The sequence below is a fragment of the Leucoraja erinacea genome, chromosome 1 (assembly GCF_028641065.1).
Source record: "Leucoraja erinacea ecotype New England chromosome 1, Leri_hhj_1, whole genome shotgun sequence".
NCBI lineage: Eukaryota > Metazoa > Chordata > Chondrichthyes > Rajiformes > Rajidae > Leucoraja > Leucoraja erinaceus.
In genome coordinates, this window is record NC_073377.1 from 74,382,100 (window position 1) to 74,946,046 (window position 563,947).

General features: G+C 44.2%; 4 protein-coding genes across 13 annotated transcripts; 1 reads left to right on the top strand and 3 right to left on the bottom strand.

The window, feature by feature from the left end:
• Window positions 1-28,874: 28,874 nt before the first annotated feature.
• tbc1d1 (TBC1 (tre-2/USP6, BUB2, cdc16) domain family, member 1) lies at window positions 28,875-282,689 on the bottom strand. Of its 6 annotated transcripts, none has more exons than XM_055637669.1 (22): window positions 282,118-282,689; window positions 185,993-186,520; window positions 179,635-179,724; window positions 177,634-177,738; window positions 173,496-173,628; window positions 170,919-171,010; window positions 167,890-168,000; window positions 167,414-167,545; window positions 155,829-155,912; window positions 149,285-149,547; window positions 146,558-146,716; window positions 140,757-140,861; window positions 127,905-128,050; window positions 107,141-107,155; window positions 99,463-99,648; window positions 93,368-93,529; window positions 83,481-83,639; window positions 48,307-48,551; window positions 46,577-46,736; window positions 45,714-45,883; window positions 32,873-33,049; window positions 28,875-30,779 (listed from the first exon to the last, which is right to left on the bottom strand). In XM_055637669.1, exons 1-22 carry the CDS (start codon window positions 282,514-282,516, stop codon window positions 30,600-30,602), a joined length of 3,801 nt encoding a protein of 1,266 aa, XP_055493644.1. In that variant the 5' UTR covers window positions 282,517-282,689; the 3' UTR covers window positions 28,875-30,599. The 6 variants fall into 6 exon arrangements, with proteins under 6 accessions (XP_055493644.1, XP_055493680.1, XP_055493652.1 ...); XM_055637705.1 differs by lacking the exon at window positions 282,118-282,689 and adding an exon at window positions 209,880-210,534; XM_055637677.1 differs by lacking the exon at window positions 107,141-107,155 and having other exon boundaries at window positions 282,118-282,685.
• A 5,809-nt stretch (window positions 282,690-288,498) lies between these two features.
• Window positions 288,499-354,694, bottom strand: pgm2 (phosphoglucomutase 2). 3 transcript variants are annotated; one of them, XM_055637725.1, is made up of 15 exons: window positions 354,613-354,690; window positions 354,456-354,564; window positions 347,717-347,884; window positions 339,765-339,871; window positions 334,446-334,530; window positions 326,818-326,901; window positions 325,362-325,555; window positions 318,234-318,423; window positions 312,902-312,999; window positions 309,125-309,305; window positions 308,035-308,128; window positions 306,376-306,505; window positions 302,070-302,259; window positions 301,384-301,517; window positions 288,499-290,434 (listed from the first exon to the last, which is right to left on the bottom strand). In XM_055637725.1, the coding sequence occupies exons 2-15, from the start codon at window positions 354,510-354,512 to the stop codon at window positions 290,332-290,334; spliced, it is 1,815 nt and encodes a 604-aa protein (XP_055493700.1). In that variant the 5' UTR covers window positions 354,513-354,564; window positions 354,613-354,690; the 3' UTR covers window positions 288,499-290,331. The 3 variants fall into 3 exon arrangements, with proteins under 3 accessions (XP_055493700.1, XP_055493692.1, XP_055493708.1); XM_055637717.1 differs by having other exon boundaries at window positions 354,456-354,694; XM_055637733.1 differs by having other exon boundaries at window positions 354,404-354,694.
• Window positions 354,695-415,689: 60,995 nt separating this feature from the next.
• LOC129698623 (RELT-like protein 1) lies at window positions 415,690-476,567 on the top strand. Of its 2 annotated transcripts, none has more exons than XM_055637744.1 (8): window positions 415,690-415,830; window positions 442,503-442,733; window positions 444,394-444,462; window positions 446,275-446,320; window positions 459,119-459,334; window positions 465,560-465,710; window positions 465,996-466,029; window positions 472,972-476,563. In XM_055637744.1, exons 1-7 carry the CDS (start codon window positions 415,818-415,820, stop codon window positions 466,023-466,025), a joined length of 756 nt encoding a protein of 251 aa, XP_055493719.1. In that variant the 5' UTR covers window positions 415,690-415,817; the 3' UTR covers window positions 466,026-466,029; window positions 472,972-476,563. The 2 variants fall into 2 exon arrangements, with proteins under 2 accessions (XP_055493719.1, XP_055493727.1); XM_055637752.1 differs by lacking the exon at window positions 415,690-415,830 and adding an exon at window positions 436,896-437,594 and having other exon boundaries at window positions 472,972-476,567.
• Window positions 476,568-494,619: 18,052 nt separating this feature from the next.
• On the bottom strand, window positions 494,620-528,262 carry LOC129698637 (uncharacterized protein C4orf19 homolog). Of its 2 annotated transcripts, none has more exons than XM_055637773.1 (3): window positions 527,693-527,952; window positions 502,459-502,525; window positions 494,620-498,151 (listed from the first exon to the last, which is right to left on the bottom strand). In XM_055637773.1, exons 2-3 carry the CDS (start codon window positions 502,488-502,490, stop codon window positions 497,338-497,340), a joined length of 846 nt encoding a protein of 281 aa, XP_055493748.1. In that variant the 5' UTR covers window positions 502,491-502,525; window positions 527,693-527,952; the 3' UTR covers window positions 494,620-497,337. The 2 variants fall into 2 exon arrangements, with proteins under 2 accessions (XP_055493748.1, XP_055493739.1); XM_055637764.1 differs by lacking the exon at window positions 527,693-527,952 and adding an exon at window positions 527,995-528,262 and having other exon boundaries at window positions 494,621-498,151.
• Window positions 528,263-563,947: the final 35,685 nt, after the last annotated feature.

The following is a 563,947-nucleotide window of genomic DNA, read 5'->3' on the forward strand; positions in this document are numbered from 1 at the left end:
GTTCTCTGGATGCTTTCAAGAGAGAGCTGGATAGAGCTCTTAAAAATAGCGGAGTCAGGGGATATGGGGAGAAGGCAGGAACGGGGTACTGATTGGGGATGATCAGTCATGATCACATTGAATGGCGGTGCTGGCTCGAACGGCCGAATGGCCTGCTCCTGCACCTATTGTCTATTGTCTGTTGTCTAATTCTTAAACGGTACTCCCAAAAACATGGTAGTCATTATAAAATGTTAATAGCTGGTGATTTGCTACTTTAATTTCATTGTTTACGAGAAAATAATGATACTTCAAAAGAAGTTTGTTGTTATGGAATGTGTCTTAGTTCTTTCCGTCCCATCATATGGCACCTGAGAGCTGACTTGCTCCTTGTGTTGCTCCTTGAATAGCATTTCATGTTATTCCACCTGTAAAGGTTGATGAGAGTTTTTGGGGATTGGTCGGCATGTGGCCATGGTGACGTCCGCAGCTGCTGATTTAAAGAAAACAGTAAGTTTTGTGAAGGATTTTATTGAAAATGTGTACAGAAAAATGACTAAATTTAATGAGTGGATTTGCGAATGTAAAAGTAAAATCGCTAGCGAAATGGTAAACATCTTGGCGTTTTTGCGTCTGGTTTTCGCGGAGTAACGAATCAAAGGCAAAATGTCAAAGGCAAAATGACATATACCCACACACACAGAGTTTTAAAAGTATATAGACAGATATGATAGAACACAAGTTATCTAGGAACGTCTGTGCAGGAGATGTAGACTGTATGCAACATGTAGGCTTTTGCAGAGAGCAGCATGATTCCAATCAATTGTATCAACAATATCTGCAGCTCAGAGGAGGGAGAGTTGCCCGTATGTTTGTGTAAGGAGGACATGGTTGTAATTCAGATAAATAAGGAGCCTGCAGGTACTATTGCTGGAAGAGCCTCAGCCTTTGTACTCTCCAATAGGTGTGTGGTTCTTCCTGCCAATCTAAATGCAAAGAAAGACCACAGGCAAATTCATTTATCAGTTTAAAGGTGGACATTCCAATGAATGCACCATAAGGAATAAGGAGAGGAAGAGGATGATACATTCAAATGGATCGGTGGTACTCTCTACATCAGTGAGTTATGAAGATTGTGTAGCCTTTCTTGTAAGACATCTTCTTATGACTGTGATAAATTTGGAGATGAATGATCCAGGTGAGTGGCACCTACCTACCTACCTACCTATCTTCTATACTATTACTAAAACGCTCATCTTGCCCATTCCTGGTCTGTGCTGTATTTAAATTTGCACAAAAACGGTATGCTATATCGCTAGGATTACTCGCCACCGTACTCACCGTTCTCCTCTGCTCCAAGCCTCCAGGTTTTGTTCCGATCGGTGGAAGATTACAAAAGTTATGAAGGTTTTGTGAGATCGTGAGATCAGCAGATTGGTCTTGTTGCTTGTCAGTCACCATGAAGGTAACGACCCTTCTAGCACCCGCTGAAGAATAAACCCCGGAGGCGGGGCTGAGTCAGTGAGCACATCCAGAAGCTGCTGCCCATCCACAAGCCGTCGCCCGTCCACAAGAATAAAGCTGAAGCAGCTGAGTGTGGGCTGTGTTCGCGGACGGGGGTTGTGAGTGCGACAGGCGCTGGGGATGGGAGCAGCTGAGTGAATCCGGAGCCGGGTCCTGGAGCCAGGAGTGTGGTCTCCCGTGTGACTGGGACCCATCGGGTCCCACATAGTGATTCTTTTAATGGTGTTTGAGTTGGAGTAGCTGGGATATCAATAGGAAAGGCAATGGCAAACGTTACAATCTCTACACTACTACCCAAACTAGCAAATCGGCAACGAGGAGAGACAAAATTTAAGACTGGAAAATAAATTTCTTAGAAGCAGGAATTGAGTTGTGGGGCACTGGCAGCACCTGGCAATAGTGATGAAGGAAAGAGTATCACTTCTGAGATATGTTGCATGAGCTACCTGTAATGCCCTGGCATATCAAATTGCAGATATGTAGATAGGGCAATAAACTAATGAGGGTTATCAAAGTGCCCACTGGAATTTGCACAGTAGGCCAGGGTTCGTGGATTTAAGTGATGTCCTTATAAATTGAGGGCAAATTAACAAAAGCTTTGAAATAAATTAGTCTTCTTGAGGACAGAAGAATTTAACAATTGAATTGCTGCAGATATCGATGCTTGGGCATCAGGCATTTACAATACAGATCAATGGTTAAATGAGGGAACTGATATCAATATTTGTTGATGTGGAAAAGTAAGCAAAAGAAAGGAAATGATTGCATAGGGATATCAGACAGCTAAAAGATTTGGACAAGAAGGAGGCAGATAGAGTATAATGCAGTGGTGAGAAATTATTGACGTTAGAAAGAATTGCAATGCAGAATATTTCTAAAAGGCAAGGGAATGTTAATTAATTGAAAGGATACAGAAATCTTTTACACATGAGTTACTGAAAACTAATTTGCTGGTGAACATAATAAATAGCAAAAAATGTCATGTTGCCCTTTATTAGAAGAGATTGGAATGTACGAAGAAATATTTTATTTTATATGGAACTTGTCATAGTTTGCGGGTGAATTCGGAATGCTTGGGAAATTGGTATGCACTGAATACAATTTCAAAGCAACTGTTCAGATTTTATTACAGTTAATAACTAATTACATTGATAACCTGCCTCTGCTGAGCTATTTTCCTGAATTCAGTAGATGCGTTCTTGATAAAAGGCAGAGGCAAACAGCTGCATGCCAGATGTCCAACTGACCAGAAATATTTGTGGATTTAATTTCCAACCTGTTGCAAAAGACAGCAAAACAAATAGGTTAAAATGACTTGAATGACTACTGTGGCCTGTGGCAGCACAATGGGTAACTTCCCGGATGAGGAATTTTGATTGTGGAGTGGTACTGGGCACAAAGGCAAGATCCTCAGGGACAGTGTTCAAGAAGGAACTGAACTGCAGATGCTGGAAAATCGAAGGTACACAAAAATGCTGGAGAAACTCAGCGGGTGTAGCAGCATCTATGGAGCGAAGGAAATAGGTAACGTTTCGGGCCGAAACCCTTCTTCAGATTGATAGGGGCTGGCAGGGAGAAGGAAGGAAAAAAAAGGAGGAGGAGGAGCCCAAGGGCTGGGGGATGGGAGGAGACAGCTCGAGGGTTAAGGAAGGGGAGGAGACAGCAAGGGCTAACAAAATTGGGAGAATTCAATGTTCATGCCCACTGGATGCATGCTCCCCAAGCGGAATATGAGGTGCTGTTCCTCCAATTTCCGGTGCTGCTCACTCTGGCAATAGAGGAGACCCTGGACAGAGAGGTTGGATTGGGAATGGGAGGGGGAGTTGAAGTGCTGAGCCACCGGGAGGTCAGGTAGGTTCTCGCGGACTGAGCGGAGGTGTTCGGCGAAACGATCGCCCAACCTCCGCTTAGTCTCCCCGATGTAGATCAGCTGACATCTAGAGCAGCGGATGCAGTAGATGAGGTTGGAGGAGATACAGGTGAACCTCTGTCACACCTGGAACGACTGCCTGGGTCCTTGAATGGAGTCGAGGGGGGAGGTAAAGGGACAGGTGTTGCATTTCTTGCGGTTGCAACGGAAAGTGCCGGGGGAGGGAGTGGTATGGGAGGGAAGGGAAGAATTGACAAGGGAGTTGCGGAAGGAGCGGTCTTTGCGGAAGGCAGACATGGGGTGAGATGGGAAGATGTGGCGAGTGGTGGGTCACGTTGGAGGTGGAGAAAATGACGTAGGATTATTTTTGCCACCTCCAACGTGACCCCACCACTCGCCACCACCTACCTGACCTCCCGGTGGCTCAGCACTTCAACTCCCCCTCCCATTCCCAATCTGACCTCTCTGTCCTGGATCTCCTCCATTGCCAGAGTGAGCAACACCGGAAATTGGAGGAACAGCACCTCATAATCCGCTTGGGGAGCCTGCATCCGGCGGGCATGAACATTGAATTCTCCCAATTTTGTTAGCCCTTGCCGTCTCCTCCCCTTCCTTAGCCCTCGAGCTGTCTCCTCCCATCCCCCAGCCTTCGGGCTCCTCCTCCTCCTTTTCTCCCCCATCCTTCTCCCTGCCACCCCCTATCAGTCTGAAGAAGGGTTTTGGCCCGAAACATTACCTATTTCCTTCGCTCCAAAGATGCTGCTGCACCCGCTGAGTTTCTCCAGGATGGATTCTTAGAGCAACTTGTACTGGAGCCTACCAGGGAGAAGGCAATCCTGGATTTAGTGTTGTGTAATGAACTGGATTTGATAAGGGAACTCAAGATAAAGGAGCCATTGGGAGGTAGTGACCATAATATGATAAGTTTTAATCTGCAATTTGAGAGGGAGAAGGTAAAATCAGAAGTGTCAGTATTGCAGTTGTGCAAAGGGGACTATGGAGGCATGGGGGAAGAGATGGACAAAGTTGAGTGGAATGACGGTGGAACAATAATGGTAGGAATTTCTGGGAATAATCCAGAAGATGCAGGATCATTTCATTCCAAAGAGGAGGAAATATTCTCAGGGGAGTAAGGGGCGACCGTGGCTGACAAGCGAAGCCAAGGACAGTATAAAAATAAAAGAGAAGACGTATAACATAGCAAAGATGAGTGGGAAGCCAGAGAATTTGGTAACGCTTAAAGAGAAACAGAAGATAACTAAAAAGGCAATACGGGGATAAAAAATAAGTATGAAGGTAAGCTAGCCAAGAATATAAAGGAGGATAGTAAAAGCTTCTTTAGGCATGTGAAGAGGAAAAAAAGTTAAGACCAATGTGGGTCCCTTAAAGACAGAAACAGGTGAATTTATAATGGGGAACAAGGAAATGGCAGACGAGTTGAACAGGTACTTTGGTGAACCCTCGGAAAGCGCCTGGACCCAGGTGTTTTTTAAAAACCTGTGCGGACCAAATGGCTGGGGTTTTTTAAGGACATTTTCAACCTCTCACTTCTGAGGTCTGAGGTTCCCACCTGCTTAAAAAGAGCATTAATAATGAGCAAGGTGACGGCTTGGTTCGGCAACTTGAGCACCCAGGAGCGGAAAAGGCTGCAAAAAGTTATAAAAACTGCACAGTCCATCATCGGCTCTGACCTCCCTACCATCGAGGGGATCTATCGCAGGCGCTGCCTCAAAAAGGCTGCCAGCATCATCAAGGACCCACACCATCCTGGCCACACACTCATCTCTCCGCTGCCATCAGGTAGAAGGTACAGGAGCCTGAAATCTGCAACATCCAGGTTCAGGAACAGCTACTTCCCCACAGCCATCAGACTATTATAAGCACAACCTCAAACAAACTATGAACTATAACAACCTATTGCACTTTATCTGTATATATATATATATATATATATATATTTTTTTTTTTCTATGGTATATGGTCACACTGATCTGATCTGATCTGTATTTATGCCTAAAATATTCTGTCGTGCTGCAGCAAGCAAGAATTTCATTGTCCTATCTGGGATACATGACAATAAACTCTCTTGACCTCCTTGACCTTGGATTTGTCTTCACTAAGGAAGACCCAAACAACCTCCCAGATATACTTGGTGACAGAGGACCTAGGATGATGGCGGAACTGAAGGAAATTTACGTTAATCAGGAAGTGGAGTTGGGTAGACTGATGGGACTGAAGGCTGATTAATCCCAAGGGCCTGATGGTCTGCATCCCAGGGTACTCAAGGAGGTTGCTCTTAGAAATTGTGGACGCAATGGTGATCATTTTCCAATGTTCTATAGATTCTGGATCAGTTCCTCTGGATTGGATGGTAGCTAATGTTATCCCACTTTTTAAGAAAGGAAGGAGAGAGAAAGCAAGGAATTATAGACCAGTTAGTCTGACATCGGTGGTGGGGAAGATGCTGGAGTCAATGTTAAATACTGCATTTGGATAGAAGTAACAGGATCGGTCCGAGTCAGCATGGATTTATGATGGGGTTATCATGCTTGAGTGATCTTCTGGAGTTTTTTGAGGACGTAACAAGTAAAATGGACAATCAAATCATATAATATTATACTTCAAGTCGAACCCAACACAATACACAAAACAAAGGGGAAGGCACAGAGTGCAAATTATAGTTCTCAGCATTGTAGTACATTTGCTCTATAGACAGTCCAATGTCTGCAATGGGGTAGAGGTGAATCGGTCAGTATAACAGCTCATGGAAGGACCGTCAGAAGCCTGATAGAGGGGAAAATGTTGTTCCTGAGTCTGGTGGTGCCTTCTGCTGGGCACCGGGAGCAGGAAACATGTTCCCGATGTTGGGGGAATCTAGAACCAGGGGCCACAGTTTAAGAATAAGGGGTAAGCCATTTAGAACGGAGACGTGGAAACACTATTTCTCACAGAGAGTTTGAGTCTGTGGAATTCTCTGTCTCAGAGGACGGTGGAGGCCAGTTCTCTGGATACTTTCAAGAGAGAGCTCGATGGGGCTCTTAAAGATAGCGTAGTCAGGGGATATGGGGAGAAGGCAGGAACGGGGTACTGATCGGTGATGATCAGCCATTCAGATTCAGATTCAGATTCAATATTAATTGTCATTGTCAGTGTACAGTACAGAGACAACGAAATGCATTTAGCATCTCCTTTGAAGAGCGACATAGCAAACGATTTTGAATTTAAAAAAAAAAAAAAAAAAATAATAAGTGTCCGGGGGGGGGGGGGGTGATTGGCAGTCACCGAGGTACGTTGTTTAGTAGAGTGACAGCGGCCGGAAAGAAGCTGTTCCTCGACCTGCTGGTTCGGCAACGGAGAGACCTGTAGCGCCTCCCGGATGGTAGTAGGGTAAACAGTCCATGGTTGGGGTGAGAGCAGTCCTTGGCGATGCTGAGCGCCCTCCGCAGACAGCGCTTGCTTTGGACAGACTCAATGGAGGGGAGCGTGGAACCGGTGATGCGTTGGGCAATTTTCACCACCCTCTGCAATGCCTTCCGGTCGGAGACAGAGCATTTGCCATACCATACTGTGATGCAGTTGGTAAGGATGCTCTCGATGGTGCAGCGGTAGAAGTTCACCAGGATCTGAGGAGACAGATGGACCTTCTTCAGTCTTCTCAGGAAGAAGAGACGCTGATGAGCCTTCTTGATCACATTGAATAGCGGTGGTGCCTCAAAGGACCGAATGGCCTACTCCTGCATCTATTGTGTAAGCAGGGATGACCGGGTTGGGACAAGCCTTTGATTATGTTGGCTGCTCTTGAGGACAGATGAGAGGAAGATTAACTTATGTTCACGAAGGAACTGCAGAGGCTGGAAAATCAAAGGTAGACAAAAGTGCTGGAGAACCTCAGCGGGTGCGGCAGCATCTATGGAGCGAAGGAAATAGGCAACGTTTCGGGCTGAAACCCTTCTTCAGACTGATGCAGTTGGGGGAGTAGAGGGGAGGGGAAAGGAGGGGGCAAGAAGAAAGGAAGAGGAGAAGCCAGAGGGCTGAGGGAGAGCTGAGAAGGGGAGGAGACAGCAAGGGCTGTCGGAAATTGGAGGTCAATGTTCAAGCCGCAGACTGCCCAAGCGGAATATGAGGTGCTGCTCCTCCAATTTCCGTTGGTGCTCACTCTGGCCATGGAGGAGGTCTGGGACAGAAAGGTCGGATTCAGAATGGGAGGGGGAGTTGAAGTGCTCAGCCACCGGGAGATCAGGTTGGTTAATGTGGACCGAGCGGAGGTGTTCGGCGAAACGATCGCCAAGCCTACACTTGGTCTCACCGATGTAGATCAGCTGACATCTAGAGCAGTGGATGCAATAGATGAGGTTGGAGGAGATGCAGGTGAACCTCTGTCGCACCTGGAATGACCGGTTGGGTCCTTGAATGGAGTTGAGGGGGGAGGTAAAGTGACAAGTGTAGCATCTCTTTCGGTTGCAAAGGAAAGTGCCCAGGGAGGGGGTGGTACGGGTGGGAAGTGAAGAATTGACAAGGGAGTTACGGAGGAAGCGGTCTTAGCGGAAAGCAGACGGGGGGGGGGGGGGGGGGGGGGGGGGGGGGGGGGGGGGGGGGGGGGGAGATGGGAAGATGTGGCGAGTGGTGGGGTCACGTTGGAGGTGGCGAAAATGACGGAGGACTATTTGTTGTATGTGACGGCTAGTGGGGTGGAAGGTGAGGACTAGGGGGACTCTGCCCTTGTTCCGACTGGGAGGATGGCTGAGAGAGCAGTGTTGGAGCTATTGAAGAGACCCTGGTGAGAGCCTCATCTATAGTAGGAGAGGGGAACCCCCGTTCCCTGATGAATGAGGACATTTCCGATGCCCTGGTGTGGAACACCTCATCCTGGGAGCAGATGCGGGGTAGACGGAGGAATTGGGAGTAGGGGATGGAGTCCTTACAGGAAGCAGGGTGGGAAGAACTGTAGTCTAGATAGCCATGGGAGTCAGTGGGTTTATAGTGGATGTCGGTCAGAAGTCTATCACCTGCGATGGAGATAGTGAGGTCGAGAAATGGTAGGATAGTGTCCGGGAATGGTCCAGGTGTATTTGAGTGCCGGATGGAAGTTAGTGGTGAAGTTGATGAAGTCAGGGAGTTGTGTGCGGGTGCAGGAGGTAGCACCAATGACTTTTGTCTACCTCCGAAGATTAACTTGTATCAGATTGATGGCAAGAGCAAAGTATGGAGGATTGATGATACAACTGCTGATGGTAGTAGCATAATGAATTCTGAAGTGTATAGACACATCCTATCTGCTCATGTTCAAACAAATGCCTCAAAACTCATTGGCCAGCGGTTCATTCTACGGCAAGACAATGATCCCAAACATACTGCCAAAGCACCAAATTAGTTTTTCAAAGCTAAAAAATGGTCAATTCTTGAGTGTCCAAGTGAATCACCTGATCTGAACCCAATTGAACATGCTTTTTATATGCTGAAGAGAAAACAAGCATAAGTTAAAGATGGCTGTAATACAGGCCTGGCAGAGCATCACCAGAAAAGACACCCGGCACGCAAAGGATATGCAACAAAATACTAAACATGACTACTTTCATTTACACGACATTGCTGTGTCCCAAACATCGTGGCCTGAAATGGGGGGGTGGGGGGGGTCTGGTTGTGGCAGCTTTGACAGTCCGGAGTTGCCTTCCAGAGGGCAAAATGGCCATTATTACAATTTGACAATGTGCACTTCAACCAGGTGATTTTTTTCTATTACAAATCTCAAATTGTGGAGTACAGAGGCAAATAAATAAATGATGGGTCTTTGTCCCAAACATTATGGAGGGCACTGCAGGTGAAAATTTCCTCTCCAGCTGGGAATAACTGTGTCGCTATATGCAACCTTACACATTCACACATTGATTTAGTTATTCTGTTGCCCTTTTGTTAGTTTTAGTTTTTCTTTAATAGAAAAATCACAACCTCCACAATGAAACAGTGCCAGATGGAAATCTGGTGAACATCTGTCCCCCTAACATTCTCTCCTGGGTGTAGTTCCATTGTGTGAACAGAAATCTCTTTTGGGCTGTTGTGCCAAGGTTAGATTGTGCCAGGAGAAGCTGGAATGAATAATTGCTCTTTGACAGGATCATATCCCCACAGTCCTGAGACAGCCCTGTGAATGAAACAATATTGTAAGTTGAAGCTTGGCTAACATAATGGCAACTACAGTGATGGAGTACACCACTGGGACTAACGCAATCTGCTTTACCTTTTAAACCAGCATTTAGGTTTCTTCCTCCTGTAATTCCATTTATAGGCTGACCCAAATTGCCTGCTGTTCAAGATGGTTTTTTTTTTTTAAACATTGTGCATTAGATTATGTGGCATGAAATTGACAATGCACAAAAGTGGAATTTCTATGAGATAAACTTTTATTCAACATTGGCACTTAATTTGACCAACAAAGTCATGAGTCCCATCTAGTAGTTTAAAATGAATTCCACAGAATAGAAATATGAATCCATAGAACTTCTATATAAGTTTTTAAATGCTAATAAATTTCCCAGTATAGTTGTATCTGTTACTGACAGCATAGAGAAGCATTTTAAATGGCTCAGCATTCACTTCACTGCTTAGTTTAGTTTGGAGATACAGCATGGAAACTGGCTCTTCGGCCCATCGAGTTCATGCCGAACAGCGATCCCTGTACACTAACACTATTCTACACACACACACGGGACAATTCATGACTTTACCAAGTTAATTAACTTACAAGCCTGTACATCTTTGGAGGAGACCAGAGCACCCGGAAAAAAGCCACGCAGGTTATGGTGAGAACGTAAAACTCCGTACAGACAGCACCCGCAGTCAGGATCGAACACGGATCTCTGGCGCTGTGTGGCAGCAACTCTACCGCAGCTGTCACTTCTCCTTCCTTCCTATTGTCACCAACAATGTTGTCATGGGTCAATTGATCACCGACTCCATTCCTCATTTCAACAGCGCTTCTGCATCAAACCATGCTGGTGATGGCTCATCCCTGGACTTTAATTTTCACAAGACATATTTCCAGAAGTCCAAGCTTATATCGACAATCTTCATCCCACCCGTGGCGTTTGGTATTAACATTGGACACTCTCATTATTTTCATCTCTAATTTAACTTTATGTCGGATATTTCTAGGCAATTCTTTGCAAAGCTCTGTAACCTGCCTTCAACCAGAGACACACTTGAGCATCACACAAGATCTAAGCCTACTACTGCTATCTTTGTTTCACTGGCATTTTCTTTCTAATGATTCTATCTTTTCTTTCTGAATCTCTCTCTTTCATTGTTTCATTTTTTTCCTGTCAATATTTTGCCCTGTCAAATTCCAACCCCAACTAGTCATTATTTCCCACTAGGACCAGTAGTGCAGCGAGTAAAGCCGTAGCCTCACAGCCCCAGAGACACGTTCAGTGCTGACATGTGATGTTGTGCAGAGCTTCTACTTTCCCTGTGATCACACAGGCTTCCTCCAAGTACTTGGGGTTCCTCCCATGTCCGAACGTTGTGCAGTTGATAGCTTGATGAATTACTGTGCCAAGTGTGTGATCAGTGGACTCTGGGCACAGTTGCTAGAAACGTGGAGAGAATAGAGATTTGGAAAAAATGAGTGGGATGGTTCTGTAAAGTGGAGTAGAATCAACAGGTGGCTTCCTCTGTAGTGCAAGGAAAAGTGGAAACCCTCAGACCGCCACCGCCCTCATCCCAGTTTAGACAGATTTATGCATAAAACTGGATCCTCCCCCTATTCCTCTAAGCATACTCCCTATTCCTTTAACTGCTGACTTCCATCCCTGGTTCCTGTGCTGGATTTGATTAGATTTCTTCACTTCAGCATGATTAGAATTAAAGGATGTTTCTCTAGGAAGGAGATGAGGAGGAATTTATTTTGTCAGAGGGTGGTGAATCTGTGGAATTCTTTGCCACAGAAGGCTGTGGAGGCCAAGTCAGTGGATATTTATTAAGGCAGAGATAGATAGATTCTTGATTAGTGCGGGTGTCTTTGGTTGTGGTGAGAAGGCAGGAGAATTGGGTTAAGAGGGAGAGATAGATCAGCCATGATTGAATGGAGGAGTAGACTTGATGGGCCGAATGGCCTAATTCTGCTTGGCTTAAAACACTTTGAATCTGTCGACAGTATCCGATCTTCAAAAAAACATTGCCAGGGTCAATTATTCCCTGCATAGATCTCTCTGCTTCTCCAATCCTCTCTCTCTTCCTCTGCAGCACTGCTTCCCTCTTAAACAAACCACTGCTCCTAATTTGACTTTCGATGGTCCAGTGCCAAACTTTGTTTAATTACTCATCTGTTTTTCTTTTGAGGTGCCTTGGGACATTTTATTATGTTAAGAGACGCCACAAGAATACTAGTCATTATTGTTTTTGTGTCACACCCTCATTTGCCTGCTTTTCTGCATCAGAAAGAAGCAGAGATTGGGAATTGGCATCATGTATACTTAAGCAATGATCTGGTAAGTTTACACAATGTTTTTCCAGTTCGTCTCCTAGTATACATGTTGGACCAACAGGTGTCACCCATCAGAATCTCCAGGTTTAGCTGAGAGATGACAAATTCAACTTTAAATTCAGTAGAAATCTAGATTTGCCTGGGCATGTCTATCAAAGCATTATCTGTTGTTTGTGACTTACCTGAAGCATGAAAGATAATTCCATTACATTTCACAAAAGCAGAAATGTTGATGAATGGTGCAAGAAGTTACAGCATTTCAAATGAATGTGAGTTTACAAAAAGACTCCAGTGTGTCTAAAGACCATTGTGATCTGCTGGAACCATTCCAAATCTATTCTAAACCTGAAGTCCAATTTCTTGTTTCTGGCAGAATTAAAATCAAAACTAAACACAGTTCCATTTTACCACAAAAATCCTCCGCACCAGACACTTCACTATGTAGTTCCCCTCTAATGTGCACATGGGGTAGATGTGCAGAAATGCTACTTGAGCAAAACCTGTTGCTAACAACTCTACCATCACTCATGGGTGTCTCTCATTGTGTATTCACAAGTTGAGGACTCTTTAAACTTTCAAGTCCTTCACAGATCTTTTTGGGTTGCACAGAATAACATTAAAAGTAACGTTTAGGTCAATAAAGTTCACTCCATGTTGTTTGATAGGTTTATCTATTTCATTTCATTCCAGTCTCCTAGGTAGATGCAGTCAGGAAGGAGCCTCAATGTGGGAACATGATGATCGATGGATGAGCCATATTAAGTTCTCCTGTTTTCTGCACATATCCGAAAGATATTGTAGTACAAATTGGCCCTGAAAAGGGCATTTTGCTTGGACATTTATGATGACAATATATACACCACAATCTGCCTAATTAAATTCCAATAAATTAGTCAGTCTAGCAGTACTATTCATCTTGTCCATTGGCAGCTTGCCAAAGCTGGAGCATCAATTCAACATTAGCTATTGCCAATTAAAGGCAGCCTGCATTTTTTAAAGGAGAGATATGCTTTATCGGCAGCGGACCATCACTGATGATTGTGGACAAAGAAAGGGAGGACAGTAGCCAGAGAGGCATCCAGATGATCTGCTTTTCATGCAGTTTGCCTTCCTAAGTTTGGAGTCTCAGGGGTAAGGCCAGCAGCGTTCCCACATTGAACAACTGAGATAAAGAAAGACTGGCTCAGATCAGTGCCCAACCCTTCCATAAACAGCTGTTCACAACCACACTTTAGTCAAAGTAACCTGAGGCATCAAGAAGCACAACAACAAAGGAAACTTGAAGATGAGGATCCTTTGGGGGAAAGTTGTTTGATCTTTGCTGGACTTAGTTGGGTTGGAGTAGTGACATTATTTCAGGTTATCAACATGTGAAGAACAAGCTTGGGATACCAACACATGCAGAGTGGACTGATCAATGAAGGAAGGTAAATGTCTCACAGACATTATGCCATGACCCCATTAGAGTTCACATTGCAGGTATAGGATCCAATAGCTCTGGTTAGAGAATACAATAAATCAGAAGAAGATTGCTGACCCGAAAAGTTGCCTATCCATTCCCTCCACAGATGCTGCCTAACCTGCCGAGTTACTCCTGCACTTTGTGTTTTGTTTAAGATTCCAGCATCTGCAGTTTCTCGTGTCTCCATGCAATAAAACTAGCAGGATTGGGTTGGGTTTGTTGACATGCTCTTTAAATCTATTTGCTGGATTGTCGTGCACGGGATCAGCAAAAAATATAGTTCATAACCCACTTAAGTGACTGTTAAACATTCTGAATATTTGTTTAATCTCTAGATTGATGGTGCATAGTGTTTTTGTGGCGAGGCCTTTCTTTTCAAGAAGAGCTGCAGGGTAAAGCCAGGTAATTACAGACCTTTGAGTCTAATATGGGGAACGTCTCTTCAAAAAAAAAATTCAGAGACAGAATTAACAATTACTTGGAAAGACAAAGACCCAAGGGCAAAGGCAGATCTTGTTTGACCAATCTGAATTATTCAGAGTTCAGAAAGTGTTTAGATGAGGGCAGTACTGGAAATGTAGTTCATATGGACTTCAGTAAAGCCTTCAACAAAGTTTCACATAGGATCCATGGTAAATTGGATCCAAAATTGGCTTGGCAATAGGAGATAGAAGTGAGAGGTTGGTTTTTGTGATTGTAATCGTGTGATTAGCGGCATTTCATGAGAACTGGCGTTGATCCTTGTTGTCTGCATTGTATGTGAATGCTTTAGATGTGGGTATAGGAGGCACAATCAATAATGTACAGATGACACTAAGACTTGTGGAATTGTTGATGGTGTGGTGGATAGTCAGGCTGCAGGGTGATGTGGATGGGCCAGTAAAGTAGCTGAGGAGAAATGGCAGGTGAGATTTTATCTGGAACAGGTTGAGATGATGGATTTTAGCTGGGGTAATGTGGCTATGACGTGCACCATGAATGATAGGGTCTAAGGGAATATTGAAAGAACTAAGGGACATTGATGCACAAGTCCAAAGATACTGTACCTGAAAATGGCAGCAAAGGTTAAGAAGGCCTATGGGATGGCGGCTTTCATTAGCTGGGGCATTGAATACAAGACGGCTCTGCTCCAACTTTATAAAACATTAGTCTAACCTCAGTTGGAGTATTAAATGGAGTTCTGGTCACTACATTACAGGAAATGTGACAGTGCTGAAGAGGGTACGGAGGACATTCAGGAAGATGTTGTCTGAGATGGAGCATTTCAGTTATGAAGAGCGACTGGTGATTTTATGTCTGTTCACCCTGGAACGGTGAAGGTTTAAGAGGGGACATGGTGGCAATATATAACATTGTGACAATATAGTTAGGGTAAAGTGCAGAAACCATTTCCTCACAACAGAGAGAGCTGAAACTAAAGGACATAGATTTTGGGTAATGGATAAGAGATTTAAAGGGGATCTGACGGGGACCTTTCTCACAAAGAGAGCAGTGACTGCCTGGAATACACTGCCTGAGAGAGTGGTGGAAGTGTCTAGATGAGCACCAAAGATGACTTGGGCATCGATAATTATGGGAAACAAAATCGACAAAGGGATTAATATGGATGGATGCCCTTTGGTTGTAATGACTGTGGAGGGTTGATTAGCCTGTTTCTTCGCTGAATAACCCCCCCCACTGTCTCCCTAAATATGCATGTCCTTGAAGCTATCTGGACTACATGTCTTCCCACCCTACCCCCTGTAAAGACTCCATCCCCTACTCCCAATTCCTCCGCCTACGCCGCATCTGTTCCCAGGATGAGACATTCCATACCAGGGCATCAGAAATGTCCTCGTTCTTCAGGGAACGGGGATTCCCCTCCGCCACCATAGATGAAGCTCACAACAGGGTCTCATCCATACCCCGTAACACTGCTCTCTCTCCCCATCCCCGCACTCGCAACAAGGGCAGAGTCCCTCTGGTCCTCACCTTTCACCCCACCAGCTGGCAAATACAACACATAATCCTCTGCCATTTCCGCCACCTCCAACGTGACCCCACCACTCGCCACATCTTCCCATCTCCCCCCATGTCTGCCTTCCGCAAAGACCGCTCCCTCCGCAACTGCCTTGTCAATTCTTCCCTTCCCTCCCGCACCCCCTCCCCGGGCACTTTCCGTTGGAACCGCAAGAAATGCAACACCTGTCCCTTCACCTCCCCCCTCGACTGCATTCAAGGACCCAAGCAGTCATTCCAGGTGCGACAAAGGTTCACCTGTATCTCCTCCAACCTCATCTACTGCCTCCTCTGCTCTAGGTGTCAGCTGATTTACATCGGGGAGACTAAGCGTAGGTTGGGCGATCGTTTCGCCGAACACCTCCGCTCAGTCCGCAATAACCAACCTGACCTCCCGGTGGCTCAGCACTTCAACTCCCCCTCCCATTCCCAATCCGACCTCTCTGTCCTGGGTCTCCTCCATTGCCAGAGTGAGCAACAGCGGAAATTGGAGGAACAGCACCTCATATTCCGCCTGGGGACCTTGCGTCCGGATGGCATTAACATTGAATTCCCAATTTTGCTAGCCCTTGCTGTCTCCTCCCCTTCCTTAACCCTCTAGCTGTCTCCTCCCACCCTCCTATCCGCCCGCCCTCGGGCTCCTCCTCCTCCCCATTTCTTCCTTCTCCCCCCCACCCCCCATCAGTCTGAAGAAGGGTTTCGGCCCGAAACGTCGCCTATTTCCTTCGCTCCATAGAGTTTCTCCAGCAATTTTGTGTACCTTCGATTTTCCAGCATCTGCAGTTCCTTCTTGAACACATGAATATGAGTACCCTTTTGGACCCTGACATGAATGGTGGGGGAAGGGGAGCCTAAAACATGGTGCCTGATACGTGTTGGCCTACACAAGCTCTTAGACACTCATTCGTCGACACAAACCAATGAACGCTGCCTGAAAATGCCAAGAACTGTACAGTGAAATTAGTTCTCTCACACATGGGGCGAATTTACCCAGTTCTTGCCATTTTTAGACATCATCTGCTGGCTTCTGTTGGCCAAGGAGTGTCCGAGTGCTTTTGTGGTGTTCTGCTATGGTCCAGGCTGGAGTCATGCCCCATCCTTGCTTGCAACCTCCTGATATGCTTCATCATTCATCTGCACGCCAGTATCTCGCTGTGCACTTGAGGCACAATCAGGACATGGACAATTGTGGTCATCGACCGAACGCTGTCAGGCTGACCTCATTCTTGATGCGAGGCCTTCAGTGGGTTAGACAGAAATTACACCCGACCTACCCCACCCTTAGCATGAATTAGTTGCGCACACGCCTAGGCCAGCTTTGCAAACCGACATGTTCCTCTATTTTACTGAAGTCCTCAACTCCGCCCTCCAATTTTGGACCACATAATCTCAAAAAACCATTTGCAAAAAAAACAAACAAAAACAGATATGGTGCACACATTTCTCTGGTTAGATCTTAGATCTTTTATGATAAAGATGCAAAGACATAGAACGAATTCCACTGTGAGCCTAAAGTGTAAATGGGCCTGTTTTACTATTATTAACCGCTTATTCTGGTCCAATACATTTTTGGCTCAAAGCCACTGAATGTTTCACTGTGTATGACTGCTAATTTGATCACTGTTTCTCCTTCCCCATCTTTATTTAGTCATCCAGCTTGTCCATCATGAAGTCTTCTTTGAGTCAAAAAGTTTCTCCAATTAATCACAGTTTGGCCGATTTCATTGTTTTCAAATTTGCCCCAAACTACATTCCTTTACCACCAATTCCATCGCCCTCCTGACATCCTTGTTAGGCTGCATATTATCTGGATATTCAACTTGATATTAAATTGAACTTTAAAGCTCATTTATAGTCTTATCACAATGACTACATTTCTTAAACACCCATCTCAACCGCTAGCACACTCCATTTGTCCTTATCAGCTCACTTTTAGCTGTACATTAATTTTCCCAAATTATACAATGTTAAGTATTTTGATTACATTGCCCCTCAAGCTGCATTATATTAATTACAAACGAACCTATATTTTAGAAGTGTCTATCTTCTGTCTGGGTCACTGCAGCATTCTGGATTAATAATGACTTCTACAATGGTGGTGCAGTGGTAGAGGTGCTGCCTTACAGCGCCAGAGACCCGGGTTCTATCCCGACAATGGATGCTGCCTGTATGGTGTTTTTACATTCTCCCTGTGACCTGCGTGGGTTTTCTTTGGGTGCTTTGGACTCCACCCACACTCCAAAGGAGGCACAGTTTTTTAAGGTTAATTGTGTAGGACAGTGCCAGTGTGCAGGGATTGCTGGTCGGCACAGACACGGTGGGCCGAGGGGCCCGTTTCCACGCTGTATCTCTAAATTGAACTAAATTTCAAGTAACTTGATTTTTTTGGTCTGTATTGGTCATCCTTCTGTGATATTGACTCAATTTGTTAATTTATTTTTCCTTTGGGAGTGGAGGATCTGCCCAGTCTAACTTGATGATCATGTTTATCAGGTTTACCTGCTGTGCCTTTTGCAACTCCTAAACTCTTTTGCCTATACTCTCTGTCTCCAACAGTTCCCATTTACTCAATGACCAGATAACCATGTTTGCAGCTGATTCACATGGTCGCACAGATTAAAGACATTCCCTCACTCTCCCAAGAACCCGACCGTTTTGATTCCTTCCCAATTCTTAGAAAGGATCTTTGACTTAAATGTAACTGTCTCTTCTCCTCCAAATGTTGCCTGACCTGCTGAGGATTTTCAAATTTTTCTGTTTTCCAGCATTCTCATTTTTGTGTGTTTTCACCACCTTTCCGAGGGAATCGCACAGGCTCATTGTAACCTCTCAGCTTTTGATATTTTACACCTCAGCAGATAATTGAATTAGTTTGTTTCTCTCCCACCTCGTCAAGCAGAGGTGGTGCCTTCAATTGAAAAACATTATACAACGGATGCTGGATATTCGAAATGAAAACAGGAAATACCAGGATACAGCAAATCAGGCAGCATCTGTGGAGAGAGAAACATAGTTAATGTTTCCAGTCGGAGACCTTTTATCAGTACAGTTCTGCTGAAGGGTCATTACTCTGAAAGAGTAAGTCTATTGTTTTCACCACAGATTCTACATGACATATTGCCTTTAATGCCTTGTTAATCAACGACTCCAAATGCCTCTACTCATCCACAGCAGAAACGCCAACTATAAGTATTGAATGTACAAGGCATGATTAGTAAATTTGCAAACTGTTATCGTGGGCAGAGAAAACGGTCATCAAGGATTACAACGGGATTGTGATCAGCTAGGCAAGTGGGCCGAGGAATGGGTAATGGAGCTTAATTCAGATAAGTGTAAGGTGATGCATTTTGAAAATTATGAGGGAAATGTATGGGTCTTCTTCTGCGTAGGGGATTCATGAACTAGAGGGCATATGTTTAAGTTGAGAGAGGAAAGATTTAACAGGAGCCCGAGGGGCAAGATTTTCCACAAAATGCTGGTGTAACTTGGCGGGACAGGCAGCATTTCTGGAGAAAAGGAATGGGTGTTTCGGCTTGAGACCCTTCTTCAGACTGATGTCAGGGGAGAGGGAGATACATAGATAAGGAAGTGTAAGGTGTGAAAACCGAGACAAAGGGGATGGATATCAAGGAAAATGTAGAATAGATCATTGTTTGCTGGGAGAAGGTACAATCCAAACTGACGTGCATTTAACTATTTAGCATTTCTGCCAGATTTTATGTAAAATGAAAAAAAATCAGCATACATAGATTCAATACTATCCCTTGTGGGCAGTGGGCAGGTGCTATAGACCTGCATGGGTCTCGGGCATATGGGGCTCATCAACCTGGGAAGGCAGTTCATCTAGGAGAGGGAAAACTCTGATTTAAAACCTCCACTGCCTTGTGGCCATATCCAGTCATGGAAAAGGCTCCAAGAGTAAACCTCACGAAAATCCGGAGTCGGAGCCCCTAAGGCAGTTTGTCGTTGTCGACAACCTTGCTCTGGCAGCCCCTGTGACGGCGTGGTGTCAAACTGGAACGGCCCTGCTGTTCCTTTGGATCAATCAGCGACGTGGAGAGGGAGTACGTGCTGCATGGGCAACAGCCTGTCCTCCATATGACACATCGCCCAGGCTTGCATCCGACCACACATCACCTGCAATCTACTACTATCCCATCCAAAATTCAACAAAGACTTCATTAATGTGCTTTGGAATAATAGTGTGTAATTATTCGTGGACCAGAAATAATTTAAAGAAAGCAGAAAGGGAGTGCTGAAAAGATTTCTGGTGGATATAATGGACGGGAGTTAGTCTGAAGAAATAAATACCATTTGAATGCACTGAAGAACACAGATTGCTTTTTTAAAATGACCATTCAGATTCAAATTCAAGAGGAGGATGCTAGGAGACTGCAAGGTGACTTGGATAGGCTGGGTGAGTGGGCAAATGTTTGGCAGATGCAGTTTAATGTGGATAAATGTGAGGTTATCCATTTTGGTGGCAAAAACGGGAAAGCAGATTATTATCTAAACGGTGGCCGATTGGGAAAGGGGGAGATGCAGCGAGACCTGGGTGTCATGGTACACCAGTCATTGAAGGTAGGCATGCAGGTGCAGCAGGCAGTAAAGAAAGCGAATGGCATGTTGGCTTTCATAGCAAGAGGATTTGAGTATAGGAGCAGGGAGGTTCTACTGCAGTTGTATAGGGTCTTGGTGAGACCACACCTGGAGTATTGCGTGCAGTTTTTGGTCTCCAAATCTGAGGAAGGACATTATTGCCATAGAGGGAGTGCAGAGAAGGTTCACCAGACTGATTCCTGGGATGTCAGGACTGTCTTATGAAGAAAGACTGGATAGACTTGGTTTATACTCTCTAGAGTTTAGGAGATTGAGAGGGGATCTTATAGAAACTTACAAAATTCTTAAGGGGTTGGACAGGCTAGATGCAGGAAGATTGTTTCCGATGTTGGGGAAGTCCAGGACAAGGGGTCACAGCTTAAGGATAAGGGGGAAATCCTTTAAAACCGAGATGAGGAGAACTTTTTTCACACAGAGAGTGGTGAATCTCTGGAACTCTCTGCCACAGAGGGTAGTTGAGGCCAGTTCATTGGCTATATTTAAGAGGGAGTTAGATGTGGCCCTTGTGGCCAAGGGGATCAGAGGGTATGGAGAAAAGGCAGGTACGGGATACTGAGTTGGATGATCAGCCATGATCATATTAAATGGCGGTGCAGGCTCGAAGGGCCGAATGGCCTACTCCTGCACCTAATTTCTATGTTTCTATGTTTCTAAATCATTTATATTTGAGGGAATCCCCTCCAACCTCCCATGAAGCCACTCGATCTGTTCTTTATGATTTAAACTAGTAAAATGCTGTGTAAAGAAAGTTTTGCAATAATACTGCAAAAATTCCCCACCTTATGGACGTTCCCCCAAAAGCAGCCCGTGCTCAATAAGAAAAAAAATAGTAGTTGTAAAAGTTTATTACATCCCCATGCCAGCACCAGGAGTATCGGAGGAATAAGGTGAAGTTCACACACTGTGTTCGTGCTGTTTGTTCGAGTGACCTATTTCAGTACAGTAAAATAGTAAGATTAAATGAGAACTTACCAGTTTGAAGTTTGATCTATATTTTATGAGGAGTAACGTTGAGGGATTACGTGAAGACCCCGTCCAGTACGCATGCGTGTCAATCTTCAAAGCAGCGGTGTGAAATCACAGATAACAGTTGTTGAACTGAACATAGTAAGATAAGAGAACCATACCAGTTGAACTTTATGATACAGGGCTGGGAGCGGAGGGCACGTAATCCCTCAACGTTACTCCTCATACAATAGAGATCAAACTTCAAACTGGTAAGTTCTCGTTTAATCTTACTATTTTACTTCGGAGTCACGTGAGTGACTACGTGAAGATTTTAAAGCTCTGTGATTTCATGCCGTGGAATCGAGCCCAGGCGTCATACACTGCATCAGTAGGCCAATGATGAGTGAACATTAAGAATGCATTCAGACATGACATACAGACATGTTGATGCTATTAACGAATAACAGTGGCAATAGTAACCTCCCTCAACCTGGAGGAAGTATGAACCATACCTAACATAGAGTTGGTAAATACCCCTGATCTGGCAATAGGTTTATTCTGAATATTTGGACAGATCAATAGTTTGACCATCCTGCAAACGCTAGGATGTGGTCCATCCCTGCTGCTGAGTTATAGTGGTCCTGGTGGAGTGAGACTCAATGTCAATGTACACTCCTGTATATGCGAGACCCATATAACCATCTGGGAGAAGGTTCGCAGTGATTCCTTCTAACAAGATTTTATGTAACTAATAATATTGCTGTAAGTCTATAAGGCTCCTTGACATACTGGTGTAAATGCGTGATCACACGCAACCCAAGGTCCATGGGATATGCAACTCTAGTTTGGTCTTGTGTCCCTGTCTAATCATTGAGGGAAGTTAGTGTAGAAATAGCAGGGGCTATGACAGAAATATATCAAATGTTATTAGAAACGGGAATAGTACCGGAGGATTGGCGTACTGCGCATGATGTTCCATTGTTTAAAAAGGGGTCTAAGAGTAAACCTAGCAATTATAGACCTGTTAGTTTGACGTCAGTGGTGGGCTAATTAATGGAAAGGATACTTAGAGATAATATATATAAGCATCTGGATAAACAGGGTCTGATTAGAAACAGTCAACATGCATTTGTGCCTGGAAGGTCATGTTTGACTAATCTTCTTGAATTTTTTGAAGAGGTTACTCAGGAAATTGATGAGGGTAAAGCAGTGGATGTTGTATATATGGACTTCAGTAAGGCCTTTGACAAGGTTCCTCACGGAAGGTTGGTTAAGAAGGTTCAATGGTTGGGTATTAATGGTGGAGTAGCAAGATGGATTCAACAGTGGCTGAATGGGAGATGCCAGTGAGTAATGGTGGATGGTTGTTTGTCAGGTTGGAGGCCAGTGACTAGTGGGGTGCCACAGGGATCTGTGTTGGGTCCACTGTTGTTTGTCATGTACATCAATGATCTGGATGATGGTGTGGTAAATTGGATTAGTAAGTATGCAGATGATACTAAGATAGGTGGGGTTGTGGATAATGAAGTAGATTTTCAAAGTCTACAGAGAGATTTATGCCAGTTGGAAGAGTGGGCTGAAAGATGGCAGATGGAGTTTAATGCTGATAAGTGTGAGGTGCTACATCTTGGCAGGACAAATCTAAATAGGACGTACATGGTAAATGGTAGGGAATTGAATAATGCAGGTGAACAGAGGGATCTGGGAATAACTGTGCACAGTTCCCTGAAAGTAGAATCTCATGTAGATAGGGTGGTAAAGAAAGCTTTTGGTGTGCTGGCCTTTATAAATCAGAGCATTGAGTATAGAAGTTGGGATGTAATGTTAAAATTGTACAAGGCATTGGTGATGCCAATTCTGGAGTATGGTGTACAATTTTAGTCGCCTAATTATAGGAAGGATGTCAACAAAATAGAGAGAGTACAGAGGAGATTTAGTAGAATGTTGCCTGGGTTTCAGCAACTAAGTTACAGAGAAAGGTTGAACAAGTTAGGGCTTTATTCTTTGGAGCGCAGAAGGTTAAGGGGGGGCTTGATAGAGGTCTTTAAAATGATGAGAGGGATAGACAGAGTTGACGTGAATAAGCTTTTCCCACTGAGAGTAGGGAAGATTCAAACAAGGGGACATGACTTGAGAATTAAGGGACTGAAGTTTAGGGGTAACATGAGGGGGAACTTCTTTACTCAGAGAGTGGTAGCTGTGTGGAATGAGCTTCCAGTGAAGGTGGTGGATGCAGGTTCGTTTTTATCATTTAAAAATAAATTGGATAGTTATATGGACGGGAAAGGAATGGAGGGTTATGGTCCAGCGCAGGTATATGGAACTAGGGGAGAATACGTGTTCGGCACGGACTAGATGGGTCGAGATGGCCTGTTTCCGTGCTGTGATTGTTATATGGTTAGATGGTTAATCTGCTTGATTAATCATAAACAAAACATGTTATTATAGCCCGCAGATATGATCATCCTATCCAGTATTGCAATGACTGGACCCGTAGCGCTGTACTCAGTGCCATGGCGTAATCATTAGTACGTGAGTATGACCATGGACAGGGATGTTGCTGGTGCCCATCGGTGAAGTGACGTAGTACAATGTTAACAACCCATATCTCTGCGTCCCTAAGCCTGGGAGGTTTTAAGCTGACGATACCTTCATTCTCTGGATATCAGTGGTTTATGTACTCATTAGCCAAATGATTTGGAGGTACTTAGGCACAGTAATGGAATAGGAACAATGTTATAATCCCATAAAACTGAATTTTAATGTGTCAGTCATCCGTGCTGAGTTAAACGTAAGGAAGCATAAACAATGCTTCCCATCTCCTATGCAGATTGCTGCTATTCCTGCAGTCTGTAGTGAGCACTCTTAACGCTTATGGTTTGAGAACCCGAGCCGCAGAAACGATCTCTCAGAGTCTGTAAGTCTATGATTGATTATATCATGCAGAGGATGGTTTCAACATCACAACTGAACCAGCATCTTTTTATCCGGAATTAACCATGTAAGGTTTTATGTTCATTCTTCGCCTCAGCAGGAGCCATAGGTGTAACCCAGGCAGGCACTATGAAAACCCGGAAGCGGGAATCTTGCTGAATTTTGCAAAACCCGTCTATTGAGGCAAAATGGAGGAAGACATAAAAGGACATTCCATCCTAGTGTAGCGAGAATGCACCCTTCGCCACTGTATGCCTCGTTCACTGTTGATTGAAACTGGATGCAAGCAACTCAATAGTTAGTGTTCTATCAATCCACATTGTCATTAAATACTTTGTGATCACACATTCATTCTGTGTTGTTATTGATTTTGCATAATAATACACCAGTGCTAAATGCGGTTTGGTAAAACTATCACCGGATACTTTGATTTGATTGTACCTTTGTGATTAACATATACCACCACCAAAGTGTATCACCTTGGACTTGTGCATGCCGTATATGCATATCTACACACTCTTTAATGCCCAGAATGCACCTGGTGTCCATTGGCAGTTGATACCATGACTGAACACTTGATAACTCATGCTAATCCCATCTGCCTCTGTAACTAGAGATGGTATTAGTAAATTACCCATCTTTGGGCAATAGCATCAGTTTGGAAATGACTGAAGATTTACGGATAAGAGGTTTTAGTGGAGCAAAGCTGTCCATCATTGTGACTTTGATTGTTTCAGCTAAAAATAGTAGAGGTCTAATTTTTTGTCTCAGAGCTGATCCCAGACCAATAAATGGATGATTGTATCCCAACAATCAATAGTTTCAGTTGGTATCAATTTAATTTAAATTTAACTGGACGGATGAGAACCAAATCCTCAAATATAGCTATGTGGCTGATAAGGCTAATTTAGTAAAATACAGTATGTTCAATATCATCCAGATTGGCCATGCTACTTATTTGTTAGCTCTGTGCAGTGTCGAAGCACTGATAGTAGTGATTTGGTAAATAATCTGGAAATTGGTTAGCCCATTTTGTAACGCTTCTGAGTGTATCGTTGCCTCATCCAGTTAAATTTCAAATATCTTCAACCCTGTGAGTGGAAATGATCACATGGAAGTTATTCAGAAAAGTCTATACTGCACATGCGGTTTGAGGCTTTTGACAATGATCAGTCCACATCCCATTCTTGTGAGCCTTGTCTTGAAAGGCAACTCCAACCATACCTGTGTGCAGTATAAACTAATCTAGTGTTATCCCAAACCAGTGTAAATATTCAAACCAGTTTAATATTACCAACTTGTATCCGTGACAGGAGACATCATCGATGAGGTTCCATACCTTTATCCGAATGGGAGGACTTATGCAACCCGACCCAGAAGCAGCCTCAAACATGTGTGCATGATTTTACATCTGCTCCTGGGAGATAGAGGAGCTCGAGTACGAGGTTGGCGCATCTTCCAGGATGGCCGTTCTGGGCTGTGGCCTAAAAAAGAACTTTGTCCTAGTTGTATGACCTTCAAGCTTTCACCAGCTTCAGTTCATCGTGGTTTGCTGGTGGGTGCGTAGGGGTGCTGCCGTCGAAGATGTGAGGTCTTGCGTGATGATGTGGCCTTCCAGAACCCGACGGCCACTTGTCGAGCTCCTGCTGCTGGTAGTGTTGTTCCTGCACACGTGGTTTCTCCAGCCAAACCCCTGTCTTCAGAGTCAGCCCAGAAGTGACTCCTAATAACCATATAACAATTACAGCACGGAAACAGGCCATCTCGGCCCTACAAGTCCGTGCCGAACAACTTTTTTCCCTTAATCCCACCTGCCTGCACTCATACCATAACCCTCCATTCCCTTCTCATCCATATGCCTATCCAATTTATTTTTAAATGATACCAACGAACCTGCCTCCACCACTTCCACTGGAAGCTCATTCCACACCGCTACCACTCTCTGAGTAAAGAAGTTCCCCCTCATGTTACCCCAAAACTTCTGTCCCTTAATTCTGAAGTCATGTCCTCTTGTTTGAATCTTCCCTATTCTCAAAGGGAAAAGCTGATCCACATCAACTCTGTCTATCCCTCTCATCATTTTAAAGACCTCTATCAAGTCCCCCCTTAACCTTCTGCGCTCCAGAGAATAAAGACCTAACTTATTCAACCTTTCTCTGTAACTTAGTTGTTGAAACCCAGGCAACATTCTAGTAAATCTCCTCTGTACTCTCTCTATTTTGTTGACATCCTTCCTATAATTGGGCGACCGAAATTGTACACCATACTCCAGATTTGGTCTCACCAATGCCTTGTACAATTTTAACATTACATTCCAGCTTCTATACTCAATGCTCTGATTTATAAAGGCTAGCATACCAAAAGCTTTCTTTACCACCCTATCTATATGAGATTCCACGTTCAAGGAACTATGCACGGTTATTCCCAGATCCCTCTGTTCAACTGTATTCTTCAATTCCCTACCATTTACCATGTACGTCCTATTTTGATTTGTCCTGCCAAGGTGTAGCACCTCACATTTATCAGCATTAAACTCCATCTGCCATCTTTCAGCCCATTCTTCCAAATGGCCTAAATCACTCTGTAGACTTTGGAAATCCTCTTCATTACCCACAACACCCCCTATCTTGGTATCATCTGCATACTTACTAATCCAATTTACCACACCTTCATCCAGATCATTGATGTACAATGTCGAGGGAGATGCATTATGCAGCCCTCAATAAGGTGCTGCCATGGGCGTCCCAGGTGACTAGGCTCCATATACCGGAGCATGTCACATTGGAGCTTCTGATCCATCAACCGCTCCATGCGGGATATGCGATCACAGTTGCTCCCGCCGGCTGTGAGTCTTCACAGCCCGACTCGTCCGAGTCTTTGGCCTGTCCGACTTCTGCTTGGCTTTCCCACCAGTCTGAGGTGTCGATTCCGATTGTGCAGGTGCCAGGCCGGAGATTGCTGATCAATAGCGATCCAGGCGCAGTCTACAGCTGCTGACTGCCCGCAATTCCGCGGTCCTCCGCAGTCAGTCTGGATGCGGTCCATTCCTGTAACATATTCTCACAAAAATAGCACAAAACGACCTTCTAGTAAGGAATTTACCTGCATGTCCTTTTTAAACCTTCTGCTTCAGGGCAACGCTCCTCCCGAGCCTGGTCTCGTAGTCGTGGTTTGTTACAGCTGGGGTTCCTCTGTGGTCCTTGTACAAACACTTCCATTGCGGGTTATTTCTCCCCCGAGCTTTTTCTCCGCGGTCCCTTATAACAGGGCTTCTCCACGGTGTTCTCCAGTCGGAGCTTTCTCCCCCCCCCCGCCCGATCTGGGTATCCCAGCAGTAACTGCAGCCGGGATATCTCCGCCGTCCCTATCAAAGGGATAGCCGCGATTTACAAAGTCGGGAGGGGGGGGGGGATCCTGCTTGGGGGGGTGGGGGGGGGGTATATGAAGCCGCTGGTTTAACTGCCAGCGGCACAGTACTTACTGCCGTCCGCTCCTCGCATCCCGCAGTCTACGGAGCGGGTTCTCAGGTCGCTCACCATATTCCACGATCTCCGGAGCGGCTGTCCAGATGCCCCCGGCACCAATATGAAGCCGTTGGCACCACCGCCAGCGGCTCGAAGGCGAATCCACCGCAGTCCGCTCCCCGCTTGCCGCGGCCTCCCGAGCGGGTTCTCCACCAATCTGAAGCCTCTGGTTCTACTGCCAGCGGCTCAAAGGTGAATTTGCCGTCGCTCGCTACCCGCATTCCACGGTTCCGAGCGCCTTGGTCCGTGGGCGGGATTCCCTGAAGTTCGAGGCTGGGGTTTCCCCTCTGTCCTGACTTCGACCTGGACTTTTAGCAGGACCTCTAAGTAGAGGTTCCTGCAAGAAGATTTAACCTGAAAGTTAAAAAAAAACTTACCTCAGGTCGTCTGTTGCTGGCAGGAGAATCACGTTCACCCTGCCAGTCGTCACGCAATGCGATAGACGATATGACACGCATGCGTACTGGACGGGGTCTTCACGTAGTCACTCGTGTGACTCCGAAGTAAAATTCTACATAACTTTCAAAGAAGCAAACGAAAACCAGGTTTACCTGCTCCACTTTCGCTTCCATTTGCACCAGATTCTCTTAGATTACAACTTGTTTTATGCTGCAGGCGTTAACTACTTTCACTCTTACTCAATCCATTGTTCAGTGGGGATAAAATGGACTCAAAAACAATTTCTGCACACCCAGGCAAAGATTGTAACCTGATTTTCCTCTCCATGGGGACTGCATTCATTTATCCTCTTTCTCTTTCTGCCTTGCCCCTCTGGGGTTCTGAAGTAATGCATAGTGATGCGCTTGACACAAATTGCGGATATGGGACAATTACTATTTTTTTAAAACAGCGGCAATAATTCACTTCCAAGCATCACATAAAAATATCAAAATGTTAAAATAGAAATAATTGATTGGCTTTGAGACAGGAATATAAACATTGAAATTGTCAAACTCCCATTTGGTAAATCCAAAACAAATGTTCAATTGTGTAGAAAAGGGCGGCGTGGTGGCGCAGGGGTAGAGCTGCCGCCTTACAGTGTCAGAGACCCAGATTGATTCCGACTACGGGTACTGTCTGTATGGAGTTTGTACCTTCTCCCTGGAACTACGTGGGTTTCCCTCCGAGTGCTCCAGTTTCCTCCCACAATCCCAACGACATACAGGTTTTCAGGTTAATTGGCTTCGGTAAAATTGGAAATTGTCCCTAGTGTGTAGGGTAATGTTAGCGTGCGGGAATCGCTGCTCCGTGCGGACTCAATGGACCGTTGGGGCTTGCTTCCCTGCTGTATCTCTAGGCTAAACTAAATGAAATACTATTCCATACACCAAGCTACCTCGATAGTGGGAGAGATGTACACAAAGTCATTTTGGATTCACCATGAAACCATTTTACACTGTTGCACTCTAAAGGTCAAACTGCTCCCTACAAGACTGAAGTAAGTTATTTTACATAATTACTGGTGATGGTACAGGGCCGAGTCACAACGGAGATGGCCGTGATTTACGAATGAAGAAATCCAAAAGATGCAAAACATGAAATTCAAAACATCATGGCAACCCGTTTAATGTGACCATATCCTGGAAACACAAAGCTTAGCTCACTCATTATGTAATACAACTAACCGAGGTATTCAAATTATATGAAAAGGCACATGAACAAGTAAAGCACAGTTAATTATACTGGTGTCTGAATATATCACAATCACAACATTGGAATACTGTCCAACATCTACATACACCCTTCCTTTCAGGGAGTGAAGTGAGATGGTGATAGTAATAGTGCATCATTTTTATAACTCTGGATATCTCTCCTACCCTCTTGTTACAAAGCCCACCTCAGATAAATTCTCAGTTGAAAAATAGACTACATACAAGGTCATAATCAATTTAATTTATATATTTAAAAAAAGTTATTCTCTCTGAATTGCATGACTGCAATGATATTAACCCATTATTTAGCTTGCTTTCAGTTCATAAAAGATTTCTTTAAATGGTCAATAAAGAAAAATAACATCCTTTTTATCTTTCAAAACTCTAGCAAGAGTGAAGAAGTTCATGCAAGTAGGATCTGATCCCTTTCGATCTATTTAATTTGGTACAGTGCAGTTTCCTTTAAAGGGATTGACCCATGAAGCAGACTCACCCAAATATTTTGTCACATTTGTAAAGGTGCAGGCAATTTTGCTTAAATAGTGAATAAGAACAAGGATCTGAAGTAGCAAAGTGATGGCTTCCAATTCTTAAAATATATCGGCTGGTGGATATCATGTTAATTCACTGAATATTCTTAGCGCTGATGAAATTTGTTTCATTTGACGATATGATGCCCATGTTTTGTAATTAAACATCAAGAACTGTCAGCATTTTTATGCCAACGGCTGCTCACTGAAATGACTGATGAGGAGTCAGTCATGAATAGTTTGATCTTGGAACTCTATTTTGCATAAAAGTACGATAAACATTTCTTCCTATTTATCAACCATTTTCTATTCCCATCAAGCTGATATGTTAACACTGGTAAAACACAGGTAACAAGCCATGTTACATAATACCACACTATGGGTGGTGGAAAGTTATGCAAAAGAAACTGCTTGATTTCACTTCTCCGTTTTCTTATTTCTTGACATTGATAATTCCCTTTGGAAAGGCTTTGGAATTTATAAAGCCAAAATTTACACAAACTTTGGCCACTGATAGCAAAAATGAAATGAACCACTAACTCGCAGGAGGTGAATTTAAAAGAACTAAAAGTTTCTAATTAATAGCAAAAGGAACATTAGTGTAATTTCGTTACAAAGTACTCCCTGAAATTTTGAAATGGAGCGACCACCTCAGGTGTAACCCTCAGGCTATCCACATTTAAATGGCAGGTTGAAACTGCAAGCACAAAGTTTGTTTGAGATTATGAATACATACAAGATATTATGAAGGAATCTTCAAGCACAGTATCCTGGTTAAGAACAGTCCCATATTTTAAAAAAAAAGCAGGGTTTAACCATTAGATATAAATAAATCCACACAATTTTCAATAAGTTTGCCATTGATCTGATTTTGACAGCAGGTGACTGACAATACAGTTATCAGCGATACGCCACCAACATTGTTGAACAAGGTGGTATTATTGTGCCTTCGAATAGATCCACATATAGATATTTTGCTTGGTGTTGTGATGGGACCAGAGAATCTGACTAATCCCAATATCACTTCTCCTTTAGAACCATCATGTAAAGTGCGTCACATTTTATAATCCTTTTGTGCTTCAGAAAGTGTTGTCACTGACGTGCTCGGAGCTGGGCACCTGCTGATGAAATTCTTCAACCGTGGCCAGGAGTGCAGCTCTCTCCAACTCAAGTGTATGAATGGCTTGCTTTAACTTCCCTTCATTAGAGAGCAAGGTGTTGACTGTAGCTTCCAGGCTTTCGATCTTAGTGTGAGCAACCTTTTTACAGAGAGACAAAAAGGAGAGAATGGGGTTTACAAAGCACTTCTCGCAATCTCAGCATGCTAGATCCAAAGGGATACTTTTGAAATGCAGTCACAATAGTAACGTAGGGAAACATTACAATTCACCTATGCAGTGCAAGATCGCACAAACAGGTAAATGTGGATGTGGAGAGGATGTTTCCAGTAGTGGGAGAGTCTCGGACCAGAGGGCACAGCCTCAGAATATATAGATGTACGTTTAGAATGGTGATGAGGAGGAATTTCTTTAGCCAGAGGGAGCTCAATCTGTGGAATTAATTGTCACAGACGGCAGTGGAGGCCAAGTCATTGGGTATGTTTTAAAGCAATGATTGATAGGTTCCAGATTAGTAAGGGACTCGAAGGATATGGGGAGGAGGCAGGAGAAAGAGGTTGAGAGGGAAACATAGATCAGCCATAATCAAATGGTGGAGCAGAGTCGATGGGGTGAACGGGCTAATTCTGCTACTATGTCTTATGGTTTAAATAACACGATGATCCACACTGAATGGTAATCATTGGTTGGGTAACCAGGAAAAGTCTATTCTTTGTTAAAATACTGCTTTTTAAGGGCAAATGGCACCTTGGTTTAAAATAACTTGTAATATCAGCTTGTCAACTGTTAATCATTCCCTCATTACCATTCACCACTGATTTTCTATCTGTTATAAAGGGCTCAGCAGAAACCGGAGGAGCCGACATGTCCAGGGCAGCAGGTAATCAACAAACAACTGGAGGCACTCAGTGGGTCAGGCAGCATCCGTGAAGGCAATGGAATGGTCAATGTTTTAGGACCTGATGCAGGGTCTCGACCCCAAACATCAATCATCCCTCCATCTCCGCAAATGCTGGCTAATCGCGGAGTGCCTCCATCAGTTTGTTATTTGCTCCATATTACAGCATCTCTAACTCTCGTCTCCAGTGGGTAATTAATGAGTTCACAAGTTATAGGAGTAAAATTAGGCCATTCGGACCATCGAGTCTACTCCGCCATTCAATCATGGCTGACCTCTGCATCCTAATCCCATTTTCCTGCCTTCTCACCATTACCCTCGACATCTGTTCTAATCAGGAATTTGTCTATCTCTGCCTTAAAAATATCCACTGACTTGGCTTCCTTATGTCCTGTCCCACTTCGGAAACCTGAACGGAAACCTCTGGAGACCTAGCGCCCCACCCAAGGTTTCCATGAGGTTCCTGGAGGTTCCGGTCACTCTCCATGAGCCACCAGAGGTTTTGGTCACTTGCCTGGAAAGCCTCGACCGAAGCGTGAGCTGCATCTACTGATCAAAGGTCCTATAGGATCTTTGCTACCGACCGCACACACACACACATCGCAAAGGTGGGGGCCAGGGATAGAGGAGGAGCGCTGTCTGCACGATAAAGTGGAAGGTTAACGGCTGCCACAGAGCACGGTAAGTCCTTTAGAGAGCGCGGGAGGGAGGGAGAGAAGGGGAAAGAAGGACAGAGAAAGGGAGAGAGAAGGGGAAGATAAGTGGAGAGAGAAGAGAAGGGGAGAGAGAACGGGGGAGAAGGAGTGGAGACAGTTTTAAGAAGTTTAATAAAGTTAGCGGGCATTTTACTTTCCGGTGGATCTTCTAGGTCCTGAAAACCAAAGATCCTATCGGATCTTTGCTGAAAATTCCAATGAGCCAATCTAAATGGCCGATCAGCGAAGGAGATTGCCTTCGACTGCCTGTAAGTAAATAGCGACCCCACTCCACTGGCTTCAACCAAACGGAAACCTATTTTCAGTAGAGGCCGGTTTTTTTTTTTTTTTTAAATAATCGCAGGAACATAGAAGAAGCCTCGACTAGGCGGAAACCACTTTCCATCATTAGGGAGAGTGACAGGAACCTCCAGGAACCTCACGGAAACCTTGGGTGGGGCGCAAGGTCTCCAGAGGTTTCCGTTCAGGTTTCCCAAGTGGGACAGGGGCATTACTATTCCTTTCTAGTTCCACCGTTGCAGGCTTGAGCTATAACTTCAATACGCCAGATGGCCACAGGTTAATAACAATGTCAGAGGTCCATATTCATGAAGAATTTGATCAAAGTTCACCCGTTATACCTCAAGCTCCTCCAGCAGGTCACTGTTTTGCTTTCGTAAACTATTGTTGTTCTTTTCCAATTTTTCCAAACGCTCATTTTCCGTCATTGTCGGAGAAGAATCTATCAGCTCATCCTGAAGAACGTGATACTCGACTTCATAGGCCTGGAGTTGCTTGGATAGGTCCATCCCGAAAACCTGAACACATCACCAGTGGTCACTTTTAACAACCGAGAAGATTCCTTGACAATTAATTTTTAATTAACCTGCCTGCTTAGCTACATTCCAGATGTACATCGTATTCTCTAAATAATTGTTGCATTTGTCAATGTTCCAAATACCTCTTACATGAGTAGTTCTGACTCTTGGATGCTGGTAATCTGAAATAAAAACAGACGCTGCAGGAGATGCCCAGCAGGTTAGGCAGCATCTGCAGAAAAATAATCAAGTTAATGATTCAGGTGGGAGATCTTTTATCAGAAATTAGAAAAAAAGGTTACCAAGGTAATAGAGAAGGAAAAACAGTTAACATTTCAGGTTTGTGGCTTTTCATCCAAACTCCTGTTCTAGTGAGTGTTGTGATGAAAGATCATCACATCGTAATGTGCAAAAAAGACGAATGATGCAATAAATGGAGAGAATACAATGGTGTAGATTTGAATTTGGATAACATTGGGCTACACTGGATAAAAATGTATGCCATATCTAATGAATAAAGAGCTAAATGGTTCAAAAATGGCTGTTAAAATTATGAGAAGGTGAATAACACTTTCAACAAAGTGAAAATGCTAAAGTTTCTACAGATAATGGGAGATGTGTCACTCAGCCACATGCTGTGTAAAACTGGCACATTGATGTATGCTGTCAGAACCTTGAGATTCCTGCTCTTAGGTAATAAATAAACTCATTGTAAGCATTGAATCACAACATCTCAAAGTTAGTGAACTGTTTAAACAGCATAACAGGAAGTAATCACTGCCTGTCAACCTCTCTGCGATTGTAAATCAACTTCTATTAGTGTGGAGGCTCAGATCAACAGGTTTAAATTGGTATCATAACATATGTTCAAATAAGTAGAGCAGCCGCCTCAAAGTGCCAGAGACCCAGGTTCAATCCTGACCTGTGGTGCCCATCAGCGATTGCACTGCCTGAGGAAACTCTAACAGGCCTCACTCCCTACCAACATCCTCAGGACTTTCTGCAGGGGCACGGTGGAGTCTGTACTCACGTACTGCATGAACACGTGGTACTCCAACTGTAACCGCTCGGACAGGAAGGCTCTGCAGAGGGTAGTGAGGGGTGCAGAGAGGATCATTGGTGTCTCCCTACCCTCGGTACAAGAACTGTTCCAGAGCCGCTGTCTGAAAAAAGCGCTGAGAATAGCTAAGGACAAACTGCACCCCCTCCACACACACCTGGATCTCCTGCCATCAGGCAAGAGATACCGTAGCATCAAAGCCCGGCCAACCAGACTGCTAAACAGCTTCCTGCTACAGGCTGTGCTAAAACAGTCACTGATTCTGCTGCTTTGCACTGACAATTTAATAACTCTGGCACTGGCCACTCAAATCAGCTGCCCTGGACATTCTAATGACTGTTTTTACTGTATTTTAACGTTGCCCAACGCATCACCGATTCCTCGCTCCCCTCCATTGAGTCTGTCCAAAGCAAGCGCTGTCTGCGGAGGGCGCTCAGCATCGCCAAGGACTGCTCTCACCCCAACCATGGACTGTTTACCCTCCTACCATCCGGGAGGCGCTACAGGTCTCTCCGTTGCCGAACCAGCAGGTCGAGGAACAGCTTCTTTCCGGCGGCCGTCACTCTACTCAACAACGTACCTCGGTGACTGCCAATCACCACCCCCCCGGACACTTATTATTATTTATTCAAATCGTTTGCTATGTCGCTCTTCAAGGGAGATGCTAAATGCATTTCATTGTCTCTGTACTGTACACTGACAATGACAATTAAAATAGAATCTGAATCTGAATCTGAACCTGCTGTTTTACCTGCTTTTAACTATTTATACTGTTTCATCAGGGACTGGATTGTTTTTATTGTTTTATTATGTGTGAAATGTTTAAGATTTATGTGCGATGCTCCGGTATTCCCTGGGAAACGTCTTCTCATTTTGCACTGTACAATTGTTGCTTTGCAAGATGACAATAAAGGTTGATTGATTGATTGATTGTTTATGTGAAGTTTGCACAATCACCCTCTGACTGCATTGATTTTACCCAGTTGCTCCAGTTTACTCCTGCATCCCAAAGACATGAAGCTCGGTAGGTTAATTGGACACTGTAAATTTCCCAAGTGTGCATGAGAGTGTAGAATGTGGGAGGCTGTTGGTGAGTATATGGGGAGAAATTTAAAAATGGGATTCAGGTTAGATTAGCGCAATTGTGTGATTGTCAGCAAAGACTTGGTGAGCTGAAGGGCCTGTTTCCATCCTGCATCTGTCTGCAATTCCATGACATTTCCTGACTATTCTTGACTCCTAAGATAGATACAAAATGCTGGAGTAACTCAGCGGGCCAGGCAGCATCTCTGGAAAAATAGAATGTGATGTTTCGAGTCGAGACCCTTCTTCAGACCCTGACAATGAAAGAGCAAAAGTAAATCTAATTAATGGCAGATATCTACCATTGGCTTGTTACAGGAATATATGAGGGAACTTTTTCTAGAGATTTTAGAGATACAGCACTGAGTCCGTATCGACCAGCGATTACCCCGTACACGAGCACTAACCTACACTCTAGGGACAATTTACATTTTTACCGAAGCCAATTAACCTCCAAAGCTGTCGGTCTTTGGAGTGTTGGAGGTAACCAGAGCACCCGGAGAAAACTTGGAGGCCACGGGGAGAACGTACAAACTCTGTATAAACAGACCCGTAGCCAGAATCAAGCCCGGGGTCTGGCGCTGTGAGGCTGCAACTCTACTGCTCCGCCATTGTGCCGCACTTTGGGCCATTAAGATATATTCTTCAGCACTGATATTCCACACGGGATTAAAAAGTATTCATAACAAGTAGGCCATGGGCAGGTTGTCAGGTACCTGCCTCATGGTTGTATATAAACGCAGGACATTCGTTCTGGCATAGCCACAACCAAAACAGCTTCATTTTGTGATATGAACCTCTATACTTCTCCTATTTCTCTTCTCCTTCCTCTCTTTGGGTCTCGACTTCACCCTGCATTTGCCCCATCTATCTATATACTTTTAAAACTCTGTGTGTGCGTGTCATTTTTTTGGCCTTTAATTCGTTACTCCGCCAAAACCAGACGCTAACATGCCGAGATTTTTACCATTTTGCTAGCCATTTCACTTTTACATTCGCTCATCCACTCCTCATTAAATTTGGTCTAGTATACTTTTAAAACTCTGTGTGTGTGTGTGTGTGTGTGTGTGTGTGTGTGTGTGTGTGTGTGTGTGCCATTTTACATTTGAAACGTATCTCGTCGAAAACTAGACGCAAAAACGTGGAGATTAGGCTGTGGGCCGAGGAGCTTTATTCTAGTGTTTCGTGACCCAAGTCACAGATCTACATGAAATTTTCACATATTGTGTAAAAATATTATATGAATCAACCCTGAAACTCGTCATGATCAACTTGCACATTTTTTAAATTAAATTAGAGAAATACCGGAAATATTTCGGGTATTTTTCGTCCAATCAAAGCACGTTTATCATTGAATTGTATGCCAGTTGGCCAATCACGTGCTTTTTTTCAGGCTAGCACACAACATGGCTGAGAGGACTTCACTGATGCCTGTTTTACTGGAGATTCCAATGAAGGTTCTTTCTAGTTCTGTGGCATACATGTCGCATTGAATTTAGTGAGAAAAGCATTAAGAATTCTGAAGAATGTGCAGCTAAGTGGATAGAAGTGAAAGAAAGTCTTGAAAGCAAAGTCCATGCTGAGATGCTGCAACACAAAGTTGTGAAACCAGTGAAACTTTGTGAATCAACTCAAACTGAAAGGTAAGATCTAAAGTCTGAATTTATGAAAATTAATCTGTATGCACTTTAATTAATTTAATTCCACCCTTTTATAATGTGAAAAATGAGATTTGGAGGCTGTACATTCACTCATTCATTCATTCACTCATCATTCACTCATTCATACCTTCATACACTCATTCATTCACTCACTCATTCATTCATTCACTCACTCATTCGCTCACTCATTCATTCCTTCAATTCATTCACTCATTCGTTCACTCATTCATTCATTCAATCATTCATTCATTCATCATTCATTCATTCAATCATTCATTCATTCATCATTCATTCATGCATCATTCACTCATTCATTCATAGTGGCAGTACATAGTGCCGTCCTCCCATAGTGCCGGCCTCCCATAGCGGCTGTTTCCAGGCCCCGACCACGGGAGAAAAACGGAGGAATATTCATTGCACTTTATAGGCTGCCATTGGAGTGAGAAATGTTCAGAAATGGCTGATGTTTATGTAGAAATGAATTGGTGTATGTGAACTTGAACTTATGTATCTATGGTAGTAAGTGTTATTCTTATTAACATTAAGAAGAGGTTGAAATGTTATGAATTGAAGTCCATGCACACTTAATGACTATGAGATGTTTTTTTTGCAGCCTCTGCCTGACCCTCCACGTGAACTTGAACTAACTCATCAATGGACTTATCAAAACTTATCAAAAGACTTGGATCTGATGAAGAATATTCAGATGACGATCAGATGTAAACAAATAAATTGGGGAAATAAATGATTATATAAAGTTTTATTTTAGTGTCGAACGTTTCAATGTTTATTTGGTCAAATGATTTAAACAATGAGTGAATTACTTATGATAATGGCGTGCTGGTGAATGACAGTGCAACAGCCCACCCATCCACACAGACATACACACATCCGTACGCACACTTCCATGCATGCACACACACACACACACATACATGCACACATACATCCGCACACAAACACACATCCATCCGCACGCAGACATACATGTACACATCCATGCACACATACATCCACACACACATCAACACATACTTTAACACATCCATCCATTCACACATACATACATCCACACATACATACACACTTACATCCACACATCCACAGATACACGTGAAAGGTATACACACACACACACACACACAAAATACAGATACTCAAACAATGCAACACGTTTAGGGTTATTTTAGGTTAAAGGTAATAGCCCTCATTTGCAAAGGCACCTCTATCATATATAAAGGCTCATTGTAGCATAAAATGAATACTCATCGAGTAAACATCAGAGCATTCGATTCTTGGTCAGGATGTGACATTTACATCATAAATAAGACAGGTCTCTTACAGGTCTGTCACCCAGCCTGGCACTGCCCCAGTCCCACTATGGCCATTACCCCCACTCTCCCCACTATGGCAGTCAGTGGAGTTCAGTAAATGGGGGAACCCAGAGGATCTGTCCTGACCCTTTGATTAGGCAGGTTCATGAGCCCTTAAAACCTGTGACCTCTGCTGCAGTCTCATTACATTTCCTATTAAAGCGACTGGAAGATGCCTTGCAGGACTGTCCCCCATCCCCGAACTGCCCCAGTCCCACTGTGGCCGTGACCCCCACTCTGCACACTGGCAGTCAGTGGGGTTCAGTAAAGGGAGGAACCCACAAGAACTGCCCTCACCCATTAATTAGGCTGGTTCAGGAGCAGGACCTCTGCGACAGTGTCATTAAAAAAACACACAATTATATTCATAATATTATTTTTATATAATATAATTATACTTAATTATATATGATTACAGTCATATTTACAAGTCATATATATATATATATATAGGTGTAATAATATATAGTTTAAATGGACTGTAACATGCCTAATCAAGGCTATGCATAGCACAGAGTCGGCTTTGCTAAGGGTCTCTAACGACATCCTCCTGGCAAACGACTCCGGTAATTATGTGGTTCTTGTCTTGCTGGACCTATCTGCCGCCTTCGACACTGTGGACCATGGAATATTAATTTCCCAATTACAGCAACAAGTGGGCATCTGTGGCAGTGCCCTGGGATGGTTCAGGTCCTATCTGGCAGATAGAACCATGCGTGTAAGCCTTGGTGGCCTTGAATCCTCCTCTGCTCCCTTGGCATATGGGGTTCCACAGGGCTCAATTTTAGGGCCCCTGCTTTTCTCCCTTTATCTACTTCCACTGGGCTCAATTTTAAGAAGGCATGGCATCTCCTTTCACTTTTACGCGGATGATAGCCAGTTGTACATGCCACTCAGGAAAGAAGATAATTATTCCCTAAAATCACTTCTGTCCTGGATGGCCTTAAACTTTCTGGGACTTAACGAAAAAAAGATAGAAGTGATTTTGTTCGGCCCTAATGGCTGCCGTGAACCTCCCTCTGTTGACTTGGGTCCACTTGCAGTGTTCGTAAAGCCAACAGTTTTAAACCTGGGTTTTATGATGGACGGTGATTTTAAATTAGATAAACAAATAGGCGCAGTGGTTAAGTCCAGCTTCTTTCACCTAAGGAAGCTGGCAAAGGTGAAGCGCATTCTCGAGCGGCAGCATTTTGAAACAGTAATTCACGCCTTTATTTCATCTCGGCTGGATTACTGTAACGCGCTCTACCCTGGAGTCTCACGAGCTTCGTTGGCTCATCTCCAGTTGGTCCAAAATGCTGCCGCTCGCCTTTTAACCGGAACTCGAAAGAGGGAGCACATTACGCCAATTTTGGCCTCCCTTCACTGGCTCCCAGTGCACTTTCGAGTTCATTTTAAAATTATTTTATTTGTTTTTAAATCATTGAATGGCCTCGCCCCGCCTTACCTCTCTGAGCTGCTCCACCTATATGCTCCTACCCGGTGCCTCAGGTCAGCGGATCAGCTGCTCCTTGAGGTACCAAGGTCTAAGCGGAAGCTCAGAGGGGATAGAGCCTTTTCTGTTGCTGCTCCGGCACTCTGGAACACCTTGCCGCTGCAGATCAGACAGGCCCCTTCACTGTCCATCTTTAAATCCTCCCTAAAATCTCACTTTTATTCACTGGCTTTTGACACTGGCTGAGACATTGTTCCTGTTTTAGTGCTTTTAATGTCTTTTAATTTTTACTGTTTTTATAGTCCTGTCGTCTTAATGGTTTTAGTAGTTTGTAATAACTTTTTGTTGACTTCCCATGTACAGCACTTTGTGGTAACTGATTTTGTCTAAAAGCGCTTTATAAATAAAGTTATTATTATTATATTATTATTATTAAATAGGCTGCCCATGGTGTGATATGGGCATTGACCACTAATTGGCGCTTACTTCCCGGTCTCATTTTCTAATTAGTTTAATTAATTAATGTGCAATGTTTGGCAATGACGAGTTATGACATCTTTCTCAATTATATCTATCTATATACTTTTAAAACTCTCGCCCCATCCGACCGCCTGCCGTACGGCGCCCTTCCTGCCTTTCGATTCGTTCCCGCCGTGCGATGTCACAATGCCCGATGCTCGCGGACGTCCAATCGCGATGCCCGACGCTCGCGGACGTCCAATCGGAATGGATCCATTTGCATGTACGGCTTCCGGCCGCGTTTCTTCCTTTGATTCCCCGCAACTCCGAAACCGGACGCAGAATCGCCGACATCTTTTCCATTTCGGTAGAGATTTCGCTTTTCTTTCTAAGTATCCGCTCCTCATTACATTTCGTCGTGTTTAAGTACACGTTTTTAATCAAATCCTTCACCCCCCCCCCCCCCCCACCTCAATATTTCAAAAATAAACTGGCTTCTCACCCATAGAAGCAGCCCCAGCCCCAGCCCCTGGTGAACGTTCCATCGTGTGATGTCACAATGCCCGATGCTCACAGATGTCCAATCGGAATGGTTTCATTTACATATGCCTTTGCAGGAGTCCAGCCCATGGTGAACGTTCCATCATGTGATGTCACAATGCCCAATGCTCAAATACATTGTTGCCATAGAGAACGCTCAGCGATTATTCGAATTCTTCACTAACCGTCATTCTGACTTTGCTTGTGAAGAGAAAAGTCCTGAATTGCATTTGTCTGATGCAGGAAGATTGTTCCAGATGTTTGGGAAGTCCAGGACAAGCGGGACACAGTTTAAGGATAAAGGGGAAATCCTTTAGTACTAAGATGAGGAAAACATTTTTCACACAGATAGTGGTGAGTCTCTGGAACTCTCTCCCACAGAAGGTAGTTGAGGCCAGTTCATTGGCTATATTTAAGAGGGAGTTAGATGTGGCCCTTGTGGCTAAAGGGATCAGGGGGTATGAAGAGAAGGCAGGTACAGGATACTGAGCTGGATGATCAGCTATGATCATATTGAATGGCGGTGCAGGCTCGAAGGGCCGAATGGCCTACTCTTGCACCTAATTTCTATGTGTCCCTCTCCTCACCCCTCTCCCTCTGCCACCCATCTCTCTCTCCCCCACCCCCCTTCCCTCTCTCCACTCTTCCCCTCTACCATCACCCCCTTCCCCCACCCCTCTGTCCCTCTTCCACCACTCCCCCTACCCCTCCCTCCCCGCTCTTCCACTCTACCCCCTTACCCCACGCCTCTCTCCCCCCCCACCTATCTCTCTTCCCCCTCCCCTCCCTTCCCTCCTCCCCCACCCTCCCCTCCCCCTCTGTCCCTCTTCCACCACCCTCCCCCGTCCCTCTTCTACCACTCCCCGCTACCCCTCTACCCCTCCTCCCTTCCCACTCTCCACTTCTCTCCCACCCTCCTCCCCCTCTCCCATCCCTCTCTCCCCCCCCCCCTTCCCTCTCTACCCCACCCCCTTCCCCTCTCCCTCTGTCCCTCTTCCCACTCCCGCTACCCCCTCCCTCCTCCCCTCCCCACTCTTCCACTTCTCTCCCCCTTCCCCTCCACCTCCCTCCCCACTCTTTCCCCTCTTTCCCCCCACCCCTCTCCCCATCCCTCCCTCCCCATCCCCCTCCCCCCAAGCTCTCTCCCCATCTCTCACCCCCTACCACGCTCTCCTTTCACTCCCAAATCTATCCCGTTTCCTCCTCCTCCCTACCCTCTTCTCACCCCCCCCCCCCCCGCAAATGCCGTTTGGGAAACAGACCCAACGGGTCTGCACTTGGTCTAGTATCATCTAAATCTGTGGAAAATTTCATGTAGTTTGGTGACTTGGGTCACGAAAACCGATTCCTAAACACATTTTTGATGTTCGGCCCCCCGCCTAGATTTTTACAATTTCGGTAGGGATTGAACATGATTTTATAAATCCACTCCTCTCTAAATTCAGTCGATTATTTCCCCAGATTTTGAATAAAATTGTTCATAAAACATCAAAAAAATTTAAAATCAAACTGCTGCATGAATCACAGTGCCAACTCACATGTCCAATCACAATGGATCTCATTTACATATATGACATCACAATGGGACAGGGATGAGAGATTGGAACCTTCACATGGTCCCACTAAAATCAAACTGCTGCATGAGTCACAGTGCCATCTCATGCCACCGCTGCCCAGCTGCTGATATTACAATAACAGAAAATGTTTACATCTTCTGGTTGAAATTTTTCTTATGATTTCAAAAATCCAACCCCCAATAAATTTGGTCCATTATATCCCGAGATATTTATTAAAATTTATCACCAAACTGGCATTTAAATATTAAGCTTGCCCAACTGCTGACCTCACAATGCCTTTGCACCTGGCCCAATTCCATCCTGGCCCCGCCCGGCCCTGCTCCCCCCAGCCTGCCTGGTGGCCCCGCCTGGCCCTGCCCGCTGACCTCACAATACCTTTGCACCTGGCCCACCCGGCTCCTCGCCCTGCCCGCCAGGTTGTTGATTACATTGTTTTTCATTGAATTGAATTGAATTATTTCTCACTTAACGTCACTAATTCTTAACATTAACTTTTAATTTCAAAGACAGTTTAAAAAAAATAAATGTGCTGTCTTCATTGACTGCTTAGATCGGACCCGCTGTGTGTGTGGGTGTGGGGTGGGGGGGTGGTTAGTGTGTGTGGTTCAGGCTCCTCCCCTGAATTCCATAGAGGTGCCGACAGCTTTCGTGCATGAGACACGGACGCTTCATTTCCAGAACATTCTGAACGCGTGCCGCACAGTTGCATTTCGCTCTCTCTGTCTCTCTCTCCCCCATCTTCTCTCTCGCTCCCCCCTCCTTCTCACCCCTTCCTCCCCTAAACCCCCTACCCCCCCTACCCTCCACCCTTCCCCCTTCCCTCCATCCCCTCCCCCCCCCCCCTCTCAGGCCCCATCTCTCTCACCCCTCCTCCACCACCCTCCCCCCTAACCCACCCTCCCTCTCCTCCCCTCCACCCCTTCTCCCCTGTCTCTTGCCCTTCTGTCTCTGCAAAATTGTGTTTTTATATAATATTAGTAATAGAAACACTAGTAGACCATTCAGCCCCTCATTGAGATAATTAACATAGAACGGTACAGCACAAGAGCAGGCCTTTGAATGTCTGTGCTGAAAATGATGCAAAGACCATCTCTTATCTAACTGTACATTATCCATATCCCTCCTGTCTCTGCACATCATTGCCAATCCAAATGTATCTTAAATGTCACTATAATATCTGCCTCCACCCCCATCCCTGGCAGCATGTTCCAAGCACTCACCACCTCTGTGTAAAATATTTGCCCCACACCTTCTTTAAGTCCCACTTAGGCGACTTATCAGCGGACTGCCTGCGACCTTCAAGCTCGTGGCACTCGCCTGAAAAACCGTGAACTGAAACGGTGACCGTCAGAGCGGAACACACACACACACACACATCGCAAAGGCGGGGGCCAGGGAAAGCGGGGGAGCGCAGTCTGAAAAGCCAAGGTGATACAGACACACACCACGATGAACAGGAAGGTTAAAGACAGCTAGCACAGTGTACGGTAAGTAATTTAAAAGAGTGGGGGATGGGGGGGGGAAAGAAGGGGGGGAGACGGAATGGAGACATTTTTAAGAAGCCAGACAACTTTTAATATGCCGGAGCTGTGACGTTTTGTGGGCATTTAACATTACCGGTAGTTTTTTCTTGGTTCTGAAAACTCGTGCTTACGTTTTCTTCCCCCAATAAGCCAATGAAAATGCCCGGTCAGCAAAGGAGATTAACTAAAATTACCTACGGCTACCTCGACTACCTACAACAACATGGCGACCCCACTATCAATGCACCAACTACAAAAGTACCGATTTTCTCCATTTTTTACATTTTTTTTTTCTGTAAATGTTTTTTATTAGATTTTCAAACAAATGTACAATTTACAAGGGAAGGTAGAAAGCTCAAACAATTTAAAAAACACTTAAACAAAATAATCAAATTAAAATATTAACATTTTAATCTATAATATATTCAACCTCCTGTGGTGACCAGCGTTCACAGAAGGCCTCCACAGTCCCCATGGACACCGCGTGTTCCCTTTCTAGGGACACGCGGGCACGGACGTAACCCCGGAAAAGTGGTAGGCAGCCGACCTGCTGTGCGGCCATCGACAGCCCGCTGCCTGGACCCGCGAATGGCCATCTTGGCCAGGCCCAGGAGCAGACCAACAGGGAGACGCCCTCCTCCCTCCCCGATTTTCTCCATGGCGACCAATTTTTGGTTGTAGAAAAATTTTCAACATGTTGAAAGATTTGCTGTGACCATACTGAGGCCGTGACTAGTTCCCAGAATGCAGAAACTCCTCGCGACCATGAAGGAGACTCACCAGAGACCACCAGCGAACATGTGGCGACCATGTGGCGATCATGAGGCGAGCGCAGAGTCTTCTGCACTCGCCGAAAAAGTCGCCTAAGTGGGACAGGCCCTTCAAAGCATTTTCCCTCTCACCTTAAAGCAATGCTCTCTAGTATCCGATTTTGCCATCAGAAAAGGGTTCTGATTGGCTACCCTATCTAATGCCTCTCATAATTTTATATAAAGATCCTTTACCTCACTTTCGTGCGCTAACCCTATAGCTCACAATTCCTTAAATAACCACAAAGTTATTGATTTTTGTCTTAAATATGATTGGCAACTGAAGCTCTGTAGGCTTTTTGGGTAGAGAATTCCTAAGATTCAACACCCACTGCGTGAAGAAATATCCCATCTCAGTCCTGAATGATTAACTCCTTACTCTGAGGCTACGAACTTTGGTTCAAGATATTTCAGCCAAGCGTGGAAGCTCTTACATTTACTCTGCCATATCCCATAAGAATTTTGCATCATTCAATGGAATTGCTTCTCAATCTTCTGAGGTTTAGAGTATGGGCTCAGTCTGCAAATAATTATAACCAGACAACTCCCTTTCCAAACTACAATAGAGACAGTTCAATTGTATCAAACTTCCTCTAATCCAAATATATTCTTCCTTAGGTGGGGAAAGCAGTCCTGTACACAATGTTCCAGGTGTGGCCTCATCAAGGCACCATTTAATTGGAGTAAGGCATTCTTAACCTAGTACGTCAATGTCTTACACGAAGGCCAACCTTCCTAATTGTTCGTTGATGTAAGGACACCCAGATTTCCCGGAAGAGTTCCAACCTTCAAGATCCATCTCACTTTCATGAGAGTTCAGTGGCCATCTGATATGTCATACTGCGTGAAAGCACACTCTTTGGCCCAACTTGCCCATTCCGACCAATCTGCCCCATCTACTCTAGTCCCACCTGCCTGCGTTTGGCCCATATCCCTCCAAACATATCCTATCCATATTCCTGTCGAAATGTTTCTTAAACGTTCCGATAGTTTCTCAAACTCTGCAATAGTGCCCTGGAATGTTGAAGTACCAGAAACATGCTATTTTTCAATGTATATCATACCATCTCTCTTGGAAAAAGATAATCAAGGGGGTAATGTAAAATATACCAAACAATAAATGAATTTACAGAATAATATGTACCTGATTTATTGTTTTTTCCATCTGCACTAGTCCAAGATTAGGGAGCGTGGACTTAATAAAGTCAATTATTGATTCCAGACTCTCATGCTGCAGAATTAGTGGCTTGTGGCTTCGTAGCAGACTAAGAGCTACCTTAAAGATGACCTCTGAGCCTTGAAGGAAGATCATATCTGCAAAAGAAACAGAAACAGTATTCTCAACAGCAGATAAAACAGAAGGACAAATATATGTTTTAATGAATTCTATTTGAGGTTTCCTACAATTAGCGATAGTGAAAGTAAAGAATGAAAGAACGTTTAGTTTTTCTAATTCATGTAATTATGGTGTTCAAGGGTCCTGAAATTACTGAGCTGTTTATTGCTTAAGGTTATTTATGTCAAAACAGTATCATACGGTGTAGGTGCAGAATTAGGCCATTCAGCCATCGAGTCTGCTCCACCATTCAATCTATTTTTAATTAACTTCAACTGTTATCAGGCAACTGAACCATACGTTCAACAGCCAGAGAGCTGCCCTGAGCTACTATCTACTTCATTTGAGGCCTTTAGACCATAATTAATCTAACTTTACTGGACTTTATCTTGCACTAAACATTATTCCCTTTATCATGTATCTGTATACCATGGATGGCTTGATATAACGTGGCAATAAACTACACTATACTATTGTTTATTAACTACTACCACATGTTTCCCTCTCAACCCCATTCTCTTCCTATAATCTTTGATGCCCCTCTGGCACTCGTAAGAATATAATTAGTGTCATGACCTTTCTCTTATTTCTATTGCAGAATTTCAGGGGAAAAAGCAAGCTTTTCATTACTATACAGAAAACTGCAATTTTAAAAGAACAATAATATTTACCAAACACTCTGGCCACAAAACCCAAAGGAAACTGAGAGGCAAATACAGTGAGAAACCATGGCGCAGCATATAGGCTGGGGCTAATTTCATTCTCCTCAAAATGGCAGTAGAGATCTCGGTGATAGTCATGGAGGAGTCGTGAAAGCTGGTACATCTGTATCTGTAGGCCCACAAGGAGGAGACTTCATTGAATGATTATATTAAGTTAAATTAACATTAAGCAGCTTCTTCAACTATTGTTCATTGATACAGCACAGTTCAGGGCTCTGAAATGCAGCAAACCTCACTGGTTTCTAGTCATATTATAGTATGGTTTAGATATACAGCACGGAAACAGGCCCTTCGGCCCTGAGTCTGCGCTGGCCAGCGATCCCAGAACACTAACACTATCCTAGACAAACTAGTGACAATTTACAATTTTACCAAGCCAATTAGCCTACAGACCTGTATATCTTTGGAATGTGAGTGGAAACCGGAGCTCCAGAGAAAACCCCACACAGGTCACGGGGAGAATGTATAAACTCTGTATAGACAGCAGCCGCAGTCAGGATCGACCCCGGGGTCTCTGACACTGTAAGGCAGCAACTCTACCACTGCGCCACCGTGCCCTGTTTAACAGTATTGGCAGTTCCCCAGAAATGTATTTTATCACCTTCATTGGCTTTTCCTATCTGCAGAATACGATGAACCAACTTTAAATAAGACTAGACTAAGTGCGGACCCGTTGGGTCTGCTCCCCCAATGCAATATTCCATCACTCACCCATTCTCCCAACGCAACGCGTTCCCCAAACGCAATATTCCACCACTCACGCATAGCCCCCAACTGCGCAGGCACAGCTCATTTCCCCTCCACCCTCTTCTTTCCCCTCTCCCAATCCCTCCTTCCCTCTCCTTTCCCCTACCTTCAGTCACTCACTCCCTCCAGAACTCCTCCCCCCCACCCCTTCCTATCCCTCTATCCCCCACCTTTCCCACTCCACTCCTCGCCTTCCCTATCCCTCCTCACCTACCCCACAGCCCTCCTCTCCCTCTATTCTCAACTCCCTACCTGCCCCACTCTCCCTCACCCTCTATTCCCCCCCTCCTCTCCCTTAATCCCTCCCACCTTACTTCCCCAGGATCTTTCCTCTCCTCCCCTCAAAGTGGGCTCAGCCACTTGCCGCTTGGCACCATGTAGGCGCCCGCAGATGCCGACGGCGGAGGGATAGTGATGCTCACTCCGCTCCTTCAGCTTTATATTCTGCTCGCTGGGCAAGCCGCACATGATTGACAGGGGACCCGGCCAATCTGTGCGGTGATGTTGCAGGAAGGGGCGTCGCTGTCCCGGCGACTGACAGAAGAGACCAATCTGCGTGGCGGCGGCTGACAGAAGAGAGGACCATTCTGCGCATGCACGATTTTTAAGATTTTTAAACCTTTATAACTTTTAATATATACAATAGATCGGAACAAGACGTTCCACTTGTAGCACAGGAGAATGGTGAGTAAGGTGGCAAAAAATCGTAGCATTATCGTGTACCGTTTTTGCGCAAATAGAAAAAAAAAGCAAAACCGGAAGAGCACAAGATCAGAATTTTAGTTATGTATAGATTGCAATATACAAATGTCTATTTTAATCAAAATGAATAAACAGCTGTACAGTCATCTACATAAGAAAGCACCCTACAAACGACTAAAACATTCATTTGGATGGGGTTGCAGAATTAGTACAATACATAGCATCTGTACCTGTAAAATAATCATGTCGGGACGATATTGCCTTCTCAAGCCCATGTCATACATGAGAAACTTCAGCATCTGAAATGCATCTTCTTCACTCATATGCAGCAGCAGGATTCCTGCCACAAAACTAAGGCCTTGGCAATAGCCCACCTCTGGATCCAGCAGAGAATAGGCTTTGAGAAGATTGTACAGCGAAAGCTGTCCAGCACCCAGCTGAGTAGTGAAATAGGGATGTGTTGGAAATGTGCGCCCTAGAAAATAAGACCATACAGTGCATCAAAACAAGAACTGCATTACACCCCAATTCTCCTTTGATTTCTATATTATAATCTGCCAATGTCCAGAATAAACAGAGATAACGTAAAAGATACAGCGAGAGATATTGCAATACACATTAAAAGTCCTTAAACGTGTTTCACATCTCTTAGATTTAGGTTTATTATTGTCAACATCTTCCAAGGTAGTCAACAGCTTTGTTTTGCATGCTATTCAATCCGATACTCTATACAAATATAATCAAGTCAAACTCAATTACAACAGATGGAACAAAGGGGAATATGCAGAGTGCAGAATATAGTTCTCAGCATTGTAGTGCACCACTTCCATAGACAAAGTCCAATGTCAGCCATGGGGAAGGGGTGAATCGGACAGCATCCTTACTTATGGAACGACCTTTCAGAAGCCTAATAACAGAGGGGAAGTAGCTGTTCCTGAGCCTGAGAGTGAACATTTTCAAGTTTCAGAGTTGTTTTCAGCGATACTTCTTTCCTATCTTCTCAAGCACAGCATGTTTTTTTTTTCTCAATTCTCAAACCATTTACAAAGGTTTTCAGACATAAAAGATTGCCAATATTGCGAGATATGGAATGAAAAATTGCTCTTATGGAATTTACATGAAAAAAACACCCAGGGAGAAGTGACCTGGTGTAGCAAGGAAACAATGATCACAGGCAGCCAGTTTGCAATGGGGAATCAAATGAGGGATTTGGTTTGGAAACTAACATAGTAATGTGTTCTATGGTACTTGTACAGCAACACTTAATCAAAGAATGTAACATACATTTCTAGTTAATTAGAAAAACAATCCTTGCTTTTCTGCCAACAATATAATAAAATTTCCCTTGTCTATAGATATTCAGTCCATTTCCACTGTGCATTATATCAGGAAGTCTGGAAATATTGTCAAGGGTTCCTACAATTCTGGCCATTCCCTTTTCTCTCTTCTACCGTCTGGGAGAATACACAGGAGCATCAAAACCCAGACATCCCGACTTAAGAACAGTTTCCTCCCCCATAGTCATCAGACTCCTGATCCAAGTATCTCTTTCACACACCTTTCCCGGAGGAGCTGCCACACTATCTTATTTTGAACTCTACTTCGTATTTAAGAAAGAACTGCAGATGATGGAAAAATTGAAGGTAGACAAAAACGCTGGAGAAACTCAACGGGTGAGGCAGCATCTATGGAGGGAAGGAATAGGCGACGTTTCGGGTCTACCCCCCCCCCCCCCCCCCCCCACTGAGATTCCCGGTAGGAGGGGGGGGGGGAAGCAGTAGGACTCAGCAGTGTCAGATCATGTGCTGATGGAGTCTGCATCGTGGAGGTTGTGGCCCGGTGCTGAGCTTGGGACACGGGTAAAGGTGACTGGTTGCGGTGGAGTAACGAGGGTCAGCGGAGACTCTGGTGGACACCCGCGGGGGACTGGAGTCCGGGTCAGAGTGTCACTATGGGTGCTGTGCTTTTCTCCCATATGTCATAGGGTGGGGGTTAATCATAGAGTGATACAGTGAGGAAACAGGCCTTATGCCCTACTTTCCCCCACCGACCAACATGTCCCATCTGCACTAGTCCTACCTGCCTGCATTTGGCCCATATCCCTTTAAACCCATCTCATCCATGTACCTGTCCAAATGTTTAGTTTAGTGATACAGTGCGGAAACAGGCCCTTTGGTCCAACGCGTCTACACCGACCAGTGATTCCCGCACATTAACATTACCCTACACACACACTAGGGACAATTTACATTTGTTTCTTAAACAGTGCAATAGCATCTGCTTCAATTATCTCCCCTGGCAGCTCGTTCCATACACCCCCACCCTTTGTGTGAAAAAGATACCCCTCAGGTTCCTATTAAATCTATTCCTCCTCACTTTAAACCAATGTCCTCTGGTTCTCGATTCCCCTACTCTGGGGCAAGAGATTCTGTGGGTCTACTCACTATAAGTTACCCCTCATGTCCGCGGCCTGTGTAGACCTGATTCTGAAGGGTCTGTTTCCATGCTGTATGATTTAAAAAAAAATGATAATCAAGGTGCAATTGATGGGCATGTGAGAATGTTTAGGCCACAGTAAGACATAGAATTAATAGGTATATCCTGAAAGACGGCCTCGACTCAATGGGCCAAATACTCTTGCAACATAGGAAGAAGCTACATGAAAGCAAGTTTCCAGAGGTAGGTCCGTCAGATGTTTCTCTTATTCCCTGTCCTTTAAACTTCAGCCTATCGAAGTTTGATGTAAATGCAAGGAGCTGCAGATGACGGTTTACAAAAAAAGATGCAAAGTTCTGAAGTAACTCAGCGGGTCAGACAGCATCGCTGGAGAAGGATGGGTAGGTGACATTTTGGGTCGCGATGGAATTTCGCCTATCCATCTTCTCCAGAGACGCTGCCTGACCTGCTGAGTTACGGCAGCACTGTGTTTCTTTATTTATCAAAGTTGAATAGTGGGCAGCTTGTGGGTGTGAGGCTTGGAGTAGTGGTTAGTTTGTGTGAGTGTGTAATTAGGTGATGAAGGCTGCTTGCACCACGCAGAGTACAGATAGACCAGCGGTGGGAATGCATTCTGACGATGAGGGTCCCTGACTGTGACCATGTATATACGTGCGGTCAGAGTCACATCGCTGGGGTTCAACTCCACACCTTCACCCAATTACTGCCTCTTCCCACTCCACTGGGTGCCTGCAGTGGTACCGAGCCTAGAAACAAAGGACATATTTCCTATTCTACACCTCACACTGGAAAATCTAGATGGCCCCGAATTTGTTCTCTGTCATGTCTTCCACCATCTTTGCAATCGTTTACACCAACAGTTTTGGCCACAAAGCCCTTTCCATCTAAGAGGTCAAGGTTGGTGTTTACTCATCACTAATGCTCAAATTGATCGCTAGTTACTCATGAAACCGGGGTGTGTGGTTCGGAACTAAAGTAAAATGTTAGTCTCCGTAGTGCAGCGGAGGTTCACCAGGTTAATTACCTGGATGGCGGGACTGACATATGGTGAAAGAATGTCTGGACTGGGCTCGTATTCACTGGAATTTAGAAGGATGAGAGGATATCTTATAGAAACATATAAAATTCTTAAAGGATTTGACAAGCTAGATACAGGAAAATGTTTCTGATATTGGGGGAATCCAGAACCAGGGGTCACAGTTTAAGAATAAGGGGTAGGCCATTTAGGACTGAGATGAGGAAATTTTATTTCACCCGGAGTGTTGTGAATCTGTGAAATTGTCTGCCACTGAAGACAGTGGAGGCCAATTCACTGGATGTCTTCAACAGAGAGTTATATTTAGCTCTTAGGGCTAAAGGAATCAAGGGACATGGGGAAAAAACAGGAATGTGATACTGATTTTAGATGATCAGCCATGATCATAGTGAATGCTGGCTCGAAGGGCTGAATGGCCTACTCCTGCATCTATTTTTCTATGTTTCAAAACCGATTAGCACAAGCAGAAATGTGTAATCACATGAAAGGCCATGGTGCAAAGTTGGGCATGGTCAAATGGACATCGGTCACAGAAACTTCACAATCCCAGCACTTACTTTCAACAACTGTCCCATCTACACCTTTGTAGAGTCACAGAATCATACAGCACGGAAACAGACTCTTCGACCCAACACGCCCATGCCAACAATTAGACCCCATGTTTATGCTGTCGTCCCTTTTCTCAACACCAATAACAAACAAACCTATTTTGTCAGCAGCTCCCCAATATGATGTTGTACCTCATTAATCCACAATTAACATAATTGAATGTCAATGTAAAGCATATACAACATACCAATTCATTGCTGTTCCCCACCCAAGATTACTACTTAATCTGCATCAACCAACTGATTTCCGATCTTTGATGATAATGACACCACATAATACCGCATATTTCACAACAATTAACTGGGCACTGTATGAATAAGTTAAAGAATATTATTTGCAATCAACAGTAACTGAATGGATAGACAATAGTTGGATAATAAGAATTGATTTTTCTTTGGCACATCTTCTCAAGATATCTCAGGGAAAATCAATCTTGCTAGATGTGTAAAAGAAGTTGGGTATGAGGAAGCATGCATCGAGATAATAACATGAAAACAGAAGATGCTGGAAACAGTCACTCTTGTTCATTTACACATTAGGCAAGTTTGATTTTCAATTAATCCATCCACAGTACTCTAATTTCATACACCAACTTTTACAACTGCGATAGTGGCTGCTCATTGTTCTGAAGTACCTGCTACCTTTAATATCCAGGAATTAGTTGGTTAACCTATGATGAGCGTCTGTTGACACTGGGCCTGTACTCGCTGGAGTTTCGAAGCCTTTCAATGAGGGGGGGACCTCATTGAAAGGCTTGGTTGGAGTGGATGTGGAGAGGATGTGGAGAGGGTTAGGAGGGAAAGAACGATCAGCCATGATTGAATGGTGAAGTAGGCTTGATGGGCTGAATGGCATAATTCTACTGCTTTCGCACTCAGAAATCTTCTACCGCCTCTCCTCCGTGATGTATCTCCAAAGCCTACTGCCTCTCCACTATGGTGCATCTTTGTACTACTTGATTTTCCTGGGACTCCATGCCACCCCTATCAAAATAAAGTCACACATATCTCCCGACAGCTTCACCTCACCTGCAGTCGTTTGCAGGGTTTCTGTTTTAGCAAGGGCCACATGGCTCAATATATTTTCAGATATTAAAAGGAAAGAGTTAGTGTGGGAAAGCGTCACCGAGGTGAAGAATCTGGCACAATCCTATTGAATGATGGAGGAGTAATAACACAGATCTATTCCTGTTGGTTATGATCTCTTGAAGCCTCTTTATTGTTGATGGGGCATAAGACAACCGTGTTGGAAATTATACTGTATATGTGGCCAAGCCACAACACCAAAAAGCTCTGCCTGGACAAGGGGGCCAGTGTTAATGTCCGCTCTGTGATACTAACGATGCTTTCTCACAAAATACCGAACCAAATTTATTTCACTTACACTTTTAAAATGGACAAAGCAGGAATTAACAGTGAGTAGAGTCACAAGCCATTTTTAAACATTACTAGACCAAGTGCAGACCCGTTGGGTCTGTTTCCCCAACGGCGTTTTGGGGGGGGGGGGGGGGGGGGGGAGGGGCATCACACTCACATTAACCACCCCCCAAACACACAGGTGGGGGTAGGGGAGTGAGAAGAAGGGAGGGAGGGGAGAGAGGAGGAGGAGGAAACGGGACAGATTTTGGGAGGGAAAGGAGAGCGGCGAGGGGGTGAGAGGGGGATGGGGAGAGAGATGAAAACGAGGATGGGGAGGTAGGGGAGGAGGGTGGGAGGGGAAGAGGGGTGGGGGGGGAGAGGGGAAAGAGTGGGGAGGGAGAGTGGCGGGCTAGGGAGGAGGAGAGGGGTAGGAGCAGTGATGGAAGAGGGACAGAGGGGTAGGAGGAAGGGAGCGGGTGGAGAGAGGGAAGGGGGTGGGGTAGAGAGGGAAGGGGGGTGGGGGAGAGAGGGCCACATCTAACTCCCTCTTAAATATAGCCAATGAACTGGCCTCAACTACCTTCTGTGGCAGAGAATTCCAGAGATTCACCACTCTCTGTGTGAAAAATGTTTTTCTCATCTCTGTCCTAAAGGATTTCCCCCTTATCTTTAAACTGTGACCCCTTGTGCTGGTCTTCCCCAACATCTGGAATAATCTTCCTGCATCTAGCCTGTCCAACCCCTTAAGAATTTTGTACGTTTCTATAATATCCGCCCTCAATCTTCTAAATTCTAGCGAGTACAAGCCGAGTCTATCCAGTCTTTCTTCATATGAAAGTCCTGACATCCCAGGAATCAGTCTGGTGAACATTCTCTGTATTTCCTCTATGGCAACAATGTCTTTGAGCATTGGGCATTGTGACATCACACGATGGAACGTTCACCAGGGGCTGGGGCTGGTGCTGCTTCTATGGGTGAGAAGCCAGTTTATTTTTGAAATATTGGGGGGGGAGAAGGATTTGATTAAAAATGTGTACTTAAACACGACGAAATGTAATGAGGAGCGGATATTTAGAAAGAAAAGTGAAATCTCTACCGAAATCGAAAAGATCTCGGCGATTCTGCGTCTGGTTTCGGCGTAGCAAGGAATCAAAGGAAGAAAGGCAGCCGGCAGCCGGCAGCCGGACAGATGGACGCCGGACGTCGGCAGCCACACAGTTTTAATATATAATAGATAGAATAAATAGATAGATAGATAGATATAAGCATTGCTTTTACATCACCACTGGCTCATTATCCTAGTATCCCAAGCTAACAGCATGATAAGAACAGGACATTATGAGATTATCTCCTCAAGGTATCTCAGTGAGAAAGCCCATCACCACCTTCTCAAAGAAACCACTGATGAGGAATAAATGTGGTCTTGTAGAATTTCCCACACATCAAGACACAAAGAAAACACCCATATTGTGAAAAAAACAATGCAAAGTATATTCTTTCTAGACTTCTCCAGCAAAGAATCAGTACAGACAAAATTAGGGTGCATGACCTGAGTCCGTGCCAAAAATGTCAATGATCAGCTTTTGTTTTAAGCAAATGCATGAAACACCACCTCCTGAAAACGAGTCATTTTCCACAGTTTTGCAGTTGACAAAACCCTCCTGCATCTTACCACTATCTTTTATCAGGCAGACAGTTATCAAACTGAACAGTTGCATGCTAAGTATCATCTGGCCACTGAGCAACCCCAATTTTACACGGATAAAACAGAGATCAGGCCTTTGGGTCATCCACATCTTTGTAGTCTAAACTGCACTGGGTTACGATAATCCTGGCCAAACTGTTTAATTTGATCATGTTCAGAGACTAGTTTTACTGGCAAACCATACATGAGCAAAATAAATATTTAACGTTGCAATATATCACCAGTTGGCTGAATCTCAAGTTCTCACTGCAATCACCAGCCTGGCTGCAGAAATAAACTCAGGCAGGTTGAGGTCCGTCATTGGGAGAAGCAAGAAGGCTGCTAATTAAAATTGGACTAATTCAAGTGAAATAATATAAATAGAGGACTAAAATTCTCCAAATTTTGTTCAAAAGGCACATTAACCTTGTTAAACAAGAGTGGGCATATGTTTACTGTGAGAGGTAAAGTTTAAAGGAGATTTGTGAGGTAAATTAGTTTTGTACATATGGAGTGGTGGGTGTCTGGAACACACTGCCGTGGTAGCAGTGGAGACGGATGCAATAGTAGCTTTCAGACAGGCACAAGGGCATGCAGTGAATGGAGGGATTTGGATCACATGCAGGCAGATGAGGTTAGTTTAACTTGGCATCATATTCGGCGCAGAAATTGTGGTCCGAAGGGGCTGTACTCATCTATGCAACCCAATAAATGGCTTCCTGCACCAATGAAAGAATCAGAAGTTAAGAAATAGATGAGTATAAAGCTTTCTACTAGAAGGACCAAGTGGGTCACGAACCATAGTCAGAGTGTCATACGACATGAAAACTGATCCTTTAGTCCAACTTGCCATGTCTGGTGAGATGTCTATGAGCTAGTCCCATCTAGCTATGTTTGGCTTGGCCCATAACCCTTGTAAACTTTTCTATCCATGTACGTCCAAATCTATCTATATTACTAAATCTCTGTTCTTGACCGCTTTTGGCCTTCTGTGCAGTGATTTCCGAGAGAACGCCGCCACCTTCGGCCGTCATTTTTGGCCACCTCGCTCAGAGCCCCCCTCCGCCACATGTGTGCCGAGGATTTTTCCCGTCGATGAGAAATGACAGATATATTAATGCTTTTACAAAATTACCCATTCTCTCTGATGCCCCTGCTGGAGGGACTATAAAACCAGGAAGTGGTGTGCCTCAATCAGTCTCTGCAAGTGGTGTGCCTCAATCGTCTCTGCAAGTGGTGTGCCTCAATCAGAGCTCTGAATAACACTGAACAAATGTCTCCACAGCTGTGAGTACCCATTATGTAGTTTGAAAATGAAAAAATGGTTAGGTTGAAGTAAAGTTTGAAAAAAAGCACTGCCTGCAAATGGTTGTTTGGGTGAAGTCAAATCCCCTAATAACCCCCCCCCCAAAGGCAACCTCTCCCCCCTGTGCACCCCTCCCTCTAGTTCTTCCCCCCCCTCTGCACCCCCCTTTGCACCCAGGGCCTCTCCTCTTCCTCCCCCACAGAGCCATTGGAGTCTCCCCTCTTCCCCCCCCCTCCTCTTCCCCCCCCTCCTCCTCTCCTCCCCTCTATCTCACCCCCCCCCTCCTCCTCTTCCCCTCTCCCCCTACCTTCCACCCCCTCCCTCCATCCTCCCCTCCCTCCCTTCAAGATCCCCCCTCCTCTCCCTCTCCCTCATTTCCCCTCTCCTCCTCCCTCCCCCCTCCCCTCCCCCCCCCACCCCCTCCCCCCCTCCCCCATCCCCTCCCCCCAACTCCCCCCTCATCCCCCCTCTCCCCCCCTCTCCCTCTCTCTCCCTCTCCCTCCCCTCTCTCTCCCTCGCTCTCTCTCTCTCTCCCCTCCCCCTCTCTCCCTCTCTCTCCCCCCCCTCCCTCCCCCTCTCTCCTCTCTCCTCATCCCCTCCCCCCCTCCTAAAACCCCTCCCTCTCCACTTCCCTCCCTCCACCCTCTTCCCTCCCGCACCTCCCCCCCCTCAGTAGGACCCCCCCCCCATCCCTCTCCTCCCCTAAACCCCTCCTCCTCCTCCCTCCCCTCCCTCCCCTACCCTCTCCCCGCTCTCTTCCCCTCCTCTCTCACCCTATCCTCTCTCCTCCTCCTCCCCCCCCCCACATTTCCCCCCTCACCCACCCTCCCTCTTCTCCTCCTCTCCGCCCCCCTATCCCTCTTGCCCCTCTGTGTCTCTGTCTCTCTCTCTGTCTCTGCCCCTTCTCTAGATGTGACTGCAAGTTGTGGGCTATGCATCAGTAGATAGGGTGGTTATGAGGTAAAAGGAGTAAATTAATAATATTAATATAATATCAAGGGGGGTAATTAGCGTGAGTGCGGGGGGGGGGGGGGGGGATAGTTAGTGTGTGTGACGCTGCATGCCGCCTCCCCCCCCCCCCCCCACAACCGCACATTGGGGGAACAGACCCAACGGGTCTGCACTTGGTCTAGTATACTTATAAAACTCTTGATCTTGGATGTGTGTGCATTTATTTGGGTATGTGTGTGTGTGTGTGTGTATTTATTTGTTCATCTGCATTTCACATCTCCTCGAAAACACGATGCTCTAACGGTGAAATTTTTATATATTACAATAGATTTACACCATGATGTCAAAAATTGCCTCATCTGAAAATTTGATGCATTCTTTCCCGAGTTATTTATGAAAATGTTCACAAATATGCAGAAACTTGGAAAAAATAACTGCTTTTTCCTGTGCTTAGCCCTGTTCGCAACATTGTTGCTATCCAAATACACTGAGTTGTGCTCGCCCGAGCAAGTGCATTTTTTTTTAAAGTTTAAAAATGAGGGAGGCTGAATAAGGCGTAATAAGCAGCCCCTGCGCAGTTGTCAGCTATGGGTGAGTGCTGGAATAAGGGGAATGGCTTGCGTTTGGGGACCAGGCCTCCCGTGTGACAGGGTTCCAGTTGGTCTAGTCTCTTTTAAACATTGTATTTTTACCCACCTATGCCACTTCATCTGGCAGCTTATTCCATACATGCACCGTCCTCTATGTAAAAAAATTGCCCCACAGATCCCATTTAAATCTATCCCATCTCCAAGCATAAGGTGACATGCTTATGCTAAATATTCTCACAGCACCCAAGCGAACTCTATACCAGACGTGAATGCAATTTTACCGCAACAATTTTAGGTGATTATGAGGAGACTGAAAGATATGATTGGTGGTAATTTGATCCTCAGTAGGTAGCCACCATGTGAAGTTATTAGCTTTTGAATGGGTTGCAGATTGTAAGGAGGCACAGTGGTGCAGCTGGTAGAGCTGATGTCTCGCAGCATCAGAGAACTGGGTTTGATCCTGACCTCGAGTGCTTTCTGTGTGGACACTGCATTCTCCCTGTGACCTCATGGGTTTCCTCCAGGTGCTCTAGTTTCCTCCCACATCCCAAAGACTTGCAGGATTGTTGGTTAATTGCAAATTGCCTCAAGTGTGCAGGGAGTGGATGCGAAAGTGGGATAACAGAGAACTAATGTGAAGAAGTCTGAAGAAGGGTTTTGACCCAAAAAGTCACCCATTCCTTCTCTTCAGAGATGCTGCCTGTCCCGCTGAGTTACTCTAGCTTTTTGTGTCTATCTTCGGTTTAAACCACCATCTGCAGTTCCTTCCTAAAGATAACTAATGTGAATGGGTGATCGATGGTCAGGGTGGACTCTGGTCCGAAGGGCTATTTCCATGCAGTACCTTTCAATCAATCAATCAATCAATCAAGTGCAAGAAACAGCTTTGTTGTTTCTTTTCACCACACAACCTGCATTTTCATGGTGGTATTTTCTCCACACGTGTCGGGAAGCTCAGAATTCCTGCACAAGCACGTATAAACAGGTAAACTGCTAATTTCCCAAAAGATGCCCCCTGACCATTTCATGGGGCCATTAAGACCTTGGGCTCCATGGAGACTGGTGGCAGGCCACCAACTACCTACAATTCGTAGCCGTCATGATGAGGCATCCACCTGCTGAACTGGTATCAGGTCAGGCAAAGCCAGAGCATCAACACCATCTGTTTGGAATGAGATGGCCAAAGGAGAAACCAATGTCCAGGTATATAGTGCAATATCTGGATTTGTTGAGTCTAATTGCTTGAAAGTCTTTCTTTTGGTTTAAATTTTGAAGAGTAATAATTTCTCTAAATTGATACATTTGTGAATGTTTTTGACTGTCAGAACCATCCATGGTGATGGTGTCAAAAGCTGGCAAAGCTTGAAGTGTTGGCTCACAATGGCTTTCATCATTTTTTTGTGGAACTTGTCGACCTGTGTGTCCAGCCGGTCACATCAGGCACGTTAGGTCAAGAAACCACCATTTGGAGCAAAGATCTTAGAGCGGAGCAAGAATGTCCACTCCTGCTAAATCCAATGGACTGACGTATAGTACGCACCGGAGCGTAACTGCCGCCATTTCAGTAAACCCGACCCAACTTCAGTTATGCCTCTCGCAGTGTAATGAACGTTGCGGGGTAACAGTTTGTGTGTTTTTAAATGTTTTTTTTTAATTTTCTTTTTAAATGCAGTAAACCCTCATCAATTTTCCCCATCACTATTTGCTGAATTAAGTGTGAGTGGACACTTGCGTGATTGTTAATCTGACTGGAGCCAAATCAGACTGGACACACGCTAATACACACGAAAACGGCACATACCTTGTACAGGGAGGAACCGCAGATGCTGGTTTAAAGCGAAGACAGACACAAAACGCAGGATTGGTGGTGGGCAGCGCGACTCTGGTCAGCAGCGGCCTCTGCAGTCTGTCCGCGTTTTATTATTTTCTGTCTGTGTTTTTATGTAGTTTTTGTTATTTTTTGTTGGGGTGTGTGTGTGGGGGGGCGGGGGTGGGGTGGGAGGGGAAACTTTTAAATCTCTCCCTGCACGGGAGACCCGACCGTTTCTCGTCGGGTTTCCGTTGTCGTTGGGGCCGCAATGAGGAGCGGCCTCCAACAGGAAGAGACCGGGGACTCTGGTGCTACGAACTCACCATCACAGTCGCGGGGGCTGGCCGAGTCCGGAGCGGGTGGAGCGGTGGAGGAGCGCTGCTGAGCGCTGCTGCTGCTGCTTCAACGGCAGGTCTGTGGACGGCGGCACCGGGAGCCCGCGGGTCCCTGGAGGGAGACCGCTTTTCAGGGCTCTCGCAACGGCGACTTCCCCCGCCCGAGTTGCGGGGTTGAAGAGCTCCTGGAGCGGGGCCTACATCACCGCCCCGCGCGGCTTGGAATGGCCGCGGGACTCTGCGAGCGCACGCCGGGGGCTCTAACACCAAGACCCGGTGTGCGACCTCGCACCACCCGGCGTGGCTTTAATGGCCGCGGGACAATCGCCATCGCCAGCCGGGGGCTATGACTTTGACTCTGACATGGGGGGGGGGGGGGGGGGGAGTGCAGTGGAGAGATACGTTTTATTTGGCCTTCCATCACAGCGATGTGATGGATGTTTATGTAAATTATGTTGTGTCTTGGGTCTATGTGTCTGTAATGTATGGCTGCAGAAACGGCATTTCGTTTGGACCTCAAGGGGTCCAAATGACAATTAAATGTATCTTGTATCTTGTATCTTGTATCTTGTAAATCAGCGGATCAGGCAGCATCTCTGGAGAAAAGGACTAGGTGATATTTCGGGTCGACTTTTTCGATAGGTGCCATGACCCATTTGATGTCATCCTCCACCCTGCTCCTGGTCTCGGCCCGCACCGATCTGTGTGTGTGTGTGTGTGTGTGTGTGTGTGTGTGTGTGTGTGTGTGTGTGTGTGTGTGTGTGGCGGAGTCTGAGGGGAGAAGCGCCAGCACCAAGAGCGAGCGAACGCGCGGACAGACGGACAAAAGCAAAGATCATAGAGCGGAATAGGTGACATTTCGGGTCGAGACCCTTCTTCAGACTGACATTCAAGGGAAAGGGAAACGGGAGATATAGGCATATCTTCCATTCATTTGTCCTTAGTGCCGTCTATATCTCTTGTTCCTCTTTCCCCTGAGTGCAGAATATGGTTCTCAGCATTGCAGTGCATCAGTTAAATAGACAAAGTCGAATGTTGCCAATGGGCCAGAGGTGAATGGGACAGTACCGTAGATTATGGCAAGACCGTTCTGAAACCAGTCACCAAGTTGGAGTCCTTTCCCACAAATTTCATGCCTCTAAACCATTTGTTAGATTTGTTGGTTTCCAATAAAAGATGACATTATAACTAAGAAAAATGTAACTCATTTTTTGCCCTCTAGAAGAAAAACAGAGCACAGTCTCTTCACAGAGTTTCTTCACAATTTCTAAGGCACAATATTTGGCAGAACACATGACATTGTTTGCCTTTTAGGAATAGAACCACAACACACAGCTTGCTCAACGCCAGGTAATTCATGGCCGTTCGGGTACAATTTGGTTACGGAGAAGCTGGCATGCAATAGCACTCGCTCTGGGATGACGGGACCCATTGGTGAACCTCATCCATGGTCTTTATGCCATCAACATTAGAGGAGACATTCTCCTGAAAATCAAATTAGTGCAGAGACTGGAAATCGAAAATAAAGCAGAGAATGTCCAGCTGCTCAAGCAGCATCCGTGGAGAGAGGAACAGAATTAATGCCCCACATTGAGAACTGTTCTAATGATACAAGTTAATCTGAAGTGTAAACTGAGGCTCTAGAAAGTGATCGAGAAGATTACAAGGCCTCACTAAAGTGTAAAAGTAATATCTGTATCTATTAGGATGACATGAGGGATCACTGAAAAATTTCAAAACAAGATCCATAACTCTCTTCCCTGTTGACGTGAGCCATGGAGGACACAGATGAGTGAGGCTTGGCACGAGAGTGAACACTGCACATTGTCAATGTTCAGGCTCCAGTCCTCGATCGTCAGCTACATGTGCCTCTATTACATGAAAAAATCAAAAGAATGAGATGGAGAGCTAAAGGCATCCATTCAAATCTTACCTGCAGATGTGGAAATTCAAATGCACAGGGTCCCTGCTTTCATTTGTAAAACTAGAGTTATGAACATAGTCCCGGCAAACCCAAGATTTCAGCAAATCCCAAGACATAAAATTGGTTTATCTTTCTCACCAGACCAGGTGCAAACTCAGTGCTGATCTTTGTTCTGTGGTACACCAAAACAGTCTAATCAGTATTTTTACATAAATAGACCTCAAGTCCACCGAGGGATTCCAGCTAATGCTTTCTGCAGTTCCATGCAATTCTGGATGCTGAAACCTCACAACCACAGCATCTTCTTTCATTGAAATCAAGCAGGAAAGCAGGTTATGGCCAGCATAAATGACATTTCAGGTCGGGACCATTCTTCAGACTGACTTTTTGGGTTCTGACCTGAAACTTATGTGTGCTTCTGAGATGCTGCCTGGCCCACTGAGTTACTCCAACATTCAGTTCAACTAAATACCAACCATCTTTAAAATGCACTCAGTTCAACTAAATACCAACCATCTTTAAAATGATAATGGTATCAAACCATCAAAGTTATCATGGAATATATTCAAAACAACAGCATCCTTTTAAAAGTTTTCCATAGATTCCACGGAACACCAATGGAAGAATTTTCTGCGCAAAATCCGGAAGACGCAGGATCATTTCATTCCAAAAAGGAAGATAAATTCTAAGGGGAGTAGGAGGCAACCGTGGCTGACTTAGGGATAGAATAAAATTAAACGAAAAGATGTATAACACAGCAAAGGGTAGTCGGAAGCCAGAGGATTGGGAAACTTTCATAGGACAACAGAAGGAAACAAAACGGGCTGAAAAGATGAAGTACGAGGGGAAGCTGGCCAGGAATATATAGGACAGTAAAAGCTTCTTTAGATATGTTAAGGGAAGAAGAGTAGCAAAATCAGATGTGGGTCCCTTGAAGGCAGACACGGGTGAAATTATTATACGGAGCAAGGAAATGGCAGAGGAGTTGAACAGGTACTTTGGATCTGTCTTCACTAAGAAAGACACAAACAATCTCCCAGAAGTACTAGAGGATAGAGGATCAAATGGGGTAGAGGAACTGAAAGAAACTATCATTAGGCGAGAAATAGTATTGGGTAGGCTAATGGGACTGAAGGATGATAAATCCCCTGGGCCTGATGGTCTGCATCCCAGGGTCCTCAGGGAGGTGGCTCTAGAAATAGTGGATGCACTAGTGATCATTTTCCAATGTTCAATAGATTCAGGATCAGTTCCTGTGGATTGGAGGATAGCTAATGTTATCCCACTTTTCAAGAAAGGAGCGAGAGAGAAAACGAGGAATTACAGACCAGTTAGCCTGACTTCGGTGGTGGGAAAGATGTTGGAATCAATTATTAAAGTGGTAATAATGGGGCATTTGGATAGCAGTAAAAGGGTTAGTCCAAGTCAACATGGATTTATGAAAGGAAAATCATGCTTGACTAATATTCTGGAATTTTTTGAGGACGTGACAAGCAAAATGGATGAAATGGCATCCTTACCAACTGCATCACAGTATGGTATGGCAACTGCTCTGTCTCCGACCGGAAGGCATTGCAGAGGGTGGTGAAAATTGCCCAACGCATCACCGGTTCCACGCTCCCCTCCATTGAGTCTGTCCAAAGCAAGCGCTGTCTGCGGAGGGCGCTCAGCATCGCCAAGGACTGCTCTCACCCCAACCATGGACTGTTTACCCTCCTACCATCCGGGAGGCGCTACAGGTCTCTCCGTTGCCGAACCAGCAGGTCGAGGAACAGCTTCTTTCCGGCGGCTGTCACTCTACTCAACAACGCACCTCGGTGACTGCCAATCAACACCCCCCCCCCCCCCCCCCCGGACACTTATTATTTTTTTATTCAAACCGTTTGTTATGTCGCTCTTCAAGGGAGATGCTAAATGCATTTCGTTGTCTCTGTACTGTACACTGACAATGAATCTGAATCTGAATCTGAATCTGAATCTGAAGTGGAGCCAGTGGATATAGTGTATCTAGACTTTCAGAAAGCCTTTGATAAGGTCCCGCATGGGAGACTGGTAACTAAAATTAGAGCACGTGGCATTGGGGGTAGGGTGTTGACATGGATAGAAAATTGGTTGGCAGACAGGAAGCAAAGAGTAGGAGTGAACGGGTCATTTTCAGAATGGCAGGCAGTGGCGAGTGGAGTGCCGCAATGCTCGGTGTTGGGGCCGCAACTGGTTACCATATATATTAATGATTTGGAAGAGGGAATTTGGAGCAACACTAGCAAGTTTGCAGATGACACAAAGCTGGGTGGCAGTGTGAACTGTGAAGAGGATGTTAGGAGGTTGCAGGGTGACCTGGACAGGTTGAGTGTGTGGGCAGATGCGTGGCAGATGCAGTATAATATAGATAAATGTGAGGTTATCCACTTTGGTGGCAAAAACAAGGGGGCAGATTATTATCTCAATGGAGTTAGGTAAGGGGGAGGTACAGCGAGACCTAGGTATCCTTGTACACCGGTCACTGAAAGTTGGCATGCCGGTACAGCAGGCAGTGAAGAAAGCTAATGGAATGTTGGCCTTCATAACAAGAGGATTTCAGTATAGGAGTAGAGAGGTTCTCCTGCAGTTGTATAGGGCTCTGGTAAGACCATATCTGGAGTATTATGTACAGTTTTGGTCTCCTAATTTGAGGGAGGACATCCTTGTGATTGAGGCAGTGCAGCGTAGGCTCACGAGATTGATCTCTGGGATGGCGGGACTGTCATATTAGGAAAGATTGAAAAGACCAGGCTTGCATTCACTGGAGTTTAGAAGGATGAGGGGGAATCTTCCAGAAACATATAAAATTATAAAAGGACTGGACAAGATAGATGCAGGAAAAATGTTCCCAATGTTGGGCGAGCCCAGAACCAGGGGTCACAGTCTTCGAATAAAGGGGAGGCCATTTAAGACTGAGGTGAGAAAAAACTTTTTCACCCAGAGAGTTGTGAATTTGTGGAATTCCCTGCCACAGAGGGCAGTGGAGGCCAAATCACTGGATGGATTTAAGAGAGAAGAGACTAGGGGCTAGTGGAGTCAAGGGATATGGGGAGAAGGCAGGCACGGGTTATTGATTGGGTACGATCAGCCATGATCACAATGAATGGCGGTGCTGGCTCGAAGGGCCGGATGGCCTCCTCCTGCACATATTTTCTATGTTTCAAGTAGAATGTTATCAGATTTAACCTGCATGAAAATTAGTTAGCCAGAGAAAGAGAGAAATAAAAAGCATATATGCTAAAACAGTGTTGAATACACATCATCTATGTATATTTGGAAGTGTTACAATAACTGGGCTGTAACAGGGGTGGGAGCACATACAGCATAGCTTGTTATTTATACTGGTGCAAACTCCACCTTAACCACAAAATATGAAGTGAAAACAGGGTCAAAAATAATTATTTATAAAGGGTCTCTTTTAGGAGTAGCAAGCGACTATGTGATAAGGTCATCTTTTACAGTTTAGCTTATTTCTATTCTGCCCATGAACAGAACTTCTAATTCCATAAAAATGGCAAAAAATAAAGTGCACTTTAAAATAATGTAAAATCATCCATCCATCCCTAATACTCTGATCTTATGCTCGTCCGGTTTGTGTGGCTTTTCTATTTGCGCAAAAATAGTACGCGATAGCACTACGATTTTTCATCAGCTTACTCACCATTCCCCTGTGCTGTGAGTGCAACACGTTATTTTCCAATCGATGGTATATTGTAAAAGTTATTAATGTTTAAAATTGTAAAAACGCGCATGCGCAGGTTGCTGTCAGACACCACCACGCAGATTGGTCTCCTCTGCTGTCAGTCAGAAAGGGGCATTGCTGGGATGGCGACGCCCCTTCCTGGCACCATTGGCACACTGATGGGGTGGTAGAGGGAGATGGGGGAGGGGAGGGGGGCAACCCAGAGCCCCACTGGCGAGGGTCACCGCAGGTCCCAGGATGGGTAACGCTCCAGCGGCTCCTGCACCGTTATACGGAGAGAGGGAGCGCCGCAGCCCGGCACACAGCACAGGCAGGGGGCGAGAGAAGACGGAGGAAGGTGGGAGAGAGGGATGGGGGAGGGAGGGAGAGGGATGAGGTCGGGAGGGAAGAAAGAGAGGGAGGGAGTGGGGTAGAGGGTTGGTAGAGTGCAGGGGGTAGAAAGGGTCCGGAGTGATGGGTAAGGTGGGACAGAGGGGGGGGCGAAGAGTAGAGGGAGACGGGGACAGGGACGGGTGGATTTGATGGGAGGGGGATAGGCGTGAGTGGTGCAATATTGTTGCGTTGGGGGACCAGGCCTCCCGTGTGACAGGGACCTCAACTTAGTCTAGTAAATACACACACACACACACACACACACACGACTGGGCTTGTATACTCTGGAATTTAGAAGGATGAAAGGTGTTCTTATTGAAACATATAAGATTATTAAGTGTTTGGACATGCTAGAGGCAGGAAACATGTTCCCGATGTTGGAGTCCAGAAGCAGGGGCCACAGTTTAAGAATAAGGAGTAAGCCATTTAGAACAGAGATGAGGAAACACTTTTTCACACAGAGAGTTGTGAGTCTGTGGAATTCTCTGCCTCAGAGGGCGGTGGAGGCCAGTTCTCTGGATACTTTCAAGAGAGAGAGCTAGATAGGGCTCTTAAGGATAGCGGTGTCAGAGGATATGGGGAGAAATCAGAAAAGGGGTACTGATTGTGGGTGATCAGCCATGATTACATTGAATGGCGGTGCTGGCTCGAAGGGCCGAATGGCCTACTCCTGCACCTATTGTCTATTGTCTGTGGCAATGAGCAATCTACCTAATGTAGAAGTGTGCTATTCCCAATGGCTTTTGTTGCAATGACCATACTACAGAAAATATGTCTGATCTATACACAAAGTTGATCCTCCATGGCACTACCACTTTACACAGTACGATGCACAGATCCCATGAAGCAGGTGAATATTCATGTGTAAATATAGAATTATGTCCTGCCAAAACATTAATCCTCATGCAACGTACAGTCTTCCATCATCATCGTGATGGGTGGTCAATCTGGCTCAGCAAAGAGTGTAGGCAGTCACATACTGATTGTTATTTACAACTAATGGTGTGAACTCCACCTTAACCACTAAATTTAAAGTGCAAAGAGGATTATAAAGATTTATTTAGCCAGGGTCACTTTCACAGTACTTTCACAGTACTTTCACAGTAGCTCGAGCTACCATATGTTGAGACCCAGTTTTTTTATTTCAACATTTTTTTCTCTTTCCTGTACCAATAGAAGATTTTCTTTAGTATAGTAGCTCAGATGGTGGAAAAACTATTTAGAAAGGAACAGGTAAATAGATACCAAGGTGCGGAAAGCAGGAATCCCAGGTTTTGCAGGTTGAACACATAAGTGTAAAATGACCCCAGATTCAGACAGCCAAGCTCGAGAGAAGAGATTTGCATGTAGTGTTTTTGGACGCGGCAAATGTGTTTGGCTCTGCCCACGTAATCTTATTTTGAGTGTTTTTGATTTCTATAGTTCCAGGATCTATAGTAAATATAGTGAAAGCATATTTCCAAGATGTCCAAATGTGTTTTAGTGCAGTCGCCTTCACAACAGCATGGCAGTGGATAGAGATGGGCATTATGACAGGGTGTACTATTTCCCTGTTAGCTTTTACAATGGCGATGGGGCTAGTTGTCGGCGGGGAGAGATGGCAGGACGGACTGCGCTTCCCTCCAATCAGGGCCTATATAGATGATACGACCTTGGTGACCACAATAATAGCTTGTACAAGAAGGTTATTAGAGAAGATAAACGATAATCTTAAATGGGCTAGATTGAAGATTAAGCCTTGTAAGTCACCGAGTCATGTTTTGGCAACAGGAAAGGTAGCAGAGAAAAGGATTTATATAGATGAAGAAGAAATCCCGCCTGTAATGGAGAAGCCTGTTAACAGCTTGGGTAGGTGGTATAAGAGGATGTTGGATGATACTGAACAGGTTCAGAAACTTAGAAAATATGTTATATATGAAATATATAATGAAAATGAGTATAGAAGCTGGGATGTAATGTTAAAATTGTACAAGGCATTGGTGAGACCAAATCTGGAGTATGGTGTACAATTTTGGTCGCCCAATTATAGGAAGGATGTCAACAAAATAGAGAGAGTACAGAGGAGATTTACTAGAATGTTGCCTGGGTTTCAACAACTAAGTTACAGAGAAAGGTTGAATAAATTAGGTCTTTATTCTCTGGAGCGCAGAAGGTTAAGGGGGGACTTGATAGAGGTCTTTAAAATGATGAGAGGGATAGACAGAATTGATGTGGACAAGCTTATCCTTTGAGAATAGGGAAGATTCAAACAAGAGGACATGACTTCAGAATTAAGGGACAGAAGTTTAGGGGTAATACGAGGGGGAACTTCTTTACTCAGAGAATGGTAGCGGTGTGGAATGAGCTTCCAGTGGAAGTGGTGGAGGCAGGTTCATTGGTATCATTTAAAAATAAATTGGATAGGCATATGGATGAGAAGGGAATGGAGGGTTATGGTAATGAGTGCAGGCAGGTGGGACTAAGGGGAAAAAAAATTTGTTCGGCACGGACTTGTAGGGCCGAGATGGCCTGTTTCCGTGCTGTAATTGTTATATGGTTATATGGTTATTGATGGGATAGAAAGGATAGAGAAGTCAGGGCTTCCAGGTAAGTTGAAGCTGTGGTATTTGCCCAGTGCTCGGCACAGGGAGACCAGTGTGGAGTAAAGCAGGTCCAACAGAGAGGAGGAAATTGGTTGTAGAGCAGATACGTCATCGGGAGGAAGCAGTGAGATATATAAGGGCAGTGGCTCAGGTTAAGCAGGGACAGCGGATGAATTGGGAAAGTGTAGAAAAAAGGAGGTTCAGCTGGAGGGACCTGTGGTGTGTGAAGGCGGGCCATGTAAGTTTCCTTATAGGGGCTATTTACGATGTGCTGCTATCACCGCAGAACCTCAAACAGTAGGTAGATGGGGACCCGGCATGTCCCCTGTGTTCAGAAATGGCAAAGTTGAGGCATATTTTGTCAGGATGTAAGACTAGTCTTTCTCAGGATCAGTATACTTAGCGGCATAACCAGGTCTTGAAGTGCATAGCTGCAGCAATTGAGTGGAGGAGAGCACAGGTGAATACAGTGGACATCAGGACAGAGAGTGTAGCTATTCATTTTGTCAGTGAGGGAGAGAATGGTAGAGGAGGAAAGTTTACAGATAGGTATGAGTTAGGCCAGTTAAGAGGAGTCAATGATTGGGACCCACAAAATGCTGGAGAAACTCAGCGGGTCAGCCAGCATCTCTGGAGATGCAGATAGATTAGGGAGGGAAGCTTGTTCCACAGGAAATACTTAGTACTAGTTAGTGTTATGGTCAGTTAGTCAGCAGATAGTGTATTTTATAGAACTGATGGTGCCTTGGGAGAACTTAGTGGATGAGGGTTACGAGAGGAAAAAGTTTAGTTACATAGAGTTGGCAGCCGAAGTTGGCCAACGAGGATGGAAAGGAAGAGTAGGTCGGATAGAGGTGGGTTTTGGAGGTTTCATAGCACGATCGACCACGTTGCTATTTGGAGAGTTAGGAATTTGCAGACGTTGTTTGGATCAGGCCGTAAAGGAGATCTCAGCGGCAGCAGAGCAAGGCAGTAGGTGGATTTGGAGGAGAAGAGGATTCAAGATTCAAATTAATTGTCGCACGTACCAATTAAGGTACTGTAGCGGCACCATGACGTCACGTGCCAGCCCTCGTACCTACTGACGAGGGTTCGACCATAAGTGGCCCGTGTATTAGCTGACGCCACAGTACAGTGAAATTTGAGTTACCATACAGCTATACTAAGTAAAAAGCAAAAATACACACAGCACATAATATAAAGTTTAACATAAACATCCACCACAGTGGAATCAACATTCCTCCCTGTGAGGAATAATGTCAGTTGGGGCAGGAAAGGAAATGCATAACATGCGGTATGTGTATTTCTTTGTAAGTGTGGAGGAAGGGATGGCAAATATTGGTTTAAATCGAAGATATACACAAACAGCTGGAGTAACTCAGCGGGTCAGACAGCATCTCTGGAGAAAAGGAATAGATGACGTTTCGGTCGAGACCCTTCTTCAGACTGAGGGTCTGGGGAAAGGGAAACAAGAGATATAGATGATGATGTAGATGAGAGAAATAAAACAAACAAATGAAAGATTTGCAAAACAGTAACGATGATAAAGGAAAAGGCCATTGTTAGCTGTAGCCTGGGGAAGAACAAGTACAGATAATGAGACTCAACAAAACGACTTTGAAGCTGGAACAATGACTTGGGTGGGGAACAATAGAGAGGGAATGCAAGGGTTATTTGAAGTTCGAGGGGGGGGGGGGGGGGGGGGTGAGTAAAGGACACAACAAAGCAAGCTATTAAGTGCAGATCCTCAACTATGGTTCAATCTAACACACGGTTGCCGCAGCAGGACTGAAAGTGCTAGGTGTATAATTAGGGCCCCACCCAGCGGAATGAATATTGACTTCTCTAACTTTGTAACCCTTGCTTTCCTTCCCTCCCTCCATTCCTCTCCCATGCTAGTTCTATGACCAGTTTGACTGTCCTCCTGATTAAATGATATCTTTGCATGTCTCGTTGTCACCTCCCCCTTGCTAATTTTCCTTGGACTGCGTCCCCTTTGATCTCTCATTTTCACACCTTACCCTTCCACATCTCTTTGTCTCCCTTTTCTGTTCGAAGAAGGGTCTCAACCCGAAATGTCACCCATTCCTTCTATCCAGAGATGCTGCCTGTTCCGCTGAGTTACTCCAGCATTTTGGGGTATCTTCTATTTTTTATAGATAAGGAGACTGGACTTGCACATAATATACAAAGCCTGGCTTCTTAAAGGCCCTATACCATTATTGTTAAACCCCTTTTCACTCTTCGAGTAAAATCCTCTTGCAATAAAGGCCAACTTTCCAAATTGCTTCAATCATCAGTCTGAAGAAGGGTCCCGACCCAAATCGTTCTCTCTCTATTTTCCTCCACAAATACCACCTAACCCACTGAGTTCTCCCAGCAGTTTGAAGATCTCAGCATCTGCCATCTCTTGTGTTTCCAAATTGCTAGTTGACCCCACATGCTAGTCAACATTTAGTAATTCCTGCATCTCTGAGGATACCCAGCGTGTCTGAACACCAACACCAAGCAATCTCGCTGCATTGAACAAAAAATATTCTGCCTTTCTGTTTTTTCTACCAACGTGTTGACCTCATATTTTCTACATTATATTTAATTTGCTAGATCCCTGTGCATTCATTTTGCCTGCTTATATCCACCACAAGTCTTTATGCGTTCTTCTCACAGCTTATACTGCCACCTAGCTTTGCATCATCAGCAGATTTTAACAGGTGTGTCACACTTGGTGGCCTCATCTTTCTAAATCATTATTATAAACTGTGACAGGTTGAGGCCCCAGCATTGACCCGTGCAGCAACACGTTATTAACAACCACGCATCCCAAAAATGGATCCAATTATACCTACTCTCGCTTCTCCCCATGAGTCTATTCCAGATCAATGCAAGTATATTGGCTTCAATATTGTGAGCTCAAATTTGATGTTGTACCCTGTCGAATGGCAAGACAGGCGTTTGAAATCCCAGCACCACATGAGAAGTGTAACAATGGAACACAGCATGAAGGCAATTCTAATGGAGAGGTGCCAATAGAAGTCATTGGTGGAAACATGCTGGCAATTGTCAGTGGGGAGCAATGAAACCACAGGTCAGTTCCAGGCACTGTGAAAGAAGAACAGTTGTCTCATGAAGGAGAGTGGGGTGGGAGATTGCAACCTTCACGTGGTCCGCCCTGTTTCGACAAATGCAATCAACCTGGTGTGCACAATCAAATAAGATCAAATAGAACGTTGTCCTACAACTTTAGGCTGTGCACGCCATACACAAGAAGAAGCAAAAGATGAAGAAGAAGAGTGGTCAGATGTCTCATTTTGGATCATGTGACAAACTGCGCAGGAAATGTACAAGAATCAAAAATCTTCACGCATGGCAAACCCAAAATAAAATGAAAAATGGTGGAAAGACTCAAACGATTAAGTAGCATCCGTGGAAAGGAAAACAGTTCATGGTTCAGCTCAAAGACTGTGTTACTGCTGCCTGAGTGCTTTCTACATTATCAGTTTTTACTGCAGTCAATATAATCAACTGAGGGAAGGAAGAGGGGAAATAGATCGGTCATTGTTACAGGCACAGTGGTTTGTGAAGTGGGAAAGCAGAAGTTAAAAACAAATTTAAAAAACTGAGCAGTTGCCTGGAAATTCTTTCCAAGGGTCAAGTGGAAACTTGGAGAAATATAATAAAAGGCTAAAAATGTCCATTGGCCTCACTATTGTGAATGGGGGGAGATGGAGGTACAATTCTGTGAAACTCCCCAAGATCTGATGTTAACTCGAGACAATTTTCACTTGAAATATTGATACTTGGATCTTTTTGGAGGCATGGCTTTAGAGTTCTAATGTGCAAATTATAGAGCTTGAGTTGTTGATTGATTATCCGCAAGTGAGAGAATAGGATTGTTCAACTTAAATAACATGGAACAAACCTACACGCTATGTCAAAATCTGAGCACGATATGACATGCAAATCTTTGCACAACTAGTTGTTATGGGCACAAAACCACAGGCTCAAGTTTAAAAACAGTACGTGTTCAAGGCTACACCCTCTATTGCCTAACAACTATAATGATAAACAAATAGATGTCAGGTCCATAACACTGCACTTCAAAAATAAACAGTGGAACATGCTTTCCACTGAAGAGAACTATATAGTTTAATTCATTTCAAGAAGTGCCCTCCCATATGATTAAATCTAACGTCCTATCAATGCCTAATAGTAGTACATATAGTTGTGATAACATGCTGCCCCAACCACATTTTTGCATCAATCATCCCTTTGAAAGCCTTGGACATTTTGTTCTTCATGTTCTCCAGAAATGTTGCCTGACCTGCTGAATTACTCCACACTTTGTGTCTATTTTGGCATGCATTTTGTCAACTGCATTACCATCCATTCTTATTATCTCAGCTCCTTGAGCTCGTTTCATACTGATCCCAGTGCCCCTTGTCACCTACTGCAAGGACATTAACTTTCCTGATGAAATGGCATGTTCATTCCATCTCTACCATCTTCCAAGTTGAGTCATTTAGTACATCTTTGCCCGGTCTCACCAGTAGTTCATGGGAAAACATGTTTCCTGTTGTTTGCGCATCAACTCACGAAGAAAGCTAACGGTCTTGCTGGCTTTTTGACGAGCACAACACTCCTGTCTTCTCATTTCAAGCTTCACCAGCAGTGGTCCATGCCATATATACCCATATGGGTATATGGGACTAGGGGAGAATACGTGTTCGGCACGGACTGGAAGGGTCGAGTTGGCCTGTTTCCGTGCTGTAATTGTTATATGGTTATATGCTATTCTCTCAACATCATCCACCTCACCACCAGTCACCTAGTGCAAACCATATCTTAAACCGTGAGGCCACATGGATGTTAGAGGAACAGCACCTCATATTTCACTTGGGCAGCTGACAACCCAACGGTATAAACATTGAGTTATCAACTTTTAAATAACTTCTACATACACTCCCCTCTTCTCACCTTCCCCCTCCGCTCACCCTTGTCGTCTAACCAGTGCACAGTTCACCATATAGTATCCGTTTTGAGATCACACCTTCCCTAGCCAACAATGGGCCCACTAGGGCACCGCCCCGCCTGAGGAGACGTGTTGCTGGCTCTGATTTGTATTAGTCTTTTCTCGCCTCCAGCTCTTCTCTTCCACCTTCTAGTTATTACACCAGTGAAGCAGGCTTTATGCTGCCAATATTAAATGAGGACAATTCCCACTTGAAACATAGCCAGAAATATCCACAAATGAATCTTGGCCGCGTCTGTTAGTTTACTCAAGTAACGATCAAGGAACTGCAGATGCCCTCACCTCCCTTCTCCAGTACACCATAGGACCCTGCCTGCTACAGGCACAAATCAGAATGGAAGCGTATTTGTCACTGGATATGTGCAATGAAGGACAAGAATAGTAAGATTAAACGAGAACTTACCAGTTCGAAGTTTGATCATTATTTTATGAGGAGTACGTTGAGGGAATACGTGAAGAACCCCGCCAGGACGCATGCGTGTCATTCTTCAAAGCAGCGATGTGAAATCACAGATAACTGTAATGACTTAAACATAGTAAGATTAGAGAAAGAAAATATCAGTTGAGTATATGATCATGGGTGGGAGCGGAGGGCACGTATTCCCTCAACGTACTCCTCATAAAATAATGATCAAACTTCGAACTGGTAAGTTCTCGTTTAATCTTACTATTTTACTTCGGAGTCACGTGAGTGACTACGTGAAGATTTCAAAGCTCTGTGATTTCATGCCGTGGAAACGAGTCCATGCATCACATCTGCCTTAATGGCTGTAGGAGGAATTGTGTCAACATAATTTAGACATGAATCCGACATTGAAATCCATAAAATTTATGAACACAAAATTATAACCCCTATTTATGGGGTAAATTAAATTACAGAACTTAAAATTGTTTCTGCAAACGTTCCAGGTTTCATGACTGGTTTATGATAAAATAGTTGGAATGTTTTTTCCCCTGACCATCCTGCTGCCTTGAGGATTTGGTCCATTGGTACATCCAACTGCATAGCTGCCGATGTAGCTGCAGCCCTGGTGGAATGAGATTTAAAGATATTAGTATCCACCCCAGCCTGTGTTAGAACCTGTTTCAGCCATCTTGAGATGGTCTGGACCGTCACTCTTTTGTGTGGTTGCTTGTGGCTGACTAAAAGTGCCTTCTCATTGCCTCTGATGATTTTCGTTTTCTCCATGTATAACGACAAATGTCTTACTATACAGAGACGATCATCTGTTGGGTAAGACCTAAATTCTATATTGAGGCCTGCTGATCCCTGTCTGTTCTGCTTTACTAATTCATAAATATGAAACGTGATATTTTCTGATGTAGAAGTCATGTTGTCCAGTCTTAATTTATGTAATGACTGTACCTTTTGTGCCGTGACCAATGCCATTAGCATGACTGTTTTTAATGTCAGTCTATGTAGGGACAGAGCTGTTGCTGGAGACCAATTCCTGAGCATCTTCAGGACAATACTCACATCCCATATTTGGGAGTACCTGGTTCTTGGGGGATTGGTATTAAAAATTCCCCTCATAAGTTTTGTTACCAGTGGGTGAGTCCCAACAGAGTGACGCTCTGTTCCTTGCCATAGATATGTTGATAGGGCACTTCTGGCGCAGTTGATGGCACTAACATGCTGGTGATATGACCCAGTACAATATGACTTTAGGCCATAGAATGCACCCAACATTTCCAGGTAGTTTATGCCCAGTGTGAGTAATAATGATGCCTCCTGAGCAGTCCATCTACCTCCACAGCTGGAGATGGAATTGGTGGCACCCTAACCAAGTGCACTGGCATCAGTTTGTAGTACCATAGAAGGGTTACTGATAATGATTGGATTGAAAATTTTAGTTCCATTTTAACTTTGGTTGGTAGCTTCATTGGTCTGTCAAAATGATCTGCATTGATTTTGAGTGCTTGTATTTTTGCTTTCTGTAAATTTTGGTAATGTAAAGGTCCATATTGTGTGGCTGGAAAAGCAGCCACCATTTTGCCAATTACTTTTGCTACCAATCTGATGGATGGTTTACTGATGTCAATTAGGTTATTGCAAGCCTCTATTAAGTGTATAGCCTTTCCCTTAGGCAAAGTCACTGACATGTGAACTGAGTCAACGGTGAAGCCCAAATAGTCCATAGTAGTGGAAGGCGTTAATTTCGATTTAACTGGATGGATAATAAACCCTAGTTTTTCAAATAACTGTTTTGTGGCTGTTACAGTTTATTTGGCCAATTCCAAAGTTTTGCCCATAATAAGTATGTCATCTAGATATGCCATGCCCATGTGTTTTCGTTTCCGTAGAAACGCTAGGGCTGGTTTCAAAATGTTTGTGAACAGCCTGGGGGCTGATGTTAACCCATTTGGCAGCGCTTTATACTGCCAGCGCTGTCCCATTCAGTTGACTTTTAAGTAACATCTGTGGTCACCTCTTATAGGCGCTGAATAGTAAGCATCTTTTAAATCGATGCTAGCCATGAAGTAACCTTTGGAAATCAATTGTTTAGCAGTAACAAAGGTTTCCATTTTAAAATGCTCCATCGCTCACGGTCACTGCCCGCCCGCGGCTGCTCAAAGTCGGACTCATCAGTTTTCTGTCTTGCCTTACCGCCCGGCCGCGGAATGGATCTGGCCGGTGCGGGGGCAACATCGGGTACAGCTGATCCCATTATCGGTGATTCACGTGCCGCTGGCCGCTGCTGGCTGCCCGCTACTCCACGGTCCTCTCCCACCAGCTTTGTCGCAGCCCTTTTTGTTTTCTTTGATTTGTCCATACTCCCCACCTGTAAATTGGTATGGGAAACACAAAAGACCGCAGAGTAACTCTTACCTGCAAGTTCCGGCTTTTAAACTGCCGCTGCGGGGGAACGTCGTTCCACCCCGCCTGACTGTTTCGCAATGCGTGTAGCGATATGACACGCATGCGTCCTGGCAGGGTTCTTCACGTAGTCACTCACGTGACTCCGAAGTAAAATTGTACTGGAGACAGAGCTTTCTAATTCCATTCACTTTAACCCATTTATTTAAAAAACTAATAAGGCCAAGATTTGGCCAAATTCACAGGTCGGGTGTAGCAGCCCAGCCCATGCCTGAGGTGCAGACATGGTCCCTCATTGGGGAATTTCCCCACAGGGGAATGCGCTAAACAAGAATGCATTGAAGGAACAGATGAACCATTGTAAGTGGACTTGTGCTTCTACACATCGGAGTGCAGAGTGTTACAGAGTCACAGATTTCTCCCATATGGAAATCTGGCCAAGATCACTAAACAAAGCAAATACCGAACAAAGCTTCCTGTATCCAGGCAGACTTGGAGCGGAGGGGTTGAGTCAGGAGAAAATGTTGTTATGTTTGTGGCAGATACAATAACTCTAGTGAAGACAATTCGTGCTGGGGTTGCATCCGAGCTTCAGCACCTGTGAGAGCTGTCTGAAGCAGCTGACCCTTGTCAATCTGTGCAAGGACCTGCAACTTCATAGCAATGTTTCATTGCGAACAGAGCTCTGTCCGAGGGCAAGGGGACATGTAATTCCTACTGCCTCCCCTTCACAATCCAATCCCTGTTTCCTATCTGTGCAAATGGTAAAAAATGCCCTGAAAATGACTGCACATCCTCTCCCATCTATAGTCCTAATGCAAAAAACCCCGTAGACACTGTCCCCTGCACATAGGACCTGGCTGATCGTGGCCTGAAGGCTCGTTCCCTGAAGACCAGAGACCGGGAAGATGGAGCCAGTGATGACGACAGGTAATTAGCAAGGCTGGTAGGAGAGGAGAGGGAACCAGGGTCTAGGCTAGTGTGCCCTCGAGGTTGGCTGCGGTAGAAGACCCTGGGAAACAAAGGTGGATGGGTGATGGAGAGGGACGTTGGTTCGTTGGTTGATACAGACGTCCAAGGCCGGCCATGACTAGACGTCTGCAGCAGTCTGGGGCTTGCCTGGAATGGGCACCGCTCATAATATCTAGAGCGTGGACTGGACTTTGAAAATGGTGCCAAAACATGGTGCTCCTTGCATGGGAGATCAGTGGGCTATTCCTGCACACTTGCAAATCGTGGATCTGCTTGGGTATGGCAATACTCTACTGGACTGCTCGTAAGAAAAATAATTTCACTGTGTATCTGCACTTCGCACGTATGAAGCAAAATAAAAGCAAAATTGAACCAATAAAAGTTACATTTTTCTAAGTTTCGCCCTTTCTGATGAAAGGTTAAAGATCTGAAAAGCTAAATCTGTCACCCTCTCTGCACGTGCCGCCTAACCTGCTCATTATTTTTGACATTCTTTTGTTTTAGATGACAAAATTTTGACTGATGATCAAGTGTACGTCCCAACCTGGGGACACTCACTTCCGCTTACATAGGCAGATAGTTGTCACACAGAGGACATTATGTTATAGTTAGGTTAGGTTAGAGATTCAGTATAGAAACAGGCCCTTCGGCTCACTGAGTCCGCGCTGACCATCGATCAATTGTTCACACAAGTTCAATGTTATCCCACTTTCGCGTCCGTTCTCTAACGCACTAGAGGCAATTTACAGAGGCTGCACGTCTTTGGGATGTGAGAAGAAACTGGAGGACCCAGGATATACCCACTTGGTGACAGAGAGAACCTGTAAACTCCACATATGGTCAGGATCAAACATGGGCACCCGAGGTCAGGATCAAACGGGTCTCCAGCGCTGTGTGGCAGCAGCACTACCAGCTGCGCCACTGTGCCGCCCTCTTATGGCTGGAACCCAACAGATATCTGTCTTGCTTGGGATTACTTCTGCCTGGGCCGAACCCTGCCAAATACAATACCCCATCAGGTCCATTGCACATGTTCAAGCCTCTGCACATGAATCTTTTCACACAACCTGCAAAAACACAAACTCTTGCCGACTGCTTCTTCATTCCAAAAGTTGATACCACCACCACTTCTCTATTGAAAAGGCCTACCTTACAAAGCCTGGTTAGGGTCAACCCAGTTCTTGAAAATAACAGAAAACAATCAAGATAACAGTAGATTGATAAGCAGCTGAAGAAGGGCGGAAAAAAAACCAAGCAGCTTGGGTGGGCCCTTCATCAGACAGTGTGTCAAGATAAGCAAAGCCCCATGATGACCCACCCTTTCTTTGTTCCTTCCTGTGTGGAAGCACCTGCCAATCCCTGCTTCCTCACGACAGATGCAACCCACCGCCGCATGAACCATCAACACAAACCACATTCTGCTTCAATGTGGCGCCAGGCACAAGCCACGCCCCATAAGCTTTGATCACACTTGCTTCTCACAAGTCATTGCATTAATAAAAATAAAAGGCTTACTGTTTCGCTTGCTAGCATTTAAACAAGCAGTAGGCAAACAATGACAGTGGATAAGACACAAAAATACTGGAGTAACTCAGCAGGACAGATAGCATCTCTGGAGAGAAGGAATGGGTCACCTTTTGGGCCAAGACCCTTCTTCAGACTGCGTCAGGGGAGAGGGAGCCTAGAGATATGGAAGGGTGAGGTGTGAAACACTGAGCAAAGCAGACAATGCTAACTAAATGTAGAATGGTTCATTGTTGCCTGAGGGGAAGGTGACAACGAGGCACCCAATCAGTAACATTTAATCAGGACGACAGTAAAACGAGTGGGAGAACGAAGTCAGCGGAGGGATGGAGAGAGAGATTGAAAGCAAGGGTAACTTGAAGTTAGAGAAATCACATTTCATACCGCAAAATATGAGGCATTGTTCCTTCAATTTATATTGGGCCTCACTCTGACAATGGGGGAGGCCCAAGATAGAAAGGTCAGTGTGGGAATGGGAGGGGGAATTAGATTTTTAGCAACTTGGAGATCAGGTCGGTCTAGGTGGAGTGAGTGGAGTTCAGCAGAACAATTGTGAGCCTGCACTTAGTCTTGCCGTTGGTCTCAGTCGTGGGTTGAGTTTTAACTCGTGGAGTTTATTGTCGTATGCAGGAGTACGGAGAGGTATAGGAGAGGTACGGGTGAGGTACAGGTGAGATACAGGTGAGATACAGGTGAGGTACAGGAGAGATACAGGAGAGGTACAGGAGAGATACAGGAGAGATACAGGTGAGGTACAGGAGAGATACAGGAGAGATACAGGTGAGGTACAGGAGAGATACAGGTGAGATACAGGAGAGATACAGGTGAGGTACAGGAGAGATACAGGAGAGATACAGGTGAGGTACAGGAGAGATACAGGTGAGGTACAGGAGAGATACAGGTGAGGTACAGGAGAGATACAGGAGAGATACAGGTGAGATACAGGTGAGATACAGGTGAGATACAGGAGAGATACAGGTGAGGTACAAGAGAGATACAGGTGAGGTACAGGTGAGGTACAGGAGAGGTACAGGAGAGATACAGGTGAGGTACAATGAAAATTTTGCTTGCTGCAGCAGCGCAGGCACATAGACATCACCACTGACAAATCCACTTCTTCGAAACCAAAACCTCTCTGAACTTCTTGTCGGCAAAGCCATGATTTATTAGTGGATATTTGTTTCCATTTCAATTATTTCACTGCTGCAGTTTGAATCCTTTACTCACTGTCTGAACATTGCCATTAATTACCAGCCACATGTCTGTTTACACCTGGGCTTTAGATAGCAGACTTACCGCAGCCAAATGCTGAACACAAGAACCCACAGCACTATAATAGCATGTCCTTGATGCCAAGACTTCAACCTGATTCAAATTATATTTTTTCTATATTCCCTTGCCAAATATAAAATACTCAGCCTTCTCTGTAATCCCTGCTCGGGTTCAGAAGGAAACAATGCAATAGGTTAATACACGCATTTCAGAGACTGAGGAATTCCCTTAAAAAAAAAATCAGCCAAAACACGAAATGTGGCAGAAATATTTGCATAGGAATTCAAGTAGAGAATACCACAGTTATTTGAAATTAAAGTCAGAATATGAGGTTTCAGCCTGGTTTTATCTTCTGTTTCCTCAGGCTACAACACTGAGAGAGAGAGAGAGGGAGGGGCAGGAGGAGAGAGAGAGAGGGTGGGGGAGGGGGGGAGAGGGGGAGTGAGGAGGGGGGAGGGGGGGGGGGGGAGGCGAGAGAGGGGTGTGAGAGAGGGAGGGCAAGAGAGAAGGGGGACAAGATGTGGGGGGCAAGAGCGGGGGGGGGGGGGGGGGGGGAAGGACAAGAGAACAAGAACTTTTCAACTCAATTTTCTATTCAAGCACCTGGGCAGAGATAAATCTCAGAGGAAGATTGATATGGTTGGACGGAAAGATCTGGAAACTACAGAAGAATTTGTTGGACGGCTCGATGCTTAAGGAACAAATAAATCTATGAGTGCCTCACGCTTTAGTGAAGAAGGAGGAGGTGGGGAAGAGGGCTTCAATTCGGGGTTACATTTTCATTGAAGGATGGTCATGGAATTGTGACCATAGTTGGCAGCAGGAGCTAGTGTGTGTGATGCATGGATCTACCGGATATGGTAGCGAATAGCTAAACCAGTTAGCTCCCACGACCATCTAAATCTGCATCCTTCTGGCTTGGGAGAGATGAAGGCCAGAGCAAGATATGTGAATGGTTTTGTTGAGGGAATGGTGAGGAGAGCTTGAGATGATTGCATTTTAAACCATATTGAGCTGGGATTTGGCCAGTGGAAGAAAGATGTGAAGACAATTTGATGAGTGTTTTTGAGGCTGCAAGGATAGGCTTGGGAAATGCCTATTTCAAATAAAAACAGGAGGTGAAACATGCAAACTCCTCAAAAGGAGGAGAAAGTGTTGGAAGGGTTGGCAAACAGATGGAGATGTGATTTGGTGGTCTGAGATGAACATCTAATGTGACAGCCAGACCTGCCCCTTGTATGATGACAGTTATGAAATCCCGAAGGAATGCTCCATATTCCTCTTTATTGACAAATGGAGGCGATGGGCAGGAAAACTCCACTGGTACATCAGGACAACCAACCAATCATGTCAAGGTGCCTCTGCAACAATGCATCCTTCAGGACAGACGAAAGAAATTCAGGCAGATAAGGAATTATTAATAATTATATGTACATGGTATTGGGGGTAGGGTGTGGACATGGATAGAAAATTGGTTGGCAGACAGGAAGCAAAGAGTAGGAGTGAAAGGGTCCTTTTCAGAATGGCAGGCAGTGGCGAGTGGAGTGCCACAAGGCTCGGTGTTGGGGCACTCCACTCCAATGATTTGGAAGAAGGAATTAGGAGCAACAGTAGCAAGTTTGTGGATGACACAAAGCTGGGTGGCAGTGTGAACTGTGAAGAGGTTGTTAGGAGGTTGCAGGGTGACCTGGACAAGTTGAGTGAGTGGGCAGATCCGTGACAGATGCAGTATAATATAGATAAATGTGAGGTTATCCATTTTGGCGGCAAAAACAAGGGGGCAGATTATTATCTCAATGGGGTTAGGTTAGGTAAGGGGGAGGTACAGCGAGACCTGGGTGTCCTTGTACACCAGTCACTGAAAGTTGGCATGCAGGTACAGCAGGCAGTGAGGAAAGCTAATGGAATGCTGGCCTTCATAACAAGAGGATTTCAGTATAGCAGTAAATAGGTTCTTCTGCAGTTGTATAGGGCTCTGGTGAGACCACATCTGGAATATTGTGTACAGTTTTGGTCTCCTAATTTGAGGAAGGACATCCTTGTGATTGAGGCAGTGCAGCGTAGGTTCACGAGATTGATCCCTGGGATGGCAGGACTGTCATATGAGGAAAGATTGAAAAGACTAGGCTTGTATTCACTGGAGTTTAGAAGGATGAGGGGACATCTTACAGAAACATATAACATTATAAAAGGACTGGACAAGCTAGATGCAGGAAAAATGTTCCCAATGTTGGGCAAGTCCAGAACCAGGGGCCACAGTCTTAGAATAAAGGGGAAGCCATTTAAGACTGAGGTGAGAAAAAACTTTTTCACTCAGAGAGTTGTGAATTTGTGGAATTCCCTGCCACAGAGGGCAGTGGAGGTCAAGTCACTGGATGGATTTAAGAGAGAGTTAGATAGAGCTCTAGGGGCTAGTGGAGTCAAGGGATATGGGGAGAAGGCAGGCACGGGTTATTGATTGGGGAAGATCAACCATGATCACAATGAATGGCAGTGCTGGCTCAAAGGGCCAAATGGCCTCCTCCTGCACCTATTGTCTATGTTTCTATAACAATTCATTAATAATTAGGATAAATTAATATTATAATTAATAATACGGAAACATAATAAGGATAACAGAAAAGTACCAGACTATGATGGTCCAGAAGTCAGCCTACATCACAACAATGTTGTGTTAATTCTTAGTTACTTACCTTCTCTATGACACGATCTCCACCCTCGGTATAGAGTTACTGGCATTCACCCTGGAATTCCAGCACACACTGCACACGCTGACAAACCATTCCAGACACTCACCGGGAAAAGAGGAATTGGCTCGTATATAGCCTATACCTACTCTGCTATAGCGTAAATATATTGGCTCTAATATCCTCCTCTATCCGTCCAAGTGGAATGGTCAACTGATTCACAATCCAGCCTTTGAGCTAATGTACCTTAGTCAGGTTGAATGCAAGTCGACCATGTTGTACAATAGACTCAGTCGATTAATCCCGCCTGAATAATCGGAAGTGAGAGAGAGTGGAGTTGATAATGAATGAAGTGGACACTCACCAAGGTCAATGAGTATGGCGTGCTGTTGAGACGTCAGCTGTTTTAATAGCTCTTGATATGGAGTGTTCTTTGGCTGTTGTTTCGCAGGGAGCTGATACCTCAGCTGATGCTGCTCTGCGAGAAGCTTCCATATTTCCCCTCGATGGTGCCGAGGCACTCCTGTGGACACATGTTCAAGAGACTTTGTGAAATTCCCCTGCTCAGGATTCAAAGACAATGGGTGTCAGGGGTTATGGGGAGAAGGCAAGAGTATGGGGTTAGGAGGGAGATATAGATCAGCCATGATTGAATGGTGGAGAGGACTTGATAGGCCAAATGGCCCGATTCTGCTCCTTCCACTTAAGAACTTTTGTCTAGAACATTAAAATCAGCACGGACTGTAAACCACACCGTAGCTTGCTGGATGAAAATTCCTCTGTGGGCTGCTGTTCAAAAAATGCACTGTTTTAAAATAGTTATATCATTTTTTTAAATTTGAGAAACTTGTATGGAAGGATGCTTTTTATTCATAAACATCATGCCTTTTCACTATTTGACTGACATTTCCAATTTGATTTAAAAACATTGGAGAATTTAGGACTGTCAACATTAGTTCCACCTACCTGTGTGTTTTTTAAAAATATGTTTTTTGAACTGTACACTAACCATGGGCTTTGTTAAAATGGTACGTATTCAAGACCATGAACTACTATTTACCTCTTTGGTGACCACGGACTATCCTTGATCAGACTTTACCTTGCATTAAACGTTATTCCCTTATCATACACTGGAAATGGCTCGATTGCAATCGTATTGTCTTTCCGCTGACTGGACAGCACGCAACAAAAGCTTTTCACTGCACCCCCGGTACTCGTGACAATAGACTAAACTAAACTGCAAAGAAGGAAGAGCACTGGAAGAATCAGGAGGTTTGGTCAGAACTTGGTAACATAGAAACATAGAAATTAGGTGCAGGAGTAGGCCATTCGGCCCTTCGAGCCTGCACCGCCATTCAATATGATCATGGCTGATCATCCAACTCAGTATCCCGTACCTGCCTTCTCTCCATACCCTCTGATCCCCTTGGCCACAAGGGCCACATCTAACTCCCTCTTAAATATAGCCAATGAACTGGCCTCAACCACCCTCTGTGGCAGAGAGTTCCAGAGATTCACCACTCTCTGTGTGAAAAAAGTTCTCCTCATCTCGGTTTTAAAGGATTTCCCCCTTATCCTTAAGCTGTGACCCCTTGTCCTGGACTTCCCCAACATCGGGAACAATCTTCCTGCATCTAGCCTGTCCAACCCCTCAAGAATTTTGTAAGTTTCTTTAAGATCCCCTCTCAATCTCCTAAATTCTAGAGAGTATAAACCAAGTCTATCCAGTCTTTCTTCATAAGACAGTCCTGACATCCTAGGAATCAGTCTGGTGAACCTTCTCTGCACTCCCTCTATGGCAATAATGTCCTTCCTCAGATTTGGAGACCAAAACTGCGCGCAATACTCCAGGTGTGGTCTCACCAAGACCCTGTACAACTGCAGGGTCAATGGGCAAGAGCTGAAAACCATCAAGACTGGTCATCCCACAAGACCTATTTCCCTCAATTTAAACTTCATCTTGGCAATCAGTGATGTTGGGGTAGAGGTTCACCAAAGGTCACATTTGCTCCATGTGCACTATGGCTGTGGAAGCATAAGTTTTTTCAGCTTGTGAAATTCTATGTCATTGAAATCAATGGAACTGAATTTCAGAATTGGAGTTAATATTCAAATCTTACTATATTGACTGATGATATGTTACTACTCTAATAATTACCAAGTAAAAATCAACCAGAGTGCAGTCCTGATCTCCCATCTACCACGTTAGAGACCTTTGAACCACCTTTAATTAGACTTTATCAGACTACAATGTTATGATAAAGATCCTTCAACATCTGCAGTAAGATGCTGCACATGTTCGGTGGTAGCCAGTGCTCAGTCTGAAGAAGGGTCTCAACCCGAAACATCACCCATTCCTTCTCACCAGAGATGCTGCCTGCCCCACTGAGTTACTCTAGCATTTTGTGTCTCTCTTTGGTTTAAACCAGCATCTGCAGTTGTTTCCTACAAACTAAAACTGGTGATATGTTGAACACGGAGGAAGATTATCTGCAATCACGATGGGATCACGATTGAGTGAGCCTATGGCCGAGAAATGGCAAATGGAGTTTAACTCAAGATTAATCCATTTTGGTAAGATAAACCATGGCATGATATGCACAGTAAAGTGTAGGGCCATGGGGAGCATTGCAGAACAGAGAGACCTAGGGGTGTAGGGTATATAGTTCCATGAAAGGGTCGACACAGTTGACAGTGTGGTGAAGAAGCCATTTGGCACTCAATGCATTGAGTGCAATCATGTTACAACTTGACATGACATTGGTCAGGAGACATTTCGAGTTCTGCGCACAGTTCTGTTCACCCTGTTATAGGATGAATGTCATTAAACTGCAAAAGGGTGAAATAAAAAGTTACAAGGGGTTTAGCGGGTCGAGTTATATGCGGAGGTACGATAGGATAGAACATTTATAGAAGTTTCTAAAATCATGATGACATAGATAAGGTGAATAGGCACATTCACAATCTTTCCCCCAAGGGTAAAAGAGCCTAAATTTAGGGAGCATGGTATTGCAGTGAGATTGGAAAGATTTAATAGGGGATCTGAGGGGCAACTTTTTCTGTATAGAGAATGATGCAAACATGGAACAAGCTGCTGGAGGAAATGGTTCCTGTCTCCAGGTATAATTACAACAAAAAAAACACTTGTACATGAACAAGAAAAGTTGGAAGTGACATGGATCAGGCACAGGCAAGTGAGACTACCTCAATTAGTCAACTTGATTGGCAAGGACGAGTTGAGCCAAATGGCCCGTTGCCATGCTATATAGCTCGAAGTGACGACTCTTCTTCCCTTTGTTAATCTTAAAATTATTTAAAGTTCCACTGCCCTTTTTCTAACTTGTATTGCCAGATAAGATTCCATGGATGAGAGAATTGTCCTACAGGAACATGGATAATTCTGAAGGACGGTGCCGGAATATCCATGATCTTTCAGGTGTCTGGGATGCCTGGAAGCATGAATAACAGTCTGAGTAAGTTTTGGATTTTTTGCCTCAAATTTGTCCTTACTCCAGGAGCAATTTCAGTCAAAGTTCATAATCATAATCATACTTTATTTGCCAAGTATGTTTTGCAACATATGAGGAATTTGATTTGCCATACAGTCATACAAATAAAAATCACCAAAACACACAAAATACATTTTAACATAAACATCCACCACAATGACTCCTCCACATTCCTCACTATGATGGAAGGCAAAAAAAAAGTTAAATCTCCCTCCTTCTTTATTCTCCCGCGGCTGGGGGCCTCGAGCTTTCCATTGACGGGACGATCTTGACTCCCGCAGACAGCGGCGGCCCCTCTACAACGGGACAATCAAGCTCTCGCATCGGGGGGGATCTCAGCTCCCCCGCAACGGCTCATCAGACCCTGGCTCGGGGCTAGTCGAACCTCCTGCGACTTTGGAGCATCTGACATCAGTCTCTGCCCGAGACTGCGAGCTCCTTGATGTTGAAGTCCGCAGGCCGCAGTTGCAGCGTCGATCCCAGGCAAGGGATCACAGGCTCCGATGGCAAGTCCACGGCCCCACTGTGGGGCTCAAATTCAGTCTTGAGCAAGGCCTCCAGCTCCATGATGTTAGGCCGCAGAACGACCGGAGATACGATCCGGAAAACAATCGCATCTCCGGCAAGGTAAGAGATTGAAAAAAAGTTTCCCCGATCCCTTCCCCCACCCCCCACATAAAACAAACCAGAGAACATTAACACATACTTTTTAAAACACACTAAAATTAACAAAAAAGACAAAAAGGCAGATTGTTGGCAAGGCTGCCATCGCTGACGGCACCACCCGGTGGAATCAAAACACATGCGTTTCATTGAACCAAATGTGATTTATGAATACTATGGAAGTGGAATTTTTGACATGATATTACTGGATCTGACACAAATGGGATGGAACAAAATGTCACAACACACAGAACAGTTGACCAACACTCGCACATCTTTGACCAAACTACTGATACGTTGGCAGTCTTGGGGAGGGATTGGCGACAATGACTGGGTTGAAAGGTTTTGAAAACACAGTGAACTGTGTTAGACAGATCACCACACAATGCTTCAAAGCAAAAGGCATGAGGGCCAACTTGGGTAGATGGGGCATGTTGGTCGGCGTGGGCAAGTTGTGCCGAAATGCATGTTTCCATGCTAGATGAATTGGCAAAAGGCCACACAGCTTCAGCTGTTTAAAGACGTATTTTTGGTAATCACATATTTGTAGACCATGTGTTTTGAATAAAGTTTTAGATTGAAGAATCAAATGTTAAAATACACTCAAGGCCAAATCTAGGTAGCATGTAGGATTAACTGCCAGCTGTCATGTGTCCAATAATTTACAGGAAAAAAACCACAAATTGATTTTGTGAATCATTTTTTAAAGACAAGTTTATAAATTGTAAATTGGCAGCTAAAGTGTAGCTACAATGCAAACAAACTTCAAACAACATTCCAGTCACAACACACTGATTAATTAAAAATTGCAGCTTCACAATTGCGGTGATCTTCTTAAAACCAAATCCAGAAATGATATCACTTTAACATCTTACTTTAAAATATTTGAACAAAGATCAATGAAGGTGAAATTATATCAACAATCTGGAAATTGGCAGATGGAAATTAGATCATGCGGGAGATACTGGAAATAGTAGAGGGATGAATAAAAGGCAGAGCAAAAGGTAAAATGTGTCCAAACTGTCGTGCTGTGGAAAGGCAGGAGATTTCATCGATATGTATATATAAATGCACCCAAACTTAAGGGGCCCTCAGTCACTTCATAAGATCAGAGATCTGACGGTGAAAGAATGGAAAGCATGATCGCTCCACAAGTCTTCTATTCCAGATCACCTAGTGGACTTGAGTTTCAGTTTAGTTTATTGTCATGTGTACTAAAGCTTTTGTTGCGTGCTAACCAGTCAGCGGAAAGACAATACATGATTACAATCGAGCCATTCACAGTGTACAGATACATTATAATGTAATAAAGTTTAATGCAGGTCAGGCAGTGTCTTGGAAAAAAGGAATATGTGACACTAGGCTAAGACCTTTCTTCGGATTTGTCTATCTATGGGTAAAGTCCATTTATTAAGCCGGCGCTCTGCTTTGTCCAACACATGATAGACCCATGACATCAGTCTGAAGAAGAGTCTCGGCTCGAAATGTCACCCATTCCTTCTCTCCATAGATGCTGCCTGACCCGCTGAGTTACTCCAGCATTTTGTGTCTATCTTCAGCAAGAGCATTTCATGGCTTTTAGCCCGACCCTTCCCAGCTTGGGCTTAGGTGGTGTGCATTTTGCCTAGATGCTGATGTGTGATGCCTCACACTTAAAGTTACTCTTGTTTTTGTCCACAGTTCAGGAGTAACCGACAACCAGAAATGTCACAGTCCATCCACAGTAGCCCAGGAGTCTCAGCCGTCAGTGCCATCATCAAAGCTTACAAGTGACACCGCTGCTGGCGGCAAGCTACTGGCATGAATGGATGTGTCTGTGCACAAGGAAATTGTTACCTGTGTCAATGGACCTAACGTACCCCAGAAACAGGCTATAATTAATTTCCCTTGCAATCTATTAAAAACATAACTACAAGCTTCCATTTTGCCTTTGACACATAACAATTTAAAAGTCACTGGCAAAATGTTAATTCTCCTGCCAGTTGTACTTGGGATCAATATTAAAACAGCTTTTCATTAATCAAGTTACAGAGCAGGCTGGGGGAAAGACTGAGCTATCAGGCTGCTTCTGTACAAAGACAGTCAACATCTCAGGTCTGCCAACTGCACTCTATGTTCAGCTGCATATTCAGGGATAAAGAGGCAGCCAGATATGCCTTCTAATGTCAGGGAATCTCTGCCCAGACTATAATTCACCACTGCTGTGTTTGGAATGGATAAATCCAGCTTTAATCTCCAAATAACCACAGGAGACATGGAAAGTTCTCAGAGCCTTCTGCTATCCATTGGAGGAAAGGGAGAGAGGGATAGTCACAGTTCGTCAGGTTGTATTCGGCTCATGACCATTGGGAGATGTGGCTGTGGAATGCATTTGTGAATTTAGTAAAATTTAATAGCAGCTAGCATGTGTGTAAACATATTCTGCTGTCTCCAGCTATCCCATCATGGTGGTGCTTAGCACCACTGTCACGAGTGCAAACACTGGATACCTACATATCATCCAATAATGATGTATTAGAGTCATAGGGTCAAGCAGCAAGGAGACAGGCCCTTCGGCCCAACTTGATCATGCTGACTAAGGTATCCCATTTGTCCAAGTTTGGCCCAGATCAACACAATGAAATTACGATCCAATAAAAGCACTCAGGCTGACAATAAGGATAAAGGTTACACCCATCATATCACTTCATGCTCTCTCTCTCTCTCTCTCTCTCTCTCTCTCTCTCCACTATCCATGTAACTTCATCCAGTCTGAAAACCTTGCAACTCTTTTCTCTCCAGTTCTGAACATTTGTGCCATCCAGATTTTGAAGGTATCACTACGATATTATACTACGATCAATCACGCCTTCAGCTGCCTGTGCCGTTAATTTTGGAATTTGTCAGCCAGCCTTTCTGCAACTTCATCCCCTCGCTCCTTTAAGAAAATCATGCAAACTTCAAGCACAGTATGTTACACAAAACAACACATTTAAGATACTGTTACTGATAAGTAGTAACCACATTGATTATTGTAGATAGGTGCTGGCTTCACACCTCAGGGATACAGCTGAATAATGAAATTAAAAAATAAATGAACTTTTTGCTGTGTTTCATAGGCCAAAGTAATTAAACCTGATGATAATATTTACTGATCGGACTCAATCATCTTTCTTTACTCCTCTCATCCCTTACAAGCTAAATATATGATTTAAACTTTGTCCTGGGAACATATCAAAAAGGATGCATTCCACAGTCACATCCTGTACTGCATGCATGTATGTGCAATGCAGGTCAGCATATTAAATATGCTCAGCAAAATCAAATGGCTGGAGGAACTCAGCAGGTCAAGCAGCATCTGTGGAGGGAATGGACAAACAACGTTTCCAGTTTACATCTTCAGACTGATGAAGTGGAGCGGTAAGGAGAGATGGGGGTGAGGTAAAGTCTGGCAAGTGATAGGTGGGGGGGGGGAGGGGGGCAGAGACAGACAGGGGGTGTGGGTTGTTCCCCAGATGGGTGGAGTAAGTGAAAGTGAGACAAAAGGATATCAGATAAGGAAAGAATAACAAGAGCGAAATGTAAAGCCAGAGGCAAAACCACGTTTTCTTTCATCTCCTGATGACTGAGATTCTGCCATAATTAGTCTGCAATTAACGTCAACAATTAACAGAATGTCCCAAACATCAAAGCCAAAACAGAGCTGGTGCTAGAAATCTGAAATGAAATCGAAAAATGGTAGAAATACCCAGGCAGTCTCAACGGAGAGAGAAACGGAGTTAACATTTCAGGCCAATGACATTTCAACTCCTGAATCCCTGTAAACCCTTGCAGTCTGAAGAAGGGTCTCAACCCAAAACATCACGCATTCCTTCTCTCCAGAGATGCTGCCTGTCCCGCTGAGTTATTCCAGCATTCTGTGCCTATCTTTGGTTTAAACCAGCATCTGCAGTTCCTTCCTACACACTCCCAGTCCAATGAAATCTATTACAACATTAGCTCTGTTTCTCTCTTCACAGAAGCTACAAAGTAATTCATATTGTTATTTGAAATGTCTTAGGTTTGTTCTCTTGTGCAGACATGTTATTCAGGTCAGGACAGGGCAGTCAGCAAGCACGTGGCACAGAGATTTTTTTAAAGTTTTCAAAACTGCAGAAATGTTTAACATTCCATTACAACATTGGAACCATAACCCTCAATCGTTAATTACAATCAAAACAATAAAATACTTTGTTATTTTTTTTTAATTTTACTTAACTTTATCAGATGCACTTTTATTTTGCTGCTGGAAAATTGCTCACCCTTTTAAAACGATTTGTCTTTTTAAATGTATGTCTTGAGTTAGTTTTTATTATTTTTTTTAGCTGTGTATATGTGGGGGGGCTGTGGGGGAAACCGTTTTAAATCTCTTCCCTGTGCGGGGACCCGACTATTCCCTGTCAGGTCTCGGATGTCGTTGGGCCTAACATCGTGGAGCCGGCGGCGACCTCCGGCCGGGACTAACCTGGGGGCTCCAGTTGCAGAGCCTGCGGAACTGACATCGCGGAGCTGGCCAACTTTGGAGTGGGAAGAGCTGTGGTGGCGAGCGGCTGCGACCCGACTTTTGGAGTTCGGAGGCACCGGCCGCAGACCCGGTGGATGGGAACCTGGTGGGAGAACGCTTTTCCGAGCTCCGCAACGGCGACTTCTCCCGCTGGAATCACGGGTTTAAGAACATGGTGCCGGGGCCTAACATCGCCCGGCGTGGCTTAAACGGCCTCAGGACTTACCATCACCCGCCGGGAGCTTTAACATCGGAGCCCCAGTTCGCCTCGACACTGCAGTTGGACTGCTGGACCACGGGAGAAGGAACAAAGGGAAGAGATAAAGACTTTGCCTTCCATCACAGTGAGGAGATGTTGGAGACTCACTGTGATGGATGTTTATGTAAACTGTGTTAAGTGTGGGTCTTGGATTGTTTTGTAATGTAAAAAACTGTAGAAATTATATTTCGTTCAAACCTAGGTTTGAATGACAATAAATTGCATTCTATTCTAAAAAGTTTGTCGAAAGAGCTATTTACATATAGTAAATCCCATTTGCTACAGCATCGTTTTTATATTCATTCACAGGATGTGGGTAACAGCAGGATCTGCATTTATTGCCAGTTCCCTGTCTCCCTTGAACCAAGTGGTGTGGCAAGACATTTCGGATAGCATTTTTGGGCATGTGGATTGGACAAGGAAAGATTTGAACTCATTAATCCCACCTAACAAATTACTAATCCAGTAATTTTACCACGTTACCCTAACCCACTGTAATATTTTACCTGCAAAAAATGAAGTGATCTTGAACAAAGCTCAGAAAGAATTCATTGACACTGGACTCATACAATGCAAAATTACTAATGTTCTCTCTTTGGACTAGTTTTGGTTCAGTTCAGAGGCGCAGCATGGAACCAGGCCCTTCATCCCACTAAGTCAATGGCAACCACGATTGCCCATACATTCATACCATCCTACGCACTAGGGATAATTTACAGAAGTCGATTAACCTACAAACCTGCATACCTTTGGAATACGGGAGGAAACCCACGCGGTCACAGGGATTATGTACAAACTCCGTACAACCAACATCTGTAGTCAGGATCATATCCGGGTCTCTGGCCATGAAAGGCAGTAACTCTACTGCTGTGCCATCGTGCCGCACAACTACAGATTTTAGCCAAAATGCTATTTAAGTGCCAATTTAAATAGCTATTTGGCTGAAATAATTCCAAAATCTAAGATGGAACATTAATAATTTTGCATTCTATGAGACCAGTTTATTTCAGACAAAAAATATTTAAATAGTCTTTTGGTTCAAATAATTCTGTACCCGAAGAGGAAACTTTAATAACCCGAAACCTTATCTTAACATTTTTTTTTTGCTTCACTGGGGCTGCTGCCCACATGATGCCCAAAATAAAAGTCCTCTTTTAGTGATATGATTCTCTTTCAAATTACATTTGAATTTCAACACATTAAATGATTTCAACGGGAACCAATTCTCAGATTAAATCAGTGCATTTACAACCATGTTAGCCATTTAAAATACTTCACAGTGTTTACAGTTCACTTGCCTTGACCCATGGCCATGTGAATATTCTCCATATCGAATTTAACTATTGACCTTGAAGGTACATTGAGCATTTTCTCCCAAACCAGAGTCACTTCTTTTAGGCACAATGTGATTTCCTCATAATCCAGCTTCAGTCTTTTATTCTGCAGGTCACTTTCTGTTGCTGCGAGATAAAAAAATAAAAATTTTAAGCATAACCGTGAATATAATTTAGTTTAGTTTAGCTATACAGCAAAGAAACAGGCCCTTTGGCCCACTGAGTTTGCACCAATCAGCGATCTCCGCACATTAACACTATCCTACACACATTAGGGACAACTTTACACTTATACCAAGTCAATTTACTTACACACCTATACGTCTTTGGAGTGTGAGAGGAAACCGAAGATCTCGGAGAAAATCCACGTGGTCACGGGGCGAACGTACAAACTCTGTACAGTCAGCTCCCGTAATCGGGATCGAACCCGGGTCTCTGTTGCTGCATGCGCTGTAAGGCGGCAACTCAACTGCTGCGCCACCGTGCTACTTTCAAAAGTAGTCAACCACTTTACAAGAACCACCTCTGCTCATGGACTGCAGCAGTTACTTCTTACGGTAACCAGGGTGAGTGACAGATTCCACACCAACTAGAGGTGACACATCCCAGGCATTTCAAGTCAGGAGAGTCAAGAGTGTTTAATTGTCATATGTACAAGCTATGGAACAATTAAATTCTTGCTTGCTGCAGCTTAACAGGCCCATAAAGGCAGTAACATGGAGATAATACATAATGATCAAAAATACAATAAATTAATAACTTAATACCAGAGAACCGAATCATCCTGTCACCTAACTGACCTACCAACAACCTCATAGTTTAGTTTAGTTTAGAGATAGAGCTTGGAAACAAACCCTTCGGCCCACCGAGCCCGAGCCGACCAGCGATACCCACACACTAACACTATCCTATACACACCAGGAACAATTTTTCAATTATACCAAGCCAGTTAACTTACAAACCTGTACATCTTTGGAGTGTGGGAGGAAACTGGAGCACCCGGAGAAAACACATGCAAATCACAGGGAGAACGTACAAACTCCGTACAGACAAGCACCCGTAGTCAGGGTCGAACCCGGATCTCTGGCTGCAATTCTACCACTGCACCACCTCACAGACTTTACTGGACGTCATCTTGCACTGAATGTTATTCCCTTTAACATGTATCTGTACACTGCGGATGGTTTGATTGAAATAATGTATAGTCTTTTCACTGACTGGATAGCATGAAACAAAAAAGCTTTTCACTTTGGTCTTTGACCTCGGTCTCTCCTCAACCTCCGGCATTCCAGGGAAATGATCTAAATTTGCCGAACCTCTCCTTGTAGCTGATACTCTCTAATCCAGGCAGCATTCTGGTAAATCTCCTCTGTATCCTCTTCATTAGAAACATAGAAAATAGGTGCAGGAGGAGGCCATTTGGCCCTTTGAGCCAGCACCGCCATTCATTGTGATCATGGCTGATCGTCCCCTATCAATAACCCGTGCCTGCCTTCTCCCCATATCCCTTGACTCCACTAGCCCCTAGAGATCTATCTAACTCTCTCTTAAATCCATCCAGTGACTTGACCTCCACTGCCCTCTGTGGCAGGGAATTCCACAAATTCACAACTCTCTGGGTGAAAAAGTTTTTTCTCACCTCAGTCTTAAATGGCCTCCCCTTTATTCGAAGACTGTGACCCCTGGTTCTGGGCTCACCCAACATTGGGAACATTTTTCCTGCATCTACCTTGTCCAGTCCTTTTATAATTTTATATGTTTCTGTAAGATCCTCCCTCATCCTTCTAAACCCCAGTGAATACAAGCCAAGTCTTTTCAATCTTTCCTAATATGACAGTCCCGCCATCCCAGAGATCAATCTCGTGAGCCTACGCTGCACTGCCTCAATCACAAGGATGTCCTTCCTCAAATTAGGAGACCAAAACTGTACGCAATACTCCAGATGTGGTCTCACCAGAGCCCTTACAACTGCAGAAGAACCTCTCCTATACTGAAATCCTCTTGTTATGAAGGCCAACATTCCATTAGCTTTCTTCACTGCCTGCTGTACCTGCACGCCAACTTTCAGTGGCGGTGTACAAGGACACCCAGGTCTCGCTGTACCTCCCCCTTACCTAACCTAACCCCATTGAGATAATCTGCCCCCCTTTTGTTTTTGCCATCAAAATGGATAACCTCACATTTATCTATATTATACTGCATCTGCCACGCATATGCCCACTCACTCAACCTGTCCAGGTCACCCTGCAACCTCCACAGTTCACACTGCCACCCAGCTTTGTGTCATCCACAAACTTGCTAGTGTTGCTCCTAATTCCCTCTTCCAAATCATTAATATATATGGTAAACAGTTGCGGCCCCAACACCGAGCCTTGCGGCACTCCACTCTCCACTGCCTGCCATTCTGAAAAGGACCCGTTCACTCCTCCTACTCCAGTCTGCTTCATGCGCTCTAATTTTAGTAGGGATCAAAGGCCTGAAAGTTGAAGGCTCTCCATCATCCATTTTACTTGTCACATCCTCAAAAAATTCCAGAAGATTAGCCAAATATGATTTTCCTTTCATAAATCCATGCTGACTTGGACTAATCATTTTACTGCTATCTAAATGCCCCATTATTACCTCTTTAATAATTGACTCCAGCATCTTTCCCACCACCTAAGTCAGGCTAACTGGTCTGTAATTCCCCGTTTTCTCTCTCACTCCTTTCTTGAAAAGTGGCGTAACATTAGCTATCTTCCAATCCATAGGAACTGATCCTGAATCTATTGAACATTGGAAAATGATAATAATTTCCATACTAATTTCACCCATGTCTGCCTTCAAGGGACCCACATTAGACTTTGCTACTATTTTTCCCTTAACATATCTACTTAACGTACTTCCTCTTTTCAGCCCGTATTGCCCATTTTGTTTCCTTCTGTTGTCCTATGAAAGTTTCCCAATCCTCTGGCTTTAGTATGGACAGTATGGAAACAGGCCCTTCGGCCCAGCGACTCCACGGCGACCATTGATCACTGCACATTCTATGTCCCACGCACTAAGGGGCAATTTACAGAAGCCAATTAACCTACAGGTGAGACGCTCCCAGCTGAGCAAAAATAGTTTGTTGATTCTTAACGTTTGTGATGAAATAGTAAGTTCAAATTGTTCTTTATTTCTAGAGAGAACATATTGCCTAAAGGGCTTCTCCAGACTAACAGTCAAGTCTGGAAGATATCTCGAGGTGTAGGCCAACAGTCTGACACAAGAACATCCTTAGCTTCACATAGTTTCACTTAGTGAGGCTATATGGGTGGAGCTGAGGAACAAGAAAGGGATGATCACCTTGTTGGGGGTGTACTACTGACCCCCAAATAGTCAATTGGAATTAGAAGAACAAATGTGTCGGGAGATTGCAGCCAACTGCAGGTCAATTAAGGTTGTTGTAGTAGTGGACTTTAACTTTCCCAATACAGACTGGGAAAATCATAGTGTGAATCATAGATGGGGTACAATTCCTCAAAAGTGTTCAGGAGAGTTTTCTTAAGCAGCATGTGGAGGCCCCCACACATGAGAGGGCAACGCTGGATCTAATATTTGGAAATTGGGAAGGGCAAGTTAATGAAGTGTGTGTGGAGAGACCTTTTGGGACCAGTGACCACAGTTCGATTAGGTTTAAGATAGTTATGGATGGGGACGGAGAGGGTCCATGTGTTAAAATACTCAACTGGGTTAAGGCCAACTTTGAGGGTACGAGAGAAGGTCTCGTTCAAGTTGACTGGAGCAGGTTATTTGAAGGGAAAGGAACATCGGCCAAGTGGGATGTTTTTAAAAATGTACTGAAGAAAGATCAGGATGTGTACGTCTCCATTAGAGTGAAGGGCAAAGCAGGCAAATGTAAGGAAGCTTGGTTGATGAGGGAAATGGAGACGTTAGTCAAAAACAAGAAGGATTAATGAGACAGGTATAGGCAGCTGGGATCAAGTGCATTCCTGGAGGAGTTTCTGGAACTAAGGAGTAAACTAAAGAAGGAAACCAGAAAGGCAAAAAGGGGCCAGGAGATAGCTGTGGCGGGTAGCATTAAGGACAATCCCAAAAGATGTTATAAAAACATAAGGGGGAAAAGGGTAACTAGAAAGAGAGTGGGACCTCTCAGGAATCAAAGCGGTCACCTCTGTGTGGGGCCACAGGAGATGGGCAAGGTCCTAAATGAGTATTTCTCCTCTGCATTTACTGAGGAGAAAGACAGTAGGACGGAGGAAATTGGAGCAGTCACTGGAAGTGTTTTGAGAGCAGTCAGGGTTACCGTTGAAGTACTGAAGGCACTGTCGTGTTTGAAGGTAGACAAATCTCCAGGGCCTGATCAGACATATCCGAGGACATTGCGGGAAACTAGAGAGGAAATTGCGGGAGCCCTGGTTAAAATTTACGAGTCGTCCTTAAATACAGTAGAGGTGCCGGAAGACTGGAGGGTGGCAAATGTTGTGCCTCTTTTCAAGAAGGGCTGCAGGTAAAATGCTGGGAACTATAGGCCAGTGAGCTTAACATCTGTAGTAGGTAAGTTACTGGAGAGTATTCTGAGGGATAGGTTATATAGACATTTGGATGGGCAAGGGATAGTCAGCATGGTTTTGTATGTGGGAGGTCGTGTCTCACAAATCTGATTGATTTTTTTTGAAGATGTGACCAAAAAGGTTGATGAGGGCAGAGCTGTAGATGTTGTGTACATGGACTTCAGTAAGGTGTTCGACAAGGTTCCACATGGTAGGCTGCTCTGGCAGGTTAGATTGCATGGGATCCAAGGAAAGATAGTTGAATGGATAGCAAATTAGCTCCATGGAAGGAAGCAGAGGGTGATGGTGGAAGGTTGCTTCTCCGACTGGAGGCCTGTTACTAGTGGTGTGCCTCAGGGTTCGGTGCTGGGCCCATTACTGTTTGTCATCTACATCAATGATTTGGATGAGAACATACAGGGCAAGATTAGAAAGTATGCTGATAATACAAAAGTGAGTGGTTTTGCAGATAGTGAAGATGGTTGTGAAAGATTGTAGCAGGATCTGGATCGATTGGCCAGGCGGGCTGAGGAATGGTTGATGGAATTTAACACAGAAAAATGTGAGGTGTTGCATTTTGGGATGTCGAACAAGGGCAGGACCTACACAGTAAATGGTAGGCCTCTGGGTAGTGTTGTAGAGCAGAGGGATCTAGGAGTACAGGTGCATGGTTCCTTGAAGGTCGAGTCGCAGATAGATAAGGTGGTCAAAAAGGCTTTTGACACTTTGGCCTTCATCAGTCAGAGGATTGAGTATAGAAGGTACACAAAAAAGCTGGAGAAACTCAGCGGGTGCAGCAGCATCTATGGAGCGAAGGAAAAAGGCAACGTTTCGGGCCGAAACCCTTCTTGAGTATAGAAGTTGGGGGTTCATGTTGCATTTGTATAAGACGTTGGTGAGAACGCATTTAGAATATTGTGTTCAGTTCTGGGCACCATATTATAGGAAAGATATTGTCAAGCTTGAAAAGTTCGGAAAAGATTTAAGATGATGTTACCAGGACTAGAGGGTGTGAGCTATAAGGAGAGGTTGAGTCGGCTGGGTCTCTATTCCATGGAGCGCAGGAGGATGAGGGGTATCTTATAGGGGTGTACAAAATCATGAGAGGAATAGATCGGGTATTGTAGATGGATATTGTTATGGTCCAGAGTAGGGGAATCAAGGACCAGAGGAGATAGGTTCAAGGTGAAGGAGAAAAGATTTAATAGGAATCCAAGGGGGTAACTTTTTCACACAGAGGGTGGTGGGTGTATGGAACAAGCTGCCAGAGGAGGTAGTTGAGGCTGGGACTATCCAATCGTTCAAGAAACAGTTAGACAGGTACATGGATAGGACAGATTTGGAGGGATATGGACCAAGCGCAGGCAAGTGGGACTAGTGTAGCTGGGACATTGTTGGCCAGTGTGGGTGAGTTGGGCCAAAGGGCCTGTTTCCACAAGGTATCACTCTATGACTATGTAAACAATGTTGCAACACAATGTCTCCAAAGCATGCAGGAGTGTTACTGATCAAAGCTCCACAGACCTTGTAGCTTTTGATTTTCTTTCTCCATTCTAAGCAACAGTATCTGCTGGAGAATCGCCTTCCTCCATAAATCTCGGAGCTCCCCTGATGTGCGTTTCCTTTCCTCTGCAACTGCCCCCAGGTAACTGTCATTACACGTGGTCACCAAAGACGTCCACGAGGTAACATCTCCTCCCTCGCAATGATCTGTGGAGGCAGTGATTAAAACAAGAGTGTCTGAAACGCTTCTGCGAGAGGATAGTTGGGGAAAACTGAGCATAACTTCCCAATGACTCATCTCAATAAAAATGACAGCAGTAGAGAGAATACCTGGAGATTTACCAGTACGTTGCTTGGAATGGAAGACTGTAGTTAAAAGTTAGACACAAAATGCTGGAGTAACTCAGCTCAGGCAGCATCTGTGGAGAAAAGTAATAGATGACGTTTCGGGTTAGACATCAGCAGTCTGATGAAGGGTCTCGGCTCAAAATTCACCTATTTCTTTACTCCACAGATGGTGCCTGACCCGCTGAGTTATTCCAGCATTTTGTGTCTATCTTCGATGTAAACCAGCATCTGCAGTACCTTCGTGCACAATTATAAAGACAGATTGGATAGGCTGCATTCAATTTGACTGGAACATAGGAGGCCTATGTGTGACCCTGTGGATCTTTATAAATTTATGAAGGAAACATATCAGATTTTTAGCATTGCTTTCTGAGGACAGAGGTTTACAGTGATGTGGAGAAATTTAAAGCAATCTGAGCGGCATATGTTTCCATATAGTTAATATCTGGAGTAATCTGTCAGAGGAGGCAAATGCATTGCAGTGCTTTGAATCAGACAGAAATTATATATCATGGGCCACTCATGTTCAGACAGGGAATATTATTAATTGTGCAACACAGGAGCAGGTGTGAAACATTGTTTTTTCTATTATTCATCCCTGCTAAAGTCATAATTTCTGAAGTGCAGTATAGTACCCAGCCGCAGCTGCACTCTGCATTTAACACAAGACAAAGCAGTGCCCAGATTCCCAGTGACATCCACTGTCCTCGGATGCAACCACATCCTTTCCCAAACCAAATGCATTTGAGGCAAATATTTGGAAAGTTAGCCTAGACAATTTCTGAAACAAGAATAAGCTTTTGAAAATCCAACAATTGCTCACTTGAATCTGATAGACAACTGTTAGGTCATACTCGGACTTGCATCCTTTTCTGGATATTAGGTAACCATTTTAAAGACCAAAAGCAAGATGCCACAGGACTGCCTTTGTTGTAAAAGGTGCAGCAGATATACACAAGTGATCCATTCGATAAAGAAGACAGACACAGAATGCTGGAGTAACTCAATAGGCCAGGCAGCATCTCTGGAGAAAAGGCATAGGTGACATTTCGGGTCGTGACCCTTCATCAGGGTCTGACGAAGGGTCTTGATCTGAAACGTCACCGATTGGAAACCGAATGACGAAGAGTAGAAGATCTTAGGTCTAGTTTACAGCCTGTCCATGAGGAGTTATAGTAGCAGTTAAATCATTATTACTGACCTCAGCATAACCTGGGAGAAAATACAGCCAAAGCCCATGTTATTAATTAATGTTAAATGATGTCTGCCTGTAAATGTGCATAGGTTAGAAACAAATAACTGCAGATGCTGGTTTTCACACAGAGAGTGGTGAATCTCTGGAATTCTCTGACACAGAAGGTAGTCGAGGCCAGTTCATTGGCTATATTTAAGAGGGAGTTAGATGTGGCCCTTGTGGCTAAAGGGATCAGAGGGTATGGAGAGAAGGCAGGTACAGGATACTGAGTTGGATGATCAGCCATGATCATGTTGAATGGCGGTGCAGGCTCGAAGGGCCGAATGGCCTACTACTGCACCTATTTTCTATGTTTCTATATCAAAAATAGTCACAATGTGTTGGAGTAACTCAGTGGGTCAGGTTGCATCTCTAGAGAAAAAGGATGGTTGACATTTCAGGTCGGGACCTTCCTTCAGGCTGGTGACGTTTCGGGTTGTGACCATTGTTCAGACCTGAAAAGTGAACCATCTTTTTCTCCAGAGATGCTGCCTAACCCGCTGTTAATCCAGCACTTTATGTCTATCTTTAATGCGCATTAGTTGTGCTAGATGAGCTAGGCTGCAATATCATCAGATTGCTGCTGTCCTCACTATCTCGGTGGGCAGTGCAGGAAGAGTTGGAGGACTGCCAAAACCAGGGAGCCAAATCAAACCACGATTCTCCAACTCTGGAGAAGTAGGAGACAGTTGGGAGGGACAAAGGCAATGGGAAAACCATAGAGGGTAAGGTTGCCTGGACTGCTTTGAAACAAGTGTCGGCATTCCACGATTCTATTATGAAGGTGATATCAGCACACGGCGACAGGCATCAAGTAGTCATACAGATGGGAGGAGGTCTTTAAAGGACTCCCACTTCGGGAGATCCTCCGGCGTTGGAGGAACAAAGGAGGAGCCAATGTAGGGGGGACTGCCAAGGGGGTGGGGGGGGGGTGGGTGGGGGGGGGGGGGGGGGGGGGGGGGGGGGGGGGGGGAAACAAAAGGGGACCTGGCATGGGGGTGCTTTGTAACTTTGGAAGCGCCATTTAGGTAGGGACTATTGCGTACCTTTGGTATGCAAGCAAAGAATTTCACAGTACCTTGTCACATGTGATAATAAAGTATTCATTCATTCATTCCATCCCTAAGTCCTACAGATTGCTCCTTTTTCAGAATTTAGCAGGGCAAGAGGTGGTCTTATTGTTGCGGGGGTTCAACAATGTGGATGCAGAGTGCTTCCCGGGTGGGGGCTTCTCCGTACATTTGCTAAGCGGCTGATAATCTCCCTATAGTGCAGCAACTACAATACAACAACTCTCGTTCAGGCTAACCCAGTAATTGCAGCTGAGCTCTACTTAATACTGTTTGTGTACCAAGGACCTCCTGGACTATTTCAACAGCTTTATCGACTTGTCCTGCCACCTTCAGATGTTTGGAAGGGGAAGATGTTTTGCCAATATGAAGACTATCAATCTTGATTTCTTTGCACAGAAGTCATATCATCAATTATTTTTATATATTTCAATTAACGAGCCACAGCTTAACTTAAACGGAACCTTTAACTTTGTCGGCACCTTTGTGGCGACTCTTTTGTGTACTTTGTATGCAAAAACAAAGAATTTCAATGCATCTGGCCGGATACAAGTGACAATAAAGTATCATCATCATCACCTTTACTATAATAATGCATGTCAAGGAACTTCACGTGAATGGAAATCGGACATGAACAGACATGAAATCAAAGGAGATAGTTAAGTTGATGAATGCAGAGTGGTGGACCTGTCTATATGCACTTAGTAAGGGGTTTGACAACGCCCTACATGGTAGACATGTCCTAAAGGGTAAAGGGGCTGTCCCACTTGAAATCGCAAGCTGGATTGACTGACCACACACACACACACACATCGCAAAGGCGGGAACCAGGGAAAACGGGGGAGCGCTGTCTGAAATTCACACCCACGATGAAGAGGAAGGTAAAACGGCTGCACAGTAACAGTAAGGGGGGGGGAGGGGGAGAAGGGGGGGGGGGGGAGGGGAGGGGGGGAGAGAGGGGGGGAGGGAGGGGGAGGGAGAGGGGGAGGGAGAGGGAGGGGGGAGGGGGAGGGGGAGAGGGGGGGAAAGGGGGAGGAGAAGGGGAGGGAGAAGTCTGTCATATGCATTCTTCTACCTGCGGACTTGAACCACAAGATCCCTCTGTTTATCAATATTCCTCAGCGCTTTTGGATTTACTTCATATGTCCTCCTCCTATTTGACCTCCTAAATATAACACTTCAGACTTGTGACTAAATTCCATCCGTCAGTTCTCTGCACAATATTCCATCTGATCCGTATCCTGCTGTAGCCTTAGCTAAGTCGCGGAAACATTTTCAGCATGTTGAAAACATTTTCTGCGACCTAGCTGAGGCCACGAGTATTCGGGAACTTCCCTCGAGCATGAAGGAGAGTTCCAGCGACCTCCTAGGACCACGTGTCGACCATGCTGCGAGTTTGAAGGTCGAAGACACTCTTCTAAACTCGCAGATTAGGTCGCACAAGTGGGACAGCCCCTTAAGGCACATGGAATCCAGGGTGAGTTGGCTATTTGGATCCAACATTAGCTTGGTGTTAGAAGGCAGAGGTGGAAATCGGTTTTCTGATTAGAAGTTCATGACCAACGGCAAGCTGCAGGGATTGGTGCTGGGAGCTTGATGTTTGTGATGCGCATCCACAATTTGGATGTTAATGTGGGAGGTACGGTGAGCAAGTTTGTGGATGAAATGAAAGTTGGTCGTTTTGGTAGATGGTGAGGAAGGCTGTCTAAGGCTACAGCAGGATACGGATCAGATGGAATATTGTGCAGAGAACTGACAGGGTACACAGTATAAAGGTTTGGAATGTGTAGGAAAGAACTGCAGATGCTGGTTTAAATCGAAGGTAGACACAAAATGCTGGAGTAACCCAGCGGGACAGGCAGCACCGCTGGAGAGGAATGGGTGATGTTTCGGGTTGAGACCCTTCTTCATACTGATGTCAGGAGAGTGGGCGGTAAAGAGGTCCTGTTGTAAATTTACGAAAGAAGGACTATTGTGCACAGAACTGGTTTCCAGCAAAGATGTGCTTCAGAGAGAATGCAGAGGAGATTCAATAGGATGATGTTTGGGTTGGAAACTTCAGTTATGGGGAGAGATTGGTTGGACTGTTTTCCTTGATCAAAGGACGTTGAGAGTTGACCAGACAGAAGTATATAAAATTATGAGGCATAAATAGAACAAATGGGCAGTATCGTTTTACAATGGTAGGGTTATCAGTACAAGAGACCATAGGTTTAAGGTGACGGGAAGGAGTTTTAAGTAGATCTGAGGGGTAAAAGTTATTTTTTTAAACAGAGAGCAGTTGATATATGGAACTTGCTGACAGAATTAGATACAATCACGACATTTAGACAGGCACTTAAATAGCAAAGCATAGAAGGTTTCAGACCCAATGTAGGCAATAAGATCTCTGTAGATAGGACATGGCCAGTTTCTATGCTGCACATCCCTTACTCTCTAAGATATGGGGTGGTATAAACAAAAGCTTGGCCAAAGAGGAAGGCTTTGAGGAAGGTCTTACCAGAGAAAATCTAGGGCAAAAGTGGAAGGATCAGAGCGTGAGTTAATGGTCCTGAAGGTTAAATGGACAGCCATGAACATGCGATGATGCATGACTAACGGGGTGCCGCAAGACTCCAGTTATTTACAATATATATTAACGATTTACACAAAGGAATTAAGTGTAGCATATCCACGTTTGTGGATGACACAAAGCTGGGAGGCAGTGTGAGCTGCGAGGAGGATGCTATGAGGCTGCAGGGTGACTTGGACAGATTAGGTGAGTGGGCAGATGCAGTATAATGTGAACAAATGTGAGGTTATCCACTTTGGTGGCAAGAACAAGAAGGCAGTTTATTATCTGAATGGTGTCAGATTAGGAAAAGGAGAGGTGCAACAAGACCTATGTGTCCTTGTCAACGAGACCTAGGTGTCCTAGGTTTCAGTCACTGATTTTGGATGATCAGCCATGATCATATTGAATGGTGGTGCTGGCTCGAAGGGCTGAATGGCCTACTCCTGCACCTATTTTCAATGCATGATATCAAAATTCGAGTAACTGATTACTTCTTCACAAGTTGTGAACCTCACTGGCTATTTTCCCATCCCCAATTGCCCCTGAACTGAGGAAAGAGTCATAAGTGAATTTTACCAATGTTCCACAACGGCATCTTGGCTGGGGGGGTATCAAAGAAGGGAAAGATGACTTTTCGAAACAGGGATGAAAGAAAGTATGAAAGGAACATGTGAGAACTTGGAGACTGGGAGCCAGCATAATTGTATTTCTGCTCAAGCAAAAATGTTTGTCTGATAATCCTCAAAATCAGCATCACAGATCCAATGGTAAGAGGGCACTGCAAAGTTCTTGCCATTGAGAATCACTGCTAGAATCCTCAATAAAAAAAACCCACATAAACCACATTAAAGACTTTTTTGTAAAAACAGAAGGAATTTAGAGCATCCAAACTTTCTGCTGCACTATGGTAGTGCTACAAACACTATTCATGATGGAAGCTCTATAGCTGAAAACAGGTGTTAATCAAGCTACTTTAAGTAAATATTACCATATTATAGCTTGGAGGTGAAGCAACAAACTATAAGAACAACTTTTTAAAAATGATTTATATTTTCTTCAAAAGCAAATTTAGTATGACAGGCAACATGCAATGAGCACTTTGGAAGAAAACTTCTGCTTAAAATGTTTCTGTAAACAATTGCCAATCATTTGTTTTCTACTTAAGACTCATGCTGAGGCGAACTGGTATAAAGTGCCCATCTCAAAGCCAGTCCCTTGCAGTGCTCGCCAGATTTATGATTGCAACAGTGCAGTGGGCACACCAAAATCACAGCCAAACTGGTTACGCAACCCGTTTTTAGACATTTACATGGAACTGTACTTGTTTGCACATTTAAAACTGGGTATAGCCAAAAACACAGAAAAAGTGACGACCGTAGTTATAAATTGATCAGTGTAAAATCCCGCTGAGTTCCGCCAGCTGTTTGTTTCTTTACATTCCCAATCTGAAGTATGAGGAACTGTACCTCCTATTTGAATTGGGTAGCTTACACCCCAGCTGTATGAACATTGACTTCTCTACTTCAAATAGCCCTTACTTTCCCTCTCTCTCCACCCCCTCCCACTTCCCAGTTCTCCCACTGGTCTTACTGTCTCCTACTACATTCTATCTCTATCCTGCCCACTCCCCTGACATCAATGTGAAGAAGAGTCTTGACCCGAAATGTCATCCATTCCTTCTCTGCAGAGATGCTGCCTGTCCCGCTGATCTACTCCAGCATTTTGTGTCTACCTTTGTTTGTTTTTTTACTGTGTAGAGTGCTGGCTTCACGTCTACAAGGCTGACAACACGGCCAGGTTATGGCATCACGCCTAATTCAAACTCAACAACATGGCCGGTTGTAATGGTGGGGATTCTTACTTGTGGCTGGTGGTCCTCTACCAAACTGCTGGCATTCTACGTTTCCCATACAAGTAAAATCAAAACATAGACGCACATCTGCCCCAAGTCAAGTCTTGGACATGCAGAGCTACTGCACTAGCCTTTTTTGCCTCAGTCCACAGAATCGAGTGACAGAACATAGAGCATGGAACGATACAGTACGGACCAGGCCCATCGACCGACAATGCCAAGTCTTGCTGAAATTCCACAACATTTAAGCTGGGAAACTAGCATTTGGCTTTCATGACAGATCAGGCTTGGTGTAGGAACCTGGGTTTCATTGTTTAGAATGGGGTTTCTGGACTCTATTGGTCTGAGAATATTTGAATGAGTTTTAATTAAAAGTATTTTTTGTTGAAAATGTTGATACATTTCAATTATTGAAATTCCCAAGTGTTCATCGCTCTTTTCAACATATATACGCATACGCATATAGATACATACACACACTGAACTCACAATAACAAAAACCTTCAGAAGCACATAGGTGAAATATGGAGGATAACATTTAACACAGAAAAACATTTTGGGTATCTTTAGGAAGAACACGAGACAGAAATATAAATGACAATGTTTTAAAAAGGATGAAAAACAGAGAGAAATGTACTTACGGAAATATTTGAAGGCTGCAGGAGAAGTGAAGAAGATCGCATAAAGAAGCATAGGATACAAAAGCATGGAAATTACGGTTAATCTTTTTAGAAAATGGGTTAAACCTGTAGTGTAATGTTCAATTCTCAGCGTCACACTTTGGAAGTAAGTCTAGCCCTCAGAAAAATTGCAGAAGGGACTCGCGAGAACAGTACCCATATTAGGGAATTTCAAATAACAAAAAATTGGAGAGCAGCTTCTTCTACATGACAGAAGCGTTCACAAACACGCAGGGTTTTAACAGAGTAAATAAGAAAACTAGTGACAGGAGGTGGCTGTGCCTAATGAAAACAAGAGCGCCCTCTGTAGGGGGAGATGACGCTTTCAGTCCGAGCGGCGGACACGTCAGTGACTCCAATCCTAGAGATGGGACTCGACCGGCAACACCGAAGTCGGGCAGAGCCATAGTGGTGGGTGACTCCATTGTCCAAGATTCTATGGCGGCAGGCGAGGATGGTCTGTTGCTTCCCTGGTGCTAGGGTTCAGGATGTCACAAACCAAATTCAGAACATCCTCGAGAGGGAAGGTGCACGTGGGCACAAACAACATCGGGAAGAGGAGGAAGGAGGTTCTGCAATGTGAGTTCAGAGAGTTAGGAAGAAGACTAAAAAGCAGGACTTCTAGGGTGGTTATCTCTGGAATGCTTCCAGTACCTCGTGCTAGTGAGGACAGGAACAGGGAGATAGGGGATCTGAATGTGTGGCTGAGGGGCTGGTGCAGGGAGCAAGGATTTAGATTTATAAACCACTAGGGTCTCTTCTGGGGTAGGGGTGACCTGTACAAAAGGGACGGGTTACACCTTAACTGGAGTGGGACCGACGTTCTGGCAGGCAGGTTTGCTAGGGCTACACGTGTGGGTTTAAACTAAATAGTGGGGGGGGAGGGATTGACAAATCGGGAGTATAAAGATGGAGTTGAAGGGGAAGTGACTGCAGGAAAAATTACAAAAGACTCCCGAATTAATGGGAAGGAAAGTTCAAGAAGGGATAAGAGAGTAAGGACAGGGCCAATTGCAAACGGTGCGAGAGGGAAGGTGAATACTGAGGTCACAGTGTTGTATATGAATGCGCAAAGTATAATAAATAAAGTGGACAAGCTTGAGGTTCAGTTAGAAATTGGCAAGTATGATGTTGTGGGAATTAGAGACATGGCTGCAAGGGGACCAGGGCTGGGAACTGAATATTCAAGGGTATAGACAGGTGGACAGAGGCAGCTCTGTTGGTGAGGAATGAAATTCAGTCCCTTGCAAGGGGTGACATTGAAACAGGAGATGTGGACTCAGTATGGATAGAACTTAGGAATTGTAAGGGTAAAAAGACCCTAATGGGACTTATCTACAGGCCGTAAACAGTAGTCTGGATATAGGGTGCAAGTTGAATCAGGAGTTAAAATTGGCATGTAGTAAAGGTAATGCTACAGTTGTTATGGGAGATTTCAACATGCAGGTAGACTGGGAAAATCAGATTGGTACTGGACCCCAAGAAAGGGAGTTTGTGGAGTGCCTCCATGATGGATTCCTACAGTGGCTTGTACTGGAACCTACCAGGGAGACAGCAATTCTGGATTTGGTGTTGTGTAATGACAGGGTAGCTAATGTTATCCCACTTTTTAAGAAAGGCGGGAGAGAGAAAACAGGGAATTATAGACCAGTCAGCCTGACATTGGTAGTGGGGAAGATGCTGGAGTCAATTATAAAAGATAAAATAGTGGCATATTTGGATAGCAGAAACAGGATCGGTCCGAGTCAGCGTGAATTTACAAAGAGAAAATCATGCATGACCAATCTTCTGGAATTTTTTGAGGATGTAACTAGAAAAATGGACAAGGGAGAGCCAGTGGATGTAGTGTACCTGGACTTTCAGAAAGCATTTGATTTCTTTAAGGTCCCACATAGGAGATTAGTGGGCAAAATTAGGGCACATGGTATTGGGGGTAGAGTGCTGACATGGATAGAAAATTGGTTGGCAGACAGGAAACAAAGAGTAGGGATTAACGGGTCCCTTTCAGAATGGCAGGCAGGTAGTGGGGTACCGCAAGGCTCGATGCTGGGACCGCAGCTATTTACAATATACATCAATGATTTAGATGTAGGGATTCAAGGTAACATTAGAAAATTGGCAGATGACACAAAGCTGGGTGGCAGTGTGAACTGTGAGGAGGATGCTATGAGAATTCAGGATGTCTTGGACAGGTTGGGTGAGTGGGCAGATGCATGGTAGATGCAGTTTAATGTGGATAAATGTGAGGTTATCCACTTCAGTAGCAAAAACAGGAAGGCAGATTATTATCTAAATGGTGTCAAGTTGGGAAAAGGGGAAGTACAACGGGAACTGGGGGTCCTTGTTCATCAGTCAATGAAAGTAAGCATGCAGGTAGGTACTGCAGGTAGTGAAGAAAGCGAATGGCAAGTTTGCCTTCATAACAAGAGGAATTGTGTATAGGAGCAAAGAGGTCCTGCAGTTGTATAGGACCCTAGTGAGACCACACCTGGAGTATTATGTGTAGTTTCTGGTCCCCTAATATGAGGAAGGACATTCTTGCTATTGAGGGAGTGCAGCATAGGTTTACAAGGTTAATTTCCGGGATGGCGGGATGTCATATGCTGAGAGAATGGAGCGGCTGGGCTTGTATACTCTGGAGTTTAGAAGGATGAGAGGGTATCTTATTGAAACATATAAGATTATCAAGGGTTTGGATACGCTAGAGGCAGGAAACAATTTGGGGAAGTCCAAATCCAGATGCCACAGTTTAAGAATAAGGAGTAAGGCATTTAGAACAGAAATGAGGAAACACTTTTTCACACAGAGAGTTGTGAGTGTGGAATCCTTTGCCTCAGTTGGCGGTGGAGGCCGGTACTCTGGATACTTTTAAGAGAGAGCTAGATAGGGCTCTTAAAGTTAGCGGAGTCAGGGGATATGGGGAGAAGGCAGGAACGGGGTACTGATTGGGGATGATCAGCCACGATCACATTGAAGGCACTGCTGACTCGAAGTGCCGAATGGCCTACTCCTGCACCTATTGTCTATTGATGGAGGGTAACCAGGGGAATCAAATTTAGGTGATTTGCCAGAATTGAAATTGGTATCCATAAAAATAATACACAGCAAGCAGTTGTGATCAGTAATTCAAAGGCTGAAAGCATTATGACATCGCTTCAAACTCTTCTTGACCTGGGCAATGCATAGTTGAATCTTTCTTTCTCTAATCTTTTATCCAGATGCCTTAACTAACAGAGAAACACTCCATATATAAATGGTGCACAATCATTGTAGAAATGATCAATGTCAAACCACTTTATAATCTCCTCTTTTCTAAGAAACACAGCTCCAATTTTCCAAGGTTTAAAAAAAAGTAAACATTTCATGGAAGGTTCGTGCTGTAAGCAAATTTGAACCCAACAATTTAGCACCACCATCTTAGTAAACAATCTCATGATCATGACAGATAAATGCAAAACAACAATAGAATATTTCCAAGGTAAGGATGCAGGCAGGCGGTGAGTTTACTTAGGCATTGTGTTCGGGGCAGGCATTGTGGACTGAAGAGCCTGTTCCTGTGCTGTACTGATCTATGTTCTACGAGGCATTAACCCCGTTTCTCTTTCCACAGATACTGTCTGAAATGTTGGGTCTTTCCAGCATTTTTTGTCTTTGTTACACAGTTCCTGTGTCTGCAGATTTTTGGATTTTCAAATGGAGAAAGACTCATATTTGTAGATTGCACTGCAAAGTAGCAAAGTGTTTTGCAATCAATGCAGTACTTCTAAAATATTGTGATCCCCATACACTAGAGAACAGTGGCCAGTTTTCTTGGTCCCACAAAAATCAATGCAATAATCACTCGGTTTTCATTCAGTAATATTGATTAGGAAATAAAATGAAGAATGTTTTGATTTGTGACTGTCACAACAGAGGACACAATAGAGCACAGTGGTGCAGCTGGTAGAGCTGCTGCCTCACAGCGCCTGACACTTCAGTTTCATCCTGACCTCAGGAGCTTGCAAGTTCTCCATGTGACCATGTGGTTCACTTTGGGTGCTCTGTTTTTTTTCCCCACATCCCAAAAACATGACAGTTTAAAGGTTAAGTGGCCTCCATAAAATTGGCCCTAATGTGTAAGGAGTGGATGAGAAAATGGGATAAAAGAGATGGGTGATCGCTGGCTGGTCTCAGTTGGCTTAGGGTCTGTTTCCATGCTGTATCTCCAAACTAAACTAAAAGGACACATATGTCCATATGAATTACAAATTTGTAAATTTAGTTTCATATGACAAAATTCCACAATACATTACTCTAAACTGACTCTTTAATTTTGAATTTCTAAATGTGTTTGAAATGAGGTGAAGTTTGTAAGGCTACCAATGTTTCAACTTATAACACTGTTCAATTAAAAATGTTTCACAACTGTAGAGCATGGTTACATGAAAAGGTTGGTACGCAAAAGCAATTTAGCCAACAACAATCTAAAACAAAACAATATTGTGCTTTTAACTGGGAGGTTCTGCTAAACTGCAAGTAGCAGGATAAGGGGTTAACACCTACCAAAACATAGACCTCTTGAGCTCTATGCACACCCTTGAACCACAACTTAGTGTATTATTGGGTTTATAGTTCACAAGAAAGACGCCAATTTAAAAGGATGTGAAGTAGAAGCAATTTCAAAATTTGCTAAATGATCACATCAGTTTTTGCAAAACAAGGAGTCATTAGAAATGCCCAATATTCTTTTTACATCAATAATCCTCCTATGCATTCGGGCACACCAAACCTGTTTGAGTATCCAGATGTCTGGATGAATTCATTGTGAAGTTGGACTGAAGCAAGGTTATAATTGTCTCAAATTGATCTTTTCTGCAATGTTGAGCCAAAATGGGAGGAAACTCCCAAAGTGAGCCACGTTAAAGTATAATTTGCAGATTATATGCCCTACAGCCACTGTGCATATTATTTGCAAATTATAATTGCATTTAAATTTAATCAGTTTTGTGTACTGTAACACAACTTCACCATTGTGGTGAATCATGAGGGTACAGTTCTACTTCCTTTGGTTTAACTGGGGTGGGGTGGGGTGGGGTGGGGTGGAGTAAGAATAAAAAAAGCAAGAAAAATAATCAAGCCCTTAAAAACTAGCTTTATAAATTCTTATTTGACTCTCTTTATAATCCTCTTCCTTCTTAGTTAAAAGTTTCCACGGCCTGCTGCTTTAGGCACATTTGTCAGCAAGCTTATTAAATTCAGGTCTGTTTTTTTTTAAATTGTATTAAAATAAAATAAAGTGCCAGTTAAATAAAAAATAAAGTAACAAAGGCTTCCAAGACACAAGCTACCCAGAGAGAAAACGGATGGCACTTTTTGAAATTGTATTCCAGGTCAGAGAGCAGAACTGAGCTATTAGGATGAGCCAGAAATTCTGTAGCTCATAATAATAATAATAATAATAATAATAATTTTATTTATAGAGCACTTTAAAAACAAACATGGCTGCAACAAAGTGCTGTACATCACTAATCATTGACAAAAAAGTTAATACACACCAAAAATAACAATCAAAAGAAATAGTAGGAAAAGACATGTAAAATAAAGAAACATCAAAAACACCACAAACAGAAGCAAAGCCTCAGGCATGGTCAAAAGCCAGGGAGTACAAATGCGTTTTAACACTGGATTTGAAGATGGACATAGGGAGTAGGTACTTGACACGTCAGAATGTCTGAGCTTATTTCATTTAGCACCTACAAAAATGAAGACTAACAACCATTGAGATTGGTATTGCATTCTATCATCAGTGCTAACTACTTAACATTGACTGTAATGCTTACACTGAATTGTGAACGTCATATCCTGCTTATATTTGTTTATCTGTTTGAAGATATGTATAATTTCATTGCATATTTATGGAACCATTTCCTTTCATGATGGTTTCACTGTAGATAGTAATTCACCTATGATTTCTTTATGGATTTTCTCCAGTAGAGTTCCCAGGAATAATGTGGTTTCCTGATGCATTAGCCGATTCAAGCAGGATTAGCAGACATTGAAGTCAGACTTCACAAGCTGAGACATATTTATAATTAGGTGAAAACATGAAGCATAAAAGATTTGCAAATTACCACAGGATTATAACATGCAATAAAGCAAGAAATATGCACAAGCCTTCATTTGTATATAAAACAGACATTCTCTGATATTCAAGATAGGAAGTTGTCTTATGCTGTGGAAACTTCTTCCTTATATTATTTAAGGTGGAAATACAATCAAGGTGAATTACAATTGGTGTAAGGAAAGACTTTTAACCAGATGTCTTGACACTAGAGTCAAAACATAAAATCTTGTTCCTAAAAATAGTGCTTCTGAATTCAACTCCTAAACAAACCAAATTCAAGTCAGTGTAACTGATGATTATTCATAAGAACACTATTTAAAGCATAACTAGTAGACTTCAGGTGTTTAGTTTCTCACAAAAATGAGTGCAGAAGTGTCCAAACAAGTCTTTGCAGAACCAAATCCAACCCTTCTTTGTCTTTTTCCATCTACTTTCAACTGCATTTCAAAGTCAATTTTCAAACAAGTCGTATTTCGTTGCTAATATTACAAATAAACCAAATCTAATTTTAAATACCATAAGGTACACATTATCTGAATTGGACACATTCATACAGCACGGAAACAGGCCCTTTGGCCTAGCTTGCCCAAACCGACCAAGGTGCCCCATCTATACTTGTTCCACCTGCCCGGGTATGGCCCATATCACTTTAAACAATTCCTGTCCACATACCATTCCAGATGTCTTTTAAATGTTGCTATACTTTCTGCCTCAACTACCTCCTCTGGCAATTCATTTCATATACCCACTGTGTGAAAAAATTGCCCCTCCAATTCCTGCTAAATCTTTCTCCTCTCAACTTAAACCTATGTCCTCTGGCTAAAAGACTGGGCATTTAACCTATCTATTTCCCACATGATTGTATACACCTCCATAATCACCTCTCGTCTTCGTACGGTCCAAGGAATCTAGTCCTAGCCTGCTCAATCGCTCCCTAAAGCTCAGGCCCTTAAGTCCCGGCAACATCCTTGTCAACCTTCTCTGTTCTCTTTCCAGCTTCACAACATCTTTCCAAGAGCATGATGACCAAAACTGAACACAATACTCCAACTATGAGTTCACCAGCACCTTGTGCAACTGTAACATAACATCCCAACTTCTACACTCAGTAACCTGACTGATGAAGGCCAATGTGCCAAAGGCCTTCTTGACCACCTTATCTACCTGTGACACCCTTTCAAGGAACTATGTACCTGCACTCCTGGATCCCACTATTACACAACACTCCCTAAAGCTGTGCCATTTACTGTGAAGGATAAAACTTCATATTTATCTGCATTAAACTCCATTAACAATTCCTCTGCTCACTTGCCCAACTGATCAAGATCCTGCTGCAACGTTTCATGGCCATCTTTAATACCACCCACTTTAGTGTCATCTGCAAACTTACTAATGCCTTCTACATTCTCATCCAAATCCGGTCTAATTTTACAAAATGCTTTTTTTTAAAAATGCCAGCAATTTGCCTGCAAAAGGTATTGCAGGTTAACATCCACTGCCAGAGGTTAGGACGTGAAGCAGCTTATTAGGATTTGCTCTGCCATAATCTATAACGGAATGAAGCTTGAACCTACATGTTCCAACAACAATCCGAGCTTGAGCAAGCAACTATGGGTCATCCCATGTTTCAACCCTATTTATTGACCGCTTAAAAATGATTCCACACCTAACTTGTCCACACCGGCCAACATGTCCCATCAACAATAGTCCCATCTGCCTGCTTCCTTCTGAACCCATCCTATCCATGTACTTGTCTAAATGTTTCTTAAACGTTGCGATAGTCCCTACCTCAACTACCACCTCCGGCAGCTCACACCATATACCCACTACACTGAAAAAGTTACCCCTCAGGTTCCTATTAAATCTTTCCCCCCTCGCCTTAAACCCATGTCCTCTGGTTTTTGATGCCCCAACACTGGGCAAGAAAATCGAGTGATTGAGAAACGTATTCTCATTCTTAACTGGACTAAAGCACTGACACTATAACAGGAATCAAGAGTATTAAGGTATCAAAATATTAGGATCAAATTTCCCATTAATTATCACCGATGAGCTTATTTGTTTCATCATTCATCTGATCATAATGAATTCTCATTTAAGGTCAAAGTAATTATTTATAGTTAACCCAAGATCACTGAGACAATAAAGGGCCTGTCCCACCAGCATGCAACAGCATACAATGAGCGCGACCTAACGTGGTCGCTTGAGCCGTATGGCCTCGCGGGGCCGGTCCCACTTCGATCGCTGGAGCCATATGGAGTTGTGCGGGGCTGGTCCCGAGATCGCGCGGGGCTCCGAAAAACTGACACTGTCCAAAAATTCCGCGGGGCAACGGCCTGTCGGCCCGCAGCCGCAGCCGCATTGAGGCCGTACGCAGCGCCTCGACGGGCGTACGCACCGTCACGATGCCGTACGCAGCGTCTTGATGGCGTACGCCTAGCGCGTGGCGTTGCGCGATGACGTCACCGCCTGGCGTGCCGTTGTAACGTCCAAATTCAGTCGGCCCGCCTCCTGCCCAGCTGTTTGTGAGTATGATGTCGGGACCTGCCCTGCACAACCCCAGACGAATCCACGGTTGGAAGTGGGACCGGCCCCGCGAGACCGTACGCCTCAAGCCACCACGTTTGGTCGTGTTAGACGCATGCAATCGCATGCTGGTGGGACAGGCCCTTAAGTTACATCGTCAAGTTAAAGTTTTCTTTTACTCAAGTGCTTGTCAAAAGGAGGACTATAAACTAAAACAGTTGAACATGCAAACAGATATTTACTTGACCGTATCTAAACCTTTATTCAAATATTTAAAGATAACAACAGTCAGAAGAAATAGGCAGATTTTTAAGATGTGGGGTGGGGCGGGGGTGGGAAATGTACATAGATAAAGCAGAAGTGGGTCTCTTGTAGTTTACATCCAGTGTGATACATAGTTGTCATCCACTGGGGTGGAGTGCACCCTGTAAACCACAGAACAACTACACTGAATGCAAGAAAGCAGGATAAAGACCATTATTTTTCAAAGAGTAACGTTTAATTCAATACAGGCCTTCTTAACACAACATTCCCAATCCCAATGTTAAGGTAACACAATCCAAGAATTGTGGCATAATCATTCTAAAACTTCACCTTACTTTCTGCAATTTGGTACTGAAAAATAAATTAAAAAACATTATCTCAGAGCACCTAAGACAGTAAATGTGACTATTAAACGCAAACAGTGTTTCGGCAAGTTCCTTCCTTTGTCAACATTGCTGCACAAAGACTTGATTTCACCTTGTACTTTTCATAGATTATCAGATATCGTTTCTACTCTCAACATTTTCCAGAAATATAATTATGTTAGATATCATAGGGTTCCTAATTTAAATATTAACATCCAAAGCTGTGGAACTGTGGATATCATTTACACCTTAGGGCCAGAAGATCGTGTATTGAAGTCTGAAAACCTGGGATGACACTAGTGTGGCAGGCAGGGAACGGCATCCTCTCAGAGGTGCTGCTTATCCTCTGGTGAATGTGAAGGAACCAACATATTTCCTCCATATTTGAGACATTCTGAAGTCTTGGGATGGAGTACAGCATTCAGAAGTTTCCCTGAACTTCTGGGACATGCCTGTTCAACCTGCCTCAACACAAACCTGTTAGTTTGTGTAAGTAAACAGAAGGCGGGTAACTATAGACCGGTTAGTCTAACATCGGTGGTGGGTAAAATGTTAGAGACAATTATTAAAGAAACACTAACGGGGCACTTGGATAAACATGACTTCATCGGACAGAACCAACATGGTTTTGTGAAGGGGAAGTCCTGTTTAACGAATCTGCTCGAATTCTTTGAGGAAGTAACAACCCGGGTGGATAAAGGGGAACCGGTGGATGTGGTATACTTGGACTTCCAAAAGGCTTTTGACAAGGTGCCACATAAGAGACTATTGCTAAAAATAAAAAATTATGGGATTGGGGGTAATATATTAGCATGGGTAGAGGATTGGCTAACAAATAGGAAGCAGAGAGTGGGGATAAATGGTTCATACTCGGGATGGCAACCGGTAACTAGCGGGGTTCCGCAAGGGTCGGTGCTGGGACCCCAGTTGTTCACAATTTATATAAATGATTTGGAGGAGGGAAACAAGTGTAATATATCAAAATTTGCGGACGATACAAAAATGGGAGGAAAAGTAGGGGATGAGGAGGATAGGAAGAGTCTGCAAAAGGATATAGATAAGCTAGGTGAGTGGGCAACAACTTGGCAGATGAAATTTAATACTAATAAATGTGAAGTCATTCACTTTGGGGAAAAAAATGATAGGGCAAGTTATTTTCTAAATGAGGAGGAGTTGCGTTGTAATGCAACGCAAAGGGATCTAGGGGTATTAGTACATGAATCACTGAAAGTTAGTATGCAGGTGCAGCAAGCAATCAGGAAGGCCAATGGAGTTTTGGCCTTTATTGCTAGGGGGATTGAGTATAAAAACACGGAGGTCTTGCTGCAGCTGTACACAGTATTAGTGAGACCACATTTGGAATACTGTGTACAGTTCTGGGGTCCATACTTAAGAAAGGATGTACTAGCCCTCGAGGCAGTGCAGCGAAGGTTTACAAGATTAATTCCTGCAATGAGGGGATTGACATATGAGGAAAGGTTAAGTAGGCTGGAACTCTACTCTTTGGAGTTTAGAAGAATGAGAGGCGATCTCATTGAAACATATAAGATCGTGAGGGGCCTTGATCGGGTGGATGCACCGAGGATGTTCCCAATGATCGGGGAAACTAGAACTAGGGGACATAGTTGCAGAATAAGGGGGGGCTCTTTTAAAACTGAGATGAGGAAGAACTTCTTCACCCAGAGGGTGGTTAATTTATGGAATTCACTGCCCCAGGGAGCAGTGGAAGCAGAAACTTTAAATATATTTAAGACTAAAATAGATGGTTTTTTAGCTGCCAAGGGGATAAGGGGCTACGGGGAGAGGGCAGGGATATGGACCTAGGTATGGTTAGTATAGTAAGACCTGAGTGATCTCCTGGACAAGTGTCGATCGCCTAGATTGGGGTCGGAGAGGAATTTCCCGGATTTTTTTCCCGAATTGGACCTGGGTTTTTATCCGGTTTTTTGCCTCCCCCAGGAGATCACGAGGTTCTTGGGGTGGAGAGGGGTGATAGCGGTATAAAGGGGAGGGTAGTGTCTTGTGTTCTGTGTCTTGTGTCTACTGTTTGTGGGTAAGTGTGTCTGTTTAGTGTTCAGCCATGAGCGAATGGCGGTGCGGGCTCGATGGACCTGGTGGTCTGCTTTCGCACCTACTTTCTATGTTTCTATGTTTCTATGTTTCTACTCAATTCATTTCAAGAGAAACTGGTGTCTGGTGAATTAAAGATAACCTAATTTCATTCAATAACAATGCAACTGCTTCCTACAGTTCTTTAATTAGTTTTCTTAATGTAATAATTTAAATATTTTTAATAGTAATATTAATTTTTAAACTAAGGTTGCATGTTCAGTCTTGTAAATTAAAGATAACTTAATTCCATTAAGTAACAATGTAACTGCTTTCTACAGTTTTACTGTTTTAATTAACTTTCCTCATGTGATAATTTAAATATATTTAATAGTATGATTTTTTAAAAATTAGTGACCATATTCTCATGCTAATTTTGAGCAGTAGTGACACTCATATCTGCAGCCATCTCTTGACTCTAACAGTACAGGCTCAATTCTGATCATTGGTGCTATCTGTGTGGAGTCTCCCTGTGACTACGTGGTTTCCTGCAGGTGCTCAGGTTGCCCCCCATGTCCCAAGCCAGCAGTCGTTTGTTCTGAAGAAGGATCCCAACCTGAGGTGTCGCTTATCCATTCACTCTGCAATGCTACCCGACCCACTGAGTTATTCCAGGGCTTTGCGTTTTGCTGTATTTTGGCTAATTGGCCGCAGTACATGATACCTAGTGTAGAGAGTTTGTGCGTGCATGGAAATCATCCATGGGAACATAAATGGGGGACTGGGATTACTCCAAGATTCAGCACAGAAGGAGGACATTCAGCCTATCAAGTCTGTCAAAATAGCTATGAATGATGAAATGTCAGAGACATTGACAAATATTGAAATTCTTTGGCAGCTGCCCTAACTTGAAGGAATGTGATTTCACAGGATGTTAAAGTGTTTCCATCAATTAATATCAGAGGGGCCTTTGGATGCACTCAGTAAGGTCAGCGTTGGTGTTGCAACAACTTATAGTGGAGGCCCTGTTCTCGGTTAAGAGCAGGTTTGGTGCGTTGGCGGTTAGTTAGTGCACATGGCAAGAAGCTTGGAGGAAATGGGTGAAGAAACAGCTGGAAAGTGAACGAGGGAAGGGAGAAAACAACTTTTGGACATTTTATAGCTTTTCCCCCCCAATTGTTCTTTAGTTTGCTGCATTTCTAAAGCGAAATCCACAGAAGCAGTCAACAATCTAATGCACTACCCTAAGGTTTTGTGTGAAGTAAAAGAGGGCATGTACAATGAATGGACCTTATGCCCAATATCCTGAAGACCAAGGTTCTCTACCAACTTGCCATCACATTGCCCTCTAACAATACAGGTTTACGGGGGGACTTTGGAAAATGTGGATCACTTGCCTGACGGCGGGAGTCGCATTTTAGCAAAGGGCAGAAATCAGCATTGACATTTACCATTGCCTACACCTGCTTATATAGCCTTTGGTCAATCGAAGAAAAAAGAATTGGAGGATCAAGACCTCACACTAAGGCACAAACTCAAGGTCTACTAGACAGTAGTCAGCCATGGCCTTCTAAATGCTTTGGAACCTGGACCACCGCCAGTAGTCACTTTGAGCGGATGCCACTAAAATCCACCTCATTCACTGGAAGGATCAGCATCTGCTACCATCTATCTCATTGGAGACCCTTGGACTATCTTTCATTGGAATTGACTGGACTTTATCTTGCACTTTACGTTATTTATTTTATCGTATCTACGATGTAGATAGCTCGATTTTAATCACGTACTGTCTTTGTGATAATTGGTAAGCACACAACAAATGTTTTTCAATGTACCTTGGTACACGCGACAATAAACTAAACTATCTCCTGATTCAGCATTTTAGCATTGAGGCTCGCGTTGCACTCAGCTACGTTAATGATGACAGACACTTTCGCCTTCTGCAGTGCTGCTCAATTTCCTTCTTTGAAAGTAATCAAATAGTTTTTTGTCGAGGAATTAACATTCTGTTGGTCCCTACTTAATGGAAAATTGCAATTCCAATGAAATGGTTTGTGGACTGTACACTAATTAAACAAAGGATTAGACAGAAAATCAATATCTCTGCAGCTATTCACCTTTCATCAAATCCATTCCAATATTTATCATGCTCTTCCAAGCAACAAGGAAGCAAAAATTCATTACCGTAGTATTAAGTTTCATAATTGTATATTGAAATGTTTGCAGATTCAGGCATGCCTTGTGTTTCATTTTAAAAATAAAGGTATATTCCTTAGCTGTTGCAGTGGCATTTGTGCAGTTATCGTAAAGCTGAACCCGAGTTCCAGAAAAACTGTCCAACTCTCACCGGAGTGTAATTTAAGAAATCTGAATTTGATTCTGCTAGCTAACACAAATAAAAGTTGGTTCAGTAAACAAAACTACTAACCACATCCAGCCTACACTGTTGTAATTCCAAACGCATCACGAAACAGGAGCGACTTCCCTCCCCAACTCACCAGACCAGAGACACCGCACAGAATCAGGCCCTTCGTCCCACCGAGTACACGCCGACCTGCAATCACCCCGTACACTAACACTATCCTACACACAAGGGACAATTTTACCGAAGCCAATTAACCTACAGTATAACCTGGATGTCTTTGGAGTGTGGGAGGGAACTGGCGCACCCAGAGAAAACGTACAAATTCGGTAAGAACAGCACCTGTAGTCAGGATCGAACCCAGGTCTCTGGCGCTGTAAAGCAGCAACTCTACTGCTGCGCCTCTGTGCAGCCTAAAATAGAGTGGCCGGTGGCTAAATGGAAAACTATATTAATTCTGGGCATGGGCATAGAAGGGGTGATCTTAAAGTCATAAGTGATAGTAGAATTAAGCCATTCGGCCCATCAAGTCGACTGCCATTCAATCATGGTTGATCTATCTCTCAAGAGGGAGAACTCCATTTCATGACAGAACTCCATTCTCCTGCCTTCTTCCCATAACCCCTGACATCCATACTAATCAAGAATCTACCTCTGCTTTAAAAATATCCACTGACTTGGCCTCCACAGCCTTCTGTGACAAAAAATTGCACAGATTCACCACCTTCTGACCAAAGAAATTCCTTCTCATCTCCTTCCTAAAGGTGTTTCCTCTAATTCTGAGGCTATTGCCTCTAGTCCTAGACTCTTCCACTTGTGGAAACATCATCTCCACATCCACTCTATCCAAGCCTTTCACTATTCAGTACATTTATATGAGGTCCCTCCTCATTCTTCTAAACTCAGTGAGTACAGGCCCAGTGCCGTCAAATGCTCATTGTAAGTTAACCCACTCATTCCTCGGATCATTCTTGAAAACCTCCTCTGGACCCTTTCCAGGGTCTTCCTCAGATATGGTGCCCAAAATTGATTTGCAGGGAAGGCAGGGGTAGAGGAAAATCTAAACAATGCCTCAATGATTATTTTCAGCATTCACAACATACCTGCAAGATTATATCAAATTCATTTTATGGACTAGCTCATCTGGTAGATGCTGATCTATCCAATCAGAGGTGGACCTGCTCTCGTCATGGCGATGTAAGGGAGCAACTCCACCGCTACGCCACTCTGCTGCCCAAATCAGAGTCGCAAGTGACTGGATGCAAAACCTAGTAAATGGTCTTAATGGATTGATGTAGGACAGTGTTGGTGGTTCACAGGTCCACCAATCATCAGCTCATTAAAAGTATTGCTAATCCGGCATGCCAATTGTAAACTTTTAATTTCTACGTTAATACAAAAAAACCCCATGTGCAAATATTTGAAGCAACTTGGTTTCTGCAGAAATGCATACTGCTGGATGCAAATACATGATGACAAAGATCTTGTCTGTACACAGAACCATCTCTAAAACAACATTATGATGTTTGCCTATAAATGGATCTTTGTTCTTTACAAACATCCCACAAAATATTGATGCAAAAGCCTTATTGTATTGAAGAGGTCGACAATTGCTTCTGGCCATAAAGCAGAAGAGATCCTTTTCTGTGTCTGAAGCTCTCTACCATGTTGGTGTCAGGGTGCTCATGCTCCAGGCCAAAGAGAAAGAAGGAAAGAGACTCCCAGCATCAAGGTTCATGCTTGGGCGAGTCACTGAGCAGCTGCACTCTGCACCAAGAGAGAGCTCGCGTTAATGACCCCCCCTTAGCAAGTGGCAATGACGCTCAACCCCACCTTAGACTGCTTTCATGTGGCTAATGCTGAACACTGTTTCTTTCTCCATATCTAATGAGACAGAGTTAATGTTTCAGGTTAATGACATTTCATCAGAACCGGGAATAGTATAAAATTAAATGTTTGAAGTTGAAGTGAAGAGGGAGGGGTGGAGAGAACTAAGGCAAAGCGCATGTGATAAGCTGGTGACCAAGAGGGCCAAGTGATATGAGTGACGATGGTGCCAGGTGGTGAGGCATGTTAATGCCAGTATGGAGGAGCTGCAAGAGGAGGGGGGAGGACGAGGGAGGGGGGAGAGAAAGGGGAGAAGGGAGAGGGAGAGGAGAGAGGGGGAGGGGGGGGGGGAGGGGGGGGGGGAGAGGGGGGGGGGAGAGGGGGGGGAGGGGGAGAGAGAGGGGGGGGGAGGGAGAGGGGGGGAGGGGAGGGAGAGAGAGGGAGGGGGAGAGAGAGAGGGGGGGAGAGAGAGGGAGAGGAGAGAGAGAGAGAGGGGGAGAGAGAGAGGGGAGAGAGGGGGGGAGAGGGGAGAGAGAGAGGGGGGGGAGAGAGAGGGGGGGAGAGAGAGAGAGGGGGGGAGAGAGGGGGGGAGAGAGAGGGGGAGAGAGAGGAGAGGGAGGAGAGAGAGGAGGGGGAGAGAGGGAGGGGGAGAGAGGGAGAGGGAGAGAGAGGGGGGAGAGAGGGGGAGAGAGAGAGGGGGGGAGAGAGGGGGAGGGGGAGAGAGAGGGGGGGAAGGAGAGAGAGAGGGAGAGAGAGAGGGGGGGAGAGAGAGGGAGAGGGAGAGAGAGAGGGAGAGGAGGGAGAGAGAGGGGGAGAGAGGGAGGGAGAGGGAGGGGGGAGAGAGAGAGGGGAAGAGAGAGAGGGGGAGAGAGGAGAGGGGGGAGAGAGAGAGAGGCAGAAAGGGTGAGGGGGGTGATATAGGGAGAGAGAGGGGGGAGAGAGAGGGAGGGAGAGGGAGGAGGGAGAGGGGGAGAGGGGGGGAGAGAGGGGGTGAGAGGGATAGAGAGAGGGATGGAAGGAGAGAGTGAGGGAGAGAGGTGGAGTGGGAGGGAGAGAGAGAGAGGGAGGGGAGGGAGGGGGGGGGGAGAGGGAGAGGGAGGGTTGTGAGAGGAAGAACCTACAATAAATTGATGTACTGTTCCTTGAGCTTATAAGGTGATCACACGCACTTCTTCCCAGCTCCTGCTCTCCCAGTTTATCAAACAATGTCTATTATGTTCGAAAGGCAAAACTTCCCACTCCAGGGAATCTGAGATGTCTTCCTTTTCCTTTAACCAAGGTTTCACCCCACCCCACCATTGTGGACAGGGCTCAGCCATATTTTACTACAACATTAACTGCACTCCTGCTCTCACTCCTGTCAAACAAGCGGATTGCCCATTGTACCTACCACCTTCATCACAATGTTCTCCCCGTGACCTGCATGGATTTTCTCTGGGATCTCTGGCTTCCTCCCACACTCCGAAGACGTACAGGTTTGTTAGTTAATTGGCTTAGTATGATTGTAAATTCTGCCTAGTGTGTGTAGGATAGCGTTAGTGTGCTGGGATCGCTGGGCTGAAGGGCCAGTTTTTCCAAAATAAACAATGCCATTGCCAGATTTATCTTCCCCTCCCACCTACTACATTCAGAATTCCCAATGGATCATTCTCCCCACAACTCCAAGATCCCCTTCCATTCCCCTCATTGCTCACTCCCCTTTCCACCCCCCACCCCCCTTCCCATGCAACTGCAGGAGAGATATAACACCTTCCCTGTTAACTCTTTCCTTCCCACCATCCAGACAAGATTACCGTCAGTGTTACAAGGCTGCCAACATTGGGTGAGAGTTGGGAGTGAGAAATTGCGAGAGACCTAGCCGAGCAGAGCGTAGGTGTGGGAGGGGATGCCCCCCCCCCCTCCCATGGAACGGAGATTTTGCAATTTTCAGCTGGAAATTGTGCAATCTGGTGCATACCGTAGCGAGTCTTTTAACTTACACTCGAATGCAATATTTATGCTTTAAATTGGATTAGCTATGAATAAGGTTAGGCTAAATTACATTCCTAATTACATTCCACAGTAGAGCCAGGCTCTGATCAACAGGTGCAGCACATGAATGATCTTAGTGTATTCATGTATGGAAGTCAGATTATAATCAAGCACTTGGCCCATGTTGACCAACCTGGGTCTCACTGCACACTTGGTTGTGTCAACCAGGTATGCAGTGACCTGACCCTGACTCCAGTTGTATACCTTCTCTCATTCCTGACCCCGAGTCCAGCCTTACACCTGGCCCCCTATTCTACCCTATTCATAGCTGCTTACCTGCTTAGGTTCCCAGTGCTGAACACTCCCATTGTCCCAGCTTTGACTGCACACCTAGTACTATTCCAGACCTTGACTCTGGATGCACACTTGGCCTTGCTCCTAGCCCCTCTGCACTGAAAATATATCTGGCCCACACATAAAGCCCCATATCTGACCCCCTGGACTTAACCTATTATGTTCAAGTCCACAGGTGCTTATCTAATGTGGTAATCTTTTATGGGGCACTTCACAGACCAAATTATGGATAACAAAATTTGCTACATCCATTGGCTTCCTTGTTATCTAACATGCTAGTTACTTTGTCAAATAAGTAATCAATTGGTTGAACACAATTTCTCATCCATAAAATTATACTCACTCAGCTGTATAAGTATTCTGTTACCATTTCCTTCATTTTCCTAACAAACTGTCCTGGGGACAAGAAAGGGAAAAGGAGGAGTCAGGCTGGAGGGTGGGAGGAGACAGCAGGGGAGCTGAGGAAGGGGAGGAGACAGCAAGGACTAACAGAATTGGGAGAATCGATTCATGCCCGGGGGTGTAGTCCCCAAACGGAATATGAGGTGCTGTTCCTCCAATTTCCGGTCTTCGCTGTCATGGAGGAGACCCAGGCTGGGACTGGGAGGGGGAGTTTTGAGCCACCGAGGTCAGCTTGGTTATGCGGAAAGGTGTTCGGCGAAACGATCGCCCAACTCACCGATATAGATATATCTAGAGCAAGCAATAGATGATGGAAGAGATGCATAAACCTCTGTCGCATGTAATGTGATCCTTGACGGAGTAGGCGACAAGTGTTGCATCTCCTCTGGACCGACCGAGAGGGAAGTGAAGAATTGACAAGGGAGTTATGGAGGGAGCGGTCTTTGCGGAAGGCAGATATGGGGGGAGATGGGAAGATGTGGCGAGTGTAAAAAGATCTTTGTTTTGGTTGCACAAACCAACATTATTATAATACAGTTAATATGTACCGAGGGCAAATTTTTGTTCCAATGCTCCCCATTTCCAATTACTTTTACGTTGAAGTGATTGAAATCCAAGTGTTTTAAATGGCATCAGAAAAATAAAATCTCCGGAATGGATGATAGTCATTACGTGGTTGGAGTCAGTATCAGCACAATTACTATATTAAACTTTGAATTTTCAGATGTCCTGTTCAAGCTAAAACAAAAGACAAATAATAACCTCCTCACACATTCCCCTGCATGTATCTCTGTCATTCCTTTAAAATATGTTCCTTCTTTGAACAAGCTCTTAAACATCGCATCTGAATCAGTTTCCATCTGATTACACTAATTGAAGATGTTCATCTATGTGTTCAATTAATAAAACGAGATTGGGGACATTTCTATTCAGCCTGTCAAAGGAATTTGGAGGGGGGCGGGAAGTTAGAAATGGTCAGTGAGGTAAACAAACATAATAGTTGAGTGGCAAATGACATAAGTGCCACCTTCCCAGTATTTATTTATTTATTTATTTATTTTTTAATTTTATTTTTATTAGAAGTACAGTAACTTACAATAATACACATCAGATATATCTTATTACATTTGTTGTACCATTTCGTTTTTCGAGCTTTAAAAAAGATAGAAATAAAAGAAGTAAGGAAAGTGAGCAAGAATCGAAATCCCAATATAATGGGTTATCGGGGCTGTATGTTGTGAGACAGCCTGACACCTTGCATGTCATTTTAATATTACACTTATCCCATCCCCCCTGAATATTCCGGATTATAAATTAAGGTTTTGTCAACTAATTACAAATCAGGCTCATTACAAATCAATAACATTAACCAACTCCGAAACACGAAGCACTGAGCATTGGGATCCAAGCACCACAGACAACTAGCCTCAGTTCCCCGCTCACATCTGGCAGTGCTCTCTGTCTGAATCAGGGGCCACGGAGAGTTTTTGAAAGTGGGGGAGGGGGCTGAGCGATCACTGATCACTGGCCTTGGGGGTACCCGGCGAGGCAGTGCAGTGACCGAGTGGGGGGGGGAGTGTGTGTGTGTGTGTGTGTGTGTGTGTGTGTGTGTGTGTGTGTGTGTGTGTGTGTGTGTGTGTGTGTGTGTGTGTGTGTGTGTGTGTGTGTGTGTGTGTGGTGTGTGTGGTGTGTGGGGGGGGGGGGGGTAGGGACATTAAAATTTGATGTGTTAAAATCATGTTTTAGTACATTACAGAAGTATGATTTCAATGTTTTTTGTTTAAAGTATTTTTTAGAGGTAACTTTTACGGGTGGAGTGGGCGGGAGTGATGCCGAGTGAGCCTGAGGGCCAGGTGCACGCCGTCAAGAGGACAGAGCGTGAGAAATTCTGTGATCAGCGTGCGAATTGGGCAAAATGCATGAGTCTCACGCTCAATGTGTGAGAGTCGGCAACTCTGGTGTTAGCTTGAACTTCCTTCCTCTTTTGCAGTGTTACCGTGCAAATGGACTGCATGTGTGAGTGAAGATTTTATGTGCAGGTGGAACCAAAGTCTGGGGGCCAATGTGGTCCTAACTATTCAAGGGTGAAAACACCTCCAGAAACTACCTGAACTGCTGAGTACTTTCAGCGTTCCCTTTTATTTCAGGTTTCCAGTAACTAATGGCACAACATTTCACTATTCTAGCACTGCTTTTTCTCTCTGTCTCTTACTCGATTCCACTTGGGGAAATCACCACCCCTTCACCCTCCATTCACCACCCTCCACTGTCAGTCTCTCTTGCATATCACAGAGGGTCTCTTTTTTCCTTTCCATTCCTACATCGCTTAAAACATTTGTCTTCTGATTCTGATGGAGGATTATCAACTGAAAACATTAACTCTGCTTCACTCTCCACGGATGCTGCCCAATTTCCAGCTGTTGGCAGATTTCTGCTTCTGAAAGGATGCAAGAACATTATCATGTATCAGGTTACAGAGACTGCCAATGTCTAGGTGCTAACCTTGCATTTTGCAGGGGGATTCACATCCTTTTTGCGGTGAGGCCACTCGGAGAAAGATCTGCTGTCGCCAGGACTGCCGGCGGACGCGGACAAAATTCCCGCTGTTGTTGGTCTCTCTGCCCGGACTCGGCCTGGATTCATAGTCACTGTAGCGGAAAAAAAAACATTCAACTGTATTCAGTAATCCAATATGTAACACACATCATATCAGCAGTAATCTACAACCGACCAGTTATTCATATTCCAATCTAGAAACTGAGGTACAGGAAGGAAAACAAAAAGATTCAATTGAAGGAGAGGGTTTACTACTAGATCTACCCAGAATTACTACTCAGGAATAGAACCTGACCTCTTGTGAGAAGAACATCAAATTCAAATGTGTCACTTAAATATTTCCACCTCTGAAATAATTTGCTTTTGGATAATCAAAAAAGTCTGAAGAATTGTCTCGACCCGAAAGGTCACCGTTTCCTTCACTCCATGGATGCTGCCTCACCCGCTGAGTTTCTCCAGCATTTTTATCTACCTTCGATTTTTCCAGCATCTGCAGTTCCTTCGTAAATACTTTTATGATGAGATTATTTGATGATCGCTAAGAATAGTTTTGTTTCTTTCGATAAATCTAAATAAAAGATTAAGGATCTCTCAATCATTAAGGTTTTCAATTCAAATCCCTTGGCTATAATTGAAGATTTAGACTTCTGATCCAGGGATACGTGTTCCAATCCCACTTCAGACACTAGGTGATCGATGATCAGCCTGGGCCCGGTGGGCTGAAGGGCCTGTTGTAGAGTCTTAGAGCCAATACAGCACAGAAACAGGTCTTTCGGTCTAACTTGCCCACGCCAACCAAGATGACCTATCAACGCTAGTCCCATCTGCCCACTTTTGCCCCACATCCCTCTAAACCTTTCCTTTCCATGTACTTATCCAAATGCCTTTTAAATGCTGATATTATACCTCCCTCAGCTACCTATTCCATGTGCCACCTCCCTCTGTGTGAAAAAGTTACCTTTCACGTTGCTATTAAATCTTTCCCCTCACACCATAAACGTATGTCCTCAGGTTCTAGATTCTCTGGGTAAAAAGTCTATATTCACCCTATCTATTCCCTTCATAATGTTATACACCTCTCTAAGATCATTCCTCAGCTCCTGTGCTCTAAGGAATAAATCTGAAGTCTGCCCAACCTCTCACATTAGATCGGGCCCTGAAGTCCTGGCAACAATCTCGTAAATCTTCTCTGCATTCTTTCCAGCTTCAGGGCATCTTTCCCTTAACTGTTTCCATGCTGCAAGTCTAAAACTAAACAACGTCCAAACAAAGCCAGTTTCAGCGGATCACGAAACTACTGGAATGTTGTAAAAAAAAATACTTGGTTCATTAATGCCCAATGCTCTTTGGGGAAGAAATCTTTGGTGAGACTGCAGACCGAGCAATGTGGCTGACACTGCCTCTTCAATCCAAATGCAATGAAAGGTGGACAAAAATGCCAGCCTTCACATCTGATCACATGGCGCTGGCTAAACTTATCAAAGCTCTATTCCATCTTGCCCAAGTGCAAAGAGATAGTATATTATTGATTTAGACACCCTACTGTGAATTACTTAAATGCTGCTTCAGTACTCTTTTACTTGGCACTACACTTCTTCTCCATTATAACTCTTAGCACAACAACAAATGCAAGACTAATCTGACAATAACTGGCAAACCACAGCATGGCTTTGGGGTCAGGGTCGAGCTCAGACTGGCACTTGAATAAAAACAATCCAAACTGAAGCACATCACATAATGGGAATAGAATTGGCATACTCTTTCACTGTTACATCATAATAAAAGAACGTTTCAAGGTTAGCTCTCAGGCCAGAGGATGCCTTGGATTTTCAACAGTTTTACCCAAATTGATCTATTTGCTCACCTGGTTCACTGTAAAAACAACTAAACTCGCATTGCATTTCAGCCTGCTTTTAATTTCTCACAATGCACAGTGTACTGTGTTGAGAACAAACTGCCTTTTGTGGTCCCAGAAATCAGAGAGTAGAAATACACTGGCATTATAGAGTCATAGAGTGATACAGTGTGGAAACAGGCCCTTCGACCCAACTTGTCCACACAGCCAACAATATCCCAGCTACACAAGATACAAGATACAAGATACAAGATACATTTAATTGTCATTTGGACCCCTTGAGGTCCAAACGAAATGCGGTTTCTGCAGCCATACATTACAAACACTTAGACCCAAGACACAACATAATTAACATAAACATCCATCACATAGCTGTGATGGAAGGCCTAATAAACTTATCTCTCCACTAGTCCCACTTGCCTGCACTTGGTCCATATCCCTCCAAACCTGTCCTATCCTTGTACCTCTCTAATTGGTTCTTGAATGCTGGGATAGTCCCAGCCTCAACTACCTCCTCTGGCAGTTTGTTCCACATACCTACCACCCTTTGTGTGAAAAGGTTATCCCTCGGATTCCTATTAAATATTTTCCCCTTCATCTTCATCTTGAACCTATGTCCTCTGGTCCTTGATTCCCCTACTCTGGGCAAGACTGTGCATCTACCCGATCTATTCCTCTCATGATTTTCAATCAATCAAATAAATGTATTCATCACATACACAATAAAGTGCAGTGAAATGAACTTGCCAGCAACGGTACAATTAAAAATAATACATAATACACAATAAAAATGTAACACAAACATCCACCACAGGATTCTTCACTGTGGTGGAAGGCACAAATTACAGTCAGTCCTCCTCCATTGTTCCCCTATGGTCAGGGCCATAAACCCCCGCAGTCACCGCTGCGGACGGCCAGATGTGCAGGCCCTCTTGTCTGGAAGGTAAGTCCCGAATTGGTGCTTCCCTACCGGAGACCGCGGCTTCAGGATGTTGTAGGCCGCAGGCCGGCGGTCGGAGCTCTTCTCCAGGGATCCCCAGCGAGGGATCCCGCTCCGGATGGCAAGTCCACACCGCGCCCGCGGCTAGAAGCTCTGCAGACCGAGGCTTCAAGATGTTATAGGCTGCGGGCCTGCGGTCGGAACTGTTCTCCGGGGATCCCCAACGAGGGAACCCAGGCTCCGGACGGCTCGCCCACGGCTAGAAGCTCGCGGGCCAGGCTGTTCCGCGGGCCAGCGATCGGAGCACTACCTTCAGGCGACCCTGGCATGGGTTTGCCCCGCTCCGCGATGAAAAAAATCCACACTGCGCCTGCTGCTGAAGCTCCGGCCCGACTCCAGGGAAAGGCCGCACCAATCCATGGTGTTAGGCCGCGAGGGAGGAGGCAACATGGAAAAAGTCACTTCTCCATGGAGGAGGCGACCAAAAGCAGTTCCCCCCTTTTCCACCTCACCTCCCCCAAACAAGTCACACCAAGAGACACTAAACCACACATTTGGACATACTAAAAAAAATGACGATCACGCTGCTGGCAGGGCAGCCATCTCACAGCGCCCCCACCGTATACATTTTGTATACTTCTATAAGATCACCCCTCATCCTCCTGCACTCCATGGAATAGACCCAGCCTCATCCTTTCCCTATAGGTTACCCTCTAGTCCTGGCAACAACCGCGTAAATCTTTTCTGAACCCTTTCAAGTTTGACAATATCTTTCCTTTAACATGGTTCCCAGAACTGAACACAATATTCTAAATGTGGTCTCATCAACGTTTTAAACAACTGCAACATGATCTCCCAACTTCAATACTCAATACTCTGACTGATGAAGGCCAAAGTGCCAAATATCTTTTTGACCACCTTATCTACCTGCGACTCAACCTTCAAGGAACCATGCACCTGTACCGCTAGATCCCTCTGCACTACAGCACTACCCAGAGACCTACCATTTACTGTGTAGGTCCTGCCCTTGTTCGACATCCCAAAATGTAACACCTCACACATCTTTGTATTAAATTCCATCAACCATTCCTCCGCCCACCTGGCCAATTGATCCAGATCTTGCTGCAATCGTTCACAACCATCTTCACTATCTGCAAAACCACAAACTTTTGTATCAACAGCAAACTTGTTAATCTTGCCCTGTATGTTCTCATCCAAATCATTGATGTAGATGACAAACAGTAACGGGCCCAGCACTGAACCCTGTGGCACACCACTAGTCACAGGCATCCAGTCTTAGAAGCAATCTTCTACCATCACCCTCTGCTTCCTTCCATGGAGCTAATTTGCTATCCATTCAGGTATCTCTCCTTGGATCCCATGTGATCTAATCTTCCAGAGCAGCCTACTATGCAGAACCATGCCTTACTGATGTCCATGTACACAACAGCTCTGTCCTCATCAACCTTTTTGGTCACGTCTTAAAAAAAAAATCAATCAGATTTGTGAGACACGACCTCCCATGTACAAAGACACGCTGACTATCCCTAGTCAGCCCTTGTCCATCCAAATGCCTGTAGAACATATCCCTCAGAACACTCTCGAGTAACTTACCAATTACAGATGTTAAACTTATGGGCCTATACTTCCCAGCATTTTCCCTGCAGCCCTTCTTGAAAAGCACAACATTTTCCACCCTCTATTCTCGTAAATTTCAACAGGGCTCCCGCAATTTCCACTCTAGTTTCCCACAATGTCCTCGGATATATCTGATCAGGCCCTGGAGATTTGTCTACCTTCAAACACAACAGTACCTTCAGTACTTTGACGGAAACCCTGACTGCTCTCAGGACATTTCCAGTGACTGCTCCAATTTCCTCTGTCCTACTGTCTTTCTCCTCGTTAAATACAGAGGAGAAATTCTCATTTTGTTCCTTGCCCTGTGGCTCCACTCAGAGTTGACCGCTTTGATTCCTGAGAGGTCCCACACTCTCTCTCTAGTTACCCTTTTCCCCCTTATGTATTTATAAAATCTTTTGGGGCCCTTAATGCTACCCACCAGAGCTATCTCCTGGCCCCTTTTGCCCTTCTGATTTCCCTTTTTAGTTTACTCCTTAGTTCCTGAAACTCCTCCAGGGATGCACTTGATCCCAGCTGCCCTATACCTGTCTCATTAATCCTTCTTGTTTTTGACTAATGTCTCAATTTCCCTCATCAGCCAAGCTTCCTTACATTTGCCTGCTTTGCCCTTCACTCTAATGGGGATGTACACATCCTGAGCTTTCTTCAGTACATTTTTAAAAACATCCCACTTGGCCCATGTTCCTTTCCCTTCAAATAACCTGCTCCAGTCAACTTGAACGAGACCTTCTCTCGTACCCTCAAAGTTGGCCTTACCCCAGTTGAGTATTTTAACACATGGACCCTCTCCGTCCCCATCCATAACTATCTTAAACCTAATCGAACTGTGGTCACTGGTCCCAAAAGGTCTCTCCACACACACTTCATTAACTTGCCCTTCCCAATTTCCCAATACTAGATCCAGCGTTGCCCTCTCACATGTGGGGGCCTCCACATGCTGCTTAAGAAAACTCTCCTGAACACTTTTGAGGAATTGCACCCCATCTAAACCCTTCACGCAATGATTTTCCAAGTCTATATTGGGAAAGTTAAAATCCACTACTACAACAACCTTATTTAACCTGCAGCTGTCTGCAATCTACTGGCACATTTATTCTTCTAATTCCTGTTGACTATTCAGGAGCCTGTAGTACACCCCCAACAAGGTGATCATCCCTTTTTTGTTCCTCAGCTCCACCCATATAGCCTCACTACACGAACCATCCGTAATGTCACCTCTGAGCACAGCCCTATCATCCTCCTTAACCAACAATGCAACCCCCCCCCCCCCCCCCCCCCCCTCCTCTTTTTCCCTCATCCGTCTCTCCTGAAGCTCCTGTACCCCGGAACATTGAGCTGCCAGTCCTGCCCTTCCCTTACCCAGGTTTCAGTCATGGCTACAACGTCTCAGTCAGAATATTGTAAAGTCCACAAAGGAGCAATAACTAATAGATGCAGGGAAGCAAGCTGCACAATTTGAGCATTTTGTGTTAGTCACAATTTGGAGTCTGCAAGGCTTCAAATAAAATGTCAGTGGATTACAGAAAATCATGGCAATGAAGAGATGCAGTACAAAGTTACAATGGCTTCATAGTCAAACCATCCGCAGTTCCAGTTCCTGATGAACAAGTTTAGAGATACAGCATTGAAACAGGCCCTTCAGTCCACCATATCCACACCGACCATCTATCACCCATTCACACTAGTTCTATTCAATACCACTTTTACATTCCATTCTCTGCAAAGGCCAATTGACCTACAAACTCGCATATCTTTAGGATATGGGTGGAAACTGGAGCACCAGGATGAAACCCATGTGGTCACAGGGAGAATGTGCAAAATCCGCATAGACAGTGGCACCCGCAGTCAGGATGGAGCCCGAGTCTCTGGTGCTATGTCAGCATCTCAACGAGATACATCACTATGCCGCCCAAAACATTTGACCAAAAGCCTCTGTTGTTTCAGATTTGCAACATATGTCCTTTTTTTTTGCTAATTGTGAATGGGCAAAAATTAGCATTTAATGCCTACTATCCTCAGCAACTATAGCTCAACACCTTGTCATGCTATATCAGCAGGCATCCAAGACAAACAAAATGACAACAGTTCATTATGAGTGTCAGAGGTTATGGGGAGAAGGCAGTAAAATGGGATTAGGACGGAGAGGTTGATCATGACTGAATGACGGAGTAGACTTCATGGGCCGAATAGCCCAATTCTACTCCTCACGTGATCTTATGATCTTCTGTCAAAAAACAGGGCTTTCATAAAAACATTCTCAACATTATAAGCTTTACCGCTGCTAATAACCTTAAGAACATGCAAATTAAGAAACCAAAAGTAACAGGTCTTTCAACCCCTTCAGTTCAAGCACCTTTGCTGCTCCTCAACTTCCATGCGGTGTAAATATCTCAGTCTCTGCATTGACCCAATTCAATGCCTTCTACAGGATTTCCGAGATTCTCAACCTCTGTGGCAATTCCTCCTCATTTCTCTGACTGAAAGGGCTGGCACCTTTTCCTGACACCAATTCCCCTTGTTATGGATACTTTCTTCTAGGGACAAAACCTTCTCAGCATCCAACCTGCCGATCCCACCTCAGAATCTTATGCTTCAGTGAGATGAATTCTCATTCTTCTATGCTCTGCTGAGCGTGGGACTAATGCCCCTGTCCCACTTAGGAAACCTGAACGGAAACCTCTGGAGACTTTGTGCCCCACCAAGGTTTCCGTGCAGTTCCCGGAGGTTTTTGTCAGTCTCCCTACCTGCTTCCACTACCTGCAATCTCCGGCAACCACCTGCAACCTCCGGGAACCGCACGGAAACCTTGGGTGGGGCGCAAAGTCTCCAGAGGTTTCTGTTCAGGTTTCCTAAGTGGGACAGGGGCATAACCTGCTCAACATCTCATCATACCACAACCCCTTAATCTTAGTAATCAACCCGAGTGGACTTCCCCTGCATTACCTCCATTGCAAGTACACCAGTGTCCGGTGAATCTGCATCAAAAAGGCACCAGTATTGCTTCTGAGATGATTCCACGGTGTCATTGGCATTTTTGTTCCTTAACTTATGTAGAGTTATATAGAGTTATTATTACCTATATTACCTAATCAGATCTCAGAAATGGTGTGCTATTTGGTGTCTATTATCTATTTTTTATTTCCTCCTCTAAACTACTTGCTTTTCAAATCTTCCATTTGAATTTGGCATTTTAAAACCATATACTGGGCACTGAGCCATTCATACAATCAGAGCGCAGATCATGTTAAACTTGACATCTTTTTTATCACTGAACTGTGACTGTTGAGCTTAGTAACATCTAACTGGTCTCGAACTTCCCCTCATTTATATTTACACTTATGGATGTGGTCTGTTAAGATCTTAATGCTTTTTTCCCCTCAATTTTATGCGTCGACCAACAACTTTCACACCACAATTGTCCTTTTTAAGTAGCTGTCATTCTGGTTTCCAAATATCCCAAAGCAAGCCAATTCATTTTCCCCTCACTACCCTACTGATGAGAGATGACACTATTTTCGCTATGTTTCTATACTGTACCATTAGCTTTATTTAAATGTCACTAGACTCATCTCTCGCTTATTACTCCAGGCATTCCTTGATTGCCCTTTACATACAAATGAATTCTTCCTTATCTAATGCTAATGTATTTTTCAGCTGTTGTTCCATTGACTGCTCTATACATACATTTGAAACTATTTATTGACATTTCATCCTGTTGACACAAGCTAAACCTACAAGCTAGTCCTAAAGCTGCACAGTAGAGCCACCTAATGATGAAATAATACCATTGGAATGGTCACGTTAAATTCATTCCAACATTGTGCTGCTGATAGTTCCGGAATTATCAATTGTTTTTAGACTTAGTTGACACTTCAACAATCACCTGTATATGGCCAGCAAGGTGCTTTAAGTTTATTTTATATTTCAGTTGCTGCAACTCTTCCAAGCGAATGGTTAAACAGCCAATTAATCTGACAATCTGGAGACTGCAAAGGCAATGTTGAAGTGAATGGTTGATATGCTCAGCTTCTCCTTTATGAATTCAAATTAATAATCCCTTCCCTTTCAGGGATAATGAACTGACAAGTAATAAGTTGTAACAAATTACTTTACAAGTGGTGCAGCTGGTAGAACTGCTGCCTTACAGCAACAGAGACCTGGGTTCAATCCTGACCGTGACTGCTTAGTTTAGTTTAGTTTAGATACATCGCGTGGAAACAGGCCCTTCGGCCCACTGAGTCCATGCCAACCAGCGATCCCCCTGCATTTACACTATCCTACACTCTTGTGACAATTTACAATTTTTATCAAAGCCAATTAACCTACAAATCTGTACGTCCTTGATGTGTGGGAGGTAACTGGAGAAAACCCACGTGGTCACAGGAAGAGCGTACAAACTCTGTAGACTGCACCAATGGTCAGGATCAAGCCTGGGTCTTTGGCAATATTATGCAGCAACTCTATCGCTGTGCCACCCGCCTGCTGTCTATGTGGAGTTTGCGTATTCTCCATATTATGGCGTGGGCTTCCTCCCACATCCCAAAGATGTGCAGGTTTGTAGGTTAATTGACCTCTGTAAATTGCCCCCAGTGTGTAGGGGGCAGATGCACAAGTGGGAGAACATAGAACATAGTATGGACGGGTGATTGGTGGCATGGACTTGGTGGACCGAAGGGCCTGTTTCCATGCTGTATCTCGACAACTAGAGTAGATGCTCAGAAACAGGATTTCAACGCAAGAGCCATTACAAATGCTTCATTAGGGAAATCTGTACAACCTGCCAGAGAGTTTACATTAAGGCACAGTACAGCAATAGGGGCTCAGCACAACATTCATATTATTAAAGTAGTAATCTGGGAACCAGGATTAGTAATAACCATATAACAATTACAGCACGGAAACAGGCCATCTCGGCCCTACAAGTCCGTGCCGAACAACTTTTTTTCCCTTAGTCCCACCTGCCTGCACTCATACCATAACCCTCCATTCCCTTCTCATCCATATGTAGGTATGTTACAAAACCTACCTGAATCGTGGCTGAGCATCTGCCCCACCCCTTGTGTGTGATTTTGGCGCTGTTTAGAGGGGGCGGGTTTAAAAAGCGATTTTTACTAGGCTGTTGCAATCGAAAATGTTCAGCCTAGTAAATCATTAACGGAAAATCGCTGAACCCCGTCGCAAAAGGTATTATTAGTTTTTATGGCCTTGTAAAATAGTTAGAGTAATTTAAAAACCACTATCTCACTCCGCAACCTCTCGCAGCCCCAGGGTTTTATAAAGCAAACAATTAAAGGTATGTACCTTATTTTTACATTAAATGGGGCATATATATAACCCTGTAATTAAAGTTTTCTATAGCGAGTAGTTCATTTTGGGCTCTTTATATCCCGCAGTATTTTTCTGGGCATTTGAGGGCATAAATCTAGCGCAATGTGAACGTTCTAAACCAGCGCGTTCCACATGAACCCACTAGAAAGCCGATTTAAATTGACTTTAATTTACAGCAATTGAACACTAAATTCCTCCCATTTGGCCTATAAGTTGATGTAAATGAGATTTAAAAATCATGTTTTATTGTGAATTATTTGTGAATATTATTTGGACACTTGGGCTATTTAAAAATGTTAATCATTTATTAAGAAATAGATAGATGTTTAGATCTAGTAAATTGAAGTTTGAAATTAGCTACAATTGGGTAACTAACTAATTATATGCTTTAATTTCAGGTCATCCAAGTTAGATTATTTTATATTTGTTTCAGAATGGTTCAATCTATGATAACTGAAAATTTCATTCAGTTCTCTTAATTTTTAAGAAGGTTATGGGCTTTTGACTGTCCACGATCACAGCTTTTTTGTTATGTCCATAGAAAATCAATAGGGAACAAGATGCTAATTTCCGAGTATGAAAATGGCCATAACTTTTTTATTACTTGAGATATGAAAGTGAATTATGTGTCAAATTAAACTTATTGTTATGCTTTATCTGATGGGATAAATGGCAGACTTGATTTTTTAAATCTCAAAATTTTGTAACATTGCTACCATATGCCTATCCAATTTATTTTTAAATGATACCAACGGACCTGCCTGCACCACTTCCACTGGAAGCTCATTCCACACCGCTACCACACTCACAATGCTGAGACCATGAGTTCAATAACATCAAAGTGGTAGGAGAAAGGTGGAGCGGCATGGTGGCGCAGTGGTACAGTTGCTGCCTTACAGTGCAGGAGACCCTGGTTCAATACTGACCACAGGTGCTTGTCTGTATGAGTTTCAACTTTCTCCCCGTGACCTGTGTGGGTTTTCTCCGAGATCTTCGGTTTCCTCCCACACTCCAAAAACGTACAGGTTTGTAAGTTAATTGTCCCTTGTGTGTCGGATAGTGTTAATGTGCGGGGATCGTTGGTTGGTGCGGATTCAGTGGGTCAAAGGGCCTGTTTCTGCGCTGTATAGCTAAACTAAACTAAATTATATTCACGGTTATGCTTAAAATTTTTATTTTTCTATCTCGCAGCATCAGAAAGGGACCTGCAGAATAAAAGACTGAAGCTGGATTATGAGGAAATCACATGAGGAAATAACTAAAACTAAGCTAGAAGAATGGAAACAAAAAGCTGGTGGCAGCAAAAGTGGTCATCAAGTTGATTCAACATCATAAAATAACAGCTGGTTCACCATTATCCTTTGGAATAAGAAACTTTGTGTCTTTACTATCTGTCTTTTATGGGTGCTAACTTGATCTAGTCGACTCTCTTCTCACAGGCACCTCCCCCTCTATCCCCTCCCTCCCCGCACAGTAACATTCTGTGGACACACAGTGACCCCTACAGCTCAGTTTTGCAGCAATGCCAACAGTGGTGACCAGACCTCTAGCAGTCACCTCACCCTCCCCCATGCAGACAATCTCCGACAGCTTGTGTGGTGAAAGGATGGTGTTGCTTTCACTAATTAGAGAGATATGAAGATCATTGCAATTGATTTTAAACTGGTTTTCTCCGAGATCTCCGGTTTCCTCCCCCACTCCGAAGACATACAGGTTTGTAGGTTAAAAAATGAAAATGAAATGGCTTGGTATACAGAGACAACGAAATGCATTGTTGGCTTGGTATAAGTGTAATAATTGGCTTGGTATAAGTGTAAATGGTCCCTACTGTGTGTAGATAGCGTTAATGTGCGGGGATCGCTGGACTCAAAGGGCCTGTTTCCTGCGCTGTATCTCTAAACTAAACTAAACTATATAAAAAGTAAAATATAAAGTGTTGGTGTATTACAGCGGGCCAATCTATGGAGGCAATGGATAGGTAACATTTCAGGTCGGGTCAAGACATTTCTTCAGTGATTGTAGTTGAGGGAAGAAAGCTGGAAATGCGTTGGGGGCAGCACAAAGACTGGCAAGTGATAGGTGGGATACGGGTGAGGGGAGGTTGAAAGGCCAATGCGTGGAGGCCAGGGATGAAAAGGAGACAAAAGGGTGTCACATTAAGAAAGAAGAGGAGATAAAAACTTGACAAATTATTTTTTTTTAGTTAATATCGTAACCTTATTCAAATGTATGGAGCCACACAGCATCACAAGCTATGGTGCAATATGGCCCCTTACACTCGCTCTACCACTAAGATGTAATCGGATCTTTTACCCTGGCATCACTTTCTTGTACGAACCGCACATCTCTCAGTTCCATTCATAGCCACAGATCGGCCAGTGCAATCAGCGAGTTCACACTGAAGTACAGAGGGGCAGAAATTGGAAAGATAGCAACATGTGCACAGCGGGGGGGGGGGGGGGGGGAAGAGATGCTCACTGCCAACACAATTTAGCTCACTGTGACATTGATTCCTCTCAGTTGTGTCAAACCAGAGCAGGTCTCCTTATCTGACAGCTTTTTCTTTTTTCTTCTCTGGACTTGGTCTAACCGTCTGCCAATCCCTCCACCTGTATCCACCCATCACTTGCTTGGCCTTGTCCAGCTCCCACCTCCCTTCCAGCTTTCTCCCCCCTATTCCCATCAGTCTGTAGAAAGGCCCTAACATGAAACATCACCGATCCATGCCCTCCGGAGAGAAGCTGTCTGTCCCGCAGCTCCAGGGATTTGCGTCTTTTTTTGTAAACCAGCGTCTGCAGTTCCTTGTGCCTATCAAAAGCAGCGTGGCGCCACCTTCCAGCTAAATGTAGAGCTGGGCAATAAAGGTCAGCATTGCTGAGGTGAGGGCAAATAGAAAGGTGACCCATTGTTAAACAGAGCCACCTTTAGTAGCAGACGAACAACGTCTTTAACATACACACCACACAAATACAGATTAAAACATCATAAATCAACCTTCAAAATCAAGAGGCACCAATCCGCACTCTATTCCTACCTTTTGCTGCTGTGGTTCTGAGCTACAGGAACTAGAAATTTCAGAAAGTTTGGTGCAGAAGTTGAAGAAGGAAGCCTTGATCGTAGGCTGCTCAGTTGAGAAGCGCTGATACCAGTTCCAAAAATAAAGAAAGTTTTACTGGGGAACAGTTCTTAAAAGTTTTCAAAAAGCTACAGCATCAGATTTACAGAGGCATCTCTTAAGAAAGTATTATGCAGAAGATTTAACTCGAGAGAAAAACTGTAATTGAAGCCCAATGTTAAATGAGATTTTTAGGATGCATTATTTCTCATGGGACACACAGGTTATTGAAACAGTTTGGCTCAATATGAGAATTGGATTTTTCTTTTCCAGCTGAGAAACCCCCAAGTCTAGACTTCCAGATTCCAAAGGGTTCTCTCCCACTCGGATTTCAAACTATCTGAAGCCAACAATTAAATATCCAACCTGACTTTAATGAACTTTGGTGATAGATGCCCATGGATTGACATCATTTATGAAGCACAGCATGTCTACATCAACTGGGCTAATGGGGAGTACATGAACAGAAAGCCAAGAACTAAAATACAAAGCCCTGAATGTGTCAGTTTTACTGGTGCAAAGACAAGCTGTCAGGAATATTACTGGGAAATGCAATGTATGTTATAGGAGTGGAAGGCTGGTCTGGGCAGCCAGATGAAACCAATTAAGAATGGCAGACAATGGCCAAGAAGCATTGATTATTTGATTTATGGTCCAAGACCAATCTTGGCGGCCTCAAAAATCCCATTGAATTCCATCAAGTGCTGGCTCCAATGGAATATTAATAGAGATGCAGCCTCCACTCACATCTAAACATGGCTATCACAAACACTCTCTTTAGACATCAAAATATCTTTTAAATATTGTTATAGTACCTGCCTCACTTACCTCTGGCAGCTCATTCCACATATCAACCACCCTCGATGTGAAAATATTCCACCTTTGTATTAATCTTTCCCATCTCACCTTAAACATATGTCCTCTGGTTCTCGATTCCTCTACCCTGGGTAAAATACTCTATGCATTAACCCAATATATCCACCTCATGATTTTATACACCATAACTCCATAATATCCCTGCTGAGCCTTCTGCCCTCCAAGGAATAAAATCCCATGCTGCCCCACCTCTCCTTCAGGCAGAGGCCCTCGTCATATAACATATAACATATAACAATTACAGCACGGAAACAGGCCATCTCGGCCCTACAAGTCCATGCCGAACAAATTTTGTTCCCCTTAGTCCCACCTGCCTGCACTCGTACCATAACCCTCCATTCCCTTCTCATCCATATGCCTATCCAATTTATTTTTAAATGATACCAATGAACCTGCCTCCACCACTTCCACTGGGAGCTCATTCCACACCGCCACCACTCTCTGCGTAAAGAAGTTCCCCCTCATATTACCCCTAAACTTCTGTCCCTTAATTCTGAAGTCATGTCCTCTTCTTTGAATCTTCCCTATTCTCAAAGGGAAAAGCTTGTCCACATCAACTCTGTCTATCCCTCTCATCATTTTAAAGAACTCTATCTGGTCCCCCCTTAACCTTCTGCGCTCCAGAGAATAAAGACCTAACATATTCAACCTATCTCTGTAACTTAGTTGTTGAAACCCAGGCAACATTCTAGTAAATCTCCTCTGTACTCTCTCTATTTTGTTGACATCCTTCCTATAATTTGGCGACCAAAATTGTACACCATACTCCAGATTTGGTCTCACCAATGCCTTGTACAATTTTAACATTACATCCCAGCTTCTATACTCAATGCTCTGATTTATAAAGGCTAGCATACCAAAAGCTTTCTTTACCACCCTATCTATATGAGATTCCACCTTCAAGGAACTATGCACGGTTATACCCAGATCCCTCTGTTCAACTGTATTCTTCAATTCCCTACCATTTACCATGTACGTCCTATTTTGATTTGTCCTGCCAAGGTGTAGCACCTCACATTTATCAGCATTAAACTCCATCTGCCATCTTTCAGCCCATTTTTCCAAATGGCCTAAATCACTCTGTAGACTTTGGAAATCCTCTTCATTATCCACAACACCCCCTATCTTGGTATCATCTGCATACTTACTAATCCAATTTACCACACCTTCATCCAGATCATTGATGTACATGACAAACAACAAAGGACCCAACACAGATCCCTGAGGCACCCCACTAGTCACCTGCCTCCAACCCGATAAACAGCCATCCACCATTACCCTCTGGCTTCTCCCATTCAGCCACTGTTGAATCCATCTTGCTATTCCTGCATTTATACCCAACAGTTGAACCTTCTTAAACAACCTTCCATGAGGAACCTTGTCAAAGGCCTTACTAAAGTCCATATAGACAACATCCACTGCTTTACCCTCGTCAATTTCCCTAGTAACCTCTTCAAAAAATTCAAGAAGATTAGTCAAACATGACCTTCCAGGCACAAATCCATGTTGACTGTTCCTAATCAGACCCTGTTTATCTAGATGCTTATATATATTGTCTCTAAGTATCTTTTCCATTAATTTGCCCACCACTGAAGTCAAACTAACAGGTCTATAATTGCTAGGTTTACTCTTAGAAACCTTTTTAAACAATGGAACAACATGCGCAGTACGCCAATCCTCGGGGACTATTCCCGTTTCTAATGACATTTGAAATATTTCTGTCATAGCCCCGGCTATTTCTACACTAACTTCCCTCAATGTCCTAGGGAATATCCTGTCAGGACCTGGAGACTTATCCACTTTTATATTTTTCAAAAGTGTCAGTACTTCTTTTACTTTGAACCTCATAGTATCCATAGCTACTCCACTAGTTTCCCTTACCTCACATAATTCAATATCCTTCTCCTTGGTGAATACCGAAGAAAAAAAATTGTTCAATATCTCCCCCATCTCTTTTGGCTCTGCAGATAGCTGTCCACTCTGTCTCTCCAATGGACCAATTTTATCCCTCCTTAACCTTTTGCTATTAATATAGCTGTAGAAACCCTTTGGATTGACTTTCACCTTACTTGCCAAAGCAACCTCATATCTTCTTTTAGCTTTTCTAATTTCTTTCTTAAAATTCTGGCAACGTCCTGGCAACATTCTCGTAAACCTTCTCTGCAATCTTTCCAGCTTAACAACATCCTCCGTTTGGCAGTCTGCAGAAGGGCCTTGACCCAAAACGTCACCCATTCCTTCTATCCAGGGATGCTGCATGTCCTACTGAGTTACTCCAGCATTTTGTGTCTAACATGGATAGGAAAGGTTTAGTGGGATATGGGCCAGACGCAGGCAGGTGGGACTAGCCTAGATGGGCCATCTTGCTCGGCACGGGCAAGTTGAACTAAGGGGCCTGATTCAATGCTGTATGACTCGATGACCCTCTATTACAATCGGGTAGTTCCTCCTCATTTTGTGAAGCGAGATGGGAGCAGCAGAAATCTCAGAAAGGTACATTTATTATTTACAGCACAAGGCTGTTTGCTGTGAACTTTTAATCACAAAAACAGCCACTCTGTGCTCGTAACTTTGAGGTAATTTGTTTTCCTGACTTATCGTAAACAACTTAAATGCATGACCCCCATTAATCTGAAAGAATTGAGAAAGTGGATTACTGTTTCTAAAGGCCTTGTAAAACACTAATATTTTCTTAAGAGATGTTTGAAGTATACAGAATTCAGGTTGACACAAGCAAAAATCATTGACAGGTAAGAACATGCAAGACAATAAAAGGCAGAGTTGGAAGCACAATAGAGATGCAGCGGTGCCATTTGGAACAAGACATTGCTCAAACGGATCAATAAATACTTTTCAATCAACTCAAACTGGAGAAATCAACAAATGGACTTTCAATTATCATTGTAGCAAAATAGGTGTACTTTTCAGAAAATTGAATCACATAAACACTTGTCAAAGGGATTGGACATGTGGTTTGTGTTCTAACATAAAAAAAAAATATTTCAATAAACCAGTCAAGTTTCATCCACCCTGCTCCCGTACGCTGATGATCAAAAGTGGCGCACTGTTAAATCAAATCTACAGCTGAAAACATAGAAAATAGGTGCAGGAGTAGGCCATTTGACCCTTCGAGCCAGCACCACCATTCACTATGATCATGGCTGATCATTCAAAATCAGTACCCCGTTCCTGCTTTCTTCCCATATCCATTAGCCCTAAATGCTATATCTAACTCTCTCTTGAATACATCCAGTGAATTGGCCTTCACTGCCTTCTATGGCAGAGAATTCCACAGCTTTACAACTCTCTGGATGAAAACGTTTTTCCTCATCTCAGTCCTAAATGCCCTACCCCTTATTCTTAAATTGTGACCTCTTGTTCTGGACTCCCCCAACATCGGGAAAACTTTTCCTACATCCAGCCTGTCCAATACTTAATAATTTTATATGTTTCTATATGATTTCCTCTCATCCTTCTAAATTTCAGTGAATATAAGCCCAGTCGATCCAATGCAAACATACATTTGCAAAGTAAGGCAATCTCACCATTTTAAATTTCAGATTTTGCTGAGGGAGAAGTCGCAGGTTCCAGACTTGGCCCCCAACCTGAAACTCAATTTCAGCAACATGGACAAGAGACATCACCACTGGCCAGCTGCGAAAATTATGAAATCTGGGAAGAACTCTCTTATTATGTTTTCTGATCAATAAGATGTTGGTTTGCTTGGTGGAGAACTAGTACACTCGATCATAATGTTAGCGTCAAGCACAAGAAACACGGGTCGGATCGAGCAAAGCTACTGCTTTGACTTTAAATACACATAATCATTATTTATTGAGTAATGGCAAATATTCCACATTTGGCATCAATCGGCCTTTAAATCTGACTGAAATGGTCATTTATATCAACCTATCTAGTTGCGACTATTTCTCCATTATTACCCTCTATGTAAATACGAAGACCAGATGTACAATGTACAAAATCCTTTGAAGCCAACAGACAGAAAATGTTGCATCTTCAGCAGTATGGTCTGATTTCAAAACTAGAATCCAACAGGAAGCTCAACATCATCCAGGAGAAAGCATCCTTTTTGCCTGATCTCCCATCAAACACGTTAAACACTTATTCCTAGCAAACAGCACCTCGCAAACTCACAACCTTAATCACCAAGTAGGACTTGGGCAATAGACGCATGGGAACACCAGTACCTACGGGTTCCCCTCTAAGTCGCACCCCAGCCTAACTTGGAAACATAACCTTGGTCCTGCCCACAAGCACTCTCAAAGTACCTTCACAAGAGGGACTGCAGTTGTTGAAGTTGGCAGTTCACCACCACCTTCCCCGAGGCAACTCAGGACAGGCAATAAGTAATGCCCAGCTCTCAAAAGTGAATTAAAAAATAGGCAGACTAAGCTCTCGAAGTTAATGCTGGTTACTTGTAAAACTAGTGCATGCAGCACACCCCATCCATCCAAGCACACCCCATCAAAGCTGTTTTGTGACAGGAACAATGAAACAAGCAACAAGAGGATCAAGACGGTGAAAAAAAGCCATTGAAAAATCAGCTATTTTGGAAAGAAATGACATTCTGCAGCAGTTTTAATTCATTCATTTATAGATTAAGGTAGTGAAATAAACCTGCTGCTTTTATTCAATTGTCTTAGTGTGTAGATTAATCTCGACCAGAATCGAGTACTCAGTGCTTCCTCCACAACTGCCCTGCGTGGGTTGAACAATTGCTTGGTTCTTTCAACAATGTACCAGCCAGCACACGCATCATGCGATAAGCAATACTGGAAATACAATGCGCACACACCTCTACATGCAAAAACGACCAGCCTCACCTTTTTACCATCAGCCCGCCATCCCTTCCACCGGAACTCGTCTTCAAATACTTAAGGAAGTTTGGGCTGGAGGTTGAAGCCCTCAGGTGATCTACAGGCCTGTGCAACTTGGGGTGTGCACATTTGCTGCTAGTGTTATCGTTTGATAGGTTTGGGCTACTTTTCCAGCAAACAAGAGAGATAAAGACAAGCAGCCAGTCAGAAAAGTCAATTGGGATTGGAGATTTTAACTAAGGAGCATTCCTTGACATTGTTCATTATATAGTGCGAGAGGTTCCGCCTTTCATTGACGTGACCCTTTTGTACTAATGGTCTCCGTGGGGCATTTGGTGCTTCCTATCCTTCCAGCTGGTTGAAGTTCCCCAGAGACCCTTGTTTAGGTCATAACTGATAGGAGCAGAATTAGGCCATTCGGCCCATCAAGTCTACTTCACCATTCAATCATGGCTGATGTATCTCTCTCTCTCCGAATCCCATTCTCCTGCCTTCTCCTCATAACCCCCGACACCCGTACTAATCAAGAATCTATCCATCTCTGCCTTAAAAATATCCATTGTCTTGGCCTCCACAGCCTTCTGTGGCAAAGAATTGCACAGATACACCACCCTCTGACTAAAGAAATTCCTCCTCATCTCCTTCTTAAAGGAATGTCCTTTTATCCTGATTCTGTGGCCTCTGGTCCTTGACTTTCCCACTAGTGCAAACATCCTCACCGCATCCACTCTATATAAGCCTTTCACGATTCAGTAAGTTTCAATGAGATGCCCCATCATCCTTCTAATCTCCAGCGAGTATAGGCTCATCATATGTTAACCCACTCACGATGCCAGATGCCTCGGCCTACAGATTCAGATTTGATGGGGAAGAGATATCATGGTCCACTGGGATCAGGACTTTGCCCTCTGCCAGGCTAAGGGTCCCTTTCCTGCACTCCAACAGTTGTAGGAGGAGTAGTAACATTTCCAGCCTAGGCCTTTCTTAGAGCCAGGGTTCCCTCCCAGAAAGGTCCTGTGAAATCAATTGGAACAGTGGACCTAGTATCACATTGGCTTTCAATACATGAATCATGGCAAAATCAAAGCTGCCCACCAAAACAACTGTCAGACCTCCGAACAATTGATGAACCCTTACGAAGCAGATTCCTCTCCAAAACACTCCCATTTCAATCAGAGGAGAGAGTGCATTGAGAGGGGAAAAAAGGAGAGAAGAGCTCAGATATGGATGTGCAACGAGGCACAGACTGAAACAGCAATGCATTGCTGAAGAAATCTTCCACCCTGGTCTCAACGAGGGTGCGTCTGTGTGGCTTCTGACGAGATGTGAAATTTCATTCTCTACAAACTATCCAAGGAACATTATTCTCCTCTGGACATCTAAATGAATCCTTGAAGCTACTTTCATGGAATAGAAATGTTCATATCCAGCATGAAATATCCTGTTCACTACTCTGTTCCCTAATTCATAGCCATATCCAGTCCATTCATAAACTGTGCTAAGTCCCCCCTACATCTATCAGTAATATATATCCAGAAAATGTTAAAATAAAAAGAAATATCCCAAGGCACGTAAAGATGAAAGTACTAAATGTTGAGCCACTTTATGAGGAATACTTTCTCTTGGCAAAAAAAGGTTAATGTTTGCAAGAATACGAAGGAAAACCAAAGAACTGAAGGGTTTCGCAGTTGGACCAGCAGGTGAAGGTGGCAGCTGAAAGTTCTGCACACGACGGTGAGATGAAAGGGTGTGTGGGTCTTGGGTAAATGGGGTGGCAGGGTACAAGTGCTGGTGTCCAAGGATGGAGGTGAAGGCAGAGCAGGCTGAATGCAGTTATAGATATGGATACTGCACTTTAGACATTGGAGGAAGTGAAGGGTGTGTGTTCGGCATGGACATTGTGGGCGGAAGCACCAATTCCTGTGCTTTAGTTTACTTTAGAGATACAGCGCGGGACCAGGCCCTTCGGTCCATGGCAACCAGCCATCACTACATACACTAGCACTCTCATACACGAGGTGAAATGTACAATTTTACTGAAGCCAATTAACCTATAAAGCTATACGTCTTTGGAGTGTGAGATGAAAACGGATCACCTGGGCAAAACACACGCAGTCACAGGGAGAACGGACTAACTCCATACAGACAGCACCTGTAGACCGGCTCAAACCCGGGTCTCTGGCGCTATAAGGCAACAATTGTGCCCGCCATTGTGCTGCCCAAAATGTGCTGAATCGTTCGATCTTCTTTGTTTAACGACATAGGAAGAACAACAAAAATGGCTTTAGAATTAATCCAGACGATGCAAAAACAAAGAACTGCAGATGCTAGTTAATACACAAATGGACACATGGCTAAAGTAACCCAGCAGGTCAGGCAGTATCTCTGGAGAACATGGATAGGAGACGTTTCGAGTCAAGACTCTTCTTCTGAAGGATGCATTTGGGTTTCAGCAGTGGCAGCAGGGAATCATCTCATTGAGAGAGAGGATAAAGGGCTTGAGAATTGAAGAGGGTGTACGTGCTCATGACTGAGTGGGAGGTCAGTGAGGGGGTTGACACGGCTTCAAAGTTCTGTTTGATCAATTTTAAATTCCAGCTGAGGCCAGCATATTAGAGAGCATTCACTTTAAGTAGCAAATAAATCTGATGCAAAGAATTTGATCCAGGCAAATAACACAAAACAGAACTACGACGAGAGGAGTCCTGTCTGTAAAGTATTAGCAAATCTTACTTTTGTTTGTGTGGCGTGTCTGTGCTCACTGAGTGGTACCTCATCAGTTTTGGTTTGGGGAAGGATGGGGTCTCGGCGATGATCTGCTTTGGTTGCTCGCGGCTGGAGGGCATGTGACTGAAGGTATTGGCTCGCCTTCGAAATGCTGGTTCAGTTGCTTCAGTGCTGTCGTTTATGTCTTGCAGCAAGTTCCCGGTGGAACCATGAGACTTTACAGGACTAATAGGTACTGCCTGGTCATCACTTTCATCCAAGGACATGGCCTGTCAGGAAACAACAGCAATTAGAATAGAGTCAATGTGGTTTTATTGTCACACATGCTCATTGTTAACACAGTGAAATTATTTTCCTTACAAACAGTCGAATATCACCATACATGAATCCGATCAGCAAGTGTACAGGAATAATCTACTGAGCTGCATGCAGGAGGCACCATATTTACACAAAAACAGGCCCTTCGGTCCACAGTGTTTGTGCCGAACATGATGTCAAGCCCATCACTTATCTGCCTGCACATAATCCATATCCCACCATCCCCAGTATTAAACAAAGGGCATATCCAATTGCATATCCAATCAGTCAATCCATTCTGTAGCTTAAGGGCATTTAATTTCCAAAATTGCATTAATATGTTTTTCTCTTTTAGGTAATTTTCATTATTTTTTCTTTCCATTCTCCATTACGACCCCAGCACCTGATGGAAGACCACATCTGTGGGCACCATGGATTCCACAACCATTGTTCCACATTCCTTATGGAGATTCAGGTAACTCTCCAATCGAAAAAACGGAAGTCCCAGTAAGTTGTGATTACCTCATAAAAGTATCTCCTCGATTACACATTTCAAAGCTGCAGTAAGGGATTTTTTTAAATCAGTTCTTAACAACAGGAAAATGAAATTTTAATTAACTTCTACTTTTCTGGGGCCACGCAGAGTAACATCAAAGTAAGAAAGAAAATTGTTACAGGTGGAAGCAGCTCCATCTGGTGGTTTGACAACAACCTAGAGAATTCTTCCAAATAAGGCAAAGCAAAGACTCTCTCACACACATAAAGACACACAAACCCATGCAGACATGAAGCCTACAGCTCGATATTACAGCGATACAAAACCTGCAGGTGCTGGAAAATGGTCCGAAGAAGGTTCCGGACCCGAAATGTTACCTGTGCATATCTTCCCCAAATGCTGCCTGACCCACTGAGCACCTCCAGCATTTAGTATTTAGCTCAATATTACAACATCATTCAAACATATTAGCTTGTCAGATTTCCTGGACGTTCCTGCCTCCTTACTTCATAATTACAAAATAGTAGCACCACTGAAAGGCAGACTATTTGTTAGGGCAGAATAAATTGGTGTCCTTGCACTGATCTGTATGACAATATATTATAGCTGCTATTTACAGACATGCCTCTACCTTACTTGGACTTCAGCGTTACACTAAAGGGCATGTCCCACTTGCACAACCTAATTCACGACTTCTGCCGAGTATGCCCTTGACTCATACTCGCAGCATGGTCGTCACGAGGTCGTAGGTAGGTCGTAACAGGCCGTGATGATAGTCGTAGGACCTCGTGGCATCAAGTAGGTTGGGGCGTTTTTCTAGCCTGATGAAAAATGTCCATGAGTAAAAAAGGTTGTGAATTAGGTCATGAAAGTGGGACAGGCCCTTTAGTCACCCATGCAACACCACACTACTACCACAAGAGGGTGGTTAACCATCGCCAGTCCATAATGCGGGGCAGAAGGGTTCAAGTTCATCAATTTTTGGTACTTGTTTGGGATAATCATGCCAGTCTCTTCTTTCATTCTCTTTTTCCTTGCATCCTTCCTGTGTTTTTGATTGCTGTTATTCTGCAGATGGTTCCCGCCATTTCCTTATACATTCCTAGATATCTACCAACGAATACAGATTGAAAAGCTCCAGGGCGTCACATCCTTACTCAAACATCAATGCACAGGAGGAACATGCACTTTGTTTTGGCTTGTGGTCAGGAGACTCACTATTATTATGAAGGCTTTTGCTATGTCAACCCCATCACTACACTTACATGAGAAAGCATTATAAGCCAGGAAAAACTTTTTCACCCAGAGAGTTGGGAATCAGCCACAGAAGCAGTGGAGGTCAATTCATTGGATGTATTCAAGAGAGTGTTAGATATAGCTCTGAGAGCTAACAGAATCAAGGGATGTGGGGAAGCGGGAACGGGCTACTGATTTTTGATGATCAGCCATGATCAAATTGAATGGCGGTGCTGGCGAAAAGGGCCAAATGGCCTACTCCTGCACCTATGTATCTATTTTTCTTTAAAACATTGGAAAACAGGGTCACAGTGTGAAGGGGGTATCAAACGCATTCTTGATTCATACCAGTAAATTTCAATTGTAGACACAAGGAACCGCAGATACTGGAATTTTGAGAAGAAATCCTAGTGCTGGAGGAGCTCAGAGGTTAATGTAGGTGAAGGGAGAGATCGATAGGCAGATGGTCGGACAAAGACCATGGATGAAAAGACAAAAGGGTTTGAGACAAGGACAGAAGTGTGAATTGTGAGGCCAGAGGAGGGAATATAGGTGGAAAGGTGGGAGTGGGAAGGAGAAATGGATGCATCCAAATAGGGCACAGGGATGAGAAGGGGGGTATATTGGCATGTAAGCGAAGGGTTCTGCATTAGGAGTATTCAACGTAATTAACAAAAAAAACAAGGCATAATGGGCCTATGGCTACACCTTCGATTTGAAGAAAGTGAGAGGAGTCAAAAGAGTTATTAAGGGTGAGAACAGGTTCCATTGGGGACAATAGACAATAGGTGCAGGAGTAGGCCATTTCTCCCTTCGAGCCAGCACCGCCATTTAATGTGATCATGATTGATCATCCCAAATCAAAACCCCGTTCCTGCCTTCTCCCCATATCCCCTAACTCCACTATCTTTAAGAGCCCTATCAAGCTCCCCCCCACACTGGACCCCCATCAGTTTGCCTACCGGACCAACAGGTCTACAGAGGACCCCCATCAGTTTGCCTACCGGACCAACAGGTCTACAGAGGACGCCATATCGGCGGCCCTACACTCTGCCCTGACCCACCTGGACTACAACAATTCCTACATCAGGCTGCTGTTCATTGATTTCAGCTCTGCCTTTAACACCGTCATCCCCGCCAGCTTGATCACCAAACTCAGCGGACTTGGCATCTCCACCTCCCTCTGCAACTGGACACTGGACTTCCTCACTAACAGACCACAGTCTGTTAGGGTCAATAACCTCACCTCCTCCACTATAACACTGAACACCGGAGTGCCACAGGGCTGTGTGCTCAGCCCTCTCCTCTACTCCCTCTTCACCCACGACTGCATCCCAAAGTACGGATCCAACGCCATTATTAAGTTTGCTGACGATACCACGGTAGTAGGACTGATCAGCGACAACGATGAGTCAGCCTACAGGGATGAGATCCAGCACCTGACCACCTGGTGTGCTGACAATAACCTCATCCTCAACTCCAAAAAGACGAAGGAGATTATTGTCGACTTCAGGCAGACCAGAGGAGGCAGTCATACCGCCATCCATATCAACGGGACTGAGGTGGAGCGCGTCTCCAGCTATAAATTCCTCGGAGTGCATATCTCGGAGGACTTGTCCTGGTCCCTCAACACCTCCAAGCTGATCAAAAAGGCACAGCAGCGCCTTTACTTCCTTAGGAGGCTCAAGAAAGCCCACCTGTCCCCCCAGATCCTGACCAACTTTTACCGCTGTACCATAGAGAGTATCCTGACCACCTGCTTCACGGTATGGTACAGCAGCTGCACTGCTGCGGACAGGAAAGCACTACAACGGGTGGTGAAAACCGCGCAGCACATCATCGGTGCCCCGCTCCCTGCCATGGATGCCCTCCACCGAAAACGGTGTCTGAGACGGGCTGGGAAGATCATCAAAGACCGCTCACACCCCAACCATGGACTGTTTGCCCTCCTCCCATCAGGGAGGCGGTACAGGAGCCTCAGGTCACGTACCAGCAGGATGAGGAAAAGCTTCTATAACAACACAATCACACTGCTGAACTCGGAGTCCCGACGATAGATTTCTCTGGTCCCTCCGTCCCCCTTTGTTTAATCATTCTGTATTTCCTGATTATTCTGTATCTTCTCTCTTTCTATTTTTTTCTTGTTTTTTTTCTCTTTATGTACAACTATTACGGACTGACGCAAAACTGCATTTCGTTGTACTGATACTTGTATTTGTGCGATGACATTAAAGTTGAATTGAATTGAATTGAATTGAATTGAATTGAAGCTCTATCTTGAAAGTATCCAAAGAACCGGCCTCCACCGCCCTCTGAGGAAGAGAATTCCAAAGACTCACTGCTCTCTGTGTGAAAAAGCGTTTCCTCGTCTCCGTTCTAAATGGCTTACTCCTCATTCTTAAACTGTGGCCCCTGGTTCTGGACTCCCCCAACATCGGGAACATGTTTCCTGCCTCTAGCGTGTCCAAACCCTTAATAATCTTATATGTTTCAATAAGATCCCTCTCATCCTTCTAAATCCCAGAGTATACAAGTCCAGCTGCTCCATTCTCTCAGCATGTGACAGTCCCGCCATCCTGGGAATTAACCTTGTAAACCTACGCTGCACTCCCTCAATAGCAAGAATGTCCTTCCTCAAATTAGGGGACCAAAACTGCACACAATATTCCAGGTGTGGTCTCACTAGGGCCCTCTACAACTGCAGAAGGACCTCTTTGCGGAGATGAAGGTATTTAGTTGACGGGAACTGTTCTCTGTTCAAGGAAGAATCTGAGAGCCTCGAGGCCTTCCTGATGGGGAATAGAGGTGTGTAGCGACTGGACACCCATGTTAAAGACAAGGCCATGGAGGCCTAGGAACTGGAAGTTATTGAAGTGATAAAGAACGTGTGATGTGTCTTGGATGTAGATCAGAATAAACTGAATAAAGGGGGGGGGGGGTGAGAAACAAAGTAGAACCAATATATTTAAGACAAGTTTAGTGGGGGCAGGAGCATACAGAAACAGTGGGTCTGGCAGGGTGGTCTACTTGTGGGTTCTGAGGAGGAGAGATATGGGCAGTGCAGGGCTAGGGAAACATCAGGTTGGACACTGTGGAGGAAGAACGTAGTAGGCAATAAGATCGATGGTGGTTTGGGAAATGGTGGCCTGGTGTTCGTCTGTGGGATCACAATCATGGGATAGGTTTGAGGGGATCTTATTTGCCTGCATTTGCCCCATATCCCTCCAATCTTTCCTAGCTAAATGTCTTTGAAACGTTGCAACTGTATCTACGTCTACAGTTTCCTCTGCCAGCTCACTCGGTGAGGAAATGGTCTTTTCAATCTTTCCCCTCATACCTCTAGTGCCCATGATGATTTGTATACCTCGGTAAGGTCACCTCTCAGCCTCCTATGCTCCAGGGAATACTGTTCCAGCCCATCTAGTCTCTCTCGACAACCTAAATCCTCCAGTTTCGGAAGCATCCTAACAATTTTGTTTCTGCACCCTTTCTTGCTTAATGACATAGTTGGACACCCAAAATTGCACACAATACTCCAAGTTTGGTATCACCAACAACTTGTACAGGAGTAATGTGATACCCTAATGCCTGTACTCAATGCCCTGCCAGATGAAGGCAGTGTTCTATAATCTATACATGAGCCAAATGCCTTCTTTACCACCCAGTCTACCTGTGATCTCCACTTTTAGAGACCCATGTACCTATACCCCTCAGTCTCCTGTTCTGCAACGCTCTCAAAGACCCCACCGTTCTCTGCATACGTTCGACTCTGGTTTAACTTACCAAAATGCAAAACCTCACATTTGTCTGAATTAAATTCCACCTGCCTTTTTTTGGCACACATTGGTGGCTACATGACAGGTGTGGTGGCAAGTCTGAAGACCACGACTTCAGTCTCCTAGTCACTTCATTGTAAGCAGCAGCTGCTCATTCAGTACTGCATACCTGGCAAGTGCAGTGACAATCAGAGCGATATATTATCTTCAGATGTGCTATCTCCAAGGGTCAGTATGTGGGTGAAAACAAAAGTACAAATCCACGGAGATACAGAGCTAATGCAAAGTCATTGTGAACAATCTGCGCATGGATAATGCCATCCAATGAAGACAACAGAGAAAAGACAGTAAGGAAGTAGGGCTTTGCAAGCCAAGGATTTTGCTACAAACTTCATTTAGAGCCACACTTCACTCAGTGATGAAAACAACAGCATAAATTATATTACATTTGTGACAATGCTCCAGATCTCATTACTGAACAAACAACCACGCACCCTGGACTTGCCTTAAGGGCCTGTCCCACTTTCACGACCTAGTTCACGACCTTTTTTACTTGTGGACACTTTTCATCATGCTATAAAAAACGCCCCAATGTACTTGACGCCACGAGTACCTATGACTAGCATCACGACCTCCTACGACCATGCTGCGAGTATGAGTCAAGGGCAAACTCAGCAGAGGTCGTGAATTAGGTTGTGAAAGTGGGACATTCCCTTTAGACTTACTTATGGTACAAATAACTAACCTTAGATAGGCTTGATAGACTCACAGATGTTTTATCTGTTACTCTATTCCCAGCACTTGCATGGCTTTTGAGTCGAGACCCTCCCTGTAGAAAAAAAAAGCAAAATAATTATAACATACATTCTACTTTACTATAAATGTCTAGAACATTTTGCATCAGAAGTTTACAAAAACATTGGAAGTCATGATTTTGGTGCATGGGGCTCTCCGAGAGCCCATTGAACCGTGCATTTTGAGAACACATAGTTTTAGAGTCCAAAGATTAAATACTAGTTGTGCATCCCACAAGGGCATCATTGAATGCAGGCCACAAACCGCTCAACAGCAGAAAATGAGCTACCACAAGGCAGATGTTAGCACTGAGAAGGGCCAAGGCTTTTCAGCTGACCCAAGAAAATTATTACATTCTTAACATTTTCTACCAGTTAAACGGGACGTTGTCTCGGTATCCGTGATACAGATATTGGAATCTTGAGCAAAAGAACAAAGTGCTGATAGAACTCAGCAGACAGGGCAGCATCTGAGGAGGGAATGGATGTGATGTTTCAGGTCGGGCGCTTGAAGAAGGAACATTGTCTGTCCATTTCCCTACACAGATGCTGCCCAGCAGGGTTAGTTCCTTCACCAATTCACTGTGAAATGCAAGTGGATTGCCAGAAATTTAAAGCAGCAACAAACAAAGGAAATTTATTTGGGCAAGACCTTACATTACACAAAACAACTTTTCTTACATGTTCCTCTCGACAAAGCAATACCCCAACTGGGAGCTCCATACTGATCCATTGCAACAATATATGGAGCAGAAAGGAGATTGCAATTATTATAAAAGTGGCATCAACCAGTATTACCAAGGCTACATCTCTCCATTAATGATGCCAAAAGATAGAGCACATCTAAAATGACTGTTCCTTCACCGATGCTTGACTTTAGCACAGTCTCCCGAATGAATGGATCAGTGGTAGACAAAAGTGCTGGAGAAACTCAGCGGGTGGAGCAGCATTTTTGGAGCGAAGGAAATAGGCAACATTTCAGGCGGAAACCCTTCAATGGATCTTTCCAACAGATCTGGTCCAAATAGGCGGCTGTTCTTGGAGGATCTGCTGCATCACTAACTGGTAACTTGCCAGTGACCCATCCAGTGCTCTTCCTCACATAACTCCTGTCCCATTTATATGGGTCACCCATCCTAAATTAGTTTTTTTAAGTTTAGTTTATTGTCACATGTACAGAGGTATAGTGAAAAGCTTTTATTATGTGCTAACCAGTCAGCAGAAAGACAATACATGATTACAATCGAGGCATTCACAGTGTACAGATACATGATAAGGGATTAACGTTTAGTGCAAGATAAAGCCTGTAAAGTCCGATCAACAATAGTCCAAGGGTCACCAATGAGGTAGATAGTAGTTGAGGACTGCACTCTAGTTGTGGTAGGATGGTTCAGTTGGCCGATAACAGCTGGGTAGAAACTGTCCATGAATCTGGAGGTGTGCGTTTCATACTTCTATACCTTTTGCCCCATGGGAGAGGAAAAAAGGGGGAATGGCCAGGGTGCTACCTGTTCTTGATTAAGCTTTTGGACTGACTGAGGCAGCGTGAGGTATAAATGGAGTCAATGACTTCACTATAACTCAACTTTGACCACTTTTAAAACAAGACTGAAAACGTTTATGTTTACTTTAGCTTTCAGCTAAATCTTAACTACATTGCACTTTTAGCTTTTGCACTTTTTATAATGCATTTTTAATTTTGCTTTTATTTTCTTCTAATTCTATTTTATTTCATTTTATTATTTCATTTTATTGTATGACATGTTTTTATGTGAAGCACTGAGTCTGCCTCGTGTATGAAATGTGCTATATAAATAAAGTTGCCTTGCCTTGCCTTGCCTAGCCTATAGCTTCATGTGCTCTGGGTTGTGTCCAACAACCCATTTTCTGCCACTGGCCTTATGCCACTGGGCTTTGCCCAGATATGCAATTTCCTTCTGTCAGAGAAGGAGGCCATTCAGCCCAGTAAACCATACCAGCTCACAAGAGCAATCCCATCAATCCCTTCTCGCCACTTCAAGGAACATATTCTCACTCGGATTTCCATCCACTCACCTGTGTTCAATTACAGAATTACAGAGGCCAAGTAACCTTACAACCAAGCATATCATTGGGGTGCAAGTGGAAACCGGTGCACTTGAGGGACCCTACGTGGTCACAGGAAGAACACTGAAACTCCACTGGCCAGGATCAAATGCAGGTTGCTGGATCGGTTAGGCATCAGTCCTACCTGCGGTGTCACTATCCCGCACACATTGGATACTCAGCCATGACAGACCTCTGTGAGGCAGAGAGTGAGCTCCCTGTTCTCCCACACATTTTTGCACCTCTGGTTTTTAGCATCATTTTTACTTTTGTGAGTGATACTTCAGCTCAACAGCTTGAAGATCTTGTTCAAGAAGGAACTGCAGATGCTGGAAAATCGAAGGTACACAAAATTGCTGGAGAAACTCAGCGGGTGCAGCAGCATCTATGGAGCGAAGGAAATGGGCAACGTTTCGGGCCGAAACGTTGCCTATTTCCTTCGCTCCATAGATGCTGCTGCACCCGCTGAGTTTCTCCAGCAATTTTGTGTACCCAGCTTGAAGATCTTGTTGAGGGCTGCTCATTTAGGGCTGGGATATTCAGGAAGGCAGAAACTGCTGGAAACTCTCAGCAGGTCAGGCTGCATCTGCAAAGAGAGAAAAAGTCTCTGACCCAAAATGTTGACTCTTTCTCTTCCCACAGACGTGGCCTGAACAGATATTTTCAGTATTTTGTTTTTATTCTAGAGTTCCAGCACCAACAGCTTTCTTCTGATTTCCATTCTATCTTCATAGAAGTTGTCTGATCTGCTAAATTACTCCAGCATATTATATCAGATTTCAAACATCAGCATTTATTTTGTTATTTTCAGTTAATACTGGATTCTGATCATTTCACCATTTTAGGCAGCTCCTTTGCTACCTACTGCGCTCTGATTTTCCATTAGTCTGCGGATCAAATAGCCTGTTCATTGAGAATCTCAAACAGCGACCCGCTCTGAAAAGTGGCTCATCGTGTATTGATCAGCCCCTCAGGAAGCCGATAGCTGGTACTTCTCCCATTGAGCTTATGCATGACAATAAATAAACAGTTATTCTCTAAGAAGTTTGAAGAATTATCATCAGTCACTACATACATTTTGTCATCCAGATGAAACAGATCAGTCCTGGATTTTCTTTTTGTCTCTCTTACCCATTCATCCTGGTCAGTAGATATTTGTTCTCATTGTATGGAGGCAACCATTCAGTCTTAGACATGAGGGGTTAATGTGCATGATCGCTTTGTCCTTTCAAAGCGTGGGAATAGCTACCTTCACAAACTCCCTGCTGAACCCTCTGCAGTTTGCATATCAGGCCAATAGATCTGTGGATGATGCAGTCAACCTGGGCCTGCACTTCATCCTACAGCACCTGGACCGCCAGGGGACCAATGCAAGGATCCTGTTTGCTGATTTTAGCTCTGCATTCAAAACCATTGTACCAGAGCTACTACACTCCAAACTTTCCCAGTTGACTGTGCCTGAACCCCTCTGTCGGTGGATCACCAGCTTCCTGACAGACAGGAAGCAGCATGTGTGGCTGGGAAAGCACATCTCGGATGCACAAACACTCAGCATAGGAGCACCGCAAGGCTGCGTACTCTCTCCTCTACTCTCTCTACAACAATGACTGCACCTCCACAGACACCTCTGTCAAGCTTCTCAAGTTTGCAGACGACACAACCCTGATTGGACTGATCCAGGATGGGGAGGAATCTGCCTACACACAGGAAGTGTCACAGCTGGCATTCTGGTGCCGTCTCAACAACCTAGAGCTCAATGCTCTTAAGACAGTGGAATTGATTGTAGGCTTTAGGAGAGCTCCCACTCTCCTCACCTCACTCACCATCAACAACACCACAGTCACATCTGTGAAGTCTTTTAAGTTCCTGGGAACCATCATCACCAAGGACCTTAAGTGGGGGGCTACCATCGACACAGAGGATGTACTTCCTACGGCAGCTGAGGAAGCACAATCTGCCACAGGCAATGATGGTCCAATTTTACATCGTAGAGTCTGTTCTCACCTTCTCCATCATGGTCTGGTTTGGCTCAGCCACCAAGCACGACACCTGGAGGCTGCAGCGAATCGTCTGATCAGCAGAGAAGGTTATTTGCTGCAACCTTCCCTCCATTGATGAACTGTACACTGCAAGGGCCAGGAAGCAAGCGGGCAAGATCATCTCTAACCCCTCTCACCCTGGCCACAAACTCTTTGAATCACTTCCCTCTGGAAGGTGACTCCGGATTGTCAAAGCTGCCACAGCCAGACATAAAGACAGTTTTTATCCACGAGTAGTTGCTCTACTCAACAGGCAAAAATCTGTAGCCTCCCTTTGATCTGGTATTTTGTTGGTTCACATGCTTGATCAATGGTGTTTTATCATTAATGTTTTATTAATATTAATGTTTAGTGTTTTATGAGTCATTCGTAACTGTCTGTATGTCATGTTGTTACTTGTGGGCAGAGCACCAAGGCAAATTCCTTGTATCAGATACAGATTCAGATTCAACTTTAATTGTCATTGTCAGTGTACAGTACAGAGACAACGAAATGCAGTTAACATCTCCCTGGAAGAGCGACATAGAATATGATTTCAATAAATAAATCATTTGCATGTATACAGACATAGTGTTTTTTTCCTGTGGGAGGAGTGTCTGGGGGAGGGTGATTGTCAGTCACCGAGGTACAGTGTTGAGTAGTGTAACAGCCACAGGGAAGAAGCTGTTCCTGGACCTGCTGGTATGGCAACGGAGGGAACTGTAGCGCCTCCCGGATGGTAGGAGGGTAAACAGTCCATGGTTGGGGTGAGAGCAGTCCTTGGCGATGCTGAGCGTCCTCCGCAGACAACGCTTGCTTTGGACAGACTCAATGGAGGGGAGCGAGGAACCGGTGATGCGTTGGGCAATTTTCACCTCCCTCTGCAGTGCTTTCTGGTCGGAGACAGAGCAGTTGCCATACCAAACTGTGATACAGTTGGTAAGGATGCTCTCGATGGTGCAGCGGTAGAAGTTCACCAGGATCTGAGGAGACAGGTGGACCTTCTTCAGTCTCCTCAGGAAGAAGAGACGCTGGTGAGCCTTCTTGACCAGAGTTGAGGTATTGTGGGTCCAAGAGAGGTCATCGGAGATTTTGACCCCCAGGAACCTGAAGCTGGAAACACGTTCCACCTCCGTCCCGTTGATGTGGATGGGTATGTGGTATGTGAATACTTGGCCAATAAACTTACTTATTTATTTACTTCTCAATTCTGAAGCTCAGGGCACCCGAGTGTTCATTGTATCTCTCATGTGGATGTCCAGCCTGTGTGTTTCGGTGTCATTCGGAGACATTTCCCATCCTGTCTGTATCACTCACTTCATTCTGGGCATTGTATCATCTTTTTTGGTAGACACTTCAAACTCCTACATCTGTGGCTCAAAGACTGGAACAAATCTCACCATGTTGCATTGTTTCAAGTTCTGGATCCTTGGCAGCTCTTGGGTTCTTGAGAGAGCATCAGCTGACCACACCAGCTACATGCATGGCATTGGGGGTACAGGTGTCAGGTGACAGTATGGGTGCCAGGAGTTAGGGGGAGAAGGCAGGAGAATAGGGTTGAGAGGGAAAGATCGATCAGCCACGATTGAATGGCAGACTAGACGATGGGCCGAATGGCCCAATTCTGCTCCAATAACTTATGAACCTATTGCCCAGATGTCTCACAGCATAAATGATGGACCACTGGTGGTAGCGATGTTACAAAACTTTCCTTCAGCGGCGCTACAGTTCTGCCACTGGCTGTGTGTGTGTCTTTGGCGCCTTGGGGGGGGGGGCAGGATTAAAATCCAGTTTTGTACTGCATGTCGGAGGCGGATTTCCTTGGGCTGCTAGCTGCTGAAGAAAAATCGATCGGACCGCCGCTCCCAATTTATTTATTTATTTATTTTAAACGGCGAGACAATTTAATAATTGAAATAAAATAAAAAACGACTTCTAACGCCCTCAACGTGACGGATCGCAAGAACGGGACAAACCACAGGGTAAATCATTTATTTTACATATAATCTTGCTTCTTGGGATGGCTTTAATCTAATTTTACGTTGCGAAAAAATTATTTGGGCCCACTAAGATTCGGCAGTGTCTTTCCTGCCGATATGGGCTTCAAATTCATCGCAGAAGCAACGTTTCAATCGATCGCGTTCCAGAAGCAAGATGATTAAAATGCTTTTTATTTGGACAATCATGTCATAAGAGCATCTAAATCGTTTTTATTTTGTGTTATTGTCTATCCATAGTCAATATTGTTATACTAAATATCGGTTGTGGTCCCATGTATTGTGCAAAAAAATAATAATTTTGAGTATATTGAGTGGGTGTTTCTAGATTCATTTATGGGAAATAAACATTAAATTCCTCCCATGTAGCATTTGTTCATGACAGTGAGATTTTAAAATCATGTTATATTGTGAACAAGATGCTAATTTCCACGTATTAAAATGGCCATAACTCTTTTAATACTGAAGATATGAAAGTGAATTAGGTGTCAAATTAAACTTATTTTTATGCTTTATCTGATGGGATAAATTGCAGACGATTTTTAATATCTCAAAATTTTGTAACATTGCTACTGGTGGTTCTGAAAAAGATGCCAACTGCCTTGCATAACTCAACTCAAATATTTTGTCCTTGACATTGTCTGCCAAAATCTATTTTTTTGCTACTGTGAGATGCTCCCATCGAGTATTTTATGTTTTGTTACAAGTCACCAATGGCCATTACGTCTCACAATTACTGATACAGTCCTGTAGGTGGCATCATCGATCAGTAATGTATTAAATGAAGACACACAGAACTGCAGATTTTGAAATCTTGAGCAAAACACGAGGTGCTGGTGGAACTTAGTGGATCAGGCAGCATCTCTGGCGGAAATGGGCAGGCGATGTTTCAGGTCGGGATCCATCTTTAGAAACGTACAGTGCCCTCCATAATGTTTGGGACAAAGACCCGTCATTTATTTAGTTGCCTCTAAAATCCACAATTTGAGATTTGTAATAGAAAAAAATCATGTGGTAAAAGTGCACATTGTCAGATTTTAATAAAGGCCATTTTTATACATTTTGGTTTCACCATGTAGAAATTACAGCAATGTTGAAACATAGTCCCTCCATTTCAGGGCACCTGAAATTACACTCCAACCTTATCGTTTCCCAGCCCCACACAGCCCGTTTTTACTTTCTCTGCAAAATCCACAATAAGACCTGCTCTGGTAGACCCATTGTTTCTGACTCCTCCTGCCCCACTGAAATTATTGCCACGTACCTCGACTCCATCCTCGACCCCCTGTCCAATTTCTCCCAACCTATGTCCAAGATATCTCACATGCCCTTTGTCTCATTAATGACTTCCGCTTACCGAACCCCAACTCCTTCATCTTTACTGTGGATATTCAGTCACCCTACACATCAATCCCTCACCAGGAAGGCCTTAAAGCCCTCCGATTCTTCCTCAACCGCAGAACCATCCAATTTCCCTCTAATAACACTCTACTCTGCCTCGTCAACAGTCTCTGTCCCTTTCTTCTTTGTTGTTTTTTTAGTATGCGTTAAATGTATGTTTTTACTGTTCTTTAGCTTGGATGAAGGGGTTCAAAGTAACGTTAGCAAATTTGCAGATGACACAAAGCTGGGTGGCAGTATGAACTGTGAGGAGGATGCTATGAGAATGCAGGGTGACTCGGACAGGTTGGGGGAGTGGGCAGATGCATGGCAGATGAAGTTTAATGCGGATAAATGTGAGGTTATCTATACACTTTGGTAGCAAAAACAGGAAGGCAGATTACTATCTAAATGGCGTCAAGTTAGGAAAAGGGGAAGTACAATGGGATCTGGGGGTCCCTGGTCATCAGTCTATGAAAGTAAGCATGCAGGTACAGCAAGCAGTGAAGAAAGTGAATGACATGTTGGCCTTTATAGCAAGAGGAATAGGAGCAAAGAGGTCCTTCTGCAGTTGTACAGAGCCCTGGTGAGACCACACCTGGAGTATTGTGTGCAGTTTTGGTCCCCTAATTTGAGGGACATTCTTGCTATTGGGGGAGTGCAGCATAGGTTTACAAGGTTAATTCCCGGGATGGTAGGACTGTCATATGCTGAGAGAAGGGAGCAGCTGGGCTTGTACACTCTGGAGTTTAGAAGGATAAGAGGGATCTCATTGAAACATATAAGATTGTTAAGGGTTTGGACATGCTAGAGGCAGGAAACGCCTTCCATCACAGTGAGGAATGTGGGGAATCCACTGTGGTGGATGTTTATGTTGACTTTTATGTAGTTGTGTGTCTTGGTGCTTTTTTAGTATGGCTCAGTATTCAGTATTCAGTATTTATTTAATATCATTTTCACTGAGTACTTGCATACACAGAGGAAACGAAAAAACGTTACTCGATCAGTTTCCATTCAGTGTAGTTAATAAAAAAAGGATAAATACATGGAGTTTTAAAAACAAATTAAAATGGCTGTATGGTAATTTGCATATCACTGTACCTTAATTGGTACACGTGACAATAAAAGACCTTTGAAACCTTTAATCCGCCTAGCGGAGCTGGGCCTCATTCTCAACAACCTCCTTTGACTCCTCCCACTTCCTCCAGGCCCAAGGCATAGCTATGGGCACCAGCATGGACAATCCCTGTTCCAGGCCCCATCCCCGAACTCTATCACGATTACATTGGTGACTGCATCGGTGCTACCTCCTGCACCAATGCAGAACTCATGGACTTCATCAACTTCACCACCAATTTTTATCCTGCAATCAAATTTACTTGGACCATCTCCGACAGTCTCCATCACAATAAATCGACTATTGACTGATGTCTATTACAAACCCACCTACTGCCATAACTATCTCGACCACACTTCTTCCCACCCTGCTTCCTGCAAAGACTCCATCCCCCTACTCCCAATTCCTCCGTCTACGCTACATCTGCGCTCAAGATGAGGTGTTCCATACTAGAACATCTGAGATGTCCTCATTCTTTAGGGATCGGGGGGTTCCCCTCTCCCATCATAGATGAGGCCCTCACTCGTGTCTCCACGGTACCCCACAACTCTGCCCTTTCTCCCCTCCCCCTAGTCCTTACTTTCCATCCCATCAGCCGTCGCAAACAACACATAATCTTCTGAAATTTCTGCCACCTCCAACAGGATCCCACCACGAGCCACATGTTCCCATCTTCACCCCTTTCTGCCTTCTGCAGAGACCGTTCCCACCGCAACACCCTTCCCACCCAAACCACCCCCTCCCCAGGTACCTTCCCCTGCAACCGCAGAAGATGCAACACCTGTCGCTATACCTCCTCCCTCGACTGTCCAGGGACTCCGACAGTCCATTCAGGTTAGGCAGAAGTTCACTTGCACCTCCTCCAACCTCATCTACTGTATCCATCATTCAAGATGTGGAATTTTATACTTGGTTAGACCAAACGCAGACTGGGCGATAGTTTCACGGAACACCTTCGCTCAGCCCGAACCAACCTGATCTCCCAGATGCTGGACGCTTTAATTTTCCTTCCCATTCCTACACAGACCTTTCTGTCCTCGGTCTCCTCCATTGTCAGAGTGACGCTAAACGCAAATTGGTGGAACAGCATCTCATATTTCGCTTGGGCAGCTTATAGCCCAGTGGCATGAATATTGATTTCTCTCACTTCAGGTAGCCCCAGCATCCAGGGTGGCCTTAGGAGGTGCGGGGCCCAATTGGGAAAAAATTGGTCAGCCCCAGGTTCCCAGCTAAGGTCTGTCAGCCCTGTTATTTAGTATATATTATGAAATTGTACACTAAGGTGCTACCAATTATACACTGTCTTAATCTCTCCTGCTCCCGTCTGACTGTCAGTAGCTCCGCTGGCTTCCAACCTTTACCGTAGCTGTTACTTACCATTAAACTGCATTGTGTGATTGGACACAATGCTCTTGGAGACAGCGGGTGATTGGCCACCAAATAACCAGGCACAAAAAAAATGGACAAATAGGAAAACAAAAAAAATCGGAATTCCGATTTAAATCTGATATAAGGTACATAGGGTGGGTATCGATTAATTCTAGACAACCGATTAAAAAAAAAAATCTAACCCCATTAGTTCACTCAAGGTGTATTATGATGTGTTCTACAGTATGAAGTGTGCAGCAAAACTTGCACTTCCAGTGGTCTATCGTGTTGTTTCTTCAGCGGACCATGGATTTATTTTAAAGGCAGACACTAAATTCTGGAGTAAAGAAAGCTGCATTCTGGAGAATTGCAGTTGATGAGGTTGACGAGATTGAGACATGCTTTTAATGCATTCAATTTTTGCAAGAGGAAGACAGGCGGAATACTTGAATATATTTGAAAAGCAAACATCACAAACAACAGTGAGCCAGTGGTGCACTTCAGGAAGTGAATAGTGAGTTTTATGAAATTCTCAATGTGTCATTAATACATCGATCTACATTCCTCAGTAAATGTAATTGTGTTTTGACCAAGTATTTGACCAAGGAGTCCCGTGAATTTTATTCAAAGGAATGCGGCGTCATTAATACTTGGCCTAAACACAATTACATTTACTGAGGAATGTGGATCGATGCATTGCTAACACATTATATAACTACGTGTTAACTGCTGGCTGTTAACAAGTGCTAACAGTGGTAGTTAACAAATCGATTTTGTCTGATGGCTGGTGCAGCGGTTTTTATTCATGTTCGTTTTTAACAAGGAGAATGTTTTTTTTTAATATGATATACAGAAAAATAGTGCCTAATTGGGAGCAATCGGTCCAATTGGCTTAAGGCCGGCCCTGCCGGCATCCCCTCACTCTCTATCGCTCCCCACCCAAGTCACACTAGCTTCTCACTTTCACCCGACAAACAGCTTACGATGGCCTGTTTTGTTTTATCATCGTTACTCTTTTGCATATCTTTCATTCATTGTTCTTTATCTCTCCACATCAACATTTATATTTCTCATTTCCCTTATCCTGAACCAGTCTGAAGAAGGGTTTCGACCCATTCCTTCACTCCAGAGATGCTGAGTTACTCCAGCGTTTTTGTGTCTATCTTCGGTTTAAAAGAGCACCTGCAGTTCCTTCTTACACATTAATCAACAACTTCATCCCTTAATGTCGGCAAATGGTTAAAAAAAATGACAGGGGTGTGTATAGAAACAAATAGCTGCAGGTGCTGATTTATACCAGATAAAGACACAGTGCTGGAGCAACTCAGCCGTTCAGGCGGCATCTCTAGAGAAAAAGGATGGGTGACCTATCGGGTTGGGACCTTTCTTCGTCTGAAGCACTTTGTGTCGATCACAGGGGTGTGGATGGGCATTTGAGAGGGGGCAAGTTGTGGGGGTCTATGAGAAATAAATTGAAGATGAATGAGACTATCAGGAGTTAGGGTGGACTGGCTTTTAAACAAATGGTCTCCTTTCGTGTTATAATAAGAGTTGATTAAAACAATGCTCACCATCGATAAAATGTTCTCTAGCGATTCTGCCAATGACTTTTTTGCTTTGCTTTTCAGGTTATCCAGCTTGAAACGGGCAGAGAGAGATAGTTGCTCGGTGGCACTGGACTGCTGCGGGCAGCTTGGCAAGGTCTGAAAATAAACGCAAGATCATGAACCCAACAAGCTTTAACATAAGGGCAGGAGTCAGAGGTTATGGGGAGAAGGCAGGAGAATGGGGTTAGGAAGGAGCCTTGATTGAATGGTGGAGTAAACTTGATGGGCCAAATGGCCTAATTTTTCTCCTATCCCTTATGATCTTATGATTCAAAGTTAATCAGTTTATTCTCTGCTTTGCTAAATTACAGCAAAAAATTCCAAAGCTCTCAAACCAAATCACTAATATTGGGTAGATGTTTGATTTATTTGGCTGTTTCCAACCATTTTTAAAAAGTGACTGAGGTTCAGGATTGCAAAAGGCCCACGGTGCAACTTACCTGTTTTGCATCTCCATTGTGGACATGCTGTTTCTGTTTCTCTTCGTAGAGCTGTCGCAGCATGGAAAGAACCAGTTCGTTTTCCTCCAGTTCATTTTTCGGTTTCATTTTCTAAAAAGGAACAACAGTTTTGGATGAACTATTTTCAAATAGGTACCATCTGAGAAATATTCCAGTCAACATGCAGCGTGCTAAGGCAGACTTAGAAAATTACATCAGTTGAGAGATTTGGGAAGGTGGCTTCTACAGATGCGCTTTCGAAAATATTTTCCTTTTTATCACCTTAAATATTATCATCTAGGTCTGGTATGGCAACTGCTCTGCTCTTGACCACCTGAAGTTGCAGAGAGTGGTGAACACCAGTCCATCCCAGGTTCCATTCTCTTTTCTCTCTTCTGGAAGATGGTACGTGGATGGGAAAGATTTAGAGGGATATGGGTCAAATGCATGCAGGTGGGACCAGTGCAGATGCAGCATCTTTGTCGGCATGGGTAAGTGGGGTCGAAGGACCGTTTCCTTGCTAAACAATTTTATGACTATAACAGGAGTTTGAAAGCTCAGAAATCCAGACTTAAAAACAGCTTCTTCTCACTGCTATCAGACTCCTGAACCAATTAACCTCTTTCACACCACTTTCCCCAGAGGTGCTATCACACATTCTTACTCTGCCTCATTCAGTTATTATGTTATTATACTTTAATAATTTCTGCACTACTTCAAATTACACTACAATCTTACACCATTTCATTGTTTTACCACAGTTGTTACATTTATCATTACTGTTTACTACTGTTTACTCTGCAAGCTTCATGTCCTAGTCACAAAGCTGTACACAGCATGAAAACAGGCCCTTTGGCCCAACTTAACCATTCCGACCAACGTACACCTCCAAACTATTCCATCCATGTACCTGCCCAATTGTATTTTAAACGTGTAATTGTACCGACTCTACCAATTCCATCGAACCGCGTGCGCACTATCCTCTGTATGAAAAGTTGCCCATTGGGTCCCTTTTTGGAGCTAAGCCATGATCATATTGAATGGCGGTGCAGGCTCGAAGGGCCGAATGGCCTACTCCTGCACCTATTTTCTATGTTTCTATGTTTTGCATATTTTTTCCTCTCCCCTTAAATCTACACCCTCTGATTGTAGACTCTCCTAACCTGGGGAATGGACTATGGCTATTCACCTTATCTATGCCCTTCGTGATTTTATATACCTCTGTGAGTCACCCCTCAATCTCCTACACTCTAGTGAAAAAAGTCCCAACTTATCCAGCCTCTCCATATAATGCAAATCCTCCAGACCCAGTAATATCCTTGCAGATGTTTTTCCACCCTTTCAAGTTAAAGACATCCTTCCTAGAGCCAAGTGAGCAGAATGGTATACAGTGCTCCAAATGTGGCCTCACCAACATCTTGTACAAAGATAACATGACATTCCAACTTCTCTAAACATTACTCGGCCTAATCCAGGCAAGCATGTCTAACGCCTTCTTCGACGCTGCCCTGTTTGTGTCGCCACTTTCAAGGAACTATATGCCTGCGCTCATCACTAAAACACTCAGACTGAAGAAGGGTCTCGATCTGAAACTTCGCCCATTCCTTCTCTCCGGAGATGCTGCCTGACCCGCTGAGTTACTCCAGCATTTTGTGTCTACCTTTGATTTAAGCCAGCATCTGCAGTTGTTTCCTACACAATGCAATGACTTCCTTTTCTTTCCTTGCTACACTTTTTTAGTTATGAGTGTTGTAAATAATCTCTGGATAGTTGACCTCACCATGACATTTCAAATATGAAGCTTCACATTTAGATTATTACCAAGGTGCAATGAAATTCCCTTTTGACAGATGATGCTCTGACTAAAAAAAGGCTAATATTTGTGATAAACCCCTTTTTCCGTTACCAGTTTAACCAGATTAACTAGGTGGCCGTACAGATTGAGCATTGCAAAGGGTGAATAATTGCTCATTCAGTCTGAAAGGTCTCGACCCGAAACGTCACCCATTCGTTCTCTCCAGAGATGCTGCCTGACCGGCTGAGTTACTCCAGCATTTTGTGTCTATCTTCAAAGTAATTACATTAATCTATCACTCAGGAAAAATTAGATCAAGTTTTCATTAGTATTGCGTGACGTTGTCCAGCAGAACAAAACAATGAACAATTATTCACCCTTTGCAACTCTCAATCTGTACGGCCCCAAATGTTCTCACCTAGTTAATTTGAAAATATGATTATCCTTTATGTCTCCATCACTGCTAGAATGAAAATAAAATCCTCAATGTACCTTCCATACCAATGAAAACAATGTTGTCTGTGCATTTTGTATCTGCTAACGTGCATAACAAGACATTAGGGTTTCTCTGAGTCACTTATTTCAGCAAAAACATGCATTATCCCCCCCCCCCCCCCCCCCCCCCCCCCCCCCCCCCCCCCCCCCCCCCCCCCCCCCCCCCGAATAGCAAGAACAGCCAGAGAAAAGTGGGCAGCAATTAGGAAACACCAATGATTATTACGCACAACGGGCAAAATTCTTTAAGAGCTTCAAGAGCAAAATACTGGCAACTTTAAGATAGGCAGCAAAAAAAAAAAAATGATCCTGAGAAAGTTATCAGAAATTGTAATTGGTTAAGGATTAAAAAGGATAAATGAAACTGCTTGGTTGCCGGCAGCATTAATTAAAATACAAGTTGGGACACACACAGCCGCAAGACATTTCTCAGTTATTACCAATGGGCACTAACCATTATCCTCAGCTTTCAATGGAGCAACTTAATAAACCATTTTGTGCCTTCAGCTAATAAGGTCAGAGTTAACAAAATTGCATCTAAAAAGACCCAAGAACATTTTAAATATATTGTTTATTAATCATAATTTCTACATATTAAGCATCATTGATCTGGAAAAGTAAGGGGAAAACAGGAGTTTAAGAAAAGAATACAAATACACACCCTTTCCATCAAGAATACCTCAATACAAAAAAAACTTCAGTAAACATTTATTCCTCATAATTAGAGCATTAAAATTACCTGAACCCCCTCAAAAATTGATCCTTGATCTTTGTTGTTAAATGTTGATAAGTGTTTCTGAATTTCCACCTTTGCCTTTGAAGGATGCAGACCTGAGACAAAGAGAAAATGGAACAATGAACCTATGCAGTACAATTCAATAATTTTATTTATGATATTGAACTCCCTTGTTTGAATGCAGATAAATGCTTCATTAGAAGTGTTATGCCTCTCTCTTCAGAACCATTTTATTCTTTGCACTCACTTTAACTTTTACTGAATAAAAGCAAGAGGCATCGAAGCATCCTCTTCATCCAACCGTACACAAGACACTATACTCACATTTCATTTCTCACGGTCTCTCCACTTTTAAATGTGTACGGCATAGCGGCGCAGTGGTAGAGTTGCCGCCTTATAGTGCCAGAGACCCGGGTTTGAGCCTGACTACGGGTGCCGTCCATACAGTGTTTACACATTCTCCCTGGAAGTGGAAGTTTTCTCGGGGGTGAGTTTCCTCCCACGCTCCAAAGATGTTCAGGTTTATAGGTTAATCGGCTTCTGTAAATTATAAATAGTCCCTAGTGTGTAGGATGGTGCTAGTGTACGGGGTAATTACATGGTGAACCAAAGGGTCTGTTTACATGCTGTATCTCTAACATCTAAATTGGTAAGTCAAAGAGATGTTTAGCAAAAGGAAAGTCAATGTCAAATTGACCCCCAAATTCCTTTTGGTGATTTGGAGATGTACTGCAGAAAGATGTCAGAACGTGAAACTGAAATTGAGCAGCCACCTCTTGGTGAACAGCGAGTAGGCAGCAGGTCATTAGTTACTGATCTCATTAGACCCAGGTCAGAGTTAATTTACAGCAGAATATCATTTAGAAGTTAATGGTTATGCGCTCGCAACAGAGCTATCTAATCAGACTAGCTAATAGACTGAGTGCACAGAATAAAGTGGAAGCATGATCTGAAGGGAAGAACCAATTACTATGTATGGCTGCAAATCCAAGAAGCCCCAGAGACTAGCCACTGGAAAGGTGACAATGTGGTTTTGCTCATTAAATCCAAGCTCCTCTGTGTGCACTTCAGTGGAAAGCTTCTAGATGTGCAAACTTGCATTACTTCCTGTCAAGAGCTTGGATGGCAAGGTCTGGTTGATGATACAGCCAGGACATTATACTAAGGTGATGGAGAACTCGTCAAGCACTTGTCCTCCTCCCAACTCTTTTTTTCCCCACAGATGAAACAAGATGAAACTGGTATTTCTCTCAATTTATCACAGCTCCCGATGAAGGCTGATCACTTCAAACACCTCTTTCACACCCATTTTTGTTTGTGGCGTGGTCTTCCTTTGCCTTCTGCCTGCATTCTCAAGATCATAAAGACACATCTCAATTACCCTGCAGTTTTGGTCCACTTGTTTCAGAACGTCTATACTTGCATTGGACGCAATACAAAAGAGATCCACTAGGCTAGTTCCAGGTGAGAGGGTTGTCCTACTACAAGCAGTTTAAGAAGTTGAATGAGGGGTGATCTTAATGCAACTTTTAAGATACTAAGAGTCCATGGCAAGCTAGATATTAAGACGTTTCAATCACCACAATTCTTGAATGAGGAGACATAGATGCAAGATATGACAGTCTTTTAAAACTGAGATGCATTGGAGCTCCTTCTCACAAAGAGAATAATCTCTGGAATTCCCTACGCTGGAATGTTGTGGAGGCTTGGCTTCAAAAAGGACACATTTTTGAAGATGAGAGAATTGAGGGTATGGGGGGCCAGGACAGAAGAGTTGAGCCCGATTAAAGCAGATTGGCCATGATCACAGTCAATGGCAGGATAGCCTTGAGGGGCCAGGTGGCTGAACTCTTGGTCTCATTGTCTTTTTTTGTATTCTGGATTTACCAGAAAACAAATTAGATTTCTTTTTTTTTACAAACCAATTGACAAATTGCTACTTTCATGCCTATGTGCTCACAACTCCATTTTAACATTCATTCACAGATGTGGACATGGTTGGCATAGGCGACAATTACTGACCATCCTTGTCCTCTAAAATGGCTTAACAAGTTACTAGGCCAAGGGGCAGTTAAAGCACAGCCACATCGGTAAGTATAGAACAGTGTATACTCCACACCAGGTAAAGAGGATGTATTCAGCTGGGTATTCATAACAATCCAAGAGTTTCATGGTCACAATGACAACATTTTTGTTTATAAAATGATCATATTTGTATGAAATTAAAGTTCTGTGGCAGCCAGGAGGAGGGGAGTTGACAGTGCTGAGCTGGGGACACTACATCTTGTACACAATGCCACCAAAACCACATTTTCACCATTGCAAATGCTACAGATCAGGATACCCATAAACACACAAGCACTAAACAGAAGGAACCAATGATCTCCCCGAGGGAAACAGAGAAAATCAGAATGATAATAGAGGTCAAAGCAAAGAACTGCAGATGCTAATTTTTACTAAGATAAACGCAAAGTGCTGGAGTAACTCAGTGGGTCAAGCAGTATCCAGACGAGTTACTCCAGCACTTTATATCTACCTTTGATAGCAGAGGACTTTTTATTTGGAAAAAAAAGACGCTACCTTCTATCTTTTCACATAATTTGTGGAGAGAATTCAAAGGGCATCCCTCGCAGAGCTGAGCTTGGATCTTCATGTTTTGGTGCACAGCAGCCGCAGTGAATGCTTGCTTCAACGTCAACATTATTTCATCGACCTGTTTGGAAAGAGAAGCAGCAAAGGGTTACAGCGGGAAGTGGAACTGCTCTGCGGGAGTCCGATAAGGAGATGTCAACTATGAATTACAGCAAAAGGTTCTGGAACCTCTTGTGTATACAAGTTATTTCTTCTGATTAGCGCTTGGATGGGGCAGTGTGTTCTCAACAGAACTCAACAGACAATGTATAACCCCAACATCTGCCTCCCTCCATTGTCACATACCACTAAATGTAAGAAAACAAATTACTTTACCTCAATACTCATAAGCCTGCAGAATTAAGAAACACAAGGGTGATTTGTTCTCCTCTATCAAGACCCAAAAGCTGTTGTAAGAGGGGAAAAAGTAGGTGCACATAGGGTGGAGTGGCCCATAGCCATTTAAAATGTGGTGGAGGTGAACAAAATCCCCAAATACTGAGAAATGTACCTGCCTTTCCATGGTGTTGTATCAGAGACCCACACTGAGCATCAGGGTCCCACCCTGCATACTTAAGATTCCAAGGAGGGTATGGTATTTAGACACAAGCAGACATCACATTCCCACCACTAAGATCCTCCAGCGTCAAACTCCAAATTCAAGCCCACATTTTTGTTTACCGACACAGCAGTCATTGCATAGCACAACACACTTAGTTAATATAAGAAGACACACGATTAATGCATTTGTGTTCAAGAAGGAACTGCAGATGCAAGGGTTTCGGCCTGAAATGTTGCCTATCTCCTTCGCTCCATAGATGCTGCTGCACCCTGTGAGTTTCTCCAACATTTTTGTGTACACACGATTATTTTATTTATTTTTCCTTTTGAATTCAATGCTCCTTTCTAATACTCCTCTCAAACCTCCATTATCACAGGCAATGCAAAACAGTCGCAGGAAGATGAGAAATCGGTGAGTCAGAGTTGCAATCGGCCAAATAGAACCTCAAGCCAAATCTACCATTTAATTGAATCTCATCTGACCTGACCTTTGTTTTCACTGTCATTGCCCAATCCACACAGCTCTTCATTTTCACCTGCATAGTTCCAACATCACCCAGCTTGAGGATACTATAATGACTCGATAGTCACAGCCCTCCAAGTATTCAAAGCACAGAATCATACAACAGTACAGCGTAGACAGCAAGCTTTTCACTGACTATGCCCGCACCTACCATCTCAAATAGTAATCCATTTATACTCACTATTTGACCTTTCCCCAAAACATTTATGAGCTTGCATGGAACAGAAGCTTAAGATTCTTGGCAAAGTGGGCGTGGACAGGGTGTTATCTCTTGGGAGATAATTCAGAAGTGGGGGGAAACCAAAATTGAAAAGGAGTTAAAAACAAACTGCTAGAGGAACTCAGCGGGACAAACAGCAGCTGTGAAGGAAAAGGACTAGTCAACAATTTCGAGTCAAGACCATGCATCGAGACAGAAAGGGAGTTGCTCGTTTCTGATACAGATCAATTCGTTTTTTTTCTCTTCGCTGTTTGAGTCTGGCAATTTCTTCTCCAAAGTGCGGTGAAAACCAACTTCCCACATATTTTAAAGTCAGAGGTAGATAACCAAATGAGAGAGAGTTTACCGGGGTAGGCGGGAACAGCAGTGCTCCAATGAACCCAAAGCAAAGCTCTGCCTTCAAGTTTCTTGAGGTTGATCACAACTCACCTGCTGACCATACAATTTCTGGTGGACTGCAGTGTGACCCGTCACAAAAAGACCAGGGGAGAAGAGGGAAGGAATGCTGAGTGATAGGAAATAGTTGAGAGAAGAGTGCCAACAATGATTGGTTATAAAGGTGTGGGGAGCTGCACATCTGGGGAGCTATAACAGATGCATCTCAGAACAAAGTAACACTGATGTTAATATCTGAAACCTTGAGTCTGTTCCAATGCAGTTTGAAGAAAATACTAAATGAATGCTTCAAATATGCCTCTGCTGCTTCTTGTTCTTTTAATAAGCAACAACTTATAACAGTTCCTGATATTGCAAATGTTGTCACATTACATGGAAAGAAACAGTTCATCAACTAAACACTTTATTACAGAAGCAGCATGACAGTACTCTGAGGATTGATAGTGGGGTTTCAGATAGTGCCAAGTGGGAGCTGGAAAGAGCAGGTCACAACGAAAATAATGTGAATGCAGAGGCAGCCAAGGTCACATAATGAAAATGCCAACACTACTAGCAACAGGTTTTCACGGAAATCTGATGTGTGGAACTGTGCAGGTGGATACCCCTTAAGCTTTTCCCATTCTAGAAGTACCAATTTTATTTCATTGTAAATTCTAAGCTTGGATCTCATAACAGAAGACACCAGTGGATGATGGGTGCTACAAAAAAACCCCAACTTGATACAATTGGAGAGATTCCTACCAGAAATAAAATACCTTTTGAGAGTAAGTGATTTGAGTCATGAATAACTCCTGCACAGCTGGGAGGAACAAGATACTTTGAACTGTGACAAGTGACATGGTTCCCAAAGCATTCCATCACTGGGATTTCCTTGCTTTGCAAAGTAGGTAATGTTATTATGAATCATCAGCAACTCCAGTATCATGGTGTCATGCAAGAGCTAACTGGACCTTGGCCTCTTTCCCTCTACCAAGTCCCACCTTCCTATGACAGCTGCTTCAACAAACAAAAGCATTACCTCATTCCTCTGAGGCCCAAGTGCCAATGTCTCATTCACCCAGCACTAACCTCCCATCTAATAAATATCATCTCATAGCACAGTACAAAATAGCCATAAAATTGGTGAATCATAACCTTTAAATCTTTCTTGGTGTCCCAAAGTACAGCGCACGTCACTCTTTATGGTTTGGAAAGTGCACAACACCAAATTACCAGAACAAACGTGACCGGTCTACTCTTGACACTGAGTAGCTTTAACATGAGCAACATATCATGTTGAATGTTAGGTCTTTATTCTCTGGAGCGCAGAAGGTTAAGGGGGGTCCTGATAGAGGTCTTTAAAATGATGAGAGGGATAGACAGAGTTGATGTGGACAAGCTTTTCCCTTTGAGAATAGGGAAGATTCAAACAAGAGGACATGACTTCAGAATTAAGGGACAGAAGTTTAGGGGTAATATGAGGGGGAACTTCTTTACTCAGAGAGTGGTAGCGGTGTGGAATGAGCTTCCAGTGGAAGTGGTGGAGGCAGAATTAAGGGACAGAAGTTTAGGGGTAATATGAGGGGGAACTTCTTTACTCAGAGAGTGGTAGCGGTGTGGAATGAGCTTCCAGTGGAAGTGGTGGAGGCAGGTTCATTGGTATAATTTAAAAATAAATTGGATAGGCATATGGATGAGAAGGGAATGGAGGGTTATGGTATGAGTGCAGGCAGGTGGGACTAAGGAGAAAAAATATTTGTTCGGCACGGACTTGTAGGGCCGAGATGGCCTGTTTCCGTGCTGTAATTGTTATATGGTTATATGGTTATATCAATTAAATTATATTTCAAGGATTTTCATTTGATTTTAGGAGCTTTATTATGGATTTTAAAGTTTGATTTAATATGCACCTTGCATTAATATTTTAATTCTAAAACTAAAATTATATGCAACATTATCAAATGTTTCCAGTGGACAAAAACAAAGGAAGGAGAGGGGCTCAACACTGTCTCCGATCCATCTGCTCCAGTGTTGCTGCCTGGCCCGCTGAGTTACTCCAGCACATTGTGTCTTTTTTTGTTGTTGCAAAACCAGCATCTGCAGTTCTTTGTATCTACATCAGGCACAGTCTTGCTGGGTACTGAGGCAAAGATTCCTTTACCAGCACCTATTTGGTGCCAATCACTTCTCCGTTTATTTGTAGAGTGAATCCGGCCCAATACAATTTGAATGAAAATTTAATTATCATTAGGATCTTTCAGCCCAGAATAAAACCAAAAACACACAAAATCTTAAAACTGGATTGTCACTCACTAATGAGATTCATTAGCAGATTTCATCCTGTCTTCAAAAGTCTAGTCAAACCCCGTATTTTTTAACTTTACGTTAAGAGCTGGGCATATACTCACCAAGGCCTCATTAGTACACTGGAACACGTAACAGACAAAATGGCAGCTTCCACTGTCTGGATTCTCCCTGCAGATGAATCCAAAGTGGTCCACATACTTAATTCCCTATTATAGAATGAGGAAAAAAAATGTTTTGATAGTACATAAAATTATTTTGTAAGACTTCATTTAAAATTGACCTGTTCAGTATTTTGCAGCAATCATAACAGAGTATGGAACATAAAACAAAGTATAGCAATAGTGAGGATATTGGGAGAAAGGATAATTAAGTTGCATTGGGATCCTCACAAGGGAAAATAAAGTTACCAGTGAAGATCTAAATGGCCTATTTCAGTTGTACATTATTTCATGGCCAGCTTAAGTATTCTGAAACAGGCTTGTCACAACTGTATTTGTTACGTTATCATGCAAACAATTTTGACAACTGTTTCAGAATTAATGATAGAATAAAACTTTTTCAAATAAAGTAATTCCTGTAAAATGATGCAGGCATATTCAGATTAGTCTTAGTTTTAGAGATACAGCTCGGAAACAGGCCCTTCGACTCGCTGAGTCCACACCGACCAGCGATCCCCACACATTAACACTATCCTACACTAGGGACATTAAAAAAAAATATATATATACCAAGCCAATTAAACTACAAATCTGTATGTCTTTGGAGTGTGGGAGGAAACCAAAGATCTCGGAGAAAATCCACGCAGGTCACGGGGAGAAAGTACAAACTCCGTACAGACAGCACCCGTAGTCAGGAACGAACCCGGGTCTCCGGTACTGCAAGGCAGCAACTCTGCCGCTACCGTGACGCCACTACTAACTGATCTACTGACAGATCTTGTCAGATATACTGACAATTTTTTTTTTAATTGCATGGTCTATGAATGCAACTGCAAGCAGTTAAATTCAGCAGATAGTACCAATGAATATCTTGTCACAGTAGGTACAGAACACACTGCACCCCAGATGGCCTTGAAAATGCCATCATTCCATGCTCATAGTTGCTGGTTGAGGCAGCACCCCCAGTACAAGAGCTACAGGTCCAGCCGCTCTGGGCTGCAGTCAGGGAAGTAGCAGTAATGAAAATGAAGTTTTCAACTGTCTTCTGCCTTGTCCTTGACAGTGAGACATAGTGTCTACCACAGCACACTGACTATCACAGCCATCAGAATTGACAAAGCAGGTCAACTGATACCAAAATAACTAAAGATAGACACAAAAAGCTGGAGTAATTCAGTGGGACAGGCAGCATCTCTGGAGGGAAGGAGTGGGTGATGTTTCAGGTTAAGAATGTGGGAGGAAAGAGGTCTCGACCCGAAACGTCAGTCTGAAGAAGGGTCCTGAAGAAACTTTCCACACCAAAATATCCAAATCAGATACTCATCCTTGCCACTTGCCTACAATTCATTTTGCTTTAGTTCAGAAGTTTAGTTTAGAGAGATACAGCATGAAAAATAAGATCTTTGGCCGACCAAGTCCATGCCGACTACTGCACTATGTTCACACCAGTCTATGTTATCCCACTTTCTCATCCTTTCCCGACACATTAGGGACAATTTACAGAGACCAGTTAACCTACAAACTGCAGGTGTTTGGGATGCGAGAGGAAGCCAGTGCATTCAATGGAAACCCATGTGATTATAGGGAGAATGTACAAACTCCACACATACAGCACCTGAGGTTAGTTTTGAGTCAGAGTCTCAGGCGCTGTGAGGCAGCAGCTCAACCACGTGCACCATTTTGCTGCCCAAGATCACATAGGCCACCCTCCTACCAACAAGCAGATGAACCACATCTTTTCCGTGAGGTAACGACCCAAAGTACAAACTCTCTCTCCAACTGTACCCCACTTGCAATTTGCAACATTAACTAATAAACCAAGATGTCTTCACTGCCTGTACTTTTACCTCCAAATACAACATTTTACTAAAGATTCAGACCTAGGTAGAGAAATTAAGTCATCCGGAAGTGACAGATGGAAATGTGAGCATATTGGAGACCAACCTGAGAACAGAAAGAGATCTCCTTGAAGCTTTTCTCAATTGTTACTTTCTTTGTGTCAGGACTTATGAGGTAAACTTCCGACTGGCCAATCTAAAAAACAAAACACATTTTGGTTGAAAATAAGGAAAGGAAAGCATTCAAATCACAAGTGGACCAATAATGGTAGGAATGCACAACATGGAATCTTCCACCGTTCTTGATCTGGGCAGCATACTCACAGCTCGGGCAAATAATATTGCATGAAAATTTGCACTGTGATTTGCCAGCATGACTATTTGCATTGTTCAAGTCATAGGCTATCCGCACAAAGGAAGAGCGGAGGTTAAACACCAAGCTACGAAAGGATCATTCATCCAAATAACTTCAGTTTCATCTCATTTACTTAGATAGGAAAAAAACTCCCATAAAATACTGGAGTAAATCAGCAGGTCCAACAGCATCTCTGGAGGGCATGGATAAGTGCCGTTTCTGGTCAGGACCCTTCTTTAGATGGGTCCCAGTCTGAAACACCACCTCTCTACATCTTTCAAAGAATCTGCTTGACCTGCTGAGTTATTCCAGCATTTCGTGATTTATTTTGTTAGACCGATGGTCTTCAACAGGTGGTCATTTTTAATTATTCCATTCAATTGTCCAAGGGTTTTGAGGGTTGTGTGGAGGGAACTATCTTTAAAGCCCAGATCAAGAGGTCAGTAAGCAGCTGCCTTGAATTAGCTATCTTTAGGGTGATCTTGAAGAGAGAGAGATTTGGTCAAATGATAGAGGAACTGAGAAATGTCTGTTTTTCTAAAATGCTTAATTTATTTATTTAGAACGAGATAATATATGGAAGTTTAGGACATTTTTTCTATTCTTAAAGCAGACAAAATATCCTAAACTTCCATGTCATCTGATTCCAAATAAATAAATGAAGCATTTCATCAAAAAAGGGTAATTTCTCAGTTGCTCCAAATGAACTGTGCAGTCTGGGTTATCATTGCTTTCATTATGACTTCATTTATTGCCTTCCTCAATGTACAATAAATTACCTATCATTGTTAATGTACAATACTTCATCTTTAACCCTCCTTTATTCTGCTCTGGGGAAGAAATTAAAACACAATGTTCATTCTTTTTTTTCGCTGATGGGTTCAACAAATGTTTACAATACATCTCCCACATCTAAAGGAAAATAAAGAAAATCGGTGACTAATGCTGAAAATCAGAATTCAAAACAATGTTTTGTAAATGCTTTAGTTAACAAAAGGAATTTCCCAGTTGCTTGCAGCAGATTGTTTGTATACTGAATGTGGTCTTCAATTCACAGTGTGGGAAGGAACTGCAGATGCTGGTTTAAACCGATAGGCACAAAATGCTGGAGTAACTCAGTGGGACAGGAACGCTGCCTGTGCCACTGACGTCATCAGCTGCCTCGCCAGCAGTCTGTCCGTCATTTCACCCTTTTGTTTTTTTTTAGTGTGTCGATAGAATGTTTTAAAAGATTTCTTAGTCTTTGTTATGTGGGGGGTGGGGGAGGGGAAGATGGGGAACAGTTTCCCAGTCACTTCCTGGTCGGAGATGTGTCTTTTCTCAAGCCACATCTTGGCCCCCTCTCGCGGCCTACCATCTGGATTGGTGGGGCCTTTCCTGCCGGAGACCGATCAGCGCCTCAGCAGTGGCATGGCACTGGATTCCATCGTGGAGCGGGACGATGCCTTACTGGGGATCGCCGTGTGGAGCTCCGGAGTGTTGGGCCATGGAGCTGTGGTTTGCGGGGCTTCCAGCCCCAGGCAGCGCCGACTATAACCTTGCGGAGTCCTGGGATCTTTTGCAGAGGATCGCCAGTGTTGAATCTCCATCCAGCTCGGTCTGTGGTCTTCGGAAGCCGCGGTCTCTGGTAAGAAGTGGTGGCCAACTCGGAAACTCCAACCCGCTGAGAGTATTCTTCCGTTCCGATGCTGGAGCTCCGGTCATAAGCCCTCCCTTCACCACCTCCAGTTTAAATTCCATTTGGAATATTTTGGACGACCAACAAACCAAGAACCCATCCCGGCGAGAGGGCTTGAACGAGAGCGGCGACTGCGGAGGGCTCAAACGCCCCAATCACGGGTGAACAAAGAGGAAGATGGCTGAACTTTATTGCCCCCCCTCACAGTGGGAAACATTGATTCCAGTGTGGGGGATGTTTATGTTAAATCCTATTGCATATTGTGTTCTTTTATTTGTATGGCTGTGTGGTAACTCAAATCTCACTGTATCAATTGGTGAATGTGGCAATAAATGTAATTTGAACTTGAACTTGAGTCCACCATTTTGTGTCTATCTTCAATTCAGTGATGGGGTTAAATTCACATTTAAAAATGCTGTGACTACCAACCCTTGCATAACACTGACCACATCCATCCACACCTATAGGGGCGGAGGGATGAAAATTACAGAGGGGATAAGAAAATGAACAACATTCCTATATTTTTGAGGATGTAGGCCATTGAAAATAGAACCGAATGGATGAAAAGCACAGGTGACACGCGAGGGTCAAAGCGACCACAACAAGCGATGAGAACAAGATCTGCAAGATCAAACGTGATAGAAAAACAACTGGCAAATCAGCTGTGCTTGGCTAACATACTATATGCCACATTTCACAATTATTATAGTCTGATCTGAGTGAATGCATCAATTTTGAATTTGGCAGCGGTTGAAGTAGATCTCAGTGTGAAAGTATTCTTTTCATTATCAGTAAAAGTTTGGAATGCAGAATGCATTCATTGCCAACAAATCTTGTCTAAATAATATGGCGGAAGACAATCATCTGTAATATTTTTGCTTCTCAGCATTAACCAAGGGTGCTGTAACCTTGCCTCACGAGCAGAGCAATCTTTGCTGGTAGCTCTTCTTATGGTCACCACGAGGACTTGATAGCAGGGTCACGATGTGTTAAGACATCAGGGAGGGTCTTACATTACTCAAACTGCTATGTTACTAAACACAACTGATGTTCACACAAGGCAATAACAAAGAGGCGGATATTCATCGCTAAGTCCCAAACAAGACATAACGATGGGAAAGATAGACACAAAGTGCTGGAGTAACTCAGCAGTTCAGGCAACATCTCTGGAGAAAAGCGATGGGTGACATTTAGCATTGGGACCCTTCTTCAGACTGAAAGTAGAGGGGAGGGAACTGGAGTGATGAAAAGGCCAGAACATAGAAGGGCTGGCAACAGATGACCAAGGAAGGGTGGAGCCCATAATGTCTGAGTGTTGGCTAGGGATAAGGTGATAACAAAGGGACACAAGGATGTGAACAACGCAACTAGTGGGATGACTAGGGGAGTGGAATGGGGGGGGGGGGGGGGGGGGGGGGGGGGGGGGGTTGAGAGAATGCAGGTGTTGCATGAAATCAGCGTTCATACCACTGGGGTGTAAGCTGCCCAAGCAAAATATGAGGTGCTATTCCTCCAATCTACATGTGGCCTCACTCTGACAGTGGAGGAGGCCCAGGACATTCAGTATAGGAATGGGAAGGGCAGTTTCCGGGAGATCGCGTAGGTCAAGGCAGACTGAGCGTAAGTGTTCAGCGAAGAGAGAACAGCGGATAGAGTAGATGAGGTTAGAGGAGGTGCAAATGAACCTCTGCCTCACCTGAAAGGACTGTCAGAGACCATGGATAGAGACGAGGGAGGAGGTACAAGTATAGGTGTTGCATCTCCTACAGGGGAAGGGGGTGATTTGGGTATGAGGCGACATGAACCAGGGAATTGTGAAGGGAATTGTCTCTGAGGGAAGCAGAAAGGGATGAAGATGGGAAGATGGAATCCCATTGTAGGTGGTGAAAATGTCAGAGGATGATGTGTTGTTTTGTGATGGCTGGTGGCATGGTAGGTGGTGCCGAGGGGGGCTGCCCTTGCTGCAACTTGTGGGGGGAGGGGAGCAAGTCTTCTGGTTTTCTAAAGTGTAATAACTGTCAGATTGTCGATACATAAAGTAGATCTCAATTGAGAACAAAAGGTTGACACCATGAATCATTGAACGAGCAGCAGGTTCAGTGTAGGAGAAGGATATAATTCAGCAATTGTCTGCTGGTAATAGTTGTGGAGCCTCTGAAACTTCCCCAACTCAATTGCTCAGTTTCCTTCTACAGTTGCGGAGAATTAACCAAAATTAGTTTCTTATTTTCCATAAACTGCTTATATTCCAATTTCAAGCGTTCTATGGTAACATTGTGGATTCTGGACTCGCTGATCATGGCTCTCAGCTTGGTGGTCAGCTTGGATTTAATTTGTCGTGCTGGCCACTCTTCAGGAAAAAAGCTAGGTGCTAAAAGGACCCAAGACTCCATCCAGCTGTGAAAGCATCTCGTACAGCCCTCCTTGATCTCCTAACACTTTGTTTTAATGCAATGCATAAAGAAGCTGGCAAGAAGTAACTCTCAATATCTAAAAAGGGAGAGCAGCAAAGATGCCCACACACAACATGTATGACATTCATCAGTATAGGAATGGGAAGGGCGATATTTGATTCGTAGGTCAAATGCAGACTGAAAGTGTGTTCAGCGAAGAGAGATCAGATAGAGTAGATGAGGTTAGAGGAGGTGCAAATGAACCTCTGCCTCACCTGAAAGGACTGTCAGAGACCCTGGATAGAGACGAGGGAGGAGGTACAAGTATAGGTGTTGCATCTCCTACAGGGGAACGGGGTAGTTTGGGTATGAGGCGATGTGAACCAGGGAATTGTGAAGGGAATTGTCTCTGAGGGAAGCAGAAAGGGATGAAGATGGGAAGATGTGATTAGTGATGGAATCCCATTGTAGGTGGTGAAAATGTCAGAGGATGATGTGTTGTTTTGTGATGGCTGGTGGCATGGTAGATGGTGCCGAGGGGGGCTGCCCTTGCTGCAACTTGTGGGGGGAGGGGAGCAAGTCTTCTGGTTTTCTAAAGTGCAATAACTGTCAGATTGTCGATACATAAAGTAGATCTCAATTGAGAACAAAAGGTTGACACCATGAATCATTGAACGAGCAGCAGGTTCAGTGTAGGAGAAGGATATAATTCAGCAATTATCTGCTGGTAATAGTTGTGGAGCCTCTGAAACTTCCCCAACTCAATTGCTCAGTTTCCTTCTACAGTTGCGGAGAATTAACCAAAATTAGTTTCTTATTTTCCATAAACTGCTTATATTCCAATTTCAAGCGTTCTATGGTAACATTGGGGATTCTGGACTCGTTGATCATGGCTCTCAGCTTGGTGGTCAGCTTGGATTTAATTTGTCGTGCTGGCCACTCTTCAGGAAAAAAGCTAGGTGCTAAAAGGACCCAAGACTCCATCCAGCTGTGAACGCATCTCGTACAGCCCTCCTTGATCTCCTAACACTTTGTTTTAATGCAATGCATAAAGAAGCTGGCAAGAAGTAACTCTCAATATCTAAAAAGGGAGAGCAGCAAAGATGCCACACACAACATGTATGACAGAGCATTGCAGAGGTCGATATTTGTCTGTAAATGCACAACTACTTCTATAAATCAGAAATAATTCATACCCAAGCATCACCATATTATGCTTGAGGAACAACTTGGTGCTCAAGCAACAAGTCTCCTCCTCCTTCTCCCACATTTCCTTATTTGCCAAAGATTCTTAGAAAAAGACTCCAAGCCAGAATACTTGCCTTTTGTTAACTTTTCTATACAATAAATTTGCAGTTGATCATGTTTGCATTTTTTTTTTTTAAACTTTGCTTTCCAATCAGAATTTAAATCAATGTTTGTACTTGAAAACACAATTAATTTGTCCATGGATTAACTGAGAATCCGTTTTAAATATAATTTCCACCTTTGAACAAATGCAAGTATTTAGAAATAATAGGCAATTTGGTTTGACTGCCATCCACAATAGATTTAATATTGAAACCATTATAATGGGATCAAAACACTTACTGATATTCTCAGATTGTTTGTATTATCATTGATGCAAACTGCACTGATAAATCCCAGGACTTTGGGAACTGTGAATGATGAGCTTCAGTGCGCCATCAATCTTCAACCACAGTTAAGTGTGAGCTAATCTCTCTGCTCAACATGTGGAGCGGCGTAGAAACCACTCCTTCTCCTGCAAGAGGTGATCTGGGTTGGAATGAACCAGCAAACTGAACCAAAATCATAACATGGTGGCAGAGCTCCAGAATCAGGCAGGGTCCCAGGTGTGGGTGAAAACCAGGAATGCTGCAAGAGAATATTTGATTCATCCATTTATCGCACTTACAATGACCATTTAGTACCTGTAAATAAAGACAAGTTGATGCATACCCTTTGGGTATTCCTAATTTAAAGGATTGACTGAGGCATACAGGTACAGTAGAACTGCAAGAGATCAACCAGACATTACCGTGAACAGCATTGTCCTATTTGCCTTCATATTTGTTGGCTGCACAAAATTGGGCACACTAGCTGCACGTTTCATGGCATCCACTAAGCCACCACTCTCCGCTCCATCACAGTTCAAGGTGTTGCTCCCATCCAGCGATTTACATTTCTCCAAAGTACCCTGTGACGGGACAGCCAGAGGCTCATGTTGAACCGTCAGCCAAGGAGCAGATTTGTTTCTCTTCTGCGACAACGGTACCAATAGTTTGGAGCGTAACGACAGTGAGATCTCTGCTGGTGGTCTCTCTGGCCCTTTCTCTGCAAGCGCTCCTTGTGCATCATCCTCGTCGTGTTCCCGGAGGAGGTTGAATTTGTCGATACATTCATCGATCAGTGCTGGAGGAGCTTTCTTGTGTGCCACTGTCACCTTCCCCACAAATAGGACTTCATACTTCTGAGCAAATGAGTCATCTTCATGCATGCGGATTTGGGCCCCTTCCTGAGAGACTGTCTTCCCAGCTTGACGGATTGCGTTGATTATCTCAGGGACCTGGTGGAAATAAGAGAGATTGATTTTTTATAAATCACCATTTCTAAACAGCCATTTATCAACGTATACACACAGTTGGGCCAGATCAACTAATGATGTAAGATTGGAAAAACAAACACACTGGTGTTAAACATTATTTCCACATCAATCTCTTCTAAAATTTTCCTTCACTTTCACTATTTCAGTTTGCCGAGTCCAATTATCCCCTTTTTAATTGTGGAGTTCTTTCAAAATTTCAACTTTCACCAGAATTAGCTCAGAAGTTGCAGGTTGTTGCTTGACTATTGACCCATAAATATACCAGTTGATCAAACTCACCAATTTCATGCACAAGGCATAGAACAGTACAGCACAAGAATAGGCGGTCAGCCACGATGTCTGTACCCACCATGCTACCAATTTCAACTAATCCCCATCTGCCTGCACATGGTCTAGATCCCTCCATCCCATGTCTGTACTAAATTTGATTTCACTTACTGTGAAATTTTAAGCCCATTCATTTTATTTAGATAAAATTCGCTGCTTTCAGTGAATAGCTTCCAATTACACCAGTTTTTCAGTAAACTTCACTTTATAATCAAAATGCTATTAGTAATGGCACTGTCCCTGATCCAGTGAGGTTCATTGTTAGCCCTTCCTATTTCGACCAGACATTTTGGTCTGTGGATCTCTTCCAATTATCCATCTGCCCTTTCCTTGACTACTTATCCTTTCCATTTCTCATTTGATTTTGATCAGTGTAATCATGTTGTGGCCTGGGATTCAAATTCAACATGGATTTGATGCATTATTTAACATGCCTATCAGCATTCATGGTGCCTGAACATAATGATTGTTCTTCATTATAAAATAGTACATGCCATAAGTGGTTGATGTGACAGTCTCCTGCCCCAAGCAGACTCCACCCACCCCACCGGCCCCAGCATTAACTCGCAAATCTATTGCTTTATTTAGACATTTTATTTACACATTCTTGGATTCTAGCCCAGCCGCATAAAGGGCCTGTCCCACTTTCACGACCTAATTTACGATCTTTTTTACTCGTGGACATTTTTCATCAGGCTAGAAAAACGCCTCGACCCACTTGATGCCACGAGTACCTACGATTAGCATCACGACCTACCTACGACCTACCTACAACCTCGTGACGACCATGCTGCGAGTATGAGTCAAGGGCAAACTCGGCAGAGGTCGCGAATTAGGTCATGAACGGGGCCCTTAACTACTCTACTATAACAGAAAATTGCACCATAGGCACTGTAATCTTTGCCAGCAGATTTTGTAAACCTCTAGTTTCATATCATTCAGTTCTCTGATTATGTATCAAATTGTATACATTGTGTTCAGCTTGTAACCAGATAAAAATACAAATTATACGAAGATCAGGCTTATTAGCAAATAAAAAGACACAAAAGCGCTGCAGTAACTCAGCGGGTGACAGGCAGCATCCCTGGAGAACATGGATGGGTTACATTTTGGGTCGGGACCTTTCTTCAGACTGATTATAGGGGGCTAGAGAAAGCTGGAGAGAGGAGAGGCAGGACAAAGTGTGGTAGGTGTTCTCCAGAGATGCTGCCAATCCTGCTGAGTTACTCCCGCACTTTGTGTTTTTTTCTTGTAAAGCAGCATCTACAGTTCCTTGTTTCTACATTTTGACAGCCCCACTGTGAAATTTCAAGGTACTCCTCCTCTCTCCGATGGGCACCTATCACCTGCCACGCTGTGTCCTGCACCTTCTCTCTTCCAGCTTTCTTTCCTCCCTTCACAATCTGAAGAAGAATCCCAACCCAAAACACTGCCAATCCACATTCTGCAGGGATGCTGCATGACTTGCCGAGTTACTCCAACACTGTCTTATTTGTAAATCAGCATTTTATCTTTTATTATCAGCTCTCAAAGTTTCCAAAGCTCTGCAGGCTTGGAAACCAATCTAATCATCTGAATTGCACAATGGTTTATTAGTTTGAGTATAACAGGTATCTCCTCAAGATCTATGACTCTTTCTGTTTACTTTTACAGTACCCTATATTCATTTGGAACACTTTGTCTTTATGCAGGACAACAGGCTGAGTAGCGGAGTATGAAGCCCCTGTCCCACTTACGTGTCCTTGGCACGCTAATTACGCGACCTCATAGTCGTGTTGAGCCGCGACGGTCCCCCGAAGGTCGCATGTGATTTCAAGCGCCTGCACAGCCATCTGGAGTGCGTGACGTCATTCTAAGATGGACGCAAAATGCTGGAGTAACTCAGCGGGACTGGCAGCATCTCTGGAGAGAAGCAATGGATGATGTTTCATGTCGAGACTCTTCTTCAGTCTGAAAGAAGGGTCTTGACCAGAAACATCACCCATTGCTTCTCTCAAGAGATGCTGCCGGTCCCGCTGAGTTACTCCAGCATTTTGTGTCCATCTTCAATTTTCTTGGCCCCACTCTGGGGGTAGAAGTGGGGGGGGATCCGGTTCCGCAACGGCCGTGAGCCCCAGGCCGAGCTCGGCGATCGTTTGCCTGCTTCTGCTGCTGTTGGAGGTGAAACGTTGCGTCGTGCCAGGGTCTTGGGCCTGTCCCACTTTGGCCGTCAGTTACGCGGCAGGACCTTGGCTCGCGAAGATTTCGTTCACCACAAAAATTTCGGAACCCCGCGCGCCATACCATGCCCGTGCGCCAAGGACACGTAAGTGGGACAGGCCCTTAAGGGTAAAGATGCAGCAGATCTCCACGAGCAGTCATTCAGCATGCACATCCACATGAAAACATGCACACAGTGGAAGTTATTTAGAAGTACAGTACTGGACATTAGCGTAGCATAAGAGCTGCTGTCTTACACCGCCAGGCGCCAGGGATCTGGGTTCGATCCCGAGTACAGGTGTTGGCTGTACAGAATATGCACGTTCTCCCTGTGACCACGTGGGTTTTCTCTGGGTGCTCTGGTTTTCTCCCATATTACAAAGATATGGAAGTCTGTAGATTAATTAACCTCTGTAAATTGAACAGGTGATTGTTGGTCAGCGTGGACTTGGTAGGTCGAAGGGCCTGTTTCCATGCTGTATCTACATTTAAACATTCCATGCTGTATCTACATTTAAACTAAACAAGATAAGACTTTCATTGGTCCATATCTCCTCATGGTTTCTTGTTCAGATTCAGATTCAGATTCAATTTTAATTGTCATTGTCAGTGTACAGTACAGAGACAACGAAATGCATTATTGGTTCCATTAGTTCCATTATTGCTTGACTGATTGAGTTCTTCCAGCATATCGGTTGGAGTGGAAACAAGTCTTCCTCAATCATGATGAACTGTTGATTAGACAAAATGAACAAAAAACGATGCTCGTCTCCTAAGCAAGTATTCTTCATTGAATGAAAGTGTATGAACTTTGAATTCTCCAATTTTCAGTAACAACCCACCCCTCATTTTTCTCCCTTCTATTTTGCTCGCTACCTCCCACCCTCCCCCACATCCCCTCTCACCCTTCCCCTGGCTTCACATTCCACTCCCCTTCTCTCCTTATCTTTCACTCTGTCTTCTTTTCATCCCATCTTCATCTGTATCCACCTATTACTTGTAATGCTTTGTCCCACCCCCACCTCTTTTCTGGATTTCTCCCCCCCCCCCAGTCTGTATAGCCAACATCCAGACCCAAAACGGCACTTCTCCCTGCCTGACCCAGAGTTACACCAAGACTGTTTTATATGTAAACCAGTATCTGCAGTTCCTGGTTTCAGACTTTAAATATTTTGTTGATTCCTTAATGTGATGGAAACTTTTATTTCTCTGGTTTTAAAAGCTATTGAATTAAAACATAGGGTTCTATGTTCAATATTAATAATTTAATATTAAAATAATATATTTATTAAATATTAGTTTAATTCTAATATTCACTAAATTGTGTGCAAGTGCATGAACTGAGCCAGAATGATGCAAGTTATTAGGATGGCCGGAGGCTGATTTTCCAGTGGTACATGCCAAGATTGTGCCTCTTCATCGGGCAGCAAGGACAGGATGGAGGAACAGTATCCCATACAAGCTCATCACCAAACTCACGGGAGTCAGCACTCATCTCCACGACTGGATCCTTGACTTCCTGCTCAATAGACCCCAATCAGCGAGGATAGGGGACAAATCCTTCTCTACAATAAGTTAGTTCCGTTTAGTTTAGAGATACAGAATGGAAACAGGCCTTCGTCCCACGCCGACCATGGATCACCCATTTCTCCTACTTACTCATCCACTCCCCACACACTATAGGGGGCAATTTACAGAGGCCAAGTCACTTCCAAACTCCTATGTATTTAGGGTGTGGAAGGAAACCCACGAGGACACAGAAGAAACATACAAATTCCACACAGACAGTGCCCCAGGTCATGATCAAACCTGGGTCTCTGACGCTGTGAGGCAGCAGCTCCAACTGATGCGCCACTGTGGTGCCTTCTGAAGGCACATCAACAATCTTCTCGGCACAATGGTGGACTGTGACATATGAAGGCAATGCCAGACTAGCAACAACATTCCCACTTTCCACTCAACTTGTCTGCACGGCCCCGATGAAAAATAATCAACTCTTTCTTGTCGCTGTCAACAAAAATAAATGACTTAAACACAAAAGCATTTGTGAAAACGGGCAAATTGGCTCAGCCAGGTACACCTTGGCTGCAATGGATCTCGATTTTTGTTGCCAGCGGCTAGAGAGTTGATTATTTATTTTTCATTAGGGCAGTCCAGATAAGTTGAGTGGGAAGTGGGAATGTTGTGGCTAGTCTAGCATTGCCTTCATATGTCACAGTGCACAACTTGCTCGCCCTGCTTTTAATAAACACCACGTTTGAGGCAATATTACTTCCTGGCATCCAGCAACAGCACACAAAACATCTCAACCTGAGCATATTGCAACCTCTGCAAGGGCAGGAGTTGAAAGGCTGAAGCAATTAGCAACTGCAGCAGAGGAAACCCGACTCAGAATTCTGTCAGAGCAAAAGCAAACAGGGCTTATTTTTTATCTTTAAAATGTTCTCTAAAACATTTCTTGAAATGTTTGCTGAAGCTTAAGTTGTCTTGCACTTTGTAAAAATCTTAACTCTAACTGGAGTTGAGGTAATTCTTTTTTCGACTGCCTTTCCTTGATACTGTAAGACCTAACCACAAATATGGAGATGATGCATACATATTTGGCAAGCCACACATCAAGTTGCAGTAAAGTAAAATTGACGTGAGCAGCATTGTTCACAGCATTAATAGACAGTCCTTGAATGCAGAAACATTCTCATGTTGGTCGACCTTGACCCAAGTAACAAATCAAATGTATCAGCATCGATGAAGAAAGCAACAAAATCAGATAAGTTTGGTATTCTTGACAAAATGAGGAAACAAAAAGAGATCTGGTATCTCTAACAAGGGTGTGAAACGGCAAGACTTGAGCTTGAATGCAATCTTAAATAACAAGTCACAGGCTTCATTTCTGACTCAGTATTTGGAAGTTACACTGAGACCTGACCATATACGAACAAAAGATTAAAGCTGCCTCGACACTGAGGCAGAGGTTCTGAATTTATCTTCTACTGCAGGGCAATCCTATTCTATTTAGGTTGATAATTCAATGCAGTCTCGAGGAATTTCTGTGGTGTCAGATGCACTATATTTGAACAAAAGTGAATATAAAATCCAGTGACTCCAAAAGAATAGCCTTGATTATTATATGTCCAAGCCAACCTCTCTTCTTTAAGCTACCGTCACAAACACAACTGATACCGTCATCTGTGGACGTAACAAAACATCTGGCCACTCAGCGCCAGAGATCCAGGTTCAGTCCTGACCTTGGGTGATGTTCGTGAGACATAGTACGTTCCCCCTATGACCACTTCGGTTTTCTCTAGGTGCTCCGGTTTCCTACATTTCAGTGGTATGAAGGTTTGTAGGTGAATTGGCTTCTACAAATTACCCCTAAAATGCCAAATGTGAAAGTGGGATAACATAGAACTAGTGTACGGGTGATCTGTGATTGGCATGGACTCGTTGGGCCGAAGGGCCCGTTTCACACTATATCTCTAAACTAAACTAATCTCGTCCAGATGGTGACAATTCAGACCAGTGGCACTCCCTCAGTACAGCTTGGACGCAGTGGGCTTGATATTGTGCTCAAATGGGTCTAGAATCCATGGACTCTGACTCCATGTTGTGGGTGCAGTAAATATATCCACTGATTTGGCCTCCAGAGCCTTCTTCAGGATGTGGGAGGATATCCAACAGATCACATGAAGAAGGTGCAAGCTTCACATGAACTTTATTTTGCACTAAATGTTGTACCCTTTATCTGTACACTGCAGATGACTTGATTGTGTTCATGTATGGTTTTTTGTTTACTAGATAGCATGCATACAAAGGCTCTTCACTGCACCTCTGTACCCATGAGAATAATAAACTAAACAGCACCGAGGTCCAGACTGATGCAGGGGAGCAGGTCCACAGACTGCAACACTGTGCCCATTCTTCATCAATGCAGCCTTATGGAGCACTGCTCAAGCAAAAATACTTCTTCCTCTCACCACTCATCACCATCCTCCAACTTTCTGTCAATTGACCCAACATCACTGGTTCAGCATCCAATCATGGGGCACCTAGGCCAACTCCTCTAGTCTCTGGGGCCTTCAGAGAAAGCAAACAACAAAAAGAAACGTTCCCTACCAAACAACTTGTGCAATTTGATACAAGACTCAACATGTACTTGGCACTCAGCCCCAAGAAGCCTGAATTATGCTGGTGCACTTTAGAAAACCAGAAATTCAGAAGGGAAGTTACACAATTTTAGTCAGGCTGTCTGTGACTTCCTGTTGATAGTAAGCCATGTACATGTTCAGACTAGTTACTGAACAGTCCTTTCTTCATAACACCAGGATTAATTTGGGATGCATTACAAATTGGAACAGAAACACATATCATTCCCACTTTAAACCCTTTGGATTTACTTGATTTACATGGAATGAGTCAATACCTCTTCCTTCCCATGCAACAATTACTCTTTTAATTAATGAAGGCAGAGTTTGTAGTAAAGACAAATTAATTCTTACAGCAAAAGTTAGATGAAGTAACTACATCACACCATCTACTCCTTCGTTCCATAGATGCTGCCTCATCCGCTGAGTTTCTCCAGCATTTTTATCTCCCTTCGATTTTTCCAGCGTCTGCAGTTCTTTCTTAAACATCACATTCAGAAGTCAGGCATATCCAGACTTGTTTATTTGTGGCTTTATTGGGAAACATCAGACAAAATCTTCCAATGTAAATACCCAAACTCATCATGTCACTCACAAATATCAGCCACTCAGTGTTCACTCAATGTTAGAACACATTGCAACACATCAACTTAGTTCCTTTTTGAGAGCTCTATCTAACTCACTCTTAAATCCATCCAGTGACTTGGCCTCCACTGCCCTCGGTGGCAGGGAATTCCATAAATTCACAACTCTCTGGGTGAAATTTTTTTTTATCACCTCAGTCTTAAATGACCGCCCCTTTATTCTAAGACTGTGGCCCCTGGTTCTGGACTCGCCCAACATTGGGAACATTTTTCCTGCATCTAGCTTGTCCAGTCCTTTTATAATTGTATATGTTTCTGTAAGACCCCCCCTCATCTTTCTAAACTCCAGTGAATACAAGCCTAGTCTTTTCAATCTTTCCTCATATGACAGTCCCGCCATCCCAGGGATCAATCTCGTGAACCTATGCTGCACTGCTTCAATCACAAGGATGTCCTTCCTCAAATTAGGAGGCCAAAACTGTACACAATACTCCAGATGTGGGTTTACCAGAGCCCTATACAACCTCTCTACTCCTATACTGAAATCCTCTTGTTATGAAGGCCAACATTCCATTAACTTTCTTCACTGCCTGCTGTACCTATAAGCCAACTTTCAGTGACCAGTGTACAAGGATGCCCAGGTCTCGCTGTACCGCCCCCTGACCTAACCTAACCCCATTGAGATAATAATCTGCCCCCTTGTTTTTGCTGTCAAAGTGGATAACCTCACATTTATCTATATTATACTGCATCTGCCATGCATCTGCCCACTCACTCAACCTGTCCAGGTCACCCTGCAACCTCCTAACATCCTCTTCACAGTTCACACTGCCACCCAGCTTTGTGTCATTCACAAACTTGCTAGTGTTGCTTCTCATTCCCTCTTCCAAATCATTAATATTAAGTCCTCCAACCAAAGAAATAACAGTTCAGCCGTTTCTGTTATTAGGTCAGTTTTGTTGGCATGGTGCCACTGACTCATTTGTTCTGTTTTTGATGGTTTTGCTAACTACCATATTGTATGGGACTGCATCAAGCACCTCCTGAAAATACACACAACTTTTACTGCATTCCCGTCACCTCATTGAAAAATCCAATCAGGTTCATCAAACAAATCTAACTTGGTTATCTTTTCTTAACGCAATTTCTTTGCCACCTAGGAGGTTAAAATGACCAGTATAGTGTTGGATGAATTATTGGTATTCCTGTCTGAACAAAGTATTACCTTATGTGTTGGAAGGAACTGCGGATGCTGATTTACACCAAAAATATAGACACAAAAAGCTGGAGTAACTCAAAGGTTTCAAGGGTCTGTTTATTGTCACGTGTACCAATTAAGGTACAGTGAAACTCGATTACCGTACAAAGCAACAAGACACACAACTATATAAAAGTTAACATAAACATTCACCACAGCGGATTCCCCACGTCCCTCACTTGTGATGGAAGGTATTAAAGTCTTATCTTCTTCCCCCTTTATTCTCCCGCGGTCAGGGCAGTCGAACCTTCCGCCTTGGGGCGATCGAAGCAGTTGGAGCTCCCAAAGATGGCCCCTAACCGGGGTCCGCGAACGCCATGATGTTAAGTCCACAGACACCCCGCGATTGGATCTCCCGAAGTGGGTCCCCAGCAAGAGGCCGCCTGCTACGCGATGTTATGGCCGCAGTGCGGACGGTGATACGATATGGGAAAAAATTGCATCTCCGTAGAGGTAAGAGATTAAAAAGTTTCCCCCTACCCCCCCCCCCCCCCCCCCCCCACACACACACACACACACACACACACACACACACACACACACACACACACACACACACACACACACACACACACACACACACACACACACACACACACACACACACACATAAAACAAGCTAAAGAGCACTAAAACATTTAACACGTACTAAAAAACAACAAAGAAGGAAAAGGCCGAGACAGACTGTTGGCGAGGCAGCCATTGATAGGTGCCAGGCAGCTCTGGAGAAAAGGAATAGGTGATGTAAGTGTCTTGACCCGAAACATCACCTATACCTTTTCACCGTAGATGTTACCCGAGCCGTTGAGATACTCTCACTTTTTGTGTCTATCTAAGGTATTGCCTTGCCATTTCAGTCTGCCGTCTCCTCCTTGTAATAAAGGAGCAGTGGATCGGTAGAGAAGCCATCCTGCAATCTGCATTTTCATTCCCTTCAACAACCTGGCCTATATCCTATCCAGCACAAATAAATGACTTGTTTAATTTCAGCATCAGCAACCTTTCTACAACTTCCTTTCATCAATTTTCACTCCATTCATTATTTCTGTGATCACTTATTTTACTGAGTCTTGAAGATATCCTCACGGGCCTTCTGTCTCCATGCAGGTGATATTTATTCTGACCCCTTAAGGGTCTTGTCCCTTCTCTTATATTTGCTTACTATTTAAGTACTGGTTACATCATTAGCACTGATAATGTGTAATTTGGTGTGGAATTATTGGTATCATGTACAAATGAAATTTGCAGATAGATCTTGACCATTGGTCTTCTGTTGCTCCCCAAGTGGTTTATAAGAAAAAGGCATGATGGCATGAGCTAGTATATGCTCATAAAATTCTACTGCACAAAGGTAGTCACAACCTATCCTGAAGTTACCTCTGCCAAGTCCTGCCAAGCACACAAGACCAGACAAAAACTAAAAGTGCTGGAATAACTCAATGGGTCAGGCAACATTTCTGGAGACGTTTCGGGTCGGAACCCACTCTCAGTCTCACACCTTTCCATGTTCTCAAGAGATGCTGCCAGACCTGCTGAGTTACACCAGCACTTTGTGTCTTTTTTGCAAAGCAGCATCTGCAGTTCCTCATTTCTACACACAAGACCATGCAGCCACTGTATCAGCATTGTGATGGTTTGCTCTGCCACATCTCACTGATTTTATTGGGTGCATGCTACATATAATGGTTGGACTGTTAATCATTAGGCTTTGTCATTCTGCAACCACATTTTGATTTGTGGCATTGGCTCAGATGCATTTAGCATGATGACCTGCTACAGGATGAAGGCACTACTCCTGCAGGAGGATATTGTGCATTAATCCGGAGAGCTGGAGAAAATCCATTAAGCTGGAGAAAAGGAATAGGTGATGTTTCGGGTCAAGACCCTTCTTCAGACTCTGTCTCATGGATAGAATGTTTGGATGGGACATAGACCAAACGTGGGCAGGTGGGCCTAGTGTAGCTGGGACATATTGGCCTGTGTGGGCAAGTTGGGCTGAAGGGCCCGTTTCCACACTGTATCACTCTATGACTCTATCGTGCATCAGAATCCATTTCATGTGCTGCTGCCAGTCATACACCATTAGACACAGGGGCTGGAAGTCTCTCTGTTGTACTAGAGGGCAGAGCAGTAAGAGGTGGTGAAAATGATGTGCACGCATTAATGGCATGCTGTCATTCTCAGTCTCTTCAGCTTCAGAGCATCTATTCAGCCATATGCAAGAGCGCAGACTATCGATTGGGAAAATGCCAACTCAAGCATCAAATCAGCAATATAGGTTTACTAATGACACGGTCACACAACTTCATTTGCTGCCATCACCCTTTCATTGCACAAACGAAAGCCCTGTCCCCCACTGCATTTATTGTGTTTCGCCTCATAGAAACACCTGGACAACACCACAAAAATCGGAGGTAACCATTCTAACCCCGTGTTGTATTTCTATTCTCCTCAGGCCACACACACATGCACACGCACACAGACAGAATTTGGAGCTTAAGAATGAGACATTCAAACATAAATTAATATGCAACAACTAAGCAGAGGAAAAGTTATGCACAATAGACAATAGACAATAGGTGCAGGAGTAGGCCATTTGACCCTTCGAGCCAGCACTGCCATTCAATGTGATCATGGCTGATCATCCACAATCAGTACCCCGTTCCTGCCTTCTCCCCATATCCCCTGACTCCGCTATTTTTAAGAACCCTGTCTAGCTCTCTCTTGAAAGCATCCAGAGAACCTGCCTCCAACCATCTGAGGCAGAAAATTCCACAGACTCACCACTCTCTGTGAGAAAAAGTGTTTCCTCGTCTCCGTTCTAAATGGTTTACTCCTTATTCTTAAACTGTGGCTGCCCTGGTTCTGCACTCCCCCAACATCGGGAACATGTTTCCTGCCTCTAGTGTGTCCAAGCCCTTAACAATCATATATGTTTCAATGAGATTCCCTCTCATCCTTCTAAACTCCAGAGTGTACAAGCCCAGCTGCTCCATTCTCTCAGCATATGACAGTCCCGCCATCCCGGGAATTAACCTTGTAAACCTACGCTGCACTCCATCAATAGCAAGAATGTCCTTCCTCAAATTAGGGGACCAAAACTACACACAATACTGCAGGTGTGGTCTCACTAGGGCTCTGTACAACTGCAGAAGGACCTCTTTGCTCCTAAATTTGATTCCTTTTGTTATAAAGGCCAACATGCCATTCGCTTTCTACATTACCTGCTGTACCTGCATGCTTATTTTCATAGACTGATGTACAAGGACCCCCAGATCCCGTTGTACTTCCCCTTTTCCCAACTTGATGCCATTTAGATAGTAATCTGCCTTCCTGTTTTTGCTACCAAAATGGATAACCTTACATTTATCCACATTAAACTTCATCTGCCATGCATCTGCCCACTCCCCCAACCTGTCCAAGTCACCCGGCATTCTCATAGCACCCTCCTCACATTTCACACTGCCACCCAGCTTTGTGTCATCTGCAAATTTGCTAAGGTTACTTTGAAACTCGATTCATTTTAGTTTCACTAATCAATGTTGTAACAAGGGGAAAGTTGCACACAAAGATGAACAGATTAATATTTTACTTTGACTACTCCCCCTTCCCTCCTCTCCACTCCTCCTCCTCGCCCCACGAAGTGCACCCCAGGATTCAAGAGTAATTTCTAGCCCCACTCTCTGAGCCGCCACATTATCTGGTACAATGTCCTTCCCGTGGCGCACTTGGAAAGGTCATTCTCCGTGAAAGAGGAGAAAGATAGCATCTTGGTGACAATGAAGCTGCATTCACATTGTGCCTTTCATGCCTTTAGGACAGCAGAAGCAGCCCACAGTGATCATTTGTGTACAAGACAAAGACATGAATGAATAATCTGTTTTATTGATCTGACCAATAACACTCAACAATATCTTGTTCAACTATTCCCAGGAGATCTAATACTTCCACATGAACAAGCATAGAGGGCCCTAAGTTAATATTCCATCTGATAAACTGCGCTTCCAACAACGTCGCACTGCATCGGTAACGTCAAAGGTCTGTGGTCTAATCTGTGAGGAGCTTGAAGCTTTTATGTTTCGCCAGCACAGACACACAGATACTATTATCACACATCCTTTTGATAACTGATTCACTTGATGCTTTGTTCCGCCAGTGTGACCTAACCATTTGATCCGACCCTGGATCCAAGGCTATTTTCCCCTCTGTGAATTAGATTCACAGCAAGTGATAGTGGTACATCCTCCTACTATGAAGAAAAGGAAATGCATTTGTAGAATCACTCATCCCTTGTGCAATTTTATCAACAGAGGATGTGGTTGTACAGCGAGCCGCTGTTCTCTTTCTACACAATGGACAGAATGAGCTTTGGGAAACATTCCCAGCATTCAGTTGGACCAGCAAACACTCATATTCATGCTCACACAGATTCATTCCAGGGATGTGGATGCCATTGACAACGCTCATCTCCACTTACTCATCAAGCTGCATCAAACTAAGGTTTATAAGATCATGAGGGGAATATTTAGGGTAAATATTCTTCATCTTCATCCCTCCTCTTCATCATCTACATCCTCCCCCTTGGTCAGCTACTCCGTCACTTCAACCTGGACTTCCACTGTTACGCCGATGACACCCAGAGCTACCTCGGCACCAAATCCCCCCACAACCCCCCCCTCTCCCATATCAACTCCTGTTTGTCAGCTATAAAAACCTGGATGCAACATAATTTCCTCAAACTCAACAGCTATAAAACAGAATTCCTCCTCATAGGCTCCAAATCCACACTCAGCAACATCAATAACCCCACTCTCACCATCGACGGCGCCACTGTCTCCCCATCTCCCCAGGCCCGCAACCTTGGCGTGATCTTTGATTCCACCCTCTCCCTTGAGCCTCACATCCGCCATGTCATTAAAACCTCCTTCTTTCACCTCCGCAACATCGCCAAAATCAGACCCTCTCCCACACCTCCCACTGCTGAAAGACTCATCCATGCCTTCATCTCCTCCCGACTGGACTACTACAACTCACTTCTCCTTGGCATCAGCTCCACCTACATCAACCGACTCCAACTGGTCCAGAACGCAGCCGCCCGACTCATCACCCACACCAAATCGTGGCATCACATCACTCCAGTCCTCGAACAAATTCACTGGCTTCCCATCTCCCACCGGATCACCTACAAAATCCTGGTCCTCACCTACAAAGCCCTCCACCATCTGGCCCCCCCCATATCTCACTGACCTCCTCTCCCCCTACCAACTCTCACGGTCCCTCAGATCCACATCAGCCGGTCTCCTCTCCATCCACAAATCCAACCTCCGCAGTTTTGGGGACAGAGCCTTCTCCAGGGCAGCTCCCAGGCTCTGGAACTCCCTCCCCCAACTGATCCGCAATTCCGTGTCCCTCACCATCTTCCAGTCCTGCCTCAAGACCCATCTCTTCACCTCTGCCTATCCTTAGCCCCACGTCCCCCTCCCTTTTCATCTGTGCTTGAATTGCCTCATATTGTGTTTTGAATTGAATTCTGTCTTTAATTTGTGTACTAGTCATGTCTCTACTATTTATTTCATTCGGCTTACATGTTTTTCCTCTACTTGCTAAATTTTTGTAAGGTGTCCTTGAGACTCTTGAAAGGCGCCCATAAATAAAATGTATTATTATTATTATTATTAAATGCACAGTCTTTTACCCAGAGTAGAGGAATCAAGAACCGGAGGACATAGGTTTAAGGTGAGGGGGAAAAGATGTAATAGGTACCAAAGGGGCAACTTTTTTTTTTACATAAAGGGTGTCAGATATGACGAGTTTGGCTTTTACTGCGTAAGTTAGTGGAAAATTACAGCGTTGAGTGGGAAAATACTAGGTTCTGTTGCAGCTGTGATAACGAAGTTAGTCACTCATTTTGAGGAAGCTGACTGTTTGCGATAACAAAATCATGCGATTGCGTTTCAATTGTTTGAGTTATTTAACCTGATCACTGGTGATAATGGGATCATGCGCTTGCGAGGCACTTGCTTGAGGAACCTGACCTTTGCCTTTACACACATACCGTCTCATGACATGATTGGAGGAACAAGAAAGTGTGCCAAATATTGCTTCTGCTTGCTACTGCTTATATACTTATATATACAATGCCTATTATAAACCACTTACTGCTGGGGAACACTTCAGACTCTTTGGGAGTCAGAGGCTGTGGACTAGAGTAAGTCCCCCGGGGAGACGAATAGACTTGTTGGTTCAGTCTATTTACTGAGGAAAGGTCGAGGGGAAAATAATACAGTTTAACAGGTACAGTAGCACAGGTCACACGGACTGTAGAGGGAAGCCACCAAGCCCGCGCCTGCTCGTGTCCCAAGGACTGGAGAGGAGGATGGAGCAAGCCTCTCGTGGTCGCGAGAGAAAGAGCCGGTAATAGAGTAAACCGGGATCTAAAGGACCTGTCCCACCAGCATGCGACTGCATGCGTCTAGCGTGACCAAAGGTGGTGGCTTGAGGCGTACGGCCGCGCGGGGCCGGTCCCAATTCGAACCGCGGAGGCGTACGGAGTTGTGCGGGGCTGTTCCCGACATCATACTCACCAATCAGCTGGGCAGGAGGCGGGTTGACTGAATTTGGACGTCGCACAGCGTCGGGCGGTGACGTCATCACGCAACGGCACGCCGGGCGGTGACGTCATCGTGCAACACCATGCGCTAGCAGTACGCCGTCAAGATGCTGCGTACGATGTCAAGACGCTGCGTACGACCTCGAGGCGCAGCGTACGGCCTCAATGTGGCTGCGGGCCGACAGGCCGTTGTCGCGAGGGATTTTCGAACAGTGCAAGATTTTTGAGCCCCACGCGATGTCGGGACCATCCCCGCACAACTCCATACGCCTCCGCCGATCAAAGTGGGATCGACCCCGCGAGGCCGTACGCCTCAAGCGACCACGTTTGAGCGCGCTAGACGCATGCAATCGCATACTGGCAGGACAGGCCCTTTACTTGCCGCGCCCTCAAGGTCAGCTGCGGGAGGAGGCCCCAGGGCACAGAAGCTGAAGGTGGCCAGGCAAGGAGAGGGACAACGGTTCACTGGACGATCCAGGCCGTGGCCATGGCTCCATGCATGCAGCAGCCTATGCATGGAGTTTGAAAATACACAATATTGAACTATGGATATCAAGCTTGGAAAACAATATTATGTAACAACTGGTAGAAGCATAAAGACTGCACCTATTTTGTAACAATATGTTAGTATCTCTGGAAATGTTGATAACTTTAATGATGTTTGGAAAAGTACAAAGCTATAAAAGAAGTCAACAAAGGAGAAATATATCAAAAATAATCATTTGACCACATCACCACATATCCAACTAGAAAGCAACATTGTATGCTACCAAATATGATGAGAAATAATATTTTCCCTTTACAACTTTATACTGATTAGTTTGGACTACAGTTTGCCCAGTGGCCCATGAACCATGGGGTTTGGTGGTGGAGTACTGACGATGGATAGTGCCAGCTTTAAATGATTCGGGTTGATCCTGGTCTCAGGGGCTCTCTGTGTGGAGTTTGCACATTCTCCCCGTGACAGTGTGAGTTGTCGGCTGGTTAATTGCCAACGGTAAATTGATCTAGTGACAGAAAAATTGAAAGGAGGTGCTGGACCAAAGAGAATAGGTTACAAGTAAATAAGCAGGGACATGCTACTGTGTAGGAAGGAACTGAGAGTCTGAAGAATGGTCTCGATCTGAAATGTCACCTATTGCTTTCTCCGGAGATGCTGTCTGACCTGCTGAGTTATTCCAGCATTTTGTGTCTATCTTTGGGTAAATGTGACAGATGGGAATGCTCAGAGTTGGCAAAGATTCATATAGTAGATTCATAAGATTCATGTAGATTTCATATATTTCACGTTTCTTTATATAGAAATGTGAAATATATGAAATCCACATTGCTGCTTCTACAGAAAATAATAAAGTGCTCAATTCAGAGCAAGTAATACAATACTTCCAGACATACTTCCCATCAGCAGGGGGGAAGTCAACCTGCTGTGACAAGGACTGTCTTATGAAGAAAGACTGGATAGACTTGGTTTATACTCTCTAGAATTTAGAAGATTGAGAGGGGATCTTATAGAAACTTACAAAAAAATTCTTAGGGGGTTGGACAGGCTAGATGCAGGAAGATTGTTCCCGATGTTAGGGAAGTCCAGGACAAGGGGTCACAGCTTAAGGATAAGGGGGAAATCCTTTAAAACCGAGATGAGAAGAACTTTTTTCACACAGAGAGTGGTGAATCTCTGGAACTCTCTGCCACAGAGGGTAGTTGAGGCCAGTTCATTGACTATATTTAAGAGGGAGTTAGATGTGGCCCTTGTGGCTAAGGGGATCAGGGGATATGGAGAGAAGGCAGGTACGGGATACTGAGTTGGATGATCAGCCATGATCATATTGAATGGCGGTGCAGGCACGAAGGGCCGAATGGCCTACTCCTGCACCGAATTTCTATGTTTCTATGTTTCTAAGTTAAAGATTCCACATCCAAGGGGAAAAACACCACATGCCTGAAGCTCTCGACCAGCCATACTGGGCAGCAAAAGCTGCCAGCGAGCCGCAGCCATACACAGACAGTCCCAGCTCACCCGCCGAGGAGCCGAGAACCCACCTGGAGTGATCCGAGGCTCGTCTTCTACTCGACCCCGAAACCAGAACGAGGATGGAGGGAGTCGGTGATAGCGATGATGTTGCCAGGACTACAGGCCTCTAAGGCCAAGATAAGACCGCACTCTTAAGAACTTTGAAACTTTGTGGAAGCCAGAAACATGGCAGCTCTTTGTGCACTGTCTCGGTGAAGTATACTTTACTCCGCAATCGTTGCACTTTTGTACATATGATTGTGCTTATCTATAGTATGATTTAACTGGATTGCATGCAAATCCAAAAGTATTTAACTGTACATAGATACATGTGACAGTAATGGATCATCATCAATCTCTCAACAAGTCCACATGTCATAATGTCCAATACCACCTTGGAATAATCCACATTTGTGCCTATACACCACCTCTGTATAGAAGAACACGCCAATGCATTTCACAAAACATTTCACAGAACATTTTATCAGAGAGAAAGATGCTTGTAAATTTGGCCAAGGTTTCAAGTTTCCCAGCAGGGTCCTTGTGAAGAGAGAGTGAACTAACACAGAGATTTATTAAACAGAATGGAGCATCTAAAATCACAGCTGCCGATCATGGGAGTGCATCACGACCTTGAGGTCAAGAAGAACAGAGAAAGAAGGGTCTCCACCCGAAACGTCACCCATCCTGAGATGCTGCCTTGTAGCAGAGGGGAGCAATGAAAACATCCCAAAATACTTCCTACAAATCTCAAACGAGAAAGTGATTTCCCCTTTGCTCAGGACTCCCAACACGAAGAGTCTCCTAATGGATCTCCTGAAAGCCTAAAAAATAATTGAATTTGCAATCACTCAATGCAGAACATCCCATTAAAAATTGAGGTCAAGTTAGTTTTATGTTACCCCATTTTCTCAATCAAGCACATCCTACACATTTGGGGCAATTTACAGAGGCAAATTAACCAACAAACCCACGTCTTTGGGATGTGGGAGGAAACTGGAGCATCCAGAAGTAACCCATCTAGTCGCAGGGAAAAGGTTCACACTCCACAGAGACAGCACCCGAGGTCAGGATCGAACCTGGATCACTGGCACTTGAAGGCAACAGCTCGCCAATATGTGTTACTGTACCGCCCATCTATTATCCCTTCAACCACCAGCACATCATGACTGTAGCACGTACGATGTACAAAATACACTGCAGTTATGCTCCAGGCTATTTTGACAGCACTTCCTACACTGTTTTGTTTATTATATATTATATGCATTATTGCATTTACAGACCGGTTAAGCTGCAGCGCAAGTATTTAATTGTTCCATTGTTGGTACATACAACTATTAAACAGTCTTCGCTCTTGTGGAAGCTCTTCCATGAAGACAAAGAGCAGCAGAGTCATGTGCACATCACCCCACCCTCCATGTATCATTGTTCATTCATTGTCACTGGCATAAACCCTGCAATTTCCTACCATACAACAACTTGGTAGATCCCTCACCAGGAGGATGGTTCAACATAACCTTCTCAAACAGTCATTGTAAAGTTCAACAAATACCTTGTCAGGCCTATCAACAGAGCCATCGAGAGTAAAAGAGGGAGCACTGGGACTACATTGAACAATTTGTAACTTTGTCGGTGACTCCTTACTACTTTGTGTATGGTATGCAAAACAAAGAATTTCACTGACAAGTCACATGTGATATCATTCATTCATAGAAACATAGAAATTGGTACAGGATGGGGCCACTCAGCCCTTCGAGCCAGCATCGGGGGGAGGGAAGGGGGGGGAGGGAAGGTGGGGGGGAGGGGAAGAGAAGGGGGGGAAGGGAGGGGGGGAAGGGAAGGGGGGAGGGAAGGGGGGGAGGGAGGGAGAGGAGAGGGGGGAAGGGGGATGGGGGAGAGGGAAGAGAGGGAGGGAAGGGAAGAGGGGGAGGGAAGAGGGAGGGAAGGAAGGGGGAGGGAAGAGGGGGAGGGAAGAGGGGGAGGGGAAGAGGGGGAAGGGGGGGGAATGGGGGGGGGGGGAGCGAAGGTGGGGGGGGGGGGGGGGGGGAGGGGGGAATGGGGGGGGGGGGGAGAGACACTTTTAAGAAGCCAGACAACTTATAATAAAGTTTTCAAGAAGGAATTGCAGATTGTGGAAAATCGAAGGTACACAAAAAGGCTGCAGAAACTCAGCGGGTGCAGCAGCATCTATGGAGCGAAGGAAATAGGCAATGTTTTGGGCCAAAACCCTTCTTCAGACTGATAGGGGGTGGCGGGGAGAAGGAAGGAAAAAGGAGGAGGAGGAGCCCAAGGGCTGGGGGATGGGAGGAGACAGCCCGAGGACGAAGGAAAGGGAAGAGGCAGCAAGGGCTAACACTGGGACTACATTGAACACTTTGTAACTTTGTCGGTGACTCCTTGCTACTTTGTGTATGGTATGCAAAACAAAGAATTTCTCTGTGATAAGTCACATGTGATAATTAAGTATCATTCATTCATAGAAACATAGAAATTGGTTCAGGACACGACATTTGGTAATGACATTTGGTAACGACATTTCGTTCAGACCCTAAGGTCTGAATGACAAATAAAGGATCTAATTCTAATTCTAATATAATTCCGGGCTAACAAAATTGGGAGAATTCAATGTTCAAGCCCACAGGCTGCAGACTCCCCAAGCGGAATATAAGGTGCTGTTCCTCCAATTTCCGGTGTTGCTCGCTCTGGCCATGGAGGAGACCCAGGACAGAGAGCAGTGTTGCGGGGTATGGAAGAGACCCTGGTGCAAGCCTCATCTATGGTGGAGGAGGGGAACCCCCGTTCCCTGAAGAATGAGGACATTTCATATGAGGCTCGGACCAGGGTCTCTCCCATACCCCGCAACACTGCTCTCTCTCCCCATCCCCCCACTCGCAACAAGGACAGAGTCCCCCTAGTCCTCACCTTTCAGCCCACCAGCCGTCACATACAACAAATAATCCTCCGCCATTTCCGCCACCTCCAACGTGACCCCACCACTCGCCCCATCTTCCCATCTCCCCCCATGTCTGCCTTCCGCAAAGACCGCTCCCTCCGCAACTCCCTTGTCAATTCTTCCCTTCCCTCCCGTACCACCCCCTCCCCGGGCACTTTCCGTTGCAACCGCAAGAAATGCAACACCTGTCCCTTTACCTCCCCCCCTCGACTCCATTCAAGGACCCAAGCAGTCGTTCCAGGTGCGAGAGGTTCACCTGTATCTCCACCAACCTCATCTATTGCATCCGCTGCTCTAGATGTCAGCTGATTTACATCGGTGAGACCAAGCGGAGATTGGGCGATCGTTTCGCCGAACACCTCCGCTTGGTCCGCAAGAACTTACCTGACCTCCCGGTGGCTCAGCACTTCAACTCCCTCTCCCACTCCGAATCCGACCTCTCTGTCCTGGGTCTCCTCCATGGCCAGAGCGAGCAACACCGGAAATTGGAAGAACAGCACTTATATTCAGCGTGGGGAGTCTGCAGCCTGCGGGCTTGAACATTGAATTCTCCCAATTTTGTTAGCCCTTGCTGTCTCCTCCCATCCCCCAGCCCTCGGGCTCCTCCTCCTCCTTTTCCCTTCCTTCTCTCCGCCACCCCCTTTCAGTCTGAAGAAGGGTTTCGGCCCGAAACGTTGCCTATTTCCTTCGCTCCATAGATGCTGCTGCACCCACTGAGTTTCTCCAGCATTTTTGTGTACCTTATAATAAAGTTTAGCAGGTATTTTAAATTACTGGTCAGTTTTCCTTGCTCCTGAAAACTTCAATGAGCCAATTAAAATGCCCAGTCAGCAAAGGAGATTGCTTCCGGCTGCCCTTGCCTGCCTATAACTACATAGTGACCCCACTCCACTGCATTACAACTTCAAAAGAACCACGCTGACCAATTTTTACTCGCGGAAAATCTTTCAACACGCTGAAAATTTTTCCTCGACCAAACTGAGGCCACGAGTATGCGGGAATTTCCCTCGAGCATGAAGGAGAATTCCAGTGACCTGATAGGACCTCCTAGGACCACATGTCGACCATGCTGCGAGTTTGAGTCGAGGGCAAACTCTTCTAAACTCGCAGATTAGGTTGCCGCAGTGGGACAGCCCCTATAAAATGGCGGCTCAAGTGGGCAGTGTGGTAAAGGCAGCATTTGGCACACTTGCTTCAACAGGAAGAGTGTCAAGCACAAAAGTTAGAACATCATGTTACAGCTGTGCAAGTCATTGGTGAGACTACACTTGGAGTACTGTGGTTGCCCAACTATGAGAAGAATGACATTAAGGGTTGGAAGAGATGCACCAGAATGTTACCTGGGCCTGAGTTATATGGGGAGGCTGGATTTTTTTTTTCTTTGGAACATAGGAGGCTGACGGGTGAGCTTATTGAGATCTACAAGATCATGAGGGGCATGGATAAAGTGAACACACCCTTTTACTCAATTTAGAGGATTCTAAATCTCAATGGCAGAAGTTTAAGGTCAGGGTAGTGGATTCTAAAACTAGAGAGCATCAGCATACGATGAGAGGGGTGACATTTAAGAGGGACCTCAAGGGCAACATTTCCCACTCCGAGGGTAGTGCATATCTGGAATAAGGTGGCAAAGGATGCTATAGAAGTGATACAATTAGGACATTTAAACAGATATACGGCTATGAAAGATTTAGATGGCAATGGGCCATGCTGTGGTTAGAAAAGATTTCCATGCGGTAGACAAAAATGCTGGAGAAACTCAGCGGGTGAGGCAGCATCTATGGAGCGAAGGAAATGGGCAACGTTTCGGACCAAAACCCTTCTTCAGACTGATGTGAGGGTGGGGGTGGGGGAGGGGAAGAAGAAAGGAATTGGAGGAGCCAGTGGGCTGAGGGAGAGCTGAGAAGGGGAGGAGAAAGTAAGGACTATCTGAGAAGTTAATGTTCATACCGCTGGGGAGCAAACAGCAGTTCCTTCTTAAACAAAGGTTCCCATGCTATGACCAAAATTATAATACATTTAAGAGAAAGCAGTCATTTTTGTGCACAATTTGTCCGGATTAAACTTCGAACACAACCCAAATCCCGCACAATACTCACAACACCTGGAACAAGGTTTCTAGTCAAACTATTTTATTGGCCTACAGCATTCTACAATTAATCTAATAATCTTCTATAAATCCATTTTAGATTCTGCTCTTTTTGAGCTAGCTTCCTGATCTGCATTCCAGTGTAACCCCCCCCACTCTCCGAACTCACCCAGCAATTGTGGATTGCTTCTCTCCTTCCCCAATTACTGTACATCTCCCACCTGCACCACTCTCCACATCCTTTACAGTAGAACCATCGATGGTATCGCCCTTTGCAATCCCTTTTCTAATCTCAGAAACATTCCTCTATAACCTTGATCTCCGCCAACAATTCCTCTTCTCCCTCCCAAGTCCTGCTGTGCTCCACTGAAGGACTTTGGCAGAATTTGGTTCAGTTAGTTCACTCTCCTTCTGTCGGACTTCACAAACTGTACGATGAATTGCTTAATATTTCACAACCATTTCAGGGCAAAAGGGTTAAAATCTTGTATCTCAGTATTAATTTCTGCATCGCTACCACCATTCTTCCTGGTCACCCACTGCAGATCCCAATATAGAGATTCCATGCGTACAATGAAATGTGCAGATAACATTTGTGGGCTATTATGAGACTTTATTTACAATATAGCGGGAAAGATAACAAAAAGCTTTGAATGGAATTCTTTACATTAAGATCACCTCAAGGCATATTCTGATTTAAAATCAGAATGCCCCAAAAAATACCAAGACATTTTTCAATTCAAAACAAATGATATTTCATTTTAATAACTTCAGACCTGGGTTAAGAAACTTGGTCATGGGGAAAAAGTTAGAAACCAACCAAAGCACTGCTAATTAGATGTAAGTACTGCAAAGTCCAACCATCCTTTGTTCACAGCCTTGAACCTTCTACAACCACGATTGCATCTTGTAAGATACATGTTTATTCTATATTCTGTGTCAGACAATTCAATGTAAAGATGAACTGGGAGGGGATGGGGGGAGGTGGTAGAGTAGGTCTTGGGATACAAAATGCTTGAATAAAAATAATCTGTTAAAAAAAAGTAATGAGGCTCTAATACACGTCAGCTCAGTGTAGCCATTGCAAGTTAAACAATAGAGAAAAGTAGTTTCACAGCAAATAAAGTACTAGATGATTATTTCTTACCTTAGCCACCCAGCTGAACAATGGTGACATTCCACAAGTTATCAGCTACCCTTCCTCATAAAGTGAATCACGCACCTTTAGCTACATGGGACGGGGTAGATGTTAGAGCTGCCTTTCCTTTCAAACTTTACTCAAACACAAAGTGCCTGCAACTCACAGAGTAGTACAGATCCCAGCTTTCCTTTAGCATGAGGTCATCAGCCCATTTCCACACCCCTGCCTTTCCTAATCAGACTTTCAGCCAGCAGCTTTTTAAGCTGCACTTTGTAAAGAGACTGTATTTAGGCTGTGAGAGAATACTACCGCCCACTTTGTGTAGGGAAGCGCTCTGCATATTAGTCAGGAAGCCTGAGAAATGTGGAACTTCTTGCTTGACGGCCTTGTGTAAACATACGATGGCAGATGCAATGCACAGACGTCTGCTGGCCAATGTTGCCGCATTTTGAAATTGTGTTGAGAGTCGTACAAATAGCCAAATCTCCAAAATTTCGCCAGACCCACAAAGGGTAATTAAATCTTCAGATTTGCAACACAAAAATCTTTAAAAAGGCAATTCAATTGAGAGAGAAACACAAGGGATTTTTATGAAAGGCAACAAAATTTAAAACAACACTTTTCCCAAATTAAATGAAAACATCATAAATAATCAGGTCTTCAGAGCTCAAGGTTGTTACCTCATCAAACAGAAGGCACACTTGTTCTCAGACTAAAAAATAACATGTAATAAGGCAATTCTGATCTCCTTTAAAAAGTTAGGGAACAGAGAAAAAATAGGTGTAGGCCAATTGATTCAATACAATCATCCTCATCTTTTATCTCAATTCTAAATTCCTGCTCTTTTCCCAAACTGCAGGATGCCTGTTATGTCCAGAAATCTACCCATTTCTTAAATATGTTTAGTACTTGTCCACCACTGTCTTCAAGTCCTTTTCCCAGGGTCACTGTTGCAGGTTAGATTGGCATTCCCAAGAGCGAACTCACGGAAAGTAACTAGCGTCCTTAGAAACTGCGTGGACCAACTAACAAGAGTATTCACCGATATCTTTCATCTCTCCCTTCTCCATTCTGAGGGTACACACCTGCTTCAAGAAGATCACTATCACCCCTGTGCTGAAGAAAAGCAAGATCTCATGCCCTAACAAGTACCATCCTGTCGCCTTGACACCCACCATCATGATGCGCTTTGAAAGACGAGATATGGAACACATTAGAGGGCTCTCACTTAACTTTTTTTTCGTTGTTTCCAGCCGGGCAACTGGCAGCTGTTTAGGTTGCCAAATTACAGTTTAGGTGGTCATTTAAGACGGTTTGCATGATGTGTGCGATAATGTGCTCGGACAAAGTGCGTAGTTACCAGTCGGAATTATCCTCAATGAAGCGTCCACATATTACGCGCAAAGTACCAGGAACTGGTGGAGAAGTGCCAGGACAGCGACTGGAAGACATACTATGAGCCCATAGAGGTGGGCAGTAGAGGCTTTGCAGGACGCTCACTCTGCAAAGTACTCAACTAGTTGGGCATTACGGGACTGGCAAAGAAGACGGCCATTCAATCTGTAAGCGAAGCCGAAGAGAAAGCCACCAGGTGGCTTTGGATTATAAGGGCTGATCCGTGGGCGGTTGCTGCTGGGACGCAAGTCGGGGCCTGATCAACCCCGGCTGGGTCGCCTGGGCGAGGGTGTATGATGTTGTGGGACCCGAAACACCCGATGACACCAGGTCACATCACTGAGGATGCGTCCCAGCGCATCTCGGAGATGTATCTTTCACACAGCTTCAAATAAGGTCACAAACCAAACATATTCACCAATCAAGACATGATATATACCACAATGACATGCAGCAAAATTATAATACAGTATCTCAACTCTTTTTACACGTTGCAATTAATGCAATTTCTATTATTTCTTTCCACTTCCAAACAAAAATGTGGTTGGATTATTCAGCGTATGATCAACCTCGGTGAGACCAAGCGTAGACTTTGCGATCACTTCGCACAACACCTCCACTCAGTTCACAATAACCATCCTGGTCTCCCGGTGGCTCAGCACTTCAACTCCCCCTCCCATTCCGAATCCAACCTATCTGTCCTGGGCCTCCTCCATGGCCAGTGAGGCCCACCGATTATATTGGAGGAACAGCACCTCATATTTCGCTTGGGTGGTTTACACCCCAGTGGTATGAACATTACCTTCTCCAATTTCAGGTAGTCCTTGCTTTCTCCCTCCTTCCCCTCCCATTCCCAGCTCTCCCACAGCCGACTGTCTCCGCCTCTTCCTTTCTTTTTCCCGCCACCCCTCGACATCAGTCTGAAGAAGGGTCTTGACCCCGAAACCTATTCCTTCACTCCATTGATGCTGCCTCACCCGCTGATTTTCTCCAGCTTTTTTGTCTACCAACGGGATCCCACCATTGGCCACATCTTCCCATCTCCTCCCTTGTGGGCTTTCCGCAGAGACCGCTCCCTCCGTAACTGGTCAATTTATCCCTTCCCACCCAAACCATCCCCTCTCCTGGCTCTTTCCCTTGCAAACGCAAGAAATGGTACACTTGTCGCTTTGCCTCCCCCCTTGACTCCATCCAGGGACCCAAACAATCTTTCCAGGTGCGGGAGAGATTCACCTGCACCTCCTCCAACCTCATCTATTGCATCCGCTGCTCTAGGTGTCAGCTGCTCTACATCGGAGAGACCAAACGTAGACTTGGCGATCGCTTCGTCCAACACCTCCGCTCGGCTCACAATTTTTACAGAGGCAAGTTAACCTACAAAGCCAATGCGTCTTTGGGATGTGGGAGGAAACCCACACGCTAGCAGGGAGAATGTGTAAATTCAACACAGACAGTGCCCGAGGACAGGATCGAACACAGATCTCGGGCGTGTGAGGCAGCAAGTCTACCAGCTGTGTCACTATATTTTGTTTTCCAACACAGAAAAAATAAAATGTTGATAACTTTGGTCACTAAAAAAAACTATCAATTTTCAGTCTTAAATACCTAAGTGACGCAATGTCCCCCTTTACAGCTACTGTATGTTTTAATTCAGTTCAAGACTATGGGGCAGTACATTGGCCATAAAGTTGCTGCCTAAAAGTGCCAGAGACGCGGAATTGATCCAGAATATGGGTGCTGTCTGTATGGAGTTTGCTCCTTTTCCCTTTGATGATTTGGGTTTTCTCCAGGTGCTCTTGTTCCCTTCCACATTCCAAGGTGTGCAGGAACCTTTTTCAGACCCAACCCAACACGTAATATTTTCCTTTTGTCCAGAGATTCTGTCTGACCTGTTGGGTTACTCCAGTTTGTGTCTATCTTCAGTTTAAACCAGCATCATCTGCAGTTCCTTCCTACACACACAATACGATAGAACTTTATTAATCCCAGGAGGGAAAGTGTGTGTAAGTGTGTGTGTGTGTGTGTGTGTGTGTGTGTGTGTGTGTGTGTGTGTGTGTGTGTGTGTGTGTGTGTGTGTGTGTGTGTGTGTGTGTGTGTGTATTATACACACACATATACATACATATATACTTACTTGCAGCAGCACATCATTTATATAGTTATATATTCATATATAAATATACACTTTTTTTCTCATTTATAACATTGTTTACAGAGTACTGTTTACATATTCTGTTGTGCTGCTGCAATGAAGGATTTAATTGTTCTAACTGGGACGTGAGAGAATAAAACATTCTTGATTAACGTCGCTAATGTGTGGGATAGAACTAGTGTACGGGTGATCAGTGGTCGGCGTGGACTTGGTGGGCCGAAGGACCTGTTTCCACGCTGTATCGTTAAATTAAACTAAAAACACTAAAACGAGAGGGAGTCTAAAGAAGGGTCTCTACCCGAAACGTCACCCAATTTCTTCTATCCAGAGATGCTTTCTGCTCCATGGAGTTCCCCCACACAATTAAAGCATGGAATAGTCTTCACCCTACCATAGTTACCCAACCAGATGCAACTAAATTTAAGGTAGCTCTTTTTTCCCCAAGAACCCTTTTTTGCTTAAGTCCATCAAGAGACAAGAGAGTTTTATTGTCATGTGTCCCAGATAGGACAATGAAATTCTTGCTTGCTGCAGCACAACAGAATATGTAAACATAATACAGGAGATAAAACAGGAGATAAAAGTTCAGTGAGTTTATATTCTATAGACCATATATATATACACAATAAATAAATAGATAAAATGCAATAGGCTGTTATTGTTCAGAGTTTGAAGTTTGGTGATGGACCCAACACCACCTCTAGTTTAAATCCCATTTAGAATATTTTTGGAGGACTAGGAAACCAGAAGTAAGAGTTACTCCAGGGAGTTACTCCAGCTCCAGGGAGTGATTCTGCATTGGTTTTCAGCGGTCGCAGCGAGGCGGAGACCAGGCTACAATGGCGGCCAGATCTCCCACAATGCAAAGGGAGGGAGAAAGTGCCCGGCGCCGACCAGTTGCCATGGCAGTGCGCATGTGCAGGGGGGCCAATGATGTGCTGGCCGTGGTTGTGCGCATGTGCAGGGGAGGATGTGCTGGCCGTGGCAGAGCACATGTGCAAGGTGGCCAGCCGTGCCGGCGGATGAGGAGTGGCGGAGAGTGGATACGGAGAGTGTCAGAGAAAGAGAGAGAGAGAGAGGGGGCCCCGCTCAGAGTTGAACGGCAGGATAAGGGGGAAATCCTTTAAAACCGAGATGAGGAGAACTTTTTTCACACAGAGAGTGGTGAATCTCTGGAACTCTCTGCCACAGAGGGTAGTTGAGGCCAGTTCATTTGCTATATTTAAGAGGGAGTTAGATGTGGCCCTTGTGGCTAAAGGGATCAGGGGGTATGGAGAGAAGGCAGGGATGGGATACTGAGTTGGATGATCAGCCAGGATTATATCAAATGGCGGTGCAGGCTCGAAAAATGGCCTACTCCTGCACCTAATTTCTTGTTTCTAGATGTCCCGGGTGCTTTGCCAAGTCGGGCAAAATGACATGGTTTTTAGATTGCCTGAATGGACGTTAGGTGGCCATTGGCACCCGGGCAACCGTTAATTTCGAGCCCTGCATTAAATCCAGTCTACCAAGCAACTTGACCCATTGCAGTTTGCCTACCGCCAAAAGACGTTCATGGATGGTGCCATTTCCCTGGCCCTACACTCATCCCTGGAACTGCCAGAGATAAAGGAGACAATGATCGACTTCAGGAAGCAGGAAACAAAGTCCAGATATTGAAAGATATTTCAAGTTTCCAGTAGTAAATATCAGCAGCTTGTTCTGGATTACCCATATCGAAGCAATGGCCAAGAAAGTACACCGACGCCTCTACTTCCTTAGAAGACTTAGGAAGCTCGGCATGACCCCAACAATAACTTGCTAATCATGCCTTGTACATTCTCAATCAAATGATTGATATAGATGATGCCAGTAATGGGCTCAGCATCGAGTCAGAGGCCTCCAGCCAAAAATACAATCTTCCTCCACCATCCTCTGCTTCCTAACACAATGCCAATTTTGTATCCAGATAACTTGTAGGGCCGAGATGGCCTGTTCCCGTGCTGTAATTGTTATATGTTATATGGTTATAACGAGCTCTCTGGATCCCCTCCAATCTAACATCCCAGAGCAGCATACCATGCGGAAACTTATCAAAGGCCTTGCTGAAGTCCATATTTACTATTGCCAGGGGCCCCATCATTAACCTACTCAGTAACCTCCACAGAAAACTCAATCAAATTTGTGATGCCACCATATACTAAATGGAGAACAACATCCAACCATAATTTTCAGAATGTGCCAACTTGCCAGTGGCTGTGGAGACCAAGACTAAAACACAAAAAGCTGGAAAGGGACACAAAAATCTACAGTAACTCAGCGGGTCAGGCAGCATCTCTGGAGAAAAAGTATAGGTGAGGTTTCAGCTCGGGACCCTTCTTCAGATTGACGCTTTCACTTTGGTGTTCATATCCTGTGGCACTAAAGCATACAATGCAGATTTACCATGGATCGTGAAGAAGGAAAAACAGAGGCAGTGATGGAGGGAGAGAAATCTTCTTTCATCCAATTTTTATTTGCCACCAACCCACATTTTCTATTTTAATATTTCAATACAAACCTGATACTTCTGCTATTATGACTACGCCATATTTATTTTGCTGCATTACTGTGCTATCGGTCTATAGTTTTCAGAATGATTATCTGCAAAGTAGTTATTTAATTACTGCCAATTTTTTAAATGTACTTTTCCTGCCTATTTGACTTTGATGCAACTTATTTAACTTTAAACAGGGAGGCTTTGCGATATTTGGGTTTAATTTGTGGTGATGTATCTGGGGAACGGATGATAGAGAGTTCTGGTGGGACGGTAGTGAGATGAGAGGGTCACACTAGAGCCATTGTCAGATTCTCACAATGCAATCAAAAAGTTTGAAGAACAGATGAATTTGGCCTGGATCGCAAGTGAGAGGACTTAAAATAAGCATACAAGATGAAAACTTTCCCCAAGATAACTGAAGCTAAAGTGATTCTGAAAGTTTCAGACGTAGAAGTGGAGCAGGGGGGCAGGCTATTCTGTCCCTCATGCCTGGAGCCATTTACAGAGATCAAATTTAATCCTATACCTTGGCATCTCTTTCCTATAATAACCCTACATTCCTCAATTCCTTGATCAACCAAAAACTTGGCAATTTCTTCCTTCAATCCACTCATGAACTTTGCTCCACAGTCCTCCTGGTTACACAGTTCCAATAATTCAACACTCGCTTTGTGAAAGAAAATCTCTAGCCATGCCTAGAACATCACATACGTACCAGGGCACAAAAGGCCATGGACCAGGTGCTGGAGAATGGGATTAGTGTAGAAGGGTCAGCAAATGGAGCTGATGTGGAAAGGGTCAGCAGCGTGAAGTTCCTAGGACTACATCTGTCTGATGACCCGACGTCCACGGCCAACACCACAGCACTGGTCAAGAGAGCCCAGCAGCGACTACACCCTCTCCGAAGACTACGTAAAGCAGGTCTCCCCACTACACACCTACGGACTTTTTATAGGGGGACAATCGAGAGCACATTGACCTATGGCATCACTTCCTGGTTCGGGAGCTGCAAGGCGTACGAACGGCACCAACTAGACAGGATTGTGAAGACCGCCAGCAGGATTATTGGTGCTCCACTCCCTTTCCTGCTGGACATATACAGGAAGAGATGTATCAGCAGAGCCATCTCCATCGTCAAAGACCCCTACCACCCATCGCATGACATTTTCTCCATCCTGCCATCTGGGAAGAGGTACAGCAGCATTAGCTGCAAAACCAGCAGGATGCTCCTCAGCTTCTTCCTGCAGGCTATAAGACTGCTAAATGGACTTTGCCCCCTGCCAAAGTGTCGAGCACCAACCACCAACCTGGACACACTGCAGCAGAACCACTGCCGTGCCGCTGCCGATCGGAACGCCTGTTGAATGTTTAGTAGAGTGTTAAATTTGTTCATGATATATGTATTTTTATTTCTATTTATTTTTAATGCACACTGAATGGACACTGGTTGAGCAACGTTTTTTTGTTTCCTCTGGGTATGTGAATACTCAGGAAATGACAATAAAGATATACAATACAATACAATACAATACAATACAACACAAAGACATGACAGGCCAAAGGGCCTGCTGCTGTTCTGCATGACATTGAATATCACTCCTGCAACCGCCAGTCAAATTCCGAATTAATTTTGCACATTTCAACCTCTCATTCTTCCAAACTCCAGAGACCACAGGCTGCAATAAATCCTCCTTGATCAGAATCAATCTGATGAAATTTGCTGCACTTCATCCTTTGCAATCAAATTGGCAAGGAGGTCAGACCAGTGCACTACATTCCATATGCAGTCTTATCAGAGCGCCATATAAATACCATAGGAATTTCATTAGTGTATTCTGCGGCGGCGCGACTCACCAGTTGTAGTTGCAGCGGCCCCTGCAGCCTGTCTCTGTCTTTTTTTATTTTTTGTCTAGTTAAATGTAGTGTTGGTGTTTTTTAATACTAGTTTTAATGTGTATATGTGGGGGGGCGGGGGGGGGGAGGGGGAAACCGTTTAAAATCTCTTCCCTGTTCGGGAGACCCGACCTTTTCCCTGTCGGTCTCCGTTGTCGTTGGGGCCTAGCACCGTGGAGCGGCCTCCAACCTGAACGACCCGGGGGCTCGGGAGACTGCGGAGCTGCGGACTACTCACCATCGTGGGGCTGGCCGGCCTCGGAGCGTGGGGAGCGGTGGTGACTCGCTGCTGCAACGCGACTCCTGGGGCTCGGAGGCTCCAGCAACGCAGCTGCAGGTCCGGTGGACTGGGACATCGGGAGCTCTCGCGGGTCCGGGGAGAGAGAGGGCTTCCCGGAGCTCCCGCAACGCGGCTTCTCCAGCCCGTGTCGCGGGGTTGGAACGACCCGGAGCGGGGACATACATCGCCCGGCACGGCTTCATGGCCGTGGGACATTCCAGCGCCTGCCGGGGGCTCCAACTTTGTGACATTTAGACCGGGAGCGGGGCCGTAAATCGCCCGGCACGGCCTAAAATGGCCGTGGGACTTATCATCGCCCACCTGGGGCTTGGATATCGGGAGAGACATGGAGAACAGGGGAGAGAAAAGACTTTGCCTTCCATCATGGATGGATGTTTGTGTGAATTAAATTGTGTGTATGTCTAGGAAATTGTCTTTGTTTGTATGGCTGTGGAAACAGAATTTCGTTTGAGCCTCACTGGGGCTCAAATGACAATAAATTGTATTGTATTGTATTGTATTGTATAAATTACTCTTTAAATAAAAAGGAAAACATACGAGTCATCCTCATTGTAAGTCAATGTAGCGGCACTTTAGATAAGATTTATGCACAAGGACATCCAACTCATGAGAAGAATAGATCGAGCAGATGCTCAGAATCTCTTTTTTGAGAGTGGGGGAATCGAGGACCAAAGGACAACGGATTAGGGTGAAGGGGAAAAGATGTAGTAGGAACCTGGGTAACATTTTTACACTAAGGGTGGTGGGTGTATGGAACAAGCTGCCAGAGGAGGCAGAGACTATCCCAACATTTAAGAAACAGTTAGACCGGTACATGGATAGGACAGGTTTGGAGGGATATGGACAAGCGCAGGCAGGTGGGACTTGTTTAGCTGGGACATTGTTGAATGTTTCCGCACTGTATCACTTGATGACTCTATTTATAATCCCTTACTTTTTAAACCAGTGGTTCCCAAACATTTTCATGCCACCTTGGGTCCATTAACTCATCCCCATTGCCCCCTTCCCTGGCCTATAGAAAATATTATTCAGAATAGTGGTTTGCATGACCCAATAAGGTAGATAATGACACAATAACATTCAAAACAGTAACAATTAATTGCTCATTTACTGCTTTTTAGTTTAATTCAAAGTCTGATAGTCATTTAGCAAGCGTCTTAGCTACCAGATTTAGTAACTACTACTTCAGTGCTCCATAAATTCTCAATGCAATGGATGAGCTTGATGAAGTGATACCAGTTAAGTTAGTTAAGTTTCATTTAGAGAGACAGCATGGAAACAGGCCCTTCAGTTCACCAAGTCCATGCTGACCAGCGATCCCCACACACCTGAAGTGGACTTCCATGCTGGGCGAGAAGTTCGGTAACGACACTAAAACCACGTTCCAGCAAATATGATGATGGAAATGCAACAAGGAGCTTCCTAACCACACAGTATAGGATAGCAATCAGAAATTTCCTTCTGAAACCAAAACTCGGGGTGATTTCTTAAACTTGGGCTTCAGCTCAATGTCATTTTTTTTCTGGCTTAATTAGTTCTTCCTCCACTATCTCAATTTATGCAAAATCTAAAAATAGATTTACCACCCAATCTGGAATTTTCGTTCAAAATAATCGCTCTTACGCAAGTAATAACTCTGAAAAGTTCCAAGAAATACTATTTAACCAAACAGTGGTTCAAGCTCAAGTTGCACAAACAACTCCTACCCCAGCATATTTGTATCGTCAGCAATCATGAAAATACTACAATGTAAAGAGGCTAGCTACAATGTTTCAAGGCAGTCGTTCACCACCACCAGTGTCGTCTTTTACACACAAAAGATAACAAGTAACAATTACATTCAAAGGGCAGATGGAGCATAAAATGGTTTAGGTCAGAAACGAGAGGAAACAAAAGGAGCTCAATTCAACATTCAGAAAACTACCCGAGAATGGTTAGCGACGACATACATCTTACAAATGAGAGTAGGGGCAAGGGGGCAAGGGGGCAAGGGGGCAAGGGTTGAGGGTCATAGTCACAAAAAGACCTTCAAAGCCTGGCATTAGAGCGACAAATGAGGTTAAAACCATGAACTTCAATTGTGATAGAAAAATACAACATAATGAAGATAACATGACAGGAACAAGTGTTCAGTGTTTACAGGAAGTGTCTGTGCTCCCCGAGACTTTCATTACGTTACTGAAACCGATTAACTCAGCAGGACAGGCAGCATCTCTGGAGAGAAGGAATGGGCAATGTTCAAGCTCAAGTTCAAGTGAGTTTATTGTCATGTGTCCCTGTATAGGACAATGAAATTCTTGCTTTGCTTCAGCACACAGAACATAGTAGGCATTTACTACAAAACAGATAAGTGTGTCCATATACCATAATATAAATATATACACACATGAATAAATAAACTGATAAAGTGCAAATAACAGATAATGGGTTATTAATAATCAGAGTTTTGTCCGAGCCAGGTTTAATAGCCTGATGGCTGTGGGAAAGTAACTATTCCTGAACCTGGTTGTTGCAGTCTTCAGGCTCCTGTACCTTCTACCTGAAGGTAGCAGGGAGATGAGTGTGTGGCCAGGATGGTGTGGGTCTTTGATGATATTGCCAGCCTTTTTGAGGCAGCGACTGCGATAAATCCCCTCGATGGAAGGAAGGTCAGAGCCGATGACGGACTGGGCAGTGTTTACTACTTTTTGTTGTCTTTTCCTCTCCAAGGTGCTCAAATTGCCGAACCAAGCCACAATGCAACCGGTCAGCATGCTCTCTACTGTGCACCTGTAGAAGTTAGAGAGAGTCCTCCTTCACAAACCGACTCTCCGTAATATTCTCAGGAAGTAGAGGCGCTGATGAGCTTTCTTGATAATTGCATTAGTGTTCTCGGACCAGGAAAGATCTTCAGAGATGTGCACGCCCAGGAATTTGAAGCTCTTGACCCTTTCGACCATCGATATAAACGGGGCTGTAGGTCCCCCTCCTACTCCTTCCAAAGTCCACAATCAGTTCCTTGGTTTTGCTGGTGTTGAGGGCCAGGTTATTGCGCTGGCACCATATGGACAGTTGCTCGATCTCTCTTCTATACTCTGACTGATTCCCATCAGTGATACGCCCCACAACAGTGGTGTCGTCAGCGAACTTGATGATGGAGTTCGCACTGTGACTGGCTACGCAGTCATGAGTATAGAGTGAGTACAGCAGGGGGCTGAGCACACAGCCTTGAGGTGCTCCCGTGTTGATTGTTATCGAGTCTGACACATTTCCGCCAATACGAACAGACTGTGGTCTGTGAATGAGGAAGTCGAGGATCCAAAGTTTCAGGCCGAGACCCATCTTCAGACTTCGAGACCCGAAATGTCGCCCATTCCTTCTCTCTAGTGATGCTACCTGTCCCGCTGAGTTACTCCAGAATTTTGTGTCTACCTTTAAACCAGCATCTGCAGTTCTTTCCTACACACTGAAACAAATGACGTCAGTTTGTCCGTTTGCTGGAGCTTATGGTACAATCATTTGTTTTCTGATAAAATTATACCAATGGAGCTATTTTGAGAAGTTTTCCTGATAAGCATCTCAGTACCATAATTCAAAGATATTTTGGGAACTTACTTCATAGTAGGTGGGAAAAGGCAAGAACTTGGAAAAGGAAACAGAGAATTTATTTATTCTCATGTCTGTCTGAGAAGCTTCCACAACATCAATTGAAAGTTTTTTCCACTCAAAGGCCAATCCTGAAAGAGGTTTACAAACTGTCTATTCTAAACCTACTGACACCCACAACTATCTCGACTAAATTTCTTCCCACATTGCCTCCTGCAAAGACTCTAACCCCTATTCCCAATGTATCCATTAACGCAGCATCTGTGCCCAAGATGAGGTGTTCCATACCAGGACATCCGAGATCACTTCGCTAAACACCTCTGCTCAGTCCGCCTAGACCTATATGATCTCCCGGCTGCTAAACACTTTAACACCCCCTCCCATTCCCATACTGACCTTTCTGTCCTGGGCTTCCTCCACTGTCAAGAGTGAGACACAACTCATTGGTATGATTTCTCCAACTTCAAGTAACCCTTACATCTCTCTCTCTCTCTCTCCATCCCTCCCCCATACTCGTCGTTACTGTTGTCCTGTTGAGTTTCATGGTTTGTATCACTCGTTATCACCTTCTCCACAGCTAACAATAGACCATTGTGAGCTCTACATTTCCTTGATCATCACTGCTGGCTTTGATTTGTCCTTTTGCATATCATCCATTCTTTTGTCCTATGTGCTTTTACATATCTCTCATTTCCCTCTCACCTGACTCTCAGTCTGAAGAAGGGTCTCACCCCAAAACGTCAGCTATTCCTTTTTTCTCCGAGATGCTTTCTGACCCAGAGTTGCTCCAGTTTTTTGTGTCTATCTTCCTTACAAACTGTTAGTAGTCTATGCCAGGATTGTCTAATTACAGTAAAGGGCCTGTCCCACTGTACGAGGTAATCCAAGAGTTCTCCTGAGTTTTCTCCCCCCGATTCGAACTCGGAGAATGTCCGTAGGAGTTCGTGAATGTCCCGTAGCGGCTCATACGGATAATGGTAGGTACTCGGGAAATCCGGTAAACTCGTGACATTTTTTCAACACTGTGAAAAATGTCCTCAAGTAAAAAAAACTTGTGATGAAAAAATGTTTTACTTTTTACTTGTATGAGTCGCTATAAGACATCCACGAACTCCTATGGACCAGCTACGGACATTCTCCGAGCTCGAATCAGGAGAAAACTCGGGAGAACCTTGAATTACCTCGTACAGTGAGAAAGGCCCTTAAGAGTTGCACATTTCCGATCAGAGCTAATTTTCTGATTTTTATTAATGAATGATCATTTAAGAATTGGGCAAATTGTAGCCAAATGTACAAATTCTATTTTGCAGCTCTCAGTCCAAAGCCTTGGGGTCCAAGTCCACAAGTCCCTGAAAATGGCAACACAAGTAGATAGACTGGTAAATAAGGCATATGATATGCTTGCCTTCCTCAGTCAGGGCACTGAATACCAGTATTAGGAAGTCATGTTTTGGAAGGAACTGCTGAATCTGGTTTACACCAAAAATAGACACAAAATGCTGGAGTAACAACAGGGACAGTCATGTTTTAGCTTCATAAAATTTAGGTTATGCCGTGTTTGGAGTATTGTGGGCAAATTAGGTGGCCCATTAGAGGAAGAATGAGGCGGCTTTGGAAAGGTTGCAGAGGAGGTTTAATAGGATGCTGCCTGCAATAGAGGGTAATTGGAGGTCTGTTCTGCTCCATCTCTCCCAGGGTAGAAATATCAAATATTAGAGAGAACCCCTACAAAATCAGAGGGGGAAAGCTTAAAGCTTAAAGGAGATGCGCTGGGCAAGTCTTTACGGCAGAGTGTGGCGGGTGCCTTGAACTGGCTGCCGGGAATGGAAGGAGAGACAATTGTAGCATTTAAGAGGCTTTTAGATAGACACATATGCAGGTAATGGAGGGATATGGATCACATGTGGACAGAAGCGATCAGTTTATTATGTTTGACAGATATCGTGGGCCGAAGAGCTAATTCCTGTGCCATAGACCTGTTCTATGTTGTAGAAATAATCAGCTGGACAGTAGCTACATGTGTTAGAGGTCTCTGTCTCCATTATTCAGGCAACACATTCCATGCCTCCAGCACACACTGATGAAACCATTTGCTTTACTCAAACCTTTAACTATTCGATGGTTCAATGGTTCTTTATTCTCATGTATGCCCTGCACGGTGAAATTCTTTTTGCATAGTTCACACATGGCGAGTCACCATATTTTGGTGGCTTCATACCTTTGTGGCTTGCTTTAACATTTAAGACTGGTTTAAAATTGTCAAATCTTCATATAAAATAGTAAGATTAAATGAGAACTTACCAGTTTGAAGTTTGATCTGTATTTTATGAGGAGTTACGATGAGGGATTATGTGAAGAACCCGCTGAGTGCGCTTGCGCGGCATATTTCCAAGCAGCGGTGTGGAATCACAGATAGACACAGTTATTTGAAGTAAACATAGTAAAGAAAAGGAGACATCAGTTATTAGTTTGATCCATACAATGAGGGTGGGAGCGGAGGGCACATAATCCCTCATCGTAACTCCTCATAAAATACAGATCAAACTTCAAACTGGTAAGTTCTCGTTTAATCTTACTATTTTACTTTGGAGTCCCGTGAGTGACTACGTGAAGACTTCAAAGCTCTGTGATTTCAAACCGTGTAACAGTTTTATTTCACTCACTGCCGAAGTTCTTGAGGGAGGAAGTGTTATCGTAATCAACCAATGAATCTGTTTTTCGAGAAACAAAAAGGTATTTATTAACAATAACAAAATAAATTGCTCCCCCGGGCTTAAATCAAATATTTGCAGCTTGTAATATTTTCTCTGCAAATAAATCAGGTTTCGTCAACGGCTTGTTATAAAAAGTTCTGAATGTGGATTCCCTCGACCATCCTGCTGTATTCAGAATATGGTCAACCGGTATGTCCATTCTCTCGGCCGTTGATGTAGATGCTGCCCTAGTGGAATGAGATTTAAATGTATTAGTATCTATTCCGGCAGCCTTCAGTACCTGTTTGAGCCATCTTGAAATGGTTTGGCTCGATACCCGGCCATGAGGTTTCTTGTGGCTGACCCATTAGGCTTTTCCACTCCCTCTGATATTGTGGGTTGTGTCTATGTAATGTTGTAGATGGGTCACGACACACAACCGTGGCTCTGGTGGGTAGGCCCGGAATACCACTACTGGATTAGCTGTTCCTGGCCTGCTTTGTTTCACCAGACACTGTATGATGAATGTGATCTGATCTGGGGTGGTCACCATGTTGTATAGCCTCAGCTTGTGTAGCCATCAACATGAGCGTCTTTAGTGTAGCTTGCTCGAGGCTGAGGGATCTGGCTGGTCGCCATTCCCTGAGGTATGTCAGGACCACACTGATATCCCAAATATGGGTATACCTGGGCTTAGGGGGCTATTGTAAATGCCCTTCATCAGTTTTACCACCAGTGGATGGGATCCCATCGCCTGTTGTCCTGGCGCTGGTTTAAGATAAGCAGAAAGGGCACTCCGCGCTGTGTTGATGGCACTGTAGCTGATCCCTTCATTGTGGTGTAGATAGGCCAGGAACTCCAGTACATTGGTGGCTGTGGCTGTTTCGTATGTTGTCCCTGTTTCCTGGCAGTACTTCTCCCATTTTTTGATGCTGGTTAAGTACTGCCTCTTGGTGGATGTTCGAAGGGATGCCGACATGGTGGTGATGGTTTGTTTGGACAATCCCAGTTCCAGGTAAGGTCTGTTCAAAACCTGCAACCCAGGAGTTTAATTTTCTCATGGCATGGGTGGCTTATGCCTGATACTGGGTGAGTTAATAATCCTGGATCACTGGGAAAAACCATTGGTGATTCAACCGCCATGTCATGCAGAACTGGGAACCATGGCTGTGTAGGCCAGTCGGGCACCATCAAAATACCAGAAGCAGAGTCCATCTGTATTTTGCGAAGTACCCGACTGATGAGGCAGAAGGGAGGGAAAGCATAAAGAAGAAATTTCCCCAATCCAGCGTGAAGGCATCTACCGCTGCTGCCTCTGGGTCTGGTTCCCAAGCGACATACATACAGGTACCAGGTGATTTAGCCTTGATGCAAATAAATCGATATCTGGCTTTCCGTATTGCTTAATAACTTTAGCAAATACTTTAGGGTTTAACATCCATTCGATGTTGTCATTGAATTTGCGTGACCTGGTGTCTGCCACTGTGTTTAACTTACCTGGTAGGTAAGTAGCTGAAAGCCAAATATGTCTTTCGACACACCATTGCCAAATCATGTTGACCAATTTGTCGCATGATAATGATTTTATGCCGCCCATATGGTTAATACAAGCTACCACCATAGTATTATCAATTTGTAACCGAACATGCAAGTGCTGCATATTAGATACATATGCTTTTAAACCATAAAAGGTGCCCAACATCTCTAGATAGTTAATGCCCAGTGCAAGTAGTAATGATGACTCTAGGTTAGTCCATCTACCACCTGTGCTGGATATGGAGTTTGTCGCTCCCCAGCCTTGAGCACTGGCATCTGTTTGAATAACTAAAGTAGGGTTAGTGATGATGATAGGGCTGAAACTATGCCAAACGTTTTCTGCCCACCACTGTAGCTCTGATATTGCTTCAGTGGGTAATTTCATGACACGATCATAGTGACCTGTGTGTCGTTTTAGTGCCTGTACCTTTGCTCTGTTCCAGACCAGCCCAGCCCTGGTCACCAATGCTAGCCTCCAGTGATGAGGGAGCAGAGGGCAGTGCACAAGACACTGTGGAGGGGGTGCCTGACCTCCCTCCACGAGAGCGCTCTTTCTGCGCATCCCGCTGGAGCATCTGCTCCAAGAGCCATTGAATGTGGCTCAGGCGGCTGTCTCTCTTACGTTTAGGTGGAGACGTGTCCCCGTCCGATGAATCGTAAACAACCGGCCGGTTGGTTTTGCTGGTGGATTTTTTCCCAGTCCGCTGTTCAGGCATTAGCGGGACTGGGCTTGGCTCGGTGTCGGGGATGCTGGAGCGCTTTATAAGCGGTCCTGCCACCTGTTGCTGCCCCCCTGAGATTAAACGCTCCTCTGGTGGAGTTGAGCGGGGGCATTTCTCTTCGAGAGCTTTTTCTTAAGTGCATTCATTTCTGTAAGCAGAAAACACACACACAACACTCCTTCTCCGTTAGACTCCTTTCCACACCTCAGTGTACTTACCTAACGGTCCGTTTTTTAAACTGCAGCGGGAGGGCCTAACTCCAGTTGCCACCGCTTGTTGCACTGCTGGCGTAATGCCGCGCAAGCGCACTCAGCGGGTTCTTCACGTAGTCACTCACGTGTCTCCGAAGTAAAATTCATATCACATTTTCCTAAAAGTAGCCTTAAAAATATCAAATAAACTTTTTTTTTCACTAGTTTAGATCTAGTATTATACGGGACCTAAAATAACACAGAATATGGAAATCATAAAATAAATGAAAGTGCTGAAGATACTCAGTTGGATAGCCAGACGATTTATTGAGCATTGTCAGCATTGCTTTTATTTCAGATTTTCAGCAAAAGTTGTGTTCAGCATCTCACAGATTCAGATTTGTTTTTTTGCCATCTCTCTACCTCACTCCTTCTCCCTCCATTTACATACCTTCAGATTAATTCACCACCTCTCTCCAGTAGTGACATCAGCATACATGTCACCTGGATAAATGCAGTCCATGCCCAATCATAGCCATTCCTCCAATCCCGCCCCAGCTCTGAATATTAAACCATGTTTGTTACCCATGATGTAAACTCATCAACCTGAAAATTTAACAGCATTTCCCCCGATAGATAATGCATTTCGTTGTCTCTGTACTGTACACTGACAATGACAATTAAAATTGAATCTGAATCTGATAGATACTAAGCAGGTCAGGCAGCATCTCTAACCTTTCCTGGTTTTATTCTAGATCTAGGTTACTCTGTTCCTTTGTTAGCTCTTGAACACTGGAAAACCATCCCTCTCACATTGCACCTTCTCCACACCAAAGATCTTATAGCGAAGCTATAAGATCTTTGCTCCACACTATTACTGTGAATTTGGATTGTTCCGTTTAGAGGTAGATTCTAATCTCCACAAATTGTCAAATTGTCCTGATTATATACAACTCCAACATTTCTAGTTTATACTGCCCCTGGTAACCACATGCAAATAATCCAAAACAGGAATAAAAATTCAGAAAAGTTTGGGAACTCAGTAGTCAGGCAGCATATACGGAAAAGGAATAGTATTAATTTATTCAATTGGAAGACTTGACAAAGATTTAGTTTCAGAGCTACAGCATCGATCAAGCCCCTCGGCCCACCTAGTCCACGCCATCTATCATTCACACTAGTTCTATGTTATCCTGTTTTCTCATCCAATCCAGGGGCCAATTGACGTACAAACTCCCATGTCCTTAGAATGTGGGAGGAAAATGAAGTAACAAGAGAAAACACATATAAGGTCAAAGGGGGAACATGCAAACTCCACACAACCGGCAACCGAGCTCAGGATCAAGCCTAGATCTCTGGTGCTGTGAGGCAGCATCTCCACCAGCTGCATCACTGTGCTGCCCTTGAAGGTGTACACATGTTACCTGCTGAATATCCCAGCACGTTCTGTTTTAGTTTCAAATTTCCAGCACCCATGCCTTGTTTAATCTAAAACATGTGATTCAGTTGTAACTTTAGGTACCGAATGTCAAATAGAATTGATCCCGTTGTCTCCAACCTGCAGTGGCATCACCGTAGATAGGACGGTCAACGAGGCTTTCGGCACATTGGCCTTCATCGGTCTGAGTAGTGGGGAGGTCATGTCTGAGAAGTTGGGAGGTCATGTCGCAGTAACGCAAGACGTTGGTGAGGTCACATTTAGAGTATTGTGTTCAGTTTTGGTCACCATATTATAGGAAAGATGTTGTCAAGCTGGAAAGGGTGCAGAGAAGATTTACAAGGATGTTGCCAATGCTTGAGGACCTGGGTTATAGGGAGATGTTGAGCAGGATAGGACTGTATTCCTTGGAGCGCAGGAGGATGAGGGGAACTGTACAAAATCATGAGAGGAATAGATCAGGTAAATGCACAGAGGCTCTTGCCCAGAGTAGAGGACATTGAGAACCAGAAGACATAGGTTTAAGGTATGGGAAGATTTAATTAGAACCTGAGGTAACTTTTTTTTCATAAAGGGTGGTGGATATATGGAACGAGCTGCCAGAGGTGGTAGTTGAGGCTGGTACTACATTTAGACAGGTACATAGATTGGATAGGTTTAGAGGGATACGGGCCAGATGCAGGCAGGTGGGACTAGTGTAGATGGGACATGTTGGATGGTGTGGGCAAGTTTGGCTGAAGGGCCTGTTTCCACGCCGTATGACTCTGACTCTCCGGTGAATACCATTTCATGACAGTGCATTGAAAACTCTGCATTAGGATCAGGGTGAGGTTTTACTTATTGGTAAAAATGTTCCTCTTCAGCAGCCTTAAATCACAATGTCTTTACATCTTGTGCTGGAGGTACTCAGCAGGCCAGGCAGCATATGCAGAGGGAATTGTCAGCTGACTGCTTCTGTCTGAGAAGAGTGTCTTGTGATTCCTTGTTTTTCCATTTCTTTACACCTCTCAGTTAGGCATTGGTGCGAGGGAAACTGTCTCCAGCTCTTTACCACAAATATCAAAAAGGTACAAAATGACTTTCATGCATTTTTGTTGCCCTAGTCATACAGCATGGAAACAGGCCCTTCACTCAACTTACCATGCCAACCAAGCTGCCCCATCTACACTCTGCCCACATTTGGCCCATATCCCTCCAAACCATACCTATCCATGTGCCTGTCTAATGAACCAAGACATGAAGCAAATTCCTCATTCACCCTAGACATGTTCCTGCATCCCCAGTTTCAAAGCACCAACAACGTTACATTTATAATAGACCAGAAGCTCTTCATTTTCAAAAGAAGGAAGCGTATGGAACCAAATGCAGTCACAGCAACTGCAAGCCTGCTGCCGCAAGTCAAGTTCCAAAAATACTGAAGTAGACTCCAAAAGAAGACGGTGGCAGAAAACCTCAAGGCCAAGGACAATGACTAAACAACGATCACCAACATCGCAGTGCAGGAAATGAGGTTTGTTAAACTTCCCACAAAGATACATGGAATGTATTACTGCATCGAAAGCCTTTCGCAAATACACATCCTCACTTTTGATTTAAATCTTGATCACTAATCTCCCCCAATTCCATCAGCAGTAGACTCTCGATTAAAACGACAATCAGATACTAATAAAGTCACAAGGAGATGGTGTCTGCCGTGGAACTGTTGTGACAGTAAACAAGTTGCAGTTAGCTAACTCTCCCTGGATCGCATGCGATCTAACCTTTCAGAGCAGACGACCAGGCGGAACCTTATGAAACTCCTTGCTGCAGTCCATATAGACTATGTCATTGTCAACCTTCTTAGTTACTTCTTCAAAATATTAGATCATATTCATGAGACACGATCTCCCACATATAAAACCATGCTTACTATCCTAATCAGCCCTCGTCTTTGCAAATGCATATATTTCTTATCCCTCAGAATGCTCTCCAGTTACTTACCTGCCACAGATGTTAGGCTCACAGATCCAAAGATCTTAGAGCAGAGCAAGATGGGTTACCATCACGCAAACGCGTAGTACGCTCATGGGTAGATTCATGGGTGATTATAGGACCCATTTTAGCAACCAGCCCCCACCATCTTGCTTCCGGCAAAGATCGGATCTTTGTTTCCGCAGTGGGGAGAGGGAGTGAGCGGCCCGGGGCAGCAGGGAGAGGGAGTGTGGGGCCCGGGGCATCGGGGGAGAGGGAGTGGGGAGAGGAGGGAGGGAGTGAGCGGCCCCAGCGGGGAGAGGGAGTGTGGGGCGGGGGCAGCGGGGGGGAGAGGGGCATAGGAGTGTGGGGGGGGAGACATTGTAGTGTGGGGGGCAGCGGCGAGGGAGTGTGGGGCCCAGGCGAGGGAGTTCCGGGGGGGGGAAAGAGTTGAGGGGTGGGGATAAGGCCGAGTGTGTGAAGTTGCGGGGAGGTTTACAATGTTTCTTATTTAATGTCCCTTGTCTAGTCTGAAATAAAGTTCATCATTGGATCAGAAGAAATATAATTGTGTGTGTTATATGATTATATACATTTATATCACATTCATGTATGTGTGTTTATAAACATTTTATTCTTTAACAAGAATTGACAGAATTATGAACTAACAGAATGATGAATCTAACCCTATAATCACACACAAAAACTTCCCCCGCAATGTCAATCACCCTGCGAGTCGGGTCGGTTCCGGTTACTACAAAATCAACTCAAACACTGCTTGTGAGCCATTTAAAAAGAAATGATTTAAAAAACATTAAAAAAGACAATTACCAGAGTCAAATTTTATTCTTGACAAGAAGTATGAACTGACAGAATTATGAATCTAACCCTATATCACACACACAAACTGTTGCCCCGCAACATTGATTACACTGCGAGTCGGGTCAGGTATGCTCCGGTTACTAAAATGAGCGGTGAAAAATGCCCAGGATCCCCTCCGTAGCGTACTACACGTCAGCAGTGCCGGCTTTACGTATAAGCTAAACAAGCTATAGCTTAGGGCCCCCACTTTCTAGGGGGCCCCCCCGAAAGAATTGATGGGCCTTGAGGTCTAGGGGGGCCTCCGGCCAAGGCAGAACACCTACCGTTCACCTCTGGGCGGCCCCCCTCTCTATCTCTCTCTCTCCATCTCCCCCCGCTATCCGTGTCCGGGCCGCCGGGCTCCGCTCGCTCCTCATCCGCCGGCACGGCAGGCCGCCTTGCACATGCGCACAACCACGGCCAGCACATCATCGGCCGCCCTGCGCATGCGCATGCGCACTGCAACGGCAACTGGTCGGTGCTGGGCACTTTCTCCCTCGCTTTGAATTGTGGGAGATTTGGCTGCCATGGCTGTCCGGTCGTTGGGGGCCTCACAAGTGGAACAGCTTAGGGCCTCTCTTCATCTAAATCCGGCACTGCACGTCAGCCCATTGTATTTCGCAGGAGTGGCCTATCTTGCTCTGCACTAAGATCTTTGCACAGGTCTATAGTTCCCAGGTTTATCTTTGTCAGCCCTTAAATAGAGGCACAACATTAACCACCATCCAGTCTTCTGGCACTTCAATCGTGGGTAATGATGATTCATATATCTCAACCTGTGCTTCTGTAATTTCTTCTCTAGGTTCCCATAGTGTCCTATATCTGATCAGACCCAGGACTTCATACATCTGAGGACGTTCAGCACCTCCTTGACTATGAGACACACTGCCCATTGCATCTCCATTAATTTTACCAAGTTCCCAAGTTCCCAAGTCTTTCCCCACAGTAAAAACAAAGGAGTAATACTCAATGAGGACCATCTGATCTTCTACGGTTCCACACATTAACAATGTTGCTTTGGATTCATTCCGCATTCATTCATGGACTGTGTATTTCAGATGCTTTTTATTTCTACCCACAACTCTGTCACCTGCCATCATTCAGCTGTCAGAACATTTTGTTCAACCTATTCAGTACTTTCTGAATTGAATCTGCTCGTTTCCAGTTGGATTATCGGCATATGCGAGTACACTGCATCAAATTTCTGAATCTAACTCATTTATCCAACTTGATGGGAACTGCGTGCTTCTTAGTAGTTTGGAAAAAATACGTTTAGAAAGTAAAACATATACACTAGTATAAATGAAAAAACACAGTACATGGTTGTTTACTTTCATTACATTGTTCAGTCTATCAGTATTATTTGCATAATTTGTATACATAGCACCAGTGCCATTCATGTGGTCCTGAGATAGTGCATCCTTCTATTGTTTGAGGGGCACCCACACTGAACACAGTTCCTCAAGATCCAGCAGCAGAAGGATCCTAGATTATGGTCTAACCCTACATAACCTTTGCATTAGCTGCAGAAAGCTTCAGTGCATCCCCCAGCACAAACCTCTGCAGAAACACGGCGCTGCAGATGCCGATTTACAAAAAAAGACACAAACTGCTGAAGTAACTCAGCAGGTCAGGCAGCATATCTGGAGAAAAAGGATGGGTGACATTTCAGGTTGGGAACCTTCTTCAGACTGATTGTAGGGGGAAAGATGGTGGGGGGAAAGAAAGACAAGAGAGTGGAGAGACTGGACAAAGTGCAGCAGTGATAGGTAGACACAGGCAAGGAGGTTTTGAGAGGCAGATGGTTGGAACAAAGGCCCAGAGATTAAAACCGAAGGTGTGATACAAAATGAATGAAAGTTGTGAATTGTGAAGCCTGCATACTCCAACAGTTTGGAATGTGCAGGACAGTAGCATTCTCTTAAAGACATTTCATTTTTCTGTAACGGTAACAAGTTTCGGGCAAACCAAAGAGCATCATTTATCAAAAGTAGACAAAAGTGCTGGAGAAACTCAGCGGGTGCAGCAGCATCTATGGAGCGAAGGAAATAGGCAACGTTTTGTGCTGCAACCCTTCTTCAGACATCATTTACCCAGATGCCTATCTTCCAGCAGCACATGATGTCCATCTCCATGTGCGTCATTGTGTACAGCCCGCAAATCGAAAGGCATCAGTTTAGCGGGAGCTCAGGATGAACCGTGACAAGGACACTTGCAAATCCACTGTTTGCAAAGAGGTGGCTTGGACAGGCTGCTCAAGGATCCACCACAGGATCTATCGTGTCTATGACTTGCAGCATATAGAGGACGTTCCATTCTGATCACTGCCTGATGGACTTTGTCCAAGGTGTTTTACTGGAAGATCTTTTCCACAAGGAAAGGTAGTAGTCAGCAATAGAGATGGGCAGCAACGTCCAACTGACTAGCACATTGTGTGGCAATGGAGCTAGACCTATACTTCCTCACACCAGAGACAGCTTGCACCTCAGCACATAGTGACAATGGTGTCCACGTACTTTGGTTCTAAGCGCAACCTGTTGCAGCCGCACACAGAGCTACAATCAGGATGAAGGTAGACAAAAATGCTGGAGAAACTCGGCGGGTGAGGCAGCATCTATGGAGCGAAGGAATGGGTGACGTTTCGGGTCGAGACCCTTCTTCAGGCTGATGAGGGTATTGGGGAGGGGGGGGGAAGAAGAAAGGAAGAGGCGGAGACAGTGGGCTGTGGGAGAGCTGGGAAGGGGAGGGGAAAGAGGGAGAAAGCTAGGAGTACCTGAAATTGGAGAAGTCAATGTTCATACCGCTGGGGTGTAAACTACCCAAGCAAAATATGAGATGCTGCCCCTCCAATAGGATGAAGTGATGTTGGGTATGTGATTGCTCCTGTTGTCCAAGGACTTGTACATTGTGACCCCAGACAAACCAGAAGTTGGTTCAGCAACTACCAGGGTCATGTGATGAACTGCATCTCCATCATGGGCATTTACACTGAGCACACATGAGGTAAAGTCTAAATGAAAATCCTCCGTCTAATGCATTTGTTTAATGTCTACTTCAAAATTAAATAGCCCCCGATGTAATCAAATACAAACCTTAAGGTGAACCCACTTAAGGTAATATTACAACAAGACTAACATGTTGGTCAAGGAGGAGAGTTAAGAAATCTCATGAAAAGGAGAATAAAAATAGGAAGGTCCATAGAATTGTGGAGGATTTTTCAGGGGTTATAGCCTTGGTTGCTGAACCAGCTGTGCAGCAACTAATGATTAAATCCACAGGGTCAAAGATGGAGCAAAAATCATAGAAGTGATTGGGGTGGTGTACTAATCAGGGCACAATCTGAAATAGTGACCTATTTCTTCTCAGCAAATAAGGTGTAGAATAAAAGCTATTCTGCGACGTGTCTTGTGACAGGATACACACAATGCGAAACATAAAAAGCATGTACAAACATGCCTGCAAGGTGAGGTAATATATTTGCACCTGAACCAATTATAAATCTCACACAAACTGTAAAAGTCTAGTGAAAACCAATTAAAAAAAAAGTGTAAATTGTATCAACTCATCTCCAAATCAACAAATGTTGCAAATACCTCCATCTTTCTATAAAATTGTACATTTCAACCGGCGTAACAATCTTTTATAACATCACAGCATTCTCTGGTGTCAATAACAAATTTTCAGTAATTACATTCCTGTACCAACTTTGCTCAACTCCCCCGTTCAACTTTCATTTCACTTCTGGAACATCACCACTGCACAGGGTCCAACTGCCCTTTGTCTCAATAGAATGCACAATTACTAAACCACGCTGCGGGCTGTGCTGCCAACATTTTTTTTTTAACATCAGGCTACAATCTTAAAGTAACTCTGCACTCAATTGCTTTGTATAGATTTACGAGTGCAGCTTCAGCCCGAAGTGGTAAAACTAGGTTCACAACATGTTTATGTACCTTAATTTCTTTCTCATTTCCAACATCCAACTTAAGAAAGTTCAGCTTCTGCAGCCTTGCTTTCATTTCTGACTTCCAGAAAAAACAAGTTGCTCCAAAAAGTCCCCGAATGAACTCAATGGGATCACACCCAGCAGCCTCATGTAATCAAATGACATTCTTACTGACCCCTAACCTGAGGAAATTCCGTGCGGATTCTAAGCAGCACTATGCAAGCTCTGGATGGCAACTTCCCCTTGACTGTGCATTCGGCATTCGGCTTAACTTCCTGGCTTTCCTTTTAACTCCTTCAATGCTGGATTGATATTTCCTATATATACATCCGCAGCCTTCAAGAGGGAAATAAAATTCAGTAAATCCCTACACCTTCATAAATGCGTTAAGTATTGCAATATAAAATATATGTTGCTTCAATAGAAAGTGTGTTGTGGTATAAATTTAGCAACAGTAATTTGTGCTGCAAATAGCTTTCCCCTCGGTCACTTTAATGGAAAATATGCCAGGTGTAAAACTTGCTGCCAGTAATCTTTGTTGAATTTGTAATCCAGGAAAGACTTACTTATACCCTGAATGTCTTTGTTCCAGTATCGTTCTAGTTACATCAAACATTATTACGTTTGAAAAATCCATGTGAGGAAAGTGGCAAAATCCTTGCATAAATGGCTGGAGTAACTCATGCTTTACATGCTTGTGAGAGGTTTTGCTTGGCTGCCTTGACATCAGAAAACTGAATTTACTCCACAGGACACATTTGATTTTTCACTGTATCTCAGCACACACACATGACAATAATAAACCAATACCAACAATGGTCTGGTCCAAAAGAAACCATAATTTAAATATATCGGTAAGTAAATTCTTATTCTGGCCATTGTGGCATGTACGTTTATCTGTAAGAACGGTGTGAACTTGTGTTATGATTTTTTATACATTAACGCACCAGCCACTGCTGTTAATTCAATGGTGGGCAACTTCACTTAAGGGTGTTTTGTTCAGTCAGTTTTGCTTTGTTTCTTGCCATACCTAACAGCAATACAAAAGAGACACTAACCTAGCTGGATCCCATGAGTACATGTCGCCGTCCAACTCCCTATTCGGCCTGTAACATCCAATCCTTCCAACAAAACAATTGCTGCATCGAACAGTGTCAGTAGGGGGGGGGGGGGGGGGGGGGGGAGGGGGGCAGGGGGTAAAAAAGCTGTCAACGATTCCTGTCAAAACCCTGCACCAGCAATGATTCGGGAGAAAAGTTTGCCAGTATAAGAAGAGAGGGCAATGATGAGGGTAAAGGATGATGAGCAGATGGAGCCAGGTAGGCAAGAGAAACAGATGGAGTTAAGAGAGAGACAGGCGATTAACAAGTAGAGGCAGAGAAAAACAGGTAAATGGATGGGGGGGGGGGAAGGATGGGGAACCTGAAGGGTGGAGAACGCTAATGTTGCAATCTGATAAATATGGAAAGTGATGAAGGGAAACTTTAGGGGAGAGGCAAGGGGTGGGTGGAACCAAAACCAGGGTAATATGTGTTGGTAGTAGGTTGCTGGAGGCAGAAGAGGGATAGGAGTAAACATAGGTGATGGGGCAGGAGGAATGGTGTAGGAAAGGGAACAAAAATGGGAGGATTAGAGGTGGGTTAGAAGGAGGGAGTAAAAAAACGTAGAAGGTAAGGGTTTATTGAAATTGGAACATTGGTTGTGGACTACCCAGATAAAATATGTGTTGTCTCTCTAGTTTGTGATGGGCCTCACCCTGACAGTGGAGAAGGATGAGGAAAGTTAGGTCCGAGTGGGAATGGGAAGGGGAGTTGAAATGGCTTGTAACCGGGAGTTCAGGATGGCCATTGAGGACAGAGCGCAGGTGCTATGCAAATCAGTCGCACAGTCTGCGCTTGGTCTTGCTGATGTAGAGGAGGTCAAATCGGGATCACCAAATGCAATAGAGGAGGTTGGAGGATATGCTGTGTATCCAAATGCTGCTCGACTAGATGACTTCCTGCAGCAGTTTCTTTGTTGCTCCAGATTTCAGCAGATGCAGACTCTTGTGTTTCCAATCCTGTTTTAAAAGTGGTGATAAGACAGATAGGGTGGTGAAGAAGGTGTTGGGCTTGCTTGCCTTCAATGTTTGGGATACTGAGTACAGGAGTCGGGCCATCATGCTGCAGCTGCACGAGAATTTGGAGAGATCACATGTGGAGTATTGTGTGCAGTTTTGATCACCCTGCTATAAGAAGAATGTCATTAAGCTGGGAATGGTGCAGAAAAGGTTCACTAGGATGTTACCAAGGCCTGAGGTTTTGAACTACAAGGAGAGGCTGGATAAGCTTTTTTCTTTTTCTGGAGAGTAGGAGGCTGTGAGTGACCTTACAGAGATATACGAGACACAAAAAATTATGGTTCGTGTCAGGACCCTTCTAGGAGAGTCCCAACCCGAAACATCGTATGTCCATTCCCTGCTCAGATCCAGCCTGGCCCGTTGAGTTCCTCCAGCGCTTTGTGTTTTGCATGAGAGACAAAGAAACAATGAAAGGTCAAAATCTACTTCTATCCAGTGTAAAGCTGTCCTTGATCTAGATGGGGCACTGCAAAAGGTCGCGACCCGAAACGTTACCCATTCCATCTCTCAAGAGATGCTGCCTGAATCGCTGAGTTACTCCAGGATTTTGTGTCTATCTTGAACTAGAGGGCATAGATTTTAGTTAGAGGGGAAAGATTTAAAAAAGACCTCAGGAACAATTTATTTTTTTCCATAGAGGATTGTGCACATAGAGAACTAGCTGCCTGAGGAAGTTGAAGAAATTAGTACAATGGCAATGTTTAACAGACAATAAAGAGCATGGTACAGTCTGCCCACACTCTTCACAAAGAGGAAGCTTTTGCATTCAACCCTCAGGATATTGAACTGTTGGGTTCAAGTTATCTAGTGCTGGTACGTAGATTGGTCTAACTCAATGTGGATGGGGGATGCCAGCTTTATTGTTTCTTGATCTGCCTCACTCCTCGATGGGAGAGAACCAGAACCAGTTCCCAAAGATGTGCAGATTTATGTTAATTGGCATCTGTAAAACACCATTTTCCCCAAATATGTAGGGAGTCGATGAGAAAATAACTTAGAACTGGCAGTTGGTATGAACTCGGTGAACAGAAGGGCCTATTTCCATGCTGTATCTTTAATCTAACCTAAACATTTACATGAATAGGAAAGGTTTAGAGGGATATGGGCCCAATGCAGACAACTGGGACAAACTCAGTTATAAAACCTGATCTTAATTGATTTGGGCTGAAGGACCTCCGTGTGCTTCCTGACTCTATGCACTGAGATCAATGTGTGGCACTGCCGTGTTGCGCCAAATTCTGTACTGTCCTTAGAATGCTAAAAATCCAGCACTGGGCCCTGCAAGACTAGCGGTAGAGAGAAGGCCAGTCCACAACTGAGGATAAGGTTACTGATGTGCCAAGGGAGTACAAAACAGTGGAATTTGACGTGGTGAGAGCATGTAGACAATAGCATGTAGACAAAAGCAAGTGTGCAATGGAGAGGTCAATAAGACAGAGTTATTTTAACATGTTGCTCACAGCTATCACATTCAGCCCATGCAAGCAGCTGCACAGAGTCCCTCGAGGTGGCTGCAGCGGTGATGAAACTGTCTGGAATATGCGTCTGTCAAGAAGGCCTGGATGAGGATGCAATGACCTTTGTTGACGCTTATCCCGAACAGCTGTGTGACAGAGGAATCTGTGTTCGACGGACTTTTCTCAGAGACACATAATGAGACAAAGTGTCAACTGCTGCTGGAAGATCATCAACGGTGAAAGATACACTTTGGTCGGTCAAAGCTTACTGGGCTTTCCAGCCAAAGGGCGAACCACGTGCAGATTCCGCACGCTGGCACATACCAAGGTGCAGGAGTAAGTGTTGAGCGATGCACAGAAGCAGCTCCACACTGGGTCCATAGGGAATAGCCACACCCCCGCCCAACACTGAGGGGCTGGGTCCTGTATAACTAAAATCTCCCAAATATATCACTGCTGGCATGTTTGGGAAAGAATTTTAACACCAGTCATATGGCCAAGTGTAATAATATACAAGTTCAGCGAATGACATCAGAAAAATGTCCCATATTGCACAATTGAATACCTTTATGAATAAAGTATAGTTTTGGAAAAGTGAAAAGACTCAAGACCTAACGTGTGGATTCTGCGAGAGATAAAACAAGCAGTATATTTGGAAGTTGACTACATGCTTATAAATAATATTACCAAGAGCAAATGTTGTTAAGGAATGGGAAAGACTAGGAATGAAACACTTTAAAGAGTGAATTAATAGAAATCAAAAACTAATAATGAAAACTCAGCTAGAACTGGGAGTGATTCCAAGCATCTCTTATAAGTATGCATCTGCTTTGTGCTGAGCAATACATTGCAGCTGAACCATGTGTGGATTACTCTGAGTCATGTCCTTTGAACATTATGAAAAAACAGCAAGCTTGAGTTTTTCCATTTCTCTTGGTGTGATATTAATTTATGGTGAATTTTATTTGTACCTGATGTGTGTGTGTCAATTGAAGTGCGAAAATATGTTTATATAATGTAGTTCTGGTTGGAATTCTATAGATACTAATAAGGTAACAGGCGGAGTTGTGAAGAAGTTCTCAGAAATTTCTCTGCAGTTCAGCATCTGTGTTAAGGTGATTACCATGTGCAAATGAAAATGTCAAAAAAAATATGGTGAAAATCCAAAATGACACTTATAACAAGACTTCATTCAAACAGTCCGAGTTATCTTGAGGTAATGATACAAACATCAATACACTCCACTTTGCCACTTAACAGGATTATGTACTTAACTAAAAAAAACCTTTAATGGATTTCCAGCATTAAAATTACCTAGTTTTCAATTCCCTTCAAAACACTTAGCGCTCATGTTAAATCTTTTTGCAAGAATCCTCAAGCTCTTGACTTGTATCCCAGACTCTGCCACAGCTAAAGCGGTTTTAGGTTTGTCCAGTACACTGACAGGCTGCAGTCGACATGTTCAGGTTACCCTCTGTGAGGCTACTACATCAAGGCTACTTTATTAGCATTAACTATTCAGCATCATCCCTCATTCCACCCGTTAACAGAGTGATCTAGCACTCTGGTGCCAGGATAACAGCCTCCTCTTGAACATCAAAAAAACGAAGGAGCTGATCATGGACTTTAGGAGGGCACATCATCCGAGGACGTACACTCCATTGAGGATAAATGGGGATCCTGTGGCTAGGGTGAACGGTTTTAAATATCTGGGAGTCCACATCTCTGAGGATATGACATGGGCATCACACGCCTCAGCACTCGTGAGTAAGACAAGGCAGCGCCTTTACCACCTCAGGCAATTGAGGAAATTCAGAGTGTCTCCGAGGATCCTCCAGTGCTTCTACGCAGCGGCGGTGGAAAGCATCTTGTCCGGGAACATTATCATCTGGTTTGGGAATGGCTCTGCCAAGGACAAGAAGGCTCTGCAGAGAGTAGTGCGTTCGGCCGAACGCACTATGGGAACTTCACTCACCCCCCTGCAGGAACTATACAACAGGAGGTGCAACTCCAGAGCAAATAAAATCATGGGAGACCCCTTCCACCCCTGCAACGGATTGTTCCAGCTGCTACGGTCAGGCAAACGCCTCCGTTGCCATGCGGTGAGAACGGAGAGGTTGAGAAGGAGTTTCTTCCCAGAGGCAATTCGGACTGTAAACGCCCATCTCACCAGGGACTAACTCTACAGAACGTTTTTCCTTCCATTATTTATTATGTAAAAGAATATGTGTGTTATGATTGTGTTTATAATTTGTTTGGTTGTTTTGTTGTTTGTCTTTTGCACAAAAGTCCGCGAGCATTGCCACTTTCATTTCACTGCACATCTCGTATGTGTATGTGACAAATAAACTTGACTTGACTTGACTTGACTTGAGCTTCAGAAATTAGTAAATTATGTTTCTAGATCCGAGAGCAACTGAAACGTTGCCTATTTCCTTCGCTCCATAGATGCTGCTGCACCCGCTGAGTTTCTCCAGCTTTTTTGTGTAACCTGCTTAAATAAAATGTTGCATGAGAATCATATAAATTAGCTTTAAGAGATTTCCTTCAATGAGTGTTAAGCAGGTTAATAAAGGTTGCTTATATTTTCAAATCACACTAGTTTATCATGTGGTCTTCATGTTTTTATGTTATAAATATCCAATATTGAGGTTCACGTCTCTTTAGACTACGGTTCAGTATTGCTATTGGAATCATAACTGATAGATTTATTCATCAGATCATTATTTACACTGAAAGATCCAAACTCCTGATGACATGGCCATTGCCAGCAGTTCATTTGTAATTATCTTTAAATTGGAATTCCCTCAAGAAAATGAAAGCTAGCGCGAAAAAGATGGATTTGTTGTTTTTTTTCTAGATGAGTATTTTTGATCAGAACTTTGCAATGTGTAAAATGATGAACACCTGAAAACATGACAATGGTGAGCAGCAGTGCTGAGCTACTCCAGCATTTAATTTCTTCTTTTGTAAACCAGAATCTGCAGTCCCTTATTTGTACATTTGAGTCGGAGGAAGGGAACCTGAAACGTCATCTGTTCTCCAGGGATGCTGCTTGACCTGCTGAGTTACTCCAGCATTTTGTGTTGTTGTTTTAATAAACCAGCATCTGCAGTTCCTTGTTTCTACAGATTAACAGCATGCTGGACGTAACACTGAAAACAACCCTTGAAATAAAACCTCATTGTGCAGAAATATGCTTTTTGAGACACAAGGAACTGCACATGCTAGAATTATAAGATTGTAAGAGATAGGAGCAGAATTAGGCCATTCGGCCCACATTTTGAACCACATTCAATCGTGGCTGATCTATCTCTTCCACCTGACACTATTCTCCTGCCTTCTCCCCATAACCTCTGACACCTGTACTAATCAAGAGTCTATCTATCTCTACCCTAAATATCCACTGACCTTTCCACCACAGCCTTCAGTGTAAAGAATCCACAGATTCACCAATCCCTGACTAAAGACATTCCTCCAAATCTCTTTCCTAAAAGAACGTCCTTTAATTCTGAGGCTACGACCTCTAGTCCGAGACTCTCGCACTAGTGGAAACACCCTCTCCACATCCACTTTATCCAAGCCTTTCACTATTCTGTACATTTCAATGAGGTCCCCCCTCATTCTTCTAAACTCCAGCGAGTACTGGCCCAGCGCCGGCAAACACTCATCATAAGTTGACCTACTCATTCCTGGGATCATTCTTGTAAACCTCCTCTCCAGATCCAGCACATCCTTCCTCATCCCCTCCACCGATGCTACCTGCAAAGTTAATTTGTGGATAGACACAAAAAATCTGGAGTAACTCAGCGGGTCAGACAGCATCTCTGGAGAAAAGGAATAGGTGACGTTTCTGGTCGAGACCCTTCTTCAGACTGAGAGTCAGGGGAAAGGGAAATGAGAGATATTGACGGTGATGTAGAGAGATATAGAACAAATGAATGAAAGATATGCAAAAGAATAACAATGATATAGGTAAGATGGCCATTGTTAGTTGTGGTCTAGGTGAGAACGAGTATAGACAATGAGACTCAGCAAGACGACTTTGAAGCTAGTACAACGTGGGTGAGGTAGTGCAGGGGTTAATTGGTTAGAAAAATCAATATTCATACCACTGGGTTGTAAGCTGCCCAAGCAAAATATGAGATGCTATTCCTCCAATTTGCGTTTGGCCTCAACCAACATCTGCAGTTCCTCCTGCATGTTACTTTGTGGATTGATCACAGCTGTGAGACATGATTTTCCAAAAAGTCAGCTCCTTTTCTCCACTATTCTTCACTCCCACCTGAAAATAACTAAAATGTTCAGGGCCCAGTTCCCAGGGCTCCTCAAATACCTCACCTTTGCTGCTTCCCTTTGTGCCCTTGGACAAGGAGAATCGGCAACAATTCATCACAACAGTTCCCACTCCCAATGCACATTCCACAAAAAACAACCCTTAAAACATTTGCTATGTATGATCAAAATGAGGATCAGTACTGATGCTCACCACAATCAGTCCCACACTTAAATCTTATATGTGAAGAATCACCATTGGGAGAAGAAAGGTAGACAAAAAAGCTGGAGAAACTCAGCGGGCGAAGCAGCATCTATGGAGCGAAGGAAATAGGCGATGTTTCGGATCGAGACCCTTCTTCAGACTGACGTGGGGTGGGGGGCTGGGGGGGGGGGGGGGGGGAAAGAAAGGAAGAGGCGGAGACAGTGGACTGTGGGAGAGCTGGGACGGGGAGGGGAAGGAGGGAGAAAGCAGGGACTACCTGAAATCGGAGAAGCCAATGTAAATCACCCAAGCGAAATATGAGGTGCTGCTCCTCCAATTTGCGGTGGGACTCACTCTGGCCATGGAGGAGGCCCAGGACAGAAAGGTCGGATTCGGAATGGAAGGGGGAGTTGAAGTGCTGAGCCACCGGGAGATCAGGTTGGTTAATGTGAACTGTGCGGAGGTGTTGAGCGAAATGATCACCAAGCCTGTGCTTGGTCTCACCGATGTAGAGCAGTTGACACCTAGAGCAGCAGATGAGGTTGGAGGAGGTTCAGGTGAACCTCTGCCTCACCTGGAAAGACTGCATGGGTCCTTGAATGGAGTCGAGGGGGGAGGTAAAGCGACAAGTGTAGCATTTCCTGCGGTTGCAAGGGAAAGTACCAGTGGCGGGGACGAATTGACCAGGGAGTTATGGAGGGAGCGGTCTCTGCTGAAAGCCGAAAGGGGAGATGAGAAGATGTGGCCAGTGGTGGGATTCCATTAGAGGTGGCAAAAATGTAGGAGGATTATCTGTTGTATGTGACGGCTGGTAGGGTGGAAGGTGAGGACAAGGGGGACTCTGTCCTTGTTACGAGTGGGGGGGGGAGTGAGAGCAGAGCTACGGGATATCAAAGAGAGTTGAAGAGAGGAGAAGAAAGATGGGCATCCTTCTCTCACAATGTGTTAACAATGCAGAAAGGGAGATTGGGGGGAGGGCGGGAGGGAGCATGGAGATGACTGGGAGATCAACTGGTTTCTCAAAAGTCGGAAAGGTACTAACACTAATATGTATGGAAGTAGCAATGCTGAATGACACTATGAATGTGAGAAGCTTTGCACTGTTGGGTTTTTTAAAATCAAGAATAAAGATTGTATTTGAAATTAAAATAAACTGTGGGTTCCATGCACCAAAAGTGTGTTGGTGGATTTTAGGAGCATAGGCCAGCTGGGTGTTCTGGTGTGATGGGCTCTCAGAGCTGTTCAACCATGCGGCCATAGGAGCTAATCTGATCAAAGATCATGTTGTAGCAATTTCTGTTTGATATAATGCTATATTTATGTTACAGTCTGTTCCAAGTTCAGTGGGGCATGGTTTGATGATAAGCGAGGGAGTGTAGTCTGTCCCTCAAATGTCAAAGCTCCACAAGGTCACCCACTAATAGTGCCTCAAGTATCAACCAGCTTTCCACTAATCAAGCGTTTGTTACTCAGCTACACAGTGAAATTCATTGTTTTGCATACCATACACAAAGTGTACCACCATGTATGGGACGCTGACAAAGCTAATGTTCAGTGTAGTCCCCAAAGGTCTCTCTTTTTTCTCAGGAGCACATCCTCAACCGACCTCCAGCACGCACGCAGCACGATTGACCTCCGGCACCAACAGCGGACAAGGGCCGTATGCCTTCCGGCATTCACACAGGCCCAACCTCGCCTCCCTGCCACCGGCTCCTCTCGTCGACGGCTCCTCGAAGACCTTCCTCAATCTCCGACGGCCCACCTGGCCTCCTGACGACCCTGCTCGCTCTCAGCGGTTGCTCGCGGGTCGCTCTTCGCTCTCGTGGTGCGGGTCCCAGCAACGTCTGCGGCAAGCGGGGCGAGCTGAGCCTACTGAAGGACTTGGCCCTGCTCGCCAAGAACCTCGTGATGCTCGGGGCGCAGAAACAGAACTGATATTGGGGTTTGTGCAATAGGATACTTTAGAGAGGAAGTAAGATGGACTAAAATAGAATCATAGAGATGTACAGCTCAGAAAATGCCCCTTTCCAACTACCATATCGACATTGACCTTTTTTACCCATACTTATCTAATTTGGCTACATTAGGTCTGTATCTTCTATGCTTTGTCTATTTAAATGTCTGACTAAAAGCCCCTTATATCTGATTCCTCCACATCCTTGCTGATATCAAACCCACTCTGTAACAAAATAAACCATTTAAAGCCTGTACCTCTCACCTTAAACCTATTCCTTGCTCTTTTTGATACCCCAAACATGGGAAAAAGATTTTGACCCTGTCCATGCCTCGCCTAATCTTATACACTTATGTCATGTCAAGCTTCATCGCTCCAAGGCCAATCAATCCAATCTCTCCTCATAGTCGGCAAAACATGATTGAATGGCGGAGTAGGCTTGATGTGCCAAATGGCCTAATTCTACTCCTATTCCTTATGACCTTAAAATATTCCGATTCTTGGCATCAGTGGTGAGTCTCAGTGAAGAACCACCCAGGTCAACCAAGCACAGAGATAATAAATTGATCAGAATAAGGTGCAATGAAATTACTTGTTCACATGAAGCTCAGCGTAAACAGGACATGTCCAAATTAAACTAAACTAAAACTGAACTAAACTGATGAGCGAGAACAATTCTCGCAGATGGTGGAGAATCGCTGGAAATCTCCACTCCAGATAGTCATAGATACTTAACGAGGAGGTGGGTAAAGGGCCTGTCCCACCAGCATGCGACTGCATGCGGCGAGTGCGAATAAACGTGGTGGCTTGAGGCGTACGGCTTCGCGGGGCCGGTCCCACTTCCAACCGCGGAGCCATCTGGAGTTGTGCGGGGCTGGTCCCGACATCATACTCACCAATCAGCTGGGCAGGAGGCGGGCCGACTGAATTTGTACGTCGCACGGCGTCGGGCGGTTACGTCATCATGCAACGGCACGCCAGGCGGTGACGTCATTGTGCAATGCCACGCGCTAGACATACGCCGTCATGACGCTGTGTACGGCGTCCAGATGCTGCGTATGGTGTCGAGATGCTGCGTACACCCATCGAGGCGCTGCGTACGGCCTCAATGTGGTTGCGGGCCTACAGGCCGTTGCCGCGCAGGATTTTTGGACAGTGTCAGGTTTTCGGAGCCCCGAGCGATATCCGAACCAGCCCCGCACAACTCCATACTGCTCCGGCGATCGAAGTGGGACTGGCCTCGCGAGGCCGCACGGTTCAAGCGACCACATTAGGTCGCGCTCGCCGCATGCAGTCGCATGCTGGTGGGACAGGCCCTTAAGGTTTTTGATCGGTTAGGGAATAAGAAGGTTTTGTGCAATCAGAGTGTGCCCTGGGGCAGATCAGCCATGATTGTATTGGATGGCAGGGCAGGTTTGAGTGGCTCTGTGGCCTGCTCCTGATTTTGTGTTCCTGTGAGTGATTTACTCAATCAGTCGGAACTGCAGATGCTGGTTTAAACCAGATAGACACAAAATGCTGAAGTAACTCAGCGGGACAGGCAGCATTTCTGGAGAGAAAGAATGGGTCAAGACCCTTCCCGCTGTGTTACTGCAGCATTTTGTGTCTATCTTCGGTGTCAACCAGTATCTGCAGTTCGTTCCTACATATTTTTTTTACTAGACTAAGTGGGACCCGTTGGTGGCCAGTGGTGGGTGGGGGGGGGGGGGGGGGGCTTTCCAGAGGGCTAGTATGGATATTGTGAACCGAATGGATTCTTGGGGTGACAGCTGTCACAGGCCTGGTTGGCTGGCAGATCAGTCAGTCATGCCTGGTGGGCTGGCAGCTCAGTCACTCAGTGCTGGTGGGTTGGCCTCATGGGCTGGCAGCTCAGTCACGCAGGGCTGGTGGGCTGGCAGTTCACCCATGGCTATTCCTTGAAATTCCATTTCAAGCAGGGTGCAGGCCACCAAATCCAAATGAAATTTCATACCATTTCAAGCAGAGTGCAGGCCGCCAAATGCAAATGCAATTTCATATTATTTCAAGCAGATGCAGGCCACCAAATCCAAATCCAATTCCTCCCCCCCCCCCCCCCCCCCCCGGAAGGGGCGTTACCTTCATCATGGTGATTGGCAGGCGAGAGGACCAATCAGTTGATCTCAAGATTTTTTAAACATTCATAACTTTTTTTATTTTTCATCGATCGGAAAAATCCTCGGGGCTGCCTCAGCAGAGGAGGACTGTGAGTAAGATGGCCAAAAATCATAGCGATATATACTGCCCCCCCATGTTTAGATAGCGATTTCCGTGCCTGCAATAGCCAGCTTTCATGGGCTCATGACGTGGCCTCACAATCAATCCACTGGTGCCCGTCCTGACAACAGTGCGCAATCAAACTGGCTGATGTTGCTCATGTAATCAGAATCAGGTGCAATAAGTACTGAAATTACTTGTTCTCATGAATCTCAGCGTAAACAGTATATCTTCAGTCATGATAAATGATAAAAAAACTACGACAAAATCTAAACAGCAGAACTCATGCCTTTGCTTCCCAACCTGAATAGAAACATAGAAAATGTTTTATCCACCATCACAGGAGTAGGCCTCTCTTGTGCAGGTCTGTGCATGTGAAGCCATCCTCCCAATCCTCCTCCAAGGCCCATCCCTCCCTCACGTCTTCACACAGGCAATGCAAACCTTTGCTAAAGATATGCCCCCAAGCAAAGAGCCCCATCTAGTGACACATTTGAAAACTTATCCCGTCCAAGTTGAAATGACCATGGTGTATTTTGATTTGCACGAGCAAAAGCATGAAATCAATAGGACAAATATTATAAATTGTTCTCACTGACAGTAAGACCAGGATTGTATATTCACAAAATGCCTTCAAATATGTGTCTGTTTTCATCTGAGTCTCAACTGGTGCTCGACAGGGTTGTGTACTCAATCCTGTGTACATTCATGATGGAGCCAACTGAACATTTAAGTTTGCTGATAATACCACTGTTGTCAGCTGGATCAACATCAATGATGGGATGAAAAAGATCAGGAACTTTGTGACATGGTGTCAGGACAAACACCTGGCCTTTTAAGTCAGCAAGACAAAAGTGTTGGTTGCGGACACAAGGAATCCACGGGGGGGGAGGATTCTCACCCTGTCCTCATCAAAGAGCTGCTGTGAAAATGGTCAATATTTTCAAGTTCCAAGACATATCACCAGCAACCTAACCTGGTCCTTTCACACTAATGTGGTGATCAAGAAAGCACATTGGTGTATTTACTTAGGCATACCGAAGATTAGGCATGTCCACAGGCATTCTCTTGAACCTCGGCCCAATTCATTCAAGTTGACCAAGATACCTTATCTAATCTGGTCCCATTTGCCAACATTTGGATCATATCCCTCTAAATCTTTCCTATCTACATGCCTGTCTGAGTTCAAAGTTCCTTTTAATTGCTGTTTATAGTACCCGGCTCAACTTCCTCCTCTGGCAGCTTGTTCCATATACCCATTGTAGTGGCCATTGGCTTGTTTTGTTTGTCATTAATGATGGCATGTGTCTTTAAATTTTAAACTGCCCGTACTATTGTGGGCGGGATTTACGACATATTTTAAGGTGTGTTTTTAGCTAAGTTTCTTGCGCAGAAGCTTATCTGTTAGTTTAGTTTTGGACCAGCATGGAGAAGGTTTACCCTTTGACTATGCGAAGTGTAACAGAGACACAAGGAGTTTTCTAACCTTTAAAGAAATAAGCTGGAGTTCGATGAAGATAATAGTAACGAGTCGGAAGAAGTTTGGATGTACAGCACTTTGTTGCAGCTATGTTTGTTTTTAAAGTGCTCCATAAATAAAATTATTATTATTATTATTTTTATTATTAATATGTACCTTATTGTTTTTCATCAACAATAAAGAATTTATTAATCAAAAGACTGTGTTTTGGAAGATTTGTCTGTGAAGAAGCTCTGAAGGTCTCTGACGGTGAGCTCGCATGCGTATAAATATATTCCCCTTAACCATGTAGTCCATTTAGCGGCTAGAGGGAGTAATCTCTTGAACGATATAAACATCTGCCGCCACACCCATCACCCACTGAATGAAAAGGTTTTTCCACAGGTTCCTATTAAATCTTTCCCCTCTCACCTTTAACCAAGTTTTCTGGTGCTTGATTCCCTTACTCTGGGTAAAAGGCTTTCACCCTATCTGTTCCGCTCATAGTGGAATAAAGTCCTAGCTTGCACAGGACTATAGCTCAGGCCCTTGAGTCCTAGCAACATGCTTATAAATCTTCTCCACACTCCTTTTAGCTTAATGATATCCTTCAGATTCAAACTTTAATTGTCATTGTCAGTGTACAGTACAGTGACAATGAAATGCAGTTAGCATCTCCCTGGAAGAGCGACATAGAATATGAGCAATAAATACATCTATTTACATGCATACAGTCATAGTGTTTTCCTGGTGGGAGGAGTGTCCGGGGGGGGGTGATTGGCAATCACCGAGGTACAGTGTTGAGTAGTGTGACAGCTGCAGGGAAGAAGCTGTTCCTGGACCTGCTGGTCCGGCAACGGAGAGACCTGTAGCGCCTCCCGGATGGTAGGAGGGTAAACAGTCTATGGTTGGGGTGAGAGCAGTCCTTGGCGATGCTGAGCGCCCTTCGCAGACAACGCTTGCCTTGGACAGATTCAATGGACGGGAGTGAGGAACCGGTGATGCTTTGGGCAATTTTCACCACCCTCTGCAATGCTTTCCGGTGTGCAGTCGTAGGTGAAGAGGGAGTAGAGGAGGGGGCTCAGCACACAGCCCTGTGGAACGCCGGTGTTCAGGGTGAGGGTTGAAGACGTGTGCTTGTCTAACCTAACAGACTGGGGTCTGTTGGTTAGAAAGTCCAGTATCCAGTTGCAGAGGGAGGGGTCGATGCCCAGGTTACCGAGTTTGGTGATCAGTTTTGATGATATAATGGTGTTGAATGCTGAGCTGTAATTGATGAACAGCATTCTTACGTAAGTGTCTCTGTTGGCGAGGTGGGAGAGGGCGGAGTGAAGTGCCGTTGAGATGGCATCCTGCGTACTCCTGTTCTTGCGGTAGGCAAACTGATAGGGGTCCAGTGTGGCAGGTAGACAGCCTTTTGAGGTGTGCCAGGACCAGCCTCTCGAAGCACTTGGTGATGATGGAGTAAGTGCAACTGGGCGGAAGTCGTTGAGGCTTGCCGCAGTGGAGTGTTTTGGCACTGGCACGATGGAGGTGGCTTTAAGGCAAGTGGGCACAACTGCTTGGGCAAGTGACAGGTTGAAGATGTCAGTCCAGACGTCTGTCAGCTGCGCAGCACAGGCCATGAGGACACGCCCGGGGATGCCGTCAGGGCCAGCAGCCTTTACGTGCATTAGTCCTACTCAGTGCCATGTACACGTCGTAGGGGTTGAGTGTGAGGGGTTGGTGATCGGCAGGTAGCACAGCCTTGATGGCCATCTCTTGATTGTTCGTCTGTCAATGAGTGGCCATAATAGTTTTGAGCTCCTCAAGGAAGGAGAGGTGATGGACTGTGGGGGTGATGTTGAGGGGGGACGGCTTTGTAAGCTTCGTGATGGCCTGGATGCCAGCCATGCTTCGGGTGTAGACTTTGTCCAGTGTCTTGTCTCAATCCTGAGCTGGGGAAGGAGTGACTGTTGGTGGAATTTGCCCCTCTTCAGTCTTCAGCCCTGGAGTGAACTGTAGGCTCGAGCAACACCTGACCTGAAAGCAGTGTCCCGTGCTTTCAGCAGTAGCCTGACCTCGCTGTTCATCCATGACTTCTGATTCGGGTATATGGTCACCTGTTTGAGGGAGGTGACACTGTTGATAGCGGAGTTTATAAAGTCCAGAACAGAGGATGTATAGGAATCAATGTCCGTGTGTGAGTCAAGGATGGCCTGGGCTGCAAACGCCTTCCAGACAGTGTTTCCAAAACACTGCTGAAGTGTGGAGTCCGCCTCCTCTGACCAGACTTTAACTGTCCTCACAGTGGGTTTAACCCGTCTGATGAGTGGGGAGTACTTTGGGAGCAGGAACAATGAGAGGTGATCAGACTGACCAAGGTGGGGGAGGGGGACGGCTTTGTAAGCTTCAGCCATGTTAGTGTAGACTTTGTCCAGTGTCTTGTCTTCTCTAGTGGCGAAGGAGACATGTTGGTGGAATTTGGGGAGTACAGTCTTCAGGTTGGAGTGATTGAAGTCACCCGCAACAATGAAGGCTGCCTCGGGGTTGTGCGTCTGTTGATTGCTAATGGCAGTTTGCAGATCTTTCATTGCAAGCTTGGCATTAGCATCAGGAGGGATATAGGCTGCAGTCACGTTGGCGAGGAAAAGGCTAGGAATCACTAGCCTGTGTTGGGCTTTAACCCACCTCTGCGTCCCCCGCGGTGCTTTCATGCTCGTCGCCGTCTGTTGGTACTTCCGGTCAGCCGAGCAGACTTGGTGCGCGCTGGTGTTCTGCCACTCCGCAGCTGCGCGCCTCCGTGGCTCCGCTGGCGTTCTGCCGCCCCGCGGCTCTGCTGCCGTTCTCCAGCCCCGCGGCTCCGCTGGCGTTCTCCAGCCCCGCAGCTCCGCTGGCGCTCTCCAGCCCCGCGGCTCCACTGGCGGCCTCCAGCCCAGTGGCTCCGGTGGAATTCTGCCGCCCTGCAGCTACGGTGCTCCGCTGCTCTGACTAGCTCAGGAGCGAGACGGAGATCGCCCAGAAAGTTGTTGCAGCCGCAGGAACCGAAGTCCAGAAGTTCCTGTCGGCTGTACGAAAGGGATGCAGGACTGCTCCATGTGAGCAGCCTTGAGACAGGTAGGGGAATTGTCGCTATTTCCCGAATTCTTGGGAGACACGGGGCGTCGCGATGTGCCCGCGCCGCCGCCATTTTGTAGAGAGACTTCCTATAGCAGTGGCCAAAACTGAACACAATACTTCAAATGTGACCTCGCCAACATCTTGATCAACAGTAACATAATATCCCAACTTCTGAAGAAGGATCTTGACCCAAAACATCACCCATTCCTTCTCTCCCGAGATGCTGCCTGTCCCCACTGAGTTACTCCAGCTTTTTGTGTCTATTGTCTATATTCGATACCCTGACTTATGAAGTCCAATGTACGAAAAACCTTCTTGACCACCCTACCTAACTTTGATGTCACTTTTGGAAACTGTGTACCAGTACTCCTAGATCCCTGTACTCCACAACACTCGCTGGGGTCATACCATTTACTGTGAAGGTCCTTCCCTAGTTTGCCTAAGTTGGCTTCCATAACTTCCACACCAACATATCTTTGGGATGTGAGAGGAAACCAGAGCACCCAGAGGAAACCCACATGATCACATAGAGAACGTGCAAACTCCACACAGACATCACCGGAGGTCAGGATCAAACCCGGTCTATGAGGCAGCGGCTCTACCAGCCACTCTTAAAATAATTCTGCAAGGATTTATTCTTAAAATATATTTGTCCAGGTGAAGGAATATGCAAATAAAATAAAGTCAATTACCTAATTAAATGATTGAAAAAAGATGACCTCGGGGACCATATGATTTTATATTTTCAGTAAACCAAAGCATCCCTTTCTCTTTCCCAGCATCTTGCCACTTCTTAAAGGTCCCTTTCCAGAAGCCCATTCCAGCTGCAATATGGTGAGACGCATTAGATAGACTTTACTGTTCCATCCTGTGCCCAAATAAGGACTGGAAACTTAGGAAATATGTGGAAGCCTGCAGTCTTCAGCTCCACATGTTTGTGCCCCACTCTGAGATTGATTGGCCTATTTCTCCATTAAGACTATGAAGAAAGTGATTATGATATTGTCTTTAATGCATCTTTTTAATGTCATTTTGATTTCATCAAGTAGAAGCTGTTAACAGACTTTCATCAAAGACAGCTGTGGCCATGCTTCAGAAGTGGCTGTTCCCATGGTAACAGTGACATTAACATTAAGATTAATGAAATGCTGCTAGTTTACACGTATGCTTTCAATCGCAGTAGGATAATCACCAAAGTTCATAATTAAATGTGAATTAATTTCAAAGCTGACATGCCACATGGGTTTATTCTTACAGAGGGACATGGGGAGAGAAACAAGTTCCACACAATTGCAGGTCGGGGGCAACACTCTCACTTTTTCCCTGGATTTTATAAATGCCGCTTGGCAATTTCCCAACAAGGGGCAAGTTCCAAACCTAGATCTTCAAAAGGGTGAATTCTTGCCAACAAGAATGGTCCACTCTGACCTTGGACCTGTTCCATCAAACAATAAGATCATGACTGATCCCAGGTCTGACCCCACTTACCTGCCTTTTCCCCAAATCCTTTAATACATTTAGATACCAGCATCAATTTCTATTTGATAGAAACCGTTCTAAATTTTAACCATCCTCTTTATGTAGAGGTGCTTTCTAATTTCACTCTTATAAAAACTGGTTTCATTTTTTACTAGAACCACAGTTAGGGAATACTATTCCATCCCTAGTACCCTCTCAGAACCTCTTAACGTCTTCAAGAGCTCAATTAAAAGACTCCTTAACCTAACTTCCAGGAACTTCAACCCCAGCTTGTTCGTATAACCTTTCCTCATTAAAGTAACCACTGGTATCCAGGTTTTGTCCTAATAACTACGCTGCACCCTCTCGGAGACCAATATATCCTCCACAAGGTGAAGCAGGGTTACCTGGACCTGCAATGCTAGCATGGGATTTTCTGGATGTATATCTATCCCACTTAGCACAGAATGAACACGTGTTTTGGGATCCATTGGTACCATAACTAAAAGGGCGGAGATCACAGACAAATAGGGTCTATCTTTAAACTTTCTACTGCTATCTCAACAAGCACACATATTTAAATAAGAGTATGCCTGAACACCAGGGACATTAACACTCTTCTCCCAGCCAAAAGAATGGTAGGTGTTTCTAATTTTACAAGATACTGTGGCTGCTCTGCCACTTGATACCAAGGACAAATCTCAACTGCAGCAGTAACCATTGTTTCTCGGCCAAGGGCAGGGAAGGGATAACAAGCAATCTGACAGAATGCAGCCAATACTCAGTTGCACAACAATATCATCATTATAAAAGTAAGAACAAAATTCAACGGCATTATTAGCTCACAGAAGCAAAAAAATGTATTGGAGTTGTCCTGGATTTTTTTCTGTTGAATGTGAACACAACTGTTCCATGTATTATCCTTGGCACTGTTTTAATTTTCCTCATCCTCCAGTGACAGGAATTACCACAGTGACATAGAAACATAGAAAATAGGTGCAGGAGTAGGCCATTCGGTCCTTTGAGCCAGCACCGCCATTCAATATGATCATGGCTGGTCATCCAACTCAGTATCCTGTAGCTGCCTTCTCTCTTTACCCCCTGATCCCTTTAGCCACAAGGGCCACATCTAACTCCCTCTTAAATATTTCACACAGGTTTTCCTGTCATTCAGAGCATTAAGGAGGCAATTTTAACCCACCATTTGTTGGTGGGCGATATTTAAATCAGTATTGTAAAACTTGATCTGACTCTGCTGGCATTCGATGGCATCTGAAGCAAGAGACTCATCTCCTCTTGAGAACTGGATCCTTGTACAATGTGCTGGCTTTCAGGGTGAACCAGGAGCCAGGATTGTCACGGCATAGATAACCCAGTACCTGAAGTGAAGAGGAAGTGAGCAAGGCTAAATCGGTCATTCAGTGCTATTCCGACATTGCCTGCAGACCAAGCAGGATATCCCATTTCCAATCATGCCACCAATTTCCATCTACCATCTCCAATCACTCTCACAGATAAGCAAAATGCTTTCAATGTCTTCCAGGACCTCTGCAATCGTCCGCCATCAACCCACCCTGAACAACCACACTTTCTGATGATCCACAACACACTTTTGCCAAACTCCCCCTGTGTAGTTACCTACCTGATATCCAGCAATAAGCAAACAATACAAAATGTAGATTCAGAGCAGGAACAGGCCTCGACCCTCGAGCCTGCTCTGCTGTTTGATAAGATCACAGCGGAACTAACTGTAACCTTGTTTGTCTTCTCTTGGGAACAATAGACAATTGACAATAGGTGCAGGAGTAGGCCATTCGGCCCGTTCGAGCCCACATTGTCTGTGCTGAACATGCTGCCAAGATAAAGTAATATCATCTGCCTGCACATGATCCATATGCCTCCATTCCTTGCAGTCTATACTGATTTATACTACAGGTGCACAACCTTTTATCCGAAAGCCTTGGGACCAGACACTTTTCGTAATTCGGAATTTTTTGGCTTTCAGATTGGAAGATTTTTAGCGTAGATTTTAACGGCTGGCTCAGTGGTAGAGTGCTCGGCTCATATCCGCAAGGTCGCGAATTTGCGCCTCGATCCCGGCAGTTACTCGATCGCGAGTTTGAGTCTTCAATGTAGTTTTTTCTTGCAGAATAGGAGAGAATAGGGAGGGTTAGGCTGGGATCATTCTCTGCGAGATAATCTTAGTGCGGGAGACAAGTATAGGAGAGGTGTACTGACTGTGTGGGCAGAACTTAGAGGGGATAGAGCCTTTTCTGTTGCTGCCCCGGCACTCTGGAACACCTTGCCGCTGCAGATCAGACAGGCCCCTTCACTGTCCATCTTTAAATCCTCCCTAAAAACTCATTTTTATTCACTGGCTTTCGACACTGGCTGAGACATTGTTCCTGTTTTAGTGCTTTTAATGTCTTTTAATTTTTTACTGTTTTTATAGTCCTGTCGTCTTAATGGTTTTAGTAGTTTGTAATAACTTTTTGTTGATTTCCCATGTACAGCACTTTGTGGTAACTGATGTTGTCTAAAAGCGCTTTATAAATAAAGTTATTATTATTATTATTATTATTATTATTAACTTTGGAAGTGATTGCCCACCATTCTCAAAAGCCGCTGAGTCTCCCTGTCCCTCCAACTCCAGAGGAATCCGCTCCTCGATGGGCCGCTACGGCGACAAGTTGCAGTTCGCCCACAACCCGAGCTGCGCCACCCCAAGAACAAGACGTACCTTGCACACCATCAGCTTCTGCCCCTACGGGGAGCGTGTTCCTCTGGAGTTGGAGCGGGGCTGGGCTGGAGTTGCTGATCTGGGATCTCAGTGCTTGCAGTGGGCCTGGGGGTCGGTGTCCCGATGAGGGAGGGCAGCTCGGGCTGTGGGCGAACTGCCACTTGTCGCCATAGCGGCGCATCGGGGAGCGGCTTCTGGTGGTCCTGACGTCTTCGGCCACCCCCCTGTACAGGAGCTGAGACTGGGAACTGTACCGCCCTTGCAGGTGAGCAGGAGAGTGGGGTTGTTTGCAGTTGCAGAGGGAGGGGGCAAGGGCGGTACAGTTCACAGTCTCAGCTCCTGTCTAGGGGGGTGGCCGGAGACGTCAGGACCAACGGGACACCGACTGCAAGCACGGAGATCCCAGAGACTCACAGCCAGCAGCAACTCTAGCCCAGCCCCGCTCCAACTCCAGAGGAACCCGGGTTGCGGATGAGGGAGTGCAGCTCGGGCTGTGGGCGAACTGCCACTTGTCGCTGTAGCGGCCCATCGGGGAGCGGGGTTCCTGTTGGTCCTGACGTCTCCGGCCACCCCCCTGGACAGGAGCTGAGACTGGGAACTGCACCGCCCTTGCCCCCTCCCTCTGCAACTGCCAAACAACCCCACTCTCCTGCAAGGGTGGTACATTTCCCAGTCTCAGCTCCTGTACAGGGGGGTGGCCGGAGACGTCACAGCCCGAGCTGCGCCCCCTCATCTGCAACCCCAAGAACAAGACGCACCTTGCACACCATCAGCTTCTGTCCCTACGGGAAGCGTGTTCCTCTGGAGGTGGAACGGGGCAGGGCTGCTGCTAGCTGTGGGTCTCTGGGATCACTCTCTAAACCCGGACCTCTCGTGCCCCTGGGTTTTATAAAGCAAAACAATTAAAGGATGTACCATTATCGGTGAAAAGGGGCTCTTAAGAACCCTGTATATAAAGTTTTCTATAGCGAGTAGCTCATTTTGGGCTCTTTATATCCCGCAGTATTTTTCTGGGCATTTGAGGCACAAATCCATGGCAATGTGAACGTTCTAGGGGGTAGTTGGGGTGAACCCACTAGAAAGCCGAGCGAAAATCTGCTGCTAATTGCTGCCGCAATTAAACACTAAATTCCCACGCAAGACTCACGATACACTGTGTATCGTGTCTACCGTGGGAACTTTTTAACTCAGCGGGCAGGCAGCAGCAGATTGAGTTGCTGCCTTAACTCACCAGAGACCTGGGTTTGATCCTGACTACCGGTGTTGTCTGTACATAGAAACATAGAACATAGGTGCAGGAGTAGGCCATTCGGAATGCTTCTATGATAACTGAAAATTTCATTCAGTTCTCTTAATTTTTAAGAAGATTATGGGCTTTTGACTGTCCATGATCACAGCTTTTTTGTTATGTCCATAGAAAATCAGTAATAGTACCTGCCTTCTCTCCTACCCCCTTTCCCTTTAGCCAAATGGCCACATCTAACTCCCTCTTAGATATAGCCAATGAACTGGCCTCAACTACCCTCTGTGGCAGAGAGTTCCAGAGATTCACCACTCTCTGTGTGAAAAAAGTTCTTCTCATCTCGGTTTGAAAGGATTTCCCCCTTATCCTTAAGCTGCGACCCCTTGTCCTGGACTTCCCCAACATCAGGAACAATCTTCCCGCATCTAGCCTGTCCAACCCCTTAAGAATTTTGTAAGTTTCTATAAGATTCCCCCTCAATCTCTTAAATTCTAGCGAGTACAAGCTGAGTCTATCCACTTTCCTCATGTGAAAGACCTGACATCCCAGGAATCAGTCGGGTGAACCTTCCTCAGATTTGGAGACCAAAACTGTACGCAATACTCGAGGTGTGGTCTCACCAAGACCCTGTACAACTGCAGTAGAGTTTTACAGAGTTATACAGAGTTTTTTTATGTTCTCCCCGTAACTGCATGGGATTTCCCCAGGTGCTTTGGTTTCCTCCCACACTCCAAAGAGATACTTTTTTTTTAATATGACAATTGGCTTTGGTAAAGATTGTAAATTTTCCCATGTGTAGGATGATGCTATTGTACGGGGATCGCTGGTCGGTGCAGACTTGGTGGGACGGTGTCTCTGCACTGTACCACAAAACTAAACTAAAAAGGAGCTGCCACTGGCTGCACAACCCACAGGTGTAGTCCTACATCCTGTGAGAAGCACATATCATGCCATTATTGTGCCATTATCCTCCATTCAGCTTCACGAGCCAAAGCCTCAGCACATACCCTCTGCAAAGCACTTCATCATGCACAGCCTCTCCCAACATGGCCACTCCCAATAGGCTGCTCTGCTCACACCTGTCTTCCTTTTATACACCCCTTGGAACAGCCATCCTGGGGTGCTAATGGATGCTTTTTAAATCTCCCACTCCTCCTCATCTCAGCTCCTCACTCACTGCTGAAATGATTACTGACACACTTAAATCATACACAGGAAAAAGTACAATTACAATGACATATCACAAAGGGTACAGCAGTTAGTCACAGTCCAGTAAACCCCGAGCCCTGGGCTAGTAATCCAGAGACCCAAGTTCTAAATCCCACCACTGTAGCTGTGGATTTTAAATCAGTTTCATTATCATCTTCTTAAATAGTCCCACGGGATAGAGGGTGAATTGCTTTCACTCTATTTCTGTCGGTTTTGAGGTGACTGGTGAGGCCACTATGGGACCTGCATTCCTCAGCACAGATGAGGTAAGGAGGGGATATACGATGAGGAAGAAGGGTGCATGGTTTGGGAGGTGGTGCACACTTACTGCTATTATGTTGTACTTCTGTGGGCCCCCAAGACACTCAGTGCTCATTTTCCAGTTTCAGTGGTCATGGGCAAGTTACTAGCAGGAGTCAGAGGGGACAAGCCATGTGCTTCAAAAGAGATTTTGAGCACTTGCATCTGATCACCTGGTAACCTCTGGCTGGAGTATCAGTTTCAAGACTGTGGAGTCAGGTAATGGAACAAAGTGGCCTGTCCAGTGGAGCTGACAGAGTGTAACCTGGACCTCAGTGCTGGGCATATTGGCCTGGGAAGGTCACTGCTGTCGGTTCACTTATCCTGCCAGTGATTTGGAGGAATTTGCAGACACAGAACTAAAAATAAAACATCATTAGTAATGATGATCCCAAAGCTATTAAATTATCATAAAACACCCATCTGTGATTCACTAATATCCCTCGGGGGAGATAATTTGCCATCAATACCTTAGCTCACCTCTATGTGACGTGGTTGATCTCTAAATGCTTTCTCAAATGGCCCGACAAGCCACTCACGCCAAGAGTAATTCAGAATGGCCAATAGGCATTGTCCCAATGGATGAGAAGTAGATTTTAAAACATCAACGAATGGTATGGCCAATGGAATAATAACCCAGTTAAGAGTCAAAGATTTTATGTGAGAAAAATAAGTGAGAATGGTTAGAAAATAAATATTTCATAAAACGTGGCTTGAATTTAATAATGCATTTGACAATTAATTCTGCTCGAGCTTCATGTCAAGAAGTTCCTCATTAATTAAATCTTAACTATGTATTAAAAATTATTCCTAGGTAAATATTGATTAAGCTTTTTTCATGTTTTAATTATGATTAATGGCAATGTGAAGAAAATTTCTACGATATTAAGATGTATTCACCATGTTTTGCAAGTACTTAATTGGATTATTTACCTTGTGGAAGACCTTGCAAATGTTTACTCCAGAGATGCACCACACGACACAACATTGCCAAGATGAAGACCAGTATTATCCCAGTAGTAAATAATAATTCCTGTAAATCATCTTGCAAACAAATAATAACAAAATCATAAAATGCATTGTTAATGCATTATCTTGTCAAGCTAGAAACAGGCTTTGTTTAGTGCAGTTAGAAATTAGAACAAAACATTCTCATTAAATTATGTCAGTGTTAATATATTACATGTACATTTCCCAAATTAAATAATTTCAGCATAGAGTTTCATTGCTTCTATTTACATATCCATTGCCAAATAAGAAACAGAACGAAATGGAAGATACATTAGAAAGAAGCAGAATTGAACTTACTGCTGTTGCACCAACAAGCACAGTCAAAATCAAAAGCAAAGATTCATTGCTTCTATGCCACAGTGATGATATGAGTGTAAACAATAAGAGTGTCAAGTCAAGTCAACAGAACAGTTCAGTGTGTCTATATAGCAAAGACCATATATACACACACACATAAATAAACAGATAAAGTGTGATAGGCTGTTATAGTTCAGAGTTTGTTTGATGGAGAGTTTAACAGGCTGTGGGGAAGTAGCTGTACCTGAACCTGGATGTACAAGATGTTTGACCATGTCAATTGTTTTGATATTGAGAAAGACTAGACTCAGTGGAATTGTGGAAAATGTATTTTGCCCTGGCTGATTGTCCCTTTCCAGCATTATTCCAGAGCTCCGTAATGCCCAAGAGTATTTACGTCACTGCGAGGTGATGAATATGTTAAAGGGATCGCAACTCTTTGGAGATTGGTTTCCTGGTTTAATTTTTGAAGTACCAAATGGAAGGAGAAACTGCCACTACCATATCCTTCACTTGATTTGGGGAACCAAGGTGCTTATCCACCAACTACTAAGATAAAATGCTGGATTGAGATTGAAAAAGGGATTGAGCTTTGATAAGCGGGAGAAATTTGAATGGAGAAGAAGCCCCAGTAGCAAACTCTAAGAGGTGTGAGAAGGAAAATCTGGGTCAGGGCAGTGTGACAATGGCAGATATCACCAATCATGCTTTCCTACATTCCCAGTTGGAATTCTCCCAATATAACTGGGTTATATTATCCATATAGTGGAGGGGGTTTTAAGGGGCGGGGGGTTGGTTTGTGAGGGGTGTAATGAAGCGAGCCATACGCACATCAGGGTACAACACATGTTTATTAAAATCTACTCACAGCACACTTCCACAGTGTTACAGTAAGCTAGCAACTACTCAGACTAATTACTTAAGGGCCTGTCCCACTGTACGAGGTAATTTAAGAGTTCTCCTGAGTTCTCCCCTGATTCGCTCTCGTGTAATGTACGTAGCGGGTACGTATTGGGCTCGTACGAGTAAAAAGTTTTTAAAAATTTCATCACGAATATTTTTTTTTCTTGTGGACATTTTTTACAGTGTTGAAAAAACTTCACGAGTTTACTGGATTTCCCGAGTACCTACCGTTTCTCGTACGAGCCGCTACGTGACATCCACGAGCTCCTACTTACCCGCGATGTACATTACACAAGGTCGAATCTGGGGTGAACTCGTGAATTACCTCGTACAGTGGGACAGGCCCTTTAAGCAGACTTCTGATAATATAAACTGCAGAGTAGGCGGAGCTTCTACTAGCAAGCACTACAATTGGTTACTAAGAAATAACCAATGTACAGGGGATGAGGGGTGTGAGGGCGGAAGGGTATGGGGGGGGGGGGGGGGGGGAACAGTGTTTATGGGGGGGGGGGGGGGAAGTTGGGGGGCGTGGGGGTCTTGTGGGGGGGGGGTGGGGGCGGGGAAATTGTGGGGGCGGGGGGGGTTGTTGGAGGTGGGGTTTGTGGGGGCGGTGTTGTGTGAGCAGGGGTTGTGGGGGCATGGGTGTGTGGGGGGCATGGTGTGCGTGTGTGGGAGAGGTGGGTGTGTCGGGGGAGAGGAGAGTTGTAGGGGCGGGGGGGTGGGTGACAAGGTGTGTGGGGGGTGGTGTGTTGGGTAGGTAGGGTGTGTATAGGGGGTGTGTGTGGGGGCGAGTGTGTGAGGGGGGCAGTGTGAAGGGGAGGTGCAAAAAATAGTAACGTTATCGCTAACCGTTTTTGCGCAAATAGAAAGACCGCCAAACCGGAAGATAACAAGATCAGAGTTTTAGTTATCTATAGATGGTGCTATTGAAGAAGAGATGAAGCTATTGAAATGTGATGGGTGAGCTAGCTCCAGCCCAATCTCCTGGTACATCTGGTTTACACAAGGATTATGCCAATCACTGGTCAAACCGCTATAACATTGGGGCCAAACTAGTAAATCTTTTTCCTTCCTCTTGTATATTTTTCCATCAGCATGACAGCAATGCAATTCCGTCCCAGTATTTGTGGAAAACATACAAACAGAAAGAGTAGAGAACAGACAGTAAAGTAAGGACCATAAAAGGGAAAGAATTAAAAGGAGTGAAACATTTTGCAAATTGGACTCATTATTTATTTTGCTCAGAAAATATTTTTGCCAATGACCTTAGATCAATGACATAGAACAGTACAGCACAAGCCTTTTGGCCCACAATGAACATGATGTCAAGACCATCGCTTATCTACTTGAGCATAATCTATATCTCTCAATTCCCTGCATATCCATATGCCTATCTTATCGGCCTCAACCAACAAACTTGGCAGAGAGTTCCAGGCACTCACCACTCTTTATGTAAAAAGAGTTGCCTATCTCCTTTAAACTTTACCCCTCTCATCTTATAGTAATTGCCTCTAGTATTTAATTTCCCACCCTAGGATAAATGGTTCTGACTGTTCACCCTATCTACGACTCTCATAGTTTTATATACTTCCATCAGCTTTCGTCACAACCTCAGTTATTCCAAAGAAAACAATCCCAATGTATCCAACCTCTCTCTGTAGCTATTACCCCCTACTCTGCATCCTTGTCAGTCTCCACCTCCTTCCTGTAATGAGGTGACCAGAACTGCATGCAATACTCCAAATGCAGCCTAACCAAGGTTCTAAAAAGCTGCATCATTCCTGACTCAATCAACTGAAAGGACTCTTGCACTTCAAGAGAACATTCTGGCGGCTTGTGCAGAAATGCAGGTCCAGTAAACCATGAAGTTTTGGCAAGCTAGACAAAAGGGGACCCGTTGGGTCCCGTCCCCTCAAAGTGTGGTTGTGGCAGTTTGGGGGGGGGGAGAGGGGGGCGGCATGCGACATCACACACACACTAACCACCCCCCCCACACACACTACGTACCCCCCGCACGCACACAATAACCACCCTCCTTGATATTATATTAATATTATTAATTTGCTCCTTTTACCCCATAACCGCCCTATCCAGTAACGCAGAGCACCCAACTCGCAGGCGCGTCTAGAGAGGGGGGGGGGGGGGGGGGGGGGGGGGGGGGGGGGGGTGAGTAGAGAGTGGGGGCAGAGAGAGAGAGAGAGGAGAGGGACACAGACAGGAGAGAGAGGTGCAGAGAGTGAATCTTAATCTCTTGTATGAACCTACGATGAGAGACTTCATCAAATGCCTTACTAAAATCCCCATGGACAATATCCATTGCCGTACCCTCATCGATCACCTTCAGCACCTCCTTAAGAAACTTGATCAGTTTAGTAAGAAACAACCTCCCCCAACACCGTTGCCCTTTGGTGACTGACAAAGGATATGTGTGGTAGCAATTATCAGCAATGCTTTTTTTGTGTACACAAATGTGCCGGAATGTACAATTAATAAAAACACATGCCACGGATAACAGAATACTGTAATTATAGTTTTAACCTTAGAGGTTAAACCTTAGACGGTAAACCATACTGGCAAGCACCGTCACATTAAAACGTTGGTACTGTAAGTTCCTGTGTGTGAGAATGTTAGCCAGGCTTCTTATCACTGAGCAACACAGGAAGAGAAACCAACAAATTAAAAAAAAATGCAGAAACATGAAACTGCAGATATTCGTTTACAAAAAAAAACAGAGACTGCAGGGGTAACTCAGTGGGTTAGGCAGCATCTCAAGCAACGTGGATAGATTATGTTTTGGGTCGCAACTTCTTCAGACAGATGAACAGTCAATTTTAGAGAAAATCCACTGCTGTTCATTCTGTAGTTTAAATATGTGACTTGAGTAATAGTTTTATATAGGAATCCATTCATGTTGGTTCTTATCTCCCCAAATTTTGCTCTTTATCGTTCATTGTAATTGAACACTTTTTGAGAGTAATACTGTAGATAAACCAGACTGAAGTGACTTATTACACCCTCACAAGCAGACATCATATAAACTTTCACAATATTTCATAAAGTATCGTCTCAATGGAACCAATCAAAGTTTGCAGTGAAATGCACATTGTTAAATTAATGACCAGGCAGATTAACAATTCCTGGATCGATAGATATTCTGACACTTGGGGCCCATTCACAAACCTGTCCACTTCCAACGCAGATCCTCATCTTCCCAAAACACAAGCTGATGGCAGAATTGTTAAAGCCCTTGCTTTAAGAATGCTTACACTCTGTATTCATCATAAAGCAATTCATTATCCTGATGTTAAATTACCCTGTTTAGTTATAATGCAACCCCCATGTCTAGATAGGGTTCAGTTATTCGATTGAGATCTTTGCCAAACAGCTAAAGATCGTTGGCCTTGTTACCCTGTAAATACTAGGAAATATCTGTTGTGTACATTCTGCTGTAACCCTGACTTTAAAAAAAAAGTATTCAATAAAGTAGGTGCACATCCCATGCCACATATTAAACTGATTAATCCCATTCTGATTAACCTTGTGGAGACACAAGGAACTGTAGTAAGATCTTGAGTTAAATACAAAGTGCTGGAGTAACTCAGGCAGCATCTGTGGACGCAGTAGAGCAGTAAAATTGAGACACAGGTCTCTCCAGAATAGCTACCTGACCAACTAAGTTACTCCAACACTTTCTGATTAACTTGGTGCTTGGTTTCCCATGTAGGCAGAATGGGACATTTCAATCGATGTCCAAGATCCAGATTCTTTGGAACTAAATGCTACATCACTGTTAAAAAACTCTTACTAAAATACATGAAGCACGAGTTGGATGGGACAAATGGAATATTTCAACTGCACTAGCCACAATAACTTGACATAAATGGCACAAAAAATAGAGCTCCTTCTTAGTACAGGTGCACAACCTTTTATCCGAAAGCCTTGGGACCAGACACCTTTCGTAATTCAGAATTTGTTGGTCTTCGGAATGGAAATTTTTTTGCGTAGATTTTAATGGCTGGCTCAGTGGTAGAGTGTTCGGCTCATATCCGCAAGGTCGCCAGTTTGCGCCTTGATCCCGGCAGAAGAAGTTGGAGCGGGGCTGGGCTGGGCTGCTGCTGGCTGTGGGTCTCTGGGATCTCTGTGTTTGAGGTGGGTCTGGTGGTCGACGTCCAATTGGTCCTGACGTCTCCGGTGACTGCACTGAACCTGTAGCCATCGCCGTCGTGAAGACAGTACAAAGCCCCCACGCCGGTGCAATGAGCAGGGAGCTGGAGAGGGGAGGGAAGGGGTCACACACATGGCCAGGAAGCAGAGGGGTGTAGGTGGGGTGAAATTGAAGGGAGCGACAATCTGCTGCTGCCTGCACGCCGAGTTTAAAAGTTCCCACGCAAGACTCACGATACACTGTGTATCGTGTCTACCGTGGGAACTTTTTAACTCAGCGGGCAGGTAGCAGCAGATTGTCAATTATTAACCCCCCGCGCAATATACTCTCACCTTCTCTTTTATGAATGGGGATTTAGTTCCCCTTTCTTCGAGGACCGACCCGAGGTTCCGCTGTCACCTCTGCGGGCCGCCCTCGGTGAGCGTCCTGTCTCCCTGTCCCTGGGATAGTAGGGGGCGATCAAACAGCACAATACCCCCCTCCCCCTCCAACTCCAGAGGAATCCGCTCCCCGATGGGCCGTTACGGCGACAAGTGGCAGTTCGCCCACAGCCCGAGCTGCGCGACCCCAAGAACAAGAAGTACCTTCCGCACTATCAGCTTCTGCCCATACACTGCGTGTTCCTCTGAAGTTGGAACGGGGCTGGGCTGGAGTTGCTGATCTGGGATCTCCGTGCTTGCAGTGGGCCTGGGGGTCGGTGTCCCGATGAGAGGGCGCAGCTCGGGCTGTGGGCGAACTGCCACTTGTCGCCGTAGCGGCCCATCGGGGAGCGGCTTCTGGTGGTCCTGACGTCTCCGGCCAGTTTGCAGTTTTCCTCTGGAGTTGGAACGGGGCTGGGCTGCTGCTGGCTGTGGGTCTCTGGGACCTCCGTGCTTGCAGTGGGCCTGGGGGTCGGTGTTCCGTTGGTCCTGACGTCTCCGGTGACTGCACTGCGCTGCTAGAATCGCCGACGTGAAGACAGTACAAAGCCCCCGCGCCGGTGCAATGAGCGGGGAGCTGGAGAGGGGAGGGAAGGGGTCACACACATGGCCGGGAAGCAGAGGGGTGTAGGTGGGGTGAAACTGAAGGGAGCGACAATTTGCTGCTGCCTGCACGCTGAGTTAAAATGTTCCCACGCAAGACTCATGATACACTGTGTATCGTGAGTCTACCGTGGGAACTTTTTAACTCAGCGGGCAGGTAGCAGCATATTGTCAATTATTAACCCTCCCGCGCAATATACCCTCACCTCTTTTATGAATGGGGATTTAGTTCCCCTTTCTTCGAGGACCGACCGGAGGTTCCGCTGTCACCTCTGCGGGCCGCCCTCGGTGAACGTTTTCAAGGACCTTTCTTCAAGGACCGAAAAAATGGCCGCTATTCGGAGCTTTTCGTTATTTGGATCGTCGGATAAAAGGTTGTGCACCTGTATTACCATAATTAAAAATGTTTATATTATTATTTATATGAACCTTTCTCTTAAAATGGTTTATGCTGGGTACAATAAAATTCTAATGATCTGCTATCCAGTCGTCCCGATATCTCAGTGACTTGTCCACTGGCTCACCGGTTGCTGATTCCTACATTCCCTTCAACACACTGGGACCCAGTGCGTATACTCCTGTTTACACAGTGAACGTGTTTCCCCGCAATCCCATTAAACCTCACCAGGTTCACTGGAAAATGTATGACAGTGTAACATCTTAAATAAGTGGATTAGAGTAGGTTGGAGTATTAACTGGGAAAACATCTGATAGACGAAAGATCTACCAGTCCAAAACCAGCAAACTCGTAAACAGGCCAGATTAAGAGTTTTACCGTCTTGTTTTTGTGTCAATACTTTACAGAAGAGCATCATGAACTTAACTATCTCAGATGATCTCAAATAGTCCTTAGAGTATAATTGTGTGCTTTTGACATCCACTAGGTATCTCACAGTAACCCCTGAAGTGCCTCGTGTTACACATTACCAATAGGATAAAAGTAGTTACATAATGTAATAATGTTATGAAGAAAAGAAGAACCACTGCAGAGAAATATTTTATCTGAATATTTTGTTGGTCATGCATTCATTTTAACTATTCTGCTTTGAACACATTTCAGAACAGACAGCTTTTAATGTGTATAACATCTGACAATATAATCGGAAGTCAGCTGCCACAGCATTGCAAATGACTCATTTGCTCAGGCAATGCACCCAATGTGCAAGTTGCTTCTGTTGTAACACTGCAAGTCTGTAGTTACAGCACTGCAAAATAATGCCTCAGCAGCACTAAAGCCACCCACACATGAAGAGATCAAATGATCACGCTTGGCTTTGTTATTTGCCCATCTTGTTTTGCAGGCACTTTCCATTTCCAAAGCTTCTGCTGTAACAAAGTATGATTTTTGTAATAAACTATTTCTAATTTCTAGAGCAGCTTCAGCAGTTCCCTCTGTGCACCTTTCATCAGGCCTGACCACTAAAATCGCTAAATTTCTGGAGGTCATCTGAGTAAGAGTTAAGATCGCGATGCTCCTTTGTAAAACATTTGCACAATTTTGCAATATTTAGTTTAGTTTGAATGAATGAATGAATGAATGTATGAATACGTTTATTGTCATTGCACAATACTGTGCAACGAAATTCCATTACATCTCCTCCGGCTAACAAAAAAATACAAACACGACAACCATTGGCACATATGTACACCTACTAGTAAAATAATAAATAAGTATTTAAAAAGAATTAAAAAGAATTTGGCGGAACCAAACTTGTTAGTTTAGTTTAGAGATACAGCGCAGAAACAGGCCGTTTGTCCCATCGAGTCTGCACCATCCAGTGATCCGCACACATTAACATTATCCCACAAACACACTAGAGACAATTTTACATTTATACCAAGCCACTTAACCTACAAACCTGTACATCTTTGGAGTGTGAGAGGAATCTGGAGATCCCGGAGAAAACCCACGCCAGTCACAGGGAGAATGTATAAACCCTGTATCGACAGCACCCGTAATCAGGATCAAACCCGGGTCTCTAGCACTGTAAGGCAGCAGCTCTACCGCTGCACCACCATGTCACAATTCTGATATAACACACATTTATTTTCTTTTTTGTTAATATTCTCCATTTTTGTTTTATTGGTTCCAATCCCAGCTTGTCTTCAGTAAGTGGTCAACTGTTTGTAGAGACCATCCATCACAGTCTCAGATGTATCAGTCCATATGGATTCTCGTAATAGAACGCCAAGGTCAATCATCTTCAGCTGCTTTAGCAAGATCTTCTACTTTCATAAGTTTCGGACTCGGGCGACTTTCTAATGTTGCCAGTGTCCCAATTCCATTCAGACTCTGCCAAATATCAGAGCATGTCTGATAATCCAACAGACATGGATAATGCCCGGATAATGAATAAAAGTTGAACCATTTAAAGTTCCAGGCAAAAATCATTTACAAGTACAACTGATCAGGGCCGGCCTTAGGAGGAGCGGGGCCCAATGGAAACAATTTTCATAGAAATAAAAATATATAATTATAAATGAGTCATATTCAGGCACATGCCGCGTAATTACTCGGGGTAGGCAGTCAGTCAGCTTTTAAAAAATGTTAAACCGCGCATGCGCAGATTGTTCTCCTCGCCTTAAAAATAAAAAATAAAAATAAATAAAGTAACAATTCAATTTGCCCAAGGCTTCCAAATATCCTTCGTTCTGAATTACTGAATAGGTGGGGGGTGGAGAGTGACGGCCGGTGGAGCGATGGTGGGTAAAACGGGAGCACACCGGGACAAGTTGAATCAGTTGTGATCTTATTGAATGACAATACTAGTTCAAAGGACCAATTGGAGGGAGAGTTCCTTTCGCAGTGTGTGGGGAGTCTGGCCAGGGGTAAAGTTGTGGGGAGGGCAGCAGCGTTGAGAAGGAGGGGGTCAGTGATCATGCCAGTAACCCACTCACTCACCGCTGCCGCGGCGCTCCGGGCGTGGAGCCATCACATTGTGGCCGGGGAGGGAAGCAGCTCACGTGGCTACGAGCGGCCGCCGGGACCTCAGCGCCTTCTGCCAGCCCGCTCACCTCTGGCAGTGCTCTCTGTCTGAACAGTGAGGGACCCAGCTCAAGAGCAAAGATCATAGAGCAGAGTGGGTCAGCGGGTGAAGGATAACAGGACAGGAGGCAGTGGAGCTTACTCCTGTGCCAGCACGAACAAGGGACCAATTGAGGATACTCACACTGACATATGGAGTTAGCTCCACCACCCACTGTCCTGTTATCCTGCTGATCCGCTCTTGAGCTGGATGCTGGCATGATCTCAGACCCCCTCCTTCACAATGCTCCTGCCCTCCCCGCAACTTTACCCCTGGCCAGACTCCCCACACGCTGTGAAAGGAACTCTTCCCCCCAGCGGCACTTCCTTTTACAGCCACTTCCCACTTTACAGCCGCTTCCCATCAGCTGCTAGCAATGAGGGAAAGACTTGGCCAGGGGAAGGGAACCTGCGGCCTTATAGGCCATTAAGTGCAGCCTTTTGAATGAGTCCAAATTTTGTAGAACAAATATTTTAATTATTATTAATATGTTTTTGTTCATCTTTTGTTATTTTTATTTTAATCTTAAAATTAACGTATTTCAAATACCAAAGAGTAAAAGAAGATTCAACAAAATAATCCTCCCCGACTGACGGCCACAATTAAAACATTAGTAAGTCATGAGGGCTATTTTAACAAAATAATGTACAAGTGTATCTAATTATAGTTTCTTGGATGCGGCCTCATTAGATTACAACTAACTTACTGCGGCATTCCACCATGTAAAGGGTCCCCACCCCTGGACTTGGCTATCCCTCAGTACAGCAACATCGTTCTTGATCTATCGTTCTTGGCTAACAACTACGTGTTAACTACTGGCAGTTAACAAGTGCTAACAGTGGTAGTTAACAAATCGTTTTTGTCTGATGGCCGGTGCAGCGGTTTTTATCCATGATCGTTTTTTTTTTAAATCCGTAATTAATAAGGTGAATGTTTAAACAAATCTGTATTTAACAACGCAAATTCGTATTCCGTACGAAATACGGAAAATTAGCGAGGAGCCCAATTGGGAGCAATCGGTCCAATTGGCTTAAGGCCGGCCCTGCAACAGATCCAACTCAAGGGCAACACAGTGGCGCAACTGGTAAAGACTTGTGTTCGATCCTGACCTTTGGTGCCATCTGTGTGGAGTTTCCATGTTCTCCCTGTCACTGTCTGGATTTGCTCCCACATCCCAGAGATGTGCAAGTCTGTAGGTTAATTGGCCTCCATAAATTGCCCCAAGTGTGCAGTAAGTGGGGAAGTGGTAAAACAGAATTAGTATGAATGGGTGATTAATGGTCGGCATGGAGTCGATGGGCCAAAGAGGCCGTTTCCATGCTGTATCTCTAAACTAAACTCCACTTTTGGTCGATAATGTTGCACAATGATTTGTGAACTGGTAGGAGACTGACTGTGCAACTTACTCGGATTCTTTCTCAGTCTGAGCTAATGGCAACAATGAAGCAGAATGGCACACAGGATGGAACATTATCAATGGGCATTCACTGAAATCAGGAACAATTTGGCTGTGGACATGGATTTGAGAGTTTGGTATAGAATAGAATAGAATAGAATAGAATAGAATAGAATAGAATGCAATTTATTGTCATTCAAACCTAGGTTTGAACGAAATATCATTTCTACAGTTTAACATTACAAAACAATCCAAGACCCACCTTTGGTTTTACATAATCTCCATGCAGTTTCCATGTCTCCCCTGTCACTGTCTGGATTTGCTCACTGTGATGAGATGTGCAAGTCTGTATCTTTCCCTTTGTTCCCTCCGTGGTCCAGCAGTCCCAAGTGTCGCAGTAAGTGGGGCTCCGATGGTAAAACAGGCAATGTAAGTGAATGGGTGATTAATGGTCGGCATGGCGATCGATGGGCCCCGGCTCCATGGCCTTTTCCATGCGATTCCTGTATCTCAAACTAAACTCCACTTTGGGTCGATAAGGTCACGTGATAAACATGATTTGTGAACTGGTAGCCGACTGCACTGTGACCCGCGCCCAATCCACAGACAGGATTCGAACCTCAGTCTGCCTCTGGCGCCACAAATGAAGCAGAATTGCCACTGGACCGGACCCATGCCGCTCCTCCTGCAGTCATTCACTGAAACCCAGGAACAATTTTTTTTGTGGACCTGTTGGAGGTCTTCTTTTATGTGGTGGGTGGGGTATAGAATAGAATAGAAATTAATAGAAACCCCAGAATAGAATAGAATAGAATGCATCTTCGTTCTCTGTGCAGCCAAACCTACGTTTGAACGCTGGAATTTCGTTTCTGCGGGGTTGCAGCTTACAACACAATCCAAGACCCACACTTAACACAGGATCCATCACAGATGAGTCTCCAACATCTCCTCACTGTGATGGAAGGGTAAGCTCCGGGGCTCTTCCCTTTGTTCCTTCACCTACCGCAGACAGCACCGCAGAGTGGGATCCGAGATCGCCAGAGTCCGAGGTTCCGGCCGGCACCCCTGGAACTTTGGTCGTTGATCGCGTCGGGAAGCGGCCGCTTCAGTCCAGGCCGTGATGGACGTTCACGACGCCGGGTCCAGTTCGCGGCAGGAGGGCTGAAGACACCGGGTGGCTTAGGAGGCCAGATATAGGCCCCGACCTCCAGCGGGACTATGAGGGGCAAAATGGCATTTTTGGTGCCTTCCCTCACAGTGAATTCTGCTTTGTCAAAGGTTTCATGTTGTTTCTATAGTGTATGTTTCTGTGTCTTTTTCTTATTCTCTTTTTGCTCGATTTGTATGGACATTGCATTGATCCAATTAATTTAATCAATCACTGTAAAGCACTTTGGTTCAAAGTGATTTTGTTGAAAAGTGCTATATAAATAAATATTATTATTATTATTATTATTATTATCATTCAGCTCAAATTGGTTATTCCGGAATGAAAATAGAAAAGCCTGCAAAATGTAGTGGGTCAGGTAACAATAGCAGAGAGAATCAGAGTTAACATTCTAGGTTGATAGACCTGCATCAGATGCTGAACCCTGGAGAAGCCTCTAAAGGCCATGTCCTGGCTCAATGCTCTTCAGCTGCTTCATCAGATCTTCCTTCTGCTAGGAGGTCACCCTGTTAATGGCCGGTTCTCACGGTGCGACCTGACGCAAGATGTCACCAGAGTGAAGTGGTCGTGGTCCAGCACGAGTTCCGCACGATATAACGGGGGGTAGAGAAAGAGTTCCCATGGTACTCGGCAATTCTGTCATTTGTGCGAGTGACTTGTCCGTCTCCCGATCTTTCCCGTTAATCGTGAATGAACATCGTGGACTGTAGTGTAGTTAATCACGTGGCACAAATGATGTCACTTTTTTTCACACACTATATAAATATCCTCCGTTCGTAGAATTGGCTCATTTGCAGACATGCCTATACAAAGTTGGTTCGAGTACAGGCTGGTTGTTATTTTCATTGACGCGCTGTATTAGAGACATGATTCCTACTTCAAACAAAGAGGGTGTAAAAGCTGTCTGCCACTACTTTTACATTGCAGCTGCAGGGAACAGACAGACTTATAAGATAAATTAAAGGTAACTGCAAAAACAGCACTTTTACATCTGTAGCATTGTATGTCTTTAAATCATGGATAACATTAAATTGTTCTCCTGTACATAAACTAATATATTGTTATAGATACTCACTTGAGCACCCGGGATACTCCGCAGCCTTCGTCTCCAGCAGGTTGTGCTTTCTCTCCCTATTTCTATAATCCTCTCTGGATTTGTCATAGAGAATCTCATTGCATTGGTACCACTCCACCAGTTCCCCCTCTTGTTTCCTGGTGAAGTTATATGGCCTCACCTTCTGCCATCTTCCCTTTATGATATCGTCTGCTGAGGCTATTGGGGACGCAACAGCTACTGGGGAGGCAATCACAAATCCACCTTGATCACCCTCTCCCTGCTCCAAGGAGCTCACAGGCAGTGGTATCTCTGGCATCTCCTCTTGCCTCTCCACCTGTCTCTCTTGCTGAGTCTCCTCCTCATTTACCTGCATGGCTAAAAACGTTCTGACTTTCTTTGACCCCTTTCTTTGCGCTTTTCTGAGAGGCATCTCTGCAAGTCTTACTGTGAAAAAGATTCTCAAACAATGACAATTACGTGGGACGTCCTCGATGGACACATGGTCCATTGGCGATATTGAGAACACCTTTTTTACTCACCTTATGTCCCCTCTGTCAAGCTTCCGGGTTTACCGTTCGCAGGAGTTCCCACGGTACCCGCAAGAGTCATTACGGATATCTCACGGATATCGCACTAGCATCTGCGTTCATACAATGTTGCAACGCTGCTCAAGTCACTCTTGGAGAAATTCAAAAATGTTTGAATTTTCTCCTGACCGTACAAAGTTACACGACTACCTGCCGTTAGCGCCACGGAGGTCCTCGGTGGTCCACGAATGCCGTACTGTTATCGCAGGAGGTTCCCACGATGTTAAACTCTTGTTAAGTCTTGCGTCAGGTCGCACAACGTGAGAAAGCCCTTTAAGAGTGTCTTCAACACATAAGCACCTATACTTTAAAAATGCAGTTTACAACCACCTCCTCCAAAGCCATATCAGTTGAGTAATACATTTTTCCAGATGCTCACATTCATGTAAATGAATTAAAACAAAATCTATGGCTTCAGTTCCATAAAAAAAACCAGGACATAATCAGGACAATGCAGAGATTTTCAAAAACATCTGACGTTGAATGATGGTCCCGAATAGTCATATATGGTGTGTGCAATGTTGAGAATTTATGATTCAAGATGCTAAATTTACTCCTAACACTTAGCTGAATTTCTGAATCCTTTTACATGGGATCAAAGCTAACAACAGTGTTGCCAGAAATAGGCCAGGAATGTGGTACTCAGCACCACGTGATCAAAAATCATCCCAGTGACCCCAATGACCATTGACAGTATCTGCTTGCATTCCTTTAACACTCAGCTTTAAATCCAATGTCATACCCAGCAATGTCATGGTGCACTCCTGTCAGCATTACGCAGCATGCAATCGAGTTCACAAGTTTGCAAGGTGATCTCAATGAGATACATGTGAGATTTGGATGGTTTCTACCTAGAAACTGTTTTCCCTAGTTGGAGAGCAGTGGACATTGTCTCAGTAGGAGGGGTCAGTCACAAGGCTAAAGTGAGGAGAAATTCTGCAAATCAATGATCTGTAAATCTTCATGATCTCAAAATGAGGACGATCGAAAATCTGATTTAATGGTACCAGAACAATGATCTTGCTCCAAGCATTAGGAAGACCAAGGGGCTGACTGTTGACATCAGGAGGGCAAAGCCAGCGACCCACAAACTCGGCTTCATCAACAGCACAGCGGTGAAGAGAGTAGGGAGATTTCAGGTTTCTCTGCATGACTATCTCTGAAGACCAGTCCTGGGACTAGCACATTGATGCAATCACAAAGAAAGCTCATCAACGCCTCTACTTCCTTAGAAGATTGATGTCCACAAACACACTTATCAAACTTCAACAGGTGTATAGTGGAGAGCACACTGACATTGCATTACGTTATGGGTCGGCAACACGAACAGCCAGGAATAAAGAAGACTACAGAGAGTGGTAGGCAATGCCTGGTCCATCACACATGCCGACCTCTCCACTATAGAAGGGATCTACAGAAGGCACTGTCTAAAAGACAGCCAATGTGAAAGACGACACCCACCTGGCCACTTTCTCATTTAGCTACTACCCAGGAACCATCAGGCTCTTAAACACCACACATCATTAACCTCACCAAATGTCATCGTCGATGTACTGTGTCGTTGGTTGCACTATGGTCTTCTGTTCTGCACTGGTTACCCTGGCTATTAATTTATTGTGTTATTGGTCATTATATCAGCGTGCGACTGTGCTTTGGGCCTGTTGACCTGCCACAAGTAACAATTCCATTGTCCTATTGTCGGTACATCTGACAATTAAACACTCTTGACATGACTATATTAAGGCAGAGATAGTCAGATATTAGAACATTATGTGAAATAGGAGAACTTGGGATTGGTCAGAAAAATAGGCAATACACAGGACCAACAAATGAATGATGGAACAGGCCAAATGGCAGAAATAGCAGACCAATCCTGGGCCACTCTGTTTAATTTCACCATTATTGCTGACTCAATGCAGATTGTCTTGAAAGATAAATTTGCTCCAGCTAGTCAATGCAGTTATGTCCAAATCAGGCTTTGCCAATTAAAACTCCCTTTTGCAGTCACTGTAATAATATTCTATTTGGCTCCATCAAAGAAAAGATCAATACACCCACTCACAGGATATTCTGCGTCATGGCCACTCTTTGGTGGAGGAAGAGAGAAAAGGAGCCAAAGTCAGCGGAAGTCAATAGACAATAGACAATAAGTGCAGGAGCAGGCCATTCGGCCCTTCGAGACAGCACCGCCATTCAATGTGATCATGGCTGATCATCCACAATCAGTATCCCGTTCCTACCTTCTCCCCATATCCCCTGACTCCGCTATTTTTAAGAGCCCTATCTAGCTCTCTATGAAAGCATCCAGAGAACCTGCCTCCACCACCCTCTGAGGCAGAGAATTCTACAGACTCACCACTCTCTGTGAGAAAAAGTGTTTCCTCGTCTCCGTTCTAAATGGCTTACTCCTTATTCTTAAAATGTGGCCCCTGGTTCTGGACTCCCCCAACATCAGGAACATGTTTCCTGCCTCCAGCGTGTCCAAACCCTTAACAATCTTATATGTTTCAATGAGATTACCTCTCATCCTTCTAAACTCCAGAATGTGCAAGGCCAGCTGCTCCATTCTCTAAGTCAGTGACAGGTAGAATCCCTTGCCAGGGATTGACCTCGGAGCTCCAACCGTGGGTGCTTGTGAGCTTCAACATCACGGAGCCCGTGGTCTCGGGTCAGAGACCAACGTTGGGGACTCCAAGCCGCGGGAGTTTCGATCGCTCCGACGGAGGCTTCGACCGCCGGCTGTGGAAGCTGCGATCCCCCCCCCGACGAATGTTTCGACCGCCTCGACCGCGGGAGAATAATGGGCCTGTCCCACTTTGCCGATTATTTAGGCAACTACCGGCGACTGGCGACAACATTTCAACATGTTGAAAAATGTTTGGCGACAGTGGCGACAATTTGGGCTGTCGTAGGTTGTCATAGGTTGTCACCAGGTTAACGTAGGTTGTCGCCGGTGATGACTTCTGTGAATTCCATTATCCAAGTCGCTGGCAGTCGCCTAAAAAAACACCTAAGTGGAACAAGCCCATAAGAGGAAGAAGGTTGTGGTGATAAATCAGCATACAGGAGAGAAATAGAAGGCCTGGTTAAGTATTGCCACACCACCTTTCTCTCCTTCATTGTACCTGTACCTATGATTGTCCATATGACAATAACCTCAACTTGACTTGATAAGAGCAATTCATCAAGTCCCAACCACAACTCTCTTCCCACAGTCCTGCAACGTCTCATTAAGTTTCCAGAGACATTTTATCAATTTTTCCAGGGGAAAACCACTACATAATTCCAAGTTGCTGCTTTTTCTGTGTTTGATTCATCAGTTAAACAACTAATTGGTTGCTATTTTGGTGCCTCTAAGTTAATAATAAATATTTTCTGGCAATGATAATATTGTTGTCTTCTAGACAGCTGGCACACTATACTGGGAAATGGTATCACGAATCTCTGGCAGCATATCAAAATGGTGTCATTAAACTAGAAAGGGTGCAAAAAAAGATTTACGAGGATGTTATTGAGTCTGCAAGGTTTGAGCTACAAGGAGAGGCTGGATAGCCTGGGATCTCTTTTCCCAGGAGCATAGTATATAAAGTCATGAGGGACATACAGAGTGGTGGAGTCCAAAACTGAGGGCATGTGGTTAAGGTGCGAAGGTAACGATTTAATTTAGCTTAGAGGCAACTTTTTGGTGCATATATGGAATGAGTTGCCAGAGGAAGTGGTAGAGATGGGTACAATGATGGCATTTAAAAAACAGTTGGACAGGTACAAGAATAGGAAAGGTTTGGATGTGTAAGAAATAACTGCAGCTGCTGGTATAAATCAAAGGTAGACACAAAATGCTGGAGTAACTCAGCGGGTGAAGCAGCATCTCTGGAGAGAAGGAACCGGCGATGTTTCGGATCTGAAGAAGGATCTTGACCCAAAATATCGCCCATTCCTTCTCTCCAGGAAAGGTTTGGAGGCGCATGCAAGTGGGACTCACTCACTTAGACAACCTAGTCAGCATGGACGGGTTAGGCTGAAAGCTCTCTGTCTCTGTGGTGTGGTTTTATTTGCATAATGAAGCAGTAAGGATCATCCTGCAGTGTTAAAGTTCAGCTCATGTCATAGAGTGCAGTTGGAAGTTGCTGGTCCATTTCCACTGTGATGCACCACTGCCGGATAAAATCCAGGGAGAAATCATTTGTTTTACTGTCATATTGTGCACAAGAGAGTCGTCACTCATGAGATTGCTCACATCCCAACCGTATCATGTCACGCACGTGATTAATCAAGGGACTGACCAAATTGGACAACTCTTACCGAGGCCGCCACATTTCCCCCCACCCCCATACCCGAGTCTCACCTGAACATGGCATCCGAAACTCTGTATCGATATGAAGGAATTTCTGCAGAGAAGGGTGACATTCTGCATTTCTGACATGAAAGCAGGTATCAAATAGTTGCGAGCAATCCACAGATAACATACGAAACATGAGGGTCATGCCATTAGGATGACAAAGCTAACCTTGCTGAAAACAACAGGCTGGCTCTTGCTGGCAGTTCTCACTGGGAACCACTGGCATTGAACCACCTAAACAATGCATGTCCAGGACTTGCCCATGATTCTACCTTACCGCCAAATCCAACTCCCAAGACACACTGACAAGTCAAAAGGCTAAATCCATTTGTTCACTCTCGTTCTGGGATACCGAAGGAGATGAGCAACAAGCCGGAGTCTTGCTGGGACTACGCTGGAGATCTTCTCTCTAATCGTACACCAGGAGATATTACCTTTCAACCCCTTTCATTTCTCCAACAGCAATATTTTACAAGTATTAATTTCTTTCAAATTATCATTCATTCTAGGGTTGCTCCCATTCCTTCTGGGAGATGTTTTGCAAGTTCTTCCACGTTGACAGATGCAGAATTCCTTAATTTTCCGCCAATTCCATTGACCCATATATATTTTCTCGTGTCTCATTCTTTAATGAACCTAGTTTAATCTTTGTTAATATTGTCCTTTGTACATATTAAAAAGAAGCTGTCGGTCTGCTTTGATGCTCTTCTCGAAATTATTCTCACTTGCTACTTAGAACATAGAAAATAGAAAAGTTCCACACTGAAACAGCCCTTTGGCCCACAATGTCTGTGCCAAACATGAAGGTCAATTAAACTAATGTCATCTGCCTGCACATGATCCTTATCCCTTGCATTCCCTACATAGCCATGTGCCTATCTTAAAGGCTCTTAAATGCCACTATTGTATCTTTCTCCATCACCATCCCTGGCAGCTCATTGCACCACCCACCACACTCTGTGTAAAATACTTGCCTGAAACTTCCTCTTTATTAATTTATTGGTCTTCTTTTGCTGAATGAAGTACACAGGTTTACTGCTTCATTTGACAATATTATTAGCCATTTCCTTCAAAATAGTACAATAGTACTATGTCTAACTCCTCTTGATTGACAGAACTGGACCACTCTCCTGTTGATTGTGTTTTTGCCTAGAAATGATATTATGTGTTGAGGAACAGCAGGGTGGATGAAGAGAAACTTAGACGTGGAAGTGAACATTTCTCAGTGAGAAGCTTTGATTACTAAGACATTATTGAAGCTGATCTCGTGGTTTGTTGCAACGCATCGCATTAAGCAGCAGCAGCACCCCTGTCACAGCCAGAAGCAGCTGCCTGGAAGTGACTGTTGCTGGACAGACCATCACAGAACCTTGTGGGTTTGGTCTGATTTCTTCTACATTCATTTCTGTGACAATACCTTATACAGGCAGTAGGATTCTCCATTTTGTACATGGAAACTTTAACAACTAACTGGAAGTCTGCAAAAATGTTTAAAAAACATGATTCCAGGTCAGATATTTCTCAGATTTCACAAGAAGGTGTCTTGTGAAATCTATAGAAGCTCTATAGCAAGATGCCCCATAGCAAGAGAAATATGTTTATCTAGAAATCAGAAAGCACAATCAATATTTGCAAAGTTTCTTAGAAACTTGCATAAGATAGAACTCTGCCTAAACATGTCAAAGGTAACTGGCATCTGATTCTCCTGACTTGTCCTGTTAGTCACCCCTCACATCTCCCTCTGCAGCTTCCTCTTCCTTCACTATTCTGAGAATTCACTAAAGCTCACACTACACCCTTCTCTATGCTTCTAAACACTCCACTTGCACCAATCTACTGGTCTATGCATGCATTCCCTGTCTCTATCTCACATCTGTCACATGTCAGACATCACTATTTAAATATCACACTTAACAGATCATACTTTGTGTCAAAGATATAAAAATAGAACAATAGTCATTTCCTGCTGCGTTCATAACGTCCTCTTTCCAAAGGCTGAAGAATAGATTTAAATCAGCTGTGTATCTGCCAAAATGTCCTCAAATAATTATTTGCGGACTGGCTTCAAGCTCATGAGTATTCAAACTACTTTGGTGACAAGGAATATTTGCACAGTGGCATTTTCAGTGACTTTCTAAATAAAATTGGCAACTATGCTCTCATATCCCTTGAGTGATGGTGAACAGATGCCAACTTCTCTCTTAACGGTTTGTCTGTCCAATATAATGCATTACTGGTAGGTGACATTATAGAGGTGCACAAATAGTAAAATTAATTGACAGGGATTATCAGATAATTAGATCAAACTAAAATCAAACTAACTTTTTTCAGTTTGGTTTGAAAATTACATCAAACTAAAATGACAATGAGACAAGAGACTAAAGATGAGATGCTATAGAGGGCTATGGGCCAAACGTTGGGATTGGTATAGATAGGTACTTGATGGTCAGCTCAGCCTTGATTGCCAAAGGGTCTGATTCTGTGCTGCATTGACAGTATGAGGTTTTTTTTTCATCAGTAAAAGCTAAATTAAAACTGCTTTCAGAAGATATTTCACATGAGACATGGATTGGACTCCCATTCACAGTCATCAGTCAAAAAGTCTAGCTTTATTTTCAAAGCAAAGAGGAGCCACAACAGGAATATGTCTTTCTGAATAGATTAGCTGAAATGGACTGATGGCACTTTTCCTCACCGGTCTTCTGACCCAGACATAATAAACATAAACCCAGCCTCAGTTCAACATTAATCAATGAGGCAAGGAATCTGCTAGTGAGATTCAAAGCCTAGAATGGCAGTGTGTGACTAACTCTCAACGAGTAGGTTATCTGAGCTTTGTGTCCTAGTTGGAGGCAGTGCTACCTTCCTCACAATGGGCCCCTTAGTACCTTGTCTCCGTACAAACAAGCTGAGACACCGCTATCTGACTAATTATCAATCATTATTTTCTGGCTGATGGCAACAGAATAACCACATGGCTGTTTGTCTACCAGAAATAGAAAGGTAATGTAATTGTAGAAACAAACAACTGCAGAGGTTGGTTTATACCAAAGATAGCCACAAAGTGCTGGAGTGACTCACCAGGCCAGTCAGCTTCTCTGGAGAACAAGTCCATTTTGGATCAGGATTCCCTGCCTGAGATCATTTGTGGCCGGCCCTGCTTGGTCTCGGTCTTTTTTTTCACCTCCAGCTTTTCACCTCCCTACCTTCAGTTTGAAAAAGGGTCCCGACAAAACATCACCCATCCTTTCTCTCCAGAGATGCTGCCTGACCTGTTGAGTTAACTCCATCTCTGATGGGATTGTGTCCCAGAGGTGTCAGATGATCCTGTGTTGATCCATCTTCAATATTTGAGAAATAATTGCTATTTTTCAAACAAAGTCAGTAGTTTGCATTAGACTTCGCACACTGCGAGTCATTTGGATCCTCGCCTGCAACAAGCACTGCGCTTAAATTAATCTGGAGACACAAAGAACTGTAGATGCTGGAGGGTCAGGCAGCATCTGTGGGAAATGTACACACGTCCTCAGTCTATCTCTCCTCAGATGCTGCCTTAACCACTGAGTTCCACCAGCACGTAAATAAATCTAATCACTTCTTCATTATTATTGTTTTATTAACTTTGTGCAACTTCAAACAATGAGAGTAATGGAGCTGCAGAGCGTATTTCCTGCAATGCAATGTTACCTATATAGGCCATAAACACAATGTGCCTTCTGTTAAATTTTACAGAATGAACTATTTGTTGACAGCCTCGGACAATCAATGTGTCTGTCCCCCCCCCCCCCCCCCCAAAAAAAATAATAATAACAGCAACACACACTGACTGTGCTCCACCCTTCTGCATGTTGCATGACCTTCAATGCAACATATCCCACACTCCCATGCAGCAAACTGTGTTAAAACGGGAACGAAACCAAACCGCACCATGATGAAACAGCCTTCACCAAACATATAAAGTCGTTAAAATGTTGCTTTCGTTCTCTCTTAGAGTCAGACTCTCTGCCATAAAAATGAAATTAAAATGCTGATACACTTGAACGTTACGATTTAAACGCATGTATGACAGCGCGGGATATATTTTTATAGGTAGACTAGACACAAAATGTTAGAGTAACTCAGCGGGACAGGCAGCATTTCTGGAGAGAAAGAATGTGTCGAGACCCTTCCCCAGGGATGCTGCCTGTCCCGCTGTGTTACTGCAGCATTTTGTGTTTATCTTCGGTGTCAACCGGTATCTGCAGTTCCTTCCTACATATATATTTTTTATGGTCCCGTTATTTCCGATAAGCAGGGAATAGGATGGTGGAATGTAAAACAAAGCGGGCAGGAAACTTACCAGTGTGTGATCGGACGCTCTGAAGACGAAGCAAAGACTGGGGTCGGCAGTCCTGGTGCTGTTCAGGTAGATGAAGTAGTTGGGTTCGGCGCGGTACTGCCGCGGCCAGTGGACTTGCTGTGCCCGGTGTATGAAGACGGGTGTATGGGAACCGTGCTCGGCGCAGCGTAGCCAGCCCGGGCTCACCTGCAAGGCCACCCTACGGCTGCCAGCCCCGCGGCCGCTCTGTCGCCGCACCTCGGCCACCAGCCAGGGCAGCATGGGCGCCGTGGTGAGGCGGTGCACCGCCACCGAGCCCACCAGCTGCAGGCTGAAGCGATGACACTTGGAGCCGGCCTCGCCGGGGCTCAGCCCGCCGTCGCCGTCGCCGTCGCCGCCGCCGCCACTCTTCCTGTTCATCCTCTCTTGCTGCCTCCCGCCGGCTCAGCGGGATGCCGGCTCCCCCCGGCGCTGCGCTGCCCCCGCCGCCGCCTCCGCCTCCACGGCCATCGCAGCCAGCCCGGGCTCACTGAGGCTCCGCTCCACATCCGCCCACATCGTGCTGCAGCTGCAGCTCACCTTGCAAGTGGACCACGGGAAACTCAGCGCCGGGGAGGCGTCACCGCCCAGTGTCTCACCCCGGGGTTGAAACGTTCAGCGGCATTTCCTTTGGTGGTCCGGCTGCTGTACTTTCTGTATGTCACTGGAAAGACTCAGCAAGCCGGGCAGCAGCACAATGCAGTTCCTCCCCGCAAGGTCCAGCCTTCTCCCCGTTTTAAATAATCTAAAAACTTATGGAGTTGTGTTCACTATAACCAAAATTTTCTTCCACTGTCATGTCACCTGGTGAAGATCGTTTCTGAGTGCCGATGTGACAGTCTCCCTGTGACTTAACTCCTCAATCTATCCCCCTCCCCCTCACGATCACATCTATACTGGAGGGGAACATATATAGTGGGACGGAGATTTGCTAGCGCTACTCTTGAGGCAGAGGGTCCCATGCATAAATGAGGCAGAAGAGAAATTGGGGGGCAGGTATTGAAATCAAATAAAGCAAATTTAGTGGACAGGACAGGACAGGCAGGAGAACAGCAAAGTGAGAGACAGGACCAATGGTTTAGACTACAGATAGACACAAAAAGCTGGAGTAACTCAGCGGGACAGGCAACATCGCTGTAGAGAAGGATTGAGTGACGTTCCGGGTTGAGACCTTTCTTCAAACTGCATTCATTTCAATACAAGAGGTTTAATAAGTAAGGCAGTCAAATTCAGGATGTGGATTTGCTTAGGGTACCGGTATGTTATAGAAAATGGATGAGAGCTCAGTATTAAGGCAGCTCAATATTACAGGATATCTGCGACCTTCCTACACATCTGCTCTAATTCGTGCTCACTGGGTGGGGGGAGAGATACAGTCACATCAAAGTGATCACCCCTTCTTGTTTCTATGTTCATCCCAAATAGCCTCAATGGACAATCCCCCATGAATATCATCTCTAAGCACTGTTATGTCCTGTCCTCCCTCGACAAAAATGGCAACACTCCCTCCAGGACTGCGAGATCAATGTTTCAGGACACAAATGTTACGGGCATGATACGGGGGGGGGGGGGGGGGGGGGGGCGAGGGGGAATAGGGGGTGGAGGAAGGCTAGTCTTTTTGAGGAGGGAGGACTTAACAGTGTAGAACTTAGAACCAGGAAGGAGATGAACACTTCGAAAGGACTATATTATAGGTACCCCCATAATCTGCAAAAAGTGGAAAAACAGATATATACGGGGTAGCAGTATGAACAATAAGGCAGTATCAGTGAAAGAATGCACAGGATCGGGTGAGATTTTTAATTAACTTTTCATTAGATTTTACAATGCCAAAGATCATGGAAGCTAAGGAATTGAGTTGTAAATGTCTTGGGCCATATATGAATTGCCAAAAAGAGGCTTTAAATGCACACAAAAGTGCATAAATCACCAGGAACCGAGCTGAGAAATAAAAAGGGGATGATCACTTTGTTGGGACTGTATCAAATCAGATTAAATCAACCTTTATTGTCATCTTGCAAAGCAACAGTTACACAGTGCAAAATGAGAAGACGTTTCCCAGGGAATACCGGAGCATCGCACATGAAACTTAAAACATTTCACACATAATAACAATAAAAAACAATATGATACAACCCTCCCCAATAGTCAATAGGATTAGAGAAACAAATACACTTGGAGACTGCAGACAGCTGCATGACTAATAGGGTTGTCATAGTAGGGGATTTTAACTTTCAAATCTAGACTGGGTCTGTCATAGTGCCAAGGGCTTAGATGGGGTGGAATGTCTCAAATGTGTTCAGCAAAGTTTCCTCGGGCTATTGCCTAGAGGCCCCTACAGGTGAGAAGGCAAAGCTTAACCTACTGTTAAGGAATTGGAAGGGCAAGTGAGTGAGGTGTAAGTGGGCAAGGCTTTTGCAACCAGTGGCCACAGTTATATTAGCTTTAAAATAGTTATGAATAAGGACAGGGCTGGTCTTCAAGTTAAAATGGGGACAAGTCCAACTTTAATGGTATTAGACAGGAACTTGTAAAAGTTCATTGGAGAAGGTTGCTTGTAAGCAAATGGACGTTTGTAAAGTGGGATTATTTTATAATTGTAATAGAAAGAGTTCAAGCCATGTATGTTCTTCTTGAATTGAAGGGCAAAGCAAGTGGGAGTAAGAAAGCCTGGATGACAAGTGATATTGAGGTTCTGGTCTAAAGAAAGGAGGATGGGTCAGGTTTCAGCGGCTGGGATCAAGTGTACCCCTGAATGAATGCCAGGGACTGAGAAGCATATTTAAGATGGAATTCAGGACAGCAAAATGATAAGATTCAACAGATTGTATTAGTATATTAACATATAAGGGGTAACTAGAGAATCAATTGGGTCCCTCAGAGACCAAAGTGGTAATCTGTGTGTGAATGGACTAGGTTCTCTGAATATCTCTTCTGTTATTACCACAGAGTAAGACAAGACCAAGAAATTTGGGAAAGTTAATGGTGATATCAGGAGGAGCCTGTTTTATAGTTGAGGCTGAATATCCTTAAACATACGAGGGTAGATAAATCTTCCAGACTTGATCAGATATTTTCCTGGACACTTGTGGCAGAGCAAGAGAAGAAATAGCAGTATTCCTTGCTAAAATATACCAATTATTGAGATGTGCGAGGTGCCAGAAGACTGGAAGATGGCTAATATTGTGCCTTTATCTAAGTAGGGTTGCAAAGAAAAACCTAGGAACTATAGACCAGTAAGCTTACAATCTGCGATAAGCAAGTTACTGGACAGGATTATGAGTGATAAGATATACGTCATGCATATGGAAAGACTGGAATTAATTAGGAATAGTCATCATGGTTTTGTACATGGGAGATAGTACCTCACTAATATAGTTGGTGCTAGCCACCAATTTGTCCACACTTCCACCCTGACGTAGGCTGTCACCGGGCCCAAAGCAGGTCAAATCTGATTATCCACATGATTTAATCATTAGGTTATGGGATATGTCATTCTCTTTAATTTATTCATATCCCAGGATATGGGTATTAATGGCAATGCCCTATCTCTGAATGTCCCTGCCATGCTTGGACATTTCAGTGGTGATTGTAAGTCAACCACATCACCATACATCTGAAGACATGTATGGGCCAGACAGGGGGAGGCTGACCTGAAGAGCAGTCGACTGGATTTTTACAACAAACCAGTGGTTGTTATTACCATTAATTTGTTTTTTTTCCTCATGAAATTCCAAATTATTCACTGAGTTACTAAACCAGAGTTGCCATGTTGGTATTTCAATTACATCTTTTGGATTGTTATGCCAAGCCTCTAGATTACCTGTCTATTAATGTGATCCCGACACCAATGTCACCATGTCAACTGACACTTATGCATTTAGTGCCTCACATTAATTTGGATCACTTGACACCAAATACAATTGCAGTCCTGTTCCAAAGATGAATATACAAGTTTGATTCGTGGTTAGATGAGTGTGACACCAAGACATCATTCGACCAAGATTGGGGTCAAACCAAAAAGTGAGGGAAATTACCTAATGATCGGTGAACACTCATTAAAAATTAAGAATTGTCATCCATCACCTATAACATTCACTCCTTGTACCTGACAGCCAACCAGCTGCGATATCACCCACGTGGGCTGGATCACTGCAACATAAAGCTTATTTTGTAGAAACAAGGAACCACACATGCTAATTAATACCAAGAAGGGCACAAAGTGTTGGCGTAACTCAAAGGATCAGACAGCATCCCTGCTGAACATGGATAGGTGACATTTTGGGTCAAGACCCTTCTTCAGACAAAGGTACTTTTTACTGGACCTACAAAATATGGTTCACAAGGCTGCAGAAATCTTTGGCAGGAGTTGGCATAAATTAGCCAAGATGACCATAGGGATATACCTCATTTACCCTTGGCCAGTACAACTAGCAAAAGCCAAGTGACTGGGAACACTCTCTCGTCCCCCCCCCCCCCCCCCGAAAAAACCCCAAACATGTTACCAGGATACAACTTATTATAGGTCCTCCCCGGAAACCTTGTTCCCAGGCGGCAGAAGATGCCAGCAGCCCAGTGGCAAATCCATGCTGTGCTTTCATATGTACGGACTCTACATAAATAGGGTGTCCGTAACCTGGGCAGGACCTGCAAACTTCGTCGCCACACATAGCGGTTACATTTGAAACCTTACACAGCTGGGAACACTGTAGCTTTGGAGAAAGTAGTTGACCGCGAGTGATCTGTTCTTCATCCTCAATTCACGATGCCTGGCAGCACTGCAGACTTCCTCACAACAGGCACTGACTCACCTGGCACATAGTGTTTCCTTTTCAACAAACCCTCATCATCCGAAATCCGACCAGTCTTTGCAACCACTGCGCACTCTGACACACACACACACAAAGAACAGTCACTGTGAGTCAACGTTCATGACGACAAAAAAAAAGACAACCTCAAAAAGGTTGAAGGGAACGGAGATGGAGAATTAACACGACCGCGACAGGAAATTCGGGGACGGAATGGAGATATTCTACAAGGCGGTCACTGAATCCAAATTGTGAGCAACACACTAAAGTACAAGCTGCTTCCCTGGATGGAGTGTATTTGGTTGCTGGATGATGGGAAGAAGAAACATAAAAAGTGTTGCTTTCTCTTCAGCTTCTAGGATTAGCACGCTGAACTCGCGTGCTTTTCAACGCTTTAGACATTAAATTAGTACATGAATAAATCAAGCTACGCTCAAAACAAAAACTGGAGGAACTTAGCAGGCCAGGAGGCATCTGTAGAGGGAACTGGACAGACGAGCTTTTGGGTTGGGACCCTTCTGGAGACTGATGTCTTAAAATGGTCAATTAATTGCGCAATAGTGTCACGATGGCAGGCTTATTGCAGAATATAAATATGTCCAAATATATTAAATGAAAATCAACGGGATAATTTATAGTTTCCAATGTGTTGACAAATCAAAGTCCAAAATGAAGATTGTTTTGAAAAATAAAACTCGTCATATTAGTTTTTTCAACATGTTGGACGATGACATAAGCCAACAGCGAGCTACATCATCTGACAGTGGAGAGAATGGACGAAGAAACTATTTTACCATAAATTCAGGCTTTATGGGCGAAAATAAATTCAGGAGTTTCCAAAAACATGTTCTAATTGCAGAACATTAAGCGTTTATTAAATGAATACTTGGTTATTTCGACGTTTTGGGTTGTCATTGGTCTTACAGCAGCTTTCTAAATGATTGTACAGCAGTTAAAATCACCACACACACAATGCACTTTAGAAAAAAGTAGCATAGTTCTCATGCACAATGTGCACTGACATGGCCGAGCTTACAGCAATGACATTAGTCCATGTCAAGCAGGTGTTACATACCACCGTGGCAATATGCTGCTGTGAATCAAGACCTGGCCTGTTCTGCAGTATGGGCTTCTTCAGCATTTGCTGAAGTTCCCATCCCTCCCTGAGACTTCATTGAGTATCAGGCAGTGAAGCAATCTTTATAGCCAGCGCTGTTCTCTTTAGGAGACCATCTGTTTAGAAGACTCTGAAGATGCGTGCCCATCTGACATGACACCGCTACTCATAGTAATCTACCGCTACTTGAAGCTGTAGATCCCAACTGTTTTTCTGTGATAAGGGATTACACTGCTGTAAGCAAAGCCAAAATAGGTCTGCGATTCTCTGCCGATGACAGTCAACACCCTACTATGTCAGATTACTGCTGCCCGCTGCACTCTTCGCAACATGGCAAACAAGATGACTAACTCCCCGAGCAGCCTTTTAACATGTTTTTTCCACAATATAATGGATTGTCTTAGCTCATGTTCACAAGGAAAATAGGGCACAACTATGTTTGTTTTGCATCTTTTAATGTTCACTGCAGATTACATTTTCGAAGAACATCTTGTCACATCCTGACAAATGTCAAAGTCAAAGACAGCACCGCAGCAGAGCTTAATGTTATAATCCCACATTTCTTAGCATGTTAATTATGTGTAAATGTTTATTAATCTGCTGATAATTTATTAAGATCTCTATTGCATTTGTCCAGTTACATGTATGACAGCCTGCTAGATAAGTAATGCTAAAAATTGCAGCGGATTTGATAATATTCTGATTTCCAATTTCTTCGAAAGGTAAACAACATACCTGGAAACAAAGGGTTTTCACTGAACATGAACACTTGTATGCAAATCAATGTCTATAGTTATTCTATAATTATACAAAAATGTTCTATTTTGGTCAAATGAACACGACAGTTTGTGCCTTTAAGTCCCGAAGTAAAGCTGCAACTCATAACAGCACCAACACAAATTGTTAAAACAAGACTCCCATTATATGTAAGGTTCTAAGGAGTGAAACTTGACCATAAGGCAACAAGAGCTAAATATACTGTAATATGCCCAAAGTATTTTGATCGGCAAGCAATGGAATTCTTTGTCATATTTTGAATGCATTCATCTGTTAAATTAAGCTCCAGTCAAAGACATACTGCATCCAATTCAGCCGAGGTGTTTAATTAGTCCATTAAATTCTGAGTAACCTCACAAATCACGTGACCTACATTTCAAATTGCAACTTTTGAAATATCAAGTAGTAATGAAAAGGTTTATTGTTGAAAACTGCTCATCTTTTTTGACTAGTTTTCCCACATTTCTGATGTGGAAGACCAATATCACTCCTTTTTTAAAATACCTCTTCAAAATAATTTGTATAGACAAATGCTTATTTTAGCAACACAGACCCAATGCAAAAACTCAAATAGATATCATAACGAATGTTATCAGCCACAGTATAAATGGTCCCAGTTTCACCACACTTCGTTAACACAATAAAGATATTCCCATTATATATTCATACTAATTATGCTCAAATTAATACATACAACCCAGAATAGCATAAAATGCATTAGGCATTACTGAAGTGCAAGAAAGCAAAAATAATGGTCCCAAAGTTTGGCTACAGAAGTTCTTTCATACCTGCCTGAAATCAAACCAAATCCCAAGGTTACAAACACCCAATATGTGACACCCCTACATATGAATGAGTTCCCGTTATATCCAAATGAAAATCTGACGCATTCGGATATATTAATACCTATGAATGGCAGAATTAGTTTCATGTCTCCCTCCACTTTTAGTAATTGTTTTTTTTTGAATCAGTGTTGTGCCTTTGATGCCTCTCATTACAATACGGATAGGATCTAATAGCATTTACAATAGTGATTATATATGTATACAATAGCCATCAAAATTGTTTAATTTCTATGCTATCCAAAAGAGATTATTGCATCCATTGCCTTGTTTAATTAATCCAGTGTAATGAACTAATAGGGAAACTGATCAGGACACTAATCAGAAACTGGTCATATTCAAAATGTGATCATACCGCAGAGTGGTGGTTTTTTCTCTTCTGTTCTCCCTTCAACTCTTTCCCTCACAGCTAGGTTTGCGAGCTGCTCATAAGTTCTCAGCTATGAAAAAGGCAGGTGCAGAGGGAAATCAGTCCCCGCATATCTCCGGCATAAATGTACATTGTCGTAGGTACAAAAGTGAGACATACATTCTCCTGTAGGATGTTAGTTACATTGTCAAATATTAAACTACTTAAACTTCAATACTGCAGAGGCAGGCAACAGTGTTTTGTTAAAACTGACAGTGACAAGTATATCTTTTAGAAATTATTTCAGTTGGATTGAGATGTCAAGCCGTTTTTCTCTGGCTGGAAGAAGTATTCCACTAATGCATTGACCAAGTCATTGAGCTCCTCCTTCAACTTTTCTGGGTCACTGGAAAGAAAGGAGAGAGTAAGTATATGTGTTCTATTAAAAGGAACTTAACTTTTATCTGAAGAAAACTAATCCGATGCATTTAGAAATACTTACTTGGCAATGTGCTATGCATAGCACAGAAAAGGGGCATTTAATCCATTAATTCCATGCCAGTATTTATACTTCATTCAAATCTTCTCCCACTTTTTAAAAATCTAAACCTATCATAACTCCATATAATGTAACCTTTAGATACATATCCAACAACTTCTTAAATTTATTTATGCTATTCATTCCAAAATGAGGGATAAACCTAGATCCTTTCCTCATAAATGCTCTGTGACAATTGGAATTGTCCAATGGGAGAGAGCCTTGTGTCCTTGTGGAGACAATAACTGATTTACACCAACTCTTCATCATCATGTTATGTTACATTGCAATCATACTAAATAGGATAGGCTCTGACCAGGTCAGGCAACTCAGAATTGTGTGACAACTCTCCCTCTAAACTTACTGGGGTCACTGAAAATGATTATCACTCGGTGTAAAGTTTTTAAAAAGGTGAATAACATCAAACATGGTGGGAAATCTGTAGTCCTGCATGCCAGATTTACTGTACTCGCAATCATCAAAGTGATGAAGGTTTCATAAAAAATGCTAGGAGAATTATTTGCCAAACACCTGCTGACTGGATTCCCCAATTTGGGCTAAACCAGAAGAATTAAGAGTCATGAAGTTGTATTGCATAGAAACAGGCCCTTTGGCCCTCCTCATCCCTCCTAACTAAATTGGCATACTTGACTATACCCACTTGCCTACATTTGGTCCATTGCCTTCTAAACTTTTCCGATCCATTTATCTGTCCAAATGACTTTTAGAAATTGAAACAATGTCCACATAGAGCTACCTCTAGCAGCTCTTTCCAGAAATAGACCACCCACCGAGTGGGAAAGCTGCCCTTGAGATCTCTCAAAATTCACCCCTCATTCCTATGCCCTCTGGTTTTAGAAACCTCTACCCTGAGAAAGAGTGAGTGTTCACTTTATTCATACTTCCCATGATCCTGTACACCTCTAACATCGCCGCTCACCCTCCTACGCTGCAAATAAATTAATCTCAGAAGGGTGCAATGTCCCAACTCGAAACATCACCTATCCCTTTACTCCAGAGATGCTGCCTGACCCACTGAGTTACTCCAGCACTTTTTGTTTATCTTTGCCTTAAACTTGTTCTTTTTTATGTCATCAATTTCTACATTGACCACAACCTCTGGTTGCCCCCTTCCAAATCAAGATGCTCGGTTCCCTCTACATGATGTATTTTATCCTTTCAAAAGGGAGGCTTTCACAGTTCACATTAGATACTGCAAACGTGATGTTTTTTTATGATGATCATATCCCCATGAACTGTGATTTTCCACATTTGGCTCTGCCCAATTATAGCCATCCGTTCATCTGATACAAATCGAAACAAACATCTGGCTTTGACTAGCAGCTGAAGGCAAGCGGCTCAGAACAAATCACTTTGTAGAGCACTGACTTCATCAACCAAAATGAGGAAATAGGAAATCCAGAAACTCAAGTTGAAATCAGTTCCTCTTTTGACATCTAGTTGTTATTTTCAATATAATGATACTGCCTTCATGAACTGAAGAGAATATCAATCAATATTTCAACACTGCGTCCAATTTCTATTGAGAACTCATTGCAAAGTTAGAATATTAAGACAATTTTAAGCCAAGTGGATGTTTGGGTGTTATTGTTGGGTGTCAATCTTAGCCCATGCTGAAACCATAAAAAAATAATTCATTTCAGATTGATACAAATACATCGATAGATGCTCCTGAACACATCATCAGTGATGTAACCTAGGGTCATTGGGTGTTTCGGGTCTTTCAACATCAGACACCCTCACCCAGGCGACCCAGCCGTGGTTGATCAGACCACGACTTGTGTTCAGGTGGCATTCGTTCCTCCCCATGGACCTCCTCTCCTGATCCAGAGCCATCTTGATGCCTTCTCCGCTGCCTCTGTGGTGTTCTTGATGGCCCTTCTCCTTGCCACTCCGTTGATGCCCAGTGCATTCAAGGCTTTGTAGAGCGATTGCCCTGCAAAACCTCTGCAGCCAACTTCGATGGGCATACACCTTGCCTTCCAGTCCTGCTTATGGCAGTCTATGACCAGCTCTTCATACTTGGCCATCTTCCTCTCGTGGGCCTCCTCCAGACGGTCCTCCCACAGCACTGTCAGTTCCAACAAGACAATGTTTTTGGTCGCCTCTAAGACCAGGAGGATATCTGGCCTCAGGGTGGTCGTGGCAATGTGCTGTACTTGTAGACGATATGTGGATGTACCTTTAACATAGTGACCTCACCACTACTAACCACTCCCCATATCACAAGTATAATTACAACCTCCCCACCCACTGATCTCTCTCTAGTTCCCGTGACAGACCACGTACAGCTAGTGCAGTAATGTATGTTACAGTATGAATAAAGTGAAGTAAAGACACAGTGTGTTGATGGCACTTCTTTACATGGTGTCAGAAGTGGGATTCAAACCCACACCTCCAATTGGAGCATCCAGCAGGGCTGGCCGGACCGTCGCTCCGCTTTGCTAGCAGGTGCCATGCCCTACTTCCTGGTCCGGGATGAGCTCGTGCTGCACGACGGCGTGGTTGTGAAGGGACACAAGATGGTTGTACCTGCTGCGCTGCACGACCACTATTTTCAGGCCGCCCACCGCGGTCATCCTGGGGCCGAGGCCACTTTGTCTCACGCTCAGAGCCAGTTCTACTGGCCCGGTATGGCTCAGTACATCCGGGAGAGGGTCTCCGCCTGCTCCATCTGCAACAGTCTCGCTCCCCACCAGCAACGGCAGCCGCTACTGCAGCAGCCTGCTCCCGTACTGCCCTGGATGGCGGTTGCCACTGACATTTTCGAGTGGCGTGGCAAAAACTTCCTGGTCCTTGTCGACTCTTACTCCAGCTGGTTCGAGGTTGACCAGCTGCACTCCCTCACCTCTTCGGCCGTTATCGGGAAGCTGCGCCGCCACTTCGCTACCTTCGGCTCCCTGGCCAGTCTGCAGTCGGACAATGGCAGCCAGTTCACGAGCGCCGAGTTTCGGGGTTTCGCACTACACCAGTAGCCCGGAGTACCCTCAGAGCAACGGCCTGGCAGAGCGCGCAGTCCGCAGTGCCAAAGACTTGCTGGAACATTGTCGTTTGTCTCGCTCTGACTTTTACCTTGCCCTCCTTAACCTTCGCAACATCTCCCGCGACCCTGCCATGGGCTCCCCTGCGCAGCGATTCATGTCTCGCACCATGAGGCCCCCAGATCCCGGTGGCCCAGCACTCCCTCGTGCCCTCCGTCCTCAAGCCCGCTGCTGTCCAGGAGCGCATTGCCCTTAAGCACGAAATCCAGAAGCGCTCCCACGATAAGTCCTGCCGTCCTCTCCCGAGTCTCTTCCCCGGTCAAGTTGTCCGAATGCAGTCCCCCTCCGGTCACTCCAGGCTCGCCACCGTCGTCGGCTCCGCAGGTTCGCCTCGGTCCTATCTGGTCGACCATGACGGCACCGTTTACCGCTGATCACGACAGCACCTGCGGCTTGTCGACGAGGCACCACGTCCGCCCGCGGACCCTTTTGCTCTGCCACTGCAGTCTTTCGCCCCTTCCGCCGCTCCTCGCATGCCTCGGTCCCTGCCTTCTCAGCTCTATCAGCCGACTTCTCCCCTGTCTCACCCTCCCTCGCCTGCCCGTGTCCCCTCCTTCTTCTCCGTCTTCTCCATCCCCTCCCGGGTCCCTCGTTCTGGTTCGGTCACCTGCACCTGCTCCTTTTCTTCCTGCAGGGAGGGGAGATGGCGAGTTGCGAACCCGGTCGGGACGCGTTGTCAAGCCGCCTGTCCATAATGGCGACTTTGCGTAACTGCTCATAGCGCATGTGACGTGGTCGCCCTGTCACTACCTAGTTGCCTTTGGTTTCTAAGGGGAAGGATGTAGATGAAATGTGCATGTACCTTTAACATAGTGACCTCACCACTACTAACCACTCCCCATATCACAAGTATAATTACAACCTCCCCACCCACTGATTTCTCTCTAGTTCCCGTGACAGACCACGTACAGCTAGTGCAGTAATGTATGGTACAGTATGAATAAAGTGAAGTAAAGACACAGTGTGTTGATGGCACTTCTTTACAAAACTTCAGCTGTTTCATCAGGTCTACGGAAAGCTGCCAGTCCTGCGCAGTCGCCAGGATTCCTGACTGATTCCTGGCTGCTGTGGTCCTTGGCAGCTGTACTCCGGCCTTCATGAAGGTGATCATCTGGGTGGTGGGGCGTTCTCGTCTGCAGCTGCTGATTCCCATGCTGATGGCTTCTGCAATGGGTTTAAGAACCTGGTCGTGACGCCATGTGTACCGGCCCTGCCCAAGAGACTTTGGGCAAAAGCTCAGGATGTGTTCCAACGTTCCCTTGCCTGAGCATTGCGGGCAATCTGGAGATTCCGCTTTGCCCCAGATGAAGAGGTTCGATGGGCTGGGCAGGACATCATACACTGCCTGGACCAGGAACTTGACGCTGTGGTTCAGCCTGCCAGAGCTCAGTCCATGTGACTTTTCAGTCCATGGCCTGCTCCCACCTTGTCCAGGCCCCCTGCTGCCTCAATCCAACTGCTCTGGTACACCTCTACTCCTCTACCACTGCCCTCACTTCTTCCTGGACCAGCCTGCGCCTCTCCTTCCCCTTGGCCTTGTTAAACTGGGGAGATGGGAAGATTCCCAGGCCTGCTCTCACCAGGACTCTATGGCGTATCCGGGACTCTGCTTGCAGCACGGCTTCGCCGGCTCTCCACTTCCTCCCAGTTTTCACCTCCACCCCTGCTTGAGCCACCATGGGGTCGCTGGAGTCCCTGTACAGCATCACCTCTCTGGCCCGAGTCACCTTGAACTCCTCCTCCAGGGACTTCAGGGGCAGCTGGAGCTTGGTGTTATTTCCGTAAAGGGCGATGCTGCTAAGGCTTCCGGGCAGTACCAGCCACCACCTGAGAAAGCTGCTGACTTTCCTCTCCAATCTCTTTACAATGGATATTGGGACTTCGTAGACAAGCAGTGGCCAGAGTATCCTTGGCAGGATACCATGCTGGTAAATCCATGCCTTGAACTTGCCGGGAAGCCCCGACCGGTCCACTGCTCTCAACCAGCTCTCCAGCTCCTGACAGGTTGCCTGGACAGATGCTGTATCCTTCAGGCTGCTGTTAAACACCTTGCCAAGACTCTTCACTGCCTTTTCGGAGACAGTTGGGATTGGTGTCCCTTCGATGCTGAAGCGGAACCTGTCCATGACTTTGTCCTTCTTCAGCTCCAGTGACCTTGATTTTCCTGGCTTAAACCTCATCCTTGCCCATCCAATCAGTTTCTCCAACCCCTGCAGGATCCACCTGCTTCCCGGCACTGACTTAATGGTGACAGTCAGGTCGTCCATGAAGGCTCTGATTGGTGGTTGGCGTATTCCTGACTTGGTCCGAGGGCCCCGGCACTCTGGCTCAGCAGACTTGACAATCATGTTCATCGCCAAGGCAAAAAGGATCACAGAGATGATACAGCCTGTTACTCAATGTTCAAACCCAACAGTACAGAGTAGCACACAAATTGCTGGACTAACTCAGGGGGTCAGGCAGAATCGCCGAAGACCATTTTGGTTCAGGACCCATCTTCAGACTGATTCTGAACAGAGAACAAAGCTTCAGCACAAAGCATCCTGCACAATAGGGCTGAGTTACAAAATGATTCACAGCTCTGAATAATATTCAAATTAAAGAAAAATCCTGCAGAAAATATCAATGGCGGTATATTTTCTCACCAAGCCTACAGTAAATGTGACACGAAATGCTGGGTGACATTTCTGGTCGAGACCACACTTCATTGACCTCGACCTGGAACGTCACCCATTCCTTCTCTCCAGTGATGCTGCCTTTCCCGCTGCGTTACTCCAGCATTTTGTGTATATCTTAGGTTTAAACAAGCATCTGCAGTTCCTTCCTACTACAGTTAGTGTGAACTAACAAATGAATTCCTCCACTGTGGCTCAGTGGGAAGGTTGTTAAGGGCCTGTCCCACCAGCATGCGATTGCATGCGTCTAGCGCGACCAAACATGGTCGCTTGAGGCGTACGGCCTCGCGGGGCCGGACCCACTTCAATCGGCAGAGGCATGTTACGGCGGCAGGCGCGGGCACACCGCGACGCCCTGTGTCTCCCTTTCAAGGGAGATGCTAAAAATGCATTTCGTTGTCTCTGTACTGTACACTGACAATGACAATAAATTGAATCATTTCATTTTTTTTTTTTCATGTGGAGTTGTGCGGGGTTGGTCCCGACATCACGCGGGGATTCAAAAATCATGCACTGTCCGAAAATCCCGCGTGCCAACGGTCTGTCGGCCTGAAGGCGAATTGAGGGCTTACGCAGCGTCTCGAAGGGCGTACGCACACAGCGTCTTGACGGCGTATGCCTAGTGCCGTCAAAACGAATTGACTCAAGCCTCAAGCGACCACGTTTGGTCGCGCTAGACGCATGCACTCGCATGCTGGTGGGGCAGGCCCTTTGCTTTCAAATCAGATGATTGCAGTTACAAATCCTTCTTTAAAGGCATGAGCACAATAATCCACACCGACGTTCCGTTCCAACGCTGTATTTGAAGAGCACTGCATTGTAATAGACGCATTTTTCAAACGAGGTGCTAAGTAGCTGCCCCAGCAGGTGGCCGTTATATATCCAGCATAGAAACATAGAAAATAGGTGCAGGAGTAGGCCATTCAGCCCTTCGAGCCTGCACCGCCATTCAATATGATCATGGCTGATCATCCAACTCGGTATCCTGTACCTGCCTTCTCCCCATACCCCCTGATCCCTTTAGCCACAAGGGCCACATCTAACTCCCTCTTAAATATAGCCAATGAACTGGCCTCAACTACCTTCTGCGGGAGAGAATTCCAGAGATTCACCACTCTCTGTGTGAAAAACGTTTTCCTCATCTCGGTCCTAAAAGATTTCCCCCTTATCCTTAAACTGTGACCCCTTGTTCTGGACTTCCCCAACATCGGGAACAATCTTCCTGCATCTAGCCTGTCCAACCTCTTAAGAATTTTGTAAGTTTCTATAAGATCCCCCCTCAATCTTCTAAATTCTAGCAAGTACAAACCAAGTCTATCCAGTCTTTCTTCATATGAAAGTCCTGACATCCCAGGAATCAGTCTGGTGAACCTTCTCTGTACTCCCTCTATGGCAAGAATGTCTTTCCTCAGATTAGGAGACCAAAACTGTACGCAATACTCCAGGTGTGCTCACCAAGACCCTGTACAACTGCAGTAGAACCTCCCTGCTCCTATACTCAAATCCTTTTGCTATGAATGCTAACATACCATTCGCCTTCTTCACTGCCTGCTGCACCTGCATGCCTACTTTTAATGACTGGTGTACCATGACACCCAGGTCTCGTTGCATCTCCCCCTTTCCTAATCGGCCACCATTCAGATAATAATCCACTTTCCTGTTTTTGCCACCAAAGTGGATAACCTCACATTTATCCACATTATACTGCATCTGCCATGCATTTGCCCATTCACCCAGCCTATCCAAGTCACCTTGCAGCCTCCTAGCATCCTTCTCACAGCTAACACTGCCCCCCAGCTTCGTGTCATCCGCAAACTTGGAGATGTTGCATTCAATTCCCTCGTCCAAATCATTAATATATATCGTAAATAGCTGGGGTCCCAGAACTGAGCCTTGCGGTACCCCACTAGTCACTGCCTGCCATTGTGAAAAGGACCAGTTTACTCCTACTCTTTGCTTCCTGTCTGCCAGCCAGTTCTCTATCCACATCAATACTGAACCCCCAATACCATGTGCTTTAAGTTTGTATACTAATCTCTTATGTGGGACCTTGTCGAAAGCCTTCTGAAAGTCCAGATATAACACATCCACTGGTTTCTCCCTTATCTACTCTACTAGTTACATCCTCGAAAAATTCTATAAGATTCATCAGACATGATTTACCCTTCATAAATCCATGCTGACTTTGTCCAATGATTTCACCACTTTCCAAATGTGCTGCTATCCCATCTTTAATAACTGATTCTAGCAGTTTCCCCACTACCGACGTTAGACTAACTGGTCTGTAATTCCCCGTTTTCTCTCTCCCTCCCTTTTTAAAAAGTGGTGTTACATTAGCTATCCTCCAATTACAACTACATTACATTAGCTACCCTCCAATCCTCACGAACTACTCCAGAATCTAAAGAGTTATCACTTGTGCGAGTGAAAAATTATCACTAATGCATCCACTATTTCTGGGGCTACTTCCTCAAGTACTCTGGGATGCAGCCTATCTGGCCCTGGGGATTTATCGGCCTTTAATCCATTCAATTTACCTAACACCACTTCCCGGCTAACCTGGATTTCACTCAGTTCCTCCATCTCATTTGACCCCCGGTCCCCTGCCATTTCCGGCAGATTATTTATGTCTTCCTTAGTGAAGACAGAACCAAAGTAGTTATTCAATTGGTCTGCCATGTCCGTGTTCCCCATAATCAATTCACCCGTTTCTGACTGCAAGGGACCTACATTTGTTAGAACTAATCTTTTTGTCTTCACATATCTATAAAAGCTTTTGCAGTCCGTTTTTATGTTTCCTGCCAGTTTTCTTTCATAATCTATTTTAATTTTCCTAATTAAGCCCTTTGTCCTCCTCTGCTGGTCTCTGAATTTCTCCCAGTCCTCTGGTAGGCTGCATTTTCTGGCTAATTTGTACGCTTCATCTTTTGTTTTGATACTATCCCTGATTTCCCTTGTTATCCACGGATGCATTTCCTTCCCGGATTTATTTTTTTGCCAAACTGGGATGAACAATTGTTGTAGTTCATCCATGCAATCTTTAAATGTCTTCCATTGCATATCCACCGTCAACCCATTAAGAATCACTCGCCAGTCTATCTTGGCCAATTCACGTCTCATACCCTCAAAGTTACCTTTCTTTAAGTTCAAGACCATTGTTTCTGAATTAACGATGCCACTCTCCATCCTAATGAAGAACTCAACCATATTATGGTCACTCTTGCCCAAGGGGCCACGCACAACAAGACTGCTAACTAACCCTTCCTCATTACTCAATACCCAGTCTAGAATAGCCTGCTCTCTCGTTGGTTCCTCTACATGTTGGTTTAGAAAACTATCCCGCATACATTCCAAGAAATCCTCTTCCTCAGCACCCCTGCCAATTTGATTCACCCAATCTATATGTAGATTGAAGTCACCCATTATAACTGTTTTACCTTTGTTGCACGCATTTCTAATTTCCTGTTTGATGCCATCCCCAACTCCACTACTACTGTTAGGTGGCCTGTACACAACTCCCACTAGCGTTTTCTGCCCCTTAGTGTTTCGCAGCTCTACCCATATCGATTCCACATCCTCAAAGCTAATGTCCTTCCTTTCTATTGCGTTAATCTTCTCTCTAACCAGCAACGCTACCCCACCTCCTTTCCCTTTCTGTCTATCCCTCCTGAATATTGAATATCCCTGGATGTTCAGCTCCCAGCCTTGGTCACCCTGGAGTCATGTCTCCGTGATCCCAACTATATCATAGTCATTAATAGCTATCTGCACATTCAACTCATCCACCTTATTACGAATGCTCCTTGCCTTGAGACACAAAGCCTTCAGGCTTGTTTATACAACACTCTTACCCCTTATACAATTATGCTGAAAAGTGGCCCTTTTTGATTTTTGCCCTGGATTTGCTGGCCTGCCGCTTTTACTTTTCACCTTGCTACCTATTGCTTCTACCCTCATTTTATACCCCTCTGTCTCTACGCTCACACATTTAAGAAACCCTTTCCCTTTAACTCCATCCTCCACTATCCCATTCGACACCCCACCCCCCTTATTCAGTTTAAAACCACCCGTGTAGCAGTGGCAAACCTGCCTGCCAGAATGCTGGTCCCACACCTGTTAAGATGCAATCCGTCCCTTTTGTACAGTTCCCCCTTACCCCAAAACAGATCCCAGTGATCTAAGAATCTAAATCCCTGCCCCGTGCACCAGTTCCTCAGCCACACGTTCAGGTCCCGTATCTCCCTGTTCCTGCTCTCGCCAGCACGAGGAACTGGAAGCAAACCGGAGATAACAACCCTGGAGGTCCTGCTTTTCAGCATTTTTCCGAGCTCTCTAAAGTCATGCTGCAGAATATTCATCCCTTTCTTTCCGACATCGTTGTGCCGACATTTATTTTGTAGAGCAGATAACTTATTCCCAATGATCAGATCAACGGGACATGGTATGCTTGCTTCCTCAATTGATGTATTGAGTAGATGAATCAGGAAGTCATGTTGCAGCTTGGAAGGTCTTTGGTTCAAATGGATTTAGAATGTGCCATGCTAAACTTCCTAACCAAAAACCCCAATCAGTAAGAGTAAGTGACACAATATCCTCCACAAATCTCACCACCAACAAGGGAATGTGCCTCAGCCCCTTATATATTCATAACACCATGTTACTAAGCTCTCTATCTCCTTCCTGTACTCTGACTCGTCATTTTTTGAGATCTGGCCCACTACAGTAGTTTTTAGCCCTGTGGACGATTTTTCAGAATTATAATGTATTGTATTTCATGCATATTTTAAATGTTAGCCAATATGAAAATAAATGCAGGCTTCCCCAATGTCTGGCAAAGAGGCAGCCAAATCAATCAATAATGGTACCGTAAATAAAAAGTGGAAAAAGGCAGAAATATATTTAAGTCAATATATAGCAAGATTCATTACTGTTTTAGGTGTAGATTGTCAGAGCTGTTGTATATTTACAAATTCAGTGTTATCTTTACTGCTATCCAACCCATTCAAGGCTCCATCATTTTTTATGATTATCTGGCCATGTAACACTTGTGGACGTAAAACAAAATCTAATAAAACATTACCTATTTCCAGGTGGTGCACGTATTTCTACATAATATTTAATTTTAGGCTCTGTCCCACTTGTTCTCAGCGTTGCTGCACATCCATTCTTGAATGTGAAGGTGATCATTTGGCTACTTTGACTAGTTGGAAGTACCTATAAAACAGATAGGAAAGGAGTTAATATTAGGTTTATTTATCAGACACCACAGACAACAAGTTATACTTTATTCTTAAAATACACATCTGGTGGCTTTTGGGCCACCTTGGGCCTGTGATTTTTTTTTTAGTTGTTCACTTTTTCATGTTTGGATTAAAATGGATTAAATGGAATTATGGATTAAAATTCCAATGTATGTAATTAAAAAAGTATATTTCTATAATAATAATAATAATGTTTCCTTTGCGAGGTGGCATAGACTTCATGAAGTTAAACAGGTTGGTCTGGAGGGCATCAATATTGACATATAGGAGGCTGATAATCTCCTGCTATTCATTTTAATAGACACTCTGGTAAACAAATTGCCTTTACAATTTGTTCAAAAGGCATCAAGACCAGTATCTAAAAAGAATACAAATTTTGTTGATTAAAATTCATAAATTGTTTGTGAAAATCACATGAAATTTAATACATCTGCAAATGATTTCCAAAATAAAAGTTATCCTCAATCGAGGACAGTAAAACAAAACATAAAGTTGCTTTACTTACAGGCTTTTTGTTCGGCTGGCTGCTGTCATAACCAGTGGTTAAATCCCGAATGTCAGAAATTTCAAACTTCCCACAGGTTTTGGGGTACTGGTTTGTTCCATTATAATTCCGTAAATTTGCAAACATCTTCTCTGTTGTTTTAGGATCATGGCAGATGAAGTATGAAGCCTTGGTGATGTGATATCCATATCTAAAATAGGCAAGACAAATTAAAACGTAAAATTGTAGATTTGCAAACACTTATTTCATATGAAAGCAAGGCAATTTCTACAGTAACTTGAAAAGTAGCAGTGCATAATCTATAAATTGCTGATTTGTACTTCATGCAGACAGTATTCATTTCTTGGCCAGGAACTCGTACTTATTTATAAATCTGCAACATGCCTTCATTTCTGGACCTCCAGGACTCTTACATTTGACAATTAGCATAATACAACTGTAAATATTATCACCATAGCTCAACGTGTTACATGAGTATTTAGTCTACTTTGAATTTTCGGACATTGTTGCAGTGCAAAACCCCAATCTACACAAGAATGATGTATTTATGAAATTTTCCAAATTCGCATTGAACCCAATTAAAAACATCCCACAAGACTTCTATTCCACACTATGTTTGATAACCTTATGCCTATTTTCCCCCCTCTCTCTACTGATTAATTTACTGAACCACTTTTCCAGAGTCGGCTTCAGAATCCGTCACTGCAGATAATGTATCAGTAAGCTAACCATAAAACACACTTTTTAACACTTTCACCATACTGAACTAGAAAATGTATTGCCTGGCATAAAAAATAATGTAATTCTTTAAATTAGTAAAAAAACTGCAAGCACTTGTATAATCTCAGGGCATAATATTATAAAGAGGATCCACTGGTTTCCTGGAGCTCCCAAAGGCTTGTTTATTTTAGGGGCATTTACAGTGATCTTCCAAATGCTCAAGCTTAATTCTGTAAACTTGATCAAGCTTCCACAATGATTGCTAAATTGAATGGTGGATTGACTTATTTTCCTAACCGTCACAAGTGTATCATTTTAACTACTGAAAATCTAGAATAGGAAAGGTTCATTTGGATAATCAAGCAATCTCCATTTAGAGTTTACTCCAATCTCTGAAGGATTTTTTTCCTCATCAATACACCTATATTCCTTTGATGAATATTGTACTCCTTCCTCCGAAAACCCCCACCCCCCCCATATCTATCAAAGCAAAATGCTAAAAGATCCTATTCAATTATTTCTCTGAGAACTGATTAACCTGTAAAATACACCTCTGGCTATCATACACATGGAACAAAACACATTCCTTCCACACTATCTCGACCATGGTTCTCATCAATAAACTTGAATATAGTTTATCCATGGCTTCACCTATGCGCACTTGTAAAATGTTAGCACACTGTGTTTTCACTTTTTTGCATGTTCCAAAAAGGACATTTTATTTCTCATTCATTGTGAATTATATCAGTTGATGCCAAATCTTAAACAGATTCTCTCAGCTTGACCTACTTTTAAAGTTCTAGTCTAAAACATGAACCCTTTTTCTCTTTCCACAAATGATCTGCTGAGTACCAAATAGTACTTTGTGGCTTTATCTCAGATTTCCAGCATCTGCTATATTTTTCTTAATCTTTTAACGTTACTGCTTTGATGGTACTGGCTCCATTTAAAGAGCACTTTTAATCAGTACAACAGTTCTCTTTAAATGGGAACGCTCAGAGCAAGTCCCAGTCTGGCCCACATAACCCAAAGCACATTTGCCATTCTTGTCTGGTCAAAAGGCGTTTGGCACATTCACCTTCATCAGCCAAAGTATTGCGTATAGACGTTGGGAGGTCATGTTGATAGCTGTATAAGATGTTGGTGAGGCCACATTTAGAGTATTGTGTTCAGTTCTGGGCACAATGTTATAGGAAAGATGTTGTCAAGCTGGAATGGGTACAGAGAAGATTTACAAGGATTTTGCCAGGGCTAGAGGGTCTGAGCCATAGGGAGAGATTGAGTAGGCTGGGTCTCTATTCCTTGGAGCGCTGGAGGAGGAGGGGTGAGCTTACAAGATACAAGATACATTTAATTGTCATTTGGACCACTTGAGGTCCAAACGAAATGCCGTTTCTGCAGCCATACATTACAAACAAATAGACCCAAGACACAACATAATTTACATAAACATCCATCACATTGCTGTGATGGAAGGCCAAAAAAACTTATCTCTCCACTGCACTCTTCCCCCCCCCCCCCCGATGTCAGAGTCAAAGTCAAAGCCCCCGGCTGGCGATGGCGATTGTCCCGCGGCCATTAAAGCCACGCCGGGTGATGCAAGGTCGCACACCGGGTCTTGGTGTTAGAGCCCCCGGCGTGCGTTCGCAGAGTCCCGTGGCCATTCCAAGCCGCGCGGGGCGGTGATGTTAGGCCCCGCTCCAGGAGCTCTTCGACCCCGCAACTCGGGCGGGAGAAGTCGCCGTTGCGAGAGCCCTGAAAAGCGGTCTCCCTCCAGGGACCCGCGGGCTCCCGGTGCCGCCGTCCACAGACCTGCAGTTGAAGCCTCCGAATCTCCGGTCGGGCAGCAGCAGCAGCAGCAGCAGCAGCGCTCCTCCACCGCTCCACCCGCTCCGGACTCGGCCAGCCCCGCGACGGCGACGGTGAGTCGTCGGTACCAGAGTCCCTGGTCTCTTCCTGTTGGAGGCCGCTCCTCATTGCAGCCCCAACGATAACGGAAAACCCGACGAGAAAAGGTCGGGTCTCCCGTGCAGGGAGAGATTTAAAAGTTTCCCCCCCCCCCCCCCACACACACACACCCCAACAAAAAATAACAAAAACTACATAAAAACATAGACAGAAAATAATAAAACGCGGACAGACTGCAGAGGCCGCTGCTGACGAGAGTCGTGCCGCCCATTAATTGAGCTTGTTGAGTTGTATAAAGTCATGAGAAGAATAGATCAGGTAGATGCACAGTTTCTTGCCCTAGTAGGTGAATCGAGGACCTGAGGACATAGGTTTAAGGTGAAAGGGAAAAGATTTAATAGGAATCTGAGGGGTAACTTTTTGTGGTGGGTGTATGGAACAAGCTGCGAGGGGAGGTAGTTGAGGCAGGGAGTATCCCAATATTTAAGAAACAGTAAGACAGGTACATTGATAGGACAGGTTTGGAGGGATATGGAGCAAACACAGGCAGGTGGCACTAGTATAGCTGGGACATGTTGTGGTCAAGTTGGGCTGAAGGGCCTGTAACCACACTGTAACACTATAACTCACAGCTCCGTTCACTCCACGATCCATTGACGACTCGTGCCACACCCAGGCTTATAACGCATCTTCCTTCTTAGGTTTTGAGATAGTATAATTTATGAAGGAAACTATGTATGTGTCCACTGCCACTTGCCCTTGGGGCCCAGGTATTATTGATTTAAAAAAAAATAAAGTTGTGGACATCCACTGAAACTATGCTATAACAGATTACTGCAACTCTGAGTGCCAATGAATTTTCAGGTCAGGATGTTCTTCACAGTATTGTGCTGTGTGAAAGTAACACAGTAATCAAGGGGTTTATAAAGGCAGAAAAAAATAGATCACGTTGCCACAATTTGAGATTAGTAAGCTTAAAAATCAGAACTGCCAATGTACAGTCATATCAAAATGTGGTGCATCATTAAGCTAAATGAAATAATGATGGGGAATTTCAATACAGCAGTGATAAGGCAGAGAAGTAAAGCACATGTAACAAACGGATGGTGTGAATGTAATTATGAACATTCAAGCATAATTGGGAATGTACGGCATATTACTGTGGGAAAGTACGATAGGTAGATGATGCTCTTTTAGACTGAATATTTATCAATTCTTTAGAAACGTTAAAGCTGAAAGTGAAATCATTCTAGTGATTACTGTGCTGCTTCTTTGAAAAACATATTATTGTGCTGCATAGTTAAGATTAAGAAGCTGGAAAATACATCTCTCGGCATGAGGCAGTTCAAACCAAACAGCTCCTGGCAATATACAAATAATTCACACTTCTAAAATGCTTAGATATTTTCTGAATGCAGTGCAGGATTATCCTACAATTTTGAGATTTCGGCAGCTAATACAATTATGTTTACATTGAAATAATCATTTGTAAAGGGGAGTTACAAATAAAAGCCTGGAATCACAATAACTATTGGTATATGAAACAAAAGTAACAGTCAACAACAAGTTACAACTGAATATTAAAAAATTCAAGTTAAGAATTGTTGCCTTGTCATGAAGCACTGGTGGAGCTCAAAGAAAAAAGGAATATTTTAAGATGCATCCTGTTAGTACTTACTCCTCATAAATTGCTTTGAGTTGACCATTCAGTGTGATATTCTTGCATGCCAAAAAGCTGGCCATTTCTGCAACAATTGCAGCAGCACTAACACCATCTTTATCAAGGACAAATTCAGTAGCCATATAACCTACATTAAACAGATAAATAAATTAGTAAATAAAATAATCTTCTGTTCTAATTCCTAAATATACATCTACTCCTTTCATACAATGTAATATTTAAAGACATAAATAAAAGTCATCTTGGTCAAAGAATCACAATGTTTAAGAAGGTAGACACAAAGCTGGAGTAACTCAGCGGGACAACCAGCATTTCTGGAGAAGGAATGGGTGACGTTGAGAGTCGAGACCTTTTTTTGGACTGGTTAGGGATCACAACGTTTGTTCTGCTTGGAACAGAAGGAGCTGAAGAAAGGTGCCACAGCGGTATAGAGTTGCTGCCTCCCAGCGCTAGAGACCCAGGTTCAATCCCGATTATGGGTGCTGTCTGCACGGAGTTTGTACGTTTTCCCATGAGTTTTCTCCAAGATATTCGGTTTCCTCCCACACAGGTAGGTTAATTAGCTTGGTATAAATGCAAATTGTTCCTAGTGTGTGTGGGATTGTTTTAATGTGCTGAGATCACTGGTTGGTGCGGTCTCGGTGTGCTGAAGGGCCTGTTTCCACGCTGTATCTCTAAACTAAACTAAAAGAGTAGGGAGTCTAATGGAGATATGTATAATTAAGAGAGGCATAGATCGTAAGATATCTTTCCCCGTGACAGAGATGTCCTAAACTAGAGGGCATAGGTTTAAGATGAGGACTTAAGAAGTTTAGAGGAGATCCTAAGTAGAATTGTTTTCACACAGAGGTAGTGGCAACATGGAGCCCATTGCCCGAGACAGTGATGGATGCAGGCAAGTAGTCCCATAAAAAGCAAATATCTGGATGAGACAGTAGGCCAAGAAACAAGTGTGGTAAATGGGAATAGTGCACGGTGCGGTTGTCAGTATTGACATTATGGGTCAAAGTACTTGTTTCTGCGCTATTTCACTCTAAGGGAGGGAGAGAACGTAGCAAACATAAATGCATTGGAAGAGAAAGACACAGTGCTGGAGTAACTCAGTGGGTCACAGAGCGTCTCTGGAGAATATGGATAGGTAACTTTGCGGACCGGGACCCTTCTTTGCACTGATTGTGGTTCAAAATTAACGTCTATCAGAGCATAAATAACAAGGACACAAGAATCTGCAGATGTTAGCATCTCAAGCAAAATGCAAAGTGCTGGAGGAACGCAGCAGACCAATCAGCAATTATGGAGCGAATGGATAGATGACATTTCAGGTCAAACCCTTCTTCAGATAAGTTATGGGGAGTTTTGGTTGAAGTCTGAAATATTACAAATATCATGACAATTATTCTGCCACAAAGAGACCATATTTTTGCAAACACCCAAGGCTGCAATTATATACAAAACAACTTAATTCAATGGAAAACACTGACAGCTTGGTACCTTGCTCCTCCAAAGTTAACCTGAACACAGCAGTTGAACTCTGATTACACACGGTTCATAGAATAAGCAACTTTCCTGCAGTAACTCTGCAGATACAGAACTGTTGTCTTTTAAAACACAAGAAAAAGCAGTAAATGAAAGACAGGTGATTAATAACAGGCTCACCAATTGCTTCTTCAAATGCAAAAAGCACCTTATTGCCCTTATCTATAAGTTCTTTAGCTTTGTTTCCCATCCATTTAAAGCCAGTTAAGGTTTCCTGAAAGAAAATAATACAATCTGAACTGCTGTCATTGCAAGAAAAAAGTTTCCTTTTTTCATAATTAAAGAGTTTTGAGAGCATTGGATTGAAATAGAAGATACAATCAACATAATTCTTTGCCACTCTGTTTAATAACCTTCATTAATTCCAATATCTTATTCAATCAATAAAATATGGTGCAGTTGGAAACACTGCCATAATCTTTACAGGAGTACCTGGCTCTATATCTTAATGATAGAGATTCATCCAGGTATATGCAAACCACAACCAAATTTATGCGGTTCGAGTCACTGATGCTTAAAACAAGAGCACAGAAGAACTTTCTCCAAATTCCATTTTAAACACGTCTTAAAGAACAGCCAGAACTCGCTTATTTCTCAGTACTAAACCTTAAAAACTATACAAATTTATTAACAGATAAGAAAAAACAGATAACTTGCGGATAAAAATGTAAATGCTTGCAATTCTGAAAGAATCAGCAGGTTTTTTTAAAAAACAGAAAATCCCCCTCATTGAATATCTCAATTTAACACAAGTAAAATGATAATTAGGAAAAGCCTTGGTTTGGTTAATAACTGATGTGGTTATGTGCAGATGTATGGCAACTTCTGGAAAAAGCACAACATTCACAGCCAAATAAAGCCAAACTATGAACCCAGATGACAAAATAAATATAAAATGTCTTCAACAAGTTCCGAATGCAAAAAGCCAAAAGGATTAAAGATCGGGTGTACAGCATAAGATTTTTGTTGAAAATTTAAAAGTAATGAGAAGCTGCTATGTGCAAAGAATAAGAACGCAAACGTTTTTTCAATGTAATTCAGGGAGGCTAAATAGTGCATGTGCTGTAGATGAAGGCTTAATGACAAAATGGTTTTGTGTTTTATTTAAAAAAATCAAACCGAAAGAAAGCTAATTTTGATGTATTACTGTTTAATCCAAAGTTATCATCCATGCATGATTACTAAATAACTATTAAAACAAAACATTTACCTCAAAATGAAATCCTTCCTTTAGTGCTATTGCCTGGAGAATTTTTGAAGAGACTGTACTTGATAACATATACACATTTTTCAGACCCGAGGATTCTGGATTTTGCTTCTTCCAGCAAGTAAATTGCCACCAACCCAACAAGGCACCCAACTCGTTTCCCGAAAATACTTTCCACACTCCACTGAGAGCAAAAGAAGATATTTGGATCTCAAAATTGTTTATTTTTAACTATAAACATATAACTATATACTATTAATCATGATACCAGAAATCTAAAACAGCCTTGACTGAAACAAATTGCTGGAGGAAATTAGCAGGTCGGGTAACATCAGTGGAGGGAAATGGGCTGTTGACAGTACAGTTAGTACTCTTCATGTGCATGAATGATCATAGCCTACTATCTTCAACGTCAACACAGCTCTCAACACTTCAGAAGATCTGCCTTCCACTGTCTCCAAACTGATACAAACAGGCAGTACAGGGACAAGGAACTTCTTCAACCCGAGATTCATAAACCAGTCGAGCATGGAAGACACTCTGTTTCTGTCTGTTCTTGACCCACCAAACTTAGCTCCTCAAGCCTGAACACTTTCTTGTTCTATGTTGGCCCGCCTGGACCGACCCAAAACATCGGAAGTTCATTTCCTACCACAGATACAGTCCGACATGCTGAGTTCTTCCAGCAGAGTAAAAACATAACCCACAACTTGACCACACTTCCTCTCACTCTGTCTCATCTAAGATCATCATCCATTACTCTCAATTTCCACGTCTCTATTGCATCTGCTCCAAAGACGAGTCATTCCATTCAAGGACATTCAAGATGTCCCAGTTTTTCAGTAAACACGAGAGCAAATTTGGCCCCATATCCGAGGAAGGATATGCTGGCTCTGGAGAGGGTCCAGAGGAAGGTTACAAGAATGATTCCAGGAACGAGTGGGTTAACATATGATGAGCACTTGACAGCACTGGGCCTCTGCTCGCTGGAGTTTAGAAGGTTGAGGGGCGACCTCATTGAAACTTACAGAATAATGAAAGGCACAGAGTGGATATGGAAAGGATGTTTCCACTGGTGGGACAGTCTAGGACCAGAAGTCATAGCCTCAGAATTAAATTGTACTCTTTTAAAAAGGAGGTGAGGAGGAACTTCTTTCGTCAGAGGATAGTTAATCTGAGTGCTGTGGAGGCCAAGTCAGTGGTATTTTTAATGCAGAGACAGACTAATTCCAAATTAGAATGGGTTTCAAGGGTTATGGGGGGGGGGAATTGGATTAGGCAGAGATTAACCATGATTGAATGGGCCTAATTCTACACTTATTACGGGAACTCTAGCCTTTGTCACTTATTCTAGCCGATGCCAATCAACCTCCCATCCACCTATCACTTGCCTCCCCTATCGTTTCTAGCATTTCCCCCCCCCCCCCCTCCACTCCAATCATTCTGAAGGGTCCCGACCTGAGATTATGAACTACAGCAGCAAATTGACAGTGGCCAAATATATTAGTTTAAAACCAAATTGAGGTACTAAAAACACATCCTTTAGCTTTTCTGTGTAACCTTCGATTCTCCAGCATCCTTTAGCTTAATGAATACTAAATATTTTGGCCCAGAATTAGGCCACCTAAATATTTCATGAAAAGATTACTGTGAAGAAACATTTGATAAAGAAGTTGGGGACTTAATGCAAACTACAATTTTCTCCCCCCTATGGTGTTTTGATGCCGTGGTGCATGGAGGTGCCCAAGCGTGGACAATGGGCATCAATGCATGCCTGAATACGACTTGCACGTATGGCATGTGGATCGATACCACTGTGGCAGAAAGGAGCCCCTTTCTGAAAGCCCTGTTTTGGTGTAACTGAAAAGGGTACTAGTTTGATCAGGTCACCAGGTTTTTGAGACTAGACCTGGGAACTCACCTTAAGAAAGTGTTCTTTTGGTTTAAATTCACGTCTTGTGACAACTCCCACTTGGGAATCATCCTAATCTCATTTAACAGCCAACCATCTCTCCCAACTTAATTAAGACTGATTTTAACCAATTGTCAACATCCTTTTATCCTAAAGTCCCGTTCCAACCACTTAAATCCTCACTGTAATCCACGCCTCTCTCCTCAGTGAGCTTCAACTTCACACAACTGCCCAGTGACCAAAACATGCAATCTAGACATCACTGGAAAAGAGCTTGTAATATTGTCCAAACTCAGCCGAAATGCAAAATGTTTATGTTTCAGGACCTAGACAGTTACAAGATCTTGGCGAACATGGATATGTGACATTTCAGGTCGGGAGAAGAGTCCCCACCCGAAACGTCACCTATCCATTTTCTTCAAAGATGCTGCCAGAATGGCTGAGTTACTCCAGCACTTTGTGCATTTTTTGGAAACCAGCTTCTACAGTTCCTTGTTTCTACAAGATCTTGACAACTTTGTCACTTTTTTTTTAAACCTCAATAGAAAAGATAAAAACATAGAGTTCTTTTTTGGTCAGACAAGTGTCTGACATCCACAGGATCAATTATCATTCACTGCCATTTCAACCATGGCATCGAGAAATTCATGTATACAAGTATGCTCATAATAAGAAAGACAACTCATCTATGAAAATATTCACATAGACTGCCCAATGCAACCAAATAATTTAATCACAGATTGGGATGCAGTAAAGGTTTCGATTATATTTTCAGAGTTGAAAGACATGCAACATGACGAATCGATAAGATTCTAGATTCTTTCTATGAAGGGTACGAAAAGTAAATTAGGTATTAGGGTATTATGTCTCCCAGAGACAGGTCTATCTGTCTACATTCCATCAATGGGAGGGCTTAATTCTGGTTTGTTTTATGTGGGGGGGTGGGAGAAACTTTTTTCCCCCATCTCTTGCCTTGCCGGAGATGCGATTGTTTTCTGGATCGTATCTCCGGTCCCTCTGCGGCCTAACCTGATGGGAGCTGGAGGCCTTGATCGTGACTGACTTTGAGCCCCACAGTGGGGCCGTGGACTTACCTTCGGAGCCTGCGATCCCTTGCCTGGGATCAACGTTCCAACTGCGGCCTGCGGATTTCATCATCGAGGAGCTCGCAGTCTCGGGCAGAGACTGATGTCTGGAAGCTCCAAAGTCGCAGCAGATTCGATCAGCCCCAACCCAGGGTCCGATCGCCCTGCGGGGAGCTGAGATTCTCCCCAATGCAGAAGCTTGATCGCCCTGATGCGGAGGGCCCGTCGACTACGCGAGCCAAGATCGTCCCGTCAACGGAAGGCTCCAGGCCCCCAAGCACGGGAGAACAAAGAAGGGAAGAGATTGAACTTTTATTTCACCTTCCATCACATTGAGGAATGTGGAGGAGTCACTGTGGTTGGTTATTAATGGTAAAATGTTTATGCGTTTTGTTGCTTTTTATTGGTATGGCTATGGCAAGTCAAATTCCTCGTATGTTAAAGTATGATTATGATTTCCTGAGAAGTATGATTAAGATATCTAAATAATTATTTTTTCAAGGGCCATCTTTTCTCCATCAATGGGAGGAAACCCTTGATCAATGGGGTTTATGCTTCCTACTTGGCAAATCTCACGTTTCTCAACAGAGAAGGATAATAATAATGATTTAGTACACCGATACAATGATTAGATGTTTTCTTAAATAGGTAATCATACAACATTTGAAAATCTGTCTGAAACCTTATCCAAAACACGTATAACATAACAAAAAAGAACTACCCGGCATGTTAAGGAATTGTTGCACAACTCAAGAACAGTTCAGATAATGAGAAGCTACTTACCATTCTAGCTTCTCAGCCACAGCAAGACGATCAGCATCTGGGTCATTTGCTAAAATCACTGCTGCTCCTTCCTTGTCAGCCAGGGCAAAAGATAACGTCTGGAAACAGTGAAAGTTTATAACTTGAGGGTCTGTGGCAAAATAGCTTTACACACTATTTAGTTCTCTTGTGCCTTAATTTTGCCCACTAATCTTTTATGTGGGACCTTATCAAATGCTTTCTGTAAGTCCAGGTACACTACATCCACTGGCTCTCCCTTGTCCATTTTCCTAGTTACAGCCACAAAAAAATTCAGAAGATTAGTCAAGCATGATTTCCCCTTCGTAAAACCATGCTGACTCAGGCCAATCCTGTTACTGCAGTCCAACTGTGCCACTATTATATCTTTTATAATTGACTCCAGCATCTTCCCCACCACCGATGTCAGGTTAACTGGTCTATAATTCCATTTTCTCTCTCCCGTCTTTCTTAAAAAGTGGGATAACATTAGCTACCCTCCAATTCCCAGGAACTGATCCTGAATCTATAGAACATTGGAAAATTATCACCAATGCATCCACGATTTCTAGAGCCACTCCTTTAAGTACCCTGGGGTGCAGACCATCAGGCCCTGGGGGATTTATCACCTTCAGTCCTATCAGTCTACCCAACACCATTTCCTGCCTAATGTGGATTTCCTTCAGTTCCTCCCACACCCCAGATCCTCTGGCCACGAGTACATCAGGAAGATTGTTTGTGTCCTCCTTAGTGAAGACGGATCCAAAGTACCTGGCCAACTCATTTGCTATTTCCTCGTTTCTCCTAATAAATGCACTATTTCTTCAAAGGTCTTCAAAGGTCCAACTTTGGTCTTAACTAATCTTTTCCTCTTCACATATTTGAAGCTTTTACTATCCTCCTTTATATTCTTGGCTAGCTTACCTTCGTACCTCATCCTGTCTCGCCGTATTGCCTTTTTGTTGCTCTTTAAACATTAACCAATCCTCTGGGTTCCTGCTCATCTTTGCTACGTTGTACTTCTTCTCTTTTATTTTTATACTGTCCCTGACTTCCCTTGTCAGCCACGGTTGCCCCTCACTCCCCTTGCATACTTTCTTCTTCTTTGGAATGAACAGATCCTGCACCTCTATTATTCCCAGAATAATGAGCCCTCTTTTCACTTCTGCAGCTGAGGCAATTTTATCTACAGCACCACTGGAGACTGGTCTGAACTTTTAGATGGAGTGGGAGAAAAAACATTATCAAAACAGTATGTAAATTAGGGATAACAAGGTACCAGCAGTTTTCAATAGACAGTGCCCTCCATAATGTATGGGACAAAGACCCAGCATTTATTTATTTGCCTCTGTACTCCACAATTTGAGGTTTGTAATAGAAAAAAAAATCATGTGTGGTCAAATTGCACATTGTCAGATTTTACTAATGGGTATTTTTATACATTTTGAGTTCACCATGTAGAAATTGCAGCTGTGTTTCTACAAAGTCCCCATATTTCAGAGCACAATAATGTTTGGGACATGGCTTCACAGGTTTATGTAATTGCTCAGGTGTGTTTAAATGCCTCCTTAATGCAGGTATAAGAGAGCTCTCAGTACATAATCTTTCCTCCAGTCTTTCCATCACCTTTGGAAACTTTTATTGCTGTATATCAACATGAGTGCCAAAGTTGTGCCAATGAAAGTCAAATAAACCATTCTGAGACTGAGAAACACAAATAAAACTGTTAGAGATATCAGCCAAATATCAGGCTTACCAAAATCAACTGTTTGGAACATCATTAAGAAGAAAGAGAGCACTGGTGAGCTTACTAATCGCAAAGGGACGGGCAGGCCAAGGAAGACCTCCACAGCTGATGACAGAAGAATTCTTGCTATAACACAGTAAAATCCCCAATCACCTGTCCGACAGATCAGAAACACTCTTCAGGAGTCAGGTGTGGATATGTCAATGTCCACTGTCCGCAGAAAACTTAATGAACAGAAATACAGAGGCTACACAGCAAAATGCAAACCACCGGTTAGCCACAAAAATAGGATGGCCAGGTTACTGTTTGCCAAGAAGTACTTAAAAGAGTTCTGGAAAAAGGTCTTGACAGATGAGACGAAGATTAACATATCAGATCGATGGCAAGAGCATATATGGAGGAGAGAAGGAACTGCCCAAAATCCGAAGCATACCACCTCATCTGTCAAACACGGTGGTGGGGGTGTTATGGCCTGGGCATATATGGCTGCTGAAGGTACGGGCTCACTTATCTTCATTGATACAATACAATACAAATTTATTATCATTTGAGCCCCAGTGAGACTCAAACGAAATGTTGTTTCCACAGCCATACAAACAAAGACACTGTCTTACAGACATACACATAATTAAATTCACACAAACATCCATCACAGTGAAGCCACTGTGATGGAAGGCAAGTCTTTTCTCTCCCCTGTTCTCCGTGTCTCTCCCGATGTCCAAGCCCCAGGCGGGCGATGATGAGTCCCACGGCCATTTTAGGCCGCGCGGGGCGATTTACGGCCCCGCTCCCGGTCTGAAAGTCCAAGGTTGGAACCCCCACGGGCGATGGTGAGTCCCACGGCCATGAAGCCGTGCCGGGTGATGTACTGTCCCGGTCCGGGTTGTTCCAACCCCGTGACACCGGCTGGAGAAGTCGCGTTGCGGGAGCTCCGGGAAGCGGTCTCTCTCTCTCCTCCCAGACCCGCGAGCTCCCGATGTCCCAGTCCACCGGACCTGCGGCTGCGTTGCTGGAGCCTCCGGGCCCCAGGAGTCGAGCCGCAGCAGCGAGTCACCGCCGCTCCCCACGCTCCGAGGCCGGCCACCCCCGACGATGGTGAGTCCGCAGATCCGCAGCTCCGCAGTCTCCGGGACTGGAGCCCCCGGGTCGTTCAGGTTGGAGGCTGCTCCACGGTGCTAGGCCCCAACGACAGCCGAGACCCGACAGGGAAAAAGTCGGGTCTCCCGGACAGGGAAGAGATTTAAACAGTTTTCCCCCCCGCCCCCCACATTTACACATTTAAAAATACTATTAAAAAACACCAAGCACTACATTTAACTAGACAAAAAATAAAAAAAAGACAGACAGGCTGTAGGGGCCGCTGCAACGGGTGAGTCGCGCCGCCAATTATGATAAAACTGCTGATGGTAGTAGCATAATGAATACATGGTAGTCGCATAAAGAGTACAGATACATCCTATCCGTTCAAGTTCAAACAAGTGACTCAAATCGCATTGGCCGGCGGTTCATTCTGCAGCAAGACAATGATCCCAGACATACTGCTAAAGCCAGGCATGAGACAGGAAAGAACGGAAAAAAAGAGGTAGAGAGATGGGGGTCTCTTGATAATTGTACCATGAAACGATACCGTTTTCTTGCCCGTTTACCCTTAATTTTTACTGTGATTTTTTTAATTGTACTTTAAAAGAACACATTTTACTTCAAGATTCAAGATTCAATTTATTTGTCATTTGGACCCCTTGAGGTCCAAACAAAATGCCGTTTCTGCAGCCATACATTACAAACAAATAGACCCAAGACACAACATAATTTACATAAACATCCATCACATCGCTGTGATGGAAGGCCAAAAAAACTTATCTCTCCACTGCACTCTCCCCCCCCCGATGTCAGAGCCAAAGTCAAAGCCCCCGGCTGGCGATGGCGATTGTCCCGCGGCCATTAAAGCCACACCGGGTGATGCAAGGTCGCACACCGGGTTCTTGATGTTAGAGCCCCCGGCGTGCGCTCGCAGAGTCCCGCGGCCATTCCAAGCCGCGCGGGGCGGTGCTGTAAGGCCCCGCTCCAGGAGCTCTTCGACCCCGCAACTCGGGTGGGAGAAGTCGCCGTTGCGGGAGCCCTACTGAAAAGCGGTCTTCCTCCAGTGACCCACGGGCTCCCGGTGCCGCCGTCCGCCAGACCCGCAGCTGCAGCCTCCGAATCTCCGGAGGTCGGGCCGCAGCAGCAGCAGCGCTCCACCCGCTCCGGACTCGGCCAGCTCCGCGACGGTGAGGTGAGTCGTCGGCACCAGAGCCCCCGGTCTTCCTGTTGGAGGCCGCTCCTCGTTGCAGCCCCAATGACAACGGAGACCCGACAAGGAAAAGGTCGGGTCTCCCGTGCAGGGAGAGATTTAAAAGTTACCCCCTTCCTCCCACCCCACCCCCACACACACCCCAACAAAAAATAACAAAAACTACATAGAAACATAGACAAAAAATAGTAAAAACGCAGACGGGCTGCAGAGGCCGCTGCTGACGAGAGTCGCGCCGCCTACCGGACTTGCTTGGCACTTCTTAATTTACACAGAAAATCTGTGATAATCATACCTTAAAATGACACCCTTTGCTTGTTTAAGATCATACCTTAAAATGACACCCTTTGCTTGTTTACACTTGTCATATTGAAATTATTTCATATTACACCGACACCTACTTGTCACTGATACCTGCTCCTTACTTGTTTATTCTAATTAGAGAGAAGTATCCTTTACACAGGAAATATTTGATAATTATTTGATAATTATACCTTGAAATTACACAATGTCCTTGCTTGTTTACCCTTCATTTATACTGTAATTGTTTTTGTTTTGTTTTTTAATTATACCTTACAATAACACGTTTCACCTGAATGAATCAGGTAAAAAAAAAAAGAACATTGTAGTGTCTATGACATACAGACTCTTGAATGCAGTGTGAGCGTTGTGTACGTAATGGGCCTGTCCCACATAGGCGACTTTTTGGGTGGCTGCATGAGACTATGCAGTCGCACATGTTTGCGGGTGGTTGCTGGGGAGTCGCCTTCATGGTCGTGAGGAGTTCCTGCATTCTCGGAACTAGTCGTGGCCTCATTATGATCGCCGCAAATTTCAAGCAGTCATTGCATGCAAAGGATATGCAACAAAATACTAAACATGACTACTTTCATTTATATAACATTGCTGTGTCCCAAACATAATGGTGCCCTGGGGGGGACTATGTATAAACACGGCTGTAATTTCTACATGGTGAAACCAAAATGTATAAAAATGGCCTTTATTAAAATCTGACAATGTGCACTTTAACCACATGTGATTTTTTTCTATTACAAATCTCAAACTGTGGTGTACAGAGGCAAATAAATAAATGATGGGTCTTTGTCCTAAACATTATGGAGGGCACTGTATGACGGTGACCAACTCTAGATAGAACATTAAGTATTTTCTAGCTGGCCACCAGTACATCATTTATCCAAAAAACAAATTTTCTTCAATGGCCAATGGATATTAAATCCACCTCTGTTACATTCAACATATATATTCAACAATGTGCATTATATACCAGTACTCTTTACCAATACTTCTTTGCCTTCTTCTGGATTCGGGTATTTGACAGTTGGAAATTCGGGATCAGGATCTTTCTGCTCTGGAACAGCAAGAGGAGGAGCAAAGCCGAACGATTTCATAGCCGTTTGAACAAATTCATGTCCAACTCCGTGCACAGATGTATGCACAAATTTAAGTTTAGTTCTTTTATTTATATCCCTGAATATTAAATGGAAATTGAAGTCAAAACAAATCTCACATGGCAGGCAATTGAACACAGTGATTTAATAAAAATATTAACTGAAGAACAAAGATAGAAAAAATGAATTGAATAATCAACATGAAAATATATCATGGATTCCTGAGGCACAGCACTGGTCACAGACTTCCAATCTAAAAAAACACCACCACCCTACAATTCCTAGGAAGCCGATTCTATATCTTATCAGCTAGCTCTCCCTGGATCCTATGGGATCTAAATTTCCAGAGCAGCCTTATCAAAAAACTTGCTGTGGTCTACATACACTACATCTACAGCCCTGCTCTCATCCACCTTCCTGGTTGATGAATCACGTTCATGAGACACAATCTTTCACGCAAAAAACCATGCTGACTATTCCGAATCAACCTCTACCTTTCCAAATACATGTATATCTTATTCCTCAGAATCTCCTCCAGTAATATTTATACCACAGATGGTAGGCTTATAATTCCCAGGTTTTTCTTTACACCCTTCTTAAATAGGAACACAACATTAGCCATCCTCCAGTCTTCTGGCACCTCACCAATGACTACCAATGATTTATATATCTTAGCCAGAGCTTAGGTAATTTTGTTGAGTTTCCCCACAGTATTCTTGGCCAGGCCCCTGAAATTTATCCATTTTCAAATATTTTAGGACATCCAGCACCTCCTCGCCTTTTTTTGGACTATCTAAAAGGTTCCCTAGTCTTTGATACTTACTCCATGGTTAAAAACAGGCAAAATATTCATTGAGAACCCTGCTCAACCTTTTCGCTCCCACACAAAGATGACCACATTGGTTTCTGTCAAGTCAAGTCAAGTCAAGTCAAGTCAAGTTTATTTGTCACATCCACATACGAGATGTGCAGTGAAATGAAAGTGGCAATGCTCGCGGAACAACAAAACAACCAAACAAATTATAAACACAATCATTACACACATATTATTTTACATAATAAATAATAGAAGGAAAAACGTTCTGTACAGTTAGTCCCTGGTGAGAAAGGCGTTTACAGTCCGAATTGCCTCTGGGAAGAAACTCCTTCTCAACCTCTCCGTTCTCACTGCATGGCAACGGAGGCGTTTGCCTGACCGTAGCGGCTGGAACAGTCTGTTGCAGGGGTGGAAGAGGTCTCTCATGATTTTGTTTGCTCTGGAGTTGCACCTCCTGTTGTATAGTTCCTGCAGGGGGGTGAGTGAAGTTCCCATAGTGCGTTCGGCCGAACGCACTACTCTCTGCAGAGCCTTCTTGTCCTTGGCAGAGCAATTCCCGAACCAGATGGTAATGTTCCCAGACAAGATGCTTTCCACCGCCGCTGCGTAGAAGCACTGGAGGATCCTCGGAGACACTCTGAATTTCCTCAATTGCCTGAGGTGGTAAAGGCGCTGCCTTGCCTTACTCACCAGTGCTGAGGCGTGTGATGACCATGTCATATCCTCAGAGATGTGGACTCCCAGATATTTAAAACAGTTCACCCTATCCACAGGATCCCCATTTATACTCAATGGAGTGTACGTCCTCGGATGATGTGCCCTCCTAAAGTCCATTATCAGCTCCTTCGTTTTTTTGATGTTCAAGAGGAGGCTGTTCTCCTGGCACCAGAGTGCTAGATCAGCCACCTCCTCCCGGTAGGCCCTCTCATCATTGTCTGAGATCAGGCCCACCACCACAGTGTCATCAGCAAACTTAATTATTGAATTGGAGCTGAACCTAGCCACACAGTCATGTGTGTACAGGGAGTACAATAGGGGGCTGAGGACGCAACCCTGGGGCGATCCTGTGCTCAGGGTGAGGGACTTCGATGTATTCCCTCCCATCTTGACTACCTGGGGCCTGGCGGTGAGAAAGTCCAGGACCCAGGCACACAGGGAGGTGTTGAGCCCCAATTCCAGTAGCTTCCCGGCCAGTCTGGTGGGGACTATCGTGTTGAAGGCTGAACTATAGTCTATGAACAGCATCCTCACGTAGCCCCCCTTCTGGCTGTCCAGATGGGAGAGAGCGGTGTGCAAGACCTGGGAGACCGCATCGTCCGTGGACCTGTTCGGACGGTATGCAAACTGCAACGGGTCCATGTTCCGAGGGAGGAAGGCGCAGATGTGATTCTTCACCAGCCTCTCAAAGCATTTCATGACTACCGAGGTAAGGGCCACCGGACGGTAGTCATTCAGGCAGGCTGGGGAGGCATTTTTTGGTACCGGTACGATGATGGATTTTTTGAAGCAGGCAGGGACCACGGACTTGTCCAGGGAGAGGTTGAATAATGTAGTGAGCACTGGAGCTAGCTGCGTAGCACAGGACTTGAGTACTCGCCCCGGGATGCCATCGGGGCCTGCAGCTTTCCTCGTGTTCACCCATGTCAGTGCCCTCCTCACGTCGTGCTCGGACAGCGAGAATGTGTGTACATTGCTCCCTTCAGCTTCGGTAGCCAGCCCGCTGGCGGTATTGTCGATAGTCGGCAGACCTGGAGTGGTGTTGCCCCTCTCGAAACGAGCGTAGAAGGAGTTCAGGTCGTCAGCTAGGGAGGTTCCGGCACATGCGGATGAGGGAGCGGTGCTCCGGTAGTTGGTTACAATCCGTAGCCCCTGCCACAGGCTTCTGGTGTCCTGCTGCTCCATCTGTAACTCCATCTTGTCCCTGTACCTTCTCTTTGCGTCCTTCACCGCCCTTCGCATTCGGTAGGACTCTGCCTTGTAGACGTCCATGTTTCCTGATGCCAAGCCCGAGTTGTAGGCAGCGGTGCGAGCATTCAAGGCCACACGAACAGATCTGTCTACCCAGGGTTTTTGGTTCGGGAAGGTGCTTACCCTTACCGTGGGGATGATGTTGTCGGTTATTGTTGCGATGAAGTCCATGACTGCTTCCGCGAACTCACTGACGTCACTGGAACTTGCTTCAAACATATTCCAGTCGACATCACTCAGTGCATCTTGCAGCATGGCCTCTGACTGGTCGGACCACCGCTTTACGTCCCTCGTCTCTACCGCTTCCCGAACTATCCTCTGTTTATACTCCGGCAACAGGAAAATAGCAGCGTGGTCAGATTTTCCTAGGGGAGGGAGTGAAACGGCCTTGTAGCCTTTCCTGAACGGTGTGTAGCAGTGGTCCAAAGTTCTCTCGCCCCTGGTGGCACACGTGATGTGTTGGTAGAAGTTCGGCATGACCTTCTTGAGATTTGATTTATTAAAATCTCCAGCCACCACCATAGCCGCTTCCGGGTACTTGTTTTGATGTCGACATAGCACATCGTGTAGGGCCGAAAGTGCCACGTCGGTGTCCGCCTGCGGTGGAATGTAGACGGCTGTGACGATCACTGAGCCGAACTCCCAGGGAAGGTAGAATGGGCGGCATGAGATTGTCAGGTGCTCCAGATCCGGCGAGCAGGAACGGGAAAGCATCTTGATATTTCCAGGGTTGCACCAGTTGTTATTGGTCATGAAGCAGACTCCTCCACCCTTGGATTTCCCAGATGCTTCTGTTCTGTCAGCACGGTGGACAGTGAAGGACTCGGTTGGGCAGATTACCTGATCCGGAATCAGTGAGGTCAGCCATGTTTCAGTCAGGCAGAGGATGTTGCAGTTCCTTATGTCCCGCTGGAATCTGATCCTCGCCCTGAGGTCATCCAGCTTGTTTTCCAGGGACTGGACATTCGCCAGAAGAATGCTGGGCAGAGGGGGACGAAAGGCTTGGGCTCTCAGCCTATTCCGAATCCCCCCCCGCTTCCCTCGATGTTTTCTCCGGGTTTTCCTTGCAGCCGAGCTCCCATTGTTGTTGCAGCAGCTTCTGCTGATCTCTGCTGGCCATGCTGGATCAGTAAGTAAAGAGTTTAAAAAGTCTCCGTTTGCCCTGGAGTTCAGATTTAAGAGGATTTCCCTGTCATACTTTGTTAGTACTAGGGAGGTAGAACTTAGAAATAAGTTAAAAAGGAACATAAAAGTTAAAAACACACACAATTTTCGCGGAGCTGCCACAACGGCGACTGGACAGGCCATTTTTTTTTTGTTTTTTTTTTTTTTGCACCTGCTGAGTTTCTGTTGAGCCTATTCTCTCCCGAGTCTCTTTTTCCATACCTTGCCAGACCCACCTCATGCCTTGTTTTTGCCCTTCTGATTTCCTTCTTAATTATACAACAATCGCCTATAATCCTCCAAGGACACAGTTTTACCCAGCCTTTGCTGGAGCCATGCGTCATCTGAGCCTCAATATCCCCCATTATCTAAGGTTCCTTACACCCTCTTGCCGTGCCCTGTCCTGATGGTCGATCGTCTACAGTCTGCCTACATCGTAAGTGTGACCACCTCATTAAAACTCTATGATGCGTTTGTTTTACCAGACAATCCAAAAAACATCCAGAACCTGCTGCATCTCTCGTTGTCTTATCTCCTTTAAACGTTGCCCCTCTCACATTAAAGCTATGCCCTCTAGTCTTTGATATTTCCACCTTGACTGTCTAAAGTAGACAAATGTGCTGGAGAAACTCAGCAGGTGCAGCAGCATCTATGGAGGGAAGGAAATAGGCAACATTTTTTCGGGCCGAACCCCCTCTTCAGTCTCTGTCTAATCTGTTTGTGACTTTCATTATTTTATATACTTCTATCAGGTCTCTCCTCAGCCTACGATGTTCCAGACAAAACAATCCACAAGTTGGTCTGATCTCTCCTTATATCACCTACCCTCTAATCTAGGGAGCATTTGGTCAACTTCTACAGCACCCTCTCCAATGCCTCCATATCCTCAGGCATGAGACAGGAAAAAATTGCAACAAGAGGAAGAGACGGGGGTCCAGGGGGCCCTGTATGCAGAATTGTTTTGATAATGGTACCTTGAAATGACAGTTTTCTTGCCGGTACCCTTAATTTCTCGCAGGGTACCCCTTACTGCCCACACTCACAGGAAACCCCTCACACTCACACAGAGACTCCCCCTTCAGCTCACCAGGGCTAACACACACACACACAGACACACACACACACACACACTCCCTCTACTTGCTTTAAAAACACTTATTGACACCAACAAGACCCCAGCCCTGCAGCCACTCCCAGTTCACTCTCCCAGGGGTTGCCGCTACCTGCACTCCCGGCGCTGCACCTTGTCCCACCCCCAGACGTCTCCCTCCTCTAATCACCGCACTCTATTCTCAGTCCCGACCCCCCCACTCTGCACCTGACTGACGCCTCCCTCCTCCAATCATCTCGCTGAATCATCATGTCCCGCCCCGCTCGATCATCATTCCCACCCCCACTGTCTTGCAGAAAGCCATTAATAGCGGAGATTTAGACAGGTTATTTTGTTTTAACCGAATTTCAAAATCTGTGGAAACCCGCGGAGAAATCTTATGCCTATATCCTTCCTGCAATGGAGAGACCTAAACTGCACACAATATTTCAAATGTAACTTTACCAAAGTCCAAAGAACTGGTAAGGAAAAAAAACAGACTTATCCAGTCTACTATCCCAGCTCACCCTCCTTTCCCAATCTTCGAGCCAAAGTCTCAATACTTACTCTGGAACACTGAACTTCATCTCAACATAGTCTCTCTCAAAACAGCTGCTGCCACATGGCCACTCTACAAGTGCCTGACTTTAATTTATATACCATGAGGAGCAGTCACTCCCGGACACCAAGGGCTGCTTTTCAAAATTTCCCACACTGCTCCTCCTCTTAGCTGCCGAAATGCTGGAGGCAGATTGATGGAAAGATAGCTCAGGAGTGGATAGGTTTCATCCACAAAAATTACACAGATAGGGAGTGGCAAACGTATAACAGAAGTGTTGTGAGCCATAAAGCAAGTGCAGTGGAAGGAGAGAGGAAGACAGTAATTTTCATGGCATTACTAATTTGAAACAACATTATAAATTCTGGAAACACTCAAACAAGCCAGTATGTATCTATTGGGTTGGGGGAGGAGAGAGAGCGAGAGCGAGAGAGGATGGATGGGAGGAGGGGGGGAAAAAGAGGGGAGAGAGGGGGAAAGAGGAGAGGAGGGGGGGGGGGGAGGAGGAGGAGGGGGGGGGGGGGAGGAGGAGGGGGGGGGGGGGGGAGGAGGAGGAGAGGGGGGGAGGAGGAGGAGAGGGGAGGGGGGAGGAGGAGGGGGGGGGGGGGGGAGGAGGAGGAGGGGGGGGGGGAGGAGGAGGGGGGGGGGGGGGGGGGGGGGGGGGGGGGGGAGGGGTGGGGGGAGGGGGGGGGGGGGGGGGGGGGGGGGAGGAGGGGGGGGGGGGAGGGGGGGGGGGGGGGGGGGAGGAGGGGGGGGGAGAGAGAGTGCCTTTTTACTTCAACCCAAACAACCATTTGCAGGCAGTGCTTTTTTTTTACCTCTAACCATATTTTCATTTTCAAACCAAATTAAGGGTACTCACAGTGCTGTAGACATTTGTCAGTGTCATTCAGAGCTCTGATTGAGGCACACCACTTGCAGAGACTGATTTAGGCACACCACTTCCTGGTTTTATAGTCCCTCCCCCCTGCTGCCAGCGGGGGCAGCAGAGAGAATGGAGAATTTTGTAAAATCATTAATATCTCTGTCATATTTCATCGACGGGAAAGATCCTCGGCACACATATGGCGGAGGGGGGCTCTGAGCGAGGTGGCCGAAGGTGACGGCCGTAGGTGGCGGCGTTCTCTTGGAAATCGCAACACAGATCGCCAAAATCGGTCAAGAACAGAGTTTTAGTAATATATAGATAACACATTTTTAACAAATGGACAGGGTAGGAAAAGTAATAAAAAAGTAACGCAAAACACAGGCACGGTATGTAATATGAGAGATGTTGCCTTCTCTGCTGAATATTGCTAGCATTTGGTGATTACATTTCAGGTGCTCGGCAATGAAAATGTTTAAACAAATTAAACTTTAAACCTTGCTAACCAGTTTTATTTCAAGAAATCAAGTAATACAATTCATCTGGCCACTCACCTGTAAAAACAATATTTCTGTATTGATTGGAAGTACTTTTTTTTCATATTTTCTAAAGGATCTTTAACAAGGGGACTGCGATCAACAATCTTGTAATTCCACGACTCTGGCCAAGGTTCCACATTTTCATCAATGGCATTCGCAATTTCTACATCATGAGGTGAAATAATCTGAGCTCCATTGTCCCAGTAAACCTGCCAAATGCCAGCAAACCAGATTTAATGCAAGATTCAAAAACATGCTCCAATGCCGGAACAGTTCAAACAGAACAGATCTGCACAATCTTAACAGTAACAAAGAATAATACCATTCCAATATATATTTTTTCCTTAAACGAACCAAGGCTGAAGTTGGGGACAAAGTCAAACGTGTCTAATTTGTAAGAAAATGTCTTGTGCCGTCATATCAACTGATCATGATTGTGATTTACATGATTCATAGAAAAGAATCATAGAAATAGGTGGTATTTAGCCCATTAAAACAATGCCAATTCATTTTAGACGGGGTATTTTAGCATGCACACAAAACCAAATGGTGTAGAACTCCAGAAAAAGAGCATAATAATGCAATGATAAAAAGAAAACAGGCCAATTCTTCAAAGACACATTGGCAGCAATGAATCATTTCTACAATTCAGTAAGTTATGAGCATTGCTGTTATATTCTTAACAGTAATCTTTTAATAGTTCTCTGCACAGACATTAGGTGCATTATGCACAATAAATAAAACTGAAGGACCTTACTACCTTTTTATCCCACTTAATGGTCATTGTCAGAAAGTTAAATGGAATGGAAACAGGCATTCTTGCCCAACTCGTCCACAGCGCCAAGATTCCCCATTAAAGCTAGTGCCATTTGCCCACACCGCCAGTATATCCCGTATCCCACTAAACCTTTCCTGCCCACGCCTATTTCAACTGGCAGTTCATTCCAAATACCCACTACCCACTTACTCCAGTTTCCTATTCAATCTTTCTCCCATGACCTTAAAACAATGTGCTCCAGTCCTTGATTCTCCTGGGAAAGAAACTATATCCATTTACTCCATCTATTCTCATGCCAGACTAACCTCCCCCTTATAGCTCATTCCCACAAGTCCTTGTAAGTCTTCTCTCCACTCACTATGAGTATGGCACTAAAGTCTTAATTTAACAATAGTTATAGAATGCAATATAATCTTATTTCATTGTCGGTGTACACAAGGCCAAGGAACAGGATGAAAAACATACAATACACTTAAATACTGCATGCGAACTCCTGGAATCCTCCATTCAAACATTTAATCTTGTGAATCACAGAGCTCTTGCACTCTACTTCCATTTGCATTGCTGCACAATAACCAATTGCATGAATCATGGTCCTCAGTACTTTAGCACAAAGCTTTCAAACTAGTGATGTCCTTGGGTAAAATTGCCTTGGATAAAAAATTGTCCTTGGACAAAAAATTGCATGATTACCTTATAACCATTATCCTGCTTGGGGTTGTGAGATGCTGTTACCATTATTCCAGCACACAGCTTCAACTCGGATACAGTAAAAGGCTAGAATGAAGTTGGACAGAAATAATTATTAAGGAGGAATTAAGTCGGCATTTGTTTGTCACAAACTATTAGCAGAAATTTATATTCAAATGAATCAACTGGCAAGTTTAAAAACTAATCTAGAGTGTATCAACATTAAAACTATTAAGTGCATTTATACAGATCACCATATATTTAATACTAAACAAGTAAAAATACAATTTACAAAACTGAATTAGCTCTATTCGTTAGGTATTACATTTTACTGATAAACATTGATAAGTTTCTCAGATGACAATTAATCAAATTTCAAGAGGTTTACTCATTGGTCTGATACCCTTTGAAGCTGGAGAACTTCATACCATTTCGGATTTCTTGAAATGTTTTCCAAATTTGGCTTAAAGGCATCATTCTCAGCTCTGAATTTTATCACATATTCGTTCTCTTCCAGAGATTTGAACATATTATTGATTTCATCATGTATATGGATTCATCAGTCATCTTTGAGATTAGCTAACAATTATCTTTCAACAAACACCTGCAATACATAATCTAGTCATTTATTTAACATCACTTGTAGAACCTTGTTCTGTCCATTTCACCAAATTCTGCAGATCAAAGGTACTTTGGCTATATCTCTGTCTGGATATCCCAAGGTCATGAAAAGACTCAAATATAACAACAACTTCCATGTATAGAATGATTTTACTACGGCAAACACGTCCAAAGATGTCTCAAAGGAAATATACCCAAAAGGAAAAACAAACAAGCAACATGTGTACTTAAGAGGACAGAGGACCTAAAGCTTGTTCAATAACATGGGTTTTAAGTAGTATCTGAGAGAATAATGAAAGTGATTTAAATGTTGAAATTCTGAACAATAAGATGACAGTTTTAAATAGGATCAGGTGCAAGTTAGGATAGAGAAAGAACTTTCAAAGGGCTGAAATTAGGCTGTGGGCCGAGCATCAAAAATGTGTCTAGAAAAGGGATTTTGTGACCCAAGTCACCAAACTACATGAAATTTTCACATATTGTGTAAAACAAATTATATAAATCACCCCTGAAACTCGATATGAAGAAGACTTGCACATTTTTATTAAATTAGAGAAAAAACGGAAAATTTCGGGTATTTTTTAGTCCAATCAAAGCACGTTTAACATTGAGTTGTCTGCCAGTTGGCCAATCACGCACTTTGTTTCAGGCTAGCACACAACATGGCTGAGGGGGCTTCACAGATGCCTGTTTTACTGGAGATTCCGATTTGTTGTTCTTTGGAATAAATGTCCTGGAAACTTCAGGAGGTAATAGTATTTAGTGGGAAAAGCATTAAAAAGGCTGAAGAAAGTGCTGCGAAGCTGATGGAAGTGTTGAAAGTGATGCAAGTCTTGAAATCAAAGTCCCTGCTGAGGTCCTGGAACATAATGATTAAGAGCCAGGAACCAACTCTAACTAAAAGGTAAGATCTAAAGTCTGAATTTATGAAAATCTATCTATGGAGTTTAATTAATTTAATTGCACCCTTTTATAATGTGAATAAATTCATTCATTCATTCATTCACTTACTTTGTTTATTCATTCATTCATGAAGTTGAGGGCCTAAACTATATGTATCCATAACATTGTTAATTAAACATTGTCACTAATGCCAGCCTGTTGTAGAATAATAAGTCTTTAACAGATAATCTCAGAGCTGCCTGCGAAAACTTACCGGGAAAAAAGTGCTCCGATCACGGGACACAGCGAAGCCGCCGCTTATTAATTGAGACCGCGGCTTCACTTTACCGCGAGTACCTATGTCCCGCGATCGGAGCACTTTTTCCCGGTAACTTTTCGCAGGCAGCTCCGAGATTAGCTGTTAAAGACTTATTACTCTACAACAGGCTGGCATTAGTTACAATGTTTAATTGACAGTGTTATGGATACATATAGTTTAGGCCCTCAACTTCATGAATGAATGAATAAATTATAAAAGGGTGCAATTAAATTAATTAAACTCCATACAGATAGATTTTCATAAATTCAGACTTTAGATCTTACCTTTTATTTAGAGTTGGTTCCTGGCTCTTAATCATTGTGTTCCAGGACCTCAGCAGGGACTTTGCTTTCAAAACTTCCATCACTTTCAACACTTCCATCAACTTGGCAGCACTTTCTTCAGCCTTTTTAAAGCTTTTCCCACTAAATACAATTACCTGCTGCAAGTTTCCACGACATTTATTCCACAGAACAACAAATCGGAATCTCCAGTAAAACAGGCATCCGTGAAGCCCCTCAGCCATTTTGTGTGCTAGCCTGAAATAAAGCACATGATTGGCCAACTGGCAGACAACTCAATATTAAATGTGCTTTGATTGGACTAAAAAATACCCGGAATTTTTCCGTTTTTCCCTAATTTAATAAAAAATGTGCAAGTCTTCTTCATATCAAGTTTCAGGGGTGATTTATATAATTTTTTTTACACGATATGTGAAAATTTCATGTAGTTTGGTGACTTTGGTCACGAAACTGCAGAATAAAGCTCCTCGGCCCACAGCCTAAATTTGCAAAGGATGCAAAGCAGGAGACCAGCCACGAGTTCCTGCAATAACCAAGTCGGAGATAATAAAAGCATAAAGGTTTCAGCAGGAGATGGACTGAAGTTGATGTGAAAATAAATCTTGGTAACTGACAAACCATCAGTCAAATGAGCCTCTGATAGAAAGCAATGTATAGCAACTTGGAGAATTTGGAGAGATCACAAGAGATTAAACTGATCAAGTGATTTCGAAAAGCCCATTCGTCAATAATTAAACCATTAAATGTGAGTAAATTCTTAATTCCTGCAGGAGTCTTGTGCTATTGTATGAGATGCCCGAGCATATACATTCATGGAATTGTTTATAAGATCCTTGTTATAATGATATTACAGGTGCACAACCTTTTATCCGAAAGCCTTGGGACCAGACACTTTTCGTAATTCAGAATTTGTCGGTCTTCGGAATGGAAATTTTTTTGCGTAGATTTTATTGGCTGGCTCAGTGGTCGAGTGCTTGGCTCATATCCGCAAGGTCGCGAGTTTGCGCCTTGATCCCGGCAGTTACTCGGTCGCGGGTTTGAGTCTTCAATGTCGTTTTTTCTTGCAGAATAAATGTTTGTATGAAATGCAGTGTAGGAGAGGTGTACTGACTGTGTGGGCAGAACTTTGGAAGTGATTGCCCACCAGTCTAAAAAGCCGCTGTGTCTCCCTGTCCCTGGGATAGCAGGGGGCGATCAAACAGCACAATACCCCCCTCCCCCTCCAACTTCAGAGGAATCCGCTCCCTGATGGGCCGCTACGGCGCCAAGTGGCAGTTTGCCCATAGCCCGAGCTGCGCCACCCCAAGAACACCTTGCACACCATCAGCTTCTGCCCCTACGTGTTCCTCTGGAGTTGGAGCGGGGCTGGGCTGGAGTTGCTGCTGGCTGTGGGTCTCTGGGATCTCCGTGCTTGCAGTGGGCCTGGGGGTCGCTGTCCCGTTGGTCCTGACGTCTCCGGCCACCCCCCTGGAATGGAGCTGAGACTGGGAACTGTACCGCCATTGCCCCCTCCCTCTGCAACTGCAAACAACCCCACTCTCCTGCAAGGGCGGTACAGTTCCCGGAGGATAGCAGGTGGCAGGAGACGTCAGGACCAACAGGAACCCGCTCACCGATGCTGCGTCCCGTCATCCGCAACCCAGGTTCCTAAGTAGTTGGAGCGGGGCTGGGCTGCTGTTGGCTGTGGGTCTCTGGGTTCTCCGTGCTTGCGGTGGGCCTGGTGGTCGACGTCCAATTGGTCCTGACGTCTCCGGTGACTGCACTGGCCTGCTGCCATCGCCGACGTGAAAACAGTACAACGCCCCCGCGCCGGTGCAATGAGCGGGGAGCTGGAGAGGGGAGGGATGGGGTCGCACACATGGCCGGGGAGCAGAGGGGTGTAGGTGGGGTGAAACTGAAGGGAGTGACAATCTGCTGCTGCCTGCACGCTGAGTTAAAAAGTTCCCACGCAAGACTCACGATACACTGTGTATCGTGTCTACCGTGGGAACTTTTTAACTCAGCGGGCAGGTAGCAGCATATTGTCAATTATGAACCCTCCCGCGCAATATACCCTCACCTTCGCTTTTATGGATGGGGATTTAGTTCCCCTTTCTTCGAGGACCGACCGGGGGTTCCGCTGTCACCTCTGCGGGCCGCCCTCGGTGAATGTCCTGTCTCCCTGTCCCTGGAATAGTAGGGGGCGATCAAACAGCACAATACCCCCCTCCCCCTCCAACTCCAGAGGAATCCGCTCCCCGATGGGCCGCTATGGTGGCAAGTGGCAGTTCGCCCACAGCCCGAGCTGCGCGACCCCAAGAACAAGATGTATCCCTTGCACACCATCAGCTTCTGCCCCTACACTGCGTGTTCCTCTGGAGTTGGAACGGGGCTGGGCTGGAGTTGCTGATCTGGGATCTCCATGCTTGCAGTGGGCCTGGGGGTCGGTGTTCCGTTGGTCCTGACGTCTCCGGTGACTGGCACTGTGCTGCTAGCATCGCGACGTGAAGACAGTACAAAGCCCCCGCGCCGGTGCAATGAGCGGGGAGCTGGACAGGGGAGGGAAGAGGTCACACACATGGCCGGGAAGCAGAGGGGTGTAGGTGGGGTGAAACTGAAGGGAGCGACAATCTACTGCTGCCTGCACGCTGAGTTAAAAATTCCCACGCAAGACTCACGATACACTGTGTATCGTGAGTCTACCGTGGGAACTTTTTAACTCAGGTGGCAGGTAGCAGCATATTGTCAATTATTAACCCTCCCGCGCAATATACCCTCACCTTCTCTTTTATGAATGGGGATTTAGTTCCCCTTTCTTCGAGGACCGACCGGAGGTTCCGCTGTCACCTCTGCGGGCCGCCCTCGGTGAACGTTTTCAAGGACCGAAAAAATGTCACTATTCGGAGGTTTTCGTTATTTGGATCTTCGGATAAAAGGTTGTGCCCCTGTACTAATAATCTTTTTTTTTGTATGTTTTATGAATAATGAATTTTAAATTTTGGTGCGAAGGTTCGTTCGCTCGTGTGTCAGACGATGTATAGCTTGCTGTTGGCTTCTCTCATCGTCCAACATGTTGACAGAATTGGTCACCAGACACGCCACAGAGCGCACCGTGTCATCGTTTCCGAGGATCGTCACGAGGAGGCTTCTTTCAGAATCTCCCGGTGAGAAGGTGAGATTCCATTATTCATATAGTACTTTTTAAAATTCATCTGTATGTCCAGGGAGAATTTAGAGACCTTCAGAGGTTTTATAAAAGGAGTTATAATAAAAAGTGCTCAGATGCCAAAAGGAAATTTACAGAGAATCAAGGCAAGTTAGTTTATCCAGGAAACATAGAAAATAGGTGCAGGAGGAGGCCATTTGGCCCTTCGAGCCAGCACCGCCATTCATTGTGATCACGGCTGATCGTCTCCAATCAATACCCATGCCTGCCTTCTCCCCATATCCCTTGATTCCACTGGCCCCTAGAGCTTAATGATGATTTATGTTGACTGCACTTGGTTACAGGGAAGATCAGTCTCAGATATTTTTCTAACAAAATGAACAATCTATGTCTGCCTATGGTCAAAATGTTACAAATATCTAGCCTGCATCTTAATCTGTGCAGAAGAAATAAACATCTCTTCAAAGTGGAGCCAATGGCAGCTTTGATCAACGTCAATAATTCAGCCAGCCACACATCCTATCCAGTCCAGGAAACCTATACTTATCTTAGTCATGCTGTTACTTGGACCACTGTAACAGTTCACTTTGCTATCCAGTAGTCTTTGCAAAACACCCTCAACAAAACACCCTCAAACAAAATGGTTTGTTGTCAAATCTCTGGAAAGTCCAGTCATAAAATTGTATAATTTCCTTTACTCTGATCAGAGGCTGGGTCAAGATCATGTTTATCATTTTTTTTTGTACAAGCCCTCCTTATCTATTAATTTGCAGATTAACCAAGTTGGTTGGTTGGTTTATAACCTCAAAAAAGTCACATCAGAATCCACAATGTTATTGCACATCTAAACTCTCTGCCTTTTAAACAAATAATTTCATATGATATTAAAAAAAAGGCAAATCATGATTTGAATTTGATAATACAATTTTGCTGCAACATGATGGTGGCGTTCCCAAGAAATCGTGGTTTCAAAGGGGAAAGGTGGGTAATGGGGCAACAGTTTCAGACTTACTACAACCAAGTTACTTTTTGTCCTGCAGAATTTAAAAATAAAATATCTTTCTTGATAAATGTATTTTTATTACTGCAGGCTAAAAACACTAAGAGCTGGATGGTATGTTTTTGGAATGAATAATATTGCCCAATGTCAACAGTCAATTTCAATGACCTCTCGTGGTGTATGTAGGTGAATATAGCAGTTGTGTTCTTAATGGTGCCTGATTACTGCAGGAAGGGCTTAACAGATTTTTTTTCCAATGCAGTTTTATTTCTGCTGGCCAGTTTCTAAATAATGTACGAGTTTCTCTAGTTTTGGATTGAAATCGTAATATATTCAATTAGACTTGCATAATACAAACTGTTTTATAATTCATCGATCACGCTTAGGTGTTGGAGAAAAACTGCTTATATTTGCTTTGAGATAAATATTCACACAGTGAAAAACTATCATCTAAACCTGATAGTTTGGTTGTCGATGGCTTGTGAGCATCAGCGAATCTTGTTGCCAATTACAACAGGTCTCCTGCAGAAAGTTAGTGAACTTTCACTTAATGAATCACTGCAACAAAAGGGTTTTATTTCATTCAGAAAAGCCAAGAGTAGGAACACACTTTGGGACTATCTTACTCTGTCCTTGAAAACCACTAAGATTTCAAAGTTTATTGACAAGATGTTCATGGGAAGTTGGCTGTGAAATAAACCAACTATTTAAACTGGGGAGAAAAATACTCTAGAACAATTGCACTCCTCTCTGGCACCAATGGCGTTGGATAAACGATTTGCAAGTTTCAGTTCATCTAAAACAAACTTGCCTATAGGCGGGGCATGACCAACTTCCCACTTGTCATGCAATCAATGGCATTTGGTATTGTTAACCCCTACGTTAACTGGAAAAACCTAAGATGAAAGTCGTGACCAATCTATGAATGGGTCAACTTAATCCAATTATTCTTATAGTCCCCCATTAAAGCAACTCAAGCCTTGCTATATTTTAATCCAATCCCTTCATTTATCCATTCTATTGTTCATATTCTACACCAATAGCTGTAAAACATCCCGACAATCCTTTCCTATTTGTTAATTCAAAACCTTGCTCTCCACTGCCTGCTTACTTTTCATTCTGACCTCTCCACTCAATGAAACATTTTCCCTTTCAGCAGCTCATGTTTGCATGCGAGGTCAAACAATTAAAAAAAATCATGTTACTTAGAAAATATTAACTATTATAATTTAAATCAAGACAGAAGAATGGTTCAAACTACTATGTCCTGTCAAACTTCATTCAAAACCAAAAAAAGTTGGGAGTATCAGATAGAACAAGATACATACACATTGAACATGCACAAATTAAATGAAAACATACCACAAATGGTGTTGGGGTAATCTGAGAGAAAAGGTACACAGGAATACCCTGGCTGATCAGAACAGTGGCAGCATATTGGGCAAATCTGAAAGTCACAAAAACAGGTTAACATAGTATTTTAAAACGCTAAGCAGATAATCACTTTTGATAAATGTTAACCTTTAATTAGAAGACTTAAACCCATTTCAAATGTCACAGTTTAAAATAATACCCAATTCAAAAATACCCACTTTGTATCAATATAAACTAATTACTAAGGTAATTTTATTAATGGTAAAAGTCAATAGGAAATAATTTAGATAATCATACTGGATAACATTTACACAATCATACTATTGTCTCAATCAAACATGTGGCAAAAGGTGAAATGTGAACTAGATAATAAATTACATGCAATGCCTGCAGATTGTGCAAAAAATACAGAACAGAATAGACCAGAATCAGTATTTACATTTTAGAAAATATTTTGTTATGAGACAAAAATGAGACTATATTTAAGAGGGAGTTAGATGTGGCCCTTGTGGCTAAGGGGATCAGGGGGTATGGAGAGAAGGCAGGTACGGGATACTGAGTTGGATGATCAGCCATGATCATATTGAATGGCGGTGCAGGCTCGAAGGACCGAATGGCCTACTCCTGCACCTAATTTCTATGTTTCTATGAGACACAACACAACAGTAAATTAGTCCCTGGTGAGATAAGAGTTTATAGTCCTGATGGCCTGTGGGAAGAAACTCCGTCTCATCCTCTCCGTTCTCACAGCATGACAGCGGAGGCATTTGCCTGACCGTAGCAGCTGGAACAGTCCGTTGCTGGGGTGGTAGGGGTCCTCCATAATGTTGCTGGCTTTGGATCTGCACCTCCTGGTGTATAGGTCCTGCAGGGGGCGAGCGTAGTTCCCATAGTGCATTTGGCCAAACACACTACTCTCTGCAGAGCCTTCCTGTTCTGGGCAGAGCTGTTCCCAAACCAGTTTGTGATGTTGCCGGACAAGATGCTTTCTACAGCCCCAGAGTAGAAGCACTAATGGATCCTCCGAGAGACTCTGAATTTCCTCAGCTGCCTGAGGTGGTAAAGGCGCTGCCTTGCCTTACTCACCAGTGTGGCAGTATGTGTTGTCCATGTCAGGTCCTCTTTGATGTGGACTCCCAGGTTTTTAAAGCAGCTCACCCTACCCACAATAGTCCCATTTATCTCCAGTGGCGTGTACGTCCTCGGATGTTGTGCCCTTCTAAAATCCACAATCAGCTCCTTAGTTTTTGTGACATTCAAGAGGAGGCTGTTGCCTTGACACCAGAGTGCCAGATCAGCCACCTCCTCCCGGTAGGCCTTCTCATCATTATCGGAGATCAGGCCCACCACCAGTGTCATCAGCAAACTTGATGATGGAGTTGGAGCTGAGCCTGGCCACACAGTCATGTGTGTAGGGGGCCAAGGACGCAACTCTGGGTGGATCCTACGTTCAGGATGAGGGGGTTGGATGTATGTCTTCCCATCTTGACCACCTGAGGCCTGGCGTTGAGAAAGTCCAGGACCCCGGCACACAGGGGAGTGTTAAGCCCCAGTTTCAGCAGCTTCTCAGCTAGGCTGGTGGGGACTATTGTATTGAAAGCTGAACTGAAGTCAATGAACAAGTCTTAGTCTGAAGAATGGTCCTTCAGCCTAAGAGTCTGGGGAAAGAGAAACAAGAGATATAGACGGTGATGTAGATATAGAATAAATGAATGAAAGATATGCAAAAAAATAACAATGGTAAAGGAAACAGGCCATTGCTAGCTGTTTGCGAGGCGAGAACGAGATTCCACCACATTCTCTTTCTCCTGCTCCACTCTTTTGAAGGAACTCTAGTCAGTATGCTCCCCTAGACTGCTCTTCCATCTTCAAAGTCCCTGCCACCCTCATGTCCCTTTTCCATTCAATCACAGTAGCTTCAATGCAGGAAGATTGTTCCCGATGTTGGGGAAGTCCAGGACAAGGGGTCACAGCTTAAGGACAAGGGGAAAATCCTTTAAAAAACCGAGATGAGGAGAACTTTTTTTTTCACACAGAGAGTGGTGAATCTCTGGAACTCTCTGCCACAGAGGGTAGTTGAGGCCAGTTCATTGGCTATATTTAAGAGGGAGTTAGATGTGGCCCTTGTGGCTAAGGGGATCAGGGGGTATGGAGAGAAGGCAGGTACGGGATACTGAGTTGGATGATCAGCCATGATCATATTGAATGGCGGTGCAGGCTCGAAGGGCCGAATGGCCTACTCCTGCAACTAATTTCTATGTTTCTATGTTAATACCTGTTCTTTCACAAACTGTTCTTCCAGATGAAGTTGTATTTTGCTCTTTTGGTCCAATGGCCTGGATTCAATATTTATAATGTGACCTCTACATTGCAGAAAACAAAGAGATTGGGCAATTGCCTTTCAGAACAGCAACATTCAGTCGGTAGTAGTGAATTGAGCTTCTTTTTGCTTCTCAGTTTAATTCTATATTCCACTCCCATTCTGACCACCTCATCTATGGCTTCCCACACATTCATAATATTGCATCTGAAAGTCTGAAACATGCCTAATTGGGGCGATTGCAGTTCCACAACCTTGTTGCAGCCTTCTGGACTCAATATCAAATTCTTTGGGTTGTTTGCTTTTATTTTGCCCATACCAGAACAGACCGGGTCATCCATCTGTGCTATTGATCAGTTCACGGGGACCTGAAATCCAAACTGTGTTTCTCTTTACAGTCCTACCTGACCTACTGAATATTTTAGGCATTACAGTTTTATTTCAGACAGCCAGCATAACCAGATATTTTGTTTTGATTTTCATTTGCAGAGCTTCAGCGGCCAAGATAAACCTGGTACAGGTGCACAGCCTTTTATCCGAAAGCCTTGGGACCAGGCACTTTTCGTAATTCAGAATTTTTCGGCTTTCGGAATGGAAGATTTTTAGCGTAGATTTTAACGGCTGGCTCAGTGGTAGAGTGCTCGGCTCGTATCCGCAAGGTCGCGAGTTTGCGCCTCGATCCCGGCAGTTACTCGATCGCGAGTTTGAGTCTTCAATGTAGTTTTTTCTTGCAGAATAGGAGAGAATAGGGAGGGTTAGGCTGGGATCATTCTCTGCGAGATGATCTTAGTGCGGGAGACAAGTGTAGGAGAGGTGTACTGACTGTGTGGGCAGAACTTTGGAAGTGATTGCCCACCATTCTCAAAAGCCGCTGTGTCTCCCTGTCCCTCCAACTCCAGAGGAATCCGATCCCCGTTGGGCCGCTACGGCGACAAGTGGCAGTTCGCCCACAGCCCGAGCTGCGCCCCCTCATCCGCAACCCGGGTTCCTCTGGAGTTGGAGCGGGGCTGGGCTAGAGTTGTTGCTGGCTGTGAGTCTCTGGGATCTCCGTGCTTGCAGTGGGCCTGGGGGTCGGTGTCCCGATGAGGGGGCGCAGCTCGGGCTGTGGGCGAACTGCCACTTGTCGCTGTAGCGGCGCATCGGGGAGCGGCTTCTGGTGGTCCTGACGTCTCTCAGCTCCTGTCCAGGAGGACGGCCGGAGACGTCAGGACCAACAAGAACCCGCTCCCCGATGCGCCGCTACAGCGACAAGTGGCAGTTCGCCCACAGCCCGAGCTGCGCCCCCCTCATCTGCAACCTGGGTTCCTCTGGAGTTGGAGCGGGGCTGGGCTAGAGTTGCTGCTGGCTATGAGTCTCTGGGATCTCCGTGCTTGCAGTCGGTGTCCCGTTGGTCCTGACGTCTCCGGTCACCCCCCTGGAATGGAGCTGAGACTGGGAACTGTACCGCCCTTGCCCCCTCCCTCTGCAACTGCAAACAACCCCACAGTTCCCAGTCTCAGCTCCTGTACAGGGGGGTGGCCGGAGACGTCACAGCCCGAGCCATCAGCTTCTGTCCCTACGGGGACAGCGGAGAGCGTGTTCCTCTGGAATTGGAACGGGGCTGGGCTGCTGCTGGCTGTGGGTCTCTGGGTTCTCCGTGCTTGCAGTGGGCCTGGGGGCCGGTGTCCCATTGGTCCTGACGTCTCCGGTGACTGGCACTGGCTCCAACGTGAAGACAGTGCAAAGCCCCCGCGCCGGTGCAATGGGCGGGGGACTGGAGAGGGAAGAGGTCACACACATGGCCGGGAAGCAGAGGGGTGTAGGTGGGGTGAAACTGAAGGGAGCGACAATTTGCTGCTGCCTGCACGCCGAGTTAAACATTTCCCACGCAAGACTCACGATACACTGTGTATCGTGAGTCTACCGTGGGAACTTTTTAACTCAGCGGGCAGGCAGCAGCAGATTGTCAATTATTAACCCTCCCGCGCAATATACCCTCACCTTCTCTTTTATGAATGGGGATTTAGTTCCCCTTTCTTCGAGGACCGACCGGAGGTTCCGCTGTCACCTCTGCGGGCCGCCCTCGGTGAACGTTTTCAAGGACCTTTCTTCAAGGACTGAAAAAATGTCGCTATTCGGAGGTTTTCGTTATTTGGATCTTCGGATAAAAGGTTGTGCACGTGTACAACCATGCAAGTCAAGTCAAGTCAAGTCAAGTCAAGTCAAGTTTATTTGTCACATACACATACGAGATGTGCAGTGAAATGAAAGTGTCAATGCTCGCGGGCTTTTGTGCAAAAGACAAACAACAAAACAACCAACCAAACTATAAACACAATCATAACACACATATTCTTTTACATAATAAATAATGGAAGGAAAAACGTTCAGTAGAGTTAGTCCCTAGTCAGATAGGCGTTTACAGTCCGAATTGCCTCTGGGAAGAAACTCCTTCTCAACCTCTCCATTATCACCGCATGGCAACGGAGGCGTTTGCCTGACCGTAGCAGCTGGAACAGTCCGTTACAGGGGTGGAAGGGGTCTCCCATGATTTTCTTTGCTCTGGAGTTGCACCTCCTGTTGTATAGTTCCTGCAGGGGGGCAAGTGAAGTTCCCATAGTGCGTTTGGCCGAACGCACTACTCTCTGCAGAGCCTTCTTGTCCTTGGCAGAGCAATTCCCAAACCAGATGGTAATGTTCCCGGACAAGATGCTTTCCACCGCCACTGCGTAGAAGCACTGGAGGATCCTCGGAGACACTGTGAATTTCCTCAATTGGCTGAGGTGGTAAAGGCGCTGCCTTGCCTTACTCACGAGTGCTGAGGCGTGTGATGCCCATGTCATATCCTCGGAGATGTGGACTCCCAGATATTTAAAACAGTTCACCGTACATGTCACTGTATTGATGGAGTTCTTTGAAAAGTAAGGTTATTTTCTTAAACACATATGTATGGAAAATTGAATATATGCAGAAAATGAATTAATTCCTGCACTTAAAGTAAACTTCACCTTCGACTACTGCTTCCACTGGGAGTGTGGGCACGTGCATCAAATCCAATCACTACACCTCTGTTTTTTACATCTGAAAATGTTTTTTCCAGGTAACGACACAATCCCTGGCAAGAGATAAAAAATATTATTGGGCAGCCAAATGAGTTCCAACAGGACTTCTACATTCAGTATGCAAGCTTATCTTTGGAAATGATGCATGGCTGCTAAAAATTAATTCTGACGGTAATTGATTAAAAAAATTCCAGTGCTATTTACATAAAGATAACATTGCAAAACATACAAATTAACAGTTCAGAATATTTAGAACACCTCAGCTTACGTACTGAATGCAGTAAACCACAGCTGATGTTGCAACCAAATTCATTGCAGCACCATAATAGTCTCTTGCTGACTTCCGAATCTGTTTAGTTTGATTTCCAATGTCCATACTTTATTATTGTTGGAATCATACTATTATCGTCACTTAAAATTGCTCCCGATTTGGTATTTACTCCCACTTTACCCTTTTGTAGCTGTATTTTTCTCTTATTTTGAGTAGCTTCACCCTCCTCTTTGGATAAATACATTTGAGCTATCAGTACTTCCTTCCTGCTCTCTTATAAGTAAATAATATAACACTTCCACACTCAGAGGTTGATTTCACTGTCACTCGATGATTTCACTATTGTAACCACGTGAGGTTTCTGGGATACGCTGTTTGTACACAGATTAAGAGGGAAAGACTAAAACATAGGTAGACTATTGTGCAGGGAACACCAACAACACAAAACATGAAAAGCAAGTGGAGGCTGGGATGAGACATGTGGTGGCACAGTGGCAGAGCAGTAGAGTTGCTACCTTACAGCAATAAAGACCCAGGTTCGATCCTGACACTGGGTGCTGCCTGTATGGAGTTTGTACATTCTCCCTGTGATCACATGGTTTTTAATCGAATGCTCTGGTTTCCTCCCACACTCCAAAGATGTACAGGTTAATGGATTCATTGGCTTCAGTAAGATTATGAATTGTCCCTAGTGCGTTGGATAGTGCTGGCATATAGGGATTGCTGATCATCACGGACTCGGTGGGCCGAAGGGCCTGTTTCATAATTATAATAATACTTTATTAGCAGAGTATGTTTTGCAACATACAAGGAATTTTATTTGCCATAGTCATAACAATAAAAAGTAACAGAACATACAAAATACATTTTAACATAAATATCCACCACAGTGACTCCTCCACATTCCTCACTGTGATGGAAGGTGAAATAAAATATAATCTCTTCCCATCTATGTCCTCCCATAGTCAGGGGCCTCGAGCCTTCTGTTGATGGGACAATCTCAGCTCCCCCGCGATGGGCGATCTAACCCCGGGTCGGGACTGGTCGAATCTTCTGCTTCATTTGGAGCTTCCCAACATCGGTCTCCACCCAAGACTGCAAGCTCCTCAATGGTGAAATCCGCAGGCCACAGTTGGAGCATAAATCCCAGGCAAGGGATCGGCTCTGATGGTAAGTCCACGTCCCCGCAGTGGTGCTCAAAGTCAGTCCTGCGCAAGACCCCCAGCTCCACGATGTTAGGCCGCAGAGCGACCGGAGATACGATCTGGAAAACTATTGCATCTCCGGCAAGGCAAGAGATTGAAAAAAGTGTCTCCCGACCCCCTCCCACCACATAAAAAAACCCAGAGAACATTAAAACAAACTTTTAAAACACACTAAAAATAACAAAAAAAGACAGAGACCATTGGCGAGGCTGCAATCACGTGGCGCCCCCTGGTGGAATTCCACATTATATCTCTAAAGATGAAGAGAAATCAGGAATATTTCTATAGTTAGACTGGGTGTTTCAAGTGCTTTAGCAGGGAAACCGGATTGACAGTTACCAATGAATGTGACATTTTTAAACTGAACGGTCTCATTTTCTTCTTTAGTTTTAAGTTGGATTGATTTGTGAGTTTTAGCACCACTCTTGAACATGGCCCTCTGACAATTCAAAGGGAGAAAGTTGCTAATTTCATGCCAAATTCTGTTTCTAATTAATCTTACAATTGATCAGTGAATCAAAGAAATAGAAAAAAAAAGTGCATAACAATCTAAATCATTATACAGTTAATAATTCAAGTTGCTTTATAAAAAAAAGTGAAACCATTTGCAACTGATAATCACACAAGGATTTGCAAACAGAAAACATGGTGATCAATACAGCCAGGATGTTTAGGCGCTAAAATTCTCTGAAATAGGCAGGAAAAAAGGCAAAATAAAATTACAAAAAAGGCACATTGACAAAAAGGCATAAAAAGGCACGACCTTTTCCACCACCAAAATATGGTTAAAAATGATAATTATAAAGGTATACTACATTATTGCCTGGTTGCACATAACTACTAGCATTTTCTTTTAAATTATCTGGTGTTAAACTATGCCGTCTGTTTGATAGAATATGCTTCAGTTGTGAAAAGCTTCTTTCTACCCCAGCTGAGGTCACTGGCGCATTCCAGAAACAAGCTACAAACTCTTCATGCATTACAACTACCTTTGAGAAATTTAGCTATGTTTTGTACTTCTTCAAGATCTTTGTTAGCTAAAGTCCCCCTCTCACATTTTCTTTGTATGTCTTTACCTACATCGCCAGAAACTTTAAGTACAAAGTACAGCAAGTGAAGATGTAAACAACTGAGCAATAGTTGTCCTTTTTGACTTCTCCAATACTTCCAATGTCAAGAAATACTCCTTTGATGGTTGACCTCCCTCCAGTTTACCGATGACCACATTGGCAACATATCTCCCCACAGCATTGCTTGTCTCGTCTATTGAGATCCATATTTTGATGCATGCAACCATCTCAAATTTTCTGCACAATGTTTAAGTTGCTGTCATCATAATTTGTCTGTAATGATGACTCCCTCGGTATAGGTTCCTTTGTGTATTTCCCTAAAAAACCTCTGAGAGATTTGTTTTCCAATTTTCACAATGGACAAGCTAGATGCAGGAAAATGTTCCCAATGTTGGGCGAGTCCAGAACCAGGGGCCAGTCTTAGAATAAAGGGGAGGTCATTTAAGACTGAGGTGAGAAAAAACTTTTCATCCAGAGAGTTGTGAATTTATGGAATTCCCTGCCACAGAGGGCAGTGGAGGCCAAGTCACTGGATGGATTTAAGAGAGAGTGAGATAGAGCTCTAGGGGCTAGTGGAGTCAAGCGATATGGGAGAAGGCAGGTACAGGTTATTGATAAGGGACGATCAGCCATGATCACAATGAATGGCTGTGCTGGCTCGAAGGGCCGAATGGCCCCCTCCTGCACCTATTTTCTATGTTTCTATGTCTATGTTTCTATGAATTCCAGCATCAATGAATGCTTTGCACAGATTACCCGAAAACTCAGATTTGCGATTGGAGCCAGCAGTAGAAACATAGAAATTAGGTGCAGGAGTAGGCCATTCGGCCCTTCGAGCCTGCACCACCATTCAATATGATCATGGCTGATCATCCAACTCAGTATCCTGTACCTGCCTTCTCTCCATACCCCCTGATCCCCTTAGCCACAAGGGCCACATCTAACTCCCTCTTAAATATAGCCAATGGACTGGCCTCAACTACCCTCTTTGGCAGAGAGTTCCAGAGATTCACCACTCTCTGTGTGAAAAAAGTTCTTCTCATCTCGGTTTTAAAGGATTTCCCCCTTATCCTTAAGCTGTGACCCCTTGTCCTGGACTTCCCTAACATCGGGAACAATCTTCCTGCATCTAGCCGGTCCAACCCCTTAAGAATTTTGTAAGTTTCTATAAGATCCCCTCTCAATCTCCTAAATTCTAGAGAGTATAAGCCAAGTCTATCCAGTCTTTCTTCATAAGACAGTCCTGACATCCCAGGAATCAGTCTGGTGAACCGTCTCTGCATTCCCTCTATGGCAATAATGTCCTTCCTCAGATTTGGAGACCAAAACTGTACGCAATACTCCAGGTGTGGTCTCACCAAGACCCTGTACAACTGCAGTAGAACCTCCCTGCTCCTATACTCAAATCCTTTTGCAATGAAAGCTAACATACCATTCGCTTTCTTTACTGCCTGCTGCACCTGCATGCCTACCTTCAATGACTGGTGTACCATGACAACCCAGGTCTCGCTGCATCTCCCCCTTTCCCAATCGGCCACCATTTAGATAATAGTCTGCTTTCCTGTTTTTGCCACCAAAATGGATAACCTCACATTTATCCACATTATACTGCATCTGCCAAACATTTGCTCACTCACCCAGCCTATCCAAGTCACCTTGCAGTCTCCTAGCATCCTCCTCACAGCTAACACTGCCCCCCAGCTTAGTGTCATCCGCAAACTTGGAGATATTGCCTTCAATTCCCTCATCCAAATCATTAATATATATTGTAAATAGCTGGGGTCCCAGCACTGAGCCTTGCGGTACCCCACTAGTCACTGCCTGCCATTGTGAAAAGGACCCGTTTACTCCTACTCTTTGCTTCCTGTTTGCCACCCAGTTCTCTATCCACATCAATACTGAACCCCCAATGCCTTGTGCTTTAAGTTTGTATACTAATCTCGTATGTGGGACCTTGTCGAAAGCCTTCTGGAAGTCCAGATACACCACATCCACTGGTTCTCCCCTATCCACGCTACTAGTTACATCCTCGAAAAATTCTATAAGATTCGTCAGACATGATTTACCTTTCGTAAATCCATGCTGACTTTGTCCAATGATTTCACCACTTTCCAAATGTGCTGCTATCCCATGTTTAATAACTGACTCTAGCAGTTTCCCTACTACCGATGTTAGACTAACTGGTCTGTAATTCCCCATTTTCCCTCCCTTCTTAAAAAGTGGGGTTACGTTTGCTACCCGCCAATCTTCAGGAACTACTCCAGAATCTAAAGAGTTTTGAAAGATTATTACTAATGCATCCACTATTTCTGGAGCTACTTCCTTAAGTACTCTGGGATGCAGCCTATCTGGCCCTGGGGATTTATCGGCCTTTAATCCATTCAATTTACCCCAACACCACTTCCTGGCTAACCTGGATTTCACTCAATTCCTCCAACTCCTTTGGCCCGCGTCCCCTGCTATTTCCGGCAAATTATTTATGTCTTCCTTAGTGAAGACGGAACCAAAGTAGTTATTCAATTGGTCCGCCATATCCTTGTTCCCCATGATCAACTCATCTGTTTCTGACTGCAAGGGACCTACATTTGTTTTAACTAATCTCTTTCTTTCCACATATCTATAAAAACCTTTGCAGTCAGTTTTTTATGTTCCCTGCCAGTTTTCTTTCATAATCTATTTTCCCTTTCCTAATTAAGCCCTTTGTCCTCCTCTGCTGGTCTTTGAATTTCTCCCAGTCCTCCGGTATGCTGACTAATTTGTACGCATCATCCTTCGCTTTGATACTATCCCTGATTTCCCTTGTTATCCACGGATGTACTACCTTCCCTGATTTATTCTTTTGCCAAACTGGTATGAACAATTTTTGTAGTTCATCCATGCAGTCTTTAAATGTCTTCCATTGCATATCCACCGTCAACCCTTTTAGAATTAATTGCCAGTCAATCTTGGCCAATTCACGTCTCATACCCTCAAAGTTACCTTTCTTTAAGTTCAGAACCATTGTTTCTGAATTAACAATGTCACTCTCCATCCTAATGAAGAAGTCAACCATATTATGGTCACTCTTGCCCAAGGGGGCACGTACAACAAGATTGCTAACTAACCCTTCCTCATTACTCAATACCCAGTCTAAAATAGCCTGCTCTCTCGTTGGTTCCTCTACATGTTGATTTAGATAACTATCCCGCATACATTCCAAGAAATCCTCTTCCTCAGCACCCCTGCCAATTTGATTCACCCAATCTATATGTAGATTGAAGTCACCCATTATAACTGTTTTGCCTTTGTCGCACGCATTTCTAATTTCCTGTTTGATACCATCTCCAACTTCACTACTGCTGTTAGGTGGCCTGTACACAACACCCACCAGCGTTTTCTGCCCCTTAGTGTTTCGCAGCTCTACCCATACCGATTCCACATCCTCCAAACTAATGTCCTTCCTTTCCATTGCATTAATCCCCTCTCTAATCAGTAACACTACCCCACCTCCTTTTCCTTTCTCTCTATCCCTCCTGAATATTGCATATCCCTGGATGTTCAGCTCCCAGCCTTGGTCACCCTGGAGCCATGTCTCCGTGATCCCAACTATATCATAGTCATTAATAGCTATCTGCACATTCAACTCATCCACCTTATTACGAATGCTCCTTGCATTGAGACACAAAGCCTTCAGGCTTGTTTTTATAACACTCTTACCCCTTATACAATTATGTTGAAAAGTGGCCCTTTTTGATTTTTGCCCGGGTTTTGTCTGCCTGCCACTTTTACTTTTCACCTTGCTACCTATTGCTTCTACCCTCATTTTACACCCCTCGGTCTCTACGCTCACACATTTAAGAAACCCTTTCCCTTTAACTCCATCCTCCACTATCCCATTCAACACCCCACCCCCCTTATTCAGTTTAAAGCCACCCGTGTAGCAGTGGCAAACCTGCCTGCCAGAATACTGGTCCCACACCTGTTAAGATGCAATCTGTCCCTTTTGTACAGTTCCCCCTTACCCCAAAACAGATCCCAGTGATCTAAGAATATAAATCCCTGCCCCGTGCACCAGTTCCTCAGCCACACGTTCAGGCCCTGTATCTCCCTGTTCCTGCTCTCTCCAGCACGGGGAACTGGAAGCAAACTGGAGATAACAACCCTGGAGGTCCTGCTTTTCAACATTTTTCCGAGCTCTCTAAAGTCACGCTGCAGAATATTCATCCCCTTTTTTCCGACATCGTTTGTGCCGACATGCACTACCACTTCCGGATATTTCTTCTCATGATTCATTGCTTTCTCACATGCTTTGCAAAACTGCACACTGTTGTCTGTGGAGAATATATCACTCCCGTACACTCTCTCCAAATTGTTCAGATTTTTACAAGGCGTTGACGACTTTAGGCATTTTGACGCTTGCAGGGGTAGATTCTACAGGAGCGGGGATGCAGACGTCTATAGGCAGGCCAAGTATAAGCTGAGAAGAGGAATCAGACCTGCCAAGGAAAGCTACTCTGAGAAGTTGAGCAAGTTCTCAGCAAATGACTATTCTTCAGTGTGGAAGGGCTTACAAGAAATCACAAGCTACAAGAGGAAAATCCCCCGCTCCTTGGGCAATCGTCAGCTGACCAATGACCTGAACGAGTTCTACTGCAGGTTCTATTAACCCTGGTACCCCACACCCCCACCCCCAACCAACACTTCACACCTACTCACAGCTTGACTCCAGTTTGAAAAGACTAGATCCTTCACTTCATACCAACTTAATGCATGACTCCAGTGTGCAAAAACTGGACCCTTTCCCACGCATCCCTCTCCAATCACCACAACACCCAATTACAGCCGGGTTTCACCCTAGTGCTGTAAATCTTCTTGTAAGTTACGTTAAAATGGCAAAAAAATCTGATTTAGGCACTCAATCGGGAAAAAGGCATTATCTTCCTGAAATCATCAAAAAAGGCATGAAAAGGCACATGGCATTCATGGCAAAATCCTGGCCCTAGTGATCAATAATCAGCTTTGTTAATCCTGCTGATGATGTCAGACTGAAGCAGCCAACATTTCTGAGAATAATGCCAAATAATATTTTGCATTCAACTGAGCTGACAGAAGAGACCTCTGGTTTACATCAGGTGACGGATTAGGTTTAAAACACTGTAACAACTCATTAATATCAGTGCAATTTGTCATCTCGCCACAAATCCGGCTTTCACAGAAAGTCAAATCTGATTGATTCATTGCTTCACATTATAGGAAATACAAATATCCCAGACAATGCACTTCCAAACTGACTAAATGCTTCTAAAACTTAAAAGTCACCTCCAAACTATATAGAGCATATTATAGGTCAATACCATATGGGAAACAACTTACCTGAGTTGTCTGAATGACGGTCAGGTCATTCATGCATGAAAATCCTGGTCCCATGGCAGACCGTATTCCTGCTGTTCCAAACAGCATCCTGGACCCAAAATATGTTTCAAGCTGATCAAAGTTCCCCTGACAGTTCTGCTTTCTGACTTCTGCCAATGTTTTAGGATTCTAGAAAAGCATTAAAAAGGTTCAAAATGTGTTAGGTAATAGTATCAAGCAATGCTTTAACTAGTAACAGAACAATATCAGTGATTCTTCTGTAAATGTTCGATAAACAAAATACCAATTATCAATTCAAGAGTCAACATTCCATACAAGGTAGAAACAAAGAACTACAGAGGCTGGTTAACACATAAAAGAACACAAAATGCTGGAGTAACTCAGCGGGTCTGGCAGCATCCCTGGAAAACATGGATGGGTGACGTTTCGGGTCAAGACCTTTTTCAGACAGTCTGAAAAAGGGCCTCGCCCCAAACCATCACTTATCGATGTTCTCCAGGGATGCCTACTTGACCTGCTGAGTTACCCCAGGTTTGATACACCGTTTAGAAAGTATTAATTTATATGTTAAGAAAACAATTTACTACAAAAGTAGACACAAAATGCTGGAGTAACTCAGCGGGACAGGCAGCATCTCTGGAGAAAAGGAATGGGTGACGTTTCTGGTAGAGACCCTTCTTCAGACCCGAAACATCGCCCATTCCTTCTTTCCAGAGATACTGCCTGTCCCGCTAACTAAAGGCCCTGTCCCACTTTCCCGAGTTACTCGCGAACTCTCCCGAGTTTTCCCCTTGATTCGAACTCGGGTAATGTCAGGTAATGTCGGTAGCTAGCCCGTAGGAATCCGTAGATGTTTCGTAGCGGCTCGTAATGCCAGCCGGGGCATCAGGTAAGTCGGGATGTTTTTTCAACATGTTGGAAAATGTCCATGAGTTAAATAAATAGCCCCGAGTACCTACGAACGGCTATTACTGTAATTCTCCGAGTCAAGGGGAAAACTCGGGAGACGGGAGGCTGCTAAGATGAAAGGCCATGGCATCAAAGGGCAGATACTAGCATGGGTATCAGGTTAGCTGGATAGCAGAAGGCAAAGTGGCAATAAATGGGGCTTTTTCTGGTAGGCTGCCAGTGACTAGCGGAGTTCCGCAGGGCTCGGTGCTGGGTCACTGCTCTTCACGTTGTACATCAATGATTTGGATGAGGGAATTAAAGGCTTTGTGACTAAATTTGCGAATGATATGAAAATAGGTGAGGGATAGTAAGTGTAGAGAAAGCAGGGACTCTGCAGAACATTAGATTAGATTAGATTCAATTTATTTGTCATTTGGACCCCTTGAGGTCCAAACGAAATGCCGTTTCTGCAGCCATACATTACAAATAAATAGACCCAAGACACAACATAATTTACATAAACATCCATCACATCGCTGTGATGGAAGCCAAAAAACGTATCTCTCCACTGCACCCCCCCCCCCCCCCGATGTCAGAGTCAAAGTCAAAGCCCCCGGCTGGCGATGGCGATTGTCTCGCGGCCATTAAAGCCACGCCGGGTGGTGCAAGGTCGCACACCGGGTTCTTGATGTTAGAGCCCCCGGCGTGCGCTCGCACAGTCCCGCGGCCATTCCGAGCTGCACGGGTGGTGATGTCAGGCCCCGCTCCAGGAGCTCTTCAACCCCGCAACTCGGGCAGGAGAAGTCGCCGTTGCGGGAGCCCTGAAAAGCGGTCTCCCTCCAGGGACCCGCGGGCTCCCGGTGCCGCCGTCCGCCAGACCCGCAGTTGCAGCCTCCGAATCTCCGGAGGTCGGGCCGCAGCAGCGCTCCACCACCGCTCCGGACTCGGCTAGCTCCGCGACGGTGAGGTGAGTCGTCGGCACCAGAGCCCCTGGTCGTCTCCTGTTGGAGGCCGCTCCTCGTTGCAGCCCCAACGAACACGGAGACCCGACAAAGAAAAGGTCGGGTCTCCCATGCAGAGAGAGATTTAAAAGTTATTCCCTCCCTCCCACCCCCCACCCCCACACACACACACCCCAACAAAAAATAACAAAAACTACATAGAAACATAGACAAAAAATAATAAAAACGCAGACGGGCTACAGAAGCCGCTGCTGACGAGAGTCGCGCCGCCTACCGTCTTGGACAGGTTGGAGAGTGGGCAGAGAAGTGGCAGCTGGAATATAATGTCACAAAGTGTGGGGTCATGATTTTTGCTAGTAAGAATAAAGGCGTAGATTATTTTCTAAATGGGGACAGACACCAGAAATCTGAGGTGCAAAGAAACTTGGGAGTGCTGGTGCAGGATTCCCAAAAAGTTAATCTGCAAGTCGAATCAGTAACAAAGAAAGCAAGCGCAATGCTAGCATTTAATTTGAAAGGGCTTGTATACAAAAACAGGGATGTCATGCTGAGGCTCTACAAGGCGATGGTCAGACCGTATTTAGGATATTGTGAGCAATTTTGGGCACCATATCTGTGGAGAGATATGCTGTCTCTGGAGAGGGTCCAGAGTAGGTTTACAACAATGATCCCAAGAGTGAGTAGATTAAACCATGATGAGTGTTTGACGGCACTGGGCCTGTACTCGCTGGAGTTTAGAACAATGAGGTGGACCTCATTGAAATGTACAGAATAGTGAAAGGTTTGGATAGTGGATGAGGAGAGGATGTTTCCACTAGTGGGAGAGTCTAGGACTAGAGGTCATAGTCTCAGAATTAAAGGACATTCTTTACAGAAGGAGATGAGGAGAAATTTCTTTAGTCAGAGGGTGGTGAATCAGTGGAATTCTTTGCCACAGAAGGCTGTGGAGGCCAAGTCAGTGGATATATTTAAGGCAGAGATAGATATATTCTTGATTAGTACAGGTCAGAGGTTATGGGGAGAAGGCAGGAAAATGAAGTTAGGAGGGAATGATAGATCAGCCATGATTGAATGGCGGAGTAGACTTGATTGGCCGAATGGCCTAATTCTGCTCCTATCACATGATCTACAAGGCAAGATGAGTAAGTTTGCTGATGATACAAAAGTGGGTGGTTTTGGAGATAGTGAAGATGGTTCTGAAAAATTGCAGCAGGATCTTGATCGATTGGCTGGGTGGGCTGAGTAATGGTTGATGGAATTTAATAAAGAGAAATGCGAGGTGTTACATTTTGGGAAATTTAACACGGGCAGGACATACACAGTGAATGGTAGGGTTCTGGGGAGTGTTGTAGAGCAGAGGGATCTAGAAGTGCATGTGCATGGCTCCTTGAAGGTCGAGTTGCAGGTACATAAGGTGGTCAATAAGGCTTTTGGTACATTGGCCTTCATCAGTCAGAGTATTGAGTATAGAAGTTGGGAGGTCATGTTGCAATTGTTACAAGACTTTGGTGAGAACATATTTAGAGTATTGTGTTCAGTTCTGGGCTCTTTATTATAGGAAATATGTTGTCAAACTGGAAAGGGTACAGAGAAGATTTATGAGGTCTTATCTTGTAGATGTGTATAAAGTCATGAGAGGAATAGATCAGGTAGGTGTACAGTGTCTCTTGCCCTAGTAGGTGAATCGAGGACCAGAGGATATAGGTTTAAGGTGAAGGGGAAAAGATTTAATTGGAATCTGAGGGGTGACTTTTTCCACACAAAGTGTGGTGGGTGTATGGAATACGCTGCCAGATGAGGTAGTTGATGCTGGGACTATCTCAACATTTGAGAAACAGTTGGACAGGTACATGGATAGGACTGGTTTGCAGGAATATGGACTATGTTCCTATTTATGTTATGGAAGTGGAAATAAACTATTTTAGTGATATTTGTTTGGAAGCTCATTCCAGGTCAATTATATATAAGGTTATGAATAATCTGATTCATAAATGGACAGATGGGACTAGTGTTGCTGGGACATGTTGTAGGTATGTTGCAAAACCTACCTGAATCGTCGTTGAGCATCTGCCCCAACCCGTGTGTGTGATTTTGGCGCCGTTTAGAGGGGGCGGGTTTAAAACGCGATTTTTACTAGGCTGTTGCAATCGAAAATGTTCAGCCTAGTAAATCATTAACAAAAAATCGCTGAAAGACCCCGTCGCAAAAGGTATTATTAGTTTTTATGGCCTTATATAATAGTTATAGTAGTTTGAAAATCACTCTCTAAACCCGCGACCTCTCGCAGCCCCAGGGTTTTATAAAGCAAACAATTAAAGGTATGTACCTTATTTTTACATTAAAAGGGGCTTCTTAAGAACCCTGTATATAAAGTTTTCTATAGCGAGTAGTTCATTTTGGGCTCTTTATATCCCGCAGTATTTTTCTGGGCATTTGAGGGCACAAATCCGGCGCAATGTGAACGTTCTAAACCTGCGCGTTCACAGGAACCCACTAGAAAGCCGATTTAAAATGGACTTTAATTTACTGCAATTGAACACTAAATTCCTTCCATTTGGCCTATAAATTAATGTAAATGAGATTTAAAAATCATGTTTTATGGTGAATTATTTATGAATATTATTTGGACACTTGGGCTATTTAAAAATGTTAATCATTTATTAAGAAATGGATAGATGTTTAGATCTAGTAATTTAAGTTTGAAATTAGCTACAATTGGGTAACTAACTAATTATATGCTTTAATTTCAGGTCATCCAAGTTAGATTATTTTATGTTTGTTTCAGAATGGTTCAATCTACGATAACTGAAAATTTCATTCAGTTCTCTTAATTTTTAAGAAGGTTATGGCCTTTTGACAGCACACGATCACAGCTTTTTTGTTATGTCCATAGAAAATCAATAGGGAACAAGATGCTAATTTCCGAGTATGAAAATGGCCATAACTTTTTAAATACTTGAGATATGAAAGTGAATTAGGTGTCAAATTAAACTTATTTTTATGCTTTATCTGATGGGATAAATTAGACTTGATTTTTTAAATCTCAAAATTTTGTAACATTGCTACATGTTGGTCCGTAGGCGGTGCGACTCTCGTCAGCACCGGCCTCTACAGCCCGTCTGCGTTTTTATTATTTTTTGTCTATGTTTTTATGTCGTTTTTGTTATTTTTTGTTGGGGTGTGTGTGGGAGGGAGGGGGTAACTTTTAAATCTCTCCCTGCACGGGAGACACGACCTTTTCTTTGTTGGGTCTCCGTTGTCGTTGGGGCTGCAACGAGGAGCTGCCTCCAACAGGAGAAGACCAGGGGCTCTGGTGCCGACGACTCACTCACCTCACCGTCGCGGAGCGGGTGGAGCGGTGGTGGAGCACTGCTGCAGCCCGACCTCCGGAGATTCGGAGGCTGCAACTGTGGGTCTGGCGGACGGCAGCACCGGGAGCCCGCAGGTCCCTGGAGGGAGACCGCTTTTCAGGGATCCCGCAACGGCGACTTCTCCCGCCCGAGTTGCGGGGTCGAAGAGCTCCTGGAGCGGGGCCTTACATCACCGCCCCACGCGGCTTGGACTGGCCGCGGGACTCTGCAAGCGCACGCCGGGGGCTCCAACATCAAGAACCCGGTGTGCGACCTTGCACCACCCGGCGTGGCTTTAATGGCCGCGGGACAATTGCCATCGCCAGCCGGGGGCTTTGACTTTGACTCTGACATCGGGGGGGGGGGGGAAAGGGGGCAGGGGAGAGGTAAGTTTTTTGGCCTTCCATCACCGCGGTGTGATGGATGTTTATGTAAATTATGTTGTGTCTTGGGTCTATTTGTTTGTAATGTATAGCTGCAGAAACGGCATTTCGTTTGGACCTCAAGGTGTCCAAATGACAAATAAATTGAATCTTGAATCTTGGTCAGTGAGGGCAAATTTGGCCGAATGGCCTGTTTCCACACTATATGACTATGACTCTAACCCCAACAGCATGCATGAGAGTAGCATGCAACCTATTAATTAATCAGAATTCCCTAAATTCTATCCACGTTTCTTTATAAACAAATGCAAGCATAGTTCCTTTAATTCACTAACACTAATTTAATTTAGTGATAGAAATGATGAGCAGTATTCACAGTAAAGGGTACTATGGAATAAATAGTGACCAACCCTTTTCCTGCTTTCATTCATCCCAATTAATAAAATGTCTTTGATTGTAAGATTCTAACCAGTGTAATCTCTGATCTTAGATACAGTGCATATACAATACATAAGCAGAAAATACTGGTAACATTCACAGCACCTACCCTAACAATTAACACTTTCTAGGAATAAAGGCATAGAATAGATCATCAGCAGAACTATCATAAAACTGCTTCCTTCCTCAATAAACTCCATTTAATATTGGAAATGTATCAAATCTTTTTGAAGTCAAGCACTTCCAAATTGCCATGGTTACAAACCACATTGACCATCGTTCCCTTCTGTTTACCTTCAAACTCATGCCTTCAATGCAGGAGTAAGCCGTTGACCGTTTAATTGAAAATTAGTGGGAAAACATGGAAGTGAATTCAGATTAATAAGTGGACGCTTGCCAGAGATGAGAAAAGTTCCCACCATTTGTCCACATATTTGTTTTGGAGTGAAGGGACTTCAAAGATTTGCATCTACTACCGACATAAAAGAGGGGAAATAAACCATATCTCGGAAATAGAGATTAATTGCTAGGAAGAATAGATGGCAGTTGGACAAGTGCGAGGTGGAAGGCAACAGTTTGCGATAGGAAATACATCCAAAGAAACGAAGGTGTTCCCAGAATGTTTCTGAACGGTGACGGTGCAGGAAGACTCGTTCACTTCACCTTGCCTCGCCCGGAGCCCGCACACCGTCCACAGCAGACCCGGCCTCCTCACCTTGTCCCACTCCAACCATTGCACGATCGCCCGGTCAAGATCATCATTGGTGGTCATGCCGCTGCTGATCCCCGGCCGCTGCTCCGCTGCTGATCCCCGGACACTCTCAGCTGCTGATCCCCGGACACTCTCCGCTGCAGATCCCCGGACACTCTCCGCTGCTGATCCCCTGCCACTCCTCTCCGCTACCGTTCTCCGGCCACTCCTCTCCTCTGCTGCTCTCCGGCCTCTCTCAGCTGCTGCTCTCCGGCCTCTCTCAGCTGCTGATCCCGTGATCTCTCAACTGCTGCTCCCGGCCACTCCTCTCCTCTCTGCTCGCCGTCACGACACTGCACGGCTGCACCCGCACTACCCACCGGCCAATCAGAACCCAGCCTCCTCGCCCGTTGACCAATCAGCGCCCAACGCATCGTCCGCCGACCAATCAGCACTTTCTCTCCAGCAGATATCAACCAACGTCATGCTGACCAATCACTGGCTGATTGTCCCGCTCTAACCAATCAACGCCCGGAACCACTGTATCAATCGAGAGAGACAAAAAGATACAACTCAGCGGGACGGGCAGCATCAGAGAAAAAGGGTTTCGGCCCGAAACGTTGCCTATTTCCTTCGCTCCATAGATGCTGCTGCACCCGCTGAGTTTCTCCAGCTTTTTTGTGTAACCCAGCATCAGAGATCCTATCAAGATCTTTGGATCCTATAGCAGAGCTCTGCTATAGGATCTTTGGGCAGCATCTCTGGAGAGAAGGGTTGGATGGCGTTTCGGGTCCAGACCCTTCTTCAGACTGAGCGTCAGGGGAAAGGGAAACGAGTGATATAGAACAAATGAATGAAAGATATGCAAAAAGGAAACAGGCCATTGTTACCCGTGGCATGTGAAAACGAATTACAGGCAATGCGACTCACTTGGATGGGGGGGGATTGCGAGGGAGGGGCTGAAAGGTTTACATGAAGTTAGAGAAATCAATATTCTTACCACTGGGGTGTAAGCTGTCCAAGCAAAATATGAGATGCTGTTCCTTCAATTTGTGGTTAGTGTCACTATGACAATGGGGGAGACCGAGGACAGAAAGTGTGTGGGAATGGGAAGAAGAATTAAAGTGTTTAACAACTGGGAGATCAGGTAGGTTCAGGCAGACTGAACGAAGGTGTTCAGCGAAACAATCACCCAGTCCACGTTTGGTCTCGCCATTCTTGAATAACGGATACAGTAGATGAGGTTGGAGGAGGTGCAAGTTAATGTCTGCCTAACCTGAAAGGACTGTCAAGGTCCATGGCCAAAGTCGATGGAGGAAGTATAGGGACAGGTGTTACATCTTCTGCGGTTGCAGGGGAAGGTACCTGGGAAGGGGGTGGTTTGGATGGGAAAGGACAGGTGAACCAGGTAGTTGCAGAGGGGACGTTACGATCTCTGAGGAAGGCAGAAAGAGATGGAGATTGGAAAATATGGCTGGTGGTGGGATCTCTGGAGGTGGTGGAAATTTTGGAGGATTATGTGTTGTATGCAACCGCTGATGGGGTGTAAGGTAAGGACTAGGGGGACTCTGTCCCTGTTGCGACTAGGGGGAGGGGGGGAGCTGTGGGTTACTGAGAAGACACGAGTGAGGGCCTCATTTATGATGGGAGAGGGGAACCCCCATTCTCTAAAGAATGAGGACATCTCGGACGTCCTGGTGTAGAACATCTCATCTTAGGCGCAGCTGCGGCATAGTCGGAGGAATTGGGAGTAGGAGATAGAATATTTGCGGGAAGCAGGGAGGGAAGAAGTGTAGTCACGATAGTGTGGGAGTCAGTGGGTTTGTAATAGACGCCAGTCAATAGTCTATTTCCTGTGATGGAGACTGTGAGATCAAGAAAGTTCAAGTTCAAGTGAGTTTATTGCATTGTGTCCCTGATAGGACAATAACATTCTTGCTTTGCTTCAGCACACAGAACATAGTAGGCATTTACTACAAAACAGATCAATGTGTCCATATACTGTAATATAAATATATACATACATGAATAAATAAAATGATAAAATGCAAATAACAGATAATTGGTTATTAATAATCAAAGTTTTGTCCGAGCCAGGTTGAATAGCCTGATGGCTGTGGGGAAGTAGCTATTCCTGAACCTGGTTGTTGCAGTCTTCAGGCTCCTGTACCTTCTACCTGAAGGTAGCAGGGAGATGAGTGTGTGGTCAGGATGGTGTGGGTCATTGATGATACTGCCAGCCTTTTTGAGGCAGCAAATGCGATAAATCCCCTTGATGGAAGGAAGATCAGAGCCGATGATGGACTGGGCAGTGTTTACTACTTTTTGTAGTCTTTTCCTGTCCAGGGCGCTCATGTTGCCGAACCAAGCCACGATGCAACCGGTCAGGTCTCTACTGTGCACCTGTAGAAGTTAGAGAGAGTCCTCCTTGAATATTTGATACCTTCTCTAAAATACTTAAAATTAAACTGGAACCAGATATAAAACTGATAACATTAGGTATGTCAGAGGCCTGTTCTAAGCTAACGATATTTCAAAGACGTTTCCTTGATTATGGCCTAATAACTGCGAAAAAAGTCATACTCAAATTTTGGAAAAAGACAACCGTTCCTACAGTGAAGATGTGGATTACTAACATGTCTGAGACACTACATTTAGAAAACATTAGGTTTGTTTTGGCTGAAAAAGAAGATCAATTCTCAAAACATGGTCCTTTCACTGAATTTCTGCAACAACAGAATGGTTGAACACAAATTTAAAACTGATGCTAGGGATGAGTGTGGGCGAGGGAGGGGGGGGGGGGGGTATATCACCATCTTTTATCTTATTTCTTTTCTTTCCTCTTGCACTTCTTTGGTAGTTCAGGGGTCTTTTCTTTCCTTTCTTTTATTTAACTTGTTCTTCATTTTCTCCTCTCTCTTTTTTGATTCAGGTTTTAATGTTAAAAATGAAGCTGTACAAAAATTGTATAACTGTCATGTCGATTGCCTTATTCTTGTACAATTGCTTCTAATAAAATTAATTCAAAACAAAAAAAAAAAGAAAGGGGAGGGAGGTATCGGAGATGGTCCAAGTAAATTTGAGTGCAGGATGGAAATTAGTGGAGAAGTTGAAGAAGTCCATGAGTTTTGCATGGGTGCAAGAGGTAGCACCGATGCAGTGAGTGTAGGTGTTCAGCGAAACAATTGCCCAGTCTATGTTTGGTGTCACCATGTATAAGAGTCCACACCTTGAACAACGGATACGGAAGGAGGTGCAGGAACTTCTGTAGAACCAGAAAGGACTGTTAGGATCACTGGACAGCATTGAGCAATGAAGTATAGGGATAGGTGTTGCATCTCCTGCGGTAGCAGGGGAAAATACCTGGGGATGATGTAGTTTGTGTGGGAAGGGATGAGTTAACCAGGGAGTTGCGGAGGGAACTCTGTGGAAGGTGGAAAGGGGTGGAGATGGTAATGTGTGACTCATGGTAGGATCTCATTGGAGGTGGCAAAAATGTTGGAGAATTATGTGTTGTATGCAACGGCTGATGAGGCGCAGATGCGGCTTGGACGGAGGAATTGGGAGTACGGGATATAGTCTTTGCAGTTAGCAGGATGGGAAGAAGTGTAGTCTCGATAGTTGTGGGAATCAGTGGGTTGTGTGTCAGCTTCTCCTTGTATGATTATGACACCAGGTCGATCCTAACAACTCTCTCAACCTTTCTCTTCCCACCTAACTTGTCCAATGCCCTTTGCTTCCTTCAATCAAATACTGGGAAAATCAAAGCCAGTATCATTAGTCATAAACATGTTTCCCTAGCCACTGATTCCATCTTCTCCCCAACAACAGTTGGAGACTGAATTGGATTATTCATAACTTTATACATAATTGACCTGGAATGAGCTTCCAACCAAATATAACTAAGATAGTTTATTTCCATTTCCATAACATAAATTGATTACTCTGCTCCTTCATTGCATCTATGGGCCAATAATTTATTTATGCATCTGTTATGTAGACTTTAGAGATACAGCGCAAATACAGGCTCTTCAGCCCACCGAGTCCACGCCGACCAGCGATCACACCATAGATTAGCACTATATAATCCTACACATTAGAGGCAATTTACAATCTTACTCAAGCCAATCAACCCACAAACCCGTATGTCTTTGGTGTGCGAGGAAACCGGAGCAACCCACACGGTCACAAGTAACATAGAAACATAGAAACATAGAAATTAGGTGCAGGAGTAGGCCATTCGGCCCTTCGAGCCTGCACCGCCATTTAATATGATCATGGCTGATCATCCAACTCAGTATCCCGTACCTGCCTTCTCTCCATACCCTCTGATCCCCTTGGCCACAAGGGCCACATCTAACTCCCTCTTAAATATAGCCAATGAACTGGCCTCAACTACCCTCTGTGGCAGAGAGTTCCAGAGATTCACCACTCTCTGTGTGAAAAAAGTTCTCATCTCGGTTTTAAAGGATTTCCCCCTTATCCTTAAGCTGTGACCCCTTGTCCTGGACTTCCCCAACATCGGGAACAATCTACCTACATCTAGTCTGTCCAACCCCTTAAGAATTTTGTAAGTTTCTATAAGATCCCCTCTCAATCTCCTAAATTCTAGAGAGTATAAACCAAGTCTATCCAGTCTTTCTTCATAAGACAGTCCTGACATCCCAGGAATCAGTCTGGTGAACCTTCTCTCCACTCCCTCTATGGCAATAATGTCCTTCCTCAGATTTGGAGACCAAAACTGCACGCAATACTCCAGGTGTGGTCTCACCAAGACCCTATACAACTGCAGTAGAACCTCCCTGCTCCTATACTCAAATCCTCTTGCTATGAAAGCCAACATGCCATTCGCTTTCTTTACTGCCTGCTGCACCTGCATGCCTACCTTCAATGACTGGTGTACCATGACACCCAGGTCACGCTGCATCTCCCCCTTTCCCAATCGGCCACCGTTTAGATAATAATCTGCTTTCCCGTTTTTGCCACCAAAATGGATAACCTCACATTTATCCACATTAAACTGCATCTGCCAAACATTTGCCCACTCACCCAGCCTATCCAAGTCACCTTGCAGTCTCCTAGCATCCTCCTCACACCTAACACTGCCCCCCAGCTTAGTGTCATCCGCAAACTTGGAGATATTGCCTTCAATTCCCTCATCCAGATCATTAATATATATTGTAAATAGCTGGGGTCCCAGTACTGAGCCTTGCGGTACCCCACTAGTCACTGCCTGCCATTGTGAAAAGGACCCGTTTACTCCTACTCTTTGCTTCCTGTTTGCCAGCCAGTTCTCTATCCACATCAATACTGAACCCCCAATGCCATGTGCTTTAAGTTTGTATACTAATCTCTTATGTGGGACCTTGTCGAAAGCCTTCTGGAAGTCCAGATACACCACATCCACTGGTTCTCCCCTATCCACGCTACTAGTTACATCCTCGAAAAATTCTATAAGATTCGTCAGACATGATTTACCTTTCGTAAATCCATGCTGACTTTGTCCAATGATTTCACCACTTTCTAAATTTGCTGCTATCCCATCTTTAATAACTGACTCTAGCAGTTTCCCCACTACCGATGTTAGGCTAACTGGTCTGTAATTCCCCGTTTTCTCTCTCCCTCCCTTCTTAAAAAGTGGGGTTACGTTTGCTACCCGCCAATCCTCTGGAACTACTCCAGAATCTAAAGAGTTTTGAAAGATTATTACTAATGCATCCACTATTTCTGGAGCTACTTCCTTAAGTACTCTGGGATGCAGCCTATCTGGCCCTGGGGATTTATCGGCCTTTAATCCATTCAATTTACCCAACACCACTTCCCGACTAACCTGGATTTCACTCAATTCCTCCACCTCCTTTGACCCGCGGGCCCCTGCTATTTCCGGCAGATCATTTATGTCTTCCTTAGTGAAGACGGAACCAAAGTAGTTATTCAATTGGTCCGCCTTATCCTGGTTCCCCATGATCAACTCACCTGTTTCTGACTGCAAGGGAGCTACATTTGTTTTAACTAATCTCTTTCTTTTCACATATCTATAAAAATTTTGCAGTCAGTTTTTATGTTCACTGCCAGTTTTCTTTCATAATCCATTTTTCCTTTTCTAATTAAGCCCTTCGTCCTCCTCTGCTGGTCTCTGAATTTCTCCCAGTCCTCCGGTATGCTGCTTTTTCTGGCTAGTTTGTACGCATCATCCTTTGCTTTGATACTATCCCTGATTTCCCTTGTTATCCATGGATGCATTACCTTCCCTGATTTATTCTTTTGCCAAACTGGGATGAACAATTTTTGTAGTTCATCCATGCAGTCTTTAAATGCCTTCCATTGCATATCCACCGTCAACCCTTTTAGAATTAATTGCCAGTCAATCTTGGCCAATTCACGTCTCATACCCTCAAAGTTACCTTTCTTTAAGTTCAAAACCATTGTTTCTGAATTAACAATGTCACTCTCCATCCTAATGAAGAACTCAATCATATTATGGTCACTCTTGCCCAAGGGGCCACGCACAACAAGACTACTAACTAACCCTTCCTCATTACTCAATACCCAGTCTAAAATAGCCAGCTCTCTCGTTGGTTCCTCTACATGTTGGTTTAGATAACTATCCCGCATACATTCCAAGAAATCCTCTTCCTCAGCACCCCTGCCAGTTTGATTCACCCAATCTATATGTAGATTGAAGTCACCCATTATAACTGCTTTGCCTTTGTCGCAAGCATTTCTAATTTCCTGTTTGATGCCATCCCCAACTTCACTACTACTGTTAGGTGGCCTGTACACAACACCCACCAGCGTTTTCTGCCCCTTATTGTTTCACAGCTCTACCCATACCGATTCCACATCCCCCAAACTAATGTCCTTCCTTTCCATTGCGTTAATCTCCTCTCTAACCAGCAACACTACCCCACCTCCTTTTCCTTTCTCTCTATCCCTCCTGAATATTAAATATCCCGGCATGTTCAGCTCCCAGCCTTGGTCACCCTGGAGCCATGTCTCCGTGATCCCAACTATATCATAATCATTAATGGCTATCTGCACGTACGCAAGAAGAACATACAAACTCTGTACAGACAAGCACCCCTGGTCAGGATCGAACGCGGATTTCTGGTGCTGTAGGGAAGCATATCTGCCATTGCACCACCGTGCTTTAGGACTGTTTGCTTTCTTTAATGGTGGGAAGTGCAGAGGTGAAAGGATATATGCTATTTCTTCTGCTGTTAATATTAAATTGGCCTCTTCCTATTATTCAGGTGCATGTTGCAATACCTCATTACACTCTTTGCCTGCCTCCCATGACAATGCTTCCTTTCAAAGGTTCACTGGTTATGTCCCCACTTCCTGCCATTCACTGCCACCCAAGCAGGCTTGCATAGGCTTTCAGTTGAGCAATGGCTTGATTAAAAAAATATTATCCTCATTTTCAAATGACCTTGATTGGCCCTCCATAAATATAGAAACATAGAAAAAAGGTGCCTGGGTAGGCCATTCGGCCATTCAAACCAGCACTGCCATTCAATATCATCATCATCAATGTTGAAAACACGGTGCATTACAATGGTATGTATGACAGTGATCACAACTTCTACTGAAGTGTGGATGGCCGTTGGCTCTAATAGAAACTCATCCTCCCTTTGACAGGTCTTGTTTTTGGTCCTTCTGGTGGTCTACAGCCCCCTCCTCACCTGGCAAACCAGGTAGGACAGACGGTTTAGTCGCCGACTATCCGACCATGGAGCAGGAGCGAATCAATATGATCATGACTGATCATCCATAATCAGTATCTCGTTCCTGCTTTCCCCCCATATCCCTCGATTCCATTAGCCCTAAGATCTAAATCTAACTCTCCCTTGAAAACATTCAGTGAATTGGCCTCCACTGCCTTCTGTGGCAGAGAATTCCACAGATTCACAACTTTGGGTGAAAATATTTTTCCTCATCTCAGTCCTAAATGGCCTACCCCTTATTCTTAAACTGTGACTCCTACTTCTCTGTGGATTGTCACATTGTCGTGGTGGAGAAGCTTGTGTGGTCCTGAGATCCTGAGAGTGATGCCATCTGAACCTATGCTCCTGGTATGTTTTTACATACTTGGTTAATAAATTAATTACAATTCAGATAATGATCTGCCTTCGTTCTTGTCAACAAAGTGGATAACCTCACATTTATCCACATTATACTGCATCTGCCATGCATCTGCTCACCCAACCTGTCCAAGTCATCCTGCAGCCTCATAGTATCCTCCTCGCAGCTCACACCTTTGTGTCGATATATACCTGCAGTACAATCTTCTCAGAAATAAACACTTGTACAACTATGGGCTCTTGAGCCTTGATATTGATGGGTACAAAGTCGGCTGCTAAATTATGGAACTCTCTCGTTAAACTACTCCAGCTTTCTGCCTCTGTTAAATGAGATAATACTTTAAACATTTGCTCATTTGGTTTGTGGTCCTCATGCTTCTTTATGTGAATTATTATCAATTTTTTCTTGGTGAAAGTCCAATAAATTGCCTTGGAATGGTTTATTATTAAAAATGCTACCTGAATAAAGTTTTGTTGATAAAAAGCTATTAACGTATGTTTCAAATAGTGGGACTTTGGCATTTTCTCAAGACAAGAATACAGAGGAGAAGAAGTCATGCTGTAGTAGCTGACAACCTTGTTCATATCGCAATTAAGTTTTGCATTCAGTCGAAGTCCCCATATCACATTGTCATATTGCCATATTCTCATATTTCCTTATAAGAGCCATTGAGGTATAACTGCAGCCCTTCTATGCTGCTCTAGAAAGCCTTGCGAAAGTTCGAAAGATGTTGGGAGCAACAATTACTTGCAATTTTCTCAACCCCTTATTGCTTTCTAGCAGTAAGAAAACAGGTCTTTCAAAAAGTAATCTGCATTACAAGAATTTTAGTCGGAGGCCTGTCAGACAACTCTAGGGAGAAGTTTGCAACTACTCAACCAACACATGATATTCAACATTGTGCATTTAATTAAATTTAAATTCTAAAATTGAGTTATAACAGCACATGAACACTATAAATAGAATAAAAGTTAATAAAGCAAAACATTTTAAATCCAATTTGCCAGTGCACATGATTTAGATACAAATGAATTAATGGGCGTGCTTTCATTGCACAAAAAATGAGTCAGACTTCACCAAAATGGTGTTTTCTTTATTATTTATGTCCAATAAGCCAACTGTTTAGAGAAAACCAGATATGCTATTATATGCTAACATCCAACAGATGGTGCAGAGGTGTTTCATCTATCTATCTATCTATCTATCTATCTATCTATCTATCTATCTATCTATCTATCTATCTATCTATCTATCTATCTATCTATCTATCTATCTATCTATCTATCTATCTATCTATCTATCTATCTGTCTGATCTTGACCACTTCCTGTTGTTCTGTATATTGATTTTAGAAATAACGCTGCCACTTACGGCTGTGATTTTTGGCCATCTTACTCAGAGTCCCCCTCTGCTGCGCAGGACAAGAAGATTTTTCCCATTGATGAAAAATAAAAGAGTTATTAGTGTTTAAAAAATGTTGATATTCTCTCTCCTGAAGGCCATGCCCCTTCCGGAAGGACTATAAAACCCGGAAGTGTTGAGTGCCTCAGTCAGTTTCTGCAAGATGGGGGAGAGAGAGGGTCATGTCTCTCAGTCTGAGCTGTGAATAACACTGAAAACATGTCTACTAAACTGTGAGTGGTTTTACTTAATGTGGTTTGAAAATATAGTTTGGAAATACTAAAGCTGTGTTGCCTTTGGTTTGGAAATGCTAAAGCTGTGTTGCCTTTAGTTTGGAAATGCTAAAGCTGTGTAGCCTTTGGTTTGGAAATGCTAAAGTTGTGTTGCCTTTGGTTTGGAAATGCTAAAGCTGTGTTGCCTTTGGTTTGGAAATGCTAAAGCTGTTTTGCCTATGGTAAGGTCCCACATAGGAGATTAGTGGGCAAAATTAGGGCACATGGTATTGAGGGTAGAGTGCTGACATGGATAGAGAAGTGATTGGCAGACAGGAAACAAAGAGTATGGATTAACGGGTTCCTTTCAGAAAGGCAGTGGGGTACCGCAAGGCTTGGTGCTGGGGCTGCAGCTATTTACAATATACATCAATGAAGGGCTCTAGGGGCGCTGCCCTGGCAGCAGCCTCTACCTACAGCCTGTCTGTCATTTCCATCTTTTTTATTATTTTTAGTTAGTCCAAAGTCTGTTTTAGGGGGAAACTTTTACTTTTCTATGTGGGGGAGGGGGGCAGGGTAAGGGGGAAACCGTTTCTCAGTCTCTTCCTGGCGGGGACGTGACTATTTCTCCGAGTCGCGTCCTCGCCCCCCACCTCGCGGCCTACCAGCTGGATCGGAGCGGCCTTTCCTGCCGGGGACCGGGATCCGGACCAGGGCTGCTACAACGGTGGCGCAGCGCTGGAGTCAACGCGGAAAGGGGTGGAGATGGTAATGTGTGACTCATGATAGGATCTCATTGGAGGTGGCAAAAATGTTGGAGAATTATGTGTTGTATGCAACGGCTGATGAGGCGCAGATGCGGCTTGGACGGAGGAATTGGGAGTACGGGATATAGTCTTTGCAGTTAGCAGGATGGGAAGAAGTGTAGTCTCGATAGTTGTGGGAATCAGTGGGTTGTGTGTCAGCTTCTCCTTGTATGATTATGACACCAGGTCGATCCTAAAAACTCTCTCAACCTTTCTCTTCTCACCTAACTTGTCCAATGCCCTTTGCTTCCTTCAATCAAATACTGGGAAAATCAAAGCCAGTATCATTAGTCATAAACATGTTTCCCTAGCCACTGATTCCATCTTCTCCCCAACAACAGTTGGAGACTGAATTGGATTATTCATAACTTTATACATAATTGACCTGGAATGAGCTTCCAACCAAATATAACTAAGATAGTTTATTTCCATTTCCATAACATAAATTGATTACTCTGCTCCTTCATTGCATCTATGGGCCAATAATTTATTTATGCATCTGTTATGTAGACTTTAGAGATACAGCGCAAATACAGGCTCTTCAGCCCACCGAGTCCACGCCGACCAGCGATCACACCATAGATTAGCACTATATAATCCTACACATTAGAGGCAATTTACAATCTTACTCAAGCCAATCAACCCACAAACCTGTATGTCTTTGGTGTGCGAGGAAACCGGAGCAACCCACACGGTCACAAGAAGAACATACAAACTCTGTACAGACAAGCACCCCTGGTCAGGATCGAACGCAGTTTTCTGGTGCTGTAGGGAAGCATATCTACTGTCGCACCACCGTGCTTTAGGACTGTTTGCTTTCTTTAATGGTGGGAAGTGCAGAGGTGAAAGGATATATGCTATTTCTTCTGCTGTTAATATTAAATTGGCCTCTTCCTATAATTCAGGTGCATGTTGCAATACCTCATTACACTCTTTGCCTGCCTCCCATGACAATGCTTCCTTTCAAAGGTTCACTGGTTATGTCCCCACTTCCTGCCATTCACTGCCACCCAAGCAGGCTTGCATAGGCTTTCAGTTGAGCAATGGCTTGATTAAAAAAATATTATCCTCATTTTCAAATGACCTTGATTGGCCCTCCATAAATATAGAAACATAGAAAAAAGGTGCCTGGGTAGGCCATTCGGCCATTCAAACCAGCACTGCCATTCAATATCATCATCATCAATGTTGAAAACACGGTGCATTACAATGGTATGTATGACAGTGATCACAACTTCTACTGAAGTGTGGATGGCCGTTGGCTCTAATAGAAACTCATCCTCCCTTTGACAGGTCTTGTTTTTGGTCCTTCTGGTGGTCTACAGCCCCCTCCTCACCTGGCAAACCAGGTAGGACAGACGGTTTAGTCGCCGACTATCCGACCATGGAGCAGGAGCGAATCAATATGATCATGACTGATCATCCATAATCAGTATCTCGTTCCTGCTTTCCCCCCATATCCCTCGATTCCATTAGCCCTAAGATCTAAATCTAACTCTCCCTTGAAAACATTCAGTGAATTGGCCTCCACTGCCTTCTGTGGCAGAGAATTCCACAGATTCACAACTTTGGGTGAAAATATTTTTCCTCATCTCAGTCCTAAATGGCCTACCCCTTATTCTTAAACTGTGACTCCTACTTCTCTGTGGATTGTCAGATTGTCGTGGTGGAGAAGCTTGTGTGGTCCTGAGATCCTGAGAGTGATGCCGTCTGGAGCTATGCTCCTGGTATGTTTTTACATACTTGGTTAATAAATTAATTACAATTCAGATAATGATCTGCCTTCTAGTTCTTGTCAACAAAGTGGATAACCTCACATTTATCCACATTATACTGCATCTGCCATGCATCTGCTCACCCAACCTGTCCAAGTCATCCTGCAGCCTCATAGTATCCTCCTCGCAGTTCACACTGCCACCCACCTTTGTGTCGATATATACCTGCAGTACAATTTTCTCAGAAATAAACACTTGTACAACTATGGGCTCTTGAGCCTTGATATTGATGGGTACAAAGTCGGCTGCTAAATTATGGAACTCTCTCGTTAAACTACTCCAGCTTTCTGCCTCTGTTAAATGAGATACTACTTTAAACATTTGCTCATTTGGTTCGTGGTCCTCATGCTTCTTTATGTGACTTATTATCAATTTTTTCTTGGTGAAAGTCCAATAAATTGCCTTGGAATGGTTTATTATTAAAAATGCTACCTGAATAAAGTTTTGTTGATAAAAAGCTATTAACGTATGTTTCAAATAGTGGGATTTTGGCATTTTCTCAAGACAAGAATACAGAGGAGAAGAAGTCATGCTGTAGTAGCTGACAACCTTGTTCATATCGCAATTAAGTTTTGCATTCAGTCGAAGTCCCCATATCACATTGTCATATTGCCATATTCTCATATTTCCTTATAAGAGCCATTGAGGTATAACCGCAGCCCCTCTATGCTGCTCTAGAAAGCCTTGCGAAAGTTCGAAAGATGTTGGGAGCAACACTTACTTGCAATTTTCTCAACCCCTTATTGCTTTCTAGCAGTAAGAAAACAGGTCTTTCAAAAAGTAATCTGCATTACAAGAATTTTAGTCGGAGGCCTGTCAGACAACTCTAGGGAGAAGTTTCCAACTACTCAAACAACACATGATATTCAACATTGTGCATTTAATTAAATTTAAATTCTAAAATTGAGTTATAACAGCACATGAACACTATAAATAGAATAAAAGTTAATAAAGCAAAACATTTTAAATCCAATTTGCCAGTGCACATGATTTAGATACAAATGAATTAATGGGCGTGCTTTCATTGCACAAAAAATGAGTCAGACTTCACCAAAATGGTGTTTTCTTTATTATTTATGTCCAATAAGCCAACTGTTTAGAGAAAACCAGATATGCTATTATATGCTAACATCCAACAGATGGTGCAGAGGTGTTTCATCTATCTATCTATCTATCTATCTATCTATCTATCTATCTATCTATCTATCTATCTATCTATCTATCTATCTATCTATCTATCTATCTATCTATCTGTCTGATCTTGACCACTTCCTGTTGTTCTGTATATTGATTTTAGAAATAACGCTGCCACTTACGGCTGTGATTTTTGGCCATCTTACTCAGAGTCCCCCTCTGCTGCGCAGGACAAGAAGATTTTTCCCATTGATGAAAAATAAAAGAGTTATTAGTGTTTTAAAAAATGTTGATATTCTCTCTCCTGAAGGCCATGCCCCTTCCAGAAGGACTATAAAACCCGGAAGTGTTGAGTGCCTCAGTCAGTTTCTGCAAGATGGGGGAGCGAGAGGGTCATGTCTCTCAGTCTGAGCTGTGAATAACACTGAAAACATGTCTACTAAACTGTGAGTGGTTTTACTTAATGTGGTTTGAAAATATAGTTTGGAAATACTAAAGCTGTGTTGCCTTTGGTTTGGAAATGCTAAAGCTGTGTTGCCTTTGGTTTGGAAATACTAAAGCTGTGTAGCCTTTGGTTTGGAAATGCTAAAGTTGTGTTGCCTTTGGTTTGGAAATGCTAAAGCTGTGTTGCCTTTGGTTTGGAAATGCTAAAGCTGTTTTGCCTATGGTAAGGTCCCACATAGGAGATTAGTGGGCAAAATTAGGGCACATGGTATTGAGGGTAGAGTGCTGACATGGATAGAGAAGTGATTGGCAGACAGGAAACAAAGAGTATGGATTAACGGGTTCCTTTCAGAAAGGCAGTGGGGTACCGCAAGGCTTGGTGCTGGGGCTGCAGCTATTTACAATATACATCAATGAAAGGATGAAGGGATTCAAAGTAACATTAGCAAATTTGCAGATGACACAAAGCTGGGTGGCAGTGTGAACTGTGAGGAGGATGCTATGAGAATACAGGGTGACTTGAACAGGTTGGGGGAGTGGTCAGATGCATGGCAGATTAAGTTTAATGTGGATAAATGTGAGGGTACCCACTTTGGTAGCAAAAACAGGAAGGCAGATTACTATCTAGATGGTGTCAAGTTGGGAAAAGGGGAAGTACAACGGGATATGGGGGTCTATGAGAGCAAGCATTCAGGTACAGCAGGTAGTGAAGTAAGCGAATGGCATGTTGGCCTTTGTAACAAGAGGAATCGAATATAGGAGCAAAGAGGTCCTTCTGCAGTTGTACAGAGTGCTAGGGAGACCACACCTGGAGTATTGTGTGCAGTTTTGGTCCCCTAATTTGAGGAAGGACATTCTTGCTATTGAGGGAGTGCAACGTAGGTTTACAAGGTTAATTCCTGGGATGGTGGGACTGTCATATGCTGAGATAATGGAGCAGCTGGGCTTGTACACTCTGGAGTTTAGAAGGATGAGAGGGCATCTCATTGAAACATATAAGATTGTTAAGGGTTTGGACACGCTAGAGGCAGGAAACGTGTTCCCGATGTTGAGGGAGTCCAGAACCAGGGGCCACAGTTTAAGAATAAGGAGTAAGCCATTTAGAACCGAGACGAGGAAACAAAATTATTCTCACAGAGAGTGGTGAGTCTGTGGAATTCTCTGCTTCAGAGGGCGGTGGAGGCGTGTTCTCTGGATGCTTTCAAGAGAGCTAGATAGGGCTCTTAAAAATAGCAGAGTTAGGGGATATGGGGAGAAGGCATGAATGGGGTACTGATTGGGGATGATTAGCCATGATCACATTGAATGATGGTGCTGGCTCAAAGGGCCGAATGGCCTACTCCTGCACTTATTGTCTATTGACTGTTGACTATTGGTTTGGAAATGCTAAAGTTGTGTTGCCTTTGGTTTGGAAATGCTAGTGTTGCCTAATTAAAGTTGCCTTGCCTAATTAAAGTTGCCTTGCCCAATTAAAGTTGCCTTGCCTATTTAAAGTAGCGTTGCCTAATTAAAATTGCCTTGCCTTCTATATAAATAAAAGTCTAATCTTGACCACTTCCTGTTTGCGCTTTATATTGATTATAGCAAAAACGCTACAATGTACGGCTGTGATTTTTGGCCATCTTACTCAGTCCCCCTCAACTCATCAGGTGCCGATGATTTTTCCCATCGATTAAAAATAAAAGAGTTATTAGTATTTAAAAAATGTTGAGATTCTCTCTCCTGTCAATCATGCCATGAAGAGCACATCTCTCTGGTGGTAGGGGGAGGGACTATAAAACCCATAAATGTGGGCGTGGCTCAGTCTCTGCAAGATGGAGGAGGGAGAGGTCACGACTCGCTGTCTTTAGTGGCCTTGCACCCTGCTTGAGATAGAATTTCAAGGAATAGCCGTGAGTCAACTGCCAGCCCACCATCCGTGAGTGAGTGAGCTGACCACACAACAGGCTTGAGTGACTGAGCCGCAAGCCCAAGAATCCATTCTGCCCGCAATGTCCATACTAGCCCTCTGGAAACCAGTCCCTTCAGGCCACAACACTCATACTAGCGCTCCAGACCCCCCCCCCCCCCCCCCCCCCCCCCCCCCCCCCCCCCCCGCACCCCCACTAGCCACCAATATTGGAATTGGTGGAGAGGTGGAATATTGTGTAGGGAGATCAGCCCTCCCGTGTGATGCTGGGACCCAATGGGTCCCACTTAGTTTAGTATCTAACTTTGATCTTGTTATTCTTCGGTTTCCGCATTTTTTGTATTTGCGCAAAAGACGGTACGCGATAGCTCTATGATTTTTTTGCCAGCTCTCTAACTGTTCTCATGTGCTGCGAGTGCACGAAGTTTCATTCTGATCAATGGCATATTGTAAAAGTTAGCGAGGTTTAAAAATCACCAAAACCGCGCGTGCGAAAATCGATCTCCTCTCCTGCCAGTCAGTGCCGCGTGGATTAGTCTCTTCTCTAGTCACTCGCTGGGATGGTCCACCCCTTCTTGCACCATCGCATCTTTACTGAAGCTGAGGGACGCTCTGGATGGCTGGCGGAGGTCTCCAACCGGGCACAATACAATTGATTCCACCACAGGACTCTGGCTCACTCCTCTCAGACAAGTTTGTGTAACTGATATTTTTCTGCCCGTTCTTTTATTTTATATACACTCCCTTACACATGCTGTTAAGAAGGGAAAACAATGGAGATACACCTTACAATTTTAAAACCTAATTGTGATACCCATTCTCCTTTGTGAAAATTCCATATTAATTCAGTACATCACGTGGAATGGTAGGGAAGCTTATGAACGTATTTGGGTGTATCAAAGTTTTAAGAGTTTTTTTCCTTGAGGTGTGTATAACTGTGTTTTACTTTTGAGTGAGAATTTTATTGTGTTAAATTATGTGAGTGAATGTCACAGACAAAAGGTATAAAGTAAGTAAATTTAAAGATTGTTACGTGTTTGTGGAACCAGTTCTGGGTGAATGTTGAATTCTATTATTCAAATGAAATAGGATATCATTGAATGAGCTTGTTCTTTTACATAATAAATCCTTGTAGAGACTCATGTGTTTTAAGAGATAGTGTGTCTCTTTAAGAAGTTGCAGTTGTGTGGGGATAGAGCCACACTTGGTTATTTTCTTTTCATTTGCTCTTTGCAAATGCGTTTGCAATCTATGAAAATTAACTGTTTATTCTTTGTTTTCTCTTAACTTTCAACCTAGGAGAGAAAAAAAATGCAGGTTGTTTTGTCTTATTGGTGTTAGAAGTTTGTTTTCTTTCTATTTCTTATCTTTTGACGAATTCAAAAAGAGACATTGATGCCACACTGGCCATGTGTTAGATGAGATTGGAGAAGCCAATATCTCAGAAAAAATGTTAATTTGGGAAAATTGTTATTAGTATACATTTATACTTGGAATTTGAAATTGTGAATTTGGGGAGATAGATTGGAACAATTGGGAATAATTTTTAAATTGTTTTTTTCTTAATAATGATCTATTTTTAAAAGGTTTAGAAGATATTGGTGAAGAGTTATGGATTACTGATTTTGAGTTTTTCTTTTGGGAAAGCTTGTTTTAATGTAAGCACAGTGTTTGCCTTTTAGAATGCAAATGTGCTGCAACTCTGTATAAGTATGTGACCATATTTCCAAAACACTATAAAAGATCCTGTATGTCTTCGTTCATTAGAGTGGTGGCTCAGGAGAGTCAAGTGTCTGTTGCATTTTTGACTATATATCCCTGACATTCTCGCCGGCTGATAAAGCTTGAGTTGGATAACCTAACCCATTGTGAGTAGTCTGTTTTTCAGAAATGAACCTTACCAGCCTCAACTGCTGAGTTTCACCAGCTTTTTCGTCTATCTTTGAGGTTGTGACTGATCTTTTAATTCAGCAACTCTTGGGCAGCACAGGCCAAAGCTATACTTGCATATTTCTACCTAATCCTGTTAAGCACCAGCTCAGTTACCAGGGCTGGAGTTTAGAGAGTCAGCTGGCATTAATGGGTTGAAGTTAGACATGAGGTGAAGAAACTTTACCAGCAGAGTGTTCATATAGTAGTTCTGCCCTGGAAGACTACGATAAGAAAGCATTTAGGATAAGATAACTGCAGATGCATAATGAAATATTTGGCACATTATCAGGCTTAGGAAACAGAATGCATAAGATGGTTAGCTATATGAGGTAATCCAATTCCAATGTTACATGAGAGGTTTTCAGAACCACAAAGCTATAATTCCAACTGAAGCTAATATGTATTTCCCTGCTATTTGCAGAGTTGTCTGTCACCAGGAGATGATTACTGCCATGTGAGAGCAGAGCAATCCCATCCATGAGAAGATCACTCTTGTCAAGTAAGAGAAGAAGAACTCTGCAAAAACTTAAAGCTGTCTCCTGCAAGAATATTGCAATTCTCAAAGAGAAGACAGCTGGGATTCAGTCATCTTCGTTGGCATGGATTTGGAAATTGTAGCGCAGTTGTAGCATTTTGAACAGCTCCATGTACACTTGGTTTGATGGAAAATGGGGAAATGCAATACAATTTTCAGAGGTGTTATTCTACAACATTGTAATAGGAATGCCCACTTGTTATATGAAGTTGAGAAGTGAATCACTTATGGGCCCATCTCACTTAGGTGATTTTTCAGGCGACTGCCGGTGACTGTCAAGCCATCAACTGGAACGGCGACTGTCAAAGAGTGGAACACACACAGTGGAACACACACACACACACACACACACACACACACACACACACACACACACACACACACACACACACACACACACACACACACACACACACACACACACACACACACACACACACACACACACACACACACACATCGCTTCCTTCACCAACCCGTTATGCAGGCGGGGGACAGGGCTTTTCACTCAGCGCTGTCTGAGTGAAATTCACATGGTGCAAAGCCAATGTGATACAGACACACACCGCGATGAACAGGAAGGTTGGCGCTGTAATTAAGAAGCTAAAAAAGAAGCTAAAAACACAGTTTATGGTGAGTCCTATAAAAGAGGGAGGGAGAGAAGGGAGAAGGAGTGGAGACAACTTTTAAGAAGCGCGAGATACATGGCTGTGAAGCCGGGTTGGTTATCCTTGGTTCTGAAAACTACTGTACGTTTTTTTCTCAATGAGCCAATGAAATTCACAGGTCAGCACCGGCTACAACCTATGAGAACCATCGACCTCCTGTCAACACACTAGGACCTCCTGGCGATCCACCTACAGCACGAGAAATCTCGCTACTCTTCATGGCGCATTCATTCTAGTCGTTGCTATTTTTTCAACATGTTGAAAAATTCACGGCGACCATAATGAGGCGGTGACTAGTTCCCAGAATGCGGGAACTCCTCACGACCATGAAGGCGACTCCCCGGCAACCACCCGCGAACCATATTCTCCTGCAGTCGCCTGAAAAGTCGCCTAAGTGGGACAGGCCCATGACTGATTGGGATGTTGGAGTCCTCGTTGTGGCAAGGGTGGAGGGCAAATTTCCTACAATTCCCCAGCTGTGACACTAGGGATCAGGAGACCACTGCATGGATGAGACAACAAGCACATTCATTTCAATGGGGTGGAATAGCCAAGGGAGCAGGGCGATTGATATTTTAAAATTTGATTTGTTTGCTTTATTTTTTAAATTTGCAAGTGTCTTTGTAAGTGATTTCATTATTTTAACAGTTTTAGTTTTTTTTTTTAATTTAGATTTCTTTTTGGGTGGGAAGCGGAGTGAAAGGTTTGAATGTTTCAGGATCTTCCAGCAATATTCAATGTCCTTAACATTTCTGACATCCATGAAAGTCAGGGGTCATGACTTTATCAGCTTCGTTTAGTTGAGAGATACAGCGCAGAAACAGGTCCTTCAGCCCATTGAGCGATCCTACACACACTATGATCCTATGACAGCGATCCTACACACACTATGGAAAATTTACAATTTTACCAAGCCTCCAGACCTGTGCGTCTTTGGACTGTGGGAGGAAACCAGAGATGCCGGAGAAAACCCAGGCAGGTCATGGGGAGAGAACGTACAGACAGCACTCGAAGTCAGGATCGATCCCGGGTCTCTGGCGCTGTAAAGCAGCAACTCTACTGCTGCGCTACCATGACACCCATAAGCTGTTAACGTTTTCTCAGTGTTTTATGGACATGGATTATCTCAGTCAACTCATCTACATCCTGGCCCCAATCCCGTGACCCTCCTTATTCCAGGTCTTGCTCTGTGTCATTTTAGACACCAAATCAATCTAAGCAGATATAACCATAGATGATGCATATGTCAGTGGCAAACTAGTGGCTTGCCATTGGTAGTTGCTTATGGCCATAAAAATAAAAATATGCATTTAAAAATACTTGGAAGCATCTTCGCCATTTATATCACCACAGAATCAGCTTCTGTGACTTCTCCAAACTGGCAAGAAACTTTGTGTTAGAGAAAACTGCAGATGCTGGTTTACACCAAAGATAGACACAAAATGCTGGTAACTCAGTGGGTCAGTCAGCATCTCCAGAAAAAAGGAATAAGTGACATTTCCGGACGAGACCCTCCAGCATACTAAGTCAGGGAGGTGGACACTGGAGGAAGATATAGAACAAAGCAAGGCAGGAACTTTGATGGTTTCCTCATTATATGCAGGGGAGAACCACTGCAATGCCCCAGTCTCACAGTGAACCCAGACTTCAAGCCCCTTTGGCTGTCAGAGGTGAGTAGCTGACAACTTCCAGATTTCTGTTTCCATATCTGCATGCACAGAAGTTGTTGTTAGTTGCAGATAGTAATGTTGGCAAGATCTGACAGTTTTGCCAATTTTGTTCCTGCAACATCTATCCCAATAGGCTTAATCCTACCATTAGAAGTTACTAGTTTTAATTTAAATTTTATTAACAACAAACAACTGGTTACAATATGTTATATGAGCAGTTATCAATTTCTTCCTGGAGATGACAGACAGACATAAATCTCCATTTGAATGGAGACAATCTTGTGATAGATATTTTGAACTACTGGAAAATCACAAAACAGGAAGAAAATCAGAAAATGATACACAGCACCTTTCAGCATGTGCAAGCTCAACGTGTGAAGATGGCTTTCCACTGTGTCATCATGTAACCACTAGAGGGAGTTGAAGAATTGAACCACAAGCAGAGCAGGACCAAAGATCATAGTGCGGAGCAAGATGCAAATGGACTAACGTGTAGTACGGAACGGGGCGGGACGTCTGCCATTTTAGCAAACCCGACCCGACTTCCGTGGAATGTGTAATCAGCAAAGATCACAGAGCGAAGTCGGGTCGGGTTGGTTTCTTCATTTGAAAATAGAAATTAGGAAAACTATCAAGGGAATGATTTGGTATGGTTATTGAAAAGTTTCTGAAATACTAACTTAGAATGGAATCGGAGCATGCAACCATTGTCTTTTTTGAGGAAGACGGATGAGAGCTTTGGCTTACAGCCCATGATGCAATTAATTTTAGCAAATGTTTGCTTGCTGTCAGAGCAATATTTCAATGGCCTGCATTATCTGTAATTCGAACATGGCATGAAGGAGAGGGCAATGCCTAGGAAGGAACTGCAGATGCTGGTTTAAACTGAAGGTAGACACAGAATGCTGGAGTAACTGTGTGACTTTCAGTCTGACGAAGGGTCTCGAACCGAAACGTCACCCATTCCTTCTCTCCAGAGATGTTGCCTGTCCCGCTGAGTTACTCCAGCATTTTGTGTCTATCTTCGCTTTAAACCAGCGTCTGCAGTTCCTTCCTATACACACAACAGTCTGTTCAGTCGAGGGTACAATTGGCGATCGAAATACAACATCGAGTGTTCAAGGATGATTAATGCACCTGGCTGCAGTTTATATACTTAACTTCATCCCGCGTTGAAAACGATCCCGGGGTGTATTAATCACCAATAAATACACGCTTCATTCCCCTCTTTTCATAACTTGTATGACAGTTTCTAAAATCGGCGCACACAATGCTTTGGGGTGCATTTTAATGGGTGAAAAATACAGCAATTCCAAATCTCGCTGCACTTAGCCCAGTAGAGTTATTTTCTTTACTCGTTTCAATGCGCGTAAAAGCAAATGACAATACAATATGAAAGATTCTTGCCACATACAACCAAAAAAGCTTGTAATGATTAGCATTTTATTAACATTTCTCTTTTTCATTTTGGATCGAATAAATAAAAGTGATAGACATTTACACGGAATTCAAAATATGTTTTTTATTATGGGTGGCATTTTGGAGATTTGTACAGAAATGGCCACTTAATGTTGAGGCACCGTTACTGTAATCCGACGCATAAAATGCCTGCGTTTTAAAATCGAAATATTTATTTGCTGTAAAATAAACAGTTACACATGGTCATAGCTGGTTACCCTATATTCTGCTAATTGGTATTCATATATATATTTTTTTAAACGCGTAAATGATAAACAACGTGTTTTTAAAAGAGTTTACTTCAGTTGTGATTAGTTAACGGTGTAAACCATTTGAAATTGAAACCAATTATATTTTCCCAAAACAAAAATTGAGGAAAAATGTCCTGAGTGCATAAGCTCCTAATTCACAATCAAGAAACTGCATCGAAACATTGGATTATAATTTGTTTTTAGACTCCCAATATGATCCATTAGGAACCGTGACAGTTCTGCGTGCGGCAAATGAAATGCATCGGTCTTCAGCGATTCAGAACTGTGTTCTGCATTGCAACAATTTCATACATATTGAGCTAGGAGCTGAAACTAGCGTCTACAGTTTTAGAGCACGGCACAATTATAGGTAATCAAATGAAAAATAATTAACTTTATCTAACACCTGGGTGAGAAGGTCGCGAAGAGACGCCATGACCAAAGATCATAGATTGAAGTGGAGATGGAAGACGGTTACGGAAATGGCTTACCCATGACCAACTACGGCTTTTCCGACGAGTGCTGGAAGAACTTAATGGGGTAAAGCAGCATCTGTGAAGGCAAAACACGTGTCGATTTTTACTGGTCGAAACCCTGCAACAGGACAGAGACAAGAGGAAAAATATCAGTAAATAGCAATAAATGTCTAACTATTTCTTAAATGATGTGATAGTCCCAGCCTCAACTATCTCCTTTGACAGCTTGTTCCATACACCCACCATCCTTTGTGTGAAAATGTTACACCTTGGATTCCTATTAAATCTTGTCACCCTCACCTTGAACCTATGGTCCTCGATTCCCCAACTCTGGGCAAGCGACTCTGTGCACCTGCCTGATCTATTCCTCTCATGCACCTCTATAAGATCACCCCTCATCCTCCTACGCTCAATGGAATAGAGACCCAGCTTACTCAACCTCTCCCTATAGCTCACACCCTCTAATCCTGGCAACATCCTCGTAAATCTTTTCTGAACCCTTTCAAGCTTGTTAATATCTTTCCTATAACATGGTGCCCAGAACTGAACACAATATTTCAGATGTGGTCTCACCAACGTCTTATACAACTGCAACATGACCTCCCAACTTCTATACTTAATACTCTGACTGAAGAAGGCCAAAGTGCCAAAAGCCTTTTTGATCACCTTATCTACCTGAGACTTGACCTTCAAGGAACCATGCACCTGTACTCCTAGATCCCACTGTTCTACAACACTACCCAGAGGCCTCCCATTTACTGTGTAGGTCCCAAAATGCAGGGTTGCCAACTCTCATGCTTTGAGCGTGAGACCCACTAATTTCAGCAAATTCTCACGCCCTCACGCTGGAGACAGAATTCTCACGCTGTCCTCAGTCCCTGCACACCAAGGATCCTATAGCGGAGCTATACAATCTTTGCTGCACAGTTTGTCTCTTTGTGCCACGACAGCGATCTGCGCGGTCTTGGGAAGCGCGTTGGTTGACGGTTGCAAGTGACGTCGCGCCTCTTCTCTCTTGGTTGGATGTGCAGCCGCCGGGTGTCTGCGCATCTGTTTGCCGGCTGTGAGCACTGCGCTGCCGGCCGCCGCTGCAGCCTCGCTCCCTCCCTCCTGCCATTCAACTCACACAGCAGTGCCAGTGCCGACAAATCCATGCTACACCATGCCCACCAGACTCCCCATTGGGCGGCCAGGGAAAGAGAGGGAGGGGGAGAAAGAGAGAGAGAGAGAGAGAGAGGGGGAGAAAAAAAGGGAGGGATGGAGGCAAAGAGAGACAAGGGGAGGGAATGTAGAAAGGGGATGAAGTAAGGAGAAAGGGAGAAAAGAGTGTAGGAGGGGGAGAAAGAGGGGGGATGGGGCAGGAGGGAGGAAGGGAACGATGGAGGGAGGGAGGGGAAAGGAAAGGTGTGTGTGTCTGCTTGTGTGTCTGTCTCCCTGTGTGTGTGTCTCCTTGTGTGTGCACATGTGTGCCTCCCTGTGTGTGTCTCCTTGTGTGTGTCTCCCTGTGTCTCCCTATGTGTGTGTGCGTGCCTGTGCGTCTCCCTGTGTGTGTGTCTCCCTGTGTGTGTGTGTGTGTATGTGTGTGTGTGTGTGTCTCCCTGTGTGTGAGTCTGTCTCCCTCCCTCTGTGTGTGTGTCTGTTTCCCTTTGTGTGTGTGTTTATGTCTATCTTTGTGTATGTGTCTCCCTCTGTGTCTGTTGCCACATCCTGGCCTTAGATAGGGCTGCCAACTCTCACGCTTTGAGCATGAGAGTCACGCATTTCAGCCAATTCTCAAGCTGATGACAGAATTCTCACGCTGTCTTCAGTCCCTGCACAGTTTGTCTCTTTTGCGCCATATCAGAGTGATCTGTGGGGTCTGTGGAAGACATCAGTTGGCGGCTGTGAGTGACTTTGCATCTCTTCTCTTAATTTTCTTGGTTGGATGTGCAGCCGCCGACAACATGAAGCATTCGGAGATAGAACTAACCAGGTGAATCGGTTGTAAAACATGGGGGGGATTACAATGAGGTCAAACATCTAGGACAGGGTTACGCAACCTATGACACACGGGCCGAATACGGCCCGTAACCCGAAAAAAAACCCGAACACCCACCTTCCACAACCCCCCCCCCCCCCCCCCCCCCCCCCCCCCCCCCCCCGCCCCCCTACGCTCCCTCGCAATTTCTCACTCTCAACTCTCACCCAATGTTGGTAGCCCTGCAAAATGCAACACCTCTGTATTATATTCCAACAACCATTCCTCCGCCCACCTGGCCAATCGATCCAGATCATCCTGCAATCTTTCACAACCATCTTCACTATCTGCAAAACAACTAACTTTTGTATCACAGCAAACTTGCTAATCTTGCCCTGTATGTTCTCATCCAAATCATTGATGCAGATGACAAATAGGAATGGGTCCAGCACAAGACCCTGAGGCACACCATTAGTCCCAGGCCTCCAGTCCGAGAAGCAACCTTCCACCTTCACCCTCTGCTTCCTTCCATGGAGCCAATTTCCTATCTATTCTGCTATCTCTCCTTGGATCCCATGCGATCTAACAGCCTACCAGCTTACCTTGTCGAACGCCTGACTGAAATCCATGTACACAACATCTACAGCTCTTAAAGTGAGATCCTTCTCACATTCTCAGTTCAATATTTGATTAAACTGGTCAAAGAATCTAAAACACCAATTGTGACCATCTTGATACACTATGCATTAACAACTGAATCAGTGGAATGTTCCAAGGGCTCAGTAATCCACACTGTTCCATTATTCCAGAGAGAAAAAACCTGAAAACTTCACAATAAACAACTTGGACTTAATCCTGTACCTTCTGATTAATCTTCTTACACAGTCTGATCCACTCACATCTTACTACACCTGGTAGAGATTCAATCAAACTATAATGAAAACATAATTTCTTCAGTCAATTTTTCCTTTTATCCAAAGATCCAAAGGACTTGAGACAACTCTTACTGGGTGAAGTGTACTTTTCCTGTGGTTTGTGTGGCCTTCTAATCTCCAGAGAAAATAAACAATAGGATTTCAAAACTCATAAAGTTATCTTTCAGTTGTTACCCAAGTAAAGATAACTTTCCAGACTGCCTAAGGCTTACACATTATGCTTTCTCAACCCTGAACCATGTAAAGTTTCAACCAATATTAACATAGTTTACTATGGATTTTATAAAGCTACTAGACCAAGTGGCCCCGTTCTTCCAACGCAATATTCCACCACCCACCTATAGCCCCCAACTGTGCTGGCGCGACTGATGGTGAAGTAATTGTGAATGAAAACGGAAAATTTAAAAAAATAGCAATTTTTAACGTAAATGAGATTCTGGATCCCATTGTGACGTCGCATGCTGCTATTGGGCAGTGCAAGTGGAAGTGATTTTTGTCGATGAGGTTTTTGTAAAGTTTAGAATGTGAATAACATAAAATATGCCAGCAATCTGAACAAAACTTGGCACAGTACACTACAGGACAAAGGTGAGTAAGGTGGGCCAAAAATTGAGGCGATATTGTGTACCTTTTTTGCACAGTTTCGGGATCACATACATTCCCATGCACACTTTTAGTTATATAAATACTTGACCAAGTGGGACCCATTGGTCCCCATCCCCCAATGCGGGCGGGTGGCCGGGCGCAACATCACAATATTCCACCACTCATCAGTTTCCCCAATGCAACCCGTTTCCACAACTCATCCGTTCCCCCAACGCAACCAATCCTTCCTTTGTGGGGTTGTGGTGGGGAGCAGTCAACACTTCCCGGAGCCAATGAATGGACTCTACTTTTGGGTTGGCATTGACTCTCCCATGAGCCAATCAGTTCTTCCCACGGGGGTGGGGGTTGGGGGTGGGGGGGCAGTGGTCGCTTCCCGGAGCCAATGAATGGAATCGACATTTGGGTCGGCATCGGAGCTCCCTTGAGCCAATCGATCCTTCCCACGTGGGGGGGGGGCAAAAATGTCACTCTTTCCTTACTCCCCTTGAAGCTGTTGATCGCATTGTCTCTCTTCTTGAAACCTCTCCCCCCCTCTCCTTTTCCATACCCTTAGTCACTTCCTCCCTCACCTCACCCCTTTTGAACTCCCCCACTAAAGACAATGTTTAAATAACATTTCTTCTCCTCCCATCCCCACTCCGTCAACTCTCATAGCTTGTGTATTGGCAGCAAGGATCACATTGTGATGTCATTTTCGGTTGTCGGAATGTTCACAGCAGCTTGTGTAAATGAGATCCCATTGTGATTGGAGGAGTGTGAGATGTCATTGTGACATCATCACTGGAAGTTGCTAGAAAAGTCTCACTCTCACAGTCAGCTATTATTCTCAAAGTTGGCTTTTTTAAAACTTTAAATATCAATAACGTGAAATATAACATAAAATGTGAAGAAACGTGATACGAACGACCACGGGATAAAGCTGAGTAAGATTCCGCAAAAAAATGTTGCGCTATTGTCTATTGTTTTGGTGTAGCTCTTGAGATCACAGACAGATAGCTAAACAAGTCAAGACTTTTTATCTATACATAACTAAAACTCTGATCTAGTTATCTTCCAGTTTGCGCGGTCTTTCAATTGGCGCAAAACCAGTTCGCGATAACGCTACGATTTTCGTTAGTTTGCTCACCGTTCTCCTGTGCTGCGAGTACACCATGTTTTGTTCTGATCGGTTGAATGTCATAGAAGTTAGCAAGGTTTAAAATTCTTTAAAAACGTGCATGCACAGGTCAATCTCGTCTCCTGCCAGTCAGCGCTGCAGTCTCTTCCCCTGTCACTCCCCGGGACAGTCCGCCCTTCCTGCGCCATTGTGTCTTTACTGGAGTTGTGGATGGCCGGCGGACGTTTCCCATCGGACACAATTTTCTGAGGGACCAGCAGCCCAGCCCCAAGCAGCCCAGCCCCAAGCAGCCCAGCATCAAGCAGCCCAGCCCCAAGCAGCCCAGCCCCAAGCAGCCCAGCCCCAAGCAGCCCAGCACCAAGCGTCAGAGACCCAATCCAGCCCACCATTGGTGAACCCAGCCCAGCCCGCCGTGGGAGACCCAGCCCAGCCTAGAGTCGGAGACCCAGCCCAGCCTCGAGTCGGAGATGTCGCTAACGTCACCAAATAGAAAGCGGAGACACTGATCCTGGCGGAGGAGAATGACCAGCGCCGGCTGTGAGTCCCCATCGCACTGCCAATTCCAGCCATTACCCCTCTAGTCCCCCTCGCTGGATCCACCGCCCCCCCAATGTGCTCCCCTCGTCCCCATGTCTCTTCCCCATCATTTCTCTGAGTTCACACCTCCCCTGCCCCCCCCACCCACACACACCTCCCGCCCCCACAACACCCCCTGCGACCACAACTCCCCCGCCCCCCCCCCACAACCTCCCCACCCCCACAACCTCCCCGCCCCCGCCCCCCCCCCCCCCCACAACCCCCCACCCCCACAACCCCCCCCCCCCCACAACCCCCCCCCCCCACCCCACTACCCCCCCCCCCCCCACAACCCCCCCCGCCCCCCCAGCCCCCCACAACCCCCCCGCCCCCACAACCCCCCCCCCCCCAACCCCCCCGCCCCCCCCCCCCCCGCCCCCACACCCCACCGCCCCCACCCCCCAGCCCCCCCCCCGCCCCCACAACCCCCCGCCCCCACAACCTCCCCACCCCCACAAACCCCACTGCCCACACACCTCTCCCCCCCCCCCCCCAAACACCCCTCCACCCCACAACCCCCCCCCCCGCACACCTCTCCCCCCCAACAACCCCCTGCCCACACGTCCTCCCCACCCACACACGCCCCACACACACCCCCCTCCCACACACACACACACACACACACACACACAATCTCCTCCACATATCCACCTCCCCCCACATCCCTTCTCTCTCCCTCCCACCCCTCCCACCCACCCATACACACATCCCCCCACCCCACACCCCTCTCCCCCACATACCCCCCCACACCACCCTCTCCCCCCTCCTACACTTCCCCGGACACCCACACCCCTCCTCCCTTCCCACCCCACAACTCTCCGCCACACACCACACTTCCCTTCCCCCACACATGAAGAGGAGGGGGATGGAGTGCAGTGATGAGGGGAAATGCACAGTTAATGGCTATGTGTGAGTGGTGGATTATTGCGTTGGTGAAAGGGTTGCATTGGGGGAATGGGTGAGTGGAGGAATATTGAGTTGGGGAATGGGTTGCGTTGGGGGACCAGGCCTCCCGTGTGATTGGGACCCAATGGATCCCACTTAGTCTAATAGTATATAGATAGACCAAGTGGGTCTCATTGGGTCCCTGTCACATGGGAGGCCTGGTCCCCAATGCAACCCGTTCCCCAAACGCAATATTCGATCACTCACCCATAGCCCCCTTGGGAGGCCTGTTCTCCCAACGCAACCCGTTCCCCAACGCAATATTCCACCACTCACCCATTCCCCCAACGCAACCTGTCCCCCAACGCAATATTCCACCACTCACCCATAGCCCCCAACTGTGCAGGGGCGGCTCATTTCCCCTTATTCACCCGCCCTCTTTTTAAACTTTTAAAAAATCCAATTGCAATTGCTGCCAGGACTCAGTGTCTTATGATTTGCAACATTGTAGCCAGCAATTGGATTTGGAGTTTTTGCAGTGAGAAAAAGTGAAAAGTTAAAATTTTAAAGTTTTAAATGTGAATAACTTGTAAATTATACCATCAATCTGAACGAAACTTTGATACAACACCCTGCAGGACAATGGTGTAATGGTGAGTAATTTGGTTTATTTAATTGACATATCAGGTCAGTTCAATTTCAAGACTGTACAAAGCATTTTTAACAAATGCAAAACATACACATTTACTAGCTGATCAGCCTACACCTCACCTGTCCAGACATTGATCCCATTTCCAAGTTTGTGGAAACCATTTAATAGGCATTTGTCCATTCACTGAATAGTTTATTTTAAGGCACAATGTCTAATATAAAATAAGGCTTATATAAGTTCATAAACTTTGCACTTGCCATTGGAGGTGACAGATGCTGGCAGCATTCTCTGAATATGTCATTAAGGTCTAATTGATTATTGGCCATTCAAAGGACTCTTGAGTTGAGCAGCACTACTTCCAGAGTCATATAGCGTTGAAACTTGCCCATGCTGACCAACGTGCCTCAGCTGCACTTGTCTCACCTGCCTGGGTGTGTCTTATATCCTTCTAAACATATCTTATCCAAGTACCTGTCCAAATGTCTTTTAAACATTGTGATAGTACCCGCCTCAACTTCCTCCTCCAGCAGCTTGTTCCATATTCCCACCACCCTTTGTGTAAAATAGTTACACCTAGTTTCCTATTGAATCTTTACCCCCTCACCATAAACTTATGCCCAATGGTTCTTGATTTCCCTACCCTGGGTAAAATACTCTGTGCATTTACCACATCTATTCCTCTCATGATCTTGTACACCTTTATAAGATTACACCTCATCTTCTTGCATTCCAAGGAATAAAGTCCTAGCCTGCTCAACCTCTCCCTATAGCTCAGGTCCTCAAGTTCTGGCAACATCTTTGAAAATCTTCTCTGCACCCTTCAGGTCATAGAATGGCACATTGTTAGCTGTGGGGAAGGTGACAACGAGACATGCAATCAGTAATATTTAATCAGGACAATAAACTAGTTTATGAACTGGGATGGGAGAAGGATGGAGAGAGAGAGGGAAAGCAAGGGTTACTTGAAGTTGGAGAAATCAATAATGTTATAAGCTGGGTTGTAAGCTGCCCAAGCACTCCGTCCCACCCCCATTCCATTGAAAAAGGCAGCCAGTATCATCAAAGACGCACACCACCCTGGCCACTCTCCCATTTCACTCCTACCATCTGGAAGAAAGTATAAGAGACTGACTGCCGGGTTCAAGGATAGCTTCTTCCAATAACCATCAAGCTTTTGAACACTATCCAACACTAACCAATGAACTGTCAACTGTCTTTGGTTGCAGTAAGGACTGGGCTTTATTTTTCACTGTATTATTTTATTTTATTTTATTTTATGTTTGTTAATACGTATTATCTATTTGTATTGTTATAGATCTGCTATGCTGCTGCAAGTAAGAAATTAATGGTACCTGTAGCGTTGTCAGTATATATGACAATTAAACACACTTGACTAAAATATCAAAATCTACTTCAACACTCCTTGTTGAATCAGGAATTGATTGAGCATTTGTTTTGTTGACCCTATTGATTGAATCTCTACCTGTATGCTGCATCTTAATTCTGATGACTACTATTACTACATTTGGAGAAAATCAATCAAAGGGCAGTTTCTGAAAATAGATGTTAAGAGCCGATTAGCTGCCAAATTCTCTAAGTCAATTCAGATTCCATCATGCCAGACAATAGCCAGAGTAATAATCCCACCATCTAAAATGCAATTTATCACATAATTACAGTTCTTTCCTCCCAAACGTTTTCATTTATTCAAGTTTCACAAGCCAGCTTTGTTTTATGAAGTAACTAAATTGTATTGGATAATTACCTATGTTTGCAATGTGAAACATACAATTTTAATTGTGACATTTATTTTGCAAGATCAGCCCTGGTTTTTACCATTTTAAATTGCTAATATTTGTGTTTGTTTGTATATCTTGGAATTAAACGTCAAACTCATGCCAGCACTGAGTGGATATTTATCAAGAAGGTGGGGAAAGCTTTACAATTTAAATCAGCACTCATAATGCCAGAAATAACCGATAATAATTCAGAATATGGAAATTCTCCACTGTTTTGTTTGGGTCTGAGGTTAGTCAGTGTCATCATGGAGTCTCTAAGCACATTTAATTTCCATACTTACAAAGCTCATCTGTTTTAAGTAAGCACTGCAATGCTTTTTAATTGTATGTTTTTAATATTGCAGAGATGGTTTTGAAGCAGTACATATCACTTGGCAGTTTATTTTAAATATTAATGAGTCATTCTAACTTACAGGTTAAGATCCATTTGGCAATGGCCATATATTAATGCATATTTACTACAAACAGTGCCCTCCATAATGTTTGGGACAAAGATCATCATTTATTTATTTGCCTCTGTTCTCCACAATTTGAGATTTGTAATAGAAAAAAAAAATCACATGTGGTTAAAGTTCACATCTTCAGATTTTAATAAATGGTATTTTTATACATTTTGGTTTCACCATGTAGAAATGCCAGCCGTGTTTATACAGTGCATTCGGAAATAATTCAGACCCCTGCACCTTTTCCACATTTTGTTACGTTACAGCCTTATTCTAAAATGGATTAAATTCCTTTTTTTTTAATCATCAATCTACACACAATAAAAAAGCAAAAACAGATGTTTAGAAATGTTTGCAAAGTAATTAAAAATAAATACCGGTAACTGAAATGTCACATTTACAAAAGTATTCAGACCTTTTACTCAGTACTTTGTTGAGGCACCTTTGGCAGCGATTAAAGCCTCAAGTCTTCTTAGGTATGACGCTACAAGCTTGGCACATCTGTATTTGGGTCATTTCTCCCAATCTTCTCTGCAGATCCTCTCAAGCTCTGTCAGGGTGGATGGTGGGGGGGGGGGGGGGGGGGGGGGGGGGGGGGGGGGGAACAATCGCGCCCCATGTTTTATGAAACATGTTGCAGCAAAACCGCCACCACAGCCTCCGAAGTTAGCCAGCTCCGTGATGGTAAGTCCACAGGCTCTGCGACTGGAGCCTTCAAGGTCGATTCCTGTTGGAGGCCGCTAGTTACTAGAAGCCTGGGGCTAGCTGCAGTTCCCAGGTGGGCTAGCCTGCCCCGGGACTGGCTTCTTCTTCTTGTGTATGGCGTGCTCAGCCTAAAATTGTAGGACAACTTGTTCTATTTGATCTTATTTGATTGTGCACACCGGATTGATTGCATTCGTCGAAACAGGGCGGAACACATGAAGGTTGCAATCTTCCACCCTGGGACAGGCTTTAGCGCCCAGGTCAGCTCGCCTGCCTCGGGACTGGCTTTAGTACCCAGGTTGGCTCGCTTGCCCCAGGTCTAGCTGTAGCGCCCAGGTCAGCTTGCCTGGCCCACACTCCAAAGATGTGCAGGTTTGGAGGTTAAGTGGTTCGGTAAATTGTAAATTGTCCCTAGTGTGTCGGATGGTGCCAGTGTACAGGGTGATTGCTGGGTGGAGCGGAAAGTGTGGGATAAAGGACCTGCAGTTCCCAGGTCGCCTGCGTGCCCATGTCGGCTCGCCTGCCCCGGGACTGGCTGTAGCGCCCAGGTCGCCGGCATGCCCCGAAACTGGCTGCAGTTCCCAGGTCGAGAAAACTAATTGAAAAAAAAATACACCTGCGGGCCAGATGATTTTGGGTTACGGGGCTGAATCCGGCCTGTGGGTTGCCGACCCCTGTCCTACATGTTAGGCCTCATTGTGTTCCCCCATGTTTTAAAAGTGATTCCTGCCCATGGTGCTGCAGTTATAGTTCTTCTTCTGGATGGTTCTCCCATCTCTACTGAGGAACTCTGGAGCTCTGTCAGTGGGACCATTGGGTTCTTGGTCACCTCCCTGACCAAGGTCCTTCTCCCCCGATTGCTCAGTTTGGCCAGGCAGCCAGCTCTATGAAGAGTCCTGGTGTTTCCAAAGATCTCCCATTTAAGAAAAATGGAGGCCACTGTGCTCTTTGGGACCTGCAATGCTGCAGAAATTGTTTTATACCCTTCCACAGTCCTGTCTCGAAGGTCTACAGACAACTCGTTCGTCTTCATGGCTTGGTTTTTGCTCTGACATGCACTGTCAACTCTGGGACCTTATATAGACAGGCGTGTGCCTTTCCAAATCATGTCCAATCAATTTAATTTACCACTGGTAGTCCAATCAATTTAATTTACACTATGTAGTAATTTCTACATGGCTAAACCAAAATGTATCAAAATACCCTTTAATAAAATCTGACAATGTGCACTTTAACCACATGTGATTTTTTTCCATTACACATCTCAAATTGTGGAGTACAGAGGCAAATAAATAAATGAGGGGTCTTTGTCCGAAACATTATGGAGGGCACTGTAAATGATAACAGTAGTATTTCCATATCTCTGTCTTTATAAAATAACAATGATAGGTGCAACCCTGTGGTAATCTAGATAAAAGCATGCACGTTTTTCTCAGGATCTCAAAGAGACCTTTGTTACTTTTGTATCCCAGATTCAGTACTTTGTGAAAGTACTGAATCTGGGATACAAATTCAAAGGTTAATGTAGTCACATTTTATCAGGAAACGTGTATTTTTGTCAATAATAAAAAATGAAAAAAAGAATACTATTGGTATTCTTGCCCTTACCCCAATTAAACCAATAACTTCCAGCTATTGAATTGCTTGGGCAAAAGTTATTATAAACCAATGCAAGTCAAGTCAAGTCAAGTCAAGTCAAGTTTATTTGTCACATACACATACGAGATGTGCAGTGAAATGAAAGTGGCAATGCTCGCGGACTTTTGTGCAAAAGACAAACAACCAAACAACCAAACTATAAACACAATCATAACACACATATTCTTTTACATAATAAATAATGGAAGGAAAAACGTTCAGTAGAGTTAGTCCCTGGTGAGATAGGCGTTTACAGACCGAATGGCCTCTGGGAAGAAACTCCTTCTCAACCTCTCCGTTCTCACCGCATGGCAACGGAGGCGTTTGCCTGACCGTAGCAGCTGGAACAGTCCGTTGCAGGGGTGGAAGGGGTCTCTCATGATATTGTTGGCTCTGGAGTTGCACCTCCTGATGTATAGTTCCTGCAGGGGGGCAAGTGAAGTTCCCATAGTGCGTTCGGCTGAACGCACTACTCTCTGTAGAGCTTTCTTGTCCTTGGCAGAGCAATTCACAAACCAAATGGTAATGTTCCTGGACAAGATGCTTTCCACCGCCGTTGCGTAGAAGCACTGGAGGATCCTCGTAGACACTCTGAATTTCCTCAATTGCCTGAGGTGGTAAAGGCGCTGCCTTGCCTTACTCACGAGTGCTGATGTCATATCCTCGGAGATGTGGACTCCCAGATATTTAAAACAGTTCACCCTATCCACAGGATCCCCATTTATCCTCAATGGAGTGTACGTCCTCGGATGATGTGCCCTCCTAAAGTCCATGATCAGCTCACTCAGGAGCTGATCATGGACTTTAGAAACCAGAATGAGGAACAAAGTTTGTTTTTACCAATCACAATGCAAAATATTAACAAAATTATTGCATGGCCAGAACGATTGAAGGAGTCAAGGATGGTTGATATAACTAAGAAACAAAAAAAGGAAATATTGAAAATTTTGTTCAGAGTTTCATTGATGGAGTTGATTTGATTTTAACACATAATTTAATGTAATTCAATAAATTTGTCTTCAACCATGTGAAATGAATACTCATTACGATGGAACAGATCTTGATGACCTGTAATACCTAGTACTATTGCGGCGATTACAAAGTATCTAGCCTCCTGGTCATATTTTCACAGGGAGCGCTGCTTGAAACAGTGCAGCAAGTCCTGTCCTTAAAATGCATGGGCAACCAGCAAACCCCACCTCAGGTTCACATTAATTTATTGTCATATGCACCAATGTGCAATGAAATTCCATGTTCACGCAAAGCGAATAAACAATATACATTAATGATGAATACAACAATAAATACAACGATTAGTGCAAAACAGCGCATGTGGAAAATGGGTATCAAATAAATGATTGGTTCAGAAGTCTGATAGCAGTGGGGAAAAAGCTGTTCTTAATTCCAGACATCAAGTTTTCAAACTCTTGGATCTACTCCCAGCAGGTAGAAGAGAGAAAAGAGAATGGCCAGGATGACGGGCATACTTGATGATATTTCCAGCCTGCTGGTTCAATGCAGCGTGAGGATGGTCTAGATGGAAGGAAGTGATGAGTCTGTGGTGGAATTTTGCTTGTAGTAAATGTTGTGGAAATGTTGTTACTTGTTTTGAAGTGTGTCAGAAACTAGCTATATCCATTACAATGTGAGGTTTAAGCCTGACGAAAGCAGGATCCAGTTCACAAGTTTACAAGTGTTTGAAAGATTTGTGTTAAATGTCTTGTTAAGGTAGAAGAGAGAAGAATGAGATGTAAGAAATAGTCTCTTACTAGAATAGAAAAACTGAAGAAATAGGTTGGCGTGGCATGTTAAACCATGACATCAACAAATAGGTAGAAAGCTGTAGGGAGAGGAACAGTGCAATCAGGAGAAAGAAAGACTGTCAAACAAATACAGCAAGAAAAAAAGGCTGTATCATCATTGAAGACTCGCGACGATGGGGCCTTGACGGTGGCGAAACCTCGTAGGTTGACCCGCGGTCGATGTTCGATGGTTGAGAGAGTGGAGAGCAACCGCGAGGGGGGAGGGGAAGAACAATGGAGGACTCGGCGTGGGGGGGGGGGGGGGGGGGGGCGCCGCCGTGAGGGGAGAGGGGAAGAACAATGGACAATGGGGGGGGGGGGGGAAACAAAGGACAATGGGGACCCGGTGTGGCGGAACCACCGGGGTGGGGGACAAAATGGGGATCCGGCGTGCTTTGTAACTTGTCAGTGCCGTAGGTGGTTGCTATTTGTATACATTGTTTATGTTTATGCAAGCAAAGAATCTCACTGTGCCTAGAATTATTTGAATGGCTTTCTCTGAGGTTTCAAGGAAGAGGCAATACCAATGTTGTTAAATATGTTTTTTTCCCATATTTAAATTACTAAATAATTCTGTTGTGCATAGAAAAATATTCTATTTAAAAGTGGTTTGCTGAATTACTGATAAGTCTATCAGGTTGTTTTAAATTGAATCTTGAAATTAGGTAAAAACAGCTATTGAAGTCTAATACTTCAACTACGTGTCGAAAGTGGCATAAGAATGTTCTGCAGTGCTATACTATACTCGTCTCAAGTGCAGACTTGCACTGCTGACTTATGGTAGTACAAAAAGCAATCATGAAACTATTATTCAGGTTTCCAATTTATCATTGTATTTGAGTATGGTCAATTTGTAATGTGGTCATTTTTCAAGTACAAAATATGTGTCAGCTATTCCACATATCAGGATAAAGAGACATGAACTTGGAACAGAGTGGATGGTGCATACTTCCTTCAAATCAAATGCCTTCCACTCTGGGCCAGTATTCTTTGTTAATTCATTGTTTCGCCTCCTGCACTCAGACTGCTGCGCAATCTTTGAAAATGGTGTGGGTAGAGAATATTGGCAGCTCCTGTTCAGCTTCACCAATATGAATGTAGAAATGTGAACAGAAATATTCTGGAGTTTCCAAGTACATATTGTATTTTTGGGGTTAGACGATGGCAAGTTGATTTAGAAGACACATTTTCTAATGTATGATATTTATAATGACACAGAAAGCCTTTTGATCCATTGGCTCAATGCTGATTACCAAGGAAACCCCATTAGTCCCAACTTAGGAGACCCAAACTGTACACAATACTCCAGGTGTGGTCTCACCAGGGCCCTGTACAACTGCAGAAGGACCTTTTTTGCTCCTATACTCAACTCCTCTCGTTATGAAGGCCAACATGGCATTAGCTTTCTTCATTGCCTGTTGTAGCTGCATGCTTACAAGGACTGATATACAAGGACACCCAGGTCTCGTTGTACTTCCCCTTTTCCTAACCTGACACTATTCAGATAATAATCTGTTTTCCCGTTCTTGCCATCAAAGTGGATAACCTCACATTTATCCACATTATACTGCATCTGCCGTCCATCTGCCCACTCACCCAACCTGTCCAAATCACCCTGCATCCTCATAGCATCCTCTTCACAGTTCACACTTCCACCCAGCTTTATCTGCAAATTTGCTAATGTTACTTTTAATTCTATCTAAATCATTAATGTATATTGTAATTAACTGCGGTCCCAGTACCGAGCCTTGTGGCACCTCAGCAGTCACTGCCTGCCATTCTGAAAGGGACCTGTTAATCCCTACTCTTTGTTTCCTGTCTGCCACCTAAGTTTGCCCACTAATCCCTCCTGTGGGACCTTATCAAATGCTTTCTGAAATTTCAGGTACACTACATCCAATGACTCTCCCTTGTCCATTTTATTTATTACATCCTCAACAAATTCCAGAAGATTTGTCAAGCATGATTTCCCCTTCGCTATTTGTCAAGCATGATTTCCCCTTCGCTATTTCCCCTTCGGTCCATTCTGACTTGGACCGATCCTGTTACTGCCATCCAAATGTGCTGCTATTACATCTTTGATAATCGGCTTCAGCAACTTCCCCACCACCGATGTCAGACTAACTGGCCTATAATTCCCTGCTTTCTCTCTTCCGCCTTTCTTGAAAAGTGGGATAACATTAGCTACCCTTCAATCCACAGAACTGATCCAGAATCTATAGAACATTGGAAAATGATCACCAATGCGTCCACGATTTCTGGAGCCACCTCATTGAGTCCCTGGGATGCAGACCATCAGGCCCTGGGGATTTATTGTCAGCAATTTTGTCAATTATTAACTTTGCTTTTCTTTCCCCTGAACACAATTAATGGAAACAATCTATGATCTAATTGTTAGTGCCTTGGTGATAGATCTAAAAATGCATTTGAATGAAGCACAGATATTTCCACATCTGATGATAAAAAAAAACGCGGATTCTGGGAATGTGGGTTAGATCTTTGACTAAACTGATAAATTTATTTCTCTTTCCGCAGTTGTTGCCATACCAGCTGAGTGTTCCCAGCATTTTCTGTTTGTATTACCACATCTAAATGGAGCTGTAAGCATATTTTAAGAAACTTTTTACGTCCCTGAAATAAGGCAAAAATTGTGGCTTTGTTTTCTCTATTACTTCATATAAATTAAATTTTAAACAACAATTAGATTTTATCAAATGTCGGGTTTTAGTTAGGTTTAATATGAAGATTAAGGCCAAATACTGCTCTAACTCATTTACAAGTTTGTCCATGGCACTTCCATCGTGGGCCTGAACTCAATCAATGATGATACGGAGTACAGGAAGGAGATTGAGAGCTTAGTAGCATGGTGTCAAGCCAGTAGTGCCTGAATGTCAGCAAAATGAAGGAGCTGGTCATCAACTTCAGGAAGAAGAGTAGAGTACATACCCCAGTCTGTATCAACGGTGTTAAAGTCAAGATTGTCTGGAGTGTCAAGACCCTAGATACAAATAGCACCAACAATTTGTGCTGGTCTAACTGCATCAGTGCCATGACACAACAGAGTGCAACAGAGTGCTACAGACATACAACAACGAGCTGGTTAAATGTATTGAGTAATTGTGTACGAAGAGAAGAGCTGAACCAGCAAATTCTCTAGGAAGAGGAGGAGAAGAATAAGCTGCAGAATGACATCCGGCTTTTGACAGAGAAACTTGCAAAGGTGAACGAGAGCCCGGCACGCAAGATGGCCACCCAAAACAAATTTGACAGAACGATTGCAGAGACAGAAGCTGCCTATATGAAGATCCTCGAGAGCTCACAGACCCTGCTGACTGTCCTGAAGCGGGAAGTTGGAACCCTGAGTCAGGTTAACGGCAACAGTTGTGTTACAGTCCTGGTTTTCTGCAGCTGGCTTCAATCACAATAGTGAGAAATGTGTCATTGGATGCCTATAGAAGCTCTTGTACAGTTTCAAATTACACCTTTATCAGTAACTGATGATTACTTATAAACTTGAATTTGTAGTTCTGCTTTATAATAAAGTATATAGATATGAAAAAAAAAGTTACAACCAAGAAAGCACACCACATCACTACTTCTTCAGGAAAATTTGGCATGTCTTTAATGACTCTTTCCAATTACTGCACAGGAATCATAGAAAGCCTCTTAACTAGATGCATCACAACATAGTATGGCAACTGCTCTTTCCAAGAATGCTAGAAATTGCAGAGAATTGTGAATACTCTTCAGTTTATTATGCAAACCAGTTCCCCTCATCCCTGTCGACTCCATCCACATTTCACGCAGCCTTGGGCAAACAATCCACATAATCAAGGACCACTCACACCCCGGTCATTCTTTCATCTCTCCTCTCCCACCAGACAGAAGATACAAAAGCTTGAAAACACAATTTACCATTTAAGGATAGCTTCTTCCCTGCTGTTACCACACTCTTCATAGGAATACTCATATGCTCATATTCATCGGGATGAATTCCCGATTTCTCAATGTGCCTCAATGCTGCCCTTGCACTTTTAATATTTGCACTTTGCAGCTGTAACACTATATTCTGCACTCTGTTTCTTTTATTTTCTATTGGTGTACTCATGTATGGTATGATTTGCCTGGATAACAGATAAAACAAAGCTTTTCACTCAGTACATGTGACAATGATTGGTTTAAACCAATATTTCCATTTTTGTATCCTTTCCCCAAGTCTGAGTTCACCCAATGCCTGGAATTTTTTTTTTTTCATTTGGTGTTCCCTTGCATCCCACTTGTTCAAATGTTTGATATTTTGAGGGCAGATGGGGATTTCAGCTGGATATTCAGCAGTCCTATTTGTCCTATATTCAAACAGTCCTAACATCCTGTTTGAATATTTTATGCCCACAAGCAGTCAGAGGATCAAAAAAGGGAAGGATGGATACCTGTCTTAATCTATAATAGTGAGCAACAATCATCAGAGTAGAAATTCAATAATACTTATGCTGGAGGGTTGTTCGGGATCTAATGTCTGATCATTTGAATTCCGATCACATTACATTTGATCACAATGCAATTGGGAGTTTTAAAGTACAGGGCAGGATCAGAATAGCATGGAACGACTGCCATCAGTTCAGGGATGGAACGAGGTTAGTGCCTTTGATATAATCTACATGGATTTCAGTTCAGTGTACCTTGTTCAGGTCTGGAGGGCTTACCTTGCTATAACTCTTGTACAATTTCAATGTCCTTGTATGTGAATACTAAGCCAATAAACATTCATTTATAGCAAAACATCTACAACAATACCCTAAACAGTGGCAGAGGCCTACCAATACAATGGTGAACAACTGCCGCTTAGCTCAACTGAAAGCTGTAATTGGCAAAACATTCCCCACATCCCACCTCATTTGGCTAGCTGTCAAAGTGATAAGCACTTTTGAACATCTTTGCCAATAAACTTAACCAAAACACTTAAAACACATGATTAACTAAAATGTTTGAGAAAGAACTGCCGATGCTGGAAAAATCAAAGGTAGACTAAAATGCTGGAGAAACTCAGCGGGTGAGGCAGCATCTATGGAGCGAAGGAATAGGTGCGTTTCGGGTCGAGACCCTTCTTCAGACTGATGTGGGGGTAGGGTGGCGGGAAGAAGAAAGGAAGAGGTGGGGACAGTAGGCTGTGGGAGAGCTGGGAAGGGAAGGGGAAAGAGGGAGAAAGCAAGGACTGCCTGAAATTGGAGGTCAATGTTCATACCGCTGGGGTGTAAACAACCAAAGCGAAATATGAGGTGCTGCTCCTCCAATTTGTAGCGGGACTCACTCTGGCCATGGAGGAGGCCCAGGACAGAAAGGTCGGATTCGGAATGGGAGGGGGAGTTGAGGTGCTGAGCCACCGGGAGATCGGGTTGGTTATTGCGAACTGAGCGGAGGTGTTGGGCGAAGCGATCGCCAAGTCTACGCTTGGTCTCACCGATGTAGAGCAGCTGACACCTAGAGCAGCGGAAGCAATAGATGAGGTTGGAGGAGGTGCAGGTGAACCTCTGCCGCACCTGGAAAAATTGCTTAGTTGGATGGAGTCAAGGGGGGTAAAGCGACAAGTGTAGCATTTCCTGCGGTTGCAAGGGAAAGTACCAGGGGAGGGGGTGGTGCGGGTGGGAAGGGATGGATTGACCAGGGAGTTACGGAGGGAGCGATCTCTGTGGAAAGCTAAAAGGGGAGGATATGGGAAGATGTGACCAGTGGTGGGATCCAATTGGAGGTGGCAAAAATGTCAGAGGATTATCTGTTGTATGTGACGGCTGGTAGGGTGGAAGGTGAGGACAAGGGGGACTCTGCCCTTGTTACGAGTGGGGGGATGGGGAATGAGAGCAGAGCTACGGGGTATAGAAGAGACTTTGGTGAGAGCCTCATCTATAGTGGAAGAGGGGAATCCCCCGTTCCTGGGTGCAGATGTGGCGTAGACGGAGGAATTGGGAGTAGGGGATAGAGTTCTTACAGGAAACAGGGTGGGAAGAAATGTAGTCCAGATAGCCATGGGAGTCAGTGGATTTGTAGTAGAAGATGAACTAATGTAGATTAACTTAATGTAGGATTAATTTAATGCAATAGATTAACTAAAATGATTGATTTTGTCGTTCCCACAACTTTTCAATTACATTGAAATCAATAGTGCACAGATGCTGTGTTAGGTCTAAATAGATTCTCAGGATAAATATCTCAGCAGGTTAGAACTCTGTCACTAGACTCTATGAGAGCTTAGCTGGTAAGTTTGGGATGTTCTTGTTTGTGTGCGAAATCCAAAAACTTGCTACATTTCCACAGCAAAGTAATACATTATCAACTTTTGCGGTTTATGTTGTTGTACATCATGTTGTGCCAAATTTCCTCAGGCAAGTAGTGCTGAGAACAGGAAGCATACCTATAAATTGTGCAATAAAATTCCACAGTACAAAACCTCGGTCGTAAAGCTTTTCTACTAGATTACTGACTTGGAAGATTAATCTTTCATTTAGTGGTGTTCAAGCCATCCAGGATTGAAACTTCATTCATATATTTAATTTGAGAAGTTGCAGTCAGATCTTTTCACAACTTTTCATGACAAAATGACAACTTTATGGGTTTACAGTGCACAATTTTCTTAGCACGTCAGCATTAAGCTCTACTTACCAACTTTGAGGTGCAAGACTCCTGTTTGATTAAAACTTTCCACACTTTGAATTGTATTTTGCAATCTCCATGATCACGATTTGAGAAATCACAGGAAATAGGAAAAGGAAATGTTGTATAACAGGTTGCTAGAATAAAAATAGATTTAAAAAATTCATATATGTGAAAACAAGCTAATTCCTGGTAATTCACCACACCCAAGAAATGTAGATAACTCGAGAGACCATCATCCGTCCTCAACAGAATTGTCAATTCTTCATGTCCAACCAGAGGTCTCAGTCCGTCTTGGCCTGCACGATTTCCCGATTGCCATTCTCACACTGACCTTTCTCTCCTGGGCATCCTCCACTGTCAGAGTGAGGCCACATAGAAATAATTCTGAGAGACAGGACTATTTGTAATTGGAGAGGCAGGAATCGATTCGGGATAGTAAGCAGGCTTTGTCAAGGGACGGTCCTGTCCTACTAGTTTGAGTACATTTTTTGAGGTAGGTAAATGTGCCAATGAGCTTAGTAAAGTAAGCATGCTGGTACAGCTGGCAGTGATGAAAGCAAATGGCATGTTGACCTTCATAGTGAGAGGATTTGAGTGTAGGAGCAAGAAGGTTCTACTGCAGTCGTACAGGGCCCTGATGAGACTGCACCTGGAGAATTGTGTACAGTTTTGGTATCCTAGTTTGAGAAAGGACATTTTTGCTATTGAGGGAGTGCAGCGTAGGTTCTCCACGTTAAATCCCAGGATGGCGGGACTGACATATGATGAAAGAATGGATCGACTGGGGTGATGTTCACTGGAATTTAGGATGAAAGGGGATCTAATGATATAATAGAACTTTATTTATCCCAGTGGGAAATTAATCTGCCAACAGTCATAAAAACACCAAATATATTTGAAGAGAAATGGAGTACATTTAAAGGTGACATTTTAAGAGTACAGAATCTTTATGTCCCTGTTCGGTTGAAAGGAAATCGTAAAAATTGTAAAGAGCCATGGTTTTCAAGGGAAATTGGACACTTGGTTCGGAAAAAGAGGGAGATCTACAATAATTATAGGCAGCATGGAGTAAATGAGGTGCTTGAGGAGTATAAAGAATGTAAAAAGAATCTTAAAAAAGAAATTAGAAAAGCTAAAAGAAGATATGAGGTTGCTTTGGCAAGTAAGGTAAAAGTAAATCCGAAGGGTTTCTACCGCTATATTAATAGCAAAAGGATAACGAGGGATAAAATTGGTCCATTAGAGAGTCAGAGTGGACAACTATCTGCAGAGCCAAAAGAGATGGGGGAGATATTGAACAGTTTCTTTTCTTCGGTATTCACCAAGGAGAAGGATATTGAATTATGTGAGGTAAGGGAAACAAGTAGAGTAGCTATGGAAACTATGAGGATCAAAGAGGAGGAAGTACTGACACTTTTGAGAAATATAAAAGTGGATAAGTCTCCAGGTCCGGACAGGATATTCCCTGGGACATTGAGGGAAGTTAGTGTAGAAATAGCAGGGGTTATGGCAGAAATATTTCAAATGTCATTAGAAACGGGAATAGTGCCGGAGGATTGGCGTACTGCGCATGTTGTTCCATTGTTTAAAAAGGGGTCTAAGAGTAAACCTAGCAATTATAGACCTGTTAGTTTGACGTCAGTGGTGGGAAAATTAATGGAAAGAATACTTAGAGATAATATATATAAGCATCTGGATAAACAGGGTCTGATTAGGAACAGTCAACATGGATTTGTGCCTGGAAGGTCATGTTTGACTAATCTTCTTGAATTTTTTGAAGATGTTACTCGGGAAATTGATGAGGGTAAAGCAGTGGATGTTGTGTATATGGACTTCAGTAAGGCCTTTGACAAGGTTCCTCATGGAAGGTTGGTTAAGAAGGTTCAATGGTTGGGTATTAATGGTGGAGTAGCAAGATGGATTCAACAGTGGCTGAATGGGAGATGCCAGAGAGTAATGGTGGATGGTTGTTTGTCAGGTTGGAGGCCAGTGACGAGTGGGGTGCCACAGGGATCTGTGTTGGGTCCACTGTTGTTTGTCATGTACATCAATGATCTGGATGATGGTGTGGTAAATTGGATTAGTAAGTATGCAGATGATACTTAGATAGGTGGGGTTGCGGGTAATGAAGTAGAGTTTCAAAGTCTGCAGAGAGACTTATGCCAGTTGGAAGAGTGGGCTGAAAGATGGCAGATGGAGTTAAATGCTGATAAGTGTGAGGTGCTACATCTTAGCAGGACAAATCAAAATAGGACGTACATGGTAAATGGTAGGGAATTGAAGAATACAGTTGAACAGAGGGATCTGGGAATAACTGTGCACAGTTCCCTGAAAGTGGAATCTCATGTAGATAGGGTGGTAAAGAAAGCTTTTGGTGTGCTGGCCTTTATAAATCAGAGCATTGAGTATAGAAGTTGGGATGTAATGTTAAAATTGTACAAGGCATTGGTGAGGCCAATTCTGGAGTATGGTGTACAATTTTGGTCGCCTAATTATAGGAAGGATGTCAACAAAATAGAGCGAGTACAGAGGAGATTTACTAGAATGTTGCCTGGGTTTCAGCAACTAAGTTACAGAGAAAGGTTGAACAAGTTAGGGCTTTATTCTTTGGAGCGCAGAAGGTTAAGGGGGGACTTGATAGAGGTTTTTAAAATGATGAGAGGGACAGACAGAGTTGACGTGGAAAAGCTTTTCCCACTGAGAGTAGGGAAGATTCAAACAAGGGGACATGACTTGAGAATTAAGGGACTGAAGTTTAGGGGTAACATGAGGGGGGACTTCTTTACTCAGAGAATGGTAGCTGTGTGGAATGAGCTTCCAGTGAAGGTGGTGGAGGCAGGTTTGTTTTTATCATTTAAAAATAAATTGGATAGTTATATGGACGGGAAGGGAATGGAGGGTTATGGTCTGAGCGCAGGTATATGGGACTAGGGGAGATTATGTGTTCGGCACGGACTAGAAGGGTCGAGATGGCCTGTTTCCGTGCTGTAAATGTTATATTGTTATATTATATGGCTATATTAAACATGAAATTAAAAACATGAAAGGTTTGGGGATGTGCAAAGTTTGGGGAGGGGGGGGGGGGGGGGGGGGGGGGGGGGTGGTGGTGTGGAGTGCATTGTCCAAGATGCTCCACTGTTTGAGGAGCATCCTTCCTTCCAAGACCACCTCCCATCAATATCAATCAATATCAGTTTTATTCGTCTCTTGCACATAAAGTTGCAAGTGAAATGAATTTGCCAGCAGCAGTACAATGAAAAAGAACACACAAAAACACAATAAACATTTTTAATGTTTGTATGCATTAAGATGACTGTATGCATGTAAATAGATGTATTTATTGAAATCATATTCTATGTCGCTCTTCCAGGGAGATGCTAACTGCATTTCGTTGTCTCTGTACTGTACACTGACAATGACAATTAAAGTTGAATCTGAATCTGAATCCAACACAAATATCCACCACAGCATTCATCACTGTGGTGGAAGGCACAACATTTGACCAGTCCTCCTCCATTTTCCTCCGTGGTCAGGACTGCGGGCGTCCAGAAGTTCAGACAAGGCCAGATGCAGTCCAGGTAAGTCCTGAATCGTTGCCTCCCCACCGGAGACCGCAGCTTCAGGTTGGTGTAGGCCACAGGCCGGCGGTCGAAGATTTAAAGTTCCAGCCGTGCCGCAGCCAGAAGCACCGCAGACCGCAGGGCCGGCGGTCAGAGCTCCTCTCCAGGGATCCCCAACAAGGGACCCCGCTCCTGATGGTAAGTCCCCACCGCGCCCATGGTAGAAGTAGGCTGCGGGCCGGCGGTCGGAGCTTCTTCTCCTCACGAGTCCCCAACGAGGGATCCCAGGCTGCAGACACCGCGCCAGCTGGAGCTCCGCAGACTGCAGCTTCAGGCTGCCGCGGGCCAGCGAACGGAGTGCTCCCCTCTGGCGACCCCTGGCGAGGGCTCGCCCGCTCCGCAACGAGAGTCCGCGCTGCGCCCGCCGCTGAAGCCTGGGCGCTTCTCTGGGAAAGGCCACCCGATCCTCGATGTTAGGCTGCGGGGGAGGCGACATGGGTAAAGTCACCACTCCGTGGAGAAGGCGACTGAAGTGGTTCCCCCCTTACCCCCCCCCCCCCCCCCCCCCACACACAAGACACACAGAGAGACATTAAAACACACAAATAAGTTGAAAAAAATTATACGCTGCTGTGTTTTTCACGCCACATTGCTGCATCCAACCCATGAATCCAACTCCACCCCCAGGATGGAGCCAGCCTTGCTGATTAGTTTGTTATCCTATTGGCATCCGTGGCCTTTGCCCTGCTGCTCCAGCACACGACAGCGAAGAAGTTGCATTGGCTACCACCAATTGGTAGAATATTTGCAGCATCTTACTGCAGATGTTGAAGGTGCGGAGCCTTTTTGAAAAGTACAGCCGGCTCTGTCCCTTTCAGTACAGGGCCTCAGCTTTCCTGGACCGGTGCAGTTTACTGTCCAGGTATGCTCCAATGTATTTGTACTCCCTGGTAAACTGCACATCCACACCATTGATAGAGACAGGTGTGTTCTCTCCCCCTAAAGTCCACCATGAATTCCTTAGCCTCGTCGGTGTCGAGCTGCAGGTGATTCAGCCCACACCACTCAACAAAGTCGTTGACTACACCTCTGTAATCAGCTTCCCTCCCCTCACTGACGCAGCTCACAAATGCAGTCACCTGAAAACTTCTGCAGGTGGCAGGAGTCAGAGTTGTATCTGAAGTCTGAGGTGTAGATGGTTAATAGGAGGGGAGAGAGGACCATCCCTGGTGGGGCCTTGTGTTGCTCACCACCATCACCAAGGCACAGTTCAGTAGCCTGACATATTGTGGTCATCCAATCAGGTAGTTGGTGATCCAGGACACCAATGGAACATCTACCCGCATCTTTGTCAGTTTCCTCCTCAGCATTGCAGGCCGGATGGTGTTAAAAGCACTGGGGAAGAAAAAAAACATGACTCTCACAATGTTTCCCAGCTTATCCAGGTGAGCATAAGAACAATGGAGCAGGTGAATGATGGCATCCTCAATCCCCATCTTTGTTTGGTAAGAAAACGGGAGGGGGTCCAGGTAGGGTTTAACCAGGGGTCACAGGTGAGTGAACACCAGCATCTCTAGGGACTTCATAATGTGTGAAGTCAGTGCCACTGGTCTCCAATGTAACTTTGTAACAAATTACAGTGCCAATGTAATCATTGAAGAAGCTGGGGCACTTCCTCTTTGGTACAGGAACCAGGGACTTCCACATCACAGGAACCCTCTCCAGGCTCAGGCTCAGGTTGACGATATGCTGGAGAACTCCACACAACTAGCTGGCACACACCTTAAGTACGCTAGGGCTTACACCATCGGGATCCGTAGCTTTGCCTGGGCGTTGTCCACTCAGCTCCTTCCTCACCTGCTCAGCCCTCATGGTCAGGCGACAAAGAAACATGGAAAATTATTAAGGGATTGGACAGGCTAGATGCAGAAAATGTTTTCCCGATGTTGGGGGAGTCCAGAACCAGGGGTCACAGTTTAAGAATAAGGGGTAGGCCATTTAGGACTGAAATTTAAAAAATTCATCCAGAGAAATGTGAATCTGTGGAATTTTCTGCCACAGAAGGCAGTGGAGGCCAATTCACTGGATGTATTCAAGAGAGAGTTGGATATAGCTCTTAGGGCTAACGGAAGGCATAAGGCAAGTATATGTGGAGAAAGTTTGGAAGCTGCGAGCGGGGTACTTTCTGGACGAAATCAGTGATGGAGTCGAAGGTCCAAATGGCCCTACTCCTCCCGCCTATTTTTATGGTTATTAGATGTAACTGCCAGAGGAGGGTACAATGACAAGTGTTTAAAAATCTACATGGAACAGTAAGGCATCTGGACAATGGTCCCACTGTTAGAAAACTGATCCAAAAGGTAAGAGCCCAAAGGATACAAGTCAAATTGGATCCAATATTGATTTGGTGATAGGAGGCATAGTATAATGGTGGAGGTTGTTTGGAAGTCTGCGAGCATTGGTATACTACTGTGCTGAAATCTTTACTGTGATAGAGTCACAGAGTAATAAAGTGTGGAAACAGGCCCTTTGGCCCAACTTGCCCACACATGTCCCAGCTACTATCTGGAACAAGTTTGTCTAGGAAGGTGGTGGGTATTGGGAACAAACTGCCAGAGGAGGGTACAATGACAATGTTTAAAAATCATTTTGACAGGAATATGGATACAAAAGGTCGAGGGGGATCTGGGCCAAATGCAAGTAAATAGGACTAGCTGAGAAAGACAACATGATCAGCATGGACGAGTTGGACAGTATGACCTATTTTCCTGTTGTATGACTATGATTCTTAATTATAAACATAATTATCTGACTGTGAATTTTTAAGTTAAAATTACTAAGTTTGCAAATGACATGGAGATTATGTGGGGGACCGGGTACTATAGTAGATATTATTTTCTGTATTGAATGTATCGTATATAATCTGTATTTAAACGTAGTTTTGTTAGTGTGGCCATTCTCAGGTTACAGGCCATTTGGTCAGTCACAGACCACATGCTTTTTCATTCCTCAGCTAAAACAAAGGGCTCAGCGTTTACGACTGACAACTATTTACATTGGTCTTAGATAGCAATGGCAAGGCGTTTTAGGATCTGTGAGCTAGTCTAGCTATGTTTAAATTATACTTATGTTGAGATAAGAGGGAAACAGATAAGACGAGTAGAAGTTCCTGGAGTGAGGGGTATGTGACCTTTGTATGTTGGCTTTCTATTGTTTATACAAACTAAGGGAATTAAGGTTTTAAGAAAGAGATGGTGGTCTAGAAATGTACCAATCTTTGAATAATGTTGTCAGTGTGAATGCAAGGTCGTAAAGAGGCCCCATGGAATGTCTCTCCCTAAAGAGGGGGGATCCCTACAAGGAGGGGGAGGGAAGTGTAAGATAGCCAAGAGACAATTATCGTTTGTCACCTGGGACAGTTTTATGATCCTGGTTTAGGAGATGTGAGTTTGCAAAGACAGAGTAAATTCATATTTTGTGTAATGTAAGATAATGTTAGTTTAAATATGATTTATAAAGATCATCTGGGATATATATTCTGAACAAAGGTGTTACACGCACATGGCAAAGGAAGGAGAAGCCACGAGGCTAGCAAGGGGCCATAAAGGGGAGTCATGTGACTTATGACTGGCAATTGTGGAAAAGTACTAGAAAGGAGGGCATACGAGGAAGCGAGTGATTGGCTGGAAATAAGGGAATGTTAGCAAATGATTGGATATGGAAATGTAACAGGGGTGGGTGGGGCATGCTGATTTGCAAATGGGATAAAAAGCAATGATCCTTTGTCTTGGGGGGAAGCGTAGGAGAAAGCTCCACATTTGATGTGTGGAGAAGTAGTAGCCTTTATTTGCAAATAAAGTTTGAACTTCTTGACGAATTCTCCACGTGATCTGAATTAATTTAAGCATTGGAAAACCACAACAGTACTTGTCAGCGATGGTGGCAACATTAGGCCAATGATAGTCTCCGCAAGGGCACCAGCCACCAGCCGCCTTGGGGACCATATGGAGTGGGGACGCCCACGGGATGTCTGAGCGGCACACAATACCCAGCGACTCCATAAGGCGGAACTCTTCCCGAGCTAGATGAAATTTGTCCAATGGAAGACGCCGTGCCTGGGCGTGCAAGTATTTGGAATGTGATGCTCCACCCCGTGTTTCGGGGTGGAGGAACAGAACTGCAGGTCAAGGATTTCAGGGAACTCGGCCAGTACCCACGAGAATGTAGCATCCACGAATGCCAGGGACCCATCAGGCAGCACGACCGGGTCACCCATGCGGAGGGAAGCAGGCTCTAATGTTATAGAGTGCACCAGATGCTGCCGCTTGACATCCACAAGCAGGGAATGTGCGTGTAGGAAGTCCGCGCCCAGCAACGGTCGGGAAACGTCAGCAATGGCGAATGGCCATGAAAAGCGGCCATCCCCGAAGTTGAGGGAGAGGGTGCGCACCCCATATGTGGGGATTGGGCTCCCAATTGCTGCGGTGAGGAGGGAGCCTCGTTTACCGGCGCGGACGTCATCATTAGAAGCAGGCAGCACACTTATCTCTGCCCCGTGTCGACGAGAAAATGAGCCCCATTGCAGCGATCCCACGCAAGCACGCGATGAATCTGGCCGACCGCCAAAGCAATCACTGACGGTCGGCCCATACGTTTCCCGGGAACGTACAGGGCTGCCGACACTGACGAGCTGCAGCTTCCTGGCGGCGATGATAGTAGCACCAGCATCCCCTGCTGGCGTCTGAAGAAACAGGAGGTGCGGGCTGATCCCGTTGTGCAGAGGCCTGGTCGAGGGCGCTAATAATATAATAGTATTTAGTTGTATGCATCACCCCCCGCAGTGCAAACTGCGCCTCGGCCTGGTCAAACCAGATTTTGGGCTCGTCGGTCCACAGGGTAGGCAGCTTCAGCGCAATGGCATGGAGATCGGCAGAGCCGGCAGGGCCCAAGGACAGTTGACCGGGTTGTGCATCCTGAAGAACATTCGGGTCCATCGTGACTTGCGGCAAAATGTCGAGGGTCACCAGAATAGCGGGTGCGTGAGAGAGCCCAGAATGAAGGCGAGGAGCCAGGCAAATTCTGTGTAGGCTTTAATGAGCACAGCACACTACTCTCCGCTTCAGTGAGAGACTGAAGACTAGTCTCCCGCCAAGAATCCCTGCTCTTATCTTTGCAGCTGGGAGCCTCCCCCGGACCAGTCCATTAAGTGCCGATGGGAATGAATCAGGGAGTAGCCTACTCCCCAGGAACCGCCACTATGCTATAGATACTGAGAAAGGTGGTCTTTGATACAGATATATTGGTAAGATTAGCAACAAAAGGGTAGATATAATTTAAACCAGAAGAATGCAAGGTGTTACATTTGGGAGAAGCTATAAAGCTAGGGAATGACAGGATGCTGGGAAGTACAGTGGATCTCCAATAAAATGCTGTTCAACCTTTCAGGAATCTTGATGGTTCAGCATCTGGCTCTATACTCTGCATTTCCCTAGATCCCTGGCAAACTCGCATTTGATGGAACTCTTGTTGTTACAATCTCCAACCATTCATCGGGTCCCTGATTCCAGCATTCCCAGATCATTCACATGGTCCCTAGTTCTGACACTTTCTCGTGTCATCAGTGCTTTAGATCCAGCAAAAGACACAAAAGGCTGCAGATACTGAAGACTAAATCCAGAGGAAGAATCTCCATCCGAAACAATGACTGTTTCGTACTTGTACTTCCGGGAAGGTATTGTACTTCCGGTGGCGCTGGTGCCAGCAGCCTCCTCCTACAGCCCGGTATCTTTTTGTTTTTTTGTTTATTTAGTTATGTAAAAGTGTGTTTTTTGTGTCATTTTTGTGTTTTTTTGTGTGGTTTTTTTAGCAAAATGTTTGGATTGGAAATGTGGGGGAAGAGGGCATGCGGTGCGGGGGATACCGATCCTTCAGCCGCTTCCTGGTGAAGTAGACGCGACTATTATTCGAGTCGCGTCATTGGAAAACCACAACCCCCCCCCCCCCCCCACAGCAGCCGCCTACCTACACTGGATTGGCGCGGCCAATTTCCTGCCGGGATCAATGGAAGACCGGAGCTCCAGCAGCGGAATGGGACCGTGCGCTGGAACATGCGCGGGGCTGGTGATGCCTTACCGGGGGTCGCCGTTTGGAGCAGGCCGGAGTGCTGTGACCCTGCTGCATCCCAACATGTCACGGAGCTGCGTCAGTTTGCAGAGCTCCCAAGGCGAGGGGTGCGCTGACTAATGCAACCGCGGGGTCCTGTGACTCTGCCCCGTGCTCGACCATGCAGCGGAGCTCGGGAGCTGCAAAGACTCCGGCATAGCGGGAGGGATGCGACACTGACGAGCTGATCAGGAGATCCCCGTTGTGACAGGCGCGGGCGAAGGCGGCGGTTGGATGCGGAGGTGCCGCTGAGGAGGAGGATGCTCACCGTCGTCGGGTTCGGCGTCAGCGTTCCACCAGCCCGGCGTGAGGGCCTGAACATCGGGCCATCGTGACCCGGGGCAGCGACTGCGGGTGCTTGGAAGGCCCCGTCCACGGATGAACACGGAGGGGAGGCTGGCTGGACTATGGTGCCATCCTCACCTGGGTGCCATTTATGTTATGTTGTGTCGTGGACTTCTGTATTTGTGCTTTTTTTTTTTTTTTTTTAATATAATTTAATTCAATTTCATTTTTTATTTTTAATATGATTTTGTTATTTATCTTATGGTTATCTATACTTTTTATAATTTCTTTGTGAACTTTGTTTTTTAATGATACTGCCTGTAAGGAAAATTCATTTCGTTGTCTCAAATTGAGACAATGACAATAAATTGAATACAATACAATACAAAAAGACTGCCCTTTTCCCTCTGCAGGTGCTGCCTAATCCATTGAGTTTCTCCAGCAGTTTTATTTTTTGTTTTGGTTCCATGCTTTAAACTAATTTAGCCCTGTTACCCATCCTCCCTTGAAACTAGCCTGGCACTGTTACCCAGCTCCCTTGAAATTTACCTGACATTTTACTGTCTTACAACGTCAAAATAAGTGAATCAGAATTGTATGTCAATTGTATGAAATTTAGTAAATTAAGAGGAAATTGACATAGCCTTAGATTACATATCTATTGTACAAAATCTTTCAGTGTGTGTGTGTGTGTGTGTGTGTGTGTGTGTGTGTGTGTGTGTGTGTGTGTGTGTGTGTGTGTGTGTGTGTGTGTGTGTGCCGGTCTGTGATCTCTGATTTGGCAATGTCGTCAAATTACAGCAAAACGGTACACGATAGCGCTACAATTTTTGGACCACCTTACTCACAATTGTCATGTGGTGTTTAAAAAAGAACTGCAGATGCTGGAAAAATCGAAGGTAGACAAAAATGCTGGAGAAACTCAGCGGGTGAGGCAGCATCTATGGAGAGAAGGAATAGGTGCGTTTCGGGTCAGGACCCTTCTTCAGATGAATATTACCATTCTCTCCACAGATGCTGCCTCTCCAGCATTTTTGTCTACCTTCATTATCATGTGGTGGTTTCTTCCAAGTTTCGTTCACATCGATGTCATATTTCACGCTATTCACATAATTTACAAATCCCAATTTGAGAAAAAATTTCTTCCCTCTGCACTGGCACTTACAGCCAAAGATTATAGAGGAACATTCCTCTATAATCTTTGCTTACAGCTATGACATCACAATGGGATTGTAGCCCTGCTCGCTACAAAGTTGCTATCCCGGATGATCGAGTCCTGCCAGCCCCAGCAAGTGCAATTGCAAACTACAATGTTGCAATCCCTTTTTTTATATTCCTGAAGGCAAGGATTTTTTTATAAGTTTAATGAGGGTGCATTTTTTTTAATATTCCTGCCAGCAAGGATTTTTTTTAAAGTTAGTGAGGGAGGGTGAATAGGGTGTGTGCACGCAAGGTCACTGGGTCATAGGGCTTGATGCACGGAGCTGCTCAATCCATCTGGAGGACATTTGTAACTTCCGGTATATGTTATTAATGCAAGGAACGGATACTTTCCTGCCTGTTAAAAACCGTCAAAATGTTGAATTTTTGCGTTGTACAAAATCATGGAAGTCGGGGTAAGCGTGAAAGACATGTACCCAACTTCAGAATTCCAAAAGTGAAGCAAAATGAAGGTAAAGAGAATCGGGAGCTGAAGGGACAACAACAGCTAAAGTGCTTGGCAAACATTGGCCATGCAGATATCGGAATTGAAAATATTGGGAATTATCGCGTTTGCTCACTGCATTTCATCAACAGCAAGGCATTATTTGTGGTTTTTCTTGATTCCTTTGGTATCTAAAAAGTCTCAGGTGATAAATCTGGCTGCAAATTTTGCTTCAGAGGTGTTTTCTTTTTGTATGTAAAAACCCATTTGAGAACCATGGGCGATTTTTAAATTTTACAGCCAGATTTACCACTTCTGAAACTTTTTAGATGCCAAAGGAATCAAGAAAAAATGCAAATAATGCCTTAGTTGATGAAATGCAGTGAGCAAACGGCCAATGTTCGCCAAGCACTCTGGCCCTTCGCTCTCGCTCTTGTCTCTTCGCTCTTGCCCCTATCTCTCATTTCTATATCCCATTTCTCCTCACTTTTGGAATTCTGAGGTAGGCTAAATGTCTCTCACGCTTATCCCGATTTCCATAATTATTTACAGCGCAAAAATTGACAATTTCGGCGGGTTTTAACGGGCCCGCTAGGCTGGAAACAATGGGAAGTGCTTACCTGCAGTACATCACGTGTAATCCACTTGGCGTAGCATAGCAACAGTACGGGTCATGGGTCGTGACCCAACTGCCGTGAAACCTCCCTATAAGGGGAAATGAGCCAACCCTGCACAGTTGGGGGTTATGTGTGAGCGCAGGAATATTGCGTTGCGGAACAGCTTGCGTTGGGGGAATGGGTGGAATATTGCTTTGGGGAGCAGGTTGCGTTGGGGGACCAGGCCTCCCGTGTGACAGGGACCTAACGGGTCTCACTTGGTCTAGTTATATCATAAATAACAACATAAAACAGTATGTTTATCCCACCAAATAAGAGACCTGGTCTGTGCAACAGAATGCAAGGAATGAGATACTATGAAAACTCCGTATGGAATGGAGAAATCAGAACCAATGTTAACCAATGGTTTAACTAAACAAAGGGATGAGACCACCAGAACATGAATCTGTAATCACAAAGTTGCAGATCATGCTGCAAAGGTAATGTCAGAAGCAACTATTCACATGCCTTTTTATCTTGGGTTGGCCAAGAATTGATAGCTGAAAGCCTGTACTAGTGAAAATGTTTCACTTGATCTCTAGACATGCACAGTGCCATGCTTTAAACAATCAGAGAAATGTGCTTGAACTACATCCTGTCTCTCCCTCCTACGGTGAAAAATTATCGCAAAGTATATTTCCATTTGATTTAAGAATTAACTGTTTGAGTGATCCTCTTACTCCAGACGAAGCATATAGCTAATTAGAAACAGGCCACGGAATGAAAAACTGTCTGGAGATATGGCAAACAAATGCAATGTGTACGAGTATGAAACTATACATTTTGTTTGGCAGATTAACCAGAGCACATGAACTAGAACTTGGTAAATATATACACAAGTTGAACATCTATGTAACATACATGGACATGTAAACATGTATCGAAGGTATCAACTGATATGGACTGGAAACCTTTCAAAAAATCCATTCTGGAAATTATGAAAAAAATAATGACTTTTTAAAAAGGGAACAAAACAGAATCTTACAGAAACATACAAAATAGGTGCAGGAGTAGGCCATTCGGCCCTTCGAGCCTGCACCACCATTCAATATGATCATGGCTGATCATCCAATTCAGTATCCAACTCAGTATCCTGTACCTGCCTTCCCTCCATACCCCCTGATCCCTTTAGCCACAAGGGCCACATCTAACTCCCTCTTAAATATAGCCAATGAACTGGCCTCAACTACCTCCTGTGGCAGAGAATTCCAGAGATTCACCACTCGTTTTCCTCATCTCGGTCCTAAAAGATTTTCCCCTTCTCCTTAAACTGTGACCCCTTGTTCTGGACATCCCCAACATCGGGAACAATCTTCCTGCATCTAGCCTGTCCAACCCCTTAAGAATTTTGTAAGTTTCTATAAGATCCCCCCTCAATCTTCTAAATTCTCACGAGTACAAACCGAGTCTATCCAGTCTTTCTTCATATGAAAGTCCTGACATCCCAGGAATCAGTCTGGTGAACCTTCTCTGTACTCCCTCTATGGCAAGAATGTCCTTCCTCAGATTAGGAGACTAAAACTGTACGCAATACTCCAGGTGTGATCTCACCAAGACCCTGTACAACTGCAGTAGAACCTCCCTGCTCCTATACTCAAATCCTTTTGCTATGAATACTAACATACCATTCGCCTTCTTCACTGCTTGCTGCACCTGCATGCCTACTTTTAATGACTGGTGTACCATGACACCCAGGTCTCGTTGCATCTCCCCCTTTCCTAATCGGCCACCATCATGGGGTTAGTGGCGGCGCCTAACGGCAGCGGCTCGACTACAGTCGTCTGTCTTTTTTTATTTTTGTCTTGTTAAATGTATGTGTTGAGTTAGTTTTTATTATTTTTTTTAGCTGTGTATATGTGGGGGATGGTGGGGGGGGCTGTGGGGGAAACGGTTAATCTCTTCCCTGTGCGGGGACCCGACTATTCCCTGTCGGATCTCGGATGTTGTTGGGCCTAACATCGTGGAGCCGGCGGCGACCTCCGGCCGGGACTAACCTGGGGGCTCCAGTTGCAGAGCCTGCAGAACTGACATCGCGGAGCTGGCCAACTTCGGAGCGGGAAGAGCTGTGGTGGCGCGTGGCTGCGACCCGACTTTTGGAGTTCGGAGGCACCGGCCGCAGACCCGGTGGACGGGAACCTGGTGGGAGTCCACTTTTCTGAGCTCCGCAACGGCGACTTCTCCCGCTGGAATCGCGGGTTTAACGACATGTAGCCGGTGCCTAACATCACCCGGCGTGGCTTAAACGGCCTCAGGACTTACCATCGCCCGCCGGGGACTTTAACATCGGAGCCCCAGTTCGCCTCGACACTGCAGTTGGACTGCTGAACCACGGGAGAAGGAACAAAGGGAAGAAATAAAGACTTTGCCTTCCATCACAGTGAGGAGATGTTGGAGACTTACTGTGATGGATGTTTATGTAAACTGTGTTAAATGTGGGTCTTGGATTGTTTTGTAATTTAAAAAACTGTAGAAATTATATTTCGTTCAAACCTAGGTTTGAATGACAATAAATTTCATTCTATTCTATTCTATTCAGATAATAGTCTACTTTCCTGTTTTTGCCACCAAAGTGGATAACTTCACATTTATCCACATTATACTGCATTTGCCATGCATTTGCCCACTCACCCAGCCTATCCAAGTCACCTTGCAGCCTCCTAGCATCCTCCACACAGCTAACACTGCCCCCCCAGCTTCGTGTCATCTGAAAATTTGGAGATGTTGCATTCAATTCCCTCGTCCAAATCATTAATATATATCGTAAATAGCTGGGGTCCCAGCACTGAGCCTTGTGGTACCCCACTAGTCACTGTCTGCCATTGTGAAAAGGACCCGTTTACTCCTACTCTTTGCTTCCTGTCTGCCAGCCAGTCCTCTATCCACATCAATACTGAACCCCCAATACTGTGTGCTTTAAGTTTGTATACTAATCTCTTATGTGGGGCCTTGTCGAAAGCCTTCTGAAAGTCCAGATATAACACATCCACTGGTCTCCCTTATCCACTCTACTAGTTACATCCTCGAAAAATTCTATAAGATTCGTCAGACATGATTTACCTTTCGTAAATCCATGCTGACTTTGTCCAATGATTTCACCACTTTCCAAATGTGCTGCTATCCCATCTTTAATAACTGATTCTAGCAGTTTCCCCACTACCGAAGTTAGACTAACTGGTCTGTAGTTCCCCGTTTTCTCTCTCCCTCCTTTTTTAGAAAGTGGGGTTACATTAGCTACCTGCCAATCCTCAGGAACTACTCCAGAATCTAAAGAGTTTTGAAAAATTATCACTAATGCATCCACTATTTCTGGGGCTACTTCCTTAAGTACTCTGGGATGCAGCCTATCTGGCCCTGGGGATTTATCGGCCTTTAATCCATTCAATTTAGCTAACACCACTTCCTGGCTAACCTGGATTTCACTCAGTTCCTCAATCTCATTTGACCCCCGGTCCCCTGCTATTTGCGGCAGATTATTTATGTCTTCCTTAGTGAAGACAGAACCAAAGTAGTTATTCAATTGGTCTGCCATGTTCCCCATGATCAATTCACCTGTTTCTGACTGCAAGGGACCTACATTTGTTTTAACTAATCTTTTTCTCTTCACATATCTATAAAAGCTTTTGCAGTCAGTTTTTATGTTCCCTGCCAGTTTTCTTTCATAATCTATATTCCCTTTCCTAATTGCCCTTTCCTAATTAGCCCTTTGTCCTCTTCTGCTGGACTCTGAATTTCTCCCAGTCCTCTGGTAAGCTGCTTTTTCTGGATAATTTGTACGCTTCATCTTTTGTTTTGATACTATCCTTGATTTCCCTTGTAGTTCATCCATGGATAACCTTCCCTGATTTATTATTTTGCCAAACTGGGATGAACAATTGTTGTAGTTTATCCATGCAGTCTTTAAATGCCTTCCATTGTATATCCACCGTCAACGCATTAAGAATCAATTGCCAGTCTATCTTGGCCAATTCATGTCTCATACCCTCAAAGTTACCTTTCTTTAAGTTCAGGACCCTTATTTCTGAATTAAGAATGTCACTCTCCATCCTAATGAAGAACTCAACCATATTATGGTCACTCTTGCCCAAGGGGCCACACACAACAAGACTGCTAACTAACCCTTCCTCATTACTCAATACCCAGTCTAGAATAGCCTGTTCTCTCGTTGGTTCCTCTACATGTTGGTTTAGAAAACTATCCCGCATACATTCCAAGAAATCCTCTTCCTCAGCACCCTTGCCAATTTGATTCACCCAATCTATATGTAGATTGAAGTCACCCATTATAACTGTTTTATCTTAGTTGCACGCAGTTCTAATTTCCTGTTTGATGCCATCCCCAACTCCGCTACTACTGTTAGGTGGCCTGTACACAACTCCCACTTGCGTTTTCTGCCCCTTGGTGTTTCGCAGCTCTACCCATATCGATTCCACATCCTCCAAGCTAATGTCCTTCCTTTCTATTACGTTAATCTGCTCTCTAGCCAGCAACACTACCCCACCTCCTTTCCCTTTCTGTCTATCCCTCCTTAATATTGAATATCCCTTGGTCACCTTGGTCACCCTGGAGCCATGTCTCCGTGATCCCAACTAATCTAAAAACTTTCATCTAATAAAAGAGAAACGGAAAATTCATGGTAGGCTTCAAAAGATTTGTTTTAGTGTAGTTTATTATTGCCACGTGTTCCAAGGTAAATGAAAAGCTTGTTGTTTCCTGCTATTCTGTCAGCAGAAAGACTATACATGACTAGACTAAGTGGGACCCGTTGGGTCCTATGTTCACACGGGAGGGCTGGTCCCTCAACGCAATATTCCACCTTTCCCCCAATTCCAATATTGGTGGCCAGTTGGGGGGGCTTTCTGGAGTGCTGGTATGGGTGTTGTTGACTCCAGGGACTGGTCTCCTGAGGGCTAGTATGGACATGGTGGGACAAATGGATTCTTGGGGTGGCAGCTCGGTCCCTCAAGCCTGATGTGCTGGCAGCTCACTCACGGCTGGTGGGCTGGCAGTTGACTCACGGCTATTCCTTGAAATTCCATTTCAAGCAGGGTGCAAGGCCACCAAATTCAAATCCATTTTCCTGCCATTTCAAGCAGGGTGCAAGGCCACCGAATTGCCATAACTTCAAGGCCTTATAACTTCAAGCCAAAGCACCCAAACCACCATTTGCAGTAGTGCCTTTTAACTTCAAGCCAAAGCACCCAAACCACCATTTGCAGTAGTGCCTTTTTACATCAACCCAAAGCACCCAAACAACCATTTGCAGTGTATTATTACTTCAAACCAACCATATTTTCATTTTCAAACCACATTAAGGGCACTCACAGTTGAGTAAACATGTGTTCAGTGTTGCTCAGAGAGACATGACCCTCTGGCTTCCTTCATCTTGCAGAGACAGAGTGAGGCACACAATTTCCGGGCTTTATAGTCCCCCCTCCTCCCACCAGCAGGGGCAGCAGAGAGAATGGCAATTAAAAAAAAAACCCATTAATATCTCCCTGATTTTTAATCGATGGGAATAATCCTCCGTCCCGGAAGGGGGAGGGGGGGGGGAGGGGCTCTGAGCGAGGTGACCAAAAATGACGGCCGTAGATGGCGGCGTTCTCTTGGAAATCACAGCACAGCGAGCCGAAAGCAGTCAAGATCAGAATTTTAGTAATATAGATAGATACATGATAGATTACAACCAAGCCGTCCACAGTTTACAGATACAGGATAAAGCAAATAACATTTCGTGAAAGGTAACGCCCAGTAAAGTCCGATAAAAGATAGTCTGAGGGTCTCCAATAAGGTAGATGGTAGGTCAAGACATAGTTGGTGACGGGATTGTTTTGTTGCCTGATAACAGGTGGGTAGAAACTGTTCCTGAATCTGGAAGTGAAGTGAATTACGCCGAGTTTTGCGATTTGATATGCATGCCTGAAAAAGTCATCCAAACATAGCAACATTCACAAGAGAAAACATTTGAAGGGGAAATATCTACAGGGTTATGAGGTTGGGGTTGGAGATGAGATGGATTTTAAATCCCTACCGAAGGGCAACAGCGACGATAGTGAACGGCCCACGTCCGCGATTCATTTCAGGTCTCACATTGTCAACTTCTACCCTCCGATGATTGATGGAGATCTCCCTCACAGTTGCCTAGATTTCTACTTCCGACTTTATTACGAGAATTGTACAGGAAGGAACTGCAGATAGTGGTTTACACCAAAGGCAAACACAAAAGGTTGGAGTAACTCAGCGGGACAGGCAGCATCTCTGGAGAGAAGGAATGGGTGATGTTTCGGGTCGAGACCCTTCTTCAGACATTTAACTGTGGGTCGGGTCGGCTCCCCTTCGTTGCCATTGCCGCTGAAGCAGCCGCTCCGCCTTTTCCTCTGTTTCCGTGTCCAGATTGCATTGCAGGTGGGGCCGGGCGCCGGCGTCACGGAGGGCGGGGTCTGTCTGTCTGTCTGTCAGGCGGGTGCGGGTGCTGCTGCTGCTGCTGCTGTGGCGCGAGGGGTCGGGCGGCGGTTGGCAGCAACGTTCCGCTCTCTGGTCGACCGTTGACAGCTCGCGCGGGGATGGAGACGAACGGTGAGTGGGCGCGAGGCAGAGGCAGAGGCGCACCTGTTGGCCCGCGGTCCCGGGCAGGCGCCGCCGCCGTCGCTCGGTTCTGGGCAGCACAAGTGTGTTGGCGGCATTTAACTAACTTCACTTCACTTTTGAAGAAGCGTCTCGACTCCTTCTCTCCAGAGATGCTGCCTGTCCCGCTGAGTTCCCTTTTTTGTGTCTATCTTCACTTTTACTTAGTTGTTGTCCAGATTGGAACCTCGGTTTGTTTAGACGCCCTCCCTCCCTCCCGGTTTCCCCGTCCCTCCCTCTCCCTGACCCCTTCCCTCCCTCCCCTGTTCCCCGTCCCCGTCCCTCCCTCCCTGTCTCCCTCTCCCTGACCCCCTCCCTCCCTCCCTGTTTCCCTGTCTCTCCCTCTCCCTGACTCCCTGCCCATGGAGAGTGCTCGCCGTGTGACTGGGTGGCGGGATGCCCAGACTGGCGGCTCTCCAACTGACCGCAATAAGAGGAAGCCGGGTGTATGTGTCTATCTGTGGTTATAGGGGACGCAGGTTGACAAACTTTCCGGTCAATGTGTGTCCTTGATTTGGTTGGCGGTTGCACTGACTGTTCCCAATCGTCACCCCAGCCCACGGCGAGTGAACATTGTACGGAGAAGGTGGGATGTTAACTTGCGCCCAACCAATGAGAAGAGGTGGCTTCCCGAGGCGCCCTTTAACTAGCAATGTTACAACATTTTGAGATTTAAAAAATCAAGTCTTTAATTTATCCCATCAGATAAAGCATAAAAAGTTTAATTTGACACCTAATTCACTTTCATATCTTCAGTATTAAAAAAGCTATGGCCATTTTCATACTCGGAAATTGGCATCTTGTTCCCTATTGTATTTTCATTGACTAAACACAAAAGCTGTGATCGAGAACATTTAAAAGCCTTAAAATACTTTCTTAAAATTTAAGAGAACTGAAAGAAATTTTCAGTTATTATAGATTGAAGCATTCTGAAACAAATATGAAACAATCTTACTTGGATGACTTGAAATTAAAGCATATAATTAGTTAGTTACCTAATTGTAGCTAATTACAAAATTCAATTACTAGATCTAAACATCTATCCATTTCTTAAGAATAGATTAACATTTTTAAATAGCCTAAGTGTCCAAATAACATTCACACAAGAATTCAGAATATAACATAATTTTTAAATCTCATTGTCATGGGTTTATAGGCCAAATGAAAGGAATTTAATGTTTAATACCTGTAAATTAATGGCCACAGCTTGCGAGTGGGATTTTCTGGAACAGGACCATTTGGAACGTTCAGGGTGCGGTGAATTTAGTCCCCCATATCTGCAGCAAAAACACTGCCGGTTCTACGGGCGGAAAAATCACCGTTTCGCAACTTAAAATGTGAATTAAATACATCTTAAGAAACACTTTTATACATAAAAATTTCTTTTACCTGGTCCTCCATAAAATCCGTCCCAGTTGTCGGCATTGATGGCTTCAGAAGCTGATTTTAAAATCATTCCAGCGATTAACTTGTCGGGTTAATTAAAAAAAAACGCACAGAACGGCCGTAGGAACGATTCTTTAGCAACATCTTGCACTCCAACAAATATAATTCAGGACCAGGTCGGGAAAAAAACCCGTTTTAACCCCCCCCCCCCTCAAACGCGCCAAAACCGCGCACACGGCAAGTGGCAGAATTGCAGCGCTGCTGAAAGTAAGTTTTGTAACATACCTACTTTAACTCTGAAAACATGGAAATGCCCATCTGTCGGATATCCTTCCTCTTGTGGATAATTTAAAAAACATTTTTCAAGCTATGCACGCCGAAAATAGGCCGAATAAGTGTTATAACTTAGCATAACATCTGTGAATGAATATGCTTTGCTGTTCAACAATAATACTGAACTAGCCACCTAAAAATATATGAATTGAACTGACACCTTGAGTTAGCTAGTATCAGAGTTTAAAATACAGTGAATTCTAATGAAACCTGGAATTTTAACAGAGAATATCCATGGGATGGGTTGTAGAGGTAAACAAAGTATCTTTCATACCTTTAGGGAATTATATTTATGTCATTAACAAAACAAAATGCTGAAGCGCTCAGAAAGCATCTGCAGAAATAAAGAGAACCAGTACTTCAGGTTGAACACTTTGTTGGAATTGGAAGTTTCAGAGAATGGCAAAAGGAATGTTGAGGACAGTCTTGCTATGAGGATACAAAAGGATCAAAGTGTTGTAATGGTAGGTCAGGGTGTGTTACTGGAGGGGAAGAAAACAGAACTACAGCCAGATGCCTTGGGAGAAAGCAAGATATTGGAAGTTGAAGAATTCAATATTGACTCTCTAAGGTATAAAACATGTCCAGATGTATAATAGTACTGTTCCTCAAGTTTGTTTTGGGCTTTGTTTATGAATGAATAGTAGGTCTTGCACAATACTGAGTGGAATGGAGAATTAAAATGGTAAGTCAATAGGATGCTTGGGGTAACCATATTCTGAAAATCAAATGTAGTAAACTGGAGTACTGTAGAAGAGCAAGTAAATTCATAAGATATAGGAGCAGATTAAGGCCATTTGGCACATCAAGTCTACTCCACCATTCAATCATGGCTGATTTATCTTTCCCTCGCAACCCCATTTTACTGCCTTCTCCCCATAATCCCTAACATCCGTACTAATCAAGAATCTGTTAATCTCTGCCTTAAAAATATTCATTGACTTGATCTCCACATCTGTCTGTGGCAATGAATTCCACAGATTCACCATCCTCTGACTAAAGAAATTCCTCCATCACTTTTCTAAAGGCACATCCTTGTATTCTGAGGCTATGGCCTCCGGTCCTTGACTCTCCCACTAGCAGAAGCATCCCCTCAACATCCACTTTACCCAGGCCTTTCACAATTTGGTTGAAACCCCATCCTTTTAAACTCCAGCAAGTATAGACCCAGTGCTGTCAAATGCTCATCATATCTTAACCCAATCATTCCTGGAATCATTTTTGTGGGTCTTCTCGGGACCCACTCCAATGCCAGCACATCCTTCCTCAGATGTGGGGCCCAACTTGCAAGTACTGTTTGGGCCATAAATGGCGGGAAGGGTAAAAGTGCAAGGACAAGTGTTGTATCTGCTGCAATCACTGTAGAATAGGGAGTGGCTAGTGGGAATGGATGAGATGACTAGCGAGTCCCACAGGGAAAAGTCCTTTCAGAATGTTTAAACAGGAGAGGATGATAACATGTCCGGTAGAAACTTGTTGGCCTGGTGGAAATTGCAAAGGAAAATCTATTTGAACTGTCTTGCTTCCTGGACCATGACTTCTCTTCTGCCATAATTGACAGAGCTCTTGACTGCATCTTATCTCTTTCTTGTAACTTTCCCATGTTCCTCACTTTCCACCCTACCAGAATCTTGGTTCAATGGAAAATGATAGGGGTGATGATGGTGGGATAAGGATCGTTATTTGTTATATCGTTAAAACTTCCATTCAATTTGTAATTAAAATACCACAATCAACAAATGTTTGCTCTACATTAACCTATTTGAATAAATTGGTGTGTTGTATTATGCAATGCTTTATATGGATTTTATTGTGCTTCAACTTCATGCCGCTGTTATTTTAGTTCCCTGAAATTAACTATCTTCTGTGAGTACTATAATTAAAATACTAAGTGGCTTGAGTTACCATAAAACATTTATCATAAGAAGAGTAGAAATAGGAGGATATTGCAGATGAATACGTGGCTTGGAAAATGGTGCAAGGGGGAGGGATTCAAATTTTTAGGGCATTGGAACCAGTTCTGGGGGAGGTGGGACCAGTACAAACAGGATGGTCTGCACCTGGGCTGGAATGGAACCAATGTCCTTGGGGGAGTGTTTGCTAGTGCTGTCGGGGAGGATTTAAACTAATGTGGCAGGGGGATGGGTACAAGTGCAAAGAGGCAGGGGGGTGTAAAATGAGGGTAGAAGTAATAGGTAGCAAGGTGAAAAGTAAAAGTGGCAGGCAGAGAAAACCAGGGCAAAAATCAAAAAGGGCCACTTTTCAACATAATTGTATAAGGGGTAAGAGCGTTGTAAAAACAAGCCTGAAGGCTTTGTGTCTCAATGCAAGGAGTATTCGTAATAAGGTGGATGAGTTGAACGTGCAGATAGACATTAATGATTATGATATAATTGGGATCACAGAGACATGGCTCCAGGATGACCAAGGCTGGGAGCTGAACATCCAGGGATATTCAATATTCAGGAGGGATAGGGAGAAAGGAAAAGGAGGTGGGGTAGCATTGCTGGTTAGAGAGGAGATTAACGCAATGGAAAGGAAGGACATTAGTTTGGAGGATGTGGAATCGGTATGGGTAGAGCTGCGAAACACTAAGGGGCAGAAAACGCTGGTGGGTGTTGTGTACAGGCCACCTAACAGTAGTAGTGAAGTTGGAGATGGTATCAAACAGGAAATTAGAAATGCGTGCGACAAAGGCAAAACAGTTATAATGGGTGACTTCAATCTACATATAGATTGGGTGAATCAAATTGGCAGGGGTGCTGAGGAAGAGGATTTCTTGGAATGTATGCGGGATAGTTATCTAAATCAACATGTAATGGAACCAACGAGAGAGCAGGCTATTTTAGACTGGGTATTGAGTAATGAGGAAGGATTAGTTAGCCGTCTTGTTGTACGTGCCCCCTTGGGCAAGAGTGACCATAATATGGTTTTCTTCATTAGGATGGAGAGTGACATTGTTAATTCAGTAACAATGGTTCTGAACTTAAAGAAAGGTAACTTTGAGGGTATGAGACGTGAATTGGCCAAGATTGACTGGCAATTAATTCTAAAAGGGTTGACGGTAGATATGCAATGGAAGACATTTAAAGACTGCATGGATGAACTACAAAAATTGTTCATCCCAGTTTGGCAAAAGAATAAATCAGGGAAGGTAGTGCATCCGTGGATAACAAGGGAAATCCGGGATAGTATCAAAGCGAAGGATGATGCGTACAAATTAGCCAGAAAAAGCAGCATACCAGAGGACTGGGAGAAATTCAGAGACCAGCAGAGGAGGACAAAGGGTTTAATTAGGAAAGGAAAAATAGATTATGAAAGAAAACTGGCAGGGAACATAAAAACTGACTGCAAAAGTTTTTATAGATATGTGAAAAGAAAGAGATTAGTTAAAACAAATGTAGGTCCCTTGCAGTCAGAAACAGGTGAGTTGATCATGGGAAACAAGGATATGGCGGACCAATTGAATAACTACTTTGGTTCCGTCTTCACTAAGGAAGACATTAATAATCTGCCGGAAATAGCAGGGGACCGCTGGTCAAAGGAGTTGGAGGAATTGAGTGAAATCCAGGTTAGTCGGGAAGTGGTGTTGGATAAATTGAATGGATTAAAGGCCGATAAATCCCCAGGGCCAGATAGGCTTCATCACAGAGTACTTAAGGAAGTAGCTCCAGAAATAGTGGATGCATTAGTAATAATCTTTCAAAACTCTTTAGATTCTGGAGTAGTTCCTGAGGATTGGCGGGTAGCAAACGTAACCCCACTTTTTAAGAAGGGAGGGAGAGAAAACGGAGAATTACAGATCATTTAGTCTAACATCGGTAGTGGGGAAACTGCTAGTTATTAAAGATGGGATAGCAGCACATTTGGAAAGTGGTGAAATCATTGGACAAAGTCAGCATGGATTTACGAAAGGTAAATCATGTCTGACGAATCTTATAGAATTTTTCGAGGATGTAACTAGTAGTGTGGATAGGGGAGAACCAGTGGATGTGGTGTATCTGGACTTCCAGAAGGCTTTCGACAAGGTCCCACATAAGAGATTAGTATACAAACTTAAAGCACACGGCATTGGGGGTTCAGTATTGATGTGGATAGAGAACTGGCTGGCAAACAGGAAGCAAAGAGTAGGAGTAAACGGGTCTTTTCACAATGGCAGGCAGTGACTAGTGGGGTATCGCAAGGCTCAGTGCTGGGACCCCAGCTATTTACAATATATATTAATGATCTGGATGAGGGAATTGAAGGCAATATCTCCAAGTTTGCGGATGACACTAAGCTGGGGGGCAGTGTTAGCTGTGAGGAGGATGCTAGGAGACTGCAAGATAACTTGGATAGGCTGGGTGAGTGGGCAAATGTTTGGCAGATGCTGTATAATGTGGATAAATGTGAGGTTATCCATTTTGGTGGCAAAAACAGGAAAGCAGACTATTATCTAAATGGTGGACGATTAGGAAAAGGGGCGATGCAGCGAGACCTGGGTGTCATGGTACACCAGTCATTGAAAGTAGGCATGCAGGTGCAGCAAGCAGTGAAGAAAGCGAATGGTATGTTAGCTTTCATAGCAAAAGAATTTGAGTATAGGAGCAGGGAGGTTCTACTGCAGTTGTACAGCGTCTTGGTGAGACCACACCTGCAGTATTGCGTACAGTTTTGGTCTCCAAATCTGAGGAAGGACATTATTGCCATAGAGGGAGTGCAGAGAAGGTTCACCAGACTGATTCCTGGGATGTCAGGACTGTCTTATGAAGAAAGACTGGATAGACTTGGTTTATACTCTCTAGAATTTAGGAGATTGAGAGGGGATCTTATAGAAACTTACAAAATTCTTAAGGGGTTGGACAGGCTAGATGCAGGAAGATTGTTCCCGATGTTGGAGAAGTCCAGGACAAGGGGTCACAGCTTAAGGATAAGGGGGAAATCCTTTAAAACCGAGATGAGAAAAACTTTTTTCACACAGAGAGTGGTGAATCTCTGGAACTCTCTGTAACAGAGGGTAGTTGAGGCCAGTTTATTGGCTATATTTAAGAGGGAGTTAGATGTAGCCCTTGTGGCTAAGGGGATCAGAGGGTATGGAGAGAAGGCAGGTACGGGATACTGAGTTGGATGATCAGCCATGATCATATTGAATGGCGGTGCAGGCTCGAAGGGCCGAATGGCCTACTCCTGCACCTAATTTCTATGTTTCTATAATGTGGATGATTTTCACAGAAAAATTAAATCCAACGTAGATTGACAAAGTAATGGCAACGTGTGCTTGACGATGCCTTCGTTTTCTCACTTAAAGTGTACATTTCAAAAGTGTAAAAAGCTTTCCACTTGACAAGCTAAGAATATTTCTTTCCTGGAGAATGAGAACATGCTAAGCAGATATTACTTCAATGAATTAGAATAAGCTTTAGATGCTGGTTTACACCAAATAGACACAAAATGCTAGAATAACTCAGCAGATCAGGCAGCATCTCTGGAGAAAAGGAATAGGTGACATTTCAGGTGGAGACCCTCAGTTTCACAAAGTGGTCTTGACCCGAAACGTCACCTATTCCTTTTCTCCAGAGATGTTGCCTGACTCTCAGAGTTACTCCTGCATTTTGTGTGTATCATGACTTCAGTGCATCTAGAAAAAAAGTCAAAGATTGTACTATTACAAGATGCCATCTGTCCACGATTGTTAATGGGGTAGATTTCTGATTGACTGCCAAATCAGATTAGATGACAAATTAGTATTGTCTTTGAAATCATAGTTTAGCATGTATGCTTTTCAGAGAGAATTTGAGGCAAGGGTGGGACTGGGGAGACGTGCAGGAAGCAACTGCAGATGCTGGTTTAAACGAAAGATACACATAAAATGCTGGAGTAACTGCATTAGACAGCATCACTGGAGGGAGGGAATGGGTGACGTTTCGGGTTGAGACCCTTCTCGACCCAAAACGTCACCCATTCCTTCTCTCCAGAGGTGCTGCCTGTCCCGCTGAGTAACTACAGTATTTTGTGTCTATCTTTGAGGCAGAGGAGATGGTGGGAAGATAAATGTTTTACGGTGTTTTTGCCATGTTTGAAATGCATCATCTTGATATGTGCTATCTGTGCTCTGGTAAAATAAATTTCAGGCAAAATATGCAAAACCAAAATGCTGGGAATCTGAACTAAACATGCTAGAAATACCTGAGTTAGACAAGTTTGATGTAAAACATTAACCAATTTTAGGTTGATTAGCTTTGAGAGCTAACTGGAAAGTAACATCTTGACAGGCATTCACATGGTTTCTGGTTAATGCCCTGCATCTGATTTTGAATTTTAATTTTTTTAACACTACTTTATCAGGATGTTGCTGACATATAATCATTTATATTTGTGTGGATGCACAATGAAACAGTGTACGGGAAGAGGATTTTAAAAGCCTGGGTGAAATTTTGTAATTAAGTATTCTTGTTTATCTTTTCACGATGCATATTATAACGTTTTGCTTTAATTCATAATTTGTGGAATAATTGCTAATCTTTAAACTTTAATTTGTAAAATGTGACGCATGGAGTTGATTGTTAATTGTTCCACAGAGACATTAGAGACCAATTAGCTTTCTAATCATAGAACATAACCAAACAATAGATGATTTCTGAAATTGGCAAGGAGGGGGAGTGAACGGCAAAGGTAGAAGTGCGTTGTGCATTAAATTTCTAATTGTTATTACTGATTGTAGAAATAATTTAACATTGAAAATAAGATTTATAGTTGCACTGTCTATTCTGCCATTGTAAAGAAAACGGATCATGAGACTTTGAGGCGTACATTTCAGTGCTCAATGTACTTTTGGGTCCATTCATGGCTTCATATTTAATACAATGCAGATCTGTCTGCTGGCCTATTTCAGACTATGAATGGTCATGTTTCAGGCAAAAGATGTAAAAGCAGCAGTGAACTTCCTCATTATATTGATTGCATTTCAGTGCACACCTTTATTTATCTCTGGTTTAATTCCATTTTAACAGCAGTGCATTGAGTTTCAGTTATCTCATAGTATAATCGAACTGTCCTGTTGCCCTGACATCGGGGTTTTATAGTTACCTTCATCATGATGATTGACAGGCGAGAGAACCAATCAGCTGATCTCAAGTTTTAAACACTCATTACTTTTTTATTTTTCATCAATGGGAAAAATCCTCGGGGCTCTGTCAGCGGAGGAGGACTGTGAGTATGAGGGTCAAAATCATAGCAACATAGGGTAATTTTTTTCTAAAATCAATATACAGCACAGACAGGAAGTGGTCAAGATGAGACTTTTAGTTATATAGGAGATGCTAGCATTGCATTTGCCTTCCCTACCACCGATTCGACTTGCCACTTGACACTTCTTTGCCCACTCTCCCAACCTGTCCAAGTCCTCTGCAAAGTCCCTGCTTTCTCTATACGACCTGATCCTCCACTATCTTTGTATAATCTGCAAACATGCCCACAAAGCCTTCAATTCCCTCTTCCAAATCATACGTGAAGATATAAAACGTGAAGAGCAGCAACCCCAGCACCGATCCCTGTGGAACTCTGCTAGTCGCTGGAAGCCAAACAGAAAAATACCCCTTATTGCAACTCTTTGCCTTCTGCCTTCAGCCAATCTACTATCCATGCTAGTATTTTCCCTCTGATACCATTTTCTTTAGCAGCCTCACATGTAGTGCCTTATCAAAGGCCTTCAGAAAATACAGGTAAATGACGTCCACTGACTCTCCTTTGTCTATCCTGTTAATTCTTCCTCAAAGAATTCCAACGCGTCTGTCATCATGTTGACCAGCCTATTTTATCATGAGCTTCTAAATACTCAGAAACCTCATCCTTTATAATGGACTTACAAACCACTGAATTCAGGCCATCTGGCATATAGTTTCCACTATTCTGCTTTGCACTCTAAAAAGTAATATTCACAGTAAAAGTAATACAGCGAAGTAATATTTGCAATTTTCCAATCATCTAGAATCACTTTGGACTCTAGTGATTCTTGAAAGATCACTTCTAATGCCTCCACAATCTCTAAATCCACCTCTTTCAGAACCATGGGGTGCAGTCCATCTTCAGGTGACTCCACCTTCAGACCTTTCAGCTTCCCAGGCACCTTCTCCTTAGTAAGAGCCACTCCACTAACTTTCACCCCCTGTCTTTCCAGCACTTTGCTGGCGTCTTCCACTGTAAAGACTGATGCCAGAAACTTATTCTTGATTCTTGTACTCGGTGCCCTGACCATTGAAGGCAGCTGTACATTAATGCTATCAAGGGTCTTCCCATCCTCCATTTACCTTCCCCTTACATTTGACTTGCCAAAGTCCAACACCATCAGATTAAACTCCATCTGCCATTTCTCTGCGTATTTCTAAAGCTGATCTACATTGAGCTGTATTCTTTTATAACCTTCCTCACTGTTCCAAACCAGCAATCTTGGTGTCATCTTCAAACTTACAAAGCAACCCATCTACATTTCTGTATATCAGAATATCAGAAACAGCAGATGTCCGAGCACAGATCCCTACAGAATTCCATCGGTCCCAAAATCACGCCCTTTGACTACAACCCTCGGCCTTCTGTGAATAAGCCAGTTTTAAATCCATCTGACTAAGTTATAATCGCAATGCACCAATCCAGGCAACATACTGATGAATCTCCTCTGCATCCTCTGTAGTGCGATCATATTATTTCTCTAGCGTGGCTATTGCACACAATATATCGGGTGTGGTGTCAAGTGTTTTATTGTCATATGTCATAGATAAAAATGAAATTCTTACTTGCTGCAGCACAGCAGAATATGTAATCATAATAAATAATATAACAAAACTCAAAAAAACAAACAATAACAGTGATAATAATAATAATAATAGCCTATTGTTGTTCCTAGCTTATGCGGTTTTAGTGTTTAATAGCCTGATGGTCGTAGGGAAGAAGCTGTTCCTGAACCTGGACGTTACAGTTCTCAGGTTCCTGTGCCTTCTTCCCAATGGCAGTGGTGAGATGAGTGTGGGGCCAGGATGGTGTGGGTCTCTGCCTTTTTGAGGCGGCGACTCCAAATAAAAACCCTTTGATGGTGGGGAGGTCAGAGCCGGTCATAAACTGGGCAGTGTTCACAACTTTTTGCAGTCTTTTCCTCTCCTGGACGTTCAAGTTGCCGAACCACGCCATGATGCAACCAGTCAATATGGTGTCCACTGTGCACCTGTAGAAGTTCAAGAGAATCCTCTTTGACATACCGAATCTCTGTAACCTTCTCAGGAAGTAGAGGCGCTGATAATGCTTGCTTTATAATGTAATTATGCTCCGAGAGCTAAACCCCCTTAGTCTAGTTCAGTAAAACACTGAGTCAAGCACTGGACTAAACATTTATTTTATGAAACAATAACGAATTCCCTATACGATACCTAACCACACCATGGGATCGATCCTTGTCTCTGCTTGTCCAAGCCCTTCAGCCTCGTGCAAATAGATACTTCCAAAAGGTTACGCAGTCCCAAGCAAAGATCCTATAGCAGAGCAAGATAGGCTACTCCTGCTAAATGCAATGGACTGACGTGTAGTACGCTATGGAGGGGATCATGGGCATTTTTCCACGCCCATTTTAGCAACCTGAGCCTACCTAACCCGACCCGACTCGCGCTGTAATCAATGTTGCGGGGCAACAGTTTGTGTGGGTTAGATTCATAAATCTGTCAGTTCAAACTTCTTGTCAAGAATAAAATTTGATTCTGGTAATTGTCTTTTTTAATGTTTTTTAAATCATTTCTTTTTAAATGGCTCACAAGCTGTGTTTGAGTTGATTTTGTAGTAACCGGAACCGACCCGACTCGCAGGGTGATTGACAGGGGGGGACTTTTTGTGCGTGATTATAGGGTTAGATTCATAATTCTGTTGGTTCATAATTCTGTTGATTCTTGTTAAAGAATAAAATGTTTATAAACACACATACATGAAAATTATATAAATGTATATAACACACACAATTATATTTCTTCTAATCCAATAATGAACTTTATTTCAGACTAGACAAGGGACATTAAATAAGAAACATTGTAAATAAGAAACATTGTAAACCTCCCTGCAACTTCACACACACTAGGCCTTATCCCCCCCCCGGCACTCTCTCGCCTGCCCCCTTACTACAATGTCCCCCCCCTCCTATGCCCCTCTCCTTGCTGCCCCGGGCTTCGCACTCCTTCTCCCCGCTGCCCCGGGCCCCGCACTCCTTCTCCCCGCTGCCCCGCACTCCTTCTCCCCGCTGCCCCGCACTCCTTCTCCTCGCTGCCCCAGGCCCCGCACTCCTTCTCCTCGCTGCCCCGGGCCACACAGTCCATCTCCCCGCTGCCCCGCACCCCTTCTCCTCGCTGCCCCGCATTCCTTCTCCTCGCTGCCCCGCACTCCTTCTCCCCGCTGCCCCGGGCCCCGCACTCCTTGTCCCCGCTGCCCCGGGCCCCGCACTCTCTCTCCCCGCTGCCCCGCACTCCTTCTCCTCGCTGCCCCGCACTCCTCCTCACTGCCCCGGGCCCCGCACTCCTTCTCCCCACTGCCCTGGGCCCCGCACTCCTTCTCCCCGCTGCCCTGGGCCCCGCACTCCTTCTCCCCGCTGCCCCGGGCCCCGCACTCCTTCTCCCCGCTGCCCCGCACTCCTTCTCCCTCGCTGCCCCGGACCCCGCACTCCTTCTCCTCGCTGCCCCGGGCCCCGCACTCCATCTCCCCGCTGCCCCGGGCCCCGCACTCCTTCTCCCCGCTGCCCCGCACTCCTTCTCCCTGCTGCCCCGGCCCCCGCACTCCTTCTCTCCTCGCTGCCCCGGGCCCCGCACTCCTTCTCCCCGCTGCCCCGCACTCCTTCTCCCTGCTGCCCCGGGCCGCGCACTCCTTCTCCTCGCTGCCCCGGGCCCCGCACTCCTTCTCCCCGCTGCCCCGCACTCCCCGCTGCCCCGCACTCCTTCCCCGCTGCCCCGGGCCGCGCACTCCTTCTCCCCGCTGCGGATCCAATCTTTGGCCGGAAGCAAGAAGGCGGGAGCAAGAAAGCGGAGCAAGATGGCGGAGGCAGGTTGCTAAAATGAGGCATAAAATCACCCATGAATCCGCCCATGAGCATACCTCACGTTTGCGTGAGAGTAACCCATCTTGCTCTGCTATAGGATCTTTGGTCCCAAGCGCTCCTCCAGAAGATCGACAACGAACCTCCTGGGAGTTACCTTTTATAGCCCATTGAAACCTGTGGGGTAGATCTACATGGGTGTGGTACCCCTACAAACCAATCACAGATATCGATTACATTAAAGTGTTATTGACAGTTCCCCAACCCAATTATAAAGCACCCAATTACAATGTTTCTACTGAAGATTCTGGAAGAAATCAATCAAGTAATGCAACATTCTCCTGGGGAGTATAAACAATTTAAACAAGGCATCACACTTCAGCCAATCATCAAACAGTAACACAAACACCTTGCAACATTATTAACAGTATTTACAATTCTTCTGCAGCCAGCCAATCGTGATAATGCGTCTGTAACACCTTTGGGTTTGTCTGTATAGTCCTCATACATTTTAACAATAGAGAGGACATCTGGATCTTTCCTTATCCTGCACTTCAATCTAGGATCCAGACTAGCTGGTGCCAATCCACAACCTGCAGCTTTACACAGACAGAGGCCCAGCAGGTCTTGCAGATGCAATGATCCTCCATTTTATATATCTCTATTTTGGCCAATATTAACAATAATTGCATCAGTGTGTTGGGTCCAAGAAAAATCGTCGGAAAAATTTGCACGCTCAGGAATGTGAAGTTTTTGACTGTCTCCACCATCGTTCCATTGATATAAACATCTGTAAAGCATTAACATGACATCCCAGTTTTTGTCTTCGCTGGTCATGTCATTGAACCAAAACATGATAAGTGCATTCTTCACCACTCTATCCACCTGCCTTGCCAATTTTGGGGATCTATGAACTTGCAACCCATGGTTCCTCTTTTCAACTGCAGATGCTGGTTAATGTGCAAAAGTACACAAAGTGCTGAAGTAACTCAGCAGTCAGGCAGGGAGGTGAGGCGAGGTTCAGGCATTGTTTCTCTTGTGGTTGCAGGGGAACTCTCCCAGGCTCGGTCATTATTTACTGTATATGTCTTGTACTCAAGTGCCATCTCAAAATGCATAATTTTGCATTTGGTAGCATGAAATTCTATTGCTCCACCCAAATTTCCAGCTAATCTATATCTTGCTAGAGCCTTAAACAACTTTCCTTGTTATCTGTACCACCACCAGTTTTAATATCCTCTACAAACTGACGTGCTCACATCCAAGTCATTAATATATATATCACAGGCATCAAGGGTTTCAGCATTGATCCTTGTGGCGCACCACTGGTCAGACTTCCAGTCAGAAAAACAACCCACCATCACAGCAGGTAGACACAAAAACCTAGAGTAACTCAGCGGGTCAGGTAGCATCTCTGGAGGAAAGCAATTGGTAACATTTCAGATTGCGACCCTTCTTTTAGAGATGCTGCCTGACTCACTGAATTACTCCAGCTTTTTGTGTCTATCTTTGGTTTAAACCAGCATGTGCAGTTCCTCCTACACAAACCTTCATCACTGCTGTCTGCTGAGTATTACCAAGCCAATTGTGGGTTATTGGCAGCCTACCCTGGATCCTGGGCTTTAGCCTACCTTGGCAAATTTGTGTTGACTCTGTACCACATAGTCTTTATTTGCATTAGATGTTTTTTTAGAGAGTTCCAGGATTGATAACAAATGTAATGAAAGCATATTTCCAAGATGTCTGAATGTGTTGTCGAACAGTAGACTTCCCAACAGCATAGCAGAGACTAGAGATAAGCATTATGGCAGTGTGTACTATTTCCCCCCCTTAGCTTTTACAATGGCAATGAAGCTGGTGATTAGAGCATCATGGTGGGTTGTCGGTGGGGAACGATGGCAGGGCGGGATGTGCCTCCCTCCAATCAGGCCCTATATGTATGATCTGACCTTGGTGACCACAACAGCAGCTTGTAAAAGAAGGTTATTAGAGAAGTTAAATGATAATCTTAAATGGGCTAGATTGAAGATTAAGAGTAAATCACAGAGTTTTTCTTTGGCTTGAGGGAAGGTAAAGAAAAGGTTTTATATAGATGAGGATGAAATCCCATCTGCAATGGAGAAGCCAGTTAATAGCTTAGGTAGGTGGTATAACAGGAAGTTGGATGATACTGAACAGGCTCAGCAACTTAGAAAAAATGTTATTGATGGGTTAAAAAGGATAGAGAAGTCAGGGCTTCCAGGCAAGTTGATGTTGTGGTATTTGCAGTTTCAGTTATTCCTTAGGTTGATGTGGCCATTAACAGTATATGAGGTGCCAATATCTAAGCTGGAAAGGGTTGAGAGATTGGTTAGTTCATATTTTAAGAAATGTTCCATGGTATCTTAGTAATGTGGCTTTATATGGGAAAGGTATTATCCATTCACCATAGGCTTGCCTAACATAAGTGTTTAAGTGTGCTAAGGTGAGGTTAGAGTTGCAATTATCAGGGAGCATGTATACCTTAGTAATCTGCTGCCAAATGTAACTAGAGGGAGGAAGTGGAACTCAAAGCAGGCAGTACAGGAAGTACAAGCAGCTCTGAGGCATCCTGACATTGCAAGGGAAAGAAGGCTTAGCACAGGGAGACCAATGTGGAGTAAGGCAAGTCCAACAGAGAGGAGGAAATTGGTTGTAGAGCAGGTATATCGTCGGGAGGAAGCAGTGAGATATATAAGGGCAGTGGCTCAGGTTAAGCAGGGACAGCGGATGAATTGGGAAAGTGTAGAAAGCTTATGAGAGGAAAATGCTTTGATATGTAGATTTAGCAGTAGAAGTTGAGCAACGAGGATGGAAAGAAAAAGTATGTCTGGTAGAGTTAGGTTGTAAAGGTTTCACAGCACGATTACCCACATTGCTATTTGGAGAGAGGAAATCGCGGAAGTTGTTTGCGTCAGGCCATAAAGGAGATGTCAGATGCAGCAGAGCAAGGCAGTATGTGGATTTGGTGGAGAAGAAACAGTGTCAGTTGGGGGCAGAGAGAGGTGACCCGACCCGAGGACCTGACAGCTCGGTCCCGTCCCCTCAACGAGGGCAGAGAGCTGGGGACGTGGACTCCACGAGCGTGGCAGGCGGCGAGCGGGGCGGGCCCGACTTGCTCGTTCTTTCTACGTCTTTTGTAGCGGGGGGCGGGCAGACTCTTGAATAACGGGGGGGAGGAGGGAGAGGTCGGGGGGGGGGGCGGCTGCATCACTCGCAGCGCGGGGAAGAAGGGCACGCAGACCAATTGTGAAGTCACCAGCGAAAGACATTTTTTAATTCAAAGTTTTGTCAGAAACACACACACACACGATCAGACTTTTAAGTATATAGATATGATAAGAGATAGATAATATATGAAATAACAAACTCAGCTTGAATTGTTTGTTGCTTCCTTCTAGCCTCAAGTTAGTTAATGTCGAGAGGGTTAGTATCTCGAGGCAAGATTTTATCTAGTTTTTCCTAGGTTCTAAATCAAAAAATATTCAGATTAAAAACTTAATGTGATTTAATTTGTATAAATGGACAAACAATGAACTGCATATGCTAGTTTACAAAATAAATACAAGACACTGGAGTAACTCATAGGTCAGGCAGCATCTCTGGAGAACATGGATAGATATTGTTTTGGGTTGGGACAATTCTCCAGACTGAAGTATGTTTCATGCTGCTTGTTTTGTAGTCAGTGAACACCATTTTTCAGAAAACATACAGCCTGCTTTTGCAATGAATGAAAAATGATCTCCCAATTCTGTCTTAAAACTCAAATTTATTTATTTCTAATTGTTTCCATCAGATCAATAATATTATAATCACCATCAAACTTTAAATGTTACTAACAAACCTAACATGACTATGACCTGTAATACATTGGCCCTGGAAAAATTGAGATGCATAGAAACATAGAAAATTAGACTACGTGGGACCGAATTCAAGGCCACCGAATTCAAGTGCAGTATCCAACCACTTCCAGCAGGGTGCAAGGTCACCGAATTCAAGTGCAGTTTCATACCACTTTCAGCAGGATGCAAGGCTGCCAAATTCAAGTGCAGTTTCATTCCACTTCAAGCAGGGTGCAAGGCCGCCAAATTCAAGTGCGGTTTCATTCCATTTCAAGCAGGGTGCAAGGCCACCAAATTCAAATGCAGCTTCATACCATTTAATGCAGGGTGAAACCACCATAAAACCACACAAAACACCAAACTCACAGTTCAGTAGACATTCAGTGTGTTCAGTTGATTCACAGCTCAGACATAGTTGTGACCTCTCCCTCCCCCAACATGCAGAAACTGAGCCACACCCACACTTCCGGGTTTTATAACCCCCTCCCCCTCCCACCAGAAAAGGTGTGGCCTTCATGGCGTGATTGACAGGAGAGAGATTCTCAACATTTTTTAAACACTAATAACACTTTTATTTTTCATTGATGGGAAGAATTCTCTGCACCTGCTCTGCGGAGGGGGACTGTGTAAGATGGTCAAAAATCACAGACATAAGTGGTAGCGTTTTATCTAAAATCAATATACTGTGCAAACAGGAAGTAAATGCATTTGCAGTAGTGCCTTTCAACTTCAAGCCAAAGCACCTAAGCCACCATTTGCAGCAAGTAGTTCCTTTCAACTTCAAGCCAAAGCACCCAAGCCACTATTTGCAGCAAGTAATGCCTTTCAACTTCAAGCCAAAGCACCCACGCCACCATTTGCAGCAAATAGTGCCTTTCAACTTCAAGCCAAAGCACCCAAGCCACCATTTGCAGTAAGTAGTGCCTTTCAACTTCAAGCCAAAGCACCCAAGCCACCATTTGCAGTAAGTAGTGCCCTTCAACTTCAAGCCAAAGCACCCAAGCCACTATTTGCAGTAAGTAATGCCTTTCAACTTCAAGCCAAAGCACCCAAGCCACCATTTGCAGCAAGTAGTGCCTTTCAATTTCAAGCCAAAGCACCCAAGCCACCATTTGCAGCAAGTAGTGCCTTTCAACTTCAAGCCAAATCACCCGCCGCCATTTGCAGCAAGTAGTGCCTTTCAACTTCAAGCTAAAGCACCCAAGCCACCATTTGCAGCAAGTAGTGCCTTTCAACTTCAAGCCAAATCACCCAAGCCACCATTTGCACTTAGTGCCTTTGAACTTCAAGCCAAAGCACCCAAACAACCATTTGCAGGCAGTGCCTTTTTACTTCAAACAAACCATATTTTCATTTTCAAACCACATTAAGGGGACTCACAGTTGAGTAGACATTTGTTCAGTGTTATTCAGAGTTCAGAGAGACGTAACGCTTTGGCTTCATCCATCTTGCAGAGACTGAGTGAGGCACACCACTTCCTAGTTTTATAGTCCCTCCCCCGCCCCCTCCCTCCAGCAGGGGCAGCAGAGAGAATGGTGATTTAAAAAAAACATTAATATCTCTCTGATTTGTCATCGATGGGAAAAATCCTCCCGTCCATGAAGGCGGAGGGGGGCTCTGAGCAAGGTGGCCAAAAATGACGGCCGTAGGTGGTGGCGTTCTCTCGGAAATCGCAGCACAGTGAGCCAAAAGCGATCAAGATCAGACTTTTAGTAATATACCAGACCAAGTGCAGACCCGGTTGGGCTGTTCCCCCAACGTGCGGGTGTGGGGGGGGGGAGGGCGGCATGCAGCGTCACACCCACTAACTATCCCCCCCCCCCCCGCACTCACGCTAGTTACCACCCATGATATTATATTAATATTATTAATTTGCTCCTTTTACCCCATAACCACCCTATCTACTGACGCATAGCCCCCGACTTGCAGTCACATCTATAGAGGGAGGGAGGGGGGTGGATAGAGAGTGAGGGCAGAGACAGAGAGACACAGAGAGAGGGGCAAGAGGGATGGGGGGGGGTGGAGAAGAGGGAGGGTGGGTGAGGGGGGAAAGGTGGTGGAGGAGAGAGAGAGAGGGGTGGGGGGAGAGAGAGAGGGTGCTGAGAGGGGGGAGAGAGGGTGTGCTGAGAGGGAGATGAGGTGAGGAGAGGGGGAGGAGGGAGGGTGGAGGGAAGGGGGTAGGGGTGTGTGGAGGGGAGGGGGGTTTAGGGGAGGGACAGTGGGGGAGGGGATGGAGGGGAGGAGAGTGAGAAATAGGGGCGGGGGGAGGGGGGGAGAGGAGAGGAGAGGGGGAAGGAGAGGAGAGGGTGGGAGGAGAGGTGGGGAGGAGAGGGGGGGGGGGGGAGGGGAAGAGTGGTGGCGAGAGAGGTGGGAAAGAGAGAAGGGAGAGAGATGAGGGGGGGGGGGGGGGGGGAGGGGGGGGGGGGGGGGGGGGGGGGGGGGGGGAGAGGGGGGAGAGGGGGAGAGGGGGAGAGGGGAGAGAGAGGGAGAGAGAGAGAGGGGGGGTAGAGAGGGGGAGAGAGAAGGGGAGGGAGAGAGGGGGGGAGAGAGAGGACAGGGGGGGGGATAGGGAGCGAGAGGGGGGGGGGGGGGGTGGGGGGGGGGGGGGTGGGGGGGGGGGGGGGGGGGGGGGGGGGGGGGGGTGGGTGGGGGGGGGGGGGGGGGGGGGGGGGGGGGGGGGGGGAGAGAGAGAGGGCCTTTTTACCCAAACCCCCCAAACAACCATTTGCAGGCATAGCTTTTTTCCCTCAAACTAACCATATTTTCATTTTCAAACCACATTATGGGTACTCATAGCTGTGGAGACAATTGTTCAGTGTCATTCAGAGCTCTGAGGCACACCACTTGCAGAGACTGATTGAGGCACACCACTTGCAGAGACTGATTGAGGCACACCACTTGCAGAGACTGATTGAGGCGCACCACTTCCTGGTTTTATAGTCCCTCCCCCTCCCTGTAGCAGGGGCAGCAGAGAGAATGGGGAATTTTGTAAAAACATTAATATCGCTGTCATTTTTCATCGACGGGAAAAATCCTCGGCACACATGCGGCGGAGGGGGGCTCTGAGCGAGGTGGCCAAAAATGACAGCTGTAGGTAGCGGCGTTCTCTCGGAAATCGCAGCACAGAAGGCCATAACCGGTCAAGAACAGACTTTTAGTAATATAAATAGATAGGTGCAGGAGTAGGCCATTCGGCCCTTCGAGCCTGCACCGTCATTCACTATGATCATGGCTGATCATCCAACTCGGTATCCTGTGCCTGCCTTCTCTCCATACCCCCTGATCTCTTTAGCCACTAGGGCCACATCTAACTCCCTCTTAAATATAGCCAATGAACTGGCCTCAACTACCTTCTGTGGCAGAGAATTCCAGAGATTCACCATGCTCTGTGAAAAATGTTTTCCTCATCTCGGTCCTAAGATTTCCCCCTTATCCTTAAACTGTGACTCTTTGTTCTAGACTTGCCCAACACCGGAAACAATCTTCCTGCATCTAGCCTGTCCAACCCCTTAAGAATTTTGTAAGTTTCTATAAGATCCCCCTTCAATCTTCTAAATTCTAGCGAGTACAAGCCGAGTCTATCCAGTCTTTCTTCATATGAAAGTCCTGACATCCCAGGAATCAGTCTGGTGAACCTTCTCTGTACTCCCTCTATGGCAAGAATGGCTTTTCCTCACATTAGGAGACCAAAACTGTACGCAATACTCCAGGTGTGGTCTCACCAAGACCCTGTACAACTGCAGTAGAACCTCCCTGCTCCTATACTCAAGTCAAGTCAAGTTTATTTGTCACATACACATACGAGATGTGCAGTGAAATGAAAGTGGCGATGCTCGCGGACTTTTGTGCAAAAGACAAACAACAAAACAACCAAACAAATTATAAACAATCATAACACACATATTCTTTTTACATAATAAATAATGGAAGGAAAAACGTTCAGTAGAGTTAATCCCTGGTGAGATAGGCGTTCACAGTCCGAATTGCCCTCTGGGAAGAAACTCCTTCTCAACCTCTCCGTTCTCACCGCATGGCAACGGAGGCGTTTGCCTGACCGTAGCAGCTGGAACAGTCCGTTGCAGGGGTGGAAGGGGTCTCCCATGATTTTATTTGCTCTGGAGTTGCACCTCCAGTTGTATAGTTCCTGCAGGGGGGCGAGTGAAGTTCCCATAGTGCGTTTGGCCGAACGCACTACTCTCTGCAGAGCCTTCTTGTCCTTGGCAGAGCAATTCCCAAACCAGATGGTAATGTTCCCGGACAAGATTCTTTCCACCGCCGCTGCGTAGAAGCACTGGAGGATCCTCGGAGACACTCTGAATTTCCTCAATTGCCTGAGGTGTTAAAGGCGCTGCCTTGCCTTACTCACGAGTGCTGAGGCGTGTGATGCCCATGTCATATCCTCAGCGATGTGGACTCCCAGATATTTAAAACATTTCACCCTATCCACAGGATCCCCATTTATCCTCAATGGAGTGTACGTCCTCGGATGATGTGCCCTCCTAAAGTCCATGATGAGCTCCTTTGTTTTTTTGATGTTCAAGAGGAGGCTGTTATCCTGGCACCAGAGTGCTAGATCAGCCACCTCCTCCCGGTAGGCCTTCTCATCGTTGTCTGAGATCAGGCCCACCACCACAGTGTCATCAGCAAACTTAATTATTGAATTGGAGCTGAACCTAGCCACACAGTCATGTGTGTACAGGGAGTACAATAGGGGGCTGAGGACGCAACCCTGGGGCGATCCTGTGCTCAGGGTGAGGGACTCCGATGTATTCCCTCCCATCTTGACTACCTGGGGCCTGGCGGTGAGAAAGTCCAGGACCCAGGCACACGGGGAGGTGTTGAACCCCAATTCCATTAGCTTCCCGGCCAGTCTGGTGGGGACTATCGTGTTGAAGGCTGAACTGTAGTCTATGAACAGCATCCTCACGTAGCCCCCCTTCTGGCTGTCCAGATGGGAGAGAGCGGTGTGCAAGACCTGGGAGACCGCATCGTCCGTGGACCTGTTCGGACGATATGCGAACTTCAACGGGTCCATGTTCCGAGGGAGGAAGGCGCAGATGCGATTCTTCACCAGCCTCTCAAAGCATTTCATGACTTCCGAGGTAAGGGCCACCGGACGGTAGTCATTCAGACAGGCTGGGGAGGTATTTTTTGGTACCGGTACAATGATGGATTTCTTGAAGCAGGCAGGGACCACGGACTTATCCAGGGAGAGGTTGAATAATGTAGTGAGCACTGGAGCTAGCTGCGTAGCACAGGACTTGAGTACTCGCCCCTCAAATCCTTTTGCTATGAATGCTAACATACCATTCGCTTTCTTCACTGCCTGCTACATGCCTACTTTCAATGACTGGTGTACCATGACACCCAGGTCTCATTGCATCTCCCCTTTTCCTAATTGTCCACCATTCAGTCTACTTTCCTGTTTTTGCCAACAAAGTGGATAACCTCAGATTTATCCACATTATACTGCATCTGCCATGCATTTGCCCCTCACCCAGTCTATCCAAGTCACCTTCCAGTCTCCTAGCATCCTCCTCACAGCTAACACTGCCCCCTAGTTTAGTGTAATCCGCAAACTTGGAGATGTTGCATTCAATTCTCTCGTCCAAATCATTATATTACTAAAAGTCTGATCTTAACCGCTTTTGGCCCACTGCTGCGATATCCGAGAGAATGCCGCCACCTACGGCCGTCATTTTTGGCCACCTCGATCAGAGCCCACGTCTGCCTTCCTGGACCAGAGTATTTTTCCCATCGATGAAAAATCGGGGAGAAATTAATGTTTTAAAAAAATTCACCATTTTCTCTGCTGCCCCTGCTGGAGGGAGGGGGAGAGACTATAAAATCAAGAAGTGGTGTGCCTCAATCAGTCTGCAAGATGGAAGTCACTCTGAGCTCATTCAGACTGAACAAATGTATTCACAACTGTGAGTAAGTACCCTTAATGTGGTTTGAAAATGAAAATATGGTTAGTTTGTAGTAAAAAAACACTGCCTGCAAATGGTTGTTTGGGGGGTTTGGGTTGAAGTAAAAAGGCACTCTCACTCTCTCCCCTCATCTCTCTCCCCACTTCTCTCTCTCCCTATACCTCTCTCTCCCCCCCTGTCTCTCTCCCTTTTCTCTCTCTCTCTCCTCCTCCTCTCTCTCCCCACATCTCTCCCCCACCCACCCTACCTCTCCCCTCCCCCCCTCTCTCCCTCCCCTCTCCTCTCTCCCCCCTCCTCTATACCCCCCCTCTCTCTCTCTACCCCCCCCTCTCTTCTCCCCCACCTCTCTTCTCCCCCCCTCTTTCTTCCTCCCCCCTCTCCTCCCCCCCCCCTCTCCTCTCCCCCCCCCCCTCTCCTCTCCCACCCCCCTATCCACATCAATACTGAACCCCCAATACCATGTGCTTTAAGTTTGTATACTAATCACTTATGTAGAACCTTGTCGAAAGCCTTCTGAAAGTCCAGATATAATACATCCACTGGTTCTCCCTTATCCACTCTACTAGTTGCATCCTCGAAAAATTCTATAAGATTCGTCAGACATGATTTACCTTTCATAAATCCATGCTGACTTTGTCCAATGATTTCACCACTATCCAATGTGCTGCTATCCCATCTTTAATAACTGACTCTAGCAGTTTCCCCACTACCTATGTTAGACTAACTGGTCTTTAATTCCCCGTTTTCTCTCTCCTCCCTTTTTAAAAAGTGGGGTTACATTAGCTACCCTCCAATCCTCAGGAACTACTCCAGAATCTAAAGAGTTTTGAAAAATTATCACTAATGCATCCACTATTTCTGGGGCTACTTCCTTAAGTACTCTGGGATGCAGCCTACCTGGCCCTGGGGATTTATCGGCCTTTAATCCATTCAATTTACCTAACACCACTTCCCGGCTAACCTGGATTTCACTCAGTTCCGCCATCTTATTTAACCCCCGTTCCCCTGCTATTTCCGGCAGATTATTTATGTCTTCCTTAGCGAAGACAGAACGAAAGTAGTTATTCAATTGGTCTGCCATGTCATTGTTCCCCATGATCAATTCACCTGTTTCTGACTGCAAGGGACCTACATTTGTTTTGACTAATTTTTTTCTCTTCACATATCTATAGAAACTTTTGCAGTCAGTTTTTATGTACCCTGCCAGTTTTCTTTCATAATCTATTTGCCCTTTCCTAATTAAGCCCTTCGTCCTCCTCTGCTAGACTCTGGATTTCTCCCAGTCCTCTGGTATGCTGCTTTTTCTGGCTAATTTGTATACTTTGTTTTGTTACTATCCCTGATTCCCCTTGTTATCCACGGACGCACTTCCTTCCCTGAGTTATTATTTTTGCCAAACTGGGATGAACAATTGTTGTAGTTCATCCATGCAGTCTTTAAATACCTTCTATTGCATATCCACCGTCATCCCTTTAAGAATCAATTGCCAGTCTATCTTGGCCAATTCATGTCTCATACCCTCAAAGTTACCTTTCTTTAAGTTCAGAACCCTTGTTGCTGAATTAATTATGTCACTCTCCATCCTAATGAAGAACTCAATCATATTATGGTCACTCTTGCCCAAGGGGCCACGCACAACAAGACAACACAACAAGCCTCTAGAATAGCCTGCTCTCTTGTTGGTTCCTCTACATGTTGGTTTAGAAAACTATCCCGCATACATTCCAAGAAATCCTCTTCCTCAGCACCCCTGCCAATTTTATTCACCCAGTCTATATGTAGATTGACGTCACCCATTATAACTGTTTTACCTTTGTTGCACACACTTCTAATTTCCTGTTTGATGCCATCCCCAACTCCACTACTACTGTTGGCTTGCACAAGTCAAGTCAAGTTTATTCGTCACATACACATACGAGATGTGCAGTGAAATGAAAAGTGGCAAAGTTCGCGGACTTTGTGCAAAATGACAAACAAACAACCAACCCAACAAACTACAAACAGAATGTAACAGAATCACATATTCTTTTTCATATTAAATATTGTGTGCGGAAGGAAAAAGGGAAAAAAACAGCAATTAAAAAAAAAAAGCTGTAGAGTGGTACAGTAAAGTTAGTCCCTGGTGAGATAGGAGTTTACAGTCCTAATGGCCTCTGGGAAGAAGCTTCTTCTCAACCTCTCCGTTCTCACAGCATGGCAACGGAGGTGTTTGCCTGACCGTAGCAGCTGGAACAGTCCGTTGCAGGGGTGGAAGGGGTCTCCCATGATTTTATTGGCTCTGGAGTTCCAACTCCTGATTTATAGTTACCGCAGGGGGTCGAGTTAAGTTCCCATAGTGCATTCGGCCGAACGCACTACTCGCTGCAGAGCCTTCCGCCCACTAGCGTTTTCTGCCCCTTTGTGTTTCGCAGCTCTACCCATATCGATTCCACATCCTCCAAGCTAATGTCCTTCCTTTCTATTGCGTTAATCTCCTCTCCAACCAGCAACGCTACCCCACCTCCTTTTCCTTTCTATCAATCCCTCCTGAATATTGAATATCCTTGGATGTTCAGCTCCCAGCCTTGGTCACCCTGGAGCCATGTCTCCGTGATCCCAACTATATCATAGTCATTAATAGCTATCTGCACATTCAACTCGTACACCTTATTACGAATACTCCTTGCATTGAGACAGAAAGCCTTCAGGCTTGTTTTTACAACACTCTTACCCGTTATACAATTATGTTGAAAAGTGTCCCTTTTTGATTTTTGCCCTGGATTTGTCTGCCTGCCACTTTTACTTTTCACCTTGCTACTTATTGCATCTACCCTCATTTAACACCCCTCTGTCTCTCTGCTCACACATCCTGGGTCTGAGTGCTTCCCTTCTCTGCCTCCTGCCTCACACACTGTCTACTAGCTTTCTCTATTTGAGTCCCCCCCCCCCCCCCCCCCCCTGTGTGTGAAGACCTTCCCCAAAAGAGGTCCCAATGATCCAGAAACTTGAATCCCTGCCCTCTGCACCAGTCCTTCAGCCACACATTTATCCTTCACCTCGCTCAATTCCTACTCTCAGTGTTTAATAAATGTTTAAGAGATGTTTAATAAATGCAAACAAGTCATGTGCTTTCATCTTAATGACACTATGCATTTTGATTAATGGCATTTCATATAATTGTTCAGTGGTGCTGCACATGAATATATTTTATGACAAGCCTGCTTAAATTGGAGGGTGCTATGTGCTTGACATCAGAGTCTTCTTTGCCAACTTAAAGATCTGCCAAAGTTAGAACACCAGAGAACGTTGGCTGTGAAGCTATAAAAGCTGCACTTACCTTGTAAGTGCTGACATTAGTGAACGCATTGGGATTCAATTTGAAACTTTTGAGATTGATGTTACTAAGGCAAAAGGAACAAAGATGGGTAGATAAGATTTAGGGTTCATTGCCATTCTTTATCTTTTTAGTGGCGTAAAGTGCAATGGAAATGTGCATACAACATTAAGTGATATAATGACATTTGATCGGAGTTTCTGCTCCATTATTTGGTTGAAATGTACGGGGTTTTTTTGTGTGGATGGGAAAAGCAGCGGTCAACGAGGGCGCCGACAGTCGAGAACGGGTCATGTGGGAGTCGGAGGACGTGCCATCGGGAATAATGGAAGACCCGGCGTGGGGGGACCACCGTGGGAGGGGGGGGAGAGGTGGGGGGGAAGAGAACAAAGGAAGGTCCGGCAAGGTGAAATAGATGGGAGGGAGAGGGAGGACAAAGGGAGGGCCCACATGGGGAACTGCTGTGAAGGGGGGGGGGGGGGGGGGAAACAAGGGTGGACCTGGCGTGGGATGCATTATAACTTTGTCAGCGCCCTTTAGGTGGCGACTATTGCATACATTGGGTATGCAAGCAAAGAATTTTACTGTGACTTGTCTCATGTGACAATTATGTATTCATTTCAAGATTGTTCGACTAATGCACTGAAGACCACCTTTCACTTGTATGACCTACAGTCCAACTTCAATAAAAGGGTAGCAGGGAATGAGTTAGAATAAAAGAAAACCCAATCAAATTTAATATGATTTTTTTTCCTTTGTTTTCACAGGGTCCTGGTCATTTCCTGATTCTTTAGCAAGTCAAACCTTAAATGAACAGCAAAATAAAACCAACACAAATTCTGGATTTTCAGGGAACGTTGCAATTGTAGTGGTACCCATCTTCTTTCTCACTGGTCTTTTAGGGCTATTAATTTGCCGAGTTCTCACTAAAAAGGGCTACCGATGCACAACGGAGAGTGAGTCAGTGTGTGAAGAGCTTGTTCCTGATACAGAAATTGGTAAGCTCAACAATAAATAAAATTGTGCCAACTGCAACTGATTGGGCTTTTAATGAGTAATTCATATGAAATGTCTTATTTAAAGGATAGCCACGTTTAGAGGAATTTTCTGTATCAAATTGTTTTTAAAAGTATTGGTCATGCAGTAATCATGTTTAAGACTGGAACTCTGGGTTTGAAGCTAGATCTAGAAGCTGCCCTATTCTGTCGTGATGATGTTTGGGAACAATAGACATTGTGTACAAATATTTGAAGTTTGGTGTTGCTTTATTCATGGCCTCTCTAATTTCCCTTGTGGCTACGGAACTTTTGTGAAAAATCCAGTGTCAAAATAAACTGATTTTATATTGATAAACATGTAGTGATGTCTAAATAATAAGTGTATATTAAAATCTGCAGCTGGATTAGAAACAAAAACAGTAGGAATAACCAGTTTTTCTAAATGTTTTTAAATTACTAGGTCATCCATTTAAATAAATGGAGGAAAGAGAGAGAATTCCTAAAATGAGTATTTTGCTTTTCTTGCATTATGTTAGTAGCTCTCGATGGTTGATGAGTAATTAAATTAATTGGGCACGCTAATGACCGTATACCTGCTCATTGTGACAATATAAAAATGTCCAAACAAAAACAAAAAAACCGAACCCATTACTTTGTCAGACATACTAACTTGTGGAGTATAAACGTAAAAGCAGATTCTCCACTTGGGTCCATCGACATTTTTTTTGTAGATACATCAAAGGTACGTGGGATCACAGGCTGAATTAGCAACCAATGTATTACAACTAACAGGTGTTTTGGCAATTTCAGAGGGCAGTTGAGGGTTAACCACTTTGCTCTAGCTCTGGAGTCACATGTAGGCCAGACCAGGTAATGATGGTAGATTTCTTCCCCACAGATATCAGTGAGCCCATATGTGTCTTTACAACAATGGACAATGGTTTTCATGTTCATCATTAGACTTTTTAAATTCTAGTATTTAAATCCATCTGCCATGGTGGGACAAGAACCCAGGCCCCCAGGACTTTGCACTGGACATCTAGTGATAATATACACTGTGTCATTCTTTTCCTTGAACAGATGAGACTGTAACTGGTTTTACTCCTAGAAACAGGCTGAAAAGCCGCCTTCAGCTCAGTGGCGTCCTAACCCCAGCATACCGATTGCTGCACAAATGGATTGATCAGCGAATCTACATTGTAGGTGTTCAGCTGCCCAATTAAATGAATGGGAGAAAGATAAGCAGAGCTTTTCACTTGTTTTTTTGGGTGTGCGCGCGGGTGTTTGTGTGTGTTCATGTTCGTTCCATTTTGATTTTTTTTTAAACCTGCTCTGTGATTTTGGAGCATTCAGAGATGTTTACTAATTGGCACATTAACAATTGTTTTGCCTGGAGGTGGAGCCTTGCCAGTTGTCAAAGCCTCTTTTGTCAGTCAGGCTGACTGCTTAATGCTTTGAGAGGCATATGCTGCATACACCACAATGATGGGCTCCTAGCAGAAAATTGTGCCCGGAGCCAGAGGGAAAGGAACAGCATAGTTCAGAGGCGGGTGTCAGCCAGCAGTGTTGGGGATGTGGAAGATCTGCTAATGGTGAACTCATGTTTTAGATTTGTCACATTTTACAGACTGACCAAGTAAATGTTTGTGTTTTATATTAGAACCCCATGATAATGAGTGCAATGCTGATACCATTGGACAAGTGGTGCATTGTATTATGAAAAATCCAGGTACGTTATTTTAATAAAGTTGTAACTAATTTGTAATTAAAGAAAAGGAGCAAAGGATGTGAGCCCTAGAGTCTAATTCACTATTCATTGAGATCATCCGATTTGTAACCAAGCTCCTTTTAATGATGCTTTTCCATATCTTTTAATACCTCTCAACAATAAACACTTAATGTCGCATTTGAAACTAACTATTGAATTGCAATTTCATTTTGCGGAAGGTTTCTAATCTCCCCCATACATTTGCATATCAAACTGTTTTCTAATCTCAAAGAAATTGAGTATCAATCTTGTGTATTCCAAGGAATATAATCTACATTTGTGCAATTTGCCTCTTGTTTAACTTGCTGTTGACTGTTGACTGTCGCTCTGTACCATACTCCCTCAAAGGATATACGACCCGTTCTAATATTTCCTTTTTCTTGTGGTTTTATTTACAACCGAGCCGTGTGATCAATATAAGCAATACTATTGAGCCATGATCATATTGAATGGCGGTGCAGGCTCAAAGGGCCGAATGGCCTACTCCTGCACCTATTTTCTATGTTTCTTCGTTTCTACGTTTCTATTCCATGCACGGTAATTGAAAAGAGAACACTGTTGAGGAACACTTATATTTTACATTACAACCACTCTGGATGAAAAAGTTATTCCGTCGAACCCTATAACCTGTTTAGTCCATACCCTTAAATTATAGAAGAGGGGTTCCAACCTGAAATGTCACCTGCCCATGTTCTCCAGATTGGCTGAGTTACTCCAGCATTTTGGATTTTGTTTGGTAAACTGGCATCAGCAGTTCTTAGTCTCTCCATTAAACCACCTCTCTTTGTTTAGATAATTCTGTTATGGGGAAATGTTTTCCTACTATACTATGTTTATAGCCCTTTATAAATTTCTGTACATTTCAGTTTACTATTTTCCACTGTTCCAAAGCCATTTCAGTCTTACCTTGTAACTGAAACATTCCATGCCCGACGAACTGCTGAATCTGCTCTACACCCTCTCCAGTGTGTTACGTCCTTCAATGATACAGTGACCAAATCTGTACACCATACTCCAGCTGTGGGTTGACCAAATTTATGAAGCTGTACCATTAGCTCCTTACTCTATTGTACGGGCTCCAACTAATGAAGGCGAATATCTTGAATGCTTTCACCGCCTTATCACCTGTGCTGACACCTTCAGGTTCTGGACTTGTACAGAGTTATCTCTGTTTCTCAGTGCTCCCTTATGTATTCTCAAAGTGTGTCAACTCAGACCTACAGTCCGTCTGTCCTTTCGTCTTTTTTGTTATTTTTAGTGCGTTTTAAAAAGTATGTGTTAATGGCCGAAACCCGAAACGTTGCCTATTTCCTTCGCTCCATAGATGCTGCTGCACCCGCTGAGTTTCTCCAGCTTTTTTGTGTACCTTCGATTCTCCAGCATCTGCAGTTCCTTCTTAAACACTGTAGATAGATTCTTGATTGGTTCAGGTGTTAGAGGTTATGGGGAGAAGGCCGGAGAATGGGGTTAGGAGGGAGAGATGGATCAGCCATGATTGAATGGCGGAGTAGACGATGGGCCAAATGGCCTAATTCTGCTCCTATTCCTTATAACCTTAAGACCTTCCGCTGCAATAGCATGTCATTCGGGAAACGGGACCACGTATTGTGAATTGTTTACTTGTGTGTGAGTTTATGTAACTTGCCTATTACATAAGTCAGTGTGTGTCTGTAGTATTAGAAAACCAATCACAACTTGATTATAATTGATTTTGAAACTTGAGATGTTCATTATTCAATTTGAGACTAAATATGATTTTTGTTTCCTTTGCAGCTAATGTTGAAGCATTGCATGCTATGGTAGACAATAATAAAGAAAGGTAAGATTGCTTTTGACCAGTATTTCCACTTTGAAGGAAATTACCCGAAATTCGGGAAATTCTGATTGTTTTCGAGTAATTTTAGGGCAATTAAATAATTTCGGAAAATTTCCGCATCTGGTCCGAGAAGGGGTATAAAGGTAATACACACAGCACTGCCAGTTTGCCGCTCAAAGGTTTGAACAGAACGCTGTCAGTTTAACGCGTGGGAATTTAAACGAAGAGCTGTCGGCTGCAGCGCTATGAGTTCTAAATGTAGTGGTACCGGCTGGAGCGCTATGGGCTTTAAACACAGCGCTATGGCCACAGACTATTCGGGAAAATTCTCGTATAACTATGAGCCTGTGGAATTCTCTTAGTGGAAGTTGAGCCTGATTATTTTTCAGGCAGTGGTAGAATTGTGGATAAAGCCTAGTGGTGAAAGGTTACCAGTGGGATTGCAGTTACATTGGGATTGGCCTTGATTTTACAGAACGGTGGATGGGCTCAAGGAGGAGAGAGGGTGGGGTGGAGAGAGGGAGGAGTGGAGAGAGGGTGGGGTGGACAGAGGGAGAAAAAGAGGGGCAGAGAGGGAGGGAGGGAAAGGGGGAGAGAGGGAAAGGGGGAGGGAGGGAGAGAGATGAAGAGGGAGGGAGAGACAAGGGAGGAAAAGGGGGCGGGATGGAGGGAGGAAGAGAGTGGGAGGGAGAGAGCAGAGACTGAAACACATGAGAGCAGGTTGAAAAAATGACGATAACGAAAGCTGTTGGAGGCAACAAAAGCTGCCTTGCATAACCTTCTACAAGTGAGTAACAGAAGCAGGCAGATACGGTGTAGTTACATAGATCTGTTTTGCCTTGATCTTCTTTGTGTTGTTAATGTGTGCCTGCGAAAAACCCCCCAACAAATAGCACGCAGGAAGCATTTTGAAGATTTCAGGATAAACCATCAAATTCCAGGAAATTTGGGGTTTGAGGTGTGGAATTACTGCTTTTGACCCATTATTAGAAGTGTATGTTCGTATCAAAAATATGAATTATCAGACACCTCCTAAAATGAGGGTTGACATGATGATATTACAGAATGGTGATTCAGATAGGAAAATGGTGATTCAGATACTTAGCATGGTAAACTCAAATATTTATCCAGTTTGAAAAAATCTGGAAAACAAATGCATTTCCTTCTGTCCATGTGCAACTGACCAGTAACAATTATTTTGGGATGCCAAGAAAGCTAATCTTGGATAGGTATTGTCCTGTTTCGAAGATAGTTTGTGTATTTCCAGCTGAACTATATCTCAGCGGTTCAATGGTACTTCATTATCACATGTACGTAGGTGTAATTAAATTCCTTTTTTGCACACAATTTAATAAAAGTTTTGGTAGACGTGAGCCCAATCATACTTAAGAATAAGAGTGTAAGAACAGTAGATTATATTGAAGCATCACAAAATACTCACCACATTTCTGGAGCCATCTTGTGTCCAAGTTTCAAAGTTCTTAAAAAATGTAGAGTCGTAACTTGGACTTAAAGGACTGTTGTCCTGGTAATGGCCAGATTATGTTGATGTCCTCCACCATTGCTCCACTTCTCTGTGTCCGAACAGCATGCAATGCCTCTTGGAGCAGCGCCTCATCTAATCACCTCCCAGGTTGCTGCAGGGCCTCCAGCGACTCATTCCACCAACTCATCAACCCAGACACGTCAACCCGCGAGCGCATTGACTATTGCCACCCAAGGCCACCACTCTGACTCCGTGCACCAGCGCGCCTCCCGCAGCCAACCTGAGGAACACCAAGTGCTTTTGTTCTTGTAATTAGATGTGCCTTTTGAAGAAAAGCCCAATAGTGATAGCAAATTCTGTTTTGTTTTGGAATCTTTCCCAAATCTTCAATTGCGATTTCTCTGCATAATTGTGTTACTGAAATAATTAATGCTTTTTAAAATTCTGTTAATGTTGGCATTGGGCTTGAGGTTGCAAGTTTGAGCTTAAATCCCTGCTGAGTTGGGAAACGTAAGAGTTTAGTTTAGAGAAACAGCATGAAAACAGGCCCCTTGGCTGGCTGACCATTGTTAACCGGTTCACACTAGTTCTATGTTATTCTGCTTTCTCGTCCACTTCCTGCACGCTAGGTGGCAATTTACAGAGGCCTATTAACCTACAAACTTGCACATCTTTGGGATGTGGAAGAAACCTGAGCATCTGGAGGAACACGGTCACAGGGAGAACGTGCAAACTGCCACATCCCCTTCATTTGGAAAGTGGTGAAATCATTGGACAAAGTCAGCATGGATTTACGAAAGGTAAATCATGTCTGACGAATCTTATAGAATTTTTCGAGGATGTAACTAGTAGAGTGGATAGGGGAGAACCAGTGGATGTGTTATATCTGGACTTTCAGAAGGCTTTCGACAAGGTCCCATATAAGAGATTAGTATACAAACTTAAAGCACATGGTATTGGGGGTTCAATATTGATGTGGATAGAGGACTGGCTGGCAACCAGGAAGCAAAAAGTAGGAGTAAACGGGTAATTTTCAGAATGGCAGGCAGTGACTAGTGGGGTCCCGCAAGGCTCAGTGCTGGGACCCCAGCTATTTACAATATATATTAATGATTTGGACAAGGGAATTGAATGCAACATCTCCAAATTAGCGGATGACACTAAGCTGGGGGGCAGTGTTAGCTGTGAGGAGGATGCTAGGAGGCTGCAAGGTGACTTGGATAGGCTGGGTGAGTGGGCAAATGCATGGCAGATGCAGTATAATGTGAATAAATATGAGGTTATCCACTTTGGTGGTAAAAACAGGAAAGCAGAATATTATCTAAATGGTGACCGATTAGGAAAAGAGGAGATGCAACGAGACCTGGGTGTCATGGTACACCAGTTATTGAAAGTAGGCATGCGGGTGCAGCAGGCAGTGAAGAAAGCAAATGGTATGTTAGCATTCATAGCAAAAGGATTTGAGTATAGGAGCAGGGAGGTTCTACTGCATTTGTACAGGGTCTTGGTGATACCACACCTGGAGTATTGCGCACAGCTTTGGTCTCCAAATCTGAGGAAGGACATTATTGTCATAGAGGGAGTACAGAGAAAGTTCACCAGACTGATTCCTGGGATGTCAGGACTTTCATATGAAGAAAGACTGGATAGACTCGGCTTGTACTCGCTAGAATTTAGGATATTGAGGTTGGACAGGCTAGATGCAGGAAGATTGTTCCCGATGTTGGGGAAGTCCAGGACAAGGGGTCACAGCTTAAGGATAGAGGGGAAATCCTTTAGGACCGAGATGAGAAAAGCATTTTTCACACAGAGAGTGTTGAATCTCTGGAACTCTCTGTCACAGAAGGTAGTTGAGGCCAGTTCATTGGCTATATTTAAGAAGGAGGTAGATGTGGCCCTTGTGGCTAAAGGGATCAGGGGTTATGGAGAGAAGGCAGGTACGGGATACTGAGTTGGATGATCAGCCATGATCATATTGAATGGCGGTGCAGGCTCGAAGGGCCGAATGGCCTACTCCTGCACCTATTTTCTATGTTTCTTAGGTCAGGATCTAACTCGGGTCCCTGGAGCTTTGTGACATATATGATATTTTGCCGGAAAAGCATAGAAAATATGACCTGGAAATCAATTTTTGTTATCGGTAATCTTTGAGCAAGTGACCTTTCAGAATTAGATCATCAACATGTGGCACAAGATAACATGAAGGAGATTCCACACCTGTGACAATAACCAGGTAATTGGAAGGTCACCAGAACATCAGTTTCAGTGCAAGTATGCATACAAGGGAGTGAAAGTACCAAGGACATGTGGTGATAATACACCCATCACCAATTATCATGAGGTTGATTATTTTTAAATGTCAGTGCATCAGATGTGATCATGATCCTCTTTGGTGAAAACCGGTAGCTGGGAAGCTATTCTAGGCTCTTTCATAACACCATGCATAATTCTGAGACAGTGGGCTGTCTGTGTTTCATTTATACCAAGTTCCAGTTTCAGGTTAGTTTATTGTCACAGTGAAAAAACTAAGTTGCGTGCTCTCCAGTCAGCAGAAAGTCAACACATGGTTCCAATTGAGCCATTTACAGTGTATAGATTTATAAGTGAATAACGTTTAGTGCAAGGTTAAGCCAGCAAAGTTCCATCAAGGATAGTCTGAGGGTCAATGCGGTAGCAGTTCAGCAGTGCTCTCTGGTTGTGATAAGATGATTCAGTTGCCTGATAACAGCTGGGAAGGAACTGTCCCTGAATCTGGACATGTGCGTTTTCACATTTCTATACCTTTTGTCTGATGGGAGAAGAGGGAGTGGCCAGACTGCGACCTGTTCTTGATTATGCTGACGGCCTTGCCGAGGCAGCATGAGATATAAATGCTTATGGTTTGTGTGATGGTCTGGGCTGCGTTCACAATTCGCTGCAATTTCATGCGGTCTTGGATGGAGCTGTTTCCAAACAAAGCTGTGATGCATCCTTAGAAAATGCTTTCTATGGTGCATCTAGATGTTGGTGAGAGTTGTAGGGGACATGCTGAACTTCCTTATCCTTCTAAGGAAATAGAGACATTGGTGTGCTTCTCTTGGTCATTGCTTCAATATCGGTGGTCCAGGAAAAGGTATTGGTGATATTGACTACTAGGAATTTGAAGTTTTCAACCATCTCTACTTTGGCACCATCAATGCAAACCGCGGTATGTGTACTGCTTCGCTTCCTGAAGTCGATCACTATCTTCTTTGTCCTCCTGACAGGTTCTTGTCTCGACACCAGGACACAAAGTTCTCAATCTCCTTCTTGTACTACGTCTCATCACTATTTGATATCCAGCCAACAATGGTGGTGTCGTCTGAGAATGTCAAAATTGATTTAGCTTTGTACATGGATGCACAATCGTGGGTGTACAAGGAGTAAAGAAGGGGTCTGTCAGTGCAGCCGTGTGTGGCACCAGTGTTGAAGATCATTGCAGAGGATGATTTATCTTCTATACTCGCTGAATGGGGGTCTGTTAGTCAGGAAGTCAAAGATCCAGTTGCAGAGATGAGTACTGATACCAAGCCGTGCGACTTTGGTGATAAGCTTGGATGGTATATTGGTATTAAAGGCAGGTCTGTAGTCTCAGTATTGTTGTGATGTAGGTGTTTCTCTTACTTGGGTGTTCCAGGCTTGAGTGTAGGGCTAGGGTGATGGCATTGTCTGTGGACCTGTTGTGGCAGTAGGCGAATTGCAGTGAGACAAGGCCGCTGTGTGGACGAGATTTAATGCGTTCCATAACTAGCCCCTCAAAACATTTCATGATGGTGGGAATTAAACTGGTGAACCTAAGCTGCACTCCCTTAATAGCAAGAATGTCTTTCTCAAATTACAAGACCAAAAATTGCACACAATACTCCAGGAGTGGTCTCACCAGAGCTCTGTGCAACTGCAGTAGGAACTTCTTGCTCCTATACTCAAATCCTCTTGCTATGAAGGCCAAAATGCCATTTGCTTTCTTCACTACCTGCTGTACCTGCATGCTTACTTTCAGTAACTGATGTACCAGGACACTCAGGTCTCGTTGCACCCCCCTTTTTTTCTAATCTGACACCATTCAGATAATAATCTGCCACCTTGTTCTTGCCACCAAAGTCGATGACCTCACATTTATACACATTATACTGCATCTGCCATGCACCTGCCCACTCATCAACCTATCCAAATCACCCAGCAGCCTTTTAGCATCCTCGCAGCTCTCACTGCCACCCATCTTTGTGTCATCCGCAAAAGTGCAGATGTTACATTTAATTCCTTTGTCTAAATCGTTAATAAAAAATTGTAAGTAACTGGGAACCCAGCACTGAGCCTTGTGGCACCCCACCATTCAATGCCTGCCATTCGGAAATGGACCCGTTAATTCTGTCTGCCAACTAGTCAATACCCCACATCCAATGGATTGTGCTTTAATTTTGCACACTAATCTCTTGTGTGGAACCTTGTCAAATGCTTTTTGAAAGTCCAGATACACCACATCCACTGGTTCTCCCTTACCTATTCTACTTATTCTATCCTCAAAAAATTCCAGAAGATTAGTCAAGCATGATTTCCCCTTCATAATTCCATACTGTCTTTGACTGATCCTGTCACTGCTCTCCAAATGTCCTGCTATTACATCTTTAATAATCGAGGAAGAAAGATTCCAAGGGGAGAAAGGGACGACCATGGCTGACAAGGGACGTCAGGGACAGTATAAAAAATTAAAACGAAGAAGTACAACATAGCAAAGATGAGCGGAAAGCAAGAGGATTGGGTAATGTTTAAAGAACAACTGAAGATAACCAAAAAGGCAATACGGGGAGAAAGGATGAGGTTCGAAGGTAAGCTAGCCAAGAATATAAAGGAGGATAGTGTAGTGGCCTGGTCAAGGTCAGGAAAAGGCCAGGCGCCAGGCGGGTTCAAACAGTAGTCTTTTAATCCCAACAGTGAGAGTACACCACACACACACCTCGAGAGCACTAAACCCAGGGTCGTCTGGAAACCCCGTGGCCCCTTCCCATTGGTACGGAACCTTTGCATTTTTTAGCTTGAAATTGTGCAATATGGTGCATACTGTAGCGAGTCTTTTAACTTACACTTGAATACAATATATATGCTTTAAATTAGATTGGAGCATTTTTGAAAGGGGAGAGGCTGTGTGATCACTGATCACTGGCCTTGGGGGTACCCGGTGAGGGAGTGGAGCAACCGAGTGGGGAGAGGGTGTGGAAGAAGGGTGTCCCCCCCTCCCAGGGTAGGAACGTTTTGAAATTTGATGTTTCAAAATCATGTTTTAGTGCACTGTAGAAGTATGATTTCAATGTTTTTTAAAGTATTTTTAAGAGGTAACTTTTTATGGGGTAACTTTATCCACACAAAGGGTGATGGGTGTATGGAACAAGCTGCCAGAGGAGGTAGTTGAGGCAGGGACCATCCCAACATTTAAGAAAATGTTAGACTGATACATGGATAGGACAGGTTTGGAGGTATGGACCAAAAGCAGGTAGCGAAGCTGGGACATGTTGGCGGGTGTGGGCAAGTTGCGCCGAAGGGCCTGTTTTCACACTGTATCACTCTATGACTACATTATACCTCCACCATGCATGAATGCTTCAAAATCAAGTGATCGAGTTTTATTGCCATATACTCAAGCATAGAAACATAGAAAATAGGTGCAGGAATAGGCCATCGGCCCTTCGAGCCAGCACTGCCGTTCAATATCATGGCTATTCATCTAAAATCAGTACCTCTTTCCTGTTTTTCCCCATATCCCTTGATGTCGTTAGCCTCAAGAACTAAATGTAACTCTCTCTTGAAAACATCCAGTGAATTGGCCTGCACTGCCTTCTGTAGCAGCGAATTCCGCAGATTCACAACTCTCTGCGTGAAGAAAGTTTGTTCTCATCTCAGTCCTAACTGCCCCCCCCTTTATTCGTAAACTGTGACCCATGGTTCTGAGCGCCTCCAACATTGGGAACATTTTTCCTGCAGTTACAGTAAGTGAAAATCTAGCAGGCAAGCAGGATGCGTTCACCAACCACCCCCATTTGAAGTCCACTATCTTCCACCGTTTCTACCCAGTGCTTGGTACTTACTTCCAGCAGCCACTGGTTGCCCTCCAGGATGCACCGAGCAGCAGCCTGATCCATGCCGGTCACCTGGATGAATTCGGCACAGAGACTCTCACGGCAGCGACACAATGCTTTGACGCCTCCGACGGCCCGGGACTCTTTGCACTGAGGCTGTTCCATGGCCGGAGATGCAGTGAGCGACTCGCCAGCCTGGCAAACACTCGCCAGCCCCGCTCCCCGTCCACATCTGTCCTGGCCGCTGCTTCTGCTTCCATCACCCGCGGCCCATGCAGTTGATACGAGTTTTGAAATTTTTGTTGATCACAGAATTTCTCACAACAGAGCGAGAGAAATTTGTCATCAGCGTGAGAATTTGGTGAAATGCGTGATTTTCACGCTCAATGCATGGGAGATGGCAGCCCTGACTCTATCCCCCTCTCTCCAACCTCTCCCCCTCTATCTCTCGCCCCTCCCTCTCTCCCCCTCTCTCTCTCCCTCTCCTCTCCCTCTCTCCCCCCTCTCTCTCTTCCCATCTCTCTCCCTCTCTCTCTCTCCACTTCTCTCTCCTCTCTCTGTCCCCTTCTCTCTTTCCTCTCTCTTTCCTCTCTCTCTCCCTTCCCCTCCCATCTCTCTTCACCTCTTTCTCTCCCCTCTCTCTCTCCCCCCCACCTCGCTCTCATCCCCCCCCCTCTCTCCCCCCCTCTCTCTCCACTCCCTCTCCTCTCACCCCCCCTCTCTCTCTCTCCCCCCTTGTCCTCTCTCTCTCTATAACCCTGTCTCACACACTATCTCTCCCATCCTCTCTCTCTCCTCTCACCTCCCCTCTCCCTCTTTCCCCTTCTCTCCAGCTCTCCCCTTTCTTCCCCCACTCCCTCTCACCCCACTCTCCTCTCTCTCCCCCTCTCTCTCCCCTCTCTTCCCCCTCTCTCTCTACCTCTCTCTCTCCCCTCTCTCTCCCTCTCTCTCTTCCCCCCTCTCTCTCTCTCTCTCCCTCTCTCTCTCTCTCTCCCTCTCTCTCTCCCCCCCTCCCCCCTCCCCCCCTCCCCCCCCTCCCCCTCCCTGTCCCCTCTCTCCCCCTCTCTTTCTTTCTCTCTCTCTCCTCCCCCCTCCTCTCTCCTCTCCCTCCTCGTCTCCCCCTCCCCCCTCTCTCTCTCTCTTTCTTCCTCCCTCTATCTCCCCCTCTCTCTCCCTCCTCCACACACTCTCCCCCCTCTCTCTCTCCCCTCTCTCAATTTAATTTCAATTTTAATTTTAAAACTTTATTGGCACTCCAACATGTGCAGATTCAAATGTTTAAAAACTTGCTTACATTATATGCTTTGATGCCCTCTAGTGGCAATTCAACAAAGTTGCAAAAGGATAATTTAAAATTCTTGCGAAAGTCAGTGAAGCAGAATATACAGTTCACCGATAGTGTAATGTGTTAGTAATGGGTAATATCAATGCAATGCTACTAGTTGACATTAACTGACAAAGTTACCTAGTTATTACATGATACCAGACGAAGTGCGCTTCCCCAATGCAATATTCCACCACGCGCGTTCCCCCAACGGAATATTCCACCACTCACCCATAGCCCCCAACTGTGCAGGCGCAGCTCATTTTTCCCTCATCCCCCAGCACTCTCTCCCCTTCTCCTCGCTCTCCCTCTCCTCCTCTCCCCAATCCCTCCCTCACCTCTCCCTCCCTCTCCTTTCCCCTACCCTCAGTCACTCCCTCCCTCTATAACTCCTCTCCCCTCCCTACCCCCTCCTATCCCTCTATCCCCTACTCCTCACCTCCCACAATCCCCCCCCTACTATCCCTCCTCACCCCCACTGCCCTCCTCTCCCTCCATTCCCCACTTCCTACCTTCCCCCCTCTCCTCTCCCTCTATTTCCCCTCCTCCCCCACCCTTTCTCCTCACCTTCCCCACTCTTCCCCCCTTTCTGAAGTATGTGGGAAGTAGTTTCACAACCTGTAAAGCTGAGGAAGTACAGCCTCTGCTGAGACCTCCCGAGAGACCAGGAGAGGTCACCAGCGAGGTGCATCCCAAGGAATTTGATGTTGCTCACGCTGTCCATGGTGGAGCCATTGATGTGCAGGGGGGAGTGGGCAGCCTGCGTTCTCCTGAAGTCTACAATCATCTCTGGTTTTGGTGATGTTCAAAGACAGATTGTGGTCTTCGCACCAGTTCACAAGCTGTGCCACTTCCTCTCTGTAGGCAGTCTCATTGTTGTCTCTGATGAGGCCCATCACTGTGGTCATCTGCAAATTTGATTATTTGGTTGGTGTTGTGTTTGGCGTGGGTAAGTAATGTGAATAGTAGTGGACTAAGCACACAGCCTTGGGAGGATGATGGTTTAGGATGATGGTGTTTGAAGTGTTGTTGCTAACACGGACTGACTATGGTCAATGTGTTAAGAAGTCCAGGATCCAGTTGCAGACAGGGATATTGAAGCCGAGCAGGGAGAGCTTCCCCACCAGCTTCTGAGGGATGTTTGCGTTGAATGCTGAGCTGAAGTCAATAAATAGCATTCCGGTGTAGTTGGCTTTTTTTTTGTTGTCTATGTGGGAGAGGACTGCGTGGAGCGGTTAGGGCGGTATGCAAACTGGTGGGGAGCTTATTGAGGTGGGAAGGCTATTCTTGATGTGTCCCATGACTAACCATTTGAAGCACTTCATCATGATGGGGGTCAGTGCCACGGGACTAGTAATTGAGGCAGGAGACAGATGACTTTTTTGGCACTAGGACGATGGTGGCGGCTTTGAAGCAGGTGGGGATGGTAGCCTGGTTCAGGGAGATGTTCAAAATGTCTGTGAGGATATCCACCAGCGGGTTAGCACATTCCTTGAGCACATGACCAGGTATGTTGTCTGGTCCTGGGGCTTTCCGTGGGTTGACCCTGGTTTGGGCTTTCCACACGTCGGTTGAATCCAGGGTTATTATCTGCTCCTCTGGGGTGGGGGTGGACTTCCTCCCAGGCATGGTGTTAAGCGCCTCAAAGCACCCATATAAGTAATTTAGCTTGTCCGGAAGGGAGGCATCGCTGTTGTTGGAATGTGATGCTCCTTTATAGTCCGTGATGGACAGGATCACCTGCCACATTTGTCTGCTGTCGTCCTTGGCGTCGCAGAAGTGGCCATGGATTTTCTGCGTGCGGGCTTTACTCTCTTGATGGTCCGGGGAGCTCAGTTCTTGCAGACCTGAGGGCTGCCTTATCCTCTGTTCTGAAGGCAGCGTCCCGAGTCTTCAGCTGTGCGAGGACCTCCGCTGTTATCCATGGCTTCTGGTTGGCTCGCGTGGTGATGTTCTTAATAACAGTGACGTCCTCTATGCATTATTGATGTAGCTGGTCACAGAGTCGGCATATTCTCCAATGTCAGCTTGGGTGTCGTATGTGGCTGCTTCCCTGAATATGTCCCAATCTGTGGTTTGAAAGCATGGTGCAAGGAAATGAAGAACATAGTCTAAACATATGCACATGATAATGATAGAAACAACTACAAATACAAGGCAAATTCAAAACAGAATGGTGCAAAGATTGTCGTGCAATTTTGAATGATGGAATAACCAAATGAAGTAGAGATGAGAGTATATGGCAGTACCTCTGGAAAGTGAGGTTGAAAGAGGTAATTTGTTCAGTGCAATGATTGTGGGGAAGAAACTGTTCTTAAATCTAGACATCTGGGCTTTCAAGCTTCGATATCTTTATCTTAACGTCCGGTGCTGTCAGTAGGTATGTTACAATATTTACCTTCAGCGCCGCTGCAATTCTGCCACTGGCCGTGTGCGCGATTTTGGTGCATTTGAAAAGGGGGGGGGGGGGGGGAAAGCGGGGTTAAAACGCGTTTTTTTTCTTACCTTGTCCTGATTATATTTGGTCGGCGTGCAAGCTTTTGTTGAAGAATCGTTCCGACGGGCGTTCTGTCTTTTTTTTTTTAATCTCCCGACTCGTTCAGCGCTGAAGTGATTTTAAAATCAGCTTCTGAAGCTGTCAACGCCGACAACGGGAACGGATTTCATGTAGGTGACAGGTAAAAGAAACCGGTTTATTTTTGTGTATAAAAGTGGTCCTTAAGATACCTTTATTTCATATTTTAAGTTGCGAAACGGTGATTTAGTCCCCATACCAATGGGCAGTGTTTTTCATGCCGATATGGGGGATCTAAATCACTGCGAACCGCAACGTTTCAAATGGTCGCGTTCCAGAAAAACCCACAGGCGTTGATTTAAATGGCCATTAATTTACAGGTATTAAACATTAAATTCCTTCCATTTCGCATAAATCCATGACAATGAGATTTTAAAATTATGTTATATTGTGAATTCTTGTGTGAATGTTATTTGGACACTTAGGCTATTTAAAAATGTTAATCTATTCTTAAGACATTGATAGATGTTTAGATCTAGTAATTGAACTTTGTAACTAGCTACAATTAGGTAACTAACTAATTATATGCTTTATTTTCAAGTCATCTAAGTAAGATTGTTTCATATTTGTTTCAGAATTCTTCAATCTACAATAACTGAACATTTCTTTTAGTTCTCTTAATTTTTAAGAAAGTTATGGCCATTTGACTGTCCTCAATCACAGCTTTTGTGTTAAGTCAATGGAAAAGCAATAGAGAACAAGATGCTAATTTTCGAGTATGAAAATGGCCATAACTTTTTAAATACTGAAGATATGAAAGTGAATTGGGTGACAAATTAAACGTCTTTTTATGCCTTATCTGATGGGATAAATTACAGACTTGATTTTTAAAATCTCAAAATGTTGTACATTGCTATGTCAGTGTGGATTTTGCATATTCTCACTGTCCGGGTGCTCTGGTTTCCTCCCACATCACAAAATGTGTGGATTGGTAGGCGAGTGTAAATTACCCCAAATCTATAGTTACGTGCTGGAATCTTGTGGGAGTAGTATTTCTGTTAATGGAAATGTGGGGAGAATAAAATTAGTACCACAAGTTTAAAAAAAAAATGGATGCTTAATCAGTGAAGGCTTGATAGTCTAGTAATATTTAATGGCGCATAATGGTATGTGCTTGACCAGTATACCTGTTGGATGTTGTGTGCAATAGAACAATGGTAGTTATTGCACGTAAAGCTTTGTGCACTTTTCCATGCAATCTAATTTGTAGCCGGTTCAAAGGCTTTTAGGATTGGCAGGGAGGCAATTATGATGGAGGAATAAACTGTAAAATTGCAAATTGAAAGTTAATTTCCATCCTTATTTTTCTCCACTTAAACCCTTCAAGTGCCAATGGTCCTCCCAGTCCACTTACTCCTGAAAGTCCTGTCACTCCCTCGTCACCAACCGGAAGCCCAACAAAGAACAATTTTCAGCATCTACATACTGTTGGTGGAGCAGCAGGGAAAAGCTCTTGTTCACGTTGCAACCATCGAAAGCCGAGGAGTATAAAAGAATTTCGGAGGAGTCGACCTGGGGAGGTCACAGTGTTATCTGTGGGAAGGTAAAAAAATCTAATATCTGAACTGGTTTATGCTTTCACTTCATTTCACCAATAGTATAGTTGAAACCCTATGTAAACAAAATTTTGAAAACTTTTGGTGTAATATTTCAAGGAACTGATTAAACTTCGGATCTTTAAACCTGTATTCAGATCTTTAAACCTGTATTCAGATGAAAATCAATGCCGTCCAACTTTAGAAAAAACTATCTTTTCTTGTGCAGAGTTTGATACACTAAAAGTATAATGCATGAATCCTCTGAACAGTAACCAGAAATAACAGGATATGAAGCAACAGGAGCTAAGTAGCTTAAAAGGCCAGTGATAAATGTACAATTTATAATTATACTAATATATGTTGGATACAGCATTAAAATGAACAACTATACGAAAATATATGCTGTAAATTCTGGTGCAAATGTATACCGGCCAAGAAAATTTGATGCACCCAAATGGATCTTGTAAGCCGAGTTCAAACCAATACGTTGCTAAATAATTGAAAAACTAGATTTGGCGCGTCAGGTGAAACCAGAATAACACGCTGAGTTGAGGGCAGGGGGGTTGTGTGGTGTGGGTGGGGTGGGGGGGGGGGGGGGATATGAGAGCAGGGGAGGGGGTTATGGGGGCGGGGAGGGGGTTATGGGCATGTGGGGGCGGACAATGGGGGTTCTGTGGGTGGGGGGTTGTGGACGGGGGTGTAAGGGTGGGGGGGGGGGGTGATCGCGGGGGGGTGTGTGATAGCAGGGGAGGGTGGGGGCAGCGGGGGCGTGTGGGCAGGGGGCAGTTGTGGGGGAGAGGGGCGTGTGGGCGAGGGGTGGGCGAAGATGTGGGGGGAGAGATGTGGGGGGGAGAGGTTGGTGTGTGTGGGCGGGGGGGTGAGTGAGCTTGGAGAAAAGACGGGAATGAGGGGTGCATCACGGGGAGGGGGGGAGGTGCCAGTGAGGGCACCAGAGGGCTAGTAGCTGGAATTGGCGGTGCGATGGTCGTTCTCCTCCGCCGGGATCAGAGTCTCCGCTTTCCGTTTGGTGACGTCTCCGACTCTGGGCTGGGCTGTGTCTCCCACACTGGGCTGCATGGGGCTGGGCTGCATGGGGCTGGGCTGCGCTGCTTCGGGTCCCTCCGAAACTTGCGTCCATCCATCCTCGGCTCCAGTAAAGACGCGATGGTGCAGGTAGGGGCGGACCGTCCTGGTGAGTCAGGGGAAGTGACCAATCCGCGTGGCGCTAAATGGCAGGAGAAGAGATCGAACTGCACACGCGTGGTTTACATTTTTTTTTAAACCTTGCTAACTTTTACAACATACAACTGATCGGAATGAAACTTGGTGGACTTGCAGCACGGGAGGACGTTGAGTGAACTGACAAAAAATTGTAGCGCTATAGCAAACTGTTTTTTGTGCAAATAGAAAGACTGCACAAACCGGAAGATAACAAGATCAGAGTTTTAGTTATGGAAGGTATATGTATTATTGAGGTGATCTGGGTAACTAGCTGGGAATAAGGGTGAGAATCTGAATCCTTGCTAGGGGCCTTGCACAATTATTGGGTTATGACTCGGGGTTTGAGGAATTGTAGTACAAATTAATTTCTTGATCATAGACATTTATGGCGATACAAGGCGACAGTGTAAATAGCTCATTCTAAGCTTCCCCCAGTCTAGTTTCAGTCAATAAAATACTGAGTCAAGCACTTGCGCATCTAAACTTCATTTTGGAAAAACACAACAACAGTCCCCTACTACTATACCCAACCACCGCCGGTTCGATCCTTGTAACTGCTTGTCCAAGCCCTTCTAGCCTTGTGCAAGCAGAGACACTCCAAAAAGGTCACACAGACCCAAGCGTTCTCCCAGAAGATTGACACAGGACCTCGAGGGAGCGGCCTTTTATAGGTCCCCGAACCTTGAGGGACCGAACCATATGGGGGTGGTCTCTATACAGTCCAATAACAGATATCGAGTAACACAGTACATGATAGACATTTCCCTAACTTAATAATACAGTAACCAATACATTGATTGTATTCAAATAGAGCTTCTGAAAGGAAGCAAACATAGCAACATTTTCCCAGATATTCAATAAACCCAGACAAGGCTCAACACTTAACCCAATCAACATCTAGCAAAGTAAAACTTTGCAACAATATTTACAATGTGTTTGTCTGGTTTCCATTCACCCAATCAATTTCATGCAATTTACACCTAATTGTAAGAACCTGCAGCTGTCCCATTTTTTCCCTGCAACTCTTATCTAGGCTCCAGACAAGCTGGCACCATTCTGCAGCTTGTCCCATTTCTGCAGAAGGTACATTTAAATTGACCAAGTGAATTTTAATGTCCTGGCATCTACAATTTGATCAGAATTAACAACAGCAGTAACCCAATATCTGTAAATCCTGTTGAGTTCTTGACAACTATTTGTTCAGGAGGAGCTTTCAATTTAACTCTGGTTTGGAATTTTTGAATCTGTGCATTTTAAGACACCTTGCAAGAAGTTCAGTATTTCTTGCAGAATCAACAGAGTTTAGGATGATACTAGGCGAATGCCCACTGGGAGCCTGGTAAGAGAGAGACAGTACAAGAGTCCACAGAATTTAGGAGTATCAACGTTTTTTTTGAAATTGAATAATGGAAATGTTCACAGTTTATTGTGTCTCCATGGTGCTGTAGTAAATGATTGGAAGGGAGTTACATCAAAATTAAAACATGGTGGTCAAAGGAATAAACTATTTGCATAAAGGCCTTCTTGCAACTAAAGTATCGTACATTGACAGAAGGATGTGAGGGTGGATATTGGGAAGGGGATCAGCATGAGAGCTGATAGCTTGTATAGGTAGGTAGAGGTTTGAGGTCCTGCAGTCAATGCCTTGGAAGCTCAGGAAAAGTAGAGTAAGGTGAAAGGCAGTGGTCTGATTTAGGAATATTATTGACATGTATTTGATGTGTGAAACATAACTTACTAGTATTCAAGAGTCAAGAATGTTCCAAAACAGAACAATGAAATTCTTACTTGCAGCAGCACACAACAAATGCTTATTTGGCAGTTATAGTATTTAATAGCCTGATGGCTGTTGGAAAGAAGCTGCTCCTGCTCCTGTAACTGGATGTTACAGTTTTCAGGCTCCTGTCCTGTCATTAGTCAAAAGGTCATGTGATTGGAGTAGAATTAAGCCATTTGGCCCATGAAGTCTATACCGCTTTCAATCATGGCTGATCTATTTCTCCCTCCTAACCCATTCACCTGCCGTCTCCCCATAACCTCTGACACCTGTACTAATAAAGAATCTATCTGTCTCTTCTATCTCTCTCTCTCTCCTGTACTTTTTTCCTGATGACAGGAGTGAAATAAGTGTGTGGCACAGGGTTGTGTGGGTCTCTGTTGATGCTCACTGCCTTTTTGAGGCAGCGACTGCTATAGATTCCTTCAATGGTGCGGAGGTCAGTAGCAGTGTTGGACTGTGCAGTGTTCACCACTTTTCTCAATCTTCTGCATTTCAAGGCATTTGAACCAGGCTGTGGTGCAACAGGTCAATTTGCTCTCTACAGTACACCAGCAGAAGATCAGGAGAGTATTCGGCGACATACCAAATTTCTTCGGTCTTCTAAAGAATTAGAGGCATTGATGGGCTTTCTTTATGATTACATTGATTGTTGGGGCCAGGACAGATCTTTGGATATAAGTACACCCAGGAATTCTCTCCACCACTGTTCTGTCATGTAATGTGGTAATGTGGTAAGATATTTGATATAAAAGGAGAGACCAAGGAAGATTATGAGGTACTTGATAGAGGTGTTTGGAATCATAAAGAGTTTTGATAGAGTAATTAAGGAGAAACGACTGCCGGTAGCAAGCCAGAGAATAGATGTAACAGCTGACAGGTCATGAGATTTCACCTGATGAAACACTGGTTTTATTGGATTGATAATAACATGCTAGGACAAATGCTGCCCTTGTGCTTCAATACACATAGAAACATAGAAAGTATGTGCAGGAGGAGGCCATTTGGCCCTCGAACCAGCACTGCCATTCATTGTGATTATGGCTGATCAGTCAGTAACTGCATATGCCTGCCTTCTCCTCATATGCAGCAAACACCACACCCAAGGGGAGAGCCAGCCCCTGCTTACAAACCGACCAGCCAGTCCTGACCATAGACTCAATGGACACACGGAGAATCCTGTCTAAGGTCAACCCGTGGAAAGCAGTCGGACCCGACAACATCCCAGGACGTGTGCTCAAGGAATGTGCTGAGGAGTTAGCAGATGTGCTAACAGACATCTTCAACATCTCCCTTAGTCAAGCCATTGTCCCCACATACCTCAAAACTTCCACAATAATCCCATTAGCAAAGAAACCAGTTGTTGCCTGCCTAAATTACTACCGCCCTGTCACCCTGACCCCAATAATAATGAAGTGCTTTGAACGCCTGGTGAAACCTCACATTACTGCCAGCCTCCCCTCATTGTTAGACCCCCTCCAGTTTGCCTATCGCTTTACAGAAGATGCCATCTCTACCACGCTGCACACAGTACTCACTCATCTGGAAAACAAAAACACCTACTACGCCAGAATCCTGTACATTGACTTCAGCTCAGCTTTTAATACCATCATCCCACAGAGAATTGTGGAGAAACTAACCCTGCTGGGCCTCAACACCACCCTGTGTCACTGGATCTTGGACTTTCTGACAGCGAGACCGCAGTCAGTCCGTGTTGGCAAGAACACTTCAGGCTCGATCACGCTGAGGTCGGCTCCCCTCAAGGCTGTGTGCTCAGCCCGCTGTTGTTCACACTGCTCACACATGACTGTGCTGCGAGATTCAGGGACAATAAGATCATAACATTTGTGGATGACATAACAATGGTGGGACTCATCAGCAGAGATGACGAATCAATGTACAGGGAGGAAGTAAAACAACTAGTGGACTGGTGCGGCAACAACAATCTACCATTAAATATCGACAAAACAAAGGAGATGGTTGTCGACTTCAGGAGGGCGCAGCCAAAACACACACCCCTCAACATCAGTGGCACCACAGTGGAGAGAGTGTAGAGTATTAAGTTCCTCGGAGTGCAAATTACAGACAGTCTCAGCTGGTCCAGGAACAACACTGGGATTGTCAAACGGGCCCATCAGCGACTGCACTTCCTGAGGAAACTCAAACAGGCCTCACTCCCCACCAACATCCTCAGGACTTTCTGCAGGGGCACGGTAGAGTCTGTACTCACGTACTGCATAAACACGTGGTACTCCAACTGCAACTGCTCAGACAGGAAGGCTCTGCAGGGGGTAGTGAGGGGAGCAGAGAGGATCATTGGCGTCTCCCTACCCTCGGTACAAGAACTGTTCCAGAGCCGCTGTCTGAAAAAACCTGTGAGAATAGCTAAGGACAAACTGCACCCCCTCCACACACCTTGATCTCCTGCCATCAGGCAAGAGATACCGTAGCATCAAAGCTACAGTGCTAAACAGCTTCCTGCCACAGGCTGTGAGGCTGCTAAACAGTCACTCTGTACTCACAGTCACCTGATTCTGCGGCTTTGCACAGACATTTTAATAACTCTGGCACTGGCCACTCAAATCAGCTGCCCTGGACATTTTAATGATTGGTTTTACTGTATTTTAATGTTGCTGTTTTACCTGCTTTTAACTATACTGTTTCATCAGGGACTGGATTGTTTTTTATTGTGAAATGTTTTAAGTTTCATGTGCGATGCTCCTGGGAAACGTCTTCTCATTTTGCACTGTGCAACTGTTGCTTTGCAAGATGACAATAAAGGTTGATTTGATTTGATATCCCTTGATTCCGCTAGCCCCTGGAGCTCTATCAAACTCTCTTTTAAATTCATCCGGTGAATTGGCCTCTACTGCCTCCTGTGGCAGAGAATTCCACAAATTCACAATTCTCTGGGTGAATTTTTTTTCTCATCTCAGCTTTCAATGGCCTCCCTTTATTCTTAGATTTTGGCCCCTGGTTCTGGACTCTCCCAACATTGGGAACATTTTTCCTACATCTGTAATTTTATATGTTTCTATAAGTACCCCTCTCATCCTTCTAAATTCTACAATTTTGTATTTGGCTGTAATTTGAGTTGTAGAAAATGCAGGTGATTTGACATGTTTTAGAGATATTATGATGAGGAAGGAAGATAAGCTCAGAAGCAAATAACAGTGCAGTATTTGTGTGTGATTCGTTATTATAAATGTAATCTTTTACAATTTCTTCATAGATTTCGTGTTACACATGTTGATCCAAAAACACGTTCCAGTTATCAAAAAGAGTTGCTTCCAGTGCCTCCAGAAGGTGCCAACAAGATCAACACCACCCACTCAGATGACTGTGAAATGCCAAACTCACCAACAAAATTGAATGAAAAAGAGGTGTGTAAAAATATTATGCAAATTGTACACTTCAATAATCAATGTGTTAATTTGCCATTTTCCAAGTTAATAGAAACATAGTATTTGAAGTGATGTGAAAAAATGGCAAGTTCTTGTAAGGTCAAATTTGTATACAAGCATCTTCGCCTTTCAGTTCCTTGTTTCTACTTCTCTCCTTTTGTAGTTGATTGTAATCATGAGTGCCTGTAATTATGAATTCCTTCAGACACTGTTGTTAATTGATTCAATTTTTGTATAATATTTTCTTTTTGGTGATTTTTGCAGGAAACTGAAGCTTTGCAGAAAGTTGTTTGATGAGGTAAGGCATTTTAAAAACATTTTTAAACTACATTTAATACCATAATACTACATTTAATGCCATAATCATATAGCAAAGAAGCATGCCCTTTGAACCAGAGTACACGCTGGCCATCAACTACCCACTGCCGCTAATCCTATCACAATCCCGTGTTTTATTCTCCTTGCACACCGATTAACTCCTCCCAGATTCTAGTAATCTGCACAATTTACAGCAGGCAATTCTGTCAAGCTCCATGTATTTCAGATGTGGGAGTAAACCCAGGAGAAACTCATAGTTAGGATTGAACCTTGATCATTGGATCTATGATACAACAGCTCGATGTTAGGCTGAAACAGTGGCACAGCTTTAAACTTAACTGATATTGTATTATGGGATGCCTCCGTCTTTATTTTATATCAGTAAATTGTCAATTTTTAACAAAATGAAAATCTCCATTTAAGCTGTGTAAAGATATTGCAGGCTGTTGTCCATTGTTGCATAAGATGTGTCCATTATTCTCTAATCAATGTGTGTCCAAAGAACAGCAGGCAATATGAACATGGGATTTCATGAGATGCCCTTAGCATTCACTGGCTGTTAACTTTATCCCATGACAAATAAATTTCATTCCAATATATAACATCAATGTTCCACTGATGTGAGACCATAGACAGCAAGCATACATATTATGTAGGAAGGAACTGCAGATGCTGGTTTAAACCCAAGATAGACCCAAAAAGCTGGAATAACTCAGCGGGACAGGCAGCATCTCTGGAGAGAAGGAATGGGTGATGTATCGGGTCTGAAGAAGAATCTCGACACGAAACATCACCCACTCCTTCTCTCCGGAGATGCTGCCTATCCCGTTGACTTACTCCAGCTTTTTGTGTCTATCTTAAGCAAACATATTCGCTGTAGTCAGTGGTTTTTATTCTTAATTCTGCTGTGTGTCTGCATTTGCGTCAACAGGGCAAATCAAAGAGTCACGGTATATCAAAACCATAAATATGATGATCTTTAATTTTGCAGAATTTAGCTGGTCATATTTTTATCCGTTGTCCTTAGTATGCACTGATATTGATTAATCCTTCATTTAAATCAATAGGGTTAATACTTAAATTCTCTTCTTCATTCTACCATAACACAGATTTTAGGTCCACTCAGTTGTATGCTGCTTTGCAATAGCCACATTGAGAACAGGTTAACTCACTCACAGCCTGACCTCATTCTACACCCACCCCTCTCCAATCACCATTTCACACCTAATCACCCACACCTTCCGAGCTGCACAACATCACGTCTCCATCATCAACAATAAAAATAGAGGTGGAGAGGCTTTTCAGAGGACAAAAAAGCCGGAAATCTCCAGGATCTGACAATGTTTCCCCCTCTACTCTTAAGCTCTGTGCCAAACAGCTGGCACCAGTATATACAGACTTTTTTAACCAGTCCCTGCACAGATGTACTGTCCCTACCTACTTCAATGTTTCCACTATTGTCCCTGCACCCAAAAAGGCAAGGATCACTTGTCTTAATGACTACAGGCCTGTCGCACTGACCTCTGTAGTCATGAAGACACTCGAAAGGCTTGTGCTGTTCAAGCTGAAAAATATCACTAACTCCCTGCTGGCCCCTCTGCAGTTTGCATATCAGACCAATAGATCTGTGGATGATGCAGTCAACCTGGGCCTGCACTTCATCCTACAGCACATAGACCGCCAGGGGACCTATGCGAGGATCCTGTTTGTTGATTTTAGCTCTGCATTCAACACCATTGTGCCAGAGCTACTACACTACAAACTTTCCGAGTTGACTGTGCCTGAACCCCTCTATCGGTGGATCACCAGCTTCCTGACAGACAGGAAGCAGCATGTGAGGCTGGGACAGCACATCTCGGATGCACAAACGCTCAGCATAGGAGCACCGCAAGGCTGCGTACTCTCTCCTCTCCTCTACTCTCTCTACAACAATGACTGCACCTCCACTGACTACTCAAGCTTCTCAAGTTTGCGGATGACACAACCCTGAATGGACTGATCCAGGATGGGGAGGAATCTTCCTGTCTGTAGGCAGTGTCACAGCTGGCATCCTGGTGCCGTCGCAACAACCTAGAGCTCAATGCTCTTAAGACAGTGGAATTGATTGTAGACTTTAGGAGAGCTCCCACTCTCCTCACCCCACTCACCATCAACAACACCACAGTCACATCTGTGGATTGATTGATTGATTGATTGATTCTTTTAATGACCACACAGCCAGGCTGGTGGAATTTGTTATGCCAATGCAGCACATAAAAAAAAAAGAATACAAACATGACAATACTAAAGAACTTTAACATGGAAAACATCCCCCCACAATGGTTCCCATTATGAGGAAAGGCACAAAGTCCAGTCCCCGACCCTAGTTCCCCCAATTGAGGCCTCCACAGTTGCCTCTACGGAGGCCCGATGTTCCGGGCCGTTCTTGCCGGGTGATGTTGTTCCGGCGTCGGGAGAGTCCTCTCAGCGGCATGGGAACCCTGGAAACGGCCGCCTCCTTACTTGAGACCGTGGCTTCCGGAGCCGACAAGGCCGCACCGAATGGAGCTCAACTGGCAATCTCATCAAGAGATTCCAGGCTCCCGATGGAAAGTTCAGCGCCGCCGCCCGCAGCCACTCCACATACCCGCAGCTCCGCAATGGACCCAGCTCACCGGAGTTCCAGCTCAGCGACCCAGGCAAGGCACTGCCCGCCCCGCAATGGCGCTCCAGCGCTGCACCGCCGTCCTCAGACCCACAGCCAATGCCGGTGCCGCCGATGCTGATGCCGGTACCGATGCCGATGCCGAGGTTCTGGGCGGTCCCCTCAGGAAACGCCGCTCCAGGCCCGCTGTTAGGCCGCGAGGACGGGTCGAGAGTGCAGCCCGGAGAAAAGCTGCATCTCCGATCATGTAGGGACCCTGAAAATTAGTTTCTCCCCCCCCCCCCCCCCCCCCCCCCCCCCCCCCCCCCCCCCCCCCCCCCCCCCCCCACACTTAAAAAAAGCTAGAACTCCTAAAAACAAAACACTAAACTAAAAATAAGAAAAAAAAGATGAAAGGACAGGACAGCTGCTGGCTGGGCAACTGTACACAAGACAGCGCCCCCTTTTTGTCTTTTAAGTTCCTGGGAACCATCTCCAAGGACCTTAAGTGGGGGCCTACCATCGACTCTACAGTCAAAAAGGCACAACAGAGGATGTACTTCCTACGGCAGCTGAGGAAGCACAATCTGCCACAGGCAATGATGGTCCAATTTTACACGGCCATCATAGAGTCTGTTCTCACCTTCTCCATCATGGTCTGGTATGGCTCAGCCGCCAAGCACGACACCTGGAGGCTGCAGCGAATCGTCCGATCAGCAGAGAAGGTTATTGGCTGCAACCTTCCCTCCATTGATGAACTGTACACTGCAAGGGCCAGGAAGCAAGCGGGCAAGATCATCTCTGACCCCTCTCACCCTGGCCACAAACTCTTTGAATCACTTCCCTCTGGAAGGCGACTCCGGATTTTCAAAGCTGCCACAGTCAGACATAAAAACAGTTTTTATCCACGAGTAGTTGCTCTACTCAACAGCCAAAAATCTGTAGCCTCCCTTTGATCTGGTATTTTGTTGGTTCACATGCTTGATCAATGGTGTTTTATCATTAATGTTTTATTATTATTAATGTTTAGTGTTTTCTTAGTCATTCGTAACTGTCACTGTATGTCATGTTGTTACTTGTAGGCAGAGCACCAAGGCAAATTCCTTGTATGTGAATACTTGGCCAATAAACCTACTTACTTAAGGATCAATAATTTGCCTGTTTCCCAACTCCTTGTGGGTCAGGAGGAGTTGGATGTCCACAGGTTTCCCTAACTGGTGGAGTACGTCAGGGCAGTGTACCAGACCAATAAATGCTCCATCAATGACGTTTTATCATAATGATAGACATGAGGATGTTTGCTGAAGATTCACACTAGCAATAAAACCTGGACAACATTTATTTGGACATGGGCTAATACATGGCAAGTAACAATTGTGCCACAAATGTGGCAGACTTGGGTCATCTCCAACAAGGGAGAGTTTAACCACATACTCTGAAGATGTATGCTTACTTGCAACGATTGCAATGATCCTGGAACCTAAAGCCCATACCTCACTATCCTATCAGTCATGTATTCATCTGACTATATCTTCTTCCTTTCCACTCACTCACTCAAGAAATTATTCAAAATTCCGAGGTTCTGCTCCACAAACCTGTCCCTGAACTCTTGTTGCAAACTATTATCCCTTCACTTCCCCTTCTCCCTGACTCCCAGGCAAGAGGTATGGAAGTGTGAAAATGCACACCTCCAGATTCAGGGACAGTTTCTTCACAGCTGTTATCAAGCAACTGAACCATCCTACCGCAACTAGAGAGCAGTCATGAACTACTGTCTACCTCGTTGGAGCCCCTTGGACTATCTTTGATCGGACTTTACTGGCTTTGTTTTGCACTAAATGTTATTCTCTTTATCGTGTACCTGTACTGTGAATGGCTCAATTGTAATCATGTATTGTCTTTCATGTATTGACTAGTTAGCACGCAACAAAAGCTTTTCCCTGTACATGTGACAATAAACTAAACTCAACTCTATCTGCCATTAGTATCAACCTGTACCATTGCCACTGGCTGCTCACACTCCCCCTTCAGAAAGTCCTGAGCTGCTCCAGGTCATCCTTGACCCTAACATCAGGGAGGCAACAAACTATTCTGGAGTCTGAGTTTAAGCTAAATCAACACCCATCTGCACCCTTCCTCCCACTTACAATAGCATTCTTTAACACAGTCGCTCGCCTAGTTTTGTTTCTCTCCTACCCCACAGCAGACCCTTCTGCTACTGTCTTTTCCCCTGGGAGGCCATATTGTTTAATAAATATGGAATGTGTTACAGTTGTTTTAGAGGGAAATTATCATAGGGGACTTTTGCACCGACTGCCTACTACTCTCTTTCTCTCTACCCATCTACTCTCTTTCTGGACCTGCAAACTCTTTTCAAAGTCAAGGTTTCAAGATTCAAGTTTATTGTCATGTGTCCCTGATAGGACAATGAATTTCTTATTTTGCTTCAGCACAACAGGACAACAGGCATGACTACAGAACAGATCAGTGCCATTATATACCATTATATAAATATATACACACATGAATAAATAAACTGATAAAGTGCAAATAACAGATAATGGGCTATTAATGTTCAGAGTTTTGTCCGAGCCAAGTTTAATAACCTGATGGCTGTGGGGAAGTAGCTATTCCTGAACCTGGTTGTTGCAGTCTTCAGGCTCCTGTACCTTCTACCTGAAGGTAACGCGGGGAGATGAGTATTTGGTCAGGATGGTGTGGGTCCTTGATGATACTGCCAGCCTTTTTGAGGCAGCGACTGTGATACATCCCCTCGATGGAAGGGAGGTCAGAGCCGATGATGGACTGGGCAGTGTTTACTACTTTTTGTAGTCTTTTCGTCTCCAGGGCGCTCAAGTTGCCGAACCAAGCCACGATGCAACCGGTCAGCATGCTCTCTACTGTGCACCTATAGAAGTTAGGTTAGTTTATTGTCACATATACCAATTAAGGCACAGTGAAATTTGAGTTACCACACAGCCATGCTAGGTGAAAAGCAACAAGACACATAACCACATAAAAGTTAACATAAACATCCACACATTCCTCACTGTGATGGAAGGCAATAAAGTTCAATCTTCATCCGTTGTTCTCCCGTTGGGGTGATCGAAACTCACGCATCGGGGCAGTTGAAACTCTCTCTGCAGCATGGAGCTCCCGAGTCGACCTATCCTTAGCAGAGACTGCGGGCTTCACGATGTTAAAGTCCACAGGCAAAGTGATCGCTAGCTCTGCGATGTTAATGTCCCGTAGACTCACACGGCTTGGTCTCCAGGAAAGGCCGCGCCACTCGACGATGTTAGGCCGGATATACGATACGGAAAAATATCCCATCTCCATCGAGGCAAGAGATTGGGGGGAAAAAAAAAGTTTCCCCCAACCCCCCCACACACACATAAAACAATCCAAGGAACACTAAAACATACTTTTTTTTTTAAACACTTAAAATAACAAAAAGAAGGAAGGACTGTTGGGGAGCAGCCACTGCTGGTGGCGCCAACTGGTGTTTCATGTCCAGGTGCGACAAAGGTTTACCTGTATCTCCTCCAACCTCATCTACTGCATCCGCTGCTCTAGATGTCAACTGATTTACATCGGGGAGACTAAGCGGAGGTTGGGCGATCGTTTCGCCGAACGCCTCCGCTCAGTCCGCAATAACCTACCTGAACTGGTGGCTCAGCACTTCAACTCCCCCTCCCATTCCCAATTCGACCTTTCTGTCCTGGGTCTCCTCCATTGCCAGAGTGAGCAACACCTGAAATTGGAGGAACAGCACCTCATATTCCGCCTGGGTTGCTTGCGTCCGGATGGCATGAACGTTGAATTCTCCCAATTTTGCTAGCCCTTGCTGTCTCCTCCATTTCCTTAACCCTCGAGCTGTCTCCTCCCATCCCCTCCGCCCTCGGGCTCCTCCTCCTCCCTTTTTCCTTCCTTCTTCCCCCCCACCCCCCATCAGTCTGAAGAAGGGTTTTGGCCCGAAACGTCGCCTATTTATTTCGCTCCATAGATGCTGCTGCACCCGCTGAGTTTTTCCAGCATTTTTGTGTACCTTTCATGTTTCTATGTTGGTTTTTGCTCCTTTTAAAAAATTTCCAATTTAAATTCCATTTGGAATATTTTGGAGGACCAAGAACCAAGATGTGGAACTAAGAAGTCTGATTTGAAATTGTAATTTCTTTAACTGCTACAGAAATTTAACTCTTTAAATCGAATAAAGAACAAAGATATGAATTAAATCCTGTTTAGTTGCCAATATTAGTGGTTTAATTTTTTTCTGCTCTTTTTTTTAACTTATCTCAGCAGTTGAAATCACGTCAAGAGCAGGCAAGAGGTGTTGCACGTTCCTGAATGAAAACCAAAATATCAAATTGACTTTGCATCGAACTGTATAGAAGTGGTCTTTTTAAATGTTTCCAGTATTTTTTTAAATGTTGTATGGTTATCCATATGAAAAATTAGCAGAGGCCAAAACATGTAAAAATATATTTTTAGTCATGAATCATATATGTATTTACATTGGTCAATATACTTGCTAGAAATATTTTGCCGTCATTTCGAATTCCTTTACATTGAACTCATTAATGCCTCATGGTGGGGCGGAGATGGTTTGGGAATGTAAAACATTTTTTATATTGGATTTAACAAATATCATTTATTTCCATTTGTAATAGCAGTAATTATAATATAAATCTTATGTATTCAAGAAAGCTTTATTTCTGCTATTTAAACTGGATAATTGAAATGAGGTGCTGTAATCTGCTGTGGTGCTACAGAAGGGGATAAATCAGCAAGATTACCGTTTGTGGCTCCACGATCTTGACGTTTCTGCATTTACATTTGTTTGACTTATTCTGAATAAGAACATGAAATTTTGTCTTTCCCCTTCTGTGTTTCAAATATAAAAAATTAGTCTCTTCGTTTCGAAAAATCATTTAATTGAGGTACCAAAGGGCATATCATTCTCATGAAATTTCAGTAAGAGTTTGAGCGAATTGAGGCAATTTGGATAAAAAGGTGGTGGGAGGGAGAATTAAATATAAAGTTTAAGAAAGAAATGCAGATGCTGGAAAAATCAAAGTAGACAAAAAATGCTTGAGAAACTCAGCGGGTGTGGCAGCATCTACGGAGAGACGAAATAGGTGACGTTTTGGGTCTCGACCCTTCTTCAGACCAATATAAAGTAACATCTTCTAATATGCATGGACTTGCAAAGATGTGAATCCAAAACATGTATGGTTTCCTGCATGAAAATGTTAATGATGGTATTCTGGCTCAATCTTCAAATAACTGGGAAATGCGTGGACTACTTTTCAAATAATATTATACAAAATACCGGATGGGTCATTGCAGCTCCATGTTTACTTTAATAATTTAATCGTTTTTGATGTAGTGAAGGGAACATATTTGTGCTGTAAGGTAAAGTATGATTTTCTTCACAAGTACACCCTTGTGAAGAAAATGTTTTAAATTGATGTGGGTGTTAAGTAATAGGCAAAAAAATGGATAAGAAATATACCTGAATAGATGAAAAATTAGTTTTCTTAGCTCAATAAAGTAAAATTGACCTGCTAGTTTATAAATCATGTCTAGCTAACCATTGCAAAATGCTAATGGAGTACAACTATTTGAAAAGGCAATGCTGCTTATCAAAATAAAAACCTGCTTTTATTTAAACTCCATGCTCTTGACACTAGCAAAAAACAAAAAAAAATGTGTAGTTCTGTCATTCCAATTTGTAAATCATAAGCACAAGACCCAATCTAGTTAATTTTCAACAGGGTTGATACTCAAATACTAAAATTGACAATTAAGTCTTCAATTCCCTTGAGCTCCAACAGTCGATTTGCTGACTAATGGCTTTTCCTGGAAAGTGTGATCAATTTGGACATGATGTATAAACATCAAGCATAGTGCTGTGCCCTGCTTGGAACATTTTCTATTGGTAGTCACTGCAGAATAAAATATGAGGGGGAAATGCCAACTAGTCAAACTGCTGGAAGGTGGGTCAAGAAGCATCTGTGCACCAAAATGAGCAGGTGATGTTTTGAGTTGCGATCCTTCTTCAGTTTGTTTTCCTTTCCCCTCCAAGTTTCCAACATCTAGTCTTTTGTATTTCCATTTGCTAACTGGTCATGTTGCTGAAGGAATAAAAAGGCTAAAATACAAGGAGTATCAACAATTAAAATTGTGACACTTTTTAAGGAATGGGATGTTTCTGTGGTGGCCAATCTTACAAAAACGAGGGTGCAAAACTCTTCTGTGTTGCAACAGAGCCATTACAATAATTGTTTACGACTCATTACCCTGACATTGTAAAATCGTACCAAGATATGTTTATTTAATGTTTACATTGTATTTATGTGCAATAAAGTTTCTTTAACATTTAGCTCCCATCCGCTGGTACTGCGCACATATGGTAATATGGCAGCTTTTATTGGATTGCAACATTATATCTTGCAGTACTTGGTATTTTGATCTGTTTCTCTAGCTGTGCAGAAATAGAATTCAAGTTGTTGAAATGTGTTCTGGAAAAATACACCATTAAGACATCAAATGTGTGATTGTAGCACATGGGTTCAGAATTGTTTTTTTGCATATGGTTAATTGACCTGACCAAAGGAACCTTTTGAGCGAACAATCGGTATACCAGTGAACTTAACACAATAACTTTTCATTTAGCATTAACAGTTTCAGGACATTCTTTGGGAGTAAATGAAAATATATGGTGTCCTGCAAATATTAAAGTTACCTTTTTAAAAAAAAGCTGTGGCAATGTGTTCTGTGTAACATGAATCATTTAATAATAATCAAGCTGTTTTATCCTTGGGTGGTACCCTTGAGGAATAAACTTCAATTATGTGGATTCTAGGATTGTTCTTTGTGCAATATTCATTTTTAAAACCTTTTTGTTGTGATGTACTAACTTTATGGCTTTACATCCATTTTTTTGGAGGCTTATTTTGCATAGTTTTTCTTTGCAGATTTGTAAGTGTTCTGTATACTTTGGCAGGTTTACTTTTTAAGCATCCTATCATGCTTCTTGAATGTATCACAAATGTTAAGCTTAGGAGTAGCTTTTGTGGGTGGGGAATGCAGGGAGCATGCAGGGAGGGATCAATTGAAACCTTGATTCTTCTTGGTGCTGTGCCTGCATTGGTTAGTAATATTTTAAATCTACATTTAAAACTACATTTTAATACATGAAATGTCTCTTGTTTATGCAAATGTTCAATAAAATATTGTTGCTCTAGTCTAATTGGATATTGCGATGAGGTTCTTCAAATAAATTAACTAATCCTTTAGTAGAAAAATGCAAAAGATTTGGATAAGATCTTAAACTAGCCATTTTCAATGCCTTATTCTTAATAATGCTATTCTAATCAGAAATGAGTGATTGAACAAATTGGATTACATTGCTGCAATGGAGTTAAATTAGAGTAAGCTGTGTAATGTCAGAATCCTTTTTGAATCTGTTATAAAAGATGTAATGGCAGGAACCTTAGAAAACGTCACTGGGATTGCAAAAAATTGGCTTGGATATGTGAAAGGAAAATAAAGTTTTTGTTTGAGAATGGGCCTCCATCATCTTGCAGATGTATGTGGTGTATTTAGATTTTTGCAAGACCTTTGATAATATCCCATGTAAGAGGCTAATTCTAAAATTAAAGCATAGGACCTTGAGTAATATACTGGCATAGATCGAAAATTAGTTGGCAGGCTGAAAATTGAAGGAATAATTGGGTCTTTTTTGGGTGTGACAGGTAGTGATTAGTCGGGTATAACAGTGCTCAGCATTTCTCCAGCCATTCATAATATATATACCAAATGTAACATTTCTAAGTTTTTGCTGGTTTTATGAAATTGGTGGGATTGAAACTCTGGAGGAGGATGCATTGAGCTATCAAATATTAACATTATTGTGAGTGGGAAAATATGAAATTACCCACCCTGGTAGAAAATGAAGCTATCTTAAATTTGGGGAAAGCTTTTTTGTTGTAAAGGGACCAGGACATCTTTGCCCATCAGTTCACTGAAAGCAAACATGCAGTATGACAAGCAGTAGAGTAGGGAAATTAAACTGGTCAAAATGGAAAAATGTGCTACAATTTTGCAGAACATTTGTGAAATACGTGGATGGCTATCTATAGATTTGATTTTATTCTCCCATGGGGCAGCACAGTGGTAGAGTTGCTGCAGTGCAGCACGAGAGACCTGGGTTCGATCCTGACTACGGGTGCTATCTGTACAGAGTTAAAGTTCTTCCTGTGATCGCATGGGTTTCCTCCTGGTGCTCTGGAATTTCCTCCATCATTCCAAAGACGTACAGGTTTGGAGGTTAATTGGCTTCTGTAAATTGACCCTAGTGTGCAAGATATTCATATAGTGTGCAAGATAGAACCAGTGTTTGGGGGATTTTTGGCTGGTGTGGATTTGGTGGTCCGGAGAGCCTGTTTCCACACTATATATCTCTAAACTAAACCCAACCAAACTAACCTAACCTAAAGCCTGCTAAGAAGGAATGCAGCAAAGAACCTGGAGTGACAAGTGTGCAGAATGAGTGACAATTGAGCCTGCATTCAACAATATTTTGTAAAATGAAAGTGGATCTCATTGAAATGTGACAAATTCTGAAGGGGCATCAGAGCTGGATGTAGGGAATATATTTCCCCTGGTTGGGGATTCTAGGACCGTTTCACAGTCTCGGGATAAGGGGTGTGAAATGTACTAATTTGAGGAAGGTCTTCGAGTCATAAAAAGTGATACAGTGTGGAAACAGGCCCTTCGGACCAACTTGCCCACACCGGCAAACATGTCCCAGCTACACTAGTCCCACCTGCCAGCATCAAGAGTCAAGAGTATATTTAATTGTCATTTGGACCCCTGGAGGTCCAAATGAAATGCCGTTTCTGCAGCCATACATTACACACAAATAGACAACATACACAACATAATTACATTTTACATAAACATCCATCACATAGCTGTGATGGAAGGCCAAAAAAACTTATCTCTCCACTGCACTCTCCCCCCCCCCGATGTCAGAGTCAAAGTCAAAGCCCCTGGCTGGCGATGGCGATTGTCCCGCGGCCATTAAAGCCACGCCGGGTGGTGCAAGGTCGCACACCGGGTCTTGGTGTTGGAGCCCCTGGTGTGCGCTCGCAGAGTCTTGCGTTCCAAGCCGCGCGGGGCAGTGGTGCTAGGCCCCGCTCCAGGAGCTCTTCAACCCCGCAACTCGGGCGGGAGAAGTCGCCGTTGCAGGAGCCCCGAAAAGCGGTCTCCCTCCAGGGACCCGCGGGCTCCCGGTGCCGCCGTCCACAGACCCGCAGCAGCAGCCTCCGACTCAGCAGCAGCAGCAGCAGCGGCAGCGCTCCTCCACCGCTCCACCCGCTCCGGTCTCGGCCAGCTCCGCGACGGTGAGGTGAGTCGGCACCTGAGTCCCCGGCTTCTTCCCGTTGGAGGCCGCTCTCGTTGCGGCCCCAACGACACCTGAGACCCGACGAGAAAAGGTCGGGTCTCCATTGCAGGGAGAGAGTCAAAAGTTTCCCCCCCCCCCATATGACACCCCAACATAAAATAACAAAAACTACATAAAAACACAGACAAAAATAATAAAAACGCGGACAGGCTGCAGAGGCCGCTGCTGACCAGAGTCGCGCCGCCTACCGGCATTTGGTCCATATCCCTCCAAATCTGTCTTATACCTGTCAAACTGCTTCTAAAATGTTCGAATAGTCCCTGACTCAACTACCTCATCTGGCAGTTTGTTCCATACATCCACCACCCTTTGTGTGAAAAGGTTACCCCTCAGATTCCTATTAAATCTTTTTCCCTTCACCTTTCACCTAGACCCAAGCCTATGTCCTCGGGTCCTCGATTCACCTACTCTGGGCGAAAGACTGTGCATACCCGATCTATTCCTCTCTTATCACATCGTGGTGGTGTGAAATTGTTTACCAAGGAGTAATGTAGAGGCCAGGATGCTCAATATTTTTGTGATATAATTATGTAAGTATTGAATCGAGGGTACTGGGAAAAGAATGAGAATATAGTTTTGAAAGTATGGATAAGCTATACACTAGTCCTGATATCTAACTTTCGCAACCACTCCCTACGCACACTGGGCAATTTACAGAGGCCACTTTACCTACATATATGTCTTTTAAGATGTGGGAGACCTGAGCACCCAAAGGAAAACCAAGTTGGCACAGGCCGAAAGTGCAAACACCATAGACAGCAACTGAGGTCAGGATCAAACCTAAATCTGGTGTTGAGGCAATAGTTCTATCAGCTGCACATCTGTGCGAGTTAGTAGCAGGGGCAGCACAGCTGGTAGAGCTGCTACCTCACAGCACCAGAGACCCACGTTTTAGATACATAGAAAATAGGTGCAGGAGTAGGCCATTCGGCCCTTCGAGCCTGCACAGCCATTCAATATGATCATGGCTGATCATCCAACTAAGTATCCCATACCTGCCTTCTCTCCATACCCCCTGATCCCTTTAGCCACAAGGGCCACGTCTAACTCCCTCTTAAATATAGCCAATGAACTGGCCTCAACTACCTTCTGTGGCAGAGAGTTCCAGAGATTCACCACTCTCTGTGTGAAAAATGTTTTTCTCATCTCGGTATTAAAAGATTTCCCTTCTATCCTTAAGCTGTGACCCCTTGTCCTGGACTTCCCCAACATCGGGAACAATCTTCCTGCATCTAGCCTGTCCAACACCTTAACAATTCTGTAAGTTTCTATAAGATTTAATTTATTCTGACCTCAGGTGCTATCTGTGTGGAGTTCTCTCTTTCATGGGTTTTCTCCTACATCCTAAAGATGTGTGGGTTTGTAGGTTAATAGCCCACTGTAAAGTGCCCCTAGACTGTCAAGAGTGGATGCAAAAGCAGTATAATATCAAAATACTATTGCGTAGAAAAGTTAGAAGCTGGGTAGAACAATCTAATGAAGAAATATAATGAAACAATTTGAAAAATAGCATTTTTGGGAACTTCAGAATAAAAACGGAGAATGCTGGAAATGCTTAGTGGGTCAAGAATCATTTGTGGAAAAAGACCTCGAGTTAACCTGTGTGGGAAGGAACTGCAGATGCTGGTTTAAACCAAAGATGGACACAAAATGCTGGAGTAACTTAGCAGGACAGGCAGTATCTCTGGATAGAAGGAATGGGTGATGTTTTGGGTCGAGACCTTTCTTCAGACTGAATCGGAGAGGGAGATACAGAGCTAAGGAAATGTAAAGTGTGAAAACGAAAACAGTAGATGAGGTTATAGGAAGTACAAGTAAACCACTGCCTCGCCTGAAAAGACTGTTGGGGTCCTTGGATCTCATTGTGTTGCATCTCCTTCGGTTGCAGGGGAAAGTACCTGGGTACAACACCTCATATTTCACTTGGGCGGCTTACATCCCAGCGGTTTGAATATTGACTTCCCTAACTTCAAGTAACCTTTGCCTTCCCTCTCTCTCCATCCCTTCCTCCCAATCCCCATCCCAGTTCTCCGACTAGTCTGACTGCATTCATTTATATTTTATCTGTGTTTGCTTTGTTGTAACCTTCTCCTAGCTAACAATCTATTCTACCCTTTCCTTGATCCCTAAGCCCTTTGCCTCATTTTCACACCTTACATTTCCTTAACTGTATATCTCCCTCCCCCCTGATTCAGTCTGAAGAAGGGTCTCGACCTGAAACGTCACCCATTCCTTCCATCCAGAGATGCTGCCTCTGAGTTACTCCAGCATTTTGTGTCTGTGTCCAGAGATGCTGTCTGACCTGGTAAGTTTACTCCAGCTTTTTGTCTCTCTCCTCGAGTTAACATTTCAGGTCTACGATCATGAGAAATGGGAAAATAAGTAAACTAGTTTACATTTATAGAGAAGGAATGGCTAGGGCAATGGGAATCTCTCTGATGGTGTCAGGCTAGGATGCTCTGGTGAAGGTGCAGGCAACACAGTGGTAGAGTTGCTGTCTTACAACACCAAAGACCCTGGTTCGATCCTGACTACGGCTGCTGTCTGTACAGAGTTGGTATGTTCTCCCTGTGACCACATGCGGTTTTCTCTGGATGCTCAGGTTTCCTACCATTCTCAAAAGGTGTGCAGGATAATTGGCTTCCGAAAATTGTAAATTGTTCCCAGTGTGCAGGACAGTGCGAGTGCATGGGGTGAATGTTGGTTGACGTGGACTCGGTGGGCCGAGGAACCTGTTTCAACGTTGTATCCCTAAAGTAAAGTCTAAAGCTGATCAGTAAGGACAGTTTAAAAAAAAAGGGCCACATTAAGGCTGTGAAATGTAGGTCAGAACTGTTACTAAAATCTGACATCAAACGATTTAACTTAATAAATTTGATACAGATCGATATAGATCTATCTATATCAATGATTTGGATGAGTGGATTGTCATCTTGTCGTGGTGGAAAAGCTTGTGTGGACCCGAGATCCTGAGAGTGATGACGTCTGGAGCTATGCTGGTAGGGCCACCCATGGCGGTATGGTCAAGGGGGAGGTCTCTGACAAAGAGCAATCCAACCAAGACCTCAATGGTGGAACAGGTGGAGGATGATGGCTGACCTTAGTCGAGCGTCACAATGGCTGGGAAGGCGGATGAAGGCTGCAGCAGTAAAGGGTCTCGGGTCGTCTTGGACTTCATGCCACTGGATCCTCACCCTGACCTGTCGAGGACCGTGGGGTGGCTGTCGGTGCACCAGTCTCCCCACTTTAAATTAAGTCACGCACAGGCGTGACTTATAGGGAATAGCAAAATGGAGACACCCATGGGCAGCCACGACCGAAGGGGGCCCCAAGGATGAGAACATTCACAGCAAGATTAGCAAGTTTGCAAATGATACAAAAGTGGGTGGTTTTGTGAAGATGGTTGTGTAAAATTGCAGCAGGTTCTTGATCGATTGACCAAATGGGATGAGGAATGGTTGATGGAATTTAACATAGAGAAATGTGAGGTGTTGCATTTTAGGAAGTCTAACATGGGCAGGACCGACTGAATTAGTAGTTAGGTTGGGGATAGCTTCAAACAGGAAATTAGGGATTTGTGTAGCAAAGGTACAGCAGTTATCATGGGTGACTTTAATCTACATATAAATTGGGCTAACCAAATTGGTAACAACACGGAGGAGGATTTTCTGGAGTATATACGGGATGTTTTTCTAAGCCAATATGAAGAGGAACCAACTAGAAGGCAGGCCATCCATGGCTGGGTATTGTGTAATGAGGAAGGATTAGTTAGCAATCTTGTGCAAAACCCCTTGGGCAACAGGGACCATAATATGGTGGAATTTTGTATTAAGATGGAGAGTGACAGTTAATTCAGAGACGAGCGTCCTGACCTTTCTTTAAGGTGACTGATGGTTTGAGATGGGAATTGGCTAGGATAGACTGGCATATGATACTTAAAGGGATGACGGTGGAGATGCAATGGCAACGATTTAAAGATCTCATGGATGAATTACAACAATTGTTTATCCCTGTCTGGCGTAAAAATAAAGCAGAAGGTGGTTCAACCGTGTCTAACGAGGGAAATTAGGGACAGTGTTAAATCCAAGGAAGAGGCATAGAAATTGGCCAGAGGAAGCAGCAAACCGGAAGACTGGGAGAAATTTAGAATTCAACAGAGGAGGACAAAGGGGTTAATGAAGAGGGGTGAAATAGAGCATGAAAGAAAGCTTGTGGAGAATATAAAAACTGTGTAGCTTCTTTAGATACATGAAGAGGAAAAGATTAGTGAAAACCAATGTAGGTCCGTTACTGTCAGAAACTGGCGAATTTATAATGGGTAACAAGGAAATAGCAGACCATTGAGCAATTACTTTGGTTCTGCCTTCACTAAGGAAGACACAAACAATCTCCTAGAAATACTAGGGGACTGTTTCTAGCGTGAGGGAGGAACTGATGGAAATTCACATTAGGCAGAAGGTGGTGTTAGGTAAACTATTGGGATTGAAGGCAGATAAATCCCCAGGGCCTGATTGGCTGCATCCCAGAGTACTCAAGGAGATGGCCATAGAAATTGTGGATGCATTGGTGATCATTTTCCAATGTTCTATAGCATCTGGATCAGTTCCTGTGGACTGGAGGGTAGCTAATGTAACCCCACTTTTTAAGAAAGAAGGGAGTGAGAAAATGGGGAATTATAGACCAGTTAGCCTTACATCCGGAGATGGGAAGATGCTTTAGTCGATTATTAAAGATGTAATAGCAGCACGTTAGGAAAGCAGTGACATGATCAGTCAAAGAGCATAGATTTATGAAGGGGAAATCATGCTTAACTAATCTTCTGGAATTCTTTGAGGATGTAACAAGTAGAATGGATAAGGGAGAGCCAGTGTATGTGGTGTATCTGGACTTTCAAAAAGCATTTGATAAAAGGTTCCCCACAAAAGATTAGTGTGCAAAATTAGTATTGGAGGTGGGGTAGTGACATGGATAGAGAACTGGTTGGCAGGCAGGAAGCAAACAGTAGGAATTTTCAGAATAGCAGGCAGTAACTAGTGGGGTGCCACAAGGCTCAGTGCTGGGACCCCAGTTATTTAAAATATATATTCCATGATTTGAATGAAGGAATTAAACGTAACATCGCCAAGTTTGCGGATAACACAAAGCTGGGTGGCAGTGTGAGCTGCGAGGAGGATGCTATGAGGCTGCAGGATGTTTTGGATAGGTTTGGTGGGTTGGCAGATGCAGTATAATGTGGATAAACGTGAGGTTATCCGCTTTGGTGGCAAGAACAAGAAGACAGATTATTATCTGAATACGATACGATAGAACTTTATTCATCCCAGGAGGGAAATTGATCGGCCAACAGTCATAAAAACACAAAATACATGAAACATGAAATTAAAGTGATGAACTGAAAGGCTTGGGGCATGTGCAAAAATTGGAAGAAGTTTGCTGAAGGTACTCCTTGGGTTCACCAGTGTGTCATGGACGGGGTGAGCTGTATTGTCCAAGATGCTCCGCAGTTTGAGGAGCATCCTCCCGTCCAAGCCCATCTCCCATGAATCCAACTCCGCCCCCAGGATGGAGCCAGCCTTCCTGATTAGTTTGTTATCCTATAGATGTCCGTGGTCTTCACCATGCTGCCCCAGCACACGGCAGCAAAGAAGTGGCACTGGCCACCACTGATTGGCAGAACATCTGCAGCATCTTACTGCAGATGTTTAAAGAGCGGAGCCTTCTCAAAAAGTACAGCCGGCTCTGTCCCTTATTGTACAGGGCCTCAGTGTTCCTGGACCAGTCCAGTTTACTGTCCAGGTACACTCCAAGGTATTGTACTCTCTGGTAAACTGCACATCCACACCATTGATGAAGACAAGGGACAGGTGTTCTTCTCCTCCTAAAGTTCACCACCAACTCGTTAAGGGCCTGTCCCACTTACGTGTCCTTGGCATGCAAATTCCGCGACCTCATGGTCGCGTTGAGCTGTGACGGTCCCGCGAAGGTCGCGCGTGACTTCATTCGACCGCACAGCCGTCTGGAGAGCATGACGTCATTTGAAGATGGACACAAAGCTGGAGTAACTCAGCAGGACCAGCAGCATCTCTGGAGAGAAGGAATGGGTGACATTTCGTGTCGAGACTCTTCTTCAGTCTGAAAATAAGGGTCTTGACCCGAAACGTCACCCATTGCTTCTCTCCAGAGATGCTGCCAGTCCCGCTGAGTTACTCCAGCATTTTGTGTCTATCTTCAATTTTCTTGGCCCCGCTCTGGGAGTAGAAGTGGGGGCGGATCAGGACAGCACCGGCCGTGAGCTCCAGGCCGAGTTCGGCGATTGTTTGCCTGCTTCTGCTGCTGTTGGAGGTGAGACGTTGCGACGCGCCAGGGTCTTGGGCCTGCCGAACTTTGGCCGTCAGTTCCGTGACAGGCCGTTGGCGCGTGAAGATTTTGTTCACTACAAAAATTTCAGAGCCCCGTGCAATGTGGCGCACAACTGCATACCCCTCCGCGTTTCTCACTGGGACCGGCCCGTGCACCTTAACGCAACCACGAGGTCACGTAATTTGCGTGCCAAGGACACATAAGTGGGACAGGCCCTTCAGTCTTGTTGGTGTTGAGCTGCAGGTGATTCAGCCCACACCACTTCAACAAAGTCGTTGACTGCACCTCTGGTGTCAGATTAGGAAAAGGGGAGATGCAAAGAGACCTGGGTGTCCTTGTGCATCAGTCCCTGAAAGTAAGCATGCAGGTACAGCAGGCAGTGAAGAAAGCACATGGCATGTTGGCGTTCATAGCGAGAGGATTTGAGTATCGGAGCAAGGAGGTCCTATTGCAGTTGTACAGGCCCCTGATGAGACCACACCACAGTATTGTGTGTAGCTTTGTTCTCCTAATTTGAGGAAGGATATTCTTGCTATTGAAGTGCAGCGTAGGTTCACGAGGTTAATTCCCGGGATGGCGGGACTGACATATGATGAAAGAATGGATCGACTGGGCTTATATTCACTGTAATTTAGAAGGATGAAAGGGGATCTTATAGAAACATAACATTCTCAAGGGATTGGACAGGCGTGATGTAGGAAATATGTTCCCGATGTTGGCGAGTCCAAAATCGGGGTCACAGTTTAAGACTATGGGGTAGGCCATTTAGGACTGAGATGAGGAAAAACTTTTCCACCCAGAGAGTTGTGAACCTGTGTAATTTTCTGCCACAAAATGCAGTGGAGGCTAATTCACTGGATGTATTCAAGAGAGAGTTAGATATAGCTCTTGGGGCCAACGGAATCAAGGGTTACAGGGGAAAAAGCAGGAACAGTGTACTGATTGTAGATGATAATCTATGATCATATTGATTGGCGGTGTTGGCTCGAAGGGCCGAATGGCCTATTCCTGCACCTATTTTCTATGTTTCTATTTAAGAAACAGTTAGACTACATGGTTAGGACAGGTTTGGAGGGATATGGATCGAACGCGGGCAAGTGGTACTCGTGTAGCTCGGAGATGTTGGCACATGCGGGCAAGTTGGGTTGAAGAGCCTGTTTCAACACTATCAATCTTTGACTGACTCTATGAAAGAGTATACTGTAAATGCCCAGCAAATCAGATGTGTGTGTATAAAGAGAGAAAAGTTAATAGTTAATATTTATAGATGGATAATCTTGCAGCAGATTTGGCTAGTTATACAAACAAGAAAATTAAGTTATTTGAAATCATTGAATTTCAGTCCCAAAGGCTGCAACATGCCTGGATGTTAAATAAGATGCTATGCCCTCAAGCCTACACTTGGAAATGCATGGACGCCGCAGACATATGTCGGAGGAGAAATGGGATGTGGAATTAAAGTGATTGGCAAGTAGAAGATCAGTATGAACATGTCTATATAGTGTGAGGTGGTCACTAAAACTGCATTTTGGAATGCTGAAAAAGGGAGGCGAAATCTTGTTGAAGGTGACAGAAATTGCAACGGTTGAACAATTCATGGGAATGGTGGTGGAGTTGATGAGGACGAGGGAACTATATCCTTGTTCTGGCTTTAAGTTGAAGGGTCGAGAGTATAAATGCAGCTGAATATGACATTTGGGGGCTCTATTAACTGTAGTAAAGGGGAAGCCCCAGTTTAAAAAACAAAGACACCTTGGAGGCACCGATGTAGAAAATCTCAACATCAAAGCACATATTATGGAGTGAGGGTGGGAGAACGAAAGAGTCCAGGTTTGGGCTGAGGAGCATCTATTTGAAATAGCTGTCAGATTGCAGCTATTTCATTATATTAAGGTGAAATTCTGGAATTATTCGAGCAACTGTGACTTGCGGAGTTCCTTAGTGGTTGGTGCTGGCGCCGCTAATCTTCACGTTGTATATTAATGATTTGGTCGAGGGGATTGAAGACTTTGTGGTCAAGTTTGCAGATGATACAAAAATAGATGGATGGGCAGGTAGTGTAGAGAAAGCAGGGTCACTGCAGAAGGACATGGACAGGTTGGGAGAGTGGACAGAGAAGTGGCAGATGAAATATAGTGTAGCAAAGTGTTGAGTCATTAATTTAGGTAGTAGAAATAAAGGCATAGACTATTTTCTAAATGGGGAGAGAATCCAGAAATCTAAGGTGCAAAGGGACTTGGGAGTACTGGTGCAGGATTCCCAAAAAGTTAAATTACAAACTCAATGCAAGCATTTATTTCAAGAGGGCTTGTATACAAAAACAGGGATGTAATGCTGAGGCTTTGTAAGGCGCTGGCTCGGCCACATTTGCAATATTGTGAGCAATTTTGGGCACCATATCTGAGGAAGGATGTGCTGGCTCTGGAGAGGGTCCAGAGGAGGTTTACAAGAATGATCCCAGGAATGAGTAAGTTAACCTTTGTTGAGCGTTTATCGGCACTGGGCCTGTACTCTCTGGAGTTTTGAAGAATGAGGGGGCACTGCATTGAAACATTCAGAATAGTGAAAAGCTTGGACAGACTGGATGCGCAGAGGATGTTTCTGTAGATATGCAGGGGTTTGGGTACTTTGGAAATGGCAGGCTTTTGTGAAAAATGTCAAGCTTTGCTGAGGTGACCATGGGACACCAGGTGCAAGAGGCTCATGTAATTAAATGTTGCCATCAAGTCTAGATTTGTAAAGAAGCTCCCAACTGTTTCTGTTCCAAGGAAGCCCTAGGTGCCGCTAACTAAGTCTGGGTTAATGTTAAACAGCCGCTAAACCCAGGTCTGTGAAGGATTTTGTGTTAATATACAGTATGTGGTTTAAGTGTTTTTTTGTATACATTGTTTGTAAGTAAGCAGAGTAAGTGCCTCTTAATGTGATCTCATATCTTTAAGAAGTGATTGGCATGTAGGGATGGCCCTCCCATTGCTTTTTCGCGCCTCTAGTGCCCCCGCCTCCGTTTAGTGGTATAAAAGTGTAGGTAATTAGTTTGGGCGTGCCGGTTGTTTCTTTCTTCCCTTCTGTTTACACGAGGCTGGTGAGGGCTCGAGTGAGTAGATCCAAGTCCGGCCCCGTGGTACCATTTCAAATAAAGAAGAGTTTGGACTCCAGTGTTCGTTTCAGTGATTGACTGAACCAGACTACGGGGATAGTATTAGATCCGGAATCAACATTTCCACTTGTGGAAAACTCTAGGATTAGAGATCATAACCTCACAATTAAAGAACGTTCTTTTAGGAAGGGGATGCGGAGAAATATATTTAATCAGACGGTGGTGTCTGTGGAATTCCTTGCCACAGAAGACTGTGGAGGCCGTCAGTGGATATTTTTAAGACGGAGATAGATTCTTGATTAGCACAGGTATCAGAGGTTATGGGGAGAAGGTAGAAGAATCAGGTTAGGAGGGAGAGACAGATCAGCCATGATTGAATGGCGGTGGACTTGATGGGCCAAATGGCCTAATTCTACTATGACATGACCTTATCTTAAGATATCCCTGTCTTATCCATTCCAAACTTTTCTCTCCCTCCCACACCAACACATCTGCAACTTGAAGTATACTTTTTTGATGTTATCATGAAGAATCATTGACTAAAATTTTTTTTCTTAATTGCTGACTGACCTGAGTTTTCCCGACTGACTAAGCACGTTTTCTGTTGTGCTGTCTGCGAGTCCAACCAACAATGCAAAGGGTGATGTCGATTTGAATGTAACTCCAGTCATAGCAAAGTAGGAGCTTATTTTACATATTATATTCAATTTAATAGAAAAGAAAAAAGACAGGACGTGAGATGAAATGCCAATTCATAATTGTTGATGCAAAAAATAAACTGTTGGAGGAATGCAGTGGGTTGAGCAACAACTGTGGAATCAAAGGGATAGTCGACATTTCAGGTCAAGAACTTGCATCAGGATTGAATGTGTAAAGGAGTCGGCCAGGATATAAAGGTGAGGGGGAGGGGGAGGGGTGCATTGAAAGCTGACAATGACAGGTGGTGCCCGGTGAGGAGGGAAATGATGGGGATTTGAAATAATGGCAGATGAAGCCAGTTGTGGGAGGGAAGAGTTGGACGGGAGATTCAAGCAGGTGAGCAATCAATAGTGATAGGATGAGAGAGGAAACATTGGGGAAGATGGGGAGAGGGGACAGTAGATGTAGAGGCTAGATGGTGATAAATGGGCACAAGAAGCTGCAAATGCTGGATTTGGATAACTAAGGAAGGTGGTACGTTGAAGGGTTGAGGGAAAGCTAGATCAGCCATGATTGAATGGTGGCATGGACTCAATGGGCTGAATGGCCTGATTATCCTCCTATGACATGATTGTTATTCTTATTGTTATGTTATTGTTATGCCTTGTTATTCTTGGTCTCGCCTATCTACAGGAAGACACTAAATGCAGTTGGCAAGGGTGGAGGAGGAGCATGCCAATCTAATCCTGACAGTAAAGAGGTGGTAGTGGGGGAGGGGGGTGTGGTAAGGCAAGGGATGCTGGCAATGGGTGGAACTAGATGGGTAGGGGTATCATGGGCAGGTGCAGGCAGATGGAGGATAAACTAACCTCTGCCTTGCAGATGTTAGGCAGCAGTCCTAAGAATTTTCCTCAACTATTTCTTGAATATGCGCTGGACCACTGTTTCCCTGACGATCACAGATCTCAGCAGCAGGAGATCACCCCTCATTGCCTCCAACCTGATAATGCCTCAAACTCACAGTTCCCACTAGCATATAATGGTGACCATTTTGTAAAATGCCTGTGCTTTGAGATCATCCTGACCTTGGAGTTGCATTCTATTTCATCTCCCCTTCCATTCCCACACCAACATCTCTGTTCTTGGCCTTGTTCACTGCCAAGATTAGTCCAAACACAAACTAGAGGAACAATGCTTCATATTCTACTTGTGCAATCTACCACCTAATCGTATGAACACAACATTTTCTATTTTCGGGTAATCTGCTGAACCTATGCTCCTTTCCCCTCCTTATGATCCCACTTAGCTCCAGCTGACTGCCAGTTGCCTCCTGTCCCCTACACCAACTGGTTCTATCTGCCTATCTTCTCTCCCGTACCTGTTCTGCTTATCATCGTGTTTAAGAAGGAACTGCAGATGCCGGAAAATCGAAGGTACACAAAAATGCTGGAGAAACTTAGCGGGTGCAGCAGCATCTATGGAGCGAAGGAAATAGGGATCGTTTTGGGCCAAAACCCTTTTTCAGACTGATGGGGGGTGGGATGGCGGGGAGAAGAAAGGAAAAAGGAGGAGGAAGAGCAAGAGGGCTGAGGGAGAGATAGGAAGGGGAGGAGACAGCAAGGGCTAACAAAATTGGGAGAATTCAATGTTCATGCCCCCCGGATGTAGACTCCCCAAGCGGAATATGAGGTGCTGTTCCTCCAATTTCCGGTGTTGCTCGCTCTGGCCATGGAGGAGACCCAGGACAGAAAGGTCGGATACGGAATGGGAGGGGGAGTTGAAGTGCTGAGCCACCGGGAGGTCAGGTTGGTTAATGCGGACTGAGCGGAGGTGTTCGGCGAAACGATCGCCAAGCCTCCGCTTGGTCCTCCCACTCCTCTGGGTTTGACTGCACTGGGTCCCAGTGCTAGTCTGCCCAACCCTGGTAACCTCAGTAGCAGTTCCACTGAGTCTTCTCCATCCCCCCTCTAACTATGTGACCCCTGCTCTTCCACACCCACACTCTCTGACACCGAATGGTCTGTCCTCAGCAGAGGTCTTACCTTTGTCCCCCCTACCCCCCCCCAATGAGTTCCGCGCCCACCCCGACACGGAGCTCTTCTACTGTCCCCTCCCCCATCACTGCGTTCTTCCATCCCCCCTGAGGATGGTCTGTCTTCAGCAGAGGTCTTCGTCCCCCTCCGTCCCCACCTCAATGAGTTCCGCGCCCACCACGACACGGAGCTCTTCTACTGTCGCCTCCGCCTCACAGCGTTCTTCCATGGGAAGGAGTCCTCGCCCCCCATTGATGATCCCTCGTTTCCCGTCTCCAACGCACCCCCTCCTCGTGGACCACCCTTCGTGGTCCTCCGGCTTTAGAACTTTTTATCCAAAACTGCTGTCGCGACATCAACCGCCTCAACTTCTCCACTCCCCTGTCTCACTCCAATCTCTCCCCCCCTGAACGTACTGCCATCGACTCACTCCGCAACAACCCAGATTGGGTTATCAAACCCGCTGACAAGGGAGGTGCCGTGGTAGTTTGGCGCGTCGATCTCTACAAAGCTCAGGCCACGCGCCAACTCTCGGACATCTCTCCTATTTACCCCTGGACCATGACCCCACTGAAGATCACCAGGCCACTATCTCCAGCACCATCACCGACTTCATCAACTCCCACGCCCTGCCCGACCGAGCCTCCAACCTCATCGTTCCCCAGCCCCGCACGGCCTGATTTTACCTTCTCCCCAAAATCCACAAACCTGACTGTCCCGGTAGACCCATTGTCTCTGCCTGTTCGTACCCCACCAAACTCATTTCCACATACCTTGACTCCATCCTATCCCCCTTGGTTAAATCCCTCCCTACCTATGTTCAAGACACCTCAGACCTCTCCGTCGTCTCCGCGCATTCCATTCTCTAGGCCCTCACCCCCTCATCTTCATCATGGACGTCCAGTCACTCTACACTTCCATCCCCACCAGGATGGTCTCAAAGCCCTCCGGTTCTTCCGCGACCAGAGAAGCAACCTATACCTGGCCACTGACACTCTCCTCCGCCTAGTGGAGTTGGTCCTTGCCCTCAATAACTTCTCGTTTGACTCCTCCCATTTCCTCCAAATACAAGGCATAGCTATGGGCACACGCATGGGCCCCAGCGACACCTGCCTCTTTGTCGGGTACGTCGAACAATCCTTGTTCGATACGTACCAGGGCCCCGTCCCCGACCTCTACCTCCGCTACATCGACGACTGCTTTGGTGCCACCTCCTGCACCCACACACAACTGATTGACTTCACCACTAACTAATTTCCATCCGGCACTCAAATACACCTGGACCATTTCCGACACTTCCCTACCATTCCTTGACCTCACTTTCTCCATCGCAGGTGATAGACTTCTGACCGACATTCATTATAAACCCACTGACTCCCATGGCTATCTGGACTACACTTCTTCCCACCCTGCTTCCTGTAAGGACTCCATCCCCTACTCCCAATTCCTCCGTCTACGCCGCATCTGCTCCCAGGATGATGCGGTCCACACCAGGGCATCTGAAATGTCCCCATTCTTCAGGGAACGGGGGTTCCCCTTCTCCACCATAGATGAGGCGCGCACCAGGGTCTCTTCCATACCCCGCAACACTGCTCTCTCTCCCCATCCCCCCACTCACAACAAGGGCAGAGTCCCCCTAGTCATATATAACATATAACAATTACAGCCCAGAAACAGGCCATCTCGGCCCTTCTAGTCCGTGCCGAACAATTATTTTCCCCTAGTCCCATCTGCCTGCTCTCAGACCATAACCCTCCATTCCTTTCCCATCCATATGCCAATCCAATTTATTTTTAAATGATAAAGTGCCTCCACCACTTCCACTGGAAGCTCATTCCACACCGCTACCACTCTCTTGAGTAAAGAAGTTCCCCCTCATGTTACCCCTAAACTTCTGTCCCTTAATTCTGAAGTCATGTCCTCTTGTTTGAATCTTCCCTACTCTCAATGGGAAAAGCTTGTCCACGTCAACTCTGTCTATCCCTCTCATCATTTTAAAGACCTCTATCGTCCCCCCTTAACCTTCTGCGCTCCAGAGAATAAAGACCTAACTTATTCAACCTTTCTCTGTAACTTAGTTGCTGAAACCCAGGCAACATTCTAGTAAATCTCCTCTGTACTCTCTCTATTTTGTTGACATCCTTCCTATAATTGGTGACCAAAACTGTACACCATACTCCAGAATTGGTCTCACCAATGCCTTGTACAATTTTAACATTACATCCCAACTTCTATACTCAATACTCTGATTTATAAAGGCTAGCATACCAAAAGCTTTCTTTACCACCCTGTCTATATGAGATTCCACCTTCAGGGAATAGTTATTCCTAGATCCCTCTGTTCAACTGCATTCCTCAATTCGCTGCCATTTACCATGCATGTCCTATTTTGATTTGTCCTGCCAAGATGTAACACTTCACACTTATCAGCATTAAACTCCGCCATCTTTCAGCCCATTCTTCCAAATGGCCTAAATCTCTCTGTCGACTTTGGAAATCTACTTCATTATCCACAACACCACCTATCTTAGTATCATCTGCATACTTACTAATCCAATTTACCACACCTTCATCCAGATCATTGATGTACATGACAAACAACAGTGGACCCAACAAATCACTGAGGCACCCCACTAGTCACCTGCCTCCAACCTGACAAACAGCTATCCACCATTACTCTCTGGCGCCTCCCATTCAGCCACTGTTGAATCCATCTTGCTACTCCTGCATTTATACCCAACAATTGAACCCTCTTAACCAACCTTCCATGAGGAACCTTGTCAAAGGCCTTACTAAAGTCCATATAGACAACATCCACTGCTTTACCTTCATCAATTTCCCTAGTAACCTCTTCAAAAAATTCCAGAAGATTAGTCAAACATGACCTTCCAGGCACAAATCCATGTTGACAGTTCCTAATCCGACCCTGTTTATCCAGATGCTTATATATATTATCTCTAAGTATCTTCTCCATTAATTTGCCCACCACTGAAGTCAAACTAACAGGTCTATAATTGTTAGGTTTACTCTTAGAACCCTTAGTCCTCACCTTTCACCCCACCAGCCGTCACATACAACAAGTAATCCTCCTCTTAAGGGGTTGGACAGGCTAGATGCAGGAAGATTGTTTCCGATGTTGGGGAAGTCCAGAACAAGGGGTCACAGTTTAAGGATAAGGGGGAAATCTTTTAGGACTGAGATGAGGAAAACATTTTTCACACAGAGAGTGGTGAATCTCTGGAACTCTCTGCCACAGAGGGTAGTTGAGGCCAGTTCGTTGGCTATATTTAAGAGGGAGTTAGATGTGGCCCTTGTGGCTAAAGGGATCAGAGGGTATGGAGAGAAGGCAGGTACAGGATACTGAGTTGGATGATCAGCCATGATCATATTGAATGGCGGTGCAGGCTCGAAAGGCCAAATGGCCTACTCCTGCACCTATTTTCTATGTTTCTATGTCGGTTTCGCCACCTCCAACGTGACCCCACCACTCGCCACATCTTCCCATCTCCCCCCATGTCTGCCTTCCGCAAAGACCGCTCCCTCCATAACTCCCTTGTCAATTCTTCTCTTCCCTCCCGTACTACCACCTCCCCGGGCACTTTCCCTTGCAACTGCAAGAGACGTAACACTTGTCGCTTTACCTCCCTCCTCGACTCCTCCAAGGACCCAAGCTGTCGTTCCAGGTGCGACAGAGGTTCACCTGCATCTCCTCCAACCTCATCTATTGCATCCACTGCTCTAGATGTCAGCTGATCTACATTGGTGAGACCAAGTGGAGGCTTGGCGATCGTTTCGCCCAACACCTCCGTTCGGTCCGCATTAACCAACCTGTCCTCCTGGTGGCTCAGCACTTCAACTCCCCCTCCCATTCCGTATCCGACCTCTCTGTCCTGGGTCTCCTCCATGGCCAGAGTGAGCAACACAGGAAATTGGAGGAACAGCACCTCATATTCCGCGTGGGGAGTCTGCATCCTGAGGGCATGAACATTGAATTCTCCCATTTTGTTAGCCCTTGCTGTCTCCTCCCCTTCCTACCTCTCCCAGCCCTCGGGCTCCTCCTCCCTTTCTTCCCCCCCCCCCCCCTCCCCCCCCCCCCATCAGTCTGAAGAAGGGTTTCGGCCCAAAACGTTGCCTATTTCCTTCGCTTCATAGATGCTGCTGCACCCGCTGAGTTTCTCAAGCATTTTTGTGTATCTTCTGCTTATCATCTTTCTTCTTTATTGTTGCAGCATCTGAAGCCTAGGGTTTTCCATATCACCTTGCAGCCTGTCTGTTCTTCCACCTTCCCCTCTCCCCCACCTGGCTCATTGGCTCCTTTTTCTTTCTCATCTTTTGTTATCTATCATTTTACAGTTGCTTTCTCCCAACTCCATCTCTGCCCTTCTCTCCCTGGTCTACCTATTGACATTGGCTCACCCCTCCCTCTCAACCCTTTATATTGTCTATCTTCCCTATTCATACTCAAATCTGATGCAAGTTCTTGACCTGAATCATCAACTGGCCCCCTTGCCTCTACCTTTGCTGCTTAGCCCACTGAGTTTCTCCAGTAGTTTGTGTTTTACCCCAGATTACAGCACCTGCCGTCTATAACAAATAATTGTTACAATCTGTCTTCTCTCCTGGTGAGCAAATATTGTAAGGTTTTGTTACCTTACCAACCAAAAGCAACAATTGTCAACCATTTTGGGATGCATAAGGATGAAATCCACCACAATGACTATATCTGGGTATGTTTGTGGAAAAGAAGGGAATAATTTGTAATCAAAATTAACCGGCAGTGAAATGCTCCCACATTTTTTGTGTATCCCTGATGGTACCACTAGAGCAATAAAACTGTGCTTGATATAGTGTTTGAAACCAGACAGTTTACAGTAAATAGCTCAACATTAGGTGAAACCTTGATTGGAAAATATTATGAAGAAGTAATGATGATGTTAATATTTGGAACCCTATAAATTTTTACTGGGGGGGGGACTTTACGGGAGGATTCTTACAGACGTCTTAGCAACAGGCAATAGGTAAATAGATCCTTCCAAAATACACAGTGCGATGTGATGGTAGATTTGGACTTTTTAAGCAAACATTTTATTACATATCAAATAGTGTTAGGAAACAAAATCATAATAGATTTTTCATGTTTTCTTGTATAACTGAACATTTTTCGCATCAACAGTGTTTTAAATGAACGTGATTAATTTATTTTCTCTGCTGCTCCTTGCTGCATAATAAACTTCATAAAACATTGTTACTTGTAGAAAAGTTACATACACATCAATCTGTTATTTAAAATATTTTGAATATATATTATACAAAATTCTCAGTTCAACACTCCTGAGAATATTTAGTCCAGAATGCTCATTCCCATTTCCTGTGAGAATAATGAGTTTTCATTCGCAACTGGTACACATATTGCATTTTATACAAAGCATTTTATTGGTTCCGACAACGATTTGTGTGGCAGTTTTGTGTGTTTGTTACAACAATACTCCTCATCACTTACATTTTGTGCAGTTTCTTGTAAGTGCCAAAATACGATTAACTTTCTTGTCATGATGTCCTTTTTAAAGCTGCTGCTTAAATGTTCCATTTATTTCACGCCAAAACATCTGTGCCCAGATATTACCTTATCAAATTATGAAATCATTTTTGTTACACTCCTCTTTTGGTGTTATTAATATTCCAGTTATACATACCTTTAATACATGATGCAGTGTGAAGTTTAACCGTTTTTTAATGCTAAGCATTAACTGCAATTGCAGTTGGACCAACCTATCTTGCATATTCTGGATAGCAGACCTTTCCCTCCTCCCGAGCTCAGTTTGTCCAGATATAAAATCTATCGTGCTACAAGGAACTTAATCTAAAATGATTTCACATTTTAATATATTGGTACAAAGATCATTGCACATATAGAGTTATCGAGTCATACAGTGTGGAAACAAGCCCTGGGGTCCAACTTGCCCAGGTCGACCAACATGCCCCCAACTAAACTAATCCCATTTGACTGCATTTGACCCATATATTCTTCTAAACCTATCCTATTCATGTACCTGTCCCAATGTTTCTTAAACATTGCGATAGTACCAGTCTCAACTACCTCCAGCCACAGCTCACTCCATAAACTCACCACACTTTGTGTCAAAAAATGTTACCCATCAGGTTCCTATTAAATCTTTTCCCCCATCACCTTAAACCTTTGTCCTCTGGTTCTCGATTTCCCTACACTGGACAAGATGAATATGTGCATTTACATGATCTATTCCTCTCATGATTTTGTACACCACGATAAGATCACCTCTCATCGTCCTGTGCTTCAAGGAATAAAATTCTAGACTGCTCAATCTCTCCCTATAACTCAGGCCCTTTTTAAGGGGTTAAATTGTGTATCGTGACTGATCCATTCAAAGAAAAGACAATTTAAGGGGATAATTTGTTGTATGGTACTCCCTACGTAACATCTCTGTGGAAGAACTATTCCCACATGGACTGCAGTCCTTTGAGAAGGCAACTCACAGCAATGCCCATGTCCCATGAATGAATAAATAAAATAACCATTCATCTTCCCTAACTCTTTAGGAGGATACTACCAGCGTTTCCTCCATGTAACTACTGTGGCATAATCTTCTGAATACTCTGCTCTACTGAGAACCAAAACTGTAATTGAATTAGTGAGGTCACCTAGCAAGTGTCCAAGACATCATTCACAGATACTCCAGCAAAGTAAGTCCTGTTGCAAGATCCTTGTTCACCCACATTCATTCTACAATGCCAGATCCAAAGATTTAGGTCATAAGGGATAGTACAATTAGGCCATTTGGCCCATCATCTACTCCCCCATTCAATCATGGCTGATCTATCTCCCCCTCCTAACCCCATTCTCCTGCCTTCTTCCCATAACCTCTGAAACCTATTTCTGCTTCTACCTTTTGGAATATTTTTATCATATTAAAAAAAATGACTTCACAACATTTTAAAGAGTCTCCAAAGAGTCCAGTTGTTTTGCTGACTAGGAATGTAATTTGACGTCCACATTTATATTGCATTCTTCAGTTGTGCTCTGATTCAGTAGTCTTCCAGTTCATCATCTTCTCCAGCTGTTGCAGCCTCCAGTGCTGCAAGGGCAGCAGCCACCTCTGCATCTTCAATCTCTAGGCTGAATTGCTCCTCTTCGTGCAAGTTCTTGGTGAATTCCCCATCAATGCGAAGAGGAGTGCGTTCTAGATCTTTGTATCCATTTAAAGTGTTCATCTTTTCATTGGAAGATGGGTCGGATAAACCTTTGATTCCATCCCTGTTAGTTTCCAGATTATTTTCAATTACTTCATCAAGTTCCATGGACGATAATTTGTTGTTATTTTTGTTGGCAATTTTATGATTGTATACAACTTTCTCTCCTTCTGGAACAACAGCAATTACTTCAGTAGGATAATGTGTGGAGAGTCCATTGACTGTGAGACAATCACTTTCAATTCCTGGGTCATGCTGATGTACCATTTCATTTGTATTTGCAGCTTTTATATTATATGTGGAGCAGTTATTTGTATTGGTGGGGTGTGGCGCCACTTCACTCGAAGCTTTCTGCACTTGGTTGTTATTCAGCACATGTGTTGCACCGTTGTCTGTGCTGTCACTGACATTTTCAACCATCTTATTTTGCACACATGCTATATTTTTCTTCGATGCATTACGTTCCCTTATTTTCATTCCTGCATCTTGTTCTTCCAAGTTTATCACTTTGTCCGAAGCTGAAGCAACAATATTGTTAGTCTTGTCCTTGTTGTGGAATGCGCCCTCATGTTTACCGTCATTGTTTCTACAATTAATTTCATTTCTCACAGTGGATGGAAGTTCTCCAATAGTTGGTCCGAAGATGTACCTGAAGCAAATACAAAAATAATCTGTCTCTGCATCTGTGTATGTTTGAAGGGGTGAATGATTTGTTAAGCAAATGTTAACAGTGGTTTATGTGGTGGATTCTATGTTTATGTTGTCCTTCAGTTTTGTGATCAAAATCTCTTGTGGCTTCACTTCCAGATTAGTGGAATAATTTATCATATGGTGTGAGTAATGTGGACCAACCCGTTCCTGGGTTCAATCCCTGGTTGGTGCTGTATTAACTAGTGAATAGTGAGCCATAATTTGTTCTGCAATGTTCCAATCGAAGGTATGGAAAATGTTTAATGAGTTGGGGTTTGGTTTTAGTTTAGTTTAGAGACACAGCATAGAAACAGATCCTTTGGCTCCCTGAGTCCGCGTCGACCACTGATCACCAAGGTACAATGAAAAGCTTTTGTTGCATGCTAACCAGTCAGTGGAAAGACAATACATGATTGTAAATGCACTGCTGGGTGCCCGCCCACCTGCGCTAACCTGGTCTGGTATGGCGAGCTGGCTGAGCTGACTGCTTCTGAAGGACATCCTACAGGACAGAGGAGCTCTGTGCCTTGAGCAGAATTCTGGTGTTGAATCTTGAGCAATTACTCCCTGGATACCTCTATTCCCTTTAAAAACCCATCACTGTGAAAAACCTTTGAAACTGCCTTTGAACATCTCTGATTGCAGAGAAATTTAAAATTGTGTTGCAGTACTCTAAATAACTTAAAAAATAATAATTGGAAAACTGTGAAATTAAAAACACCTTCAAGCGATAAAGAATAATTCAAAACCTTAAAGCAAAATATATGCATAATTTATATTCACCTGCCATTTTTCAGTGATCTCATGACGTCTCACCAAATTAATCGTATCTCGTTGCTCAGTCTGGGGTGTGACACCAAATGCCTGGATGCTATCAGCCTCCCTGCTCCACATGTCATTGCTCCATCATCAGACTCAATGCTAAGTCTGTGGCGCAGTAGAAGGTCGGATATACAACATGGCGCAACAGAGTTCTCTCAGTGAAACATAGAAACATAGAAAATAGGTGCAGGAGGAGGCCATTCGGCCCTTCGAGCCAGCACCAACATTCATTGTGATCATGGCTGATCGTCCCCTATAAATAACCCGTGCCTGCCTTCTCCCCATATCCCTTGACTCCACTAGCCCCTAGAGCTCTATCTAACTCTCTCTTAAATCCATCCAGTGACTTGGCCTCCACTGCCCTCTGTGGCAGGGAATTCCATAAATTCACAACTCTCTGGGTGAAAACGTTTTTTCTCACCTCAGTCTTAAATGACCTCCCCTTTATTCTAAGACTGTGCCCCCTGGTTCTGGACTCGCCCAACATTGGGAACATTTTTCCAGCATCTAGCTTGTCCAGTCCTTTTTAACACAAAGACTTGTGTTAAACAATGCTACGTCACTGCCCCGATCCTTTTTTGAATCTTTCTCTCTGAAACATTACACATCATCTCCAAGAAACGCCCCATAGGACTTGATCCAATTTTTAGAATTATTGGGAACCTTTTGGGCCTATAGCAACCACACTGAACCTCAGCAATATGTAGATGACACTTCAATTTGTGCATATTTGGAGGCCAAGGGACAAGCATGGGCCTCAATCCCTTTCAAACCTCCATCTCCTGGGCCATTCTGTCCTCTGACAGGAAAGATTCATGACAAAACAATGGAAAATATGGACCATTTATTACGGTATGTCTTGGGAGCCATTGCTCAGTGAAGGCTTCAAAGATAACATGCTCCATTTTCATTGTAGCCTTTGGCTAATTGTGGAAATGGGTGTTGGAATAAACTCATGGTCTGATAGGCAGCAGGGATTCTTGTTCTACTATTTGTTCTGAATCCTGGATTCTCCATTGCAGATACTTCAAGGCCCTGGAAAGATGCCGCCAATATGGTTTCTGCCAAGTTCTCCAAATTCACTGGAAGGCTTAGCAAATCTATGTCAATGTCCTCTCCCACGAAAATAGTACAGGTATATCCAGCACTGAGGCCCAAGACATATTTAGCTCGCTAAGCAAACCCCATTGCTTGCATCCACAACACTAGTCTCTGGATATAATCATTCTACTATGAGCTCTCTCACAGAAACAATTACCAGGCAGATAAAGGAAACAAAATGCATCCCCACCAATTTTTCGAAGGCTCTGGTTCACTACTGTCCAAAGCGGAGAAACAATATTGGGGATGGTTTGAGAGCTTGGAAGTCGGGCATCAGGAGCACACAGAAGGCTTGCGTTTACGGCAGGATGAGAGCATTATCTCACAATCTATCCATACACCTGCCTTCATGGGCATCTTCTGCTTAATTGGTGGTGCAGTTTCCACATTGGCCTCAACAGTTATTATTATCTGTTGAGGTTATCTGAATGGTGGCCGATTAAGAAAAGGAGAGATGCAACGAGACCCGAGTGTCATTGTACACCAGTCATTGAAAGTAGGCATGGAGGTGCAGCAGGCAGTGAGGAAAGTGAATGGTATGTTAGCATTCATAGCAAAAGGATTTGAGTATAGGAGCAGGGAGGTTCTACTGCAGTTTTACAGGGTTTTGGTGAGACCACACCTGGAGTATTGCGTACAGTTTTGGTCTCCTAATCTGAAGAAAGGCATTCTTGCCATAGAGGGAGTACAGAGAAGGTTGACCCTCAGCACAGGAGCACCGCAGGGCTGTGTGCTCAGTCTGCTCCTCTATGCCCTATACACACATGACTGCTTGCCCCATCACCCCGCAAATAGGATCATAAAATTTGCGGACGATACACCCATGGTGGGGCTCATCTCAAATGGGAACGAGGTCGCCTATAGAGAGGAGGTGCACAGACTTTCTGAGTGGTGTGCTCACAACAATCTCTGAACACTAAAAAGACAAAGGAGATCATAACTGATTTCAGGCGACATAGAGCGGAGCTCAGGCCACTGGAGATAGGGGGCGAGGAGGTGGAAGAGGGTGCCTAGTTTTAAATTTCTGGGGATCAACATCAGTGAGGATCTTAAATGGTCTGTGAACTCTGCTGTAGTTGTAAAAAAGGCGCAGCAGAGACTTTACTTCCTCAGAACACTGAGGAAGGCCCATCTGTCTGCTAAACTGCTGGAGTCTTTCTACCGCTGTTCGGTAGAAAGCATACTGACTTACTGCATAACTGCCTGGTTTGGGAACTGTTCAGCAGCTGACAGAGCAGCTCTCCAGAGGGTGATAAAAACTGCCCAGGGTATCATTGGACTCCCCCCGCCCCCCTCTGGAGGACATTTACCACTCCAGGTGCCGCAGCAGGACCTGTAATATCGTGAAAGACATTACACATCCTTGTCACCACCTTTTCACACTGCCGCCCTCAGGAAAAAGGTACAGGTCGCTAAAGTCACGCACTGCCAGACTCAAGAACAGCTTTTACCCATCAGCAATCTTGGAACTGAACTCTGTCTCGGGAGCGGGTTATGGGGAAGGAGGGGGGGGGGGGGTGGGAGACAGTGTTAATTTATGTAAATGTGAATCCATGGGTGGGTTTGGGGAGGGAGTGTAAAATGTATGAGTATGTGAATGTTTGAAGTTCTTTTAAATGGAGAGACACAGTAATCTCGTTGTATGTGACGCATGCAATGACAATAAAGCATTCTGATTCTGATTCTGATGTTGGGGAGGTCCAGAACAAGGGGTCACAGTTTAAGGATAAGGGGGAAATCTTTTAGGACCGAGATGAGAAAAACATTTTTCACACAGAGAGTGGTGAAACTCTGGAATTCTCTGCCACAGAAGGTAGTTGAGGCCAGCTCATTGGCTATATTTAAGAGGGAGTTAGATGTAGCCCTTGTGGCTAAAGGGATAAGGGGTAATGGAGAGGAGGTACAGGATACCGAGTTGGATGATCAGCCATGATCATATTGAATGGCGGTGCAGGCTCGAAGGGCTGAATGGCCTACTCCTGCATCTATTTTCTATGTTTCTAACAGTAAACCTAGAATCTGCAAAACTGAATTGGATACGGTTCACGATCTCATGGCACCAACTCGAAGAAGAAAATCTCACTACCCCTTCTTGTTGGACTTCGAAGTTTGACCATACATGTGCTGATCAGCTGAACTGTGCACTGTCTGGTGTTATGTGGACCACAGTCAGCTTAAACTAGGCCAACAGTTGGATAAAGAAGCAAAAAAATAAACAGTCATTTAAGACTTGAACTCAAACATGGCACAATATAGATGTTGAGATGTGCAAGCATTATGAGCAAGAAAATTAATATTACATTGTCCTGATTATGTTGACTCCAAAACACTATTTTTCCTCACCTTCTAATCATTCTACAGCATCTGCACCCCATCTGAGCAGCAGTTGTCAAATCCTGGGAAGCATATGCTGTTTAAAATTAAAAGAAAACATGATATGACAACAAGGAATTGAAATGATTATGCACGTACAATGTTGGCATGTTCTGTTAACAGTGTTAAAGGTGTATAATATGTGTCCTGATTCAATCCTGTTGGACAATGTCGAGGGGAAGACAAAATATGAATGACAAACCAAAATGCAAAATGCAGGAGTCAATTTAAAAATGGAAATTGGAAGTACTTGGCATTTCCATTTCCCTGCTGAATGCTGCTCAGTATGATTTATAGTTATGAATGTATGATGTGCTAAGGATGGAGATGAATAAATTATTGCATGATGTGCAAAGAGGGAATACGAAATTGATAAAAAATCAGCAGAAAGTTAATTTAAATATTATTTTATGTCTTAGATCTGTTACATTATTCTGGTGGCAGGTTGCCGTTATAACATTAACCTAAATTCCCATATGCTGGAACACATTTTTAGCATTTGTTCTTTTATTAATTAGTAGATAATAACCAAGATTGGGAACTAACTGACTGTGTCATTTTCATCTTAAATGGCTGCATTAATTGAGATCAGCGTATTCTTAATCAAGGGCCAGTTTTACCAGGGTCATTTCCTCATACAGCGTGGAAACAGGCCCTTCGACCCAATTCATCCCTGCCAACCAAGATGCCCCATTTCCCTGCTTTTGGCCTATATCCCTTTCCTTTCCATATACCTGTCCAAATGTCTTTTCATTTCCTACTTATCCTTGGACCATTACCCCACAGACGAGAACCAGACCTTAATATCACACACCATTTCTGATTTCATTACTTCCGGCTCTCTGCCCTCCAAAGCCTCCAACCTTATCGTTCCCCAGCCCCGCACGGCCCGATTTCATTTTCTCCCCAAAATCCACAAACAGAACTGTCCTGGCAGACCCATTGTTTCTGCTTGCTCCCACTGAATGAATTTCCACATACCTCGACTCCATCCTATCCCCCCCCCCCCCCCCCCCCCAGTCCAACCCCTTCCTACCTATGTCCAAGACACTTCACATGCTCTTCGTCTCTTCAACGACTTCCGTTTTCCTGGCCCCCACTCCCTCATCTTTACCATGGATGTCCAGTCACTCTACACCTCCATCCCCCACCAGGAGGGTCTTAGAGCCCTCTATTTCTTCCTCGACCACAGAACCAGCCAATTTTCAGCCATTGGTGAGAGGGGAGGAGTACCTGCGCTGTAAGTACAAAATACACCGCGGGGCTTGATTTTACAGAGGCCCAGGGAGCCGTTGGTGAGGGGGGAGGAGTACCTGCGCTGTAACCAAATCGCCAACGTTCCAGAGAAGGAGTCTGGGGGAAGCCTCTGATTGGTTTACATTTTTGCATTTCTGCCTTTAGGTTAAGGATTCTGGGAGTTAAGGATTTTGGGAGTTAAGGGTACAGTATTTATTAGTAAAGTTTAACGGATAAAGTTTTGTGTTTTTTTTAATATTTAATATAGTTAAATTGGGAGTAGGATATGTCAGTGGAGATTGGCCCTGTAGTTTGCTCAGCCTGCAACATGTGGGAGATCAGGGATATGGTCGGTGTCCCTGGTGACTACGTTTGCAGGAAGTGTGTCCAGCTGCAGCTCCTGGCAGACCGCATTGAACGATTGGAGCTGCGGTTGGATTCATACTGGAGCATCCACGATGCTGAGAAAGTCGTGGACAGCACGTACAGTGAGTTGGTCACACCGCAGGTAAAAGGTAAGAGGACAGAAAGGGAACGGGTGGCCAATAGTCAGCAAAGCAGTAGGCAGGTAGTGCAGGAGTCCCCTGCGGTCATCTCCCTCCTAAACAGGTATACCATTTTGGAAACTGTTGAGGGAGATTGCTCATCAGGGGAAGGCAGCAGCAGCCAAGTTCATGGCACCATGGGTGGCTCTGCGGCACATGAGGGGGGGGAAAAGAGTGAAAGGGCAATAGTAATAGGGGATTCAATTGTCAGGGGAATAGATAGGCATTTCTGCGGCCGCAAAAGAGACTCCAGGATGGTATGTTGCCTCCCTGGTGCAAGGGTCAGGGATGTCACTGAACGGCTGCAGAACATTCTGGAGGGGGAGGGTGAACAGCCAGTTGTCGTGGTGCATATTGGCACCAATGATATAGGTAAAAAAAGGGATGAGGTCCTACAGGATGAATTTAGGGAGCTAGGAGATAAGCTTAAAAGTAGGACCTCAAAGGTAATAATCTCTGGATTACTACCAGTACCACGGGCCAGTCAGAGCAGAAATAGGAGGATATTGCAGATGAATACGTGGCTTGAAAAATGGTGCAAGTGGGAGGGATTCAAAATTTTAGGGCATTGGAACCAGTTCTGGGGGAGGTGGGACCAGTACAAACAGGACGGTCTGCACCTGGGCTGGAATGGAACCAATGTCCTTGGGGGAGTGTTTGCTAGTGCTGTCGGGGAGGATTTAAACTAATGTGGCAGGGGATGGGTACAAGAGCAGAGAGGCAGGGGGGTGTAAAATGAAGGTAAAAGCAATAGGTAGCAAGGTGAAAAGTAAAAGTGGCAGGCAGACAAAACCAGGGCAAAAATCAAAAAGGGCCACTTTTCAACATAATTGTATAAGGGGTAAGAGCGTTGTAAAAACAAGCCTGAAGGCTTTGTGTCTCAATGCAAGGAGTATTCGTAATAAGGTGGATGAGTTGAATGTGCAGATAGCCATTAATGATTATGATATAGTTGGGATCACGGAGACATGGCTCCAGGGTGACCAAGGCTGGGAGCAGAACATCCAGGGATATTCAATATTCAGGAGGGATAGACAGAAAGGAAAAGGAGGTGGGGTAGCGTTACTGATTAGAGAGGGGATTAACGCAATGGAAAGGAAGGACATTAGTTTGGAGGATGTGGAATCGGTATGGGTAGAGCTGCAAAACAATAAGGGGCAGAAAACGCTGGTGGGTGTTGTGTACAGGCCACCTAACAGTAGTAGTGAAGTTGGAGATGGTATCAAACAGGAAATTAGAAATGTTTGCGACAAAGGCAAAGCAGTCATAATGGGTGACTTCAATCTACATATAGATTGGGTGAATCAAATTGGCAGGGGTGCTGAGGAAGAGGATTTCTTGGAATGTATGCGGGATAGTTATCTAAATCAACATGTAGAGGAACCAACGAGAGAGCTGGCTATTTTAGACTGGGTATTGAGTAATGAGGAAGGGTTAGTTAGTAGTCTTGTTGTGCGTGGCCCCTTGGGCAAGAGTGACCATAATATGGTTGAGTTCTTCATTAGGATGGAGAGTGACATTGTTAATTCAGAAACAATGGTTTTGAACTTAAAGAAAGGTAACTTTGAGGGTATGAGACGTGAATTGGCCAAGATTGACTGGCAATTAATTCTAAAAGGGTTGACGGTGGATATGCAATGGAAGGCATTTAAAGACTGCATGGATGAACTACAAAAATTGTTCATCCCAGTTTGGCAAAAGAATAAATCAGGGAAGGTAGTGCATCCATGGATAACAAGGGAAATCAGGGATAGTATCAAAGCAAAGGATGATGCGTACAAACTAGCCAGAAAAAGCAGCATACCGGAGGACTGGGAGAAATTCAGAGACCAGCAGAGGAGGACGAAGGGCTTAATTGGGAAAGGAAAAATGGATTATGAAAGAAAACTGGCAGGGAACATAAAAACTGACTGCAAAAGTTTTTATAGATATGTGAAAAGAAAGAGATTAGTTAAAACAAATGTAGGTCCCTTGCAGTCAGAAACAGGCGAGTTGATCATGGGGAACCAAGATATGGCGGACCAATTGAATAACTACTTTGGTTCCGTCTTCACTAAGGAAGACATAAATGATCTGCCGGAAATAGTAGGGGCCCGCGGGTCAAAGGAGGTGGAGGAATTGAGTGAAATCCAGGTTAGTCGGGAAGTGGTGTTGGGTAAATTGAATGGATTAAAGGCCGATAAATCCCCAGGGCCAGATAGGCTGCATCCCAGAGTACTTAAGGAAGTAGCTCCAGAAATAGTGGATGCATTAGTAATAATCTTTCAAAACTCTTTAGATTCTGGAGTAGTTCCAGAGGATTGGCGGGTAGCAAACGTAACCCCACTTTTTAAGAAGGGAGGGCGAGAGAAAACGGGGAATTACAGACCAGTTAGTCTAACATCGGTAGCGGGGAAACTGCTAGAGTCAGTTATTAAATAAGGGATAGCAGCACATTTGGAAAGTGGTGAAATCATTGGACAAAGTCAGCATGGATTTACGAAAGGTAAATCATGTCTGACGAATCTTATAGAATTTTTCGAGGATGTAACTAGTAGCGTGGATAGGGGAGAACCAGTGGATGTGGTGTATCTGGACTTCCAGAAGGCTTTCGACAAGGTCCCACATAAGAGATTAGTATACAAACTTAAAGCAAATGGCATTGGGGGTTCAGTATTGATCTGGATAGAGAACTGGCTGGCAAACAGGAAGCAAAGAGTAGGAGTAAACGGGTCCTTTTCACAATGGCAGGCAGTGACTAGTGGGGTACCGCAAGGCTCAGTACTGGGACCCCAGCTATTTACAATATATATTAATGATCTGGATGAGGGAATTGAAGACAATATCTCCAGGTTTGCGGATGACACTAAGCTGGGGGGCAGTGTTAGGTGTGAGGAGGATGCTAGGAGACTGCAAGGTGACTTGGATAGGCTGGGTGTTTGGGCAAATGTTTGGCAGATGCAGTCTAATGTGGATAAATGTGAGGTTATCCATTTTGGTGGCAAAAACGGGAAAGCAGACTATTATCTAAATGGTGGCCGATTGGGAAAGGGGGAGATGCAGCGAGACCTGGGTGTCATGGTACACCAGTCATTGAAGGTAGGCATGCAGGTGCAGCAGGCAGTAAAGAAAGCGAATGGTATGTTGGCTTTCATAGCAAGAGGATTTGAGTATAGGAGCAGGGAGGTTCTACTGCAGTTGTACAGGGTCTTGGTGAGACCACACCTGGAGTATTGCGTACAGTTTTGGTCTCCAAATCTGAGGAAGGACATTATTGCCATAGAGGGAGTGCAGAGAAGGTTCACCAGACTGATTCCTGGGATGTTAGGACTGTCTTATGAAGAAAGACTGGATAGACTTGGTTTATACTCTCTAGAGTTTAGGAGATTGAGAGGGGATCTTATAGAAACTTACAAAATTCTTAAGGGGTTGGACAGGCTAGATGCAGGAAGATTGTTTCCGATGTTGGGGAAGTCCAGGACAAGGGGTCACAGCTTAAGGATAAGGGGGAAATCCTTTAAAACCGAGATGAGGAGAACGTTTTTCACACAGAGAGTGGTGAATCTCTGGAACTCTCTGCCACAGAGGGTAGTTGAGGCCAGTTCATTGGCTATATTTAAGAGGGAGTTAGATGTGGCCCTTGTGGCCAAGGGGATCAGAGGGTATGGAGAGAAGGCAGGTACAGGATACCGAGTTGGATGATCAGCCATGATCATATTAAATGGCGGTGCAGGCTCGAAGGGCCGAATGGCCTCTACTCCTGCACCTAATTTCTATGTTTGTATGTTTCTATTTCCATCCAGTAATACTCTCCTCCATCTAGCAGAGCTGGTCCTTACCCTCAAGAACTTCTTCGACACCTCCCACTTCCTGAAAATCCAAGGCGTAGCTATGGGCACTCGCATGGGCCCCAGCTATGCCTGCCTCTTTGCAGGGTACGTCGAACAGGCATTGTTCCAGGCATACAGTGGCCCTATCCCCGAACTCTACCTCCGCTACATTGATGACTGCATTGGTGCTACCTCCTGCACCCATGCAGAGCTCACTCACTTCATCAACTTCACGACTAATTTCCATCCTGCACTCAAATTCACTTGGACCATCTCCAACATCTCCCTACCGTTTCTGGATCTCACCGCCTCCATTACATGAGACAGACTATTGACCGACATCTACTACAAACCTACTGACTCCATAGCTATCTAGACTACACTTCTTCCCACCCTGCTTCCTGTAAACTCTATCCCTTACTCCCAATTCCTCCGTCAATGCCGCATCTGCACCCAGGATGAGGTTTTCCATACTAGATCATCGGAGATGTCCTCATTGTTTAGGAAATGGCGGTTCCCCTCTTTCATTATAGATGAGGCTCTCCGCAGCTCCGTTCTTGCTCCCCCTCCTCCCCATTCGCAACAAGAACAAGAGTCCCCCTTGTCCTCACCTTCCACCCCATCAGCCATCGCATACTGCATATAATCCTCCAACACTTTTGCCACCTCCAACGGGATCCCACTACTGACTGCATCTTCCCATCTCCACCCCTTTCAGCTTCCACAGAGATCGTTCCATCCGCAACTCCCTGGTCAACTCGACCCTTCCCACCCACACTCCCTCCCCAGGTTCTTTCCTCTGCAACCGCAGGAGATGCAACTCCCCCCTCGACTCCATCCAAGGACCCCAACAGTCTTTTTAGGCGAAGCAGAGGTTCACTTGCACCTCCTCTAACCTCATCTACTGTATCCACTCAGTCCGCCTTAACCTCCCTGATCTCCCAGTTGGCCAGCACTTTAACTCCCCCCCCCATTCCCAATCTGACCCTTCTGTCCTGGGTCTCCTCCATTGTCAGAGTGAGGCCCAGCACAAATTGGAGGAACAGCACGTCATATTTCACTTGGGTAGCTAACACCCCAGCAGTATGAACATTAACTTCTTTACCTTCAAGTAACCCTTGCTTTCACTCTCTCTCTCCATCCTCTCCCCCTTCCCAGTTCTCCCACCAGTCTTATGTCTCGGACTACATTCTATCTCAGTCTTTCCCCCTCCCCTGTCATCAGTCTGAAGAAGGGTTTCAACCCGAAACGTCACCCATTACTTCTTTCCAGAGATGCTGCCTGTTACGCTGAGTTACTCCAACATTTTGTCTGCCTTCGATTTAAACCAGCATCTACAGTTCTTTCCTACACAAATGACTTTTCAGTTCTGTTATAGTACCTGCCTCAACCTCCCTGGCAATTCGTTGCATATACCCACCATCCTCTGTGTGACCTTGCATCCATATTAAATCTTGTTTTCTCACCCTAGAGCCTGCTACAAACTTTGATATGTCCTCTTGTTTTTTTATTCCCCTATCCTGGATAAAAGACATTCACCCAATCAATTCCCTTCGTGATTTTATACACCTCCAGGTCTCGGAGCTGATGCAGCGGGACTCGGAGCTGAGGCTGTGGCGGGCCGACTCGGAGCGGAGACGGCGTTCCGGCTTTCGGCAGCGGCGACATCACCACGGAGGTCCACTGGACTGGAGAGCGGCATCTTCGGCCTGGATCGATCGCCTCAGCGCAGAGGGAGAACAAGGAGGGAAGAGACAGGGACTAAGACTTTTGCCTCCATCACAGTGAGGAGGTGCTTGGTGAACTCACTGTGGTGGATGTTAATTTGTGTTTATTGTATGTTTTGTTATTTATTGTTACTGTGTATGACTGCAGGCAACATAATTTCGTTCAGACCGAAAGGTCTGAATGACAATAAAGGAATCAAATCAAATTTGACTGGATAGCACGCAAACAACGCTTTTCTCTGTATCAGTCTATGTGACATTAATAAACCAATACTAATTACTGTTATATTACCCATTTACTCATTAGACAGAATAGTACAAAGGTAGGAGTCATAGAACTATACGGCACTCCAGCCCAATGCATCCTAGCTGACCAAGTTGTCTTATCAAGCTAGTACCACTGGCCTGCACATAACCTGTATTCCTCCAAACCTTTCCTATTTATGTACCATCCATCAAAGGTCTTAAAGCAAAAAGGGACTTCCAGTTTAATCCTGCAACACATATCGAAGAAAGCATACCACTAAGTGACCAAAGAAGAATAACAAAGCCACATTCCCCTCCTTTTTGTGTTAGCTAGATACTGTAGAGCAAACAGGAAGCAACATTGAAGACTTAAAGTTCCAGAAGTGCTTGTCCCTGTCATTGTGACTCTGCTCTGATACTGGACTCATGGAGTCTCATAGATAGTTGCCCAATTACAGGGATGTCAGTCAAATGAAAATGCAAGAGAATTACTGTGAGGGAGAGAGGTAGTTATAATTAATTGAGTTAACCATTATATGTAATTGTTTTTATGGCTTCTAGTGTTTTTAACAGTAAAGGGCCTGTCCCACTTTCACCACCTAATTCACGACCTTTTTAACTCGTGGACATTTTTCATCAGGTTAAAAAAAATGCCCCGACCTACTTGATGCCACGAGTACCTACGACTAACATCACGACCTGCTACGGCCTAACGACGATCTTCAACGACCTCATGACGACCATGTTGCGAGTATGAGTCATGGGCAAACTTGGCAGAGGTCGTGAATTAGGTCGTGAAAGTGGGACAGGCCCTTTACTTTGCATTTTTAATACATTGGAATAGTGTTACTTTTGTTTCAAATGAGAGAAATGTTGATAGCCAGTGGAGAGGGAGCTATGGATTAATAAACTGTTAAAGCATTCTGTGGGAGAGGTTTTTTTTAAAAAAAAGTCCAGCCCTGTAAAACAGGACATGATTGATAGTCCCTTCACAGCATTAAGCCTTAAAGCCCTGTCCCACTGTACGAGTTCATTCAAAGAGTTCTCCCGAGTTTGCCCTGATTCGAACTCGGAGATTTACGGTAATGGCCGCTCGCAGGTACTCGGGGTTCTCATGGACATTTTTCAACATGTTGAAAAACCTTCACGAGTCTTCCCGAGTTTACTGCGTTTCCTGAATACCCGCCGTTAGCGTTACGAGCCGCTAAGAGTTGTCCCCGAGCTCCGACGTACCCACTACGTTCATTCTACGTGCTTACCACGAGTTTGATTTTTTTTTAAAACTTGAATGTACTCATACAGTGGGACAGGGCTATTACACTGCCGTTGTTTAAAAAGATCTTGCCAGAGAATCTATTCCTGTAAATATTAACCCAGTGGATCAGGTAGTAATAAGCGCCAGTGGCTTATCACTGCCAGGAAAGTTCTACCAAGTTGACATCATTGCTCTGGTTAACCGCGTAGTAATCCTAGGCCAGATGCTGTTGTAGGAAAAAATATATTTTCGGGAATTTTGTTTTACGGCTTAACATTAGACCACATGTTTGTGAGTGCAGCTGAAAAAAAAAGTACTTCCTTATTTGCAAAAAATACAAGGTTAATCACTATGGAAACATGAATGAAAAAGTGGTACATTTTCTAAACACCGTCAAAATTGTTGAAGATATGAGTAATCCCTGGTTTGTCTTAAAGATTTCTCCTTATCTTAAATTTTATAGATTACTCCTCATAACTCTACAGGGAGTTCAGCTGGAAAATATTAATAACAACCTTATGGGAAAAGCACTGTTAAGTCAAGTTCATTTTTAAAAAAAAGATATCCCAATTATTACAATTTTTCTAGTGACAGAAGATATGTGCTAATAATTTTATGATAATTGGATGTGTAATTTAAACGGGTCTTTTAATCATTCTAGGAATCTGGAAGGGTGGGATATCAAGTCTATTTTATGCTCGAGTGCTTATGACAAATTCCTGGCAGGTACTGTCTTATGACAGCACAGCAGGACCTGACAGTGTCGGAGAATAGAACATAAGGGGAGGATGAGGCCTGATGGTTATACAAAATGAGCAGCAAGAATTGAAACAAATGAAAAAGCAAGTTGGGAGTTGGGAGGAGCGTCCAAAATGGGCTATTGCATTATAGCTTGTTTTTTGGCACCACTACAAACATTTTCTTCCCTGCCACCTTGCGTTTGGCTGCAGGTTGCCGTATGCCTGTGCATGGATCTGCCTTATAAAAGCATACTGTACAAGAAGTGAGGAATATAAATAATAAAAGCAGACAATGGCTAATGCACTTATTCAGCCTGTCCCACCATTCAGGAAGATCATGACTACAAGAAAGAAAGAAAGGCTCACACGTTACATCACACTTTTCTTCTCCCTTTTATAACATCGCCATATGTTCTGTCCCAGCTATTTTGGTGGACCCTGTACATGCTGGGAACCTGTTAAAGCCCCATAGCTTAAATCAGACTTGATAGTGCACCTTTTCCAGTTCCTTGAATATTTAAAAGACATTTGGGCTTTATAGTGTAAGAAAGAGCTGCAGACGCTGGAAAAATCGAAGGTTGGCAAAAAAATTCTGGAGAAACTCAGCGGATGAGGCAGCATCTATGGAGCGAAGAAGGGTCTCGACCCGAAACGTCACCCATTCCTTCGCTCCATAGATGCTGCCTCACCCGCTGAGTTACTCCAGCATTTTTGTCTACCTGGGCTCTATAGTCAGTGTTTTGTAGGTAAGACCCAAACTAATTGAAACGGGGAGTGTTCGAGTGATCTTTACCCTCAGAACAGTTAAGCTACTATCTCAAAAAACATTTTCAAGAACTTGCAAGTTGCTGCAATCCTATATAATCATTTTCCCTCCTGGGATAAATAAAGTTCTATCGTATTGTATATTTTTTGATAATTAAGTGGCTAATATACTTCAATATAATTATTTCTCTTTACATATTTTCCTTTTTTTTACCATATGTATTAATGTTACTATGTCGTCGACTAAAATTAATTTTCTGGTACTTGACCACCTGGTTCATTTCCTTGTCAAACACTAATCAAAAGATCTTTTGATAAGATAATAAACTTTCGACTCATAATTGCTGGTAAAGGGAACAAACATAATATATAGCTGATCTATATCAGTGAGACCAAGCGGAGGTTGGGCGATCGTTTCGCCGAACACCTCTGCTCGGTCCGCAATAACAAACCTGACCTCCCAGTGGCTCAGCACTTCAACTCTCCCTCCCATTCCATATCCAACCTCTCTGTCCTGGGTCTCCTCCATGGCCAGAGCGAGCCACACCGGAAATTGGAGGGACAGCACCTCATATTCCGCTTGGGGAGTCTGCATCCAAGGGGCATGAACATTGAATTCTCCCAATTTTGTTAGCCCTTGCTGTCTCCTCCCCTTCCTCAGCCCTCGGGCTGTCTCCTCCCCTCCCTCAGCCCTCGGGCTCCTCCTCCTTTTTCCTTTCTTCTCTCCGACCCCCCCACCCCCCATCAGTCTGAAGAAGGGTTTTGGCTTGAAACGTTGCCTATTTCCTTCGCTCCATAGATGCTGCTGCACCCGCTGAGTTTCTCCAGCATTTTTGTGTACCTTATAATCTAATGTAAATTCTTCTAACCTACATAATTGTTCTGCATAGCAGGGTAATAATTCTAGGCCTGATGCTGTCACAGAACAAAATTATGTTTGGAAATGTTGCTTTACAGCATACATACCATTAGACCACAGGTGATTCACGAGTTTGAGAGTGCTGCTACAAAAAAAAAAATAGAAGTACTTCCTTATTTGCAAAGAAATACAAGGTCAATCTCTCTGGAAACATGAAGGGAAAAGTGTAACATTTGCTAAACAACAAGAGGCCAGAAACCTTGGAGGTGGAATGTAATCTGAATGTCTGGCTTCATAACCCACGAGGGAAAGGTGAGCAGGATAAACAAAAAAATGCTATTAATAACATTTAAATAATGGCAGCTTAGTGGCTCAGCTGGTAGAGCTGCTGCCTCTCAGTGCCAAAGACCCCATGTTCGATTCTGACCTTGCGAGCTATCTGTGTGGGAATTTGCATATTCTCCCTATGAGTTTCCTTCGGATGCTTGGGTTTTCCCCCACATCGCAAAGACATGTGGGTGTACAGGTTTATTGGCCTCTGTAAATTATTGTAGGGAGTGGATGTGAAAGTGGGATAACAGAACTGGTGTGAACGGGTGATCGGTGGTTGGCGTGGACTGGGTGGGCCGAAGGGCCTGTTTACATGCAGTATCTCCAAACTAAATTTTATCAAAATTAAATCTTAGTCTTTATTTCAAACTGGATGGACTATACAAGTGACGCCTCAGTCATTTAATTTTTGGATCAGACCCTATCAGGAGGATTGCTTTTAGTTCTAACACAAGCTTGCAGGAGTCATTTATTGACCAGTTGAAGTGCAAGACAGATTGACTGGAGCAATACTGGAATTTAAGAGGTTAAATTACAAGTATTACACAAATTATCAGTTTATAAAATTGTGGTGATCTAATGGAATTAGCTAAAAATCTAACGTTGCATAATGATGGAAACGTCAAACCTATATTATTGGTTAGAACAAATGGCCATTATCTTTTAAATAGAGCCTTGGTCGTGAGGAGTAAAATCAGAAATGACACAGTATTTTATTCAATGGTGGTGGATATCTGAAGCTTGCATTGAAAGTGCTGAGGATGCATTTTCAAAAACTGCAGTTGATAAGTTTTTGTTAGGGAGGTACAAGTAATAATTTTCGTAACATCCACATGGAAACACTTTGGACTTCCTGCTGGAAGAACCCGGACTGTTGCAGATAAGATTATAAGTGATATGAGCAGAATTAGGCCATTTGGCCCATCAAGTCTACTCAGCCATTCAATCATGGCTGATCTATCTCTCCCCCCTAACCCCACTCTCCTGTCTTCTCCCAATAACCTCTGATGGAAAAGGCTGGAGACAGAAAGCTTTTAATTAAATGCAGAACCAAGCAAAGTCAAAGAAACTTGGTTGACAGTAGAACTAATTAAATGGCACAAATCAGAATTTATATAAAAGCATGTTTGCCAGTATGACTGAAGCCACAGTTAGGAGGGAGAGATAGATCAGCCATGATTTAGTGGTGTAGTAGACTTGATGGGCTGAATGGACCAATTCTACTCGTGTCTCTTGAGACCTTCTGACTCGGTGCCTGTAATGCCTTTGTTTTGAAGGTCTTTGTTGCTAATTCCTTTGCCTAAAATTCTTTGTGAATTAGTTCCAGCCGTTACATATTTTGTGACATTTCTGAATGTTTCATGCCATCTTTTGGGCTGCAAGTGCATGGCTCGTTTGTACAGTGTGATCCTTCCTTGTCCCTGCATGCCCTTTGTCTTGTGTAGGAAGGAACTGCATATGCTAGTTTACACTGAAGATAGACACAAAATGCTAGAGTAACTCAGTGGGAAGGAATGGGTGATGTTACTGGTCTTCTTCTGAAGCAGGGTCTCAACCCAAAATGTCACCCATTCATTTTCTCTAAAGATGCTGCCTGTCCCGCTGAGTTACACCAGCAATCTGTGCCCTTTGTCTTGATTGCTTTCGGTCACTTTGCCAGTTCATCAAAAACTAACTGACTAATGTTCACTTATACTGAAACTCTGCTGGTTACATGACAGGCTGCCAGTGACTACTCACACCAACTCTTGCCTCAAAAATTGGCTTGATTTATTTGGCCGTAGTTTATTGTGGGAAATTATGATGGCTTTCTGTTTAAACGAAAGAGGTTGAGTTTAGAAGGATGAGGGGTCGCCTCATTGAAACTTACTGAATAGTGAAAGGCGTGGATAGGGTGGATGTGGAGAGCATGTTTCTACTAGTGGGAGAGTCTAGGACCAGAACTTCGGAATAAAAGGACATTCCTTTAGGAAGGAGATGAGGAGGAATTCTTTAGTCAGAGAGTGGTGAATCTGTGGAATTCATTGCCACAGAAGGCTGTGGAGGCAGTCAGATTCAGATTCAGATTCAATTTTAATTGTCATTGTCAGTGTACAGTACAGAGACAACGAAATGCATTTAGCATCTCCCTTGAAGAGCGACATAGCAAACGATTTGAATAAAAAATAAATAATAAGTGTCGGGGGGGGGGGGGGGGGGGGGGGGTGATTGGCAGTCTGTTTAGTACGTTGTTTAGTAGAGTGACAGCCGCCAAAGAAGCTGTTCCTCGACCTGCTGGTTCGGCAACGGAGAGACCTGTAGCGCCTCCCGGATGGTAGGAGGGTAAACAGTCCATGGTTGGGGTGAGAGCAGTCCTTGGCGATGCTGAGCGCCCTCCGCAGACAGCGCTTGCTTTGGACAGACTCAATGGAGGGGAGCGTGGAACCGGTGATGCGTTGGGCAATTTTCACCACCCTCTGCAGTGCCTTCCGGTCGGAGACAGAGCAGTTGCCATACCATACTGTGATGCAGTTGGTAAGGATGCTCTCGGTGGTGCAGCGGTAGAAGTTCACCAGGATCTGAGGAGACAGATGGACCTTCTTCAGTCTCCTCAGGAAGAAGAGACGCTGATGAGCCTTCTTGATCAGAGTAGAGGTATTGTGGGCCCAAGAGAGGTCATCGGAGATGTTGACTCCCAGGAACCTGAAGCTAGAAACACGTTCCACCTCCGTCCCGTTAATGTGGATGGGGGTGTGCGTGCCACCTCTGGACTTCCTGAAGTCTACAAAGAGCTCCTTGGTCTTCTTGGAGTTAAGGGCCAGGTTGTTGTCAGCGCACCATGCTGCTAAGTGCTGGACCTCCTCCCTGTAGGCCAGCTCATCGTTGTTGCTGATGAGGCCAATCTGCATACTTGATGATGGTGTTAGTACCATGTACAGGTGTGCAGTCGTAGGTGAAGAGGGAGTAGAGGAGGGGGCTCAGCACACAGCCCTGAGGAACGCCGGTGTTCAGGGTGAGGGTTGAAGAGGTGTGCTTGTCTAACCTCACAGACTGGAGTCTGTTGGTTAGAAAGTCCAGTATCCAGTTGCAGAGGGAGGGGTCGATGCCCAGGTTACCGAGTTTGGTGATCAGTTTTGATGGAATAATGGTGTTGAATGCTGAGCTGTAATCGATGAACAGCATTCTTACATAAGTGTCTCTGTTGTCAAGGTGGGAGAGGGCGGAGTGAAGTGCCGTTGAGATGGCATCCTCCGTACTCCTGTTCTTGCGGTAGGCAAACTGATAGGGATCCAGTGTGGGGGGTAGGCAGCTTTTGAGGTGTGCCGGGACCAGCCTCTCGAAGCACTTGGTGATAGATAGATATAGATATGCCATTTATTGTCACTATACATGTACAGTGAAACTGAAAGCTGCTCGTACTCAGTGCATACATACAATTTTACACAAAAAACAAGAAACAGAAAACAAAACAGAAGGGAGATGGGGGGGGGGAATAGGTGCACAAATTCTACGGCGCTACATACATATATACATATATACAGATGGAAGTCCGTGTTGGGCGGTGTAGTCAGTGAATGTGTGGATTTGAATTCATGGTAGATATAATTCTCGGGAAGCAGCTATTCCTGAGTCTGTTTGTCCTGGATTTGATGCACCTATAGCGCCTTCCAGAGGGCAGCAGGTCGAACAGTCCAAACGCAGGATGGGAGCTGTCTTTGGTGATCTTCTTTGCCCTGCTAAGGCAGCGGGAGGTGTAGATGTCCATCAGGGAGGGGAGAGGGCAACCAATGATCCTCTGCGCTGTCCTGGTTACCCTCTGAAGCCTCTCCCTGTCTGCCATGGTGCAGCTGCCATACCATGCTGTAATGCAGTATGTCAGCAGGCTCTCGATGGACGAGCGGTAGAAGGTCATGGGGGTAAGTGCAACTGGGCGGAAGTCGTTGAGGCTTGCCGCAGTGGAGTGTTTTGGCACTGGCACGATGGAGGTGGCTTTAAGGCAAGTGGGGACAACTGCTTGGGCAAGTGACAGGTTGAAGATGTCAGTCCAGACGTCTGTCAGCTGCGCAGCACAGGCAGTGGATATTTTTAAGGCATAGATAGATTCTTGATTCATACAGGTGTTAGGGGTTATGGGTGGAAGGCAGGAGAATGATTGAATAATTGAATTTTAGTATGGATTCCTTGACATCATGAAGTGCTTTGAGAGACTGGTTATAGAACACAATAAATCCAGTCTACCAAGCAACTAAAACCCACTGCTTTTTGCCTCCCGCCACATCCTATCAAAAACTAGAGGGCGGCTCTGAGCTGCTCAGAGAACCTCAGACTCTATAATCCGACTTTACCTTGCACTAAACATTATTTCCTTTATCCTGTATCTGTACACTGTGGGCGGCTCGTTTGTAATCATGTATAGTCCTTCCGCTGACTGGATAGCTCATAACAAAAAGCTTTTTACTGTACCTCAGCGCACATGACACGAAGTTAACCTTATTTTTCCCACATTCCCTTCCACTCCCTGTAGGTTCCTTCATTCATCTACACAGTGGCCAATTAACAGATTGCAAAGAAAACCATCAAACTCCACCCAGACAACAGCAGAGGTCAGGATTGTATTTTGGCGGTCGCAAGAACGACAAATGAGTTTTCAAACGTATTTTTATTCAGAAAATATCTTCTCAGTTCACAGGCTCTCACAACACGTCTGGTGATCAGCACTGAACTGCCGCGCGAAAGCAAAACCGCGCGAAAACCAGCAGCCCCTCCCGAGTCACATGACCGCGGCTTCCGAACGCCGGGTTCGATACCTGCGTGCGCCAGCAGGCGCCGCTACAGCAGCCATGTCATTGGTGCCATGAGGGAGCTGTGCCAACATGCTGCTAATGCTCTGCAGGTTATTATCTCAAAATCTATTGCCATTCAAAATAAAAATCTTTGTTTTTGTTTGTTAAAAGTCTGTTTAGTGTGCAAGTTTCAACACTTTTTTATTTCAATTTTATTTCAGCTGCATGTAAAATGTTTAGAAAGCTGACTGAAGTTCCTGTTTTAAAGTGATTGGCTCCAAAAACGTACAGGTTTGTAGGTTGATTGGCTTGGTATAAGCGTAAATTGTCTCCAGCATGTGTAGAAAGTGTTAATGTGTAGGGATCGCTGGTCGTTGTGGGTGTGGACGGTGGGCCAAAGGGCATGTTTCCACAATGCATCTCTAAACTATACTAAACAGTGAGATCATTAGATCATTGTGGACAGCAGCAAGCACTGCCCACAAAACTGGTTTTATGATTACTCATTCTTACTCAATCTCCTGGCCTGTTATTGTACAGACTATTATTATTTACAGGCGGAACGGTGACACTACAGTAGAGTTGCTGCCTTTCAGCATTTACAGCACCGGAGACCCGGGTTTGATCCCGACGTCGGGTGCTGTCTCTACGGATTTTGTACATTCTCCCTGTGACCGCATGGGTTTTCTCTGAGATCTTCGGTTTCCTCCCACACTCCAAAGACGTACAGGTTAATTGGCTTGGTGTATGTGTAAAAAATTGTCCTTTGTATGTGTAGTCATAGATTCATAGAGTGACTCGGCCCAATTCGCCTGCACCAGCCAACAATGTCCCAGCTACCCTAGTCCCACTTGCCTGCGCTTGGTCCATAAGTCTTAAAAAGTGTCCTATCCATGCACCTGTCCAACTGTTTGTTAAACAATGGGATAGTCCCAGCCTCAACTACCTCTTCTGGCAGCTTGTTCCATACACCCACCACCCTCTGTGTGAAAAATTTACCCCTCGGATGCCTATTAAATCTTTTCCCCTTCACCTTAAACCTATGTCCTCTGGTCCTTGATTCCCCTACTCTGGGTAAAAGACTCTGTTTATCTATCCGATCTATTCCTCTCATGATTTTGTATATACCTCTATAAAATCTCCCCTCGCATCCTCGCAAATCTTTTCTGAACACTTTCAAGCTTGACAATACCTTTCCTAGAACGGTCTCACCAACGTCTTATACAACTGCAACATGACCTCCCAACATCTATACTTAAAACTCTGACTGATGAAGGTCAATGTGCCAAAAGCTTTTTTGACCACCTTATCTACCTGCAACTAGACCATCCAGGAACCATGCACCTGTACTCCTAGATCCCTCTGCTCTACAACACTACCCAGAGGCCTACCATTTACTGTGTAGGTCCTGCCCTTGTTCAATGTTCCAAAACACCTCACATGTCTCTGTGTTAAATTCCATCAACCATTCCTCTGCCCACCTGGCCAATCAATCCAGATCACAGGGCTCTCACTTAACTTTTTCCCCTGTTGCCAGCCGGGCAACCTAGGCAGCTTTTTAGGTTGCCAAATGACAGTTTAGGTGGTCATTTAAGATGGTTTGCATGACGCGTGCGATAATGTGCTGGGACGAAGTGCGTAGTTACCAGTCGGAATTATGGTCAATGAAGCATTCACATATTATGTTCAAGAAGGAACTGCAGATGTTGAAAAATCGAAGGTAGACAAAAGTGCTGGAGAAACTCAGCAGGTGCTGCAGCATCTATGGAGCGAAGGAAATAGGCGACGTTTCAGGCCGAAACCCATCAGTCTGAAGAAGGGTTTTGGCCCGAAACGTTGCCTATTTCCTTCGCTCCATAGGTGCTGCCGCTTCGCTGAGGGGGAGGGGGGAGGGAGGGATGGAGGGGAGGGGGGGGGAAGGGGGTTTAGGGGGGAGGGAGGGTGGGTGAGGGCAGGGGGGTGGGAGAGGAAGGGGGGGGGGAAGAGGGAGAGGGAGAGGGAGAGGGAGAGGGAGAGGGAGAGGGAGAGGGAGAGGGAGAGGGAGAGGGAGAGGGAGAGGGAGAGGGAGAGGGAGAGGGAGAGGGGGAGAGGGAGAGGGAGAGGCAACCGTGCGTCACGCATTCAGAATGTTCTGGAAATGAAGCGTGCGCGTCTCAGGCACGAAAGCCGTCGGCAGCTCTATGGAATTCAGGGAAGCAGCCTGCCGCATCACACACACACTAACCACCCATCCCGTCCCCCCCCTACACACACACACACCCACACACACACAGTCCAATCTAAGCTGTCAATGAAGACAGCAAATTTATTTTTTTTAAACCGTCTTTGAAATTAAAAGTTAATGTTAAGAATTAGTGATGTTAAGTGACAAATAATTCAATTCAATTCAATTCAATGAAAACCAATGGAATCTACAACATGGCAGGCTGGAGGGGCAGGGCTGGGTGGGGCATGGAGGGCAGTTGGGTCAGGTGCAAAGGCATTGTGAGGCATGTGGGCATTGTGACGTCAGCAGCTGGTGAGCGCCGTCTATATTTAAAAAAATTGAGTTTTGTGATCAATTTTATTCAAAATCTGGGGAAATAATTGACCAAGGGGTGGATTTCTGAACTCATAAGTTAAATCCCTACTGAAATTGTAAAACTCTCCGCATTTTTGCATCTGGTTTTCGAGGAGATACGTTTCACATGCAAATTAACACACACACATCCACACACAGTTTTAATAGATATATGATAGATAGATAGATAGATAGATATGATATGATGATTGCCAAAGTTTGTTAGATTAAAGCTGAAACACATCTTTTAATTTAGTAAAGAAACCATTAAAAACATAAATTAAATGGAAAATTCAAAGGGTTGTGATGACACACTCAGCCTCATGTTTGCATCTGCTTCTGTGCAACATCCACGTCATGCACAATAACTATGTGAGCCCCAGGAACAATGAGCCAAACAGGATCCCTTTGGCTTACAGATGATCTGACTTATGGTAATCTGACTTTATACAAATTCTCCTATTCATTTTTAAAGCACGAGTCAAGATAGTAATACCAATAATTACTTTGTGAGTCATTAATCACTAGATACAATATGTATTCCATTAATGTAGGAAGGAACTGCAAATGCCGTTTACATCCAAGATAGGCACAAAAAGCTGGAGTAACTCAGTGGGTCAGGCAGCATCCGTGGAGAAAAGGAATAGGTGACGTTTATGGGTCGAGATCTGAAGAAGTCTGAAGAAAGGTCTTGAGCCATAACCCTTTCCATTAGTTTAGTTATGGGTAGCATTAGTGTGAATATTCGATAAACTGAAAGAATTATAGCAAGTGTACATAGAATGATATGATATGGGCAACTATAGAAAATGGGCATTTCTGGGCTGACGAAAAAATTGGCTTCAGGACAGTTCTCAGGGACGAAACTCTTGTAGCTTACAGGATTGCCTGTGCTGCTTAAAGAAAAATCAGAATTCATGAGATGTATTTCGGGTCGTTTTCCCTCATTCAACCCACAGTCCTGATAGATGAGAGGGAGTGTTTGTTTTTCTTTGGTTCACTTATTGCCAATGAACTAGAGTGTGAGCAATGTACTGAATACAGTTTGTTGATTTATAAACCTCAGGTTTCAAATGAACACGAATGTGACTTAATTTTCTTGTTTGAGGCAGACCAGGAAAACCTGCCATGCTGATAATTTGATTCCATGCTGAGACTTAAAGCAAACAGCGGGGCAAACAATATACCTCATGGATTCTCTGGTGCGTGGAGATAGAATTTCAAATAAATAAAAGGCAAATAATTGCATGTTATGAAAAATCATTAAATAAGCATTAGATTAATTGGGTGTTTGGACTTTCTCTCGTTGCTGTGCTCTGGTGAAAAGGGTTCAGCTGTAGATTACAGTGTCAAGCAACTGTTCTGCTGGAGATTGTTTTTATTTTTGTCTTGTACATAAGGGTAAACTATTGCTCGGCAAACCTGAATAACTAAACCTATAATCCTTCAGTTGTGGAGATTGTATGTATTAATAACATGACAGGAATGGCAGGTGGTGGTCACACAAAAAACTTACAGAAAAAAATATCAAACTGATTCTCTTCTGGTGTGCCATTCCAAAATCTGGAAAGATTTTTCATGTCCATGTAGATGGAAAAATGGCTTGATTTAAATTCCCCAGGAAATGATTTAATAAAAACTTAGAGGGAGAAATTGTCCTCTTTTTTTGGAAAGCAATACCTAAAAAAAAAATCAAATATAAAAATACAACTGACTGCAGACGGGAGACGATTTAAAACAATCATTAGTATCTTTGAATTGATGAGTAAAAACCATTGATATGGATGTTTAGGGACACTTCTATAATTATTACAAAGTTAGTTGCCAAACCCAGTTTGCTCAGTCTTCAGTAGATGACAGAGTTTAAAACCAGAAACACATATGGGAATTATTGCAGGCAAATGCCCAAGAGGAGCTAATAATGTTTTTCTTCAATTTACCATTATGTGGAGCTGGAGAGTAACTTTGGTTCAGGAACCTTTGATGCCCTATCTGCAACCCTCCTTTTATTTCCTTTATGATTAATATACCTCATGGATTCTCTGTTGCTTGGAGATAGAATTTCAAATAATTCAGAGGGGTACTGATTGTGGATGATCAGCCATGATCACCATGAATGGCAATGTTGGCTCAAAAGGCCGAATGGATTACTCTTGCACCTATTGTCTATTATTACCTGCCACTCTCAAGCAGACTGCCAGCCTTTGCTCGAAAGAAAGCTAATCCACCTTCACTTATCAATCACCTCAGTATGGCTGATAGGGAACAACATTTCATTGGCAAATGGTCTGCACACGTCTGCCACTTCTGAGATGAAAACTGGCCGGTACCAACTTCTAGTCCTAACGGCCACTGTTTTGTACATAATTTTCACACAATGTGTTTTCCAAAATCCTGTTATTTTACCTTTTTATCCATGCTGACATCAAAACAATCATAAAAATAAAATTTGACTGTAAAGTTTTAAAAAAACAAAATGAATTAAAAAAAAAACATACACCTTACCCATCAAATGATCTACTATCTAAAATAACTTTCATTTACACGGATATCCTTTCTCACGGGCACCTTGGATTTGACTTTTGTTCCTCTTTCTGTTGTTTGTTTTGGATTTCCTGTCAGTGTGACCTTTCCATTTCATTTCCATTACCAACTCTCTAGAAATATTGCAAGCATTTGCACCGTCAGTTCTTCCAATTTCACTATGGTGCAGCGAGAACTGGGCACCTTATAAAATGTAGGAGGTGTTCCACGTAAACTCCTCTCACTAAAAATACCTTTAATACCACAAAGAAATATATATTTATTATTATTCAGTAATTTATTTATTCTATTATAACTATTCATTATTTATTCATTGTAATAAACGATGGCGCAGCGGTAGAGTTGCTGCCTTACAGCGCTCACAGCGCCAGAGACTCGGGTTCAATCCCGACTACGGGTGCTATCTATATGGAGTTTGTATGTTCTCCCCGTGACCATGTGGGTTTTTTTCCGAGATCTTTGGTTTCCTCTCACACTTCAAAGACGTACAGGTTTGTAGGTTAATTGGCTTGGAAAGTGTAAATTATCGCTGGTGTGGTAGGATAGTGGTAATATGCAGGGATCGCTGGTAGATGCGGACTCGGTGGGCCGAAGGGCCTGTTTCCGTGTTGTATCTCTAAACTAAACTAACCAGCACTTATTGCTGCTCTAATATACTCAAACATAGCCAACAATTGGAACATTTTTAATATCTTCTCATAACATTTGGCCCACTGAGTTTATTCCGGAAGTCAAAGCAATCTTATCAATACCATTCCTACACTTATTTCCCTGTAAGCTATTTCCTCATCCGTCCCATTTACATTACCCAACTCCTCTCACTCGTGATCACACTTCCATCACCTACCTATATAGGAGATAATTTACGATAGTCAACTAACCTAACCTGGGATGTCGGAGGTAACCTGGGACCAATGCACTTGCACAGGGAGCTCCAAACAAAGAACAGCAGAGGTCAGGATCAAACCCGGTCGTAGGAGCTACAAGGGGCAACACTACCTGTTACGCCACCCTGCTGCCCTACATTTTCAAATGATCATCAATTGTATTGCAGTGTGTTACTGTAAAGCAATCTAACATTGCAGTTAGAGTCCTAGATTCATACAGCACAGAACTGTTCCTTCGGCCTAATTTGTTCATGTTGTTACAAATTCAGAGTATATCTTACTCTTGTTCAATGCCACTCGTAATCAATGTTTGGCATATTTTGCACTATTTGACATAGGAGGCAATCATAATTCATCCACTTGTCATATTTCTGATAAGGCTAGTGAGGATTCTGCAATGTGCTCACATAGTCAAATAGAAACAAGAACTTTGAACCATGCATCTGCCCTGATCATGAAGCATGCATCTACACAAATCTACATTTTTGCTCTTACGTCCCCATCAACTTCATGTCCCCTTCCCCCCCCCACTAATACCACCCACCTACACCAGGATTAATTAACAATAGCCAATTAACCTTCTCATCAAGCATCTTTGGGGTGTGGGAGGAAATTGGACTACCCTTTGGAAATCATGCAAGCATCTCACTGCCCCAGAGGATGGGTTTGAACCCATGACTCTGGACCTGTGAAACAGCAACACTACAGAGTCATTGAGTGATAATGGAAATGGGACCTTTGGTCCAATGTCCATGCTAACCAAGGTGCCCCATCAAAGCTAGTCACAGTCACCAGTGTTTGACCCTCTAAACCATTACTATCCATATAACTGTCCACATGTTCCTTAAACTCTGTATTGTACCTCCCTGAACTCCATCCTCTGATAGTTTATTCCAGGTATGTATCAGTCTCTGTAGAAAAAAGTTGCCCCTCGGGTTCCTATTAAATCTTTCCTCTCTTGTGTGGAACATATATAGCATTGAACAATGTAGCATAGGAACTGGCCCTTCAGCCCACTAGGTGTAGGATGGAACAGATGTTAGAGATGTTAGTTTAAACTGAAGATAGACACAAAAAGCTTGAGTAACTGAGCGGGACAGGCAGCATCTCTGGAGAGAAGGAATGGATGATGTTTTGGGTCAAGACTATCTAAAGAAGGGTCTTGACCCGAAACGTCACCCATTCCTTCTTTCCAGAGATGCTGCCTGTCCGCTGAGTTACTCCAGCATTCTGTGTCTGTCTTCAGCCCACAATGTCTGTGCCAAACATGATGCCAAGTTTCTAATCTCCTCTACCTGCATGTGATCCATATCTGTCCATTCCCTGCATATCCTTGTGCCAATCCAAAAGCCTCTTAAATGTCACTATCATGCCTGCTTCCACCATCACCTCTAGCATCACGTTCCGGACACTCACCTCTCTCCAAGTCAAAAAACACATGCCCCACACACCTCTTTTAATCTTACCTTAAACCACTTCTCACTAGATCTTGATTCCTCAGCTCAGGGAATAAAAGCTGTGTGCATTCTCTCTGTCCATGCCCCTCATCATTTTGTATATCTCTACAAGATCAGTGCTCAGTCTCATATGCTCCAAGAGATAAAATGCTATCCTGCCGAACCTCCCTATAACTCAGTCTCACAAGTCCTCCCAATGTCCTCGTAAAGCCTTTCTTTCCACCCTAATTGTATCATTTCTATAACAGGGTGACCAAAACTGAACACAATATTCCAAGTGTATCTACACCAACATATCGTACAATTTTAACATACCGTCCCAACTTCTACACTCAATTCCCTGACTAATGAATGCCAAAGTGCGAAATGCCTTCACTGCACTATCTACTTGTGATGGAAATTTCAACAAACTATTTACCTGTACTCCTAGGCCCCTCTGTTCCACAAGACTCCCAAGGACCTACTGTTCATTATGAATGTCCTACGCTTTTTTGACTTCCTAAAATGCAACAACTTACACATCTGAATTAAACTCCATAGAGTTTAATTAATTGGATATGTTTCTATGTTTCTGTCTGGAAGACCACAGTGGTGAATTAGCCCATCACTGTGATGTTCCAGACTTCTAACCTTGTACAGCGTGACCATTGCTCTGTACATCATCAACAAGATAATGCACCAACTCACTTTTTCTCTTAATCGTTATCCGATATGAGAAAAAAACATGAAATGTATTATTACTACACATTATATGACATTTCTGCATTAGCTTTGTACAAATTAATATAAAACTTTATCCCCCCCCCGAGCCAAGTTTGGTTAGTAGGTTATTGATCTGAAGATAAAATTGATCGTAGAGTGACCTCAGGCCTATTGTTGCATTTTAAGATTGAGAAAGTCACAGTTAAAAATTGGTTAGTTTTCAACTCATCTTTTACAATGTCATTGTGATCAAAATACTCTCTTCCTGTAATCTAGATGTGATCATATCAATTCATTATTACAAGCAGAATATCACCGTATACCACATGCAGCCGACTGCAACTTTTGAAAGCTATGAGGTTCAAAGTCTGAGCCATAAACGCGAGCAGTAATCTTCATATTTGCCAGGGCGCATTTTTTGAAGCAAACCTGCTTGTTAACTCATTAGGGTGTGGCCTGATCACAAACCATATGTTAGTGATAAAACCTTTTTCTTAACATTACCAGCATCTGAACATCTCATCTTTTTGATTTACCACCTGTGGCATTGTGACTGCAGCAGGAACGCATTTAAAGATTGAACAATGAATTGTACAGCAACACCAAAAAATAGCGGAAGTAACATGGAAACGTACACTTTCACATTCACATATTCTTTCTATCAAAAGTGGCTGCTTGGCTAAAGTCCATAACGCAACAATTAACTTGTGAAAAACATCCTGATTCTCAGTCGCTCTACTACCTGCCGTAGTAAACATGCACATTAAGGTGCTACTTACAGGCAGTGGAAGCTCAAGGTGTGTACTAACAGAACAAGTCAGTGATCCGCTCCATTACCGAGGTGAATTTTCCAAAATACATGTCAAGCACGAACTGATAATTTCCTCGGGATTTCAGAAAGCATTGACAGCACCATCCATCCGCCAACTCATAGTAATAGGTGTGTCACCTTGGTCTATTTGTCTATTTGTTCAAATGTAATGAAACGAGGAACCAGGAAAGCTGCTGTATCACACATTAATTATTAAACCAGCTGAAAGTTCTCACTCAATGACCCAAGATAAAAGATTAGTTTCTGTACCTGAGGCTTAGTCTTGTTCAGTCAAGGAAAAGCTGCCTGATTATAACTCATGGTTTGGTTTCCTGCACACCTTCTGTATTTGAATTTGAGATAAATGTTCCAGCCTGCTCGGTGCTAGATTTGCATGACCTCTCATATTGCTACATTTGGCTAAAGTCATTGGTTATTAAAATACCATGTGACTGGCAATCAAAATAAAGACCTGTCTCTTCATGCACATCAACCAGCAAATCCTTTAACCCTTTCCTTGGTCTCTACCTTTGGGAAATATTTTGTTGAACACAAAACACTGATCTAGCAGATGATTTATAATCACATTTAACTGATATAGCTCAGATTTTCTTCACAATACTGTTAACCTAAATTAAAAGTTAACCCCAAATTAGATCTGCTTAACCTATTGATTGAAGCTTGCGAGTTTATGTGCGTCATGAATGATGATTACGTACAATAGGACTAACCTTATACTTTTCTTGAGATATTGTGACCTTGTGGAAAATATAATTAGTCCCTCATTTATTTCATAAGGCACACATCATATGTTGTCAGACCTTAATGATCAGACCAAAATGAATATTGGCATTTATTTCCCAATGAGCGAACTACGTGGAAGTTGAAAGGACAGAGGAAATGGTGAAATCATTCCATTTACATAGCCTTGATATGAAATAATATTTCCTAATTTTTTTTTTAACTTCTCCTAATCATCTCTGTTCAAATGATTTATGATTGATGATCCTCTACATAATTTCTCTCCCTTCAATCCTTTGATATTGAAATTGATAATTGAAAAGTCAAAGCTTTGGTAACTTTCTGGTACCCTGGCCTGGCGACTCTTGAGTATGGACTCAGTGGGCTATTTCTAAGCATTCTGTACTTAACCGGGGAATGTAATTATGTATGGCAATGCTCTTACTGACTGATGGAAAATGAATGGGGACCAAATGTTGTTGGATCCTATACACAGTTTCCAGCTTCACCCACCCCTCCCTGCTAGCTCTATTATAACATCTGCTTTGTTGAGAAGATGTTGAGTTGATTGAATATATCCTTTTTTTTAAACCAAATATAAATGTAATCAATTATTTACAAAAATAATATGTACAATACAAAACAATACCAACGATCCCACCACCATAGTACAAAGTAAAACAAATATTCTTAAATATCAAATATATTGAGTATTAAACAACAATGTTACAATCCTTGTCAAGGATACATTCCACCCCCCGCTGTGCTCAGCAGTCCTGGAAATCCCCCAGGGTGCCCATGGACAGCGCGTAGTCCCTTCTCTAATACCAACCGGGCACGGACGTAACCCAAGCAGCTGGCTTGGGTGTGGGGATTGCTGAGGACTTGATGCAGTACTGACTTGAGCCTGTTAATTGCAGGAAGACACTTAGACGTGAGGAAGTAAGCCTCTTGTAACAGGATGTGCAGTCACTTACCGCCATCTGAATATTTCTGGCCACATTCAGTAGTTATTGCTGATATGAGATGAGTTTATAGTGTTGGTTAAACATCAGGGGGAAATGGCTAAGCTTTGTTTAGTTCATAAATTTGCTATTCCCTGACATTCTTTGGTTAAGAGTTACCTGACAATCTAGATCTAGAGATCGTCCAGGTCCTGCTGTGATCGCCATTTTTCCTGATTATAGGAGTTGTGATCAGAACTGAACACTTTTGGACGATCATGAAAATCCCAGCTCTTTCAGATGTCTGCCAATACATGACATCTGACAAATGTCTAAAATACAAAAATATGCTGGAAATTTGATGTACAAACAATAATCGCTGAAAATACACAGAGGTCAGGGTACTATACAATCCATGTCAATTGGTACTAGAGTATGAAGTGCCGAGCAGGAAGGCAGTACAATTCTGTGCTTGCTTGTTTCCTTGGAGCATACCTCTCCTGTGACTGCCAGGAAACTGCCTACATACCAGTGACACCAACGTTGCACATATTGTATATGTTGCACAATATGTAGCAGCATCCCGGTGAAGACTTCCTGTTCACTTTTCTTGCTATGAGTTCTGCATGGCATTCCCTTGCATTGCAAAAGAAAACAAGAATTAAATGGAACAGATGATCAAATCAGAATCCTGCTGTGATCTTTATACTGTAACATGTTCCACGCAGAGATGCCTGTCCTCCTGTAGATCTGCAATCATTTTATTTTACTATTCAGGGGAATAGTTTTAGGTTCATAAAGATAAAGGATGTCATTACTGCACATTGTAACACGTTTCTTTTCAGGCTTGCAGTGCTTGTCCTATTACTCACTGCCAGGTGGAGCACAGCCTGATGTTGTATAAAGCATGCTATGCACTAACCCAGTGTGTTTCAAACCTGAGCTTAAAAGGTCAACCACTTTGGATATTGCAGTGTTAATGTTTTAATTTCCCTTTCCAGCCATCTGACTTGAATGCCTAATCTGGGAAATTTTCTGCCAAGGACCTAGATCCTTAAGAAATGTAATCCCGTTTTCCTGAATGTGGTGTGTAAAAGGTAAACAATTGGCTGCGATTTCCATCCTAATGAAGGTGAAATTGGAGCTAGAAATATGAAGGCCAATGTCAAATCCATCATATCACCCGATTTCGTACAGAAATCAGTTACTTTCTATAAATTAATAAGAAGAGATGCAGAAATAAATCCAACACGAAATTCAGAAGAAAAAAAGCTATTCTTGGAGAGAAGGCAGAATGTGGAACTATCAGACAAAATAGTTGCGGCAAATAATTCTGGAGGGATGAACGCAGGAATGGAAGGATTGTAATGTAACATTGTCAATTTCTTCAAAATTGATTAGAGGGCCACTATTTCCTGTTATTTTTAAGCCATTCTAAATAATATTTTAAAATTTTCATTACTAAGATGTGTATGATAGAGGATGTGAGTGTGAAAATGTGGTTTATTTGGGAGTACGTTAAGCAGTATGACTGGTTCTTTGCCAGTGAAGATTTACTCATTATTACGGTAATTTGGCATCAGATTTTCATTGAACCTTCTGCAGTGGAAACAAACATGAGTTTTCCTTTGAAGACCATGATGTTAAAAACATTTGTCTGTGTGTGAAGTCAAGTGTTACATTAAAAACTTAAAATCACAAGGCAAAATCCTAAGCAAAGTATAGTTACTTAATTCCCTTCAGCGATGGGTAGAAATATTGCTTGGAAATATTCACAGATTTATCTGGTGCCAAGTTCACTGGAGGTTCTTTACAATTGAGCAGCATTGTTAGAATGAGACAAATGCGAATTTTAATTTAAAGTTAATTATACAATTACTTTAATTGTTTGTCCAATTTAATTATGTTGGCATGGAAAAACAACTAGTCAAGAAGTCACATATATTGACTATTTTCACTTTCACCTTGCCCTTCGTCTCATCAATGGGGTCTACTTATTAAAAAATGCCATTAGTCAACTTTTGGGAGACTTCCCTGCTAAACACAGTGTCAAACAGCAGCTGAAATATTCAAGGTTGCAATGGATAAGAACCTAGACAGAACTGTGAACAACTACCCCCCCCCCCCCCTCGATAGATAAGGAAGCCCGCCTTTTCTGCAGAATAGTTTTAGCTATTTACAACCCCCCAATGCCCACTCTAATTAAGCTAGCTGTGCTGTGAAGGCTAAATACACTTCCCCATTTGTTTATTACTATCCTAACATTTTATGTTGGCCGTTTTTCCCATCGTGCTTCCCCAGTATGCAAGGTTTACGGTTACACAGATTATAACCTACTCCTCTTCCTTATAATTCTCAAAATTTCAGACAACATAAATGATTTGGACACAAGTGTGATGGTTGGTTAAAACATTTGCAGACAACACCAAAAATTGTGGAGTTGCGGACAATCAGGAAGGCTGTCAAAGTATGCACTGTCATGTAACTTCATTCCTTCCAGCATTGTTAGAATGGGACAAATGCCATTCCATCGGGTGGCACCACCGCGGTGGCTGCTTTGCCAACAGTATGTCAGCCCCCTCTCTTTTTTAAAAGTATGCTTTAGTGTTTTTGGTTTATTTTATGTGGGGGGTGTCAGAGTTTTGATCATCCCGATGAGAGGGCTTGAACAGCGAACCGTCAGCAACGGCAAGTGTAGAGGGTTCAAAGGCCCTGACCATGGGTGAACTTTATTGCCTTCCATCACAGTGAGGAATATGGATCCCACTGTGGTGGATGATTATGTTAAATTTAATTTTATGTGGCTGTGTTTATTGTTGCTTTTCAGTTAGTATGGCTGTATGGTAACTTGAACTTGAATTGTAGGTCAGCTACATAAATAGGTGGAGAAAGCGTGAGGTGTGCACTTTTGCAAGGTTGAATATAAGGGGAATGTATACAGTTAAAGGCAAAATCCCTTAATAACATTGATTTTAAAAGGGTTCTTAGGGTCCAAGTCTACAGCTCCCTAAAAGTGGCAAGCAGAAGTAGATAGAGTGGTAAAGAGGATGTATAATGCTTTTGCCTTTCTATATCGGGGAATTGAGGATAAGAGTCAGGAAGTCATGTTGCAGCTTTATAGGACTTTGGTTCGGCCATATTTGGAGTATTGCGTGCAGTTCAGATCTCCAAATTCCAGGAAGGTTCTCGAAGATTTGGAAAGGGTGCTGAAGACATTTACCAAAATGCTGTCTGGATTAGAAGGTATTAACTGTAAGGGAATGCTGGGGAAACTTGCATTGTTTTCTTGGACTGTTGGAGGCTATGGGGTTGGCAGATAGAAGTATGTAAAATTGTGAGAGGCAGTCAGAATCTATTTCCCAGGATGGAAATATCAAATACTAGAGGGCACAGCTTTCTGGTGAGAAGGGCAAAGGTGAAAGCAGATATGTGGGACAAGTTTTTTACATGGAGAGTGGTTGCTTTGTAAAGGGTGCAGAAGAGGCTTACCAGAATGTTGTCATGATTAGAGAGTATTAACTATAAAGGGAGGTTGGACAAACTTGGATTGTTTTCTTGGCACTGTCAAAAGCTGAGTGGAGACCAAGTTGAAATATATAAAACTATGAGAGGCAATGGTAATGCTGCCAGGGGTAATGGTAGATAATAATAATAATAATAATAATAATAATAATAATAATAATAATAATAATAATAATAATAATAATAATAATAAACTTTATTAAGGACTCAAGGTCCAGACAAGGGGCAACATTACATTAAAAATGCATTGCATATCAAATATCATAAATACATATAAAATCTTGGTATATCACTTATAAAAACATCATAATTTATATATATAAAAAAAAAACATAATACATAAGTTAAAAATCCAGATTAAAAGATGATCAATGATCTACAACAAGACAACGATACCAGTGTCTCCACAACTGGGATTCGTAGCGTGTAGTGCTAACCCTTATGTTTGACAAGGCCACAATAAGCACATTTTTAGAGTAATTTATCCTGCAAATCAATTTATACATGTGGTGTCTTAGGATAGCTTCTAAAGTACTGACTCCTGCAGCCACAAACATATTACTGGCACTACACCATCTAGGTTGCCTTAGCAGTGTTCTCATGGCATCGTTATATGCCACCTTTAGTCTCTGCATACTTGTCTTTAAATAGTTCGACCACAGGTGCGCAGTGTAGAGTGGTGTGCAGTATGCTCTAAATAGCGACATCTTCACCACATCTGCACATGCACCAAATTTACGTAGAGAGAGCCTCTATAATGTTATTTAAGAGACTTTTAGATAGCTATGAATTTGCAGGGAATGGACGGATATTATACGGATATTATATACGGACGGGATCTTATAGAAACTTACAAAATTCTTAAGGGGTTGGACAGGCTAGATGCAGGAAGATTGTTCCCGATGTTGGGGAAGTCCAGAACAATGGGTCACAGTTTAAGGATAAGGGGGAAATCTTTTAGGACCGAGATGAGGAAAACATTTTTCACACAGAGAGTGGTGAAACTCTGGAATTCTCTGCCACAGAAAGTAGTTGAGGCCAGTTCATTGGCTGTATTTAAGAGGGAAGTTAGATGTGGCCCTTGTGGCTAAAGGGATCAGGGGGTATGGAGAGAAGGCAGGTACAGGATACTGAGTTGGATGATTAGCCATGATCATATTGAATGGTGGTGCAGGCTCGAAGGGCCGAATGGCCTACTCCTGCACCTATTTTCTATGATTTCTATGTTTTCTATATGGATCACATGCAGGCAGTGGAGATTATTTTAAATTGGCATCATGTTTGGCAAGGACTCTGTAGGCAGAAGGGCCTGTTCCTGTGCTGTACTTTTCTATTATATAGCAATGTTACAAAACTTACCTTCAGCGGCGCTGCAGTTCTGCCACTGGCCGTGTGCGTGACTTTGGCGCCCCTGGGGTGGGGGGGGGGGGGGGGGGGGGGGGGGGGGGGGGGGCGGGGGAGGGATTAAAATGCCGTTTTCTCCAGCCTGTCGGAGGCGGACTTCCTCGGGCTGCTAGCTGCCGAAGAATAATTGATCCGACTTCCGTTCCCGATTTTTAAAATCGCGAGACAATTTAATAATTTGATTAAAATAAAAAGCGACTTCTAACGCCCTCAAGGCCTACAACGTGACGGATCGTAAGAACGCGACAAAACAAATGGTAAGTCGTGTATTTTACATATAAACTTGCTTCTTGGGATGGCTGTAATCTAATTTTACAGTGCGAAAAATGCTATTTGGGCCCCATACGAACCGGCAGTGTTTTTCCTGCCGATATGGAGTCCAAATTCACTGCAAATGCAACGTTCCAATCGAACGCGTTCCAGAAAAACCACTCGCAAGATGATTTAAATTGTCTTTTTTTTGGACAATCATGTCATAAGAGCATCTAAATCATCTATATTTTGTGTATTTGTCTACCCATAGTCAATATTTTTATACTAAATATCAGTTTTAGTCCCATGTATTGTGCAAAAAAATAAAAATGTTGATTATATTGAGTGGATGTTTCTAGATTAATTTATGGGAATTAAACATTAAATTCCTTCCACCTGCCATGTAAATTCATAACAGTGAGATTTAAAAAATCATGTTATATTGTGAATTCTTGTGTGAATGGGATTAGTTTGTTATTTGGATACTAAGGCTATTTTAAAAAATATATCCTTTTCTTAAGAAATGGAATCTACAGGACATTCTTAATGGAAAAGTAGTGGGCAGAAAGGCATGTCATGTGTGGTTTGAAGAGCAAAAACTTGTAGTTCACAATGCCAAAATTGAAAAGTTGAGGAAAAACAAGGTGTACAGAGTTGCTTATTGGTTACAATCTGAGGAGTATGATGATGCTACTGATTATGATATGCCAATGTACCAGCTAGCAACTGATCTTCTCCATAAAGACTTGGTCTCTTGCGAGAAATTGTAATTTATTTACCTAGCTGTTTGGACTTACAGCATATAATACAATAATATTAAATTTTTGAATTTTCATGGCAGTATTGGGTTAATTTTGTAATTTATTACTATTTCCGTCACAAGTAAGAACGGCTTCAATCTACAATAACTGAAAATGTCATTCAGTTCTCTTAATTTTTAAGAAAGTTATTGGCTTTTGACTGTCCTCAATCACAGCTTTTATGTTAAGTCAATGAAAAAGCAATAGGGAACAAGATGCTAATTTCCGAGTATGAAAATGCCCATAACTTTTTTAATACTGAAGATATGAAAGTGAATTAAGTGTCAAATTAATTCTGATGGGATAAATTGCAGATTTGATTTTTAAAATCTCAAAATTTTGTAACATAGCTATATTATATTATCAATCACAAGCAAATCTCTGTCAATCCTCTGCAAATAAGAAATTCTTTCCTCATTATAAAGAAAAGAGTTCTCTGAAGCAATTTTTAACCATATAAGTATAACAATTACAGCACGGAAACAGGCCATCTCGGCCCTACAAGTCACGTGCCGAACAACTTTTTTCCCTTAGTTAAGTGCCTGCACTCATACCATAACCCTCCAAGCAATAGGGAACAACCTGCCGCCACCACTTCCACTGGAAGCTCAATTTCTCTGAGTATGAAAATGCCCATGTTACCCCTAAACGTCTGTTTTTAATACTGAAGTCATGTCCTCTTGTTTGAATCTTAAGTCGCAAAGGGAAAACTTCTGATGGGTCTATCTCTCTCATCATTTGCAGACCTCTACAAGTCCTCCCTTAACCTTTTCCAGAGAAAAGACCTCAACATCTCTGTAACTTAGTTGTTGAAACCCAACATTCTGCTATCTTATACTCTCTATCAATCACTAATTGGGCGACCAAAATCTCTGTCAATGCCCTCTGCAAATTTATAAAAGGATACCAAAAGCTTTCTTTCCTAATTATAAAGAAAAGAGACGTCCTTTGTTCTGAAGCAAATAATCGTTTAGGAAGCTGACTTTTCAGCTAAGGTCACCTGAAAAGTGAATGCAATCTGAAGTATAAGGAGGATGCTGAATATTGCTGTGGGTCTCCCAGGTGGTGTTGCATTGCAAATTATTTCATAAAGAAACAGAGAGGTCACAAGGCCTTCAATATGAGCAGGACAGCATAAATGAAATTGCATTCCTGGTACTAATTTACGATAAGCAATGGTGCGTCTGTGAAATGGAGTATGTCTTCCATTTGTGTCACCCAGTACTAGTATTGTCCATTCCTTCAGGTGTTGTGGAGCCAGAGCAGATTAGTTTCTTTTACTCAATGCCAAGAGAACATTGTCCGCTGGAGTATTACAATGATTTGTATTTTTATAGTGCCTTTTACCTCGCAAAATGTCTCAAAATATTTCACAGTACAACCAAAGAACAAATTGACACCAACCTATATACAGAGAAACTAGGATAAATTAACAAAACACGTGATTGAAGTACCTGTACTAGATTTTAAAAGGGAAATTTGAAAGTGTGCAGAGTGCTTTGGAGGGGAATTTCAGAGCAAATGGCACAAGATCATCAATGGAAGTGCAAAGGAAGTGGGATTGCACAAATGAACAGAAATGGAGGAGTGTGTTTTGAAGGTTTGTGAGAGGTTGCAAAAATCAAGAATGGGTAGGCGTTGGAGTGATTTGGCATCACAGGTAGCTAGGATAATCAAGAAGCCCTTTGGTACAATGGCCTTTATTAGTCAGGGTATAGAGTGTAGAATTTGGGAACTGATGTTTCAATTGCACAAGACATTGGTAAGGCTATGTTTGGAATATTGTGTTCAGTTTCGGCCACCCTGTTATAGGAAGGATGTCATTAAAAGGGTGGAAAGAGTGCAGGGAAGATTTACAAGGATATTACCAGGATGTGAGGGCCTGAGCTGTAGGGAGGTGTTAGGACTTTTTTCCTTGGAGTGCAGGAGGCTGAGGATGAGCTTATAGAGGTGTATAAAATTGTGAGGGGACAGATAATGTGAAACACCTGAATAGTGGAATCAAAAACAAGGGGACAAGTTTAAGATGAAAGGAGAAAAATTTAATGGGAACCAGAGGCAACAATTTTTTTTACGCGGCAGGTGATGGGCATATGGAACGAGCTGCCAGAGGAGGTAGTTGAGGTAGGTAGTATTACAACATTTATAAGACATTTGAACAGATGGGCCAAACTTGGGTAGGTTGGACTAGTGTAATTGGCAACTTGGTGGGCACTGGTAAGTTGGGCCGAAGGGCCTGTATCTGTGCTGTCTCACCCTGTGACACTAATAAGGGAGCTGTAAATTTGGACTTTTCCTGGACTGGGTGAGTTCACGTGGCGTTGATGGATGAGCAGGTCCCAGTGACAATAGTCTGAAGGCGGGTCCCTACCCAAAACATCGCCTATCCATTCCTCCAGAGATGCTGCCTGACCCGCTGAGTTACTCCAGCACTTTGTGTCTTTGTTTGTAAAGCAGCATCTGCATTTGTGTTTACAGCAATTCTTCCAATTTTTTTCTTCTTCTTCTTTACCGGAAAAATATCTTCTGAGGAAACTGGCAAGAATGAAGGTTGTTTGCTGTGGATTATGGGATGGGAAATTATCCAAAGATGAAAGAACAAAGGGCTGTTTATTCTGATCCCACTCTTCACGCTTATCCTTATGATTAACTTAACCTGGTTGGTCAGAATCTGCATCTTCAAAACAAGCATCATTTTGTCCACAGGAAGATGCCTCTGAAGATTTATTCAATCCCAGAAATAGCTAGTCATAAAATAGCTTTATTGCACAGGCATTGCCTTTATCCAAGTTAATCTTTCTAATGTATTCTTGTAAATATAAACTGTTTAAAGAATTATTCAGAGGAAATATAATTAAAAACTTAAAATGCTTGGACTCAGGTGTAAAATGCAAATTAATGTAGTGTGCCTCATTAATCATCACAGCAAGAAAGAGATTTGAAACAGATGGTTTAAATATCCTTTTAAATAGACTGTGTAAAGGAACTGGAAATGCAGATTAAGTAGCAATGTGGTTCATTTCAAAGTAATATGATTGACTATTGAAGTGTAGTACTTCACGATCCAAAAATAAATCTTCGACATAAATTAACTGTTCTGAATGTAATGAGCAGGAACCCTGGAGCTAAAAACGTTTGGTGAGAACTTTAAAGGATTTGTTTGATTTTCTAGTGAATAGTAATCACTGTTTTATATGAATTCATCTGTTCATTATGCGAAAATGTGAGCTTAACTAGAGGAGCAGGTTCAGTGGCACCTGTGAAAGTCGGAGCATTGCACGTCTGTTAGCAACATACAAAAACATGAGAGATTGGTGCAGGAGAACGAAACAGCTCCGTCATTCAACAAGATTACAGTTTATTTTCTACCTCAGCACTATTTTTGTGATTTCCTTGATTTCCAGAGATCTTGAGAGAACTGAATGAGTGAACCATTATAGTCCTTTGTGATAGAGAGTTTCAAAGATTCAGCTTTACTTTTTCCACAGGGTAATTGCCGGGATTCCTGTCCATGCACATAGTTTGCAGATGACGTGCATAACCCTAACCCTAGCCCTAGCCCTAACCCTAGCCCTAACCCTAGCCCTAACCCTAACCCTAACCCTAGCCCTAGCCCTAGCCCTAACCCTAGCCCTAGCCCTAGCCCTAACCCTAACCCTAACCCTAACCCTAACCCTAACCCTAGCCCTAACCCTATCAAGAATAGACGCATTTTTTTTAAGGGTGATAAATATTTTAATCATTAATACCCACCGTTTAAAAGTATTTTCATTTCAGATAAATCCCCCATTAAATAAATATGCCGACTTGAAATTTCACAAGTAACTATCGGGACATGTGGTATCTCGGGTGGGTGGGGGGGGGGGGGCATTAAACATCAGGACAAAATAAAAAAATAACACTATTTATTTAGGGTTTAATCTTTATTTATGAGGTTTATGTTTATTAACAATATAGAAAAAGAAGAAATAGGATAGAATTACGGATATTCCTTATATACAGCATCAAAGTGGTGGGACACCAAAGTAGACAGTTACTGAAGAATCGCCCTTTGGTCATCTACGTTATGCGGCATTCATGAACATAATCATCTCCATCACGCTGAGACATATCAGTCACATTTTATGCTCATAATATGTAAAATAATACAACAATTACCATAATTATCAATTGTAATTGATAAATGAACAGTATGCTTCTGCCTATTAATCTGAAGTTAATATTGTTTTAGAGGAAGTTGGTGAAAAGTTTTGTGACGGTCACCATTCTTGCTGAAAATCACTTTTTTCAGTAGTAAATAGTTAAGAAGGTTGAAAATCAATGCGTTAGACTGAAAATTTTTTTTTTTAATTTTGGTTTATTTGAGGAAGATACTCTATAATTTGAAAGACTGCGACAAAAATTTGATTTTATATTCTTAAATCAGTTATATTTTACAGTGTTGTTCATCATAAAATGCGACGGATACGACTGAATGCAATGGGCAACCTGGAAAAAGAAGAGGAAGAAATAAATTAAATTCTCTAGAAGATTGTGCCAAACAACATTCAAAGTTGCAAAAATTGAAGTTTTATAATCGGGTTTCCAGAAACATCAAAGTAGACACTTACTGAAGAATCATCCTGAAGGGGCTGTCCTGCTTGGGCGACCTAATCGGCGAGTTGAAAAGAGTGTCTTCGACCTTCCAACTCGAGGGCACTTGCCTGGAAAGCCTCGGAAGTTTAATAAAGTTTAGCGGGCATTTTACCTACCGATAGGTCTTCCTGGGTCCTGAAAACTCCAATGAGCCAATCAAAATGCCCGGTCAGTGAAGGAGATTGCCTAATGGCTGCCCCTCGACTGCCTGTAACTAAATAGCAACCCCACTCCACTGCACTACGAGTTAAAAAGAGCCATGCCGACCAAATTTTACTCGCGGAAAAATTTTCAATATGCTGAAAAACTTTCTGCGACTTAGCTGAGGCCGTGAGTATTCGAGAACTTCCCTCGAGCATGAAGGAGAGTTCCAGCGAGCTCATAGGACCACCTAGGACCTCGTGTCGACCATGCTGTGAGTTTGAGTCAAGGGCAAACTCTTCTAAACTCGCAGATTAGGTCGCCCAAGTGGGACAGGCCCTTAATACGAAGAAGTGACGGCTGTGAATCTGCCTCGTGGTTTCAGCCCGGTGGAATGAAGGGAGCTCTTTTGCAACTGACTCCCAACAGATCTACAGGAGTGAGGCGATGCATTTAAACAGCACAGGTGTGGAGCACGTGCGTGCTTCTATGTGTGCAGTCTATACTGAGTGTTAATTACATAACTGTGATCAGTTTTTTCGGGGAGTCACCTACTGGTTGTTACATTTGGATTAATGACAGCATTGTGAATCGTGTGCTGAAGAGTTCAGTTGAAAGTCTCTTTTCTTGGACCAGTATTGTGACCAGAAATAATTTGTATTACCCTTAAAAAAAACACGTATGTCATTAATTTCCAGGCCTCGTGTTAAACCTGTATGGAATCTTGATCAGACCATACCCGGAGCACCATGGACAATTCTGAAGACGATATACAAGAGATCCATCTACAAGTAGATAGACATAAAAAACTGGAGTAACACAGCGGGACAGGCAGCATCTCAGCAGAGTAGTGATGTTTCGTGTCGAGACCTGTTGTCTATCTTCGGTTTAAACCAGCATCTGCAGTGCCATCCACACTAGTCAACAGTCTAGGATTACTTCTGTAGGGAGGGGGGGGGGGAGGAGACATCCAGATACGTAAATCCCTAAGATACTGGAAGAATCGAGATGGGCTATCAGCAATTTTACTACAGTGCAGAACTACGAGCCATAAACACAATGTGTTAACTGAATGCATGGGGAAATCAGGAGGTTTATTTACCCATTTGGTAATCAAATAAATGTTTAAAATGTATTCAGAAGATGTGGGCAATGCAGAGTAGACCAGCATGTGTTACCCACCCCCAGTAGTCCCTGGGTTTATTGACCTGCTCTGTCATATATAGCAGTCAACGTATTGCTATGGTTAGGAATAAGGGGACATTATTGAGTTCCCTTGACTTTAGTGAACCAGGTGGGTTTTTGCAACAGTCAGATAGTCTCATAATTGCTATGAATGATATTATCTTTTTAATTTCAGGTTTTATTGAATTTGTTGCACTCAAAATCCCTTTTGCCGTGGTGGGAATTTGAACTCACTTCTTCCAGTTCTCATTGTACTATTCCAGCAGCTTTACCACAGTGCTGGCAGTTAAGTAAATTCAGCTTATGCAGTGTTGCTGGTTGTTGGTCCTGAGCATCCTGAACCTTGCGTTGTTCCCAGAGGTCGTATACTGCACTCCAGCTCCTTAGGAATACCTAAATGGGGAGATACTGTTTTACAGTCTGTCAACTCACTGGGTTAGATACTCGCAGCATCCCATGAGCTCTGTATTTCTGTATTTTAGTTCTGTATTTGTGTCTCTATGGTACACATTTTGTATGGGGATTCTGTGCCACGTTGAGCTAATTCTGATTCAGCTGCCCCACCATCGATCAACACTGTTGTTTGAGATGGAATACTGAAGCGCTGGTCAGACCACAATTCGAGTACTGTGAACAGTTTTGGGCCCCATATCTGAGGAAGGATGTGCTGATGTTGGAGGAGGTCCAGAGGAGGTTTATGAGAATTATCCCAGGAATGATTGGGTCGACATAAGATGAGCATTTGTCGGCAATGGGCCTGTACTCGCTGGAGTTTAGAAGGATGAGGGGGAGGAGGGACCTCATTGAAACTTATCGAAGATTGAAAGGTCTGGATAGTGTGGATGTGGAGACGATGTTTCCACTAGTGGAAGAGTCTTGGATCAGAGGCCATACCCTCCGAATAAAAGGATGTACCTTTAGAAAGGTGATGAGGAGGAATTTCTTTAGTCAGAGGATGGTGAATCTGTGGAATTAATTGCCACAGATGGCTGTAGAGGTCAGGTCAATGGAGATTAATAGATTCTTGATTGATTGAATACTTTATTGTCACATGTGACAAGTCACCAAGGTATGCAAATAGTCGCCCATAAAGGCCCCTTACAAATTCTCCCCCCCCCATGCCAGGTTCCCCTTTGTTCTGCCTCCCCTCTCTCACGGTGGTCCCCCCATTTTGGGTCCTCCAATGTGCATTGTTCCTCCCCCCCCCCCCCTCACTGCGGTTCCCAATGCTCTTCCCTCCCCCTCAAGGCAGTGCCCCCATTCCGGGTCCACATTTATTCTTTCCCTCGGCAGCGGCGTCCTCATTTCCGCTTGTCCATCCTCATCTGTTGGTCAGCGTCATCATCGACCGCTACACCGACCTCTTTACCAACACTGCCGGGTCCTCACCAGATGCCTCCAGCTTTTTGTGTCTATCTTCGGTTGAAACTAGCATCTGCAGTTCCTTCTTACACATTACATATACAGGTTTATAATTTGTTTCTACTACTATTGACATTATCGTGCTTATACTTGCATTTAACATCAACACTTTGCTTTTTTCACTATAAAATCAAACTTTACTTTCCATCACTTGAATAATCTATACTATCTGCTTGAAGTTCATATTTAATTTAGTTTAGTTTAGTATCACGTGTACCGAGGTATGGTGAAAAGCTTTTGTTGCGTGCTATCCAGTCAGAGGGAAGGCATGATTACAATTGAGCCATCCATAGTGTATAGATACATGATAAAGGGGAAAATGTTTAATGCAACCATTCCCCCAAACTCTTTTTTGTTTTTCCTTCTTGGATATACAATTATTTTTGGATTCCGTGACAAGTAAAGTTGCGCTAGTCCCTACCACATCAGAAATTCCCTTCTATCTCTGGCTTTAAGCACTGCCACAGTTAGAAAGTGTCAGGATGATGAGCATTAACATTTGAACCTGGGACATTTAACACAGTCCTTCAGTCTTAGCACAATGTCTTTGCGGGTTTAGCTGGCTGCCTCAGAAAATGCGATATTTTCTTTGTTGCACATTGGTATTCCTGTAATTTGTGGTATATCGAGCTGTAGGATGTGACCTGCAGTAAGGCAAAGATGTGAATTAACTAGGCTGTACTGGGAATGGTATTGAGTGAGTTGAGTCACCACCTGACATCTCCACCCATACTCTCCGTGTAGAAATGGTGAGGGTTATAAGCAAGGCACAGACATTAATGACAAGAGTCACGTTATTCAACAGCTACACTCCCGTGCTGATGCATGCATTTAGAAGTACCGTTTTCTTGGTGTGGCTGCTAAGCCTTTCCTGTTTGCTTGTAAACAGGGATTATAATGTCACATGATTACAGAGCTTGTATGCATAATCTCCTCATTGGAAATGAACCTTGCCTTTTTTCTCGATCAAGAAAGGTTCATGGTATCAAATGGTGTCCAGGTCATTTTAACATTCCAAGGGTCTGTGATTAGATGCAGAATTTCCAGTTTAAGCTAACAAGATACAAGGTACAAGATACAAGATACAAGATAGATTTATTCATCACATGTGCCAGATGGCACAGTGAAATGAAATTCCCATACAGCCATACAATAAAAAAAGGGACACAACACACTCTAGGGTTTGACATAAAACATCCCCACACAGCAGAATCAAAGTTTCCCACTGCACCAAAGTCAGTCTCTTCCTCCATTGTTCCCCGTGGTCAGGGCCTCCCCGTGCCCTCCGCAGTTGCTGCTACGGGCGGCCCGATGTCCTGGACCACTCGCCGGGGTCTTGTAAGTCCGACGTCGGGGCTGCGGGACGTCCTCAGCGGCGTGGACACCAGAGTCGGCCCCCTCCTACCGGAGTCTGCGGCTTCCGCAGGCCGCGCCGGGTGGAAACTGCTGCTGTAGACCCTCTGCAAGGCGCCCCAGGTCTCCTCAATGTTGTTCAGCGCCGTCCACGTTGGAAGCTCTCCGCACCAGAGCTCCACGATGTTGGAGCAGCGGCCCAACGCTCCGGAGCTCCAACCGGCGACCCAGGTAGGTATCGCCCGCTCCACGGTGACTCCAGCGCTGCGCCACCGCTCTAGCAGCCCTGGTCCGGTTCCCAGTCCCCGGAAGGAAAGGCCGCTCCGATCCAGCTGGTAGGCCGCGAGGTGGGGGGTGAGGACACGACTCGGTGAAATAGTCGCTTCCGCGCCAGGAAGAGACTGGGAAACGGTTTCCCCCTTACCCTGCCCCTCTCCCCCACATAGAAAAGTAAAAGTTTCGCTCAACACAAAACTTTAGACTAACTAAAAATTTAAAAAAAGATAGAAATAACAGACAGGCTGTAGGTAGAGGTTGCTGCCAGTGCAGCGCTCCTAGTGACATTGACATATCTCACATTATGATCAATAAATATTAAAAAAAAATCTATTTTATACATAAAGGATCAGTTATACTATATTTCACTATATTAATTCAATAGAGAATAGACAATAGGTGCAGGCGTAGGCCATTTGCCCTTCGAGCCAGCACCGCCATTCAATGTGATCATGGCTGATCATCCCCAATCAGTACCCCATTCCTGCCTTCTCCCCATATCCCCTGACTCTATTTTTAAGAGCCCTATCTAGCTCTCTCTTGAAAGCATCCAGAGAACCTGCCTCCACCGCCCTCTGAGGCAGAGACTCACCATTCTCTGTGAGATAAAGTGTTTCCTCGTCTCCGTTCTAAATTGCTTGCTCCTTATTCTTAAACTGTGGCCCCTGGTTCTGGACTCCCCCAACATCGGGAACATGTTTCCTGCCTCTAGCGTGTCCAAGCCCTTAACAATCTTATATGTTTCAATGAGTAAGGTCTGAATGACAATAAAGGGAATTCTATTCTATTCTATTCTATTCTATTCTATTCTATTCTATTCTATTCTATTCTATTATATGCCATTCACTTTCTTCACTGCCTGCTGTACCTGCATGCTTACTTTCATAGTCTGATGTACAAGGACCCCTAGATCCCGTTGTACTTCCCCTTTTCCCAACTTGACGCCATTTAGATAGTAATCTGCCTTCTTGTTTTTGCTACCAAAGTGGATAACCTCACATTTATCCGCATTAAACTTCATGTTCCATGCATCTGCCCACTCCCCCAACCTGTCCAAGTCACCCTGCATTCTCATAGCATCCTCCTCACAGTTAACACTGCCACCCAGCTTTGTGTCATCTGCAAATTTGCTAATGTTACTTTGAATCCCTTCATCCAAATCATTGATGTATATTGTAAATAGCTGCGGTCCTAGCACCTTGCGGTACCCCACTAGTCACTGCCTGCATTCTGAAAGGGACCGGTTAATCCCTACTCTGCCGATCACTTCTATATCCATGTCAGCACTCTACCCCCAATACCATGTGCCCTGATTTTGCCCACTAATCTCCTATGTCGGACCTAGTGTACCTGGACTTCCTGAAAGTCCAGGTACACTACATCCACTGGCTCTCCCTTGTCCATTTTCCTAGTTACATCTTCAAAAATTCCAGAAGATTAGTCAAGCATGATTTCCCCTTTGTAAATCCATGCTGACTCGGACCGATCCTGTTACTGCTATCCAAATGTGTGGCTATCTCATCATTTATAATTGACTCCAGCATCTTCCCCACCACTGATGTCAGGCTAACTGGTCTATAATTCTTCGTTTTCTCTATTCCCCCTTTCTTAAAAAGTGGGATAACATTAACTACCCTCCAATCCACAGGAACTGATCCTGAGTCTATAGAACATTGGAAAATTATCACCAATGCATCCACGATTTCTAGAGCCACTTCCTTAAGTACCCTGGGATGCAGACCATCAGGCCCTGGGGATTTACCAGTCTTCAGTCCCATCAGTCTATCCAACACCATTTCCTGCGTAATGTGGATTTCCTTCAGTTCCGCTGTCACCCCAGATCCTCTGGCCACTACTATATCAGGCAGATTGTTTGTGTGCTCCTCAGTGAAGACAGATCCAAAGTACCTGCTCAACTCATCTGCCATTTCCTTGTTCCCCTTAATAAATTCACCTTTTTCGGTCTTCAAGGGTCCAACTTTGGTCTTAACTAATTTTTTCCTCTTCACATACCTAAAGAAGCTTTTACTATCCTGCTTTATATTCTTGGCTAGCTTACCTTCGTACCTCAACTTTTCTCCCTGTATTGTCTTTTTGGTTATCTTCTGTTGTTCTTTAAACATTACCCAATCCTCTTGCTTCCCGCTCATCTTTGCTACGTTGTACTTCTTCGCTTTAATTTTTATACTGTCGCTGGAGTCCCTTGTCAGCCATGGTCGTCCCTTTCCTCCCCTTGGAATCTTTCCTCCTCCTAGGAATGAACTGATCCTGCACCTTCTGTATTATTCCTAGAAACACCTGCCATTTTTAGTTGAACATCGACTTCTCCCAATTCTGTTAGTCCTTGCTGTCTCCTCCCCTTCCTCAGCTCCCCCTCCCATGGCCCCATAGTCCCCCTCATTCTTTTCAACCCCTGAACAGTCTGACAGGGTTTCCCCGATCCTACTCCTTCTCCCTGCTCCAATTGTAGCTTTTCTGTGAAACCTGATCATGTATCCCTCATGGTCCCTGTCCCCCTCCTAATGGCTCATTCCCTCTCCGAGGTACCCATGTTTTATCTAATTTGGATCATTTGGATCATTACATAACACTAAATCCAGAATTGCCTTCCCCCTGGTAGGCTCCAATACAAGCTGTTCAAAGAATCCATCACAAAGGCACACTACAAAGTCCCTTCCTTGGGGTCCAGTACCAACTTGATTTTCCCAGTCTACCTGCATGTTGAAATCTCCCATAACAACCACAGCATTACTTTTACTACATGCCAATTTTAACTCCTGATTCAACTTGCGCCCTATGTCCAGGCTACTGTTTGGGGGCCTGTAGATTAGTCCCATTAGGGTCTTTTTACCCTTACAATTCCTTAGTTCTATCCATACCGACTCCACATCTCCTGTTTCAATGCCACCCCTTGCAAGGGACTGAATTTCATTCCTCACCAATTTCATTCCTCATCCCACCCCCTCTGCCTACCTGTCTGTCTTTTCGATAGGAGGTATACCCTTGAATATTCAGATCCCAGCCCTGGCCCTCTTGCAGCCATGTCTCAGTAATTCCCACAACATCATACTTGCCGGTTTCTAACTGAGCTTCAAGCTCGTCCACTTTATTCCTTATACTTCGCGCATTCATATACAGCACTTTAACCTCCGTATTCACTTCCCCCCTCGCAATTGGACCTGACCTTATTCTGTTGTCCATTTTCAAGCTTTCCTTCCCATTAATTCGAGACAATAGCTAAGCCAAACAGACCTAGAAATCTTTCTGCATCTTAAAAGGATTTGAGTGCTTTACTGTAAACTCCACCAGTGGCCATGGGTTTGGACACTGTACCTCACTATCTGCCTGTCGGGCACGTGCCTCAATGGCTGTGAAACACGCAGTGGGAAGTCAGGACATTTGAATTGGTGTGCGTGTGGGGGGGGGGGGGGGGGGGGTTCACTAATCTGCTCTTTGAAGATCAAAAGTGTCATTTAACTATCTGTACTTCTCTAAACTGCTGTAGCATGATCTCTCACCAACATTTCCAAATCATATATAACTTCAATTCACTTGATTTGTCCCTATCTGCCTTTGAAAGTGTTAAACATCATGCTCATTATCAGAATAAAATCCATTCATCAATCTTTCAGAAACTTGGATTTTCACCATTGGAACATTTTGTTTGTGATAATGATCAAACACCACTCAAACAGAATGGCATTTACTTAACGACAATGCTTCATTAATTTGACAAACCATGGATTTAAAACAAACAAGACAAAGATGGTTTCGTGCAGAACGACATGCAGAGATGCCCAATATATTTTATGACATGAAGTGTAACTTAGTTACAAATCTATGAACTTGAAATTGTACGAGGACCCAGGCACAAGAGAAAATTGATCAAAACATCAACAAGCAGGATTTTCATGATTTCAGAGATTTGAGCAAAGATAACAAGTCACATAGAGTGGAAGTAAGAAAATGAAGCTCAGAAGACAACTACTTAGGTTAGAGTAAATGGGCAGAGTGATGCCAAATGGAATTTAATCTCGATAAGTGTGAGGTTGTACACTTTGGAATGGACACAATGAATGTTGGGGCCCAGGGAGTATTGAGGAATAGGGAACTTTGGCTTGCAATTCCTGAATGTGGACTCACAGGTAAATATAGAGGTGAAGAAGGCACACAGGATACTAGTCTTCATTAGCTGGGGCAAAGATTGTAAGAGCAGGGAGGGCATGGTACAGCTTGATTGAACATTGGTTAGGTTACAATCGGGGTACCTCTTCATAAGGTCATAAGGAATAGGAGTAGTATTAGGCCATTCAGCCCATTTAGTCGAGCTCACCATTCAATCATGGCTGATCTATCTCTCCCTCCTAACCCTATTCTCCCGTCTTCTCCCCATAACCTCTAACACCTGTGTTAATCAAGAATCTATCTATCTCTGCCTTAAAAATATCAACTGATGGCCTCCACAGCCACCTGTGGCAAAAAATTCCACAGATTGACCACCCTCTGACTAAGGACATTTCTCCTCATCTCTTTCCTAAATTCCTCCTTCTGGGAATTGTACTGTGGGAACCAAAATTGGAGGATTCAATATTTATACCATTGAGTTTTAAGCTACCTAAGCGGAATACGAGGTGCTGTTGCTGGGCGGTGACCTCTGGTCATTGCACTCTGAGAAGGATGAGATTGCACTGGAGAGGATATAGGGAAGTTTCACCAGGATGTTGCCTGGAATGGAGCATCTCAGCTTTGAGGAGAGGCTGGAGAATCTGAGTTTATTTTTCTCTGAGGAGAGGAAGCTGAGGTGGGAATTTGATAGAGGTGTGAAAAGTTATGATGGATAGGGATGTCTGATTAATGGAAACGTTTTTCATTGACAGAGATGCCAAATCTACAGGGTATGGATTTAGGGTAAATGAGAAGAGGTTTAGAGGAGATCTAAGGAAGAATTATTTCACCCAGAGATTGGTTACAATTTGAAACACGCTTGAGAGGGTGGGCGTGACACACCATTAAATAAATGTCTACAAGACGACCTGAATAGTCAAGGAAAAGACAGATGCAGGCCAAATGGTGCTAAATGGGGTCAGTATAGATAGATAATTGGTGCTTGGTGTGGATGTGGTGGGAGTGAAGGGCCTTTGATGTGACTTTTTGATTCTTTTAACTTGTTTCCGTGTGAGTTGCCTGTGTTTGTCACAAATCAGCAGAAACAAAATCTATGCTGAATACAATTTCAGTTATCTCGAAGTAGAGGCTGACTTGGGTATAGGATTCAACCTAACCAGAACCCAAACTGACCACAAACATTCTAGACCAAACTCAGTCCTGCGCAGTTAGTACTTTGTTGAAGCAACCCATCCTGAAGCATCTAGTCAGACGACATTAGACAGAGAGGCTCACAGTGACTGGCAGACTGGTCACACACTTTGGGTAAAAATGCACACCGCAAGCTGATCCACGTTTTGATTAATGCTCCATAAACAAAATTTGCAGATGCTCCCCAAAATGAAAGTTGATATTCAATTAGGAAGCATCTGCAAATTTTTTCATGGAGAATTAATCAAATTGTGGAATAGTTTGAGGTGTGCACTTCTATCCAAAGTCCAACTCAATGCTTTATTAAAGCAATTTGCAGATGGTTCCCAATATGAAAGTTGATATTCAACTGGAAGTTGTTGTCAGTTGAATTATAACAATCTATTTTATTCAAATTACACAACTAATAATATCTGAACCTTGCGGTACCATGACCTTGCGGTTCACACCCCTCTTCCGTAGCATGCCTTTCTTTATTGAGTGCCACAGTGAAGAATTGTTTGACATTTTGACTTGTTGTTTCATTCAAATTTTGCCTTGCCATTTCAAAGTGCAAAACATGTGATTAACCGAATGCTTAGGCTGCAAATGCAGTAAATATTTATCTTGTATCATTTTACAAGCCATCCTTTCAAACTGCTGCAAATAGATGTTTACTTACACCCAGTGTAGTGTGGCTGCCTTTACCAGAAAGGGCTGACTCAAAGCAGTTAAAAATTAAACCAGCTACAAGAGGTTGCCTGCTTATCCAGATATTTATTCAGATCGGGTACGTGTGATCTAACTCATTTGCAGACACTGGTTTTTCCAGTTACAAGCAAAGGTGCACTATGAAGAAAAATTAAGCTTTTGCATTTTGTAAATTAAATTCTGAATTAAGAGTAATCTTCAAAACAAAAGCAAGCCTATCGACACTGTGTCGCTTCCAGATCGTATGCAAAAATCTGTTGAATGACTTTTCAATTTCTTCTTTAACATACATGTTGTAACAGAGTAAAACATTTTCAACAAATTGATCAACAATGACTGTAGATTTCATAAAATGAACACAGCTTTCTTACTCTTTTTGGCGACCTGCCATCCTTTACAGTCCAGTAACTGTGTCTTGTTATTGATTCAGATTAAGCTATCAGGGCGTGACCTTCCCAAGGTGGAAGTCAATCTCAGGATTAAATATTGTCGACCTTATGGTGGAGCTGAATATTAAGGGAAACCATGGCCCAGGATTTCCTGGAATGCTGCGCGATCCAGCTCTCTTGTTTATCTCCCCACTAAACCTCAGGCAACAACTATCTGAACAATGCCAGGTCGAAGTTGAGCAGTGAGGCTTTGAAGAGCGCATGAAAAATCATAGAAATGTGTAATTTGAGAGATGTGGCATGGACGCTGGTTCTTCAGCACTGAATCCTCACCGACCATCAACCACCCACCCATCCTATGTTCAACCCATTGTTATTCTCATGCACAGTCCCTCACCTACACATCAGGGACAATTTACACAGGTCAATTAACCTACCAGTCCTCGCAGCTTTGAATTGTGGGAGAAATCCAGAACAACCGAAGGAAACCCCCACTGTCACAGGGAGAATATGCAAATTCCACACTGACAGCACCCAAGGTCAGGATTTAACTAGGATCACTAGCACTGTGAGGCAGAGGTTATACAAACTGCACCATAGTGTTGCTGGTTATTAACATAGGAAGCAGTGTCCATCACTGGAGTAATACATGCCTGTGAAACAATCAAATGAATTCTGGTTATTGACCTCTTGCATCTGTTGTCAACATGATAAATGGTAATTGGACCCACCTTCATATGCAAATAGCTGCTCATTCCAGCATAATGTCACACTTTGCATAGGTCATTGCTTATGTTGCCAAATAATACTAGCTACTCCAAACATAGAAACATAGAAACATAGAAAATAGGTGCAGGAGTAGGCCATTCGGCCCTTCGAGCCTGCACAGCCATTCAATATAATTATGGCTGATCATCCAACTCAGTATCCTGTACTTGCCTTCTCTCCATACCCCCTGATCCCTTTAGCCACAAGGGCCACATCTAACTCCCTCTTAAATATAGCCAACGAACTGGCCTCAACTACCTTCTGTGGCACTGTGAATTCCAGAGATCACCACTGTGTGAAAATGTTTTCCTCATCCAACCTTATCCTTAAACTGTGACCCCTTGCCTCATCGGAAACTACCTTCTGTGGCTTAAGAGTAAGTTTCTAAAGCTAGCAAGGCAAACAGTCCAGTGTATGAAATAGGCATTCTGGTGAGCCTTCTCTGCATCATTAGGTAGGAGACCAAAACTGTGCATAATCTTTAGTAAACTGCTAATTCTTTTTAAGCTATCCTGGGCATTTCCTGTGACATATTGGCAACAGCCAGGGTTTAGTTCTAGTTTAGTTTGGAAATACAGTGCAGAAACAGGCCGGCCCACCGAGTCCACTCTGACCAGCGATCCCTGTACACTAGCACTATCCTACACACTGGAGGCAATTTGCAATCTTTTCTGAAACCAATTAACCTACAAACCTACACGTCTTTGGAGCGTGGGAGGAAACCGGAGCACCCAGGGAAAACCCACGCGGTCACGAGAAGAACGTATAAACACTGTATAGACAGCACCCGTAGTCAGGATTGAGCCTGGGCCTCTGGTGTTGTAAGGCAGCAACTCTACCACTGTGCCACCATGCCGCAACCCTTTCTAGATTTCCAGTCAGTGGCTAAAGCATCTGTAGTTGATAAAGCATCTGCTGGTTAACAAATGGCTTTTATTTATATGGCAAATTTAAAACTTTATAAAGTGATTTTGAACTCTGGTAACTTCTGTATTGTGCAGTAAGTTGCTACACACTGCTTTGTGATAATCTTCGTTTGGTGATGAGACAGTTTGGAGTAATTCACTTATTTTCTTCAAAACTAAAATATTTGACATCTAAGCGAGCAGACAAGGCATTTTACATTTGCGCAGTCTCATTATTTCACCAAAGCACGTGAGATTCTGGAGTTTTGTTTCACTTCACTGCAACAGAAAGGAAACCCCTGTGTCTCACAGGGCTCAATCCCAACTTCGGTGCTCTCTGTGTGGAGTTTGCATGGTCTTCCTGCAATTGCCAGGGTTTCCTGCAATTTCCAGGTGCTCTGGGTTCCTCCCACATCCCAAAAGTATGTGTGTGTGGAAGTAATTTGTCCCATGTGCTCAGATGAGTGATAGACTCAGAAGGATATGTGTGTGCCTGTGTGCGCGTACGTATGTGTGTGTGTGTGCGTATATGTGCGGTGTGTATTTGTGTTCATACGTGTGTGTGTGTGTGACTGTGTGTGAGGTGTGTCCCTCTGGAAGGCAACTCCGGACTGTCAAAACTGCCACAGACAGACATAAAAACATTTTCCACGAGTAGTAGCTCTACTCAATAACCAAAAATCTGTTGCCTTCTTTTTTTCTGTTATTTTATGTAATTCACATGTTTAATCAATAATATTTTATTATTTATGTTTAATATGTCATTCCTAACTGTCACTGTATGTCATACCATGTCGCAGGCAGAGCACCAAGGCAAATTCCTTGTATGTGAATACTTGGCCAATAAATGTATTCATTCATTCATGGTTGCATGTGTATGTGTGAATGTGTGTTTATGTGCACGTATGTGGCAGTGAGGGGGGAGTGGTGGGCATTCATGTGAATGTAGGAAGAGTAAAACGAGTGAAGGTGAGATGTAAGTAAATTAATTAGTTGCTGGATAGTTTGCATGGACATGGTCTGTGCTGTATCTCTCAATGATTTTAGCGGTGTCTTAGATACTGCAGTTCCCTAAATATAGTGATTCTCTGTAACTGATCTATAGCTGTTAAACAGAGGCAAACGTTAGTTGATTACTCTGTTGGATAACTTTGGAAAATGACATCTGATTTTCTTGGAATGTTACACAGTTCAGTGCATAGGTCCAGAAATGGGGAAGGTTGTATTCATAGGGTCAAATCTTTAAATGCCCACTGCAACTTGAAGTTTGGACTTCAGTTGACAAAGATCAGGTGGGCCATGAACTAGGCAGGCACAGGGAACTCTCCTGGATTACAAGTTCCTTTGTGTAGGAAAGAACTGCAGATGTTGGTTTAAATCGAAGGTAGACACAAAATGCTGGAGTAACTCAGTGGGTGAGGCAGCATATCAGGAGAGAACAAATGGGCAACGTTTCGGGTCGAGACCCTTCTTCAGACTGAAGAAGGGTCTCGACCTGAAACGTCGCCCATTCCATGATCAGCCTTGATCACAGTGAATGGCGGTGATGGCTCGAAGGGCCGAATGGTCTACTCTGCACCTATTGTCTATTGTCGCCCATTCCTTCTCTCCAGAGATGCTGCCTCACCTGCTGACTTACTCCAGCTTTTGTGACTACCTTCATGTTTTCCAGTTCCTTTGTCCATTCCCACCAGAGCACAGTACAACAGGGAGGTTTTGTGTTCTATCCCTTCACCCCCACCAAATGGACGATGGCGGTGAGGGTGGGAGAGATTGCCTCAAAGGTTTGCAAGTTAGGCATCAATTTCCATTGTTCAAATACCTAGCCCAACAATTAAAATTTCAAATGTGATACTTTATTCTCAATTTGCAGCTAGCAGGTCAGCAATTTTTGGTCTCCCGGTCTCTATTGACTGCCTCCCAGCTTAAAATAATTCCCAGTGATGTATAAAACGAGCATTCCACCTACTTCATCAAAACAGAGGAGATGTTTACTATCAACAGAAATAGCTGCTGTGCATTGTGTGGGTGAAGGTTATTGTCTCCTCGAATATAATTACCACAGGAACTTTTCAATGTATTGCCAAGTTTTTCTGTATTTTCTTGCCTTGTTTCATGATCCCTCTATTCATGAAACAGAGAGATGAACTATTTTAGAACTATTTCGATGAACTACTCAACTACTTGCTGTCAACATTAAGTTTCTTCAGATCAGCCATTTTATAGTTCATTTTAATCTTATGCTTCAGTGCAGTTTGAGAAAAAAACATTAGCTAGATGCATCGTTACGAAACGTTTCCTTTTGCTTCAGCTGGCATTCCAATCCTCCTGAGTGAACTTGCCAAACTGTACTGAGTTAGAGCTATTTTTCTGTTTTGGCCAGTGGCCATTTGGAAGTGGAATGGATTACATGTACCAATTTCACGTAGGGACCAACGCTTCCGGATTATAGCATTCCTGCTCATTATTTGGAGTAATTTATATTATATAGTTTCGGCAGTGGAAGTACTCTGCCACCTAAATTTCCTTTCCCTACAAAGTAATTCATGATGTTAGCAAGTGGATGTGGTAATATGTTATAAGTGTTCAAAATTAAAGTGACACATTCAAGCTCTTACTTTTGTTACATTCAGAACCTGAAAGAAGGGTTTTTCCCATTCTGATTTTTATTAATATAAACAATGCATTTTATTGCTCATCACATTTATATTATCCTTTCTAATAAATGCAACTTTGTAACAAAACCTTAAATAAATAGAACATTTATGAAAAATATAAATCTCTGCAAAGCATATAGGGTGGTTACTTTCAACAGTACAAATTATTACATTAAAAAACATTCTGTATGTCTAGGGCCACAATCAAAAAAGCTGTTCCAATACCTGACATATCACTAACTGTACTGATATTTGAAATGCAAACACTTCTATAACAATTTTTAATCTTAAATTAATTAGCTTTTTTGCAACAATAACCCATTAAATAATATGCACAACAAAGCCAATTTATAAAACATTATATCACTTGATGAAGAGTGTATTAAAGATATCTGTAGTGTCCTTTACTTTGATGGGTTTGTAACAGCATTGATTTGCTACAGCACACTTTGGATTAGTTATGTAACTTCTTGATGGCACGTTTTTTGTGACACAGATCAAGATGCAACATCCTATGCCTGATCAGCATCTACAATCTGGTAATAAGCCTGCAGGGTTATGAACCATAATATTTGTTTTAGGCCCTCTCTGGTGAAATCCAATTGCTGATCAGTGGATCTGTGACTGCTCTCTATACGTTCTTCAGGTCTGAACATAAAGTATTGTATTAAAATGTTTAAAAACATTCTAGGGGCTGGGAAGAATTGAGTCCATTGCATGTAAGTCCATTGCACTTACAATGTCTCCCCACTTTCTGTTAGATCACCACCTAACATGGTGCAAACAATTATTTTTTGAGAAGGGAACAAGTTGGGTATGAAGAAACGACTTGCCACCAGTTCATCCACATTACATTTGAGACCAACCAGTGATCTTTAAGGTCCAATTTTGGCTTGGCCCTGGGTGTCAAGGTTAGACCATGTGTGAACATGGTGCCAATTCTAAACATGAATTGCCACAGAATTTTGTCCCAAGGTACTCATTAGTGCTGTACTGCATCGGATTAATGCACATTGGCTGAGAAACTGTTCCATACCAAGAAAGACACATTAGACCAACAGCGTTTTGTGCACGGGCCACCTGCTGCAAAATTCCATTGGGCACAATGTTCAAGGCATTGTTGACAATAGAACAGTTCTTGCATAGTTTGTGTGCACAAAGGCCTTTCCTGTGTTAAGGCAGAGCAAGCAGAGGAATACATTTGGGTTTGGATGGTGGGAGTACCAGAGCTTTGGTCAGTGGGGATTGGGAGACTTGATTGGTTTGGGAGGGGTGGGGGTGGAGTTTAGTTGAGGTTGGTTTATTGTCAAATGTACCAAGGTACCGTTTGGATCCCAATGAGTACGACTAGGATTGCAATTGGCCAGTTGACTGATAATGGGGGTCAGAAGATGATCTACTGTGCAGAAGTAAGTGGGAGTATAATAGGGACTAATCTGGAGTTTCTAATTGCCAGACTCCCCATCAATGGATCGTGGTCGAACAAGTAGCCTTTAAGTTGTATTGCAGAGGTTTCACGTGTTGTGAAATCTCATTTCTACAAGAAGGATCTACAGCGTTTGATGATAATGCATGCACAATTGACCTTTGCTGAAATGGAATTCAAACATGTGCAATTGTATAATTCCGAGTGTCATTTGGATGGAGGACTTTAAAAGGAATTTGTGATTGTTCTGCGACTGAGCTTTTAATGACAAAATGTTATCAGAAAATAATTTTCATAATACATTTAATACAATGTTTCCAGGCCCTTGATTTTTCTTTGCTATAGTACATTTTGCTACATCCATAAGCCAAAGCTTCTGCCAGAGCAATCCCTGTTTTTAGATCTTTCATTGAAACAGCCTCCAGAAACTAATGGGTTAGAACGCTGAGAAATGCAGGTCATTGCATTCTGTACTGTTGGCATTTTTCCAATTAAATGTTACCAAGGTCAAGTTTCCCTCATAAGTAGATAAGTCCCGAACTTGCTGATTGCTCTATGCTGGTGGTTTCCCAAAAGTGTATCTAAGTTAGTTTCCTTGTGAAGTCAAATGACAAAGCACATTGTACAGCATGGGCACTGGTATAACCACCTTATCAACCTGCACGTGTTTGTCCAGGCACCGTACAGTTGCTTAAGACGCGCAGGGCTTCACTATTTAAGTTAATGGTGGTACTTATTGACACATCAAAATTAGTGAATAAACAAAAGCTTGTATCCAAAAAACGGGGATGTAATGTTGAGGCTCTATAGGGTGCTGATAAGGCCGCATTTGGAATATTGTGAGCAATTTTGGGCACCGTATCTGAGGAAGGATGTGGTGGCTCTGGAGGTTCACAAGAATTATCCCAGGAATTAGTAGGTTAACTAAGATGAGCGTTTGTTGGCTCTGGGCCTGTACTCGTTGGATATTAGAAGAATGAGGGGAACCTCATTGAAACATACAGAATAGGGAAAGGCTTGGATTGAGTGGATGTGGAGAGGATGTTTCCACCAGTGGGAGAGTCTAGAACTAGAGGTCATAGCCTCAGAATTAAAGGACGTACTTTTAGGAAGGAGATGAGGAGAAATGTCTTTAGTCAGAGGGTGGTGATTTGTGGAATTCAGCCAAGTCAGTGGATATATTTAAGGCAGAGATAGATAGATTCTTGATTAGTACAGTTGTCAGTGGTTAAGGGGAGAAGGCAGGAGAATGGGGTTAGGAGGGAGAGATAGATCAGCCATGAGTGATGGGCCAAATGGCCTAATTCTACTATTCTTTATGACCTTACGTATCCATCACATAGACCAGAGGTGAGTGTGAGCGGCAGGCAACTAGCAACAACCTCTGGACAATCAATCCAACTTAGCAGTTTAAAAAATAAGTATCAGAACTAATTTAAATTCTTTGCTCAGTAACTTTTAGAAATTGATACAAATGTTCTGTGAAGAGAACGTTAGCCTCCTGCATTCTGGAGGAAAGAAATGCTCTGTTACGTTGGAAGAATGCACATTTCCAAAGTAATCTATGAGGCTTTTGTAATCAGAGCAGGTGCTTTGCTATTTTGCAATCTGGATTGTTAAGGCTGACAGCAAAGTGAATTACAGACTGATCTCAACATTGAACTCAAAGATATGCAGTTGGTCATAGACCATTGAGTACCGGAAAAAAGTAGTGATGGTTACACCCTTCAGCTCATTACCTTCACTGGTTGGGTTTGGTGTTCAATATGTAAAGCATTAAGGGTAGCACAGTGGTAATGTTGCTGCCTTACAGCTTCATTGACCCAGGTTCGATCCTGACTATAGGTGCCGTCTGTATGGAGTTTTGCACATTCTCCCTGTGGCCACGTGGGTTTTCCATGGGTGCACCAATTTCCTCCCACACCCAAAGACATACAGGTTTGTAGGTTAATTGGCTTTGGTAAAAAAATTGTAAATTGGCCCAAGTGTGTAGGATAGTATCAGTGTACAGGTTGATTGTTGGTCGATGCCGACTCGGTGGGCCGAAGGGCCTGTTTCCGCTCCGTATGTCTAAAGTCATACTGTGCTTCTGCTGCTGCAGTGAAGGTGTAATGCCAACATACTGTCATTTTGTCTCTATAATGATAAATGCTTGCATGGTTTTCTCAGAATTTGCTGACACTATGGTACTGATGCTGTATCAAGTGGCGCAGCCATGAAACACTACCGATCAAACAGAGCTGAGAGAACAGTCCTTGCCCTTGTTTGAATAATGATGGTTTCTTTATATCCTTGTGTTGCTTTTCCAGTCTGGCAGAGAAAACCCAATAGTGAGAAATAAATTTCAATTTTTTCTTTGGAATGAAAGACATCCTTTGTTTCCAAACTAAACTCAATGCCATGGAAATATTTCAAGGTCACCTGCAGGAGTGGAGTCCATGGCATGGCTTAGTGCAATATTGTAATGCACATGATTGAAGTTCAATTTAAAGATGAATTTCAGCCCTCTCAGTAACAGTAGCCGGGGTTCCTGTGGTTGACCTTGGTGACAAGCTCTGCTGGATATCAAGTAGGGTCAAAGTCCTTCCGGAATTTTAAATCCTTTTCTGTCAATAGCCTGCTGCCATTCACTCTATTCCCACCTCTGTCATGGGAAGAGATCAACAGGCAATTGGTGAAGAAGAACACTCAAGGATGTGCTCAGAAATGTTACATCTCCATTGTTACATCCCCATTGTGTGCTGGGAGCCACTGTCCCCTGACCACATGTAGTGGAGAAAAATAATTCGGGATGATACTGAGAGCTTCCTAGATGTGCCTGAGGAGTCCACAGTAGCCCTGGGTAAGTGGTAGAAGATACACACCACCATACAAACTCCCAATCCGCCAGCCTATCTGTGGAAGAGTCTATGCTCCCCACATTCACCTCCGAACCCACAAAACCGACGTGAAGCAAGTCATCCTCGATTCCAAAGGATAGCCTGAGAGGAACACCTATTCCAGGGCTGGGGAATAAATAAATAATGATGGCTTCCATTTAGGGCCCGTTTGTGCCTCCAACTTCAGAACAATTGGACTGAAAATTTGGAGATAGGTTTTGGCAAAGGAAAGAAACAGAGAAAAAAAGGAATTTACTGGAAGTTAAGAGTTCCACGTGGGATAAACCGAATATCTCTACAATCTACCTCATGTTCAACAGGGTTCTGTGGAATGCGATTCTCTGAGCTTAACTTTAATTTTAAGATGCAGTAGAAATTTTAAGTCGTTCAAAATTTTAGAGTAACTTCTGAATGTGGTGTGGATCTGTAAAACTGTCTTATTTGTCTTATTCTGGTTGAGCCAGATAAATAGATTGGAAGGTGTAGAGGCAGGAAAATAAGCCTTTCAGGAAATCGTAAAACATTACTGTAGAGAGCTAGCAATCCAATATATTTTTGTCAGCCACCTGTCCAATAGCCTAATTGCAATATGTACCATGCGATAGATGGCCATTTTAATATGAGCATATTCATTTTCACTATATATCTACTGTCCTAACAGAGTAAATTACATGATACAATGTCATATTAAACTCTATTGACAATTCTATCAAAGGTAAATGGTAGCTTTGGCAATTGTCGAACTCTGAATGTTCATGCCAATCATTGAGAGAGGAGCTTTTTTGAAATGGTAATTTATCCTTCATTTCTGTATAATATTTTAAATGTCCATACATGACAATACACTGGCTGCCTTATATTTTTGAAGTTTATAAAATGTTATGATGGAGCACAGTGATATTTGGAAGAAAATTACAGTGTGCATTTGTGATTGCCCCATTATAGGAAGGACGTGGAGGCTTTGGAGAGGGTGCAGAGGATGCGTTCCAGAATGCTACCTGGATTGGAGGGTTTCAGCTACAAGGTGAGATTGGATAAACTTGGATTGTTTTTTCTGGAACATTGGAGGTTATAAAGAGACTTGATGGAAGTATATAACATCATAGTGTGCATAGATTGTGTAGATAGTCAGAAACGTTCTCACAAGGTGTAAATGCCCAATACTAGAGGGCATAGTTATAAGGTGAGGGGGGGGGGGGGGGGGGGGGGGGGGGGGGGGGGGGGGAGAAGTTTATTAGAGATGTGCGGGGTAAGTTTGTTTAAACGTGTGATAGGGGCCTGGAATGCATTGTCATGGGTGGTGCTGGAGGCAGATCCGATGGTGGCATTTTAGAGGGTTTTAGATAGCCACATAAAAGTGCAAGGTATGGAAGGTTGTGGATCAAATATAGACAGATGAGATCAAACTGACTTGGGGGGTGGAAGATTGCAACCTTCTGCCCTGTTTTGACAAATGCAATCAATTCGACGTGCACAAACGGAAGGTCAAATAGAACAAAGGTACACAAAAATGCTGGAGAAACTCAGCGGGTGCAGCAGCATCTATGGAGCGAAGGAAATAGGTGACGTTTCGGGCCGAAACCCTTCTTCAGTCTGAAAGAACTTCTTGAGCTTGGGGAGTCTGCAGCCTGCGGGCTTGAGCATTGAATTCTCCCAATTTTGTTAGCCCTTGCTGTCTCCTCCCCTTCCTTAGCCCTCGGGCTGTCTCCTCCCATCCCCCAGCCCTCGGGCTCCTCCTCCTCCTTTTTCCTTCCTTCTCCCCGCCACCCCCTTTCAGTCTGAAGAAGGGTTTCGGCCCGAAACGTCGCCTATTTCCTTCGCTCCATAGATGCTGCTGCACCCGCTGAGTTTCTCCAGCATTTTTGTGTACCTTCGATCTTCCAGCATTTGCAGTTCCTTCTTGAACACATCAAATAGAACAAGTTGTCCGACAACTTTAGGCTGTGCACGCCACATGAAAGAAGAAGAGTTTGACTTGGCATCATGTTTGATGTGGACATTGTGGGCTGAAGGGCCCGCTCTTGTACTGTACTGTTGTTCTATGCTCTAAATACAGAATTCAGATGAGCGCTGACAAGTCTGCAATCTCCATATGTTAGAGCACAATTGCATTCATCCGAGCCAGAATGAATGGATTCTGTTTCCGATGCGAAGATGCTTCAAATTGCCAGTGTGCAGCGGATCGCTGAAGCTGTGAGATGGCTGATGAAGCTATGGTAAGGAAATATGGAAATGGAATAGTCATAGAGTCTTAGAGTGACTTCAATGACCAAAGTAACTTCATTTCTGATCCACACTCAAGTCTCATGAGGCTCCATAGTGGCAATTATAATTGGACATTGCTGCTCTGCATTTTTCTGCACACATGTAAATATACAAAAGGTAAGTTATTTTCCTCTACGTCCAATCTTAGAATAAGATAGGTAGGTCAGGGCTACCTAACAATGTGGTTGCTAGTAATAAAAAGCTCTGATTAATGATTTCCAGTAAATGAACCACTATCGCTCTGAGATTAGGTTGTGCCTTTGTCCTATGTTTGGATTTGCATACAAAAACTTGTGTAAATAACTAAATAACTGGAAATTATGTGTAAATCTGATTTATTTTGAAACAATTGACGAGAAATCGGCTGAAAAACTTGCCTGAAAAGTTACCATACTACCCAAAGTACACGAGAATATGAATTAGATGAACCATGTAGCCAAAAGCCCACTGGGGCTAAGAATGGAAAGTTTAAACCACACTGATGTGTGCAAAATATCAGATAAACAAGTTTTCTTCATTTTGTACTTTGATCTTTAACTATTCCCCAGGTGTAGTGTATGGAGGAAATCTGGGTGAGGAGGATCACATGCAGCTCATAACAATTTCACTTCATTCATTTAATTGACTAAAAGGTCTCATTTTGTGCATGCCCTCATCGTCACCTGCTATTCGTCCATTCACTGGAAATAGCAATAAAAATGACCAACCACAGAAGGCACAGACACAAAGTTCTGGAATAACTCAGCGGGTCAGGCAGCATCACCGGAGAAAATGGATAGGTGACATTTTGGGTTGGGACCCTTCTTCAGACTGATTATCGGGGGGGAACTGGGGCAAGAAACGAGCAGGACAAACCTGAGCTGACAACAGATGACCTCAGGCAGGGAGGTTCCCTGATAAGCCAATTGTTGGCTATGGATGGTGTAATCCAAAGGGGGATACATTGTTGCAAACTGTGGAACTGGTTAACTGACTTTTAGTGGTGGGGGGGAGGAGGGGGGGATGAGTGTTTGGAGAAGTGATCTAAAATTTGAGGATTCAACTGGGCTGTAAGCTACCCAAGCAAAATATGAGGTGATGTTCCTCCAATTTGCATGTGACCTCATTCTGGCAATGGAGGAGGCCCAGGGCAGAAATGTCAGTATGGGAATGGGAATGGGAATTAAAATAGTTATCAACTGGGAGATCCAGCAGGCCTTGATGGACTGAGCATAAGTGTTCAGCGAAACGGTTGCTGAGTCTACGACTGTTCTCACCGATGTACAAAAGGCCACACCGAGAACACCGGATGCAGTAGATGAGGTTAGAGGAGGTACATCTGAATCTCTGTCTCATCTGGAAGGACGCTGGGGTCCCTGGATGGAGTCGAAGGAGGAGATATAGAAACAGTTGTTGCATCTCCTGTCGTTGCAGGGAAAAGTCCTTGGGGAGGGGGTGGTTTGAGTGTGAAGGGATGAGTGAACTAAGGAGTTGTGTAATGAATGGTCTCTGAACCGGAATGCAGCAGAAATGACCAGAAGCCAAAGTCTAGTCCATCATCAGTCATCTATTTTTCTCCAAAATGGTGGGCACTTTAACTTAGTAGCCTTCATTCATACTACAGCCTGGATAATGAATACTAACATGGAGGAAGGGGAGACATCAGTGAACCTGATATGATGAACAGCAATTTGGCAGTTTCTTGCTTTCGTTAATGGGACCAATTTTTGTTCCCTCAGATTTATTGAATCACTTACATTTAAATTCATTAGCAAGCCTAGCAGCATTCAAACTCATGTTTTTAGATCAATGGTGCTGAACTCTGGTGGCTTGTCTCGTGAGTTAATCACCACACAACTCTGCCTTTGGGAAAAGACCAATGTTCAATGGTCAGGAATGGACCCATCTTTGTTAACAGCTGGCAGCTGTTGGGGAAGTGGCAAAAATGGATTTAAACCTGGCTTGTGGCATTGAGAAGAAATTCCTAAGAAACCTAACGAGCTGAAGCAGGAAAAGGCCATTCAGCCTTTCTCTGCCATTGTTAGAAAAGGCTGATCTTTTATCTCTGTGGCAATTTTCTATATTAATCCCATATCCATTGATCCCCTGAAAACCTACCTATCTATTGAACGAGCATCGTACAGTGGCACAGTTGGTAGAGTTGCTGCCTTGTAGCACCGGAGACCCGGTTCGATCCTGACCTTGGGTGCTGACTGTGTGGTGTTTTCACATTTTCATTGTGACTGTGTGAGTTTCCTTCGATTTCCTCCCCCA

Excerpts from the sequence above, each read along its gene's own strand:
- tbc1d1 (XM_055637669.1), bottom strand. The coding sequence starts at position 282,516 with ATGAACAGGAAGAGTGGCGGCGGCGGCGACGGCGACGGCGACGGCGGG. Across the intron at positions 171,011-173,495 it reads ATTATGTGAAAAGATAGAAG|GTCTGCATCCTTCAAAGGCA; the intron begins GTAGCGTCTTTT and ends TCTTTGTCTCAG. Across the intron at positions 33,050-45,713 it reads TGGAAAAAACAATAAATCAG|GTTTTCGGGATGGACCTATC; the intron begins GTACATATTATT and ends TGATGTGTTCAG.
- pgm2 (XM_055637717.1), bottom strand. The coding sequence starts at position 354,512 with ATGACCACCAATGATGATCTTGACCGGGCGATCGTGCAATGGTTGGAG. Across the intron at positions 325,556-326,817 it reads AGCAGGATAATGGTTATAAG|GTTTACTGGGACAATGGAGC; the intron begins GTAATCATGCAA and ends GGCATTTGGCAG. Across the intron at positions 301,518-302,069 it reads GCCAGCCGAACAAAAAGCCT|GTACTTCCAACTAGTCAAAG; the intron begins GTAAGTAAAGCA and ends TCTGTTTTATAG.
- LOC129698623 (XM_055637752.1), top strand. The coding sequence starts at position 437,444 with ATGGGAGAGAGCGGTGTGCAAGACCTGGGAGACCGCATCGTCCGTGGA. Across the intron at positions 437,595-442,502 it reads AGCATTTCATGACTTCCGAG|GGTCCTGGTCATTTCCTGAT; the intron begins GTAAGGGCCACC and ends TTGTTTTCACAG. Across the intron at positions 465,711-465,995 it reads CAAAATTGAATGAAAAAGAG|GAAACTGAAGCTTTGCAGAA; the intron begins GTGTGTAAAAAT and ends TGATTTTTGCAG.
- LOC129698637 (XM_055637773.1), bottom strand. The coding sequence starts at position 502,490 with ATGGGGTGCAGATGCTGTAGAATGATTAGAAG. Across the intron at positions 498,152-502,458 it reads TGCTGTAGAATGATTAGAAG|GTACATCTTCGGACCAACTA; the intron begins GTGAGGAAAAAT and ends TATTTGCTTCAG.